The sequence below is a fragment of the Lissotriton helveticus genome, chromosome 2_1, assembly GCF_964261635.1.
Source record: "Lissotriton helveticus chromosome 2_1, aLisHel1.1, whole genome shotgun sequence".
Taxonomy (NCBI): domain Eukaryota; kingdom Metazoa; phylum Chordata; class Amphibia; order Caudata; family Salamandridae; genus Lissotriton; species Lissotriton helveticus.
In genome coordinates, this window is record NC_136059.1 from 254,056,371 (window position 1) to 254,633,086 (window position 576,716).

General features: G+C 46.1%; 1 protein-coding gene across 4 annotated transcripts; it reads right to left on the reverse strand.

The window, feature by feature from the left end:
- Window positions 1-168,452: 168,452 nt before the first annotated feature.
- SMAD2 (SMAD family member 2) lies at window positions 168,453-486,372 on the reverse strand. 4 transcript variants are annotated; one of them, XM_078674778.1, is made up of 13 exons: window positions 486,254-486,372; window positions 442,482-442,692; window positions 441,631-441,711; window positions 417,903-418,188; window positions 351,295-351,384; window positions 349,875-350,068; window positions 349,002-349,136; window positions 324,018-324,092; window positions 319,129-319,182; window positions 281,903-282,115; window positions 184,390-184,527; window positions 170,989-171,133; window positions 168,453-170,377 (listed from the first exon to the last, which is right to left on the reverse strand). In XM_078674778.1, the coding sequence occupies exons 4-13, from the start codon at window positions 418,133-418,135 to the stop codon at window positions 170,254-170,256; spliced, it is 1,401 nt and encodes a 466-aa protein (XP_078530904.1). In that variant the 5' UTR covers window positions 418,136-418,188; window positions 441,631-441,711; window positions 442,482-442,692; window positions 486,254-486,372; the 3' UTR covers window positions 168,453-170,253. The 4 variants fall into 4 exon arrangements, with proteins under 4 accessions (XP_078530904.1, XP_078530902.1, XP_078530903.1 ...); XM_078674776.1 differs by lacking the exon at window positions 486,254-486,372 and adding an exon at window positions 485,387-485,582; XM_078674777.1 differs by lacking the exon at window positions 486,254-486,372 and adding an exon at window positions 485,129-485,248.
- Between the last annotated feature and the right edge of the window lie 90,344 nt (window positions 486,373-576,716).

A 576,716-nucleotide genomic window follows, 5' to 3' on the forward strand; every position in this document is an offset into this window, starting at 1 on the left:
ATGGAAATTGGAGGATTCCGAGAATCGGCTCCGAAGAAATAATTTACGCCTTCTAGGGATAGAAGAAAAGGCTGAAGGAGAAGATATAAGAGGATTTGTCTTAAAATTATTTAAAACTGCATTCCCGGAGCTGGCCCACTGGTCCTGGGAAATCGAGATTCAAAGAGTTCATAGATTCCCGCTAATTTTGAAAAAAAAACTCTGGCCCTGATACTAAACCACGTGCAATACTAATTTTCTTTGGCAATTTTTTGTTGAGACAAGCTATTTTTGAGAAGGCAAGACCGGACGCCAGATGATCAGCGGAGGGTTATTCTTTTTTTGTTCGCCTGGATTTTTGCCACGCTACGGTGGAAAGGAGGTGGTGGCTGCGACAGCTGAACACCCCGTTTAAAAAAAAAGGGTGTGAGGTTTACTTGATGAACCCCGCAAAATTGAAGGTTATTCTTCAAGGGAAGATCCGGGTATTTTCTTCTGAAATTCAAGCGGAGAACTATTTAAAGGAACTTACGGACCGTTAAATGCAATGTTTTTGATCCGCTTGTAGGCTACACTGCTTGTCTTATGTATGTTTTTCACAAATATGCCTGCCCAGAACTTACTATATATTTGCCCCTCCTTTTTTGTGCTGGGCGATAATGTACTGTTGGGACTTTTTTTTTTTTTAGGTCAGAGTGGGGAGGGATTGTTTGGGGATGGTTTGGGGTATGGCTCTGTGATTCTTTTGTTATCGCTGTGTAAGGGCTTTTTTTTCTGTTTTTTTCTTTTTCTTCCTCCCGTCAGGTTTAGAGATCTCCTGGGAGTGACCAGGTAGCACTTGACATGCGGGAGGCATCACAAGGGTCTGAGGACCTTTCTTGTCTGTTTGTTGGGGGAGGGTGTTAGGGGGGGGATTTGGGTTGGGGGTCCGTTGCAGGGGGTGGGGGAGTTTTTTTTTTTTAAAATTGTTCAAGGATATCCAATGTAAATAAGGCAAGCATCCCATCCCTCCAATGAAAAGTGGACATTTGAGTTCTGTCACATTTAACACAAAGGTAGCCAGCTATTAATTTCCTCAACCTATTTGCAGTAAAAGAAAATGTTACTTTATTATTTGAAAGTTGCAATCCAGCCCTTACACCTAGAAAGAAAATTGTATTCAAAATAAACTTCTGCCATGTATGTTTGAAAAGATTGATATTAGAGGTATTAAAGAGACGTTCATGTTTAGCTATTTCCTTTTTGAGTTTACAATGCAATTATTTATTTTCATGAGCCATTAGAGAGATGTTGCACCTGTAATATAAGCTTTAAACAGCTCAATGTATTAGATGTGACACTATCAGTGTGAATAGAAAAATACTCATAAATAGCAGACAATAGTTTAGGCTTATTGATATCATTGAGTACAATGTCAGTATTCATACACCATCTTGCCTTGGAGACAGGTGGGTTATTTAATTGAAAACACATTGAAAACATAGCATGGTCTGAGAATTCAATATTTCCGATAATAGGAATAGTGATAGAGTGGACTAGATTTCTTGATGGGGGAAGTAATCAATAAAAAAATGAGGAAGGGAAAAAAGTTACATTCTTTGTCTTTGTGAGTTGGAAAATATAGCCACAAAATATCAATAATTTTGGTGTTTCTAAACAATGCTTTAAGTGATTGGAGAGACTTAGGGGGTCTGAATATAGTTGTAGAAAGTCTATCAAGGAGAGGGTCACATACATTAAGGTAAAATCTCCACCAATACTAAAGGGAATAGAATTTCAGAAGTAATATTGTTCCAAAAGGGTGATTCATCATTCGTAGGACCAAAAGTATTATTGAGATGCTAAACAGTTGTATACATTTTAACTTCAACAAATGAGTATCTGCCATCAGTATCAGGGTACCTGTCTAAAATTTTTGAATTTGTAGCTTCTTTGAAAATAAGATTGCAACTCCATTTTTTACCATTTGGTGGAGAGGAAATGATAATCCCATAGGGTGTAGGGTACGGAGCAGAGTTCGTGGAATTTTGCCACAGTGCATTACACTTGTGGCACGGAGTTAGGAAAAAACTCCACCTACCACCGGCAGACCGGACTTTACCAGCATGTGCTCACCTATTTATAAGATATGACGCTATGCAGTTTGTTAAGGCTAAAATATTTCATCGCACAGACATGCAATGTCACATAGTATCCAATGGCACTGTATGGGCTCTCGTAGGCTTCTAGTAAATGCAATACGAAGTCTTCTTAACAGCTGCAGTCTGGCTTTTCTGCAGAAGAGCATCTTTTGTATTTATGTGCTGTTTTAATTTTCGATGACGACACTGGTAACTGAGCCCAACTGGTGACAGACCCTTGTCTGGACAATGGGAGAGCCTTGGCCTATGAGAAGGTGCTGTTCAATGGGCGCAGCATCCCATAGAGAGAAATGTTACAGCTCTGACAGAGAGCGAGAGAAGCGAATCCTTGTTACATAGAAGACAAGTCCACTCATAGCTTATGCAAACATTCAACTCAATAGGCACAGCATTAGGAGCATCTAACTCGATGCATGGTTTATGAAGAGTGGTTAGTAGTATAGTCCAGACGCTGAGAAAGTAGAGTGCGTGGCACTGTGGGCAGGGAGAGGGGCTGTTACTTGAGCATATATGGGCAATATGCACACAAAGACACAGTGGGTGATGTGGAGAAGCTGCAGAAGGTAAATTACGTCACTGTCGCAGTCTGGGAAATAACGTCCTTTTTTTGAAAGATAACATTTGCAATTGCCACCATATGTCTATCGCTGCCAGCGCACGGTAAGACTAATATAACTGGGTCTAATAAGGCTAAGCTGGTTACATGACTTGCCTATTGCCAGTGGTAAGAGACAAAAATGCACAGAATATGCATAGTATTTAGACGAGAGGTAAAGTGTGGCTAAATTAAAAATGAATACTAATGGAAGAAGATACGTGAGTTTTTATGCGGTTCACAGTTTTTCCTCCAGCCATGGCGTTGTTGGAGGAAAGGGCATAAACTACCTCAGCGAATCTGTGCTGCTTATATGGCAGCCTATTGAAGGCTATGCGGAAACAAGGCATGCGCCCCCGCCGTTTGCAGGGGGATAGTGGAGACTCAGCCTCCCAGAATCAGTTCACTTCATAGCAACGTTTTCAAACCCACTTGTGTAGGGCGGGGCCCCTAGCAATTTTATTTAGACCTGCTCTGAGCGCTCTGACGAGAATCCTCATGTCCGGACTACCCAACAGTCAGATTTTCCAGGTGCAGTGAGGTTTCTGACTGTTTCTGGAGGCCGGGAGCAAGCACTCCCCCCTGTGCTGACACTGCCTCTGATTCTAAATAGGGTTGGCCACTGGCCGAGCAATATTCCGCTTGTGCCTGGAACTCTACAGAATTTGGCGGAGTTTTTGGGTGACTCCTCAGAATTCCACAAAGTGAAACTCTGCGAGCTCCACTCATGCCAAATTCCAAACCCGATTTTTATTCATATAAGAAATTATTTGATCATCAATATGAGTTCCTTAGAGAAAACAAATATCAGCTTTATGTCTAGCTAAATAACTTTACATTTTAATATGCGTAACAAGATGTCTTAAGCCCTTAACATTAAAAGAGTCAAATTTGTTTTGAAGTATCCATGTGATAAAATAATAATAAGAAAGAAGAAAAGGAGTTGGAACCCAAAGATCAAGAAAAGTTGTACCAAGTTAAAGACATATAAGTAGCTTCAGAAAACGGAGTATCCAAAGGTCGAAGCCGCACCCTTTCCTAGAATAACTCAGCCTTCTCTGACAGGAATCTCAGCAGCTGTAAGCCTTGAAAAATTCTGCAGGCCTGTACCGACTTCAAAGCAGCAAAAAACACCTTGAAAATAGCCGTATCCGAAACAGGACTTATGGCAGTTAAACAGGGTGAGGCAAAGTAAATGTACATGTATTTATATAGCGCAAATCACCAACACGGTATCTAAGGGCTTGCTTAGGGAACCCGTCCTGGTATTCCCCTGTGAGATACCCCGGCAGGGTGTCCACAAGGTGAAAGCCAGGCATCCAGCCGCGAGGGGCCGTAGTGGAGATTAAGCAAGCTATTGCCCAGAGTCGCAGAGTGTGACCCCGTGAGTCGAGTAGGCACCGGAACGAGAATTATCGAGTCCATGGAATTTTTTAACCCAAGACCCGCCGAGGCGGGGAATTGAACCCTGGTCCACGGCCGATCTCAGCTTCCGGGTCTGCCGCCTCTAACCACTGAGCCATGCTTCTCCACATAAAAGTGTGAGGAAAGCACTCCCACATTGGCAAACATATCGTTATTAAAAGCCAGGTTTATCAGGAGGCGGCCATCTTGAATCGAGTGCGTATGCGTCTAACAGAGATTTGTGTTTAACTTTACAGTCATAGATTCAAATTCTGACAGATCCATTCCGCCTTTCATCCTTCATTAGATATCTCTTATTCAGTGGCAAGTTAATCTCTGGGTCATCATGTGCTTTACAGATACACATTGTTTGTAATGTTGTGTCTCTTCCTTAAAATGGTGGGTCTTGATGTTCTTACCACCCACACGCATACATAGGGGTCCCACACAAGTTGACTGATGACAAAATGGACCCATGAGGTATGCGGCAGGTTACTAGAATGAGTTCTTATGATTTGAAATTAATTTGGATGAGATTGTATTGGTTGGACAGGTGGGGAGAAAACTAGTGCAGGGTGGTATAGGTGGTTGCTATTTAGGAAGATCGTGCCTAGGATTCGGATGTTGGTGGTTTTTCAGTCGTTATCAAGATCATCAGGGTAAGATTGATAACGATATAGTAGAGTGGGAGAGAATGGTGAGGATAAGGGCAAACTCTAACCAGTCCTGTGGTATTGAAGTATGGCAGCTGAGGATGGGCGTAGAAGGGAAGACACAACCAAGGATGTTGTCAGTGGGATGTATTGAGAGTTAGATGGTAATTGCTTCCTAAATGTTGAGGAGTGCTTCGTTTATGGTCTTGGTAGATGCATTACAAGGGAGGTTGAAGGCACAGAAGAAGATTCAATAGGAATAAGGGATTGTTGGGGTAATTACATCAAACATTTTGCGCTGGGTTTAAGATGGAGCTTGAGGCTCTGTAGATACGGTGGAATATGATTGTGTTGTAGACAATGGAAAGTGTGCAGAAGTTGTGTTGAAGTGCGTGAGATGACTGGAGAAAATAAGGACACGTTGATCAGACGAGGACAATAAACCCGCCTTCTGTGTTGAACCGTATTTAAAACACATTGCGGCTTCATCATCCTTTCAGGTAATACATTGATAAAAAAACACTCTCCCCTTCAATAAACCTGTCAGAAACTAATAAAGTTTTTTTGTTGCCAACAAATTGCAGCAGCATCCCCTTCAAAACAGCCATTGTTGAGATGTCAGACAAGTTAGTATCGTACATCTTTTTGCCTCCCACGTCACTGCCTCGCATAGTTCACAGCATCCTATGGGGATTCCTCTACAGCTGTGCACTGCTAGCAGGGACTGGTAAACAGTGGGATTCTGTTAAATGGTAACCAGATTGTTCAAGCCATGTTAGGCTGTGGGCATTAAATTACTAGTCTACAAATTAGGGAGTATGTTGGAATAAAAATTAGATTTTGTTTTTACAATTGTTTGTAATAAATCAGTTTATTTGAATTCTACCACTCCAAGAAATCCTATTTATCCATATAGACATAACCATGTGGCAATCAAATGGCTACCTTCATTTTTTATTTGTAAATGTCAGATCTGCAAGTCAGTTGTGCCGAGTATAAGTCACTTCCCGTCATTTAGAATATTTAAGGCATGAAACTAGGCCACGCAGAAGTGGTGTTATCATTTCAATAATTAGCAATTATGATCGCTGAACTATTAATTGCATATCTCTTCTGCAAACATTCCTCTAGAGGCAGCATGTGAGCAGTGGTTAGAGCCTGCTGGAGCCTGAAACAAGAATCTCTCCGAAAAGGACGAGAAAGCGAGAGCACGAGCTCACATTCAAGCGAATTACCACAGGGATTCCACAAAACCTTTAATTAGCCCTGCTATGTTGCATCATTGATTGGTCTGCATTGCCGCAGTTCATCCATTATTAAATCTAGCAGCTTTTATTTGTTCTGATTGTTTGCAGTTATTTTTCGTGGCACATGTGTTTTTTAACAACACGGTTTTGATTTCTACTACAAATAACTTAAAATACTGGGGTCGCAGTTCACTCTCAGTAACTCGTGTGGCCGGAAGTAGCCACTGTGATGCCTGCATCACTGTGTCCAGACTCCTTAACATAACATGACCTTGAGTTCACCCTGCAAGCTTTCCATCTCATAAGTTCAAGGGGGCTCATTTATGAGCCCTTGCGTCACTTTTACACCGCTGGTGCGTCCAGTGGAGTAAAAAATGTGCCTTTTTGCACCATATTTACAAAGGTACGCATCTAGGTAGATGCGTCACTTAGTAAACCCCTGCGCCACATTATACCTGCGTCAGGTATAATGTATGCAAGGGGGCGTTTTGTCGCAAGAAAGAGTCATAGAAGTGACGCAACGAAATCTATAAAATTTCACTGCGCCATTTCTTGGACGCTAATGCCTCAAAATCTTACGCCTGCCTTATGGCAGGCGTAAGACTGACGCAGGTACTAACAACATGGAACTTGCCCATGTGAAAGTACACATTGCTGGAGTTGCGTCACTTTTGTGACACACTCCAGCAATGCGCCACTTTTGCGCCTACAGATACGTCAGAAATACTGACGTATCTGTAACTCCTTGCAACATGATGCGTCATACTGTAAATATGAGGCATCATTGGTGTCGCATGGAGAGCGCAGTGAAAAGTGACGCATCGCTGTTTTCACGCAGCAATTCGTCACTTTTCATAAATGAGGCCCCATATCTCTCCAACTTATCAAATGGTAGTATCTAGGTAGATGGACATCTATTGACCTCCTCTGAAAAAAAATATGGTTTATGCTATCAATATTTTAGTTACTGATGTCCATGTAGTTCTTTTAGTTAATTAACCAATAAAGGTTTACATGTTATTTATTTTGAACCTATACAATTGAGGTTTGGGCTTGTGTGAAGATGACCATAACACAACCTTGCACAATTTTGTTTTTAATTTTCAAACTACAACTATACAAATGTGGATGCTAGTAAACGTTTTAAACCTTAGGCTTGGCATTAAAAGAATGTTGTATGGCAATGTGAAGTGTTACATGTAGATAGCATGGGAATGGATATGTATATGTGTAGGAGCAAGGAACTGTAGAATAATATTGGTGTAGGTTAAAAGATCAGGTGACAATTACATTGTCAACCCAGACCTAAAAAAATCATTTTGGTTAATGAATGCCTTCCCATCTGTGCAGCTGCCGCAGAAAAACACTATAAATTATCCAGTTATCTAAAACAATTTTATAGCATGTGTGTGCCCTTGAGAGGTTAAGCTTAGGCAGCTGGATAAATAAACAAAATGACCACAGCTGTGTGGAGAACAAGCACTTTTTTGTGGAAGCACACAAAGTCTGCCCAATCAAAACATGTACTGCTGGCTCCCAACATGTGGGCGGAGCCAAAGCCCCTCTCTTGGTGTTCTTACATAATTGTCTGGCGACAGCTGTGGCCAGACCATAAAATAAATGGGAAGAGAGAAAAAAGGGGACCCTGTGAGCACAGGAAAATCTTACAGAGACTGCTCAGTGCCACAAGCAGGCGGCTACTGCTAGGGAACCAGCCCAATCTTTTGCCCACTGCTGTCCATTAATGAGCAGACTGTGCATGGTTACTGAGCAGCACTCAATGCAGTATTTACCTGTCATCACTCGATAAGGAAAGACTGCCTCGAACAGTGCGGGTGACTCCTCACTTCTGTAGGGTCCCTCCTTGAGCAAGATGTCCAGCTGCAGGGATTCATAGACAGGTAAACCCGAGCTTTCGCACGCGGGAAGTCAAGCAAAGCCTGCTCCTAATACATCAACCAGTGTCCACCAAGACAGAAAATCAATCTGTAATTAAAAAAATAATAATAATTTAAAACATAAGCATCTCCATCATAACTAAATATAAAAGATTGAATTTATTATAATAAAATAGTTGAAGCTGAAGTTTTTAAGAGGAAATGCACACCTTACAATCTATACCACCACATACAATAATTGACTCTAGCTAAGAAGCAACAGCAGTATGGGTCCCATCATTTCTAGACAAATGCCACCAGCAGGTCAACCTGGGCCTATTCACTCCTGAAATACCAAACTGGATGGTGAGTCCCGCAGGAACCTCCCGTCACCAGCTCTTCTTGGTCTTCAGACCTCTGTCCTCTCATCGACATCTTCAAAAGGAAACAGAAAAGTTCAATCTTATGCTGATGGTACCATGTTTACCTTACTTCTCTCTGGTGACACCTACCCAGGATTAGACCTTGAACATCAACTAGGTGAAATACAGACCTGGATGTCATCCCATTATCGCAATTTTTAATTCTGCTAAAACAGAGCTTGTCATTGCGAGCAGATCCTTATAGTCGATTATACATCTCAAAATCTTTAATCTTGCTCTGCATTGAAGGGGTAGGGGGAAGTTAACTTCATCTTTGATGCTGGTGGCTCTTTGGCATCATAGGTCGGTGCTGTGTGAGCATCTGTTACTTCCATTACTTTTGGAAAACGTAGACCTTCAATGGTGGGAGCCATAACTAATTCCTAACATGATTATTGAAATGCCTTAAATGCAGCACTCCCATGCTGTCTTGCAGATAGGCTGCAGAGAGGCTGCAGAGAGTCACAAATGTGGCTCTTAAGGCTATCACTGGCCTTCACAAGAGAACTCATGCTTTGACCCCTCGCGCTCATTGCATTGGCTGCCGGTCCATGTCTGTTTCACAGAGGCCCTCAAGAGTTCTTAAATCCTGCCTCTGCCCTCGTGATGGACGGTCCTTTGCAGTCCAGGCCCCTCTGCTTTGGAATGCACTGTTACAGTGCCTGCACCAACGAGGTTCAGGAAAAAGCTGAAGACCATTTTGTTTAAACGAGATGAGTATTTTTCAGGTACCAACTACAGCAGTGGGCACTTTATTCATACATTCACTCAACAATTCAGTTGAACGAGCCTTGCCAGAAAAAAACTTTAAAATGTAATTATACGTTAATTGAAACACACACTACAGTATTACCTAATCCTACATATATCATTTATATTATTAATAAAAAGGCGTTCCTATATTTCACAAAAAGAGAGAGAGTCATCATAGACAGTGATGACATTTTGGCACCTGCAGATGATAAAAATCAAATAGAAATAGATGTATTGGATTAATTTGGGTAAACTATAAATAAAGCTTAATGATATTTTACATTACTTGTGATCATTAATCTTATTTATGGTAACTTTTCTTCTGATTTAAGCCTTTACACCTCCAGTCAACGTTGTAATTTGCATTTTGTTGTAGTAGACATTTTCTGAAGTATTTTTAGACAGTTTTTCTTTAGTGGAAGAATAATATTGTGCCGCTCGTAGTCGGTTCAGGACATTGCTGATTTGCTGCCCGGATTGGAGGACTATCGCGCTGGGATTAGAGGACCGGACCGGAGACCGGGACTGCGAGGCCCAACAGGCTGTGCGTCGGAAGATCTCGCACACCTGTCGCCTCTTCCCGGTCTCCTCCCCTCTGTTTGCCAAACCCACTGGCCCTTTAAACACGACTCGCGGCCCCCGCTCCGCGGGAGCTGCTCGTAGTCGGTTCAGGACATTGCTGATTTGCTGCCCGGATTGGAGGACTATCGCGCTGGGATTAGAGGACCGGACCGGAGACCGGGACTGCGAGGCCCAACAGGCTGTGCGTCGGAAGATCTCGCACACCTGTCGCCTCTTCCCGGGTCTCCTCCCCTCTGTTTGCCAAACCCACTGGCCCTTTAAACACGACTCGCGGCCCCCGCTCCGCGGGTGCTGCTCGTAGTCGGTTCAGGACATTGCTGATTTGCTGCCCGGATTGGAGGACTATCGCGCTGGGATTAGAGGACCGGACCGGAGACCGGGACTGCGAGGCCCAACAGGCTGTGCGTCGGAAGATCTCGCACACCTGTCGCCTCTTCCCGGGTCTCCTCCCCTTCACCCTGTGCTCTATATTATAGGTGTCTTTCCTATGCGTGAGCGGGACGCGTGTGCGGGACAAAGGCCGGGACGAAGCCCGGACAAAGGGCGGACCCTCTGAGGCCCTCCGAGGCTCGAGGAGGCTGGCCTGGCCTACTCTCCCTGCTGTGTGCCCATTTAAGCCCCCTTAACACTGTTTGAGTCATTTTGGCGTCACCCTCTTATCTTGTGTATTAGATTACTATTTTTGCTTTACCTATCTTAAGGCTGCCAATAGGGTTTAACCCCATTTTGCTTTTTGTACGCTATTATTCCCTACTGTAATCTTATCAAAAGATGTCTTTATCTACCCCTAAACCCGCAGTAGAAGGGGGTGCTAAACGGGGGACTTTGGACAGTTTTGTTATCAGGGTGGCCCCTTCGGTTGACAGAGATATAGCCCTAGCTGAGCGACGCGCGGAAAGGCACCGCTCTATTGAGCACATCAAGAGCAAAAGGTCTTCATTGGGCCCTATTATTACTGGATTGCCTTTGTTAGATGACAGCTCAGAGGGAATAAAGAGCCCTGAACCACAGCTAGATACAAGTATCCCTTTGCTATTTCAGGATAGAGCTACTCCCCCAGAACTCCCTGTTGCTTCTAATCCCAACCCTGTCATCAATCTCTCCGGCTTGCTGGATAGTATTATTGATGAGGTGCAACTAACGACAGACACTCTGCTTGTAGCGGCTGAGGCTGTTTCTAAGTCCAACACTCAGACTGCAGCGGTGGAAGCAGAACGATGTCATGGACCTCCCCCTAGGAAAAGGAGAAGAAAGGGACCAGGTACACCCAGAAATAAGGTTATGCCCTCCCTTCGAAATAAGAAGCCCGCCCATTTTCCTATAAGATCATCCTCCCCGGTTGTTATTCCCACCCAACCCTCTTATTCCCTAGATCAGGAGGTATCAGACCTACTGGGGGGTATAGAAAAATTGATTAGGTCATTCACCTTGCCATTGGTAGAGAGACTCAAGAGGATAACGGTTCGCCTGGAAGACCTAGAGAAGGCCTCTAGGGCTCCCATAGTGAGCCCTATGGGATTAGGTGGGTCACTTCCAGCTCCTACATCTACCACTGCACCTTTGGTCCATGCAGCTCGGATCTTGGACAAATCTAAAAAACACTTCAAAAGCACCACGTCTCAGGCTACTGTAGTCTCAAAGCCAGATACTACTAGGCCGGATAAGGTTGCTACGGGGGGGGGGGTGACATCTAATTGCCCACCGATCAAACTTACGGGTGCAGATTCTACTGTTAGACCTTACACCTCTAAAAGACATATGGTCAATTTGCCCCCCAAAGCTGCCCCTTTCGTGGTAATCCTCACTGGAGTCCCAGCATTGGAGGCGGGCCAGAGGGAAGACCAGGTTCAGCTTAAAAACAAGGCTATCTACTGGCTAAAACAGAACCGACCTTTACCCCCCTACTTAAATGGGGAAATCCTAATGGTCCGGCGACTTGCGTGGCTGGGACCTACCTCAAAAAGTATTTCGGGGGACATTGTCATTATTCGTTTTAAAGATAAAAGGGCGGTTAGTCATATTTTAAACTGGTCCTCCCAAACAAGTAGTAGTTCAATTACACCTCGAGAACTGCCTTATTTTTACCCCAGAAGCATGGTATGCCCAGCGAACAATTCTGGGCTGCGGAAATCTGCCTTGCAAAGTTCAGTTAGGCCATTGCTGCACCCCCAGGTTAACGGCTGGAGGACCCAGCATTTTTATCCTGAGGGGCATTATAGTGTCCTCAGACCTTCATTAGCTTCACAATGGGGAAACATTTTTACACATCCTGTCTATCCGGCCTATCCTGGCCCTTGGACTCAGTATCCAAATAATTCACGTGCTCCTGTTGACCCTAGGTCTTTGAATTGTTTTCAAATCCCCCTTTATAATTATTATGAAGGCTTAAGAGATCTAGAGGGCGGGGATTGACTGAGTTGTAAACCTGCTGTACCAGTCCTTCCGTAGTTCCCACTCCTACAGCTTGCAATGTTAGTGACCCAATTACTGTTCCCAGGCTGCACCACGCTCATGCCTCTATTCCTATCCATAGCTTAGGCCCTGATCATCTTGAAGTTCCTGAATCTAGTAGTGCACGGCTGAACTGTGATCTTCTTGATGGATCAAGTAACAGGGTATCAGCCGTTGAGCACAGGACCCATGGGAAGATCGAGTTTTTATTCTGGAACATCTCAGGGATTAAGGATAGGGCGCTAGACCCCTCTTGGTTGGAGTTTGTAAGCCCCTTTGGTTTCTTGTGTTTTCAAGAGACCTGGTCTGTTGAGCCTATTCATCTTAATGGGTATAGAACTTTTCATGCTGCAGCCCTACATTCTAAACGTGGGAGGAATATGGGTGGACTTTGTATTTATGTCTCGAATTTGATGGGTGTGGATAACATTAAGGTAATTAAGATGGGAAACTGTTATCAGATTCTATTAATCCGGTTGGTCGCCAAGGTTGATATCATCTTGATTAATATCTAAAACAATCTGCCCAAGTGCCTTGTTTCCGACCTGATCTCTACCATGATTGATGACATTCACGGGATTATAACCTCGAAGGGGAGGGACTGTATAATCGTTTGTGGGGGGGATTTTAACCACAACTTGTGTGGACAAGATCGGGGGGGTTGTGGACTCATAGGGGCGGATGCGGACGTTGTGTCCCAACACTTTTCCCACTTGGATGGGGGTGAATCTTTGAATGATATGCTGGCATCTTTTAATTTGGATTTTGTTAATAGGATGTGCACCCCTTGTGTGGAGTTCAGTGCAACTTTTGTGGGGAGAGGGCTTGGTACCATCATTGATTTTATTGTTGCCTCCGTTAGTCATGCCACCTGGTTTGCGGACTTTACCACTCATTCTGTAGGTTTTAGTGACCATCTTCCCCTCTCCTTTGCTATTGTTTTACCACACGTGAAACATGGTTCATTGATTGAAAGACTGTCCTGGCTAAAAATATGCGATATACCCAGACAAAATGGTTATGCGATTAAGTGGAATCGGATAGATCCAGAGGCTATGCATACCAAGATAGTTAAGGGATCTCTCGCCTCAATTGAAATGTGTCTTGAAGTAGAGACTTCTAATGAAGATATCTTGTCAGCCTTCGAGGTCATTTCACGGACCATTCGTGACAGTCTGTCCCGGTCGGGAAGAGGTCGCAATGCCAGGCCGTCTACTAATTCCTGGTTTGATGCTGCCTGTTCTAGGGCGCATTCTAGCCTTAAAGCTGCGCTACATAATATGGTTAGGGACCCGACCGAGGTGGCTTTGTGTAGGAAAGCATATCGCCTAGCACGGATCAACTGTAAGAACAACATCAAAGCCGCGGCTTGGAATGATCTGGCCAATACCGCACAATCCAAGGATAGTGCCCTATTTTGGCGTGCAGTTAATGCACCATTTTTTAATGAAGCTAAGAATGCAAGGGTGGAGGTTGCTATCAACGAAAACTCCTGGATCGACTTCTTTTCAGAAGTCTACAACCCGGAGGGGATTTCAAAGCTAGCCGATATAGAGGACATGGACAAGGAGGCATCCCGGACTTTTTGCCAAATTAATCTGGGTATTTCAGTTGGGGAAGTATCCGCTGCAATTGCGCAGAGCAAGGGGGGTAAAGCTCCAGGTATAGATGGGGTTCCTATTGACATTTTTAAATATTCGGCCGACTTATGGTCCCCAATTTTGCAGAGAGTACTGGAGGCAATCTGCGAACGGGGGTTTCCCAAGACCTGGTCTGATTCGGTCATTGTCCCCATCTTCAAGAAGGGAGATAGAGCGATAACAGGAGGGGCTCTCCCTATTTCCCTTCTTGACTCTTTTATGAAGATAACAGGGAGGGTTGTCTTGAACCGGCTATTATCTTGGGTAGACAAAGCAGGAGTGTTGTCCCCGGTCCAGTACGGCTTCTGTGAGGGGACGGGCACCGTCAAACAGGTCCTGAACTTCACACTTCTACAAGGGAAATATGTTCAGGCCAAGGCGGGCAAACTTTATGCAGCATTCGTAGATTTGAGTGCTGCTTTTGATTGCGTGAAGCACGAGTGCCTGTGGAAGGTGTTAGAAGATCTTAATGTGGAGGAGGCCATTATTTCGTTCCTAAGGCAACTCTATGCAGGGGCAAGGGCCAGGGTGAGATTCGGAACCGGGGGTGAGTGCACCAAGCCCTTCCACGTGAAGCGTGGAGTGAGGCAAGGGTGCGTTCTCGCGCCTCTTCTTTTTAACTTATATACCAACGACCTAGAGGATGTTTTGGTGTCCAAAGTTACCGATTCACCTAGAATTAATTTTAAACAAGTGGTTTCCCTATTATATGCGGATAATGCCGTCATCATGGCCAGGACAGAGAGAGGTCTGCAGACAGCCCTAGATGTCTATATTAATTTTATGGACTCCAGGGGTCTGAAACTGAATGTAAAAAAAACCTACGTGATGACGTGCGCCAGGGGTAAAACTAAAACCTGCAAGCTATTTGCATGCAGGGAGAAAGTGCAGGCAACCAAATCTTTTTCCCACTTAGGTGTTGTTCTTGAGGGTGGGGGACATTGGGGTCCGGCTATTAGGAGCAGGACCTTGTTCTTTAAAAAAGCGATTGCAGCACTCATGTCTTTTTCATGCAAGATGGGCAGAAGACCCCCCGAAATTTTACTTAAAATTTATTCGGCCAAATGTGTTAGTACGGCCATATATGGTGCTGGTGTCTGGGGCATCCAAGATACCAGGGAAATTCAAATAGTAGAAAATGCTTTTCTTAGGTTCATTTTAACGGTACCTTCTAGTCAGTCCGTATACAACTGTCACGCTGAGTTGGGTGTTCGCCATATCAGTGACCTGATAGCGATGCAACCTCTGTTACTCTGGCATAGGGTTTGGACTGCAGCAGATCTGGAGTTGAACAGAGAGATTATTCGCGATGTTATGGCACTGGATAAATCAAATAAAATAAAATAGCTTGGCTAAACTACATCCAAAAGTTTTGCCAAGACATGGGGTACCCCGAGTTCTTTACTGTACCAGAGGGTTTATGTAAGGTCACAAGGAAAGATTTAAAGAACACCTGTTGGTTCCATCTGGAATCCCTGCGGCTTGGGGTCGAGTTCAACAAGGGCTCGGTCGTGCGGCATCATATGTCGCTAGTATCTGTTAACATGCAACCCTATTTGAATTGGTGTACAAAGGGATTCGACAGGTTTTTACTTACAAGGTTTAGATTTGACATTTTCTATCGCCTTGTCTCATTTCCCAAAACCAATGACTGGGCAAAAAAGCTTTGTAAGTGCCCCTGTGATGGGGAGACCGAACAATCAACCCTCCATGTGATTTGCTTTTGTAAATTTTATTGTAGAGAGAGAGCCCATTGGATTAAACCTCTTTTGAAAAATAGCGGGACATGGTACCAGTGCCGCCCAGCCTTACTGTACCTTCAGTCGTTACATGATGAACTGAGCGTGGCCACCATGGTTGGCTTTTTAAAGAGTATTTTCAGAAAAAGGAAAAGCTTAATGTGCTCTACAATTACTGTACCTACAGTTTTATAATTGTAATGATTTATATGTGTCAGTTACTGTTTTATTATCCACAACATGTATTGATTTCTTGCTGTGTTGCTTTTATGATTTAAAAATTTTGCTAAAATCGAATAAAGCTTTTCTACTACTACTACTACTAATAATATTGTAGATCAGTTACATATATTGAGCAATTCTGTATATTTTGCGCTTTATTAAAATATGTAATTGAATAGCAACATCTGGACTTCTTTATAGTCTTTATAATCTTCTGTCAGAGTAACAGGCTGCTCTCTCCTGTGGCAGGTGTGCGGGAGCATTCATTATGTGCAGCCTCTTCTCTTTATTCATCATTATAGTTAGCTGTGCTTTTCGATTTCTTAACTTTTGCAGTTTTGAACGTGATTAGTTTCATACTTAAATGTGCTGGGGTTTTTTTGTTGAGGGACGGTTATTCTATAATTGGTAAATACTACTCAATATTTTATATATTTTTTTAACAATAGAGAAAACCTAGCCCCCTGTCCACATGAAATATGGAGGCATTATCTTAGCTCCCCCCTCCTAGAAAGGCACTAACCCGACTTTTACAGTTGTCAATTTGCACGTATTTTCAGGGTGGAAAAATGTTCATATTGTTTAGGAATAATGAAAATATTAAGAGCTCAAAACATTTTGTGGGTATACCCGCCACCCCCTGCCTCCTCCTTAACTCTAAACTCATGATTTTGGAAAATTGTCGATGTTTGTGAAATGTAGACCATTGTAAGTGCATATTGCAATTTTAAACTTCCACAAATCCACCCTTTCTGATTTATTGTGTCTCCAGACTTGCTAGAGATATAAACAAGTGACTAGATCTTGGTTAGAGCATCAGAGAAAGCCCTGGCATAAAAAAAACACTCTACCGGCCGCTCCCTGATTGTGTAGGCCCAACTCTTTTCTAGCACAGATCACAACATCCGGAATGCCACTCGCCTGAGGGCTCTTTTCATTAATACACAAGACTTCTGCAGACCAAACCCCAAGAGGGAGGCTAGAGGAGCTTGGCACAGTTTGTCCTCATCAATTGCCATACTCGCATGGAGTAGACCTTAAATCCCTGATCTCTGGCTTAGAAAGGGCAGGGGTGATTAGAGAGTGAACAGGGTTTAATGCACGCATAGGCTTTGCAACAGCAAGCTATCATTACCCAATGCTTCATTTGCAAACGAAAAAATAAGTGTAGGGGCCCAAAGTTTTTCTTACCAACCAACTGCCGAGGGCCAGAGTTGCCACAGTCTTTCTGTCTCTTCATCTCACTCTTGCAGGTTTTCCCCTACCCTATTTCAATCTTTGCCATAGCTTTCTCTTTTTCATTCTTTTCTGTTACCAAAAAATGAGTGCTGGTGGCTGAATGTTCGTAGTAACTTACGTCCCAGTGCAATGTTGAAATTTTTCTTTTTTAGGGGGTTCACAATTGAGATTTGTAATTGATGCGATTAGTTTGGCGATTTTTAGGTGGCCAGAACATCTGCTCACGTAGCAGACCCAAAACCCAGCTTTTTGATAGGATGAGTCCCCGGAGTTGGCAGCCTCCCTATAAAATCGTTCACTAAAAACTGGGGGTCTGATCAGGACTCACTCTGTCACTCCTGTCTATATGAGGAAGAGACTCTTTCGCATATCCTCTTCGTCAGTCGTGCATACAAGCCTCCTCGTCAAAAATGGCTCAAGTCAGTTTGCGCCAAAATGGGAACAAGACAGCCACGGCCCGTAGAGGGAGTTTCGGTGGGGCGGAGAGGCGGGGCGGGGGAGGGAAAGTGTGGGGGTGCTAAAAACCGGAGTATGGATAATTGAAGGTAAGTAAACAATTTAATTAATAAAACGAATTTCGTAGCGCACCCTGCATCACATTTTGCTATGCAGGGCGCGCTACGAAATTCGTTTTAATAATTAAATTGTTTACTTACCTTCAATTATCCATACTCCGGTTTTTAGCACCCCCCACCCCGCCTCTCTGCCCCACCGAAACACCCTCCACGGGCCGCGGCTAGAACAAGATCCTCCCAAATGGCTTTGTGTATTATAAAATCTGACACCAGCGAAGTCGTAGTAGTGGCTATGGCAACATTTTTTAGCTGGACGTGGGCCATAAAAAGGATCAGGATGCAGGGCAGCATGTAACTATGTAACTATGCAATTATGTATTTATGTAATCACCTAATACTGTATTTTCCATCAGGTAACAGGGTTGCTCAGCTTGGTGCACCAGTACTCTCTAATATAAACAGGTTAATATGTGCTTATTCCTTGCGAATTTCCTGTTACATCTAATTGTGGATGTATCTTCTGGCTACGACCTTATTTATCCTTGATGATACTACGACCTTATTTATCCTTGATGATACAAGTCCTTGTTTGTACTGAGATAAGATTTGTAAATGGATTTTATTGATTTTATTCTGGATATTTTATACGTTTTACCGAGCCAATTTTGTTTTTTAATGTCTTTTTGTACATGTGTCTTTTATGATTGTTTATAATCGAATAAAGACTAATTGAATTGAAATTGCTAGGATGAGTCCCTTACATTGCTTATTGAATCCACCATTTTTTAAGTTGTGTTTTAACTTGTGATTTGCTCAAAATAACATGGAATGTTAGTATATATGCCCGTAATGAATTTGAAACCGTTTTTTACTCCGCACCATGTTTGTGCTTTAAATTTCTGCTTGTATATTCATGTTAAGGAATGTTTGTGTGTACCGGTGTAATACGTACCAAATGTCACCCTATGTTATATTTGGTTGTTCATATATGCTTTTATAACCTATACTGGCCGAATAAAGAGTCGTTGGCTTGACTTGAGTGCTGGTGGAAACCTCCTGAAACTACCAGCACTGCTGTGTCCTACTAAAGACAGGGATTTCCATGAGTATTTTGGGGAAGACAGCCACATTTCAGACCTGCACTTTTCATATTTAACATCAGGGCTTCCTGGCACAAAGTTAGGGTGCATCTGATGAGCAAGAACTGTGCCGAGGAGAGGGGCACGGGGGTGATGCTGCCTCATAGCAGATTACTAGCAGAGCTGCAATAAAGATGGAGGGAAAAGCTAGTTTACACAGAGCATACAGGGGTGGAAGCCTGTTCAGCAGGCGAGGTCAAATCCATGGTGCACAGAAAGGCCAATATTAAATGTGGAGGCACCAGGGTGAATGGAGTCCCCAGGGGATGCCTCAGCTGCAGTGAGAGCTGCAGGTCCCAGAGGTATGTCTGCTCTCTAAGCTGTACTGAGGCTGGCTTCATCTTACAAAGACCTGGGCCAGAGCAGGGATCAGCGAGGCCTCTGCACCCCGAGAGAAAGCTTTGCTGTCTAATAACTTGCTGAGAGTCAAAAGAGTGATGTTCTCCTGTCTTCCTCAATTTAGAACCTGATGGATACCCCTGTCCACCTATTACTGAGCCTTGTAACCGAGGGACATCTGTCCTGGCCTTGCCAAGCAAAGCTTTATCAAAAGTGCAAGGTATCTTACGAAAGCACACACTTTTATTAATGTCTGGACTTGGATAACTAGTAAAATCTATTTTAAAATCGAAAAACTCTCAAATTATTTTCCCTTGTTAAATAAAAGTATGGTAGTGCTTTTACTTATTTGTATTTGTTTTATTTAGAAAGTGCAACAATTCCAGATAGCACACTATGCTTCAAGGCACATTATCAAGCTTCAAGGCGCATTTATATTAATAATGTAAACATGAAGCACATCAGAGGGAGTTAGTCATAACATAACTGATTGAAATGAAGAATGACCCAGGTGTTTTTTTTTTCTGTGGACTCCTGTGTGGCCTAAAGGACCACCTCACACCACCAATATTATGTCCCCGACCAGACTGCTCCAAGTAATCTGGTAAACCTCATGCTCTTAAAAAACAAGAATACGATGAGAAAACATATTAAACCTGCTTTACTGGCAAATGTTTGGTATAGCTTACTGAGAAGGGAAATTGTACCTGTCATTTTAATTTATATTTTCTGTAGACATGTTATTGGATGCATGAACATGTTTATTGTATGAACAATTTTAGCAAGTAAACATCAAAGAAATATAACGTGTTCTTTATGGAGCTCTGCACACCACACTTCCGCTGCTTCTATGTGATGTGAATAACTGGTATTTCTATCACTCAAATTAATGGTGCTGCATTCACCGACCTCAAATAGAGAGAAGGCTGAGTCTGAATTGCCAGGGTTTGAACTAATTACCTTCAAATCACTGCACACATTCATGTCACTGAGTCATCCCGAAAAACCTTTTTTATTTTATCACAGTTTAGATCATTGTCAAACGCAGGCTTCCCCTCAACTTAAAATGGCTTTATAAAGACTAAAAAAAAACACAAGACATGCTTCCCTCTTCCACTGTCAATGCTTTTTTTTGTCTTTCGTCAAAAATCCCAGTGTAGGGGGCGGGGTGGTATTTCCCCTAATTTGCTTGTCTATAATTATACAAAATTTCATAATAATTATGCGTCATTGACTGAAATTTGGAATTATATTTTGGCCCTAAATACATTTTCATGCCCATTTTGGATGTGATGATGCATTTTGATCTAAAACAAAAACATAGCATGATGAGTAAAAGCCCCACAGACAGCAGCCGCTTGCATTCTGGGAGTTTGGTTGTTCCTCACACTAAATTGTGGTTGTGAATAGCACACATATTACACAACGTTCTTCAATAGCAGAATTTCACGTAACAAGCGTAGCATGAAATTATGCGAGATAATGCCAGCACAATGGACATCTTTCCAGGCCTCCCCAGTACCTGGGCGTGGATGTGAGCTGCCTGGAAGGCCTGCGGTCCCTTCTTTAACACATGTTTCAATCTCCCTTAAGGGCCTGTCCCTTGGGCATTCATAAGCGTGATTCCATTCAACTGTTGGACACAGAGCCTGACTCTCAAAGCCCTGCAAACAAAAATCAGACATCTCTCCCTCAGGAACATTCCTAAATTTGTAGTAGATTTCCTGGACTATGGTAAATTCTACATTTCCGGGAGTATTCAAATTTGCAAACTTTACTCTAGAGAGAAAATCTGCATGAGCAAATCCAGCTAAATTGTGCATATGCACAATCACATTTTTTCCTCCAAGGGTACAATATTTCCCCTTTACAGATACCCATCCCTTCTGCTGTCAGTTGGTAGGTGGGGAGTTGTTACCTCTCTTAGCTACTCTGGAAAGGTACTAAGTCCTGCCTTTCACAGAATTACATTTGTGTGCTTCTGGTTTGGTAAATTACCTGCAAGTGGAATGTGAGTAACTAAAAAGGTATAAATATGTTTCCGTTCACCTACTTCTGTGTATATGATCCATACCTAAACCCCCCACGGTTCTACCCCAAAAGTAAATTTGCAACACAGGAACACCCATTATACTGGCAAATTTTCAACTATCCTAAGGACACTTTACATTTGGATGTTCAATAGAACCATACTTAGTGAGTCAGGATGTGGGGTTACCATCATACAATGTGTTTTTGCACTTATGTGTCACTTTGATATGAAAACATTGTGGGAATTCGTCCATAGTCCATTCTCAAAACTCAGAGCCATATTAAATAAACTATTTAACAGGTGCAAAAAAAAGAAGCAGAAAAATGTATGCAAAGTGTTGCAGCTTCTGTATGAAGGATGGAGGCAACTTGATTTACCCTACACTAATGGTTTGTGGTTGCACAAAAAAAAAGTACCTGTTTGTTACACTGATTAGTTTCCTTTGCGTATTAAGGATGGGAGCAAATCTATTTTCCTCCTCTGTTTGGATATGCAAAATGGGGTGCAGATTCAGGCAAAAAGATGTTGCTACAATAATTTCTATTAAAACAGAAAAAAATGGTGCAAAATCTGTTTGTGCCATTCCCTAATATGCATACTGTATAAAAGGTGCAAAATATATTTCCTCAGGTGTTTTGTAGGAATGCAAAAGTCCATTAACCCCTGCATATACATTTCTATCACACTCCGAGGTGGCTCTGTTTTTCACATACAGAAAACATGCATTGAACAAATTTAGCTGCACCGAGGGATTTGAGGCATTTACTCTTTTTCATGTGCTGGGTTCCTTTCTGCCTGTATCATCAAAGTGCAACTGATATGGAATCGTGAAATCTTTTACCCTCATCAATTATTTAAAAAAACTGCAGAGCACTCTCTAAGAATATGGATCATAACGTAATTTCAGTTTTTTTTAATATATGTTTTCATCCAGCGATCATTTTGCGGTCAATAGTGAGGACATATGAACCTAAAGAGTGACCACAAGAAATCCAATGTGTGGCTTGAGGGTTTGTGTTATTAGAGTTTATTGTAAACATGTTGCCTGGAGTACAGAAATGTGAAAAAAATGTTTGGCTCAGTGATAATATTTAGATATTGTCACTTTATCCGGGGTGGATTGGCCCCTGGTAATGTACCAAATAACATACTACTGTAGTTTAGGTTTTCATTTACACAACTAGTGCCCTGTGTATCACTGCACGTGTATCCCTAGTTTCTCTCTTTCTTGCAGGTTATTATCTGCTCTTTTTTCTTGTTGTGCCGTTCACTGCTCTTTTTCTGTCAGTATAACGGAATTATGTGTTCTCTCTACCCGTGTCTGTCTCTTTCCTCATTACCTCCATCGCTGTCTGCATAAGTCCTTTCCCTCTCTCTGTTCACACTTCACCTGTCTGTGGATATTTAATTCTTCTTTCCAACGTCACACCTTTAAAATAAAGACTTAATGGGAAAAAACCGGAATAAAAAATGAAGGTAATGTAAAGAGAAGCCAAATTACATAAATGCTGAAATTGTGAAAAAGAGGAGCAGGTGCTTATTTTCAACCCTTTTGCTGCTTTCCAAAACCATTCTGTGCCAAATGATATTACATTAGCATGTCTGCACAGCACAACAAAGAGAACAACGATTGTTGAACAGTTTCAAAAATATATGATGCATTATTTCTATATAAATGTAAATACACTGATTTTGTTGCGAATCAAAGTAAACTGACTACGTTAAAATTAGTTTCGTGTTTCACAGTCTAAAACGGCAAAGCAATGTATTTCCTTCACACCTTTACTTGAACACAGAAAATACAGAACTCGGATTTCTGCATGTTGTATCCTGGGCAAAACAGTTTATGTAATACATATTGAAAGAAGGTCTGTTTTCTGCAATTTATCTTACTCTAACAGCACAAAACTATTCAAATGAGCATTTCCCTCATTCTTTCAACCAGTAGAAACACAATATCACACATAGGAGCCGACAAAGAAAAACTCAGGAGAGTTAGCCAACCTGAATAACGTATTTATATTATTCAGAATGGGTCACTCTTTTCCTTTGCCCAAAGAATGGCCACGTCATACACGGTTTACAAACACAGGCTCAAATGACAGCCGCACAAAAGAAAACTAAACCACGCGAAGAAGAATTAAAAACAAGAACCTTTGGGGAACGCAAAAGAATAGTGACAGAGAGAAAACTGAAGAGTTATAACGAAGGGAAAATTGTGCTTACACAGAAAGCTATAGAAAAGGAGACAGGTGAAGAAAAAAATAAATATCCGTGTAAAATAAAGTTACATAATAGCAAGCAAGGAGAGAGAAGCAGGAATGAATGTTTCCATAGTGGAATGGGTTAAGGGTCACCTCAGCCCACCCTCGCCCGGAGGGGGGCCAGAAGGTACAAGACACACCACATTCTCAGAGACATGTGCTTAGTTTGCTGCTGCAGAGACACCTGCTCTTTTTTATCACGTTCATGAAAGTATTTTGGGGCATCATTTTATTGTGAGGTTTACATATCAAAAAGGATTGAAAATGTAATTTGCCCATCAGCTTGCACTGGAGAGAAGTTTCAGGAAAGAGCAGACTAAAATAACATTATTTTAGGCTTGAAAACTCGGGATCTGTCCATTTAAATGGAGGTTGTTGGCGAGTGCAGTCCCGTGCCGGACACAGAAGCGTTGTAATATGTTAAGAGTTTCTCTTGAGAATACTTGGCTCTTTGCAAATATAGATGGGAAAGTATGATGTAAAAATAATCTTTTGTTCCCCATTACAAATCAGAAACTATCCATGGGGCCCCCTGGATAGGGTCGGGGCCTTTGCATGCAAAGACTGCGCCTCATATACGCCGAGACCAGGATCTCGGGTTGGTGGGGGGAGGTGGGTGCATATGGGAGGGGGGAGGGGCGGGTGGAATGGGGGGAGCTTTGAAAGGGGGTGAGTTCGTCTTGCAGGGCACTTGCTGCGGTACTGTCCTGAGCAGTATGGCGCAGTGAAAGCAGTTGTTTGAATGAGCCGGTACCCTCCGGTACTGAGGACCGGCACTTATCTATTTTGAAAGAAAAAGTACCTGCACTTCTCAAGAAAAAGGTAATACTTTTCATTGGAGAGTACCTGCACTTCTCAGAAACAGGAAGGTACTCTGGTGCAGAGTACCGGCACTTCTAAGAAACAATCAGGTACTCGGGTACAGAGTACCTGCACTTCTATTTTTTCAATTTCAACCACTGAATGACCTGGTCTTTCATCAAATTTCAATGTTTTTGGACATTCAGACCAATATAAAATAAATGGACAAAAAGTTACGAGTTCTGAAAGGGCTGGCAGGGGACAATAAATATCTTTATATCCGATAGTACTGGTGCGACAGCCGCCCTTCCGCAGTGCACCCTGGAAGAGCCATGCACGTCTGTTTCCCCTCAGGTGGCGGCTGTTGTGGCTGCAGCAAGCGTTCAGAAAACTCGAGCCCCTCTCAGGATCCGCTGATCAAAATTTAATGCTAGATGTAACAGAGCATAATTAATATTTAATCAACGCTTAATGTTAACCTGCCAATAAAACAACTTAGAGTAAAACTCCGTGGCTAGTAAAATTCTGACAGTGAAGCAGCTAAGCTATTGGCAGAACGCACCTTCTAATAAACATTCGGCTAATTCTGTAGGAAAAGCACTAATTAGAAAAGCAATAATAATTGGTGTAATTGCTCTAAATTGCCCTTCTCACCGAGAAGTGTTCTCGTTCTTTCAAACGCAGCTGCTCCTGTTACCTTTCGCGCGAAAAAGGGACTTGAGTTTTTATTTGCTGCCATCTAGTGGCAATCATTGTGCATTACAAGTAATCAGTGAAAGGAAATCGAAGCACAGTGGGCAGCGCCCTCTCGCGGTACAACAGTTGTGATCCAAAAATTAGACAGAAGAAAAGGATTGTATTTAGAAATTAGATAAAAGAATAAGATGGAAAGTATCGCCACAAATCTAGGATGTCTGATTTTGTAAACGCATTAGGAATCAGCAAGTAACTCTCCCTTAGAAGCAGGCATGTGTTTAGATTGGGAAATGTACAAACCTCTTCCATTTTATAATCAGAAGTGGTAAAGCAAGGCACCTTGCCTAGGGAAACGTCCATATTTTTATAAAGAAAACAGTTTACGTACTGGCAGATCTAAGAAAATGTAATGACTTCTAATATTTTAAGAGTAGAATTGCATGATTTCTAATAAATAGTAAACTCGAGTTCTGGCTTCAATTGAGTTTTGTCGCAATTAATATTGATGAGCAAACTGTTTAGACCCAAAACTAAAATTGGACACATTTGAAGATAATTTCGCCAGAAATTAGGAGTTTTTGATGAATTCAGAAAAATTGCAAAACAAATCAGTTCATTACAAACAACAACTCTGAGAAGGCGAAAAATTAATTCTCATGTTGCAGAACAAAACTGGCCAAAAATGTTTAGATTTAGAACAGCTGAGCAGTTTTATAAGTGATCTGAAAATTGTTTCGGCAAAACTGTTCGGCTGGTTTACTTACGGTGGTTTTCATTCAAGCATATAAGCAGAAATTATCATTCCATTGCTCATCTCAAAAAGTGTCCGAGAGAGTCTTGCTGGGACCACTGCCAGAATGCAGCTCAGTGAGTTAAACCTTGCCATGCTAATCTGCAGGACACTCGTTCGAATTCCAGCAAGGCCGAGTCATCCTTCCATCCTTACTAGGACGGTAAATTCAGTACCATTAAAGTATGTTATAATAACACTTGTTATTTACACTGCATATGGACGTAGACACATACCCGTATCTAAAAAAGAGAAGTAGTTACGTCAATAGAACCGCTGTAGAAATGGCACCTGACATTATTAAATACTTTGGGCCTCATTTATAAAAAGTGACGCATCGCTGCATGAAAACAGCGATGCGTCACTTTTCAATGCGCTCTCCCTGCGACACTAACGATGCGTCATATTTACAGTATGACGCATCATGTCGCAAGGAGTTACAGATACGTCAGTATTTCTGACGTATCTGTAAGCGCAAAAGTGACGCATTGCTGGAGTGTGTCGCAAAAGTGATGCAACTCCAGCAATGTGTCCTTTCACATGAGGCAAGCCCCATGTGTAAGAGCTTGTGTCAGTCTTACGCCTGCTGTGAGGCAGGCGCAAGATTTTGACGCAACGGCGTCCTAGAAGTGACGCAGTTAAATCTCATAGATTTCACTGCGTCACTTCTACGAAGCTTTTTGCGGGTGAACGACCCCTTGCATACATTGGGGCAGATTTATGAGGCTCTTGCGCCTCCTTGCGCCGCAATTGCATCACGTAATGTGACGCAACAGCGGCGCAAACAATGCGCCCTATTTACAACGTGACGCATCTAGGAGATGCGTCACGTTGGAAACCCCTGCGCCATAAGGAGGCGTTCCTGCGTAGGGGGGGGGGCGTTCCTGCGCAGGAACGCCTCCTAAAAGTGGCTGAGTGAAATCTATGAGATTTCACTCAGTCACTTTCTACGTCAATTCCCTACGCCTGCTTGAAGCAGGCGTAAGGGTGACGCAGCATGCATAGAATAGGTGGCTCCTGTGCATTGCAGGAGTCATGTCGCACTTGACTCCTGCAATGCGCCGCACGTACGCCGAGAGATGCGTCACGCATGCTCACTGCCTTGCACCATGGTGCGCCGCATCATAAATGCGGCGCACCATGGGTGGCGGAGCAGTGGCGCATGTTAACTGGCGCATCCCTGGGGATGCGCCAGTTAACATAAATCTGCCCCTTTATACCTGACACAGGTATAATGTGGTGCAGGGGTTTACAAAGTGACGCATCTTCCTAGATGCGTCACTTTGTAAATATGGTGCAACTAGGCACAATTTTTACTCCGCTGGTGCGTCACAAAAAGTGACGCACCAGCGGCGTAAAAGTGACACAAGGGCTCATAAATGAGCCCCCATTTTTTGTTCGAGTTATCCCACCCTGTGTCTAATAGGAAAAAGGGTGTGGCTGGAAATACTTGAATATATATGAATTGTCCACAGCTCCATGAACAGGAAGACAAGTAACGCTGGTGCGGTGCAAGTTTGAGGTTCTATGGTTTTCATCATTATTAAGGTTCTTTGGTAAGGAGCGCCTCGACAAGAAAGCAGCTGTTAACAAGCACTGGCAAAGCCAATAGATCTCAACGTTGAGACCTATTGCCTTATCCAATGGCTTTTAGTTTTAGCTATGCTGCATAGCATCCCTGAGTTGGCTCAGTAACTAAAAAGAAAAAAAATGTGTAAAAGCATTTTCAGGTTCCGGGAAGCAACACGGAAAGCAGAAGCAACCGAGGGGGTTCAGGGGGTGGTCTGCACCTCTATGTGAGGACACAATAAGGGAGTGGCTTTATTGATTAGGAGCAACATGAATATACAAGTCAGATACTCAGAAGTTGGCTTAAGTGGGAGATGGGTAATAGCAAAACTTCAAATAGTTCAGGATCAGTATACTTGTGTCTGATACTATGCTCCTAATATATAGATGAGCCGGCTGTTTTAAGACATTTTACTAAACTCCTAGATTGCAACACCCTAATTCCATACCTTGTTGAATAGTAAATTAGGTTGCTCAACTAGTAGACCTCACGGTAACTCACCCACAATGAAACTGAGAATGGGGTACTAGTTGACACATGGCATCAGAAGAAATATGAATTCAACAGTAAAAAGTATGGGCATAGCTCCCAATTAGATTACTGGTTGGAAACCGAAGGATGATGGAGCAAGTGATTGAGATCTCACATAATTCGTCTCATGTTGCGGACCATGCCTCTGTTGCCCTGGTCTTGGGTTTAGAGGAGAAATATCTAACTCGAAGAAGGACTGTGGAAAGAAGGTTGCTTGCCAAACTACTTTAGTTCTGCTTTTAGAATCTAAAGCGCATATCGTTTTTGAAAATATTTTGGAAAGCTGCATAATTAACACTGAAAGCAGACTTAAGGTCATTATTACTGAGCTGATATACTAAAACCAGAAGAGATAAAGAGTATTTACTTCTTTGGTGAATTAAAAGGTTGGAAGACCAACTGGTAGACCCAGAACAGGAGCTGGAAAATGAGATAATGAATAATGATCTTGAAATTGTAAGGCAAGATGTAACAATTAGAACAGAAAGTGCGCTGTACATATTAAGCCATAAGTTTATAAAATCATGTGGAAAAAGCTGGAAAAATTATTCTAAAGGCACAGGGAATGCGTAATAGCAAAGCAATCATTCAATATCCCACAGAGGATTACCAGACTAGTCAGACAGAAAAAATAGGGGAAGAATTCCAGAACTTTTACCAGACTTTACATAGTAAACATTTAGACCTAAGTACTCAAGAGACAGGCAATTGGCTTGAGACTCTAAAACTACGCAGACTAAACTCTCATGATCAGGGACCTTTAATTCAGGAACTATCAGAGGAAGAAATAAAACTATCTATAGCCAATATAAAAAAAGTGAAAGCAAAGGAACCAGATGGGATTACTGAATCTATGACAAAATATAGACTACAAGAATATCGAGGTACCAAAATATCGCAACAAAAATATCGAGGACAATAATATCGGGATCCTATTTCTAACAAGGTAAGTACAAAAATATCGAAAAAAATATATCGATGTCAAAAATATCTTTTTTTAGAAAATATCGTTTTTTTTATTTAAATAAAATGTAATATTAACAAAATACTTATAAATATAATAAACATAGTTATAAATATATTATAATATTTAAAATTAATAAATAATGTAATAAAAACGAATAATAAAAATATAATACATAGTATATACTTAATTAATATTAACTCTAAAATAATTATTTTAATAACCTATCAATAAATGAAAATATAATAAATTACAAATACATTTATATACATTAAATAATATTATAAATCACAATTAATAACAATGTAAAACTAATTAAAAAATTAATTACATTTTGGATAGCGTACGGGTAAAAATTACTAATCCCACTCCAGAGAGTGCAACAGTAGGGAAAGTGTTGGATAGCGTAGGGGTAATAATTACTATTCCAACTCCAGAGAGTGCAACAGTAGGGAAAGTGTTGGATAGCGTAGAGATAAAAATTACATATTCCCACTCCAGAGAGTGCAACTGTAGGGAAAGTGTTGGATAGCATAGGGGTAACAATTACTATTCCCACTCCAGAGAGTGCAACAGTAAGGAAAGTGTTAGATAGCGTAGGGGTAACAATTACTATTCCCACTCCAGAGAGCGCAACAGTAGGGAAAGTGTTGGATAGCGTAGGGGTAAAAATTACTATTCCAACTCCAGAGAGCGCAACAGTAGGGAAAGTGTTGGATAGCATAGTGGTAAAATTTACTATTCCCACTCCAGAGAGTGCAACAGTAGGGAAAGTGTTGGATAGCGTAGAGGTAAAAATTACTATTCCCACTCCAGAGAGTGCAACAGTAGGGAAATTGTTCGATAGAGTAGGGGTAAAAATTACTATTCCCACTCCAGAGAGTGCAACAGTAGGGAAAGTGTTGGATAGCGTAGGGGTGAAAATTACTATTCCCACTCCAGAGAGTGCAACAGTAGGGAAAGTGTTGGATAGCGTAGAGGTAAAAATTACTATTCCCACTCCAGAGAGTGCAACAGTAGGGAAAGTGTTGGATAGCGTAGGGGTAAAAATTACTATTCCAACTCCAGAGAGCGCAACAGTAGGGAAAGTGTTGGATAGCATAGTGGTAAAATTTACTATTCCCACTCCAGAAAATGCAACAGTAGGGAAAGTGTTGGATAGCGCTGGGGTAAAAATTACTATTCCCACTCCAGAGAGTGCAACAGTATGGGAAGTGTTGGATAGCGTAGGGGGAAAAATTACTATTCCAACTCCAGAGAGCGCAACAGTAGGGAAAGTGTTGGATAGCATAGAGGTAAAATTTACTATTCCCACTCCAGAGAGTGCAACAGTAGGGAAAGTGTTGGATAGCGTAGGGATAAAAATTACTATTCCAACTCCAAAGAGCGCAACAGTAGGGAAAGTGTTGGATAGCGTACGGGTAAAAATTACTATTCCCACTCCAGAGAGTGCAACAGTAGGGAAAGTGTTGGATAGCGTAGAGGTAAACATTACTATTCCCACTCCAGAGAGTGCAACAGTAGGGAAATTGTTCGATAGAGTAGGGGTAAAAATTACTATTCCCACTCCAGAGAGTGCAACAGTAGGGAAAGTGTTGGATAGCGTAGGGGTAAAAATTACTATTCCCACTCCAGAGAGTGCAACAGTAGGGAAAGTGTTGGATAGCGTAGAGGTAAAAATTACTATTCCCACTCCAGAGAGTGCAACAGTAGGGAAAGTGTTGGATAGCGTAGGGGTAAAAATTACTATTCCAACTCCAGAGAGCGCAACAGTAGGGAAAGTGTTGGATAGCATAGTGGTAAAATGTACTATTCCCACTCCAGAAAATGCAACAGTAGGGAAAGTGTTGGATAGCGCTAGGGTAAAAATTACTATTCCCACTCCAGAGAGTGCAACAGTATGGAAAGTGTTGGATAGCGTAGGGGTAAAAATTACTATTCCAACTCCAGAGAGCGCAACAGTAGGGAAAGTGTTGGATAGCGTAGAGGTAAAATTTACTATTCCAACTCCAGAGAGTGCAACAGTAGGGAAAGTGTTGGATAGCGTAGGGGTAAAAATTACTATTCCAACTCCAGAGAGTGCAACAGTAGGGAAAGTGTTGGAATAGCGTAGGGATAAAAATTACTATTCCCACTCCAGAGAGTGCAACAGTAGGGAAAGTGTTGGATAGCGTAGGGGTAAAAATTACTATTCCAACTCCAGAGAGCGCAACAGTAGGGAAAGTGTTGGATAGCGTAGAGGTAAAATTTACTATTCCCACTCCAGAGAGTGCAACAGTAGGGAAAGTGTTGGATAGCGTAGGGGTAAAAATTACTATTCCCACTCCAGAGAGTGCAAAAGTAGGGAAAGTGTTGGATAGCGTAGGGGTAAAAATTACTATTCCCACTCCAGAGAGTGCAACAGTAGGGAAAATGTTGGATAGCGTAGGGGTAAAAATAACATACTTATAAATAAATGTTTTCTTTTAATTAATAAAAATATAAATTATTAAATATATATAAACCACTTACAAATACCAATACATAATTATAAAAAACATGTGAACAAAATATATGTAATAAAAAAATTAATAAAAATACCATATAATATTATTTAAATAACAATTAATAATTAACAATTATATAATTAACCAAACAATTAATTAAAGAACATTATTACTTAATTACATGTAAATCACTTCCCACCCTATTCCCCAATAAACCCACAGCCCACTACAAAACATAATTATCAATGAATCAATTAATTAAAATGAATGACCAATTATTTAACAATTATTAACAAATATTACAAATTAATTTATAATTCCTACTAATTAATAATTAATTTAACATTATTAAAATACTTACCACCCTATTCCCCTATAAACTCATAACCAGCTACAGAACATATTTATCAATTAATCAATTAACTAAATTAATTACCAATTAATTAAAAATAATTACCAATTAAGTAATATTAATTTATAATTCCTACTAATTAATAATTAATTTAACATAATTAAATTACTTCCCACCCTATTCCCCTATAAATCCACAACCCGCTACAGAACATATTTATCAATTAATCAATTAATTAAATTTAATTTCCAATTAATTAAAAATAATCACCAATTAATAAATATTAATTTCTAATTCCTACTAATTAATAATTAATTTAACATAATTAAATTACTTCCCACCCTATTCCCCTATAAACCCACAACCCGCTACAGTACTAAAATACAAAATGTTATTAAATTACAACAAAAATAAATTAATAACATAATAAATACATAATAATATACACAAAAATAATGTAAACATCGATATTAGTAACATCGAAATTATTAACATCGATATTACTGACATCGATATTTAAAACTTCGATATTACTAATATTGATATCAATTTTTTCGATATTACTTACCTTCTATATTTTGTCCCATCGATATTTAAACTTCGATATAATTGTATATCGATATTTAAATATCGATATTTTGTCTGCATACCGGGATTACTGAGGAAATCTACAAGGCTTTGTGCACACAGTTAGGAAAAACCTGTTTAACAGTATCTTGAGAAAAGACCAAAACCCTCTTGCATCTTGGGGAGAGCCAACCATAGTTGTCATCTTACAGCCAAACAAGAATCCAATTAAGTATGAGTCCTATAGATCGATTCATTTGTTGACTTGGAGGCTTGCAGCAGTTGTGGGGAAGTTAATCAGTGGAACCTTAAGCATTGTACACATGGTAGATAACTGGAAGAATTGTATCATCATGTGATTGGAGCTATAGATCTTTGTTATTTACTATAATTTGCCTCTCACATTCGTAGCGTGTGAATTTATTAAGGTATTTAACCAAACATCCAGGAAGTATCTTTGTTTATGTCTAAAGTGTCTTGGCATGCTGTCTTATTTTATAGAGTGCATAAAAGCCTTATATTTGCATCCCACTGCCAGCATTTTAGTAAATATTCTCCTGACATATAGCGCCTCTATACAAAGAAGCACCCATCGAATTGTCCTCTCTCCCCTATATTTGACTAATTCATTGAGCTTCTTGCCTAACAATTTGGAATGGATGAGGAATACCCCTTTTGAGTTGCATTAATTTAAGACAAAATAGTTGATCTTTATGTAGATGATTTGTTAATATATACACGCAGCCCGGAAACGTTTCTTAAAGATTTGATCAAATAGCCACTGGATTTGGCGCCCTATCAGGATGTAATTGTAATCGGGATATGAAATATAGCTACAATGTACAATGAGTTAATTCAATTCAATGTCTCACCAAAAGATTAAAAGATAGTCTCACGTTAGATTAAGAACGGTTAAAAACTATATATATATATATATATATATATATATATATATATATATATATATACCGTTTCACAAGTTGCCTTTTTAGAGTGCACTCTCAACAAGTCTTTCAGAAGCACAGGAACAGCCTTCGTGAAGTACAAATAAAATAATAGTAGCATGCCTTGCCTGACGCGTTTCAGAGTAAACAACCCTTTCTTCAGAGGCAGCATGCAAAACCTTGTTCTTTTCCGTAATCACTCCAACTAACATATCCCCTTTGATTTATATCCTGCCCAGCTGGGCCTTAATGAAATGAATCACGGGAGTTGGAGTCCCTATTAAACCCTTCTGGGTCCGGAAACACAGAACATGAAATATTTAAACAGCATACTTTTCTTTTATTTAGCATTACTTGCACAGTCACGATAAGTTATTCCCAAAAATAAAGTGCAACTTGTTGTTCCAATGCATCATTCAAAGTCTGAATGTACAGGATTTGCACAGATTCCTGCAAAGGTGCTCTCCCCGACCTGGCAGGCCGTCTTTAATACCGTTTCACAAGTTGCCTTTTTAGAGTGCACTCTCAACAAGTCTTTCAGAAGCACAGGAACAGCCTTCGTGAAGTACAAATAAAATAATAGTAGCATGCCTTGCCTGACGCGTTTCAGAGTAAACAACCCTTTCTTCAGAGGCAGCATGCAAAACCTTGTTCTTTTCCGTAATCACTTCAACTAACATATCCCCTTTGATTTATATCCTGCCCAGCTGGGCCTGAATGAAATGAATCACGGGAGTTGGAGTCCCTATTAAACCCTCGTGGGTCCGGAAACACAGAGCATGAAATATTTAAACAGCATACTTTTCTTTTATTTAGCATTACTTGCACAGTCACGAAAAGTTATTCCCAAAAATAAAGCGCAACTTGTTGTTCCAATGCATCATTCAAAGTCTGAATGTACAGGATTTGCACAGATTCCTGCAAAGGTGCTCTCCCCGACCTGGCAGGCCGTCTTTAATACCGTTTAACAAGTTGCCTTTTTAGAGTGCACTCTCAACAAGTCTTTCAGAAGCACAGGAACAGCCTTCGTGAAGTACAAATAAAATAATAGTAGCATGCCTTGCCTGACGCGTTTCAGAGTAAACAACCCTTTCTTCAGAGGCAGCATGCAAAACCTTGTTCTTTTCCGTAATCACTCCAACTAACATATCCCCTTTGATTTATATCCTGCCCAGCTGGGCCTGAATGAAATGAATCACAGGGGTTGGAGTCCCTATTAAACCCTCGTGGGTCCGGAAACACAGAACATGAAATATTTAAACAGCATACTTTTCTTTTATTTAGCATTACTTGCACAGTCACGAAAAGTTATTCCCAAAAATAAAGCGCAACTTGTTGTTCCAATGCATCATTCAAAGTCTGAATGTACAGGATTTGCACAGATTCCTGCAAAGATGCTCTCCCCGACCTGGCAGGCCGTCTTTAATACCGTTTCACAAGTTGCCTTTTTAGAGTGCACTCTCAACAAGTCTTTCAGAAGCACAGGAACAGCCTTCGTGAAGTACAAATAAAATAATAGTAGCATGCCTTGCCTGACACGTTTCAGAGTAAACAACCCTTTCTTCAGAGGCAGCATGCAAAACCTTGTTCTTTTCCGTAATCACTCCAACTAACATTTCCCCTTTGATTTATATCCTGCCCAGCTGGGCCTGAATGAAATGAATCACGGCAGTTGGAGTCCCTATCAAACCCTCGTGGGTCCGGAAACACAGAACATGAAATATTTAAACAGCATACTTTTCTTTTATTTAGCATTACTTGCACAGTCACGAAAAGTTATTCCCAAAAATAAAGCGCAACTTGTTGTTCCAATGCATCATTCAAAGTCTGAATGTACAGGATTTGCACAGATTCCTGCAAAGGTGCTCTCCTCGACCTGGCAGGCCGTCTTTAATACCATTTCACAAGTTGCCTTTTTAGAGTGCACTCTCAACAAGTCTTTCAGAAGCACAGGAACAGCCTTCGTGAAGTACAAATAAAATAATAGTAGCATGCCTTGCCTGACGCGTTTCAGAGTAAACAACCCTTTCTTCAGAGGCAGCATGCAAAACCTTGTTCTTTTCCGTAATCACTCCAACTAACATATCCCCTTTGATTTATATCCTGCCCAGCTGGGCCTGAATGAAATGAATCACGGGAGTTGGAGTCCCTATTAAACCCTCGTGGGTCCGGAAACACAGAACATGAAATATTTAAACAGCATACTTTTCTTTTATTTAGCATTATTTTCACAGTCACGAAAAGTTATTCCCAAAAATAAAGCGCAACTTGTATTCTCCTGACATATAGCGCCTCTATACAAAGAAGCACCCATCGAATTGTCCTCTCTCCCCTATATTTGACTAATTCTTTGAGCTTCTTGCCTAACAATTTGGAATGGATGAGGAATACCCCTTTTGAGTTGCATTAATTTAAGACAAAATAGTTGATCTTTATGTAGATGATTTGTTAATATATACACGCAGCCCAGAAACGTTTCTTAAAGATTTGATCAAATAGCCACTGGATTTGGCGCCCTATCAGGATGTAATTGTAATCGGGATATGAAATATAGCTACAATGTACAATGAGTTAATTCAATTCAATTCAATGTCTCACCAAAAGATTAAAAGATAGTCTCACGTTAGATTAAGAACGGTTAAAAACTATATATATATATATATATATATATATATATATATATATACACATGAAAGGCTGTAAAACATCACATTACATCAATTAGCCATACTGATAAAAAGTAAAAAGTGCAAATCGCAATCAAATTTTAGGGCAACAATACACTCATATAGGAAATTGGCCAAGGTTTGAAGAGAACAAGGGAGGAGAAGGAAGAACACAAATCTAATAGGGTCTGTTATGTGCTCCTACTTCCCCCGAAATTAGATAAAAACACCTCAGCCAGACTCCACCTGCCTACCCAGGTCGCACATATAATTCAAAAGATTAACCTATCATAGTTTTCCTGGCCCTAATGGCTGCTTTTAGAAATGCGCAGACACATTAAGCAATTTTAGGGGAATAAAAAAATTATAAGTGGAGCAAAGCTACTCTACACCGTCAGAATCCTAGCTTACGTAGCAAAGGCATCAGAAAGTGCTTTCGTGCTAAACTGTGCAATTTGCAAAAGAACATAAAGTGCAAAAGTGATTTTGAAGACTGACTGTCACAGGGACGAATACCACAACACTGAGTCAAAATGGATGAGATACTTGGGGCTTGACATTCTTCATAAACGAGATCAAATCCCAAAAGAAAATCTAGCAAGAGTGGCCAAAAAGATTAAGATTTTGTTAAATGGATAGCAAAATCTCGCACTGGCAATATACAGTAGACTAAACCTGATTATGATGTGTGTTCTTCCTAAAATTATTTTTTTATTTTGTAATACACATCTAGATTTTGACCCAACAGATCCCCAAAACATTCAAAGTAATATTGATAGTTTTATTTGGTCCCTCCTAAGTACTTCCTATAATATAACAACCATGCACAAATTTGGGACTTAGCTGTCACCCTGATTTTTTGAAGGACTCTCTGAGTCTTCTGTTAAGGGATGCAAATATTAATCAATGGGGAGACTAAGTGGGGACATCCTGGAACTCGGTTCATGTAATGCGGCACAAAGGTGGGAAAGAAACAATGAGAAATAATTTTTGGAAGAATGACATTTAACACAGGAATTTACAAAGTAGGTTGCTAAATGGTATGACTATTTGTGCGAGGCTGAAGACAAGAAGAGGCTCCTGATGCATAAAAAATGGATGAATAGTTGCTGATGAGGAGCTGATGAAATTATGGCAAGTATCATTTAACACACTTGACTCTATTGTCACTTCAGCTACACTGAAAAAAAGGCCATCTCTTTAATTCACACAGGGCATACCAGACTACGGCAAAATGGGTGGATCACTGCAACGTGACATGTAACAAAAATGTGACATGCCAAGGGCAGATGAGGGACATATGTTCCCAAAATGTCCAGCCATAAAAGCCTTCTGGGAAGAGGAATTATATCAGCTGCCATCAAGCGGGACATAAAGGTAAGGCACACTTTAACATTGTTTGGAATATGCTTAAAAACCATGGAGTAGTTGGACCAGAATGACATCAAACTATATTCTATCGCGTCTTGATAGCCAGTGTGAGAAAGTCATCCTTTTTGCCCTGATCACCCCATTTCTCGACTGATACTGGTGGTTACTGATTCCGATTTTGCCTTCGGCTCTCCTAACCAGGCCCAAGGTCAGTGCTCTGTTTAAACGGTACATGGCAATTAGGTGTCATTACATAGGCATGACAAAATACCTGTAAGCCCCTTGTATGTGGTAGGCCATGTAGGTGTAGAGGCCCAGCAGATTTAATGCACTTAAGTGTGCACTACTGTGAGGCCTGCTGTCATTTTGAAAGTGTGCCCTGCTTTGCAGGCTGCTTTTAAATTACAATCATATGCAAATTCAACTTTGCAATTAAAGGTACTTCCACAGTCTTAAACAACCTTATGTTTATATACAAGTCCCCCCTAAGGTCTCACCTAGGTGCCTCGGGGGTGGGGTGCCTTTCAACTATAAGCAGGGGCATTATAAAATATGTATTATATGCCCTGGTGAGGGAAAAACTGCCAAATATTGTAGTACATTAGCTCCCGAGCCTCACATAGGAAGGCTTTATTAATCTTTAATAAAGTCTAACTATTGACAGGAGTGAGCTAAAATGATACTTAAAGAGTCTAAATAATAGTTAGAATAAATCCAACAACTTCCCAAGGTCATATTTATCATAACTATGACAGAAAAGAAGCTATAGAACTTGCATTTCTGATATGCCTAAATACAGCTCTCGAGTAGCCTCTCCTGACTGAGCCAAGCTGCTCTGATGAGGAGTGAAGTGGCCTGAAAGGAAACAAAGAGACATCTGGTTGGAGGAGATCTGCAAGCTGCAGAGCAAGATGCAGGAGGGGTACTGGGCAGCCAAACTGGTCTTCAAAAAGGGGAAGACACTTAGGACAGGATATAGCCCCGCCCCCATTCATGCACCTCCAGCCAGATGGGAGCCCCTGCTGAGGGTCTGGAAGGGGAATATTAAGGAATGTTAGCCACATCTGTAGGTTGGTTTAGCCAGAGCTTAAGCTCCAGATTTTCTCGATTTTGGTTTTTAAAGAACAATGCTTTTTGAGACAAGAATTTGCCACACTACAAGGGTCATGGTCATCATTGAGGGTGGCACTCTGAACCCTATTGGTGAGGGGTACCCCCCTGCTTGCCAGCCCAGAAGCCTGGATAAATAGGAGAGAGCTGCATAGCAATTAAGATTCCTGCCTGAAGAAACAAGAAGAAGAACTATCCTGCTGGAACCCTGGCCTTCACCAAGAGGAATGCACTCTGAATGACTGCACCTGCTGCACATTTTGGAATAACAGCAAAATAAGGACTTTACATTGCCCTAAAGGTTTAAGGAGTGGACTTCCTGCAAGCAACCAGTTAAAAGAGTTCTACATGCATCATCTCCACTAAGCAGAAATCAGCTGGCCATCTTCACCTGGAATTTAAAGGAATTGTCAGGTGCATTGTGGGAGCTGTAGTCCCAACTCTCCAAGGAGCAACTCAGAGCTTCTTGAACATTGGCTGGTGTTATGGACCTATTGTGAACCCATAAGGACATCATCTGGAGGCATCTCCAAATGTTTGAGATAATTTGGAGCATTTTGACAAAAATGCTCCATAAGTTGACCGACCTGTCGTTGAGATTCAAGCAGGTGACATTGAACCCAGCCTAAAATACAGGTTTGCCCAGCTGAAGCTCTGAAGGTTTTTGTCATTGACAAGACTTTCAGGAATCGACTAAGGCATCTTTCTGAAGCAAGCTGCAGTCGTCAAACCCAAACCTGGCCTGCTAAGGAGACCAGCTCTACTTTGAGAGAAAAAGCTTTAAGAAAAGTGATGAAGGGGACGTGGCCAAGATGGAGAGTGGGTAGGACGCAATTCGCTAGTCTCCCCGTGCCCGTCGGCCACCCTCTATATTCCCGGCACCGTTGCGGAGAGTCAGACCCTCGGTGGTGTTCAGCAACAGAGTGTGAACCGGAAGAGGTACACCGCACTAAGTTTTGAACGGGGGAAAGCCTTTGGAGGAGCGGTTCGGCAGCTTGGCCCCAGCGCAACAAGATGGTGGCCGGAACGGTGTAGCAGAGCTGTGCCAAGAGACGTGCTATCAGAGGCCCACGAGCTGGGAGAGCTGGAGCTCCAGGGCGTTCTACACAGCGAGGCCTCTCAGCCTACAGCTTGGAGGAAGGGTCCCCCTCCAGGAAAACAAGGGTGAAGCAGGGTGTCAAGTCCGCAGAGCACCGGAGGACGGAGGCCATCGCGGAGCCTACATAGGAGGGGTGTCCGAGCCTGGCTCCATGTGCTTGGCACCCCTGCAGACGGCGAGCTAACGGAACCTGGTGACAGTAGCAGAGCAACCTACAGAAGGGGAGCATCGGGCGTGGGAGGTCGACCACTGGGACCCCAACCTATACCCTACTGCGATTTACGGAATCATTCTCACCGCTCATTTAGCTGAACTCACCAGCCCCAACCTGGGGACTTGCCCCCGTGGTGTTGCCCCCCATGCAAAGTGCCTGTTCAGGTCATTACTGTCTTCCATGCCCTGGGTAAGTCAAATAAAGCAGTGGTGCCAGTCTGCCATATTTTAACTTTCCAAGATTTATCCAAGGGCTGGTTGAGTCTAAAGTTCATTTTCAAGAAACTTCCTGTCTGAGCCTTTCTTGCAGAGCCTTGGCTGCCTTCCACTTCTCTCATGCTCTGACTGGTCCAGAAGGAGTCCTTTTCCAGACTCCTCAGGAAATTAAGCATATTTTTTCTACAATGTGCTTACACTTTTAGCCTTCCCACGGAGGGATCTTTCCTTTATTTTATCTGGGTCCCCACCTGGCAAGATGGAGTTCCAGCTGGCCAAACTGCCATGGGAATTTTGTCAGGGGATGGGGGTGCCGGATGGGCGGAGAGCCGCAAAGGAGGAGCTCCGTACCACTGTGAGGGCATGGGTAAGGGCCCACCCAGAGGGGAGAGGGGACGGGGAACAGGAGGGACATGTTACACAAGGGGAGGCGGGCGCTCCAGAAGGACTAGGCCTACTGAACACTGTGATGAGTGGAAATGTGTCGTCAGAAAGACGTTCCAAGACAGGCAGTAGTGTATCTAGCAGGAGTGTGTCGTCCAAGGCGTATGAGGACAGGAGGGAGGAGAGGCGATTGAGATTGAAGCTTGCCAAGCTAGAGCACGAGAGGGAGAGAGAAAGGGAAGATAGGGAGTTCGAGGTGGAAAAAGAGAAATTAGCTATGGAGAAAAGGAAGTTGGCGCATGAGCTTCAGCTCAAGGAAATGGAGCTGAGAGCCTTACAGTTAAGTGTGCCGTGAAATTCTAATGGTTTTTTGAAGAAAAATAGTGCTGCCCATACATATGATTTATAACACCTCCTTGTTTGGAGTAACAAATCACCTTTTAATTGAAGATTTGTTTGGTATTATTTATTTATACCTTGTTAATCATTTGTTTTCAGTTAGAAAATAGTTCATACGAAAAGACATACCATGTACCAACACTTATTCAAAAAAAGAACATACTTCAAATGACTAAACTTAATTACAACAATATTACATAAAACACAAATCTAAACATTTCATATGTACATTTGCACAATATCCGCATTTTTCAATTTCATATGTACATTAGCACAGTACCCGTATTTGTGATACAGTTCGATTCCAATCAAGGAATAAGGAAAATTAAGACAAAATCAAGTGGAGAAGAGATGAATCAGTAACATGCACAGTGTCAATCGAATTGAAAGACTTAATCAATGTTTCAGTCATTAAACAGTGCTTGTCTCCATTTGGCCGACGCGTTTCGAACTCGCTATATTACTTTGCGTGTTCTCATCAGGGCTGTGTGATTTTTCCTGCATGGTTTTGTGCAAAAGAATGAATAAAAAAAGGAAATTTGCATCAATTCCTCTTGTATAGTAAATAGCCTCATTTGATCGCTCGATATGTACATTAAGTGTAAGGGAATTACCTTACAAAAATCGTCGCAGTTTGTTGGGGTTCAATTATTTTGGAACGTCCCTGCCGTGGTTTCTAGAAGAGGGAAAACCTGATCAGTACATTGTTCCAACAGAGAGCGAGTAACCTGATGCCAAGATGATATGCACCCCTGTCTAAAACCGTGTCATGTGTGGTACCTTGATCAAATTACGATGGGCATCCGGGGTGATTATGAGGGGTCTTGTTGGGCACCCGCCGGTCCCAGTTATGAGCCTGAGGGAATGAATGAGGAGGAAAATGGTAACTCGTACTTCTTTCGACTGAGGCGCATATGACAGTCTTAGCTCCCACCCCCGTGTACCTGTGCTCCGGGGAGCGTCTTTTCACTGCTCGGGGCGGCTTGAGGCAGAAACAGCTCGAAACCAATTTAGAGCGGTACAAGTCCTGCAGGGGAGACAAGCGCTCGGTTAATCGCTGCTTGTCATTTATATCATAATTCGGATTAAGCATTAACGTTTGGTAATCACTTACCCGTTGTCCTTAGTTTTTAGGGCTGCACTTCCAACTCCTGGCGGCATATCATCATTGTGCCATGTTGGAAGGGGGTGTGGATGTTTTATCAGATCACCTGACCTCGGGAATTGTGGGATATGTAGTCTACTGCTTGTGGAGGTATCTGCAAGATGAAATTTTGCATTTTAGGCGGCTTTTACAGTCTAGAAATTTCAGACATGGAATTTAGCCCAGTCTGGAAACTATTAAATGGTAGTATCAGGTAGGCTTCCTTTTTAAGTAGAGCATCATCAACATCTTGAACTCTCCTGTTGTGCCCTATTGTATACAGGACTGTCCATTTGAAGTCCATTTCTGAATGGCCTTGTTCAATGAAATGTTGAACCATGGGAGCGGACACAACTTTATTTTTGATGCGCGATCTGTGTTGAGTGACACGAGTGTTGATTTGCTGGTTCGTTTTGCCTATGTATAATTTGTCACAACTACAGATAATTGCATAAACAACATTTTTGGTTTTGCAATTACTGAAATTTTCATTCTTCCATCTTATGTTTCTGTGAAGGAATTCACTGCCCTCAATTGTTGTGTCACACGACACACAGTTTCCACATCTATGGTGGCCCGTGATCTGGTTTAGACCCCATACTGATAACAAATCATGTTTAGGTTTCTCCATCATTATTTCAGCACGAACAATCTGTTGGCCTATGCTTCGTTTTTTTTTTAAAAGCAAAGATAGGTTTAGGAAACGGGCATTCCAGTTCTTCCAACAAATGCCAATTTTTGAGTATGGTCTGTCTTACCTGATGGGCATGGGGGCCAAACGTTGTGACACAAACCATTTTTTCTAATTCATGTTTGTTTTTCCGTTCAAGAAGGCACTCTCGTGGAGTGTAGCGTGCCCTCTTGTATGCGTGTTTCAACAATTTTTTAGGGTATCCCCTCGTGATCATTTCTTCACAGAACTTCTTGGAGTGCAAATCATAATCCTTGATCTCTGAGCAGTTTCTCCTGATACGGAGAAGCTGCCCATAAGGCAAATTAGTCCTCAGATTTCTCGGGTGTGAGCTCTGGTGGTGGAGGATGGTATTTCTGTCTGTCTCTTTCTTAAAGAGGGACAATTTCAGGCACCCATCAATGCATCTTATTTCCACATCTAAAAAAGTAATTTTCAAGTTGCTCTGTTCCATCGAAAATTTGATGTCCTGATGCTTGTTATTCAGCCACTGGTGGAATTCAATCAGTTCGGTGTGGCTCCCCTGCCACAGGAGCCACACGTCGTCTATGTATCTGAGCCACTGTTTAATATGTTTCTTGTAGGGATTGTTGTTCTCCACGAACTTGTTTTCATACTCTGCCATAAACAATATGGCCATCTCCGGCGCATAAGGACAGCCCATGGCTTGATTTGTACAAAGAACTCGTCGTTGAAGCGAAAATAATTCTTCTTCAATGTTAGTTCAGCGAGTTCCAAAATGAAGGACGTGGGGACCCTATGAGGTCTTGTTCTCCTATCAAGGTATAACTCCATGACCTCCAGAGCTTCACTTTGCGGGATTTGCGTATATAGTGATGTCACGTCCATCGTGACCATGATCTCAGTAGAGGTGTTAAACTCCATATTTTCAATTTTGACCAAAAATTCAAGTGGTATCCTGTAAGTACGACTTTACAGTAGTCACAAAGGGCTTCAAGAAGTAGTCAACATACTTGGAGAGAGGTTCCAAGCACGAGTCGCACCCTGAGACGATGGGTCTTCCAGGGGGCTCTGCTGGATTTTTGTGAATCTTGGGAAGAAGGTACAGCAGTGGTATGCGGGGGAATTTCTTCACAAGAAAGTCCTTTTCTTTCAGACCGACATAACCACCGTCACATCCCTTCTGGATCAGATCAGCAATTTTTGATTGAATTTCTTTCGTTGGATTCACAGGTAATTTCCTATACCAGGTTTGGTTGTTTACCTGGAGTTCACCTTCCTTAAGATATTTATCCCTAGGCCACAGGACCGTGGCTCCGCCCTTGTCGGCGGGTTTAACTATAATTGTGCGGTCTTCACTAAGGCCCTTCAATGCTGTCCATTGGCCTTTACTTAAATTTGGTTTTACATACGTGTTCTTTTTCTCAAGCTTGTTTATTGAGGATAGGACCACTTGCTCAAAAGCACGAATCTGTTTTGGAATATTCTGATTAGGGATGAATGTGGACTTGTTCCTCAGCCCAGTTGTTTCATAGTTATTTATAGGTGGCTGGTTATAAAAGAAGGCTTTGAGTCGAATCTTGCGACAGAAGGCGATCATTTCCATTTTTGTTTTTGTAAAATCTGTCCGTGTATTTGGAACAAATTTTAATCCCAAGTTTAGTACAGATTCTTCATCTCTTGTTAAAATTTTTGTTGACAGATTCACTATAGTTGATGGAACCTCTATGATTTGTAGGAGTTTTTCCGAGTGCGCATCTCCCATGGTATCTTTTGTCTGGGTTTGCCTTGCTGGCCCTTCTCTAAAAAAGAGACCTGCTTTTTGTTGATGTTACCTCGTGTTTCAGGGCCGGACGAGTCAGACGAGGATGATGTCTCTGAGAAAGTTTTATACCTGTTTCGTGACCGTCCTTGATAGTTATATAGGGCCCCCCTGGATTCAGCCTGAGAGTAATAGTTGTCCTTCAAGAACGGATAGGCTTTTTCCAGAGTAAAGGATTTAGAGTCCCTGTCGTATTGAACGGTTTTATTGTTTATGGCAGTGTCTTTAAAAGACAAAATCTCCTTTTCGATTTTTTCAAGGAGTGCTTTGGCATCAGGAACCAGCTAGCTCTCTTGGATACTTTTAGTAACTTCCTCAATTTCTTCTAGTTCCTTTTTACATAGACGTTGTGCTGAATATGATTTTCAGAGAACGACAGGGTGTCTTTATCGGACATATCTTAGAGGGGCGGGGCCGTCCCTCCACTAGATCGAATCACAATGAATTAGACGCACGTTATGCTTGAAGTGCCCTTACCACTCTCGTGGGTATGCACCCGCCCTAGACTTTTATATGAAGGGAGATAGGTCCTGGGACGTACGGACAGCTGGACCATATGTAAAAAAAAACCAAAAAAAAGAAATTCTAATGGTGGCAGCGTACCCTAGGTTCGGGGGAGTGATCCTGAAGGGAATGGTGCAGGGATCTTCCGACCCAGCGAGGCGGGAGAGGTGAGAAGTAACCCAGCTAGGTCCCAGGATAGTGTGAGGGTTGTAGGGCCTCACATCCCATCTATAGGAGGGAGTGGGACAGGGAGGTGTCCCGAGGTGCCCCAACCGCAGTCACAGGGCCTGGAGAGTTCCATAAGGGGACCCCAGGTTGGTAGCCTAGGCTGAGACACCTATTTGCAGATGAGATCAGCATCAAGATGATTGCTGTAAAACCATTAGGTACCGGACAATGACCAGGAATTTATATACAATTAAATTCTGGGCAAATCGTATAAATAGAGGAGATATGTTTTATCACTGTCTGTCAGAACCAATACTAAAGCAAATGGAGGATTTCCAAGGGATAACAGCCTTCACCTGTGGGCTGCTTCCTCTGTTCCATATCCCAGGTTGCCCATTTCAACGCGGAGAGCTCTGCTAAAACAGTTTCCATTGATTTAAGGCTGAAAATGAATGATTATGAGTAACATAAAGTGCTGCAAAAATGTCACTAAATTTCCATATTTGTGCCGCTAAATTTCCATACTTGTGCCGCTAAATTTGCTAATCCATGCCGCTATATCCTGGGGGGGTCTGTAATTACTGGCCTAAAATTCTGGACGAACAGTTTGACACACAGATCCCAAGGCTCCCGGTCTACGTCATCTTAGGCCTTCCCAATCCAATTACATTCCCGCTTAAAAGTATAAGAGGCCATCAGGTGGAACTAGCTTTGGGGGCTGCGTTGCAAAATATATTGTCACACTGGTGTTCCTCCACTCTCCCCACATACACAGGGTGGCTACATAGGCTCTGGTATATCTTGGGAATAGAACAAATCTCAGCTACCTTACAAAACACTTCAGATTCCTTCCAGAAAGTCTGGAGCCCTTTCCTAACACTGCTTTCGTCAGAGTTCAATGAGACAACATAGCCCAATTACTTAAGAGTGTTGCACCTATCTGACTTATGGGCAGAACAGGCAGAGGCCCCACTGCTTAACGCCGGATGCTACCACTGCAGATGGCTGACTTGTTTCTGGGATTACAGAACGTACCGGACCCCGGGAGGGGGGAGGGCTTTTCATTTTTGGTTTGTTGCAGAGGCAGACAGCTCTTCACAGACATTCACATTAAGATGTGCAATGATCCGCCACACCCACAGCTGACACCACGCTCTAACAGACAAAACGACGCCCTCCACATCTGCCCTGCGCCTGGCGCCTACAGCGCGCCTCCCCGCGCCCACCTCGCAATAGAAAAGCAACGACAAACACACCTAATGACCTCCCTGAGACCCGCTCGCGTCGCGACATTCCCACAGCGCCACACACGACATACCACTGAGCTTGCTGACCACACCCCGCCCTTTCCCCCCCTCCCTATTTCCATGTTCTCCCTACGGAGCGCATGAAGCTGAAATGACAACGATGAGATCCCACTATGTCTAGTTACGTGACAGATGGCTACTTGCGCACTACGCCCCGCGACCATTACCTACTTCCTTGTGAATTAGAAACACGTATGGTATGCTTTCACTTTCCTTCTCCCCAGGCGTAATTAGCGTGGAAGGTCTGTATACAGAATGGCTTGTGTCGCGCCCATTATGGCCTCCAGCGGCATTCTGCCACTGTACCATCCCACTTGCCATATACTCGACGCTCGTGATACACCACACTCACACTCACGAGCTAAGTCCCGCTGCCTCGATCTCTCACAGCCATCGTTAGCCTGGTAGATGGTTAAGGGATAATGCAGATGCAGACAACACTCCCCCGGTGAGGGATGCAGAGAAGAACTGTTGGGTGTTTCCAGTACTGTTTTCCTCTCATTTTTCAGCAATGACAGATAAGAAATGTGATGATTGTAACGTATAATGCTGCCACTGTATTTGTTCCTTGCTGCTAATCGCATCAATAATCGTTGTCTCACCCTCTACCACCTAAGGCTCTGTATTGTTATCATATGTTGAAATATCAATAAAAAATATTCAAACAAAAAAAAAAAGATGGGCAATGATTTAGCTCATAACGTATATGGGGTGGTCAATATGCTTCCTACGGTTATCGGACTGTATGCGGATTGCACATTCTTCTGCAATGCACTATTTCTGTCTCAGTAATGTCTGTCTCTTTTTGAAAATGTTAATAAACACATCTAAGCTTAAAAAAGTGACTAAGTAAGAAGGTAAAAACTTGACCGGGGGATACCACTCATTGTATCTGACCCGCGCGCCATCACAGTCAGTCTGAAACTTTGACTTTGTTCTGGTCTAGTACGACCAGTTGTCCCAAGTTGGGGCTTTGGCTTTTAAGCACTAGAAAACATTTAGTGCCTGATTTAGATCTTGACAGACGGGTTACTACGTCACTATGGTGACAGATATTCCTTCCACCAAAATATAAATCCCGTAGGATGTAGTGGGATTTATATTTCGACCAACGGGATATCCGTCACCGTTCTGATGGAGCAACCCGGCTGCCAAGACCTAAAGCAGGCCCTTAATCTTTCAAAATTAGTATCTCTGGCTTTCTACATTGGATTGTTGTCCTTTTTGTTTCATTTTAATCATAACAATATTTCCTATTTGTATAAATTGATGATGGAGTTTTATTGTGCGTTGTGTCTTACTTATTTAATGTATTGGTGTTTTTAAATTCTTTACACGCCTGTCTCCTAAGTTATGCCTGCCTGATCACAGCCAGCTACCAAGGGTTGAGCAAGAGAATACTTTATTGAGATCTTGACTGGACCTTATATTGTGATTGTGGCCTTATTACTAGTGGTAGGAACCTATCTACACCTACTAATAAATCACCTTCCAACATTTGGTGATCAGCGGTGAGGATAGTATCTGTGTTTAAACTACACCATACAGTATTTTAGTGAAGATCTTGAAAATTCCAGTAAATTGGCTTAGAACAAAAATACATGTTTTCATTTTTTTTAAATTTGGAATAAACTGCTTGAAATTCATTTATAATTTTTCTGAATTGTTCTATCTCTGATTTGCAAAGTTTTTTTGGTGATCCAAAACTAGGGATTCCATGGAGCTTGATCTGGCTACCCTCACTGGAGCTGAGCTTAGAGTACAGTGTAGGGCCAAGGGGCTAACAACTGCTAATAGAATTAGAAAAGCAGAGATAATTGCATCCCTACAGGCCTGGGCAAACCCAGCTCCAGGAAATGGAAGTGATTGGGAAGATTACCCCTCCAACAACCTCCAGGAGAACCCAGAGATGCCCCTCAGAGAAAGGGAGATGGAAGCTCAACTAGCCTACATAGCTGTAGAGAAGGAGAAAGTGGACATAGCTGATAAGAAGTGGGCAAGGCAGGAGAAAAAGGATGGTGGCAGCAAAGATGGTGAGATGTTCAGGGGTGTTGGGTTTGACCCCAGACTTCCCAAGGGGATAGTTCCCAAGTACCAAGATGGATGTGACATTGACAAATGGCTGACAGTATTTGAGAGAGCCCTTAGAACGAGGAGGGTTAGCGCCAAATATTGGAGTTCACTCATGTGGGAGTTAGTCCCAGTAGCTGGGCGGTATAGGCTCCTGACCCTAGAGGGTGATGAAGCAGAATCTTACGCCCACATGAAGAAATGTCTGATGAGTAAGTTTGGTCTCACCTCGGAGCAGTACAGGATGAAGTTCAGTGACACCTAGAAAGTAAACGCACAGTCCTGGGTGGACTTTGTAGACATCTCAGTAAAGGCATTAGAGGAGTGGTTACAGGATAACCAGGTAAGTACCTATGAGGGGTTGTACTATTTATTCTTGAGAGAGCACATCTTGACTAATTGCACCTCAGAAAAGTTAGGCCAGTATGTAGTGTACGTTAAGCTGTCTGCTCCCAGGGAACTGGGGGAAACAGCTAATGTATAGGGGAGAACCAGGGTGTCCACAAAACACCAGGGGATGATCAAAATAAACGCGGACAGGTCCCCTCTCAGGAAAAGCCCTAGACAAACAAGATAAAAAAACAATATAGTCCTCACAAGACCCACCAAAACCCTGCACAAGGATGGGGGCCTGAGCCACTCCAACATCAAGTGGAAGGGGTATTAGGGAAAGTCGTTTGAGCATGCAAAATCATTAGCGTGTTTTGATCCCTTAAAGGTGGGGAGGTGTTTTGACTGTAATCATTCAGGACACAAAAAAGGAGATGCTCTCTGTACAAAGAAGCTCCCTACTGGTGGGCAGTCCCAGGGATTGTCAGTGTAGGTGGGGGGGTAGAGATTTTCCTAGAAATGGGTAAAGGGTTCACAGAGGCAACCTTAGTTTCCCTGTGTGGAGTACAAATTCAGGCCTGGACGCCTTGCTTCCCAGCATGGAAAGGTACAGGCAGAGGCCTAAAATCAATGGTTGAGGCTCTGAGACTTACAGGGGCCAATGGGACAATGGTCAAAGAGAAATTGGGTTCTCTAGAGCAAATCATACCTGCTGTGTATCGGTAGTTGAGCTATGCAGTCCAATTCCATCTCATGGCAATGATGAGCTTGGAATGGGGGGGTGTGACAGGATCTAAGGAAGTTGTGTCTCCTGCCCTCCCAGTAAAGTGCCTACAGGGAAATGATCTTGAAGCTTCTGACTGGTCAGGGGAGGACAGGATGGTCCATGCAAGGAACCTGGACCTCCCTGAGTGAGTAGGTGACCAGGTCACAGGCTGCACATAAGGGAGATGCTGGACACTTGGATCCTGGCACAATGGGCCAAGCCTCCGACGACAAGAGAAAGGGCACAGGTCCGGTACGCCAGCCCAAAGAACTCCACAGGTACAGGAGGAATCTGACTCTGAGGGGGAGGATCTGACCTTCTAGGAAGGGATTCCACCTCTGCAAGATCTTTCCGACATGGCAGAATTGAAAGGAGCTGGTGGACCTCCCAGGGAGGAGTTGTGTCAGGGACAAAGAGAGTTTCCCACTCTTGAGGGCCTGAGGCAGACTGCCTCCAGGCAAGAGAAGTCCTATATATTGGGGCAAGAGACCTCAATGGAGGAGCCACCAGGAGGTTTGTGGTCCCCCAAAAGTATATAGAATTCCTCCTCACATTGAGCCATGGCATCCCCTTAACCCCTTCCATGCTGAAGGCGGCCGAGAGCTGTCATGGCACCCGCGATCGGAATGTGCCACACAGGCGCAGAATCGCGGCCGCGCTCAAGGGGTTAACAGGTAATTTGGGTCAGAGTAAGACATGGAATAGATTGGCTAACCATTTTGTTTGACCCAATATGCCAAAATAAAGAAGTGTTGCAGCTCCTGTGCAGCCTTTCAGGCTAGTGGCAAGAAAGAGGACAAGCCAAATGCTCCCTTGATACCACTGCCAGTGGTTGTGTCTCTCTTTTAAAGGGTGTAGTGGACATTGTTGGTCCCGTAGACCCACCAACTGCCCATATTTTAGTGGTAGTGGACCATGCTACCAGATATTTTTAAGTTGTACCCCTCAGGACAGTCCCTGCTCCTTCAGTGGCTAGGATGTGGGATGTGGGATGAATGTAGTGTTACCTACAAGTTCACCACCCCAAATCATCCCCAGACTAATGGTCTGGTAAAAAAAAAAAGGTTCAATAAGACCCCAAAGAGCATGATCATGGGTTTGCCTGACAAACACAGGAGGAGATGGGATGTTCTCCTCCCATTACTGCTGTTTTCATGCAGGGAGGTCCCACAGAATGGGGTTGGTGTAATCCCTCTGAGTTACTGTTTGGGCACCCTTTAAGGGGGCCACAGTGTCTGGTGAGAGAGTCTTGGTAAAAGCCTCTCAAGGAAGCCAAGGACAATGTGCTGGACTCTATACTAGGCCTCAGATCTTGCATGGCAGAGTACAGGAAACTGGAGGAAACTGGAGGAAACTAGAGGCCAATATATATAATAAAAATTCTTCCTAGGCAACCGCACACCTGTCGAAAGTCAGGTTAAACATGAACTTATAATAGAACACAAAGCCTCAAAATACTGACAAACAGAACATTTATAATATATATATATATATATATATATATATATTTATTAGATTGTTATAAATAGAACAACATATAATTAAAGAAAAACAACATACAATTAAAAAAGGTAGTAGCTGAGATCTTATGACATAACCACCTTATTTAAAAAAAAAAGATCATAAAATGTATATATATACAGGAGTACAATGGTAATCAGGGTGTTCAAACAATGAGGTAGATATTGCTGACAATCTCTACGCGCGTTTGGGCGATGGACCGCCTTCTTCAGGAGAACACTTGATTTTCCGTACAGGCCGCTAAGTCTGTACCCCGTATGATGGTAATAGCAAGCTATAACTGATGTGCTGCTGATAGGGATCAAAGACCTGGTACGACGATATAAAACGATCAATCTAAGTAGAAATACTTGCTGAACCAGTCCAGCGATTCAGTGAGTCTGTTATTTTGTTTACATAAGGGAACGCCGGGAGACAAAGGATAAATTGTCTACTTGACGGCTGCTGCTTAATAGAAGCAGTGACTTACGGAGGACCTGTGTTATATTGAATTGGGGTGTTCAAGGATAGTTGAAACCCTCTATGGTTCCCGAGATAACAGGGCCCCAGACGTTGGAGGTATATATTTTTGATAAACAGATATATTCACATATATCTGTTTATCAAAAATATATACTTTTATTGATAATAAATATATATATATTTTTTATAAATTTTCTGTTTGTCAGTATATTGAGGCTTTGTGTTCTATTATAAGTTCATGTTTAACCTGACTTTCGACAGGTGAGCGCTTGCCTAGGAAGAATTTTTATTATATTTGTTATTGGCCTGTCCCAGGAACTCTATTTGGAATCAGGGGTCCCTGTTATTACTGGAAACTAGAGGCCAGCCAAGAGCTCATGAATCTCTGGTATGACCAAAAGGCTACTATGCCTTGCCTAGTAAACTCCAGGACAATTGGTGTTGGTATTGGAGCCTGTGGCTCCTAGGATCCTCCAGGACAACTAGACTGGGCCCTATCCAATCTTGGAGAAGAAGGGTGAGGTTATCTTCCTGGTAGACCTTAACACCAACAGGAATCCCCACAGGGTCCTGCAAGTCAATAGATTGAAACTCCATCCTGTTAGGGCAGATCAGACATGAACATGAAGAAGGAGAAGAGGAAGAAAATAAGCCACTGCTAGACCTCCTCTCAAGCAAGGTGCAAGATGGGTCAGTGGAGGGAGTGGTTCTTTCTTCCAAGTTGACAGACCAGCAGCACAAAGACTGCAAGCAGGTGCTGGGGCAGTTTGCTGGTCTAGTCTCTGTGGCCCCAGGTATCACTGACTGGTGTGTACATGATAACACTGGTAACAGCTTACCTGCCAAAAAAAGTTCTACAGGTTGTCTGACCAGGTCAGAGCCAGCATCAAATCTGAAGTGGCTATGATGCTGGGTTTGGGGCTAAGCGAGCCCTCTGATAGTCCATGGCCCAGCCCAGTGGTAGCCAAACCTATTCCCCAAGGGGAACGAAGGAGTTAAGGTTCTGAGTGGACTATAGAGGATTGAATGCAGTCACTAAGACTGATGCTCACTGTAAGAAAGTCCCCTTTTGGCCTGTTCACCCCCAATCTTTTGTAAGTAAGTAAGTAAGCATTTGTAAAGCACAAAGAATGCAGAGGCGTCTTGGCAGTGGAAGTGCTGACTGGTACTGATGGTAGCTAACTCTGACTTTGTACCGAGACCTGATGGCCAGTGCTATGTGAAACATACACACATGCATGGAGGTACACTAACAATTGCCATGACCTACCCTATAAGTTCCTAGTAGATAATAGGGGGAGGGGGTGAAAACTACCTATAAGTCACTAGTATATAATAGGGCCTGGCAGTTTAGAGGTGGGGAAGGGGTTGGGTAACTATAAGCAGGGTCCCTATAAAAGATGAATAATAAACCTTGGTGAGGGAAAACTGACCATTTTATTTTTCCCCAGTGTAGGAAATCCCCTGCAAAGTCAACTTTGGTGATGAGGGCACTGTGAAGTATTAATCTACATACTGTTTACATATTAGGCAACCCTGAGGTCTCCCCTAGGTGTCAAAAAAGGTGGGGGGTCCTGTAATTAAGAGCAGGGTCCTTATAAAAGATGTTTTATAAACCTTGAGGAGGGAAATCTGCTCATTTTATTTCTTTTCCCATTGTAGATACTTGGCCTATAGGCTAACATTACAATATTTTATGCATGCAACAATGATTAGAAATTAAATATAATTGAAAGACTTAATGAATGGTATTGATAAATCTAACAGATTGGCCTTGTTGAACTTATCATAACTTGTACTGAAAAGAAGTTATAACACTTTTTTGTCTGTAACCCAAAATCCAGCCTTCCTACAGACGTCAGTGATTGGTCAGTGTTAACAGGCTTAGCAAGGCTACCTTGATTAGGTGATAAGTGCGGGAGAGGTTATCTGCTGGAGACAGCTCTGCAGCTACACAGGAATACCAGGGCAGAAGAGAGGGGTCGTAAAGCAAGAGGCTTCAAAGGAGTATGGAATAGGCAGGAAATGCCAGGCTTACCTGCCCCCAATCCCATGTGCACCAGCCAGATAGCAGGTTTAAGGAAGGAATTTGCACGTGTTAGGAGGAGAGATATGGAAATTAGCCACACTGAGAGTTGGTTTAGTTAGCTCTTCCTGTTTATTGAATCTCAGCCATCATGAATTTTGGAAGAATAATGCTTTCTGGGGCAAGAAGATGCCACACTTTTGAGGAAGTGCACCCTGCATCTCATTGGTCAGGGATGTCCCCCTTTTGATGCCCAGAAGCTCAGAATAAATATGAGAGAGGTGTATTGCCTCTCAGATCTGCTGCATTAAAGTACAAGAAGGACTGTCCTGCTGGAATCCTGATCTGCACTCAACGGTCTGCCTGGTGAATACTGTGCATGGTGCACTATCTGCTACTACAGCTCTGAGGGCTTTGCCTTACTTCAAGAAGGAGTAAGGAGTGGACTCCCTGCAGCTACAGGTTAACAGAGCTTAACCAAGCCTTCTCCAGCCAGACTCCTCCTCCTGGAGTGCATCAAGTGGCATTTTTAGGGGTTGACAAAGTGCATCGTGGGAAGTGTAGTACAGCCCTGCCAAGGACTTTCTAGGAGATTACATACCCTTGGATTTTTTGTTGGACACATGGAACTCACAAGGAGACCTTCTGGAGGGACCTCCAGAAGTTTGGGAAAGATTTGGGAACTTTTGGAAAAAAGCTCCATAAGGTGACCGACCCGACTGCAAGGGAAGGGTTTGCTGTGTCTGGTCCCTGAAGAAGCTGGGACCAAACCTGTTTGGTGCTCACTTCTATGTTCAGACTGACCACAGACCTCTCAGACGGCTCATGCAGGTGTGGGGGTGAATCCTAAACTGTTGAGGTAGTCCATTTCATTACAGGGGTTGGACATTACAGTGGACCACAGACCTGGGACTGCCCATGTCAATGCAGATGGACTTTCTAGGTTTTCCACGTAGCTGATGAGGACTAGCAGGGTATAGGTTGGTAACCTTTTGTGTGGGTGGGTCTGTGTGAGAAAGTCATTATTTTTGCCCTGATCACCCCTGTTTTATCACTGATACTGGTGGTTACTGACGCTGGTTGTGCCCTGGTCTTTGCTAACCGGGCCCAGGGCCAGTGCTCTGTTTAAAAGGTATATGGTAATTAGGTGTAATTACAGTTGGTATGACAAATTACCTACTGTAGGTTTTGGAACTGGCACTTTCTGGTTAGCAGAGACGGTTCCCTAGCCAGGCATAACCTACCACTCTCATCAGGGGTAGGTGTTTACGCTCACTGTATAAAACCTGAGCTCACCCTTTGGTAGCTTGGCACTGATCAGTCAGGCTTATCACAGAGGTAATGTGTAAAGCATTGGCACAGCACTCTCACACAAAAAAAACACTGAGCGTCACAAAAGAGACTTCACACGTGGTGTATGTAAATAAAGTTTGTAATTAACACACACATTACTTAACACAACACAAACATCAGGTATTTCTCGACACAAATCACATTAGGAAATATTACTAGCAGTACTAGGCCCAACCATGTTAAAATGACATCAGTAGTATGCACGTCTGGGAAAGCTCCTACTTTACCCCTCCAGCACCCTTATCAGTAGGGCATGTAGGTTTAGAGGCGCAGCAGCTTTAATGCACTGAAGTGTGCATTGTTGTGTGGCCTGCTGTCATTTTAAAAGTCTGCCCTATTTTGCAGAATGGTTTTAAATTAAAATCATACTTTGGAATTAATGTTACTTCCAAAGTCTTAAAATACCTTACTTTTACATATAAATCACCCCTAAGGTCTCCCCTTGGTGCCCTAAGAGTAGGGTGCCTTTGAACTATAACCACTGCTGCTGCCAAGGATTTCACAATACCTGGCAGTGGTGTAGCTATATGAGGCCCCTAATATGATGTCAATGCTGCTTTGGCACAGCCAAGCATATTAGGAGTTTCCTCAGTTCCACACTTTTCATGGCGGTGCGACCGCCATGAAAAGTGTGGCAGTGGGGAAACAAAGGGGGCCCTACAGGTCCCCCTGTTGCCTCTGCGCTATGGTATGCATACAGGAGGGCACATTTTGTGCCCCCCTGTGTGCATGCACCCCCAATTACTGCATGGCATGGACTTGACAGTCCATGCCCTGCAGGAACTGCCTTTGATGTACCCATTGTAGTGCCTTTTTCAAAGGCACTGCAGTGGGACTGCCAAAGAGTACAAATAAGTTGTACTCTGACAGGCGGCCTGCTCCAAGATCACCAAAGTCATAATAAGGCCCTAACTATTGATAGGAGTGAACTAAAATGATACGTCATAGTATCCAAATAATAGTTACAATAAATCCAACAACTTGCCAAGGTTGGATTTATATACAATTATTATTATGGAATGCACTTTATATTTTATTTGTGGTACCACACGCTGGGTGCGAGCAGACCAGAGTAGGTACACGGATGGTAGGGTGCATTGAAGACTGTTTGACTACAGTGCCAATCTCTCTCTGCCCCCTGAGGGGGTCTGAAAATGCCCACTGCCAGGGTACCACTGGATGGGCATGTATTCACTACTTTTGCATGCCCAAAAAATAGAGTGCATGCCACAATAATCATTTTCTGATTACAGAAACGTCGCCATGGGAGTATTAGCAAAGCAAACTAATCTAAAGGGTCATATGACATTGCATCCTTGTTGCCTCTTCTATAGTTTAGTTAAAAATTTCACCATCCACCCTGCTACTAAAAAGGGATACTTTGGGAGTGGATGGGGAATTTTTTAATTACACTTAGCTTCCCCCGACACGCCAATATACAAAGACCTCCCTGGAACACATTTGAGCCCACCCTGACTATTAGGGGTCAGGGTAAACCCATTGATGAATCATGCCTCTACTAGAACGGGTGAGGATTATATATAAAAAAGGATACAGTTTCCATTTTACCCACTTCTCACAGAGGTGGTGTCTAGTCGTTGAATGCTCTCATATGGCTGAGGGACACTCCAATGTTTGTCAGGTACCTACCTACACCAGCTAATAAACAATCTTCCAACAGCTAGACATAGGGTCTGCAAAAAATGGGTCAAACAAACTCCTCTACAGGTAAAAGATTGGATAAACTTGGTATATAGAACCAGCACATGAGATCAATCTTGCTTTAATCAAAAGAAAACACAGTACCGGCAGCCACCAATAGCATGGCTGGAATCAATAGGTTTGGTCCAAAGATTAAGTAACTTACCTGTTCATGGTTCCAACAGCCAGTCAAGTTTAGGGGCTTTTGGGAAGAACTATCTTGCCCTGCACTTTGGCAGAGATCTATACAGAAATGATACCATATAGGGTGGGTTGACCCATTCGAGGATGCAGTACTTAGTGTTAAATGGGTGTCAATGGAATGGAGGTGATGTGGACTAAAAACCAAAATATGCCATGAATGACATCACCCCCCCTCCATTTGAATAGGACACTCTTAGGGGTATATGTAAAAGAACGGCCGCTAACTAGCGTTAGTTAGTGGCAGTTTTCTTAACGCGACCTATCACCAAAAACTATTGCCCTGTTAGCGATGTATTTTCAATACGTCCCTACTGGCTGCTGTGAAAACTGCCACTAACACTAGTGCCAAGGAAAGGAAAATTTGACTTTAGCAAGAGAAAAGTGACAAAAGGCCCATTAGCAGCAAAACCACCGCTACGATGCCAGCACCCTCCTTGCCCTCAACTCTGCACACGACACTGCCTGCCTTCTAGCATCACCAAAGAGTATCCTTGCAGCCTGCGCCTGCCTAAACTACAAACGCACCTCCTGCCACAACAGTACACGAGTGCCTCTTGCCGCCCAGCTGACCAACAGCGCACCTGACTGACTCAACTGTATCCTCCTCCAAGTGCGGTCCCTCCACAAATAAACCACAGAAATCTGGGACCTCCTCAACGCCACCTCTTCAGACATCGCCTTCTTCATGGATACCTGGACTAACCACTGCTCCGGACAAGAAACCGCCATTGCTGATGGCTACAAAGTCACCCGCAAGGACCAGCCCGACCGTCCAGGAAGAGCCATTGCCATCATCTACAAAAGCACACTCTGACTGACCACGCACTCTAATGATCCAACAGTGACCATGGAACACCCCCATTTCCAGATCAGGACCAATGCCGACCCACCCTCTGTGGCACCCTCGTCTACAGGCCCCCCGGGTATGAACCCCATTCACCGATGCCTTGTAGTCCTCATCGCACCTCAGGCTCTCACATCCACCGACTACATCCTCCTCGGAGACCTCAAGTTCCACCTGAAAAACCCCAGTGACCAGACACCATGCCCCTCCTGGGGAACCTCACCAACATCGGACTCAAGCATCTAGTCACCACACAAACCCACATAGCCGGACACACGCTTGAGCCCGTCTTCTGCACCAGGAGGAACTTCAACTACAGACACACCACAGAACTCCCCTGGACAGACCATCATTGTATACATCACGCCTTCATGACGCCCAATGTACACCACCGCCATCAACACCCAGTCACAGCTGGATCAAGGCCACTGAAGAACATAGCAACACACAACCTCCACCGATGGATCTCCAACTGCGCTAACACCTTGGCACCCCTTAAGAAAAAAACAGGCAAACAACACTCCAAGAAGGCCAACTGGTTCACTTCTGCCCTCCACTAGTCCAGACGCACCTGCAGACGTCTCGAGAAGAGATGGAGCCACAACAATACCCCTGAAACTCATACACCCTTTATATCCGCCATCAATGCACACAAAGGTTGAGGAAATACCCTGGATTGGAAGGTTTTATGCAGGTAGGTGTCCCTTTCTGCACAACATCTATCAATTCTGCAACACCATGGCTCAAGTCTGCCTGCATTGGCGCATGGCAGCCATTGTGCCTCAATGTAGGGGAAAAATACAGGGGGCCTTATTCATGAGCCCCTTCTGAGAGTTTAAAGCCATCGGAACGTCATTTTCTTGATGTACTTGCAGCGTTAATTTTGCACCTCGTAGCGCCGTATTTACAAAGTGACACATATAGGCATATGCGTGACCTTGTGAAGCCCTGTGATGTATAATGTATGCAGGGTGGGCGTTCACATGCAATAACGCCTCATAGGAGTGGCGCAGTGAAATCCATCAGATTTCACTGTGACAATTCTAGGACGCCATTGCCTCAGAACCATATGCCTGCCTCATGGCACAGTGCCATAGGAATAGGCTGGCTGCATGCATTGCTGGAGTTGCGTAATGCTTGTGACACAACTGCAGCAAATGCAAGACTTAAGCGCTGACTGATACGTCAGGATTCCAGACCTAGCTGTCATTAATTGCACCATGGACCGCTGGACAGTGAATATTGAATACGGCGCATCCATAGTGTTGCAAGAAGGGGCCAGTGAAAAGTGTCTCAATGCTGTTTTGTCGCAGCAACGCAACACTTTTCATGAATGAGGCCCAGCAATGTGCCATATCTTATTGATTATTTTTTTTTTTTTATTTGTTTTTATTGTTGCATCATCAAACATGGGTACAGTGTATATCAGCTGCTGGCGTGGCGTCAACATTCAGCCGCGGTCAGCCGTTCGCGCAACTTTTCTGTACATAAAACCTGTGTAATTTGGCATTTCATCCACTGAACTTTACAGACCAATCAGACAAGTTTTCAGGCTGGGATACAGGAAGCAATCTCCGCGGCGGGAAAGAAGAGTAACAATAGACATGTGAGTCCCCACCATAGGGGTCGTTGGTTCGGGGCCTGTATAGTTCGCACAGCGGTGTTGCCAGGTAACTGGGGGGACGGAACTGTGGGGGGGAGCATGTAGGCGTTGGCAAGAGCATGGCAGAAGGAGATGGGTGTCGGGCGTCGGGTGGCAAGGGGGTCCCCAGTGGTCGCTCATAGGTAGGCAGAGCGGCCAGAGGGCGGAGGTATCCCATGCATGTGGGCAACGGGACGATCGACATGGGGGCGGGGTGGTGATGAGGGGGCGTGGAGCACCGGGGTCCGACACAAGTAGAAGGGCATCAGGTCAGGATCATGGCTCACTCGAGCGGGGGAGGGGGGAGGAGTCGGCGGGGCAGGTGGCGGGGGGGAGGGGGATGTAGGTGTAGGCGGGTCATCAGTGCGCAAGGACTGCCAGAAGCTATGGAGGAGCATGGCCCATTCCATAGAGATGGGATGTTTGCGTGCGCCCCAGGCCCCCTCCTCCCGAAGGGCATCCTCCTCCCGAAGGGCATCCTCCTCTGCCACCGCCCACTTACAGACTGCCCCCGTCCATGCCGCTATGGGGGGACCCTCCGGAGATCGCCAATGAATAGCTATACATCTTTTCGCCAGTAGCAGCGCTAAGGATACAAAGCGTCTGTGTGCCGGGACCTGTTTAGGGATGTGGAAAATGCCTAGTGCACTGGATTCCCAGGAGGCCAGGGTCGTGAGGTCTGTGAGATCTTTCAGTGTGTCGTGTATCGTCTGCCATAGGGATTGGAGGTTGGGGCAGCTCCAAAACATGTGACGGAAATCTGCATCGGGGGAATGATATCTGGGGCATAGGAATTGTGTTGTGGGATAAAACTTTTTCAGTCGCGCCGGTGTAAGGTATGCCCTGTGTAGTATGCAGTATTGGATGTTCTTGAAACGGGCGTTACTAGAGACGCGTTTCGGGGCCTCAAGCGCCTTGGTCCATTCCGAATCATGTAATGCGCGCCCGATGTCTTCTTCCCATGTGGCCCGCAGGGTCGCCAGGGGAGCGTACGAGAGTTCCCGAATCGCTTTGTACAGCCAGGTGATTAAATGGAGTCCCATTCCCATGCGTAGGATAGCGTGTATAACCGGATGCGCATCAGGTTCGCCGGCCCGGAGATTATGGTGAGGACGGAACCCCTCAAGTAGTTGTCGGTACCTAAGGAATTGACCTGGGGGGAGCTCGAACTCGGCGACCAGCCGGTTGAACGATTTCAGCTGACCCTCCTCGAAAAGCGACTCCATGTCCGCGATATCGCAGTGCGTCCATTCAGCGAGTAGAGGGGCCGAGAAATAGGAATCCCGTCTGGGGCAGCCGACCAGCGTCAGCAACGGGGAGTACGGGGTCCTCCCGGGGGATATCCGGTGGATCCGCATCATGCATCGACGTGCTATCGCGACCTGAAGGGGGTATGTACGTCGTGGTTTGGTGCCCGGGAGGAGAAGACGGATGAGCTCCGGGGTCGTGACTCTGCCGGTCGGGGTGTAAGTCTCCTGGGTATGGCGGTTCGCCATCCAATACGACAGCCATTGGAGCTGCGCCGCCAGGAAGTAGGACTCAAATGAGGGAGCTCCGAGCCCACCCTGCGTTGTGGGGAGTTGGAGGGTTTTCAGGGCCACTCTGCGTCGACCTGAGCCCCATATAAGGGTGCCAAGGAGAGAGTAGAGGTCTCGGAAGAAGGACCTAGGTGGCACCACAGGTAAGTTAGTGAAATGATAGGGGCGCTAGAGGGCGCGCTTGCGGAATGGCTGCCTAGACGTGCAGCTCCCGCTCCTTGGACATATATCCTTCCTTAATCCTGCGCCACGGGGTGCTATATCGCCCTAAAAAGACTAGATTCTACATCCTTGTGTTGCACCCTACACTCGTTCCGAGTTTGGAGCCGCTGTAGGCTTTGAGGCAGAAGTTATGGGCTGCTGAATTCCGCCCGGCTTGAGCTCCGGAGCGGCGGAGGGCGGGCGCCCGGCCACCGCGATCACGCGACCTCGGGGACTGCCACGAGGACACAGGGCCGCGCCAGGACTCCTTCTTCTCGATCCTTCCGGGACGGTGTGCGGAGACTACCGTGTAGGTAGGCGGCTGCTGTGGACTTCCCTTGGGTCCCCCCCCTCCCCAAGCCTCTCGTGGACTCACCTTACTAGCGCTGAGGAGGGGGCATTCCCCGCACGGCGGGCAGAGCTGTAGCCCCCTGGGACTGCCGACCTTGTCTCCCACAACGCCGCGGATCCAAACCTGTGCGGTGCGGACCTCTGAATCTGCCTTCTGGAGGTCGGAGGTGGGCCCCCCCTGTTGCGCAGTACCCCCTGCCACGTTCCCGCCTCACTCACCGGCTGCCTGCTGAGACGTGTGGGGTGCCATCCTGCAGGACACATCACACGGCTGCTGCTAGCCACGCTCTGACCGTCTGGCTTGGCCCCTGCTGTCCGCTGCACCCCATCCGGATATCTGCTGAAGGTGACTGTAGCTGCGACCACGTGCCCCTGGCTGGCTGCTCACTCACTGCCTCTTGGCGCTATAAGGCTGAATAGCGCTTCTCCTTGGTGTCGCCCCTACTGCTGTTCATAGGGACCTACCGAGCCTGAGATCCTCCTACCTCCTACTGTTCCCGGCCTTCCTACTAGGCCTGCACCAGCGCCGGATCGCACTGACCCCCCTCATTGTGGCCCATCGCCTGTCGCCGGACACTGTCATGGGGCGACCCGAGACCCGCCAGCCTAAGCTAAGCTTCGACAGTGCGCGCAAAAACGCCACATCATCACAGATGAACCCGGGGCCCAGCGCGCCGCCTCCGCAACCCTCCTCACCTCCGGCCCCTGCTGTGGACCTTACCAACTTGATGCAGGAAATGCGTCAAGGCTTTGCCACCGTTGTGGAGAAAGTGGACGGGGTCACGGCCCGTCTGGACGCCCTGGTTCACAAAGTTGACCGCCATGAAGAGCGCATTACTACTGCGGAGCAGAGGATCTCTGACAACACTGACATGGCCACGACCCATACGGCGCAGCTGGCCAGAATGGACAACCTGCTTCGTATTATAGCGGCAAAGAACGAGGACTTGGAGGCGCGTAGCCGCCGAAACAACATTCGCATTACAAATGTGCCGGAATCCACGGCCACTGGCAGGATGGAACTATATGTGGAGAAACTGCTTAGGGGCTCGATCGGAGAAGAAGCTTTCTCGCCTCAATTCATTGTGGAGAGGGCCCACCGCTCCCTGGCACCTATGCCACAGCCTGGTCTGCCACCGAGGCCTATAATTGCTCGTCTCTTGAACTATCGCGATCGTGATACCGCCCTCAGAGCTGCTCGAACTCAAAGATCGTTGCAGTATGAAGGGATCACTTTCTCCATCTACCCCGACTTTACGCCGATGGTTCAGGACGAACGGCGCAAGTTCCTCCCAGTGAAAAAAAAACTGCGAGAAGCTCAAATAGACTATGCCCTTTTGTATCCTGCAAAGCTCCGAGTCACCCATCAAGGCAAGCAAAGTTTTTTTACTAACCCGCAAAAGGCTGAGGACTTCCTGAAGAAGATCCGAAGGGCACGTAGGGACGAGCAGAACCCTGCGGACGACCTGGAGAATGACGACCTGCCTCCGGTGCATCGCGATGACTAACTATCACCTCACGCTTTGAGCTGCAAATACACTGCACCGACCTGCCTGCTGACAACGACTTGGACACTGATAGCTGGGATGCTACACGAGTGATGGACCTGCATGAACCTTGCACCCCAGTGGTAACGTACACCAAGGACCACTGTCTCGGCCCTAGTCTCCTCCGAGGGTGGTATAGTTCTGGAGCTAGGGATCAGATGGTGGCAGTGCGCGCTCTATGTTGTACCCCTGTCGGGTGTCCCCCATTGCACTGTTGCGTTTTTGTGCTGTTTGCGCTACTAAAGTTGGGAGGGGGGGAGGGGGGAGGGCTCTGTGGGTGGGCTCCATGGCTTCTGGCATGATTGGGATGCTGGGGTGGGAGGGGGGGGTTGGAGTTCTTGAGGATAGCTGTGCTCAGATTGTGTTTATATTTGCTCTCTTGGTGTATGTCTCGGTGCTGGAGGGGTGGGGGTGGTGTCATGATGCGACCCCCTCGGGCGCTCTTATGTATACTATTGCTGTTTCCATGGCTGCCTTGACTGCGACGGCGCGTTTGACATGTTTATCATGGAATGTCCGAGGACTGAATGATGCTAAAAAATGCAGAAATGTTATTGCCTACTTAGATAGACATCATGTGCAGATTGCCATGCTGCAGGAGACCCATCTACCTGCGCGAAGTGCTGTTTCTTTTGCGTCAAAGTGGGCTCACGCTCGAGTATTTTCCTCCTACTCGACCTATGCAAGAGGTGTTGCGGTGCTGATTGCCCGTGGAGTGCCTTTTCATCGCCTAGGGGAGGAGGTGGACAAAGAGGGCCGCTATGCTTTGTTGTGGGGTAGGGTGGGCCATGCAATCTATTTGTTTGTGTCTATGTATGCACCGAATGTCGATTCACCTGCCTTTTTTTCTGCATTATGGGGTAAGATTGTGGCTGTTGGGGCACGACATGTCATCTGGGGTGGTGAACCTGGCGCTGGCGCCCACCCTAGACAGAGCGGATGGAGTTAACTCTTACAAGCCCGGGGCCCGAGAAGCTTTGCAAGGGGTTGTGGAGGAGGGGGGACTGCTGGATGCCTGGCGACACCTGCATCCCCTTGGACGGGAGGGTACGCACTTCACATCTCATACTGGGACATGGGCGCGCCTAGATTACTTCCTGATTAGCAGAGACATCGCTATAGAATTGTTAGGGGTGGACCATCTGCCTCGTACCTATTCTGACCATAGCCCTGTCAGGATGCAGTTCCGTTCTCTTGGGTGGGACAACACGAGGCCGCAGTGGAGACTGCGTCCCGATATGCTCCTCGACAACCTATTTCGTACTGAGCTAGGTGAGGAGATCGAGGATTTTTTCCCTAGGAATAAGGGTTCGGTGGAATCAGTTGAACATGTATGGGAGGCTTTCAAGGTCACTGTCAGGGGGTTCTGCATTTCTAAGGGTCACGGGGTACTGCGCGCTATTCTTCACACCATCACCACACTAGACAAGGACCTGCGAGAACTGGAACTCCGCATGACATCAGACACTGACCCACAACTACATGTGACTTTCAGAGAAACACTGTCCAAATATGAGGAGGAGGCGGCCAGAGAAGCGAAGTATAGGGGTAAACACTGGGTCGCCCGGAGGTACTGCGAGGGGGATAGACCTGGTAAGGTACTAGCTGCGATTACACGTCCAGACCGTGTGCACACCAATATACTAGAGCTTACTGATGAATCAGGTGCCACTATCAGAGAGTCGGATGAGATACTCTCCGCATTCACGGCGCATTACTCGTCGCTTTATACGACCACAGCAGAGGCGGACGGGCCATACGCTGAATACCTCAATGCCAGGGCGCTCTGCTGGCTCAGCGATGGCGACAGGGAGTTTCTAGCGGCGCCTTTCGAATTGGACGAGGTTCGCGACGCCATTATGTCCCTCAAAAATGGTAAAGCTCCGGGGCTCGACGGTATACCAGCAGAGTTCTACAAAGCCTATATTGACATCATGGCGCCCGTGCTCCGCGAGGTCTTTACCGAGTCCTTTGCTGATGGGATACTTCCCGGCTCTATGCGCGAGGTGGTCATTACCTCCCTCCTGAAGCCGGATAAAGACCCTTCCTCCTGTGACTCTTACCGTCCACTTTCCCTCCTAAACTGCGATGTTAAAATACTCGCCAAGATCCTGGCCACGCGGCTCTCGCTGCTCATGACCAGACTGGTACTGCCGGATCAATCTGGATTCGTTGCGGGCAGACCCACATCTCATAATCTTCGCACCCTCTTCTCCCTGCTCCGCACGGTGCACCCTAATGTTCCAGTGGCAGCTGTGTTTCTAGACGCCACCAAGGCGTTCGACTCTGTCGAATGGTCCTACCTCTTCTCTGTCCTAGCTAGGATGGGATTCCCTAAACTGTTCTTAGCCTGGGTTCGCCTCTTATACACGGACCCCACGGCGAGGGTGCTAATCAACGGGAGGTTGTCACAACCTATCACCATCACGAGAGGCACCCGACAGGGATGCCCGCTCTCTCCTCTGCTATTCGCCCTTGCGGTTGAGCCACTCGCCTGTCGCTTACGTCAACTACACCGAGCAGGAGCGGTACAATGCCTACAGCGACAAATTGATGTGTCCCTCTACGCGGACGATATCACGCTGTACGTCAAATACCCGGATGCACATCTCAATCCCCTGCTTCGGGAGTTCGTCCTCTACGGAGGGGTATCAGGTGCACACATCAACTGGGCAAAGTCACAATTTTTTCCTCTTACAGATGCGGTACGCGCCTTCTCTCTTGATTACCCGCTAGCATGGTGCCACGACGACCTTCGTTACCTGGGAATCCGTATTTCTCGGGATAAGGATGAGACGATACGATCCAACTACGGGGTAGCCATGACCAAATTGACTACCTCCGTCGATAGATGGATCACGCTACCGCTCTCCATGGCTGGGAGAGCATCACTCATAAAGATGGTGATCTTGCCCCGCTTTCTGTACCTTTTTCTTAACATCCCCTATTACCCAGGAGCCTTTTTCTTCAAGACACTCCGCTCGGAGCTGCGTAGACTGTTCTGGGGTGGCAAATCTCCTCGCTTAAAATGGTCGACACTGACTCTTCCCTATGACAGAGGAGGATTCGATATCCCTGATTTCGAAACATACTATCAGTGCGCGCAGGCACATTTTGCCTACCACTGGATGGCTCCTACTCCTTTCATGCCGCATGTGGCGGTGGAAGACTGGATTGTACACCCGCTTCCGCTCAATGGCCTGCTACACTGTCCTGAGACATCTATCATGACACCGAACACTTCGGTCTCCTGCACCCAATCTCACCGGTGCCGGCCGCGCGGAAGGGTGCTACCAAGTTTCGAATAATAATTGCAGACCCGCTCTTTAAGATGGGTTGTTATACCCTCACAGAGATGCATCACATCGTGGCCTGCACCTTAAATCAGTAATTGAGGATCAACATAACCGCTTATCCCCCATCTCGGCACCCTTGCAGGTGGCCTGAGAAATTACCAGAGACACACCAACCAGATCGAATCCAACGGAGAGATTGCAGAATAAGATATTCGCCAAGGCCCCAGCTAGCCTTGCTAAAAGAAATCATTATAGAAACACCAACCAGTCAGAATCCGACTGAGAGTTTCAGGACTAAGAGATTATTCAAGGCATTGCCTAGCCTCGCCAAAAGTATCAACTTACATATACAGAATTCCTGAGGAAGGCCAACCGCCGAAACGCGTTGAAGGGGAATTAATTCTGTATTATTTGGAACAATTTATCTTATGTTTTATGTTTTGAATTGTAAAGCACTTATTTGTATTATACACATGTAAAAAAATATATATAGTTATTCATCAATTGCTTCAAATATCCTACAAAAGTTCATAAATAAAATAAAAGAAAAATAATTTCATAAAAAATCTATTCAGGCATTGACCTTATTATTTTTAGCGTTCATTAGTGCCATGTAAATACATGCACATAACCCGGTGCTTTTTTCCGTCTTTCTAAACAAGTTTAGTTTCCCTGCTAGGGTTCATCCTTTTAGGCAGGGGCCCCATTTCTTTTCACAAATAGCCGTATCGCCAGGAGACTGGCGTGCCCGCTGCCCTACTCCCCCAAACTACCGCTCACCTATCATCCACAACTTTCCTTGTTATCAGAACTGGGATTCCGCCGGCTCTGTGACAAACTGCTTGTCGCCTGCTGGGGGGATCTGTTTCATGCACATCGTTTCAAGACCGTAAACCTTTTTTTTAAGACGTACGAGCCTACACCCCTTGAACTCTTCTACTATATTCGGTTACGCGCAGGGATGCGTGATGTCCTGCCTAACTACCCCGATGAGCCTGAGATACTACTTCCGCTGCACTTCCTCTTGGTGTCGCAGGACGGGACCCATTTGGTCTCTGGGCTTTACCGCCAACTCCGCGCTGCTGCCCCAGAGCAGGTCTCCGCTGCTCGGATACACTGGTCCGCCGAACTTGCCCTCGAACTCTCAGACGACCAGTGGACTCACTGCTGCACGCTGACTTCACGCATTTCTGCCAGCTGCAGACTGAAAATTATTCATTATAAATTCCTTCAGAGGATATACTACACGCCGGTCCGGAAACACAGGTTCGGGTTGGTTGATAATGATCGCTGTGAGCGTTGTCATGCCGAACATGCTGATTTTCTTCACCTGGCTTGGGCCTGCCCCCAGATTGCCAGCTACTGGCGACAGGTGATGGAAGCTCTTGCGGAGATGGTGGGAGAGGAGATCCCTGCGGATCCTCTAATAGCCATCCTTGGTTGTACGATACAACTCCCTAGAGGCTGCAGAAAATTTGTTGACACTGCTCTGCTCTTGGCCAAGAGGCGTGTGGCTTGCCGCTGGAGTAGGGGCAGGGCGCCCAAGTTCAAGGACTGGCTTGCGGATTTGATTTATAGTCAGGATCAGCATACCACCTTTGCTGAACTGCTACCTATCGCAAGTCGGCCTAGGGATATATGGGACCCTCTGGTGCACTACTTGCTCAGGCGCTCGGAGGACGACGCGCAGGCGGGCGCCTTGCCTGCCTCCCCACGACACCCTGAACTCTCTCCCAGAACTTAGCCTATGTCTTCTAAATTGGCTCTCAGCCCTCCCTCTCTGTATGTACCCTCCTGCTCCCCGTGATCATCCGGGTGATCTGAGATACCCTGTCTCGATGGACCTGACCCCCTCCTCCTCTCTGAGCATGCACACCTTCCCTAGCACTCGCGAGATGTACTCACGCCTGGGCGATATCCCTAGACACCCCGCGTTTATTATTCTTTTTTGAAGTGGCACTCTATTGGCTCCTGCAGCACTGAGACGGAGGTTTCTGGACACTATTGCTCCCACATGCCACTACCTGCCCGAGACAACACACTGCACCACTTTCACTTGTCATTACTACACAGCCGTGCACAGCCTCTTAGTTATTACCTGGTTGGGATGTTATGTTTTTTGTTCTACAAAACTACGAAATTAAAACGAAATTAAGAGGGAGACTCTTTCTCTTGCTCAAAGACATTGTTCGACTGCTGCTCATCCTTATGTGTCCTACACCACCGGGCGCGACAGCAGCGTCCTATGAGTATGTAATGTGCCGCCGGGCCCCTGGGATGCCGGTTTATAGGCTGTGTACTGTTCATCTCTTCCTGCTGCCGGCCTCCGGGTTGTAGGCGATCCAAGCTGTGTACTATGCCATATTTCACTCAATAAAGCAGTTTTGAACACCAAAAAAAAAAAAGAAAAAAAAAAAAAAAAGTTTGTGAAATGATAGAGGAGCCGGGGAAGCATCACCATTTTAGCCAGGGCTATCCGCCCTACCGGGGCCAATGGGAGCTTGGTCCAGAAAGCAACAGTCGGGCGGAGGCTAGCTAGCGCCCTACGGTGATTACCGTCGAAGATGTCGGACGGAGAGTGATATAGGCAGACACCGAGTTAACGGGGGGCCTCCGCGGACCAGGAGAGTCTATGAGTCCCCAGCCTAACGTCACGGGGCGGCAAATCCGGGTGGAAGGGGTAGACTGTGGACTTGTCCCAGTTCACTCGGAGTCTCGAGGCGTCTGCGAACTCAGTAAGCGTCACCCCTATGGGGGCAAGGTCAGCTTCGATGTCCCGGACGTAGATGAGGAGGTCATCTGCGTACATAGAGACGCAGTGTGTGACGTCTGCGAGCGGGATGCCCCAGTGGAGTCCCTCCTGGCGCAGTCTGATCGCCAGCGGTTCGACAGCGAGGGCAAACAGAAGAGGCGATAGAGGGCACCCCTCTCTCGTGCCCCGTCGGACCTCAAATGCAGGCTAAATGTGTTTCCCAATCCGGACTCGTGTCGTCAGATCGGTGTACAGAAGGCGTGTGTACGCCATGAGTATCGGGCCAACGTTGAGACGACGTAGGACCGAGAAAAGGTACGGCCAGGTGAGTGTGTGGAACGCCTTCTCTAGATCCAAGATGAGACAAGCGGTGCGAGGGAGTCTGTCCCGTACCTGGTCCTGGATATGGAAGACCCGGAGGATGTTCTGTGAGGTGTTCCTCCCCGGAACGAATCCGCATTGGTCGGGGTGGATCAGTGGGCATATGACCTGGGCGTATCTGTCAGCCAGTATCTTCCCGAGGATCTTACAGTCCGCCGACAGGAGTGTGATGGGGCGATACGAACCCATGTGGAGGGGCTCTCTGTGCGGTTTGGGGAAGGTGACAATCACCGATTCTCGCAGTGAACAGGGTAACACTCCCAGGTCAAGGGCCGCTGCGAACACCCGAGCCAGGCGAGGAACCACTAGGGGGGAAAACGTCAAGTCGTATTCCAGCGGGAAACCGTCGAGACCCGGGGCTTTATTACGAGACAAGGCACGCAGTGCTTGGGTGATATCTGAGGGTGCTATCTTAGCGTCGAGCGTACGCTTGTCAGCGTCCGATATTGTGGGCAGCGACAGTGGATCGAGGAAGTGATCCACGAATGACGGAGAGAACCGGGTTGGGGCCCCGTACATCTCAGCGTAATAGTGTTGAAACACCAGGAGGATCTCAGCCTGAGATCGCACCAGCACACCCTCCAGGTTGATAATGTCCGTGATCGGTTTGATCTCGGTGTCTTGCCTCGCCATCCAGGCAAGCAGCGCTCCCGTTTTGTCCCTGTCTTTATGGACTCTGGCGGCATAGGCCCTGAAATTATATTTCCTGAGATCAGCACAGGCTGCCTGGCATGTGGACTTCGCCTCGGCCGTGAGCGCGGCGTGTTCTTCTGAGTGATCGGGTTGTTTAGTGAGTGTAGCTAGGCGCTGTTCCGTGGCTGAGAGTGTCCGCTCCAATGTGCGGCGAACCCCTGCGATCTGGTTGATGCATTCCCCACGTGCCACTACCTTGAACGCATCCCACTCCACCAACGCCGATGATGCCGTGTTCGCATTGCGTGAAAAGTAGTCTTGTATGCTGTTTTTGTGTGAGTCCCTGAACACCTGGTCCGCCAAACAGTCCCTAGGGAGTCGCCAAGTGGGGACGGGTGGGTGTGGGGGGCGCCAGGTCAGACGTAATATGTGGGCGTCATGGTCCGAGATGGTCCGACCGAGGTAGTCCGAAGAGATCAATTTAGGGAGGATTGGTGCAGAGCATAAGAACCTGTCCAGGCGGACCCGAAGGTCGTGGGGTATCGAGTGGAATGAGTAAATGCGGGCATGAGGATGTAGGTGTCGCCAAGCGTCAGTGAGCGCCCAGTGCGTGGTCCATGCTCGGAATAGCTCCGCTTGTCGGGGGACTGGGGAACGTGCAGGGGCGGTGTGAGCGGTCCAAAAGAGGGTCCAGTGTGCAGTTGTAGTCACCCCCTAAGACCCAAGGAACGGTAGTGAACTGGGCCAAGACACCTGTAAGGTGATCTCAAAATTTATCCTGCTCAGTATTAGGGGCGTAAATGCTACCCAGGAGGATTCCCTGTCCATCTAAGAGTCCCTCTAGTAGTGCATATCTGCCTTCCCTGTCCACCACCCGTCGGAGTGCTCGGAAGGGGGTGCCCGGCCTAACCCATATTAGGGCACCACGCGCAAACGCTGAATATGTCGTGGCGCAAAGGGTCCCCCGCCATTTGGCCTGTAACCGGCCTAATTCAGTTGCATTAATATGTGTCTCTTGTAAAAGAGCAATACTGGCTGTCATGCGTTTTATGTAGGAGTAGACGGAGTAGCGTTTATTGGGCGTGTGAAGGCCTCGTACATTTAGTGTGAGAACATTAATGTCCGAATGTGGAGCCGTCATTACTAAAGGGTCGTGTATGCGATCGGGGCCCCCTTGCTGTCCCCGCGGTCAGTGTGGTCATGTGTCCTACGTTGGCTCCTGCGCGCCATGCTTCCATAGGTATGGGGGGGGAACTGTCGGGAGTAAAAACAGGTAAAACCAAGGGTGGGAAACAGTCCCAATAAAGGGGATATATCACCGGGGGTGGCATATCCAAACTTGTGTCCCACTAGGGGAGAAATACAACAGAATTCTGCGGGGGTGGCAGCATGTGTTACCGCTAGGCCTGTGCGCGGATCAGGCTTTTGTAGGATATGTGTCTATCGCACGCGAGCGCAAACAGTTAATTGGTAATGCAGCTTTGGCTCACAGACAGCACATAGAACGATCAAGAAAAAAGGATTCAGTGATTGTCTCTCCGTCTATCATGAAGAGGTGCCAGGTAGTCCGGCCACGGGAGCGTCCACTGCGTGTGCGACAATGAGAGGGGAAGAGATTGAGCCAAATCCCGACATTGTGCCATTGCTGTCTCGATCTTTCTCAGGGGTGAACAGATGCGGTTGGTGTTCCAGGTCCAATGCAGGGGGAGACAGGTGTATTTCAGCCACCGCCCTCATGGCGTCCTGTCTCTCCCGTATGATTTGCGTGAAGTCGGGCGAGCCCAAGGGGGAGGATGCCTGGCTTTTGGAGAGGCCCATCTGGGTACGTTTCATGCCCCGTCTCCTGGATCGAGGTGAATTGTTGTTGTGCTCTCGTTGGGGCCTGGCTTTGGGGATCAATGGACAGTGAAGCTCAGCCCAGTCCTGTGCCTCATCTGCAGTGGTGAAGAATATGGCCTTTCCATTGTGCAGCACCTTGAGACGGGCTGGGAACAGTAAGGAGTATTGGATGGCGTTGGCGCGGAGGCGGCCTTTAACATTCAGAAAGGTAGACCTCTGCTGTTGGACTTCTCGGGCATAGTCCGGGAACACCATGATCTGTTGGTCCTCCACCTGCAGGGGTCCCGCCGCCCGGGCTGCGCGAAGCACCGCATCGCGGTCTCGGAAGTGGAGGAACTTGGCCAGCATGGGCCGAGGAGGGAGACCCGGCTTAGGCTTCCGGGCGGGGACCCTGTGGGCTCGTTCAATAGAGAAGAATGGCGAGCGCTCCGATTCGGGGGTGAACGATCTGTTCCATGATTCCATATAGGTCAGGGGGTCTGAGTTCTCAATTCCCTCTGGCAAACCCAGGACGCGGATGTTGCATCGCCTCGAGCGTCCCTCCAAATCCACCGTGCGTTCTTCGAGGGCCGCCACACGGCGCAGGACCTCCCGCAGGTCCGTCCCTTGAGTTTTCACCGTGGGTTGTAGTGCGGCCACAGTTTGCTCCCCCTCCTTCACCCTGTCCACCAGCTTACGATAGTTGTCGCGGATCAGGCTAATGTCTGTCGTCAGGACACCCAATCATTCCTCCATTGAGAGTCGGGACAGTTCTATAGCTGCCAGCACCTGGTCCAGTTTCGCCGATAAAGTGGGGTCGGTTTGTGACGTGTTGACCTGCATCCAGGCTCGTGTGTGTGGCATGTTCTCAGGGGCAGTTTCAGGGACGGCGGCCAGCTGCGAGCCCTTCGGTTTCCCCATGAGGCCGGTGGAAGGGGCCCTGTACCGCTGTGTATTCCGGGACCCGTGGGCCACCAAACCACTGGGGCAGACAACAACCCGGTGGGGGTTGATTACGCGGTCTCCGTTGGTGCAGGGGCTGTTAGGGGCTCGCCCGCACAGTGGTCCCACCTCAGTGGTGCGTAGTGCCGTAGAAGGGTGCCGGTAGAAAAGGTAATAGATGCCCAGGCGTGGTCAGGCCGCACCAACCACCCGGTAGTCCAGGAGCATGGGGGGCTGGAACCAGGGGGGCCCAGATCCAGAGCGTACCGGCAGTCCGTAGCCGCTGGTGCCGTAGTGGGGGGCTATGTGCGTATCCATGGGCAAGCACGATCCGGGATCCTTACCCCACTGTCGAATACGCCCAGAGCAAGGGGTCCCTCGTCGCCCGCGATGGAGCTGTGTGGAGGCGGTGGGCTCCCACTCCTCTCCCCGGCACAGGACAGTCCTGGCGCCCTCCACTGGGGCCAGGGGTCAGGTGGCACGGCTCCAGGGGTCTGGGTACGGCGGTGAGTCGTCTTCATCGTGGCGGGCGGCCGCCACTGATCCGGGGGCGCCGCCGCTCTCAGAATGGGGATGTGGCAGCCTGCACCGGGCCCGGGAATGTTTCAGCCCGCACGCCCGTCCGGGGGATGCAGGGGCGGGTGTCCTCCGATGAGCCCCGGAGAGTGCGGGAGGCAGCTGGGGCACTGGAGCTGGAATCCCCGGGGGGACAGGCACTCACCGCCGAGAAGAGCTGCGATCGTCAGGATGGTCCGGCGCCGGGAAGTAGGTGTGACCGTGGGATCGCCAATCCACGGTGAAGGTCGGGTAGATGGAGGAGTTGGGTCAATCTCTCCTCCGGGAAAGGGCGCCGGTGATGTGGAGCCCCGGAGCTGCAGCCGCCATCTTGCGCCCAGACGTGTGACCGCGGTGGAGTGCCCGGTAGCGGTTACCCTCCACGGGGCTGGTTGCGTCTCACCGCTTGGACGTTCGTGGCGACTGGCCGGCTGTACCGCTCAGGGCCACCGAATGGATGACCCGGGTGGACAGTGGTGCAGGTATCAGAGGAGCGGAGCCGCGACCGCCATTTTGTAGCTCGGCACGCGGCTCCGGCGGGAGGTGTCTTCGGAGATTTCGTCCAGTAGCGCGATCCGCGCCTTACCCGGGGGGTGCCGCCTGAAGTTGGGGCACTCCGGGTGCCAAATCTGGAAGTTGAGGCTCCCGGCGATCGCAGGAACTGGGCAAGATGCTAGCCCGATCGCGGATCCTCAGCAGAACACAGCCGCCATCGTGGCTTGCTTAGCCACGCCCCGTGCCATATCTTATTGATAGTACGCATTCCTGCCCTTTTGTTTTGTTACGGGGCAGCGCACCAACATTCGTTGCAGCACTGTCCAGCACTAAAACCTCTGAAATGAGTGCTTGAACCAATTCTAAGACCAGCTATTTTCGGGTCTTAAAAACTGCTCTAACTGGACTCAGCAGCAGTTTTGGGGGGTTATCGCCGTATGGAAATTTCATTGTAAATATAGTGAAGTGGGGTTAGCTGCAGTTTTTGTACGGGAACGGCCACCTTGCATCTTGTTTTCGTAACGTCCCGCTAAGAGAAGTGGTGATCTTCAAAATTCATGTTTCGGCCGAGAAAAGTGCAGCTAACTGCAGTTAGCGGCAACTTGTAAATATGGGGATAAAAAAACCGCTGTAACATAAAAAAATTGACGCTACGGCGGCGCTAAGTTCTTGTACATATGCCTCTTAATTTTTAATAAGACATATGGCTGTGTTTTTCATATCTGCTCCATTGAAAACCCCTTCTATTTTAAGTAATGTTTCATGTAATATGCTGTCCAGATGTTTGCATGGTGCATTTCACATCAACATTATAGCTGAAGTGAATGAAGTCTCTTTCTGTAAGCAAAAAGTGTCTTTCGTGGACTTTTCTGCTGCTTAACATTTCCTGCAGTGCCAAGCTGTGTTATGTCAATATCTGTTTCTACAGCATCCCTCAATTACATTACCCGAGGGAAACTTTGATTACTTTATATCTAACAATCACAGCATCTGAACTAATGTTCATCCCTTCTCCACCTGTCACTGTATTGCACATTAATACAGGATCTTGGACCAGTAACTTTTTTTATCCGTGACTTATGGGAAAAGGAGCCAGAAGGCTTGCTCTATTTGTTGGAAGCCATGCTGCTGTTTGAACCAGGCCTTTTGTATCTGAATTCCCGCGCACACCGCTTTCAGACTAGAAATCCACACCTACAACATGGTGAATGAAGTGCATGCAGTGGAAGCAGCAAAATGAATGCAGAGGACTGTCATACAGATTGTATCTGTCAGGTCTGAAAGATGATAGTGCAATTCCCCTAAATGAATATAGACAATAATTGCTATTGTCTACCTCTTCAAACTAAGGTACTGAATAGTGCCTTAGAGCCTGACATTGTGGGCTCTACCGGCAATTAAAGACTGCGTCAGCATTTCGGCTGGGGCATTTTCAAGGGAGTGGGTCTTTAATGGCCGATAAAACCCATCACAGAGGGCTCTAAGAGTATTTGAACATTCTGCCCCTGGAAGGCAGAATGTGCTAATTAGTAAAAACAAAGGCCTTTTCGGAGCCCGAGGGGATTTAAATTCTCTTGGGCTTTGAGAGGCCTTTGTTCACAGCAACAGCTGTGAAATGAAAAAAACATTGGAATGTTGCTTGCCGGGCTCCTACCAGGAGCATTTTTGAAGTTGCATCCTGAAATGTTTCTTCATACATACCATCCTGATATAGAATCTCTCAACTTTTGGAGCACATCAATACTAACCTTAATGTGAGGTTAGTATATTGGATCCTTGCAGGCCTTCAATGATATAATTGTCGCCAATAACCATTTGATACTTGATACTATGATCAATGTATGCTATTACTTACAGTATTAACATACAAATGATGATAATTATCTCCTTTTTTGCTTCTTTTTGTTTCTTCCATGCTCTGTTTTTTCATTATTTTGACACACCTTTTTCCAAATTATCTTGGCTGTCTTTTCCTTTTCTTCTCCCTTTCTTATTTTTTGTTCTAATTTGTTCTTATTCTTTGGGTCTAATGATGAGCTTTTTTTTTATATCTTTGTTGTTTAAAAAATGTGATTATATGACTCCTACATACGTGTTTCGTATGACCTTTGCCCACTATGTCCTAAATCAGCCTTGAAAACGCCCTTGGCATATCATCCAAATGGGTGAAAGATGCGTTGGCTGTTCTCTGTCTTTTTTTTGACAATCAATAAATACAAAACCAAAGAAATGTACGACATGTCTAGATATTGGGGCATTAATCCCAGGAAGCTACATATATACTATTGGCACAACCTGACTTATGCACAATTATTAAGCTAAAGAACATACTTGGGAGACAAGTGCTGGCTCCTCTACGGGTCTAGAGCTCAGTGCTCTTCAGGAGCGATTATAGACATGAACATCAGGAGGGTGGTGGCCCACTGGTGGGTTTATTTGGGGTGAACATTTGTGAAGACTATGCAGGCTTATGCACTTCTACACTATTGGCAGTTCTGTCTATGATGTACATGCACAATATTTGCCACTCATCATCAAAGTCCTGCTTATTTAGTAAAAGTGGAATATCAAGATGTTGTGTCATTTACTAGTTCATTGTAAGCTCTGTTGCGGCTCCTTTCTTTGAAAATACCCAGAGTAGATTTCACTTTATCCATGATACCTTGTAAGTTCTAATACTCACAAAAGGTTTAATGTATAATTTCATATATTGCTGCTGTTTGCTCCAAGTCTTTTGTTATATTTTGGGTGTTCTACTATATGTTGGTCTCATTTACAGTTTTGTTTGTATATTTGTTTTTAATTCTTTCATACCATCTGCCCTGGACTAAGATTACTATTCATTTGACCGTCTTATCTGACACATGTGGATGTTCTAATGTTCAATAATTGGGGCCGCTCTTGTTGTTTCTATCAATTTCTGTGCTATATTTGATTTGTTGTTTTTGTTATGCTTGTGACTTAAAAATATGTTTAAAAAATTTAAAAACAAAATTCATATATAAAATAGAAATCGCAACCAATGTTGATTTAAAAAAAATTATGGCAGAAAGCAAGGTGGAGACTTGCCCCAGTGACTAAGCATCAGAAGTAAACCCAAATCTTGGCTGCCAAAGTCATAAGTGTTCCACCAGTTGTATCATCAACAACATTGCAGAGCAAATCTGAAGTGGATTAGCCAATGATTCCTCAGGACACCAATCAGGAAGAAGATATCCTTAGCCACTGTATGTAAAGATTGCCCTCTGACGAGGAGTTTTGTGAATTCTGAAGTCTGGGAACTCTGTCCCTCGTCTTGCCTGCCAGGAGCCCCGTAGGGCATTGAAGCTGCGTGGGAGACCGTAGGCGCTGGAGGACGGGACTGCGAGGCCCATCAGGCTGTGCGTGTTCCAGCGAGCACACCTGTTGCCTCTTCCCGTGTCTCCGCCCCCCTGCCTGTGCCCTTATACTCCTCGCGGCCCCCGCTCCGCGGGTGCCGCTCGCCGAGGAGTTTTGTGAATTCTGAAGTCTGGGAACTCTGTCCCTCGTCTTGCCTGCCAGGAGCCCCGTAGAGCATTGAAGCTGCGTGGGAGACCGTAGGCGCTGGAGGACGGGACTGCGAGGCCCATCAGGCTGTGCGTGTTCCAGCGAGCACACCTGTTGCCTCTTCCCGTGTCTCCGCCCCCCTGCCTGTGCCCTTATACTCCTCGTGGCCCCCGCTCCACGGGTGCCGCTCGCCGAGGAGTTTTGTGAATTCTGAAGTCTGGGAACTCTGTCCCTCGTCTTGCCTGCCAGGAGCCCCGTAGGGCATTGAAGCTGTGTGGGAGACCGTAGGCGCTGGAGGACGGGACTGCGAGGCCCATCAGGCTGTGCGTGTTCCAGCGAGCACACCTGTTGCCTCTTCCCGTGTCTCCGCCCCCCTGCCTGTGCCCTTATACTCCTCGCGGCCCCCGCTCCGCGGGTGCCGCTCGCCGAGGAGTTTTGTGAATTCTGAAGTCTGGGAACTCTGTCCCTCGTCTTGCCTGCCAGGAGCCCCGTAGGGCATTGAAGCTGCGTGGGAGACCGTAGGCGCTGGAGGACGGGACTGCGAGGCCCATCAGGCTGTGCGTGTTCCAGCGAGCACACCTGTTGCCTCTTCCCGTGTCTCCGCCCCCTAAACCAGGTTCCGCATTTAACTTGGGCAGACCACGCGTTAGCGGGACGCGTGTGCGGGACCTATCCCGGGACAAAGCCCGGACTAAGGGTGGACCCTCTGAGACCCTCAGAGGCCTGAGGAGCCTGGCCTGGGCCACTCACGCTGCCAGTTGACTCCCAGCCCCTGGACCCACGGACCACCAAAACAAACAACTGTAAGTTTGCCTATCGTTCACTTCATTATCACCGGGACTAACATTACGGACCGACATTTGTGACTGCCTACACGCTATTCCTGCTATCCCCCACTGCCATTTTACTGGAGTCGGTTATGAACTGTTGAGAGACCAGAAGTATGGCAGCTGCTGGAGCCAAAAAACTAACTGGTACCCTTGACGATTTTATTGTACGGACTCATGCCCTAATAGATGAAGGGATTATCTTAATGGACAGAAGGGTGTCTCAAGATTTGGCTATAGCCAGGAGATCTTCCCTAGGCCTTATAGCCCAAGCTTGCTCCCCACATGCTGAAATAGGTTCAAATACCCTTGCTATTGTACATAACGAGGGGGGCCACGATGTTTTAAGCTCTCAAGAAGGCTTGGAGGCAACACCTAATCTCGCTTTGTTAGTAGAGAGTGGTTCATCCGAAAATGAGTCTGATAGTGCTTCTAATGTTAATGCACATCAAAGGGGCATGAAAGAGGGGGCAATTCCCAAACAAAAGGTCAAATTTGTTACACTTAAAGGGAAAAAAGCACAAACTACTCATAACCTCGTCCAAACTACCCTAGATCTGGTGCCTCTAAACACAATAAACACAAATAGCACTCTGGTTGCTCATACTACTGATTCTGATGGAGCTCACCAAGCCAACGTGGGCCTATCCCTAAGCTTACCAGATGATACTGTTATAGACAGCAGTTTAGAGGAATTTTTGGATTTAAGTGGTGAAGTAGATAATCATGTCAGTAGCAACGAGGACAGGAACAGCTCAAACATGGTAAATAACAATATCTTTGAAATGTTAAAAACCCTCCTTGAACCCATTGAGGTCAGGTTACGTTGCTTAGAAACTATTTTAAAAAACATTCATAAAGACATAAGTGCTCCCAGTTTCTGTTTGGATAATAAGATGCCCCACGTAAATAAGGCTACGAGTAAGCCTCCCACTGTAGATAGAAATGTCCCTATCATCAAAAATGTGCCCAGTAATCTTACTAATACCATCAATTCAGGAGGCACTATTTTGAAAACCCCTGACCCAAAACAGATACCTGCTAAACCTAAGGTACCCTCCCAGGTTAAGTTTAAAGATCCCACACCCCCGACCTCTAAACTAGACCAGGCCCCAAAAGAAAAGAGAGAACCACGGAGAAACATCCACCTTCCCCCGGATGCATGCTCCTACGTTGTGATCTTAACCGGGGTTACTGAACTTGCTCCAACTGAAACAGAGTCCTACCAAACCCTAAAAAATAAGGTATGTCACTGGCTGTCCAAAAATCACCCGTTATCGCCCGGCATACCCAGTAACATCTTATTGGTGGAGAGAACTCCCTGGGTTGGAGGCAACAGGAAAAACTTACAAGGTGACTGTGTTGTGGTCACCTTTGAGAACCCACAGGTAGTAAAGCATATCTGTGCCGGCATACCGCGCTATCAGGCGAGCACGGTCACTGCCAGGCCTCTCTCCTACTTCTATGCTCAGGGGAATCAATCCGATAGAAGATGGAGTTGGTTAAAGGGCCCCCAGGAACATAAAATTAGACAGAAGTTCAGTCCCCCATGGGAGGTTCAACCCCGTGGTTGGGATGAGGGCGGTGAGGACGGATGGAATCTGGTTAGGAGAAGAAGGGTCAGACCTCTCCAGGCTGGGTTTGCTCCAGGGCCCCAAAATAACCACCCACATCAGGATTATCACTATGTGAATGGGCATGAAAACTACTATAATGTTCCAACGTTCAATCATTATGATTACCCGTCATTTACCGATTGGGTAGATTGACATACACAGGGCTCACCCATTAAACAACTGCAAAATGCCCCTTACACTCTTCCACAGAGCAGTCAGCCCGTTCAAGAACTAAACTCTGAGTTAAGTACTGATCCAACGTTAACTATAGGCCAGGGTACTGAGGGAGGGAGAGCATTGTGTACGTTAGAAGGGAATGAAAGGGGCAGGCGGGGGATCGCACTGGCCACATGGAATATTGCGGGCCTTAGGAATAAAATTGACGACCCTCATTGGAGAGAACTTATAGGTTCAATGGACATAATTGCCATGCAGGAAACGTGGGCAACCGAAAATTTACTTACAGTGGACGGTTTTACCACTTTTTTTCTTCCAGCTGTTAATTCAAAGCGAGGGCGGGCCAGAGGTGGTCTGGTTACTTTGATATCTGCAAAAATCTCAGGCACCTATAAGGAAATTCCTACTGGCAGTCCTTACTGTCTTGCAGTTTTAATCACACACAGGGGCTTTAACGCTGTACTGTTAGTGAACTTCTATAACTCCTTTGATAGAGAACATCCAGTTGACAACCTGTCGAGGTTAAATTCTTTCTTAGTCAACTTCAAGGAGTCTATGGATCCTGACTGTATTGTTATTTTACTGGGAGATTTTAATGTCCATTGTTGCCAGGAAAAATGTCCCCCCAATATTTTATTTGGCCCCCCAGATGAAGAAAATATCCATTTTGAACATTCAGAGCAGGGAACATTTTTAGAATCCCTGCTAGCTGAAAATGGACTAATCTTGCCACTCGGGGGGTAAGAGGGCATTCCAACTTTCACGGGTCATGGCAGTGGGTCCACCATTGATTATATTTTTCTGAGTAGTTGTCATGGCAGTAATATTATTTGTTACAATGTTGTAAGGTCCCATTTCAGTGACCACAATCTGGTTGTACTAAAAATTAAGAACGTATTTGACAATAAGGAAAGCAGCTTGAGTCTAGTTGATAAATGTGATTTACGACCAACTGACCAGGCCCGTAGAATTAAATGGTGTAAAATAATTCCTGAGGACTTTTTTGGAAATTTGTGTATAAGTAGTCAGGAGGCCTTTAAACTTTGCTTGAATGATCAGGCGGGGGACATAGAGGTAATAGAAGCGTATAATAGGGTTTGCGCCGACATCGTGTCCCACCTGACACAACAATGCAAAAGGAAAACTCAAGGAAAGGTAGGCTGGTTTGACAATAAATGTTCTGCTGCCAATCACAAGTTAAAAGTAGCCTTAAAATCCAAACCAGTAGACAGAAAACTCGTGGCTACCCTCAGGAAAGTATACAAGACCACCATTGCGAAAAGGCGGCGTGAGATCAGAGAGGATGCTTGGGCCGACCTAACCTCAACTGATGTCCTGAAAAGTAGCGCCAAATTCTGGGCCGTGGTAAATCAACCATTCTTCTCGAACTCAAGCAATAATGAACTGGATTGTGGCATCCAAGAAGAGAAATGGCACTTGCACTTTAAAACTGTTTATGAACAGGTAACTCCTGGGGCTGAGGACATGACTAGTTTATATCAATTCCCCTACAGCCTAACGGTGGATGAGGAAGAGGTGGCCGTAGCCATTGAAAAAATGACTAGCAATAAAGCTCCCGGGCCGGATGGGGTTCCCGCCGATCTTTTTAAAGTGGATATTTTATTCTGGTCCAAAATCTTAGCTAGAGTCTTCAACAGCATTTTTAAAGCAGGTATTCCAGAATCTTGGACCCAATCTGTAATTGTCCCTATTTTTAAAAAAGGAGACAGGGGAGAACCCGGAAATTATCACCCTATATCCCTAATAGACTCTGCGGTTAAGGTCATAGGAAGGGTGGTTCTCAGCAAACTTACTGAATGGCTAGAGGAGAATAACACCCTCTCCCCCCTTCAGTATGGTTTTAGAAAGGGACGGAGTACCATCGATCAGAGCTTAAACCTACAATTGCTGATAGGAAAATACACTAAAGCAAAGCAGGGATCCCTGTACATTGCTTTTATGGATCTGTCCTCGGCATTTGACCGAGTTAACAGATCCAAGTTGTGGGGCCAGCTCCTCAGTATAGGAATTGACCCAAATATCGTGTATTTTCTAGCCGACCTCCATAAGGACCTCACCGCTACAGTTCGCTATGACAGAAAAGGGAACTGTACCGGGAAAATTAGTATTACCAACGGTGTAAGGCAGGGCTGTATTCTTGCTCCCCTGCTCTTCACACTATATATTAACGACTTGGGTGGAACACTGGGCACAGCATGTAAAGATATACCTAGGGCAGGGAAATACACATTGCCCGCATTATTGTATGCAGACGATGCTGCTCTTATAGCCAGAACTGCAGTGGGTCTGCAAAGCCTATTGAACTCTTTTTATAGTTTTATGACAAAACTGGATTTAGGTATCAATTTTGGCAAATCCCATGTAATGGTGGTAGGTCACCATGCAAAGGCCAAAAAAAACGTCATGATTTTACACTGTAATGGCCACAAGTTATCAAGGGTTTCCAGATTCCCCTATTTGGGTGTTGTCTTTGATGACCGTTCTACATGGCACCCCCAAATGCTGGAGAAAAAAAAGGTTTTGGCACAATCCATATCTGCAGTCCTTGGTTTTTCACGTAAACTTGGGGTGAAGCCCATAGAGGCAGTTTTAAAAGTGTACGCTGCTAAATGTATAGCCATCGCTTTGTATGGTGCTGACCTGTGGGGTATTAGGCCTGTCAAATTTCTCCAAGTGATCGAAGATAATTTTTTAAAATCCATTCTTTCCTTGCCAAAATCCACGGCCAGCTATATTGTACATCAGGAATGCGGGGTGGATTTTCTGGAAGACCGAGTTTCTATGGCCCCTCTGTTGAAATGGATATCTGTGTGGCTCAATCCAGAGCTTGTAGTTAATCATGAAATTCTGAAGGACTGCCTAAAATTAGATCATTGGAATATGATTCCTTGGCTAAAATATGTTGAACAGTTGTGTGTAAAGCTGGGAAGGCCTGAACTGTTTCACAACCCATCTGCCCTTGTGAAGTCGGATTTGAAGTGGGCAAAAAACACTTTTTTGTTGTATAGTGGAATGGACAGGGAAAACAGGGAGCTGATAAAACCCTCTGTTAGGTCTCATCAATTGATTGTCTCTTCAGACCATGAACCGGAACTTTACTTGAAGGTTGTTAATAATCCAAGCCATAGGTACCTTCTCACTAAGTTCCGATTGAACAAAGTCCATTTGTTAATTTCTGGCCGTCATGGCTGGACCAGGGACCTGGATTTGAACATATGTAATTGCGATGGCTGCTCCATCATGGACACTGCCCATTACCTGTTTTTTTGTACCTACTTTAAAGACATCAGGAAAAAATTCATCATCCCCCTGTTAAAGGGGAGAGGGTTTAGGCAGGTAAAACCAGCTATTTTATATCTTCAGATGTTAACTAATATCTGGGAAATCTATAATGTGGCCAAATTCTTATCTATTGCAGTGAGATTGGGTAAAAAGATCAATTGGACGTAGAATACCCACTACTAATTTTGCTTATTGTATAACTGAATCTAGCTTTTTACTCTGCAATGCTTTTATCATCGCTTGCTTCTTTTGTACTGTAAATTGTAACTCTTTTTAATGATGTATTGCGACCTTTGGACCGTTTTTTAAGTGTGTCTTGTACTTTTATGGTTTCTGAAAATTGAACCGAATAAAGTATTTCTTGACTTGACTTGACTTGACTTGGCCCTATGACTATTTAGCAACTTCTGTGGAGGACAACCATGCCAAAGAAATTTCGCATAACGAGGTACAGTTCCTCAAAGTGTTAGGTACAGATGCTTTGTCAATTTAGCCAGGACTTTAATTTACTAAAATTATGAGAAAATCCATGTTTGGCACCAGGAGTGAAATAAGAAAACAACTAAGCACTGGTATTGGATGAATAGCCAAACCTCTAAGGACAATATTCACCTGTCTGGAAACCAATAACATTCAATATTAATCTATGAAGCATTAACTGTGGAATGCTGACAAATTAAAGAAACACTCATGCAATATGTACAACACATGGCATGGTACAAAGATTTGTGTATGATGACTCATTAGCTAGTAACTCTTGATAGACGGATAAAATGCCTGTGCTCGTAGTTCCTCCAACCCTGACAAACTGACCCAAAGGTTTGTGTTGCTGAAGGAAATATTTATGGCAAAGTTTATTTTTTGCACTCCTTAGTTAATTATAGAACAAGTTAGAATCTGTGTGCATGTTTCCTACACCTTCCAAGCTACTGCACCTTTTTCTTTTGTAAACTGACTTGTATTAAACCGATTCTAATATATTATTGCTACAAATATTTAATAGCTTTATTGGTATGTTTAATTTTGCACTAGATATTCTAGTTTTATTCATTCCAGACTGGCATTAAGGACAATTTCACACAATTTTTCATACACTTAGGTAACAGTTATGGCTTCAGTAACTAGACAGGTGATAATGTACAAGATGTTAATGCACCTCCACAAATTAACATGGCCACTGTAAAGAAGTAACATGACATACTTGCAAAGAGAAGGGACTACGACATTTCTTTACCAGACCAGCATGAACAACATTTCCTTTCATTGTGAAACCAGTCAGATGAAACTCAAGAACCATCATGTGATTAACCAAACCAATAGAAAGGACCTATCATGTGTAGAAAGGAATATACATGTACTGCCATTTTTACAGTCACACTCATTTTTATGAAACTATTTTACATACAGATAAAATGCAAATAGTACTCTCCCCATAACAAATTACTTCACTCCCGCATGCCCATCATGATACGTGCAACATCAGTCATGTACAGACTCAGGAAAATTGGAATAGCAGTGATTAGATTACGTTTATCAATTAATTGTACAATTATTTAAAATCTCACAATAGCACGCCAACATTTATAAATACATAAAAACATCTCATAGAGTGCAGATTTGTCAAAGGACAAACAGGTTCTTTGTCTCACCTATACATTTAAAAAAAGTATTTGAAAACTGCATCATGTTATACACTAGGCTTTAAACAAACAGACACAGCATCATCCCACACCAACCCAATGGCCTTCACCATTTAACATGTTTTTCCTATAATCTTTTGGGGTCATAACCATATTCAGCATAGCCTTTCCAGCAAAAGCATAAACCTAAAGTATTACTACTTCAGCGATCTAAGGGGTCCATTATGATGTCGGGCGGATTGCCTCCGCCAGGCTGGCGGTAGCCACCGCCGGCCTGGCGGAGGCAATCCGCCCGACATCCATTGCCCAATTCCCCCCGCCACATTAGGATGGCGGGGGGGACCGTTGCGGTGAAAAACACCGCCCGCCTGTTTTCCGCCCCGGTCGCCTTGCGGCCGGGGCGGAATGTGTTTCATATGGTGGCGGTGTCTGTTAGACACCGCCAGCCATATTACAATGCGCATATTGTCAGGCCTTTCCGTGGCGGCAAGGCCGCCACGGAAAGGCAGGCGGTGATTGCTGCGGTGGCCCCCTGTGGGCCCCCAGAGTGACGGCCGAGGGGGGTGGCACACGGGGGGTACCTGTGGTACCCCCCTGCATTTGCATAATCGCAGCGGCAGGCACCGCGCGGTGCCTGCCGCTTCGATTATGCAAATGCGTGCATTTTGTTTTTCACAATGTGGCGGGCGGTGCAGTGAGCACCGCCCGCCACAATGTAAACTTGAGGAATGCGCCCGCCACTGTGGCGGGCTCATCCTAATGCCAATGTCGGGACCCCCGCCCTTTAGGCGGGCGGTCCCGATCTCCGTTGGGGTGGCGGGCGGACTAAGTCCGCCCGTCATCCTAATGGACCCCTAAGAATCTAATCTGATGCTGAGGGGGGATGCTTCAAAGGCTAAGCTGTGCAAAAGAGCATGCATGTCAAGGCTCAGCCTCCTAACCAATCACCCTGGTGCCTTATTTGTTGCAATTAAACTCCCCTATAAATTTAGTCTAAAACAATTATCTAAAAACAACAAACACGTTGGGTAAGATAAAATGCAATCATTACAGAACTGTGCAGAAATTACTACCTACAACGTCTCGGTAGTGGCTTTAACTGACCCTGTATAGATCCTCATTTATATATGAGTGCGCCCCAGAGTTTCTAACCCTTCTAATGACCCCAAGTCCAAATAGAATAACTGCTTAAGCTCCTAATAACTGAAGAAGCCTACATTAATAGACTGTAAAAACACGTTGGGGCAGATTTACAAGCCCCTTGCGCCTCTTTTACGCAGCCATTGTTTCACTTACAACGTAATGCATCTGGGAGATGCGTCACGTTGTAAAGCCCTGCGCCACATCTAGGCGTTCCTGAGCAGGGGGTGGGCGTTCCGGCACAGGAATGCCTCCTAAAAGTGGCTGTGTGAAATCTACAAGATTTCACTCAGTCACTTTTAAGCCCATGCTGCATCAAAACCCTGCGCCTGCTTGAAGCAGGCATAAGGATTGACGCAGCATTAACAGAATAGGGCACCGCCAAGCCTTGCTGGAGCTGCGTCGCACTTGCGGCACAACTCCAGCAATGCGCCGCCTTTATGGCAGCAGATGCGTCACGCATCTGTCCATATTTGCCCCATGGTGCGCCGCATTGTAAATGTGGCGCATCCATGGTGGCGGAGCCGTGACGCACAATAACTGGCGCATCCCTGCTGATATGCAGGCATGCGCTAGTTATTGTAAATCTGCCCCAAAAAATGCTAGGTTAGGCAAAACAATGTTGTCTGAGGGTGCTCCTAAGTCATCTGATATCAGCTGATATATCTTCAGTTCCGTAACAGGCACCGTTAAGAACTTAAATAAACGCACTGATAGCTGGGTGGATTTGCCCTTTGGGCACCAGTCAGTAACCTCATCACACATAGGGATGTTCCAGTTTCTAAAACTAATCTGCAACCAGAATTTCCTAATATGCAACAGCTTCTTCCAGATGCATCACTCATGGCTGAGCAGCTTCGCTGCCAGGCCACATAGTCTACAAGTGCTATCGGTACCAACACTCAGCCTTCCATATTGGTATATTTTAAGCTAGATTCATCTAAGTCAAAAGTGCATCAATTGCCTCTTCTGCATCTTAGATAGAGGTCATCTTCGAAGAACCAGAATACATCAACCTTCCACCAACTTACCATACACCTATGTTCCCCCTGCCTCTTTCTCGCAGACACCCCACGGATCTGCTGAGGCAACAGCAGAATATACTCTTTCTAACATCTGGTGACTAAAGTTTGGAACGACCTTCCTGTGCACCTCAGGACCACCTCATCAATTCGGCAATCTGGGAAAGGACTCAGGACCAAGCTGTTCAAATGAGCAGATCACCACAAAGCAGTTAACAACTCCAGCACCTTGAGATACTCACGGGTGATTTGCCATGTTGTATAAATCCTTGATTGATTGATTGATTGAGTGGCAAATATGGTAGGTCATTTAATTTAGCAGCCCCATTTCCATTTATGTTTTTAACCAAATCCTTTCTATCAGGGTCTGCAGACATTATTTTTGTTTACATTGACAGGAACCTTGAGTTCTGTTTTACGTAATAGCTCCAAGTGGAGTTCTCCTGCGGTATCAGTTGCCATAGATAATACTTCAGGGATTATGTGAGTGCTATCTTTAACTTGGTATAATATGCCATAAACCTGGCTTTTGGGAGCAGATATTGCCTTATTATGTTGAATTCTAGCTGTTTTTGTGAAGGACTTGTACACAATTTGGAATAGAAAACGTTTACAGTGATCATTAGCCATCCAGGTGTCAAGCTTATTTTTAAAGGTGCTAGCTCCATAGGCCAAGGTGGGCATTAGTTTACTATTAACAACCTTCATTAGCACCCTTGTATCCGGGAAGATCAAGTTCCTATAAAATTGATGGAAAGCCCAGGTCAGAGCTTGGGCTGAACATTTTTAGGCATTTAAGTGTGGAGTATTCCAATCTCTCTCATACAGGCACACCCCTAGATATTTATAGGCCGACACCCTCTCTAGTCGTTCATTTTTCAAAGACCAGCATTCATGTTTGGTTACTGGAGTAGCAGTGATTGATGATTAAGGGCCTGATTTGGAACTTGGCGGACGGGTTACTCCGTCATGACATGACAGATATTCAGTCTCCCGAAATATAAATCCCACAGAATGTATGGGAATTATATTTCAGCATACGGTATATCTGTCACTGTTGTGATGGAGGAACCCGTCCACAGAGTTCTAAACCAGGCCCTAAGTCTACATGACAAATCATTTGGACATTCATAGAAATTCATTTTTCTGTTGCAAAATATTTGTTTTCGGAGGCATGAGTGAAATGTACATGCTGTCAATCAATAGCCCCCGCCACATGAGAAAATGATGCATGAGAGTAGAGCCAGTTTTAGGTTTCAATATTTTCATTTTACCTTAAAGTACATAGAGAAGCTTCTAAGGCATCCTCCCTTTGATGGATCTGGGAGAATGTTGGGAGGGAAATCCCACTAGATACGGTAACAATCTCTTCGAAGTGGCCACTAGCTTCACCAGTTGACACTGACGCGTTGATACTTGCGCGTGGCTTCAGGTTTATCCTGATCCAATCCAGAATGGGTACTATGGACCACTTGCCCAATTGGTAAAGCTTCACCACCAGTCATTGATCATATTAAACATGGTGTTTGATCTTAATATAAAAATATTAGTGTACACTAAAACAATATTTCAACAAGAATAACGTGGGGCATAATAATGCAGGTAAGAATATAATTTATTTTGACTGTTAAAAATGCTGGCGTATTTAATATTGTTTTATTTAATATGGCTACATAAAATATATATTTTAGTTTTTTTGTTCTAATGATTTATTCGTTTTAGTATTATAAGTTATCATATATAGTTGTTCAGTATTTGCAATTATTTTTAGTGGTTTCTTTTTTTTATACCATAAATTTTTTTACGATTTATATATATATTGTATTTACACTAAGGGCCCCATTACGATGGTGGGCGGACTTAGTAAACGGGACCTACCACCAGAGGTGCGGCGCTACTGCTATGCCAATTAAGATGCGACCGCCAGCCTGGCGGTCGCATCTCGCATATTTTACATTGCGGCGGGCAGTGCTGTTAGCAGCACCAGCCGCAATGCAAAATATTCATGTTTTGCATTGGGATGCACAACGTGACAGGAACACGCTGTGCTTGCCACCTTACGTATGCCTATGAAGGGTGTACCATAGGTACCCCCCAAGTGCACCGCCTCCCCACCAAAACCCCAGGGGCCCGCAACAGGCCCCCTGCAGCCAAAGACTGCATGCCGCCATAGAAAGGCCAAAGTCTACACATATCGTAATATGGCAGACGGTGCCTGCTAGGCACCACCACCATATTATGGCCCAGGACTGCACAGCAGGCAATTGTAACGATTGCCTGCCTGCGGTAAAGTGGCGGACGGTCTTTCCGTCTGCCTCTGTCCCCCCCGCCATTGTAATATGGCAAGGGTAAATGGAGTGCGGGTGGGAAAAGATGTCCGGCAGATCCCCACGGACGGTCGGGCGGTGGTGATCCGCCCGACATCATAATGGTCCCCTTAAATTCTGTTATTTATTGGCAGGTTGTTATGTGTGTTGGAGAGTAGAACAGAAAGTGTTTTAAAAGTTATATTTTATAAATTTTTATTACATTCTTAAGTATTTTACTAACATGCAATTGGTTAATTTGAGTATATTTTAGAATAATGATTTTTAAAATAAGTTTCTTTGTGCACTGTTTATAAATTAATTTTAATAATTGTTTTGGTTATTTTTAGTGCAATGTGTTCATGCTTTTTATAGAACTTACAGGTAGATTCATCAAGCATATTTGCGAGCGCAAACGGTGCGAATCGCACAATTCGGCCGTTTGCGCCCGCAAAAATGGCATTTGAGAATCATCAATGTTTCATGAACTCGCAATTTGAAAAATCGCAAATAATTGCGATTTATCAAATTGCGATCGCATTTAAGGAATCTCAATTTGAGATTCCTTAAATGCTATTCATGAACCTTTTAAAAATTGCGAAATCGCTATTTTTGGCCGCTATTTACCGCGAAGTCTGACTTCGTGGTAAATAGCGAAAACTTAGAAAAATGCACTTTAGTGCATTTTTCTAAGTTGTATGTTACACACACACATGTCCTTTGGACATGTGGGTGCGCAACATCAGTCTACATTTACATTTCAGGGGTGCTACAGGGTGTCCTTTGGACACCCCTGGCACCCTTGAAATCGCATCCTTATTTGCGATTAGCAAATTGCTAATCGCAAATAAGGAATGACCCCCCATTCATTCATATGGGCCTTAGGCCCATAGGAATGAGTGGGGAGTCATTCCTTATTTGCGATTAGCAATTATTTTCTAATCGCAAATAAGGAAACTGTAGGAATCGCAAATAAAATTGCGATTTCTACATGAATCCAGTTTTGCGAGTCTTTAATAGCGGTTCCTTAATAATCGCTATTAAGGACTCGCAAAACGGGACAATGATGAATATGGGGGATAATGTTTTTTCAAATGAATATTATTTTGAAACTATTGGTGTGGGTTGCTGACTTTGTAGAAGAGCAGGGTGGGAAGTATTTTAAATATACATTTGATATGTTTCTAATTAATTAATTCATTTTCATTGGTTCATGTTTTATCAAATATGTTTTTAATGAACAGTATTTTTAATTTTCGGTACAGGTATGTAAAATTATTTATTTATTTATATTAAACTATGTTTAATTGATGTTTTTCGATATTATTGTTTAGGTTGTGAATTTAAAATATTATTTTTATTTATATTAATATATAGAAAATGTGATTGATTCATTTATTGTGTTTATTACATTTGTAGTGGTACCATTTTAAACATGTTTTATTATATTTTATTTTATCTCATTATTTTGTTGCTTCATTTTTTTTATATTATTTGTCTTTAGAGTCTCAAATATTTTCTACTACTGGTCAGGATCATCTGGGGATAGCAAATATGACTTTTTTAAAGTCCAACCACTACTGTTTTTTAGGTTGGAATGGAAATAGTAAATCTGCCCCTTCCAAAGTGCAACACTTTCCCTACTGTTGCTCAGCTTAGAATGAGAATAGTAAATGTTACCTCTCCAAAGGCCAACGTTTTCCTTGCTGTTGCTTAGTTTGGAGTAGGAATACTAAATAGGACTCCTTCAAATTCTAAAACCCTTTTTACTATTGTTAATTTTGTTGTGGAAATAGTCAATCTGACTTCTCTAAAGCCCAGCACTTTCTCTACCGTGGCTCAGGTTGAAGTAGGCACAGTGAATCTGATCTCTTCAAAGTCCAACACTTCCTCTACTGTTACTCATGTAGGAATGAGAACAGTAAATCTTATCCCTCCAAAGCCCAACACTTTCTCTGCTGGTGCTCAGGCTAGAGTGGGAATAATACATTTGATTGCTCCAAAAATTCAACACTTTCTCTACTGTTGCTTATGCTGGAGTGAGAAAAGTAAATCTGCCCCCCACACTTTAATGTCCAGGTGTCCAGCATTTCCTTCACTGTTGCTCAAGTTGCATACCTGCCAATTTGAAGAACTATCTCACCATGTGAGGAGGGGACAGGGCAGACCCTGACTTGAAAGTGGCTAGGTCTTGTGCTGAGAAGTACCTATGAGATAATTTTGAACCCCCCCACAGCCGCGGCCCGTGGAGGGTGTTTCGGTGGGGCAGAGAGGCGGGGTGGGTGGTGCTAAAAACCGGAGTATGGATAATTGAAGGTAAGTAAACAATTTAATTAATAAAACGAATTTCGTAGCGCACCCTGCATCACATTTTGCGATGCAGGGCGCGCTACAAAATTTGTTTTATTAATTAAATTGTTTACTTACCTTCAATTATCCATACTCCGGTTTTTAGCACCCCCCACCCTGCCTCTCCGCCCCACCGAAACTCCCTCCACGGGCCGTGGCTGCCCCCCCCACCTCAAGCTCCTTCCTCCCACAACAAAAAACAGCTTGCTAAGGCTAGTGCTGATGTCCGGGGTTGTATTCTCACCCCTTAACCAGTATTTACTGTGGTTTTTAGCTTGTTTTCCCTGCCACAGTGTGATATCTGCTCCTCAGTGGCAGGCCATGTGATGGAGCCGATATCGTGTGTCACACAATGGTCCAGTGTGAGTGGCAGGTGTGAGGTTGGAGTGGATTAGTAAAGATATCTCTCAATAGTCGCACACCTTTCCCACTGTTGCCTACCTTGGAGTCGGAATAGTAAATCTGATCCCTCCAAAGTACATTTTCTCTACTGCTGCTCAAGTGTGAATATGTTAAAAGTTTGATGGATAACTCTATCAAACATGATGGCTGCCCTTTAAACCTTTAGCAAGGTTTTGCTATTTTAAAAACAAAATCTTGCTTTTAAGAAAGCAAAAACGAATGACCCCTCACATCACAGGAGTTGTTAAGCACCTATCCAAGTGGTGGTTATCTATTTCTCTACTGTCCCTCACCACCGGGTTTTACCCCGCTGTGACATAAAGCAAAAAACAACATAAATACCACTCACTCTAAATTGGGCAGACGGTGTTATATGTATAGGTTTGATGGCCAATGAGAAGTCGGATGAGTAAGTCAGCAACAGAGCTGGAATAGGCTCCATCACTGACATGCTCAAAATCCTTCGGTGGATAGGGTACTCTGCCACAGCTGTGAAGGAGGACGCCACGCAGCTCAGCTCCCTTCATCAAGTAAGTAAAGATAGGGTTATGGCCAGGTTGCTAGGAGAAGAATGTTTCTTTAAAAAAACAGATAATTCTGACTCAGCCTTAATATTTATCCCTCTTTAGAAACTCAAGCCAAGTTAAAAGGCATCTACTTAAAGACTATCACCCGCATGAGTCAAGTAGACTAAGAGTAACTCTAAAGATCCAAAAAGGTAAGAAATAACAAGAAAGGAAGAATTTTATATGAAATAGATAAGGAATATAGATACGCTAACAAAGATTATCCTATCCTTAGACGGAGCCAGGGTGTGAAGGATTCAACCAATAAGAAAGGGAGCTCCCAGAGGCATCCTCCTGACACCAAAAGTAAAAAGTGGAAATAAAAACCGGTGAGGATTATACAGACCTACTTCTAAAGTCGAATAGGAGTTAGTCATAAAGAAGTGGAGATACATAAAAGTTTTCCTTTTACTTTACAGTACTGAAGTGGTTAAATTTCCATAGTCTCTTAAGAGAAACCAATAACACTGATTGAGAAGAAGTCCCATATAAAAGAAGGGAAAAAGCATAGGAGCAGATGCTAAACAGACTCATATGACTAAAAGGATCCAGGGAATACAATCTGGGTAAGTCAAATAAGAAACCAGGAGGGATCGACAAAACCAAAGTGAAATGAGTTTCATTCTAGACCCTGTGGGTGGAATTAACTGACCGCCAGCGAGATATAACTGAAAGACTGCCCAGTAGAGCAAATAAGAAACTGAGTCAGTTGTCTGTCCTTGGGGGCGAGGAAATACAGCCTAGAAGCTTCTAAATTTACAGATAAAATGTAAGAAGTATACCAATAGAGTTGTAACAAATTTCAAGTCGGGGTGTGCAGAAAAGAATATATAGGTTACCAAATGTTAGATTTACTAAATGATGTAACGAGTAGATGTAACTGAGAAGAGAGGATGTAATTGATAATAAAAGATGGGACCTAATGGAATATATTATGATATATGTCTTTGTAGATGTGACCAATCAGGGAACAAGTCCTGAAGAAGGTGCAAGAACATCAGGGGCACCGAAACGCCGCGTCGACAGTTTTGTTCCTAACATTTGTGTTTTTAAATGAATATGCTGTATAAAATCTTTTTAAATACATTAGATATTGTCTTTTATGAAATGTGTTAGTAATATTGTCTAGATATATTGAATATATATTGTGTAACGGTTTTTAATGCAACAGTTTTGTAATATTATGACTTTTTTAAACTATTTCGAATAAATGCATTATAATTTTTAACAAGTCTATGCTTCATACATGGTCCCCTATGACACTGAAAGGTTGATAATTTATGTTGTAAATTTGGTAACCTAGATAAGACTGCACATTTCCGGTACATACATAGGTGGCCACCTCCAGTAGAAGAGGCACACCTAACAAGGTACAACATTCAGGAAAAGGCACCCTGTTTTTTTCTTAGTGCCCTCTCTGCTAAACTCTAAAACAGGTCTATAGTTTAGCCATACAAGGATGACAAAAACAATTTAACCAATGATACAAAGAATAGACAGAAAAAAACATTGGCAAAGTAAAGTAATGGACCACAAGCCCTGGCATTACAGTGCCATTCCTTTTAGTCAGAGGTGCCCATGTCATAAGGCGAAGTGCCACATTCACAGTGCAAATGAGTGAGTCCTTCCTGAACTTTACATGGGCAAATAAAGCTAACAACACACCCACTGAGGAGAACAGGGGAAAACATTGAGTGAAAAACATTGAGCTGGAGCTTTTCCTATAAATGGATTTATCACAGGCAGATGAAAGATGGGAAACAACCATTACAACGCAACTTTTACAACGAACTACCATTACAACGAAACTTTTACAACGCAAAAACTTTTACAACGCATACCATTACAACGCAGGATTTTACAACGCAAGTACCTTTACAACGCATACCATTACAACGTAAGTATTGGTAAGTATATAATTATTTTTAAAATATTATATGTTTGGGTTTTTTGGTAAAGGGGTATTTTTAGGGTTCAGGGTCAGTTTTCAGTTTTTGGGTAAAGGGGTATTTTTAGGGTTCAGGGTCAGTTTTCAGTTTTTGGGTAAAGGGGTATTTTTAGGGTTCAGGGTCAGTTTTTAGTTTTTGGGTAAAGGGGTATTTTTAGGGTTCAGGGTCAGTTTTCAGTTTTTGGGTAAAGGGGTATTTTTAGGGTTCAGGGTCAGTTTTCAGTTTTTGGGTAAAGGGGTATTTTTAGGGTTCAGGGTCAGTTTTTAGTTTTTGGGTAAAGGGGTATTTTTAGGGTTCAGGGTCAGTTTTCAGTTTTTGGGTAAAGGGGTATTTTTAGGGTTCAGGGTCAGTTTTCAGTTTTTGGGTAAAGGGGTATTTTTAGGGTTCAGGGTCAGTTTTCAGTTTTTGGGTAAAGGGGTATTTTTAGGATTCAGGGTCAGTTTTCAGTTTTTGGGTAAAGGGGTATTTTTAGGGTTCAGGGTCAGTTTTCAGTTTTTGGGTAAAGGGGTATTTTTAGGGTTCAGGGTCAGTTTTCAGTTTCTGGGTAAAGGGGTATTTTTAGGGTTCAGGGTCAGTTTTTAGTTTTTGGGTAAAGGGGTATTTTTAGGGTTCAGGGACAGTTTTGGGTTTTTGGGGTACAGGGTTAATTTGTAAAAATAAAATAAAATTATATTTAAATTAAATTAATTAAATGTAATTAAATAAAAATTAATTATATTTTAATAATTTAAATTAATTTAAATTAAAAAAAATATTTTTAGGGTTCAGGGTCAGTTTTGGGTTTTTGGGGTACAGGGTTAATTTGTAAAAATAAATTAAAATTATATTTAAATTAAATTAATAAAATTAAATAAAATTTAATTATATTTTAATAATTTAAAATAATTTATATTAAAAAAAATATTATATACTTACCAATATTTACGTTGTAATGGTATGCGTTGTAAAGGTACTTGCGTTGTAAAATCTTGCGTTGTAATGGTATGCGTTGTAAAAGTTTTTGCGTTGTAAAAAATTTGTTGTAATGGTAGTCGTTGTAAAAGTATGCGTTGTAACGTCATACATCCATGAAAGATACCTGGAAGTATCAAGCACAACAATGGAGGAAAGTAGAGACGAATCCTGAACGAGGAACCAGAATGCCAAAAGCAACAAATTTAAGAAAGAGAAACAGTTTCAAACTAACACAGACCTAAGACGGAGAAAAACTAGCAACATGTTGGCAGACATTGACTCCATCTGCCTTATTTACAATGAATTGGAGTCGGTCAGCACCACATGGCTTTTTGCAGTGCTTCTCTACGCCAATTCGAAACTACAGGAATTTGGTGGCAACGCAGGCGCCTTTCCCCATGGTGCAAGGGTGCCTGCATTGTTGGCAGGTTTGTTTTTGTGCAGGAAGGATGCAAAATGACAGTGGTATACTAATTATTAACAGGTACAATTAGAGGAATGGGGCAAAAACGAAGGGAGTGAGAGAGGAGCACAGGACTGGCATTTGCCCTCACACCAGATTCGTCCGAGGCCTGGAGGGGTACAGGTTAGCCTTTTCAGTAGTGGAATGGCTAGCCACTGGACCAAGTTAGCAGAAAACCACTGGTAAATGCAGAATACAGACCAGATTGGGACACAGTAGTGCAAGATGGACTCAGGCTTACCAGTCTCGGCTGTGGAGGCTGCTGTGATGAGTTTTGGGGACTAGGAGTCCAATTAGAGACAGCTAATCTAGGTTCGACACTTAGCATTTTGTGTGTAATAGACTGAGGTCTGTCAATCCTGTGCTCAGTGCAAGAGAAGAACCGTATTTTTGAGACCAACTCTTTGATTATCCAAAATACAAGCAAAGGGTGTTAAATAGTGGGGGTAAGTCAATATTTAACCATGTATTGGTATTATTTTATTAATGCTCAATAAAAAAAAATGGAAAACACCCCCTAACCTAACATAGCACGCCGTAGCAAGAGCTACAGTCTCATGGCATGTCTGTCGTCTAAAAGAAGGGCACACCCTGTCAATTGCTGCAGGACGGCTCCAACCCGGAAACATCTGGAAGCCCCTCTCTTTTCTGCAGCTCTGCACATCTCTCCTTCACCGCCCTACGGGAAGAGATCTTTTGCCAGACAGAGCCTGCTTTCAAGTTTGTACTTGAGCAGTATTAAAAAACGGGAGTCCAGAGGTATTTACAGCTGTAAACAAAGGTGGGGTGCACCAAAAATAACACATTTATAGCATCACTGGGAGTACTCAGAACATAATTGCACATTTTTGTACCTGGGTCAGACTTCTACATTGGATATTTGCGAACTTATTCGCACATATAGTGAACAAAATACCTGCAAGTTTTTGAGCACCCATTTTCCGTGTATTTATTGATATCAATTGTGATTGGCTCCTCTGACCACCAGGTCCCGCCCTAATGGGGCACCTGTCGTATCAATACATTTTTTAAATACAAAACAAAAAAACAATTCAGAGGATCGGTGTGGACTGTTGGTTCAATTAGATATGTGCATTAAATATCCATATCCTGTATTATTTAAAGTGCATTTTCTCTGTATGGATTTGTGGGTGTATGTAAAGTGCTTTGTATAATTAATTTTTTTTGCATTCCAAAGAGCCCTTGTTTCGCGCAAGTGGCCTTATTGCGTGCGTGTCCTGGTAGTGTGGAAAATTAATTCTAAACTAATTAGTTTCGAGTTGGTGAATATCATCAAGTTACCAGGTTTTACCTTTGCGAAGGGGACAAGAGAACACAACTCACCTGTATCCAACACTTGACACTGCCTGGGCAGGGAGCGTGCACACAAAAGAGCCTATTGTTGAGTCTCAAAGGTCAACAGTAGTTTATAAGATATTCCGATGAATACTTAATAGTGTATAAATGGCCGCCGTCGCCTTTGTTGGCCGCTCATTGTTATCTAAAGCTTTGCTTTATATGCACGCAGCGCCTTGTTCTGGGAGCTCACCGGTTTCTCTTACTGTGGCCATCTCAGCGATGAACTATGGTCCTATGTTTACGATTTTGAAAGCCGTTTTCTATTTATTATTGTTTCATACAGAACAGACTTATTCAAATGTGACTGTACTGTTGTCTAAAAGACGTGTATAATCTTTCTAATTAATGGCTTATTTGCAGATGACTAAGGAGTTAATAGTAAAAGTACAACATCCAAGATAATATACCTGGTTGTTGGAAATTACCATACTTTGTGTGGTATTGCTCCAGATTGTGCTACACACTAAAGAAGCCCTGGACAAAACTGTCTCCGGGCATGCCACTACAGCCTGGGGTGCCATTTTCATTGGTCAAACCCTAAATATTACTTTATTAATATTTATTAGTCACCACTAAGGTGGCCTTAAATGCCTATTGGGCAGAACCCATACTATTTAAAAGTAGGACAGGTATGTTTAATGTTTTACGTGTCCTGGCAGTAGAGTATCTCTTTTTTGACCTCAACGTGGCAAGACTGCTCTCACATAGACTAAACCATGGTTTACGTTTTTACTCGAAATAAGTTTCTAAATTCAGTTTGGGAACATCCAAAAACTAATTTCAATATTAATTTAAAATCCAATTTATTGGTAAAGTCAGATTTTATATTACTATTAAGGAAACAACACTTTTAGAAAGTTGCCTCTTTCCTGCCTGTTGGAACTGGCCCTTCTTGCAGGGTCATCCTCAAACTTTTTGCTTCTTCCTCCATTATTTTTCCTGACCCGTGGATGTTGGCAATAGGACTCTGCGCACTTTACCACTGCTGATCAGTGCTAAAGTGCATATGCTCTCTATTTAAATTGTTATTCTGATTGGATATACATGTTTGGCACATTTGTATCACCATGAAGTCCCTAGTAAAGTGCACTGGGTGTGCCAGGGCTGGTGATGACAAATGCTACTAGTGGGCCTGCAGCACTGATTGTGCCACCCACAGGAGTAGCCCTAAAATGATGTCTCAGGCCTGACACTGCAGTGCCTGTGTGCAGTTTACAACTGCCATGTCCTCCTGGTCAGTGTCCCCACTGACCAGGCCTAACCCTTCCCTTTTTGTACACATCAGTCACCCCTATGGAAGGCCCAAGGTACCCCCCTGGGCAGGGTGCAGTGTATGTAAAAGGTAGAGCATGTACTGGTGCAGGTGACATGCTCTGGTAGTGAATGGCAGCCATTTTCGTTTTTCACTACTGTAAGGCTATCTTGCTCCATAGGTTAACATGGGGGATGCTGGCTACAGTGGTTAACAGCATTTCTTCCCATAGGAACAAGATAGGACATAAGTATCTAGTATCCCTGAACTCAGAATTAAATAACACATCTTTTAGGAAAGGTTGTTTTTAAATCCTGGGTTTGAGAACAGCACTTTTAGAAAGTTGCGGTTCTCTTGTCTGACCCTTCTGTGTGCCTGGGCCTGTTTGTGTATTGACTGTCTGGTTTGAGAGTGACAGGGGCTGGGGAATTCCCCAGGAGGGAATTCCCCTGGATGAGTCAGCACTAGGCTGAATGACTGCATTTGCAACTGGAGTAGTGGGAGGAGTTAGCACCTGGGCTGAATAGGGCTGTGCCTGCCTTCCACAATGCTGGCTCAACCCCCCTGCTGGGCGGCTGAGGACCCTGCCCCTCACTCTGAAAGGAAAGATGCAGCCAGCAAAACAAAGTGCTCAGGATCCACCCAGAACTGGTTCAGACCGGGCTCAGGGCCCACATGCACCAAGAGAACAAAGACGTTAGGGGTATAAGTACAGGACCCCTGACAACAGAAAATTAGATCATCCTGGAAATCAAGAAGGAACCTCTGCCAAGGAGAAAGCTGAAACTGAAGAAGGAAGATTGTCCTGCTGTTGCTCTGCTGGACTGACCTGTTGCTTTGCTGCCAAGGAGAGGGGAAGGACTTTGCTGCTGAGCTGTGTCCCCTGTCTTGAAGGAATCTCCAAGGGCCTGAGAAGAGCTGGCTCCCTGTTTTGAAGTCCCAGGAACAAAAGGACTTCACCCCCAGCTTCCCTGAACTCTGCTGAGAGAGTTCTGTCCTTCCTAGAGTGCTTGATCCAGTTGTGGGGCCTTTGGAAGTTGTACCTGAGCTGGGAAGCTTGAAACTAAGCTTGAGTGACTTTTGAACTTGAAAAGTGTCGCATTGCTCGCTTGCGGAGCGCATCCCCGACAGTGCGAGAAGTTTCCCGCCGCTACGGAGGTCGAGATCGTCGCAGCGCCTGACGCCGCTGCCAGAGACGCCGCATCCTCCGTTTGCGGGACGCACCAGACCGGTGCGGGAGAATCGAACATCGCTGCGAGTATCGTCGCAGAGCCTGTCGTCGCTGGGTGAGAACGCCGCACCGCTTGCTTGCGGACCGCATCACGTCGCTGCGAGCATCGTCGCAGAATCAACGCATCGAGGAGCTGCGAGAGAGAGGATCACCGCTGGACCGCGCATCGTCGCCCCGGAGATCGTCGCAGCCCCTTCGAGATCGTCGCATCGTGCCTTTGCGAGAACAGACTTCCTACGGAACCTACGCATCGGAATCCATACAAGTGGCCTTTCTCCCCATACAGACCGGATTCGTCGCAACACGCCCGCTGCTGCAGCGGGGCTGTCGCATCGCCTCCCCAGGGTCTCAGGAGCAACGCATCGCTTGTTTTCCACCGCACCAGCTTCTGCTTTTGGAACTTTGTTGCAACTAAAAGGTACTGTGAGTAAACGTGACGCAACTGTGAACTTTTCACGCATCAGTAGAGAATTCTATCGCAACGTAGAGAATTCTAACGCAACCTTAAGAACTCTTTTTGAAACCATATTCTTGAACTGTGTATGTTGGATTTTTGTCGTTTTGGTCTTGTGTAGTTTAGATTAAAAATACCTTTATTTTTCTAAACTGTTGTGGAGTCAGTTTGTGGTGTTTTCACTGTGTTACTGTGAGTGTTGGTACAAATACTTTACGCATTGCCTCTGGTTAGCCTAGACTGCTCGCGCCAAGCTACCTAGAGGGTGAGCGAAGGTTATCTCAGAGGGTTATCTCCTTGCCCTGACTAGAAGCAAGGGTCCCTATTTGGACAGTGGTACCTACCTCTGCCAACTAGAGACCCCCAGATCTAACATTGGTGGTCAGGCGGTGGGATTTGAACTTGTATTTGTACTTGACCCACAGTAATTGGTGTACATCACTAGTGAGGGCAGACCACTACACCACCACATACTGTTTGTTTTTTCCGGTGTCCTCCTGGAAGTATTTTTGGATATTGAGACTCTGGCTAGTGTTGCACCTGTAAAATCCTGCCAAAATGGAAGTCAACTTTTTCCACCTGTGCATTTACACAGAAGAGGAGATAAAAGCCTTTTGCAAGAAGAGGGGGCTGCCCGTGGAGAAAGGTTCCACAAGGAGGGATCTTGAGGCATGCCTGTATTCCCATGAGGCCAGAATTTGGGAAGCAACATTAGCAGATGATTCTGAGGAGGAGGACTTCTCTGACAGTGAGGAAGAGAAAGATGAGTGGCTCCTTGCTGCTGAGCAAAGGTGCAGAGAATTAGACCGGCTAAACAAGGAAGGTATGATCCGGTGGGCCTTAGCCCAGCAAGAAAAATGGGATGCTCAAGGAAGGAGCTTTGCTGAGTTGGAGGTGGAGTCCAGCTCAGATGGTGGCAGCATGGTTATGATATCTAGTGCTGAAACAAAGGTACAAACACCCAGAGATGTGGCGCCTGACTTGAGGGAGGGAGTCGACATACACCAGGGGGTTCAGGTTTATGATGTAGTTCCAGTGGAGTGCAGTGTCCCTGAAGAAGAGTGGGGGACTGGCACAGGGGACCATATTCCTAGTTGTGGGAGGGACACTCTACTGACTCTAGAAGAGAGGTACAGGGAGAGGGGTTCCCCCGTGGTAGAAACCTTGGTGTGTGTGTGTGAAAACCAGCCAGAAGAGTGTGGGTTGTGTGACAGAGGCAGTCAGATACTGTCTTGCCAGTCTCAGGAGAGTGCTGTGGGGTACTTGTGTGAGGCACTGGAGGGTGAGGCAAAGGGTAGCTTGGTTAACAACTGTGGGGGGCTGTGTGATTCATTTGTTGGAGAGCATATTTTAAGTCCCTGTTTTCCAGAGCTAGGCCAACACCCGGAGGAGTGTGAGTTCTCTGATCCCAGAGAGCTTGCGTTGGAGGCAGACCTCTTGGTGGATTCCAGAGAGTCTGAGGAGGCATTGGGGAGTGATCCCAAAAGGAGTGGCTCAGATATCTTCCACACCTGTGAGGTGGAAGAGGTTCAGTGTAGCCCAGTTAGGTCCCCGTGTAGTGTGAGGGGTGTAGGGGCTCATGTCCGGTCTCAGTGGAGAAGGAATGAGTGTGGGACGGTGTGCCTCACGGTGCCCGAAACCCAGTTTCAGGGCCTGGAGGGTTCCTTAAGGGAACACCAGGTTGGGGACCTAGACTGTACTTGTAGGCCATTTGAGGAGGATCTCCTAGTGTCTGGTGAACGGGGAGTGCCTGTAACCAGGCCTCCATCAGTTCTGGTGTCTGGCAGTTCCGCTCCATTTGGGAGGGTACAGAAGTCCAGACTGAGGGGTGAGAGGGGGAAGGAGTCCCCAGTGGGAGAACCAGTGGGTCAGGGACCAGTCAGAAGGGCTGAGTCCCCAGTGAGTGACCATGGTGACCTCACTTCTGTCCTGGGGGATCTTCCCGCGCTGTCAGGTGGACAGGGGTCGGGAGATCTGCGCCAGGCAGACTGTCACAGGACACATGAGTTGTGTGTCACCCTCAAGGGGGTACCGTGTGAGTCCCCAGAAGTCCTGGCGTGCCAGGCAAATGCACAACCGCAGGTTTTGGTCCCTGGGTTGGGAGACCAGGTTCAGGATTTGCCTGACCTGGAAGGAAGGACATCTGTAACCAGTGTCCTGACCAATATGGGTCCCAGAGGTACCCCTCCAGTAGGGAGGGTGCAGCGCTCTGGAAGGGGGTACAGAGGGAGGGAGTCCTCGCCTCTGACCCCGGTACAACCTGAGGGGTTAAACCCTAGGTGGGTAAGCCAGGTTCAGGTGTTGTCTGACCTAGATGCTTGGGAGCCTATGTTTGAGGGCCAGGCCCGGGGTATCCCCCTTGACCTGGAAAACCAGTTGCAGGATAGCACCCCTGAACTGGTGGATGAATGGTGCGGGACACCTGCCACAGGTGCCCTGGCTATTCTAGAAGGGGGTACCGCTCCAGGTGGGAGGGTACAGAGCCCCAAGGAAGAGGAGGACCTGGTGTGGGGAAGCCCACCTCAGCCTCTTGCCCCGCCGCCGGATACTGGTCCGGGACTGGTGGGTCAGTGCCAGGATGTTAGACCTGACCTGACAAGAGAGGGAGTGGACAAAGGGTGCCAAGCCCTTGGGGCTACTGCCCCCCACCGTCTGATGCCACAGGGGTTTGAGAGCCATGAGAGGCATGAGGCTTGGGTCTCATCCCTGATCCCTGTCAGTGGTCACTGTGGCTGGCTGTCTGTCTGTTGGGACACACCTGGGAGTAAATTAAGGTTAGGTGCTGCACAGGTGGTGTCCACAGGTGAGGAGAAGGTTTCCACATGGATTGGCATGGTGGACCCTGAGAGTATGGATAGAGTGATCCAACTGGGTTTAGGATGGCGTAGAACAGGACTGCCCTGCTGTGTGGGCCAGTTTCCTTGTTCTATCGCCTTAAGCAGGGAATCCCATCGAGGTATCGTTTGGTCTACCCTGGCTTTAGGCTGGAAGGGGGTTGTGTTGGAACTGGCCCTTCTTGCAGGGTCATCCTCAAACTTTTTGCTTCTTCCTCCATTATTTTTCCTGACCCGTGGATGTTGGCAATAGGACTCTGCGCACTTTACCACTGCTGATCAGTGCTAAAGTGCATATGCTCTCTATTTAAATTGTTATTCTGATTGGATATACATGTTTGGCACATTTGTATCACCATGAAGTCCCTAGTAAAGTGCACTGGGTGTGCCAGGGCTGGTGATGACAAATGCTACTAGTGGGCCTGCAGCACTGATTGTGCCACCCACAGGAGTAGCCCTAAAATGATGTCTCAGGCCTGACACTGCAGTGCCTGTGTGCAGTTTAGAACTGCCATGTCCTCCTGGTCAGTGTCCCCACTGACCAGGCCTAACCCTTCCCTTTTTGTACACATCAGTCACCTCTATGGAAGGCCCAAGGTACCCCCCTGGGCAGGGTGCAGTGTATGTAAAAGGTAGAGCATGTACTGGTGCAGGTGACATGCTCTGGTAGTGAATGGCAGCCATTTTCGTTTTTCACTACTGTAAGGCTATCTTGCTCCATAGGTTAACATGGGGGATGCTGGCTACAGTGGTTAACAGCATTTCTTCCCATAGGAACAAGATAGGACATAAGTATCTAGTATCCCTGAACTCAGAATTAAATAACACATATTTTAGGAAAGGTTGTTTTTAAATCCTGGGTTTGAGAACAGCACTTTTAGAAAGTTGCTGTTCTCTTGTCTGACCCTTCTGTGTGCCTGGGCCTGTTTGTGTATTGACTGTCTGGTTTGAGAGTGACAGGGGCTGGGGAATTCCCCAGGAGGGAATTCCCCTGGATGAGTCAGCACTAGGCTGAATGACTGCATTTGCAACTGGAGTAGTGGGAGGAGTTAGCACCTGGGCTGAATAGGGCTGTGCCTGCCTTCCACAATGCTGGCTCCACCCCCCTGCTGGGCGGCTGAGGACCCTGCTCCTCACTCTGAAAGGAAAGATGCAGCCAGCAAAACAAAGTGCTCAGGATCCACCCAGCACTGGTTCAGACCGGGCTCAGGGCCCACATGCACCAAGAGAACAAAGACTTTAGGGGTATAAGTGCAGGACCCCTGACAACAGAAAATTAGATCATCCTGGAAATCAAGAAGGAACCTCTGCCAAGGAGAAAGCTGAAACTGAAGAAGGAAGATTGTCCTGCTGTTGCTCTGCTGGACTGACCTGTTGCTTTGCTGCCAAGGAGAGGGGAAGGACTTTGCTGCTGAGCTGTGTCCCCTGTCTTGAAGGAATCTCCAAGGGCCTGAGAAGAGCTGGCTCCCTGTTTTGAAGTCCCAGGAACAAAAGGACTTCACCCCCAGCTTCCCTGAACTCTGCTGAGAGAGTTCTGTCCTTCCTAGAGTGCTTGATCCAGTTGTGGGGCCTCTGGAAGTTGTACCTGAGCTGGGAAGTTTGAAACTAAGCTTGAGTGACTTTTGAACTTGAAAAGTGTCGCATTGCTCGCTTGCGGAGCGCATCCCCGACAGTGCGAGAAGTTTCCCGCCGCTACGGAGGTCGAGATCGTCGCAGCGCCTGACGCCGCTGCCAGAGACGCCGCATCCTCCGTTTGCGGGACGCACCAGACCGGTGCGGGAGAATCGAACATCGCTGCAAGTATCGTCACAGAGCCTGTCGTCGCTGGGTGAGAACGCCGCACCGCTTGCTTTCGGACCGCATCACGTCGCTGCGAGCATCGTCGCAGAATCAACGCATCGAGGAGCTGCGAGAGAGAGGATCACCGCTGGACCGCGCATCGTCGCCCCGAAGATCGTCGCAGCCCCTTCGAGATCGTCGCATCGTGCCTTTGCGAGAACAGACTTCCTACGGAACCTACGCATCGGAATCCATACAAGTGGCCTTTCTCCCCATACAGACCGGATTCGTCGCAACACGCCCGCTGCTGCAGCGGGGCTGTCGCATCGCCTCCCCAGGGACTCAGGAGCAACGCATCGCTTGTTTTCCACCGCACCAGCTTCTGCTTTTGGAACTTTGTTGCAACTAAAAGGTACTGTGAGTAAACGTGACGCAACTGTGAACTTTTCACGCATCAGTAGAGAATTCTATCGCAACGTAGAGAATTCTAACGCAACCTTAAGAACTCTTTTTGAAACCATATTCTTGAACTGTGTATGTTGGATTTTTGTCGTTTTGGTCTTGTGTAGTTTAGATTAAAAATACCTTTATTTTTCTAAACTGTTGTGGAGTCAGTTTGTGGTGTTTTCACTGTGTTACTGTGAGTGTTGGTACAAATACTTTACGCATTGCCTCTGGTTAGCCTAGACTGCTCGCGCCAAGCTACCTAGAGGGTGAGCGAAGGTTATCTCAGAGGGTTATCTCCTTGCCCTGACTAGAAGCAAGGGTCCCTATTTGGACAGTGGTACCTACCTCTGCCAACTAGAGACCCCCAGATCTAACACTGCCTAAAAACAAACGGCCTGCCTGACAGTGTTCAACTGTCACCTGACTAGGGATGGCTTCCCTGTGGTGAGATGTGTACTGCTCTCAGACAGAGGACAAAGCACTCCGAGTATGGGGAAGGAGCTCCCATCCTTGGCAGGATGGCCTGGGGGACTGTCCCCAGCCCATTTCTGAGTTTCAAAGCAGGCCTGCCACTGGCAGATGAAGCTTACATCTAGACCTGCCTCTGTTTTGTCTTTCTAGTCAGCTGGCTCCAAGCCTAGTCAAAGAAGGAGCTGCTCAGAACTGTTTTGGTTGATGGGCAAATGATTACCCCCCACCTGCAGAGTGACAGTAGGCAAAAAGCTGGCACCCCTACAACTCGATTGAGAACACTCCTGGTCCTCTAAAGAAGCAGAAGAAGGACTGTCCTACTGTCTGAATACTGAAGGGCTGGACATGCTTGCATTGAACCCAGGACCCAGAAGTGACTCCAGTGGACAGTTGGCTGACCTCCTTTATGAGCTACAGGAATGGACTCCATGTACTGTAGGTACATACCAAATTGGATATTGGGTCACCTTTGTGAGTCCCTGTATAGTGTACCATAGGTACCCAGGGCATAGGTGCACCCAAGGCCTACCAGGGGATGCAGCATGTATTGTGCCACCCCTGGCTGGCCACTCAAACTGACACAACTGGCTGATCACTCAGCTGGGGCAAGGTCGTGTAATCACCCCTTGCTTAGGTATAGTATTCCTATATCTACCCTTATATATAGACACACAGTAACCTATAATTCACTCCTATGGCAGGCCTTAGCAATCCTGGAGGCAGAGTGCTTGGTTATGTGTTAGATTGTGCTCTAGCATTAGCTGAGCCTGTCTGCAGCTTTCTGAACCATGTCCTTATAGCTGTTCTATGATATCGCCATACCATATACTCTTAAGTGCATTATAATCCTCGCGGTTAATGCTAACTTTGGTTTGGCTTTATCCAAACATGTCGTGTACGGTGTCATACGCTTTGGAATACTACCCCCTCACCAATTCTGGTGAGGGGGGTAGCATTCCACCCTTCTAGAGGGAGAAGACATGTTGAAACTACTGTACCCGGTTAAAGTTAACCAGAGCCCCAGCATCACAAAATGGATGCTGCTGCCACAGACACAAGTCTGACCTCCTGCTGCTGGGAGTCCTTCCAGTCAGGGAGGTTTGGACAATAGGTATCCTGCCTGGGGAGGTGCGAGCACCACCCTGACAGGACTTTGTGTATTGGGACAGGGAGGGCTGAATAGATTGAGACACTGCCTGGGGCACACTAGGAGCTCCATGCATACCCCAGTTCAAACCGGTTGCTGGGGCACTCCAGCCCCAGCTCTGGCGCAAAACTGGACAAAGGAAAGGGGGTGTAACCACCCCCCTTCCTGGTCCAACCCATAGGAGGGACCAAGGAACGAATCCAGACCCTTTTAGCTGTATAAAGGTAGGAGCTGTGTCCCTAGACTTTAGATTTGATCCTGAACTGAAACTTGAACGAAACTCTGGACCTTCGACATTCTGCTGAAGCTGAAGACTGAAGAATCTCCCTTGTGGCCTAGGAGTGACCACCCTGGGCAACCAGGCACCATCCAGCAAATTAACGGCTTGCTTTGTCTACGCTCCCGCCGGGACCCGAGCACAGAGCCTGACAAGACCCAGACTTCCAGACCTCTCTGACCCTCTCTTCACGTCTGCAGCATAGCTGAGATCCGTGGAGGCGACGAGACATGTGGGACCGGCTATCTTGAAAAGTCCACGACTTGCTAACTGTGCAGCTCCTGAGGTATCCTCGAAGCTGTGCACAGGGGATTGAGATGCCCCGAATCCGAGCTCCACCTGCACTGAAGATCAGCCCTCCACACTCGACGAGTCCTGCGTGGGGCCCTTCTGCTTGTGTTCTGCTTGATGCGTTGTCCGGTTGCTGGCCCGTTGGCTAGTAGCCTCTGTGACGACAATCCTTTGAAACCAACTCACTGGTCTGGTTGCTCCAGACTGGCCCTTGCCTCCCTGCAAAGGTGAAGCACCTCAGACCTTGCTGGTCTGCATCAGAAGCCTTCTTTGTACGCTGCGTGGGTTGCCTTGCCAAGGCTTGTTGACTCCAATCCGGCGGTCAACCCCTCCATCTGCGAGAACCTTTGTGGGACAGCTCCTCTCCAGCATCTGGTCATCCTCGACGCCTCCTGGTCCGCGTGGCTGAAGAGACAAGCTTCACGACAGCACCTGATTGCTCCACGACGTCGTCTGGTTCCTTCCTGGTTCCACCCGTTCACTGGCTAGTGACCCAGACTCTGTCCCCTCTGCTTTCAGGTCCTCTTCATCCTCGATCTGCCCTTGCATCCACCCAGACATCTTCCTCCTGGTCGCCTGCAGCATTTTTCTTCACAGGCTCCATAGACTTCAACGATGAAACCAGACACATCTTCACACCTATGCACCCGCTTCCTGTGGGTGAGGTAACGCGAGTACTTCGGTGCTCCCAAGGGTATTGACTATCCAAGTGTCTAGATTTTTAGTGGTTTCCTTCTAGCTAGACCGGAAGTGTCCTGAATCCTTCTTTTTCTAACTGCTAAGTTCCCATTGACTTAACATTGACTCACGCGTGTGTGTAAAGACACTGCAGGTGCCGCCTGTGGGCCTCCCACTCCTAACCTAAGGGTCAGATAGTGTAGCCCCAGCGATTCTCTAGGCCCTAGGCCCTTCCTTTTCTCAAGTCGTGATTCTTATACCACTTACTTATACCACCACTTACACTGCCTTTTATTTTTCTAGTTTGTTGGACATGTACCATTGAGAAATATATTTGCTCATCACCACACCCATAAAGATATTCACTCACCCAAACAACTATTAGAGCATGTAGTTTTAACTTCATATATCTAGTGAATCAACTATTCACACATCTTTGGGTAGTCACCCCCCCCCCACCGAACCACACACACATTCACTCTCCCATACAAATACTCGGTTAACTAAACAATAACTAATACAGACTTTCACATAGCTAGTAACCAACTGGAGAACCAGTTTACACAACAACTGACAAAGTGATACAGATATTCAAACAGTTTAGTCACTATCCACTATATTTAGTGAGACACTATAAATTGGTCTAGTAAACAGTCAATTACACTGCTACTAAATCCTCCATCCAAATATTTATTTTTATATATCCACTCATTCTTCAATGCAAATTGCTAAATATATAATGCATATTTAAATAATGAAGCAAACCACATTCACTGGATGATGTCATCAGTGATGTCATCAGTGATGTCATTTGAGAGGTCATCAGTGATGTCACTGACCATGTCATGAATGATGTAATATGTGACATCATCAGCAGTGGATTGCGGGTGCGCGAAATATAGTTAGTACAACTAACTATATAGGAGCAATTTTAATGGTTTTGTATGAGTGAAATGTCCAGCTAACTATAACACCCCTAAAACCTATAGTTTTTTTAGTGAATTTTAAAGGTTTTTTAAATGCTAATTCCTAACTATATAAGGCCTGAAACCTATGGTTTTTTCAGTGAATATATATATATATATATATATATATATATATATATATATATATATATTCGAACCAGTATTCTACCTCTCGGTAGAAAAGATGAAATGCACTCACTTGTATTCAGAAGTAGTGGCGGTTTTATTTAAAAAACTCTCACCATGCCCTACGCGTTTCGCCTTTACATAAGGCTTGTTCACGGGATGTTATCACAAAAGAATGAGACTTCTTTTATTTCAATGGGCACACAGTTACTTCCTGTTTGGTCATTACAGTGCATTGTGGTAATGGTAGTGAAAACATTTGTACAAAACTTATATTTATAAGTTTATCAGTGGAATAAGTGTTCATTTTCATGTGATTTAAAAAACATTTTACATGTTATAGTCCTTTGATTTAGGCAATGTATGCTTTTTAGCCCTTCATATTACAATTTTTCTTTGCTCTCTGGTGAGTTATTCATCAAAATCCTGATTTTTACACCATTTCTAGTAATGGTTCGCATTGTGTCACTTAGTTTGTCTCGACATCTTGTCTCCCAGTTGTTCTTCTCGCTGGTGAGTTTTTATTTGGGAGGTATTTGATGTTTGTATTATTGAATGTTATATTAGAGGTGGACATAGAGTTCTTCATTTTAACTGAGACCTCTCGGGTCTAGAGTTCTGAAAGTTAGTATGTGCTTTGATTCTCGTTGTCTCAGAGTTTTCCTACGGTCTCCTCCTCTTTCCGTTGTTGGGATTTGCTCTAGAGCCCAGTATTTTAAGGACTCCCACTTGCCTCCATGGAATGCTTCCATATGTTTGGCTATGGCATTTGATCGGTCCTTATAGTTTGTAGCTCCGATGTGCTCGAGAGTTCGTTTTTTGACTTCAAAAATGGTGCTGCCTATATATCTCAATGAGCAAGGGCACTCAACCATGTAGACTACAAAGTCGCTTTTACACGTAAGATGTTGTTTAATTTGCCATTTTTTGCCCTCTTTGATGATTACTTCCTGTTTATGTTTGGCGATTTTGCATACTTTGCAGTGTTTGCACGGCCGAAGCCTTCTCTCTGTAGCCAAGTTGTTATTGGTGCTTGTTGAAAATGACTATGGACTATTTTGTCTCCTATGTTTCTCGCTCGGCGAAATGTGATACTAGGGTGATCGCCAATGATTGCTTTCAAGGTTGGATCCAATTGTAAAATACCCCAGTGTTTTTTATCAGTTTTGTCAGACTCTTGTTTTCAGCACTGTAAGATGTTATTAGTCTTATGGTTCTATCCAACTCTTCTGATTGTTGTTTGTTCTTTAGTAATTCCCCTCGTTGTTGATTTGAAGCTCTCTGTAGACTTTTCTCAATTACTTTCTTTGGATACTTGCGTTTCTGAAACCTTTTACTTTGCTATGTTTTGAGAATTCTGCTTCAGTTGAGCAATTCCGCCTTAGTCTTAGAAATTCCCCGTATAAGATGCTCCATTTGAGTGATTGGTTATGGAAGCTTTCTCCATGTAGTACTGCATTTGTAGATGGTTTTTTTACGATGTAAGGTAGTTTGTAGGGAATTGCTTTCTATATAGATGTTTGTATCTAGGAATGTCACTTGTGTTTTACTGATGTCATACGTAAATTTAAGTTTTGACACATTGTTGTTAAGTTTCTCAAAATAAATTTTGAATTCTTGTTCCATGCCATCCCAGATGATCAAAAGATCATCGATGAACCGCAGCCATAGAATGACCTTTTGTAGAGACTCATCATTTTCTGTAGCCCATGCCAGTTTTTGTTCGAATCATCCCATGGTTAGGTTCGCATAATTGGGGGAAAAGGAAAAGCCCATGGCGCATCCTTTTATTTGCTTGTATAGGTGTTTATTAAATAGAAAGATGTTGTTATTGAGGCAGAGGGAAATCATTTCATTTAGCATGATGTTATGCTCATATTTGCTGTTCCGTTTTCCTAAGAAGTATTTGCATGCCTCTGTGCCAATAGAATGTTCTATATTCGTATATAACGAGATTACATCCATCGTTATAAGTTTGAAGGTGGGCTGCCATATAATTCCTTCCAATTTTTGCAGGATATCTGTTGTATCTCTGAGATAGGAGCTCAGGTCTTTTACAAGTGGTGCTAAGAAATAGTCGATGTAATTAGAAATGGGTTCTAGCAGGAAATTGTTCGCCGACACAATTGGTCTCCCTGGAGGATGTTGTTTACTTTTGTGAATTTTCGGTAAGCAGTAGAATGTTGCTAACGTTGGATGATGTTGACTCAAGTATTTTTGTTCTTCCTCGTCTATCAATCTTTTTTCACACCAAACTTTGAGTTTCTCCATTAAGTTTTCCAGAATTTCCACGGTGGGATCAGATTGCAATTCTTTGTAGCATTCCTGATCTGGCAAATGTCTCCTAGCCTCAGCGACATAATCTCTTTTGTCAAGGATAATGATGTTTCCGCCTTTATCGGCTGGTTTTATTTCAATTGGCTGGTCTTTTTGTAACTTATTCAGGGCTTCTCTTTGTTGTTTGGTTAAATTATCTTTTAGGTTGAGATTTCTGATTTTGTAAAGATCTTCTGTTATGGCTTCGTGGAACAAGTCTATCTTGTTGCCCGGTGGCAATGTTGGATTATATTTTGACTTCAATTTTAGTCCACCTGGTCTGTATGTTTCGCGTGAAATCTGATGCCATTTGTTGTCTGGAGGTGCATGTTGCAGCATCTCTATGTGATTGTCATCATATTTGTGCCTGTGATCCTGCTCCTTTCGGAGGTAGTAGCTCCTGTAGTTCACTTAGTGCTGCTGTTTCTTGTGATGTTGTTACTGCCCCCATTGTTAGTAAGGTCTCCAGGCCTTGTACATCTTCAGCTAGAAGAGTACTGATTGATGGTGTTGTTCTGTTTATTGACTTTGGAGAAATTTTCTCTGTATATATCTTTGCTAGCTTGATCTTCCTTGTGTATTTGTATAAGTCAATCCTAGTTAGCGCTATATCTATGTGGGCAGTTGGGCAAAAGTTTAAGCCTTTTTTGAGAACTACATTTTCGGTGTCCGTATTTTTTCAGATAGATTGATGACATTCAATTCTTGAGTTTTTTGCTCTTCTTTTTCTGCTTCCTCGGTTGTCTCAGGCGATCTTTGGACCATGTATCCTGTCGTTGTTCTTCTCCTGCCTCTCTGCCCTCTTCGGGTCTTCCTCTTATTCCTCGGCCACGGCCTCTGCCACCACCTCTTTGTGTGTTTTTGCTCTGTTGTTCTGGAGCCATCTTCATTTCCGTTAAAAAGTTGGTCTTTTTTCTAATTTCTGGTGTCACTTGTGGGGTACCTTCATTTTCACTGACATCTGTGCTGGAAAGTGAATCATAACTTGAAAATTCTTTATTAGTGGTTTCTAATTGGGCTTTCCCTTTGCGCGCTTCATACTGCCGCCCAAAGGTGAAGATCCTTCCTTCTTCAAAATCGATTTTGTCACATTGAAATTTGTTTTGCTTACGTTGTTTTACTCTATCTTCGTGTTTTTCTAGATTCTTTAAAATGTCCGATTTGAGTTTTTCCATCTCTTCTGATAATTTCATTTTATCAATTTCTTCCTCTTGTTCTTTTAGTTCCCTTCGTATTTCTTTTAGGGTTTTGTCAAGATGTTTTATTAAGATTAGAATTAAGCCCATTGATGATTCTAACAGATGCGCCCCCATTCTTGTAACAGTTCACTGCTGGTATCCTGGTGGCTTGGCATTAGCATTAGACGTAAGCCTCTTGGAATTCTTTTGACCTCTACGTATTTCTGTAGTGTTATAAGTTCCCACCACTTGTTAATTTCCTTTTTGGTAAGTCTCTCCCAATATCTCAAATTGTCTTTTGTGTTGCTCATAGTCGTTATTTGTCCTCTTTCCACTCTCGATGTTGTGACATTTGCGAATAAATCGGGCATTCCTGCATTCCTTTTTACCTCTCGTTTTTCCATGGTGAGTTTGTTGGTTTATCAGTTTGTTTTCAATTTAAATAATAAAACCGCCCTGTGTACAAGTCCCACTGCTTCAAGATGTTTCTGTCCAAAGGTTTCGATTTGCACTTTAAATGTAACACTGTTGCCTGCCTGTTCATGCAATATATCACTATTCCGTGCAGTTAATTAATACTGACAGTCTTTGTTTGCTTTTATTGTTAGGGAGACGATTTCATCTGATTTCTAAGAATATCGTTAGGGGCCCCTTAATCACTCCCTTAACATTCAAACCACTACACACGTTTGATGACCTTGCAGGAATCAGCTTTTAGACTCGGCGGTTTCTCCTTACCCGCTTGTCGTTTTACGCGCAGCACTCCTCCCTCTGGGTGAGTTCTTTGCGATATGACTTGCAGTGTTGTTATCTGTATTGGAGTTCCGCTCGTCTTTGGCAATAGTTTTCCCGTTCAATCCTCCTGTTGTTTCCGCGTGCTGTAGAATGTTATTGCTTTGAGTGATATATATATAAAATAAAATGTGCGCAGTCTTACAGCAGAAAGGAAGAAGGGAAAGGTGAAAGAGAGAGCTCACCTTCACTGAAAGTTTCCTCAGCACTGCCTGGTCTACAGCTACATCACTGTGAGCTGCGGCATCCAGGCAGTAATGTCTGCTGAAGGTGTGGGTACTCTTTCAGGTTGCAGCTTTGCAGATGTCCTGGATAGGTACTCTGGCAAAAACAGCAGTAGATGTAGAGATCACTATTGTAGAGTGAGCACGCACTTGTGCACGCAGAGGTTTTCATGCCAATACTGGATTGCACTTAAGATCCAACGAGCAATCCCTTTTTTGGATAGAGGATTGCCCTTCATGGGCACACTGAAGGATACAAAAAGTTGGGTTGATTTTTTAAATGTCTTGGTTCTTTGTAGATAAAATTTGAGACAGCGTTGAATATCTAGCAAATGAAGGGCTCTTTCTGCAGCAGCTGTTGGTTGTGGAAAGAAGGTTTTAGGATAAGAGGCTCGTTCAGATGAAAGCCCGACAGATAATGATGGTCCTGAGGAGGTCCTCCTAAATTGGGATATAGCAGCTAAATGGATTTTAATCGAGGCTGTGTGCTAATCAGGATTTTGCTACCAGCAGAATGTACGGAAGGATCTCATGAGGTGAGGACCACAGAGGATGGACATTTGAACCTTGTTATCATATACAGAATCTTTTTCATTTCATCTTGTACGTTCTGTTAGTGCTTTGTGCCCGGGCATTGGAAAGAACATCTCTACACTCAGATGGGATCTCTAGATGCTGAAATTCACGGTGCCGCTAATCAAAGAGAATTAGGATCTGGATGTATGACTTGAGCCTGGGACATCATCGCAAAAGATGGAATGGGAAGCAGAAGAATAAGTTGTGTCTCCGAAAGAAGTCAACGTGGCAATTACGATCATCCTGCAGGGTTCTGTCTTGGTCTTCATGAGCAGCAGTGGCAGGAGGGCAATCAGCGGAATAGCATAGGCAAAGAAGCCTGATCAAGCCATCAAAAATGCATTTCCCCAAGATCCTGGTTGGTGATGTCAACTTGCGAAGTACAAGCATTTCTTGTTCTGCAACGTCACAAAGAGGTCCACCGTTGGCCTGCACCATCTAAGAAAAATGCTTCTGAGTATCTCTTGATGGATCTCCCATTCGTGGCAGGTCGATTTGAGCCTGCTTAATGTGACTGCTGATGTGTTCGGATCTCCCGGAAGATGTTCCTCCTTGACATTCCGATCTGCATCACCCACTTCCAGATGCACTGAGCCTACCTTTGAGAGGGGGAAGGATCTGGTGCCGCCATGCTTGTTGAGTTAATACATCGCTGTTGTGTTGTCCGGTCTGACCAACTCAGCAGTGTTCCTTATCTTTGGCAGGAATGCAATGCCAATCTCACTGCCCTTAGCTCCAGCAAATTGATGCGAAGATGCTGGTCTTGATGCTGCTAACCTAGGGATCTTGCAGGCAAGCTCCCCATCCATCCAGGGAGGCATCGGTGGTGATCATTGGCGTGGTGAGAAAAGAGAAACAGATGGAAATATTCTGACTCCGGGTCCACCAAGAGACGGCGTTCATAATAACTGGTGTGACTGTAAAGCCCTTGAAAGAACCTACTGCCTGATGTCATTGCAAATCAGCTCTTTCTGTAATGGACACATTCTCAATCGGCAGAAAGGAATAGGAGGGATGCAAGATGAGATTGTTCCCAGAAGAGACTTGGAACGGCGAACAGAAAGTGACTTTCTTCTTGTGAATGACCGAGCCACTAATATTAGTTTTGCTTGCCTCTTGAGAGAGGGAAACGCTTTATTGTGGTGTCCAATATTACCCCTAAGAAGGTGATGCATGTGGAAGGGTGCAAGGTCGACATTCCTTCATTCAGGGTTTGGCCTAGTTCAGCGAACAGTCCTGTACATGCCTCTCTGGACGACTGGACTGATGTGAGGGTGCCTTGATTAGCCAGTCATCCAGGTAAGGAAACACTTGATGCTGTTGCTTCCTTAGAAAGGCTGCTACTGGAGCCAGACATTTGGTGAATATTCTTGGAGCAGATTTTAGGCCAAACGGCAGCACTTTGAATTAATAATGGCTTCCAGCAATGGTAAATCGAAGGTACTGCCTTTGGGAGGGATGGATGGGGACGTGAAAATATCCATCTTGTAAGTCTAAGGTGGTCATGTGATCCCCTCGGTTTAGGAGTAATAAAATGTCTTGAAGAGTGACTATGTGAATGGACTGCTTTTTGAGATAGGTGTTGAGAGTCCTTAAATCCAAGATCAGATGCCATTGTCTGAAATATTTCCGTACCAAAAAGAACCGGATATAGAACCCCTTCCCCCTCTGGGAGTTTGGCATCGGTTCTATCGCTCCTTTTTGGAGCATTGCAAAAATTTCCAAATGTTGGAGATATATGTGTTTTACTTCTTGCTGACCGGGAGGAGCACAAGGTGGGATATGAAGGAGCTCGAAGGTATGGCGGAATTGTATCAGGTTGAGGACCCATTGGTTCGTAGTTATTTTTTGCCACTGATGCTGTAAAGAAATGTGCAGTTATAGGAAACAAGGGAACCCGAAGGTAGTGCACTAGGGACCTTGGGCGTTTAGCTTATTACAAAAAACAGTGGACCCTAGTAGTTTGGGTGATCAGGGTAAGAATAGACACAAACTGGAATAGTATTTATGTCCTTTGTCCAGCCTTTCATGCAAGACAGATCCTTAGGCGGGAAGGTAGTACAGGTCGAGAGAAGTGGATCGATTTGGACCAACGATAGCGTGTATTTCAGATTATCCCGCTTTTGAGTCAATTAGACCGTCCAGATCATGGCTCGAGTTGTGCCGGTTGCAGAATCGCAGGACGCGGCATCTCTGGCGGGGATCGCTGGTCGCTGTCTTGCATGTTTGCTAGACAAACATGATTTATATATTTGTCCTGAAGATGATGCCATTTATCTTGTTTTTCGGCATCGAAACGTCGTCGACACAATAGGATCATATGTACTGAATATGCTTGTGAATACTATGTACAATGGTCACTGAAACGACAATCAAGTCTGTTCACTGATTATAAGTATACAGACCGATTTGCTCGTTCTTGCCTATACTTGTTTTGTCTTGTTCACTGTGGGTCACGGGCTGTGCCCCTTTGACATTACTTCTGATTGTGTGCATCGCCAAATAAATTCCTGTTCGGCTGGACAAAGGGCGTAAATACTATTCCAGTTTGTGTCTATTCTTACCCTGATCACCCAAACTACTAGGGTCCACTGTTTTTTGTAAAGAAATGTGCAGGAGGTGTGGTGATGGGTGCAGAAGGGTTCTTTGACTTTCTCTGTGCTGCCTGAGAGATTACAGAGTCTAGTTTGGGATGACCCATCAGGCAGGCAGGAGCATCCTCCAAAGCCTTGTATTTTTTCCCCAATCTGGATAGCACTGGCGTCACTGTTTTCATGACCTTGAGTCCTTCCTCCCATATATGACTTACAATAGGGATAGCTTTCACAGATTTTCTAAAGGGCTCTTTAAAGTCATATCGAAAACAGTCAGTTTGAGATGCTGGCATTGGTAGATCAAACCTCCTGGCTGCCCTTTCCAGTAAGTTGTGAAAACCACCAATATTCTCTGGTGGCGAATAAATGGGTACAAGAGAGGGAGAAGAAGGCGTGAGAATGAGGTAGTCATCCCATTCTCGTGGTGCATCTCTGAGTTCCCCCGCTTCCTGGTCATCATTTGTAGTTCCTGGATCTTGTTGAGGGACTAATTGTGATTTCTGGAGAGGTTCAGACTGTAAATCTTGAACCCTCTTAGGAGTAGATGGTATAGATCGTGGCCTGGGAGCCCATGTAGACTGCTCAGGAGGCGCAGGTGTTGGCGGAAATCTTTTTCTATAGTCAGCAAACATGATTTGCAGATCTGTTAGCAACGATGATGGCATGCAGACTACCTCTTCTTGATAGTCCCATTGGTGTTCCTGCTGAGGAACATAATATTGAATCTCTCCATATTCCTCCTCTAAATCATCCTCTAGGCACTTAACATGCAGTTGGGATGGGCAACTCGCGCAATCAAATGGACCTTCATCCTCATCATCTTCCTCAGAATCCTGCTCTTCCAACAGATGAGATGGCATCAGAGGCGTAACCTTGCTTGGTGAGGTAACTTCTGGTGTAATCTGCCACGTTCTAAGTTTCTCTCTCTTTTCTGGTGTTTTTTCCCTCGTCGACGATCCAGACAACGATACCGTCGACGACACCACTGTCGGAGAAGTGGATCTCGGCAGCAATTAAGAAACCATAATCAACGGTATCAGTGCCATAGATGTCGTTACAGTCACTGCTGGTATAGACCGTATCATTGGCGCAGTCGACTTCTTCATAGCTGCTGTATGCATCGATGTAGTCGTCATCGATACCCCTGGCTTCATCGAGGATGATGATGTTGTCGACAGAGCTTATTCGACGGTGACGAACCTTAAGTCTTCAATGACGATGGAGCCATTGGCACTGGCATCGACGACAGCAAGGCACTCATCTTCTGTTTAGAAGTCAAAGACTGGCGAACCTCCGTACTCGCCGACAAAAGTGAGGCCTTCTTCATCTACAGTCTCGTCATCGCTGGCGTATCTTTAAGAGGCACAGAGGAAGGCTTCTTGGAATAGTGCCTGCCTTGAGAGGGTGTAGTAGAAGGCTCAGATCTTGGTTTTTTGTATCTTCTATTTCCCCGAAGAATGTCCCTTTCTCTCCTTTTCAGGTTTGGGAGGAGACTTTGAGGGACTGCGTCCATTAGAGTTCTTTTCAAGGGTATTCTTTGGACGCTCGCCAGAAGAATGGGCGTGAGGTGATCTCCCCCTCTTATGGGACATTCTGGATGATCACTGTCCTCACTCGAGATCACTTCTCTTCTGGCTTTACGTTTCTGGAGCTAAATAAGGAGACACCCCTCACGATCCCTCAAAGTTTTATTAGAAAAGGTACGGCATACCTTACACTCCTTTGCCTTATGGTTGGGATACAGGTAATAAATACTGTCACTGTGAGGGTCATCTGTATGAAGTTTTTCTTAGAGCGGGTGGCACAGGCTGTAAAAATACATTTTTTTCCCTTATGTGACACAGCTATGCCAGAACACTGTAAATCAGTACTGAAGAAGATGGTACTGCAGTAGAAATTGTTGATTGAAGCAAAGAACTATCAAAATTCACTGAAGTAGTAGGAGCTGAGCAGAGCTCAGAGGAAACTCCCTAGCACAATGTGCAGTAGAAAATCTGAGGCTCTACGGTTCTCTCAGGACTGTTCTAGAGGGTGAGAGGTCCTGATTGGTTCGGGATTGTATTTTGGTCTCTTTTACAAAACAATTGAAATAGTTACAAAACGGAAATGGGCCTGGTCCTAGGCCTTCTTTCTGCTTTGTATTAGCTCTGCATTGCCATTTTGTTAACTGGGGACTCCCATCTTGACGAAGGGGAATGATTCAAGCATGTGAATTTATGAAAGTTCCAATACTGGAGTAAGTCTGTATTCCTTTAGTGTGTCGTAGAACTTCTTTTTGCATTGAAGGAGGGCCTCCATTTCCGCCCTAACCTTCTCTTCTTTTCCACCTCAAGGGCCTTTTCAACATCTTGCGTCGGAGATGCTCTTTTTTTGGGTGGAGTGGTTTCTGCCTCTGAAGACTTGGTGTTTTCCTTTGAGGCCTCTTGACCTGAGCTGATGTTTGTCGATTTCTACTATTTGCCCTCTTCGGTATTCCTGGTATGGGATTCGTGGGACTCCTTTTATCGCAGCTGACCTTCTGTTGGAAAGTTGAGTATTAGTAGTGGCAAATATGCATCTACCACTAGCAATAAGGCCACTAACACAGTCTAGGGCTCAGAATAGGTCTCAGAAAATTATTCCCATGCTCAACCCTTGGTAGTTTGGCTGGGCGCAGGCAACTCAAACCGGGGCCGGTGTCGTCCGAAGACGGCACCGGGAGACACCCTCGGGGTCGGCGCTAGCGGAGGAGTCGTGAGGTCGACTGGCGACGACCCGGATCCAGGCCTGGATTCTGCGGGGCACTGCGGCATCGGGACCGGTGCCGATGCGCCGGGGCCGAAGAACCCGACGGCACCAGGGACGGAGACGCCGGCCCGCAAGGGTTCCCAGTCGGACCTGCGGGGCCCGAAGGCACCTCGACAGGTTCCGACGGAGGGAAGTGAATCCTCATGGCCACGAGGAAGTCATGTATCTCCTCCAATGTCGCGTGCAGCCCAGGGACTAGCGGGTGTGGAGCTGGACGCGGCGCCTGCGGAGCCGCACGGACGCTGTCGCCTGAACCCCCCTGGCCGAATCGCGCGCGCTTCGGGGGGAGTCAGAAGAGCGATGACGCCTCTTCGACTTCTTTTTTGAATGACTCGACTTACCGGAGGATTTGGAGCCCGAGTGGTGGTGACTCGACGAGCAGCGATGACTGCGGCTTCGCGACCGGTCCCTCGACTTCCTCCTTGACCGGGATCTCGAGCGGTTCAGAGCCGACTGCTGGAGCTCGAGCAGCTTACGGGACCGCTCCCGTCTAGCCTTCAAGGTCAAGGCCGGGCAGTCGGGCATGACTTGTCATCGTGGTCAGCCCCAAGACAGTAAAGGCACCGACAGTGGGGGTTCGTCACCGATATCAGGCGGTGACAGGCGCCGCATGGTTTAAAACCAGGCATCCCTAGCAGCACCGCGAGTCGAGATCGACTCGAAAAGTGATCAAAAGAGATCAAAAAAGTTAGTAAAAAAAAATGACTGCTCTTCCCGGATCTGCGCTTGCTAACGCGGAAAAATGAACTGATGTCAGCACGCGAGGGCGGCGTCTAAGTACTCCGACGACGACATCCCGGCGATCATGACGCCGATGGCGGACGCGGAGCCGCAGACGACGCCTACCAACGTGCAGGGGTACTGCTGACGAAAACTTTCCGGATCCAGTCTGACGCCTGGGGATATTCTAAGGTAAGGAATCTAACACTAACCTGTTTCTTTCAGATTGTCATGGCAGATTTGTTTCGTAAATGTGTGCAACGAAGCCCACGTAGCATCTTGACAGATGTCATTCAGAGGAACGCCTCGTCCCAAACCAGTAGTTGCTTCCGACGCCCTGGTGGAATGGGCGCGCAGCCCCACTGGAGGATTCTTCTTCGCCAGGGAATAGAAGGCTTTGATACACAAAACGACCCATCTGGAGATAGTCCGCTTGTGTACGGCCTGACATTTCTTGGCGCCCACGTAGCCAACAAAGAGCTGGCCATCCACCGAACTGCTGGGTGCGATCCAGATAAAAGGAATGCGCACATTTTGGGTCCAGATGGTGACCCTCTGTCAAAAGATGCGGAGGCGGAAAGAAGGTGGGCAAAGTGATGGTCTGCTTGATGTGAAAGGCAGTGACAACCTTTGGCAGGAAGGATGGAAGGATGACTCCTGAGAACTACCTTGTTCGGATGGACTGACAGGAAAGGAGGCTTGGATGAAAGAGCCTGGAGCTCAATCACTCTTCTGGCAGATGTGATGGTTAGTAGGAATGCATTTTTAAGCGTCAGAAGCCTCACAGGACAGTTGTGAAGGGGCTAAAAGGGAGCGCACATTAAATATGTTAAGACTAGATTCAAGTCCCACTGAGGCATAACCAAGGGAATAGGAGGAAAGAGATGTTATGCCTTTCAAGAAACGATTAACTGGGGACTTGAAAAGAGAAGGATGATTTGGAAGCCGAAGGAAGGCAGAGATGGCAGAGAGATTGCTCTCGATAGTGCCCATGGCAGAGCCCTGCTGGGCCAAAGAAAGAAGGAACAAGAGAACCTCAGAAAGAGGAGCCGAGAGGGGATTCACAGCCTTTGCTGTGCACCATGCCACAAATTTGTGCCACCGGCAGGCGTATACAGTCTTAATGGAGGGACGCCTGCCAGCCAAGGTACATCACAAACTTCGGGAGGCAAGCCAAATGACGCCAACTGCGCCGCTTAATCTCCACGTAAGGAAGTGGAGGCTGGACAGGTTTGGGTGGAGGATTATACCCTGCTGCTGTGACAGAAGATCCTCCCGATGATGCAGTCGGATTGGAGGATCGATGGCAATGTTGAGCAGCTCAGGATACCAGACTCTTCGCGTTCAATCCGGAGCCACAAGGATGTCTTGGGCCCGGTTGCGCCAGACCTTCATCAGCACTCTGGGCAGAAGTGGTATAGGCAGAAAGGTGTACAACAGACCACAACTCCACTTGCGATGAAAAGCATTGCCTAGTGAGTGCCGTCTTGTAAACTCCAAAGCACAGAAAATTGCTGACATTGCACGTTCTCTTCGGTGGCAAATAGATCCAACCAAGGCTCTCCCCACTGTTGAAAGAGACCTTGCATCACCTCAAAGTGAAGACACCATGCGTGATCCATCATGCATCTGCGGCTGAGTTTGTCGGTCCTGGTGTTCATTGAAACCACCAGGGATATGCCCTGATGTTCCAGCCATGTCCAGATGCAGAGGACCTCCTGCCATAGGGTCTACAACCCCACCATGCCCTGTTTGTTGCAGTACTACATGGCGGTGTTGTTGTCCGTGAACACCTGCACTACTCTTCACCGGACTGAGGGAAGGAATGCCTTGAGTGCATAACGGATCGCCCGGAGCTCCAGAAGGTTGATATGGAGCCCGGACTACGCCGGAGTCCAGCAACCTCTGATCTCCGCCTCTACCATGTGGCCGCCCCATCCCAGAAGCGATGCATCCGTCACCACTGTGTGCTCTGGTTGGGAAGGGAGAGGGATCTGCCATTAGCCCAATTATGGTTCGTGAGCCACCACTGCAATTGTTGTGCAGTGCCCTCCGAGATCTGGGTACAATCAGACAGATTCCCCACATGCTGCGCCCAATGAAACTTCAGGTCCCACTGCAGAGCCTGCATATGACACCTGGCATGATCGACCAGCAGGATGCAGGAGGCCATGAGGCCCAGCAGCCTCAGGGTCATCCTGACCGAAACCCAGGATAGAGGCTGAAAGAAGGGAATCATAGCCCGAATATCCCGGACTCGCTGTTCGGGAGGATAGACCCGAAACCGCGTCGTGTCCAGAACCGCTCCGATAAACAGGAGCATCTGAGAGGGAATCAGGTGCGACTTTGGCACATTGGTGGAGAACCCCAGCGAATTTAGGAGGTCGGCCGTAGTCTGGAGGTGAGAGATGACTGCCTGGGGCGAGCCCGTCTTCAACATCCAGTTGTCGAGATATGGGGAAGACTGAAACCACCGATCTGCGCAGATGAGCTGCAACCACCGCCATCACTTTCGTGAACACCCGAGGGGCGCTGGCAAGGCCAAAGGGGAGCACGGTAAACAAAGCGCTCGTGGCCTGCCGTGAACCGCAGGTAACGCTGGTGGGCCGGCAGGATGGACGCTACTATCCAGTCTTCTGGGTCAAGGCAGACAAGACCTGAGTGTACGTCAACATCTTAAACTTCTCCTTCCGGAGGAAGCAGGTGACGTTCCTGAGATCCAAGATAGGATGCAGGCCCTTGTCCTTCTTGGGTACCATTGAGTAGTCAGAGTAACAATCACGACCTACTTCTTGGACAGGAACGTGCTCGATGGCTCCCTTGGCCAAGAGAGCCATAACTTCCTGTTGGAGAAGGCGCGGGTGATCCTCCGACGGTCCAACATGATGGTGCGCCAGTGGGGGAGGTGATGGCGGATCATGCCACCCACTGGCGTTTGATGGGCCTGAAAGGTCGAACTAGGAAGGTTTGGAGGCTGCAGCAGAGGGGGGTTGGTGGACTGGCCCGTCCACTGACCCCCCGTTCCCACATCCCTGGCCGCACAAAGGTTGGGGAACTTGCTACGGCCTGTGGCTCTGGGTGGGACGTAGTGTGGCACCCCTTCCGTAGCAACGAAAGGGGCGAAAAGCAGACTATGCAGGGCGGCTGGAGAGGCCCAAGGACTTGGCCGTAGCCCGTGAGTCCATGAAACGCTCTAGAGCGTTGTCCGCTTTGTCGCCAAAAAGGTGACGGCCATCAAAAGGCATGTCCAAGAGGGTATCCTGGACATCCCCCGAAAACCAGTCGATCTCATCCAGGCGTAGCGACGAAGGGCTACTGACAAGGAAATCGTCCTGCCCAGAGAGTTGGCAGTATCCAGCCCGCAATGGATGGTAAACTTCGCTGCATCTCTTCCGGCGGCAACAGCCTAGGAGAGCACTGTCTGGGACTACTTCAGACACTGAGGCAGCACCTACACAACTGTATTCCACACAGAGTGGGAACAACAGCCCAATGGACATGCAGTGTTTACCGACCGCAGTGCAAAGCTGGCGGATTCCAAGATGATCCAGCTTCTTAGATTCCCTATTCGGTGGAGCAGTAGGGAAGGCGCTCTTGGAAGTGGAAGCTTGGACCACCAAGCTCTCCGGGGTGGGGTGTTGGGAGAAGAAAGTGGGGTCACCCAGAGCAGGGCGGCGGCGTCGGGCAATCATCCTATCCACGTGAGCCCCCGTGCTGGGCCTGGACCAGGTGCCCAAAAGGACGTCGGTAAAGGCCTCATTAAATGGCAACAGGGGCTCCGAAGAGCTCGCAGTCGGCTGAAGCACCTGTCAGGAGGACCGCCACCGTAGGAAGGTTGAGAGCCTCGGCCGCCCTACACAACACCACCGCGTATGACACTCCCTCCTCCGTAGCCACGGTAGGAAGAGACAACATGCAGAGGTCAGAAGAGGTGTCTAGACCACTGGCATTCCCCTATTCCTCCCCTCAGTCCTGCTCAGAGTCTAGCTGATTAGTTAGATGGTCGCCGGACCCCTTCTAGTCTTCCTTCTTTTCCTCTGGGTGCCAATCTGGCCGAAAAGGGACCCTAGGAGTGAACAGGGGCACAACAAACCCCGCTCGGTGCTGGATGTGGCGTCCAGCGAAGCCGGTACGGGTGCACATCAGGATGGAGGCTGGGGACGCCGCCGACGGGGGGCACGACCGGCGGCGGATGTGGCAGTGGTGCCGGAGGAAGCGACGCCGGTGGAGGTGTTTATCAGTTCAATCAGCGCCGATCCGGATCCAGGCCTGGAGTAAAGGGGGGCCTGCAGCGCCGGGACTGTCGGAGGAGAAGGCATAGGTCCCCCTACCGAGTCCGCAGGACCGAAAGGCGCACCAGCAGGTTCGGGCTGCCCAAAGATGGCGTGCATCGCCTTATAAAATTTATGAAGCTGGGCAGGAGTCGCCACAGGTCCCGGGAAGGAAGGGAAGCCCGCAGTCAGTTATTCAGGCTCCACGTGCGGAGACGCAGGAGGGGCACCGCCGGCATCAAATCAGGTGTTTTTTAAGCGGGACTAACCCGTAAGGGTCTCAAGGCGCTGGCGGTGTGGGAGGGGGTTCGCAGGTTCCAGTCCATCAAGAAGGGGGTCTGTCGAAGAGCCAGGTTTTGAGCTTTCTTGGGAAGATGGGGAGCAATGTTATCAGTCTGAGGTGGAGAGGAATGTGACAATAGTGGGGTGTATTAAATGTTGTTAAGCATTCTTTGAATTTTGTTTTAATACTGGCCGCGGGGAAGGAGCTAGCTTCGATGGGGAGCCAGTGGAGTGTGCGCAGGTGTTGGGAGATGTGGCAGTGGCTTAGCAGGTTGAGGACCAGTCTTGTGGCGGCGTTTTGGATGCGGGTGAGTTTTTTGTTTATTCCGGCATAGAGTGCGTTGCGTAGTCGAGCCTGCTGGTGACCAAAGCGTGAGTGACGGTCTTTCTGTGTTCGAGGGGATCCATTTGAAGGTCTTACGTAGGAGGCGGAGGGTGTGGAAGCAGGAGGACGAGATGGAGTTGATCTGGCAGTCCATTTTGAGCCCCGAGTCCAGGATGATTCCCAGGTTGCGTGTGTGGTTAGTGAGGGTGAGCGGGCTTCTGAGGGCGGGGGGCCACCAGGTATCGTTCTGGGTTTGGGCCCATGATGAGTACTTCCGTTTTGTTTGTGTTTAGTTGAAGGCAGCTGTTTTTCATCCATTTGGCGACGGCTTCCAAGCCTTCTCGAAAGTTGTGTATGGTGGTGTTGGGTTCGATGGATAGGGAGAGGATGAGTTGGGTGTCGTCTGCGTATGACACAATGTTGAGTTCATAGGTTCTAACGATGGGGGCGAGCGTAGCCATGTTGACGTTGAAGAGCGCAGGGCTGAGGGAGGACCCCTGGGGGACTCTGCAGGTGGTAGGTGTAGGGTCTGAGAGGAAAGGGGGAGCCAGACACGCTGTGTTTTGCTAGAGAGGAAGGAGCGGATACAGTCGAGGGCAATGTCTTGGATCCCTGCGTCGTGGAGTCTGCATATTAGGGTGCGGTGAGAGACTGTGTCGAATGCAGCTGAGAGGTCGAGGAGGATGAGGGCTGCGGTTTCTCCTTTGTCCAGTAAGGTACAGATGTTGTCTGTTGCGGCAAGGAGGGCAGTTTCCGTACTGTGTTTTTTTCTGAAGACGGATTGGGAGGAGTCGGGATGTTGTGCTCTTCGATGAATGTGGCGAGTTGGCTGTTGATGGCTTTCTTGATGACTTTCGCTGGGAACGGGAGTAGGGAAATGGGTCTGTAGTTTTTGAGGTCGGTGGGGTCAGCCGAGGGTTTCTTCAAGAGGGGGTTGATCTCAGTATGTTTCCAGTAGTCAGGGAACGTGGCGGTTGCTAGGGAGAGGTTGACTGTGTGGCAGAGCATGGGTGCGATGGTGTCGGCGGCTATGTTGAAAATTTGGTGGGGGCAGGAGTCCGTGGGGGCCCCGGAGTGGAATTACTTCTTCGTCTTCAGTGTGTTTTCGGTGGTGAGGGCTGTCCAGTTGTCGATCGCTGGCTTTAGGGTGTCGGGGTGGTTTGTGTTGGTTGTCTTCTTCGAAGTTGTTGTAGATGCTCTTGATTTTGTGGTGGAAAAAGGTGCTGAGTTTGTTGCAGAGGTCTTGTGAGGGAGGGATGTCGGTGGACTCGCTGGTGGGTTGGGTGAACTCCTTGATGATGTTGAAGAGTTCTTTGCTGTTGTATGCATGAGTGGAGATTCTGTCTTCAATCGCTTTGTTCCTCGTTTTCTTTTCTGATGAGTTTGTGGTGGTCGTTGGAGGTGACTCTAAAGTTGTTGTGGGCTTCTGTGGATTTGGTGTTCCTCCAGGCCTTTTTGAGGCAGCGGCATCAGTCGACCGACAGGGCAAAGTCAAAGAGGGACGATGCTTCTTCGACTTCTTCTTGTGCTTCGACTTACCTGACCCAAGTGCGAAGACTTGGAAGAGTGATGATGGCTCTGCGACTGGTCCCTCAACCTCCCTCATGACCGGGACCTCAAACAGCATGGAGCCGACTGCTGGTGCTCAAGAAGCTTTTGGGACTGCTCCTGCAAAGCCTTCGGGCCGTGGATCGTCAGTCGGATTACGACTTGGGGTCGTGGTCGCGCTCTAGGCAAAAGAAGCACACGTGAAGCAGATCTATAACAGACAGTCGACTACAGGAAACGCATGCCTTGAATATGTGCATCCCAATGTGCACCAGGAGTCGTAGACCTCAAAAACAAATTTGACAAAAGTCACTCCCAAAAAAAAAAACAATCTGTCAAAACGTGACTCGAGGTACCGCTCTCTCCGGATCTGCGCTGGCTGGCACGGAAAAAGAACAAACATCAACGCGCGAGCGCGGCATCTAAGTAGCTCCTGCAACATCATTCCGGCGACCACGACAGACTCAGAGCGACCAACGCCACCTTTCAACGCGCAGAGGTACCTCTGACTAAAAACTTTCCGGATCCAGTGTGACGCATGGGGGTAATTCTAAAGTAAGGAATCTATAACTAACATGTTTCTTTCAGATACCAGTAAGCAGAAACTGTATGTTTAAAACGCTGCATGTTTAAAGAAACAGCAAGCAGGACATAGCAAAAACAGTTATGCTAAAACCAGAGTAAGGAATATGCAGAGAGAATAAGAAAATAAGTTACTTACCTGTAACTGCAGTTATTCAATATTGTCATATTTCATAGATTCACATGCTTGAATCATTGTCCGTCATTTCAAAGAGCTTTCAAAATTTCTTGAAACCTCTATGTTACTCCACCCACGCCAGTCAGGCTTTCTTCCTAAACACTCTATAGAATCCGCTCTACTGGAATTATCAAAAACACTGAAATTCATTGCAGACAAAGGCAGGAAAGCAGTATTAATCCTGCTTGATTTGTCTACCACTTTTGAAACCATTTCTCATGACATATTTCTGGTGAGATTAAAATCTAGTGGCATCTCGAACATCTTCCTGACTTGGATCAAGTCCTTCCTGACTAACCGTAGGCAAGCGGTTTCTCTTGGCACTTTTCTCTCCCCCGAACGAACCATTACGGCAGGAGTCCCACAGGGCTCTTCTCTTAGCCCGCTCCTATTCAATATATATATGTCTCCTCTTATCTCTCCTATCTCATCATTCGGAATTGAAGTAACATCTTACGCTGACGATACTCAGCTGATCTTATCCCTAGACAAAGAATCTACCACTGCATAAGCAAATTTTAAACTCTGCTTGTCGGAGGCCATCCAGCGGATGAAAGAATTATCATCTCAGGTGTAACACGGATAAAACTGAGATTCTTGGGATAGGGAAAGACAAACCCTTTCAACCCAGGGCCTGGTGGCCGGAAGATCCTATAGCCCCCCCTCTACTGTCGAAGTAGCTAAAAATCTGGGAGTACTATTTGCCGCTTCCCTCTCTTTTAAACCTCACGCACTGATGGTGGCAGGGACCTGTTTTGAGGTAATAAAAACATTTAAAAAATTCTCCGATCTTATCCCCCAATCTGCCAGGAAGACAGTCGCTGTGGCGCGGATTCTTTCGCACTTAGACTACTGTAATAGCCTTCTTGCAGGGATCAATAAATCAACACTGAAGAGATTACAGGTGGTCCAGCACACGGCAGCCCGTCTAGTCTTGAAGCACAAGTTACTTACCTTCGGTAACGATATATCTGCAAGAAACAGTAGTTAGTATTAGATTCTTTACCTAAGAATATCCCCAGGCGTCAGTCTGGATCCGGAAACTTTTGCGTAGCAGTACCCCTGCGCATCGCTAGGCGGCGTCTGCGGCTCCGCGTCTGTTGTCGGCGCCGGGATGACGTTGCCGGAGTACTAAGACGCCGCCCTTGCGCGCTGACGACAGTTCTTATACACAGCTTTTCCGTGCCAGAAAAGCAGAGCCATGATAAAAACCAACACTGGTGCCATGAAACTAGGGCCCTGAAAGGGGATGACCTTAACCCTAGATATCGGTTCGCAGAACAGGGAGGATGGGTGGGGCGGTAAGGAATCTAATACTTACTACTGTTTTTTACAGATATATCGTTACCGAAGGTAAGTAACTTGTGCATCTGAAAGAAACAGGTTAGTATTAGATTCCTTACCTTAGAATAGATACCCCAGCAATACCAACCCCGGTGGTGGGTCTGCGAACCAATAATCACACCAGAAAGTCCTGAAGAATGGAACAGCCGAAAAAGCCATCTCTCCGGACTTGGCTGGCCAGGCAGTAGTGTCTTGCGAACGTGTGCAGCGAGGCCCACGTAGCTGCCTGACAGATGTCCTGCAAGGGGACTCCCCAACCCAGGGCAGTAGTGGCCGCCGTTGCCAGAGTGGAATGGGCACGCAGCCCCACAGGAGGCACCTTTTTAGCCAGTGAATAACAAGCCTTGATGCACAAAATGACCCATCGAGAAATGGTCCGCTTGTGCACTGCCCGTCCCATGTTAGCGCCCACGTAACCAACAAAGAGTTGGTCATCCACCCGGAAATGGCGTGTGCGATCCAGATAGTATTAGAGCGCACGTTTTGGGTCCAGACGGTGGAGCCTCTCTTCCTCTTTCGAGGGATGCGGAGGCGGAAAGAAGGAGGGCAAAGTGGTGGACTGCCCTATGTGGAAGGCTATGACAACCTTGGGCAGGAGGGGGAACTTGACCGTAAAACCACTTTGTCCGGACGGACAGAAAGTAAAGGAGGTTTAGAAGAGAGAGCCTGGAGCTCACTCACCCTCCTGGCAGAGGTGATGGCAACCAGGAATGCAGTCTTAAGAGTGAGAAGACAAAGAGGACAGTTATGAAGTGGCTCGAAGGGAGCGCACATCAAATAAGTCAAAACAAGATTCAAGTCCCACTGAGGCATCACGAAAGGAACAGGGGGAAACATATGAGTGATGCCCTTCAAGAACCTATTTACAACTGGGGACTTGAAAAGAGAGGGCTGATCAGGGAGCCTTAAGAAGGCAGAAATGGCAGAGAGGTAGCCCTTAAGAGTGCCCAGAGCAGAGCACTGCTGGGCAAGAGAAAGAAGAAAGAGGAGAACCTCAGAAAGGGGGGCAGAAAGTGGATCCACAGCCTTTGTTGTGCACCATGCCACAAATGTATTCCACCTGTAGGTTTATACCGATTTTGTGGAGAGACGCCTGGCTGCCAGAATCACATCGCAGACTTCAGGAGGCAAGTCAAATCACCTCAACTGTCGCCGCTCAATCTCCACGCATGGAGGTGGAGGCTGGACAGGTTCGGGTGGAGGACCTTCCCTGCTGCTGCGACAGAAGGTCCTCCTGAAGAGGCAGACGAATCGGGGGGATCGACTGACATGCTGATTAGCTCGGGATACCAGTATCGTCGTGCCCAGTCCGGAGCCACAAGGATGACTTGGGCCCTGTCACGCCTGATCTTCTTCAGCACTGTTGGACTTGGCCCTCTTGGCAGGGTCATCCCTGAATTTTTTGCCTTCCTCCAATATTCTCTCTGACCTGTTTGTGTTGGTTTAATGACTCTGGGCACTTTACCACTGCTGACGAGTGCTAAAGTGCATATGCTCTCCCTGTGCAAAATGTAAATGTGATTGATGTCCAGATTGGTTCAGTGGATTTACTGTCAGTCCCCAGTAGAGTGCACCAGGAGTGCCAGGGCTTGTGAATGCCAAAACTGCTAGTGGGCCTGCAGCGCTGGTTGCGCCATCCACAGAAGCAGCCTTTTAAAATGTGTCTAGGGTCTGCCATTGCAGAACCTGTGTGCAGTCTGGTACTGTCGGGCTGGCTGGGCAAGTGCACACACTTGCCAGCCTCTAAACCTTCCCTTTGCTTCATGTGAGTCACCCCTATGGTAGGCCCTAGGGCAGGGTGCTTTGTAAGCATAAGGTAGGACATACCCTGGTGTGTGTGGCATGTCCTAATAGTGAATTAACGGCCATTTTCGTTTTTCACTATTGTAAGGCTACCTGTTCTCATAGGCCAAGATGGGCTGCTGGAATTATTAAACTCTATAATCCCAGCAGGCTCAAGGAACATGGTAGAAGGTCAAGTTTAGTATGCCTGAACTCAGAATAATAAAATACTCCTTTTAGAAAAGTTTATTTTAATATCCTGTGTTTGCAAATGCTACTTTTAGAAAGCCAGCATTTGCTTGCCTTACCATTTCAGCCCGCCTCTGCTAGGATGTGTATCTGCTGTCTGGGTTGTGAGTGACAGGGCTGGGGGATGACAGGTGGTGAATGCAAGGATTACACCTAGGTGGGTTGTGGGAGTGCCCCTGGACTCTGAATAGGGCTGTGCTCTGCCACCACAATACAGGCTCCACCTCCTGTGGAGCGTCTGATGTGCCTTACCTGCTCCCTGAAAGGAGAGACCCGAGTTTACCCAACACAGTGCTCAGAGACTGAAAAGGAACTATGCAAAGGCCCCCCTGGCCTGCCAGGACAAAAGAAATGCTGTATAAAAGAAGGAGCCCTGCTCCCAAGAAACTAGATCCTGTTTCCCACAACGAACCTCTGCCCAACTAGAAAGACTAAGAAGAAGCTGGAAGGACTGGCCTGCAGTTTGCCTTGCTGAGGAAGGAGAGGAAAAGACCTAAGAAGGACTTTGCTGAATTGTGCTTGAAACTCTCTCCAAGGGCTTGACTGAGCTTGCCCCCTGAAATGAACCCCAGGACTAGTGGGTTCTATGTGCCTTGGCTCGTCTGCAACTGAGCCGTGGGTTTCCTCCTGCAACTGAGCCGTGGGTTTCCTCCCGCCGGAGGCGAGACTGCGTCCCCCTCGCCCCCCTCCTAGAGTTGTGGCACTCGGGAGCGGCCCGCCCTTTTACCCATTGAGAGCCTTGCTCTGCCAAAGAGCCGCTCTCTGCCCCTCGGGTCAGGCCGCCTGCTCCTCTGCCCCTGCTCGCTATTGGAAGGACCTGGAGTGCTTGTCTGCCCCCTCCCGCCGGAATCCTGGTCCACTGAGCGCACTCCTGAAGCTTGGACGGCCGCCCGTGCGCTGCGAACGCACCCGGCCGCTCCGCTGTGCCCTCTGACCTGTGGAGAGGCCGCGCCGCACACTAAGGAATCCGCCCCCAGTACGGACCGTACTAGAGGCCCCCCGTGCCGTGCCCCGCCTGTCGGAATCCGCCCGCTGGTTTAAGTCCCCAAGGTACATCTGAGCTACGAAGCGCACCAAGAGCCTGACACATTCCCCTGCGTCGAGGGACAACCGTCGACGGGCTGTGTCAGTACGCCTATTCAAGATTCTACAACGGGCTCGGGGCCCGCAACGTTCTTCTTTCCCCGCCAGCCCTGCACGCCGCGTACCCAGACTGTACGCCACGTACTCCTGAAGATCCTTCCAGTTTGCTCCCAAGCGCATTGTCAATTCGAAGCGCATTTGAGCTGAAGCGCATTGTCAATCCGAAGCGCATTTGAGCTGAAGCGCATTGTCAATCCGAAGCGCATTTGGGAATCGAAGCCTTTGAATTCGGAGCGCATTACCTTCCCTGTACGCTTGCCCCGCCTGCTGTGGCCTGTACGTTGGATTGAGGCCGTGCGCTACGAACCGCCGGGTCCATACGCCGCGCACCTCTCTCCCAGCCTCTAAGTCCGTACCGCGAGATGCGTGAGCATCGGTAGGGCCACGGGACATTGCATCGTACGAAGCGCACAGGAGCGCTAAGAAGCGTACAGTTCGCTTCTACCTTTCCCAAAGGAGCTGAGACCCTAGATTAAGTGTTTGGAAAAGGGAAGGAAGCTTGAGTGAACATTCTTGAAGGAACTTTGACAATTTAAACTGCAACAGAAAGTGAATTGCCTATTTTGAAGATCTTGTGGCCTAAAACTGTGTTGAACTGGTCTTGTGATAAGTCACTGCCTCAGATAGATAGATATATATATATATATATATATATATATATATATATTTTACATAAAGTACGTATTTTTATAGAAATATCGCCTGGTGTCCATTTGTGGAGGGGAATCAGTGTGTTTTACTGTAAAAGGTCATGAATGCTTAACTGTAGCGCCCCGAAGTTTAGCCTTGTCTGCTCGCGCCACACTACCTAATAGGGTGAGCAGGGGTCATTCTGAGGAGTAGTTCCCTTGCCCTGACTAGAGTGTTGGTTTCTGCCTGGCTTTGGCGCAAACCTCAGCCAGCTAGAAATCCCATTTCTAACAAGCACTCTGGGCAGAAGTGGTATAGGCGGAAAGGCGTACAACAGACCGCAGCTCCACTCGCGACGAAAAGCGTTGCCGAGCGAGTGCCGCCTTGGAAATTCCAATGCGCAGAACTGATGACATTGCACGTTCTCTTCTGTGGCGAATAGATCGAACTACGGCTCTTCCCACTGCTGAAAGAGGCCTTGCGCTATGTAGGAGAGTGGGGTCTGCAATCCTATGGTCACCCCAGATTTTTGCTTTTTGCTTCACTGGTTTACGACTTTCCCTGGCTGTGGGCCTGCTAATCAGACCCACAGCCTAGCTGTTCCCTCGCTAAATTGACAACCATGGATTTTAGGTGCATTTACAAATTGATACTGGGCCCCCTTATCAGTCCCTGTACAGTATACATTAGGTATCCAGGGCATAGGTGTACCCAGGGCCTACCAGGGGCTGAAGCATGTATTATGCCACCCCTGGCTGGCCATCTAAAACTGACACAACTGGCTGCATGACAGCTGGGGCAAGGTGGTGTAATCACCCTTTGCTGTAGATATAGTATACCTATATCTAAAAATGGACACATATATTCCTATCAGTCACTCCTATGGAAGGCCTTATCAATCCTGAAGGCAGAGTGCTTGGAATTATGTGAGATGGTGCTCTGGCATGAGCTGAGCCCGATGTCGAGTAAGGTGTCATACGATTTGGAATACTACCCCCTCGCCAATTCTGGCGACGGGGGTAGCATTCCACCCTTCTAGAGGGACACAACATGTATGCAACTGTGAACCCCGGTTAAAGTTAACTCGAGCCTTGGCATCACAAAATGGATGCTGCCACCACAGACACAAGTCTGACCTCCTGCTGCAGGGAGTCCTTCCAGCGAGGGCGGCTTGGACAAAGGGTTTCCTGCCTTGGGAGGTGCTAGCACCACCCCAGACAGGATTTTGTGTATTGGGTAGGACAGGCCTGAAAGGAATGAGACATGCCTGGGGCACACAAGGTGTCCTGTGCATACACCGGTTCAAACCAGTTGCTGGGGCATCCCTGCCCCAGCTCTGGCGCGAAACCGGACGAAGGATAGGGGGTGTAGCCACCCCCTTCCTGGTCCCACCCAGGGGAGGGACCTAGTCAGTAGTGCAGCCCCCTTTAGCAAGATAAAGGTAGGAGCAGGTCCCATTCCAAGTTAGATTATCCTGAACAATTCTACAAGAAGAAACTCTGGACTTTGACGTTCTGCTCCACAGAAGACAGAAGAATCTCCCTTGTGGACAAGGACTGTCCACCCTGCAACTACAGGCACCATCAAGCGTCCAGCGGCTTCACTTTGTCGTCTTCCCTCGAGGATCCAGACTTCAGAGCCCGACGAGACCCGGATTCCCAGACCTCTCCGACCTCAACTCACATCTGCAGCAAAGCTGAGACCCATGGGTGCGACGAGACACGTGGGACAGGCCATCTTGAACGAACCTGCACTTCGCTTCCAGCACGACTCCCAAGGTAAACTCAACCAAGTGCTTTGGGGATTGAGAAGCCCCAGCCCCGAGCAGCCCCTGCACCGAAGATCAGCCCTCCGGCATCCACGAGGTCTGCGTGGGGCCCTTCTGCTTGTCTGCTGTTCAACGCGTTGTCTGGTCACTTGCCGGCTGGCTAGTGACCTCCTAGACGACGAACCTTTGAATCTTTGCTGCTGGTCTGGTTGCTCCAGACTGGCCCTTGCTCCCTTCCAAAAGAGGGGCACCCCGGACTCTCCTAGTCCGCACCAGACGTCTTATCCACTCACCGCGTGGGTTGCCTTTGCCAAGGCCTGTTGACTCCAATTCCGGATCCGACACCGCCGACAGCGAGAGCCTGCGTGGGACAGCTCGTGCCTCCATCCTGTTCGTCGAAGACACCTCCTGGTCCACGTGGCTGCAGAGTCAAGCGTCCACTCTTCACCTGATCGAGACGACAGCACCTGGTTCCTTCCTGGTTCCACACCGGTCACTGGCTAGTGACTTTGAACACTGTCCCCTCTGCTTTCAGGTCCTCTTCTTCACCGATCCACCCTTGGATCGCACCGGACATCTTCCTCCTGGTCGCCTGCAGCATTTTTTCTTCCAGGCTCCATAGACGTCAACGCGAGAACCCGACACACTTTGACACCTATGCACCCGCAGCCCGTGGGTGAGGTAACGAGAGCATTTCAGTGCCCAAGGGTAGTTTTACTGTCCTAGTGTCCAGTTCCACAGTCGTTTTAGTCCTAACTAGTCAGGATTGTCCGTACTCACCTTTAACTTGAACTGTACTGTCCATAGACGTTGTTACGCATCTCGCGTGTGAGTTCACACTCTGCACACGCATTCCGTGGGCCTCCTATTACTTACCTAGAGTTAGTGTAGTGTGGTCCCATCGATCCAACAGCCTCTGGACAGCTCCATTCCTTTTATCGACTTTCACATTCCACTTACTTAGTATATGGTTTGTCGTGCCCCTAGGGCACCATTGTAATTTTGTGCAACTTGTCGTATTTTTCGTAAGAGATTGTCATGTGCTTAGCCCTCTGACCTCATAAAGAGTTCAGAGGTGTTGTTATTAATAAATATACTGTTTATTTTCATAACAACCTGTGTGGTGTTCTTTCATCTGATATTCAAGGGGTTATATTGTGGTAAAACAGCTGGCTTCACATGCCAAAAGAGTTTAGCCTAAGACTGCTTTGTCCATGCTACCATTAGGATAGCTGGTCTATAAGGTTGACTTACAACCAATCACCATAAGGGTTGTTTGGACTGATACAAGGTGATCACTAGAACTAGTGAGCATCATATATCAGGCCAACTTCTCACACGCTACGTCCGAGTTCAGACGCCATTCGTGATCCATCATGCACCGACAGCTGAGTTAGTCTGCCCTGGCGTTCAGGGAACCTTCCAGGTGTTTAACCACCAGGGTCACGCCCTGATGTTCCAGCCATTGTCAGAGACGCAGAGCCTCCTGGCAGAGGGTCCACGACCCCACCCCGCCCTGTTTGTTAGAGTACCACATGGCGGTTGTGTTGTCTGTGAACACCTGCACTACACTCCCCCAGACAGAGGGGAGGAATGCTTTCAGTGCAAGTCGGATTGCCCGCAGCTCCAGAAGGTTGATATGGAGCCGGGACTCTGCCTGAGACCAGAGGCCTCTGATTTCCGCCTCTGCCATGTGGCCGCCCCAGCCCAGGAGGGACGCGTCCGTCACAACTACGTGCTCCGGTTGGGGAAGGGAGAGGGATCTGCCGCTGACCCAATCTCGGTCCGTGAGTCACCACTGCAACTATCTTGCAGTGCCATCCGAGATCAAGACATGGTCGGACAAGTTGCCCTGATGCTGGGCCCACTGAAACTTCAGGTCCCACTGCAGAGCCACAGCGTCAACCTGACTGAGACTCGGGATAAAGGCTGAAAGATCGGAATCAGAGCCTGAATATTCGGAACCCGCTGTTCGGCGGATAAACACGAAACTGCGCCGAGTCGAGAACTGCTCCGATGAAGAGGAGCTTCTGAGAGGGGCACAGGTGTGACTTCGGCACATTGATGGAGAACCCCAGCAGGTGCAGGTGGTCGGCCGTAGTCTGAAGGTGGCTGACGACTGTCTGGGGCGAGCCCACCTTCAACAACCAGTTGCAGGACAGGGATGTGAAAATAAGCGTCCTGCAAGTCCAACGCTATCATCCAGTCTCCCGCGTCCAGGGCAGCTTAGACCAGAGTCAGCATCTTGAACTTCTCCTACCGGAGGAAGCCGTTGACGTTCCTTAGGTCCAAGATAGGGCGTAGGCCCCCTTTGCCCTTCTTGGGAACCAGAAAGTAATAGGAATAACAACCACACCCTGGCCCAGGAACGCGCCCAATAGCCCCCTTGGCCAAAAGGGCTGTAACTTCCTCTTGCAGAAGTTGCAAGTGATCCCCCGACACGTGGTGGTATTGCAGTGGCATGGCTGGAGGGGTCGCCTTGAAGGGGAGGGAGTAGCCCCTTCGGATGATTTGCAGCACCCACCTATCCGATGTGATGTTGCACCAGTGGAGGAGGTGATGGCGAACCCTGCCCTGGAGTCCTTAAAGCGCTCAAGCGCACTGTCTGCCTTGTCGCCAAAGAGGCGACGGCCATCAAATGGCATGTCCATAAGGGTGTTCTGGACATCGGCCGAAATATTGGCAGACCTCAGCGAGGCGGCGAACCGCCACCGTTGTTGCAATCGCCCTGCCTAGCGAGTCCATGGTATCCAGCCCACATCGAATAGAATACCGTGCCGCATCTCGCACCTCCACAAGGGCTTGGGCGAGTTTAACCCTGGCCTCCTCCGGGCATTGTGGCAGCACGTCCGCGACCGTGTCCCACAGAGAGTGGGTATAGCGGCCCAAAAGGCAAGCGGTGTTGACCGACCGCAACCCCAAACTAAGTGAGAACATCTTTTTTCCGTAGTGTTCATACCTTTTGGATTCCCGATCAGGGGGAGCGGTCGGGTATGTGGTCTGGGAATTGGAGGCCTGGATAACCAGGCTCTCGGGGGTGGGATGGGTGGACAGGAAACAAGGGTCGCCCGGGGCCGGGCGGTGGCGTCTGACCACGTTCCTACCTACAGGCGGACCTGGACCAAGTGTCTAAAAGAACGTCAGTTAGGGCCTCATTGAACGGCAGTAGAGGCTCCGAAGTGCTTGCCTGCGGGTATGAGGACCTCAGTGAGGAGGTTAGTCCTCACGGCTGCGACGGGGAGCTCAAGAGCCAAGGCCTTGGCTGCCCTCGTCAACACCACACTATAGGCAGCCCCCTCCTCCGTAGCCACGGTAGGAGGGGAGACAAATCCAGTGTCTGGCGAAGTATCTAAACCACTGGCCTCCCCTAGTTCACCTGCCCAGTCCTGAAAAGACTGGCGCTCCCATGCCAGAGGGTCCTCAGACCCCTCCTAATCCGCCTCGTCCTCAAACTCCTGGTACTCCGGTTCAAATGATGGTGACTAATGCGGCGTCCATCGGCGCCTCTCTGATGCCGGAACCGGATTGAGGGGGGGGAATCGGGGATGACGTTGTCAGAGGACGGCGTCGGGGGCGACAATCTAGGAATCGACGCCAGCGGAGGGGTCGTTAGGTCGACCAGCGGCGACCCAGATCCGGGGGCACCTTGCGGCGTCGGGACCGAAGTGGCCGACGGCGCCGTAGCACCTGACGGCGCCAGGGTCGAAGCACCCGGCCCGCTTGGGCTCCCAGTCGGGACCGCGGGGCCCGAAGGCGCAGCGGAACCAGACGGAGGAGTGAGCGGCCTCATGGCCATGAGGAAGGAATCGATCTCCTCCGCCGTCGCGTTCTGCCCAGGGACCGGCGGGTATGGAGCAGGCCGCGACACCTGCGCCTCCAGCGGAGCCGCGTGGACGGTGTCAACCGAACTCCCGGCCACGTCACGCGAGCGTCGGGGGGAGTCAGAAGAGTGGTGTCGCTTCTTCGACTTCTTGTGCCTCTTACCTGAGGACTTGGAGCCCGACGAATGGTGTCGACTCGTCGAGCTGCGATGACTCCGGCCCCGCGACCGGTCCCTCCACCGCCTCCTGGACTGGGACCTCGAGCGGCGCGGGGCCGACTGCCGGAACTAGAGGCGCTTACGGGACTGCTCCCGCCTAGCTTTCGACGTCAAGGCCCGGCAGTCGGGCCACGACTTGTCATCATCGTCAGCCCTTAAGCAATACAGGCACCGGCGATGGGGGTCGGTAACCAACATCAGTCGGTTGCAGTCGGCACAGGGTTTGAACCCGGGCATCCCTACCAGCACCGATGGAGTGGTTCGACTCGAAAAACAGATCAAAAAGGATCGAAAAAGTTTAGTCAAAAAATGACTAAAGGGTACCACTTTTTCCAGATCGGCGCTTGCTGGCGCGGAAAAAAGAAGAACTGACGTCAGCGCGCGAGGGCGGCGTCCAAGTACTCAGGTGACGCCATCCCGACGCCGATGACAGACGCGGAGCCGCCGACGACGCCTAGCAACGCGCAGGGGTACTGCTACGCAAAAGTTTCCGGATCCAGACTGACGCCTGGGGATATTCTAAGGTAAGGAATCTAATACTAACCTGTTTCTTTCAGATACTCCCTCGCAGGGCTTCCGCATCGGCATCTTTGATATCCCTCCACTGGCTCCCTTTACTCAAGAGAATAATCAACTTCAGAGCAGTACATAAAGTGGGTCCTACATACCTTTCACACCATACACCACAACTAGGACCCTCAGATCCTCCTTGGCGAATCTCCTCAAAACCCCCTGCTTCAGATATAAAACCTTGGGAGGGAAATCAGTAACTGAGATAGGAACCAAAGCATGGAAACTCATGCCAGACAAATTGAGATTCCTAGAAATAGAAACACACTTTAGGAAGGCATTAAAGACCTGGATTTTTGGAGCATCAGATCAATTCTGCCATTCCCTTATATAGGTCCTTGTTCCTCTCTGCACTGCATGCCCTCAACTCCAGTGCCAGGATGCTCATTTCGGAGTGACAGTCTGCGTTTTATACGTTTCTTATTCACTTCATCGAAGCGGGAGTCATACGGTACCATAGAAAGCAGCATGCAATTGTACCATAGGCCATAATGGTAATGCAAAGTCTCATTTATAGCCTATCAATTTCCTTATTAAAAAAGGACCAAACAAACTATAACCAGTCAGACAACAGCAACCTCTAGAAAACTCCAAACAGAGGCCGAGTCCCTCAGATTTTCTACTGCACGTTGTGTGAAGGGCATTTCTCTGTGCTCTGCTCAGTTTTCTTCAGAATTATTCTCTAAAATGGCTGACTCTTCCAAACCAAGTCTCTTCAGATCCTGCAAATGCTGTGGGAAGAAAAGGCTGCATGTGGATGATCCACATAAAGACTGTCTGTACTGTCTTTACCCTCAACATCAGATCAAGATTAGTCGTACTTTTTCTTCAAAAATATTGCCTGATAGAGAGGGACAACTACTTCTGTGGCTTCAGAAGTCCAAGGCCCAGAAATACAACTCATCTGGGGAAGACAGAGATTAGTCCTACACAATCAAGAAAAGGTCAAGATAAGCCGACACTGGGGATTTTGAGGATAGTAGAAAGGCCTTAAAAACACACATGGATCCCCTTAGAAAAGAGAAACTAAAGTACGAGTTACTTACCTGCGGTAACGATGTATCTGGTAGAGACGATTATAGCCGCAGATTCCTTCACGTAGAATTATCCCCAGGCGTGAGACTGGATCCGGAAAATCTTTTTTCCACAGCATCCCTGCGTGCCGGAGGTGGGCACCACGCAACTCCACCCCTGCGTCGTCCGCGCACGTGACGTCAGCGAGGTCACATAAGTCCCACCCCGGCACGCCCATGTCAGTTTTCTTCAGAGAACTTTTCTGTGCCACAACGTGGAGCCATCAGACAAGACTGTGAGTATAGGAACAGTGTGCGAAAAAGCAGAAAAGGAATGGTGAGAAAACACCACCATAAAGAGCAGTGCCAAACACTGCAGTACCCAAGGCAGGGAAAAAAGAAACCGAGGACAGCCCTGAACAGCAACCCTGCCAGTACTAAGAAGCCAGTACTAAGATAGCCCCTCCCTGAAAGCAAGGGACAACAAGGCACACCAAGACTCCAAGACAGCCCCACATAGAGTGACAACCCCCATAAGGAACAAGGGCAGAGGCCCAGCCAAAAGACCCCAACCTAGAGGAGAGCAGAGGGGCTAGGACCCCTAGCAATGAAAAAGGGGAAAGAGAAGGGGGGAGGAGGGAGGCCAGGAACAGGACGAACATCCTGTCAGAAAAGGACGACAGAATGCACGTACTGAAGACATAGCCACTGTTGAACCTGGCCCTTTTTGGCAGGTTCACCCCTAAACTTTTTGCTTTTTCCTAGCCTGTTTCTGGAACCTGGTGTTGGTGATTTTAGGCCTTTGCGCCCTTTTTCACTGTGGTACAGTCTAAAGTGCGTGAGCTCTCTGTGTGTGTGTGGTGAGAGTGACCTGCCCTCCCATAGGAATGAATGGGGAATATGTATGCCCATGGTAGTTCCTGATGTGTGGGGAGTGCAGGGTCGAGTTTGGTATGTGCGAACTCGTGAGATTGAATACTGCGCAATGGTTATGCGGCATGATTGTGTCTAGTGTAGAAGTGCCACTTTTCGAAGTTGGCACATTTGTGTAATTTGTGTCTGGCGTGTGATTGGCTGAGGCTGGCTGGTGAGCCTGGCTCCAAGAGTCTGGGAGGGTCTGCCCATGTGGTGAATGGAGTGTTTAGCATGCTGATGTGAGGGGAGGAGTGAGCCTGGGCATGCTTGTGGATTGACTGTCTGGTTTGAGGGTCCTGAGTGAGGCTGGGTTTTCCCCACACAATGCTGGCTCCACCCCCTGGGGTGCGTCTGATGTCCCTAGCCTGGCCAGTGAAAGGAATTCCCTATAACCATTTCTAGCTGGTTCTCACACTGCCTGCACCCTTGAGACAAAGGATTTTATAGTATAAAAAGGGGCTGTGTCCCCTTACAAAATGTTCTTGTTTCTAACTTGAATCCTGCCAGGGGCGTGTTGCTGCTTGGGCCCAGGGGAATCCCAGCAGGAGGCTTATCAAACAGCCACAGAAGGCCCAGTCTCAGGGCCAGCATGGTGTAGAAAACCCAAAGGAAAAACACACAGTCAAGAAGGACTGGCCAGCAGCCAACAGAAACACAGTCTCAACAATTAGGACTCGAGTGGCCATGATGCACAGAACAGACAACCGGGGTGACCCGCCCCAACGGGAGAACACCTCCAAGAACCAGATCAACTCGAAGGACACTGAGGAGGAGAAGAAGAAGAAGGAGGAGGAGGAGGACAAAGCGTCGCCAAGACTCCCGGAATGGCCGAGTCGGTAGGGCATGGAATAAAAGAGCACCATCGAAAGGAAGGTCCACCAGCAATTCTCGAACGTTCTCCGGGAACACACTGTCCTGAAGCCAGGCATGGTGAGGAAGGGCAACCGAATAAGTCATGGCATGATCCAGCACCTCCGTGACGTCCAAAGCAGAGCCAAGAATGAACGCCGTCAGCTCCCGGACATCCAACACATGGTGCCTCAATTCAACACAGACACCCTCCTGAGAGGCGGTAGACATAAGGGACTCTAGGGAGTCCCACAAAAAAGAATGGGCCCTAGCCAAAATGCACAGCGTGTTAAGGGCCCGCAGGTTGAGGCGAACATATTGCGCCCCCAGATGTCCAGCCAGTGGGCCTCCCGTGACGGGGGAGACAACAGCGGCGTCAGAGAAGGAAAAGCAGACTGCAAAAGGGGTAGAGGGAAAGACACACCAGATCACGCGGCGCCGGATAATGGCGGTGCAGAAGGTGGTGAGGCACCGGGTCCCCTGTGGCAGGATGGCCCCAAGTCCCCAAAAGAGAAGAATGGAGTGAACCCTCGAAGGGAAGCAACAGCTCCCTACCACCAGAGCCCTGATGGAGGACCTCAGGGAAATGGGTAGTTGGATCACCCATGGGCAAAATTCCCACAGCCGTGGAAACAGCGCAAGGGAAAACCGCACCCGCCTCCGAAGGGCCCCGCGGAGGGGAAAGCAGCTCCTCGGTAGGTGAGGGCTGAAAGCTAAGGCGGCCATCCCCCAGGCCAACTGGAGGAATGAAGGGCCAAGAAGGAAGAGGGACCGAGGAGTGGGGGACCTGCGGCTCCTTCGGCGAAGACCGCGGCCGTGGAGACGGCGAGGAGCCACCCTTAGACGACATCGGTGAAAGAGCCAGGACGCGGCGGCCCATCTCAGGCGAGGATGAAACCAGCAAGCGCCGAACATCCGGAGAAGAGGAGGCGACCGAAGACCAGTCAACGACCCGACATCGGCCTGGCGCCATAGAGTCCGCAATTTGAGGCAGGACATCGTTGTCGTCCGGCACCGGGGGAGACGACGGGGTGGCCTCTGACACAGCACACGGCGCAGGAGACCGGGGCTGGGCCAGAGACGGGGCGGCGCCTGTGTGGTGGGACGAGAGGGACCCAGAGTCCCCCGCCAGCCTCAGCCCTCGACGGGGCGAGATGGGCCCTACGCCAACCCCTGGGGCGCCGCTAGGGCCAGCAGCAGCCGGCGCCGTAGCGGCGTCACCTCAGCCAAGACTGCCGCCTGTCCCGAGGACCGAGAGGGGCTCGGGGTGCGTCCTGAGTCCCGGCGATCTCCCGCAACACCACAGGGACTCCCGCAGGAGTTTGCGGCGTAGCAGAGGCGCTGTGGCCCCAACGGCACCACATCCTCCGAGCCTGGATCCGAACCAATCGGCGCCGGGGCCGGCGACGCCGCTGAGGGTCCCGCATACTGCAAGGTATCTGCTGATGTCCCAGGAGAGGAAGGAGGAGAAGAAGCGAGTGAGGCCTGCAAAGCCGCAGCATATGTCTCCATCTGGGCTCTAGTCGCCCCCACACCGGGAAACGGCAGATCAGGGGATGACACGCAAGGCCGCACCACCCGCAGATAGCCCATGCCCCCAACAGGCCGGAAACCGATCCTCGGGAACAAACTACGACACTTACCGACAGGTGAGCGGCGCTCTTGCGACCTGGGAGAAGGAGGTCGTCGACGAGGGAAGGAGCGGGTCCATAAACCCTCCGCAGGGGCCAGGCAAGATGACGATGCCGACCTGGACATGCGAGCTGAGAGAAGTTTCATCCGGCGATCCCACCGAGACTTCGGTTTCATTAACTGGCACGCCTCACAGACAGTGGAGTCGTGGTGTTCCCTCAAACACCACATACAGATGGGGTGAGGATCCGTCGCCGACATCAGGCGGCCACAAGTCAAGCATGTCTTAAAGCCGAAGGCATTCGCACACTGTTCCCACACACACGCAATAGCGAAAGAGAAAGGCCTAAACAGGCCCAGAGCGCGAACTGGAAACGCTTTGCACGTGGAAAAGGAAAAAACGGACGTAGGCGCACCGGGGTGTGACATATGTGACCTCGCTGACGTCACATGCGCGTAAGACGCAGTGGCGGATTTGCGTGGTGCTGCCCTTCCCCCGGCGTGCACGGATTTGCTGTGGCAAAAAGATTTTCCGGATCCAGTCTCACACCTCAGGATAGTTCTATGTGAAGGAATCTGCAGCTAGTAGTCTCTATCAGATACTAATATCCACAGCTGCAGCCTCCTCCCAATCCTCTACTCCGGACATAAAAAGGGAGCAAAAACATTCTGCCTCCTCAGAGCCATCAACATCAAAGAAAAGCAGGTTGATGACTACGCCTGTGTCAACATCTGCAACTTCGATGACTGTTACCTCAGTCTCATCGACAAAGCAATTGTTGTTGGGAGCATCGATGGCAGCAGCCATTACAGCTCCTGGTCTCTCGAGACGAGTGATCCTCTCTTCTAAACCACCGTCTACGGCAGATTGCAAGTCACCTTATACGAAGACATAGTCAACAGGTATGCAGTCAGCATCCAAACTGTTGATGAAGAAAACATCTTTACCGCCGAAGTCCTCCGCATCGTTGATGGCATAAGGGCTGAAAAGCACACCATCGACAGTATAACTGACTACGACACAGGTGCCGTCAGCGGGGGAAGCTCTACCGTTGACGCTGCAGTCTGCCTTTATGTTGTCGACGGGACAGTTGACGAAGATAAAAATCTCAAATACATTGACATCTCACCAAGTACGATTTCACCTTTGCAGCCTAGCCATTGTCTAGATGTAGAAAAGTTTTAGGAGGATGGTACTTTTGGGGATGCGCGCTGTCCTTCAGAGCTTCGGGTAAAAAATCAAGATTAGGACTCTGATGATGAAGACTATCAGGAACAGTACTATCAGTCATATTATGCTCTGCCTAAGAGATATTATTAACATTATTAATACCAACAACAACATCTACCTGGGAGGAATGAAATGTGCATGCCTACCTCTCTGCTGCAAGACTTACAAGCTAGGTTACAAGACTACAAGAGGTGTTTTCCAGACACTCCACAAGAGCAACCACCCGCACCACCCAAACCAGTTATTCCTGCCACACCAAGGAATATACCCCTACCCATGATATCTCCTGTGACCAATATTTCACCACTTCCAAGGGAGGACCATTCATTCTCAAATGATGAATGTGAGGATGGCGAGATTCCTGATCCTCAGCAACCTCGGGATGAATGGGATGATTATTTGGTCACTACTCCATCTCCTCCTCATCCTTCAGATTATCCCTTTGAAGACATTGGGGGCTTTCATACCTTGATGGACAGTGTGGTTTCAAGATTCCACCTCCCAACTTCAGTCAAACAATCTAACTGGTTTCTACATGACTTCAAGGAGCAAGCCAGGAAGTGTGTAAGGACAATCCGACATAGATTATATCTGGGAGGGAGGAATAAACAATGAAAAATCCAGCGATGGTAATACCAGTTCTACCACGTCTTGAAATAAAAGTACAAGGCCACGGATGATTATCTGGCAGACCTCACAAGCGATCCTAAACGGGACTGTCATTTCACAGGCAACGCAAAGACGTTCAAAGAATCCTTCCTCCCCCATCTCGGAGCCTTCAGACAAGAAGGGTAGGTGCCTAGAAAATATAGGAAAGAGGTTCTCCCTCACGTCAGCCATCACATTGCGCACTGTCAAATCTTTAGCAATTCTGGGAAGCTATGACTGACAGATGTGGTTGGATATTAGTCTGCTCGACCTCATCCCTGAAGACAGAAAGGCAGAGGCAAAGAAAATCATACAAGAGGTTGAGGGCAAGTCGTTCAAGATCATTAACTGTGGTCTTAACATCGCCTTAACAGGATTTAGGCAGCTGGCCGAAGCAGCGGTCCACGACGTCAGGGGTGGCTCAAGGCTATGTCTTACATACAGATGTCAATCAAGGATTCTCAATATGGCATATGATGGCGAGATACTGTCTGGAAATACACTGATGATGACGACTTGTTGGCAATAAAGACTGACACGGATCTGACAAATCTCCTGGTACTCTGCAGTACCAGAAATTGCCCTTTCGTGGTGCCAGAGATAGAGGGTTTACACCTTTAAAGGTGGCTATCAACAACCTCAACAGTATCAACCTCAGTCACAATACAGGCTGGGTTATCAACATCCCTATCGCCAACCACCTTCCACAGCCTACAACAAGCAAGGGCATGCTGTAAACAAACGTCCCAGGGTTGTGACACTGGTCGTAAGCAGTGACCAGGCCCCGGTACCGGCTACACCGGTTCCTTCCAACCATGTGTAAGGAGTTAACATCGGACAGATGGGGTGTTGGATTTAGCACCCTATGGACACACCCTAGAGTTTGTGCATAGGTCACCAGCCAATCCTCCACAAGCAGTGTACTCACCTCACCGTCACGTACTGAGGAAGGAAGCTCAAATGATTTTGCCAAAAGGAGTGACAGAATGGCTATCTGTTTCTCAGAAGGCCTTGGGTATCTGCTCTTTTTTCAGTATTCGATAAAAAAAAAAAAAAAAAAAAAAAAAAAATTAGGGGTTTGGTGACCCATACTGGACCTCAGGAAGTTGAACAAATTTCTTTGCAACAGTCTTTCAGGATGATTACCCCTTCCGACATTCTTCACCTCTTAAACAGTGGAGACTACATGACCTCCCTGGATTTGCAAGATGCTTACTTCCACATTCCCACCCATCCCAAGCACCGCCAGTACCCATTTCCAATTCAAGGTCCTTCCCTTCGGACTCAAGTCTGCTCCGAGAATCTTCATGAAATGTCTCACCCCGATAGCAGCCACACTTCGCAACAGGATCATCAGGTATTACCGTACCCTGGTTTCCTGGGTACTGAAAAATTAGACAAAGCACCAGGCCTCCGGGACTACCATGGCCTGCCTTTCACTGTTTCACAAACTTGGTCTCAGGCAACTACCAGAAATCCTCAACTATCCCAAGTCAAAATGAGAATCTTCTTAGGAGCCAATCTCAAGACAGACAACAGCAATTGTCAAACCTGGCCTTAAAGATTTCCAGAATAAGGTCCATTTCAGTGTGGATGTTCAAGTTGCTCCTGGGCATGCCGTCATCAGCTACAAACTTGGTCCTGCTAGCTTGTCTGAAAATGAGACGATTGCAGGAAGAGCTCCAGTTGCAATGGGTCTAATCGACAGGCTGCTTTGATAATTTGATCTACATTACCTCCGGGATGCAGGAAATACCGACTAGAGCTAAAGGCTATATTTCTCACTCTGCAAGCCTTCCTCCGTCACATATTGCAGGAGCCTCCGTGCTGGTGCAAACAGACAATATGACCAGTATGTATTAAATCAACAAGCGAGAGGGTACTAGGTATCTCTCTCTCTCAAGAGGCTCAAGACCTGGTAATTGACTAGAAATGCACAGAATCACATTGAAGGCAGAGCATGTGTCAGGAGTCCACACCACCTTGAAATACACTTAGCATAACCATGGACAGTTGCAACGAGTGGAAACTGGATCAACCTGTGTTAGATGGGATCTTCTCGCGTTGGAGCAAAAAAGCACTGGCTCTTGGCGCAGCCAACAAGAACGCCAAATGCCTTTTTCACGCCAGTTAATACCCAATCCCAGGGTCATGGGGAAATGCACTTTCAATGAGACGGTCAAGGATTTATGCATATGCTTTCCCCACTTCCCTCTCATTCCGAGGGATCTCACCAAAATGAAGATGGAGGGATGTCCTCTCATTCTGATAGCTCCCAAGTGGTCCAGGCAACATTGGTTTACCGAACTCCTGCTGCTATCAGAAACCAAACCCATCCGTCTGCCTAGGATCGACTATCTTCTCATGAGGAACAGCAGCCAGATCCCGCCTCCAGAAGGATTAGTTACTGACCTGTAATCCTAGTTCTCTTCCAGGGGTATCCTCATCAAAGTCATAAGCACTAGAATATTCCCACCCATGCGCGGGACCACGGAAACACAATAATATATGTGCCCCACATATATGTATATATATATATAATAAAAAAGCAAATGCAGCCTTACACACACTAGAGCTGAATAATGCTGAATAATGCTGTAAGGACTCCCCATTATATCATAAAACAATACATTAGAAACGGGGGAAAAAAACAGCAGAACATGTTTTAAAACTGTTTTAATGCTTAGCAGTCAGCACAAACTCTCACATAGGACTGAAAGCATATACAGCTCCCAGGCTGCATTGCAGAAACATAGCCTAAATAGGCTGAAAAGCGAACTCATAGCAATATATAGATAAACTGGCACCGTGCCTTTAAAGCAGTCATGACCCTCAGCTTCCCATCATGCCTCAGGGGTGACAGTTAGGTCAGTTGTTCTTTGTTCTTTGCGGTGACTCAAAAGCCATAACACAAAGAGTTGACATTACCTCTTTAAAAATACAATGATCCTTTGCCCGGGGAAGCGGGAGGGTTGCGAAAGACTTTGATGAGGATACCCCTGGAAGAGAACTAGAATTACAGGTAAGTAACTAATCCTTCTTTTCCAGGGGATCCTCATCAATAGTCATACGCACTAGAATAGAATAGCGAGCCTCACCTCATCCCCCTGCGGGCAAAGGAAACAGAACGGTAAATTAACCAACCAGCTCATATAACTAAGCCTGGATAGATATATTACTATCCGAATAGATTCCTCAAGGAGGTCTGGCCCACTTGAGTATTCGCCCTGGAATTGGATTCTAGACAATAATGCCGTGTGAAAGTGTGAACCGATCTCCAGGTTGCTGCCTTGCAAATTTCTGACATTGGAACATCATGCAAGAAAGCTACTGTGGCCGCATTTCCCCTAGTGGAATGTGCTTTAGGCGACAACAAAAAGGGTTTATGCGCGAACTGGCAGGCCAATTTTATACAGGACACTATCCATCTTGAAATGGATCTTTAGGAGGCTGGGAAACCTGTTCTCATGCCACCATAATTCAGAAACAATTAATCTGATTTCCTTATGCCCTTTGTACCCTCCAAATAGAATTTGAGCACTCTTAAGGTCCAAGGAGTGGAGCGACCTCTCCACAGGAGTTGCAGGATTGGGAAAAAAGGACGGGAGGGAGATTGACTGATTAATATGGAAATCAGATATAACCTTTGGCAAAAAGCAGGGTGAGCCCTTAACACTGCCCTATTGTGGTGAAACACAGTATATGGTTCTTTTGCACACACCGCCTGAATTTCACTTACTCTGTTATCGCTTCCAGGGAAGCAGTCTTCCACGTCAGGTGCTGCAATGTGGCTTTATAAATTGGCTCAAATGCAGGACCCATCAATCTAGACAGCACCAGATTCAGTTCCCAAGGGGGAGAAGGAGTTCGAACCGGGGGATACACTTTCTTCAACCCCTGTAGGAAATCCTTAACCACCGGCAATTGGAAAAAAGGTTGGTTGGGTGATTTTCTGTATGCCGTAATGGCTGACAAGTGAACCCTGATCGAGGCATATTTCAAACCCGCTTTAGCTAAATAAAGGATGTAAGGAAGAATGACTTCCTTCTGCCCCTTTGTAGGGTCAAAATGATTTGCAACACACCATAGGTAGAATTTCTTCCACTTAAAAGCATACAACGCTCTTGTGGAAGGCCTCTTAGCCTCTTTCAGAATGTGCATGCAGTCCTGCGGCAGATTTAAGTGCCCGTATTGTAGGACCTCAGGAGCCATGCTGCCAAGTTCAGAGAAGGAAGGCTGGGATGGAGAATCTTCCCGTCCATCAGCAGGTCTGCTCTGTAAGGCTGTGTCCTGTGGGGGAGCACCGACAACTGCAGAAGGTCCGGGTACCACCACTGACGTGGCCAGTCTGGAGCTATCAGAATCATCTTCATGTTGGATCTGATGAGCTTGGACACCACCTTCGGGACCAGAGGCAGAGGAGGAAAGCTGTATGCAAATGTCTCTGACCAAGCCATAAAAAGCGCATTCCTCCTTGTTCCTGGACGGTGGAATCTGGATGCGAAGGCGTGGCATTTTTTGTTTTTGTCCGCAAACAAATCTATTGACGGATGACCCCACTGCTGGAAAATGTCTGCCACCACCTCGTCGTGCAGCACCCAGTCTGGCTGATCTTCGAAGTGCCGACTGAGCGCGTCTGCTCGTACGTTCTGCTCTCCCGGAACGTGCACTGCCACTATGGATAGGTTCCGAGCCAGAAGCCAGTGCCAGATCGCTTGAGCCTCCAGGGAGAGAGGGCGAGAGCGCGTACCACGCGGTTTGTTTAGATAAACACATGGTGGTCGTGTTGTCTGTTTGGATCAGGATCGAGTTGGACGGGATCGACGGCCAAAAAGCTTTCAGAGGAAGATGGACTGCTTGTAGCTCCAACATGTTTATGTGGTAGGACTTCTCTTTTGCGGACCACCGGCCCTGCATTTGAAGGCGCCCCATGTGTGCCCCCCATCCTTGCAGAGATGCATCAGTTATCAGTGATTGCACTGGAACTGGTTGATGGAAAGGGACTTCCACCAACAGGTTCTGCGGTCGAGTCCACCACCTGATGGATGATTTTGCTGCTTGGGAGAGCACAATCCGATCCTCCCAGCGACCCATTGCTTGGTCCCACTTGTCTTCCAGATCCTGCTGCAACGGTCTCATTCTCAGCCGGGCATTGGGAATGAGAAATATGCAGGAGGCCATTGATCCCAGCAGAGATGCCACCTGTCGGACAGCTGGGCGATCTGTCTGAAGCAGAGCTTTGCACTTCTGCTGCATTGAGGAAAGTCTCTCCTCTGAAGAAGTCCAGAGTCGATCCCAAATAATGGATTGTCTGGGTGGTCTGTTGGACTGACTTCTCCATGTTCAAATGAAGTCCTAGTCTGTGGAACAGATTTAGACAGACCTGGAAATCCTTCCTTACTTTTTGAGGAGATGTCCCTTTGAGGAGCCAATCGTCTAAGAAAGGGTAGAAGAACAGACCTTTTCTGTGCAGGGCAGCCAGTACCACTGCCATGTACTTGGTAAAGACTCGTGGGGCAGATTTCAGTCTGAAGGGTAAGACCTTGTACTGAGTGCTGTTCGCCGACCACGAATCGAAGGTATTTGCGATGACGTGGAATGATGGGTATATGGAAGAACGCATCTTGGAGGTCCACCGAACACATTCAATCTCCTGCTTGTAGATGTGGACATATTTGATGAGGGGCCAACATGCGAAACTTCTCCTTCACAATGACTTTGTTCAGCAAGTGAAGGTCCAGGATAGGTCTGAACTTGTGCTCCTGATCCTTTTTGGGCACAAAATACCTGGAGTACACTCCCTTCCCTCGCTGCGCGGAAGGAACCTTTTCTATGGCCTTTTTTCGCAGAAGGGTTATCACTTCCTGCCGAAGCAACTTTAACTGGCGAGGACGAGATCTTTTCAGAGGAATGTCCTTTGGAAGCACACAAAAATGTAGTGCGGATCCATTGTGCAGTATAATGGGCACCCAACGATCTTTTGTTATGCTGCACCACTCTGCCAAATGATGTGAAGCACTTCCTCCCATTGGAGTGGACAACGGCGCTAGAGGAAGCTCCTGCTCATTGCTTCTCTGCCGACCTGGCAATGTTAGAGGACTGCTACTGGTGACCTCCTCGGCCTCTATTGGATTTACGGCCTTGATACTGCGACTTGCCTTGGCCTTTGCTCTGGGACCATTGAGGGGTTTGAAACCTCTGTTGGAAGCACTTGTGTTGGTTGGGTCTGTACGTCACTTAAACTCCTTCTCCAATCCAACGGCTTTAAGGGTATCGAGCTCTACCTTCATCCTACCCATTTCCTCATCTGTATGGGTGCCAAACAGGGAGGAGCAGGAAAAAGGGAGGTTCAGGATCCTCTGCTGGGCATCTGGCTTGAGAGCGGTCAGTCTCAACCAGGAGGATCTCCTGGCGCGAATTCCATGGGCATATGAGGGCACCGACAGTGTACCACCATCCGCTGCCGTGCTGATCACTAGGTTGGCAACAAGCGACCCTTCCGTGATGACCTCCTCAAAGTCTTTTTGATCCTCTTTTGGCAACTTCTCTTTGAAGCGGTCCTAATAAGGCTGCTGCACTGGAGACCTTGAGTGATGATGCTGTAGACCCACAAACCTTACGTCCCCAAGAGTCCTGGGACCTACTTTCTTTGTCGGGAGGGACCGATGCAGACGCAGCCATAGCATGGGTTTTTCTCACTGCCGCAATTATAACAGAGTCCGCAGGCGGATCTGTCTTCAAGAACACAGGGTCTGTGGCAGCCTGCTTGTATTTCTTTTGAATCCTAGCCGGTGCAGCCTTAATCGCCGCTGGAGTGAGGAAAATGTCCATCACGGGTTCCAGAAGACCAGGAACCAGGGGGAGCAACGGACAAGAGGCTGCTCTCTGATGGAGAGTCTCAAAGATCACTGTTGTTGCCACCCGAGGGGTAGACATCTCAATGTTCAGCTTCTGAGCCACTCTCTGAAGCACATCATGATAAGTGTTAATGTCATCTATCAACCAAGGGCTGTCCGATAGAGCAGGAGAATAGTCCCTCTTTGAAGATCGAGGGGAAGAGGAAGACCGCGTAGGTGACCTTCTGCGATGGGAACTATGCCTACGCTCCCGTGATCTGCCCGTTCGCTCTTCACGTCTGGGCGAATGCGATCTATCCACTTATTGCACCAATCTCTGGAGAGGTGATCTATGAAGGGGACTGACGTATTTTTGTATCGGCTGTGCTGCTCCTGTATCTTTACTCCAGTTATGCAGGGGAAGGAGAAATCTCGGAGACAAGTGCACAGCAGGGGAAGCCTCCCTGTGCTGTGAAGGAGACCTATGACTTGGTCTGCCTGAACGCCTTTCTGGGGAAGCAGATGGCGAATGCCTCGTTGAAGGATGTCTTGATGAATGGGAGGAAGATACCGTTACTAGAACCACCGATCCTTCTCCAGACCTCACTAAAGTGGGTCTTGACGTCGGGCGTGCGCCTTTCGACGCTGACATGGACCTCCTTCTCGACGTCGACATCCGGTCTGTTGTTGGAACCGGTCTCGACGGCGTTTCCCTGTTCCTCAGCGTCGAGTCCCTTGCAAACGACGCCTGAACATCCCTTCATCTTGAGGTCGAAGAGCCGACGACGGCGGAGGGGTTTTGCTCCTCAACGCCGAACGTCGTGCAGAAGAAGATGAAGGGCCATGGTGACATCGGCGGAGGGCTCCTCTTCCTCGACGCCGATCGTCGCCGAGACGGCGGAGGGCTGCTAATCCTTCAAGTCGATCGTCGATGGACTGACGAAGACGGAGGGGTACCTGCCCTTAACTTCGAACGTCGAGCTGACGATGGCGGGGAACTTATACTCCTCGACGCCGATCGTCGCCGGGTTGACGATGGCGGAGGATCGCGATTCTTCGACGTCGACTGCGTATCTGAATGATAATGTCTTCGACGGCGAGCCTGCCGTCAATGGTCTTTTCTTGGACAAATGACCCACCGGTGGTAGATTTGTTGGCGCCGAGCCCGACGCGGAAGCAGAAGAGCAAGGGACCTTGCTTCTGGATGGAGATCTCGCCCTCTTGGAGGCCTTCCTCACCGGTGACCTGCCTCTGAAAGACTTTTTTGCCAGCCCATGAAGACAGATCCTTTCTCCGTCCTTTTGGACAGGGTCTGGCAATGAGGACAAGTCTTAGGAACATGGTCCTTAGGCAAACAAAGAATACAGACCTCATGAGAGTCTTAACTGGCCTTTTTTCCACAAGAAGGGCAGGGGTCAAAAAGAGATAGCATTTTGAGAGGACAAAATGCTCAAAACCGTCCAAAAAAGACAGAACCTTACTTCAAAAGATGAGACGTCGAAGTAAGTAAAGAAATTCCAAAAAAGTGAAGATTATTTCTGATTAAAATCAGAAAGAAGTGGAGCTGTGTAACCAGGATCCTTCCTGAAGGAGCCGGAAAGAACAACTGACCTGTCACCCCTGAGGCATGATGGGAAGCTGGGGGTCATTACTGCCTTAAAGGCACGTGCCAGTTTATCTCTATCAGGGATGTGGAATTCCTATAGCTCGACGCCCGGGACATAGTTTGGGGTCAAGGGGAACAAGTTTTAATGTGCATTTTGTCCTTGGGACAAGTAGGCCCAACCTCCTGCAGCACAAACCCTTTGGCTGCCAGTTTACACTACCACATTGTGGCTCAGGGAAGAGCATTCTCTACAATTAAGGTAAAGTGTGTGTTATATGTAATATGCGTGTTAATGCTGTTCAAATTTGTATATATGGTTCATTAACGCAAAGCCTTTATTATTAGGGTGAGCACTAAAAGTAAATGTTTTAAGCTCAGCCTGCACTACTGACGGTGGTTCCAGTATAAAAGTGTACACACATTTTCAAAGTTTAATAATATGAGGCGCTGTATAATGCACCCAGAATGTTCTCTGATTATATGCAAATATTTGCAGAAGCTTGAAAGCAAGAGTGATGATTCTTTGCTTTCAAAATAAAACGTTCACAAAAAAATGCATGTAAGAAAAGAAAACATTTAGCTAAACTACTGTAAGATTTTAGGTACCGTATCTTTGCAGCATCATTTACTAACATGTTGATGTATGTTTGTATTTGTCAAAAATACTCAGAATGGAATATCAGTGTAACCAGTTTAAATACGAATATGGAAAACAAGAACAAACAAGCATTGGCAAAGTTAGTGGGTCTGAAATTGGTGGTCAGCCTTTTGGTTTTGTCAAGGAGTGACTTGTTTAGGCATGGTTTTTGTAAAACGTTAACAGTGTGGGAGCTGCTGGGTTCTCACCATTCTAAAAAGCAAAACAAAAAAATGTTGGTCTCAGCACATTGCCACAGCGGTTCTGGGCACTGAACAAAACTACTCCGTGTGCCAATATGCTTCTTCTAAAAGAGCAAAATACTGTCACTTACAGGGACGCCAGCTGATAGACAGACGGAGACAGAATAAAAAACAAAAGGTCATGGTTAACGCCAGGCCTAATTAGAGGCCCAATTACTATAGAAAGTCTCAAAAGTGCATCCATGGTATATATCCTTGCATTAAGTGCATATGTACAGTTTCCATGAATTCACAAGAATTTACAGAAGTAGTCCAAGAAATGGTACTCCCAGAAAATATTTATGAACTGCATTTTAGCATGAGCAAATATGCAGGTGTAGATTTGCTTATGTGAAAATCTGAATGTTTTCAAGTTCACTTTTCCTTCAACCACTTTTTTACCAACCCTGAAAGAAGTTCACCTCTTGTAATTTGGCGACTGTTGTAAGTCCTTCAATAAAATAACTAGTCTGTCTCCTTTTTTCATTTTCTGTTATATGTAATGGCTTGATATCCAGGGGATATTGCTTCATTCAGTACTTGGGCAATCTCTTCTCCCAACCAGGACTCTGTGAGGAATAGGATGTCTGGTTCTGTATTTATTTTTGCTCTTTAAAAGGTAATTCATAAACAAATAATTTAGATGCTGTAATTTTCTTTAGTGGAAGAAAGGGTATGCATCTGGGTTATTGTTGGTCTTATACTGAGCTGTTTGCGGATATGTGGTTATTACTGGTTAAAATATGGCCTGTGTGTGTATGGGAAGGTGACGAGGTAGGAAATACTGCTGGAGGGATTTTGCTGGGATTGTGGCATTACTCGCCTTCACTATCCTGTTCAAGTAGGTTCATTAGAGATTTGTTGGGGATTTTTTTGGAGGGAGAGTATGAGTTAGAATGTGTTTTTGAAACTGTTCTTGGTATAAGATTATGCTTTGGTGTTAAAACAAGAGTTGATTTCTGCTGCGATATGGGATGGGTGATGTAAAGTTTGTATGATAAGTGATGCTCTTCTTTCTTTTTGCTTTGTTCAAAGTGGAAGGGGTATGATTAATGGTTGGTGTGGGAGTGCAGGGGATCGAGTATTAGTGCTTTAAAATCAGCTTTTGATTAAAGTAGTGGATGGGGAGGCATCACAATGAATGCATACGCGTTGTGTTTTTCGTGATAATCGCAGCCATTACTGCTACCTCGAACGATGATATTGCTCTGTTAATTATTAGCCCCTAACTTATGACTTTTTCTTATCTTTGGGGCCGGAAAAGCATGTTTCTCTTTAGATCTCTGTCAGAGAGGCACCCGAGTATGATGCTGGGAACGTACTCTAGCCAATTCTTGCACCACAACTTGGTAAAGACCTTCTCCCAAATAACAGACTTCAAGAGACCCACTTCTTCTATTTTAATCTTAAACACCTTATCTTCAGCCTGGTATCCAAATGTGGAAAAGTAAGAAAAAGGCAGGTCCATCACTTTATATTGGATAGTCTCACAAGCAAAAAGAACCCATCATACAAATTCTATGATTGCACATATGGACCGAAAATGTAATCATAGCCTTGAAAGCACCAAGGATTTGAGACCACATACCTCCATTATAGATTTCTTTAAATTCTTTCCTTTTTCCTTGGAAAATTCTCAGACCAATTTTATAGAGTGCCTCAGTAAAGATATATACGTCACCACTCTGAGTGATGTGGTCATGGTTGCCCACGCTTTCTTGCTAAATGAATCTATCCACTTACTATCCTTTTTGAGCGTAGTGGAAGAGAAAAGTCAAATATTTTTAAAGACTGCTGTTACGATGACAGAACACAAGGGAGTATTGCTTTTCATCATCATCATCATCATCATTGATAACTTTATTTCGGTCACCACAGACCATAAAAGTACAGATAAAAATACATACACACAAACACGTAATACATAAAACAATAAATAACAATAACATTTTAGATATAAAAGGATTAAACCTTGGTAGTTATCAATATATGCAAAATAAAATATGAAAGTAGTCATGATTATTTTAGTAAACTTGTCCGTCTGCGTCACATACCAAATAGGAACCGTGAGACAGCAAAAACTATAGGGGTTTGGGTGTCGTACCTTAAAACTCTACAGGCTTGGGCACATTGTCTAAAAGCACAAGTTACTACTTGTGTAACGATATATCTGTAAGAGACATTAGTTAGTATTAGATTCCTTACCTTAGAATATCCCCAGGCGCCAGACTGGATCCGTAAACTTTTGCGTAGCAGTACCCTTGCGCGTCGGTAGGCGTCGTCTGCGGCTCCGCGTCCCTCGTCGGCGCCGTGATGATGTCATCGGAGTACTTAGACCCCGCCTCCGCGTGCTGACGTCAGTTCTTAGACACAGCTTTACCCGCGCCAGAAACACAGAGCCATGTTACAAACCAACACTGGTGCCATTGAAGCTAGGGCCCTGAAAGGGGGTAACCCTAACCCTAGATATCGGTTCGCAGAACGGGGAGGATGGGTGGGTCGGTAAGGAATCTAATACTAACTAATGTCTCTTACAGATATATCGTTACACAAATAGTAACTTGTGCATCTGAAAGAGACACGTTAGTTTTAGATTCCTTACCTTAGAATAGATACCCTAGCAATACCAACCCCGGTGGTGGGTCTGCGAACCAATAATCACACCAGAAAGTCCTGGAGGACAGAATGGCCAAAGAAGCCATCCCTCCGGACTTGCCTGTCCAGGCAGTAGTCTTGCAAACGTGTGCAGTGATGCCCACGTTGTCCGCCTGACAGATGTCTTGTAAGGGCACTCCCCGGCCCAGGGCAGTTGTAGTCGCCGTGGCTCGGGTGGAATGAGCACGTAATCCAACAGGGGGCTCCTTTCTAGCCAAGGAGTAGCATGCCTGGATACACAAGATGATCCACCGGGAGATGGTCCTCTTGTGCACCGCTTTCCCCTTCTTAGCGCCCACGTAACCAACAAAGAGTTGGTCATCCACCCGGAACTGGCGTGTGCGATCCAAGTTTTGGGTCCAGACGGTGGAGCCGCTCTTCCTCTTTAGAGGAATGCGGTGGCGGGAAGAAGGTTGGCAAGGTGATAGACTGCCCGATGTGGAAGGCCGTGACAACCTTGGGCAGAAAAGATGGCTTAGTACGCAACACCACTTTGTCCGGATGGACAGAAAGGCAAGGTGGAGTACAAGAAAGGACCTGGAGCTCATTCAATCTCCTGGCAGAGGTGATGGCACCCAGGAAAGCAGTCTTCAGAGTAAGAAGGCGGAGAGGACAGTTGTGAAGTGGCTCAAAAGGAGCGCACATCAGAAACGTAAGAACCAGGTTCAAGTTCCACTGAGGCATCACAAACGGAACAGGAGGGAATGTGTGTGTGATGCCTTTTAGAAATCTATTTACAATAGGGGACTTGAACAAAGAAGGTCGATCAGGCAGCCTCAGAAAGGCTGAAAGGGCAAAAAGGTAGCCCTTGATAGTGCCGAGAGCAGAGCCCTGCTGGGCAAGAGAAAGAAGGAAGAGAAGAACCTCAGAGAGCGGGGCAGCAAGAGGATCCACAGCCTTTGCTGTGTACCATGCCACAAATCTGTTCCACCTGCAGGCGTATACCGACTTTGTGGAGGGACGCCTGGCTGCCAGAATGACGTTACAGACTTCAGGAGGCAAGTCAAATTGCCTCAACTGTCGCCGCTCAATCTCCAAGCATGGAGGTGAAGACTGGACAGGTTCGGGTGGAGGACCGTCCCCTGCTGCTGCGACAGAAGGTCCTCCTGAAGAGGCAGACGAACCGGGGGATCGACTGACATACTGAGTAGCTCTGGATACCAGTACCTTCGTGCCCAGTCCTGAGCCAGTGTCAGCATTTTGAACTTCTCCTTCCTGAGGAAGCCGTTGACGTTCCTTAGGTCCAAGATAGGGCGTTGACCCCCTTTGCCCTTCTTGGGTACCAGAAAGTAGTGGGAGTAGCAACCACACCCTACTTCTGGCCCAGGAACGCGCTCGATGGCCCCCTTGGCCAAGAGGGCCGTAACTTCCTCCTGCAGAAGTCGCAAATGATCCCCCGATACACGGTGGCATGGCTGGAGGAGTCGCCTCGAAGGGGAGGGAGTAGCCCCTTCGGACGATTTGCAGCACCCACCTGTCCGAAGTGACAGTGCGCCAGTGGAGGTGGTGATGGCGAACCCTGCCCCCCCACTGGCGTCACATGGGCCTGAAAGCACGGACTAGGAGGGTTTAGAGGCGGATGCTGCGGGGGAAGGTGTGGACTGACCTCGCGGTTGTCCCCAACCTCCGGGACGGCGGTTCTCACAACAGCCACCGCGTTGGGTATTACGTTGCGGAGCATGGCTAGCAGCACGTGTGGGTACACCCCTTCCGTGGCCACAAAAGTAGTGAAAGGCAGCCGATTGCTAGCGCGGGCCGAGAGGCCCAAGGACTTGGCCGTAGCCCTGGAGTCCTTAAAGCGCTCAAGCGCATGTCTGCCTTGTCGCCAAAGAGGCGACGGCCATCAAATGGCATGTCCATAAGGGTGTTCTGGACATCGGCCGAAATATTGGCGGACCTCAACCAGGCGTGGCGTCTGACCGCCACCGTCGTTGCCATCGCTCTACCTAGTTAGTCGGTGGTATCCAGCCCACACCGGATAGAATATTTGGCTGCATCCCGGCCCTCCACAAGGGCTTGGCCGAGTTTGGCCCGTACCTCCAACGGACACTCTGGCAGCACTTCCGCAACCGTATCCCACAGAGAGTGGGTGTAGCGGCCCAAGAGGCATGCGGTATTGGAAGACCTCAGTCCCGGACTAAGGGACGAGAAGATCTTTTTACCGTACTGCTCGTACCTCTTGGATTCCCTGTCCGGTGGCGCCGACGGGAATGCGGTCTGGGAATTGGAGGCCTGGATGACCAGGCTCTCGGGGGTGGGATGGGTGGACAGGAAACACGGGTCGCCCGGGGCTGGGTGGTGGCGTCTGGCCACGTTCCTATCTACGGGCGAACCCGTAGTGGGCTTGGACCAAGTTCCCAGAAGAACGTCGGTCAAGGCCTCATTAAAGGGCAGCAGAGGCTCGGCCGAGCTTGACTGCGGTTTAAGGAACTCAGTGAGGAGATTAGTCCTCACGGCCGCCACGGGGAGCTCAAGGCCCTGGCAGCCCTCATCAACACCACATTGTAGGTTGCCCCCTCCTCCGAAGCCACGGTAGGAGGGGAGACAAAACCAGTGTCTGGAGAGGTGTCCAGGCCACTGGCCTCCCCAAGGTCTCCTGCCCAGTCCTCATGAGACTGACACTCTCGGGTCAGAGGGTCCTCAGACCCCTCCCAATCCCCTTCATCACCCATCTCCTGATACTCAGGGTTCTCAATCAATGGGGCCTGTTCATAGAAGTGAAACTCCCCAAGCGGCGACGGGAGCGGCGCCCAGCGGGGCCGTCCCGACGTCGGAACAGGAACGAAGGAGGTATCGGGGACGGCGCCGCCCAAGGGCGGCGCCGGAGGCGACACCTGATGGTCCGACGCCGGGGAGGTCATAAGGTCCACCGGCGACAACCCAGATCCCGAAGACCGCTGGATCCTGCGGCGCCGGGCCCGAAGGCACCGGCGGTGTCGGGATTGTGGGGCCCTGCGGCGCCGGGCCCGAAGGCGTCGGGGCCGAAGCCCCCGACCCGCTCGAGGCCCCAGACGGGTCCGCTGGGCCCGAATGCGCCGCGGAGCCCGTCGGAGGAGAGAGTTTCCTCATAGCCATGAGGAAGTGCTCGATCTCCTCCGGCGTCGCGTCTTGTCCAGGGACTGGAGGGTGTGGAGCTGGACGCGGCACCCGTGACTCCGACGGAGCCGCGTGGGTGGTGTCACCCAAACCCCCGGCCGCATCGCGCGAGCGTCGGGGGGGAGTCCGAAGAGTGATGACGCCTCTTGGACTTCTTGTGCTTCTTACCTGACGACGACTTCGACCCGGAGGAGTGCTGCCTACTCTCGGAACTGTGGTGGCTCCGAGCCCACGACCTGTCCCTCGACCTCCCGCGGCGCGGGACCGACTGCCGGAGTTCGAGTCGCCTGCGGGACCGCTCCCGCCTGGCTTTCGAAGAGAGGGCCCGGCAGTCGGAGCAGGCCTTGTCGTCGTGGTCGACGCCTAGACAAGTTAGGCACAGGTGGTGAGGATCCGTGACCGACATCGTGCGGTCGCAATTCTCGCAGTGCCTAAAGCCAGGCATCCCTACAGCACCGATCGGAGTCGTAAGACTTCTAGAAATGATCAAAAATGATCCAAAAAGTTAGTCAAAAATTGACTAAGGGTTACTGCTTTTTCCAGATCTGCGCTTGCTGGCGCGGAAAAAAGAAGAACTGACGTCAGCACGCGGAGGCGGCGTCTAAGTACTCCGACGACGTCATCATGGCGCCCACGACGTCGACGACGGACGCGGAGCCGCAGACGACGCCTACCAACGCGCAAGGGAACTGCTACGCAAAAGTTTCCGGATCCAGTCTGACGCCTGGGGATATTCTAAGGTAAGGAATCTAATTCTAATGTGTCTCTTTCAGATCCTAGGTTCCTACAGAGAGGAATCAACCAACATTTCCTTGTTAACTGATAGGCAGAGCAAAAGAATAAAACGTGGAATACATCCTCCCGCTTATAATTGCATGCGGGGCATACAGTATTCTCTGTGGTGTCCCATTTACAGGTAAATGCCCTAAGTGGAAGGCTACCAATCCTAAACTGCATGTATAGTTTCCTCGCAAGAGGGGTATAAATTGCAATCAAGAAATCCTCCTTTTTAGATTCAGTCTTTACTTGGAGGAACTCTACCGTCAGTCTTCCCACAGTTGTGCACCTGTGTAAAGCTAATGAGTTGTGGTACCTTAGATGACGTAACAGGTCTGCCTTAGTTATCCCAGGGCAACTTTCTTCGGGATTGTCCCACAAATCCGATTGCTAAGTGCCCTAATATGTAAAAGCCACGGGATATTCTTTGTTTTTAAAAGGGCCCACACCTCTGTAAATTCTTCTTTGTAGGAAACCAGTTCAGTCACTGACCATAGTCTCTTCCAGTATAGCACTGGCCGTGCTGCTACTGCCTCCTCTATAGGATCTAACCCCAGTCCATACGCAAGGGCATAAGTGGGGTACTGACTGGGAGACCCAATAAGTTCCGCATGAAGGTATGTTCAACCTTCATGAGGCTGGTTATTCGTTGGTGTCCCCATAGTTCTGCCTCGTACATAGAAGCAGATCTAGCCTGGAGACTATAAATTTCAACGACCGGAGCTGCTGGCTTAAAATTGGAAGTTCTCTGTACTCTACCAATTCCACCCACCACTTGGGATAACATAAGGGCCGCCTTTGCTGTCTGAAAACCCCAATCGTAATTTTCCGTTAGAGTAATACCTAGGTACTCAAAAGTCTTGACTCTTCCAGAGAAGTACCATTCAAAAGTGGGTTTGGACGGGTCTGTTTAGGGGGATTAAAAATCATAAACTTAGTCTTATCCAAGTTTATCTCCAATCCACGCAATGTGCAAAATGCTGCAAAACTGTCCAGGGTGCGTTGGATGCCCTATGATGTTTTGGACAACAACAAGGTGTCATCCGCAAACATCAGAGCGGGCACCCGCCCAGAAGCTAGCCTTGGGGCTTCGTTGTCTTTAACTCTGGACAGATGGTCTACTAGGCCATTTATGTAGAGACAAAATAAGGTTGGGGCCGGGACACAGCCCTGGCGCACCCCCTTCTTCACAGGGAAGCGAGCGGATAATTCACCATGTCTCCCACACCTAACTCGGGCATAGTTATCCCTCGGCACTGAATCAAAAGCGGCCCTCAGGTCAACAAAGATGAGGTAGAGGCTGCCACCCTCCACTCTCACCGTTTTCCAAAATACCTGGAGCCTGAATATTTGGTCTAAGGTAGAAATAGCCATCCTGAACCCAGCCTGGAAAGTACTCAAAAATCTCATTTTCCTCTATCCACCCCTGAATTCTATCTAAAATAATCCTGCCCATCAGTTTTTGCGTAGTATCTATCAAGCTGATGGGCCTATAATTAGACGGAGTAAGGGGACAACCTTTTTGGTGGATAGGGACTATCTCTGCTTCGAGCCAGGTTTCTGGCGGGTCCATCCCCTTCAATATTGAATTAAATAGAATGACCAAATATGGTGCTGAGATTTTCGGTTGAGACCGAAATAGATCCCCAGGCAACTTATCTAGGCCAGGCGCCTTGTTAGGTAAAAGTTAAGCTATTGCAGTCTCAACCTCAATAAGCGTGATGTCCAAAGGTCCATCCAGTTGATACTCGTTAAGGGCTCTTGGTGAAGCAAGCAAGGGGGCCGCTACGACCCTACCCAACTCATTGTCCAAGGGCCCCTTAAATCGATACTCATGGAGGGGTCCCGGGACAGAGAGCCGGTGGGTCTCCTCGGCCTCGCCCAGCAGAGTATCCACCGGCCCCTCCAATCGATGCTCATGGAGGGGTCCGCGAATAAGGAACAAAGGGGCCTCTTCAACAGGATTAGCGTAGTGGGCTACCCAGACCACAGGTGCAATGATCGATACAGGCACTGGTCCACCCTCACGCGTCCCAAAGCTAACAATGGCCTAGAATGCCCTGGAATCCTTGCGAGAAAGTGCTGTTCTTAGTTCTTCCCATCTATTCTCCTCCCAGTCTTTCTTTGCCTTATCGATAACCTATTTGTATTTGATCCGACAATGTTTAATGCCGGTTTTATCCTTTTCTTTTATTGCGGTTAGCAGATCTTTTTTTGCTTTCCGACAGGGTGCATCATACCAGGGATGAGATAAAACTGGACTTAACTTATTACTACCATAGGGGTAAAACACATCAGACAATTTAGTAACCATCTGCTTGTGAATTTCCAAGGTCCTGACATAAGAGTCTCGGTCAGGAACCTTCTCTCCCATCTCCCCCATTTCTATCAGCTGCGGTAATGCCAGCTGGTAGATGCCTGCAAGTTTAGTTGGAGAACCCTGCAGGTGGGACCATTTAACTCTCCTGTTATTAGTTAACAGGAGGGGCTGCATTAGGCTCGGGGAGGGGTGGGGTGAGGGGTTGGACAACCCAAAACTCCCAGGCTTCAATGTCAGAACAAGGGCATTATGGTCACTATCTTGCCTTGGATATACCCTGAAATCCAGGATCTTATTCCAGTGTCTGGGTTCGACCATTATGTAGTCAATAATGGAGTTTTGGCCTACTCTGTTGAAGGTTGATAAGCCCGGTCTATCAGGTTCTACCCTCCCATTACATGCCCGCAGCGACGCTGTAAGGGAGAACGATCGATTTGAAGAGCTAGCGGGGTCCATGCTCTAGCCGGTGGTATCTGCGGCTCTGGGATGCACCAATGCTGATCCTCATCTGGTAATCCTCCCGTATCTAGGCTACTGAGAGGTTCGAATTGGCAATTAAAGTCTCCGCCAACTAATGGGATCTAGAGTCAGGACAAACTGCCTTAGCGTGTCAATAGTGCCAGATTCTTGCCCACTCTTCATAGGCCTAGAATAGATGTTAAGTAAGGCTATCCGAGAGGAGTCTGGGAGCGTTAGGACACATTGAACGTCGGGTGAGTTAGTTGTAATATGGGACGCTTTAGCACCCAGATGCGTGCCTACCCCTATAGTTAGGCCTCGTGAGGGTCTGCCCCTTCCCCGTGTTGTGGCCAAAATATTTAAAGTGGCAAAACCTGTCATCACTGTCTCTTCCAACGCCCACGTCTCCTGCATCAGGCAAATATCATGTCTTTCCATAAAGAGACCCCACTCAGGCGAAGTTGATTTCTAATCCCTGCCAGGTTCCAAGACAGGATTTTAATACTACCATCCATTGCCCTAATGCTAGTTGGGCCCGATTCTCTCGCTGGGTTGTGTTCCCCACAATATAGTAATTCACCAGTTTCTAGCCCACTGATACACATTGGCCTCTTAATCGCTTGCATTCTTTCTTTATACCCTACCGTTAACAACCCAACTGTAGAATCTCCTGCCTCCTCTTGTGTCCCAGAAGATTGGCGACCAGATTCTACAGCCGCATAGTCCCTCCCCTTGAACTGTCCCACATTAGCCCTAGTTAAATCCCCGCCCCCTACACCCTCTTGTTGTATAGTAATTGGGATGCAAAGAATATTAGCATCAACATTGCTCCCCACTCTCTCTACTTGCGGGCCTAAATCATTAGTTGTTAAGGGAGTGAACCGCTGGCTAGCAAGGCGTCAATCCACTTGGTCCAAGATACTGAACCTGTTACTTTGAGGAAACAATGAAAGTAAAGGAGTAGATGGATATAGACCTTTCCAATTCATTGCCCCCTCTTGATCTCTGTAGGGTAACATTCTGGACCCCCCAGGGTTGCCCGCCTCTATTCCATTTACGACCCACTAGGGGTGCAGGACAAAAATAGGATAGATGTAGGGGTTGGATGTGTGTTTCAGACCGAACCGGGGCCCCATTACAAATGTAATCCACAGCACCGATGTCCCTGAAGTTAATTATCACACAGTCCCCCCCCAATGGTTTTTTGTCTTTTCCCTAGCCAGTCAACCCGTCTTACAAAGAGTAAGATTGAGCCAATGTATACATTTGTTTTTGAGTTCCGTATATTCCACCTTTTTCCCCTGGCTAAAGACTGGAAGCCCTGCAAGTACAATACAGGGTAAGGCTTTTACATGCCCATCCCCGAGTGTATTTCTACTAGCTTGAGGTTGTTGATCGACACACCCTGTCACCCTCCCCGACGCCCCCCTTCTGGACAGAGCGTTACACTTATCTACATTACTTTCCCTTGGAGGTAGTGGAATGGCATTTGCGAGGGGATTATGGTTTACCACCAAAGGAGATAAAGCAGATATGTTATTGCTATTACTGACGGCAGGTTATTGGGGTTGCCTTCTCCATTTCCATTTAGCTGTTCCCCAACACAAGTGCCAATGCCCCCTATAGCATGTGCGACTGCCGATTCCTGAGAAGAATTAGACCGTGACTCTAAATGCAGAAGTCTATTTTCAATCAGAGAAAGTCTGTCATAGATTGGAAGACAAGTTTTTGTAAAAAATAAGTTCCAATTTCGCCCAAAATGCAGTTCCTGGCTCTGTAGGGTCCACATCACTGAAGTTCGTTACAGCAGTAGCCAGTTGAATAGCTTGCGAACTTGCGGCTGGGGTATTTAAAAGTTTTGTGCTCGATTCCTCACCCTCGTTATTCCTTTTCTGAATCTTCACTTTCTTGTTTTTCAGGGGTGCGCCACCACGTTTTCTTTTGGCACCCAGATCTACTACCGCCTTTGTAGCCTCAGGCTTAGGGTTCTGTTTAGATCTCGTTTTTGGCCTTGAATCTGATGGACCTGAATCTTCAAGGTTAGGGTGAGATGTGCTTGTGCTGATCGGTATTGCATTCGTGCTGTCAAATAAGATGCACTGGTCTACGCTGCCTTGTGTTATATTTCCCACCTCACTGCTAGCTCCTGCTGGGCCAGTAGCAATCCCAGATTGAAGATTTGGGGACACTGCGTGCAACAGTGAGCCCAGGGATGACCGTTTATCGCAGGGGAAACCCAAAGACAGCCTTTTTTCAGTTAGTTCTATTTCACGTGACAGCACAGATGACGCCCTAGTGATAAAATGGTCCAAGGTACCCATGAGTGAGCCATTAGTGTTAGATTTCCTCCCCTTCGGTTCCTTAATAGTGGCCATAGCAGAGTCTGAGAGAGGAGGCGCTTCCTAAATAGATACTAATATGGTTACTACTCCTTCGTGGTGCCAAATAATATTTGGATGCACTGACCTTAATTAGCAGGTGAAAGAGAATGGCCCTGTCCCGACCAAGTATTGCCTCTAACGGGCTCAAACGGGCCCGCCCTTGGCCCGGGCTTTGCCCGGCACGTGTCCGCGCGGCGGAGAGTGTTAAAATACTTCCGCTATGAGCAGGCGGGGCGGTCTCCTGACGGCCCCCGCTGCTCTCTGGGTCTTCGAGTCCCCGCGTTGTTCACCAAGGCAAGGAGTATTTAATCACCCCCGGTGTGAGCAGGAGGGGCGGGGCGGTCTCCTGACGGCACCCGCGGCTCTCTGGGTCTTCGAGTCCCTGCGTTGTTCACCAAGGCAAGAAGCGCAGCGTCTCCCGGAGACGCAAGGAGTATTTAATCACCCCTGGTGTGAGCAGGAGGGGCGGGCGGCTGCTGACGGCCCCCGCGGCTCTCCGGGTCTTCGAGTCCCTGCGTTGTTCACCAAGGCAAGAAGCGCAGCGTCTCCCGTGAAGCGGGAGATGCAAGGAGTATTTAATCACCCCCGCTGTGAGCAGGAGGGGTGGGGCGGTCTCCTGACGGCCCCCGCAGCTCTCTGGGTCTTCGAGTCCCTGCGTTGTTCACCAAGGCAAGTAGCGCAGCGTCTCCGGCGAAGCGGGAGACGCAAGGAGTATTTATGCTATAAGTTAGCTTTTCAGCCTTTTTAGGCTATGTTTCTGCGATGCAGCCTGGGAGCTGCATATGCTTTCAGTCCTATGTGAGAGTTTGTGCTGACTGCTAAGCATTAAAACAGTTTTAAAACGTGTTCTGCTGTTGTTTTTCCCTGTTTCTAATGTATTCTTTTATGATAAAATTGGGAGTCCTTACAGCATTATTCAGCTCTAGTGTGTGTGTGTAAGGCTGCATTTGCTTTAATCAACATATACTTATCTCCTTTATCTATATACTTTCAATGTAATTATGGATCTATATATTTATCACTTTCTTCTAATTTAGCATTTCCAATGCACTATCCTATTACTCAGCCTATACTGCGCTCAATATATCTTCTAGCTCAACCTTCTGACTCATCTCAAACTTTTTCTACTATTCCTTCCAATGCACTACCCTATCTCTCATCCTATACATCTATCAATATATCCTCTAAATCCACTCTCATTTATCCCAAACCCCATACCACTACTATGATTGCCAAAATAACCCTTTCTAGACTCTCTCCTACCCTACCCCTCCTTGCAACATCTGACACCTCTTTTACTATACCGATCCCCTAAAACAAACCTTTCTAAACTCTTTCCTCTGAGTCCTCCCCTCCAAAACTCTTTTTAACTCATCCAAAAGCCTCCTCCTGTTGCTAATCCCTAAAAAAAAACAGTATATATAAAAAAAATCTTTCACTCTTTTATCCCTCCACTATCCTTTTCAATCGAAATTAACAGACTAACATGTCCACTTCTCAAATTCTATATTAATCTATACTAATATACTACCCAAATAACTGAATAACATATCCACTACTCAAATTACTTCATATTTTTTTTACTATACTAATTTTCAACAGTAATCCTTTATAGGTTCCGGAGTGGCATGCTACTCGCCAGAAAAGCGATTCAACACCTATCAGGGGTAACAAGTGCTATATGAATGCAAATCTTTCTTCCCCTTTTATCCCTCCGCTATCCTTCTCACTCCAAGTAACTGACTAATATCTACCACTGAAATTACTTCATATTTCACCATATTAATTCACCACTAATCCTTTGTAGGCTTCCTGAATAGCGTGCATCAACAAGCGCTATATAAATACAAACCTTTTTCCTCCTCTATCCGTGTGCTATCATTCCAAATCCAAATAACTGACTAACCTCTTCACCACTTAAAATGTACTTGCATGTTTCACTATACTAATTCAACACTAATCTTCTATGGGTCCCGGAGTAGTGTGCTACTCGCCGAAAAAACGCTTTGACGCCTCGTCAGGGGTAGTAAGCCCTATATAAATGCAATTACAATACAATATATGTGGGCCACATATATAATGGTGTTTCCGGGGTCCCGCACATGCCCGGGAATATTCTAGTGCTTATGACTATTGATGAGGATCCCCTGGAAGACAACCAGGTTCTCTCCAGTTACATGCATGGCTCCTGAATTCCATGAGATCCACAATATAAATCTCTCCCAAGAATGTATAGACATTCTTAAGGCAAGAACAAAACACGGAATTAAAAATAAAATCAAGCAACCAAGAGAATTAAAATTTTTATTAGTGTATTCACATATTAGGCAAACGCAACACGCATGAAGCTTATGTCTTAGATTCACAAGTTCTATCAAGTGATAGCTTTACCTGTAAAACTTGTGCACAAAATACTCAATGCTTTGCCAATTTTTACTTTCAATAAAAAGGCCTGACCGACTTCATTCCTAGGAATATTTTTTGGTATTGCTTCTATGCCTTATTACTTATGGCATACAATTCTTCATCATGGTTTAACTTAGCCAACTCTGATGAAAGTTTTTAACACTGGCCATATTTTGTTCTAAAGCTTAAAATTTTCACTAGCTGTACTTACAAAGTACAATACTAGTGTAATAGATTAAACAATGCAGAAAATAAAAAGACTTTAAAAAGACAAAAAAGGCAATTCTGCTACTGCCACATAAACAAAGACAGATGGCTAGATCACAAATGTAAGTAAGGTGTACATTTTCAAGCCGGAGAATCTTACCTTTACAATTTCTTCCCTCATACAACCACTCTCCCCAAAACACATTTTATAACAATTCAAAGGATTTGTAGCATGGTGCAAAAAAAGGTAGTGTCCAAGGGTCCACAATAACATGCAATGTATAAAAAAAGAACCTTGATGGTCCTCATGTTGCTGGTTAATCAGTCACTAATTGCCAGAGGTACATAGAATCAACTATTCTCACACAACATTGTATTTCATAACGTATACAACATGGCATTAAACGGAAGTCCTATAAAGCCAACAAACCAGACATCGCAAAGGTTTACTAAGGGCATTTGATTAGCACAACATAAACTGTGTTCAACAACACTTTCATATCATATATCACCAAAATTCTTCTGTGAAAGAAATGTTTAGTAGTGCTTCCCATTTTAATCCCAACATTTGAAAATAATTTAAATTTATAAGTTTTACACCAATATATTTTGTGCTAGAAATGCCCTAGTCATAAAGATGAGATGGTTTCAATCTAAGTGTAGGTTAATGTAAGTAGAGCATTGAAAATATAATGTCATCATGATTACAAGAATGAAGAAAATATCTTATTTGTAGGCACCATATGACGGTATCAACGTAACAGCATAAAAACTAAACACTTCCATTTCTGTTTTTCCCCTTGCCAATGTTAAAAATGATCAACTAAAAGTTAGGGAAAAGTGAGCTATCATACACCGAGTGGCTGTTTCTTTAGAACAGTTTACAAAGTGTTAAAATCAGCTACGGATGGAAGGGTGACAAAGAAGGAAGGACCGCTTTCATAAAGATTATCTTACAAAAGGCTACTATGCTTTACTGGGACAGTTTATGAAGCAAGGAAATAAGAAACAAACCTAAGAAAGGACTGTTTTTCTATGTTAAATATTTTACAAGGGGCTTACCTAAACCATGAGGCAAACATATTTGTGGAAACTGAAAATGCTTTACAGCACAATACAAAGTTATTGTAGAACACAATACATTACTTGCACATGTACAGAGTAACTATTCATGTTATTGATAAACCTTGAGGACACTTATATGCCCAGTAAAACACCATTAAAAGTCTTTACAATTGTCCCCATTTCTGGAGGTACTTTATACACTACAGTTTCACCTAGATTTGTACGAATATAGGAGCCAGGTTCTGACAAGGTGCTTTATTTGTTGGGACTGCAAGTGCTGTTTTTCCTTTTTTCTTTTTTGATAGCAAACAGTTCATTGGGACCACACAAAAACTATGACAGATGAGTTGTTAAATTGAATCTGTTGCTTGGATTAACTGGACAGTCCCCTGCTAATGTTGACCTAGACTTCTTTAGGACATGCTTGAACAGCGTACTGACGGAGATCCCATCTGAGTTAACACCTTATCCAACCATTGCAGAGGTCCATTTAGATGAAGTTCAATCCAGCAAGGAGTGCTCGTTACAGTTTGCCGCCTACAAAAAAAAATACAAAGTTGGGGAGAAAAAAGGAATAGAAACTTGTGAATAATCAATGCCTATATCATTTGCAGTGCAAAAAATGCTTGGTTTTTTTTCTCCGTTTCTACACTTCTGCTTAGGAGCTGAAAGAGCATAGAGGCAATGCCACCTTATAGTAGATATCAGAATCGTGTTACAATCTACACACATTTCTTACAAAGGTGGTGGGAGTGAATGAAAAGAGCTTCTTCACGTGTGTATTAATGTTTCAATAAAGTGTGCTACTTCTTGAAGCGACATCCATCAAAGGAACCTTTACTGAAAAAGCGATGGTGGCTCTATTCTTGTGCTCTCCAAGTGAGTGCATGTAGCGTACTGGAAAAAGAGTGTCAAATGGAGGAATGATTCATTTAAAGCTTCCCATGAAGGTTTAAATAACAGAAATTCTAAAAATAGATGGAACCTACCTATCAAGTAATGTACTCAAAAGAAAGGCATGTGTAATACAATCTGTGTTAAAAACCAAACTTCACTAGCTAACTTCTAAAACACACAATCAAGGGTTTCAATTAACTTTTATGTTTATGTACACTGCACAAAGCTGTACAAAATATATCTGTCCATACCTGTATTCAGCACCCCATCCCTTCACAAAGCTCATTCGTATGGTGCACATTCTGGTTAACTGGTACACAGCTTCAAACCCCTGATTAACAGACTGAGCCAGAAGAGCTGCAAACTCTTGGTTATTGAAGATCTTCAGATTACAGCCTGTAGTGATGGAAATAAAGTAGTGCATGAGGCCAAAGTAGTATATCCCTTCGGTTACACTGCCCACTCACCATACGATTTACACTAGCAAAAGCCTGAGAAAGCTATCTAGTTTGAAAAATGTCTCCACATGTTAGACAATAAAAAAACTGGAGCCTTAAATAATAGCCCTTGCATGACAGACCTGCAAGTATGAAGACGTTTAACTTACCCATAAAGATGATGGTTGTCACACAACTAATATATTCAGCTTCCCATGCAATTTGACTATTCTCCCATGGCAAGCTAGATATCCTCTATTAAATTAAGCATGGAAAATGCGGAGCACCGACTCGATCAATCACAGACCTAGGTTTTGTGAACTGTCAAGGTGTCAAGGTATACGGAGGTACATAAGAGCCCTCTTTAAAGAGCACTACATCACAATGAAGCAACAATCAAGTAACAAGCTACCTCTCCCTTCATTTGTGGACTTTGTGCTTATCTTAGACCCTCTACAGAGCTGTAGCACCTTTTTGGCTAGGTTTGAGTTATACAAATAGTGCATATATACATGCAGGAATGTGAACTAAAATGTTCTGACTCCATGACAAACCACAGAAAACGCCTGTGACACAGCAGAATCGTTACATGAAAACACACAAATTACATGACCAAGGACACCTTCCAGTCCTCAGGCTTGAAGGTTTCCAGGACCTGAGCTAACATCAGCTTATAAACATGTATCTCATGAGGAACTTCGTCCCCCCACCACACCTACCCACATCTGTCTTGGGACCAAGAAGCATAGGGAGCAGTATTATGTGCTATTATCTGCCTCAGGCATCAATTCCATAGCACCTCTGGCAAGCGGCGTCTTAACTGCTCTGGCTAGCATAATGGGATGCCCAGCCAATGTGAGGCAAAACTGATTGACTATGGGAGGTGGACAAAAAGGAAGGGCACTGTTCCCATATGATCCCGGGGGAAAAGGGGGGGCGGGGGAGAAGGAGGCGAGGGTTGGCTGGGGAGTACCGGGGGATGGGTGGACTAAAGAATATTAATGATGTGGCTGCTGCAACTGAGGTAGAGGATGAGGACTGCTGTGTTTTTCGATGGCCCCACCCTCCGTCACCATCTATACCCCTGGAGCCACAGAGAGGCTGGACAGACATTGGGGGATGGAATTTCTGGTACTGTTGGTGTGACTGGCGAGCTGGAGAAAGGAATCCAAGGGTTAGGGCTCTAGCTCTGCTGTCCTCAAAGTGCTTTAGCGCCTAATCTGCATTCACAACGAACAGCCTGGCTCCGCCAAAGAGCATACCTACCAATGACGCATGTATGTCTCCACAAAACCCATTAGCATGCTGTAGGAGGAGGTTTTCTGAGTTACCCTGAACTTAATCCTATACTCCTCAGTAGTAAGCCCTGGCCCATCAATGAGTGCATCTTTCAAGGCCTGATAGTTGTCTGCATCCTCTTCTCTAACTGCAAGAAGTTTTTCTCTGTATTTGTCTGCAAAGGAGAGCCACAGGATATCTGCCCACTGCCTCTGGGGGACCATTTGGGCTTTACAGGCCTTCTCCAGAGCAGTAACCCACTTGTGGATGTCATCCCCAGTTTTTGTAAGGAGGCTCTATCCTGCTAAGATCCCTAGAGCCTAGGTGTTCCTCCCTGGAGTCTCTAGTGCTGCCACCATGGGAATCGAACCCCTTTTTCTCCCCACCTCTTAGGCTTCCCTTTCAAGAGCCAACTGCTCCCTCATCTCTTTGAGGTTCGCTTTCTAAAATGTGATCATGTTGTACCCTCTATCTAAAGCTACCTCCTCTGTGTCAGTGAGTGAATGCAGCTGTAGATGCTGAGGAGAGCGAGGATGAGGAGGATCGGTTCCTACTTTTATCCCCCTTGTTACCAACCCAGGAAGAGAAGAAAACAAGTTATTTACCTGTAACTACAGTTATCCATGTCGCAGCACAACATATATTTTCCAAAGTCACTCCAGCAAACAATGTTGTAGAAGCTGCTACAGTCCTGGTAGAATGCGCTTTGACCTTTCTCTGCAAAGGTTTGTTGGCCTTGTCATGGCAGAAATTAATCGTAGAAGCCAGCCATCTGGCTATTGTTGCCTTTGTTACTGCAGTCCGAAATGTGGCTTGACCATAGGCCACGAACAATTGGTTGAATCGCCTGATGTCCTTAGTCTTCTGCAAGTAGAATTTTAAACAACGCTTAACGTCAAGCGAGTGTAATGCTCTCTCAGCTGACATGGATGAATCCGGGAAGAGAACTCTTAACTTTACTGGTTCATTCAAGTGAAATTGAGACTGTACTTTAGGGATGAATCTAGGATTTGTTCGAAAAATTATGTAATCCTTAGTGATATGTAAAAAGGGTTCTGAGATAGTGAAAGCTTGGGTTTCACTAACCCTTCGTGCAGAAGTAAGGACCAGCAGAATGGCAACCTTCCACGTGAGAAACTTGAGATCAGCTTTGTGGATAGGTTCAAATTGTCTTCTCTTCAATTGCGCCAACACAGTATTTAGCTCCCACTCTGAAGGAGGTGCAAGTATTGGAGGGAAAGCTCAGAAGAGCCCTTTCATAAATTGCTTGACAAGCAAAGAGGAACAGAGAGAAGGTTGTTTGGAACTTTTCCTGAATCTGGAGAGAGCAGCAAGAGGAACCTTAATCGATGATAAGTCAAGCCCAGTTTTGGCCAGGGACAATAAGTAAGGAAGAAATTGTTCCGCAGGAGCTTGAACAGGGTGGACGTTATTCACCTAGCACCAATAACAGAATTGCTTCCACTTTAAACGATAAGTCTTGAAAGTACTTTGAGCACGAGACTGAGCCAAAATCTCACGACAGTCCTGAGAGATGATAAGATCTTTGAATTCTAAGAAATCAGGAGCCATGCGTGCAAGCGCAGCGACTGTGGATCTAGATGAAGTACTTTTTTTTTTGGGAGAGTTTTATATAGCGCAAACTAGACCCGAACTGAATCAGGTATCAAGAGCGCTTTACTTGGCACCAGTTACGTTACATGAGGACACGCATTCATTTTAGGCACGGGGAGATTAAGTGATTTGCCCAGAATCACAGGAGGGTTTTTTTGGCGTCGTTACCGAGACTCGAACCCAGATCCCCAGGTCCGCGGTCGAGCACCCTAGCCGTTAGGCCAACTCCTCTCCCCCACTTGACCCCTCTCTCTTGACAACATTGTGAGTGTCGGAACCAGGTGGATAGGTTTGTCCTGAGATAGTAGAAGCAGTTCCTGGAACCAATATTGCCTTGGCCAACGGGGTGCAATCGGGATGAGACGGCAGCCCTCCATCTTCATTTTGCGGAGCACTTTCGAAATCAAAGGTATAGGGAGAAAAGCGTATGCACAAATCCCGGACCAATCCATGGACCGGGCATTCCACCTTGATCCCTGTTGAGGGAACCTGCTGGCGTAATATTGGCATTTCCTGTTCTCTCTCGTTGCAAATAAATCCAGTGCTGGTTTGCCCGAAATTTAGAAGATTCTGCTACCTGCTTCTGTTCTAAATCCCATTTGTGACAGCCCGAGAGAAACCTGCTCAGCGTGTCGGCCAGAGTATTTAGGAGCCCCTTGACGTGTTCTGCTCAAGGTTATATTGTGGAATGTGACCCACTCCCACAGTTCCTGAGCCTCCTGCGAAAGAGACGGTGATTTTGTCCCTCCTTGTTTGTTGATGTAAAACATGCGGTACGGACCAGCACTGAGGAGCCCGCAATCCTCAGGAGAAATGCCTGCAGAGAGAGAAAGATGGCGCAAAGCTCCAATCTGTTGATATGCTGTTGTCGGTATTCTTGGTACCATCTTCCTTGAATCTGTACATCTTGCAGATGGCCTCCCCATCCCTCCATGGAAGCGCCGGTTGTTAAAACAAATTCTGAAGTAGTTGGTAGGAAATTGAGGCCTGGAGCCAAGCTCACTGTCTGAGACCACCAATGCAGAGAATCTATCATGCGCGATGTGACGCTGATGGAGTCGAACGATCCTACGGCTTGCTGCCATTGCAAGTGCAATTCCTCCTGAAGAGGTCTCATTCTGAGCCGTGCCAATGGTATGAGGTTTATTGCAGATGAACACATCCCCAGAAGAGAAGCCAACATCCGGACAGAAAATGACTTTCTTTTTGCGATTTATATTGCCAGTTTTTGATGAACGTAACTGGCGGTCCTTTAGCAAGAATGCTTTGCACTGTATCGTGTCCCAGAAAAGGAATCACTTGGAGAGGACATAGCTGTGACTTGTTTTCATTGAGAGTGAGGCCTAGAGTCGAAAAGAGATGTAGACATGTTGAGATAGCATATTCGGCTGCTTGCTCCGAAGGACCTTTGAGCAACCAATCGTTGAGATATGGGAACACTTGTATTCCTTGAGAACTCAATGTCGCTGCCACTGGTGCCAGACATTTCGTGAAGATTATTGGTGCCGATTTCAGTCCGAAAGGGAGCACCTTGAACTGATAGTGGACGCCAGCCACTGTGAATCGAAGATATTTGCGATGCTTGAGATGTATAGGGATGTGAAAGTACGCATCCTCCAGATCCAGAGAAGCCATAAAATCCCCTTTGTTTAGACAGCTTAAAACTTCAGCAAGCGCGACCATCCGGAAACGTTGCTTTTTGAGGAATTTGTTGAGCCTGCAGAGATCCAGTATCGGGCGCCACTCCCCTGACTACTTCTTGATGAGGAAGAAACAAGAATAGAACTCTGTTCCTCTTTGAGACGATGGAGCATTTTTTAAGGCTTCTTTGAACAGTAAGTGAAGACGAGGGAGACCCCTGGGCGGGGTAGTAGGTGGCTGTCTTGATGAATTCCAGGGTGTGACCGTTGTTTACTAGATCGAGAGCCCATAGGTCCGAAGTAATCTGTTGCCACTTGTGAGCAAAAGCTGACATTTTTGCGCCCACGGGGAGGGAGGGAACGATGACTGGCGTCTTGCGTAAATCATTGCTTCCTGTTGGTATCGCGACATTGATTGTTCGATCGCCTTCGACCACCCTGATGGGAGAAACTAGCCGAAGAGGATTGACGGTAAGATGATTGGCTGTAAGGCTGTCTATAATGGGTCTGATCCTGCCCGTTTTGTTGATTTTGATATCCTTCTTTTGAAGCAAAATCACGTCCTCTTGCCCCTCTGAAAGATCCGCGCCTGTATTGTAGAGCGCCCAACGATTTAGCAGTATCAGTATCCGTTTTTATAGCAAGGAGGGCCGCATCAATGTGCTTTACGAATAAGGATTCTCCATCATAGGCCATGTCTAAGATCTTTTTTTGTACTTCTGGCCTAAAAGATGTAGCTTTAAGCCATCCCTGGCGTCTAAGTACTGCAGCACCGGCAAGTTGGCGAAAGTTGGTGTTTGCAATGTCCAGAGAGCAATCCATGATCTCAGATGCGGCTCATTCTCCCTCCTAAAGGATCTTCCTTGCGTCCTGTTTACGGTCCTCGGTGATGAGGTCCATAAATTCTGCTAAATCTGACCATCTGGCGGTTATAACGGACAAGTATAGTCAGAGAATTTGCGGCTTTAATAGAGGCTGCTGCCATAGAGGACATTTTTTTACCTATAAGGTCTAGCCTCCGTCCTTCCTTATCAGGCAATGTTATGGGCGTAGCCGGATTTTTGGATCTTTGTTGGGCGGCTTGCGATATCACTGAATCTGGTCGGGATGACCAATTAGGCAAGATTAAGTATCAGGATGAGCACTGTACTTTTTCCTCAATGCGAAGGAGTACAGCCGGGATGGAAGCAGGGGTTTTCATAATCTTAATTCCTTCATTCCAGATATAATCAATGATAGGAACCGCTTGTGTGACTTTTCTATACTCTTCTTTGAAGTTATGTAAAAAGCAATCCGTGTGCTCTACCGTAACCAGCAATTGAAATCTCGGTGCTGCTCGTTGCATCAAATTATGAATACCCCTGATGTCCTCAGGGGGAGAATCCGAAGGTTGAGAAATGGGTGGAGAAGGCATTGGTATGACAATCATCCGAAGGATCCGTGATAGTAACCTTATCAGGTAACTCACCCTCTTCCTCCAAGGAGGTAGTGTCATGGTGTACTTGTGCCAATAAACCAGAAGGGTGAGGCGGCGAAGCAGGAACCTCTGTCTGAAGTAACGAATCAGGCACCTCCGTTGGCGGAGGAGGAATTTCTGGGACAGCCAGTTGTGGGGGAAACCTTTGACGGTAATCCGCCAGCATGGCTTGGAGATCCTGAATGAGCGTAGGAGGAAGATGACTCCTCTCTCTATGACCCAACTCCCATCTGGGAGGTCTATGATATGGAGTAGTAACATCTTCCTGATAATAGTGTTCCTGATATTCTTTGTCCTCTTCTTCTTGGCACTTTATGTTAAGCTCAGAGGGGTGGCGAGCTATGCCAAACGGTCCCTTGTCATCTTCGTCGTCATAATCCTCATCTTCGACGTAAGTTTCCAAGATGTGAGATGGCAAGAGAGGAGATATCTTACTGTAATCCTGCCTCTCTCTGATAAGTTTTTAATTCAAAAGTGGATGGCTGAGAGACTGGTAAAATCGGTATCGACGACGAATCCTTCGACAACGGGCTCTTCGTCGTCGACGGGATCATCGTCGACGGACTCCTTGTCGACAGGACTGTCGTCGAAAGGCTCTTCGTCGACGGGACTGTCGTAGACGGGCTCTTCGTCAACGAGGACATCACTGAAGTAGTCGTCGACAGGACAGTCGCCGACGACATAGTCGATGCGGTAGACGTCGATGAGATAGACTTTAAAGATAAAAGTACCTTAGTCGTCGATGGAACCTTCGACGATGCGCTAGATGTCGACACAGTCGTAGACTGTGTTTCAGACGATGAGCTCTTTGTCAACGAGTCTTTAGGAACAGGTTTCTTAGACGTGATAGAAATCTTAGTAGATACAATAGGTGAAGAAATAGTCATTGTCGAGACAGTAGCCGTCGACAAGGGGGTAGCAGAAGTCACGCAAACCGTTGAGTGAGAGTTTTGACCTGAAGTTTACTCACGGTTTTAGAAGTCGAAGGTCTCTTGGATTCCTCATAGGGCGAAGACAGCGTTGACCCAGAGGAAAGTTTAGATGACCTTCTGTGAATGGTCAGAAACATCATGGAAAGCCTTATGATGTTTTCTTCCCTCACTGGAAGAGCTGTCATGGGATCTAGCCCGTTTACTCGAAGTTGAGGCCTTATCATCCTCCTCCGCCGAGAAAGATTTGAGCCATAAAAGAAGTCTTGCCTCTCTATCCCTCAGATTTTTGTAGGGAAGGCACAGCAAATTCTACAATCCTTAGCAACATGCTTTGGATGAAGGCAGTAAATGCAGTCCTTGTGCTGGTCATCCACATGGACCCTCTTCTTTTCACAAGTCCTGCACGGTCAAAAAAGGGTCTTCTTATCAGACATCCTGAAGAAATGAAGTGAAGAACTGAGTAGGCACTCAGGCAGACTACCTTCCACACGACGTGCGGTGAAAATCTGAGAACTGCATCTGCTGGGAAGGTTCTAGAGGGTGCTGGTAGCTGATTGGTGGAACAAATTTTTAGTTCTTTTCATATAATGATGTAGATATATACATACATATACTAAGTAAATGGAATGTGAAAGTCGATAGAAGGAATGGAGCTGTCCTGAGGCTGGAGGTTCGCTAGGACTACGCTATCTTCACCTTAGGTAAGTAATAGGAGGCCCACGGGACGCGTGTGCAGAGTGTGAACTCACACGCGAGATGCGTAACAACGTCTATGGACAGTACAGTTCAAGTTAAAGGTGAGTACGGACAATCCTGACTAGTTAGGACTAAAACGACTGTGGATCTGGACACTAGGACAGTTAAACTACCCTTGAGCACCGAAATGCTCTCGTTACCTCACCCCCGGGCTGCGGGTGCATAGGTGTCAAAGTGTGTCGGGTTCTCGCGTTGAAGTCTATGGAGCCTGGAAGAAAAGATACTGCAGGCGACCAGGAGGAAGATGTCCGGTGCGATCCAAGGGTGGATCAGTGAAGAAGAGGACCTGAAAGCAGAGGGGACAGTGTTCAAAGTCACTAGCCAGTGACCGGTGTGGAACCAGGAAGGAACCAGATGCTGTTGTCGCGATCAGGTGAAGAGTGGACGCTGGTCTCTGCAGCCACGTGGACCAGGAGGTGTCTTCGACGACCAGGATGGAGGCACGAGCTGTCCCGCGCAGGCTCTCGGTGTTGGATCCGGATTCAGCGTCAACAGGCCTTGGCAAAGGCAACCCACACGGTGAGTGGAAACGGCATCTGGAGTGGACCAGGAGGGTCCAGGGTGCTCCTCTTTTGGAAGGGAGCAAGGGCCAGTCTGGAGCAACCAGACCAGCAGTGAAGATTTCAAAGTTCGTCGTCTAGGAGGCCACTAGCCAGCCGGCAAGTGACCAGACAACGCGTCGAGCAGCAAACAAGCAGAAGGGCCCCACACAGATCTCGTGGAAGCTGGAGGGCTGATCTTCGGTGCAGGGGCTGCTCGGGGCTGGGGCTTCTCAGTCCACAAAGCACTTGGTCGAGTTTACCTCGGGAGTCGTGCTGGAAGCGAAGTGCAGTTTCTTTCAAGATGGCCAGTCCCACGTGTCTCGTCGCACCCACGGGTCTCCGCTTTGCTGCAGATGTGAGTTGAGGTCGGAGAGGTCTGGGAATCCGAGTCTCGTCGGGCTCTGAAGTCTGGATCCTCGAGGGAAGACGACAAAGTGAAACCGCTGGACGCTTGATGGTGCCTGCAGTTGCAGGGTGGACACTCCTTGTCCACAAGGGAGATTCTTCAGTCTTCTGTGGAGCAGAACGTCGAAGTCCAGAGTTTCTTCTTGTAAAGTTGTTCAGGATAATCTAATTTGGAATGGGACTAGCTCCTACCTTTATCCTGCTAAAGGGGGCTGTACTGGTGACTAGGTCCCTCCCCTGGGTGGGACCAGGAAGGGGGGTGGTTACACCCCCTATCCTTTGTCCGGTTTCACGCCAGAGCTGGGGCAGGGATGCCCCAGCAACTGGTTTGAACCGGTGTATGCACAGGACACCTTGTGTGCCCCAGGCATGTATCATTCCTTTCAGGCTTATCCTACCCAATACACAAAATCCTGTCTGGGGTGGTGCTAGCACCTCCCCAGGCAGGAAACCCTTTGTCCAAGCCTCTCTCGCTGGAAGGACTCCCAGCAGCAGGAGGTCAGACTTGTGTCTGTGGTGGCAGCATCCATTTTGTGATGCCAAGGCTCGAGTTAACTTTAACCGGGGTTCACAGTTACATACATGTCGTGTCCCTCTAGAAGGGTGGAATGCTACCCCCGTCGCCAGAATTGACGAGGGGGTAGTATTCCAATTCGTATGACACCTTACTAAACATGTTTTGATAATGTTATACCAGAGTTAGCATTTAACCGCAAGGATTATAATGCACTTAAGAGTATATGGTATAGCGTTATCATGGAACACCTATTAGGACTTGGTTCCGCAAGCTGCAGACGGGCTTAGCTCATGCCAGAGCACCATCTCACATAATTCCAAGCACTCTGCCTTCAGGATTGATAAGGCCTGCCATAGGAGTGACTGATAGGAATATATGTGTCCATTTTAGGGTTAGATATAGGTATACTATATCTATAGCAAAGGGTGATTACATCACCTTGCCCCAGCTGTCTTGCAGCCAGTTGTGTCAGTTTTAGATGGCCAGCCAGGGGTGGCATAATACATGCTTCAGCCCCTGGTAGGCCCTGGGTACACCTATGCCCTGGACACCTAAGGTACACTGTACAGGGACTGATAAGGTGGCCCAGTACCAATTGGTAAATGCACCTAAAGTACATGGTTATCAATTTAGAGAGAGAACAGCTAGGCTGTGGGTCTGATTAGCAGGCCCACAGCCAGGGAAAGTCGTAAACCAGTGAAGCAAAAAGCAAAAATCTGGGGTGACCATAGGATTGCAGACCCCACTCTCCTACAGAGACTGAAGGGGATTTTGAGGGACTGCTCCCTGAAGACCCTGGAGTGGTCTTTTTTGGGGCCTTCTAAGGTCTTTCCCCTGAGGAATGTGTCTGAGGAGATCTACTTCTCTTCTGAGATCTTAGACGCCACAGATTCCTCCTCACTCTCACTTGAGAGGATTTCCTTCCTGGCTTTGACCTTCTGAAGCCAGAGCAGTAGCCTTCCCTCACGATCTCTCAAGGTCTTATTTGAAAAGGTACGACATACCTTACAATCTGCTGCCTTATGGTCTGGATAGAGACAGTAGATGCAGTCCTTGTGAGGGTCATCTGTATATAAAGCCTCTTCTTGGAGCAGGTTGAACAAGCTCTAAATAATCCTTTTTTCTCTTCATCAGACATGGTTGATGTAAAAAACCTCAAATCTAAGTCAAAAAACTGTAGAAGTAAAGAGTTTGAGCAGAGCTCAAAGAAGACTCCCTAGCACAACGTGCGGTAGAAAAATCTGAGGGGCAGAAGGTTCTCTCAGGAGTGTTCTAGAGGGTGAGGAGGTCTGATTGGTTCAGGGAAAAGTTTGGGCCTTTTTTACATAACAAAGGCTATGGGTTGCAAAAGGGAAATGGGCCTAGGCCTCTTTTCAGTTTGCTATACTACTAAGCACTGCTTTTTTATATACCGGAGACTCCTGTCTCGACGACGGGGAGGGATTCAGGCATGTGAATCGATGAACGTTCCAATACTGGAGTAATAGACATGGTCTATTATAGGTACCACTCTCGTGATCTTCCTGGATTCTTCCTTGAAATCATGAAGGAAATATTCTGTCTGTTCGACTAACTGGCAGTTGAAATCTAGCTGCTGCCCGTTTCATTAAATTATGTACAGGATGCTGCCATAGATGAGGCCATCGTAGACGATCTCATCTTAGACTTTGCTGTCGTAGACATGGTTATGTAGGCAAGGGTATTGCAGACGGGAACGTCATCATAGATAACCGTCATGAACAACAATCAGATGAGGCTGTCGTAGATGACAGTCATAGACAATGCCATCATAGATGAGGCAATCATAGGTGAGGCCATCCGTAGATGAGGGAATCATGGATGAGGCAGTCCTATGATGGCTATCCATGGATGAGGCCATTTGTGGATAAGACCATTTCACGGATGAAGCCATTCTTGGATGAAGCCATTCTTGGATGAGGTCATTGTTGGATGAGGTCATTGTTGGATGAGGTCATTGTTGGATGAGGCCATTGGTAATGAGGTCATACATAGACGATGAGGCTGTCATTGACGACAGTCATAGACAATACCATCATAGATGAGACAATCATAGGTGATGCCATCCGTAGTTGAGGCAATCCTAGATGAGGGAATCGTAAGATGGCCATCCGTGGATGAGGCCATTCATAGATGGGGCCTTATGTAGTTGAGGCCATTCGTACATGAGGCCATACATAGATGAGGCCTTTGTCATAGTGACCATAATAGATGAGGTTGTCGAGGAGCTGAGGCTGTCCTAGGCAATGCCATTGTAAAAGAGACCATCATAGACGAGACCGCCGTCGACGACCGTCCTAGATGAGGCCGTCGTTGACGACCGTCGTAGATGAGGACGTCGTCGACGACAGTCGTAGATGGGGCAGTCGTAGATGGGGCAGTCGTCGACGGGGCCGTCGTCGACGGGGCCGTCGTCGACGACCGTCGTAGATGGGGCCGCCGTCGACGACCGTCGTAGATGGGGCCGCCGTCGACGACCGTCGTAGATGGGGCCGCCGTCGACGACCGTCGTAGATGGGGCCGCCGTCGACGACCGTCGTAGATGGGGCCGCCGTCGACGACCGTCGTAGATGGGGCCGCCGTCGACGACCGTCGTAGATGGGGCCGCCGTCGACGACCGTCGTAGATGGGGCCGTCGCCGACGACCGTCGTAGATGGGGCCGTCGCCGACGACCGTCGTAGATGGGGCCGTCGTCGACGACCGTCGTAGATGGGGCCGTCGTCGACGACCGTCGTAGATGGGGCCGTCGTCGACGACCGTCGTAGATGGGGCCGTTGTCGACGACCGTCGTAGATGGGGCCGTCGTCGACGACCGTCGTAGATGGGGCCGTCGTCGACGACTGTCGTACATGGGGCCGTCGTCGACGACTGTCGTAGATGGGGCCGTCGTCGACGACCGTCGTAGATGAGGCCGTCGTCGATGACCGTCGTAGATGAGGCCGTCGTCGGCGACCGTCTTAGATGAGGCCGACGTCGACGGCCGTCGTAGATGAGACCGTCGTAGATGAGGCTGTCGTCGACGACCTTCGTAGATGAGGCCGTCGTCGACGACCTTCGTAGATGAGGCCGTCGTCGACGACCCTCGTAGATGAGGCCAATATTGGTGAGGCAGTAATAGTAGACATGGAGTTTTTAGACTCCTAATGTCAGGTTAAGAGGATTTCCTTGATGAGTTATAGGATCATCCTCTGAGGAAGTTTTTTTCAATTGCCTCTTTCTGTGAGAAATGCCTTATAAAGACTCGAGGTGAGTCTTTATGCGCGCCCTCTGGAGGCTCCTGGCACGACTTTTCCCTTTGACCTCTCCTATGAGGTGAAGGCATCCTCGTTGTCCTCTTCAGAATTGGCAGTCTCTGTAGTCCCAATAATAGCCTCATCTCTCAGAACGTGAGAGTTATTGAGGAAAAGGTTAGACATATTTCGTAGTCTATTACCTTATTTTCTGCCAATCTGCCATATTACTGCCTTAATAGGGTCAGAGAAATGAAGTATGATCCAAGTTGATCCAAAAAGAAGTAAAAGCTGAAAAAACCGAGCATGCGGTGAAAATCTGAGGAGAACTGGCTCTGCAGAGAGGGTTCTAGAGGGTGCTGTAAGCTCATTGGTTGGGACAAAATCTTTGGTCCTTTTGGCATATCGAGGTAGATAGGCTACTACAGTTTAGGCCTCAGGCCTTTCTCTTAGGCCTACTACTATAATTTACATTTTCACGGCTTTTTTATATACCGTGGGACTCCCCCCTCGGCGACGGGGAATGATTCAGGCATGTGAATCTATGAAAGATACCCCAATACTGGAAGCTTTCATAGATTCACATGCCTGAATCATTCCCCGTCATCGAGACTGGGAATGATTCAGGCCTGTGAATCTATGAAAGCTCCAATACTGGAGTAAGAAGCAATTTCCAACCAATTAAGAGGGGACAGGATCAACATTAAACACTATCATCGGAAAGGAGTTGACTTGGTTAAACAACAGACGTTCAAAATAGACATTAGAACAATATGAAGAACAGTTAATTGAGGATGTTTCTTACCTGGTGGAATTTTACATACAGTTGCAGGGTGCCAACCATATCTCTGGTTACAATTGGGGCTCTGAACAAAAATGGCACTATCACTTAGGCACTCGGCAAACACTTCACCACCAATATAATAAAGTCGCACGCCTCGCCCTGAAACAAAGCGGCAAGCACAAATGAGGTCAATTACGCATATAAACCTATAACAGTTTCTACTTTTATGAAGTGAAAAGCTGAACTGCGCAGTTAAATATAACCCTGGATAATTAAAGCGACTTCAATATTCCGCATTTTTCATTTTGACTTCAGTTATTTTATAGAAGAAAGGTTATTTCATATTACAAAGAACACAAACAAAAAAATTAACCGGAGGGCAGTGATTTTTAGTCGCAGTTCTGCATTGTAGGAACCTTCTCTGGCGTAAAAGATTAGAACTGAGCTGCCCATATGCAGGATTCTAGATCACTTTTTTAGCAAACAACAATTACTACGGATGGTAAAACACATGCATTCTGAAAACTAGTAAACAGAACAGACCCCATCAGAGGTTAAGAAAACAAGTTACTTACCTGTAACTTCAGTTATCCAGTATTGGTATCTTTCATAGATTCACATGCCTAAATCATTCCCCGTCGCCGAGGCGGCAGTCCCACGGTAAATAAAAAAGCAGTGCCAAAAGCACTTTGTAGTAGTAGTAGGCCCTGGAAAAAGGCCTGAGGCCTAAATTATAGTAGCCTATCTACCTCATTATGTTAAAAAGACCAAAGTCTTTGCTCCAACCAATCAGCTTACAGCACCCTCTAGAACCCGCTCTGCAGAGCCAGTTCTCCTCAGATTTTCATAGCACAAGTGGGAACAAGTATCCCAAACTTAGATAACTGACTCTCCGGGGAGGAAGGTGGGTCCATGTCAATCTATGAAAGATACCAATACTGGATAACTGAAGTTAAAGGTAAGTAACTTGTTTTCTTATCCAGTATTGGGGTATCTTTCATAGATTCACATGCCTGAATCAGAATACCAAGCAGTAAACTAGGTAAAGTCGGTTGCGGATGGTGGGAGACTTATTGTAGTGCACCCCCATGAATGTACAGTTAACAACCAACAATCGCCTAGAGATTGATCTATTAACAAGTCATATTCAGAATCAACATAGAAATTGTGCAATTTCCTACAGGAAAGGAACTTTAGTACCATAGAAACTCACTATATGTTAACATATTTCTGCATATTATAAACAACAACTTGAATCTTATGTGCTTTTTAAGAAATAAGCCAACGTTAATACCTGAATGTATTCCTATGGAAACAGGTGGTGTAAAACAGCTTGGCCCACTGCCGCATCATCCTGATTTGCTGATTGTAGGCAGTAGTGTCTTGTAAACGTGTGGACATTCTTCCATGTCGCAGCACAGCAAATGTTCTCAAGCGTCACACCTGCAAACAAAGCTGCAGACGCTGCCACAGCTCTTGTGGAATGAGGTCGAACAGACCTTGTCAACGGTCGGTTAGCCTTGATGTGGCAGAACTGAATGGCGGAGGCTATCCATCTGGAAATTGTAGCTTTAGTGTCCGCTTTACCCAATGTAGTCTGGCCATAAGCCACAAACAGTTGATCTGATTTTCTTAAAGTCTTGGTTCTCTGGAGGTAGAACTTTAAGCATCTTTTGATGTCTAAGGAATGCAATGTTCTCTCCGCTGGGGTTGAAGGATTTGGAAAGAAAACTTTCAGCTTGACTGGTTCATTTAGATGAAATTGAGAAGGCACCTTTGGTATGAATGTTGGATTTGTCCGCAAAGTGACAGTCTTGGGAAAAATGCAAAAAGGGTTCTTTTATAGTGAATGCCTGAATTTCTCTCACTCTTCTTGCGGAAGTTAGGGCTAACAACAAAGCAACCTTCCATGTCAAGAATTTTAGGTCAGCTTTATGGATGGGTTCGAACGGGTGCTTCATCAGCTGTGAGAGGATTGTGTTGAGCTCCCATTCCGGTGGTGAAGGCTTTACTGGAGGATAAGCCCGGAAAAGACCCCTCATGAATTGTTTAGTTAGCGATGAAGAGCAGAGCGATTGAGTGTCAGCCATTTTCCTGTATCTGGATAAAGCCGCTAAGTGGACTTTTATTGAAGAAAAAGAAAGACCAGATCGCGCCAAATGCAATAAATAGGGCAGTATTTTCTCTGCTGGCGCCTCTATATGATGTAAGGCATTTGAAATGCACCAAGCACAGAAGCGCTTCCATTTGAGACGATACGTTTTTAATGTACTCTGGGCTCTTGCTTTCTTTAGAATGTCTCGGCAGTCCTTAGGAATTTGAAGATGTTCAAATTCTAGGAAGTTAGGAGCCATGCATGCAATTTCAGCGATTGAGGGTCTGGGTGACGTATCTGGCCCTCGTTGCGTGAAAGTAACGTTGGGGTTACCAACAGCCTGATCGGTGGCTCCTGTGAGAGAAGCATGAGCTCCTGAAACCAATACTGGCGAGGCCACCTGGGAGCAATTAGGAGAAGGCGGCAACTCTCCAACTTCATCTTGCGTACCACTCGTGGAATCAAAGGGATCGGAGGAAAGGCGTAAGCATAACTCCGTGACCATCGCATGGACAGGGCATTCCCCCTTGATCCCGGTTGAGGGTACCTGCTGGCGTAATACCGGCATTTCTTGGTCTGTTGGGTTGCAAATAAATCCAACGTCGGCTTGCCCCATCTCGGAAACACCTTGCTCAATTGGTTGTTGTTCAGTTCCCACTCGTGGCAATCTGATGAGGACCTGCTCAGTTTGTCTGCTAAGGTGTTGTACAGACCTCTGACGTGTTCTGCCTTGAGAGTTATGTTGTGAATCATTAACTATTGCCATAACTCTTGGGCTTCCCTGGACAATGTTGCTGATCTCGTACCCCCTTGCTTGTTTATATAAAACATGCTGATAGTGTTGTCCGTTTTGACCAGAACTGAGGATCCTGTGATCCTGGGGAGAAACGCTTGAAGAGAAAGAAAAATGGGTTTCAACTCATTTTTTGTGCTGTTTAGACCATTTTCCTTGCACCTGTAAATCCTGGAGATGACCTCCCCAGCCCTCCATGGACGCATCTGTCGTCAGAATGAAATCCGGAGGAGCTTGCAAGAATGTGAGCCCCTGTTCCAAATTGCTCAGCCGTGTCCACCATTGAAGAGCATGCACCATCCTGTTGGTGACTGGGATGGTATCCTCGAAAGAGCCTGTCGCTTGTTGCCATTTGACGCTGTAGCTCTTCCTGTAAAGGCCGCATCTTTAAACGTGCTAATGGAATGAGGTTGATGGCCGAAGAGCACATCCCCAGAAGTGATGCAAATAGGCGAACTGAAAGTGACCTTTTTCTTGACAGTTTTATTGCCAAAGCCTGTAGTCAGAGTTGTCTCTCTCGAGACAAGAATGCCTTGCATTCTACTGTGTCTAGACAAGCTCCTAGGAACAGTAGGTTCTGTTTCGGGACCAATTGAGATTTGCTCTTGTTGATTGTAAGGCCTAGCGATGCAAAGAGATTGTGGCATATTGTAATGTCGGATTTTACTTTGGCCTTCGATGGACCTTTGACTAGCCAGTCGTCCAAATACGGGAAGACCTGCACCTTTGCTGATCGAAGAGCTACTGCTACAGGAGCAAGGCACTTCGTGAAAATCCTTGGGGCCGATTTGAGGCCAAATGGGAGGACCTTGAACTGATAATGGGCGCCAGCCACAGTGAAACAGAGGTATTTTCGATGCTTTGGGTGGATTGGGATGTGGAAGTATGCAGCTTCCATGTCCAAGGAAGCTATGTAATCTCCCTCGTTGAGGCAGTTGAGAATGTCCGAGAGAGTGACCATTCGGAATCCCTGCTTCTTGAGATATCTGTTCAGATTGCGCAGGTCTAAGATCCGTCGCCATTCCCCCGATTTCTTTTTTAACCACTTGGCTGCTAAGGGGTTTTCCCCTCCTGTGCTGCATATTTATGAATCCCATTATACATGACGAGATGACCTTGTCATGAGCACAGATTCAGTGTGCCTCATGACGAGTTCATCTTGTCATTAGCATGCAAGTGGTTAAGAGGAAAAAACGGGAATAGAAACCTGTCCTTCTCTGATGGATTGGAACGAATAGTTTTCTTACCCGTCGGTGTAGTTTTGCAGCTTGAAGATCTTTCTGGATTCACTAGGCTGTGCATTATTCTGCGGTCTTGTGGTTGGGTCCGGATTCGTAGTCTTTTCTTTGTTTTTTTTTTGTAGCCCAGGTGGGCGTCGGCGTCACACCCCCTTGGGTGTATTTCCGGTGACGTCGGCATGCTTCCTGCGGAAGCTCCCACTCTTGGACGCCATCTTCGGGTTCTTTTTTTCCGTGTTTCTTTCGTTTCCGAAGTAGTGGCAATGTTCTATTCAGGTGATATTTTACCGCTTTGTACCTTCAAAGTATTTTCCACTTGTTCTATTTCCACCTCTTCTCTCTCCAGCCTCATCTTTCTGGCGGAGGTGGGTGGGTTCGCTAGTGAATCCAGAAAGATCTTCAAGCTGCAAAACTACACCGACAGGTAAGAAAACTATTCGTTTTGCAGCGTGAATCTTTCTGGATTCACTATGCTGTGCATAGATTTTGTAGCGGTTTCTCATCTCTGTGGCGGTTGGGTGGAAGATGAGCGTTGGGTATTGAATATGTGCTGTAGCACCTTCTGTCCAACTTGAGCTTCCTTGTTCATCTGTATGTCCACACAGTAGTGCTTCGTGAACGTGTGCACCGAAGCCCATGTTGCCGCCAGGCATATGTCTTGTATGGGTGTGTTAGCCAGGAAGGCTATTGTAGCGCCCTTTTTCCTAGTGGAGTGGGGACGTATCCCCTCTGCTAGCTCTTGTCCTGCACGCTTGTGGCAGAGTTGGATTGTCTGTGCGATCCATCGTGCAATGGTCTTTTTGGCTACTGCTTTTCCCATGTAACTGTTGGCGAATGACACAAAGAACTGTTTTGTTTTCCTGTGTCCCTTCGTCCTTTCGATGTAGTGCATGACTGCCCTTCTGGCGTCCAGGGTGTGCAGAGCTCGCTCTGCGGCAGTTGTTGGTTTTTGGAAAAAACTCGGTATCTGTATAGACTGGTTCATGTGAAATTTAGATACCACCTTCGGCATGAAGTGTGGGTCAGTCCTCATCACAACCCTATCATTGTGTATTTGTATGTAGGGTTCTTGTAGCGTCAGAGCCTGAAGCTCGCTTACTCTGCGTAAGGACGTTAACGCAACCAGGAAAGCTGTTTTCATAGTTAGCATCTTTAAGGACGCCTTGTGGAGCGGTTCAAAGGGCTCTTTCATGAGTTCCGTTAGGACTATGTTCAAGTTCCATGCAGGTGGCGGCACCCGCTTGGGTGGTGCGATCCTTTTCGCACCTTCTAGGAATCTCTTCACCACCTGTGATGTGAAGAAACTCCTGCAAGTTTCTCCCCTTGTGTAGGCGACTATCGCTGCCAAGTGAACTCTCAAGGAGGATGAGCTAAGGTTCTTCTCTAGCAAGTGCGTCAGGTACTTTAGCACTGTGGAGTCCTTCTTCATTTTATTGTGAAATCTTTCTTGTCTGCACCATATTGTGAACCTTTTCCATTTCGCAACATAGCACTTCCGAGTGCTAGGCCTTCTTGCCTCCCGCAGGACCTTCAGGGTACTTTCTGGCAATCTTAAATGTGCGAACTCTATGTCCTGAGGAGCCACGCTACGAGGCTCATGCTCTCTGGCTCTGGGTGTAGCACCTCTCCGTTCTGCATGGAGAGTAAGTCTTTCCTCCTGCTGAATCTGTGGGGTGCACACTGTGTCATCTCCATGATCTGCGAGTACCATGTCTGCCTCGCCCACTGTGGTGCGACCAGTATCAGTGTCATGTTGCTCGCTCTGCACTTGCTCAGTACTCTGTGCATCAGTGGTATCGGGGGAAAGGCGTAGGCAAATGTCCTTGACCTATCTATCCATAGGGCATTCCCTAGTGACCCTTCCTCGGGCTGCCTGGATGCGAAGTTTTGGCATTTTGCATTCTGGCGTGTGGCAAACAGGTCCACCGATGGAGTTCCCCATCTGTCGAATAGGCGCCTTGTCTCCTGAGCATTGAGCTCCCACTCGTGGGATGCCGATGTCTGCCTGCTGAGCCAATCTGCTTGTATGTTGTCCTTCCCTGGCAGGTGTATGGCCAGCAGGTCTATCTTGAGAGGGATGGCCCATCTCCATATCTCTTGCGCTAGCGTTGAAAGCGGGGCTGACTGTGTGCCCCCCTGCTTGTTGATGTAGAACATCGCAGTGGTACTGTCTGTTTGTATCAACACCTTGTGTTTGTACAGTCTTGTTTGAAAGGCTTTCAGTGCAAGGAAGATTGTCTTCAATTCTAAGTAATTGATGTGCTTTGTCGCATCTGTTGGCGTCCACAGTCCCCTCACCTTGAGCTCCTCCATGTGAGCGCCCCATCCCTTCAGGGATGCGTCTGTGGTGATGGTCACTGTTGGCGTTGGGGGCGTTAGAGGCTTTCCCCTTGCTATGTTCTCCATGGTCCACCATGTCATCTCCTTCTGCACTGCGTGCGTTACAACCACTAGATCCTCCCAACTGCCTGTAGCTTGTGACCATTGCTCCTGTAGCCATTCTTGAATGGGTCTCATGTGGAGTCGTACATTCGGTACCAGGTGGATGCATGATGCCATCATCCCCATGATCTTGCTCGCAGTCCTCACTGTCCGAGCTTGTCCCTTCCGGTAGAGGCGAGTTTCCTTCACCAGCGCCCTCGCCCTCTTGTCGCTGGGGAACACCTTGCCCTGTAAGGTGTTGATCTGTGCTCCCAGGAAGATCTTCACTTGTTCTGGCTCCATTGATGATTTCTTCCAATGGATGGAGAACCCCAGGTTTATGAGCGTGCTTGTCACTGTATGTGCGTGCAGCTTGCATTTCTGGTATGAGTTTGCTTTCACCAGCCAGTCGTCCAGGTAAGGGTATACGTGTATTCCTTGCCTTCTTAGGTGCGCTGCGACTGCTGCGAGGCACTTTGTGAAAACTCTTGGTGCTGATTTTAGACCGAAGGCCAGTGTCGTGAACTGGTAGTGGCTTTCTCCGACGGTGAACCTGAACATGAGTTTGTGCTTTCTGTTCATTGGAATGTGCAGGTATGCGTCTTTGAGGTCTATTGTGACCATGAAGTCCCCGATCTGCAATTGTGGGAGCACCTCTTGCAGGGAGGTCATTTTGAATTTTTGCGTTCTTATGAATTTGTTCATGAACTGTAAGTCGAGAATGGGTCTCATTGTTTCGTCTACTTTTGGTACCAGGAAGTACGTTGAGTATACTCCTGTGTTTCTTTCCTTGAAGGGTACCCGTTCTATGGCCTGCTTCCGCAGGAGTTCCTTTGCCTCCTCCTGCAGACACTGCAGCTGCTTGCCTGCTAGTGGCTTTCTTTTTGGTTTTCTGCTTGTTGGCCTCCCCTCCAACTCTATGCAGTATCCGAACTGGATCAAGTTGAGGATCCATTTGTCTGATGTGATTTCTCTCCACTCTCGGAGGTGGAATCTTAATCTTCCTCCCACTGGTGTCATGTGGTCGTAGGTGTCTAGTTTGTCTTGACCCATCTGTACGTGCTGCCCCCTGGGATCTTTTTTGTGGGCGGGCACACGGAGCTTTTTGAAGTCACTTAGAGGTGGGCTGCTGCCCCCCTCTTCTATTTTGTCCCCGTCCATTTCTCCCTCGAAAGGACTGGCCTCTTTGTTGGTACTGCCAGGACTGCTTCTGATGACCATGCTGAGTCTGCGAGTCTGCCTGGTGCGTTTGCTGGAAAGCCTGGTGTAGGAAGGTAGATCCCTGACTATGGTTGCCCCCAACTTTTTGCCTGGTGTTTTGCTGGTTTTCTGACTTAGTTGACCTGGGACCCTGCTATTCAGGGCCCCAGGCCTACTGCTCTCTCTGTAAAATGGATTCCATGTACCTTAGGTACATATCTAAATTGGATACTGAGTCACCTTATCAGTCCCTGTACAGTGTACCTTAGGTACCCAGGGCATAGGTGTACCCAGGGCCTACCAGGGGCTGCAGCATGTATTATGCCACCCCTGGCTGGCCATCCAAATCTGACACAACTGGCTGCTTGACAGCTGGGGCAAGGTGGTGTAATCACCCTTTGCTTTAGATATAGTATACCTATATCTAACCCTAAAATGGACACACAGATCTCCTATCAGTCACTCCTATAGCAGGCCTTAACAATCCTGAAGGCAGAGTGCTTGGAATCGTGTGAGATGGTGCTCTGGCATGAGCTGAGCCTGTCTGCGGCTTTCGGGATCCATCCCTTAGCCGTTTCCATGATATCGCATACCATATACTCTTAAGTGCATTATAATCCTCGCGGTTATATGCCAACTCTGGTATCGCTTTATCAAAACATGTCGAGTAAGGTGTCATACGAATTGGAATACTAACCCCTCGCCAATTCTGGCGATGGAGTTAGCATTCCACCCTTCTAGAGGGACACGACATGTATGTAACCCCTAACCCCGGTTAAAGTCAGACAGAGCCTTAGCATCCACAAAATGGATGCTGCCACCGAGACACAAGTCTGCCCTCCTGCTGCTGGGAGTCCTCCCAGAGCAGGAGATAAGGACAAAGGGTTTCCTGCCAGGGGCGGTGCCAGCACCGTCCCAGACAGGGTTTTGTGTATTGTAGGTAGGCAGGGCTTCAGAGGAAGGTGACTGCACGTGGCACCCCGGTGCCCACTGTGCATAGGCTGGCTTAAACCAGTTCCAGGGACCCTCCAGACCCTGTGCTGGGGAAAAGCCCGCCAAGGAAGTGGGTGTAACCACCCCCCTCCTGGTCCCACCCCTAGGGCAGGACTTAGTCGCGTGCCAGCCCCCTTTTCCAAGATAAAGGTAGAGACTGGCCCCCTTCCAAAGCAGATCATCTTTGAATCCTGAAACTACTTTCCACGAAAGGAACTCAAGACTTCTTCCTAAGATTTCTCCCTTGTGACTAAGGAGTAGTCACCCTGCATCCGCAGGCACCATCTTAAGAACACTGCGGTCTGCTGCAAGTCTCTCCTCCGGATCAAGACTGCCCAGCTCGACGAGAACCGGCTTCCCTGGCACCTCTGACCTCTACCTACATCATCAGTCACGATGAGATTCGTGGGTGTGACGAGACCTCGAGGGACCGGCCATCTTCAAGACTGCACGACGCTTGCCCAGCACGACTCCCGAGGGACCCTCGACTGAGTGCTTTGGGGTAAGAGAAGCCCCGACCCTGAGCAGCTCCAGCACCGAAGAGCAGCCCCCCAGCATCTCCACGATCGGCGTGGGGCCCTTCTGCTTTTTGCTGCTCACCGCGTTGTTTGGCTACTAGCCCGCTGGCTTGTGGCCTTCCGAACTACGCCCGACGACAATACTGCTGCTAGTCTGGTTGCTCCAGACTGGCCCTTGCTTCCCTCCATCGGAGAAGTACCCTGGACCCTCCTGGTCCAACTAAGACGCCATTTTAGGTCCACCGCGTGGGCCTTGCATTTGCCAAGACTTGTTGCCCAATCCTGGGTCCAGCGACGTCGACAGCAAGAACCTTCGTGGGACAGCTCGCACCTCCATCCTGGTCGCCGACAACGCCTCCTGGTCCGAGAGACTGCAGAGCCCAGCAGCGCCCACTCACCTGACTGCGGTGACTTCGCCCGGTGCCATCCTGGTGCCCACTCAATCACTGGCTAGTGATTCAAGAACTTGGTCCCCTCTGCTTTCAGGTTTCCTTCTTCCTTGATCCAGGCTTGGATCCATCGAACTTTTCTTCACTGGTCGCCTGCCAGCAACTTCCTTCTTCCAGGCTCCTGGTCCGGCAACGAGATTCCCGACGTCTTTTCGGACCTATGCAGCTGCAGCCCCTGGGCTAGGTAACTTCGGCACTTCGGTGTCCCAGCATAGCCTCACTATCCAAGGGTCAGGATCCACTGTCGTTTTCTTCCTACCAGGTCGGGTTCGCCCGTGAACACTAACTTTGCCTTTACTAGCCTCCATAGACTTTGTCCCGCATCCCGCGTGAGAGTGCACACTCTGCACCCGAGTCCCCTAGGTCTCCTAGAAGTAATCTAACGATTCTATAGTCAAGTCCTAGCGATTCCAAAGCCTATTAGTACTGTACTTACCTGCTAGTAATTTCGCATTCCACTTTTAAAGTATATGGTTTTTCGTGCCCCTCGGGCATTTGTGTATAACGTGCTAACTTAAGTATTTTCATAAGAGTTTTGTTGTGTGCTTAGCACCCTGTCCTCATAAAGAGTACAGGGTTGTTGTGATTCTAATAAATACATTGTTTATTTTCATAACACTTGTGTGGTGTCCTTTCACTGGGTGTTCAAGGGGTAATGTGATGGTAAAACAGCTGGCTTAACACGCCCTCTAGAGTCTTAGCCTTAGACTGCTCGTATCCATGCTACTAGGATAGCTGGTCTATAAGGTTGACTTACAACCAATCATCAATAAGGGTTGTTTGGACTGATATATAGTGATCACTAGAATAGTGAACACTGCACATCAGGCCAACTTCTCACACCTGGTGTGATGTACCTGGCTGGTTTCCGCCTCTCCCGCCGGGCCTCCGTGACGGGGTGCCCCTCTTGTTCCCTCTGAACTGCAATGCTCCCATGGACCTTGCAGTTTCGTTATCTTTCTTCAGTTGGCTGAGCGTTTCATCAACTGTTGTTCCGAAAAGCGTGCTGCCGTTGAACGGTGTGTTCAGGATGCTGTGTTGCACCTCCGGTTTGAAACCGGATATCCTGAGCCAGGCGTGCCTCCTTTCCGTGACGCCCATCATCATGAGCCTGCTGGCGGTGTCTGCCCCACCCAGGGCCGTCTTAAGGCAAGAATTTGCCGTGTTCTTTCCCTCTTCAACCAGCTTTTCGGCTTTCTGCCTGGCATCCTGGGGCAAGTCCTTCACCAACTGCCCTAGTCCCTCCATGATTTGGTACATGTGCCTGTTTATCAGGGCGTTGGAATTAGCCATGCGCCAGTGGGTCGCGGCATTCCGTTCGATCCTTCTGCCCACCAGATCCATCCTTTTGCTCTCCTTATCCGGTGGTGGGCCCGAGGTAGTGGGTACGTTAGCCCTCCTCCTTGCTGTGGCCGTGATAATGGAGTCTGCGGAGACCTTTGCCCTGAATGTAGGCCGGGTCCTTTGTGGCATGCTTGTACTTCTCAGTTCTGGGAGTTACTGCCTTGCATGTTGCGGGCTCCCTGAAAGCTTCCTTCCCCTGAGCCAAGACGCTCTCGAGCATTGGAAGGAACTGTCTCATCGTTTGTGTTGGGAGCAATGTTTCTAGAAGGAAGTCTGCTTTCTGCTTCTCTTCGTCGAGCTTGAGCTTGAAAGCTGCTGCGGCAGCTTGTATCACCGAGTTGTAGTCCCCGATGTCGTCCGGCGGCGAGGGCCTCGAGGGGCAAGTGTCGACCACCTCCTCCGGGCTGTCGGTGTCGACATCTATGTAATCTACCTCCTGTAGGTCAGAGGGTGTCGAGTCTGCGTCCGTCCTGCTTTCCTCTTCCTCCCCATAGTTGTAACTATCGTAGGGATTCTCGTACTCCTCCTGGTCGTCGATCACCTCGACGTCCTGGTCTTGTTCCTCGACGACTCCGGCGATCTCTTCCTCCTCCTCGACTGCCTCCATCACAGGTGGCTTGGTCTTGTGAGGGATCGTGAAGGCCTTCATCTTTGCATCGAAATCTTTCTTCCGCTGCATGATGTTCTCCATTTCGGCCTCGAGGCGCCTTCTCTTCTTCTCCATCTCTGCCGCGTGTTCCGCGTCGGATGGGTCGGCCGTTCTTTTTGGCGGATGGTTCGTCGCCGTACCTTTCGGCGTCGAGGTTTTCGACGTCTACGTCGGACCGGGTCTTGGGTCTCTGGTCGTCGTCGTCAGTTTTGGGTCTTTCTCCCTCGGCGTCGATCGATCCTTTTCGGGGACGATTTTCGACGTTTTCTGCTGATCAGCAGCCCTCGGCGCCGGGGACTCCTTCTCGGAGGATCCGCTGGGCCTGGGAGTAGTCGCGGACGCCGCCTTTTTTGGCGTCGGCGTTTTCGGGGTCTTGCCCTCGATTTTTCTAGACTCAAGAGTCTCTCGGGTTCTTGGGGGCCGAAGAGTCTCCTACCTTGTCAGAAGTCTTCGTGTAATCGGTCTCTACGACCGTGTAGCTGTCGTCTTCGGCGGCAGCGTTGTCTTCTTCCTCGGAGGACATCCCCAGCTCGTAGAGGGACGGAGTCGGGGCCTTTCCCTGCAGGGTGGCGTGTGCTACCCTCTGCCTCTCTCTCACACGAAGGGTCTTCGGGGCGAAGGCGGAACAGGCGTTGCAGTCTCCGCTTTCGTGGTCCACCGGTAGGCAAAGGTTGCATACCGGGTGCTGGTCCTTCTGCGCGTACTTGTGGTGGCAGTTACGGCAGAACTTGAACGGCGTGTTGTCCATCATCGAGCGTCCAGGGCCTCTCTGGTCGCGTGTTCGTCGACGGTCGTCGATCTCGATGAAAAAACGCCTTTTTCTTGCCGGCTTTTCGTCGATGAAGTCCCCTGCAGTCTTCAGATGACTTCTCCTCGTCTTTTCTGTATTTTCTTTCTTCTTTCTCCAAAAATGTCTGGAGCCCAAACGGGAACGATCCAGACCCGACCGCGGAAAAAAAGAATCTGAAGATGGCGCCCAAGAGTGGGAGCTTCCGCAGGAAGCATGCTGACGTCACCGGAAATACACCCAAGGGGGTGTGACGCCGACGCCCACCTGGGCTACAAAAAAAAAAAACAAAGAAAAGACTACGAATCCGGACCCAACCACAAGATCGCGGAATAATGCACAGCCTAGTGAATCCAGAAAGATTCACGCTGCAAAAACCTTCTCTACAGCGTTCTTGAGAAGCATTGCTTGAACTTCCTTGATCAAAAAGTGAAGACGAGGGGGAGGGGGACCCCTGGGCGGAGTTGTTGGAGGTTTGGTGATGAACTCCAGGGTGTGACCATGTTGGACTAGGTCCAACACCCACTGATCTGTTGTTATCTGATGCCATTGTTGTTGGAAGGCAGAAATCTTCGCGCCCATGGGAAAATAGGGGATTGAAGGTGGCGCCCAATTGACCTCACTGTTTCTTGTGATTGTCTCGCCCCTGATGGTTCGTGCGCCTTCTTCCTCCTTGGCGAGAGAAACCAGCCGATCCAGACTGGCGATACGAAGACTGATAGTTCTGGCGGTATTGCTGCTGATATTGCCTGCCTTGCTGGTAATAATTTCCTCTGGACGAATAACCGCGTCCTCGCGCTCCTCTGGACGATCCTCTCTTGTACTGCAATGACCCCAGTGATTTAGCAGTGTCCGTATCTGTTTTAATTGCTTGGAGAGCTTCGTCGACATGTTTCCCAAAGAGGGACTCTCCGTCATATGCCATGTCCAGTACTTTCAATTGGACCTCTGGACGAAAGGTAGAGGCCTTCAACCACCCTTGACGTATCAAGACAGCCGCTCCTGCCAACTGTCTGAAATTTGTGTTTGCAATATCTAATGCGCAGTTGATGGATTCCGCAGCTGCGCGCTCTCCTTCCATTAATATTTTTCACGCTTCCTGCCTCTTATCCTCTGAAATCCGCTCCATGAAAACAGCCATTTCTGACCACATTTGGCGATCATAGCGCCCTATAATCGCCAAAGAATTTGCCGCTCTGATGGAGGCCGCAGCCATGGTGGAAAACTTTTTACCAATAAGGTCTAAACGTCGCCCCTCTTTATCAGGTGGTGTAGAAATAGGGGTAGCCGGATTTTTCGACCTTTGTTGTGCAGCTTGAGAGATTACCGAATCCGGACGTGGATGACCAATAAGGGACTAGTGAGTGGGGCACGGTATTACTTCTCAATTCTTGGCAACACAGCAGGCACAGAAGCGGGGTTTTTCATTACCCTGAGGCCCTCTTATCAAATGTAATCAATGATAGGAATGGCTCTAGACACCTTCCTGGTTTCTTTTTTAAAATCATGAAGAAAGCACTCCGTTTGCTCCACAGTCACCGGGAGTTTAAATCGGTTTGCTGCTCTCTGCATCAGATTGTGGAACCCACCTACATCCTCAGGTGGTGAATCTGAAGGCTGAGGAGTCGGGGGGGATGGCATGGGGATAACAATCATCCCATGGGTCTGATGAAGGTGCGTTAGGCAACTCTCCTTCCTCTACTTCCTCTTTTGATGACGCGTCCGGGGTTAGTGGAGGCAACTCAGGTTGCGTAGGTTCGCTGACTGGAGAAAGCGGTGGAATTTGAGATGGAGGAACAGAAGTACTAGGCTGAGGCATTTCTGGCGGAAAGCGTTGCTTGTAATCTGCCAGCATAGCCTGCAAGACCTTTATCAGGGTAGGCGGTAAATGAGTGACTTCTGAGACCTTAGGCCGTCTCTGATGTTCCAAAGAATGAGGCACTATAATGTCCTCCTGATAGTAATACTCAGTGTAAGTGTCGTCTTCATCATCATCTTGACACTTGAAGATGAGATCAGATGGGTGACGCGCCACACCAAAAGCTCCTTCATTATCATCCTCAAAATCATCTTCTTCCTCATCGGAGTAGGATTCTAGAAGATGAGAGGGCATAAGTGGCGACATATAGGAACCTTGTTGCCTCTTGTAAGATACGAGTTGAAAGTTCTTCGTTGAAATTGGCGAACAAAAAGCCTGATTCCCAGCAATAGGCTTCACTAAAGCTGAATCCATCAGTTTTGATGGCACTGGTGACAAAGGTGCAGCTGCCAGCTGAAAAGATGCAGTAGTCGGCGGGTTTATCGTCGACGACGAAGGAATCGTCGTCGATTGAATTGCCGTCGACGGGACAGTCGTCGATGGGCTCGACGTCAACGGGACCATAGTCGATGGAACTACCGTCGACGGGACAATCGTCGACAGGCTGGTCGTCAACGGAACAGCTGACGACGGGCTCGTCGTCGACGGGGCAGCCGTCGATGCTTTCTTCGTCGACGGGGCAGCCGTCGACAGTGGCGTCGATGACTTCGTCGACGGGCTCTTTTTAGACGACGAAGGCTTCGTTGACGATGATGTCTTCGTCGACGAGCCGTCTACGAGAGTTCTTTTAGCCACAATACAAACCTTTGTAGACACAATAGGCGAAGTGACAGATGTAGTGGAAATCATAGCCGTAGAAGAGGAGGTTGAAGTAGAAATAGTAGTCACTGGTGAGGAGACAGCAGAGCTCTTACTCACGGTTTTCTTAGAGGAATCATTGGTGGCTGTGGCTCCAGAGACAGAATGTGGAGATCTCTGTGAAGAGCCTGAAGTAAAGTGGGAGGTTTTCGCATGTTTTCTCCCCTCACTTTTCTTATCCTCTTGAGACCTCGCCCTCTTGCTAGAGGTAGAGGTTCCGTCATCATCATCCATGGAAGAGGATTTTAGCCACAAAAGGACTCTGGCCTCCCTATCCCTTAAGGTCTTAGAAGGGAAGGTGCGGCAGATCTTACAATTTTTTGCCTCATGTTTGGGATAAAGGCAATAAATACAGTCTTTGTGCTGGTCATCAACATGTACCCTCTTCTTCTCGCAGGTCCTGCAAGGTCTAAACAAGGCCTTCTTGTCAGACATCCTGAAGCTCTGAGGAAAAAAATGAGTCAAGACTCAGGGAGACTCCCTTCCATACGACGTGCGGTGAAAATCTGAGGAGAACTGGCTCTGCAGAGAGGGTTCTAGAGGGTGCTGTAAGCTGATTGGTTGGAGCAAAGACTCTGGTCTTTTTAACATAATGAGGTAGATAGGCTATTATAATTTAGGCCTCAGGCCTTTTTCTAGGGCCTACTACTACTACAAAGTGCTTTTGGCACTGCTTTTTTATTTACCCTGGGACTCCCGCCTCGGCGACGGGGAATGATTCAGGCATGTGAATCTATGAAAGATACCCCAATACTGGATAAATGTGCATTTCATTGTTTTATTTTACAGATGTCCAAAATAACAAATGATGCAGAAAACAGCCCTGCAGTTTTTCTTTACGTCCATGCCCTAAACTGCATCGAAAAACAAATATTTGTAGGGGAATGTAGGCAGATGGGAAGCAGTCATGGAAAACTGAAGAAGGTTCCTGCTCTTTAAGGAGCCAGCAGTTTCCCCATCCCATCATGCCCTGTACTGGCAGTAGCTTCACATGCCCAGTTATTTTAACAGAACAGAGTGGAAAGGATCATCATTAAAGACAGATTACTGCCAAGGGGATTCAAGATAGAGAGGGGAGAGTACGTTTATAATTTAATGAAGTTCCACATGACACACAAGGACAACGTTGCTTATCCGTAACAATATGTTGGAAGTTTTTAGTTACACAGATCCACTTGTTATGTTCAGTCCTGCCATCTAGTGTTGGCTTCAGAATACTACAATTTATTTTTCTTTAAATAAGTTCTTTAGAGTTGGCTATATATTCCCCCAAAACACAAAATACACCAAGACACAAACTCAGGTAGTCGTTCTCTTCTGCCAATCTAAAAGAGTGAATTGATGTGTACAGACATAAAGCAATAGGATAGTGGAATAAGAGTAAGGGTATAATGCATAGCTTTAAAAAGTGCAACAAGCAACTCTATGTGGTCTTTCATTAGAAGAACCGGAAAAGGTGCATGTATATCTGTGTCAGAAACTAATTTTAAAGGTATGCGGCATGTTCTGCCAAAGATCGCATTATATGATCTGCACAGATAGCAAATCGGTGGTCAAACCTTTAAAGTTGAGGTCTGCAGGCAGATGGAGAATCCTAGCTAAATGTTTTGCGCACAGTGTGACCCACTTGCGCTTCTTGGCAGGTATGAATATCCACACAATAGTGTTTATGTGTAGAAGTTCTACAGTTGTCTGAAAATAGGATGATGCCACAGAATGCCAATGTGACTCCTTTCTTATGAGTGGAGTATTCCCGATGGGTAACATGCAATGACTGTTTACCTCAAATGTAACACAGCTGACCGCACTGAATAATCCACCATGTAGACCATTCTTTGAAATAGGATTCCCAAGGATTGGCAATGAACAATTGTTTTGTTTTCTGATAGCACTGTGTGATCCACATAAACCCACAATAGTCCATCAAACATTTAGAGTCTTTAAAGACATTTCAGTTAAGAAAGACAGCAAATTAAGAGATATGAAGGATGCATGCATTGCACTATCTATCCTTTTAAATTTGGATGAATGGTTCATTCACCAAGATAAGAAATTAGTTATCGATGTAGGGAGCTTGCTCTGTATATACTATACCAAAGTAAGGTATAGTGTGCACAGAGTCCGGTGGATCCCCAAAGGCAGGCAGAAGTAAAAGTAGATAATACCAAGTAAAAGTAGATAATACCTTACTCTCTATTTGTTTTAGTGTGGGCGAGCAGTAGGGCTTTATGTGAGAAGTTGGCCTGATGTGCAGTGCTCACTATTCTAGTGATCACTATATATCAGTCCAAACAACCCTTATTGATGATTGGTTGTAAGTCAACCTTATAGACCAGCTATCCTAGTAGCATGGATACGAGCAGTCTAAGGCTAAGACTCTAGAGGGCGTGTTAAGCCAGCTGTTTTACCATCACATTACCCCTTGAACACCCAGTGAAAGGACACCACACAAGTTGTTATGAAAATAAACAGTGTATTTATTTATAACAAGACTACCCTGGCTCTTTATGAGACAGGGAGCTAAGCACACAACAAAACTCTTACGAAAATACTTAAGTTAGCACGTTATACACAAAATGCCCGAGGGGCACGAAAAACCATATACTTTAAAAGTGGAATGCGAATTACTAGCAGGTAAGTAACAGTTCTAATAGGCTTTGGAATCGCTAGGACTGGACTAGGGAATCGTTAGATTACTACTAGGAGGCCCAGGGGACTCGGGTGCAGAGTGTGCACTCTCACGCGGGATGCGGGACAAAGTCTATGGAGGCTAGTAAAGGCAAAGTTAGTGTTCACGGGCGAACCCGACCTGGTAGGAAGAAAACGACAGTGGATCCTGACCCTAGGATAGTGAGGCTATGCTGGGACACCGAAGTGCCGAAGTTACCTAGCCCAGGGGCTGCAGCTGCATAGGTCTGAAAAGACGTCGGGGATCTCGTTGCCGGACCAGGAGCCTGGAAGGAAGAAGTTGCTGGCAGGCGACCAGTGAAGAAAAGTTCGGTGGATCCAAGCCTGGATCAAGGAAGAAGAAAACCTGAAAGCAGAGGGGACCAAGTTCTTGAACCACTAGCCAGTGATTAAGTGGGCACCAGGATGGCACCGGGCGAAGTCACCGCAGTCAGGTGAGTGGGCGCTGCTGGGCTCTGCAGTCTCTCGGACCAGGAGGCGTTGTCGGCGACCAGGATGGAGGTGCGAGCTGTCCCACGAAGGTTCTTGCTGTCGACGTCGCTGGACCCAGGATTGGGCAACAAGTCTTGGCAAATGCAAGGCCCACGCGGTGGACCTAAAATGGCGTCTTGAGTGGACCAGGAGGGTCCAGGGTACTTCTCCGATGGAGGGAAGCGAGGGCCAGTCTGGAGCAACCAGACCAGCAGCAGAAATGTCGTCGGGCGTCGTCAGGAAGGCCACAAGCCAGCGGGCTAGTAGCCAAACAACGCGGTGAGCAGCAAAAAGCAGAAGGGCCCCACGCAGATCGTGGAGATGCTGGGGGGCTGCTCTTCGGTGCTGGAGCTGCTCAGGGTGGGGGCTTCTCGGACCCCAAAGCACTCACCAGGAATTCACTCGGCGGGCCTGCTGGAAAGAAGTCGTGCAGTCTTGAAGATGGCCGGTCCCTCGAGGTCTCGTCACACCCACGAATCTCAGCGTGACTGATGATGCAGGTAGAGGTCAGAGGTGCCAGGGAAGCCGGTTCTCGTCGAGCTGGGCAGTCGGATTCCGGAGGAAGGACTTGCAGCAGACCGCAGTGTTCTTAGATGGTGCCTGCGGATGCAGGGTGACTACTCCTTAGTCACAAGGGAGAAATCTTAGGAAGAAGTCTTGAGTTCCTTTCGCAGAAAGTAGTTTCAGGATTCAAAGATGATCTGATTTGGAAGGGGGCCAGTCTCTACCTTTATCCTGTAAAAGGGGGCTGGCACGCGACTAAGTCCTGCCCTAGGGGTGGGACTAGGAGGGGGGTGGTTACACCCACTTCCTTGGCGGGCTTTTCCCCAGCACAGGGTCTGGAGTGACCCTGGAACTGGTTCCAGCCAGCCTATGCACAGTGAGCACCGGGGTGCCACGTGCAGTCACCTTCCTCTAAAGCCCTGCCTACCTACAATACACAAAACCCTGTCTGGGACGGTGCTGGCACCGCCCCTGGCAGGAAACCCTTTGTCCTTATCTCCTGCTCTGGGAGGACTCCCAGCAGCAGGAGGGCAGACTTGTGTCTCGGTGGCAGCATCCATTTTGTGGATGCTAAGGCTCTGTCTGACTTTTAACCGGGTTATAGGTTACATGCATGTCGTGTCCCTCTAGAAGGGTGGAATGCTAACCCCGTCGCCAGAATTGGCGAGGGGTTAGTATTCCAATTCGTATGACACCTTACTCGACATGTTTTGATAAAGCGATACCAGAGTTGGCACATAACCGCGAGGATTATAATGCACTTAAGAGTATATGGTATGCGATATCATGGAAACGGCTAAGGGATGGATCCCGAAAGCCGCAGACAGGCTCAGCTCATGCCAGAGCACCATCTCACACGATTCCAAGCACTCTGCCTTCAGGATTGTTAAGGCCTGCCATAGGAGTGACTGATAGGAGATCTGTGTGTCCATTTTAGGGTTTAGATATAGGTATACTATATCTAAAGCAAAGGGTGAGTACACCACCTTGCCCCAGCTGTCGTGCAGCCAGTTGTGTCAGTTTTAGTTAGTCAATCCAGGGGTGGCACAATACATGCTTCAGCCCCTGGGAGACTTCTGGGTGCACCTCAGCCCTGGGTACAGGGACTTGGAGAGGGCCCAGTGCCAATTCAGTACCCGAGTACAATTTGGATAGAGAGAACAGCTAGGCTGTGGGTCTGATTAGCAGGCCCACAGCCAGGGAAAGTCGTAAACCAGTGCAGCAAAAAGCAAAAATCTGGGTGATCATAGGATTGCAGACCCTACTCTCCTACACTTTATCAGAGGGTGGTGTTAGCATTTGTTGTACAAACTTAGGGAAGAAATGATGCCACACACTCAAACACTGAGCTCAGGCCAATTTGTTTGTCTCAAAAAGGAATATGCTACTTACCAGTATGCATCTGTTCTTGGCATAGAGGGCTGCAGAGTGGTACATTTATGAATAGATCGCCATCTGGTGTTGGGCTCGGATGATTGCACTTTGTTTTTCTCTTGGAGAAGTCTTTGTCGTCATAGGTGACTCCTCCTCTTGGTGTTAGTGCGCATGGGCATCGGCTCCATCCTTAGATTGTTTTGCTATAGTAGGGTTAGATGGAGTAGTGTAGTATAGTACATAAAGATATGCCCATGTAAGTGTATCTAAATAAGATAATGTTGGGACAGACACAGGTTTCCGGGGAGGCTGGGAGGGCATGTACCACTCTGCAGCCCTCTATGCCAAGAACAGATGCATACTGGTAAGTAGCATATTCCGTTCGAGGCATATGGGCTGCAGATGGTACATTTATGAATAGATTGTAAAGCAGTTACCTCCCTAGCGGTGGTCACCAGTGTCTGTCGCAACTGTTTGAAATAAAGTCTTTAATACAGCTTGGCCCACTCTGGCTTGTTGTGTAGCCTGTACATCAACACAGTAGTGTTTTGTGAATGTATGTGGTGTAGACCAAGTTGCTGCTCTACATATGTCATCTAGGGGAATGTTCCCTAAGAATGCCATAGATGCTCCTAGTTTTCGTGTAGAATGAGCTCTAGGAGGAACAGTTAATGTTCTCTTTGCTTTAATGTAACATATTTGTATACATCTTACAATCCATCTAGCGATGCCTGCTTTAGAGATAGGATTGCCCTTATGTGTTGGGGAAAATGCTACAAATAGTTGTTTAGTTTTCCTGAAGTTTTGTGTTCTTTCTATGTAGTACAAAATGGCTCTTTTGACATCTAGTGTATGTAGAGCCCTTTCTGCCACCGTCTGTGGCTTTGGAAAGAAGACTGGTAATTCCACTGGCTGATTGATGTGGAATGCTGAAATTACCTTAGGCAAGAACTTTGGGTTTGTTCTAAGAACCACTTTATTCTGGTGTAACTGTAGGAATGGTTCTTGTATTGTCAATGCCTGTAATTCACTTACTCTCCTGAGTGAGGTAATGGCTATAAGGAAAGCCACCTTCCATGTAAGGAATTGTATTTCGCACCTATGCATAGGTTCGAAGGGTGGCCCCATTAGTCTGGTGAGTACTACGTTGAGGTTCCAGACTGGGGAAGGTGGTAATCTTGGTGGAATGACTCTTTTAAGGCCTTCCATGAATGCCTTTATAGCTGGTACTCTGAACAGTGATATGTGTTGCCTGTTTTGTAGGTACGCTGCTATAGCTGCTAGATGTACTCTGATAGATGTGTACGCTAGATTACATTGCTGTAAGTGTAATAAGTAGCAAATAATCTCCTTTGTTGATACGTCCAGAGGGTTGATATTGTTATTAGTACAGTGTATAGCAAGCCTCTTCCACTTAGCTGCATAACATGCTCTGGTGGTTGGACGTCTCGCTTGTTTAATTATCTCCATGCAATTTTGAGGTAGATCTAAGTACCCAAATTCTAGGATTTCAGGAGCCAGATCGCTAAGTTCAATTGAGTTGGATCTGGGTGCATTATTTCTCCATGGTTCTGTGTAAGGTGCATGGGTAGAATTCGTAATTTTTGGTGTGGCACTTGTGAGAGTTGCAGTAGCGTGGTGTACCACGGCTGTCTTGCCCACGTGGGTGCCACTAGTATCATGGTCATTGAATGTTGTTGTAGCTTCCTGACCACTAATGGAATTAGTGGGAGAGGGGGAAAAGCGTATGCAAATTTGTTGGACCAATTTATCCATAACGCATTGCCCTGCGACAGGTGATGTGGATACCTGGACGCGAAGCTTTGGCATTTTGCGTTCTGATGAGTGGCAAAGAGGTCTATCTCTGGTTGTCCCCATCTTTGGAAGAATGGCTGCAGTATTTGTTGGTGCAGTTCCCATTCGTGTATTTGTTCCGACTGTCTGCTTAAGATGTCTGCTATCTGGTTTTGGACTCCTGGTAGGTGTTCGGCTAACAGATAGATGTTTTGAGGAATGGCCCATCTCCAAATTTCCTGTGCTAGTCTGGATAGTTGGAGAGAGTGCGTCCCCCCCTGTTTTTGAATATAATACATTGCTGTCATGTTGTCTGTTCTGATCAGGACTGCTTTGTTGGTAACATGTATCTGGAAGGCTTTCAATGCTAGAAACACTGCTAGTAGTTCTAGATGGTTGATGTGCAGTGTTCTTTCCTGCACACTCCACCTTCCTTGTACTGTGTACTTGTCCATATGTGCTCCCCATCCGGTGAGCGATGCGTCTGCTGTTATTGTCACCTGTGGAATTGGCTCTAGGAACGACCGCCCCTTGGCAATGTTTGTTATGTTCCACCACTTCAGAGAGCGGTGTGTGCGGTCGTCTACCAACACCAGATCTGTAATCTGCCCTTGAGCCTGATTCCACTGTGTCGCTAAGCATTCTTGTAGCGGACGCATTTGTAGTTTGGCATATGGTATTAGCAGTATGCAGGATGACATCATGCCTAATAGCTGCATGAACACTCTTGCTGTTAGTGAGTGTTGTGGCTGAAATCTTTGAATGATTGTAAGCATTGTTTGGATCCTGACTGGGTTGGGGTACACTTTGGCTTTTTCTGTGTCTATAGTAGCCCCCAGATATTGTTGAACCTTGTTTGGTTGTAGGTGTGACTTTGTGTAGTTCACCGTGAACCCTAGCTGGTGTAGTAGCTGAATTGTCTTTTGTGTGTTTTGAAGACATTCCTCTTGTGACCTGGCCTTTATTAGCCAGTCGTCCAAGTATGGGAAGACATGAATTTGTTGTCTTCTTAGGTGAGCTGCTACCACTGCCAGGCATTTTGTGAATACCCTTGGTGCCGTTGTGACACCAAACGGAAGGACCTTGAACTGATAATGTTGTCCTTCTACCACAAACCTGAGGTATTTCCTGTGGGCTTTGTGAATAGGGATATGAAAGTAAGCGTCTTTTAGATCCAGTGTAGAAAGAAAGTCCCCTTTCTTCAGTAAAGGAAGTACTTGTTGGAGCGTGACCATGTGGAAATGTTCCGAATTTATGTATAGGTTGAGAGGTCTTAGGTCCAGTATTGGCCTTAGAGACCCGTCCTTTTTGGGAATTAGGAAGTATAGGGAGTATACTCCTGTTCCTTGTTGGTGCTGTGGAACCTTCTCTATGGCATGCTTTTCTAGCAGTGATAGTACTTCTTGTTTTAACAGTGTCAGGTGATCTTGTTTCATTGGACGCTGTTTGGGGGGGATGTTTGGTGGGGTAGCTGTGAGTTCTAGGCAATAACCATGTTGGATAATTTGTCTTACCCACCTGTCTGATGTGATGTTTTCCCAGACAGGTAGGAACTGTGATAGGCGTCCCCCGACCGGTGTTATATGGTCTGGGGGAAGCTCTATGAAGTCACTGTTTTGGGGTTGGAGAGTTGCGGTTGTTGTTGTTTCCGCGACCTCTACCCTTGTTGTTGTTACCCCTGTAGCCACCTCTAGAATTACCTCTGGGTGATGTAGGTGTAAAAGAGGTTTGCTGTTGGTTTGTACCTGTATTTTTGGATCCTCCTCTATAGGTGGATCTACGAAAGGAACCTCTTTGTGTCGGCTGTTGCAATGCTCCCATTGATTTAGCCGTTTCGGTATCCTTCTTCATGTTAATGTTAATGTTAATGTTAATGTTAATGGGTGACTTATATAGCGCACGGCTACTCCAAGGAGTGTTCCGGCGCTTTCTGACCCATTACTGAAAAAAGGAGAAGGACAACAAAAACATAACAGAATTACTGATTAAAAAGCCAAGTTTTCAGGGCCTTTCTAAAGGCAAACAGGTTGGGGATGCGGCGGAGATCAACGGGAAGGGAGTTCCATAGTTTGGGGGCGAGATGTTTAAAGGAACGTCCACCAATTCTGGCCTTCTTAATGGGAGGCACCATTGCCAGGCCAAGATTTTCCGACTGGAGAGATCTGGTGGGCTTGTAGAAAGAAAGCCGTTTCTGAATGTAGGAGGCCCCTACCAAATGGAGTGCCTTATGGGCCAGTGTAAGAGCTTTGAATGTGATTCGCTTCTTAATCGAAAGCCAGTGCAGGGAGGAAAGCAACTCAGATGATCTGGCTTGCCGGGGTAGGCCGAAGATGGCTCTGGCCGCAGAATTTTGTACAACCTGGAGTTTGTGCAAGAGATAATCCGGCAAACCCAGGTAGAGGATATTTGAATAGTCAACCCTGGAACAAATCAGAGCTTGTACTGTCAGCTTCCTATGGGCTAGAGGGAGCAGAGGAAGGAATTTGCGCATCATTTTTAGCAGACCAAAACAGGTACCCGTGAGACCTGTGATCTGTGTTTTCAAAGCAAGGGTGTTATCAATTTTGACCCCAAGGTTTTTGGCGACCAAAGAGGAGGAGGAGGGGGGGGACATGCAAACCGGCCACCATTCCTGCCAGGGCGGATCTGCCTGACAGCCGAAGAAGAGCACCTCAGATTTATCAGGGTTGCACTTGAGGCTGCTTCGCTGAAACCAGTTGAAGACAGCCCCAAGGCAACCACGGATGCTCTCCCCGTCGAACTCCATGCCCTTCTTGCAGGTTAAGAGGAGCTGGGTGTCGTCAGCGTATGATATGATATCATGATATCATACCATGATATGGTATGATATCATCTTTTCTAGGGCCTCATCTGTCCCTGTGCCGAAAAGTGTTTTCCCATCAAAAGGTTGGTTCAGTAACGATGTTTGTACCTCTTGTTTGAACCCTGATACTCTGAGCCATGCATGTCTCCTTAACATGATGCTTGTGTTTGTAGACCTTGCCGCAGTTTCTGCCGCGTCTAGGGCGCACTTTATTGAAGTGTTAGTAATTAACTTCCCTTCTTGTATGAGTTGATCTGCCCTCTTTTGATGTTCTTTAGGGAGATGTGTGATGAGTTTTTCTAACTCATCATAATGCGCTCTGTCATACCTTGCAAGTAGTGCCTGCGTATTAGCTATGCGCCAACTGTTTGCCGCTTGAGATGCTACTCTCTTGCCAGAGGCATCTATTAGTTTAGACTCTTTGTCAGGAGGTGGAGCTTCTCCTGTAGATAAAGAGTTTGCTCTCTTGCAAGCGTTTGTGACCACTAGTGAGTCTAGAGGAATTTGCCCTTTAATGTATATTGGGTCTTTTGGAGCTGCCCTATATTTTTTATCGATTCTTGGGTTCAATACCCTAGCCCTCACTGGGTCTTTGAATATCTCTGATGTATGACTGAGAAGGCCCTTAAGCATTGGTAGTGTTCCTGATGTTCTTTGTGCAGTAGGTAGTGTTTCTAATAAGAAGTCCTGTACTTGAGGTTCTGTATGTAGGTCTACCTTATGATATGTTGCTGCTCTAGTAATGAGTTGTGCAAACCCAGTATTGTCATCAGGAGGTGAAGGTTTTGAGGGATACGATTCAGGGTCGGTATCATTATCTGACCCTACATTATACTCTTCCCATGGGTCTGCCTCCTCTGGGATTGTGTCCTCATCATCCCCAGGATGTTCCCCCTCCCCTGTGTCACTCTCTACATCTGTTGTAGGTGTAGATGGTCGTGTGGGAGGAATATTTGGCCTATTGTGAGGAAGAGGAGAAGATGGTGTGTGAGGTTTGGGAGAAGAGGGAGGAGTTGTATTCGTCCCCATTGTTCTCTTCTTCGGATGAGTCTTGTCGTCCGAATGTTCATTCTTCCTCTTTTTAGGTAGTTCTGTGACTACCTTGCCAGTCTTTGGGTCAATAAACAAAGTCTTTTGTTTAGGATCCGTCCCGTGTTCCTGTGTCGGTACCGCAGTTTTCGGTTCCGAAAGGTGTTTTTCTTTTGAATGTCCATTTGTATTTTCGGTGCCGAGATTTTGTTCGGATCCGATTTCTTCGGTATCGAAGATGTCCCCGGTGTCGAGGGTGTTTTCGACGCCGAAGCGTGCTTCGGTGTCGACATGGACTGCTTCGACTTCGAGCTTTCCTTGACTTGGTGCTTCGGTGTCGATGTGGTCCGTTTATCGGAACCGGAACCACTATGATGGGAGACCGAGTGTTTCGGTTTCTGTTTCGTTGCCGGGCTCGAAGGCGGGGCGTTGGAAACTTTTTTCGGTTGTCTGACCGGGCTCGAGGGCGGGGTCGACACCGTGCGGGGTCTGTTCTTTGGTAAAGGGACGTCGTCACTCACGGTTTGTTGGAAGTCGATTTCCTCGACGTCGGACTTGTCCGCTTCAGACCCCGCCTCGTCGGCCTCTTCTTCCTCCTCTTCTGGGTGCTGGTCCTCGAACAGCTCCGGGATTGCTTGTGACTGCATTCTCGATACCTCGTGTCTTCGGGCTCGACGGTTTCTAATCGTCGACTTTGAAGAGAACGCTGCACAGGCCTCACAGTCCCTGGATTCGTGTTCAGGGGACAAGCAGAGGTTGCACACCTCGTGTAGGTCCTTGTGTGGGAACTTAGCACCACACGTTGGACATTTTTTGAATGGAGTCCTTTCCATGGACCCCGGGCTGGACTACGTCGATTTTCTCGTAGTCGTCGTCCTTCGAACCGCGTCGGTATGGAGTAAATTCGCGTTCGATAACGATACCGTCGATTTGGAAAGGAGTACGCGCCGGTTATAACCTTCTTTGTTGAAGTCGGTCCGGAGCGTTTCGATCCTCATCCGAACCCGATGGCGGAAAAAAACAATCTAAGGATGGAGCCGATGCCCATGCGCACTAACACCAAGAGGAGGAGTCACCTATGACGACAAAGACTTCTCCAAGAGAAAAACAAAGTGCAATCATCCGAGCCCAACACCAGATGGCGATCTATTCATAAATGTACCATCTGCAGCCCATATGCCTCAAACATATTGTTTAGTTATTTTATTTCTAGAACAAAGCCAAACCTGGTGCAGGTAAGCGAAGTAATACTTTTGCAGGTATAATGCAGTTCAATACAACTGGAATGCAGTTGGATGCAATTGGTTTGTTTACAGGTAACTACACAGTCAAAATTACTTTAGTTACTTTTGAGATTAATTTGCCTGTTACGTTACAGATTACTTGAAGTTACTTTTGCTAATCAGTGTGATATGCCTAGATATCACACAGAGACATTTCCTAGACAAAAGGTAAGTAATTCACTTTTAGTACATTTGTAGTTTTTCAATATTTCATACAAACCAACTCCACACTTAGAAGTATTTTCAAAGAAAAGCAGTCAATGCAATCCTATGGACGGAAATTAAGTTAACAGTTTGCAAGTAAGTACTTATTTGTGGGAGTTGGTATTCTGGGTTAAGAACCAGGGTGCCCCAAGGGTCGAGGATGCACTCTCAGAACACACTTAGAGGCACTAGGGCGGCCGAGTGCAGAGTGCTGAGGCTCAATGATATCCAATGGGAGAAAGAAGGCCTATGGTTGGTTGTTGCTCACGAGCAGGCCACAAGGTTTTGGGAGCAAAGCTCCTGGTGTTAGGCTTGGGGGCAGGGAGATCCGAGTTAGCACACAAGGTGCACCCACAGGGGCGACTGGGTGCAGGGTGCTGTTCTTGCCGTTGGGTGCCCTGTTGTTTTCAATGGGGATTCTCCGGTTGCAACAACTATGTAAAGGTACAGGGCCTCTAAGGGTGGCACAATAAGTGCTGCAGCTCTTAGAGGCCTTCCCTAGCCACAGTGCCCTTGGTACCACTGTACCTTTTACAAGAGATTGACATGTGGCCAGAGAGGTGCCAATAGGGGTTACAAGGAACAGTTTTAGGAAAGAACACAGGCCCTGGGAACCTGATTGGCAAGGACCCAAGGCACATCGGTAGTCTGGCAAAAAGCAGGGGGGTAGTGCAACAGAAACCCAGCTTCCTTCAACCAGTAATGAATAGTTTCTTACCTGTCGGTGTAGTTTTGCGGCTTGAAGATCTTTCTGGATTCACTATGCTGTGCATATTCCGCCATCTGGTGGTTGGGTCCGGAATAGTAGTCTTTTTTTTTTTTTTGTCGTTGCCCAGGTGGGCGTCGACGTCCCACCATTTGGTGTACCTTCGGTGACGTCGGCATGCTTCCGGCGGAAGCTACCACCCTTGGGCGCCATCTTCGGATTCTTTTTTCTGTCTCTTATTCCTTTTCTGTCTTTGTAGTGAATCCATGGCTATGTTTGTTAATCGTTTTTCCAACGTAATTCTTTTCACGTATCTTGTAAGTTTCAACTTGCTTTCTTTTGTATGTGTTTCCACCTTCTTCTCCAGCCTCATCTTTCTGGCGTAGGCGGGTGGGTTCGCTAGTGAATCCAGAAAGATCTTCAAGCTGCAAAACTACACCGACAGGTAAGAAACTATTCGTTTTGCAGCGTGAATCTTTCTGGATTCACTATGCTGTGCATAGATTTTGTAGCGGTTTTCGTTACTTTTGTGGCGGTTGGGTGGAAGATGAGCGTTGGTTGTTGAATATATGTTGAAGCAGCTTTTGTCCTACTTGTGCTTCTTTGTTCATTTGTACATCCACGCAATAGTGCTTAGTGAAAGTGTGCACTGAAGCCCATGTTGCCGCCAGGCATATGTCCTCAATTGGTGTGTTGGCCAGAAAGGCAATTGTTGCTCCTTTCTTCCTGGTGGAGTGGGCCTGTGCCCCTCCTGTTAGCTCCTGGCCAGCTTGTTTGTAGCAGAATTGTATTGTCTGTGCGATCCATCGAGCTATGGTGTTCTTAGTCACTGGTTTGCCCATGTAACTGTTTGCGAAGGATACGAAGAACTGTTTTGTTTTCCTGTGTTCCTTCGTTCTTTCAATGTAGTGCATCACAGCCCTTCTTGCGTCTAGGGTGTGGAGCGACCTCTCAGCGCTTGTAGTGGGCTTTTGGAAGAAGCTAGGAATCTGAATACTCTGTTCATGTGGAACCTCGACACCACCTTTGGCATGAAGTGTGGGTCTGTTCTCATCACAACCCTGTCACTGTGTATCTGGATGTAGGGTTCCTGCAGTGTGAGAGCCCGCAGTTCGCTCACCCTTCGTAGCGAGGTGATTGCTACCAGAAAGGCCGTCTTCATCGTTAGCATTTGCAGTGATGCTTTGTGGATGGGTTCGAAAGGTGCTTTCATGAGCTCCGGCAGTACCACATTTAAGTTCCAGGCCGGCGGCGGCATTCTCTTTGGTGGCGCTATTCTTTTAGCCCCTTCTAGGAATCTTTTTACGACTTGGGATGTGAAAAAGCTTCTCCCTGTTTCTCCTCTTGTGTATGCCACAATCGCTGCCAGTTGCACCCTCAGCGAGGATGAGCTTAGCTTAGCCTTAATTAGGTGCGTGAGGTATCTTAGCACTGTGGATTCCCTGGTCAGTTTCCTATGGAGTTTTTTCTTGCAACACCATTGAGTGAATCTTTTCCATTTCTCCCCATAGCACTTGCGTGTGCTGGGCCTTCTTGCCTCTCGCAGCACCCGCAGGGTGCTCTCTGGTAGTTTTAGGTGTGCGAACTCTAAATCCTCAGGAGCCAGGCTGAGAGATTGAGGCTCTCCGGCTCTGGGTGTAGAACTTCTCCGCTTTCCATGGAGAGTAGGTCTATTTTTGAGAACTTGTGGGGTGGCCCCTGCGCCATCTCCATTATCTGAGAATACCAGGTCTGTCTGGCCCATTGTGGTGCCACCAGGAAGAGCGTCATGTTGCTCTTCATGCATTTGTTGAGAACCCTGGGGATCAGTGGTATCGGGGGAAAAGCGTAGGCAAATGTTTTTGACCAGCTTATCCATAGGGCATTCCCCTGTGACAGTGCCTCTGGTTGCCTGGATGCATTTCCTGAATAGTCTCTTTGTTTCCTGACTGTTGAGTTCCCACTCGTGGGACGCTGAAGTCTGCCTGCTGAGCCAATCCGCTTCTACATTGTCCTTCCCTGGCAGGTATATGGCTAGCAGGTCTATTTTTAGTGGTATAGCCCATTTCCAGATCTCCTGTGCCAAGCTTGACAGAGGGAACGATTGAGTTCCCCCCGGTTTGTTTATGTAAAACATCGTTGTGGTGTTGTCTGTTTGTATTAGCACCTACTGGTAGTACAGGTGTTTCTGAAAAGCCTTGAGGGCTAGCAACACAGTTTTCAGTTCCAGGTAATTGATGTGCCTGACTGCATCTGTAGGGCTCCACAGACCCCTCACTCTGAGCCTGTTCATGAGTGCGCCCCACCCCTTCTGGGATGCGTCTGTGGTGATGGTCACTGTTGGGTCCGGTGGTGTTAGAGGTTTCCCTTCTGTTATTCTCTCCTTGGTCCACCACCTTATTTCTTCCTGCACCCTGTGCGTTACAACCACTAGATCCTCCCAACTTCCAGTAGCTTGTGACCATTGCTGTTGCAGCCACTCTTGGAGTGGTCTCATTTGTAGGCGTACATTGGGGATCAGGTGTATGCATGACGCCATCATCCCCAAGATCTTGCTCACAGTCCTCACTGTCAGAGCTCGCCCCTTCTGGTAGTGACGTTTCTCCCTCAGTAGGCTGAGGGTTCTCTTTTCGCTGAGTAACACCCTGCATTGGACGGTGTCGATCTGAGCTCCCAGGAAGATCTTCACTTGCTCTGGTTCCATCGAGCATTTTCCCCAGTGTATGGAGAAACCCAGGCTTGCCAGCGTTCTTGTCACCTGTTCTGCATGATCTTTGCATGTTCTGTAAGAGCTTGCCTTTACTAGCCAGTCGTCGAGGTAGGGGTACACGTGTATCCCCTTTCTTCTTAGATGTGCGGCCACTGCCGCGAGGCATTTGGTGAACACCCTTGGTGCGGACTTTAGGTCGAATGCCAGGGTCGTTAATTGGTAGTGATCCTTGTTCACTGTGAATCTTAGCATGTGCTTGTGCTGCCTGTTCATGGGGATTTGCAGGTACGCATCTTTGAGGTCTATGGTGGACAAGAAGTCCCCGGCCTTTATCTGTGGGATGACCTCTTGTAGGGACGTCATCTTGAATTTTTGAGTTTTGACGTATTTGTTTAGGAACCGTAGGTACAGGATGGGTCTTAGACTTTCGTCCACCTTTGGCACCAGGAAGTAGTTTGAGTACACTCCTTTGTTCCGTTCTTTGAAAGGAACCCGTTCGATGGCCGCTTTGAGGAGTTCTTGCGCTTCCTCTTGCAGTAATTGCAGCTCTGTTCCCGAGTGCTGTCTTTTCTTTGGTTTTCTGTTTGGTGGTCTCTTTTCCAACTCTATGCAGTATCCGAACTGCATAATGTTGAGAATCCACTTGTCTGTTGTTATTTTTTGCCACTCTTTGAGAAAAAATCTCAATCTTCCTCCTACCGGCGTCACATGTTCCTTTGTGTCTTGTCCGTGTATCCCTCTCCTCTTTGTGTTCCCGTGCTCCTCCTCCGGAGGGTTTGAGTGGGAGAGTACCTTTTTCCGTGTGAAGTCACTTAGAGGGGGGTTGTTCACCGCCTCTCCTTCTCTGGCCCCGTCCATTTCCTCTTGACCGAAAGGACTGGCCCCTGCTCTGGTAGTTCCAGCTTTGCCTCTGCTGGCCTTGGTGGCCTTGGTTGTCACTCTGTTGACCCTGGTGGAAACTCTGGTGAGAATCTCCTCGCTGACTTCCACCTCTGCCGTTCGGCCTCCGTGTAGGAGTGCCCCTTCTCACCCCCCTGAATTGCAGGGCCCCAATGGACCTTGCCGTCTCGTTGTCCTTCTTCAGTTGGGTGAGCTTTTCATCAACTGGGGCTCCGAACAGTGTTTCACCGTTGAAGGGTGTGTTCAGGATGTTGTTCTGAACCTCAGCCCTGAAGCCTGAGATCCTGAGCCAGGCTTGCCTTCTCTCTGAGATGCCCATAGCCATCAGTCTGCTGGATGTTTCAGCCCCATCCAAGGCTGTCTTCAGGCACGAGTTGGCGATGTTTTTCCCCTCTTCCACAAGGTGTGATGCCCTCTCACGGTATTGTTCCGGGAGGTGCTTGAGCAATTGGCCCATCTCATCCCAATGCTGGTATTGGTGTCTATTCAGGAGGGCGTTGGAGTTCGCCATCCGCCAGTGCGTTGCAGCGTTCCTCTCAATTTTCCTGCCTGTTAGATCCATCCTCCTGCTTTCCTTGTCAGGTGGAGGTCCAGATGTTGTTGGGACGTTGCCCTTTTCCTGGCCGTTGCAGCGATTATTGAATCTGCTGTGACGGATCCCTTGATGTAAGCTGGGTCTTGGGAAGAGAATTTGTACTTTTTCTCAGTCCTCGGCGTTACTGATCTGCATGTAGCCGGGTCCTTGAAGGCTTCCTTCCCCTGATCTGTGATACTCCTGAGCATGGGCAAGAACTGGCTTCTTGTCTGTATGGGGAGCAATGTCTCGAGCAGGAAGTCTGCTTTTGGCTTCTCCTCTTCTAGCTTAACTCCATAAGCTGCTGCCGCCTTCCTGACCACCTCATTGCATGCCCCAATGTTATCCGGTGGCGAAGGCCTCGAGGGGTATGTTTCCACAGCCTCCTCCGGGTTTTCGGCCTCTATCTCCTGCCATTCCTGGTCTTGGGCCGTCGAGGAACCTGAGCCGTAGCTTGACTGCTGCTCCCCGTAATCCCCTTCTGTGTAGACGAGGTCTTCCTCCTCTTCGTGCTCCGAGGGTTCCGGAGTTTTCGGCGTCTCTTCGACGTCGAACTCCTCGAGCTCCTGTACCTCGGCGACGGTCTGTGCCGGCTTCGAGGGGATCTTGTAACTTCTCATTTTTTTCATCTTAGTCTTTCTTTCTCTGAAGGATGTTCTCCATTTCGGCCTCGAGCCTTCTTCTCTTTCTCTGCATCTCTGCGGCCTGCTCGTCGTCTAGCGTTTCGGCGGCGTCGTCGACGTCGAAACTTTCTTCGGCTCCTGTTCTTTCGAAGTCGAAGGCCTTTTTTCGGGGGCTTGCTTCGATGACCTTTGCTTTTCGCTGGTCTTCGGCTTCCGGGAGTCCTTCTCGGAGGATCCGCTGGGCTCTTTTTCGGAGGATGCAGCTTCGGTCATCGATTTGTTCGGCGCCGGTGCTCCTTTCGAGGCTCTGGGCTCAGACTTTCGGGAGTCTGCCTCTGGCTTTCGAGACCCTGTGGGTGTTTTCGGGGTCGTAGACTCACCTTCCTTGTCAGGCGTTTTCTTATCGGTCTCTGCGACCGTGAAGTCATCTGGGCCTTCGGCGATGTCTTCGTTGTCGGTGGAGAGGCCCAGTTCATAAAGCGTCGGGGCTTGGCCCTTGCCCTGCATCGTGTGGTGAGCTGTCCTATGTCTCTCTCGAACTCGGAGTGTCTTCGGCTTTAAGACGGAGCAGGCGTTGCAGTCTCTGCTCTCGTGGTCGATTGGCAGGCAGAGGTTGCAGACCGGATGCTGGTCCTTCTGTGCGAACTTGTGGTGGCAGTTCTGCAGAATTTAAAGGGTGTCTTGTACATCCCTGCGCTCAGGGGCCCCCCTGTGTGCGCATTCCTCCAAGGACGTCGAAGATTTCGAAGTTCTCTTCTTTCTTCGTCGTCTCTTCTCTAATGGTCCTCTTCTCCCGATCTTCTCCGGTCTTCACTGTTGAAGACTTGCTGTATTTCCTCCTTTTCTCCTCCAAAACTTCTGGAGCTTTGCGCGATGATCCAGACCCAACGGCGGAAAAAAGAATCTGAAGGTGGCAGCTTCCGCCGGAAGCACGCCGACGTCTCCGAAGGTACACCAAATGGTGGGATGTCGACGCCCACCTGGGCTACGACAAAAAAAAAAAAAAAGAGAAAAAAATACTACGATTCCGGACCCAACCACCAGATTGCGGAATATGCACAGCATAGTGAATCCAGAAAGATTCACGCTGCAAAACTCTAGTTCTCAAACATTGGTATCTTTTATATATCCATATGTATGAATCAATCCCCATCATGAGGCTGGGAATCCTGGTACATTAAAACAGCAGCACACAGTGTAAAAATATACAACATACAGTATATAACGTAACCAGGCCATAGGCCTGAAACATAGTATATTTAGCAACACATCCAACCTCATTTGAAAGAACCCAAACTTCAGAGGAAGCTTAAGCACTCCTACTTCCTCTAGAGATCACCATAGCTCAGATTTCAAAGCACAAGTGTAAGAATAAAATACAAGGAGCCTCGTACCAGGGAGGAGGGAGGGTCACATTTGAATATAAAAAAAAGATGCCAGTGTTAGAGAACTGGATTTACAGGAAACTAATTTCTTCTCCAACACAGGATCTTTTATATAATCACATGCTTGAAATTGTAATGCAAGCTGTACACATTAGAGAGTAGGACAAAGCAAGAAACAGGATCACCTTTAACGGCACAGGTTTCTCAGGACTGCCTGTCCCACTGTTGTGTCGGCTTCTGCATCCACATCTAGGCAGTAATGCTTCGAGAACATATACCTCCCCTCCAAGTGGCTGCACAGCAGGTGTCTTTCAAAGGCACCCCAACCATGGAGTGCTGCAGTTGAAGCCATGCCAGTGGTGGAATGCGCCCTCACTCTTCTCTAGTGCAGATGCATGGCTTTGGCATGACAAAGGAATACAGGCAGAGAGGTGAGAGGTGTGGCGCCGCAGCAAGGGCAACTGACGCTGGAATCTGGGGATCACGGTTTGATCCGCGTCTCCGGCAGCAGGTTAGCCCAGCACCATGTGACTCTGGGCAATAGCTTGCTTAATCTTCCCGACGGCCCCCAGCGCCTAGAGACCCTTACGGGTGATTGTTTGCACTTTACAAATGTGTATTATTATTATTATTCAACGAGCTATCCCCTTCTTGGACAGGGGTTAACCTTTTCTTGGCTGAGAAAACTATACAAATAGCTGATCTGATGTACGTATGTCCTTTGTCTTGTCTATATGGAATCTGAGACATCTATGCAAGTCTAAACATTGTAATGATGTTTCTGCTGGTAAGGATGGAATGGGGGGAAAAAAGGATCTAAGATATCACCGGCTCATTCAAATGGAAGTCAGTTGGCACCTTAGGAATGAATTTAGGGTTGGTTCTGGGTATTACTTTGTCCTTAGTGAACAGGAGAAATGGTTCTCTGATGGTGAACGCCTGAATCTCTCCCACTCTTCTAGGTAGATCAGATCAAAGAGTAGTGGTATCTTCCATGAAACACATTTTAAATCTGCTCTATCAGCTCAAAAGGCTGTAACAAACGGACTGAGGACTGTATTAAGCTCAGAAAGAACTGGAGGTTGTCGAAGAGGTGGAAAAGCTCTAAAGCACAAGTTACGTACCTTTGGTAACAATATATCTGTAAGAAACATTAGTAGTGATAGATTCTTTACCTTAGAATTACCCCCAGGCGTCAGACTGGGGGTAATCGCTGGAGCTACTACGACCCACGTGCGTGGATGTCCGTTCTGTACACGGCTTTCCGCGCCAGAAAGACAGAGCCATGCAAGAAACTGACAACTGGTGTCATGAAACTAGGGCCCTGAAAGGGATGTCCTTAACCCTAGAAATCAGTTCGCAGAACGGGGAGGATGAGTGGGGCGGTAAGGAATCTATCACTAATAATGTTTCTTACAGATATATAGTTACCGAAGGTAAGTAACTTGTGCATCTGAAAGAAACAGGTAGTAATAGATTCCTTACCTTCGAATAGATACCCCAGCAACACCAACCCCAGTGGTGGGTCTGCGAACAAAGATCACACCAGAAACTCCTGGAGAACAGAACGGCCAAAGAAGCTGTCTCTCCGAACTTGGCTGTGTAGGCAGTAGTGCTTGGTAAACGTGTGCAGCGAAGCCCACGTAGCTGCCTGACAGATGTCCTGCAAGGGAACTCCTCGTCCCAGAGCAGTAGTGACTGCCGTGGCCTTGTAGGGTGGGCGCGCAACCCCACCGGAGGCTCCTTTTTAGACAAGGAGTAACACGCCTTTATTCACAGAACGACCCACTGAGAGATGGTCCGTTTGTGCACAGCCCGACCTTTCTTGGAGCCCACGTAGCCAACAAAGAGGTGGTCATCCACCCGGAACTGTTGTGTGCAGCTCAGATAGAGAGCGCACGTTTTGGGTCCAGACGGTGGAGCCTCTCTTCCTCTTCAGAGAGATGCAGAGGTGGAAAGAAGGTAGGCAAAGTGATGGTCTGCCCGATGTGAAAGGCAGTAACCTTGGCAGAAAAGAAGAAAGTCTTTAGAACAACTTTTTCCGGATGGACAGAGAGAAGGAGGTTTAGAAGAAAGAGCCTGGAGCCCACTCACTCTTCTGGCAGAGGTGATGGCAACCAGGAAAGCAGTCTTTAGAGTGAGAAGACAAAGAGGACAATTATGCGCTCCCTTTAAGCCACTTCATATCAGAAAGGTAAGAACTAGATTCAAGTCCCACTGAGGCATCACAAAAGGAACAGGAGGAAACATGTGCATGATGCCTTTCAAGAATCTATGTACAACAGGGGACTTGAAAAGGGAAGGCTGGTCTGGGAGCCTTAAAAAGGCGGAAATGGCCTAGAGATAGCGTTAGATAGTGCCCAGAGCAGAGCCCTGCTGGGCCAAGGACAGAAGGAAGAGAAGGACCTCTGAAAGAGGGGCAGAAAGTGGATCCACAGCCTTTGCTGTGCAATATACCACAAACGTATTCCACCTGCAGGTGTATACCGTTTTAGTGGAGGGACGCCTGGCTGCCAAGATAACATTACAGACTTCGGGGGGCAGGTCAAAAGACATCAACTGCCACCGCTCAATCTCCACGCAAGGAGGTGGATGCTGGACAGGTTCGGGTGGAGGACCGTCCCCCTGCTGCTGCGACAGATGATTCTCCCGAAGAGGCAGTGTGATCGGAGGATCGATGCTCATACTGAGTAGCTCGGGGTACCATACTCTTCGAGCCCAGTCTGGGGCCACAAGGATGACTTGTGCCCGGTAGCGCCATGAAAATAAAAGGTGTTTTCTGCAGAATGTAACTAATGTTCATGTCTTTTTCTTACTGTATATTTTATGAGTTATTTTCATACTACAGAAAGACATGTAATTGTGGCTTGCTTAGCCTATTGGTTATGTTTAGGGCTGCATATTATTTATTATACATGTATATGTGTATAATTTTTTAGTACTTGGTACTCTATATATTTTACACATATATATGTATTAGGCTATATGTTCCAGGTTCCCGCTTATGGGCGGAGATAATTCAGTGCTTATGACTATTGATGAGTATCCCCTGGAAGAGAATCCTAAGTTACAGAAATGCTATATAGATATATATTTAATTTTAAATGAAAAATCCAATGCAATTTTGGCATCTTAACTGATTGGATGGTTTTTAGGCTGCATATTTATGTATGTATAAAGTATATTTTGTATATGCTCTGGGGTACCCGCACTGGGACGACGACTATTCAGTGCTTATGACTGATGAGTATACCCCTGGAAGAGGAGTCTACTTCTGAAGAATCAAGTCCACCTCACTGTAGCCCACCTTAGGGGTAGTACTAGCTTGGAGGTGGCACATCTACCCGACTAATCTTCCAACCTGTCCATGTGTCAAGGGGGTCCTGGACAAAGGGGTCACCTTCCTCTCCTGTGAGGGGGAGCCAGATTTGCATTTCAAAGGTGGCAGCTCTGTGAGCCAGGCAGCCCAAGGAAGGCTAATCAGCAGGCCTTCCTGTGGGAGGGGGTGTTACACCTTCTAGGACAGCCTTTTGTTTCAAGTCCCCTGAGAGCAAAATGCTCTCACCCTAAGGGGAGTCATAACAGCGTATCATGTGGCAGGATTGCAAAAACCAGTCAGCAAGGCCACCAGAGGCTGGTAGGTCTTCAGAGGGCACCTATAAGGTGGACTCTGGGAGCATTTATTGGTAAATCCAACAGTGGCGTCCGTGTGGGTTTTTCAATAAGAGATGTTTGATACCAAAAAAAGCCATCATGTAGCTGGAAAACTCGTCTTCACCAGGGTCCAGCACATGTTTTAAAATAGCTACAGAGTGTGCTAAAGGTTTTGCCAGTTGGGGTAACAATTGCAAAGATTTAGGTAAGAGCTCTGGCACTGGGGACCTGGTTAGGAGGAACCTGGTGTACCTTCAGTAGAAATCACAATTTACCAGACAAAAAGTGGGGGTTGCCATGTCAAAAAGGGACACTTTCCTACAATCAGTCTGTTGCTTTCATTAGCATGAGGTTACTCCCCAGAAATCTGCGTTTGAGTGCCATAGAGAGGGAAGCCTTTGCTGTGATTTGGTCCCTGAAGAAGCTGACATTATACCGGTTTGGTACTCAGTTCCTTGTCCAAACCAACCACAGGCCTCTCAGATATGTGATGCTGCGAATGATAGGTGAAAACCCCAAACTGTTGAGGTGGTCCGTCTCCCTACAGGGTATAAACTTTACAGTGGAGCACAGACCAGGGACTGATCATGCCAATGCAGGTGGCCATTCCCGGTTTTTCCACTTAGACGATGAAGACTGTCTTGGGAAAGGATAGTCACATTCGCTTCAGTTGAGAGGGGCGGGGCGGGGGTAAGGAAAATGCAATAATGACTGAAGTGCACTGGGTTCCTGCTATCCAGGTCCCCAGTGCCAGATCTTTCCCTAAAACTCCACAATTGTTTGCACAATTTGCAATACCTGTAGAACCCCCCTGTAAGTCCCTGGGGCAAGAAGGCTAAAGAGGGTCCTGTAAGGGCTGTAGCATGTATTGTGCCACCCCAAGGGACCCCTTAGCACACTCATGAAAACTGCCATTGCAGTCTCCATAATATGATGCAGAGAAAAGGGACGACAACATGGCACACCTCCTGTGTGCCATGCCCACAAACACTGCATGCAGTGTAGGTAAGTCACCCCTACAGAAGCCCTTACATCCCCAAGGCAGGGTGCACTATACTACATGCGAGCACATATCTGCATGAGCTGATATGCCCCTGTGGTGTCAAAGTCGATTCTTAGATATTACAAGTCAACAGGGAAGCCATATTAAGAACATTTGCTGGACACTGGTATCTAAACGTTCCCCAGCTACACGATGGCTTCACTTAAACTAGAGAGATTTGGAATCAAACATCTAGTACTAATAAACCCACACTGATTCCAGCGAGATGGATTTATTAATACACGCACCCAGAGGGCACCTTAGTGCTGCCTCCTACAAACCTACGAACTACTAATGTACTGGCGTAGACCAGCCTGTTACCAGAGACAGGTTTCTGACTCTCTGCAGGCGAGAGCCCGTGCTCTCTAAGGGCAGAAATAATGCCAGCTCTGCCCAGAGCTGTTGTAACCTCCTCCAGGCAGGATGATCAACATGTGAAGGCTTCAAAGGCATCTGCTGCCTTTGATATGCAAACCAAGTCTTCCCCAGACAGGGAAAATTACATCCCCAGCCCTGGGCCCATTTGGCACCAGGACAGGTGGGAAAATTAGCTGGTCAGGAGGGGTGTTCCCCATCAGGCTAGTTCCACCCCCAAGATGGCCTACCTGATGTGAACACTAAACTTGGAATTCTACCATCTGGGGTTTGGTGGAATTAGGTTCACTGGGTCTGGGTTATGCCAAATTCCCACATGAAGTGGTCCTACAGGGGATGTAGTCGCCTTAAAGGTAAGCAGCCCATTTACTACCACCTGTCACTCCTCGTAACGCTCCTAAATTGAGCATTTTGGAGGCACACCTGATGTCAGGAACTGAGATTAGAAAGATCAAGAAAAAGAGGACAAAGAATAGTCGACAACAAGAACTGGAGCCTGCTGTGAAATTTTTTGAACAAAGTCGAAGGTACCATCTTTGATCCGCAATCGCAAATCATGGTTACAATGGACGTTATGTCCTTGTATACCCAAATCCCCCAGGAAGAAGCCTTAGAAGTCATGCAGATATATCTGGACATGAGAGAAAGACCACATCGAGTTCCGACTGCCTTCATTTTAGAATTGGCAGCAATAGCACTGAAGAGAAATTACTTCACTTTCAACGGCCAGTTCTACATGCAAGTGAAGGGCACCGCCATGGGATGTCCTTATGCCCCAGAAATGGCGGTGCTCTTCATGGCGCAGTATGAGGAAAGGTTCGTGGACATGAGTAACCCTTTTAAACATCAAATACTACAGTGGTACAGGTACATAGACGACGTCTGGCTCCTGTGTCAGGGGAGTCAGACCGAGTTATTGGCCTTTCATGGATGGCTCAATACTAGGCACAGAGATATAAAATTCTCGATAGAAAATAGCCCTAGTCATATGACTTTTTGGGATATTGAAATGAGGTGTGTGGACGGGAGGTTGGTTTCGTCTTTGTTCAGGAAGGCCACTGACAGAAACACGATTTTACACCACAGAAGCGCACATCCCCGCAGTCTAAAAGCTAATTTACCCTATGGGCAATTATTAAGAATAAGACGGAATTGCTCAGAAATACAAGACTATGAGCTGCATGCCCAAGCATTTTGCTGTGATATGCAAGAGCGTGGTTATCCACGTAAGCTCCTCAAACACTCTCTTAAGCGTGCAAAATATACGCCTAGAGAATGTCTACTGCAAACCAAACAGCGAGCACCTCTAGAGAAACTTGTGTGCGTCACTACCTTCTGTCCGGACACCCACAAATTGAGACAGGCTGTATTAAAGAATTGGCATTTGTTGGAGGGGCTGAGCTGCCCGTTCCCCAAACCAATTTTTGCATACAGAAAAAACCGCAGCATTGGCCAGGAACTCATCCGAGCTGACGTGGTTATTCCCAAGCCCAAAAGCGACTTATTGGCACAATGGAATCTCAAGCCTATCGAGGGTCACCACAAGTGTGGTAACTGCATCGCCTGCTCTAGCACAATAGAAGGCGACGAGTTTGTACACCATGGGACCAAGGGGAAGCACAAAGAATTTTCTAATTGTAGAACAAAGAACGTTGTGTACTTGATTCTATGTCCGTGCCAACTAATTTATATTGGAAAAACCAGCCAGCAAGTCAACCACAGAATAAGTCAGCACCGATCGCGGATTAAGAAAAAGGTCATGTCTGCTCCAATGGTGGAGCATTTCTGCGAGAAGTCTCACAATGAGCAAGAATTCAAATGGTCTGTCCTATACACTGTAAACTCCAGGTCAAAATGCCATGACGTCGAACGCGTTCTGTTACAAAAAGAAGCGTATCTAATTTTAAAATTCAATAGTGCACAGACTGGTTTAAATAACCTGTCTGAGATAGCGCATATTTGACCACATCGGTCCTGATTTGCATCGGTTAGACATCCCTGGCTTGCCCGCTGGTCTTGGTCCTCTATTGCATGAGAACAGGTCACTGACCCAGAGAAGCCACCCAAAATTCTAGTACAATCTAGCGTACTCATCTTTTGTTTTAAAATACATGATACAATAAACAATTGGAAGGACGTACCCATTACCTTTAGACTAAGATAAGGTGCTGTAGACAGCACTTCTAGCCTTTATTTTCAAGCAAATGTGACTCATGGGACTACATGCCCCATAATGCATCAGTATAGCTTTTGCATATAACAAACAGGAAATAGTGGCGGCCATCTTTACTGAGAGAAATTCGAATCCCACAGCACAGAGCAGCAGCTCCAGCCACAGGTATTTGTCCCACTTGCACTAATACGCGCTTGCTGAGCGCTGAATCAGTTAAAATATTCTACTAAGGGTGCGCTTTGTTTTTCTTTGTAGAATGCTGAAATCAACAATTCCATTTATGCGCAAATGAGAGATTAAATCAAGGTAGGCAATCCCTTCTCAAATTCTCCGAGCGAGTGTTTAACATAATGTGCACACCGCTAAGCGTCTGAATATTAATCTTTCCTATATCTCAGAACCCAAACTGATGGTCACGCCGCTTTTAATGGACCTTGCCAGCACTCGGCACTACTGAAAGTAAAAGGTATGCTTCCACTCCCCAACTTGTTTTAGCTAGTGAATATATTGTACCAATCTCGTAATGATAAAAATTAAAAACATCCCTTAAATTCTTTTAGGCTTCTCTGCCTGGCCACGTTATTTCATTTAAACGGACCCCCAAAAGACACGATCTGAAATTCAACACTGAGCAGCCTTGGTATGTAGCGCACACCGACATTACAGCTACTGTATGATAAAAAGGAGCCCACACACTAGATTAAGCAAAACATTGCTTTTGTATCCCACAGATACAAGATACATACAGCCCTGATGACAGACCAGTGACTCCAGTCTGGTCTAGAAACGCGTCGGCAGTATTGGTTGGGAGACAAAGTATTACTGTTGCACTAAAGCTAGGACCGGCTGGTCCAGCACTAAAATATACAAGATATTTAATCATTTATCTTCCCAACCCCTAGTTTCTCTCATTCAGTGTTTGTTAGCTTTTTGTTGTTCGTAAATTGATATGTTTGTATTATTATTTTTTCAATAATGTCTGATGTAAGAATATTTTCTATTGTGTGTTCTAATAATTTCTAAAATGTGTAAATAGTCTTTGCCCTTAATGTTTGCTAACATTAGTCGAGCCTTGTAAATATTTGTAAATATTTGCAATCAATGTCTTTTTTCTGTCAGCAATTTTTTCAAATTATAGAAAATACAAAATGATTGACACCAGGGAAGCGATAATAAAGTGTTTCTTACCCTATATCAAAAAATTGTATTGAGTAACTGTGGTTTGGGCATTTTGTGTTGTTTACTAATGCTGTGAAATTTTGGCGCTAAACCCTGCCTGCATCAGTGTTGACAATCATGACTGAGTGACTCGTCCTGCAGCTGAGCAACTACCAAGAACCTCACAAGACTGCCAGCCCATCACAACTTGCCAGCAATCGCCCTTGGAGTAGAGGAGTTACTCCCCTGCAGTCCGCAGGCACAGAAGAAGCAGAGTCTGGTTTACTGTTTTGCCGCTCCCTAGACTCTGGGGCCTACAGGAGCTGCACTGTACCAATCTTTGGGGCACCAAACCCCTTGCAGCAACCAAGGCCAGTTTAAATCCAGTCGGAACTTTAACAGCACCAAGATCGAGGAGTCATCAAGAGACGTCAGGATCACAGAAACGAACTTCGAGTGACCCAGATGTCCTAGTTTCTGCACCCTTAACCGGTAGGACAAGCAACAGAGAGGGTCTAGGATGCACATAGCCTATATATATATATATATATATAAATAGCCGACCTATTCACTCTGCATCCGAGTGCCGCAGCCCAGGTACCGAAGAACCAGCTGTGCCCCCTTGGACCCTAAGACCCTTGCGAACCAAGCTCTCCCATTTCACCCATTGGTAGCTCCCAGACATGTTACCAAGTCCCCCACTGCAGCCTGTTTCTAGGTGGCCCCCTTCTTTCCACCGGTGTAAAGCACAAAGCTAACAACCCTACCAGCACCTATGCACCCGGATGCCCCAGGGTAGGTAATGAGTAACGGCTGGTGGTACTTTGGACCTGGGCCCCCTACGAGTGTTAAGTACCGAAAGAAGATCACCCGGAACCCGACCGTAAATAACTGCATGCCTTTTTTAACCCCATAGGAAAGCATTGCTGCGTAAAGACCCATTTCAGTGAACTACTTACCTGGGAAATTCAATATTTAAAAAAAGTGCTTACTTGATAACAAAGTTCTTGGTATAAAAATTTATATAAAAACAACTTATTTTTCTAAATTGGTCTCCTTGAGTGTGTCTCATGTATTGTGTCTGTGAGTACAAAAAATGCTTAGCACTACCCTCCGATAAGCCTAAACTGCTCGGCCACACTACCAGAAAAGAGCGCATTTAGTGTTATCATTTTGCGCTCGACCTCGGAACTGGGGATCTGGGTTCGAGTCTCGGTAACGACGCCAAAAAACCCCTGTGATTCTGGGCAAATCACTTAATCTCCCCGTGCCTAAAAAAATGAAAGTGTGTCCTCATGTAACGTAACTGGTGCTATGTAAAGCGCTCTGATAACTGATTCGGTTCGGTTCTAGTTCGCGCTATATAAAACTCTGCAAAAAAAAACAACAAAAAAAAAAACAAGGGTCACCTGAAATCTTACACAGTATACCTCAATTTCAATAATGGTTTATTCGGTCGGTTATACGAACATAAAAGCTAATAAACAACAACAATTTATATACAGCAGAGTATAAAAACTTATGTACAATAAAATACCAGATTAAATCATGAAACCTCACATTGCCAGTGTAAATTCATTATATATGCACGTTTCTCCAACTCAGAAATATATAATAAAAGGACCAAGAAAGAACTATTAAATATCAGATCAAAACAAATCTTGTATCTCAATTTCAAACAGGGAAACAGATTAATGGGGAACCTAAGTGCTGCAATAAAGTGAAACCTTCAAGATGCGAGCTAAAATACCTCTCTTTAAGGATTGGCCATAATAATCGGGATCTATAGACTCATAGTGTGGGCAGAATAATATAACGTGCTTGGTAGTTTGGCAGGAAATCCTGTCACAATGACAAGGCAGCAAGGAGATGAACCAAGATCCTGTGGTCGGGAATGTCCCTAAATAATAAATCCTATTCATAGGAAAAGGAAGAGGAAATCTTTATTGGGGAGTTCTATTCCATAAAATATGGCTCAATGCCAGTACAGTCAAGGGTTTATACTGTTGGGCTGTTATGTCAATAGCTTTCTTCATTCGTAACTTTTCCCTGCGTTCTAAAAACTTCAACTTCATCTGCGCCTTGGTAAAAAAATTTCCTGTATATACAGATATGCTAGCCCCAATTCTTGCAAGGATAACTTGACATAATTTAACAACGGAATGGCCTGTGCATTACAAGGTAGGGGACTCCTCCTTTCGGTGATAGTGCACATGGGCACCGACCACATTGTTTCCCCGCAGAGGGTGAGAATGGAGTTAGTAGTAAAGAATAGAGATGTCCATTCGTATGTATGTATAATGAAGAGAGAACTGCAGCAGCTACAGGTACCCAGGGAGGCGGTTGGGCGCATGTGCATCTACAGCTGTACATGCCAAGAACAGATGTTTACTGGGTAAGTAACATTATCCGTTCAAGGAATGTGAGCTGTAGATCACATGCTTTACATAGATTATACAGCAGTATTCTCCCAAAGCGGTGAAACAGTGTTCTAAGCACTGCTTGGCCCACATTAGCTGGTTGTCTTGCTAACACATCTACACAATAGTGCTTGGTGAATGTGTGCGCTGTAGACCATGTTGCAGCTTTACAAATGTTAACTATGGGGATGTTTCCTAATAACGACATAGTAGCCCCTTTTTTGCGAGTGGAATGCGCTCTAGGTGGTACAGTTAAAGTTATTTTTGCTTTTGCATAACAAGTTTGGATACATTTAACAATCTTCCTTGCAATACCTGACATGGAGATAGGATTGCCCTGGTGCAAAAGCAACAAAAAGTTGTTTGGTTTTGCGAAATGATTTTGTTCTTTTAATATAATGTAAAAGGGCTCATTTGACATCTACGGTGTATAGAGCTTGTTCTGCCACAGAATCAGGTTGAGGAAAGAATACTGGTAAATCAACCGACTGATTGATGTGAAAGGCAGATACTACCTTAGGTAGAAATTTGGGGTTAGTACGAAGAACCATTTTGTCTCTGTGTATTTGGAAAATAGGTTCTTCTATGGTTAGTGCCTGTAGTTCACCAAATCTCCTCAGTGAAGTGATTGCAATAAGGAAAGCAGTTTTCCAAGAGAGAAACTGTGGCTCACATTTATGCATGGGTTCAAAAGGTGGGCCCATTAACCTTGTGAGGACTATGTTAAGATTCCACACTGGGGTAGGTGGAGGTCTCGCTGGTATGACTCCTAAGTCCTACCCTGAAAGCTTTGATTACAGGCACTCTGAAAAGCGATAAATGTTGTCTATTCTGTAGATACGCAGCTATTGCAGCGAGATGTAGTCGGATAGAAGTGTAAGCCAATCCTGACTGCAGCAAGTATAACAGGTAACAAATTATGTTTTGTATTGACGCATCAAGAGGATTGATGTTATTGCAATAGATAACAAAACATTTCCATTTAGCTGCATAAAAGGCTCTTGTAGTAGGCCTTCTGGCCAAACTGATGGTGTTCATACAGTCTGGTGGAAGATTGGGATCTGGGTGTCTGATTTCTCCATGGCTCTATGTGAGGAGACTGGATGTGAAGTGCAGCTTTTGATGGGGAACCAGAGACCGCTCCAACAGGGTTGTGAACCATGGTTGACGGGCCCATGTGGGAGCTACTAGGATGAATGTGAGAGATGTTTGCCTGAGCTTCTGAACCACTAATGGAATGAGTGGAAGAGGCGGAAAAGCGTAGGCAAATATCCCGGACCAGTTCATCCATAGTGCATTGCCTTTGGAGAGCGGGTGTGGGTATCTGGAGGCGAAGTTTGGTCATTTTGCGTTTTGGTGTGTGGCAAACAGATCTATCTGAGGGACTCCCCAACTTTGAAAGTATGGGAGAAGAACCTAAGGGTAAGGTTCGCATTCGTGTATTTGCTGTATCTGTCTGCTGAGGAGATCGGCAATCTGATTTTTCACTCCTGGGGAGTTCCGCCAGGAGATAGATGTTCAGGTGAATGGCCTACCTCCAAATGTCTTGAGACAAGTGTGACAGTTGGAGAGAGTGCACCCCCCCCCCCCTATTTTTGTATGTCATAAATAGCTGTCATGCTGTACGTACGAACTAGGACACCTTTGCCAACCAGGTGATTTAGAAATGCTTTGAGCACTAGAAAGACTGCTAGCAGCTCTAGATGGTTGATGTACGGCGATAGTTGCTGTTGGCTCCACAGGCCTTGCACTGAGCGGTGCTGAAAATCAGCCCCCCAGCCAGTGAGGGACGCATACGTTGTTAGCATTGTCTGTGGAACTGGGTCTATGAAGGGCCGTCCTTTTGATAAATGTTGTGTTTTCCACCACTGCAGTGAGCAATGAGTACAGCCGTTTGCCAACACTAGATCGGTTACAAGACCCTGTGATTGGTTTCACTGTCTCATTAAGCATTTCTGTAGGGGACGCATGTGAAGCCTGGCATGGGGAACGGTTATGATGCAAGATGCCTGTCCATCATTCTGAGTAGTTGCATATACACTCGAGCTGGAAGCGAGTGATTGGATTGAAACTGGAGAACTAGATCCTGAATGTTGTGAATTCTGGCTGCGTTGGTAAAGGCCAGAGCCTTTTGAGTATCTAAAGTGGCCCATAGGTAGTTTTGAGTGTTGGAAGGTTGGAGATGTATTGTAATTGTATTTATAAAGAGCTTACTACCTATAAGGCATTGAAGTGCTTTTTCGCAGAGTAGCATGCAACTCCGAAACCCATAAAGGATTTGTGTTGAATAAGTATCGTGAAATATTAAAATATTTTGAGTGGCAGATAGGCTAGTCACTTATTTGGATTGAGATTGATCAGAGGGATAAGAGGGAAAAAGGTTTGCATTTATATAGTGCTTGTTACCTCTGATGGGGGTTTTACTGGCGAGTAGCACGCTACTCCGGAACCCATAAAGGATTAGTGTTGAATTAGTGTGGTGAAATATAAAAGTAATTTGAGTGGTATATAGGGTAGCTATTTGGATTCAGAAGGATAGCAGAGGGATTGAAGAGGGAAAATTTTTTGCATTTATATAGCGCTTCTTGGTGTTGAGGCGCTTTTTTGGCGAGTAGCACACTACTCAGCAACCCATAAATGATAAGTGGTGAATTAGTATAGTGGAATAGGAAAGTAATTTGAGTGGATAATATTAGTCAGTTATTTGGATTCAGAAGGGTAGCAGAGGGATAGGAGAGGGAAAAAGGTTTGCATTATATAGTGCTTGCTACCCCTGATGAGGTGTTGAACAAATAGTTTCTTACCTGTCGGTGTAGTTTTGCAGCTTGAAGATCTTTCTGGATTCACTATGCTGTGAATATTCCGCAATCTGGTGGTTGGGTCCGGAATTGTAGTCTTTTTTTTTTTTTTTTTTGGTAGCCCAGGTGGGCGTGGGCGTCGACGTCCCACCATTTGGTGTGCCTTCGGTGACGTCGGCGTGCTTCCGGCGGAAGCTACCACCCTTGGGCGCCATCTTCGGATTCTTTTTTCTGTCTCTTTTTTCTTGTTTGTCTTTGTAGTGAATCCATGGCTATGTTCGTTAATCGTTTTTTCAACGTAATTCTTTCAACTTATCTTTTCACGTATCTTGTAAGCTTCAACTTGCTTTCTTTCCTATGTGTTTCCACCCTCTTCTCCAGCCTCATCTGTAGGAGAGTAGGGTCTGCAATCCTATGATCACCCAGATTTTTGCTTTTTGCTGCACTGGTTTACGACTTTCCCTGGCTGTGGGCCTGCTAATCAGACCCACAGCCTAGCTGTTCTCTCTATCCAAATTGTACTCAGGTACTGAATTGGCACTGGGCCCTCTCCAAGTCCCTGTACCCAGGGCTGAGGTACCCAGAAGTCTCCCAGGGGCTGAAGCATGTATTATGCCACCCCTGGATTGACTAACTAAAACTGACACAACTGGCTGCACGACAGCTGGGGCAAGGTGGTGTACTCACCCTTTGCTTTAGATATAGTATACCTATATCTAACCCTAAAATGGACACACAGATCTCCTATCAGTCACTCCTATGGCAGGCCTTAACAATCCTGAAGGCAGAGTGCTTGGAATCGTGTGAGATGGTGCTCTGGCATGAGCTGAGCCTGTCTGCGGCTTTCGGGATCTATCCCTTAGCCGTTTCCATGATATCGCATACCATATACTCTTAAGTGCATTATAATCCTCGCGGTTATGTGCCAACTCTGGTATCGCTTTATCAAAACATGTCGAGTAAGGTGTCATACGAATTGGAATACTAACCCCTCGCCAATTCTGGCGACGGGGTTAGCATTCCACCCTTCTAGAGGGACACGACATGCCTGTAACCTATAACCCGGTTAAAAGTCAGACAGAGCCTTAGCATCCACAAAATGGATGCTGCCACCGAGACACAAGTCTGCCCTCCTGCTGCTGGGAGTCCTCCCAGAGCAGGAGATAAGGACAAAGGGTTTCCTGCCAGGGGCGGTGCCAGCACCGTCCCAGACAGGGTTTTGTGTATTGTAGGTAGGCAGGGCTTTAGAGGAAGGTGACTGCACGTGGCACCCCGGTGCTCACTGTGCATAGGCTGGCTGGAACCAGTTCCAGGGTCACTCCAGACCCTGTGCTGGGGAAAAGCCCGCCAAGGAAGTGGGTGTAACCACCCCCCTCCTGGTCCCACCCATAGGGCAGGACCTAGTCGCGTGCCAGCCCCTTTTTCCCAGATAAAGGTAGAGACTGGCCCCCTTCCAAATCAGATCATCTTTGAATCCTGAAACTACTTTCCACGAAAGGAACTCAAGACTTCTTCCTAAGATTTCTCCCTTGTGACTAAGGAGTAGTCACCCTGCATCCGCAGGCACCATCTAAGAACACTGCGGTCTGCTGCAAGTCCTTCCTCCGGAATCCGACTGCCCAGCTCGACGAGAACCGGCTTCCCTGGCACCTCTGACCTCTACCCACCTCTACAGCCCAGCTGAGAACCGTGGGTGCGACGAGACCTCAAGGGACCGGCCATCTGCAAGACTGCACGACTTCTTTCCAGCAAGCCCGCCGAGTGAATTCCTGGTGAGTGCTTTGGGGTCCGAGAAGCCCCGACCCTGAGCAGCTCCAGCACCGAAGTGCAGCCCCCCAGCATCTCCACGATCTGCGTGGGGCCCTTCTGCTTTTGGCTGCTCACCGCGTTGTTTGGCTACTAGCCCGCTGGCTTGTGGCCTTCCCGACGACGCCCGACGACATTTCTGCTGCTGGTCTGGTTGCTCCAGACTGGCCCTTGCTCCCTTCCAGAAGAGGAGCACCCCGGACCCTCCTGGTCCACTCAAGACGCCATTTTGAGTCCACCGCGTGGGCTTGAATTAGCCAAGGCTTGTTGCCCAATCCTGGGTAACTTCGACGCCAACGACTTCATCCTTCGTGGGACAGCTCGCACCTCCATCCTGGTCGCCGACAACGCCTCCTGGTCCGAGAGACTGCAGAGCCCAGCAGCGCCCACTCACCTGACTGCGGTGACTTCGCCCGGTGCCATCCTGGTGCCCACTTAATCACTGGCTAGTGATTCAAGAACTTGGTCCCCTCTGCTTTCAGGTTTCTTCTTCCTTGATCCAGGCTTGGATCCATCGAACTTTCCTTCACTGGTCGCCTGCCAGCAACTTCTTCCTTCCAGGCTCCCGGTCCGGCAACGAGATCCCCGACGTCTTTTCAGACCTATGCAGCTGCAGCCCCTGGGCTAGGTAACTTCGGCACTCCGGTGTCCCAGCATAGCCTCACTATCCAAGGGTCAGGATCCACTGTCATTTTCTTCCTACCAGGTCGGGTTCGCCCGTGAACACTAACTTTGTGAATTCTAGCTTCCATAGACTTTGTCCCGCATCCCGCGTGAGAGTGCACACTCTGCACCCGAGTCCCCTGGGCCTCCTAGTAGTAATCTAACGATTCCCTAGTCCAGTCCTAGCGATTCCAAAGCCTATTAGAACTGTTACTTACCTGCTAGTAATTCGCATTCCACTTTTAGCGTATATGGTTTTTCGTGCCCCTCGGGCATTTGTGTAACGTGCTAACTTAAAAGTATTTTCGTAAGAGTTTTGTTGTGTGCTTAGCACCCTGTCCTCATAAAGAGTACAGGGTTGTTGTGATTCTAATAAATACATTGTTTATTTTCATAACACTTGTGTGGTGTCCTTTCACTGGGTGTTCAAGGGGTAATGTGGTGGTAAAACAGCTGGCTTAACACGCCCTCTAGAGTCTTAGCCTTAGACTGCTCGTATCCATGCTACTAGGATAGCTGGTCTATAAGGTTGACTTACAACCAATCATCAATAAGGGTTGTTTGGACTGATATATAGTGATCACTAGAATAGTGAGCACTGCACATCAGGCCAACTTCTCACATTGGTGGCAGCGGTGGGATTTGAGCTTGCTGTTGTTTTACCACACATGCCCTAAGAATATCTTGTGAAAGATCACATAAGTACTAAAGGTACATATAACTTAGCTTAGAATACTCTGAGTTCTACTGAACCAGCTGTTGTAGCTCCTAGGGCCTAGCACACCCTAAACTACAACTCTAGCAAGGGATCAGTAGGCAAACATATAGTGTAGGTAAGTGCACCACTTACACCTCACTAGAAAAGCATGTCGACTCAGGGGGACTCTACTGAGACTCCCCTGGTCAGTGTTGACCCTCCACAGGTCACTTCAAGATATGCAGCTCTCAATTTTCAGGAGATGAGGCAACTCTGTGTCTCCAGGAAACTGAAGCAGGGGTCTAACCCCACCCTTCCCTTTCTGATAGGTCTCTTAGAGACATATGATGCCAGAAAGCTCTCTCAGTTACATGAGAGCATGCCAGCCTTAGAGGGAACCTCTGGGGATCCAGACCTCCCCAACACTGATTCAGCAGTTGAGGAGGAGGATGAGGAGGTACTCTCTGGGGATGAGGTAGACAAGGGTCTTGAGGTAGTCAGAAGGCTAACTAGGACCAACTTAGACTTACTTGGGCTAGGATCTGGGGGCCCCCCAGTACTAACCCGAAGTGGGCCTAACCTTGGAGTTAGGAGAGATAGATCTCTTTCTAGGGACTCCAATAGATCTCTGCACTCTAATGCCTCTTCTCAGGGGAGAAGGAATCCTCCACAGAGGAGATTTACTTCCCCTCAGAGAAAGGAGCATGAGGCTAGGATGAGACAAGCTGAACTGAGGATTGAAAGGGAAGAAATTGCCCTGGCCAAAGAGAAGCTTGCCCTGGCAAGAGAGCAGCAGATGAGTGGGCTAGCTCCCACTGGTGGCAGCAATCTCCCAAGAGATAGAGAGAAGGGTTTAGATACTAAACACCTGACTAAAATAGTGCCCCCCTTTAAGCAAGGGGATGACATCCAGAAATGGATGGCTGCTCTGGAGAGGGCCTGCACTGTGCAGAACATTCCCCAGAGTCAGTGGGCAGCTATACTGTGGCTCTCCTTTGATGGTAAAGGTAGAGATAAGCTCCTCACTACAAGAGTGGAGGATGCTAACAATTACCAGGTCCTGAAGAATACACTGGTTGATGGGTTTGGTTTAACCACTGAGCAGTACAGGTTGCTGTTCAGAGACACCCAGAAAACTCAGTCTCAGGACTGGTCTGATTTTGTGGATTGTGCCACTAAGGCTTTGGAGGGCTGGTTGCTGGGTAGCAAGGTTACAGATTACACAGGATTGTATAATCTAATGATGAGAGAACAAATTTTAAACAATTGTCAGAACCAGTTGCTGCACCAGCACCTTGTTGATTCAGATCTGACCTCTCCCCAAGAATTGGGAAAGAAGGCAGACAAATGGGTCAGGACAAGGATCAAGCAGAACCAGAACCAGAACCAGGGTGGTCAGAAGAAAGCAGACCAGAAGGGTAATGTTAAGAATGAGCAAAATGACCAGAAGTCTTCACCAGGTCCCCAACAAACCAAAGAGGGTGGGGGTCAGGCTTCCCAGAAGAAGAAGACTCAAGAAGGCCAGTCAAAAAGGTGGTGCCAGTACTGCAAAAGTAAATCTCACTGGTTTAGTGAGTGCACCAAAAGAGGAGGAGGACAAACTCCTACCACTACAGCTCCTAAAGCAACTGCACCCCCTAGTACAGTCAGTAGTGGTAGTGTCACTCCCAAGGCATTAGTTGGGTTAACCTTGGGTACTGAGGGGTCTGACAACTTAGTTGGCACACTCACTCAGGCTGTCCTTGTCTGTACAGGGGATATGGATATGTCCCCTGAAATAAGTCCCAATACTTTGGGCAAATACAGGCAGACACCTTTGATTAATGGCAAAATGGCTCAGGCCTATAGGGACACTTGTGCCAGTGTCACCATGGTGACCCCTAACTTTGTGGACCCTGGACAGATCATGCCAGGTACTGATTTCCTGGTGACCAATGCCAGCAATGTCACTACTAGTCATAGTGTGGCAATTGTAGCTTTCTCCTGGGGTGGAGTGAAGGGACAAAAGAAAGTTGTAGTCAGTTCAGACCTCCCAGTTGATTGTTTGTTGGGCAATGATTTGGAGTCATCACAATGGTCAGAAGTGGAGCAGAGGACTCACATGGAGATGTTAGGCTTGCCAGCACATGTGCTTGCTGTGACTAGGTCACAGGCCAGAAGATGCCCCACTGAACAGGTGCTGGATCCTGAAATTATGGACCAGACACCTCCCAAGAAGAAGAGCAGTAAGGGTAAGGCTTTGCCTTCCCCCTTGCCCCAGGTTGAGGATCAAGTCTCTGAGGAGGCTGATCTAGAAGAGCTGAGGGAAACTGAGCCTAAAGAGCTTGAACTTGATCAAGTTGAGTTTCTGGGCTCAGGGGGACCCTCCAGAGCAGACCTGGGGAAGGAACAGTTGAGCTGCCCTTCCCTTGAACCCCTCAGACAGCAGGCTGCTGCTGAGGCTGCAGGGAATGCCACAGGTGCCCACAGGGTATACTGGGAAGATGGACTCCTGTACTCTGAGTCAAGAGACCCCAAGCCTGGTGCAACCAGGAGGCTGGTCATCCCCTTGTCTCTGAGCGGTTTCCTTCTCACCTTGGCCCATGAGATTCCCCTTGCAGGTCATTTAGGTCAGACAAAGACTTGGGACAGGCTTGTCTCACACTTTCACTGGCCCCATATGAATGAGAATACCAAGGAGTTTTGTCGCTCATGTGTCACTTGCCAAGCCAGTGGTAAGTCAGGTGGCACAACAAAGGCCCCCCTCATACCACTACCTGTGGTGGGGGTTCCCTTTGAAAGAGTGGGGATTGACATTGTTGGTCCAATGGAACCCCAGACAGCATCAGGACACAAGTTTATACTGGTGGTGGTGGACCATGCCACCAGGTATCCTGAGGCTATTCCCCTTAGGACCACTACAGCCCCTGTAGTGGCAAGAGCCCTAGTTGGAGTGTTCTCCAGAGTGGGTTTCCCTAAGGAGGTCGTTTCTGACAGAGGTACAAACTTCATGTCAGGATATCTGACTGCCATGTGGAAAGAGTGTGGTGTGAACTACAAGTTCACCACACCCTATCATCCACAATGCAATGGGCTTGTTGAGAGATTCAACAGGACCCTGAAAGGGATGATTCATGGACTACCTGAACCTCTTAGGAGAAGATGGGATGTCCTGATCCCCTGCCTCTTGTTTGCTTACAGAGAGGTCCCACAGAAGGGGGTTGGCTACAGCCCTTTTGAGCTTCTGTATGGGCATCCTGTAAGGGGACCCCTGTGTTTGGTGAAGGAAGGATGGGAGAGACCTCTCAAAAAGCCTGCAACCAACATAGTGGACTATGTACTTGGTCTCCGCTCCAGGATGGCTGAGTATATGGAAAAGGCATCTAAAAACCTTGAGGCCAGCCAGGAACTTCAAAAAGCTTGGCATGACCAAAAGGCTGTACTGACTGTGTACCAGCCAGGACAGAAGGTGTGGGTGCTGGAGCCAGTGGCCCCAGCAGCTCTGAAAGACAAATGGTCTGGGCCCCACACCATCATTGAGCAAAAGGGAGAGGTTACCTACTTGGTGGACCTTGGAACTCCCAGGAGCCCTCTCAGAGTGCTCCATGTTAACAGGCTCAAGGCATATGTTGACAGGAAGGACATGAGCTTGCTCATGGCCACAGATGAGGGACAGGAGGAAGAGAGTGACCCTCTCCCAGACCTGCTCACTCAGAATCCTGATGATGGGTCAGTTGATGGTGTTGTCTTTTGTGGCAGCCTCACTGAACATCAGCAACAGGATTGCAGGCAAGTTCTGCAATCCTTTCGACATATGTTCTCTCTGACACCCAGCCAAACTGATTGGTGTACCCATGATGTTGACACTGGAGACAGTCTGCCTGTCAAGAGTAAAATCTACAGGCAGCCTGATCATGTTAGAGACTGCATCAAAACTGAAGTGCAGAAAATGTTGGAACTGGGAGTCATTGAGCCCTCAGATAGCCCTTGGGCTAGCCCAGTAGTTCTAGTGCCAAAGCCTCACACCCAGGGTGGTAAGAGAGAGATGAGGTTTTGCGTAGACTACAGAGGCCTCAATGCAGTCACTAAGACTGATGCCCACCCAATACCAAGAGCAGATGAGCTTATAGATAGATTGGCTTCTGCCAACTTCTTAAGCACATTTGATTTGACAGCTGGGTATTGGCAAATCAGGTTAGCTGAGGAAGCCAAACCTAAGACAGCATTTTCTACCCCTGGAGGGCATTATCAATTTGTGGTAATGCCCTTTGGACTGAAAAATGCACCTGCCACCTTCCAAAGGTTGGTGAATCAAGTCCTCACTGGGCTGGATGACTTCTGTGCAGCTTATCTTGACGATATTGCTGTCTTTAGCTCCACCTGGGAGGATCACCTGGTCCACCTGAGGAAAGTGTTAGAGGCCCTGCAAAAGGCAGGCCTCACTATCAAGGCCACCAAGTGCCAGATAGGGCAGTCACAGGTTGTATACCTGGGCCACCTTGTAGGTGGAGGCCAGGTTCAGCCACTGGAGAGTAAGATACAGGCCATCAAGGACTGGACTCCTCCAATCACCCAGACTCAGGTTCGAGCTTTCTTGGGCCTGACTGGGTACTACAGGAAGTTTGTCAGAAATTATGGGTCCATAGTGACCCCCCTTAATGACCTGACAAGCAAAAAGATGCCAAAGAAAGTTCAGTGGACAGCAAGCTGTCAGAAAGCATTCAATGACCTAAAGCAGGCCATGTGCACAGCACCTATCCTCAAGAGTCCAGATTACTCCAAGCCATTCATTGTCCAAACAGATGCTTCTGAGTTGGGTGTGGGAGCTGTTCTGTCTCAACTGAATTTTGATGGTAATGATCAGCCTATTGCTTTCATTAGTAGAAGGTTGACACCCAGAGAGAAAAATTGGTCAGCCATTGAGAGGGAGGCCTTTGCTGTGGTCTGGGCCCTGAAGAAGCTGAGGGCCTACTTGTTTGGCACTCACTTCACCATTCAGACAGACCATAAGCCCCTCTTGTGGCTAAATCAGATGAAGGGTGAAAACCCCAAACTGCTTAGGTGGTCCATTTCCCTACAGGGGATGGATTTTACAGTGGAGCATAGACCTGGGACTGATCACAGCAATGCTGATGGGCTCTCCAGGTATTTCCACTTAGAGCAAGAAGACTCACCTGGTCAAGGTTAGTTTATTGTCCCAAAGTTTGGGGGGGGGGGTCATGTAGGAGAGTAGGGTCTGCAATCCTATGATCACCCAGATTTTTGCTTTTTGCTGCACTGGTTTACGACTTTCCCTGGCTGTGGGCCTGCTAATCAGACCCACAGCCTAGCTGTTCTCTCTATCCAAATTGTACTCAGGTACTGAATTGGCACTGGGCCCTCTCCAAGTCCCTGTACCCAGGGCTGAGGTACCCAGAAGTCTCCCAGGGGCTGAAGCATGTATTATGCCACCCCTGGATTGACTAACTAAAACTGACACAACTGGCTGCACGACAGCTGGGGCAAGGTGGTGTACTCACCCTTTGCTTTAGATATAGTATACCTATATCTAACCCTAAAATGGACACACAGATCTCCTATCAGTCACTCCTATGGCAGGCCTTAACAATCCTGAAGGCAGAGTGCTTGGAATCGTGTGAGATGGTGCTCTGGCATGAGCTGAGCCTGTCTGCGGCTTTCGGGATCTATCCCTTAGCCGTTTCCATGATATCGCATACCATATACTCTTAAGTGCATTATAATCCTCGCGGTTATGTGCCAACTCTGGTATCGCTTTATCAAAACATGTCGAGTAAGGTGTCATACGAATTGGAATACTAACCCCTCGCCAATTCTGGCGACGGGGTTAGCATTCCACCCTTCTAGAGGGACACGACATGCCTGTAACCTATAACCCGGTTAAAAGTCAGACAGAGCCTTAGCATCCACAAAATGGATGCTGCCACCGAGACACAAGTCTGCCCTCCTGCTGCTGGGAGTCCTCCCAGAGCAGGAGATAAGGACAAAGGGTTTCCTGCCAGGGGCGGTGCCAGCACCGTCCCAGACAGGGTTTTGTGTATTGTAGGTAGGCAGGGCTTTAGAGGAAGGTGACTGCACGTGGCACCCCGGTGCTCACTGTGCATAGGCTGGCTGGAACCAGTTCCAGGGTCACTCCAGACCCTGTGCTGGGGAAAAGCCCGCCAAGGAAGTGGGTGTAACCACCCCCCTCCTGGTCCCACCCATAGGGCAGGACCTAGTCGCGTGCCAGCCCCTTTTTCCCAGATAAAGGTAGAGACTGGCCCCCTTCCAAATCAGATCATCTTTGAATCCTGAAACTACTTTCCACGAAAGGAACTCAAGACTTCTTCCTAAGATTTCTCCCTTGTGACTAAGGAGTAGTCACCCTGCATCCGCAGGCACCATCTAAGAACACTGCGGTCTGCTGCAAGTCCTTCCTCCGGAATCCGACTGCCCAGCTCGACGAGAACCGGCTTCCCTGGCACCTCTGACCTCTACCCACCTCTACAGCCCAGCTGAGAACCGTGGGTGCGACGAGACCTCAAGGGACCGGCCATCTGCAAGACTGCACGACTTCTTTCCAGCAAGCCCGCCGAGTGAATTCCTGGTGAGTGCTTTGGGGTCCGAGAAGCCCCGACCCTGAGCAGCTCCAGCACCGAAGTGCAGCCCCCCAGCATCTCCACGATCTGCGTGGGGCCCTTCTGCTTTTGGCTGCTCACCGCATTGTTTGGCTACTAGCCCGCTGGCTTGTGGCCTTCCCGACGACGCCCGACGACATTTCTGCTGCTGGTCTGGTTGCTCCAGACTGGCCCTTGCTCCCTTCCAGAAGAGGAGCACCCCGGACCCTCCTGGTCCACTCAAGACGCCATTTTGAGTCCACCGCGTGGGCTTGAATTAGCCAAGGCTTGTTGCCCAATCCTGGGTAACTTCGACGCCAACGACTTCATCCTTCGTGGGACAGCTCGCACCTCCATCCTGGTCGCCGACAACGCCTCCTGGTCCGAGAGACTGCAGAGCCCAGCAGCGCCCACTCACCTGACTGCGGTGACTTCGCCCGGTGCCATCCTGGTGCCCACTTAATCACTGGCTAGTGATTCAAGAACTTGGTCCCCTCTGCTTTCAGGTTTCTTCTTCCTTGATCCAGGCTTGGATCCATCGAACTTTCCTTCACTGGTCGCCTGCCAGCAACTTCTTCCTTCCAGGCTCCCGGTCCGGCAACGAGATCCCCGACGTCTTTTCAGACCTATGCAGCTGCAGCCCCTGGGCTAGGTAACTTCGGCACTCCGGTGTCCCAGCATAGCCTCACTATCCAAGGGTCAGGATCCACTGTCATTTTCTTCCTACCAGGTCGGGTTCGCCCGTGAACACTAACTTTGTGAATTCTAGCTTCCATAGACTTTGTCCCGCATCCCGCGTGAGAGTGCACACTCTGCACCCGAGTCCCCTGGGCCTCCTAGTAGTAATCTAACGATTCCCTAGTCCAGTCCTAGCGATTCCAAAGCCTATTAGAACTGTTACTTACCTGCTAGTAATTCGCATTCCACTTTTAGCGTATATGGTTTTTCGTGCCCCTCGGGCATTTGTGTAACGTGCTAACTTAAAAGTATTTTCGTAAGAGTTTTGTTGTGTGCTTAGCACCCTGTCCTCATAAAGAGTACAGGGTTGTTGTGATTCTAATAAATACATTGTTTATTTTCATAACACTTGTGTGGTGTCCTTTCACTGGGTGTTCAAGGGGTAATGTGGTGGTAAAACAGCTGGCTTAACACGCCCTCTAGAGTCTTAGCCTTAGACTGCTCGTATCCATGCTACTAGGATAGCTGGTCTATAAGGTTGACTTACAACCAATCATCAATAAGGGTTGTTTGGACTGATATATAGTGATCACTAGAATAGTGAGCACTGCACATCAGGCCAACTTCTCACATCATCTTTCTGGCGGAGGCGGGTGGGTTCGCTAGTGAATCCAGAAAGATCTTCAAGCTGCAAAACTACACCGACAGGTAAGAAACTATTCGTTTTGCAGCGTGAATCTTTCTGGATTCACTATGCTGTGCATAGATTTTGTATCGGTTTTCGTTACTTTTGTGGCGGTTGGGTGGAAGATGAGCGTTGGTTGTTGAAAATATGTTGAAGCACTTTTTGTCCTACTTGTGCTTCTTTGTTCATCTGTACATCCACGCAATAGTGCTTAGTGAAAGTGTGCACTGAAGCCCATGTTACCGCCAGGCATATGTCCTGAATTGGTGTGTTGGCCAGAAAGGCAATTATTACTCCTTTCTTCCTGGTGGAGTGGGCCTGTGCCCCTCCTGTTAGCTCCTGGCCAGCTTGTTTGTGGCAGAATTGTATTGTCTGCGCGATCCATCGAGCTATGGTGTTTTTAGTCACTGGTTTGCCCATGTAACTGTTTGCGAAGGATACGAAGAACTGTTTTGTTTTCCTGTGTTCCTTCGTTCTTTCAATGTAGTGCATCACAGCCCTTCTTGCGTCTAGGGTGTGGAGCGACCTCTCAGCGCTTGTGGTGGGGTTTTGGAAGAAGCTAGGGATCTGAATACTCTGATTCATGTGGAACCTTGACACCACCTTTGGCATGAAGTGTGGGTCTGTTCTCATCACGACCCTGTCACTGTGTATCTGGATGTAGGGTTCCTGCAGTGTGAGTGCCTGCAGTTCGCTCACCCTTCGTAGCGAGGTGATTGCTACCAGAAAGGCCGTCTTCATTGTTAACATTTGCAGTGATGCTTTGTGGATGGGTTCGAAAGGTGCTTTCATGAGCTCCGTCAGTACCACATTTAGGTTCCAGGCCGGTGGCGGCATTCTCTTTGGCGGCGCTATTCTTTTAGCTCCTTCCAGGAATCTTTTTACGACCTGGGATGTAAAGAAGCTTATCCCTGTTTCTCCTCTTGTGTATGCCACAATCGCTGCCAGGTGCACCCTCAGCGAGGATGAGCTTAGCTTAGCCTTAATTAGGTGCGGGAGGTACCTTAGCACCGTGGATTCCTTGGTCAGTTTCCTTTGGAGCTGTTTCTTGCAACACCATTGAGTGAATCTTTTCCATTTTTCCCCATAGCACTTGCGTGTGCTGGGCCTTCTTGCCTCTCGCAGCACCCGCAGGGTGCTCTCTGGTAGTTTTAGGTGTGCGAATTCTAAGTCCTCAGGAGCCAGGTTGAGAGGTTGAGGCTCTCTGGCTCTGGGTGTAGAACCTCTCCGTTTTCCATGGAGAGTAGGTCTCTTCTTTTTGAGAACTTGTGGGGTGCCCCCTGCGCCATCTCCATTATCTGGGAATACCAGGTCTGTCTGGCCCATTGTGGTGCCACAAGGATGAGCGCCATGTTGCTCTTCATGCATTTGTTGAGAACCCTGGGGATCAGTGGTATCGGGGGAAAAGCGTAGGCAAATGTTTTTTACCAGCTTATTCATAGGGCATTCCCCTGGGACAGTGCCTCTGGATGCACAGTATTGGCATTTTGCATTCCGGTGTGTTGCAAATAGGTCTATTGTTGGCGTGCCCCATTTCCTGAATAGTCTCTTTGTTTCCTGACTGTTGAGTTCCCACTCGTGGGACGCTGAAGTCTGCCTGCTGAGCCAATCCGCTTCTACATTGTCCTTCCCTGGCAGGTATATGGCTAGCAGGTCTATTTTTAGTGGTATAGCCCATTTCCAGATCTCCTGTGCCAAGCTTGACAGAGGGAACGATTGAGTTCCCCCCGGTTTGTTTATGTAAAACATCGTTGTGGTGTTGTCTGTTTGTATTAGCACCTTCTGGTTGTACAGGTGTTTCCGAAAAGCCTTGAGGGCTAGCAACACAGTTTTCAGTTCCAGGTAATTGATGTGCCTGACTGCATCTGTAGGGCTCCACAGACCCCTCACTCTGAGCCTGTTCATGAGTGCGCCCCACCCCTTCTGGGATGCGTCTGTGGTGATGGTCACTGTTGGGTCCGGTGGTGTTAGAGGTTTCCCTTCTGTTATTGTCTCCTTGGTCCACCACCTTATCTCTTCCTGCACCCTGTGCGTTACAACCACTAGATCCTCCCAACTTCCTGTAGCTTGTGGCCATTGCTGTTGCAGCCACTCTAGGAGTGGTCTCATTTGTAGGCGTACATTGGGGACCAGGTGTATGCATGATGCCATCATCCCCAAGATCTTGCTCACAGTCCTCACTGTCAGAGCTCGCCCGTTCTGGTAGTGACGTTTCTCCCTCAGTAGGCTGAGCGTTCTCTTTTCGCTCGGTAAGACCCTGCATTGGACGGTGTCGATCTGGGCTCCCAGGAAGATCTTCACTTGCTCTGGTTCCATCGAGCATTTGCCCCAGTGTATGGAGAAACCAAGGCTTGCTAGCGTTCTTGTGACCTGTTCTGCATGATCTTTGCATGTCCTGTAAGAGCTTGCCTTTACGAGCCAGTCGTCGAGATAGGGGTACATGTGTATCCCCTTTCTTCTTAGGTGTGCGGCCACTGCCGCAAGGCATTTGGTGAACACCCTTGGTGCGGACTTTAGGCCGAAAGCCAGGGTCGTGAATTGGTAGTGATCCTTGTTTACTGTGAACCTTAGCATGTGCTTGTGCTGCCTGTTCATGGGGATGTGCAGGTACGCATCTTTGAGGTCTATGGTGGACAAGAAGTCCCCGGCCTTTATCTGTGGGATGACCTCTTGTAGGGACGTCATTTTGAATTTTTGAGTTTTGACGTATTTGTTTAGGAACCGTAGGTCCAGGATGGGTCTTCGACTATCGTCCACTTTTGGCACTAGGAAGTAGTTCGAGTACACTCCTTTGTTCCGTTCTTTGAAAGGAACTCGTTGGATGGCCGCTTTGAGGAGGAGTTCTTGGGCTTCCTCTTGCAGTAGTTGCAGCTCTCTTCCAGAGTGCTGCCTTTTCTTTGGTTTTCTGTTTGGTGGCCTCTTTTCCAACTCTATGCAGTATCCGAACTGCATAATATTGAGTATCCACTTGTCTGTCATTATTTTTCCCCACTCCTGGAGAAAAAATCTCAATCTTCCTCCTACCGGCGTTACATGTTCCTTTGTGTCTTGTCCGTGTATCCCTCTCCTCTTTGTGTTCCCGTGCTCCTCCTCCGGAGGGTTTGAGTGGGAGAGTACCTTTTTCCGTGTGAAGTCACTTAGAGGGGGGTTGTTCACCGCCTCTCCTCTGGCCCGTCCATTTCCTCTTGACCGAAAGGACTGGCCCCTGCTTTGGTAGTTCCAGCTTTGCCTCTGCTGGCCCTGGTGGCCTTGGTTGTCACTCTGTTGCCCCTGGTGGAAACTCTGGTGAGAATCTCCTCGCTGCGTTCCACCTGTGCCGTTCGGCCTCCGTGTAGGAGTGCCCCTTCTCATCCCCCTGAACTGCAGGGCACCCATGGACCTTGCCGTCTCGTTGTCCTTCTTCAGTTGGGTGAGCTTCTCATCAACTGGGGCTCCGAATAGTGTTTCACCGTTGAAGGGTGTGTTCAGGATGTTCTGAACCTCAGCCTTGAAGCCTGAGATCCTGAGCCAGGCTTGCCTTCTCTCTGTGATGCCTATAGCCATCAGTCTGCTGGATGTTTCTGCCCCATCCAAGGCTGTCTTCAGGCACGAATTGGCGATGCTCTTCCCCTCTTCTACAAGGTGTGATGCCCTCTCACGGTATTGTTCCGGGAGGTGCTTGAGCAACTGTCCCATTTCATCCCAATGCTGGTATTGATGCCTATTCAGGAGGGCGTTGGAGTTCGCCATCCGCCAGTGCGTTGCGGCGTTCCTCTCAATTTTCCTGCCAGTTAGATCCATCCTCCTGTTTTCCTTGTCAGGTGGAGGTCCAGACGTTGTTGGGACGTTAGCCCTTTTCCTGGCCGTTGCAGCGATTATAGAATCTGCTGTGACGGATCCCTTGATGTAAGCTGGGTCTTGGGAGGAGAATTTGTATTTCTTCTCCGTCCTCGGCGTTACTGATCTGCATGTAGCCGGGTCCTGGAAGGCTTCCTTCCCCTGGTTTGTGATACTCTTGAGCATGGGCAAGAACTGGCTTCTTGTCTGTATGGGGAGCAATGTCTCGAGCAGGAAGTCTGCTTTTGGCTTCTCGTCCAGCTTAACTCCAAAAGCTGCTGCCGCCTTTCTGACCACCTCATTGTATGCCCCAATGTCATCCGGTGGAGCCGTCCTCAAGGGGTATGTTTCCACCGCCTCCTCTGGGTTTTCGGCCTCGATGTCCTGCCATTCCTGGTCTTGGGCCGTCGAGGAACCTGAGCCGTAGCTTGACTGCTGCTCCCCGTAAACCCCTTCTGTGTAGTAGAGGTCTTCCTCCTCTTCGTGCTCCGAGGGTTCCGGAGTTTTCGGCGGCTCTTCGACGTCGAACTCCTCGAGCTCCTGTACCTCAGCGATGGTCGGTGCCGGCTTTGAGGGGATCTTGTAACTTCTCATTTTTTCATCGAAGTCCTTCTTTCTCTGAAGGATGTTCTCCATTTCGGCCTCGAGCCTTCTTCTGTTTCTCTGCATCTCTGCGGCCTGCTCGTCGTCGAGCGTTTCGGCCGCTCTTTTCGGCGGCGTCGTCGTCGAAACTTTCTTCGGCTCCTTTTCTTTCGACGTCGAAGTCGAAGGCCCTTTTTCGGGGGCTTGCTTTGATGACCTTTGCTTTTTGCTGGTCTTCGGCCTCCGGGAGTCCTTCTCGGAGGATCCGCTGGGCTCTTTTTCGAAGGATGCAGCTTCGGTCGTCGATTTGTTCGGCGCCGGTGCTCCTTTCGAGGCTCTGGGCTCAGACTTTCGGGAGTCTGTCTCTGGTTTTCGAGGCCCTGTGGGAGTTTTCGGGGTCGTAGACTCTCCTACCTTATCAGGCGTTTTCTTATCGGTCTCAGCGACCGTGAAGTCATCTGGGCCTTCGGCGATGTTGTCCTCGTCGTCGGTGGAGAGGCCAAGTTCATAAAGCGTCGGGGCTTGGCCCTTGCCCTGCATCGTGTGGTGAGCCGTCCTCTGTCTTTCTCGAACTCGGAGTGTCTTCGGCTTGAAGACGGAGCAGGCGTTGCAGTCTCTGCTCTCGTGCTCGATTGGCAGGCAGAGGTTGCAGACTGGGTGCTGGTCCTTCTGTGCGAACTTGTGGTGGCAGTTCTTGCAGAATTTAAAGGGCGTCTTGTACATTACTGCGCTCAGGGGGCCCCCTGTGTGCGCATTCCTCCAAGGACGTCGAAGATTTCGAAGTTCTCTCCTTTCTTCGTCGTCTCTTCTCTAATGGTCCTCTTCTCTCGATCTTCACCGTTGAAGAGATGCTGTATTTTCTCCTTTCCTCCTCCAAAACTTCTGGAGCTTCACGCGACGATCCAGACCAACGGCGGAAAAAAGAATCTGAAGATGGCGCCCAAGGGTGGTAGCTTCCTCCGGAAGCACGCCGACGTCACCGAAGGTACACCAAATGGTGGGACGTCGGCGCCCACCTGGGCTACAAAAAAAAAAAAAAAGGAGAAAAAAAGACTACGATTCCGGACCCAACCACCAGATTGCGGAATATGCACAGCATAGTGAATCCAGAAAGATTCACACTGCAAAAGTGCTTTTTTGGCAAGTATCACACTACTCTGGGGCCTATAGAAGATCAGTGGTGAATTAGTTTAGTGAAACATCAAATTTGAGAAGTGGACATGTTAGTCTGTTATTTTGATTGAAAGGACAGTGGAGGGATAGAAGAGTGAAGAAGTTATATTATTATTTTTTTGAAGGTCATAGCAGGAGGAGGCGGCTTGAGATGAGTAAAAGGGATGTGGAGGCGAAGAGTCAGAGGGAAGAGTTTAGAAAGGGATCGGTATAGTAAAAGAGTTGTCAGATGATACAGGGAGGGGTAGAGTAGGTGATTTTAGCACACTGACTCTGAATCCCAGTTGATGTAGTAACTGTAGTGTTCTGTGAGTGTGGTGGAGACATTTTGGATACGTACTGGCTTTGAAGAGCCAGTCGTCCAAGTAGGGGAAGACATGACTGTGTTGTCTTCTCAGGTGAGCAGCGACTACTGCCAGACACTTTGTGAAAACTCTGGGAGCAGTGGTGAATCAGAACGGGAATACCTTGAACTGGTAATGTGGGCCCACTACCACAAATCTAAGAAATTTGGGCGGGATGTATATGAAAATAGGTGTCCTTTAAGTCTAAAGTAGACAGAAAGTCGCCCTGTTGCAGAAGTGGTAGTACTTGCTGAAGTGTTACCATGTGCAAATGGTCTGACTGTATGTAAAGATTTAGTTCTCTGAGGTCCAGAATTGGTCTGAGAGAACCGTCCTTTTTGGGTATCAGAAAGTAAAAGGAGTATGTGCCCGACACGTGGTATTGTAGTGGTAGGAGTTTGAGGAGGTGTAAGTGATCCGATGAGTGTTTGTGTGACCGTGGGGGAATGTTTGGAGGAGGATTGTTGGTGAACTCCAGGCAATAACCAGAACGGATAATTTCCAGTACCCATTTGTCTGTAGTTATGGATTACCCGACAGGTAGAAAATGTGAAAGATGCCCCTGCGACAGGTGTTAAATGGTGGGTGAGAAGTGTAGGAAGTCACTGATTGCTATTGGAGGGGAGGCGAGTATATTTGAGCCCCTACCTCTACATTTGCCATTGTTGCCTCTGTAACCCCTTCTGAAGAAATCCTTAGAGGCAGAGTATTGATTGTTGCCTTTATACGCGGTGGTAGTATCTGAGACGGTATTCTTAGACCATCCGCGGTAGAGGGAACCCCGAAAGGGACAACATCCTGGTGTTAATTGAAGGGCTCCCATAGATTTGGCCACATCGGTGTCCTTCATTTTTTCCAGTGAGGAATCTACCACAGGGCCAAAGAGGTGTTCCTTATCGAATGGTGTGTTTAGGATAGAAGTTTGAACTGTTGACAGCTCTAGCAGCAGTGACTGCAGCATCTAGGGCGTACTTGATGGAATTATTAGAAATAAGCTGTCCCTGCCGCACTAGGTCTTGCATTTTAGACTTGTGCTCATCAGGTAGAATTTGGAGAAACTGCTCCATCACATCCCAATGCACCCTGTCGTACCTAGCTAACGGAGCTGGTGTATTGTAGATGCTCCAAAAGTTTGCAGCCTGTGAGGCTACTCTTTTCCCCCGATACGTTTAGCAGCTTAGAATCTTTATCTGGGGGTGGAGCATCTCCTGTTGCAAACTGGGTCTTTTGTGTGCTTTGCAAACCACCAAGGAATCCAATGGTAACTGCCCCCTTATGTATGCTGGATCAGATGGTGCCGGCTTATGCTGATCTACCCTAGGGGTGAGGATACGTGCCCTGACCGGCTCATTAAAAATATCGTCCACGTGCCTGATCATACCCATGAGCATGGGAAGTGTGTGCGAGGACTTTTGTGTGGTGCTAAGAATCTCGAAAAGGAAATCCTCTTCTATGGATTCCTAATGCAGCTGAACCCCATGGTAGTTAGCAGCTCTGCCCAGCAGTTCTATGTAACCTACACTGTTGTCTGGTGGAGAAGGCTTGGTATTGTACAGGTCAGGATCATTTCCTGTGGGGAATTGGTGTTATAACCTGTCCAGGGGTCTGCGGGCATTGGCTCACTGTCGACATCCTCATCATCTTGATCTTCAGGTGTATGTGGTGGTGAGTGCTCAGGTGAAATTACTAGGGGTTGAAACTGAGGAGAAGGAGGTGATGGAAGGGGAGGAGGAGAAGGAGGTGAAGAAAGGGGAGGAGGAGACGGAGGATTAGTACGGACATTTTTCCTTTTTAAAGGAATGTGGTAGGCCTCTTCTGTCTCAGGTTTCCATTTTATTATCACTTTTGTGGTGATATGTCCAGTAGTTGGGTGGATATATAGATCCCTTTGTTTGGGATCCAGTTTGGAAGGCGGAGCATTGAAATGTTGTTCCTTAGATGGAATCGGCACATCCGTTTCTTTTGGTGCCGGTGTTTTGGATGCTGGTGTTTTGGATGAAAAAGGATTTCGGATCCGAAGCGGTTTTTGGCGTCGAAAGGGGAGGGGCAGAGCCGGTCTTTGACTTCGATCTCAAAACTATCGACTCAGTGCTTGTTTTTGAACTGCTCTGTTCGGAGCCGGAAAGCTTTTGGATGCGTTTCGTTGCCGCGCCAGAGGACGGGGCGTCAAAAACATGTTCTCGATGCCGACGTGGCCCGGAGGCAGGCTTGGACTTAAGTCTTCTTGGGCTGAGGTGGACTTTGGGGCAAGGGAGGATCTGCACTCACGGTACGCTGCCTTAGCGGAATTTCTTCTCCCCCCCCCCCCCTCGGAGCCGTAGTCTGAGATGGGTTCTTGTTCTTCCTCGACTCCCATGGCGTCTCTGGCCTCTGGTTCCGAATCTTCTCTGAAGAGGTCCGGAATGGAACTTGTGTGTTGGCTCTGCATGTCGCGACGTAAAGCCCGACGGCCGTGCAGCAACTTTCGACCGGAAACCATTACACACGTCGCAGTCCTGTTCTCCGGAGACAAGCACAGGTTGCACACTTCGTGTGAGTTGGTGCGTGGAAACTTTGTGTGGCACAGAGGGCAGAATTTGAATGGAGTCCGTTACATCAACTGAGAGGCGGACTGACGCGGGTAGGCCCAACGACCTTCCACTAGCTACCCGATCGAAATGGGGTGTTTTTTAAAGTAAATACGATACGCGGAGAATGGGATTACGCAATATAAATCCAATACACAGAGAATGGGATTAAGCAATCGAAAACAATACCGTTAAGGGGGAGTGTCTTGCACACTGATGGAAACCGAAGAAATGGTGTTGAACCGGAGCACAGCAATTCACGTCCGACCCCGATGGCGGTAAAAAAGAATCTAACAATGGTGTTGATGCCCATATGCACTATCACCGAAAGGAGGAGTAACCTACCTCGTGACTAGAAAGACTTCTTTGAAGAAAAACAACTTGCAAAAATATGGACCCAACACTAGATGGCAGGGGTATGCAAATCATGTGATCTACAGCGCACATGCCTCGAACATGTCTTCTCGACTGTCTTTAAGGAAGACACCCGGGCATAGCTCCTTACTCCCGTTCCAAACGTAGCCACTGACAAACACTTAAATAGCATCACGATAACTTTCGGGGTTTATGTCCCAATTTTTTAGCACATCTATAAAGTGCCTTGCATGCTACTTCGGTGAGTGTGACCTCTGATTTACAAGTCTATCCCAGGTCATATCAGCCGAAAATAAAATCCCCAGATGTTGATGTTTTCATGATTGGTGCACCTCCCACAAAAAACGTCCTATAGCGGGTGTTTTTGTGGCCACTAGTCAGAAGATAAGATTCCTTAGGATTGATCTTGAGCTTCAGACCACCCATAAAGGTATTAAAGCCATCCAGCTAAATTTGAAGCCCATTAGCGGTGTGTGATAAAAGCACCGCATCATCCACATAAAGGAGTACGGGAACCAAGAGGTTACCCATTTTGGGAATATCAGTGGTTGGGGACCTTAAAAAAACATAAAGTGCATTAATGCACGTAACTTACCTTCGGTAACGATATATCTGTAAGAAACATTAGTAGTGATAGATTCCTTACCATAGAATTATCCCCAGGTGTCAATCTGGATCCGGAAAGTTTTCGTCAGCAGTACCCATGCGTGTCGTTAGGTGGCGTTGTGCGGCTCCGCGTTCGTCGTAGGCGTCTTGATCGCCGAGATGCCGCCCTGATGTCAGTTCTGTACACGACTTTCTGTGCCAGGAACGCAGAGCCATGCAAGATACTGACCACTGGTGCCTTGAAACTAGGGCCTTGAAAGGGATGATCTTAACCCTAACAATCAGTTTGCAAAACGGGGAGGATGGGTGGGGAGGTAAGGAATCTATCACTACTAATGTTTTAGAGATATATTGTTACCGAAGGTAAGTAACTTGTGCATCTGAAAGAAACACGTAGTGATAGATTCCTTACCGTAGAATAGATACCCTAGCAATACCAACCTCAGTGGTGGGTCTGTGAACCAAGATCGCACCAGAAAGTCCTGGAGAACAGAACGGCCAAAGAAGCGGTCTCTTCGGACTTGGCTGTCCAGACAGTAATGGTTGGTAAACGTGTGCAGGGAGGCTCACGTAGCTGCCTGACAGATATCATGCAAGGGAAATTCCCATCTCAAATTGATTTCCAGCTGGTCTCTGAGGCGGAAAGCCGGAGACATAGGTGTTTGTACTTTTTAAAACTGTTCTGAATATTCTTCTGTCATTTTATATTTGGTGTGCACATCGGCACTTTGCACTGACCTGTCCGGGGACAATCTTCCCATCAGCCGACTAGACGCTGAGCAGGGAAACGACATAGCCGCCACACTGGAACGGGGCTGGAGGTCTAGTGGTCTTCCCTCCCACTCCCTCCACAGCATATAAGACCTTCATTTGCGCCCGCGCGTAAATTGATTTCCAGCTGGTTTCTGAGGCGGAAAGCCGGAGACATAGGTGTTTGTACTTTTTAAAACTGTTCTGAATATTCTTCTGTCATTTTATATTTGGGGTGCACATCGGCACTTTGCACTGACCTGTCCGGGGACAATCTTCCCATCAGCCGACTAGACGCTGAGCAGGGAAACGACATAGCAGCCACACTGGAACGGGGCTGGGGGTTGGAGGTCTAGTTGTCTTCCCTCCCACGCCCTCCACAGCATAGAAGACCTTCATTTGCGCCCGCGCGTAAATTGATTTCCAGCTGGTCTCTGAGGCGGAAAGCCGGAGACATAGGTGTTTGTACTTTTTAAAACTGTTCTGAATATTCTTCTGTCATTTTATATTTGGTGTGCACATCGGCACTTTGCACTGACCTGTCCGGGGACAATCTTCCCATCAGCCGACTAGACGCTGAGCAGGGAAACGACATAGCCGCCACACTGGAACGGGGCTGGGGGTTGGAGGTCTAGTTGTCTTCCCTCCCACGCCCTCCACAGCATAAAATGGCTCCACCTACACGGCCGCGCAGCGGACGCGCCAAAGGAAAGCCCGTCTGCGCCCGTCCGCGACCAGTCATGCTGTCGGACACACCAACCGGGTAAGAACCAGCTACAGTCGCAGGGAAATATATGCACTACGACCCCATGGCTGCTCTCACGACCGGGCTAACCTGCTGGAATCCCGTAATGTTGACATTTTCTGTGAGAAATGTGGCTTCTCTTCAAATATTTTTATGGATTTCAATACGATCCTACCCTGCCCACCCCCACGGGGCCCCAAATTGATTATTCCCATTAAGATTGCACTAATAAACTGTAGGTCTTTGGTCAAGCACTCTTTGGATATCCAGCAATCCTTTCTGGATAATGACTGGGATTTCATGTTTTTGACCGAGACCTGGCTTACTGAAGAGACTAACCCGGCCATTACTTTGGCTATTCCGGATGGCTTCAAAATCATTTGTGCAAACCGACAGAGTGGCAAAAAGGGGGGCGGACTGGCCATCATTTTTAAAAATAATTGGACAATCACCTCCCCGCACTTTGACCCCATTGATAGTATTGAAGGGCTCCCTTTTTGCATTAAACTTTCAGCATCAGTATCATTTTCGGGCCTTCTGCTATACCGTCCTCCTAATTCTAATCCTTTTCATCTCCCGGCACTATTAAACTACATAACTCAATCGTGTTCCCGCTATGCTAACTTTGCGGTTCTCGGGGACTGTAACCTACATGTTGAGGATCCTGAATATCCTATAAGTACGAACTTTATATCTACTCTTGCCGCTTGTGAACTGCGTCAATTAGTTGCTCATTCCACCCATAGAGCTGGACATACACTGAATTTGATCTGCTCCAACCTACCTGACATCTTGATTGACGACCCTATACCTGTAATATGGTCGGACCATTTTCTTATTCCCCTTTCTATCCTCCTGTCTCGTATTGACAGACCTTCCTCGGCCCCTAGGAAATTAGGCAGAAATTGGAGTCATATTTCCCAGACTTCTCTTGAGGAGTATCTTAAAGATAGTTGTTCCACCCCTGCCGAAGATTTGGACTCTCGAATTTCTAACCTCAATGAGTGGGTTAACAAGGCAATTGATTCACTGGCTCCCCTTAAACCAATAAAAACTTTTAGGGCATCACCTGCAGCCCCATGGTATTCGGACGAACTACGACAACAGAAATCCGCTTGTAAAATCCTGGAAAGACGCTGGAGATCTGGGTACTCTATGGAGAGTAAATTAGTTTATCATAAAGCTCTTAAAGAGTATCGGAATCTGATTGTCAAACACAAAAGAGGTTTTTTAGCTGAGAAGATTGATAAAGCCAGCAATGCCCCACAAGAAATTTTTTCAATTGTCAGATCATTTACAGACCCCCTAGCTTTGATCAGACAGCAGCCTGTGTCCCAAGAACTTTGCACTCAGCTTTCCGAATTCTTTGAGGATAAGATCGCTCAGATCTACGCCTCCTTTCCCATTAGTGACAGCAATGATTCCATTATGGCACAGATGGAATCCAACTATCAAGGCCCAGTTCTTTCAGAATTTACAGAAATATCGGAAGATTCTTCTCTTCGGGAACTACTAAAATGCAGGTCAGGATCTCCGGGTGACCCCTGGCCTGCAAAGCAATACAAAGCGTTAGCATCTTTCCTCAATCCATTTCTCAACCCCATAGGGAACTCTTCTTTAAATACTGGCGTCTATCCGGAAGCATGGAAACATGCCTTTCTAGTCCCCATCCTAAAAAAGCTTAATGCGGACCCAGAAAACCCGGCCAATTATAGGCCGATATCACTTCTACCTGCTCCGGCCAAGATTCTAGAGAAATTTGCCCAACAGCAAATTGCCAGTTTCATTGAAGACCATGGGCTCTATCATGATTCCCAACATGGCTTTCGTCGAGCCTATAGCACAGAATCAGCCCTTATTGAGATGGCGGATTCAGTCCGTTGGACACCGGATCGGGGCTCTAAGGCGGTGTTGGTGCTGCTGGATTTATCAGCAGCATTCGACACAGTCTCTCATCCCATACTGCTGGAAAGACTGAGGGCTATAGGAATTCAGGGCACGATCCTTAAATGGATTAGTTTGTTTTTGTCTAACCGTCAGCAACAGGTCCACACTCCCCCCTTTGCTTCCACAGCTAGGCCACTGAAATGGGGTGTTCCCCAAGGCTCCTCGTTAAGCCCCCTTTTATTTAATGTGTATTTTTCTCCCCTAGCTGATATGATCTCTCGGTCAGGCATTAAAACAACGTCATATGCCGACGACATTCAGCTGCTTTTCACTTTTGAGGAGCCCTCCCTTCTCACTTTTGATCCCCTTAAAATCTGCCTCAGAGAGATCGCCAAATGGATGGATCTTAATTTTTTAAAATTGAACGCAGGTAAAACTGAAGTGCTTTTTTTCAACCAGCCTTCTCCACTAAATGCTAATCTATGGTGGCCTGAAGATCTGAGCCAAGCCCCTACCCACAAGGACTAGTTAGAAATCTCGGAGTCCGTTGGGGCCATCAGTTATCATTTGAGTGTCAGGTCCAATCAGTCTCGGCAGCCTGTTTTTCTAAGATCAAAATCTTGAAAAAACTCAAATTACTTGCCCTCCGCTAACAGAAAAACAATAGTCCATGCGTTAATTATCTCTCATCTGGACTATGCCAATGGACTCTACCTAGGTTTATCCATTGGCCTTTGTCACAAACTCCAAAGGGTACAAAGCGCCGCTGCTCGCCTGATTGGGGGTTTTCCACGTAGGCTGCACATCTCCCCACATCTATGTGAATTGCACTGCTTACCTGTGAGCAAACGCATTGAGTTTAAAGCAATGACATTAGCCTATCGAACCACGCAGGGCAATGGGTCTGCTCACCTTAGATCCATTCTTCGCCCCTAATGCAATGCGAGAGCCCTTCGCTCTAATACCAAACCTTTACTAGCTACCCCCAGATTCAAAAAAGCTCGTTCAGGAGGCAAAACTTTTGAATTACGTGCTGCCCAAAGATGGAACAAACTGCCGCCTGACTTGCGCATGAGCAAGACAGAACTCTAATTCCGTCGTGCTCTAAACACCTTCCTATTCCGCCTGTAATTCTATGCCTTGAGAGATCTCTCTTAAATCAATTAGCGCCGGGACACCCCGTTGGGGTAGCTGCGCGCTTTATAAAAGACACAATAATATTAATAAAGCAGTAGTGGCTGCCGTCGCCCTGGTAGAAAGGGCACGTAGCCCCACTGGAGGCTCCTTTTTAGCCAAAGAATAACAAGCCTAAATGCACAGAACGACCCACCGATAGATGGGCCGCTTGTGCACAGCCCAACCTTTCTTGGCACCCACATAGCCAACAAAGAGCTGGTCTTCCACCTGGAACTGTTGTGTGCGGTTGAGGTAGAATGAGAGCGCACGTTTTGGGTCCAGATGGTGGAGCCTCTCTTCCTCTTTTGATGGATGCAGAGGCGGAAAGAAGGTGGGCAGCAAAGTGATGTTCTGCCCGATGTGAAAGACAGTGACAACCTTTGGCAGAAAAGATGGACAAGTCCTTAGAACAACTGTGTACGGATGGACAGAGAGAAAAAAGGAGGTTTAGAACAAAGAGCCTGGAGCTCACTCACTCTTCCGGCAGAGGTGATCTCAACAGGAAAGCAATCTTTAAGGCGAGACGACAAAGAGGACAGTTGTGAAGTGGCTCAAAGGGAGCACACATCAGAAACGTCAGAACCAGGTTCAAGTCCCACTGAGGCATTATGAAGGAAACAGGAGGGAAAAGATGAGTAATTCCTTTTAAGAATCTACTTTCGATAGGAGACTTGAAAAGGGAAGGCTGATCTGGAAGCCGTACAAAGGCTGAAATGGAAGAGAGACAGCCCTTGATAGTGCTCAGAGCAGAGCCCTGCTGGGCCAAGGAAAGTAGGAATAGAAGGACCTCTGAAAGAGGGGCAGAAAGGGGATCCACAGCCTTTGCTGTGCACCATGCCAAAAAACGTATTCCACCTGCAGGCGTATACCATCTTATTGGAGGGCCGCCAAGATTACATTACAAACTTCTGGAGGCAGGTCAAAAGACGTGAACCGCCGCCCCTCAATCTCCATGCAAGGAGGTGGAGGCTGGACAGGTTCGGGTGGAGGACCGTCCCCTACTGCTGCGACAGAAGATTCTCCCCAAGAGGCAGTCGTATTGGGGGACCGATGGCCATGCTGAGTAGCTAGGGATACCATACTCTTCGAGCCTAGTCTGGAGCCACAAGAATGACTTGGGCCCGGTCGCGATTGATCTTCAGCACTCTGGGTAGAAGTAGTATAGACGGAAAGGCGCATAGTAGAGCGCAATTCCACTCGCGACGAAAAGTGTTGCCAAGTGAGTGCCGCCTTGGAAATGCCAACGCGCAGAACTGATGACATTGCGTGGTGAATTGGTGGCGAATAGATCTAATCATGGCTCTCCCCACTGCTGAAAGAGTTCAGACGCCATTCGTGATCCATCATGCACAGACGGCTGAGTTTGTCCGCCCTGGCATACAGAGAACCTGCCAGGTGTTGAACCACCAGGGAAATGCCCTAGTGTTCCAGCCAAGTCCAGAGGCGCAGAGACTCTTGAAATAGGGTCCACTACCCCACCTGCCCAGTTTGTGGCAGTACCACACTGCGGTGGTGTTGTCCGTGAACACCTGCACCCCTCTTCTCCGGACAGAGGGAAGGAATGCCATCAGTGCAAGCTGGATCGCCCAAAGCTCTAGAAGATTGATATGCAGCCCGGACTCTGCCGGAGACCGGAGGCCTCTGATCTCCGCCTCTCCCATGTGGCCGCCCCATCCCAGGAGAGATGCGTCCGTCACAAACGCATGCTCCGGTTAGGGAATGGAGAGGGATCTTCCATGGACCCATTTGCAATTCGTGAGCCACCACTGCAATTGTTGTGCAGTGCCCTCCGAGATCTGGACGTGATCGGACAGGTTGCCCTGATGCTGTGCCCACTGGAACTTCAGCTCCTACTGTAGAGCCCGCAAATGCCACCTGGCATGATCCACTATTAGGATGCAGGAGGCCATGAGGCCCAGGAGCCAGAGGGTCATCCTGACCGAAACCCAGGATAGAGGCTGAAAGATCGGAATCATAGCCTGAATATCCGGGACACGCTGCTCGGGAGGATAAACCCAAAACTGTGCAGAGTCCAGAACCACTCCCGATGAAGAGGAGCTTCTCGGAGGGAATCAGGTGCGACTTCGGCACATTGATGGTGAACCCCAGCAAGTGCAGTAGGTCGGCCGTAGTCTGGAGGCGGAAGACGACTGCTTGGGGCGATCCCACCTTCAACAACGAGTTGTCGAGATAGGGGAAGACTGGAACCTGTGATCTGAACAGATGAGCTGCGACCACCGCCATCACCTTCGTGAACACCTATGGGGCGCTGGTAAGGCCGAAGGGGAGCACGGTAAACTGAAAGTGTTCGACCTGTGATCTGCACAGATGAGCTGCGACCACCGCCATCACCTTCGTGAACACCTATGGGGTGCTGGTAAGGCCGAAGGGGAGCACGGTAAACTGAAAGTGCTCGTAGCCTACCATGAACCGCAGGTAACGCCGGCGGGATGTGAAAATATGCGTCCTGCCAGTCCAACGCTACCAGCAATGTCTCCAGGGTCGAGGGCAGACAAGACCTGAACTCGCGTCAACATCCTGAACTTCTCCTTCGGGAGGAAGCAGTTGACGTTCCTGAGGTCCAAGATAGGACACAGGCCCTTGTCCTTCTTGGGGACCAGAAAGTAGTGGGAATCACCACAACCTACTTCTGGCCCAGGAACGCGCTCGATGGCCCCCTTGGCCAAGAGGGCTGTGACTTCCTGCTGAAGAAATGCAAGATGGTGGCACGACATGCGGTGGTATTGAGGTGGCATTACTGGAGGGGTAGTCTCAAAGGGGAGGGAGTAGCCCCTTCGGACTACTTATCCGAGGTGATGTTGCACCAGTGCGGGAGATGATAGCGAATCCTGCCGCCCAATGGCGTCTGATGGGCCTGAAAGGACGGACTAGGAAGGCTTGGAAGTGGATGCTGCGGGGGTGGAGGTGGACTGACCCGCCCGCTGGCCCCCAGAACCGCCACGGTGGTTCCCAAGTCCTCGGCCGCACTGAGGTTGTTGTTTCGTGGGCCTGTGGCTCTGAAAGGAACGTGTTGGGGCACCCCTTCCACGGTCGTGAAAGGAGCAAAAAGCAGAAGGCAGAGTGGCCAACAGGCCCAAGGACTTGGTCGTAGCAGATTAGTCCTTAAAGCGCTCCAACTCACTATCTGCCTTATGGCCATAAAGGCGAATGCCATCAAAGGGCATGTCCATCAGAGTGTTCTGGACATCACCCGAGAAGTCAGTTGTCCTCAGCCAGGCATGGTGCAGAACCACCACCGTTGTGGAATTCGGCCAGCTAAGCAAGTCGGCGGTGTCAAGCCCACAACAAATGGTGAACTTAGCTGCGTCTCTCCCAGCTGCTATAGCTTGGGAGAGTACTTTCCGGGCCTCCTCCGGACAGTGGGGAAGCACCTGCGCAACCATGTCCCACACCAAGTGGGAATAACGGCCCAAGAGGCACCTCCGGGTTCCCTATCCGGAGGTGCGGAAGGGAACGTGCTCTGGGAAGCAGAGGCTTGGACAACCAGGCTCTCATGAGTGGGGTGTGGGGAGAGGTTGAGGGGGTCGCCCGGAGCCGGGCGATGGCGTCGGGCCACGTTCCTTTCCACAGGAGCCCTTGTGTTGGGCCTGGACCAAGTGCCCAAAGAACATCCGAAAGTGCATCATTAAAAGGCAGCAAGGACACCGAAGAGGATGCCGCCGGCTGAAGCACTTCTGTCAGGTGGTTAGTCCTGATGGTCACCGTAGGGAGTTCGAGGTAAAGAGCATCGGCCGTCCTATGCAACAACCTTTGCGTAACTTGCTCCCTCCTCCGTAGCCAGGGAAGGAGGAGACAGCTTGCCAAGGTCAGGTGAGGGGTCGAGAAGGCTGGCATCTCCCAAATCCTTTGCCCATTCCGGATCGTAATCACACTGTTGTGTGAGAGGGTCTTCGGAGCCCTCCCAGTCCTCCCCTCCCTCCGAAGTCTGTGAAACAGGCTGCAAATAAGGAGGACAGACGTAGGGGTTGAAAGGTCCCATCGGCGCCGGAATAAGCATCGAGCAACGCAGATCCGGCGCCGCATTCGGTTCGGACCTGAAACCGGGGTCGACGTCGGCGGTAGGCCTGGACGACGTAGGATGTGGTGCCGGAGGAGGGGGGTCGACACCAGTGGAGGTGTTATGAGGTCAACCGGTATGGATCCCAGATCCAGGGTGGTCCTGAGGCGCCAAAGTCACCAGCGACAGATGGGCAGTACCCCCAGTCGGGCCCGCAAGGCGCACCGGCAAGGCCAGATGGCCCAAAGGGTCGGGCCATGGCAGCAAGAAACTCTTGTACCTGAGCAGGCGTTGCAGACTGACCTGGGAAAGGTGGGTAGGCCGGCGGCGACGTCGCAGGTTCCGCCGGAGCTGCGGGGTGGCACCACCTGCACCCTCAGCCATGACAGAAAGTCGAAGAGCGACAACGCTTCTTTGACTTCCTTTTTGAATGCTTTGACTTACCTGACCCGAGTGCGAAGACTTGGATCCAGACGAATGATGGTGATGGCTCCGTGACCGGTCCTCGACCTCCCACGGGACCGGGACCTGGAGCGGCAAGGAGCCGACTGCCGGACTTCCAGCAACTTTCGGGACCGCTCCTGCAAAGTATTCGGCACCATGGCCAGGCAGTCAGGGCACGACTTGGAGTCGAGGTCACGCACTAGGCAGTAGACACATACGCGGTGCGGGTCTGTCACTGAAATCATGCGGTGACAGTCCCCGCAGTTCTTAAAAGCGGGCATCTCTACGGAACCAGGAGTCAATCGACTCAAAAAAACTCCGTCAAAAAGTGACTGGGGGTACGTGCTCTTCCCGGATCTACGCTTGCTGGTGTGGAACAAGAAAGAACTGACATCAGAGCACAAGGGCAGTGGCTAAGCAGTTGCTGCAACGTCCTCCTGCAAAGTCTTCGGCACCATGGCCAGGCAGTCGGGGCACGACTTGGAGTCATGGTCACGCCCTAGGCAGTAGACACATACGCGGTGCGGGTCTGTTACTGAAATCATGCGGTGACAGTCCCCGCAGTTCTTAAAAGCGGGCATCTCTACGAAACCAGGAGTCAATCGACTCGAAAAAACTCAGTCAAAAAGTGACTGGGGGTACGTGCTCTTCCCGGATCTGCGCTTGCTGGCGTGGAACAAGAAAGAACTGACATCAGCGCACAAGGGCAGTGGCTAAGCAGTTGGTGCAACGTCCTCCCGGCGATCATGACGCCTACAACGGACGCGGAGAAGCAAGACGCCACCTTCCGACACGCAGGGGTACTGCTGGCGAAAACTTCCAGATACAGTCTGACGCCTGGGGGTAATTCTAAGGCAAAGAATCCATCACTACGGGTTTCTTTCAGATACAGAATAAAAAGGTGTAAAAATACAACCTTGTTTAAAACCTGCCAGTAGAATCAGAAATGTCAAACCCCCATCCTGTGTAAAACAAACCCTCATGGAAGTGTCTTGATTTAACCTTCTCAAAATCATTATTGTGTGTGGGGGAGGAGGTGTCAACCGAGACCTCTGCCAACAGGAGATCTCCCAGGTGGTGGGAATGACATGCAATATGGGAAGACCCCCAGCCCCACCGAATTCCAGTGGAATTCTACAAATGGATGCTCTTTATTCTGGATCCCCACCGGTTAGCCATGTTCAAAGCGGTGCAAGCCAAGGGTGAACTACCCACTGACTTAAGACAGGCAACGATAATGATAATCCTGAAGATCGAGAAACCGGTACAAGCCTGCACCTCTTAGAGACAACTCTCACAAATCAAATCAAATAAGCTTTATTCGATTTTTCGAGTCAAAAAACCATACAATTGTAAAAACAAGTAACTTTACAATACACTGTTAAAATTGATCTTGAATCATCCACATTATAAAAATAAACTAAAATCAGTTGGCACTAAATCCTGTCAATTTACATTATGTGATTATAATTGCTGATGGTTTTCCAGCACTTACTTGTACTTTTTAAGAATAGGGCAATATATCTTGAGAAACATTCATTTTCTAAAAGTTGCAGTGCAAAGAAGGCCGAGCGGCATTGCTTCAAACCCCACCGTTTTAAAATAGGTAATCCTCTCCTCCTTTATTCACTATAAAATTTACAGAATAGTACTACGTGCATTGCAAAGACACATCGTCGCACGGACAATTGCTAAAGTTTTAAACCAGTTATTGACGGTTGGGAAACTTACCTAACGGTGGAAAGTGCCAAGTCTAAAACGAGTCCGAACGAGTCTACCATACCCACTTAGTATGTTGATTAAATAAAGCTGTATACCAAAGGTACTTAAAAGCATTTGGTTAGATAGTACCGTGGGTCATGATGCCTCGTCGGCAAATCCAATTGCCTCCAAGTGCATCCTACAACGTTTTTTAAAAGCCTTTCTGGAAATGGAACCCAGGGAAAGGGAGTCTTCATAGTATTCTGTTTGGGCTAAATCGTTCATGAAGTCGTTTATATATTTTAGCCAACAAATCTCTAGTGCATGGTCTAATATGCGGCTGTCTCTTATGACATCGCGATTAAATGCAGATTTAGCCGAGGACCAGATCCGATGCCATAGCAGAACCAGTTGGGCTTTTACTATAACTGAGATGAAAAGGGCTTTTATTATAACTGAGATGAAAATAAGTTACTTACCTGTAACTACAGTTATCCAGTATTGGTATCTTTCATAGATTCACATGCCTGAATCTATGGAGAGGCGGGAGTCCCACGGTAATAATACATACAAAAGCAGTGCCTTAGTAAGAAATTGTAGTAGGCTGACAAGACAATAGGCCCAAAAGGCCCAAAGCTTAGTAGTCTATCTACCTCATTGTATGAAAAGAACCGAAAAATAGTTCCAACCAATCAGATACCAGCACCCTCTAGAACCTTCCCAGCAGAGGCAGTTCTCCTCAGATTTTCTTAGCACAAGTGAGAAGTATTAGAGAACTGTCCTGCCGGAGAGGAGGGTGGATGCATGTGAATCTATGAAAGATACCAATACTGGATAACAGTAGTTACAGGTAAGTAACTAATTTTCTTATCCAGTATTGGGGTATCTTTCATAGAAAGGTTTTCAGCTTTTCAGGTTGGCTTAGATGGAATGGAGACGGTACTTTAGGAATGAATTTTGCATTTGTTTGTAACGTGGCGTGATCTTTAGTGAAATGTAGAAAAGGTTCTGAAATTGTGAAAGCCTGGATTTCACCAACCCTCTGGGCTGAAGTGAGAGCTAATAAAAGTGCCATCTTCCAGGTTAAGACCTTGAGCGCGGCCTTGTGAATTGGCTCAAATGGCCTCCTCATTAATTGAGATAAAACTGTATTGAGATCCCATTCTGGAGGTGGAGGTCGAAAAAGCCCTTTTAAAAATTGTTTGATAAGTGACGAAGAACAGAGTGATGGTCTGATAGGACTCTTTCTGAATCTAGAAATCGCAGCGAGATGGACTTTGATAGATGAGAATACTAGACCTGCTTGAGCTAGGGATAGTAAGTACGGAAGGATATCCTCTGGTGGAGCCTGGAGTGGATGAACATTATTTGTTTCACACCAATGGCAAAAACGCTTCCATTTAAAGCGATATGTCTTGATAGTACTTTGAGGACGGGCTTTAGATAGAATATCTCTACAGTCCTGAGAAATTTGGAGATCCTTAAATTCTAAGTCAGGAGCCAGGCGTGCAAGTGAAGCGATTGTGGATCCGGGTGTAGAATCTCACCTCTCTCTCTAGTCAGCATTGTGAGTGTTGGTTTTAGACTAACAGGACGCTGTTGTGACAACAGGAATAACTCTAGGAACTAATACTGCCTCGGCCAGCGAGGAGCAATTAGGATGAGACTGCAATGTTCCCTCTTCATTTTTTGCAGAATCCTCGATATTAATGGTATCGGGGGGAAAAGCGTACACATAAATTCCTGACCATCGCATGGACAGGGTATTCCCTCTTGATCCCCGTTGAGGAAATCTGCTGGCGTAGTAGAGGCATTTGCTGTTCTGTTGTGTTGCAAACAGATCTAGGGTTGGCGTGCCCCACATCCGGAAGATCCTCTTCACCTGTGAGAGATTCCCTTGACCTACTCTGCTCTGAGAGTTAAACTATGTTTTATAACCCACTCCCACAATTCCAGAGCCCTCGTTCCTCCCTGCTTGTTGATGTAATACATGCTGGTGGTATTGTCCGTACGCAGCAGCACAGAGGAGTTCGCGATTCTCAAAAGGAATGCCTGCAGAGAAAGAAAGATGGCTCGTAGTTCGAGACTGTTGATGTGCTTCGGTTGTTATTGTTGGAGACCATCTGTGAGAAGTTGGCCTGATATGTGATGTCCACTATTCTAGTGGGCACCCTGTATCAGTCCAAACAACCCTTATGGTGATGGTTGTAAAGTCAACCTTATAGACCAGCTATCCTAGTGGTAGCATGGACAAAGCAGTCTTAGGCTAAACTCAAGAGGGCATGTGAAGCCAGCTGTTTTACCATATGTAACCCCTTTAATAACAAGTGAAAGGACACCACACAGGTTATATATAAAAATATATATATATTTATTACTAACACAATCCTCTGAACTCTTTATGAGGTCAGAGGCATAAGCACATAACAAGATACTCAATTATCATACAATAAGTTGCACAAAATACAGTAGAGCCCTAGGGGCACGTAAAACCATATACTAAAATAGTGGTATAAGGACCACGTCACGAACAAAGGATAGGCCTAGGGCCTGGAGAATCGCTGGTGCTACGCTGTACTACCAAAGGATAGGAAGCAGGAGGCCCACGGGATGCGTGTGCAGTGTCTTTACACACATGCAAGTTACCATAGAGTTAGAATGGGAACAAAAGAAACGCAAACTAGTTCTTTTAGGTCCCTTCCGGATGGACTAGGAGAAAGCTACTTAAGACACTAGGATAGTCAATACCCACAGGAGCACCGGGTGCATAGGTGTCAAAGTGTGTCGGGTTTCGTCGCTGAATCCTATGGAGCCGTGAAGAAAGATGCTGCAGGCGACCAGGAGGGAAGTGTCCGGTTGGATCAAAGGGCGGATCGAGGATGAAGAGTACCTGAAAGCAGAGGGGACAGAGTCTGGGTCACTAGCCAGTGACCAGGACGGAACCAGGCGATGTCGCGAAGCAATCAGGTGATGTCGTGAAGCTGGTCTCTGCAGCCACGTGGACCAGGAGGTGTCGACAACGACCAGGACCTGGATACTGACTGTCCCACGAAGGCTCACGCTGTCGGATTCCGGATTGGAGTCAACAAGCCTTGGCAAAGGCAACCCACACAGGAATCGAAGATGGCTTCTGGATCAGACCAGCAAGGTCTGATGGGCTTCTCCTTTTCGGGGAAGCAGGGGCCAGTCTGGAGCAACCAGACCAGGGGTGTAAATTCAAAGGTTCGTCGTCACAGAGGCCGCTAGCCAACGGGCAAGTGACCGGACAGAAGCGTTGAGCAGGAAAATTCAGAAGGGCCCCACGCAGAACTCGTGGAGTGCTGATCTTCGGTGCAGTTGGTGCTCGGGGCTGGGGCTTCTCAATCCCCAATGCACAGCTTCGAGGGTGCCTCAGAAGCTGCACAAGTAGCAAGGAGCAGGCTTTTCAAGATGGCCGGTCCCACGTCTCTCGTCGCCTCCACGGGTCTCAGCTTTGCATGGACTGTGGATCGGGGTCAAAGAAGTCTGGAAGTCTGGCTCTTGTCGGACTCTGTGCTCGTGCTACGGCAGGAGTGTCGACAAAGTAAACCGCAGATTGCTGGATGGTGCCTGTAGGTACAGGGTGGACACTCCTTGACCACAAGTGAGATTCTTCAGTCTTCTATCTGCAAGTAGAACGTCGAAGGTCCAGAGTTTCGTTTCAAGTTTCAGTTCAGGATAAATCTAAAGTCTCGAGCCTCAGCTTCTACATATATACCAAATGTAGGGGCTGGATTACCTGCTAGGTCCCTCCTATGGGTGGGACCAGGGTAGGGGGTGGTTACACCCCTTTCCCTTTGTCCAGTTTCGCGCCAGAGCTGGGGCTGGAGTACCCAGCACCGGTTTGAACTGGACTATGCATGGGACACCTTGTGTGCCCCAGGCAGTGTCTCATTTTATTCAGCCCTCCCTGCCCCAATACACTATAGCCTGTCTGGAGTGGTGCTAGCACCTCCCAAGACAGGAAACCTATTGTCCAAGCCTCCCTCGCTGGAAGGACTCCCAGCAGCAGGAGGTCTGACTTGTGTCTGTGGCAGCAGCATCCATTTTGTGATGCTGAGGCTCTGGTTAACTTTAACCGGGATTAGTAGGAACAACATGTCTTCTCCCTATAGAAGGGTGGAATGCTACCCCCGTCGCCAGAACTGGCGAGGGGGTAGTATTCCATAGCGTACGACACCTTACACGACATGTTTTGATAAAGCCAAACCAAAGTTAGCATTCAACCGCGAGGATTATAATGCACTTAATAGTATATGGTATGGCTATATCATAGAACAGCTATAAAATATGGTTCCGAAAGCTGCAGACAGGCTCAGCTCATGCTAGAGCCTCATCTCACATAAAACCAAGCACTCTGCCTTCAGGATTGTTAAGGCCTGCCATAGGAGTGACTTATAGGTACATATGTGTCTATATATAATGGTAGGTATAGGAATACTATACACCTAAGCAAGGGGTGATTACACGACCTTGCCCCAGCTGAGTTATCAGCCAGTTGTGTCAGTTTGGATGGCCAGCCAGGGGTGGCATAAGATATGCTGCAGCCCCTGGTAGGCCTTGGATGCATCTATGCCCTGGGTACCCATGGTACACTATACAGGGGCTCACAAGGTGACCCAACATCCAATTAGGTATGTACCTAAAGTACATGGAGTCCATTTTACAGTGAGAGCAGATAGTTGGCCTGGGATCCTGCTAATCAGGGCCCCAGCCTAAGTCGAAAACCAGCTAAACACAAGGCAAAAAATCTGGGGTAACCATAGTCAGGTATCCACCTTCCTACACCATCGTCCTTGAATTTGAAGGTCTTGGAGATGTCCTCCCCAACCTTCCATGGATGCATCCGTGGTCAGCACAAACTCTGGGGAAGTGGTCAGGAACGTGAGACCCGGAGATAGATTGCTTCTTTTTGATCACCAGTGAAGAGCATGTATCATTCGTGAGGTCACCTTTATGGAATCGTCGAAGGACCCTCTGGCCTGTTGCCATTGCCGGTGCAGCTCTTCCTGCAGAGGTCTCAGCCTGAGCCTTGCAAGCGGGACTAAGCTGATCGCCGAAGAGCACATCCCCAGAAGAGAAGCAAATGTTCGGAAAGAAACTGACTTTCTTCTTGAAATTAAATTTGCCAGGCTTTGTAACTTGTTCTGAAGATCTTCTGACAAGAACGCCTTGCACTGTTTGGTGTCTAGAGTTGCTCCTAGAAAAGTTAGAACCTGGAGGGGTTGCAACTGTGACTTGTTTGCATTGAGAGTGAGTCCCAGATTTGAGAATAGGTGAAGGCAACGTTTGACAGCCTGTCTCGTAGCCTGTTTTGATGGTCCTTTGAACAGCCTGTCGTCGAGGTATGGGAAGACTTGAAAACCCCGAGACCTCAGAGTGGCAGAGACTGGAGGTAGGCATTTTGTGAATATTCTTGATGCCGATTTCAGTCCAAACGGGAGCACCTTGAATTGAAAGTGGATGCCAGCCACTGTGAATCTTAGGTATTTGCGATGTTTGGGATGTATAGGGATATGGAAGTAAGCGTCTTCCAAGTCCAGAGAAGCCATAAAGTCCCCTACATTGAGAGAGCTCAACACATCTGCCAACGTCGCCATTAGAAAACTTTGCTTCTTCAGAAACTCGTTGAGTTTGCGCAAGTCGAGAATCGGGCGCCACTCCCCAGATTTTTTCCTTATGAGAAAGAAACGAGAGTAGAATCCTTTCCCTTTTTGCGAGACTGGAACTTTTTCTATTGCATTCTTGCGGAACATGTTTAAAGCTTCTCTGAACAGTAAGTGAAGACGAGGCGAGGGGTCGTAGGTGGCTTCTTTAAGAACTCTAGAGTGTGACCTCCTTGAACAAGTCTGAGGACCCAGTGATCTGATGCGATGTACAGCCATTGTTGGAAAAAGGCTGAGATCTTTGCGCCCAAAGGGAGGGGAGAAGGTTTGACTGGCGTCCGGCAAAGCTCATTGTCTTATTTGAGTTACGGCCTTGATTGTTTGACCGTCGTCGTCCACCCTGATGAGAGAAATTGCTTGAAGATGATTGCCTGTAAGAGCACTGGTAATAAGGCTGCTTATATTGAGATTGGTATTGTCTGTTTTGCTGATTGTGGTAATTTCCTCTAGAGGAAAAACCACGACCTCTTGATCCCCTGAAAGATCCTCTTTTATACTGCAGGGTACCCAGCGATTTAGCAGTGTCCGTATCTGTCTTGATGCTCAGCAAGGTGTCTTCTATATGCTTACCAAATAGTGAGTCGCCATCGTAAGCCATGTCCAGTATTTTAGTCTGTACCTCAGGTCTAAAAGAGGTTGCTTTGAGCCAACCCTGGCGTCTGAGAACAGCAGCCCCCGCTAGCTGTCGAAAATTTGTATTAGAAATGTCTAAGGCGCAGTCAATAATTTCCGATGCCGCTCGTTCCCCTTCGAGCACTATTCTCCGTGATTCCTGCTGGCGATCTTCAGGTATAAGGTCTAAGAACGGAGAAAACTCTGACCACATCTGGCGGTCATAACGTGCTAAGATTGCCAGAGTTTGCTGCCTTGATAGATGATGCAGCATTGGTGGAAATTGTTTTGCCTATCAAATCCAATTGTCTACCCTCTATCTGGTGGAGTTGAGATTGGGGTGGATGGATTCTTTGACCTCTGCTGTTCCGCCTGCGAAATTACAGAATCCGGACGTGGGTGTCCCAAAAGACAAGATGGAGTGTCTGGTGGTGCTCGATATTTCTTTTCAATTCGAGGAAGGACTGCAGGTATAGAGGCAGGTGTCTTCATTATCTTAAGACCTTCCTTCCAAATAAAATCTATGATCGGTTTTGCTCTGGTGATTCTTTTAGAACCTTCTTCGAAGTCGTGAAGAAAACAGATTGTTCGATAGTAACTGGAAGTTCGAACCGTGCTGCAGCCCGTTGCATAATGTTATGAAAGCCGGCAATATCCTCAGGTGGTGAATCAGAGGGTTGCGGCATAGGAGGCAAAGGCATGGGGATTATATATTCATCCCAAGGATCCCCAGGTACATTATCATTAGGCAATTCACTTTCCTCTTTCATCCTAAACGGATGATTAAGTATCCTGACCCCCTTGCGGTATAGCTTCTAAAGGGTGTCTCGGTGAAATAGGATCCTCTATTGGTGGCGTAGGTGTAACCGCCGGCAAGGTAGGTAACATTGGAGTAGTCGGTGTAGGTGGAAACATCTGCCGATAATCAGCCAACATGGCCTGCAAATCTTGGATCAGAGAAGGAGGAAGAGGACTTGTTTCTTCTGAACGTGGAACCTTATGTGACTGTCTATGATCGGGCGTAGAAAAGTCTCCTTGATAAAAATGTTCCTGGTAGTCTTCCTCTTCTTGACATTTTATTTGCAACTCTGACGGATGGTGTGCAATCCCAAAAGGGCCTTCTTCCTCTCTGTCATCTTCATCAGATTCCTCTTCCTCTACATATGTCTCCAAGATATGTGATGGTAACAACGGAGATATATTAGTATAGTCTTGCCTATGGTACGTTTTTAGTTGAAATTGGGTAAACGTAACAGGCGACGCTTGAGATGCGTGTGGAATCGCTGACCAAGTTCTCGCAGGTGGACTTCTGGTCATTAAGGGACTCTTCTTCAACAGGGGCGTCTTACCAAAGGTGTAATAGACAACTGAGCCGTTGACAATGATGTCGTCGATGGAATCTTCGTCGACGGGCTCGTCGTCGACGGCATAATCGTCAACGGTGCTGCCGTCGATGGACTCTTCATCGACAGGGCTGCCGTCGACGGGCTCGTCCTCGACAGGCTCTTCGTTGATGGGACTGCCGTCGACGGGCTCTTAAATCGACAATATCTTTGACGTCGACGGGCTCTTTGTCGTATATGACTTCGACGTCGACAGAGTTTTCGTTGACTATGACTTTGTAGATGAAGGAACTGTCGTCGATGGGATTGACGTCGACGGCGATTGAGATGAAGGAGTGACAGAAGAGGATTCTTTAGTCTCAGAAGACTTCTTTGTAGTAGAAATTGTTGAAGACACAACAGGAGAGGTTATAGCTCTTGTAGAGACCGTAAATGAAGTACTTGAAGTAGAAGAGGTTACAGAAACTGTGTGAGAAGACACCAGAGAAAGTCTTGATCTGGGCTTTACTCACTGTATTTGTAGCTGAAGATTTGGAAGAATCTGAAGGCGGAGATAAAGGTGAACCAGAAGGAGGAGAAGACGACCCCCTTGGGTGTTCTGAAGCTCTATGAGAGGATTTTTGATGTTTCCTCCTCTCAGGAGAAGAGCTGTCCCTGGATCTGGCTCTTTTGCTGGAAGTAGAGGCTCTGTCCTCCTCATCTGTAGAAGATGATTTGAGCAATAAAAGAACCCTTGCCTCCCTGTCCCTGATGGTTTTGGCAGGGAAGGTTCGACAAATCCTACAATCCTTAACAACATGGTTAGGATGTAGACAGTAGATGCAGTCTTTATGCTGATCATCTACATAGACCCTCTTTTTATCACAGGTCCTGCAAGCTTTGAAGAGAGCTTTCTTTTCAGACATCCTGAAGAGAAAAAGAAGAAACTGAGTAGGCACTCAGGGAGACTCCCTTCCACACGACATGTGGTGAAAATCTGAGGAGAACTGCATCTGCTGGAAAGGTTCTAGAGGGTGCTGGTATCTGATTGGTTGGAACTATTTTTCGGTTCTTTTCATACACTGAGGAAGATAGGCTACTAAGCTTTGGGCCTTTTGGGCCTATTGTCTTGTCAGCTTACTACAGTTTTTTACTAAGGCACTGCTTTTGTATGTATTATTACCGTGGGACTCCCGCCTTGGCGACGGGGAATGATTCAGGCATGTGAATCTATGAAAGATACCCCAAAACTGGATAAATATGGTAACCCTAGTTCTGCATGGCAGATGTACGTTCAAGTGCTACGTGGGACCGCCAGCAAGAATCTTAAAAGAGCGTTCTCAACCTTCTGGGTTTGTTTTACATCACAATATCCCCAATTACGGCACCATATATGACCGTACTAATGCATTTGGCTCGATAAATATGGAGCAGCTCAACTGGGGGTCTTCTTCCTAGTTTCCTCGAGAAGTTAACCAGGGCTGTCGTTGCTCTCATAAAGAGTAATTTTCTAATCTTGACGGCCTGGCATCATTATCCCTTATGGTCGAATAAGATGCTAGATAGGGGTATGTAGTGGTGGTTTCCACGGTTTAATTATCAATGTACATTTCTCTGCACTTCACGCTGCCTTTCCCACATCTCATTATAAAGGTTTGTGGTTGATTTTACTTGCACGCCTACGTTTATCATATACTCACTATAATTATCAAGTGCCCTTTGTAGGCCCATTGGTGTTCGGGCCATTATAACTGCAGCGTCCGTGCAGATAAGGGCAGGTAGGGGGGGCAGCTAAATATCTGAGGTAGGTCACGGCACCTCTCTACTATGGATTGCTCCAAGCCATAGGTGTATAATGTAAATAGAAAAGGTGCCAAGACGCAGCTCTGCCTAATCCCCTTCTCCACGTTTTAAATCCCCATGGTTTACCCAGGAATTACGCGACCTCAGGAAAAAGTGCAAAAAGCTTGAGCGCCTCTGGAGGAAGGACTGGGCTGTTGAAAGCAAAAACAAATACAGGTCTGCCCTGAAGCACTACAAATCCTGTATAAAAATCACCCAGGCAACCTTCTTCGAGGGGAAAATACTAGCCGCTGCTAACTCTGCCAGAGAAACCTACCGGATCGTTAGTCTCCTTACAAAAACCCCAGAACCACCGCCCAGACCGGACCCTTCGGGCACGAGATGTAACCAGCTAGCTGAGTTCTTCTCAACAAAAACTAACAATATCTTCAAATCCCTCCCCAGCATCACCACCCCCCATTTCCCTTTGATCTTCCCCCCCGGCCCAGATACCCCTTGCCTCGAAGCATTTTCCCAGGTGACCACAGAACTGTTTCTAACCACCCTACAGTCAGTAAAGAGTGGGGCCCCCTCTGATCCAGCTCCTATGAGCAAACTAAAATTGGTCGCCCCCACTGTAGCCCCCCCTCTCACCGATCTGATTAATTCATCTTTTTCCCTTGGCACTGTGCCAATGCACTGGAAAAAAGCCACAGTCCGGGCACTTCTCAAAAAACCCAATCTCGATCCCACTGACTTGTCTAATTTTAGACCTATCTCTCTTCTCCAGGCCATTAGCAAAGTGGCCAAGAAAATCGTCAACCACCAACTATCCCTCTTCCTGGAATTCAACAATCTTCTGCGCCACTCCCAGACAGGGTTTAGACCAGGACAGGGAACAGACACCGCTCTTCTAGCCGTGGTCGAGGAGGAAAGAACCATCATCGACGCGGGAGGATCAGTGGCAGTGATCCTCCTTGACCTGAGCGCCGCCTTCGACACGGTGGACCATGCCATCCTTATCCACCCTCTCAGCATGGCAGGAATTTCCGGCACCGCCTTGTCCTGGATAAAATCCTTCCTGGAAGGCAGAACCTTTCAGGTGGCTGACGGCACAGTTACCTCAAGTGCCCTCCCCCTCCAGTGTGGGTTCCCCCAGGGCTCCTCCCTGAGCCCCACACTTTTTAACGTATACATGTCTCCCCTTGAAGACATTGTAACTCCATTCGGCATAAAAACAGTTATGTACGCCGACGATACCCAGCTGGTAGTCTCCATCAACCAGTCAACTCGGCCAAACCAGCTCTCAGATCCCTACACTGGCTCCCGATCAGAGAAAGGATCACTTTTAAGACCCTCTGCATTTCATACAAGATACTGCATGGCAGAGGCCCGCCTATCTTGAGATCTCTCCTCAAACCTCATCACTCGAACAGACAACTCAGATCAAACTCCCTCTCGCTGGCCAGCGTCCCCAGAATAAGAAAGGCCCGCGCTGGGGGGCGACTGTTTTCTTACAACGCTCCAAAGCTGTGGAACTCCCTTACACTTTCCATCCGAAGTGAACACAGCCTACTAGCCTTTCGCAGGCAACAAAAAACATAGCTCTTTCCATAACTCCCAATGGAGAAAAGCGTTCCACACCTTACTCACCATCTCCACCTCCAGGAATTTCGCGCATGGCCTAAAACTCTCCATCACACCATCCCAACTCTTCCCGGGCAGAACCACCATCACTATATACAATAACGGGATTATCCTAATTCAATCCACAGACAAGAACCTGGAACTACTAGACAACCTGTTCCCCACGTTCAAACAACACCTCGCCAATCATCGGACCCCCACTCATAGCACCCTCAGGCCTATCACCCTTGAATTCACTGCCCCCAATCACAACCCTTCTAACCTAGCTCAACCCCAAAACGACACGCACCTTTCCTCCCCCCCCGGCACCTTAGACATTCACCCACCTAATGTAGCTACCTCGCACTCCTCATGTACAGACATAGATCCCTCACCCACACATTCCAGCGGCACCCCCTCCCCCCCACCAACCTCACCTTGTCCTCCTCTCATACCACACCCATTCCTGTCACCCCTGACACCACAGCCTCAAACTACATTCATTCTAACCTAGCCCAGCCCCTAAAAGACATGCACCTCTCCTTTACTCCCGACACCCTAGTCATTCACCCACCAACTGTAGCTACCCCACTCCCCTCAAGCACAGTCATAGATCACTCCCCCTCTTACACCAACCACCTCACCCCTTCCCCCCACACACCAGCCCTCATCCCCTTTCCTCTCACCCCTGATACCACAGCTCCCACCCAAAACGACATGCACCTCTCCTTCACTCCCGGCACCTTAGTCATACACCCACCTACCGTAGCTACCCCACACCCCTCAAGCACAGACAGAGATCTCTCTCCCTCATACACCAACCACCTCACCCCTTCCCCCTACACACCAGCCCTCATCCCCGTTCCTCTCACCCCTGATACCACAGCTCCCACCCGCAACCCGCCTAACCTAGATCAGCATCAGACCGACACACACAAAGGCAAACCCCACCCTTTATCCCCCCCCATTCTCAGCCCCCACTTCCACCCATTAACTAATCACACAGAACACACCACCTCCATCAACTCAACTACACCCCCTCAAAAAAGAACCATCTACAATCCCACTCCCCCCCCCCCAGTCTCACCCCCCACTACCCAACCTCCACCCCCTTCACCACTAATAAACGCCCATCCTCCACCCTGCACTCTCCTCCTACCACCAATACTCTAATCCACACCACCAACCTCTCCCCTATGTCATCCACGCCCGACCCTCCCATCCCCACCTCCAACACATTTCCCACACTGGACTACATTACGGCCTCCCTCCTCCAGCTCAAAGAAGACATGCACATCATCAAACAACAACTACTCTGTCTATCACACTCCAGTCACCCCTCACCCAATACCCTCCACCAGATCAAACAAGACATTCACATCATCAAACAATTACTCAGCACACACCCCAGACACCCCGCACGCGCCTCCACCATCACCTCCCCTCCCAACTGGTCCTCCACCCGGGCGGCGAACTCCCACACTCGACGCCCACCGCACTGGACCTCAATCCCTGTTCACAACCGCGAAAACCGCCCCCATCGCTCCTGCAACCCTCTCTCGGACCTCGACACAATCACCCTCCTCCGCTCCTACGACTCAGCTCCCCATAGCAACACACCCGACACTCTCACTGCCATTCCTACGATTCACTCCAATCCCCTTAGACCCCCCACACTGAACAAGAGAATCGCTATCCATAGTAACCTGAGTAAAGTCCCCCTCGCTCTAGAACCCCCTTCCACCCTCGACACACCCCGTCTCAAATGCACTCTCCTCAACTGCAGATCAGCCGCTAGACACTCCTCCGCTATCGCCGATCTCATCCTAAAATTGGATCTTGACTTAATCATCATGACTGAAACATGGCTAACAGAATCTTCTACACCTATAATGGACATTCTGGTTCCCCCCAACTACCACATCACCAGACTTGACAGGTCTGGCAATAAAAAAGGTGGCGGAATCGCATGTATATACAGGAGCAACCTCTTTGTCTTGAAAGTAACTTCCCCTTCCCTACCCTCCCCAACCTCCTGTGAATACATCTGCCTCGATATTATCAGTGAGGGCAAACCGATCTGCACTCTTCACGGCGTTTACCACCCACCCGGCGACAACCTTACCTTCTCCCAACAAATCATGGATATGATCTCAACCAACTCCGGGCGACAACTCACACAAATATACCTTGGTGACTTCAACCTCCACTGGAACGATCATAATGATGCGGTGATAAAAGGTCTGAAGAATTTCCTTAACGCCCTTGACTTCACTCAAATTTGCAACAGTCCAACACACGGGAAAGGCTCTATCCTCGACCTTATCATCTCCAAAGAGGCCTCTATCCAACTCGAATCTATCCAACCCTGTGACTGGTCAGACCATCATATTATCACATTCTTCATCAATGAAAAAGTTAAATTTAACCCTGTTCAATCCGCCAGGCCCAAAGTCTGGAAAAGAGACATGAAAAAACTAAACTCAAACTCTCTGCCCCCCAACAGCTGCAACTTACTACTTCCTCCTACTGGCTTAAGGACGTCCATTCCTTGACTGATCACTATCTTAACACTATGACCTCAATAATTAATGAAGTCGCACCCTTGCAGCTAAAAAAAGCCTCCGCAAAATTTTCCAATCCATGGTACGACGGGAGTCTCAATGACGATAGACGCGCCATGCGAATGGCAGAGCGCACCTGGAGATCAGCTCCCTCTGCACTGAACCTAAAAACCCTGAAGAAAAAGAGAAATGCCTACTTCAGGAAAATAAAACGCTCAAAATCAGACTTCTTCAGCCGTCAGCTCGACCAAGCCAAAAATCGTCCGAGAAAGCTGTTTGAGCTTATCCGAACACAATCCAAAGAACAACCCCAACCTCTCAACACTATGTGCGAAGCTCCCTCCTGCGAAGACTTCGCCTCTTTCTTTAACCAAAAAACTGACAACATAAAGAATGATCTCCTCATGGACGCAAGCCTCTATCCCAAACCCCACTGCATAGCACCCACTAAACCAAAAAACAATGCCACTTGGTCAACCTTTGTCACCTACACGGAAGAAGAAATTGGCAGACTGCTCAGCACTCTGAAACCATCCAATCACCTCACGGACCCCCTTCCTGCTAACGCTGTTAAAGTCCTTACCCCGTCGCTCCTTCCACTCTGGACTAAAATCATTAACAGCTCACTTCAACAAGGGACCATTCCCGACTCCCTCAAAGTTGGACAGGTCACACCTTTGCTAAAGAAACCTACAGCCGACCCCTCTGACCTAAACAACTACCGTCCCATTACCAACATTCCGACTCTTGCCAAACTGCTGGAAAAATGCGCACAAATACAATTGACTAAACACATTACTCAGTTTGATCTCCTCAACTCTCATCAATCAGGCTTCCGAGCAAATCACAGTACTGAAACTGCTATGACTCACATAATTGACGACGCCCTTCAAATCCTAGATCATAACGATACCTGCCTCCTCATCCTCCTTGATCTCTCCTCCGCATTTGACACCGTCAAACATGAGAATTTACTTGAACTATTAAACACAAGAATGGGCCTATCTGGAACTGTGCTCAAATGGTTCACGTCCTTTCTGCATAACAGGTCGCAGAAATTCAAGAGCAACAACTTGATGTCCGCGCCAAGACCTGTATCGCTAGGCGTACCACAAGGATCCTCCCTATCCCCAACTTTGTTCAACCTAGTTATGGAACCTCTCACCACCTTGCTACAAGAATCCAATGTACACTTCCACATGTATGCTGATGACACCCAACTTTATCTCAAACTACAATCACCCAAAGACATCACGCTCTTGAACTCGACGATCAGAAGCACCCAATCCTGGCTGGCCGCTAATCATCTCAAACTCAATGCCCTTAAAACAGAGTTCCTTCTGATCTCACCTCCCGCGAAGATCACTACCGCACAAATGTGGCTTAAACACCTAACGGCACTCAATGTTCAACCCACCATCGTGGACTCAGCAAAATCTTTGGGCATAACACTTGACACCAATCTCAGCATGCAGGAACACATCAACAAAGCAACTAAGGGAGCGAACTACCAAATCAACACCCTTAGGAAACTTAAACCCTTCCTTCCAGCCAAAGACTTCCAAACTGCGGTACAATCACTAGTCATACCTCGAATAGAATACGGCAGCACCGCCCTCTGCGGTCTCCGCCTAGCTACTACGGCACCCATAAGAGCCTCTTTAAACGCCGCAGCGAGACTTATCACTGGATCGAAAAAACACTCACACATTTCCCCTGACTTCAAATCCCTGAACTGGCTGCCTTTTGAAGCCAGAATACACCTGAAAATCGCTTGTTTGACGCACAAGGCTGTCCACCTGAGCTCACCTAGATACCTCGCTCAGAAGCTGACGATTTCTGGAGGCTCCAGAAACACTAGAGGCACAAACAATCTTTTGCTAAAGCCTAAAAGATTCCGCAAGGAAAAAACGTATAAACGCTCTCTCTCAGGAATGGCTCCCAGGATTTGGAACTCACTCCCCCCTGAAACCAGGCTCATCCCCTCTACCATACTTTTCAAGAAAGAAGTAAAAGCGATCCTCATGGCTAAATACACTTGAACCACTACTGGGGATCAACTTCAAAGACTCGATACTGATCTGTACTACTTGTTCGAACCCTTTGCATTTTTGTTTGACTTTGAAATTGACTTACTGGATTGTTTATGATATCACTTCACTGTACTTTTAACACTATGATGTATCTGTGTATATATGCTCCCCTCCTCTGTAAAGCGCTCTGATATTTGCGAAGATCTTGTTCGCGCTATATAAAACTTTCAAAATAAATAAATAAATAAATAAATAACTCCTCTCTTTTACTTCCCGCCCCTGATGCTTTAGGTTGACTATCAGCTCTGGGACGCCCGAGGGTAGCTATGCGCTTTACAAATCTGCATTCAAATTCAAACAACGCTGTGCATTCTTCTTTAGACCGGAACCGAACACGGGCCTTTGCATTGCTGTAGAGCTGCCTTAGAAAATTATTTAATGGAGCCTCCACCCCCATACAGGCTAAAATATTACATAATTTACAACTCTCTCTTTCGAACACTGAAGTTAAGACACTAACAAAGATCTTGGCACTCCGACTTGTTAAGGTCATACCCCCTTAATTCATAGGGACCAAACGGACTTTATGCCCTAGAGGGCAACAAAACAAAACCTCCAACACCTATATAACTGGTTAGACTACACGAAGGACAGTCGGGAGCCCAGTGCGCTACTCTCCACAGACTCTGAGAAGGCGATCAATTCCACTGACTGGGTCTACCTAATTCATGTTCTCCAGAGTGGAAATATTTTGCTTCCATTGTGGTGGTAGAACCGGATAAGCATCAGTTTACATAGACATGCTGCTCTACTTTTCCTACCCAATAATGTAGATACAGGGGATCCTGACATTCTTTGCTAACTAGGGTGCCCTCACCTCTTTGGCTTTCTCAAGCAATCGTCGTGTGTATCCTAGCTCTCTCAATTCACCACTATATGACCATTTGAGCTTGAATATACTGCCCCTAATTACAATCTTAAATTGCTTCCACTATCGGGCCGGTAGAGGTCCCATCATTCTCTTCAAACAATACCCTATCACATTGAATCAGCTGTTTCTGAAAGCAGGGTTGACCACTACGGATAGCTGCAGCTTCCATGTTGGGACAGGGGACAAAGATTATGATCAGACACAGTCTTGAGTATAAATATTCTAAGTTAGTTACTAGCCAAATATTTGCTCCACCCTTTCATTCAGATTATGGAGAGGACAACACAATGGAAATCGGTTAATGACCAATGTGTGATCCAATTTGCGAGACCTTTATTATTTTGTTTAGTGGGGTTGAGTGGAGGGGGTGGATGCATCCTATCGAGAGAAACATCTAACCGTGTTAAAATTGCCTCATATTATCCAGGGGAGGTGAGCCTATTTCGCCAGTGTTGAGGACAGTTTGATCAGAAAAAAGGTTGATTTGCACTGGGAGCGTAAATATCCCCTAAAAGGATCATGGCACTGTCTAGTTTGCCCTCTATCAATGCATATCCCCCAACAATGTCTATTTCTACTGTTGTCTGTGACTAGAACGGTATTACTTAATGTATCTGCTGCATTTGGACCATAACTTCCTGCTCCATACTGGCACAGCTAACTGGTGTTCTGCATTCTTGCAATGCCGTATTCAATTGATTAATTTCCCCCTTTTTAGATTAGCTACCTCTGACAATCTGTATCTTGTTGATGGAGAAACCACAAAGTACAGGGCACAAAAAAACATTGAAACACATCTAAATATGAAGGTAAAAAAAAAACCAGAGGATTCCTTTACTGTCATCCTAACTGTGGTAAAAAACCTGAGCAGCTAGCCTCTGGAGTGTAGATGCTGTGGGACCCTTCATCTCACTGGCTAGAGCTTGGGTCACATGAGGTAAATGTACTACTTACGGTGTATGGTTATTTCAATGTTTTTTGTAATGTATGAGACACTGTTATGTTAACATTGACTACCTGTTATTTCCAGCATGATGGCATGGAATATTCAAGCATATGAATGTATGAAAGATCCAATGTTAAAGGTCTTTCCTAAACCCGAAGGCCACAAGATTGAACTTTTAATGGTAGGTAAACATACACAGGTCCGGGTACTCAAACAGTGGCCTCATTTCTCAAGTGCCCTTCAGGTCTCATAATTGCTTGTGAAATTTCTGGGTATGAGTATACTGATAAGGATACAGCGGTCTTGCCTCAGATAAACAAAGTAACAGTTTGTTATCATACCTCCTATCAAATAACAAATGTTTTACCAAGAATCCTTAAGACTACTAATGCAAGAGTTAGTGCTGCCTGCGTCCTTTCTAAAATGCACTACAGCAACAGCCTAAATCTAGGCCTTCCTGATCAAGCGCTGAAAAAAAGCAGCAATTAGTTAAAAAGCTAGCAGAAATCAAAGCTGTAGAACGAAGATATTTTTATTATGTCATGAAAGCAAGACAGTTGCTTCAAGAGTTACCAGTAAAATAATGCATCACATTTAAAACTGCCAGTCTTTTGCACAAGATCTATTACAATTAACACAGCTACTGTATTAAGGACAAATTTATCAAACATAAAACTATCTCCGATCTAACTCAGCACTCGGATTCAGAGTTCCGAGATTTAAAAGAGCCAAGATGCTCTCTGGAGTCAGAATCAGTGCTTTATAAAGAATATATTTAAGCAAATTAATTTGTATATTGCTGTGCTAGTCAGTAAAGCCCAAAACTTAATTTATAGAAATTTAAAATTCCCTTTTAGATTTGAATTAGATAAAACATCATAAGAAAGACATCCTACCTATATGTCGCCTTGTCATTTCAACTGTAGCGTTTCTGTTCACATTCGAAAGCAAACCGAGACAGAATCTCTCAGAGTTTGAAGGATCGGTAAATCCATCTACAGTTAGGGATGGCTGTGAAGCATGGAAAGTTTCCCCTACTCTCTGGTTCAATTCATAATAGGCAATAGAACACCAGAAAGCAGGCTCTGAATAAGTGACAGGCTGCAAATCTGAAATAATAATAAATACAATTGAAAATTATAGATACACAAATATAATCTACACTAAGTGACAACAGAACTCATAGAAAATAGAAAGCATCAATAATTAGCAAATATTTTGTGAAACGATATAGAATTATGATGAAATGGAAGAATAAGTTACTTAACTTTAGTAATGCTCTTTCTGGTGGATACTTGAGCACAGGTCCTTCACCTTTTGAATCCTCTCAGATGCCAGACTGGTGGCCAGAATCTCTGGGTCCCTTTCCTCAGCCTAACCCCAAGGTTAAAAACTTGGGTGTTTGGTTGGACGATAAACTCACTTAGGGGCAAGTGTTTTGGCATTATTAGATCTCTCAAATGTTTTATCCATCTCGTATTAACCTCGGCCCACTAAACTGTGATCCAGGCTCAAGTGGTCTCTCGGGTGGATTATTGTAACGTGTTATACCTGGGAGCCTCTCAGGCTAGGATCAGGAGACTCCAGCAAGTACATAATTTGGCAGCTTGCCTACTGCTTAAACTTCCCAAGCATGCATCTATGAGTAGGGCACTTCAGAAACTGCATTGGTTCCCGGTGGAATAGTGCCTTTCATTTAAGGCCTTATGCTACTGTTAGAGGATCCATAGGAATACTGGACCGACGTATCTACACTCTTCTCGCTACACGCTACACGCTCTCCTAGAATGTGCCTCAGAGGCCCTACTTTTGCAAGTGCCCAGAGTCAAGAAAGTTTGCGCTGGTGGTAGATCTTTTTGCTTTCTTGCTTCTAAACTGTGGAATTCACTTCCATTGCTGCTGAGGCAATACCCGACAGAGCTTCAGTTTCACAAAAACCTTAAGATGTTTTTTTAGGAAGTGGTCATATAGGGGGCACTGTGACCCAGTGTAAGTATCATAGTGGCTACTACACTTCACCCCCCCAACGCCCCTAAATTCAGTATTTAGTGAAGCCCTTGGCACCAGGAAATAAGATCCTGCAAACCTGAAGAAAGAAGACAGATGTGAAGAGTCGCATAGCAAGAACAGAAGACCAAGCAACTGGCTTGTGCCAAACCTGCGGATCTGCCTGCCGACTTCTCCAATTGTGCCAAAAGCTGCTGAGTCCCCAAATCCCAGGAGACCTCCCAGCACTTTGCCCTGGAACCAAGACCTCTAGACGGATAGCTGAACTGTCCCCTGCAGACAGCAAAAGAACCACCAAAACCACACACCACCAAGTACCACTGCACTCCGGCCCCCAGCCAGTGTCAAAGTGGGCCAACGGTGTCAGCGTGGTCCCCAAGCCATTCAGGTCCACTCCTCGTAAACTCCGCGGCGTCGCCTGCAGCCTCAGAGTGCAGGCCCTCTCAACCGCAAGCGTTGCTGGATGGATGGAGAAACCAGACACACAAAAGACCCTCTGTATCCGGACGCCCTGTCCCAAGGAGAAGAGGACCAAACATCACAAAAACCGAAGTCACTCGTGGGCTTCACCGGACTGACCCATCAGTCCCCTCGTGCAGCCTTTTTGTGACCTGACCGATCCCCATTAGTTTGCATTGGGCATCAGCGGCTTTCAGCACCACGGCTTAGTGCCCCTGGAAGTGACCTGTTGGTGCTGCCTTGGACCTTGCCCTGTACTCACCTTTGACCCAAGACACTGGTCCCATAAGTCGCTGACCAGAACTGGTAAACCGCATATGATTTTCCTTCCCAGTTTAACATTGCAGATCTTAAAAATCACACTGTCGACTTTATGAACTGAAAAGAATACCTATTTAAATACATACTTACCTGAACAAATTGCTTCTGGTGCCTAAACATATAAAGATACGTTTTATGTTTTATAAATTGGTGTGGATCTCCTTATTAAGATGTGTGTCTCATTTATTGGTCAGTGTGTGTATTTTCAGATTCTTGCACTAGTTTGTGATAAGCCTAAGGCTGCTCGACCACACTACCCCCTAGAAGAGCAACATGGGATTGCCATTGGAAGCCCCTTACCACTTACAAGGGAACACCTGGACTCTTTACATAATATATCTCATTTTGATATATCATATAGAGAGCCAGCTACCTACAGTCCCATTGCCGCATAAAGAAAGGAGTAGGAGAAACGCATATAAAGAAAATGCTACTTACACAGTATGCATCTGTTCTTGGCATGTAGAACTGTATATTCACATGCTTTGCATAGCCTGCCATCTAGTGTTGGGTCCGGATGTTTGCACTTTATTTTTCTTCAAAGAATTCTTTTCCAGTCACAAGGTAGGTGACTCCTCCTTTCTGTGATATTGCGCATGGCCATCGACTCCATTGTTAGATTTTTTTACCGCTGAGGGGGAGAATGGAGTTAGTAAACGTAGTAGAATAGAGATGTCCATGTGTATGCATCTAAGTAAGATATCAGTGCAACAGGTATAGGTACCCGGGGATAGGGATGGGCGCATGTGGATCTACAGCTCTACATGCCAAGAACAGACACATACTGGGTAAGTAGCATTTTCCGCTCAAGGCTTGTGAGTTGTAGATCACATGCTTTGCATAGACTATATAGCAGGAATCTCCCAAAGCGGTGGCTAACCTGTAGCTGTTGCAGAGTTTTGAAAGAGTGTACGTAGAACTGCCTGGCTCACACTAGCTTGCTGTCTATCTAACACATCTACACAATAGTGTTTTGTGGATGTGCAGACCATGTTGCAGCTTTGCAGATGTCATCTATGGGGATGTTTCCCAAGAAAGCCATAGAAGCCCATAATTTGCGAGTAAAGTGCGCTCTAGGAGGGATTGTTAATGTTAGTTTTGCTTTTGCAAAGCATGTCTGAATGCATTTCACTATCCACCGTGCAATACCTGATTTTGAGATGGGATTGCCTTTATGAGGTGGGACAAAAGCCACAAAGAGTGCTTTCATCTTACGGAAAGGTTTTGTCCTTTCTATGTAATAGAGTAATGCGCTTTTAATGTCTAAGGTGTGTAGAGCACGTTCTGCCACAGAATCTGGTTGATGGAATAACACAGGCAACTCAACAGATTGGTTGATATGGAAGACAGAAATCACCATGGGTAGAAATGTAGGATTAGTCCGAAGAACCACTTTGTTTTGGTGTACTTGTAAAAATTATTCCTCTATGGTTAGTTTTCTTTTAACAACAAGTATATCAGAGGGTCTAGTAGAAGAACTAAAGTGTACGCACAATGTAACCCAAAAGGAAAACCTAGAAGTCCCTAACATGTGTGCATCTATCTAGGGTCATCCCCCTAGTGGTCAGGCAAGGATGCCCATCAGTCACCACACGGAACCGCCCTTCATCATTTGGGATTCCATCAAGACCACCACCAGGAGTGCCACTTGACTTTCACGGTCGAGGGTCCAGATGTTTGAAAAGGAACCCTCGCCGGTCAGAAAGGTCTTACTGTGGTCTTGCTTCTCAATTAAGAGGATCTTGGCACACATAACAAATGGAGGACTGACGTCGCAGTGCACAAAAAGTGTGAAAGAAATAAGAAAAGAAGAAGTGTTCATAAAATTGGATGGGGGGGTACTAACAATTTTATTCGGATCCTACCCACTCTCCCAATATTAAAAAGTAGTCAGTGACAGTCACTATAATATGGACTGCCCAGGTGTTTTATGAGGTCGACATGTTTCAGCAATTGGTGACACATTTGTCATTGCTTTCTTCAGGACCGTATCTACTGATAGCTACTGCAATAATAGTGATAATGAAAACAAAACTGTGCTCAAAATCAGAAAAAACAGATACAGAGATCACCTGAAATCACTAGGTGTTTGCATCGTTTCCTTCACTCTTCTAAGTCATATGAATATACATACTTGTAAGAGTTGTAGACCTCACCCCACCTGGCCACGGCTCAGGGAAAAGGGGAAGCACCGCTCTGTCCGTCGGCACTTCTGAAATCGGCGTCCGAGCCGATCGGGGAGGTCAAAAGTGCCTGAAGCTCACCTACTCTCCTCAGTGATGTGATAGCTAAGAGGAAAGCAACTTTCCAAGTGAGAAATTGCAGCTCACATTTGTGCAATGGTTCAAAGGATGGGCCCATCAGTCTGGTGAGGACAATATTGAGATTCCACACTGGGGCAGGTGGAAGTCTTGGGTGAATGACTCGAGTCCTTCCATAAATGCCTAATAACAGGCACTTTGAAGAGAGACAGATGGTGTCTATTTTGAAGTTATGCTGCTATTGCAGCAAGAAGTAAGCGTATGGATGTGTACGCTGTAGATGCAGTAAATAGCAGATGATGTTCTGAACTGAAGCATCAAACGGGTTGATTTTATTGTTATTACAATAAATAACAAACCGCTTCCACTTTGCTGCATAGCAAGCACTTGTAGTAGGACGTCTAGCCTCTTTGATAATGTTCATGCAGTCTGGTGGAAGATTCAAGGTAGTCAAACTCTATGACTTTACATGCCAGATCGCAAGATTGAGATGACCGGGATCTGGATGTCTTATCTCTCCACGGCTCTGTGAGATTGGATGTAAGATGTAGTTTTCGGTGAAGGACTATTGAGAGCACTAACAGGGTGGTGAACCACGGTTGACAGGCCCATGTGGGAGCAACTAGGATTAGTGCCGGGGACGCCTGCCTGAGCTTCCGAACCACTATTGGAATGAGTGGGAGAGGCAGAAAAACGAAGGCAAATATCCCTGACCAATTTTTACATAGCGCTTTGCCTCTTGACAATGGGTTTGGATACCTGGAGGTGAAGCTTGGGCATTTTGCGTTTTGTGTGTGGCAAATAGATCTATGTATAGGAAGCACACCACCTGAAAGGATTGGAGAGGAACTTGAGGGTGGAGTTCCCACTCGTGGATTTGTTGTCTGTCTGCTGAGCAGATCTGTGATTTGATTGTCTACTCCTGGAAGGTGTTCTGAGACACATTTTGTGACGCATTGCCCACCTCCAGATGGTCTGTACCAGTTGTGACAGCTGGAGTGTGTGCCGCCCCCCCCCCTGTTTCTGTATGCACTGCATTGCTGTCATGTTGTCTGTGTGTATCAGGACAGCTTTGCCTACAGGTGAACTTGAAAGGCTTTGAGCACTAGAAATATCACTAGAAGCTCTAAATGATTCATTTTGCTGAAGGCTTCACATGCTCTGAATTGTGTGAGTTTGGAGATGAGCTCCCCAACCAGTAAGCGATGTGTCAGTTTTTAGCACGGTTTGTGAAATCGGGTCGATGAAGGCTGCCCTTTGGAAAGGTTTTGTGGATTCCACCACTGCAGAGAGCAAGGACTGCCGTTGTCTACCAACACTAGATCTGATAACTGACGTGAGAATGATTCCACTAACATACTAAGCATTACTGAATGGGACGCATTTGAAGTCTTGCGCAGGGGACTATTAGGATGCAAGACACCATCATTCCTTGTAACTGCATGAACACTCAAGCTGGCAATGAGTGTTGAGGCTTTAACTGGCAAAGTAGAGTTTGAATGTTGCAGATTCAGGCCAGATTTATTTATTTATTTATTTATTTATTTACGGATTTTATAAAGCGCACGGCTACCCCCAACGGGGGTGTCCCGGCGCTAAAAACTGACAGCAGGGGGAGAAGAAATAATCTAGATAGATGAAAATAGCCACGTCTTCAGGCGTCTGCGGAACAGCGCTTCGGATGGGGCAAATCTAAGATCGATAGGTAAACTGTTCCAATGTTTGGCTGCAAGAACAGCAAAAGCTCTGCCACCCGTTCTTGTGCGACGGAATCTTGGCACAACCATGAGACGCAGATTGTTGGAGCGAAGATCCCTAACCGAGTGGGACAATCTCAGTCTCTTTCTTAAATAATCTGGACCAGTTCCATTTAAAGCTCGAAAGGCGAGAATAAGCGTTTTGAACTTAATACGGTTGGCTATAGGAAGCCAATGAAGCTCTTTACGAAACGCTGAGATAGGGTGTCTGTAAGGAATATTGCCAATCAATCTTGCTGCAGCGTTCTGAACCACCTGGAGACGTTCAATTTGGTATAGAGGGGCCCCCGCATATAAACTGTTGGCATAGTCCAGGTGGGAGGTAATTAAGGCCTGAGTGACAGTTCTGCGTGCCTCAATTGGTAAAAATGGAAAGATCTTCCTCATCATTTTTAATTTACCAAAGCAGGCCGAAGTAACCTTATTGATTTGAGAGCTGCAGGATAGCGTATCATCAAATATAAACCCCAGATTGCGGGCAGAGTGAACCGGGGTAGGGGGGGGGTTAAGAATCGTTGGCCACCATAACGACGGTGGGATGGTCATTTTTTGATTAAAAAACAGAACCTCCGTCTTATCGGTGTTAAGTCGCAAGTGGTTCATGGACATCCAAGAACAGATTTCGCCAAGACAATGGCGGAAACTGGAGAGGCTGGAGTCAGAGTGATCGCTAAAGGAAAATATCAGCTGAGTATCATCAGCATAAGAGATCACTCTGACTCCGCATGCCTCTACTACTTTGGCCAACGGGGCCAGGTAAACGTTAAAGAACAAAGGACTTAACGCTGAGCCCTGTGGGACTCCGCGTACCAGAGGTTTACATTCTGATTTGAAAGGTCTGAGAAGAACCCTCTGTGATCGTCCTTGGAGGAAGGAACCCAACCACGATAGGGCAACGCCGCTCAATCCAATCTGCTCCATACGGTCAAGAAGAATTTTATGGGACACCGTATCGAAAGCGGCGGATAGGTCGAGGAGGACCAACATGGCCTCCTCGCCCTTGTCCACACACTCTCGCACAGTCTCCGAAACTTCTAGCAGTGCGGTCTCAGTACTGAATCCAGTACGGAAGCCGGACTGGGAATCATGCAGAAGGGAATTGGTCTCTAGGTACTCTGCGAGCTGTAATTGGACCGCCTTTTCCAAAACCTTCGCGGGTTTCGGAAGGAGGGAAATAGGTCGATAGTTACTGAATTGCGTGGGGTCAGCATCAGATTTCTTTAAGATGGGTACAAGCAAAGCTTCCTTCCAGGCTAAGGGAAATTGGCCTAGTTGTAAAGAGGCGTTCCAAATGGAAGTGAGTGGCTCTAACAGTAGGGTAGACAATTCACTCATGATTTTTGAGGGAACCGGGTCCAAAGGGGAACCCGATTTGCACTGTAATAGTAGTTTACGTGCAAGATTAGGAGTGAGATCCTTAAAAGCCACTAGTGTAGGAGCAGTGTCCTGGTTAGTTGAGACCGGGGGAAGGGAAAGATCAAGAGCTCCAGCTGGAGGGAAGGAGGATGCGATTTTGTCAATTTTTTCTTGAAAGAAGTCTGATAGTCCATTACAGAGAGACTGATTGGCTAGATTGTTAGGAGTCATAGCAGGGGGTTTTACAAAATCGTTGACAATTTTAAACAGTGTTTTTACCGAATTGTCTGCATCTTTAATTTGTGAGGCAAAAAACTCTTTCATAGCCAATTTTTTTGATTTAGTGAAATTCCTAAGGGCCCTTCTGTAGATGGTTTTTGCCTCAGAGTCATAAGTTAGTCTCCACTTGCGTTCGAGTTTTTTACAGTGGCTTTTTTCTTTACGTAGAGCGTCTGAGAACCAAGGAGCAGATGGACGGGCTCTTGCAGATGACGTAGAAGTAAATGGGGCAATTTCATCGATCGCAGCCAATAAGATCGTGTTAAACTTGGTAACACAGGCATCAATATTTCCTAGGTAAGACTCCAAGGGGCAACTGAATATTGGCTCTAAGGTAGTGCAGGTAACCTTATGCCATTTTCTTCTATAGTCTGATCCCAGTTCCACCGGGCTAGGTGCCTGAGGGATAGGAATGTCGACCGCAAGCAAAAAGTGATCGGACCATGTGAGGGGGAGGGAAGGATGCGTAATGGTCCCTGGGAGGTTAGAGAAAATAAGGTCCAATGTATGGCCCGCTACGTGCGTCGGACCATGGATGAGTTGCGTCAAATTCAGGCTCTGAAGAGAGTCGAGAAAACGTGTGGCTTGGGTGCAGGTGGGGTCATCAACGTGAAGGTTAAAATCACCCAAAACTATGAAGTGTGGGTGCTTAAGGGATAGGTCCGTGATAATGTGCACCAACTGTGATAGGGCAGAGGGGGAGGCTTTAGGGGGGTTATAAACTAGGATGCCAGTAAGGTAGACTGCCGCAGAATCGGCAACCGAGAAATAAATGGCTTCAATCAGCCCAATATTAGTAATTTTCTTAATAGTAATATTAAGGTGGGTTTTGAACAAGATGGCCAATCCACCTCCTGTCTTTCCCTCCCGATTAACGCCCAAAAAGCGACAGTCTGGGGGGGTGGCTAAGTAGATATCAGGATTTGAGGTATCTTTAGTCCATGATTCCGTAAGGAATAGTATATCCCAACTATGAGTAATAAGGGTCGACCAAATTTCATTGGCATGACGGGGGAGGGATCTACAATTAATCAATGCAAGTTTTAACAGGCAAGATGACAGGGCGGAGGATAGAGGACGGGCGCGTACGCGCCATGGGGAAAGAGATAGGTAGCATTGAGAACATTTGAAGGTATGGCCATCTAAATCGTTAGGGGAACAGCGATCAGATATAGAACAGGAGTCCGCTCCTATTTGTAACAGCTGTTCTCTAGTCCAACTGACGCGGGTCTCATTCACGACCTGGGCAGGGGGACTGGCCCTAGGCCCGTGTCCGGCGCGGATGGGCGCAGACGGGCTTGCCTTAGGCGCGCCCGCTGCGCCCGTCCGCTGCGCGGACGAGATGCGCAATTGCTTTTACACATGACAGGAGGGCGGGAGTGGTCGAGAAGCTGTACCGCTACCCTGCCTGCCTTCCAAAAAAAAACTGCCTTCCCAAGATGGCGGCGTCAATTCCGCGTCTACCGGCGTCAGCGCCTTGAATTCGGCTGCGCCGGTAGAATCAGGCTTCAGTCATGAACCCCGGAGGAGAAGCAGATCTCTCCTTCGAGGTAGCGTTATAACAGGTATTAAAATAGCGCCTCGTAAAATATGTACAGTCTTTAAAACAAGTCCTGAAATATAGTAAATACACTCCACAATTAATCAGAAGGAAGAAGAGAAGAGCGCCCCCGGCTTCCGCCTCAGGGGAAAGTTGCTAATCAGTTTTCAGTAATCAGATTAGTATAGGCCAGAGCCTTTTGTGTATCTAGAGTGGTTCCCAATAGGTTGGAGGGTTGGAGATGGGACTTGGACAGATTTACTGTGAATCCAAGATCGTGGAGCAGCTGCACTGTTGTGTGAGACTGTTGTGTGAGTATGTTGTAGACAGTATGCTTGCGATCTGGCTTTCATGGGCCAGTTGTCTAAGTATGGGAAGACGTAAAAGTGTTGTCTTCATAGATGAGCTGCGACTACTGCCAAGCATTTGGTGAAAACCCTGGGAGCAGTAGTGACGCCGAATGGAAGTACTTTGAATTGGTAATGTTGCCCCACTACCACAAACCTGAGGTATTTGCGGGATGTGGAAGTAGGCGTTCTTTAAATCCAAAGTGGACAGAAAGTCGCCTTGCTGAAGAAGCAGGAGTACTTGTTGGAGTGTTACCATATGAAATGCGTTACTTACCTGTAACTGCAGTTATCCAGTATTGGTGTCTTTCATAGATTCACATGCCTGAATCATTCCCCGTCGTCGGAATGGGAGTCCCCGGTAGATAAATAAAGTAATGTCCTATAGACATATAGACAAATAGGCCTTAAGGCCTCACATTAGTAACCTATCCCTGTCCTTTTGTAGAAAGGACCAAACTCTAGAAAAGAGCCAATCAGCTGTCACCTCCCTCTAGAACCCTCATGGAAGGAGCTTCAGTCCCTCAGATTTTCGTACGCACACAAAGCTAAGCAGGCGTATTACTGAGAGAAGAAGATGAGCCCTTCCAGGGGAGGCGGGAGGGTTGCATGTGAAGCTATGAAAGACACCAATACTGGATAACTGCAGTTACAGGTAAGTAACGCATTTCATATCCAGTATTAGGGGTGTCTATCATAGATTCACATGCCTGAATCAGAGTAGCAAGCAATGAACAACACAGATTTCGAATGGCATAGGATATACAAGTCATTAGATAAAACCATATCAAACGACTAACAGAAAGATGCATTTGCAATTAAGAAATACCATCAAATCATACAGTAGAGAAATGTGCATACATAAGAAGGATGGAGGGATGCAAGAGGGCTCACCATTACTGAAACAGATGACGAAGTACTGCTTGTCCCACCGCAGCATCCTTCATGAGTTCTGTGTCCAGGCAGTAATGCCTAGTTTAGGTATGTGGCGACTTCCATGTTGCCGCTCTACAAATGTCTATGACCGGCACTGCTGCAAAAAGCGCCATGATCGTAGATATTGCCCTGGTAGTGTGGGCTCGCATCCTTAGATTGCAGGGGCTGCCCTGCCTGTTCATGACAAAATGAAATAGCTGAAGAAATCCAGCGGGATATACTTTGCTTGGTGAGTGGAAAGCCTCTTCTGGGTCTACTGTAAGCTACAAATAGCGGACGAGACTTCCTGCATGTTTTCGTCTTTTCAATATAGAATTTAAAGCAGCGCTTAAGATCTAGAGAGTGCAACGACCTTTCCGCTGCCGTCGTGGGATTCGGGAAGAAAGAGCATAAGACCACCGGCTCGTTGAGATGGAAGTCCGACGGGACTTTTGGAATAAACTTTGGATTTGTCCGTAAGATTACTCTATCCTGCTTGAATTGCAGGAAAGGCTCCTGTATTGATAAAGCTTGGAGCTCACTCACCCGTCTTGCGGAGGTGAGTGCCAGCAGGAGGGCTGTCTTCCAAGAAAGGTATTTCAGGTCAGTCCTGTGTACCGGCTTAAAGGGATGCTTCATAACCTGGTGAAGGACTGTGTTCAGGTGCCAGGTAGGTGGCAAAATTCTCACGGGGGAAAGGTCCTGTAAACTCCTTTTAAAAACTGTTTGACCAATCTGTTAGAACAAAGAGAAGGGCCAGTAGGAGATCTTCTGTAACGGGATATCGCCGCCAAATGGACCCTGATGGAAGCATGAGCCAGGCCTGAGTTCGCCAGATGGAGAAGATAAGGCAATATCTGTTCCGGAGAGGAAGAGAAAGGATGTATACCTTGATCTTTACACCAGATGCAAAACCTCTTCCATTTCAAAGAGTATGTTTTGTTGGTGCTATCTGCCCGTGCCAAGATTGCTCTACATTCTGGCGGGATAATCAAACTTTGAAATTCTCTGAACTCAGGAGCCAAGCGGCTAATTTGAGTGAGGCCAGATTCGGATGCTGGACTTGCTGGTTGCACATCGTGAGGAGATGGGAACTTCCTGAAACTTATCGGCGGTTCCAGAGATAGACGGTGGAGTCCCGTGAACCAATGTTGGCACGGCCAAGTTGGGGCTAACAGAATGAGAGTACAAGGCTCCGCCTCCAGCTTTCTGAGGACCCTGGGAATCATTGGAAACGGTGGAAAGGCGTACGCGAAGACGTTGCACCATGCGATTGAAAATACATTCCCTAGGGACCCTTTTTGGGGATACCAACTTGCGAAGTGTGGGCATTTGGTGTTGGGCCTTGTGGCGAACAGGTCGATCTGGGGCGTGCCCCATCTGGAGAAAATTTTGGTTGAGGATTCCTTGATCCAGTTCCCACTCGTGAGACGTCGTTCTCTGTCTGCCTAATGAATCGGTGAGCACATTGTCCATGCCTGGAACATACTCCGCCCGAAGAGATATATTGTTTCCGATTAGCCCGTCCTAAATTTTCTGCGACTCGTGAGAGAGTGTCATAGAGCGAGTCCCTCCTTGTTTGTTGAGGTAGTGCATCGTCGTAGTGTTGTCTGTACGGACGAGCACTAGGGAATTTTTGATTCTTGTAGGAAATGCTTGCAGGGCGAGGAAGACTGCCCACAGTTCCAGGAGATTGATATGGATCCCCTTTTCTAAGGGGGACCACTTCCCGCTTATCTGTAGCTCTTGAAGGAAAGCTCCCCAACCTTCCAAGGAGGCGTCTGTTGTGATGACATGCGGTGTAGCCGGAACCAGAAATGGTAAGCCTTGAGAAAGGTTTCGAGCAGATATCCACCATTGTAGGGCCTTGACCATCTGAGGAGTTACTTTGATGAGATCGTCGAAAGACCCTGTGAATTGGACCCATTATTTTGAGAGTGCCTCCTGCCGGCAGTGAGGTATCAAGAGGATACATGATGACATCATCCCCAGTAGAGATTTGACAAGTCGGACTGTTAAGGTCCTCTTTGAAGCTACACGCATAGCCAGCGTCAAAAGCTTGTTCTTGCTCTCTTGAGATGGGAAGGCTCTCCTTAGTCGTGTGTCGAGGGTTGCACCTAGGAAACTGATGCGCTGAGAAGGTAGAAGGACTGATTTCTCCCGATTGAGCGTGAGTCCTTGAAAAGTTGCAGACAAGCGTTGGAAGACCTGGACGCGTCTTCTAAGGATGGAGCTTTGATCAGCCAGTCGTCCAGATACCTAAAGACTTGATGATGGTGCTGCCTGAGATATGCAGCTACTGGGGAGAGACACTTCGTGAAGATGCGAGGTGCAGACTTGAGCCCGAAGGGCAGGACGCGAAATTGAAAGTGTCTGCCTGCTACTGCGAATCTTAAATATTTTTTGTGCTTTCTGTGACTTGGGATATGGAAGTAAGCGTCCTGAAGGTCCAGGGACGTCATGTAATCTTCCACTTCAAGAAGTTGTAAGAACTCCTGGATCGTTACCATGCAAAACGACTGCTTCTTCAGGAATTTGTTAGGGCCCTGAGGTTCAAAATCGGTCTCCAGTTCTTCTCTTTTTTCTGAATTAAAAAGAAGCAAGAATAAAATCCCCTTCCCCGTTGAGACGGAGGTACCTTCTCTAATGCCCCTTTCTGGAGCATAAGAGAGACTTCTCGGAGAAGCAGCCGTAGATTTTTGTGATTCATTGGGCGGGCGGAGTTTGGGGAGGAAAAAGTGTGAATTCCAGAGAATGGCGGAATTGAACTAATTGAAGGACCCAACGGTCCGTGGTAATCTTCTTCCAATTTGTTAAGAAATGGGAAAGCTTTCCTCCAATCTTTGATGAGGGAAATTAATCCGGGACTGGTTAAAGACACATGTCATTGTCTACGTCCGTTGTTTTTCCGTTGTCCTTTACCACGAAAGGACGACTTGCCATAAGAAGATTGTTGTCCATGTTGCTAGCGTTGCTGATATTGGGGTCGACTCTGGCCTGCAGAGTATGAAGACCTGTATTGGTAGTTTCCTCTATAAGAGTACTGTCCTCATCCTCAAAACCCACGAAAGGACTGGTTCTTGTACTGGAGAGTGCCCAAAGCCCTAGCAGTGTCCGTGTCTTTTTTTATATTCTGCAGCGCTTCATCAATTTCGGAGCCGAAGAGCAATAGCCCATCATAGGGGATATCCAATATTTTCGTTTGCACCTCGGGACGAAAGGAAGTTGCCCTCAGCTACCCTTGCCTTCGCAAGACTGCTGCTCCAGCCAGTTGGCGGAAACCTGTTGTAGAGATATCCATCGCAGTCTATTATTTCTGATGCCGTGGCTTCACCCTCTAGTAAAATTTTCTTTACCTCCTCTTTGGATGTATCAGGTAATTCTGATAGATACGGGGCTATATCCGCCCACAATTGTCTATTGTAGATTACCAAAAGCGCTAAGGCATTGGCCGCCTTCACCGTCATTGCAGACATTGAGGAGAACCGCTTCCCAATGTTGTCTAACCTCCTGCCTTCCTTATCCGGAGGTGCCGATAACGGGGCAGAAGGATTCCTGGAAATCTTCTGGGCCGCCTGTGTCACCACTGAATCCGGTTTGGGGTGTCCTATCAAACAAGTCGGTGCAGTATCAGGTGCTCTATACTTTTTATCCAAGGGAGGCACCACCGGCGGTATGGAGGAAGGGTTCTGCATGACTTTAACACCCTAGTCCCATAAATAATCAATAATGAGTATTGATCTAACTGATTTTTTTGAGAGGTTCTTTAAAATCGTACAAGAAGCAGTCTTGTTCTTGAGAGACCATTGATATTTTAAAACGTTGAGTGGCCCTCTCTACTACGTTATGCAACCCTGCAATGTCGCTTGGTGGTGAATCTGCGGGCGCAGACACTGGCGATGCGGGAGAGGGAATGACAGTCATCCCAGTCATCATGCATAGATTGAGTATCTTGCAGTTCTCCTTCTTCCTGCTGTTCTTCCTCTTCCTCATCAGAAGTCGGAGGATGCGGCAGATCAAACCGCTCAGGCTGAACACACATTTTCCTTATGGGAGCCGTACTTTTCGGCGTCCAAAGTTTTGGCTCCGAAGATTTACTCTTCGTGGGAATGGTCACAACGACGTGCTTCGATTTCAATGCCAAAGGTTTCAGTTTGGCTTCGGCATGGAGCGGACTCAATCCTGAGCCGGAAGGGTTTAATTTGTGTTTCGTGCCGGGCCGGAGGGCTGGGCGTCCGAAACTTTTTCTCAGTGCCGACCTTGGCCCGAGGAAAAATCTGAGCCTTTTTCTTCGACAAGTATTGTGGCATGAGGGCGACTACTCGTGGTACGCTGACCCGGTGTTAACTGCTCTTGTTCTTCCATATCGGAGTCGGCTTTGGACACGGAGATGTGTTCCAGTTCTTCTTCAGCTCCTTGTGTGTTGAATTCTTCCTGGTCAGAATCCTGAATGAATGAATAAAATTGGATCTTATAAAGCGCGAACTTAGCCCAAGGGCGTCAAGGCGCTAGAGCAGACTATAAGTGATGGAGGCAGAGAGAGTTAGGCTACAGACTGAGTGAAGAATCAAGTCTTCAGGGCCTTACGAAACATTACATGAGAAGAAAGGCTGTAAAGATCATGAGGAAGGGAGTTCCAGAGTTTGGCAGCGACCGGAGAAAAGGCACGACGTCCCCATCTAAAATTGCTAAACCTTGGCACTATAAGCAAGTTCTTATCCGCCGACCTGAGATTCCTAGAGGGATTATAGCGAAGTAAGAGTGCTTTAATACCCTCTGGACCAGTGCCAAAAAGGGCGTTGTGAACTAGGCATAAGATTTTAAAAAGGATCCTGCGATCAATGGGCAGCCAGTGTAACGCCCTAAGAGAAGGGGAGATGGAATGAAATTGGGGTAGGTTCATCACAAACCTGGCCCCAGCGTTCTGCACCAGTTGCAGCCGCTGAATGAGACCTCTGCTAATGCCCAAATAAAGGGCTACCAGTAATCAAGTCTGGTTGTCAGAAGGGCGGCCACAGCTTGTTTACGGGTATCCAATGTGAGATAGAGTGAAATTTTCTTTAAAGTTCTAATGATCCCGAAACAGTCCTGCTCGCCTGCCCACTCATGGTGAGAGAGTCATCCACCAAAATACCAAGATTTTTTCCAAGTGAGACAGGGCAGGGACAGGCGCCCAGAAAATCAGGCCACCAATCGCTGGACCAGATATCCAGACTACTGCCATAAATTTACACCTCAGTCTTCTCCCCGATTAATTTGAGGAAGTTTGAGCTCATCCTGGATGCAACTGCTTCCATGCAGAGCCTAAAGTTGGATGACGCATCTCTGATATTATGGGTAATAGATACCAAAATTTGCGTATCGTCTGCATAGGATAAAACCTCCAAGCAAAACGATCTGACAACTTTGGCGAGCGGGGCCACATAAATGTTAAAAAGCATCAGACTCAGGGAGGAGCCCTGAGGGACGCCACACCCCGTAGTCTCGTGAGCAGAAAAGAAAGGCCCAAGGCTCACCATCTGGGTCCGATCATTCAGAAAGGAAGCCAGAAGCCCCAGCGCTGAGCCTCCGATCCCCATCTCCCTGAGGCGCTCTACTAGCCTCACCAGGGACAGGGTATCAAAGGCTGCTGTGAGGTCGAGAAGGGTAAGTAAAGTAGTGTGGCCTGCATCCACCTGCATACTGATGTTATTGAACACCACCGTAAGGGCTGTTTCCGTGCTATGCAGGGCTCTAAAGCCGTGTTGTGAATAATCCAGCAATTGATGGTCACTTAGATAGGAAGAGAGGTGAAAATAAGGATGCCTTTCAAGAATCTTCACCCAAGATGTCCGGTGCGGAGCCGCTTTATTGGTGAATTTCGTAACGTTGAGCCCGATGGTCACGGAGCATCTTCTTGGATCAAAACAATCGGCATGCGTCGCAGTCTTGTTCGTTGTGTTCCAGGGATAGACAGAGATTGCACACTCCGTGCAAGTTGGTGCGCGGAAACTTAGCGCGACACCCGGGACAGAATTTGAATGGAGTCCGTTCCATCGACTACTAGTGAGCCCGACGCTGGTAGGCCCAATGGTCCTTCACGAATCTTCAGATCGATGACTGACTCGAAATGATACGCAGAGAATGGGATACGCGATCAAGAAACAATACCATCGAGGGTAGTGGATTGCGTGTCGAGGGGAACCAGAGAAACTGTGTTGAACCGAAGCGCTGCAATTCACATCTGAACCCAGTGGAGGAAAAAAACTACCCAACAATGGAGTCGATGCCCATGCGCACTATCACCGAAAGGAGGAGTCACCTACTACCTCATGACTGGAAAAGACTTCTTCGAAGAAAAATAAAATGCAAACATCCGGACCCAACACTAGATGGCATGCTATGCACAGCATGTGATCTACAGCTCACATGCCTCGAACAAGTCCTTTTAAAATAAATCACATAAATGCATAATGAAGGCTGATCAGGCAAATAAAGAAAGACCGAAGGGGTCTTATTTGTTCCCACAGCAAAGCTGCTGAGCCCTAGACAAAGCAAACACAACATAAGACTCTTTTGCGTGTAGTGGGTCTACTTGCATCTTTCCAGATCATGATACAAATTTAGTCCAACTGCCAGAATATACAGTGTTGAAGGGGCAGCAAGCAGCCAAACTGACAGCCACCACAACTGCCACTAATGGACCAAAACCCCTTAGTTTTTCCACACACTCTTCAGACATGAAGGTGCAGGTTGTATAGATTTGGGTGTAAAAGTTGACCCTGCTGCTGGGACAGCAAATCGTTCCAAAGAGGTAGTCGAAGCGGAGGGAACACACTCAGAGTCAGCCCCTCTGAGTCAAATGCAGGGCTTTGTCCTGCCAGACTTTTTAGGTCTCGGCTTAGAGACGCGCGAAGTGCGTTCTAGGCAGAGAACTATAGCAATCGTTTCAGCCGACAAAGGGAGACAAGAGCTGGGCACGCGCCCAGCACTCTGAATGGGAGAGGGAGCGACAAGAGCTGGCCACGGCGGATTTGGTCGCGCTCACGGCGCCAGCGTCTCCGCCGCGCGCAGATGACTGCTCTCTTCCTGGCTGGCTTCACGAAGGCAGCATGCTTGTCTCTTGTTTGGCTTCGGCAGCCCCCGAGGATGTCTCCATGATGCCTATGGTGTGGTCTCTCCCGCAGTGCCCGAACGCCATGAGCCTCTGTGTTCTCCAGCACCTCCCGTATTCCGCTCCCCCCTCCGGCGCCCCCGTCTATGCCGCTGAGCCCAACCGGCGTAGCCGACATGGACAGCAGCACCATCAGCAAAGCCCAGCCCAGGGCCGGCTCGACTGGGCCCGCGGGGGAAACTAAACCCAAGAGCGGTGAGTAGATACTTGGGCGTGTGTGTGGCTGGGTTGGTTGCTGGAGAATTCCTCTGGGCTGTGGGATTATATTTTATGTACGCCGTTCGGCGTTTGCGGTCATTTAATGCTTTGCGCATTTTTATGCACAGAGAGGAGATTGCAGTCTTTCATTAAGACGTGGTAAGAGTGGTGCACGTAATTTTGATTACATTCGTTTGTCTGCTTTACACTATGAACACACGCAGTGGGGTACTTTGTGAAGTCCTGCTCCTTAAATTTTGCACTCGCAGCCAACAGTAGCATACACATAATGATGTACCCTTGTACAGTGAGATTCTAGCATTTAATACTGTTCCAGAGACCTAGCAAGGAAATACCGCGCAGCCAATTTCGATTCCGATGTTTGAGGTAGTGATTGTAAAACTGATTCGAGCCTAAAGTCCCGTGTCCTTACATGGTGCATTTGCAGCGAAACTACGGGAAAGTTCTGTCTATTCATGTGAAAGTCACTGTAAAAACTCATGCCCCAATAAGCATACATGCAATAAAAGTGAGCAGAAAAGATGAATCCACCTAAACGTGCAGTCATGAAGTGCGCAGCCAACACACCATCCTCTTGCACACTGCTATCTACATCGCAGAGACATAACTGTAGATGTTTTGTAGTTAGTGCAAAGGGTCCCAGAGCCTGCTTTTTGGGAACCACATCCGCATGGCCTAGTTTTGGTTGTAACTACAGAAACCTTTGGTGAAAAGTCCCAAAAAATGAGAGAAGTTGTGGTCCCACAGCAGGCTGGGGACACTCCTGATGGGATGGTGAGTTTCATCACAGGGTACAGAAACTAAGCAGATGCACGATATGGCCAAAGCAGAGGCGCTACAGAGCAGCAAGGGGCCTGGACGCAAGAAAGGAAAGGTGGCCTGTCCACCCCTACTTGTTCATTTATGCCTGTACTTGGTACACAGAGAACAAACTTTGTTAAAATAATTTTTATTTTGCTTGTTTCACTGCGAACTCCTTTTTTTTAATTTATTTTTTTATTACATTTTAGCCAGGACTCAAGATGCAAGGGTGGGGTCTGCCGTCAGTAGCGTAGCCCTAGTTCAAGGATCGGAATGAGCCCATAGTAATTATCAGTGCTCAGTGTGCCCCTGAGGCCTCTTGGCACCGGCGCCATGAAAGCCACTTCCCTGCCTTCTGCAAAGGTTCTCGGGGTGAATTCCTGAATTAGCTACTTCCCAAATAGGAGCTGGAGAAAAGTAAGAGTCGCTATTGACAGGCTCTAGTGCAGGAAGACGCCCTCACTCAGTGTGTGGGAGGCATGGCAGTAGTTATGAAAAAGCATACGTACGCTACAGATGTGATTATAAGAAAGATTGTCAATCTCACAATTATATATGTACTATTTTAAAGAGTATTTGCACAGAACCATTACTTTAATTGTGAGTAAACAGTTCAAGGTTCACGAGTAAGGAATTTTTTGGCTTTAAACCTAAAAAAAAAACTTACTGCAGATGTGGTCACGTCTTTTGTGCTTGATCATGAAAAATAAAACGTTTATGCTGGTATGGTGTTCGCTTGCCAGACGTTATAGTAGTATTGTGTGTGTGTGTGTGGCTCTCTGTGTGAGGGTGGCTCTGTGTGTGTGAGGGTGGCTCTGTGTGTGTGTAGGTGGGTCTGTGTGAGGGTGGCTCTGTGTGTGTGAGGGTGGCTCTGTGTGTGTGTAGGTGGCTCTGTGTGTGTGTAGGTGGCTGTAGGAGAGTAGGGTCTGCAATCCTATGATCACCCAGATTTTTGCTTTTTGCTGCACTGGTTTACGACTTTCCCTGGCTGTGGGCCTGCTAATCAGACCCACAGCCTAGCTGTTCTCTCTATCCAAATTGTACTCAGGTACTGAATTGGCACTGGGCCCTCTCCAAGTCCCTGTACCCAGGGCTGAGGTGTACCCAGAAGTCTCCCAGGGGCTGAAGCATGTATTATGCCACCCCTGGGCTGACTAACTAAACTGACACAACTGGCTGCACGACAGCTGGGGCAAGGTGGTGTACTCACCCTTTGCTTTAGATATAGTATACCTATATCTAACCCTAAAACGGACACACAGATCTCCTATCAGTCACTCCTATGGCAGGCCTTAACAATCCTGAAGGCAGAGTGCTTGGAATCGTGTGAGATGGTGCTCTGGCATGAGCTGAGCCTGTCTGCGGCTTTCGGGATCCATCCCTTAGCCGTTTCCATGATATCGCATACCATATACTCTTAAGTGCATTATAATCCTCGCGGTTATATGCCAACTCTGGTATCGCTTTATCAAAACATGTCGAGTAAGGTGTCATACGAATTGGAATACTAACCCCTCGCCAATTCTGGCGACGGGGTTAGCATTCCACCCTTCTAGAGGGACACGACATGTATGTAACCCCTAACCCCGGTTAAAGTCAAACAGAGCCTCAGCTCCACAAAATGGATGCTGCCACCGAGACACAAGTCTGCCCTCCTGCTGCTGGGAGTCCTCCCAGAGCAGGAGATAAGGACAAAGGGTTTCCTGCCAGGGGCGGTGCCAGCACCGTCCCAGACAGGGTTTTGTGTATTGTAGGTAGGCAGGGCTTCAGAGGAAGGTGACTGCACGTGGCACCCCGGTGCTCACTGTGCATAGGCTGGCTGGAACCAGTTCCAGGGTCACTCCAGACCCTGTGCTGGGGAAAAGCCCGCCAAGGAAGTGGGTGTAACCACCCCCCTCCTAGTCCCACCCCTAGGGCAGGACTTAGTCGCGTGCCAGCCCCTTTTTACAGGATAAAGGTAGGAACTGGCCCCCTTCCAAATCAGATCATCTTTGAATCCTGAAACTACTTTCCACGAAAGGAACTCAAGACTTCTTCCTAAGATTTCTCCCTTGTGACTAAGGAGTAGTCACCCTGCATCCGCAGGCACCATCTTAAGAACACTGCGGTCTGCTGCAAGTCTCTCCTCCGGATCAAGACTGCCCAGCTCGACGAGAACCGGCTTCCCTGGCACCTCTGACCTCTACCTACATCATCAGTCACGCTGAGATTCGTGGGTGTGACGAGACCTCGAGGGACCGGCCATCTTCAAGACTGCACGACTTCTGCACAGCAAGCCCGCCGAGTAATTTATTGGTGAGTGCTTTGGGGTCCGAGAAGCCCCGACCCTGAGCAGCTCCAGCACCGAAGTGCAGCCTCCCAGCATCTCCACGATCTGCGTGGGGCCCTTCTGCTTTTTGCTGCTCACCGCGTTGTTTGGCTACTAGCCCGCTGGCTTGTGGCCTTCTGAACGACGCCCGACGACATCACTGCTGCTAGTCTGGTTGCTCCAGACTGGCCCTTGCTTCCCTCCATCGGAGAAGTACCCTGGACCCTCCTGGTCCGGCTAAGACGCCATTTTAGGTCCACCGCGTGGGCCTTGCATTTGCCAAGACTTGTTGCCCAATCCTGGGTCCAGCGACGTCGACAGCAAGAACCTTCGTGGGACAGCTCGCACCTCCATCCTGGTCGCCGACAACGCCTCCTGGTCCGAGAGACTGCAGAGCCCAGCAGCGCCCACTCACCTGACTGCGGTGACTTCGCCCGGTGCCATCCTGGTGCCCACTTAATCACTGGCTAGTGATTCAAGAACTTGGTCCCCTCTGCTTTCAGGTTTTCTTCTTCCTTGATCCAGGCTTGGATCCATCGAACTTTTCTTCACTGGTCGCCTGCCAGCAACTTCCTTCTTCCAGGCTCCTGGTCCAGCAACGAGATTCCCGACGTCTTTTCAGACCTATGCAGCTGCAGCCCCTGGGCTAGGTAACTTCGGCACTTCGGTGTCCCAGCATAGCCTCACTATCCTAGGGTCAGGATCCACGGTCGTTTTCTCCCTACCAGGTCGGGTTCGCCCGTGAACACTAACTCTGCCTTTACTAGCTTCCATAGACTTTGTCCCGCATCCCGCGTGAGAGTGCACACTCTGCACCCGAGTCCCCTAGGTCTCCTAGAAGTAATCTAACGATTCCCTAGTCAAGTCCTAGCGATTCCAAAGCCTATTAGTACTGTACTTACCTGCTAGTAATTTCGCATTCCACTTTTAGAGTACAGGGTTGTTGTGATTCTAATAAATACATTGTTTATTTTCATAACACTTGTGTGGTGTCCTTTCACTGGGTGTTCAAGGGGTAATGTGATGGTAAAACAGCTGGCTTAACACGCCCTCTAGAGTCTTAGCCTTAGACTGCTCGTATCCATGCTACTAGGATAGCTGGTCTATAAGGTTGACTTACAACCAATCATCAATAAGGGTTGTTTGGACTGATATATAGTGATCACTAGAATAGTGAACACTGCACATCAGGCCAACTTCTCACAGTGGCTCTGTGTGTGTGTAGGTGGCTCTGTGTGAATGACTGTGGGTGGCTCTGTGTGAATGACTGTGTGGGTGACTGTGTGGGTGGCTCTGTGTGAATGACTGTGTGGGTGGCTCTGTGTGAATGACTGTGTGGGTGGCTCTGTATGTGTGTGTGGGTGGCTTTGTGTGTGTGGCTCTGTGTGAGGGTGCAAATGCAATAGGTCTCGCATTTGCGAGAGACTAAGCTATTGGCATTGTAAATGACAATGCCATTTATTTATATGTTTTAAAAACAAAAACATAAATAAAAATAATGTCATGAGCAATGCCAATATCTATAACTTTAACAATGCCGAGACCATTGCATTGTAAATGCTTGTTTTTTCAGCATCTGTGGTATCTAGAGGGAGAGATAAAAAAAGGTGTACAGGAGCCCAAGTCCCACCTCAAGAAAAAAAGAACTCCAGGGCTCTAAGCAGTGTTTTGGAGGTGATGAAAACATCTACCAAGTGCTCACCCCACTGTGAGAAGGTACCCTACAGTACACCAGGGAGATACCAGCACAAGTCATCAGCAAGATGATACCTGCCAAGTCTGTGCTGGTGTGGAGGGATGCTCAAAAATGATTGACATTCAAAGAGACTTCATGCAGTGCCAGCCATCAGGACCCTAAATGCCTACTTAGCACCTGTGATAACAGCCCCAAACCACCCTGCTTGTTGCAGTACCACATGGCAGTCGTTTTGTCTGCATTTCGATCGACTTGCTCCTGATGGAAGGCACAAAAGCACTGACAACCAGACTGATAGATCACAGTTCCTGCAGATGTATCTCATGCTCGACCAGAGGCTCCGATCTCCACATCTTTCTGGTAACCTTCCCAATTGGCACACAACGCCTCTAATTACCACCATAACTTCCACAGGAGGGTGTGGAAGATATTCTACTGTACCTCAAATGGGATCAGTGGTCCTGAACCACCAAGTCGGTGACATAGATTCTGTCAAAGGTTTCCACAGTGTTGGCCCATTTCAGGAACAGGTTCAATGAAGGGTTTGCTTAGATCACTGAAGTGTCTGCTTAGATCACTGACCCTGAGCAGCAACAAGATGCAACTTGTTAACAGGCCCATAGCCTCAGAAAAATCAAGGCTGGAATAGTGGCTCTTACCAGAAACACCAGGATAATAGCCTGAGTGTCCTGCACCCATGGAGGAGGTGGAAAGAATGAATATGCTACTTACCAGTATGCATCTGTTCTTGGCATGTAGGGCTGCTGACATTCATATCTATAGCATAGATCGCCGCCTAGTGTTGGGTCCGGATGATTGCTCATTGTTGTCCTGGAAGAGTCTTCGAAGTATCACGAGATAGGTGGCTCCTCCCCTGGACTACAGTGCGCATGGGCATCGACACCATCCCCAGATTGTTTTTAGCCATTGTGGCGAAGATGGAGTGTAACAGTGTGAGCGATGACCATGCTAAGAGTAAGTTTGAATTCTGCAGCCGCTACAGGCGCCGGGGAGGAGGGTGGGCGATATGAATGTCAGCAGCCCTACATGCCAAGAACAGATGCATACTGGTAAGTAGCATATTCAGTTCGAGGCATGTGGGCTGCTGAATTCATATCTATTTATACAAAAAGAGAAACCCACACTACCAGTTTTTTCAAATAGTCTTATTCTAAATGAAAAGATAAACAAAACCTGATATGTTTATCACAGCAATTAATTGCGCCTTTTATTCATTTGTTTTTTAGAAAAAGAATACTGTTTTTGACAAGAGAAGACAATGTTCTTCACATAGCCTAATAATCTTGTTGTCCTATTTCTACAAAAATATTCATCAAACATACATAAAAAGTGAAAACAATCAATTTTTACAAAACATCACAAAAGTGAGTAAAAAAACAGATGTCAAACTATTTCAAACACAAATAATTTTGACATTGATTCCTACACTGAGCATTCAGATTCATTTATGATATTTCAATACGTAGTAATGAAATGCATATATTTTTGAACATTTAATGATGTTTTGATGTTGTGTGAAATAGTTTGACATCTGTTTTTTTACTCACTTTTGTGATGTTTTGTAAAAATTGATTGTTTTCACTTTATGTATGTTTGATGAATATTTTTGTATAAATAGGACAACAAGATTATTTGGCTATGTGAAGAACATAGTCTTCTCTTGTCAAAAACAGTATTCTTTTTCTAAAAAACAAATGAATAAAAGGCGCAATTAATTGCCGTGATAAACATATCAGGTTTTGTTTATCTTTTCATTTAGAATAAGACTATTTGAAAAAACTGGTAGCGTGGGTTTCTCTTTTTGTATAAGTATTTCTGGCCCTACCCCACTCCTGTCCATTGGGCCACCCTCCTCATTTTTTCAAAAAGAATTCATATCTATAGCATAGAATATATAGCAGTCCCTCCATTAACGGCGGCCGCCTGTGCCAGCTGCAGACGTTTGAAAAAGTGTCTTAAGAACAGCCTGCCCTACAGCTGCTTGGAGTGCACATCTACACAGTAGTGTTTAGTAAATGTGTGTGGTGTAGACCATGTGGCTGCTCTACAAATGTCTTCCAAAGGGATATTACCAAGGAAAGCCATGGAGGCCCCCAACTTGCGGGTGGAGTTGGCTCTGGGGGGGACCGTTAAAGTGCGCTTAGCCTTGTGATAGCAAATTTGAATACACTTGACGATCCACCTGGCTATACCTGCTTTGGAAATGGGGTTGCCTTTGTGCTGGGCCGAAAAGGCAACAAAGAGTTGTTGTGTCTTCCTAAAATCCTTGGTCCTATCGATGTAGTACATCAAAGCTCGTTTGACGTCAAGAGTGTGGAGCATTCTTTCGGCTACTGTCTCTGGGTTTTGAAAGAACGCGGGCAGTTCAATGGTCTGATTGACATGGAACTGTGAAACCACCTTAGGAAGAAATTTAGGGTTAGTGCGCAGCACCACCCTGTTCGAGTGAATTTGTATGAATGGCTCTTGGACAGTGAGCGCCTGGAGCTCACTAACACGTCGCAGAGACGTAATGGCTATTAGAAAAGCCACTTTCCATGTTAAAAACTGAACCTCGCATGAATGCAGAGGCTCAAAAGGTGGGCCCATCAGCCTGGTGAGGACCACATTATGGTTCCATACAGGAGCTGGCGGGGTCCTGGGAGGGATGACCCGTTTCAGTCCTTCTAGGAAGGCATTAATGGCAGGCACTCTGAAAACGGAGAGATGCTGCCTGTTTTGAAGATAAGCTGCTACGGCGGATAAGTGTATCCGAATGGAAGCATATGCCAGCTTGCATTTGTAAAGATGTAACAAATAACAGATGATGTTGTGAGTGGATGCATCTAGCGGGTTGATGTTGTGTTCTGTACAGTAAATGACAAACTGCTTCCATTTTGCTGCATAGCAAGCTCTGGTGGTGGGCTTCCTTGCCTCCCGTATGATATCCATGCAGTCGGGAGGCAAGTTAAGGTAGCCAAATTCTAAGACTTCAGGAGCCAGATCGCCATGTTGAGCTGTTGCGGGTCTGGGTGCTGAATGTCGCCATGGCTCTGCGTCAAAAGTCTGGGCGTGAGGTGCAGCCTTTGATGCGGTACCACGGAGAGTTCTAGAAACGTGGTGTACCATGGTTGGCGTGCCCACGTTGGAGCAACCAGGATGAGTGTCATCGAGTGTTGCTTTAGCTTTCGTGCCACCAGCGGTATGAGAGGTGCTGGGGGAAAAGTGTACGCAAATCTGCCTGACCAGTTCATCCATATCGCATTGCCCTGCGACTGTGGGTGAGGGAACCTGGCGGCAAAGTGTTGGCATTTTGCGTTTTCCCTTGTGGCAAACAGGTCTATCTCTGGATGACCCCACTGCAGGAAGTACGGGTGGAGTACTGATGAATGTATCTTCCACTCGTGCATTTGGTGGCTGTACCTGCTGAGCAGATCCGCCATCTGATTGTCCTTGCCCGGGAGGTGTTCCGCCATGAGGAAGATGTTTCTCTGAATGGCCCACTTCCACATGCTCTGAGCCAGATGAGACAACTGTGGAGAGTGTGTACCTCCCTGCTTCTGAATGTAGTACATGGCTGTCATGTTGTCCGTCCGGATCAACACGACTTTGTTGCACAGATGTACTTTGAATGCCTTCATTGCCATGAAGATTGCCATCAGCTCTAGGTGGTTGATGTGTATCTTCTTGTGCTGCGTAGTCCATAGTCCCTGCACTGTGTAGTGGAGTACATGAGCTCCCCAACCCTGGAGAGATGCGTCCGTTGTCAGGGTAAGTTGTGGCACAGGCTCCTGGAACGGTCGGCCTTTGCAAAGGTTGTGTGGATTCCACCAATGCAGAGAGTTGTATGCCCGACCGGTCACCAACACTAGGTCCTTCAACTGTCCGTGAGCCTGATTCCACTGACGTGCCAAGCACTCTTGAAGCGGACGCATATGTAGCCTCGTGTGCGGGACTATGAAGATGCAGGAGGCCATCATGCCTATCAACTGCATGAACACTCTTGCTGGAAGCAAGTGTCGCGGTCTGAACTTCTGGATGAGCGACTGAATGCTGTTGATCCTCACAGAATTCGGCTGAGCCGTGGCCGCCAGAGTATCTATCGTCGCGCCCAGATACTGCCGCACATGGGCTGGCAGAAGGTGCGATTTGGGATAATTTAGTGAGAATCCCAGACTGTGAAGAAGGTGAATGGTGTGGGACATGTTGGCGGCGCACAGCTGGGCCGACTTTGCTTGGACAAGCCAGTCGTCCAGATAAGGGTAAACGTGAACGTTCTGCCTCCTGAGGTGCGCAGCCACTGTCGCCAGGCATTTTATGAACACCCTGGGCGCCGTGGTCACTCCGAAAGGTAGGACCTTGAACTGATAATGCCGACCCTGAATGGTGAATCTGAGGTATTTTCTGTGTGATGGATGTAGTGGAAAGTGAAAGTATGCATCCTTGAGATCCAAGGTTGCGAGGAAGTCTCCCTGGTTGAGCAACGGAAGAACTTGCTGCAGCGTCAGCATGTGAAAGTGTTCTGAGAGAATATACTGGTTTAGGGGTCTGAGGTCCAGAATGGGTCTGAGGGACCCGTCCTTCTTCGGGATTAAGAAGTACAGGGAGTACACTCCTGTGCCTTCTTCCACCGGCACGAGCTTGATTGCCCCTTTTTGCAGCATGACAAGTACTTCCTGCTGCAATAAGTGCAAATGCTCTGTGGACATAGGACGGTGTTTTTGTGGCATGTTGGGTGGAGTGGATGTTAACTCCAGACAATAACCGAACTGGATAAGTTTCCCGACCCACCTGTCTGTGGTGATGGATTTCCAGACTGGTAGGAACTGCTGGAGTCTCCCCCGACAGGTGTTGTGTGGTCGGAGGGCGTCACTGTTTGGTGGTGGCAGAGGAACGGGAGTTGTTATTTCCACGGCCTCTGCCCTTGGCACTGTTGCCCCGATAGCCGCCTCTACTCTGCTTGGTGTAAGAGGACTACGCCCCACCTTTAGTGTATTGCGTTTGCTGGGACATCTGGCCTCTGGAAACACCTCTATTGCCTGAGCGACGAAAAGTACTGCCCCGAAACTGTTGGGACTGGAGAGCTCCCATGGACTTTGCAGTCTCGGTATCCTTCTTTATTTTTTCCAGTGTGGTATCCACCTCAGGACCAAACAACCTATCAGGGTTGACTGGCTGATTGAGGATGGTGGTTTGTATCTCTGGCTTGAAACCGGAGATTCTGAGCCATGCCTGACGTCTCAACATCACACTGGTGTTAATGGCCCTGGCCGCGGTGTCCGCCACGTCCAGTGCACATTTAATAGAAGCGTTGGAGATGAGCTTCCCTTCCTGAATGAGCATTTCCGCCGCCTCTTTATACTGATCGGGTAGATGTTGTAACAGGGTCTCTAGTGTGTCATAGTGCGCCCTGTCATATCTGGCCAAGAGTGCCTGAGTGTTTGAGATTCGCCAGATATTGGCTGCTTGAGCCGCCACCCTCTTCCCTGATGCCTCCAGCACTTTAGATTCCTTGTCTGGGGGAGGAGCATCACCAGTGGTTTGGGAATTCGCCCTCTTCCGGGCATTAGAAACGACCAGAGAGTCCAATGGCAACTGGCCCTTGATGTAGGTAGGGTCGCCAGGTGCCGGCTTATATTTTTTATCAATTCTAGGGTTGACCACCATGGCACGTGTGGGTTCTTTAAAGATGTCTGCAGCATGTTTGAGAACCCCTTTCAACATTGGGAGAGTTTTGATAGTCTTTTCTGCTGTGGAAAAGGTATCAAAAAGTAAGTCCACGTCAACAGGGTCAGCGTGCAGCTGGACGTCGTGTTTTTTAGCCGCCCTCTCAATGAGGGCATTAAATGCCGCAGAATCCTCAGTAGGAGAGGTTTTGACATTGTACACCTGAGTGTCCGGGGCAGTTTGCGGATCCCCTGGGTCCCCTGCATCTGCCCAAGAGTCCTGGTGATCCTCGGGATCAGTGTTGGCAGGAAAGTTATACTCTTCGTCATCACCTTCCCCAGCCTCCACATCAGAATAAGTGGGTGAGGGTGTAGCAACTCTTCGAGTCTGTGGAGCAAGTGGCTCAACCAGAACCGGGGAATCCGTAGAAGGCTTCTTGCGCTTCAAAGGAATCGTGTAGGACTCCAAAGGCTGCGTCGCCGTGATCTTTCTTTTGTAGAGGGTAAGTTTACCGGTGTTGGCGTCGATAAAGTGTTCCGACTGCTCCTCCATCAAGGGTTGTCGATGCTTCAAGCTCTCAAGCTGCGGAGAAGGCTTCGACCCTGCAGACCCTTGCACGGGCGCGTTGGTGACCGACCTTGGTGCGAAGGCCTTCGGTGCCACCTTCGGCGGCAACGTAAACAGGAATGGTGTCGAAGACTTTGGCCTTTTGGCAGCCTGCTTCGGGGTGGAAGCATCCTTCGGATCGACCGCGGAAGCCTTGTTCCTGATGCGTTGCAGTGAGTCCGACACCTGCTTCGTAAAGGAAGCGGACGGTTTCGTCGACCCGACAGACGTCCTCGGTCCACCAGCGTGTGAAGACTCGAGCGTTGATGTCTTAGTCTTCTCCGGCCGAGGTACAGGAGCAGCTTTCTTAGGTGCGCCGTGTCCTCCTTCCGCGCCGACGGCCTTTGGCGCCGACGACTTTGGGTTGGCGGGCTTGACTCCCGGGGTTGGGGCCCCAGTCTTCGGCTCGACGCCCTTCTTCGATTTTGGATCGACGCCCTTGACCGACTTTGGCTCGACGCCTTTGGTCGACTTCACCGGGTCGACAGCCTTCTTCGGCTTCGGCCGCCCCGACATATCGGAAGACGAGGAGGCGGCCAGAGGGACAGATGTCTTCTGTTTCGTTGGCGTCTCCATCACTTTCGGTTTCGTTTTGACCACCGGCGGCTCCGCAGAAGTGTCCGTAGCCGGGCCCGTAGGCGAGGCCGTGGATTTGGGAGCAAGGTCTTGGGTAAGGCCGTGTGGCGATCCCGCGACCTGAGCCTTAGTGATTGTTCGAACGGGGCATAGCTCCTCGCCTGAGCTATCTTCCATGGCCCCATAGGCCTCATTGTCGTCTCCTACCTCGTCGACGACTTCTTCTGCATCGAGCGCTTCGACATCCGCGTCATAGTCGTAGTCTATCTCCTCCGCAGAAGGTGAAATCTGCAGATGAACTTCTTGTTCGTCTGCTTCTTCTCTCTCGAAGATGTCCACCGGTGCCGGGGCCGACTGCTGGGCCTCCAGGCGCGCCACGCGCCGAAGTCGAATCGTCTTCTTCGATCGAAACCGGGAACAAGCCATACAGTTGGCTTCATCGTGGTCTGGCGACAGGCACTTGTTGCACACTGGGTGGACGTCGATGTGGGGGATACTTCGATCCACACACAGGACATTTCTTGAACGGGCTCGGTTCCATGATGTGTCGTTGAAAGCCTAGTTGCGTCGACTGGGCCTCGAGCACCAAAGAGTCACGCGACTCCTCGGGATGTCCGACTCGGGAACTGAGCCGGAACAGAGTTGGGCACCGAGCGCAAAAATAATACCGACGGTATAGGAAAAGGCCTTCAGGCCTTAAGAAAAGTCTATATCGATTCCGAACTGGAGATAACGAATATACATCCGAACCCAATGGCGGAAAAAAAAAACAATCTGGGGATGGAGTCGATGTCCATGCGCACTGTAGTCCAGGGGAGGACCCTAGTACAGCGCCTCAGCAACGTCGGAATCCAGGAGAAGGCACTGGAGTGGATCATCTCCTTCCTCGCCGGAAGGACACAGAGAGTCCGCCTCCCCCCGTTCAGATCGGAGGCCACCGAAGTCATCTGAGGCGTTCTTCAAGGCTCCTCGCTCAGCCCAACACTCTTCAACATATACATGAGCCCCCTCGCAGTCATCGCACGCCAGCACAACCTCAACATCATCTCCTACGCCGACGACACCCAGCTGATCCTCTCCCTCACCAACGACCCCACCACCGCCAGAGCCAACCTGCACGAAGGGATGACAGACGCAGCCAAATGGATGTCGAACAGCCGCCTGAAACTGAACTCGGACAAGACGGAAGTCCTCATCCTGGGATCCTCACCCTCCGCCTGGGACGACTCCTGGTGGCCCCCCCGCCCTGGGCAGCGCACCCAAACCAACAGACGACGCACGCAACCTGGGCTTCATCCTGGACTCCTCCCTCTCCATGACCAGACAAGTCAACGCCGTCTCCTCGTCGTGCTTCAACATCCTGCGCATGCTACGTAAGATCTTCCGATGGATCCCCACCGAGACCAGGAAGACGGTCACCCAGGCCCTCGTCACCAGCCGTCTGGACTACGGCAACTCCCTCTACGCCGGAACCACCGCCAAACTCCAGAAGAGACTCCAGCGGATCCAGAACACCTCAGCACGACTCATCCTGGACATCCCCCGCCGAAGCCACATCTCCGGACACCTGAGAGACCTGCACTGGCTCCCGGTCAACAAGAGAATCACCTTCCGGCTCCTCACCCACGCACACAAAGCCCTACACAACCAAGGCCCAGGATACCTCAACAGCCGTCTCAACTTCTACGCTCCCAAACGCCAGCTTCGATCGACCAGGCCACGCCCTCGCCGCCGTCCCCCGCATCCGAAGAGCCACAACAGGAGGAAGGTCCTTCTCCTACCTGGCCTCCAAGACCTGGAACTCCCTTCCGACCCACCTCCGCCTGACCCAAGACCACCTCGCCTTCAGAAAGCAGCTCAAGACCTGGCTGTTCGAGCAGTAGCGGACCCCCTCCCCCCAGCGCCTTGAGACCCTCCGGGAGAGTAGTGCGCTATACAAATGCTTTGATTGATTGATTGAGGAGCCACCTATCTCGTGATACTTCGAAGACTCTTCCAGGACAACAATGTGCAATCATCCGGACCCAACACTAGGCGGCAATCTATGCTATAGATATGAATTCAGCAGCCCACATGCCTCAAACATTAAGAAACTAGTTTCCAAGATGGTTCCAGTAAAGGGCAGCCTCAGGGATGGTAGAAGATTAAACCTGAAGGAAAATCTGAATGGACAAAAATAGCATAGTCTTGTGCAGGTGGTCAAAGACTAACTGAGGCAAGATTGCATTAAAAAAAATTGTTGTCAATGTACGGAAATACATGTATTCCTGACCTGTGAGGAAGGGCAACGACTATTGCAACATTATCTTTGTGAAGAATGGAGGGGCCAAAAGAAAGATCAAAAAGCACAACAATGAATTGAAGTGGTCTGACTCCACCACAAAGTTTAGCTACTTTCAATAGCAGGACCGATACATGAACGATAGAGTGCTCCAGGTCCGGATACCATTAAAACCTTATGGTACGAGGCTAGAATAACATGCATGAGTCTTCATTTTGAACTTCCTTTACTTGAAAAAAATAACTGAGTAATCTGAAGGTCTAGAATCTGTCTCGATGCTTAATCCTTCCTGGGGGTCAGGATATAGTAAAGTTCATGCTCCATACCTTGGGAACAAGCTTTATAACCCCCTTGATGAACAACATCACTTCTTTACAAAGGATTCTGGCACGGTTTGTCATCATCTGGGTGCAAAAGGGGGAGGGGGGGGCAACATGAAGAGGGGTGTGCAGAAAGGGAATCTTGAAGTCTTAGTCTATAGTGATTGAATACCAGTAGGGGAGGCAATGTCGCACTCGACCCTTCGCGGCCCTTGATGTCTGTATGAGGGCAAACTAAAGGATATTTGAAGTGTTGACTGGAGATGAAGAGGAATAGTGTAGCTGCTGCGGTCCTTGATATATGGTACTGCGTCTCCCTCAAGGGCCACAAAAAGTATATGCTGGTTGCTGGATGGACTGCGACGGGCGCTGCTGCTGGAAAGCAAGGCCCCTAGAGGAGCCTCTGAGCTTCGTATACTTCATATATGGTTGGTGGAATTGGTGGGCCAGGGACAGTAATCCTAAAGAGCGAGTCTTATGTCAGCTAGCTTTGAAATGCTCCACACTCACATTAGCTTTTTGCCCAAAAAATCAGAGTCCATCAAAGGGCATATCAATTAATGATGTATAAAAGTACTCCGAAAATTTGGTTAATCACATCTAGGCCTGATAAATACAATGATGCCCATTGTACAAGCAATCGGGTCAGTGATGTCTAAGACAGAAAATAGAATCTGAAAGCTGCGCCTTGTTCATTTTAGACCTCTTGAGCGATGGCAACACATAGGTAGTTCAGAAAGAATCTCACATGCCATGTCCCTGAGGGTGTGACTTTAGCACTACCACCAGGTAAAAAGGAATTAAATGACTGCATTGTCAGCCTGACTGAAGTAAGGGAGGGTAAACAGCAGTGGTAATCACAGGTGACTTCGAAATGGAGCTTTCAGTTTCAAAGGAAACTTTGCTGTGCAACCCAACACCAGATAGCATGAGTTTGCAGAGCATCTTTTTAAAGTAGCAAGTTGCAAACATTTTGTAAAAGCCAAGACAATTCATGGTGTATAATCATTAATTGACATTCACTACCGTACCAGTCAATAGAAACAAGGGAAGTACCTGCCAAAATCCTTTAGATCAGGTCCTACGGGAGGATCTTTAATATTCAAGCAAAGGCAAAGGAGCACCCCTTAATGGAGACAACAATCAAGTCCGCAGATACATTCAGTTATTTTTATTGTGTTTTTTCAAAGACTTAAGAGTTCAATTCATGGAGCGACAAAAGTATATACCAAATTTAAACATAATCAACCTCTTTAAAAATTGGAAAGCATTATCAAAGACAAGGGCAGTCCCACACACACCGTTCAAAACTCACACACATTCCAAAAACCATTCCATAATAAATCATACACCAAGATACAATCAAACGCATAATCAAAGGGGTACATGTACGCCACAGGATGATAGGATGGCAAGATGGAAATAAGTCATCAGAAAGATGGGTTGCAGCAAGGAAGAAAAACTTCGATTGAGAATGGAAAAACAATCCTGCTGTCCAACTCAAAAAACGCCAGCGCGTGTTTCGGTGTGACGCCCCAGCCGGGGCTACACCTTCATCGGGGCGGTAGTGTACAACAGGCTGTGGGGGACAGGCGTTCTGAAAGTACAAAAATACATATATATACATATATACAAGTCAATCCGTTAAATGATAATTCACAGTTCATAATTCGAGTAATTAATATAGCTAGTGTCTCCTATGGGGACTCCTCCCCCAGTATCCTAAAGATAGGGATCATGTTAAGAAGCTAGATATAAGATAGAGACCTGGCATAAGCTGAGCATACCAACACCACACATAAAAAAAATTATATCAACAGTCATACCAAAGGTGGCTATATGAGAATGTAAGTGCCCTCAGACTTATCAAGCCTTGACAACGCCTTGATAAGGTCCTCTTTCTTCTGATTGAATGTTGTCGCCATGCATGAACCTTTCCCCACAATTTGGGCTACCCAGGGGTGTTTCAGTTAAACATCACCTATTCTGTACTCATCCCTGGGAACATAAATGCAAGAATTGTCGCTTAATTTTTTGGTGTGTTATGAGTGAATGATAGAGTCTGAGGGCACTTACATTCTCATATAGCCACTTTTGGTATGACTGTTGATATAATTTGTTTTATGTGTGGTGTTGGTATGCTCAGCTTATGCCAGGTCTCTATCTTATATCTAGCTTCTTAACATGATCCCTATCTTTAGGATAATGGGCGAGGAGTCCCCATAGGAGACACTGGTTATATTAACTACTCGAATTATGAACTGTGAATTATCATTTAACGGATTGACATATATATATATATATATATATATATATATATATATGTATTTTTGTACTTTCAGAACGCCTGTCCCAAACCCTGTTGTACACTACCGCCCCGATGAAGGTGTAGCCCCGGCTGGGGCGTCACACCGAAACGCGCGTTGGCGTTTTTTGAGTTGGACGGCAGGATTGTTTTTCCATTCTCAATCGAAGTTTTTCTTCCTTGCTGCTACCCATCTTTCTGATGACTTATTTCCACCTTGTCATCCTACCATCCTATGGCGTATATGTACCCCTTTGATTATGCGTTTGATTGTAGCTTGGTGTATGATTTAATATGGAATGGTTGTTGGAATGTGTGTGAGTTTTGAACGGTGTGTGGGGGACTGCCCTTGTCTTTGATAATGCTTTCCAATTTTTAATGAGGTTGATTATGTTTAAATTTGGTATATACTTTTGTCGCTCCATGAATTGAACTCTTAAGTCTTTGAAAAAAACAATAAAAATAACAATGTATCTGCGGACTTGATTGTTGTCTCCATTGATGGGTGCTCCTTTGCCTTTGCTTCAATATTAAGGATCCTCCTGTAGGACCTGATCTAAAGAATTTTGGCAGGTACTTCCCTTGTTTCTACTGACTGTTTACTTCCCCCTGGTTACCTGCCTACATCTTTTCAGGGGACCCCCTTCTATTTAGTTATCCGCTACCGTACCAACCTAATACTATTTCAGGAACAATGATAAAGATATGGTTTTTTTTGTTGTTTTTTTTTTTTAAAGAGTTGGGTGGCGGTGGTGGTGGGATTATTTACAAAAAATATAAATCATGCTGTGCCACTTCTTTAACAAGGTCCTTTTTTTAGCTGCCTTTTTTTCTTCCTCTGCGACAGCTATGTTACCTGCAAGTGGATGGAAGTGGCGTCATCAGGGCGGGCTGCGAACTTCCGCATACACCTGCGGTGATGCTGTCCGATTTCCCTGCTGTTTCCAGCGAGGCGTCCAGATCGTTGTTGGCCAATCTTAAATCTGGCTCGCCACTTTGACCCCTGCCCTGCCAAATTTCTGGCCGGGATGGCGGCAGTGGTGAATCCACTGGTCAACCCCATCCTCAATGCCTCCTTGAGGGAGGGGAGGGTCCCTAGCTCTTGGAAAAGAGCGATGGTGATCCCCCTCCTAAAAAAAACGGGTCTCGACATCGAGGCCCTGGCCAACTATAGGCCAATTTCGCTTCTTCCGGCTCTAGCGAAGCTTACGGAAAAACACGTCCACGGTGTCTTGTCGAGCTTTTTGGAAGCTAACAATCTGCTCCATATATCCCAATCCGGTTTCCGCCCTAATTTCAGCATGGAAACGGCTTTGCTGGAGGTTACTGAGATCATCAGGGAGACCTTGGATGTCGGCGGCAGGGCCATGTTGGTCATGTTAGACCTATCGGCGGCCTTCGACACCGTCCCCCATAAGGCGCTTTTAGCTAGGCTATATGACATCGGCCTCAGGGGGACGGTGCTCAGGTGGTTTACTTCCTTTCTTGAAGGCCGCCGCCAGACGGTCTGGGTTTCCCAGAGTTCTGCCGAGATGCCGCCACTGGGAGTCGGGGTTCCACAGGGTTCTGTGTTGAGCCCCACGCTGTTTAACATCTTTATGTCCCCTTTGGCGGCCTTGGTGGAGGCATATGGGGCCCAGATCGTCTCTTATGCCGACGATACGCAACTCCTCTTAACATGCGGGAAAGACCAAGAGTTTGATGGAGAGAGAATTCGGGACTGCCTTGTATTGGTCTTCGACTGGTTCCAGCGGAGCAGTCTGAGGGCCAACTCAGGCAAGTCTGAGGTTCTATTCTTCGGTTGCGTCGCCGATCCGGAGTGGCAGCAATGGTGGCCGTCCGACATGAGCCCTACGGCACAGTCCTCCTCGGTGGCTAAAAATCTGGGTGTCAAGCTAGACAACCAGCTGTTGCTGCGAACTCACATCCTTGGTCTGGCTGGCACCTGCTACGGAATCTTGAAAATGCTCCGTAAATTCCTGCCTCTGTTGTCTGAGGAGCACAGGAGGATTACTGTGCAGGCTCTTGTCGGCTCAAGGCTAGACTATGCTAATGCCCTCTTTCTCGGCCTCCCTGACTACCTAGTTCAGCGCCTACAGGTGGTGCAGAACTCTGCCGCCCGGGCTATTTTTGGCCTGCGCAGACGAGCTCGAGCTTCCGGGCTGCTACAGGCACTACACTGGCTGCCCATCCGGAAGCGGGTCCAGTTTAAATGCCTGACTTTGATGCATAAAGCCCTGTTTGGATCAGGGGCTGGATATCTGCGGCGGAGACTGGCCTTCTATCGACCGGTCCGCTCCCTGCGTTCGGAATCCCTCTATAAAGCGGTGGTACCGCGGGTGAGGAAGGCCCGTGTGGGAGGGCGTTCTTTTAGCTGCAGAGCTCCCCAGCTGTGGAATTCGCTCCCTCTTTTGCTTCGTAGCACTGCCAGTCTGCTCCAGTTCAGGAAAAGCCTGAAGACCTGGCTTTTTAATTTGTAGTTTATTTTTACTGCTTATTCTTTTTATTGCTTTTCTTCTCTGTTTTTTTTTCTTATTTTTGCTGTGTTGTGTTACTTTTACTCTGAGCTGCAGGTGGAAAGCGCCGGGACACTCATATCGAGTAGCCGTGCGCTATATAAAAGGCACATAACATAACAAGTGACTACAGTTTTTCTACATATAGCAATTACCTCATTTTTCTCTAGTCAAGGACATCAAGTGACTAATTTGGCTACATTTCTGTATACAAGCATCCCAGAATGAAGCAGTCTGATGCAGAGGAAGGACAAAATAAGCACAGAACTAACCTGATCTAATCGAGGATCTAATCAAGGAACTAACTGTGTGAGGTTAAGAACCTCAACGTACTGATTTTATTCGGACATTTTACAACATACCATTACGTCTCTACTCAAATTAGGACTATGTTAACAGTACAAATAAAACTGTAGAGTAACTGAGTCTCACCCAGGCTATGATTGACAGGAGATAGAGTACTCGGAGACAGTTCTGCTGGAGACCCTGTTGAGGAAAAAAAAAAAACAATGTTACTTATTAACTTAACTAATAGTCCTAGCTATAGGAAAACTACACCACAATTTAATATATCCCTCAAATTAAATGTTATTTTGTCAAAGAGGTCTTCAGTAGCTGTAAAGCAAAACAAGGCAGATGTTCATAAAAGAGCATTTATATAACACCTAACCATAGCCATGATTATAGTTTTATCATTAAACAAACTGCAGAGGACGAGTGAATTTCAAAAGAGCATACTTAGTCTCTGCATAAAGAAACATCATATGTCTGTATTCCAGCTGAAGTTCCCTTTAGTAATTATTTGTTAAAACATAAACCCATACTAACAAGCCACTCATCGGACAGATTAGATTACTGAAACTACAGAAAAGCCCTTTTCTGAAATGCGCACACACCCTCAGTGTGTGAAAAGTGTCTACAGAGACACCCTGACAATCATTCCAGCTTCTCAAATTCAACTACACAGAAGTAACATTCTATAAAGGGTTCAATGAAAAAGATTCATAACTTCCCACTTTATTTTTTTGATTGGATACTAAAGTGACGCATCTGAAAACTAATCTAGTGGTTGGATCCGGAATTCTCCACCTTTTGTAAACCTTCTATTTTTTGTTGTTGGGCATCGACGGACCCTCCATTTGGTGCTATCTGTGACGTACGTCCTCCCCCGGAATCTCCTATTCTTGGTCGCCATCTTCAGTTCTTTTTTTCTTGTTTTTTTAAAATTAATTCTTTGTCTATTTTTTTTCTTCCGTCTTCTTGGTGGAGGTGGGTGGGTCACTTGTGTAGATCCAGAACATTCTTAAAGCTGCAAAACTACACCAACAGGTAAGAAACTATTTTGTTTTGCAACGAGAATCTTTTCTGAGTTCACATGCTGTGCACAGACCATGTAGGGGTACTATTACTTCTGCGGTGGTTGGATTGAAGATGATCTTTGATTTGTAAACAGATGGTTTAACACTTTATTCCAATTGAGCTTCCTTGTTCATTTGAATATCTACGCAGTAGTGTTTTGTGAACGTGTGTACAGATGACCACATTGCTGCAATACATATGTTGTGAAAAGGTATATTTGCTAGAAAGCAATGTTTGCTCCTTTTTCCTTGTTGAGTGTGCTTTTGGGTATGCGATTTGTTTCTCCCCTGCACCTGTGAGGCACAACTGAATTATGTAGGAAAGCACTCCTTTGACATGGTCACCTCCACTTTTTGCCTTGTAAATGATGAGATTTCAAATGGAATGGAAGTACACTGGGTTCCTGCTATCCAGGTCCCCATTGACAGATCTCTTTCCCAAAACGGTATAACTTCCCACAATTGGCAATGCCTTTAGTACCCTCTATAAGTCCCTATGGTACCCTTGGTACCTAGGGCCTGTGGTACTAAAGAGGGCTCCCCAAGGGCAGCAGTACGAATTGGCCACCCTAAGGGACCCCTCACCAAGCACATACAAGACTGTCATTGCAGGCTGCGTGCTTTGGTGCAGACAAAAGTAAAAGGACAACATGTCACAACTCCCTGTGTGCCATGTCCCCCAAACACGCATGTGATATTTGTAAGTCAGACAGCCCTAAAGCAGGGTGCTGAATATTATATGTGAGGGCATACCTGCAGGAGCAGATATGCCCCTGTTCTGGTCTGTCCTATTAAAGCAAGCACAAGTGACCAGGGAAGCAATTTTTAAGACGCACTGGAAACTGGTGATGGCTTCACTGAAAATAGGGATGTGTGGTATCTGTATGAAGCTGGCTCTGTATATGGTATACCACTAGATGGTTATACTGTGCACAGAGTCCAAAGATTCCCCAGAAGTGTACAGGGCTCAATGCAAACCCAAAGTGCTCTATTAGTGATAGTGTTGGAGAGCAGTCTTCGGTCAAACAGAGAGGAGAGTAAAGACATTTATTGCACACACATAGACCAATAAGGGGCACATGACTCAAAAAAGAAGATCCACACCAATTTTAGAAAAATAAGCGTATAAGTATTTTTTTCAGGAAAAATACTTTTGTCTTTTAAAAGTCGACAGAGTGCAATTTTCAAACAGTTCAGTGTTATCTGATGGAGGAAACAACAATGCTGTTTTACGGGTAAGTACCCATTTTACAGTTCCAGCCTTCAGGGGCTAAGGTCAGCAAAAGGCAAGGTTCAGGTAAGCAAAAGGTCTGCACCACATGCATCACAAGGGCAGCCGGATGCAGAGGTCAAATTTGGTGGTAGGGCCAAGGCGTTTCCATGGAGACTGGGGGTGCATGGAGCCACACTGCTTACAGGAGAGGTAAGCTTCATGTGATGGGTCATCCGAGAGGGTCAAACTTCGTTGTGTTCCACCATGGGTACTTTGCGTGGCATACGGGCAGTACTGTAAGGCTGTCTATCCCATTAGCCTGTCAGGATCTGCATTCTCTAGTGCTCAAGATGTTGATGCAAAAGGATACAAGCACTGGGGAGAACACATGGGCTCTAGCATTCGAGGACTCAATCAGTGGGCTTTGGTCTCCGGCTAGCGCAGTTGAGAGAGAAAAAACATGGACTAAGGCTTTTCCCCTCAAATCTGGGTGTTGAAAATTCACCGTGCAGACCTGAAAGAACTTGAAGAACATATGGAGTCTCATAACCTTGTCAGTACATGCCCAAAGGTGATGGGAGAACAAAAAACACAATCTACTTTAAAAAATGTGTTGCTGTGTTTCAGAAGGTCATCTATGAACAATCTCAATCCTTTACAGATTTCCCTGTAATTATGACCAAGGACAGCTGTAGCACGTACATTTAATGCTGTTGCACATGTTTCTCCACGTTATATACATTCTTTTGACTTCTAACAGGCAGCACAGTGGTCTATGCTGCCGATCCATAGAGCTTTCTGACCGAGGTGACACTCGCAAAGTCTGGCATAGGCTAAGATTTCAGAAATGAGGGATCCTGTTGAGAGGGTTTGAACTTCTTTTGCAAGTTTGGAGTGACTGCTTTCACTTTATTTTGTTTATTTACAGATCAAACTGACTGGAAATGTTTTGTTTACACTTTGGTCATACAGCACAACATCAGGAATGCTGTACAGCATTGCTAAAAACCACTGGCAAAGGCAGTAGTTCCCAATGGCAACGTATACTGTCTTTGCTAATGCACGTTTGTTGCGGCATTGATAGGTGATAATGCTGAAAATGTAGTAACTGATTGCAGAGGAGGCAAGTCAAGAGGGGCAAACGGAGTTTACAGTGGGGTGTCCTCTTCAGAGATTATCAGCATCTTTGTGGGAATAGAGATGATCAATGTATTAGGGTCACTAAAAGACAGTTCACTCTGCGTGAATGCAACGACTGAATTGAACAGAATTAATGTATGGTGTAGGAGAGGTGAAAAAATCTCTGGGTTGCTGAGGTTGAGCAGGATGATCTTGATGTCAAACAGCGCTTTTTTGACATTGATAAAGGTACCAACAGTAATGTGAGCCTCGGACACATTGATCTTGATGGTGATGGAATTCTCATCAAAGAATAGTCTGTACTGAGTTGCAAAGTCTTGTCGATGACTAACCTTGGCCGTGATGGTGAAACCGTTGGAGCAGAGGATTTCGACAGGAACATTTTTTAAGCAAAAAGAGTCATACAGAATGATACTGAAGAGGACTCCTCCTGTCATTTGTTCTCCCTTTTGCCTCCGATTTTCTTCTTGGGAAATCTTTTTGATGTGTAGAAGGGTGTGGAGTCTGGCTTCATAACGTTCCATAGCTCCACTTCATTTGCAATCATGTCTTAAAACTAAGTCTGAGCCAGATGCCTTCTTAAAGCCCAATTGGAAATGTGTAAGCAGTATTCACATTCTATGGTTGAATGGTACATACCACACAAAATTTGTGTGGCTCTGAAGCGGCCTTTTTTCTGCCACATGATGAGTAAGTCCTGAAATGTGTAAGCATTATGACAGAAAAATGAGTCCTATGTCCAGAAAAAAACTGTTTTTTTACTCAGTGGAGTATATGGAAAGACCTCAGGGTGAAAAATGTATATGGAACCATGAGCATTTTACAGTCTACAATTCGGAAATACATTTGTTTAGATAGGCTTCTGAAGGGTGCTTCACCTCACATGAGCATATGGACATCAGCACCCTGAACGTACTGTTATATGGGCAATTATGGATTCAAAGTGTTTTGGGGTTCACACACGCTGCAGGGAATTATTCTAATGATTAGGACTATAAACAAAATGAAAACAATGTAACCCATGAGTCACTATTACCTGCTTCTTACCAAACTAACAACTGGTAGCTAGCTTCCTTGACAATTCAATTATAGTTTACTGCACTTTAAAAGGAAGGTACTGTATAAACATTCTATCTTTCCTATACACTTCACAAACAATTGGGTAGAAGCTATGAAAAATTACCGTTCCAGCCAAAATAAACCTGAACATTCATGTGCACTAACTAATGGGACACAAATTGCTCACAATATGAAGACAGGCTGTCAAACTACTGAACATTAACCATTTTCTATCAGTTACTTCACTGCATACTCAATATCCTTAAGTGCAGGAAAATGCATAGCATGTGCTCAGGAACAAAACATGCTGCACACTATTATTCTAAAGAGCCTTAAAATGGATGGAGGTCTATTTTTTTCAGGTAGACTACCCTGAACTGCTTAATGGGTTTATCAATACATGGCGCGACTACAGGGACAGCACCATAAGCTGTAACAGGGTAGTTTTAAATCCAAATATCTAAATCTTATTGCTAACAAATATGGAAATCAGGCCTGAAGATCAGAATACTGCCCCCTTTCTATTACACAATTAAAATTCTGCACAATACCTGTGTCCATACTCTGGTTAAGCTGCTGATCACTGGCTTCGCCATCTTCACTGATGTATCCAGGTGGTGGGGTCTCTGAAGAGACAACAAAACCATTGTAAAAAATTTATACTCAAATAGGTAATTTACCAAAACTCAAATATTAAACCAAGAGCATTTTCATTATAAACCTAGTATTAAATAGTCATAACCATGCACGCATTCCCCTAGCAGTTTTAGAAAGGATAATGTTACTTACCCAGTAAGCACCTGTTCTTGGTATGGAGAACTTTAGATTATCATGCTGTGCATAACTCGCCTTCTAGTGTTGGGTCCGGATGTTTGCACTTTGTTTTCTTCGAAGAAGTCTTTCCAGTCACGAGGTAGGGGACTCCTCCTTTCGGTGATAGTGCGCATGGGCATCGACTCCATTGTTCGATTGCTTGCCGGAGAGGGTGAGAATGGAGTAGTAGTAAAGAATAGAGATTTCCAGGAGTATGTATGTAAATTAAATGGTGAACTACAGCGGATACAGGTATCCGGGGAGGTGGGTGGGCGCATGTGAATCTACAGCTCTACATGCCAAGAACATATGCTTACTGGGTAAGTAACATTATCCGTTCGAGGCATGTGAGCTGTAGATCACATTCTGTGAAGAGACTATATAGCAGTATCCTCTCAAAATGGTGGCTATGCTGTAGCTGTTGGGGTTGTCTGAAATAGTGTGTTAAGTACTGCTTGACCCACATTGGCTTGTTGTCTCTCTAACACATCTACACAGTAGTGTTTAGTGAATGTGTGTGGTGTAGACCATGTTGCAGCTTTGCAAATGTCAACTATGGGAATGTTTCCCAAAAAGCCATAGGGGCCCCTAGCTTGAAAGTGGAATGTGCCCTAGGGGGTCCAGTTAGAGTTCCCTTTGCTTTCGCATAGCAGGTTTGAATGCACTTAACAATCACCTTGCAATAACTGATTTGGAAATTGGATAGCCCTTGTTTGGTGGCGAAAAAGCAACAAAGAGTTGTTTTGTTTTACGAAAAGATTTTGTCCTTTCAATATAGTACAACAGTGCTCTTCTAACATTTAAGGTGCGTAAAGCTCGTTCTGCCACTGAATTAGGTTGAGGGAAGAATATAGGTAATTCTACCGACTGATTTATGTGAAATGCAGATACTACCTTAGGTAAAAAATTAGGATTAGTACGAAGAACCACTTTGTCTCTGTGTAGTTTGAAAAATGGTTCTTGTATGGTTAATGCCTGTATTTTACTCACTCTCCTTAATGAAGTGATTGCAATGAGGAAAGCTGTTTTCCAGGAGAGGAAGTGTGGTTCGTATTTGTGCATGGGCTCAAAAGGTTTGCCCATTAATCTTGTGAGGACTATGTTTAGATTCCACCCTGGAGCAGGTGGAAGTTTAGGTGGTATGCCTCTTTTTAGTCCTTCCATGAAGGCTTTGATCAATGGTACTCTAAACAACAACAAATGCTGTCTATTTTGTAGATATGCAGCTATTGCCGCTAGGTGTAGTCTGATGGAGGTGTAAGCTAACGCAGACTGTTGCAAGTGTAACAACAAATCGCTTCCCCTTAGCTGCATAGCAGGCCATTGTAGTAGGTCTTCTAGCCTCCCTAATAGTAGTTATACATTCTGGTGGAAGGTTCAAGTAACCAAACTCTAAGATTCCTTGAGCCAGATCGCGAGGTTCAGCTCTTTGGGATCTATAAAGAGTGGCGAAAGGAACCACAGCTTTCCATTGACTGAAGGGCTTCCATGGATTTGGCCACTTCAGTGTCTTTCTTCATTTTCTATAGTGAAGAATCTACCACTGGGCCAAATAGATGTTCCTTATCAAAGGGTGTATTTAATATGGAGGTTTGAAGCCAGATATGCAAAGCCAGGAATGCCTCCTTAAAGGACACTGGTGTTTATAGCTCTAGCAGCAGTGTCTGAAGCATCTAGGAAACATCTTATTGCGTTGTTAGAAATAAGTTGTCCTTCAAGGACCAGGTCTTGTGCTTTAGATCTGTGTTTCAGGGGCAAATATTGTATCAATTCCTCCATCTCGTCCCATTGTGCACGGACGTATCGTGCTAGCAATTCCTGAGTGTTGGAGACACGCCAGAAGTTCGCTGCCTGAGAGGCCACCCTTTTCCCCGAAGCATTAATAAGTTTGGATTCTTTATCAGGAGGTGGAGCATCTTCTGCTGTTTGGGGGTTGGCTCTTTTCCTTGCATTGGACACAACCAGGAAGTCTAGTGGTAACTGTCCCCTTCTATATACTGGATCCAATTGTGCTGGCTTGTACTTCTTGTCTACTCTAGGGGTAAGAATACGAGCTCTGACCGGGTCATTAAAGAGGTCATCTACATGCCTGATCATCCCTTTGAGCATGGGTAGTGTGTGTGATGACTTCTGCGTGGCACTGTGGGTTTTAAAGAGGAAATCCTCTTCTAAGGATTCTTTATATAGCTGCACCCCATGATGGGTGGCAGCTCTACCAGTAATTCAATGTAGCCTACACTGTCATCTGGAGGAGAGGGCGTGTTAGGGTACAAGTCGGGTTCATTGCCTGTGGGCGAATTGGTGTTGTAATCGTCCCATGGGTCTTGTAGTAGCCGATTATCATCCCCATTGTCATCCCCATCATCCTGGTTGTCAGGTGTATGTAGTGGTGAATGTTCAGGTGAAATTGATGGAAACTGAGGGGAATGAGGTGATGGAAGAGGCAGAGGAGGAGGGGAAGGGTTAATTCCAACAGTTCTTTTCTTCAAAGGAATGTGATATTCCTCTTCTGTATCAGCCCTTCTTTTTAAAGTCACTAAGTCTGTGGATGTATATACAACACTTTCTGTTTCGGATCCGGTTTGTCGATGAGAGCGTCAAAACTGTGCTTTTTCTGTGTTTTCAGCACATCTGCCTGTTTCTGCAACAACATTTTTGGTGCCGGAGTCGTAAGCGTTGGTGTCTTTGGATCTGAAGTGTGTTCTGGGGCAGAATGGTGGCGGGCAGTGCCCGACTTGTGTTTTTACCCTGAAGGTCTTGGCTCGGAGCTCGATTTGGAGGGAGCCTTTTCGGAGCCGGAAGGCTTTTTAGTAGGTGTGAGAAAGTGCCATCTTTCTTGCCTTGGTATGCCCCCACTTTTTTCTGAACTGCTGATGTGCTTTGACTGAGTGTGCCCTGGATTCCTGCCAACCAGGTCCCAGGGCCTGTGTTCCTTCCCTAAAACTGTGTTGAAACTGAAACCCAATTGGCATCTCTGGCCACCTGTCAGCCCCTAGTAAATGGTACCCTAGGTACCCAGGGGATGGAGACTAGAGGAGACCCCTGAGGGCTGCAGCACTTATTGTGCCACCCCTAGGGGCCCTGTAACCCTCACGTACTGCCTTTGCAGGCTGAGTGCCTAAGTACAGAACTAAACAAAGAGTCGACATGGCACACATCTCTGTGTGCCATGCCCACAAACCCACTGCCCTGGCATACATCAGTCGCCCCTCTAGCTTGGTGCCCTATGCCAGTGGTGAGGGCACAAGTGCATGAGCCCTGTGCCCCTACAGTACCCAGGGCCATTCCTGGGCATTTTAAGTGCAGTGATGTAATTAAGAGTATATGTTGCTGGGAGGTCGACATTACGAACTCCACAGCACCATAATGGCTACACTGAAGACTGACAAGTTTGGTATCAAACTTCTCAGCACATTAAACCCACACTGATGGCAGTGTGGAATTTAATGAGAAATGCACCACAGAGGGCATCTTAGAGATGACCCCTGATACCTAACCACAATTCACGTCTGGGCTGAGTGGCTGCAGAGGCTGCCACACAGCAGACATGTTGCTGGACCCCTGGGTGGAGAGCCCCCGCTCCCCTGGGTCTGCAACAATGCACATCCTGGGCGAGATGCTAGGTCTCCTCCCCCAGGATGGGCAGGGGGAAGCTTCAAAGCTTTCCCATTGAATAACATTGAGCACCCGACGGGTCAAAAGCCCCCTGCACCCAGCCGCCCGAGTGCACCTGTGAGTGCAACCTTTGTCCTAATCTACTTCGCCATTTGCCCTGAGCAAGTGATCAGGAGCTCAGCTCCCACAGCCGCGTGGCCTGCTTGCAAGCAGCCACCAACCAAATGCCCCCTGCCTCACATAGGATAACATTGGACCTACTACCTCTGCACCCGGCTGCCCCTGTGCCGCTGAGGGTGTAACAACTGTACCTACCTGACCCTGGGAGACCCCTCAGTCTATGCCAGAACCTTAACTCTGCCAGTCGAGTACTTACCCAAAAGCCGATAGCTCACTTTTCCTCCATAGGGTAACATTGACTGGTTTCACTTGGAGTTCTGAAACTTTTAAATATTCATCTAAAATCAGCTGAATAACGAACTCCGATTTGCTCACCTGTTATCAGGAGAGATCCTAGTGCTGTATCTTTCAGCCCAGCACCGAACCTGAGAAGTAACTAAAACCGTGATTTACTGTTAACTCGATTTTCCTCAATAGGAATCCATTGTCTGGTTTGCACCAGAAAAGTTTCTAAGTGGCGAATTTTTGAAACTTACAAATATTCCTTAAAAATCAGCTGTATGACCTAAACGTATTCTTCCAATTGTTTACAGGAGATGCACCAGTGCTGGATCCAGGATCCAACACTGAGTAAGAAAAAGTAACGATAACACTACTTACCTGCTAAGTGAATTTTCACCCATAGGATAACATTGGTGATTCTATGTGAAAAAGTTTTTAAGTGTCAACTTTGAAAATACAATAATATTCCTTAAAAATCACTGCTGTAACCAAAACGCTTTTACTTAATTGTTTATAGAAGATGTCCCATGACTGAATCTAGGATCCAGTCCTGTGGTTAGAAAAGTAATCCATAAAGTAATTAATTGCATTTAACTAGAAATTCCCATGAGCTCAATGTTGCATTGTGTTTGAAATTGTGTTGCCTATTGCAACAACTGTAACTACTGTACCTATAAAACTCTATTGCCTATTTGAAAAGTATTTAACTAAAGTAACTCATTCTGAGAAAGTATATTTTGATACCCTGTTGGTTCTAAAATAAAACAACTGTATATTTTTATACAAAACAATGGCCTTGAGTTCAGTTATTGTGAGTGCGAGACCATTTGCTGACTGTGTACAACAAATGCTTTACACTGTCCTCCGATACTGCCTTACTGCTCGACCAAGCTACCACTTTGGAGAGTAAGGTTATATCTAACTTTAGCCTCTGCCATACCTCCGGTGACTGTGGACTAAGTGCACACTATACCTTACTTTGGTCCAGTGTATACAGAGCCACTTTCTCACACACAACAGCAAACGAGCTTCTCTGTCCTTCAAAGTCTTGGCAGAGAAGGTCCTACATTGCTTGCACTCCTTAGACACATGCTTTGGATGAAGACAATATAAACAATCTTTGTGGGGATCTTCAGAATATAATCTGGCCTTCCCACAAGATCTGCACGGTCTGAAAAGCCTCTTTTTAGAGCCTTTAGACATTTTGAGGCAAAGGTGAAAAACAGTACCTTCAATCCAGAAGAAATAGACTGTAGCCCCAAAGTTCAAAGGTTCACCAAGGAACAAACTGAGCAAGGCTCAGGGACACTCCTGACGGCGGTTGGAAATCTGAGGTATGGCTCTGCTGGGGAGTGTGATGTCAGGGCCTGCAGCTGATTAGCTGGGTTTTGGACCACATAATGATGTTAGGGTACCAAACACTATACTTTCCTATGGGTTTCTATGCAGTTTTTTTCTTTTACTGCTATTGTTATTCATTTACCGGGAGACTCCCACCATGAAGACGGGGAAGATACAAGCATGTAAATCTATGAAAGATTCAATGCTGGAGAATAGGGTTATCGGTTCAGAGGTAAGAATTTGGTTGTGGGAGTTGGGTTTCTGGGGTTAGACTAAGGGTCCCCCAGGGTCAAGGATGCACTCTTGTTACACCCTTAGCAGCACTAGGGTGGCAGGGTGCAGAGTGCTGAGGCCCAATGTTATCCAATGGGGGATACGGGCCTCCGGTTGGTGGCTGCTGACGGGCATGCCACTGGGTTGTGGGAGCAAAGCGCCTTGACTTAAGCTCAGGACATATGGGGGTTCCTGCCAGCACAAAAAGTGCACCCTCAGCGGTCCGGGGCGGCCGGGTGCAGAGTGCTGTTTTGGCGTCTGGAGCCCTGTAGCTTTCAATGGGGAGTCTCCGGTTTGCAAACACACTGCAGGCTTGGGGACGAAGGTCTTCTGGGTGCGACCACCACTTGGGAGAGTAAAGATAGGATGCTGGTGTTGGTTAAGCACTGTCGGTTGGGCCACCCAAGGCCGAGGGGCGTCGGGTGCAGAGGTGCCTTTTAGGGTTGGATCTTCTTACCAGCTCCTGGTCATGGCTGGGGGGACCTTCCGGGTTTAGACAGCAGGCGTCGGCTGGAGTCTTGACGCAGGTCAAGGATCACTGGATCTCGGGTCTGGATCACCAGGGAGTCCACCTCGTGGTGTTGGGCTACTCAAACCTGGGGCCGTGGGTGTCAGGTGCAGAGTGGTGTAGACTCACGGATCCGTGCAGAGCTGGAGTCTGTTGGCGAACAAATCCGCTGTTCACGGGAGACAAAGTCTTTGGGATGGAAGGGAAGCAGGTCCTCCAGGTTTCTCGTGGTTGCTGGCTGCAGGAAGCACTGGGATTTCGCTGGAGCAGGTTCGAGGTGGGGACAAGCCGGTAGAGCTGGGGCCAAGTCAGTAGCCGTCCTATTCTTGTTAGCTTCGGCACGGCTGTTAGGTCCTTCATATTTTCTTCTTGTTTTATGTCTAAGATTTTGGTTCAGGGCTGCCCACTAAATTCTGAATTTAGGGGGCGTTTTAGGGGTCTCGAGGTAGTAGCCAATGGCTACTGACCCTAGGGTGACTACACCCTTCATGTGCTCACCCCACATGGGGGAGTGAGCACAAGCCCTAATGCTGGTTGGGGAGTGCCTGCCATCTGCAAGATGGCGGGCACGCTGATTGGGGAGTGCATGCCATCTGCAAGATGGCATGCACTAAAGAGTGGGCTTCACCTCGCCTCCCCCACCTGAGAGGTGGAGTTGGCAGAGGTGGGCACACCTTCTGGCCTGGCTAATTTTTCCTGCCTGTCTTCCCACCGCAAAGGAGGGGAGACAGGAAGGGGGCCTGCTCCTGATAGCAGGAAAGGTTGGGGCTTGCATTACAGAGGCTGCAAAGCCTTTGAAGCTCCCCTGCCACAGATGGCTCTTCCTGGCCTGGGGTAGGTGTGACCACCTCCTCCCAGGAAAGGCTTTGTTTCTGGGCTCTGGGAGTGAAGGCTCCCACACCAGGGGTCCAGAAACATGTCTTGTGGTGGCAACTGGTGTGTATCAGTCAGGGAAACCACCAGAGGCTGGTCGTTTTTCAGGATGCATCTCTAAGATGCCCTCCGAGTGCATTATTCATTGAATCCCACACTGGCATCAGTGTGGGTTTATTATGCTGAGAAGTTTGATACCAAACTTCTCAGTTTTCAGTGCAGACATAGTACTGTGGAGTTTGTAATGACAAACTACCAGCACCATATACTCTTAAAGACAGCACTGCACTTACAATGTCTAAGAATTGACTTAGACACTGTAGGGGTACAGAGCTCATGCACCTGTACCCTCACCACTGGTATAGTGCACACAGCCAGAGGGGTGACTGATCGATGCCAGGGCAGTTGGTTTGTTGGCATGGCACACAGGGATGTGTGCCATGTCGACTCTTCACTTTGTTCTGCACCACAACACGCAGCCTGCAATGGCACGGTGTGTGTTTAAAGGCAAGTGCCTCTAAGGGTGGCACAATAAGTGCTGCAGCCCTTAGAGGTCTTCCCTGGCCACAGTGGTGTTTCTGGATGCCTGGGCCGAGAGCCTGCTGTTCTCCGATGCCTGAAACAATGCACATCCTGGGACGAGGTGCCAAGCCTCCTCCCCAGCATGGGCAGGGTTCCAAAGGGGAAGCTTCAAAGGCTTCCCCAGGCCAATGACTGCTCTCAGCAACTGGTCCCCACTGGTTCTGACCCCCACCCCCCCCCCCCCACTTTGGGCAGGAGAAGCAGCGGGGAAAACAAGTGAGGAAGAGAGGTGTGCCCACCTCTGCCAACTCCAGCCCTCAGGTGGGGGAGGCGAGGTGAAGCACAACTCTCAGACCACGCCATCCTGAAGATGGGGGGACTCAGCCAACCAGGGACAGGCTCAGAGACACCTATCTCCTGAGGCGGAAGCCGGGAGAACGCTTGTTTGCATTTTTAAAATAAAACTGACCGTGAGACTGTGATTTTACCTACCTTATCTCCTCTCCCTGGGCACTTATTCTTTGTTTATCACACCCTGGGCATCCCCACGCAGCGGATCTTAGCGCTGCCGCGGTTCACAACAACAATCTTTTTGCCGCCATTACCGAGAGCCCTCAGCCACGCCCACTACCGTTAGGCCACGTCCCCTCTCCTATAAACTATGTGCATTCCTCGGACGCGCAGCGGGCGCGCCTAAGGCAAGCCCGTCTGCGCCCGTCCGCGCCAGTCCGGGCCCTCGGGCCAGCCAAGCCGGCTACCCTATCTCACACTCGGCGGACTCCCTCAGGGCGCTACAAATCCCCTACCTCACTCCCTCCCCTTCCACGATTAGACGCATCACCACAGCCGGTATCATCTCGCCTGATCAACGCCCCCCCAGTCGGAGCTCTCCCTCCGCCAAACCGGCAGAGGGTGATACCACCAGCCGGGTGTGTTATCTCAACACCCGCTCCCTGGTAAAACATCAAGCTGACATCTTCATCCTTCTTTCCACCGAGAAGCCTGACGTACTCCTGCTCACCGAAACCTGGTTGACTGCAGATTCCCTCCCTGACATCCTGGCGGCCCTCCCCCCAGACTACTACATCCTCCGTGCCGACCGTCCGGGTAACCGCCCTGGGGGCGGGGTGGCGGCCATAACATCCAAACATCATAACTTCATCTCCACATCCTCCCTCACCCTCCCGGAAGTAGACAATCTTATGTTCAGCTTAAAAACGGACACCGGAGCCTTAACACTCGCTCTCCTCTACCGACCCGCCTACCCTATGCCATCTTTTTCGGCCACCTTGACCGAACAGCTGATCAATCTACTCACCTCTAACCCCAGATTCGCCCTCTTCGGCGACCTCAATTACTGGTTCAACGACACGAACGCCGGGCCCCATGCCACAGAGCTCTTAGAGGCTCTTACCAGCCTCAACCTGGTCCAACAAATCACCTCACCCACCCACATTAAAGGCCACATTCTGGAGCAGATCTGGACTCAAAATCTCACACTCTTCCTCCCTTCCGTCTCCCCCTGCACCTGGTCAGACCACTACCTAATTGAAACCTCCCTTACTGTCACTGGCAGAACCTCCGCCCCCCTGATGGCTAGCGGCCTCTCACGCAAATGGACCTCCTATGACTCCCAAGGCTTCCTTACGACCCTATCCGACACCCGGCCTGCCCTCAACCCGCTAACTAACATCGACAAGTTGGAAAGCGATATTGGTACCTGGCTCAAATCAGCCAGTGACCAATTTGCTCCCCTAACTAAATTCCCCCCGACCAGACACCACAACTCCCACAGATGGTTCTCGGACGACCTCAAAAAACACAAATTGAAGGTATGTCAGCTGGAAAGGATATGGAGACGCAACTACTCTGAACCAGACCGACTGCAATACACTTCCGCCTGCAGAGATTATAAAATCACTATCTCCTCAGCTAAAACGGCCCATTTCTCAAACCGAATTCTGTCCGCAGACAACAAATCTAAGGAAGTTTTTAAAATCATGAATGAACTCACCTCCGACGATATAACTCTCCCAGGTCAGACCCGCACCCAAAGAACTTGCAATGCTCTCAATCTCTTTTTTGTTGAGAAAATCATCAAAATCAAGGCTTCTATCCACCCCCCTCCGCAGATCACCGCTTCCGACACTCCCCCACCAACTCATCCGTCTTCACTGATTTCCCTACCCTCAATCCCGTCTCCCTAGCGGAGCTCGCGTCCCGGGTAAAATCGGGCTCTCCAAACGATAGCTGCCCTCCCTCGATCCTACGGCGCGTCTGTCACTCTCTTCCCGAATGCATACTACCTCTGCTGAATGGTTCGCTCAGCATAGGTATCGTCCCCAGCATTTTCAAAGAGGCCATCTTAGTACCCCTCCTGAAGAAACCTGGCGCAGTTCCAGCAGAATTATCCAACTACCGCCCCATATCGCTTCTGCCATACCTCTCTAAACTAATCGAAGCTCATGCCACCCGATGCCTCTCCAACTTTGTCGAGACCTCATGCTACCTGGAGCCTAATCAGGCCAGCTTCAGGCCAGCCCACTCCACTGAGGCCGTCATCCTGGCTGTCCTCGACACGCTGAGGAAAAACGCTGACTCCGGGACCCCCCAGGCCCTCGTACTCCTGGACCTGTCGGCCGCGTTCGACACGGTTGATCATAACATCTTGCTTCACCGTGTCGTACAGGCTGGCATCCAAGGCCCTGCCCTCAGCTGGATCCAGTCTTTCTTGACCGGCAGAACTCAAGCCGTTCGCTTGGGTCCTTACACTGCGCCCAAAACCCATACGACCTGTGGAGTCCCCCAGGGCTCCTCTTTATCACCTCTACTATTCAATCTTTATCTTCGGCCCCTGATCTGTTCACTCCGAAACTGGGACGTCACAGTGTATAACTATGCTGACGATCTGCAGATCATTTTACCACTCAATTCCCCGAACGCTGTGGACAACTTCCATTCCGCCATGTTACACATCCAGGAGTGGATGAACTGCAACCAACTGAAATTAAACCCTGAAAAAACTGAGCTCCTTCTCCCTGGCTCCAGCCCTTCTTTTTGGGGAGCCCAGTTCTGGCCCACTGAACTGGGCCTCCCGCCGACTCCTGCGAAATCTGTAAAGAGCCTCGGCGTGACCATTGACGCCAAACTCTCCCTCCGATCTCAAATTGGCACCGTGATATCATCTTGCTCGCCCCAACTCCGAAAAATCCGGAAAGTCAGCCACCTACTCCCACCAGCCGCTTTGACCCAGGTAGTCATCTCCTTGGTACTCTCCCGCCCGGACTTTTCCAATTCCCTCTATCATGGACTCCCTAAATCACTATTGCACCGTCTCCAGGTAATAGAGAACCAAGCAGCCCGCCTTATCTACAAAACTCCCAAATGGCAGTCTGCTAAACCCCTGCTACATAAACTACATTGGCTGCCTATAGAACAAAGGGCGGCCTTCAAACTGGGCTGCCTCACGTTCAAAGCTCTCCACTGCACCAGCCCCGCTTTCCTGACTTCACTCATCAACCCATACTGCCCCAATCGCAATCTACGTTCTGCTCATCTTGACATTCTTGTCACACCCAAAACCAGAACCAACAAATTTGGTGGCCGCAGATTCGCCCTCCTGGCCCCAACGTTTTGGATTCTTCTCCCCTTGATCATTAAATCCAGCAGCTCCCTCCTTCACTTCAGGAAGCTGCTCAAAACCTTCCTCTTCCCCCCCACCCTGCTAATCCCGCACCTTCCAGCCAGTGTCTCACCTTTGTTCTATAGCGCCAGGAAACCCATGGTGTCAGCGCGCTCTACAAATCTCACATAACATAACATAACATGCCCCCCTCCCGCTAGAGTGAGGCATAATAGGTGTGTACCCACCCCAGGGAAGAGACCCATTGGTCCCTGCCTTCTACCTACCTCTAACACCCCTAAATCTAGTATTCAGGGGCACCCCTGAACCTTGCTTCCTCAGACAAGAACCTGCAAGAAGAAGAAGTACCGAACAGCCAGGCAGCAGCTAACAAGAGGAAGACGCCCACTGACTTGGCCCCAATCCTACCGTCGTGTCTCCATCTCGAACCTGCTCCTGCGCAATCCCGGTGTGTCATGCAGCCAGCAACCTCGAAATCCCCGGAGGACCTGCCTGCCTTCCACTCCAAAGACTTTGTCTCCCATGAAGACAAGATGTGTTCATCTACAACCTCTGGCTCCGGCCAGACACCGCGGATCCGCCACACTCTGCACCCGCCGTCCAGGGCCCGAGCTCGAGTCGGCAAACACCACAAGGAGGTCACCCTGGCAAACCAGACCCGAGATCCAGTGACCCCTGACCTGCCTCAAGCCTCCAGCCGATGCCTGCAGTCTAAATCCAAAAGCCTCCCCTAACCGCGACCAGGTAAGAAGATCCGACCTCAAAAGGCACCCCTGCACCTGACGCCCCACGGGCTTGTGTGCCTAAACGGACGGTGCCTAACCAACCCCTAACTTCCCAACTTACCTCTCGAAGTGGTGGTCTCACCCAGAAGACCTTCATCTCCCTGTCTGCAGTGCTTTTCTAAACCGGAGGTTCCCTACTTCAGGGTGTCTGACAGACAGCACCCTGCACCCAGCCGCCCTAGTGCCGCTGAGGGTTCACCTTTGGTGCTAATTTGTTTCCCCATTTGCCCTGAGCTAAAGACCAGGACTTTTGCTCTCACAACCCAGTGGCCTGCTCATCAGAAGCCACCACCCGGAGGCCCTCTATCCCCCATTGGCTATCATTGGGCCTCAACACTCTGCACCCAGCCGCCCAACTGCAGCTGATGGTGTAACAAGAGTGCATCACTGACCCTGGGGGACCCCCGAGTCTACCCCCAGAACCTCAACTCCCACTACCAAATACTTACCTCAAAACTAATAACACTATTTCCTCCATAGGATAACATTGACTGTTTTTCTGTGAAAAGTGTGGAGTTTGAGAAACTAAAGAAATTCTTTAAAATTGCATAATCTAACAAGAACGATTTTACACACCTGTTTTCAGGCAATGTCCCAGAGTAGTATCTAGGTATACAACTCGGTGTAAGCCCAGTAATCTCAAAAGTTACTTACCTGCTTTACTAAAAAGCCTATTCAAGTCTATGTACTGCATTTACTTAGTATTGCATTTCTCTGCATCCATACTGTAAATCAAATCAAAGCGTATATACAATCATTCAAACCTTATTGTAATTGCATTACTACTGTAAAGTACTTATTGCTGGCTTGTGTCAGGCTTACTTGGTTCTAGAAAATAAAATTACTAAAAGAATATTTTTATACAAAAACAATTGTTCTGAAGTTCAGTCTGAGTTGTAAATTCATTTTCTGACTGAGTGTGTACAACAAATGCTTAACACTGTGCTCGGATACTGCCTTACTGCTCGACCAGACTACCACAAATAGCAAGTAAGGTTCTATCTAACTTTACCTCTGGCTACCTTTGGGGTTTCACTGGACTCTGTGCACACCATACCTCACTTTGGTATTGTATATACAGAGCCAGCTTCCTACACCCACCCATTGCTTAACATTGGTTGGCTTTTCACTCATTTGCTTGCTTATTATTTGATGATTTGTCTGCCTTGCGTTTGTCCCTCCCCTGGAGCATACCCTCTTTACTCGTCTACGTCCACTACATACTTTTAGGGAACTGCTTTCTTCTATTTGCCCATCCCTCAGCATAACTCACTTTTTTTTGTTTAAGCATTCCACAAGTGCATTTACTTACCAGCGGTGTGCTTCTATTCCCACTCCTGTACTGCTTCTCACCCCGCAATGTGACCTTGCCAGTGTGCTTCTCTCTTCCCACCCCGCACTCCATGTTGTTCTCATTCACCCATGTGCTTCTGTAGTGTTCTCTCCCTGTTGTGCTCCTCCCCTTTCCCTCAGTATGCTGCATTTCTCCTTCCTCCCCACACCGTCTCCTCTGCTACTCCATACACCAGACATTTAAATGGCGCTTTCTCCCTTTTTTTTATTTTTATTGATTGATTGATCCAAGTAACGTCCACCATCTAGGAAATAAAAAAGAATTAAAGCAAATGGCACCCCTTAAGCTGGAAAGCAAATGCCAATCGGTCCGACAAGGGAGACTTTGCTATTGCTAGTTTAATTGGATACTATAATTGCAAGGGAACACAACACTTGGAAAAGGAAATTGCCCTTAAAAGACTAAAATAGGTTGAGCGGCTGTTTCCCTTAACATAGAGGGTTTAAACCCCACCCAACCTCTTACGACTATCCGCTCTGCCAGCCAGTGCACTGTAAAACATGGCAAGCCCATGGAGTACAAGAAATTCAACATTTTCTTTTAATGTTTTGAGCGCTAGGGGTCATTCTTTATTTTTAGGTCAAGTCTGGGCAGCACGGGGGGTGGGGGCGTGGGGGGCTAGCCGAGCTGCGAAATGGCCGCTGGGGTCAAAATCCAAAATTAATCCTGCATAAATCATCGTGTTGAGGGTGCACTGTCACAGTCGAATGTTCAGGAGGGTTCAGCGCTCCTGCTGGGCTCGTTTTCCCCGGTGGCTGTGCGGTTGGAGGCGAGCTGCGAGACACGCAGGGCTGACGGGACTGACTGGCCGCCGCCGCCCGGCTGCCATGGGACGCGGGCGGCTGCATCAGTAACCCGAGACCGGGGCCGCGGGGGCCTACTGCCGGAGATTCTACACCGACGCCTGGACGGAGAGCGGGCTGCGAGGGCCGCGGCGGTGTCGGACCGGCACTGGCCACGCTCGGATACCTAGAGGCGGCGAACTGGGACCTGCGGAGCTGCTGGTTGCTTCGGTGCAGCCAATGCGCCTGAGGTACTGCCGCTGCTTCATGACTGCTAAGCGGGCGTGCTCGGCTGGGCCGGAGCCTGCGGCCGGGGCTGCTGGGGACCTGCTGCCGGGGATCCTACGCCTGCCCCATCGGCGTGATAAGGCCGCATATTCCGAGGCTGGAGCCGGACTTGAGCTGGCGATAAGAGGATCGGCCGGGCAGATAATTCTGGGTTTGGCGGCCTGATAGTCCCGAGTGCTGGCAACCTGGGCGCTGGATGATCTGCATGATCGGCGCCATTTTCTAGCGGGGCTGCGGGCCCGAACGGCGGTAAGCGCCTTTACGGACACTGGCTGAGGCCCAGCGAGTCGAGGCGCGAGCTGAGGTGCCGCGACATGATCCGCTGTTGCCGCAAGGGGCGAGAGGTGATCTAATTCGGCAGTGAGGCGCTACTCTGCAAGACGAGACTTGGTGAGTGGAGTTGGCGCCATTTCATCACAGACATATCGCACTGTTAACGCGCTGATCCGGACGGGTCGGTGGCTGTCTAGAGGCATATTGCCCTTCACTGTAATGCTTTGCCCGGAGCTGCACTGTACAGCGGACGGTCCATTTTGACTGCTTGGTGGGCGCTGGTGAGCTACTCCTGGTGTCTGTTGCGCACTGGGGCCTCGGGTTTGCACAAATTAGCTACTGTTCCTGGAAGCTGCCCATTTGCTCAAGAGACGCTGGCGACCAGGCATCCTATTTGCGTATAGGCCCAAGGTTGAGGCCTGTACATCGACTGCGGAGATCATAATATCTAGCTCCTAAGCTGTACAACTGAGTCAGGCCAATGCGTATTTTCATTGCGGGGGCTGCACTCCTTCACAACACCCCCTAATCCTCGCTCTTGTACATACGGGACGAACAGGTTGGTCACAGTGGACGGTGGTAAAGATAGGCAGACCCGGCGCTAGGCAACCTAAGATCACGTTCGACAACAAACAAAATACTAAGCAGTCGGACCAGGCACAGGATACTCAGGGTGGAATGGGCCAAGAAGACGCGTCTGGAGAGCAAGGGGAGGATATCCGCTCGCTGATGCGAGATGTACGATCCAGCCTGCACAATATCGACGCGAAGCTCGACACTCTCACCACCCAACTGGATTCGGTCAGGGCCCAGGTCTCGACGCACGAGACACGTCTGGACAGCCTAGAAAATTGATGTACGGAATGCCACGAATTCAGAGTCGAGACGAAAGAACAACTCTTGAATATGTACAAGTTACTTATGGTCATCAGAGCGAAGAATGATGACTTAGAAGCGCGCTCTAGGCGGAACAACCTCAGGGTCACTGGCATTCCGGAGACAACTGCAATATCAAAGATGGAGGTCTTCATGTCAGATCTGCTTCATGAGCTGTTTGACCCTCACTTGTATGTATGTATTTATTTGCTTATTAAGCGCGGCTGCCACCCAAAGGGTATCCTGGCGCTGAGACTGCGTCTTTCCTGCGGTAGACTACAATTACATTACTCTGGGGAACAGAAAGGTCTTGAGGTCCTTTTTAAAGGAAGTGAGATCTTGTCTACTCCTCAGCGTCAGCGGGAGGGTGTTCCAAAGAGTAGCGGCCGTGAAACTAAAAGCACGGCCGCCCATCCTCACTCTATTGATCCTGGGGACCGTCACTAGAAACGCGGAGGAGGATCTTAGAAGTCTGGCAGCATAGTACCAGGAAAAAAAGAGTTTGGAGCGGTATTGGCCCCTGTCCATGCAGGGCCTTAAAGACAAGGCATAACACCTTGAAGGAAATTCTCTGCTGGACGGGTAGCCAATGAAGATCAGCCAATGCGTCGGAAGAAGAGGCAGAGCGAGGGCGGGATAGAGCCAGTTTAGCCGCCATATTTTGGATCCTCTGCAGCTTTAAAATCAAAGTTTTGGGGGCTCCCAGAAGTAGTGCATTGCAGTAATCTAATCGACTAAGAATAGAACTGCGCACTACCTCTGCCCTAGCCTCTATGGGGAGGAGCGGTAAGATCTTACGTAGGGCACGGAGTAAGCCTTAACAAACCGCTATAGTCCTGTTCACAGAGGCATCAAGCTGCATGCTGGGTTCAAACAGAACTCCCAGATTACGGGCCGACTTGTCCCCGGTGTTTGCTGTAGAGAGGGCCCACAGAGCACTGGGCCAGAGGCCGCCAGTGGGGGGAGTGCCGCAACCCATTCTGGCCAAACTATTAAAATATCAGGACAGGGATCTCGAACTGCGACCAGCGAGAGAAAAGGGACAGATCACGCACAAAGGCAACACCATATCCTTTTACCCTGACTTTACTCCTACAGTCCAAGCGGCAAGGAGGGAGCTCCTACCGGCGAAACGTATGCTGAGACAAGCCGAGATCCCTTACTCCCTCCTGTACCCAGCTAAACTGAAAGTTTCCCATGATGGCTCACCTCACTTTTTTACAGATGCCAAATCGGCCCTTAAATTTGCTAAACATGTCTGCGGGCCCAAGTCTAAATTGCGCGCAACTGGGGTTGCAGAGACTCAGGGAGGCGAACACTTAAGTGACAATGACTGATATGCTGTGACTATTGTCCCATTCAACTGCTTAATCAGCTAATGCCACTGCGTTTATGTTCTGCTGTTCGACTACTGGCCCTATGGCCGCGGGGGCCAATGGTGCTGCACTCTGAGTTTAACTTCACTTATTCATGTTCGTAGCGTATGGGCCTTAGGTCTGGTCGCTAGGAGCGGACCTCACTCCTTATGTCTTAGGTTGTGCCCTCACAGGTGTGTTAGGTATACCCCCCAGCCACCCTGTACCCACGGGGTGTATGCCAGTACTCCACGTCCCCACGGGAAGTTTCCCACTGTTTGATTTATGCAGCTTGCGCGGTAGTTGTTGGGGGGGTTTTACACAACCTGATTGGGGGGTTGGTGTGGGTGGAGGGTTGGGGGGACAGTTGGGGTTGGTTTATTTATTTATTTTTAGAGTTTTATATAGAGCGAACAAGATCTTTGCAGATATCAGAGCGCTTTACAACAAGGGGGTAGTAAAAACAAGAGAGCAATTAACAGGCTTTTGAGCGACATATAGTTGAGGTAGTAACTGTGTAGTAAAAATAAGGTAGATAAAAGAGGGAGCATAAACAATCAGTTAAACAATAATACAAATAGTCAATCTGATAAGCAAGTATTACAAATAGTCAGGAGTCTCAAAAAGTTCCAAAGTTAGGTACATGTTCAGGTGAATTTACTTAGAATGTAGTGGAGGTGATAAGTCTGGTTTCTGGAGGGAGTGAATTCCAGATCCTGGGTGCCATTCCTGAGAAGGAGCACTTATATGTTGGTTAACATGTACTGGTGCACACGCTCACTACAATTTGAAGAGACACGTTGGGGGACTATCCGCCTATGGGTACTGAGCATTCCCACACTTAATATGTACTCACAATGACAGCGCGCACGGTGAAATTTAATATCCTTACCTGGAATGTTAGGGGGGTTAATGATGGAAGGAAAGCCAGACTGGTACATACATATCTGGCGAGGCACAACATCGACATATGCTTTTTGCAGGAGACACACCTGAAAGCACATCCCTCTCCGAGATTGAAACACAGCAGATGGGGGGGGGGGCGTCCACTCTGCAGTATACTCCAATTATGCCCGTGGAGTAGCTATCCTGCTCCTCAGGGGACTGGGTTGGAAGGGAGGCACTGCCTATACAGATCCGGATGGGAGGTTTATTGTGCTGCACGCAAATTGGGAGGACATTTGGTGGTTTTGGTGGCCATATATGGCCCCAATGTGGACTCGCCAACCTTTTTTAGGGAGGTATGGGCTCGTGTTGCATCCACACAATGCCGAACAATTATATGGGGTAGGGATTTTAACACAGGTCTTGATGATACACTAGACAGGCTGGGCGCACCGAGACCACCACATCACAACGCCAGTCTTGCACTACATGAACTCATCTCAGAGGGAGGTCTGGTGGACATATGGAGAGCTAGGCACCCGGGGTTGAAAGAGGGGACATACATTTCCAGCCAACACGCAGCATGGTCCCGTTTAGACTACTGGTTGGTGTCCGCAGATGCAAATAATCAGATAGGGAGGGATCACTTGTCCTGCGTGAACCAGGGTATGCAGGAGATCGTACAACTGTGTCTCCAAATAAAAACCCTCATGCACGTGTTGGGTAGTGTGGTAAGCGGTATATCTTGATTCTCCGCTCTTCGAACACGTGTGTGCATAATCATCGGGTTAGTTTCGGTATGCAGCCTCCACCAGGAGGATCTTACCCTTGGTAAAAACAGTAGTGACCCAGTGATGTGGAGGGAGTGTAGAACAATTAAAAATCCCCCGGAAACCCAGTAGTAGGAATTTTATTAAGTCTGGGTTCGGGTGGATCCCATTAGGGGAATGCTCAAGTGGCGTGCGCTCTCTTGAAAAGATTAGGTTCTCAGGACGCACTAGCATTCGAAAAGATTTAAAATGGCCGACATGTTTCAGCCCTCTATGCCGGGATTCGGACTTTAGGGCTTTCTTCAGGACCCGTGGTGAAAGGTGAAAGTGATACTAGTTTACTAAATTATAGCAAGCAAGTGTAAATGGCAGTATCAACTCTCTCTTTATCCAGCATGTGCAGTCTCTACAATTCGATCTTAATCATGATAAAGGTTGCCCAAAGTAATAGTGATGAACTCTCATGCCGATGTGTTCTGTGCGCTCAATTGAGCGCACAGAACACATCGGCATTAAGATCGAATTGTAGAGACTGCACATGTTTATTAATATTATTGCATGTCATATGATCACGTGTTAATCGAATGCCATATACTTGACCCACCACAATAGTTATCCGAGTGGTGGGGTATTTCCCAACCCTATACACTCGTTCTGCATTAAAGTAGGATATACCACCTATAAACCAGATATTCACTTTTTGCATGAAATAGCTTGCTGGATAAAGAGAGAGTTGATACTGCCATTTACTGGGGGTTACGAAGTATTGCCATTTTAAGTTGCTACAACTTGTATTGTCCAGTAGTGAATTTGCTACGCTATGTGTCTCCCTTACCCTTGTTTTCCCTTTGTGTATGTCTCTATTATGTTTGAACTATAGGTACATCGTGACCTTGAGAAAAAAACAGGTTGAAAATTTCCCTTTTCTATACACTTGCTTGCTATAATTTAGTAAACTAGTATCACTTTCACCTTTCACCACGGGTCCTGAAGAAAGCCCTAAAGTCCGAATCCCGGCATAGAGGGCTGAAACATGTCGGCCATTTTAAATCTTTTCGAATGCTAGTGCGTCCTGAGAACCTAATCTTTTCAAGAGAGCGCACGCCACTTGAGCATTCCCCTAATGGGATCCACCCGAACCCAGACTTAATAAAATTCCTACTACTGGGTTTCCGGGGGATTTTTAATTGTTCTACACTCCCTCCACATCACTGGGTCACTACTGTTTTTACCAAGGGTAAGATCCTCCTGGTGGAGGCTGCATACCGAAACTAACCCGATGATTATGCACACACGTGTTCGAAGAGCGGAGAATCAAGATATACCGCTTACCACACTACCCAACACGTGCATGAGGGTTTTTATTTGGAGACACCGTTGTACGATCTCCTGCATACCCTGGTTCACGCAGGACAAGTGATCCCTCCCTATCTGATTATTTGCATTTACCTAAGGAAATTGAGGGATCAGCGTTTTCCTTCTCCCCCATCCATTTGATTAGTATATGGTGTCCGCAGATGTCACCTCCTGGTCGTCGGGGGTTTCCCACCTGGCTCGCTCCCCATCAGATCATGCTCCCTGCCTTCTTGCTATATCATTCCCAGACTCCCCGTCCCGGGCCTACAGCTGGAGACTCCCACCTCATGCACTCCTAGATGACGCATTTAAGGAAGAGATCAGACTAGACATCACTGATTACTTTGCCTTGAACAAAGGGTCCGTCCCGACTATGGCAACCTTATGGGACGCGTTTAAAGTAGTCATAAGGGGGAAGTGCATTAGGGGCACAATTGCGACTATAGAAGGGCAGATCAAAGACCTGGAGCAGCGCTTTTGTGCAGACGCATGCCCAGAACTTGCAGCGGAACTTAAGGGTAAACTTCTAGAGTTCGCTGAGGAGGCGCAGAGAGAACTTAAGTTTCTGGGGAAGTATGCAGAGGCACGGAGATATGGCGAGGGGGATAGACCAGGCCGTACTTTAGCCGGCCTGCTCCGCGGGCCTAGATCCAATGCCTTTATCCACATGATACATAACTCGAATGGTGACACCGTGTCGGGGCAGTCGGAGGTGATGCAGGAGTTCGCGGGCTTCTACGCTTCATTATACACTGCCACCCCGAGGGAGCAGCCGGAAGGCCTACAGGAGTTTTTGGACTCGATAGCAGTAGTCTGGTTCAATGATATGCATAGGCGGTATATGGACTTCCCTATTACTGTAGACGATATTAAGTTAGTGATAAAGAGCTTGCCCCTGAACAAGGCTCCTGGGCCAGACGGGCTCACAACCGCTTTTTACAAAGCACATGCGGAAGAACTTGCTCCCTACCTACTGGCTGTTTATGGAGCGGCGCTAGAAAATGGGATGCTCCCAGAATCTATGCGCAAGGCCTTGATCATCACCTTGCTTAAGCCCGATAAGGAAAAAGCGGAACTGGATTCATACCGCCCGCTCTCCCTAATAAACGTGGATATTAAAATTTATGCCAAACTACTCGCGAATCGCCTGCAGCCGCTCCTCCCCATGATAGCCCTCCCGGATCAATCTGGGTTTATACCGGGACGTTCCACGTCCCATAACCTCAGAACGTTGTTCTCCATTTTACATTATTTGCATCCTAGTGTGCAGGCTGCTGCCATTTTTTTGGACGCAACAAAGGCCTTTGACTCTCTCGAATGGCCCTACTTATTTCGGATACTTGTCTGCATGGGTCTTAGTCCTATTTTTATCAGCCGCATTCAATTACTATATACTAAGCCGCAGGCTCGTGTTAGAGTGAATGGCCTGCTCTCTGAGAGGTTTGATGTCACTAGGGGGACCAGACAAGGTTGCCCCTTATCGCCCCTCTTATTCGCCATTGCAATGGAGCCCCTTGCAGCGAGAATACGCCAGCACCACACGGCGAGGGGGATTGGCCTCAATACTAGAAGTCTCTTGATCTCACTCTATGCTGACGATGTCATCTTGTATATCGTGAACCCTACCGTGAACCTAGACCCAGTACTCCGGGAATTCATTAGATTCGGCGGTATCTCCGGTATTTCGATCAACTGGAAGAAATCGGTCATCTTCCCGCTGGCAGGTGGCACTCCAGAAATGGTGTCTAAATATCCCTTGCGATGGGAAGCGGAGGAAGTTAAATACCTGGGCATTTGGCTAAGTCATAATTTGCAGGAAATTTCAATCAATCAATCATAACACTTGTATAGCGCGCTACTCACCCGGAGTGGTCTCAAGGCGCTTGGGGGAAGGGGGCCGCTACTGCTCGAACAGCCAGGTCTTGAGTTGTCTCCTGAAGGCGAGGTGTTTGGAACTTACATTTTGGGCGGGCAATGATGTGGCTGCAGGAAAAGGTTTAGATCTAGTCCACCCTACCATTGTCACTTGCGGGGAAGATAGCACTAGCGAAGATGGTTATATTGCCAAAATTCTTGTACTTATTTACGAACGTGCCAGTCCCTCAGACACAACACTTTTTTAAATGTCTCCGCTCCCACTTGCTTTCCTTGGTATGGGCGTGGGGCCAGGCCAGGGTGTCATGGGACCTCCTGACCCTGCCGCTGCGACAGGGGGGATTGGTGGCTCCAGACATGCACCTATACGCACTTTGCGCACAAGCCCAATTCCTACACTTTTGGATATATCAAACGCCCTATCAGCCCCACATGGCCGTAGAGATAGACGCAGTATCACCGACCCCGCTGAAGGTGGCGCTCAATAAGAAGGCATCGCGTCCAACAGTAGATGTTGACACAGCCAACACGCTGAGATGGGCATGGCGCGAGCTTAGATGCCGCGCACGCCTCCCAATGCTCTACGCTCCATCCATGCCGCTGCGGCACAATCCGTTGTTACTGTGTTTAGAAACTGGGGGGAGAATAGTAGAGATCAGAGGTGCGCAGTTGCTTACATTCGCAGACCTTCACCCAGATAATACTTTCATGCCTCCACCTGAAGCTGTTGAAGACAGGGAAGTGCCTTTTATGGAGAGGTTCGCCTATCACCAGCTAAAAGCGGCTTGCCGGGCGCTTTGTGAGGAGTTTCCTCAGGCCCCCCAGACACGTAACGCTCTGGAGAACGTTTTATATAGCGCGAACTAGACCCGAACCGAATCAGGTATCAGAGCGCTTTACATAGCACCAGTTACGTTACATGAGGACGGACACACATTAATTTTAGGCACGGGGAGATTAAGTGATTTGCTCAGAATCACAGGAGGTTTTGGCGTCGTTACCGAGACTCAAACCCAGATCCCCAGGTCCGAGGTCGAGCGCCCTAGCCGTTAGGCCAACTCCTCTCCCCTATATGAGGCGATAGACCAGATACTAGGGCGCGCTGACCCCCCCCTCTCCGGTATCGGGCTTCCTCGGTCTGGTACAATCCACTGTGCCCACATCACGTAAGGTCCATGCTCTATTACTATTATACGCCAGGAGACAAATCGCGCTAAGGTGGGGTAAGAGGAGGGTACCCGGATTTAAGGAATGGCTGACAGATGTAACATATGGCTACACTCAATTGGGCATTTATTGGGAGCTGCTGCCACCTGCCTCACGACCTAAAGATATCTGGGAACCATTCTTGCAGTGGTCCCGAGCCAGAGCTACCTCACCTGCCGTGGTTGTGTGAAGGACATTCCCTTGTGATGTTTGTGTGATCCCTTACCAGGTTTCTGTTGGCCTCCACAGGGCACTGATATGTATGTGATGGTTATGCACGGCTAACACGTTTTTTCAACAGCTGGGACAAATAACACTGTCGGAACTGTGACAAACGCCAGATAACTCATACCCTCCCTGTTATGGCTGTCATGTGTGGTGATATGTGCTGCTCTAACTGTACCCAGGATGAACGATTCTTTGCATTATGTCTCTATAATACACCTAGAGGATTGTAAATTGCATCCGTATACTAAACCAGGACGAGTTTTAGTTAGTTTTTGTTTTCATTTCGATGCAACTGGCTTTGTAGTTCTTTAAAGCTCAATATTGATGTATACCGCAAGATACATATATTGATAGACATGAATGCTGTATTCTTGTATACCTCTTTGTAAACTTAATAAACAAATAGGAAAGAAAAAAAACTCTGGGCAGCACATGCGCTGCTGCGAGGCATGCAGTATTGGAGTATGGTTTTGAAGCCCCGCCCACACTCCGCCCATATTTTTTATTGGCTTGTGTCATTGTCCTTCCTAAACGCTGGCTTCAAAGTCAGTTTTAGGCTTAACAGTCCCTCTTTAGTACCGCCTTGTCTGCATGTGTTACCTCCCATAACGACTGGGCTTTTTACTTGTCTTGTTACACGGGCTGCTTTATCTTGGCTGTGAGCACTATTTTGTTTAATGACTTATCCCTATTGCACCAACTACGTAGCAGCACGCTGCCCGTTTTTATTTTATTTACTAATGTAGGTCCGTTTTAACTATAGCGGCCGCGTTTCTTTCTTTCTTCATTTTAGCAGAGCAGTCTGCTTTGAGTATAGTGGCTGCGCTTACTTATTGTATTTTTTGTTTGTATACTAGTGTCCACGCAGTGCTTTCACATTCATGGTAGCCACGCCTAAAGAAAGGTGTGCAGCCTCTATTAATGTGACAGCGTGGCACGGGCGTTAAAAAAAATATATATATTTGTCAACTTGACAACATGCTTTGTTTGTCACAACGCCCCATACCGCGGTTTCACTTTAGTCTTGGCCATGCCCCTTTCTTTAGACGGGGCTTGTTTCCATGAATGTGAAAGCGCTGCATGGGTGCTAGTAAACAAAAAATTATTTGCAATGCAATAGGTCTAGCATTTGCAAGAGTTTAAGCTATTGCATTGCCAATAGCTCAAACTCTCGTACATGCCAGACCTATTGCATTGCAAATTCTTATTTGACAAGGGCATTATGTTTGTATTTGAACAAAACAGGGACACACCACATTTCTAAAAGACTGTGCTTAAAGACTAGGACTCTATTTAGAAACCAGCGTGAGACACCATGCTTAAGAGTGTTGGCCAGATCATTAATTAGAGCCCTGAATCCCAGCAGACCATCAAAACAGCATCTTCATGGGTGAACTAATACAATGACAAGAAGCATGCACAGCTGCATTAACCATAGAAGCAATCTGCTTTAATAACCTCCACGAAACTTAAGTATAGTGCCTGAGCTGATGAATGTTTAGGATGACATACCTGGTATATAATTGCTCTGTGGTTCGATTCCTGCTGGAAAGTTAGTATTTTCAGGAATGGAGTGAGTATAATCATCAAGGGGTGGTAGTTCAGTAAGTATCTCTGTATGTCGAGGCACCAAAACTGGAGGCAAAACTTTAAAGAAGAAACAAAATATCTTTAGAGAAAATACTAAATGTTTAATAGACAAAAATAAAGTAAACTTCCATAAATTTATTCAAATAATCTACTGTTGTATTCCTCCCAACGATAAACATACAGACGTTGTACATTGTAGGTATGATAATGAAGAGAATATACAAATTAAGTTAATTTCAAATCATTAGCTTCTTTTTCCTTCACATAGTCCCATTGTAATAAAAAAAGACTCTGCTGATACTTAAATATGCCAATTTTTGAATATTCTGCACAACTGACTTACTAAGCAAGTAATATTATCTGCCATGTTAAACATAAGAGGTAGAAAAAATGTCAATGGAGTTTGAAATGTTTACAATAGAAAGGTCAAACTCGTAACAATGGATTTCTATACTTGGAACGGAGAAGGCATATGTGCAGTGTGGTACTGGGCACCATCATACCTAGATCATGTCCAGGAGTTTCAGGACATCCTCTACTGTGGTGGTGGGGGTGCTCAGTGCTCAAATTAAAAGTCCAGAGCTCCGTGCTCACGGATGGTTTGCCTGTTAATTTTATCATTAAGACACATTTCTCGCCTCATGAATGGAGATTGCCAGTGGTTTGCTTTGTATCAAGTGGCAGTAAATACTGACTTAGTATAGCAAAAATGGTTTAAGAGCATAATCAGACCTTTATTTACAACGTAAGTGCCTTACAATTTTTAGATGTTCGACGATTTATCTGTCCTCTTACCTGGAGTCTCCACTCGCTGGTAGTGATAGGGGTTCACACACACTTCATCTTTTTTAAGATTGAAGGCATATTCACAGTTTTCTATTGCTTTGAGTTCATGATGACTGTGAAGATCAGGCCAGCGCCAAAGACGACAATAAATTACATGTGGCAACCCTTTACGATGAGATACTTGAAGGCGCCCATCGAGTGACCTATTTCGGAGTTTAAAAAAAACAACTTAGTAGAACACTAAAACTGGGAGCAAACAAAAGGTTTACTTTTCTAAAATGGGTATAAAAGTGTAAGAGTTATATTGCAACGGTCATCCATATTGTGAAACACTGCCCAAAACCAAAAACGGTTGGTTTTCTCAGTCTTCTTGCGCATAGACAAGCATTCCACTGTCATCAACAGAAAACACCATACAGGAAAGTGGGAAAGACTCAGGAGTGCAGTGAAAAATAACCAATGGTCAAAAAAAGCTTATGGGATATTGGGGTAGGAGAAAGAGAAAACAAAGATTCTGGTAATTTGGAGCATTCAGAAAACTAGTCTTGAAGAATGCTTTACTAAAGATCATGCAATAGATGCAAATGAAGATACAAGTTTGAAATGCAAATCACAAGCACTGGATGAAAAGAAAAGAAAAAAATACAGCACATGTAGGAAACAAAATAACAAAAAAACAACTTCCTGTTATACCACGTTTATCAACCCTCCCAGCCTCTCAAATTCCCTGGCAAACCAGCCAATCAGCACTCATCTTACAAGGTGAAACCAAATGGTTAAGTGTAAGAAAGAACATTCAAAATCCCCCCGAACAAAAAATTATAAAATGGTTAGCAGTATTTGTTTCTTGATTTTTTTTATGTCTGGCTAAACTGAAACTTGAGAACCCTTTGTCCACACACTGCAGGCGTATAAAAACAGATGCAGATTAATGGGCAGGGAGATAGGAAACTTCATCAGAGAAGCAACAAAAGCTAAGCCAATTCGTTTCCAAGAAACAAAAAACAAATGCCAATAACTTAATTGGAGGTTAGTTACTTCAGATACTCAAGTCTGATCTCAACAGCCATAACCTCGACACGAACTCTTCAATACAAGAGATAAAAAGTCAATTAAAATGTAGAGACATTTATCAGATAATTATAAACTGAATATGCTATCTTGGCTAAATACCAGAACAAGTATGAAACACTGATATGCCCAACCTCAAAATGATCAGTGTTAAAAGATATTTCATTGGTCAAAACATCAGCTGGCAAAAAATAAATGGCATTTATAAAACAGGCCAGCAATGTAATAGAAATGCTGTGCCATATGCTTTATTCACGAAAATATTTGTACCAATAAGTAATGAAACAATCCCACTGAATAACTTAAACCACCCATCCTCCCAGAAGAGCTCTAAGATGTGAGAGTGCAGAATATTCACCTGGTTTGTTCAGAGAAGCTGTAAAGGCCTGTTGTATCCCACTGATCTATGGTATTTGGTGTACTCAGTCCCCAAATTTCAGAGCAAGTGCTGTGCATAAATCGAAAAACAAAAAAGTTGATGTGAACATGGATGCATGGTTGTTCAAAATACCATGATGTAAAACATGGAATGTACAGAATTCTTCCTTCACATAGAAGACAGAGCGTTTCTGCAGATGGCTTGATAATAAATCACACTGAACATGTTCTATGTGAAGGATGCCAATAAAATGAAACACGTGACTCAAGAATAACTGTGATAATGTTTAGAAAACATGACACTTGTGATCTGCAAAGTGAAAAGATTAGCTTGGTTGCAACCATCTTTAAACAGGTTACAACAACAACTTTTAAGGTTATCAATAAGCATCAGACACTAATTCACACAAAGCGTTTGTCTACAAACATGAAACAGTGACCAGAATCAGATAACCTTGGTTTAAACATACGCAACATGAGTACCACTGGACAGGCAGAAGCTCACTGCGTCCCTTTCAAGCCCTCTTGAAAATTGTACAAAAAAGTATATTACTACAGTTATTTTACATTTACTCGATGGGAGCTCTAAGGAAAAGAGCCTGCACCCAAGAAACGAAATTCTGAAAGAAATGTGCCAGTTAAAAAAGTGCCAGAATGGCCATGATGTGCTATTGACAAATAAACAGTGGAAATGAGAACATATATATTGACAAGTATAAACAGACAATGTGTTATGACACAATGATCAACAGCATGAAGGATTATGGGAGCATGATTTACAGATACAAAGTGCATGACAAACCCCACATTTGAATTTCCCAAATACAAGGTAGAAGATTAAAATTACGTACTGAAGCTGTCAAACAGAAAAAAAGGGAAAAAGGGTAGAAATGGACACAAAGAAAATATAGGAGCTGTACAACTGCACGCCATTTGGTGATGACAGTTGTCATCGGAAAGAAGACCTAGTTGGGCCTAGCAGGCTCTTATGATACACAAGAGGTACACAATATTTGGTATTTGCAAATGTTCTCCAAACAAGTCGCTTGAGCAGGACTATGAAAAAAATAATGTGCTTATTCACTTCTCAACATATGATTGTCCGGTCTGATAGGATTGTTGTTGCTAGAACACTCGGTCACTTCATCTTAAATAAAACTATAGTTTGTGTGTATAGGCGTGTGGTGGACGGGTAAAAAAGCATCTACTTACTCTGTAATAGCACCTCTTCGGTTGAACAGTCCCAGAAATGTATTCACACACTGGGTTGTTAATACTATTAATCCTTCGACGAAAGTTGGTAAAAAATAAAGTCTGTATCGTCAACTCCACCCTTGCCAAAACTTTCACCACTTCTACACAGACTGCCACTCTCCAGCTCAAGGTTTGCTGTTCAGAAAAGAAATAGGCTTCAAGGCAAGGCAGGTGATTGAGGCTCTTGTAGACACATACCTTTAGATAACTAATACTTAAGAGAAAGCCCCCACATATTGAAAGATGCTGTGCATAGAAAAGTGACACTTAAATGAATTCAAGAATTAAGTGTAAAGATTTGATGTCTCTTGAGTAACAGAATTCTGATGTCACAAATAGTGTGAGGGCCATTAGCTCTAGAAATCAGCTCAAATTAGCAAAATAACATGCATCAGCAAATGGGTTTGAATAGCTATTCAGTTTACAGCCACGTTTTTACCCACAAAAAAAGAAAACAACATACCTGCGAACAGGTTGATGCTGCAAAACTAAGGAACCCGGATCACTAGATGTAGGAAGCTGGCTCTTTATATAATATACCAGTAAGTGGTTGTATTGTGCAAAGAGTCCAGAAATTCCCCCAGAAGTGTACAAGGCTTAATGTAAACCCAAAGTGCTCTATTTATGGTAGCGTGGTTGAGCAGTATTAGGCTTAACACAGAAGAGTGTAAGACATTTGTTATACACACATTGACTAATAAAAGACAAGACTCAAAAAGGAGATCCACACTGAATTTGGAAATATAAGCCTCTCTCAAGTTTTAAGACCAAGATATACACAGAAAGCGAAGTACGTTTTTCATTAAAAAAAATTTACACTTTAAAAAGTGGACACTGCAATTTTCAGGCTTTGCAATGTTAACCTACGGGAGGAAAACAAAAATGCAGCTTTGCAGGCAAGTACTCGACTTACAAAATCAGTCTCCGGGTTTTGGTGTCAACATCAGGCAAGGTTTAAATCAGCACCAAGAATGCACCACCAGCAGTACAGAAGAGATCGGGTGTAGAGGTCAAATTCGGGGTCAGGCACCCAATGTTAACCAATAGAGACAGGGGGGAAGTCGCGCAGTAAAGCAGTGTCTGGCTTCAAACTCCTGGACAGAAGTTAAGTACAGGCGGAGGGGGCACAAGGCAGCATCAAAAGTGCACCCCCAGTGGCACGGGTGCAAGGGGTGTTCTTTGACGTCGGGAAACAGCTTACCAGGCAGGTTGCGGTCAGTGGGTGTCTTCGAGCTGAGGCTGAAGGCCTCACGGTGGAGTACGGCAGGGGTCAGCCCATGGTGGACTCTGGATAAGAAACGCTGGGTAAACTTTGCCACTCGGGCCATGGGTGTTGGGTTCAGAGATAGGTCCGGAGGCGGTTTCGAGGTTACTCTTTTAAGTTGGTTTCTACTGGACAAGACTGCAGTCCACGGGAGATTTTGAGTCTTTGTTGAAGGTAGGCAGTCCTCCAAAGGCTTTGGCAGTCGCTGGGCTGCGGGGTGGGTCGTCATTTGGCGCAGGATCGTCGAGAGCTGTAGACAGACGGATAAGGCAGGGGCCAAGGCAGTTGATGCCTGTAGTTTCCGCTGGTGCTAAGCTGTAGTGACCAGCTCTTCTTGTGTCATTAGGAATCTGATTTCAGGGTCTGGGGAAGCCACCTAAATACTAGATGAGGGGCATTACAAGGGAGTAACAGGTAGGGACCAATGGGTTCCTTACCACTATTATGCCACCCTCCTGTGGGAGTGGGGCATAGCCCTAGCCCTGACTGGATAAGTACCAATATTTTCAAGATGGTGGGCACTAACAAATGTGCTTTACTTTTCCTTCAGCACCTATGGGGTGGAGTTGACTAATAGGGGCACACCTCCTATACTTATCAAGTTTTCCCACCAAAATTGGGGGCTTGAACCGGGAGATGCCATCTGCTGCTAGCAGCAGAGGCTGGTGTCACGTTACCAAGGCAGCAGGCCTTTGAAGCTTCCCTATTGAGCACTGTGCTCATCCTGGGGGAGAAGGTGTGACACCTCCGCCCAAGATGTGCTTTAATTCTGGCCTCAGAGAGCAGAGGCTCTCGATCCAAGAGTCCTCAAACATGTCTGGTGGTGGCAGGCTGCCTAAAGCCAGTAAAAATCCACACCAGGGTTGGTAGCTTTTCAGGGGGCCCCACTGAGGTGCCTCTGAGTAAATGTTTTAATAAATCCAACACTGGCATCAGTGTGGGTTTAAGATGAGGTGTTTGGTACCAATCACTTCGGGGTTCAGTGAAGCCATTATGGTGCTGAGGAACTAAAGTTGTTGAATTTCCAGCCCATGTACTCTCTATGGCTTCCCTGGCACTTACAATATTAAGGAATAGACTTAAATACTGTAGGGGCATATCTGCTCAAGCAGATATGCCCACACCTGGTATATAGTCCACCCTGAGTTAGGTCTTGTATGGCTCGCTAGAGTGGTGACATACCCATACCTTAGGCTGAGCTAATGTACAAGGTACACGGGTAGTGTGCCATGTTGACTGTCGCATTTCACTGCACCAAGGCATGCAAACTGTAGTGGCAGAGGTATGGCCTTGGTGAGGGGGTCTCTAGGGGACCCTCTTCAGTCTTCATGTCCTAGGTACCAAGGGTACCATTTACTAGGGACTTACATGAGGGGTGAAGTTGCCAATCAAGGTACAGTTTTAGGAATTGAGAACTGGCACAGGGGACCTGGTTGGCAGGGACATACAATCAAAGCCACATTATTTTACAGGCAAAAAGTGTGTGGGGGGTGCTAACCATGTCAAAAGAGGCACTCTCTCACACTAGCACAAAAGAGGCATTACTTTAAGTGAAAGAAATGGAATTCATTTAGTGCAGGTCTTCGAAATATTTGGGAGAAAGTGAACAGACGATTAAAATATTGCGCCAAAGAGATGTAGTTTGCCTTGGTGCATATGATCAAATAGTTTGCACAGTTAATAGCTAGTGTCCCTCAATGGCAAAATCTTCCTTTCAAGCAGCAGCTTCCATGGCTTATCCATTGTTGTTTTTGTGAGATGAAAACAGGGAGCTTAAGGAAAGAGTAATACATTTTAATGCTTTTTAGGCCATGACATTAGAGGTAGTCTAAATTCCTCTAAGCGGAAGCATGTGGTGTGGGGTTATAAGGGTGTCTTAAACTTTGTGTGCAGACAAGACACCAATAGTGCAATCAAGGTCAAACGTTTCAGACCAGTTTAGCAGCTGCAAGTCTTGCCTGTAGCGTCATATTCGTGCAATAGTCTGATCTGAAGCAAAGATGCAAACATTTGATATGGATGTGATCATCAAGGTAAGCTTGGATTTCGTAAAACAAAACATTTTCGCTAAACCGTGGATGCCATGGGGAGGTCAAGTGTGAAATGGTTATCAGTGGCATTAGCCTGATTAAGGATGGATTGATTCCGCCTCTTACCCATTGGTTTAAAAGCTGAATTTTAGGTAGTGCCAGAACATCTGCATAGTTTTTTGACTAAACTGTAAGGCAAGATATTGCCTGATCAAGAAAGGCTGCAAATGCTGCCACTTTGTTTGAGGGTGCTGCTCGCTTGATTTCGCATGTTTTATTTAGTGGGTATTAACTCCAAAGGTTCTTGAAATTTGGATGAATGTGTGATTTTTTTGCAAAAAGGTTTGTGGCAAAAGTGGTGTGATTAATTCATGCGAGGATATAGAGAATTTGGCTTCAGCGTTTGTAAACAGAATTTGAATGGCCTACAGGTATTTATGTGGCAGTGTCGAGTTTGGAAGCATCATTGTGTTCATTTGCAGAGATGATACCTCTGTGGTTTAGTACTGAATTGATGGAGGTTAGTGGTTGCTACCACTAAGGAGAAGGAAAAGCAAAGCCAACTACCTGTAATGCCAGAACCCTCTTTTGAGTATCATCCTTAAATACATACACACTTCATCATGCACGTGTGGGATCCTGGAACACAATTAATAAACCAAGAGGAAAAGTAACACGAAGCCTATTTAAAGACAACATATGCACATTAATGCCAAAAATCACGTGGGGGATAGGGGGTTTACAAAAGGGTACACAAACTAAAGCAGCCTTGCTGCAGAGAAGCAATTTCTTTTACTATTTAAGAAGAGAAATAAAATCATTGGAAATGTTTTCACAGCCATTAGACAAAGGAAACGCTGTTCTGTGAGGAGAGAGCTATACATAAAGGGGGCTAGCAAGCAATTATTTGAATAAAGATTATGAGGAAATAATCGGAAATGAAACATTCAATTAGGAAACTATAAATACAAACTGATCAATTGGAAAACAGCGTGTTATGAGGGAGGATGAATCTCAGATTTTGAATAACTATGATCCCCAAACCCCCACTTTCTATACAAGCCAAATATTAGCAAAGAGCCCTACTGTATCCTTCATTGACAGCCTTCTGAAAAACACATATATAATGAACATTTTGTTTTCTAATTTGTATTGGGGCTAGCATCTTATATTAGAGAGTCATGACATTCTGTAACAAACATATATGATCTACCCTGGGAGAATGACAATTTGTTAATTGGTTTTGGCGAAAAATCATTTTAGGCATCAAACAATGCTTGAAATTGAGATCACTGAGCTTGAAGAAAATACTGAACAGATTATCAAAATCACAGTACTACTTGCAAACAATATTTTCCTTTTTAATGTAGACATTCTGAATATTGAACTGGGTCTCAAGGAACGATTGCACAGGTTATGATGGGTAATTATTTTTTCACTAATACATAAGATTAAAAACGTGAATGCTCCATATGAGGGACACATGGTGCAAATATAACATTTCTGAATGAGTACCTAATTTGTAAACAGATTCCCCAAACGTATTAGATCTGCTGAATCTTACGTAAAGTATGAAAAACAAAATACTGTGCCTTTGTCTGATTGATGATTTATTCATAAAAAGGAATAAAAGTTCAGACAAACATTCCGGGACCATAAATGTGAATAATTGAAATCTTCAATTGACAGGACTGACTAGTGCGAATACACCAGATTTTTTTTTTTTAGACCTCCGGATTAAAATTAGCTAGAGTGAGATACAAACCGGTCTACAGATGCAACTGTAAGAAACAGTATCACATGTGAGCAGTTATTCGTTCGACAATAAAAGGCGTATTCTAAATGAAGAGCTATTGGGGGCAGTGGAATTGCAGTACTTAAGAAAAGTGTAGAAAATAAAGTGCATGTGCTAGACAAAACCAGAATAGGTCCTAGGAGATGCCATGGAAACAAAACAAGTAAAGTAAAAAAACGAACTACTTTTTACGAAAAAGTAAGAGAATACTATTAAAAATTACATCATCTCTCAGTTATCTTAATTACTTAATAAAGTATAAAACAACAAAATATACAAACATTGGAAAATATTAGAACATGAATCATCAATAGAGAATTTAGTAGGTACAAATCCACATTTCAATTCTAGATCCCCCTCTGCGATTTCCTAGCCATTTGGATCAGGGATAAGGAGAATCTTGGTTCAACAAAAACAGTGGTTTTTGTAAATGCTTCAGAAATAAAGGCTGACATAGCAACAACAATAAAATTAAAATACACTGCACTATACGAAAGTGATGAGAAGAAAATCAGGAGCATGATTAACTCTAATTCTGACTTGCAGTCTATGAGGTAGAACGTCTGTTTCAAAAGTACTACGTAGGTAAGGACCAAAGTTCCGCTAAAGAAAACAGTGACAGAACATTGAAGGGCCATATGTACTGCCAACAACACCTATCGGATGGCAAGACATTTCTAAGAATATCAATTCAGAACATTATGGATTTTTGACTCAATATTGAGAAAGAACTAAATGTACATCTTTAAAATCAAAATGATAGATACAACCAAAATACGGTTATCATTTGTTTCCTAGACCATCAAAATTACATAATAAAACAGGAAGGTATTTCAGAGTGTTAGGAAAACATCGTAGATTGAAACCATTGCAGCTAAATAAAGAAGGCAAGATGAAATATATCATTAATCACGTGCTCATCAGAAAACATAGCCCAGGTGGTCAATTTTGAAAAAGTCACATCTATGCAACAAATTTGATTCCACGTGAAATTAGTTACTTACATGTAAGTCCAGTTCTTCGAGGTTGGTATTTTTCATGTAATCATTTCCAGTAGTCAAGCTGGGAATCCCCAGTAAACTTAAGGTAACTTAAATAATTGTGTTAAAATGCACCCAGGGCACAAGAGTACATACACCTCATTTGAAAGAACCCAAAACTCCGCCAGAGAGGTGGAGGAGCGGAGCTCTCCTATTCTTCCTAGAGGCCATCATAGTGAAGATGTCTATGCTCAAGTGCAACAATAGTATAGAACAGAAAATGTGTTCTGACTGGCAGGAAGGATGGTTGTTGACTGCTTGAAAGATAACAATGGCGGAGAACTTGAGTTACAGCAAAGTCAATAATTCCTTCTCCAACATGGAATTTTTCATACATTCAAATGTTTTCGTCAGAATAGCAATCCGTACATCAGCTCATAACCAAGCAGGTTCACGGGAACTGGGGTAGGGGCCTTCTCACTGATGAGTTTACCACTGCTTTCACATCCAGACACTAGTGCTTTGTCAATGTGGGCATGCTCTTCCACGTAGCTGCACCACAGGTGTCCTGCAAAGGCACTCCGGGTCTAGAACACATCGGTCGTCGCTAGGCTACTGGTGGAACGCACCCTCACCTTGGCTGGGAGTAGACACTTCGCCTTGTTAAGGCAGAAATTGATGCAGGCAGGCAGTCAACATGCTATTCCTCCTATTTGACAGGGGCTGACCTCTCTTCCTGTATGGCCGAAGGATAGAAATAGCTGGCTAGATGTGCAAATTACTTTTGTTTTATCCATGTAAATTCAGATGCACCTGTGTACAGCCATTTTTTTTTAAGTGCAGAGCAACAGGCTCACTCAGGTGAAGGTTGCAGGCACTTTTGGCATGACCTCAGAGTTAATACAAAGGGCTTTTGTACTGTAATAGCCTAAAACTCCCTCTCCTTACTGACGCGAGGGCAAGCAAAAGAGTGGTCTTCCAGGGAAGGAACATAAATAGAACTTTAAATCAGTTTTGTGGATCGATTCATAGGTTGGTAGACTGAGTTGGCTTATTACTGTGATCAGTTCCCAATGCACTGGAAAGCACAATAAAGGGCAAAAGTTCCAAACAGCCATTTCATAAATTGTTTTACAATCTTTTGTGAGAACAAGGATTAAAAATAAACAGGCTTTTTGCAGGTTTACCCCACCATACTTTTTACCCTAATTTTCAATACTAAATGGTGCATGCTTGATTGGCTTGTCCTCGCTTGGCTTGTGCTCAATTGGCATAGGTTAAATTACTTCTAAGTCCCTAGTACATGGTACCGGAGGTACCTATTGCATGCAAGTTAGTGTTCCCCATAGACTGATGCACTGGTTGTGCCACCCTGAGAGGGACAAGGTAAAATATGGTTCCCAGGATGCCAACGCAGTCTCGAAGGCAGATTTCAATTGCTAACTGTAGTTTGCCATTTGAGGTCATAGCAATCCCCAAACCTCCCCTTGTAATATATGTATGTCACCCCTACGGTCGGCCAAACAAGATGTAAGACAGGTTGCGGTATGTTAAAAAGGGGAATATGTACTTTTCATTGTCCCAGCAGTAAAAAACAAATTTACATTTTTACTGTGGAAAGGCTACTAGACCCACTGGAAAGAACATATTTACAAGCAGACACCTTAGCCCAGCTAAAATGTGAATGGGACTTCTAAAGTTGGTACTGTGAGGCGTCAAAATAATCAGTGCATTCAATTCGATTTAATGGTTAAATCAAATGTAATGTCACTGGTGGACAAAGGGTAACTTTACAACTTGCCACTTTAATTGGCCAGGGTTTTCAATGCCAGTTTACTGTTGTACTCTGGGTCCGTCCTGCAGTCAGCTTTCTGCCCTCCTGGGAAGACGCACTAATGACTCCCAGGAAAGATAACAATAGAGGCCTGCCACTGGAGAAGGTGTTAGCTCCCCTAGGCAGGAAGCCACACGGTGTTAACCCAAAAAGTGAGCTTCAAAAGGTGAAGCCGCCTCTGAAGGGCAAATGAGGAACTGGTGAGAGGGACTGCTCAATTGTATAGGTATACAGGCTGGCTCTGATTACAGGGAAGGGGAAGCCAGTTTTCAAACCGGTTTTCAAGGGGTGTGTAGCCCCCTTGGCAGCCACACCTCTGGTTTGAGCTAGGCAGCTCTGGACGCCGAGAGAGGGGTTCTGCCATCTTGGAAGTGGGCAGAAGGGTGCATCTTTGGATAGTCAGATTTCACAGTCCACAGGCATTAGTCATCAGGAGGGAGGTGAGCTGGTGGCCCATTGGCTACCAACAGCATCCTACGCAGAGGGCATTTAATTTCTGAGCATAAATAGGGCCCCGTTGACACCCAGAATTCATATCTCGACTGGACTGGAAGGACGACCGAAGAAGAACTGACCTGCCGCACTGTGGAACCAGCAAAGAGGCTGCGCCAGCGTGGCCTGCACATGCTGAACCTGGTGGCAAAGGAGAGGGACTGTGTCTGCTGGGGCAGAAGTCATCTCCATTGCCCAGCCAAAGCCAAGAGACTACAATGGGTAGTGAGATGGCCCCCTATTCACAGCACAAGGACACACAGCTGAGAAGCCTGCTGGGGCAAGTTGGCAGCCCAATGTCTTTGACCTGTTGACAACCGCCGCCATGCAGCACCAGGGAGCAGGACCCAATGCACCAAGTTGCACCTGAATTTGCAGAGCCCAGGACTGTTGTTGGAGTGCGTCTGGGACACTCCGAGTTGAGGAGAGGAGTTGGCCTAATGGCTAGGGCGGTGGACCTTGAATCTGGGGAACTGGGTTCGGGTCTCTGCAATGACGCTGAACATCCTGTGATTCTAGGCAAATCAGTTAATCTCCCCATGCCTAACAAAAAATAAATGTGTCCACATGTGATGCAACTGGTGCTATGTAAAGCGCTCCGATACCCGATGTGGGTCAAGTGTGCGCTATATAAAACTCTGTAAAGTAAAAATAAGTTATCGACCCAGCAAAGATTGGCCTGTGACACTGGACTAACGGCAGTCCATTGATGACTGGATTTCTGCCAGCACAGAGAGGAATTTGAAGGATGTTGGCCCTGTGACCAGGACCACCTCACTCCTTTTTGTACTGAGAAGTAGTCGCAGCAAGATCCTTGTCAACTGGATTGCATCCACAGCATTCTTTGAGCATCTTCAGCATCCTTCATCCCTTGCATCAGGACCACTTCCATAGGAAAGCCCTGCAAAGTATAAAAGTGCATGGGAAAGACTGAAGCCTGCTTCCCCAACTGAGGTAACTATTTCTGAGGAACTTACTCCTCCCCTGACAGGGTCCCTACTGGAGTAGGTCACCTAAAATGACTCTAAGTGTCCGCATTCCTACGACCCAAACTTTTTTGTAAAAATGTTTTTAAATATCAAATTTGTTTAATTTACCAATGCTTGTTTGTGGTTGAAATAAGGATTATGTTACTTACCCTTTGAGCATCTGTTCTTGGCATGGAGAGCTGTAGATGCATGCTTTGCAAATCCCTGCAATCTGGTGTTGAGTCCGGATGTTTTTAAATTATTTTTCTTCAAAGAGGTCTTTTCCAGTCATGATGTGGGGTGACTCCTCCTTTCGGTCAGAGTGCGCATGGGTATCGACTCCATTGCTAAACTGTTTTCCCGCAAGACGGTGAGAATGGAGTAAATTAGTGTGGTATAGAGAGGTCAATGTGAGCATAATATGAATAATATTCATTGGTGTCCAGGGAGGAGCGAGGGCACATGTGAATCTATAGATCTACATGCCAAGAACAGATGCTTACAGGGTAAGTAACATAATTTGTTCGAGGCATGTGTGATATAGATACACTTGCATTGCAAAGACTGTATAGTAGTACCATCTGAAAGTGGTGGCTAAGCAGTGGGCATTGCAGTTGTTTCAAAAAGTGTTCTTAGGACTGCTTGTCCTACATTAGCTTGCTGCTGTGCTAATACATCCACACAATAGTGTTTAGGAAATGTGTGTGGTGTAGACCTTGTACCTGCATTATAAATGTCCGCTATAGGAATGTTACCTAAAAAGGCTATGGATGCTCCTATTTTACATGTACAGACAAAGTTCTTTTGGCTTTGATATAACATGTTTGAATAAATGTAACATTCCATCTAGAGATACGGGATTTAGAGATAGGTTTACCTTTATGAGGGGGAGAAAGAGCAACAGAAATTTGTCTTGCAAAAGTCTTTTGTTCTGTCAATATAATACAATATTGCTCTTTTGACATCTAAAGTATGAAGTGCTCTTTCTGCTCCAGAATCAGGTTGAGGGAAGAAAAAGGGTAACTCAAATTGACTGGTTAATATGCAAAGCAGAGAATACTTTTGGAAGGAACTTTGGGTTAGTACGAAGAACCACTTTATCTCGATGGAGTTGGAAAAATGTTTCTTCTAAAGTTAATGCCAGAAGCTCAATGGCACGTCTTTGTGAAGTGATACCAATCAAAAAGCCGCCTTCCAAGAAAGAAACTGCAGTGGACAATTGTGCAACGGTTCAAAGGGTGGACTCATAAATCTTGTTAGAACAATATTAAGTTTCTATGCAGGTCGAACTTTTGGTAGAATCACCCTTTTAAGCCCTTCTACAAAGGCTTTAATTACTGGCATTTTGAATAGAGATAAGTTTAGTTTAGTTTATGACATTTGTTAAGCGCTTGGTTGCACAGAGAACAGTGCGTCCCCGCGCTGACGACCCTACCTACATCTCTTCAGCTTGGCTCGCAGAGGGTGAACACAGGGACACGAGTGGACTATACTGAATTTAACGTGGGGAAAAGATGGGTTTTCAGCCTCTGTTTTGTAGATATACAGCCACTGCTGCAAGGTGTAGGTGTATGCATGTGTATGTAAGGCCTGCACGTAGCAGATGTAATAAATAACAAATGATTTGTTGTATAGAAGCATCTAGAGCTTCAATTGTTTGGTTTTTACAATAAATAACAAACCTTTTCCACTTTGCGGCATAGTATGCTTTAGTGGTAGGTTTTCTTGCTACTTTAAGAATTGCCATGCAATTTGATGGTAGATTAGGTATCTAAATTTTATGTCTTCAGGAGACAAATCGCTAGGTTGAGCTCCAGGGGGTTTGGGTGTCTGATTTCTCTATGGCTCGTGAAGGTTTGAGGTGAGGTGAAGCTTTTGGTGCGGGACTACTGAAAGCTCCAGTAGAGTGGTGACCCATGGTTGACAAGCCCATGTAGGAGCTATCAAAACAAGGGTGAGAGATGTTTGCCTGAGTTTCCTAACTAGAAATGGAGGAAGGGGGAGAGGCGGAAAAACATAAGCAAATATCCCTGACCAGTTCATGCATAGAATAAACAAACCAGATTGCCGGGCAGTGTTAGTTGATTAACAAGTACACACCTAGTATAATGAATTGCTAGGCTGACAAACCATTTGTGTTTTGGTCACTTGTATTTTTATAAAGAAATATTATGAGAAATTGTTTATGGCAACAACAAGGATTCACATCACATTTACAAAGGTTCACAAATGCATTGAAAAAACCATAAAGAATACATTAAGTCAAAACATACACATATAACAATTGTGTTAACATAAATGAGGACAACTGTAGAATGCCTCAAAAAAAATTCCTTTGTAGAGGCACCAATCCTGAATGCAATTAAACAAGTGGACAACTAAGATAACAAACTAGCCTACTTGTTATGACCACCACTAGATACACATAAAGCGGTTCAACATATGATGCACAACATAGGAAGACACAAAACTATGCAACAATGTAGAGTTGTGTATGGGTTATATTCCTATTGTGCCCTAACAGTTCAGTATCTGGGTGGAACAGGACGCCGACGCGTTTCGAACCCGTTGAGTAGTTTTAAGGGTTCTCCTCAGGACAAGGATTGGAGAGGTCGTTGTCACTGTGAATTGAGTTAGAAACATGGTGTCAATGGAAGGCTGACTACTACCTCACTTCAACTCAAACACTGTGAATTAATGGTTAAATACCTTATTCTGGGAATATCAGGATGCTACCTGTAAGGAAGGTGATATAAACCCTAGTTAGTCCCTGTTATGTAGGAAATGCTCTGAGCCACTATGTAACGATAAAAAAGGTTATCCCATTTGGAGGCACATACCTTGATGTTTGATGTGCGAAGCACAAATGAGGGATGCTGATATGACTAAGGTCGGGAGGTGCGCCTAAAGAAAATAAATACGAAGTATTCAAATTTTATCTCTTGACAAAGAAACTGTTCGTGATTTGAATTACTCGTGACTGGGAAGCCAACTGAGTCCTACCTTTCTGTGCCAGTGATTGATTTACAGCACGAACACAGGCGGCAGCCGCCGCGGGTTCGGCAACTAGAAATCAAGAAGAGATGCGGGGGTTAGCACGGTTCTTGAACCGCACACGCGCTGGCTGTTAAAAAGAGTGTTGAGAAATGTTTAACTCACATTTGGAGACGAATGAATCGGCGATGTACAGCGGGCTCCAGACGGCAAGAGACAGACAACGCGAGTGCAGGAGGGGGCGTGTCCAAATGTATTTAATGCGCCAGGCGTGTAAACAGCCTGATGGGACACGTAGTCCAATTACACAAATGCCCGCTAGGTACAATGAAATGGCACAATCAATGGGAATGATATATGGACAATGGAGGAGCGAAGGCAATCTAAAGGCGGTCAAAGTGGAATTTATGGTCTCTGTTAAAAGATCAGGCACAATTTTACTAAGGTGTTATGGGGGGCTCAGAAACTAGAGGGACACCTCAAGGAAGACCCCAAAAGAGGGTTTAACAATTAACAGACGTACTGTGTGTTAATGCGTGGTTGCACAGACACATGAGCAGCAGGCAGCGCAGGCAAGCAATCGCTGTGTCGCTAAACATCAAGGTATGTGCCTCCAAATGGGATAACCTTTTTTATCGTTACATAGTGGCTCAGAGCATTTCCTACATAACAGGGACTAACTAGGGTTTATATCACCTTCCTTACAGGTAGCATCCTGATATTCCCAGAATAAGGTATTTAACCATTAATTCACAGTGTTTGAGTTGAAGTGAGGTAGTAGTCAGCCTTCCATTGACACCATGTTTCTAACTCAATTCACAGTGACAACGACCTCTCCAATCCTTGTCCTGAGGAGAACCCTTAAAACTACTCAACGGGTTCGAAACGCGTCGGCGTCCTGTTCCACCCAGATACTGAACTGTTAGGGCACAATAGGAATATAACCCATACACAACTCTACATTGTTGCATAGTTTTGTGTCTTCCTATGTTGTGCATCATATGTTGAACCGCTTTATGTGTATCTAGTGGTGGTCATAACAAGTAGGCTAGTTTGTTATCTTAGTTGTCCACTTGTTTAATTGCATTCAGGATTGGTGCCTCTACAAAGGAATTTTTTTTGAGGCATTCTACAGTTGTCCTCATTTATGTTAACACAATTGTTATATGTGTATGTTTTGACTTAATGTATTCTTTATGGTTTTTTCAATGCATTTGTGAACCTTTGTAAATGTGATGTGAATCCTTGTTGTTGCCATAAACAATTTCTCATAATCTTTCTTTATAAAAATACAAGTGACCAAAACACAAATGGTTTGTCAGCCTAGCAATTCATTATACTAGGTGTGTACTTGTTAATCAACTAACACTGCCCGGCAATCTGGTTTGTTTATTCTATAAGAGTGGTCCGGCCGGTCAGAGACAGGACCCAGCCTTTCTTCTTTTTCCCCAGTTCATGCATAGGGCATTGCCTTTGGACAGAGGGTGTGGGAACCTGGAGGGGAAGTATGGGAGGAGGACTTGGGCGAGGCGTTCCAATTCGTGGACTTATTGCCGCATCCTGTTGAGGAGGTCGGCAAATTTGTGGTCTGTCCCGGGAAGGTGTTCTGCCCGCAGTTGGATTTTGTGATGTATTTCCCAACTTCAGATGGTCTGAGAGAGGCGTGATAACTAGAGAGAGTGTGCGTCCCCCTGTCTTTGTACATAGTACATGCTGTCATATTGTCCCTCCAGACTAGGACAACTTTCCCCATCAGGTGAGTTAGAAATTCTTTTAGCGCTAGGTGAACAGCTAGAAGCTCCAAGTAGTTGATGTGAAGACTCTTGTGTTTGGTGTCCCATAGACTCTGAATTGGTAAATGTGGTAGATGGGCACCCCACCCTGTAAGGGATGCGTCCACTGTGAGCACGATCTGTGGAACAGGGTAGGTAAAGGGTAGCCAGCTTGATAAGTTGTGTGTTCCACCATTGCAGAGAGAGATGGGTGAAGCTGCCTACCAACACTGTATCTTTTATTTGACCCTGTGATTGATTCCATTGACGTGCTAAGCATTCTTGTAGAACACGCATGTTTAATCTTGCATAAAGTATTATCGCAATGCATGATGCCATAATTCATGAATACATGAAAGTTCTTACTGTTAGATACAGATTGCTTTGAAATTGTAGCAGCAGTGTCTGAAAATTGTGAATTCTGGGTGCATTGGGATAAGCTAAACCTGTTTGAGTATTCAGCATAGCTCCTAGATCGAGTTGTAGGTGTGCAGGTTGGAGATGGGATTTGTGCGCATTTACTGTGAAACCAAATTGATGAAGATTTATTGTGATTTGAGTGTGTTGTAAACACTTGAGATGTGTGTTGGCTTTGATGAGTCAATCGTCTAGATATTGGAAGGCATGAATTTGTTGTCGTCTTCGGTGAGCTTCTACTACTGCTAGGCATTTGGTGAATACTCTGGGTGCAGCAGTTACACCGAATGGGAGTACTTTGAATTGTTAGTGGGTTCCTGCTACCTCAAATCTGATATATTGCTGGGTGAATATGGATCTGAAAATATGCATCCTTTAAGTCTAGTATTGACAAAGTTGCCCTGCTGTAAGAGGAAGCACCTGTTGAAGTGTGACCATATGGAAGTGTTCAGACAGTATGTATGAGTTTAGAGGCCTGAAATCAAATATTGTTCATAGGCAACTGGCCTCTTTTGGGATTAGGAAGTAAAGTGAAAAAAACCCTGATCCTCGATATTGTATTGGTACTGGTTCTATAGCTCCTTTTGTCAGAAATGCTTGTACTTCTTCTTTGAGCAGATGTTGATGCTCTAGAGAGAATTTGTGAATGCGAGGTGGAATACTGATGAGCTCCAGGCAATAACCATGTTGGATAATGTCCAACACCCATTTGTCTGAGGTTATGGATTGTCAAATGGGAAGAAATCGATGCAGTCTTCCCCTGACAGGTGTATAATGATCAGGGAATGGTTAACATGAAACTGCTTGCTAGGATATGGAAAGGTAGATGTTGACGTACCAACCTTCCAAATTGTTACATCTGCAACCACCTTTGTAAATTTCTCTAGAAGTGGAGGATTGATTTTGAGGTTATTAGATGTACTTTTCGAACCGCCCCTATAAAAAGAGCCTCTGTTAGAGGGTGACTATAGCGCTCCCCTAGAGTTTGCCACCTCCATGTCCTTTTTCATTTTCTCAAGCGAATCATCTACTTGAGGACCAAAAAGATAATCCTTATCAAATGAGGCATTAAGTACTGTTTGTTGTACCTCTGGTTTAAATCCAGAGATTGTCAACCATGCGCGTCTTCTGAGGAGAATACTGGTGTGAACTCCTCTGGCTGCGGTGTCAGCAGGAATTGGAAATTCATTTTCCCTACAGCCGATTTCATGTCCTCTTTACGTATGCTACTCTGGAAGATATTGGAGTCTCCCATTTCGTCCCAGTGGTCCCCATCGCACCTAGCCAAAAGACCTTGTGTGTTGGCTATACGGGAATGGTTGGCTGATTGTGCAGCCACCCTTTTGACTGAGGCATCTATTAGCTTGGACCCCTTGCCTGGAGATGGTGCATCACATGAAGTTTGTGAATTTATTATTTTTGCGAGCAATGGACATGACTAAGGAACCTGGCCCTTAATAAAAGTTGGGTCAGAAGATGGAGATATATATTTTTTCCAGCCTAGGTGTTCTAATACGTGCCATTACTGGATCTTTAAAAATATCTTCAGCATGCCTCTTCATAACCTTTAACATAGGTAATGACTGTTGTCTTATGTGTGGTTCCTAAAGTTTCAAATAAGAAATCATCTTCCAAAGATTCCTTATGTAATGTGACTCCATGTTATGTGGCTGCCCTAACAATTAACTCCTGATATGAGGTGTTATCAGGAGGGGAAGGTTAGGAGGGTATAGATATGGGTCTGAGTCTGTAGGAGGATTTATATTGTAATCATCCCATCGATCTGTTGGTGGTTGTACGCAAGTGTCATTTCCATCCCTACATCAGGATCTGTACATGGTAGATGGTGGAGGAGTATGAGTAAAAGGGTGAATCGGGCTAGTAACCATGTCCTTTTTCTTTAAAGGGATTTTATATCCTTCATTTATTTTCCAATTGGAGGATGGTATCACTAGCTTTGCGTAAATATGTCAATTTTCTGGATTTATATAATTCTTCTTTTGTTCTGGGTACAGCTTTTGTTGCATGGTTCCCAGAATTGGCTCCAGAGGCTTTTGCATTTTTCTGTTTTGGCACCAAAATTTCCGGAGGCAGGCTGGATTTGTCTTTCCGAACCAATGTTTTAGGTGCGGAGGATGTGGTATATCGACTCGAGCCGGAAAGGCTTGACGTGCGCTTTCGGTGCCAATCAGGTGGGGAAATTAGGGGTGTTCAAAGCAAAGCCTCGGTGCCTACCATGGCCGGATGGCAGTGGTGGCCCGGAAGCCTTATATTTAATGAAAGCGGGTCTTGTAGGCAAAGGGGCTTTGATACTCAACACCTTGACCAGCTGGATCATGATGAGACACCAGTTCTATCTCAAACTCCGAGTCGGAATCTTGGAGGAAAAGGCCTCTTCTTCCACTGCGGACGCTTCCATCTCTTCCCGTTCAATATCTTCTCTGAAGATATCGGGGAAGCCTCTGATATTTTATTCGCTGCATTTCTTTCCCTCAAGTCAGACTGTTTCGGAATGTCTTTTTTGAGTGAAATGAGCGACAGGCATCACAGTCTTATTCCTTGTGCTCCGGAGTCAGGCACAGGTTAGACTTTGTGAAGGTCGGTGCGCAGATATGTAGAGTGGCAACGAGGACAAAATTGGAACGGAGTCTGTTCCATCGGCAGATTACTCAATGGTGTTTGATTGAGTAGAAGCGAAACAAAATGGGCTAGGGCCAAAGGCCGCGGTTGGAGTACTCTCGATCCAACTAGGAGAATTTTTCCAATTTTTAACATGCAGAGTGAGGGAAATGCATTTGAAAGAAAACAATCCAACAATGGAGTCTATGCCCATGTGCACTATCACCAAAAGGAGGAGTCACCCTACCTTGTGAATGGAAAAGACTTCTTCGAAGAAAAACAATTTGCAAACATCCGGGCCCAACACTAGATGTAAAGAGTGTGCAAAGCATGCGTCTCTACAGCACACATGCCTCGAACCTTCATTTACTATGCCTTGTAAATTCTATCTTTCCGGAACCCTTAGATGCATCTTTTTTATTGTGGTGTCTAAAAATACAAAAAAATGCAGCGTATTTTTTATAAAATGGTGACTTATTTTGTAAGTGTCTAGACCATGGGTACTCGCAAACATTTTCCCAGGGGTCAAAAACTACATCTGCAATGTGACCGAGGGCCGAAAGGATGCCAGCATGGTGGCGGTCGGGGCGTGGGAGGTGTAAGGTGGGCGTAGTGGAACTCCCAGCTTCCACATTTGACCTAACTGAAGATCCTGGACAATTTGTTTTATTTTACTTTGTCAATTGCCATTATTGTCCGGGGAGGGGAGGCATAAATGTTCAGGTTTCTAAATTCATGTTTGAATACGGTCCTTTAAAAAAAATAAAAAATTAAACCGCATGTCACTTTTATAATCTGATGTACTACGGTGAAATGCTTTTACGGGTTAATGAAAAGCACTTTTTGAATTTTGAAGGGACTTTATCATATTTGAACACGTTTGCTTCAAAATGTCTTTAAAAGTTAAGTGGTGCAATACAGCTTTTGTGCTTTTTTTGTCTACTTCGGTTCAACTGTGAATAAATGCTTCCCATCTATTTAATATCTTTATAAATATTAGTGCTCTGTAAAGTAAACAGCAGCCTAGTGCTGCTTTCAACCAGGGGCCACATGTAAAGGTCAGATGGGCTGCATGCGGCCCCCGGCCGATACTTTGAGTATCACTGGTCTAGACTATTCCTTCAATTGTTTTGGTGCTGTTTAAATGCTTTACACTTGTGCTTTGTGTAAACCTTGCTGCTCAGAACCACAGCTAGCCAGGGTTGAGCTGAAGGTTTGACAAATGAAACCTAAGGGGTTGGAAGTATACTACATGGTGAGATCGCACAACCACATCATATAATACACCCCATTTCCTCACAAGGGTGATGAACTGTCCTCAAGCTTGATATTGCTATAAGATGAAATTCTTACTGAAGAGTTACTAAGGCCACTTATGGTCAGGTGCGATGGGTATGGAATTTTTTTTGTGTGACTGTATAGAGACCGGCTGATGTTCATGTCATAAAACCACAGGCAAAGGCACTAGCACTTGATGCTGTATGTCGTTGCCGAAGACATGCATGCCTGCGCTAGAATGTTTTAGCAATGATTTGGAATGTTCAAGTTGCCAAACTCTAGGGAAACCGAGCGGTCAGGCTGCAGCAGATGAGATTGTGGTGGAATAGGCTTCCTTTGGGTCTACATAGAAGCATGCGATGTGATTGAGACATATTGCCACATATGTTAACAGTCTCAGAAAATTTCTGTACCACAACTCACCAGGGTACTCAAACTCACGGAAAAGTAATCAGATTTCACCTTCCTCAGTACCCCGGGGATTAGGAGAAATGGAGGAAAGGTGTACCCAAAGATGTCTGATCAACTCAGCGAAAAGGCATTGCACTTGATTCCTGGCTACTGTGGACACTCTTCAGAATTATTCCTTGGAGCAATCTCTTATTATTTAATGCAACTAGTGTTATATCAATTATTTTTTTTTTAAACTTAAGACCACCATATCAAATATGATTACTGTTTGAAATGGAGGTCTCTAGTTGGCAGTGGCTGGCCACAGTCATAGTAGGGATCCTTCTTCCTAAGTCAGAGTAAGGGGGCTACACCCTTTGATAATCCCTGTTCAACCCTGTGGTAACGTAGCGCGAGCAGCTAGGCTTATCTCAGAGGCAGGGTGTAAAGTATTTATGATCATACACAGTAACACAGTGAAGGACACTACAAAGGGACACCACACAAGTAGTTCTAAAAAATAAGTATTTTTATATATAGGCTTAACACAAGACCAATAACGGTAAAAAGCCACAACTGTAAGAGGGGGGTACTGGATAAAGAGTTCAAGGTGTTCAAATAGGGGTTTAGTTCAAAGCAGGGGTCTCTGCGACCCCTCTACTTACAAAGTACCTGGGTTTCGTAGCAAAACAAGCAAAATGTCGCAAACGAGCGGTAGCGTGCGGGACAAAGCGACACACTTCTTCACGCTAGGCCAGCAATGCGTTGAATCCTTGCCGCAAGGGAGGATGATGCACTGATCCCGTTGCGTGTGCGATCTTGTTGCAACGAAAGAAAATGGCGCCCCGCGAGGGAGCGACGATCCGGGTGCGATGCGAGGAAATTGGCGGACGCACGGCGCCCGCTCTGCGATGATCTCGATGCGATGATCCGGGGTTAGCGAGCCTTCGACAAGCCCGCAAACGTGCGATGCGATGATCTCTGGGTTTAGCGAGCACTTTGTGGCCCGCAAGCATGCGATGCGATCTACGGTTTGCGAGCGCTCGGCGGCAGCAGCGCAATGATTTTTCTTACGCTCTTCAGCTGCGGCAGCTCGCAAACGGCTTCAGCGACTATTTTCAGCACTCTCCTCTCTGTAATAGAACTAGAGGGCCTGGAACTCACAGGAGCCTCACCTGCAGATAGAAATCCCCGCTGGGGGGAATCAGGAGGCTGGTGGGCAAGTCAGATGGGCCTGTGACTCCAGCAGGAGGCTAGCTCTCTTCTAGCCCTTGGGTGATTGCTTAGCAAAAATAAAAGGTCTCTCAAAAGTCCTTTTCCCTCTTCTTCCAAGTCCAAGGGGAATTACTGCAAGCCAATCCAAGAAACAGCACACAAGCACAAGGACAGTCCCCTCATGCAGATTCCTTTTTACATAAGAACCAGTTGCAAAACATAAGGACTAAGAATTACATGTGTTACATAAAAGATAGAAACAAAATTTTTTGCAAATGTACAAGATGTAAAGTCACACAAAGAAGACACTGGTGATTAGAGTTATCTATATTCATAGGGAAGGGCTACGAATGGATATACTCTAAGAGTCACATAGGAATGGCAGATAGTACAGAGGTCTACTGCACATACTAGTGATTAGAGTTATCTCGATATACATAGGGAAGGGATACACATGGATATACTCTAAGAGTCACATAGGAATGGCAGATAGTACAAAGGTCTACTGCATATACTAGTGATTAGAGTTATCTCTATATACAGAAAAGTAGAGTTCCATTTAGTGGGGTCGGAGGGGGATGCAGTCACAGCACCAAGGGAGGGACAGAGAAGGGCAGGAAGGTGAGACAAATGAGAAAGGGAAGCAGATAGTAAAGAGTAGGACAGCGAGGAGTTTGTCAGAAGCAACAGGAGAGACAATAGAATGGTCGCTAGGACAGAGAGGGAGGTCAGAGATCGCTAAAATGGCGGATCAGGAGAAAGGTAGAAGTAGAAGCGAGTCATAAGAAGAAAATGGCGGGGAGGTCAAAGTCCGAAAGTCCAGGAAGAGGGCTTCCATAGCCAGCAAGTCCGGGGGGAGAAAGGCAGTCCGCAGCAAAGTCACAGCCTTAACGTCCATGAGGAGCTGGGGCAGAGGAGTTTGATCCGGAGACCAGAGGTCAGGGAAGAAAGACCACGGGCCGCTCCAGGCCATCCCAGACGCACTCGCTGAGCAACATTGCTTTGGGCAGCGTCAACATGTCCTGGATGACTTCGACACACTCGTGAGCGCAGCGCACTCCGTTGAAGAGCTTGCCGCAGTGCGCAAGTCAGCAGCCCGCAGCGGGCATCACGCTAGCAGCGCGGCCGAGCCTCCGTACAGCCCAGGACGCTGGCCCCCGAGGCGCCTGTGTGCGGGAGGCAGGGCTCGATTGCGAGCTTGGTTACTATCTGTTTCAACTTCTACGGATTTGTTTGCTGGTTTCTCTCGTCCGGATATCTGCCATGCAGCAACATGGAAGAACGGACACACATTTACTCAGCACTCCTGCTTGGTTGCAGCAGTTCAAAAGGATGCAGCAGTGGGCCAAGCAGTGCTTCGACATCTGTTCCAGTAAAGGTTAGCTACCCTGTCTTCCCACCAGCCATGTGTTACGCACATTTTCAGTACTTATGCACGTGTATGTCTGACAATGCAAATGTTTTTGATTATATGGTGATATATATTATACTGATATGTTAATGTTTCTTCTATATATGAATATTATTTGCTTATATTTGAGAACCTTTGCAAGACTTCAAGCATGTGCATCTATGAAAGTTCCCATATTGGAATAAGAAATGAGTTACCTATAACTGTAGTTCTCCAGTATTGGAATCTTTCATAGATTCGTATATGATGCAACCCGCCTCCCCTGGGAAGGTCACCCGTCTCTCTTCACATCAGTGATCAAATATTGCGCTTGTGCTAAAAGATCTGAGGGACTGGAGCTTCTCACAGGAGTATTCTAGAGGGTGGTCCATTCTGATTGGTCAAAGCTTATAGTTTGATCTCTTCGTTAAAATGACTGATAGGTTATTAAACTAAAGAGACCTACCCCTTTTCTAGTCCATACCCATCATTACATTGCTTTATAAATATACTAGGGAACTCATCTCGACGGCGGGGAAGGATTAAAGCATTTGAATGTATGACAGATTCCAATACTGGAAAACTACAGTTACAGGTAAGTAACTCATTTCTTATGGCAGTCCAAGATAAAAGGAGGAAATGTCCGGACTCAGCATTTAAGAAACTGTTTACTTATTCTGGAAGATCATAGATACTGAGATGCAGAACAGCGCCTAAAACATGAAAAGGCCGCTAGATGGATCTTGACGGATGAATGAGACAAGCCTGACTGTGGAGGAGATATGGAAGAATATCTTCCAGAGGAGGAGACCGGATGTACATTAACATGGCTACACCAGATGGAAAATCTCCTTCATTTCAGGCTATAAGTCTTATCGGTGTTGTCAGCATGGGCTCTAGCTAAAATATGTCTGCAATCAGACAGTATATTAAGATGCTGGAATTCAAAGTACTCAGCTGCCATGCTGAAAAATGGAGCGACCTGAGGTCCGGATGGAGAACTTGACCCTGGTGCATTGTAAGGAGAGTTGGGAACGGTTTGTGTTGAATGTGCTGGGCCGGAGAGAGAAGTAGTAACTCTGTGAACCAATGCTGGTGTGGCCAGGACAGTGAGATGAGAATTATCTTGCAAGGTTCCGCCTTCACTTTCTTGAACACTTTGGGAAGCAGAGGAATTGGAGGAAAGGCGCATGCAAAGATACCAGACTATGGAATCGAAAAGGCATTGCCCGATGGCCCCGGATGGGGATGCCAGCTTGTAAAAAAATTGGCATTTTCAGTTCTGGGGAGTTGCAAAGAGATTCAACTTCTGCCTGCCCTAGCGGAGAAAGATGCTGTCCAGGGTTGGTTGATGTAGTTCCCACTCGTGGCACGATTTGAGCATGCTGCTAGAATCCGCGATGGTGTTCTGCTTCCCAGGAAGGTGCTCAGCTCGAAGACGCACCTTGTTTGAAATGGGCCATTCCCATATTTTTTTTTAGATTCCTGGGAAAGCATAAGGGATCTTGTGCCCCCTGGTTTATGTAGTGCATAGACATTGTGTTATCTGTATGAATGAGAACTGCCAAACACCGGATGCTCGGGAGAAATGTCTGTAAGGAGAGATGGATCACTTTTAAGTTCAACAGGTTCATGTGGGATTGGCGCTGGTGTTGCAACTATTTTCCACTGACTTGAAGATCCTGTAGGTAGGCCCCCCCAAAAGTCCAGAAAAGCTTCTGTTGTAATGACAAGAGGAGCGGTCCATGGATGAAGAGAGAGGCCGACTTGAAGATACTCTTGTTTTATCCACCAAGACAGAGCGCTGACCATGCATGGGGAAATCTTGATTAGATCTTCGAAAGATCCTGTTCGCTGTATACACTGCTTGTCCAGTTACTCTTGGAGAGGCTGTATTCTCAACCAGCAGAAGGGAACTAGAGGGATGCATGATGACATTATCCTAAAAGGGATTTGTAGCAGTGAACCGAAAGACTTTTTTGTTTTGAGAGTTTCGCCAATAATAAAAGCCACTTCTGTTCTGGAGTGGTATACTCCTTTGAGGATGCGGTTCCTTGCATGGCCCCCAAAAACGTTATTGATTGACGGGAACAGTTTAGACTTTTCCCAGTTGAGGGTGAGAGCTAGACTTTTGAACAGGTCTGTTCAGGCTATGGTGGAAGCTTGTGCATCTGTTACTTTAGGTGGCTTGACAAACCAGTCGTACAACTAAGGAAATACTTGATGGTATGCTGCCACAGGAGCAAGGCACTTTGTGAAAATGAGGGATGCTGATTGAGGCCAAAGAGAAGCACTTTGAATTAATAATGGCTGCTGGCTACTGTAACCCTGAGATATTTTCTGTGATTTGGGGGTATGGATATCTAGAAATAAACATCTTGGCAGTCTAGGGTTGTCATAAAATCTCCTTGCAGCAAGAGTTCAAGAACCTCCTGTAGTGCGACCATCCTGAAGGTTTGCTTTCTCAGAAACGTGTTGAGATAGGAGGTCCAGGATTGGCTTTTTGCATATTAAAAGGAAGCAGGAATAAAAGCTTCCTCCTTGCTGTTAAACTGTGACTCTTTCGATAGCTCCCTTCTGCAACATTGTTTTGATTTCCAATTTGAGAAGAAAAAGAGGTTTGTGAATGGCTGTGAAGGATTTGGTGGGGATCTTTGGAGAGATTCTGAAGTGTGTCCGAATTGGATGAGCTCTAAGACCCATTGGTCAGTGGTAATATCCCACCATTAGGGCAGGTAGTTGGAAAATCTGCCTCCAAGGCGAAATGAGGAAAAAAACGGAGTAGCCGGAGTCTGTAATGCATCGTCAACGACCAGAAACTTTGCATGCTCACCCTGATTTTCCTCTAGGCTACGATCTCACATGACTATTGAGGCGGTTGCCTTTGTTGGTATTGAGCCCAATAAGGCTGGTGGGAGGTAGAATAAGAGATATTTGTATTGTTGATAACCTCCTGTAAGAAGGTTTTTCCGCTTCTTCTTGAGCCTCGAAAAAGGTGTTTTGTGAAACTTCAACTTCCCCAAGAACTTAGCTGTGTCTATCTTTTTTTATGGGTTGAAGGGCCTCATCCACATGCTTCCTAAAGAGAAGTTGCCCATCATAGGGGAGGTCCATGATTTTGCTTTAAACATCGGGACGGAACGAGGTAGCCTTTAGCCATCCCTGAAGTCTGATGTCTGCAGCACCAACCAACTTTCTAAATCCAGTGTTCCTAGCTTCTGCTTTGACGTCTTCAGGTAGTTGTTCAATATATGGAGCCATATCCGAACACATGTGTAGGTCACACCTTGCTAGTTTTGCCAGCAAGTTCTGACCTTAAGTGCAGACATGGAGGAAAAACATTTGCCTGTGGTGTCAAGGCGTCTTCCATCTTTATCTGGGGGAGCTGAAAGCGGTGCCAATGGATTTGTGGAGCTTCGTTGAGCCGTTTGGGCAACAACGGAATTCGGATTAGGATGACCAGTGAGGCATTTTCAGGAGCTTTACATTTGTTGTCTAGCCATGGTAGAACCGCAGCTACGCAAAACTGCGGTGTCTGCATAACTTTATTGCCTTCCTCCCAGATGTAACTGATAATGGAAATGGCACTGACAAACTTTCTTAAGGGTTGTTTACAGTCAGATAAAAACCAATCTTCCTGATTCACTGGCATGAGGCGGTCAAACCTCCTAGGCACTCTCAAAGAGGTTGTGTAATCCTCCTACAGCTGTCAGGGGAGTATCTGACAGGTGGAGGAGCAGTTGGTGATGATGGGAGTGGTAACTGGTAATTATCCCATTCAGTTGCTAGTCACAGAGCTCACCTTCCTCCCTGTCTTCATCCGATGATAAAGGATCTTGGATAGGGAATGTTTGCGGTGTGTGAGGCATTGGAGGAGAGACTGGCAGTGGTCGAAGATGGTGTAGGCGGCTTATTTGGTGATTTTGAAAGAGGAGCTGATGGTGCTGTAGAAGGTGTTGAGAGAGGGAAACGCCTGAGGTAATCAGTTAACATGCAGTGTAAATCTGAAACTAAGGTAGATGGTATAGCAACCATTCCCTCTTAGTACAGATGCTGGTGGTAACGTTCCTGAGGACCATAGTAACATTGGTCATAGCATTCCTCCTAGTCATCCTCTGGCTGACATTTAACATGTAGCTCCAAGGGGCTGTGTGCCACACCGAAAATACTATCCTTTAGAGAATCTTCTTCATCTAGGAGGTGAATTGGTAACAGAGGGGTGATTTTACTTGGTGAAGTATGAAATGGAGTTAAAATAGGAGATTTGTGTTGTTCCGCAGTTTTTTGCTTCAACATGGTAATCGACGGTGATGCCAAATCCTTCGTCAATGATGAACGTGAGGACGGGTGTGCAACATCCATCAATGGCAGGGACTTAGTCGACGGAGGTGAATTAGTCGAGGGAGGAGTTCTCATCGAATGTGGGAACTTTGTTAGAGATGGAACCTTTGCAGACGGCAGAGATCTCGCCGGCGATGGGGTCTTCGTTGACAGTGGAGTTTGACAATGACAAACCCTTCGTCGACAACAGAGTCTCTGTCGACGATGGTTGCTTCACTGATGGTAGAGCTGTCGACACCTGGGTCACTGCGGAGTTATTTTCACGGATGGAATAGGGCCGTGGCTCGTCGACAAGAGTGGTTGTTGGCAGAGAAGAGGCTGTGGAAAATGTAGAGGAATATGACCTACCAGCGGTAGATGTTAGCCATCGATGGAGTTGGACTCCTCGTCGTCGGCGATACACTCGTCAACAATCTTGCAGTCAACGATACCAGATGATGGCTTCTTGAAAGAATGTTTGATCTGAGAAGGAGGTGTGGATGGTTTTAGAGGATTTCTTGAGGTAAAGAAGCCAAGGAGACCCTTTTCCTTCATGTTTGATCGCAGAATAAGAAATTAGAGGTTTTTTTTAGCATGTTTGCTAGAAGGCTGCCGAGAAGTTGAGTCTCTGTCTCTTCTTAGATCTTCTAGAAGAAGTAGATTCCTCGCTATCAGAATCAGAGACTGGATTGTCTATAGATTTAAGCTTTTGCAGTCATAAAAGAAGCCATCCTTGACGATCTCTACAGGTTATGGCAGAAAAAGTCTGGCATACTTTGCAATCTGTGAGTTTGTGTGCAGAATACAGGCATAAATACAATCCTTGTGAGGGTCATCTGTATAAATCCTCTTTTTGCCACATGTGGCCCAATCTCCGAAGAGTGATTTTCTTGCTTTTTCTGACATGGTGGAGTCAGATTTACTTGCAAGTCAAATTACAGATATACCAAAGGCAAATATCTAAATACTGCTGGTATCTGTAAAGAAAAAATAAAAATGTATATACGAGTCGAGGACAGGTTAGAAGAGAAAACTGAGCAGAGCTCAGTGGAAACTCCCTAGCATGACATGTGGTGGAAAATCTGAGGGACTGGAGCTTCTCACAGGAGTGTTCTAGCGGGTAGTCCATTCTTATTGGTCAAAGCTTAAAGTTCGGTCTCCTCTTTAAAATGACAAAGATAGGTTATTCAACTACAGAGGTCTAGGCTATACTTATCATTACATTACTTTATAAATATATCAGGGGACTCATCTTGACACAGTGGAATGATTCAAGCATGTGAATCTATTAACGTTCCAATACTAGAGTAATATTTACTTCAGAAAGGCAAGTTGTTCAGAACTGGTCAGCACAATTACATGCTGGAGTGCCACGTCTTCTCCTTATGGTACACTGGTTGCAGATTAAGAGAGATATATTTTAAATCATCGTATTACGCTTAGCGCACTCTGTGGCAACTCACACACATCACATTTGTCGTAAGCCGGTTTTGAAGGTACTGTCCAAACAGAACTCTTTATTTCTTTCCACCAATTGACTTGTTATCCCCAAGTCAACCAAGCACAGGATTGGTGGTCACAGATATGTCATTTGCACTATGAAGCTCCGGAATTCCTTAGCAAGTGCGATCTGGTATGAGAAATCCCTATTTGTCTTCAAATGTTTTTTTAGGACTTGGCTATTTCATCAGGCTCTGACATTTAACAAATAGTTTCCTTCTTGATGCATAGGTCAATTTCTCCTTCGTTGCTCACTTCATACAACACCAAGAGATTTACGGAATTTGTGCACTGGGTTTGTGTCTACCAGCTAATGAGGGATTCACAAATCCAGGCTACTGCCCACAAACCTGGTTCAGTGCAAGCTGAATAGACAAGGGATCGTCAATCCACAGCAAGCTTTATGACATATGTTGGCCGACGAATTGGAAACCAGGTTGGTGGACCCACACCAAATGTCCAAAATAGGTCCATAAACCAGTGAAGGTTTGCGTGACCTATCAAAGAAAACTGTGGTTTATTTTGTTAAAAGCATCACAGTATGTGGTGTGTAACATCATGGTGAACTTGATGAAATAAGGTAAGAAGAGAGTGTGGGTATATTTTATTTACGAGAAAGGAGAGGAGTAATGGTTAGTGGGGACTAGGGATAAATTCTTGATGTGAACTACTCCTTCTGGGAAGAGGAGGGTTTTGCAGACATTGGGAAGGCAAATTTACTATCACAACGGCAGTCCTATAATAATAAGAGTGCCACTTCAACCAAAATATTCCAGAAGGCGTATTTACCATTCTAACTAAAATCCAATAATATTTTGTCAAAGGGTAACAATCCTTGATGTATATTGAAAAAGAATTAAAAAGTAGCAATTTTTTGTTGAAGAAAGTGCTGTCCTGAGGGCACAGCTTAAGGCAAAAAACAAGGAATACCAGATATTCACAGTGAATTAGGTCATGCTGGTTAGGTTTCAATGGTTGGCTAGGAAAAGGATAGTTGGCAGATAGGATAAGTTCTATACATTTGCCATATTGAGTGTCGGTGTGTAATGTAGGTTTCATTGGGAGAGTAGGTTTTATGGTGTTGGATGATGAGATATGAGCTGAAATCACCAAATAGAAATGAGGCGAGTGGATAGTCAAATCGTTCAATGGCTGCGTTGTGGTCCTTAAAGAAAGAGTTAATGGTTCCCGGTAGCTGAGAGAAAGCTGGCAGGTTTACCAAGAAAGGGAAATTAATATATAAACACACATATATACAAAATACCCGCTCCAATTCAACAAAGACCTCCGACGTCACACACCCAGAAGTGATGTCATTTTAGATGTCATCAGTGATGTCACTGACCACGTCATGAATTATGTAATGTGTGACATCATCAGCAGTGCATTGCGGGCGTGCGAGTTATAGTTAGCATAACTAACTATAACAGAGGAATATCTATAGTTTTGTACAAGTGAAATGTCCACCTAACTAGAACACCACTGAAACTTATGGTTTTTTCAGTGAATATTTGAGGTTTTTTAAATGCTAATTTCTAACTATAACGTATCTGAAACCTATGGTTTGTTCAGTGAATGTCAAAGGTTTTTAAATTCTAATTTCTAACTATACCGTGCCTGAAACCTATGGTTTTTAAAGTGAATTTCAAAGGTTTTTTAAATGCTAGTTTCTAACTATGCCTAAAGAGGTAGGACATGTGATGAAAGAAGAAAACGCACAGAAAGAAGCAAAAAAAATGCAGAAAGAAGCAACAGAAGTCCACAAAGACGAAGAAAAGTGCAGAAAGAACCTACAGAGGAGCAGAAAGAGGCCTTGTTGCAAAATCATCCTGTGCCCACATCTTTTTCAGACAGGTACTGGTGGTAACTGACTGACTAACCAGGCCTAGAGTCAATGCTATGCCAAAACACATTTAGAATACAGTGAAAACACCTACATACACTAGGGAACACTATGCGCGGAGTACCCCTGTAAATAGCATGACCTCCTCTGTAAGGCCCTAGTACATAATGGGCAGGGGGATTAAACCTACCTCTAAGTCAGAGGTGCAGAAATATGCTACTTTAACTAATAGTCGCATTTGCAGAGTGGTGGAGAAAGGGTGCTGGGTGTCCAACCAACGCTCAGGAATTCCACAGCGTAGGACTTACAGGAGGTACCAGGAGGAATTCTTGGCCCCCAAACTCCCTCAGGACTAAATTGGACTTCATCCCTGCACTCAGAGGGAGATGTGGCGCTTTGACAAACTGCTACAAAATAAAGAAGCATTGTTAACATGAAGCGAGGTGTTCAAGAGGCGGGTGCGTGCTGATTTTTTTAAATTTTTTTTTTACTTTTAAACTTCCCAGTTTTATTGCTGTGGCTGAGAGGTCCATTCACGCTTAGAATCATATTAAAAATGATGTGGCTGTCCTAAAGTAAACATGACATAAAAAACACCAGTCTTACGGATCGGAAAATAACTGACAGTATGATCTGTGGGACCCAGACAACAAGCAGGACTTTTCCTTAGGAATGTCAATGAGCAGGTGCTTCTTGGCAGCACAAATACACTGAGTCAATAGTAAGGTCTGTCCATTGGTATTCTGCAGCTCCTGACTGTGGCATGGGCTGAAAGTTAAATAAAAGACGTGCTCTGTGGTGAGGGAGGGGTGGGGGGGGGGGGGGGGAAAGTTGAAGCACGGCCGGGCCGAAAGTTAAATAAAAGCAGCGCTCGTGGTGAAGGAGGGTGAGGCAGTTGAAGTGCAGCTGGGCCGAAAGTTAAATAAAAGACGCGCTCTGTGGTGAGGGAGGGGGAGGGAGTTGAAGCGCGGCAGGGCTGACGTACGGGTCCGTGGCGGAGAAACATTATTTATCACGAAGATTAATAAAACAAGGGAGAGAGGCGGAGTGCTGAATGCAAAAGAAAACCAAGCCGTGAAAAGTGAAAGTGATCGGACGGAAATAACGGGAAATAAAAACAAGCATTTGCCGCGCAACGTAGGAAGCTTGTAATAAGAGAAGCTGATGAGGAGGGAGTGTGAGAAGGGAGGGAGTGGGAGAAGGGAGGGAGGAGGGAGTGAGAGAAGGGAGGGGGTGGGTATTCACGCGCATGACGTTTGGCTTAATGAGCCATTACAGAAAGCCAGATGGCAGCTGTGCACGTCGCGCGCGTAACAGCAAGCTGGTGCCGGCAAAAGCCTGTGGGTAGCACTTTTAAAATCCAGTTACTAAATGTCTCGTCAGAGCGGCGCATACGCTGACTCAGGCGAGACCTAAAAAAGGTCTCTTTCTGAACCAATGGCTACCTTTGTGCCAAATTTGGTGTAATTCCGTTCAGCAGTTCGGGCTGTAACCATGTCTAAAGTTTCCTATGGGAAATTGATTTTCCAACCTCTAGTTTTTGAATTTCTCAGGAACTACTTAACGGATTTACACCATTTAAAAAAAAAAGGTACCTTTTTGCCAAATTTGGTGTAATTCCATTCAGCAGTTCGGGCTGTAGCCGTGTCTAAAGTTTCCTATTGAAATTAACATGGAGAAAATACGTTTTGGGGCCCCCCTTTTTTCTCTGCCCCCACTTGCCGAATCACCCCGAAACCGATAGCTAACCAGAGCGCCCCATTAGTTTTGAAAATGTTGCGAAGATTCGCCAACCGGCACCAACGTTATTGGGGGGAAAAAATGCTTTTTGTATAGAAACAAGTTCTAACTACAACTACCAACTGGCGACCACCAGTAGGTAAATATATATATATATTGACAAAGCCAGAGCAGGAAACGCGCCGGTCAGTGCTGAGGGGGGTCTGAAAATTAAATTAAATCTATTTTCCACATACCTGGTTTGAGCGTGCTCCTGCTTGTGTCGGCTGACACAAATGTATTCCCGACTGTTTATCGTTGTGGGACGCGCTCACCACCGCGTACAGGAGGCACCCAAGGTGTTTGGCGCAACGGAGGTGAAAACCTTGTTTCTGTGAAATATATACATATATGAAAATTCACTGAGCAAACCAAAGGTCACAGGGACATTATAGTTAAGTTCAGATTTTACACACACAAAACCATAGAAATTCAGCAGTTCTAGTTCTCTCCAGTAACTATAATTCAAGCCCTAAGGTAACTATAACTCATGCGCTCATCTCGCACTGCACACCACATTCTATCACTCATGACATCTTTACGACATCATTGATAATATCACTGCAACATTGGCAGTAAAATTATTGATGAGAAAATGGTGTATGGCAGAGTTGTGAGTTATAGTTACCTTAGGTCATGAATTACAGTAACTTGAGATAAATATTGAATTTCTATGGTGTGTGTGTAAAATCTGAGCCTAACTGTAAAGTCCTGTAACTTTAGTTTTCTTCCAGTGATAGATATATATATATATATATATATATATAAGCATCTATTTGTAGCGTGTAGTGCTGTAGATTCACATGCTATGCATACTCCTGCCATCTAGTGTTGGGCCTGAACCGTGCAAGTTTCTTTTCCTCAAGGAAGTTTTATGATTGGGGTCATTCATCCATTCTCCTCCCCCTCGACGCATTGCACATGCCAAAGTCTTTGCTCCTCGGAAAGTTTTGGTTTTGTCATGAAAGGAGTGAGGATATAGTCTGCTTCGTAAGCGTTCTTTTGTTAGACATGCTTCTTGGTCCGCATTTTGTCACCATCTAATACCTGCCGGGGAGGAGGGAGGGTGCATGTGAATCAGCAGCACTACACGTTACGAATAGATGCACTACACTACAAGCTACGAATAGGTGCTTACTGAGTAAGTAACAATCCATTTGAAGCATGCGTTTGCTGCCGATACACATGCTACGCATAGACTGTAAAGCAGTACCCCTCCACGCAGTGGCTTTAGGCACGAGATGGCACAGTTGTTTGAAATAATGTTTAAAGGACAGTTTGTCCAAACAGAGGGTGTTGTCTTATAAAAGTGAGTGTGTTTATCCATGTTGCAGCTTTGCAAATCCCATTGAGTTGGAATTTTCCTAAAGAAGCCATGGTTGCACTTTTTTTCCTTGTTGGATGAGCACTTGGTGCATGTGCTAATGTTCTTTTTGCTTTTGCATAACATATTTGAATACACTTAACAATCCATATTCATATACTAGCTTTAGATATAGCATTTTCTTTTGTTTCATTATTAAAGGAGACAAAATGCTGGTTGGTTTTTCTGAAGGATTTAGTACGTTCCACATAGTACATGAGTGCCCTTTTAACAACCAAGGTGTGTAAAGATCGTTCTACAACAGTTTGTGGTTTTTGAAAAGAAAAACCTAGTGGTTCCAAGGTTTGATTTAAATGAAATGGTGAAATAACCTTGGGTACAAATTTCAGATTAGTATGTAAACGAACTTTGACTGTGAAGATTTAGAATTAAGGCTCTTCAATGGTAAAAGCATGCATTTCGCTGACCCTTCTTAAGGATGTTTTTGGAATAGGAAAAGTTACTTTGCACTAATAGTGTTGTATACCATGGTAGGTGAGCCAATGATGGTGCGATTACAATGAGAGTCATCGAAGTAGGTCTGAGTTTCCTGACTACATAAGGTAGTAGTAGGAGAGGAGGAAAAGAATACGCAAATATCCCTGACTAATTCATCCATACAGTATTGCCCATGGATTATGGGTGTGGATGTCTGGTGCGAAGCTTTGGCATTTTTCCCTTGTTGCAAACAGGCCTATTGTGGGTGTTCCCTACTTTTGGAAGTATGTATGTAGTAACTTACTGTGGATCTCCCATTCGTGTACCTGCTGGTGTTTTCTGCTGGGGAGATACACTATGGTTTTCTCCTCTACTGGTATGTATTGTGCTAAGAGATGGATCGTGTGATTGTTAGCCCATTTCTATATTTTTTGTGCCAACTAGGACAATTGCATGGAATGGGTCCACCTTTGATTCTGTAAGTAATACTTGGAAGTAATGTTGTCTGTGTGTAGAAGGACTGCCTTTCCGGTTATGTTTGTAAGAAAGGTTTTGAGAGCCATTGAAATGGCTAATAGCTCTAACATGTTGATGTGTAGCAACTGTTGTTGTGGTGTCCGGTGCCCCTGAATCACAATGTCCTTCATATCAGCTCCACATCCCATCTGTTGTGATTATTTGTGGGATTGGATCTTTAAAGGCTCTCCCTGCTAAAATGCTGTGATTGTTCCACCATGATAGAGCCTGACGAACCTTTGGTGAAACTAACACTAGATCTTCCAGATCTACTCCCGCTTGTGACCACTTAGATGTTAAACACTCCTGGAGGAGTCTCATATGTAGGCGAGAATGAGGTACTATTGCTATACAAGAAGCCATCATTCCTAAAAGTCTCATGATATTTTTCACTGGTAGGTGATGATGTAGCTGAAAAAGATCCCATTGGTTCTGGAGATTGAAAACCCTTTGGGGATAGGGGGTAAACTGTCCCCGAATGGTACTGAGAATGGATCAGATTTGGTTGAAATTGGGATGGTTGGAGATGGGATTTTGTCACATTGATTGAGAAACCCAATTGATGATGTAGATGTTTTGTCTTTTGGGTGTCTGGTACACATCTGTGTTTGTCTTGACCCTTGATCAGCCAAACATCGAGATAAGCAAACACATGAATTTTCTATCTTCCTAGTTTTGTTGCTACTACTGCTAAACATTTTGTGAATACCCTAGTGTTACTCCAAAGGGTAGTACTTTGAATTGATAATGATGTCCACTTACCACAAATCTTAGAATGGATGGAACATGGAAGTAAGCGTCCTTCAGGTCTAAAGCGGTCATGAAGTCACTGTTTTGCAGTAGTGGTATTACATCTTGTATAGTTACCATGCGAAAATGTTCTGACAGTATTTAGAGATTTAGTGGCCGTAGATCCAGAATGGGTCTTAGCGTTATGTCTTTCTCTGGAATTATTAAGTAAACAGAGTAAACGCCTTTGTTTTGGTATTCATATGGGACTCTCTCGATGGCCCCTTTTTGTAGTAATGCCTTTACTTCTTCTTTGAACAGGTGTAGATGTCGTGGACTAAATACCCGCCTTTTTTGAAGAATATTCAGTGGTTGTTGTAGTAATTCTAGGCAATATCCGTGTTCGATAATATCTGAAACCCATTGGTCTGATGTAATGTTTTAGCCTCAATAGATGGAGGTTTTGTAGCCTTCCCCCTAACAGGCGTTTTATGGTCAGCATGGGGGGGAGGGTGGGGGGGGGGGGGTTGAGTGCCGGGGGATTAACAAGTTACTTAGTTGCAGGAGTGGAGGAGCCCTTATTAGGGGTGCCTCTATCTCTACCTCCGATTTTTGTATCCTTCTTTATAATAACCATACCCATGTTGATGATTTTGCTGTTTTAGATGTTGACAGGAAGTGTTACCTCTGGTAGAGGTTTTTGCTACTCCTCTACACTGGTACTTACGAAAGTAAGTAGTGGTTTGTAAAGCAGCATCAGTGTCTTTTTTTAATTTATTTTTATTAAATGTTGACATTCATCGACAGACATACAATGTAATGATGGATATTCAGTGGCTTACATAAAAAATCCAGGTACATTTAAATGTGGCATTATTAAACATATTAGAACATCAGTTCACTTGATCCCTCCGTCTCCCCGGGGCACAGTCCAATGCATTGGGTCTTGCATCTACAATGTACTTCAATCAGTCACTATCATCTGATGCTTGCTCTGGTAGGGTAGGTTCACAGAGGTCGCCCCGATAATGGTTCCATTTCCCCAGATTCGCAACCATTTTTTAGGACATCCTCTGTGGATGTATACCGATTTCTCCGCCACCATCGTACAATCCATGTCTAAGCACCACTGCTGAGTCATGGGGGCCTGATCGGAGCCCCACCGCTGCGCTATATTTCGTTTAGCTAATGCCATCCCCAACGTAACCCAGTATTGGTCTGTGTGATTTCGAACTGTGAGCTCTCAGATATTGAGTAAACAGCATTTTGGAGCAAGCGGAATTACCACGTTAGTGACTTGTGACATTGTATGTAGCACCAATGTCCAAGAAGCTACCCGCGTACAGTCCCAGAGCGTGTGCCAGAAAGTGCCCTCCCCACCGCACTGTCGGGGACAGAATGGAGTGGTAGCCCTGCCTATTCTGTGTAGCAGTGTGTGTAGTAGATGCGGTGCAGGAATTTTAGTTGTAGCAGTCGAAGGGTGGATGAAATTGCAAACTCCCTCGGGGACATCAAGGCCGCCTCCCAGTCGTCCTCGTGTAGATCGCCTAGCTCTGTCTCCCATTTTCTTTTAAGGGCCACTGTGGGATCCTGTTGGTTGTTTATTATTTTACGGTAAGTTATTGAGATGGCTTTTATCTGGAGGTGGTCAGTGAGTAATCTGTCCTCTAGTGGGGAGGATTCAGGTAACTGTGTGTCCGCTGGGATCGCTGCCCTAAAGGCATGACAGACTTGGATATACCTATATGTTTCGGTGTGCGCCAGTTTGTATGTGTGTTGCAACTGAGTGAAGGGTACCACCTCACCCTTCTGCCACAGATCCCCCACTTTAGAGATTCCAATAAGATCCCACTGGCGGAATCCTTTAGTGTTTTTTCAATTTCCCTAGTTGTCGAATGTCCCTAGTTGTCGTATCCCACCCCATTGCCCTCTGCACCTCATGCCAAATTTGCAGTGTGTGGGCCGTGGGGCCTGTTTAGTGTGATTTCTTTATAATATTATATAATGCACCCATGATCCCAGGAGATGGCAATCCATTCGAAACGCCGTAACCATTGGTTTATTGTAGTGAGTTGCGATGCCCAATAGGTCTGTATATGCGGTAGAGTGATCCCGCCATCATATTATCCCATGCTTAATATTTTCATAGCGATACGGGCTGCCCTGCCGTCCCAGAGAAGGTTGTTGACTTCAGAATTTATCTGGGCAAAAAAGGAGGCGGAAACGTGGAAGGGGGTAATCAGTGTCTTTTTTAAACTTTTCCAGCTGATCATCTACTGGAGCCCCATAAAGAGGATCCCCATCAAAAGGTACATTTAAAATATGTAAAATATGATATTGTACCTTGGGTTGAATCCAGAAATGAGTAACCGCACATGCCTTCTGAGCATAATAGAAGTATTTATGCCCCTAGCCGCAGTGTCCGCTCCATCTAAGGCACATTTGATGGTAGCATTTGAAATGATCTTCCCCCTTCTTCCGGAATTCCCTTGGTAGATGTTGCATGAGCTCCTGTATTTCATCCCAGGTAGCTCTGTTATAGCGTGAGAGAAGTCCCAGAGAGTTTGCAATCCTGCAATTGTTTACGGTGCCTGTAGAAGCTATTTTTGCTACAGCATCCATTCTTTTGCTTTCTTTATCTGGAGGATGTGCATCTCCAGTACCTTTTGCAGCAGCTCTCTTCCTAGTAGTGGTGAAAACCAGGGAATCTGCAGGTGGATGACTTCTACTATATATTGGGTCATTTGGTGAGGCTTTATATTTCTTTTCAATACGTTGTGTTAGAACTATTGATTTCAATGGGTCTTGAACACCTCTTCAGCCACATTCAGAATGGATCCAATCATGGGCAAACATTGGATAGTTCTCTCTGTGCGGGATAGTGTTTCAACCAGAAATTCACTTTCTTCTTCTGTTGAATACATGGGGAGCTTATGGTATTCAGCAGCTCTTTGTAGGACACTGTGATAGTTGGAAGTGTCATCAGGGGAAGAATGTTTTGCGGACACAGGTGGGTCTAAGTCAATCTGGTAGCACCACATCATAGTCTTCCCTTGGATCATGATCTTTTGTGGAGGCTCAGTAAGTTGTCCCTCTTGTATTTTTCTTTTAATAGCCTCCTTTCTCTTTTTTTGAATGAACTGTTGTAGTCTTTCAAATACTAACACTTGATCGTCAGTGGGTTTAGTACTTTGTGTTTTGTTTCTTGTGTGCAGTTGTTGTGCTTTTAGAAACTGTCTGTGCCTTATGAGTACAGGAATCGTGGCTTTTCCTCGGTTTAGAGGAGTGTCCGTGGTGTTTTTCAGAATTCGGTTCTGAATTTTTAGATTTTATTCACCTTTATTCCAAATGCTTTTTCAGCTCCGATGTGTGTGTCTTGGAGCTTTTCGGTGCCAATGTTTTTAAAATCGGTTCCGATTGATGCCTTGATGTCGAAGGCTTGGTCAGAGTCGGTGTGGTTTTCGGTGCCGTAATGGTTTCGGAACAGTCCCCTTTTTTATGCCTGCCCACCCAATCAGGTTTGAAAATATGGGGGGTATTAGTACTCACGTGTGTGGCGTTGTTTTGGGTCCTCAGTCCTGAGTTGGTGGACAGTGTCTGTGATTTGGCTAGTAATGGAGTTACTACTTCCCCAGAAGATGCTTTCAATGCGGAGTAGTGTGGGCCGGCAATTACCTTTTGCAGAGGAACTGGCTTCGCTATCCGCATCGCTGTCATGGCTGAACTCTGCCTCGGCTGGAGAGAGGCACAAGTTACAGACGTCGTGTGTGTCGGAGTGTGCACACTTCGCTCCGCACCAAAGACAGCGTCTGAAGAGTTCTTTCTTCGTCTCCATCACCCAAAGATTATCATTGTTGATGTTTGAGTGAATTCGGAATCCAGGAAGTCCTTCCCAAGTGTAGAAGTCGATTCAGGTGATTACTTTTTTCCCGTAGGCAGTGTGGCATCCAACCTTCAACAGCTTTAACGTAAACTTTCTGAGGAACAAAGACTTCGACATGCGCTATGCCAGGAGGGGGGATAGAGAATTGACACCGATCATAAAAGAAATGCGTTACTTACCTGTAACAGCAGTTATCCAGTATTGGTGTCTTTCATAGATTCACATGCCTGAATCATTCCCCGTCGTCGAGACGGGAGCCTCCGGTATATAGAAAAGTAATGTCCTATAGACATACATAAAGAAAAATAGGCCTAAGGGCCTCACCTTAGTAGCCTATCCTTGTCCTTATGCAAAAAGGACCAAACTCTTAGAGCCAGCCAATCAGCTATCACCTCCCTCTAGAACCTTCCCTGCTGGAGCCTCAGTCTCTCAGATTTTCGTACGCACCAAGCTAGGTAGGCGTAAAGCAGGTAGAGAGAACGTGAGTCCTTCCAGGGGAGGCGGGAGGGTTGCATGTGAATCTATGAAAGACAACAAAACTGGATAACTGCTGTTACAGGTAAGTAACGCATTTCTTATCCAGTATTAGGGGTGTCTTTCATAGATTCACATGCCTGAATCAGAGTAGTTAGCAATACAATATGCACATGTCTGATGTAATGATGCCATATAAACAGTTAGATAAAACACTTAGAATCATGCGACTGTAGCATCAGTATACATCAACATAACAAAATAGAAGAGATGTGCATACCAGGATGGCGGGATGTAGGAAGGCTCACCTCACTGGAATAGATGTCGAAGCACCGCCTGACCCACTGCTGCGTCCTGCAGAAGTTCAACATCCAGGCAATAGTGTCTGGCGAATGTATGCGGTGACTTCCACGTCGCTGCTCTGCATATGTCCAGAATCGGCACTCCAGCGAACAGCGCTGCTGATGTGGACATTGCTCTTGTGGAGTGTGCATGCACCGTGGCATTCAACGGCCGGCCGGCCTTTTCATGGCAGAATGCTATTGCCGAAGAGATCCACCTTGAGATACTCTGTTTCGTGAGAGGAAGACCAAGCCTTGGTCTACTGTAGGCCACGAAAAGTTGTGACGACTTCCTGAAGTCTTTTGTCTTCTCCAAGTAGAACTTTATACACCTTTTGAGGTCTAAGGAGTGTAACGTCCTTTCTGCTGCAGTGGTAGGGTTTGCAAAGAAGGAACGTAGAACCACCGGTTCATTAAGGTGAAAGTCTGAAGGTACTTTTGGTATGAATTTGGGATTCATCCTCAGCACCACTCTGTCCTGTTTAAATTGCATAAATGGTTCCTGAACGGACAGGGCCTGTAACTCGCTGACCCTCCTGGCAGACGTTAGGGCGAGCAGAAGAGCTACCTTCCATGAGATGTACTTGATGGGTGCTCGATGAATGGGCTCAAAAGGATGGCTCATAAGCTGGTGAGTACCAAGTTTAGATGCCAAGTGGGCGGAATCCTTCGAGGTCTTGGATACGATCTATACAAGCCTTTGAGGAACTGTTTAATAAGCCTGCTGGACCAAAGCGAAGGGGCCATCGAGGATCTGGTGTAGCGTGAAATCGAAGCTAAATGAACCTTTATAGATGCATGTGCCAACCCTGACTCTGCCAAGTGTAGAAAGTATGGCAATATCTGCACAGGGGTAATTTGAAGAGGTGACAACTTGTGTTCCACGCACCATAAGCAAAACCGCTTCCACTTGAGGGAGTACGTTTTGTTGGTACTGTCCGCTAGCGCTTTTGCTAGGACCTCCCTGCATTCTTGTGGGATGGCTAGATGACAGAATTCTCTGTGCTCAGGAGCCAGGCTGATAATCTGAGCGATGGTAGGTTCGGGTGTTGGATCTGTCCGTTGGACATAGTCAGCAGGTTCGGGTGCTGTTTCAGACGAATCGGAGTTCTGATGGAGAGGCGATGAAGGTCCGAGAACCAGTGCTGCCTCGGCCAGAACGGGGCAATTAGGATCAGGGTACAAGGCTCCGCTTTCATCTTTCTGAGGACTCTGGGAATCATCGGGAAGGGGGGAAAAGCGTATGCAAAGACGCTGAACCAACTGATGGAAAGGGCATTCCCGAGAGACCGTGGCTGGGGACGCCAACTTGCGTAGTGTGGGCATTTGGTGTTCTCCCTGGTGGCAAAGAGGTCGATCCGCGGGATTCCCCATTCTGAGAATACCTGATCCAGTGTACCTTGGTTGAGTTCCCATTCGTGAGTGAGAGACGTCCGTCTGCTGAGTGCGTCTGCAATGGTATTGTCCTTGCCCGGGACATATTCCGCTTTGAGCGTGATCCCTTGGAGCACTAGCCAGTTCCAGATTTCTTGCGATTCGTGTGATAGAGTGAGCGAATGCGTCCCTCCCTGCTTGTTCAGGTAGTGCATCGTCGTGGTGTTGTCCGTCCTGACGAGCACCTGGGAGTTCTGGATACGTGGTAAAAAGGCCTTCAGTGCCAGGAAGACAGCTCGCAGTTCTAGAAGGTTTATGTGGAATGTCTTCTCCTGCTCTGTCCATTTGCCGTTGACTTGGAGGTCCTGGAGGACCGCTCCCCAACCTTCCAGGGAGGCATCCGTGGTGATCACCAAAGGCGCTGCTGGAAGGAGGAAGGGTAGACCTGTCGACAGATTCCGGTGGTTCATCCACCATTGCAGGGTTTTTGAAATCTGTGGTGTGATTCGCACTGTGTCGTCGAAAGAGCCTGTGCTTTGAGTCCATTGGTATGCTAGGGCTTCTTGCAATGGGCGCATCCTGAGGCGGCAGTGCGGGATGAGGAGGATACAGGACGACATCATGCCTAGTAGTGATTTGAAAGTCCGAACTCTTATGGTCTTTCTCGAAGCCACAGCCGTGGCCAGAGATACGATCTTGTGTTTCCTTTCCTTTGAAGGAAATGCTTTTACGCATTCCGTGTTCAAGGTTGCCCCCAGGAAGGAGATGTTTCTGGTTGGGGTCACGCAGGATTTGTCGAGATTGAGAGTTAATCCCAGGTGCAGAAAGAGATTGGTGCAGGCGTTGGAGGATGAGGTCGCGCCTGCCGCTGAGGGAGCTTTCACCAGCCAGTCGTCGAGATAAGGGAAGACCTGGTGACCCATTTGACGTAGGAAGGCTGCCACAGGGGAAAGGCACTTCGTGAAAATCCGCGGCGCGGATTTGAGGCCGAACGGCAGCACTTTGAATTGGTAGTGGCGTCCTGCCACCTCGAATCGTAGGAATTTTCTGTGCCCTTTGAGTATTGGGATGTGGTAGTAGGCATCCTGGAGATCTAGGGATGTCATGAAATCTCCTCTTTCTAGGATGCCTAGTATTAGTTGGATCGTCACCATCCTGAACGACTGACTCTTCAGGAAAGAGTTGAGGGCTCTGAGATCCAATATGGGCCTCCACTTTTTCCCCTTCTTGTGGATGAGAAAGAAGCAGGAATAGAATCCCTGTCCTCTTTGAGACGATGGGACCATCTCGATCGCTCCCTTGTGTAACATCGCAGATATTTCTAGGAGCAAGGGCCGCAGATGTTTGTGTGGCCGTTTGCGTGGCGGTGTTGGGGGTGGGATGGTGGTGAATTCCAGGGAATGGCTGAATCTTATTAGTTGTAGCACCCACCGGTCTGTGGTTATGAGATGCCAATTGTGTAGGAAATGGGTCAACTTGCCTCCAATTTTGAATGAGGGAGATTGTGGCGGGACTGGCTGGAGTAATCGGTCACTGGCGTCCGCCAGTGCCCCTCCTCTGGTTCTTTCCACGGAAGTTCGATCTGCCATACGAAGTTTGGCGACTCTGCTGTTGTTTCTGCGGGTACTGCGATTTATTTTGGTATGAATAGGAGGATCTATTCTGGAAGGACCCCCTGTAGGAGGGTTGACCTCTGGACCTGTTGCCCCGAAAGGACTGGTTTCTCGCCTGCAGCGTACCCAGTGCTCTCGCCGTATCGGTGTCTTTTTTGATGTTCTGGAGCGCTTCATCAATTGCGGTTCCAAAAAGATGTTGGCCATCGAAGGGCATGTCTAGCACTTTTGTTTGAACTTCTTGTCAAAATGAAGTAGCCTTAAGCCAGCCCTGGCGCCGCAGGACTGCTGCCCCCGCTAATTGGCGAAAGCCTGTCATGGCTCCATCAATGGCACAGTCTATGATTTCCGCTGCCGAGGCTTGTCCTTCTGAGAGCAGTGCCTTGACCTCTTCCTGCATCGTATCCGGCAGCTCCGCCAAATAAGGGACCATGTCCTCCCACAGTTGGCGATTATAACGTCCCAACAGGGCTATAGAGTTGGCGACTTTAATAGTCATGGCTGACGTGGTGGTGAACCGTTTCCCGATGGTATCCAACTTTCTTCCCTCCTTGTCCGGTGGTGCTGACAAGGGAGAGGAAGGGTTGCGGGAGTTCTTCTGAGCTGCTTGGGTCACCACTGAGTCAGGTTTCGGGTGCCCATTGAAACAAACTGCCGCCTTGGTGGTAGCTTTGTATTTCTTGTCCAGGCGTGGGATTATCGCCGGTATGGAGGCCGGCGTAGCCATCAGTTTCTTTCCCTGGTCCCAGAGAAATTATATAATCGGAATTGATTTGGTGGTCTTCTTCGTTTGTTCTTTAAAATCATATAAGAAACATTCTGTTTCCGTTGTTTCCATTTCCATGTGGAAACGCTTCGCTGCCCGTTCCACTAACTTATGGAACCCGCCAATGTCCAGTGGCGGAGAGTCCGACTGGCGTGGTTGGGGTGAAGCTGGGGAGGGCGCGACATACTCGTCGTCTTCGTCCTGATCCGTGCGATCCTCAGGGACTTCACCTTCTTCCATCTCCTCAGCTTCCTCATCTGAGGAGTCCACTACTTGCGGCGAGACTGCCTCATGGGAGGTCTGCGGAGGTGGTCGCGTTTGACGTGGGGCTGCCGGTGGAGCAGATGCAGCCGGCGTTGGGCCCCTATCCTCAGTAGCCTGTGCCTCCGGGAAACGCTGCTTATAGTCCTGGATGAGATATTTAAGGTCATCCACGATGGCCGCAGGAAGGCACACCATTGGGGTCACTTCCGTCCGTACCTGCGCCTGGAAAGAGTGTTCCTGGTAGGTAAATTCTTCCTGTTCCTCATCCGTGCTTTGGCATTTGACGTGGAGGTCTGAGATGGACATAGCCTGGGTCGTCGTTTCCTCTTCCGATTCTTCACTCTGGAGGAAGTCAGAAGGTAAGTTGCTTTGTACTTTACTTGGGGACGTCGTTTCAGGCGTTATCAGCTTCTTTGGCAATTTGCGCGGTGGCGTCGGCGGTGGCAGCGTCCATGACGACTTTTCCACTAGCTTGGACTTTTTCCATGGTTCCGCGTTGTCCCTGGTCGTAGACGACTCTCCCGTCGACGGTTTCGTCGTCGACGGCACGTCCTCCGTCGTCGGTGGCTCAAGCGACGAGATTTTAGTCGTCGTCGATGTTTTCGTGGACGACGCGGTCGTCGACGACGTCCTCGTCGACGACGCGCTCGTCGACGATTCGTTTCTCGTCGACGATTCATTCCTCGTCGACGTCTTCTTCGGCGACGGTCTCGGCGACGAGTCTTCCGTCGACGGCGGGCTTCTCGTCGTCGCCGTCCCTGGTCTCGTCGACGATGGGGTTCTCGTCGACGGTGTCGTCGTCGTCAACGACGATGGGTTCTTCGTCGACGGTGTCATTGTTGACGGCCCCGATTTGGACGTCGATGAGCTCTTCGTCGACGGGGTCGTCGTCGACGGCCCCAATTTCGTCGTCGGTGTGGTTTTGGTCGACGACGGTTTGGGCAGTATGATAGATGGGATGGGCCTACCTGCCGACGACGATGATGATGGAGTGGTCGTCGTCGATGCTAGGACTGACGACGCCGTCGTTGTCGACACCGTCGTCGTCGTGGAGACGGCGAGTGGCGTCACAGCTCTCTTTTGCGTCGAAGATGGCGTAGGCTTGGTGGATGAGTGCGTAGGCTTCTTAAAGGCGTGAGAGCCTGCGTCAGACACTGAGGAGGTCGTAGATTTTGCCTCTGAAGATTTCTTTAACATCTTCATAGGAGGAGTGTCTGAGGGGCCAGGGGGGTCCCCCCTTGGCCTCTTGAGGGAGACGTCCGAGGCTATGGAGAAGCTGCCCTCTGAGGACTCCACATTATCCCTCTGTTTAAGCCTGTCCAGCCAAATAAGAAGTCGACCTTCTCTGTCCCTCAAAGTCTTATTAGGGAAAGAGCGACAGATTTTACAGTCCTTGGGGACGTGGTCCGGATAAAGGCAGTATAGGCACAGGTCGTGCTTGTCCTCCACATGGAGCCTTTTCTTCCCACATGAAGAGCAGGCCCTGAAAAGGGCTTTCTTCTGGGAACTAGACATTCCTTAAAATTGGTAAGGAAAGACAGCACTTACTGCCAGAGAAGAGTCTGAAGTATCCCTGATGAAGAATTTGAGAAAGTAGTCCTTTTCCAAAGTGAAAAAAGTAGGTTTGAAGATATCCTGAGGAGAGCTCAGGCTGGAGACTCCCTAGCACAACGTGCGGTAGAAAATCTGAGAGACTGAGGCTCCAGCAGGGAAGGTTCTAGAGGGAGGTGATAGCTGATTGGCTGGCTCTAAGAGTTTGGTCCTTTTTGCATAAGGACAAGGATAGGCTACTAAGGTGAGGCCCTTAGGCCTATTTTTCTTTATGTATGTCTATAGGACATTACTTTTCTATATATCGGAGGCTCCCGTCTCGACGACGGGGAATGATTCAGGCATGTGAATCTATGAAAGACACCCCTAATACTGGATAACTTCCTCAGGAAACACTACTTGCAAGGTCCTGGGCTCAAGACTAGATGGCAGGAGTATGCATAATATGTGTGTCTGCCACCAACACATACCTTGAATATATTATATAATTATATATACATATACATACACTACACCTACTTATAGTTAGCTGGACATTTGACTCGTACAAAACCATTGAAATACCTCCGGTATAGTTAGTTGTACTAACTATAACTCACGCGCCCGCAATCCACTGCTGATGACTTTACATATTACGTCATTCATGACATGGTCAGTGACATCACTGATGACATTTCAAATGACACAGAGCGTGTTTGCACACATCACCTCAGGCCCGTTCCCTCCCTTCATCACGGTGTAAACGTGCCCTGTGGCCGTTCTATGTTGAGCAATTAAGCCCCATTCAATCCTAAGGGTCCCTAGGGTCAAAATAGCCGACTAGGTACCTCCAATAAACCTCCAGTATGCGTCAGGGGGCTGCGTTGCAGAGAAGTGTTAAGAGGCCACGCCCCTTTTAACAACACTCTGCAACGCAGCTCCGTGGCACTTACAAGAGGTACCTGGTGGGCTAGTTGGCCCCCAAGGACCCTCAGGATCGACAAGGAATTAATTCCTCAACTTAAACCACCACAGCCAAACAGAATGAATGGATAGACCAGCAAACAGAAATGTACCTCACACAAAAGAATCCCAGACGACCTACCTTGTATATGATCCCAAAAATTCATAAACACCCCACAAATCCACCGTTCAGACCGATAGTGTCAGGGTGCGGGTCAATTTTTGACCCCCTTGGCAAATACATTGACCACCATCTGCAAAAATTTGTCCAACAATGGGGATCCTATATACGGGACACGACAGATTTTTTAAACAAATTGAAATGGACAGAGGAAGGATATCAAGATCATTGGATCATGTGCACCATAGACGTGGTGGCACTTTACACCTCTATACCACACCAAGCTGGATTAGAAGCGACCGAATGGGCTTTGCTCAAAATGGAAGACTCACCCACCACCAAAAATTTTTGTTACAACTTTTGAAATTTTGTTTACACAACAGTTATTTCCTATGGAAGGGAGAGTTTTACGCACAATTGAATGGTACAGCCATGGGTTTTGCAGGGGCTCCTGCGTACGCAAATACATTTATGGCTCAGTATGAAGCAGACAACATCATGTCATCCACTGAATGGAGTCATGTGAAAATGTACAGTCGTTTCATTGACGATATTTTTTTAATTTGGGATGACACTTCAGCATCACTTGAACAATTAATTCACCAATTAAACCAGGTGGACACCAGGATTCAATTCACTCACAAAATAAGCAGCGACACTATTGATTACTTGGATGTGAGGATTTCTAAAACAACGCATGGATTTGAAACATCGCTGTACACCAAGTCCACAGACCGCAACAGTGCACTTGAACATACAAGTTTCCATCCAAAAAATCTAATTCGGAATCTACCAACGTATTTGTTCCAACGAACAAACTTGTCTGACTACACTGGAACAACAAGCACAAAAATACCAAGCAAGGGGATATGCCCCAGATGAACTAGCAGTACAACTAGCTAAAGTACAAGGAATGGATAGATTGGACTTGCTAAAACCACGACCAAAATCATCTCAAAATAGGTTGGTATTTGTCACGAAATATACAACCTTGTCTACCAAGATTAAAAAAATTGTGAATAAAAGATGGGAACTTCTTTCTACGGAACCTGATTTTCATGGAATTTTCAAAGATGCACCGTTACATGCATATACACGCGGTCCAAACCTGAGAGAAAGACTAAAACGGAAACATCAAGCTACAGAACCAATCAACCACAAAGGCACTATCAGATGTTTAAATTGCATCAATTGCAACAACGTAATCACTGGTAACACATGTAGACACCCCACCACGGGCAAAACCATCAACTTGAAACACTCATGCGATTGTAACGCTAAAAATGTGGTATACGCCATTAAATGTCCATGCGGCAAACTGTATATAGGGAAAACGGAACGCAAAATCAAAGTGAGGATTTCGGAACATAAGAGTCGTATCCGTAATGATAACATGACCTCACCATTGGTAACACACTGGAGAGAAGCACGCCACACTATAGCTCAACTGAGATTTTTCATCATTGAACACGTACAAATCCACAATGATCGAGATAACCATCAAAGGTTACTGCAGCGAGAATTGTTTTGGATTAAGTTCTTAAAAACCCTAACACCAACAGGTCTTAATGACAAATATGATCTGGCGTGCTTCCTATAGGAAGCTCCACTTGATATCAGGACTATGTTAAGCCGTTAATAACAACATTACAGGTCATAATAACAAGCAGATCAATTCAGACTGCCTATATGATAATGTTTGCCCTAATCTGTGTTATAGTGTTCCCATAACGTTCAAATAATTATTAAATTTGTTTAATTTAGAGCTCTGTTATTGTTTATGGTAAAACGGTCTACATAAAATTTCAGTTGTAGCACTGTTAATGCAGGAATTCACCAATTGTATCAGTCAATATGTATTGCATGTATATTTTGAGTTTTGCATGTTTCACATTTTTCAATACTTCCTGTATAATTGTTTACTTGATATCAATATGTATTGATTGCACAAGACATACACATCAACCGATCCATACTTCAGCATTTAGCCCCGATCGTCGCGAGCAAGTAGTACACGTGAGCATGTACATTATCATCAATCTCAAGATACAGACTTACACTTTAATTACCCCATTACCTCACACTAATATTCAGGAACATCAACATTGTTATTTCTATTGATGTATGGGCGCCTTAAACTTGCCCAACTATGAATAAGTCACGGAATCAAGTCAGTCTTATGAGCATAAACGCAACCCTAAGATGGCGCCTACAACAATCTCTCCACCAAGCGACTATGTCGCTTGAAGTCCGTTTTCTTCTTTCAACTTCTCCAACACGCGTAGGGGAGAGTTGAGTTTACAAACTTTGTGCTCTTGAGTCCATATCGAACGAACAAGCGACGTGCAGCGGCAATATTTATACAGAACGCGTTTCTCCTTGAATCAGGTATTTACCATTGAATAATGTACAGAACGAGTATCGAGTAACTGGAGCCGTTTATAGTTATTAACGACGCCACTACTTTTTCGCTCCCATAGATTTAGAACTTCGGTTTATGAAGATAAGGTAGGGCATTTCATTCTTCATTTTTTATTGATTTCACTGAAACACGGTAATGCTGCGGTTTCAAACACATGACTTGGATTTTCATTCAAATATTGCTTGTCGTTACAGTTATACAAGCATCAAACAAGCAGGTATGTTGTAAATAGGGTAACAGGCTTAACGCATGATATGATTGGGATAATATCATCCCCCAGCTTTACACTACTAGCTCCTTGTTATTTATTCACACAGCGCTCCAGGCACACAGCTTAAAATTTAAGCACATTGTCCTCAACAACCCAACTTGAAACCAGGTACGCTGTTATTTCCTTGCAAATACATACCCCCATGCTCAACCAAATGGAGTGCATCATTACATTGAATATTTTTTCATTTCTTACAGCATTGCCCCTGATGAAGGCACCACCTCGGGTGCCGAAATGCATTGGGCCTATTTCGCAAATGTGTGCTTATTCATGATTGTCTGAAAAATAACGTTATGTACATAAGTTTTGATGCTAATATGTTTACAAATGTTTAAAACAAATGTTATGAATATAAAATAACATAAGCAATCAATTGAAAAGAAGTGTATAATAAATGCAAAAATAATTGCTAACAACGAACAACAAAGAGTTTGTTTAAACTATTTTATTTTATTAAGGTGCGGAGCACCACGTGAACAGTGCATGGTTAGGTGGGCTAAAACTCACCATTACTATTCAACTTAAACCGAGCCACAGGGTGTGTTTGCACACATGTGAACTCGGGCCCTGCCCCCTCCCTTCACCACTGTACAAACGCGCCCCATGGCACGGTTTAAGTTGGGGGGATTAACTTCCCTTGAACACTGACAGTCCCTGGGGTGCAACTAGCCCACCAGCTACCTCCAGTAAGCGCCACAGAGCTGCGTTGCAGAGAGGTGTAAAAAGGGGCGTGGCCTCAGAACACCTCTCTGCAACGCAGCCCCCTGGCGCATCCTGGAGGTTCCTGGTGGGCTAGTTGGCCCACAGGAACCCCCAGTATTCATGGGGAATTTGTTCCCCCTCAGCAAACGCGGCCCCAGGCGCATTTGCAGAGTGATGAAAGGAGGAGATGTGGCCTCCTGCGCGATGCCGGTCTTTTAAAAAAAAAAATGAAGAAGGGAGGTTGCTATTTTTTGGCCCCGGGGACCCCATCCCTCGGGCATGGCCTTTTCCTTTTTTTTCAACTGTTGGGGAGAGGGGCCGCGTGGCCCCCACTTGTAGCCCCGGTGACCCCATCCCCCGGGGCTTGCCCTCTCCTTTGGGTACCGTGGGAGGGGGGTCACCAATCCCCCCAAAGATCCCAGCCGGAAATCAGCTTTGCTTCATTGAAGCGAGAGCAGGTTTCCCTGCTCTCGCTTCAATGAAGCAAAGCAGTTTGCAATGGCAGGGTCATTGCAAACTGCAAACTACAGTGTCCCGGGGGGTGGGCACCCCGGGACACTGCAGGAGCCGGCCCTGGGGGGTCCACTGTGCCATCGAGGGATCCCGTATGAGACAGCTGGAGCTGTTCTCTTCAAGATGCAGCAAAGTGTACTGATTGAAATTACAATGCTTAGATCTTTCAGGATTACAAGAGAAAAAACAACTTGGCATTGTTATGGGCTCTGAACACCCAAGACGGCAAATTAACTGTAAGCCTTCTATACTATGAAGTTAGTCCAGCACATCTACCCTCCCCACCACCATCATGGATTCCAAAAACGTTTCAAGAAATAACACATCTCCAGCGTTGATTAGACAAATGATATGTACCACATGATTCTTCTCACAGCATGAAACCCCTTCGAATAATTCAGATCTCAGCCGTAAGATTACTTTTACAACATCTAAGAATACACAACTCCCCTGCCCTGTAAGGCTCTCCGCCAATTACAAGAACTTGAATCAATTATGTATAACTCACAACGCAAAACACAATAAAGGTTCTGAATACAACCACATGAAAATTCAACAAATACTCCCAACCTAAGAATTTACATTCTAGACTAGCACCATGACTAATTATGCCACGTTACTAAAAAAACAGTCAGCGACACTACTCTTTCTGAACAGGTGACAAATTACAGATTTCCCTGGCAGTAAAAATAAGAGTAAATGACAACTAACTGAATGTATAAGATTGCTTAAAAACAGTCTATTCACAACCTGATGGTCACGGATTCCCTGATACACTATCTTCTACAAAAATGGCCACAAAAAAAAGAGAAATTATTGCATTACGGCCAGAGCTGTCAACATTTTAATTGGGGAGCCCTCTTTACATCCAGGCGCTGATTCAACATCCAGTGACTATGGGCGAATCATTTAATCTCCAGCCTAAACAGGCATTGGCAAAGCCAATAAGTATCACCTATGTGAGATCTGTTGGCTTTGTCAAGGTTTTAAAATATGGTGCACAGCAGCGATGCACTACTGTGCAACATGGCTTAAAGTAAAGAAAAAAAACGCTAGGAAGCGGCCGGTGCTTTCTTCTTTACTTTGAGCTATGTATGCACACGCTGCTGTGCAACATGTCTAATAAAACATCGACAAATCTTACATCGGCGAGAACTTTTGGCTTTGCCAATGCTTTTTCTTTCAGTTTACAAGTCTGCACATAAGCACAATGAAAACATTGCAGCAATGCCAAAGAGGATAATGTTGTACCACGGAGAGCTTAACAGATGTAACCAGCACAATCGAGTCAACGCAGAGAACAGCACGTTGTAGAGACGCAATTGTATTTACAACACTAATAGCCACCATTCGGCACCTGCTCTCGGTCAACAGTCCTGTCCGTAGAAAGGTGAGCTCCACCTGTAGATTACAGCGCCTGGCTTTTGTTTGCCTGCCAACTATTTTTGAAATTGAGTGTTTGAAGCAGAGCCAGCAAAGATCTGGATCCCGCACTTTGTAATAGGGATCTGGCATTTGTAGCCCGCTCTGTGATAAAGCAATCACATAGAGCCTTAATTTGAGATATCACGACCAGTTGCACGGGCAGGGAGTGCACCGAAAGAACAAGTTACTTACTTTGGGTAAAGCTTTTTCTGGTGGCTACAGTATCTGCCTGTGGAGTACTCGCCTCTTGAATTACCCCTACGCACCGCATTCAACAAACTTTTTTCCATAGCTCTCCCACGTCGACTAGAACGTCGCAATGGAACGGCTCATAAGCCCTCGTTCCACCCATTTTTTCAGTGCCTTCGAGGCGAACGGGTGAACCAAAAACATTTCCACAAGTACACACAGTATACACAGCCAATTAAAACTGGAAATTCTAAAATAGACATTTCCTAATGACCAGTATTACAAAATTCCAATAATAAAATACATAAATAACATGTTAATCATTTTTCGGTATAAACAGGCAGGCAACGGGGAGGCGGGCGGTTCAGTGAGGAATCCACAGGCAGATAGTATATCCACCAGACAACGGTAAAAAAACTTGTTCTTCTGATGGCTACACCTGCCTGTGGAACCATCACCTTTTGAATTGAATCCCCATGCAGTCCTACTACTAGACTAGGGTACCTGCCTACACTAAAAAATCCTGCAGCACAGAACGTGTAAAATGGTCATCCCCCCTCACCTCTGAGTCTAAACAATAGGGCTTCACAAAAGTGGGGAGGGAAGCCCAAGTTGCCGCCTTGCAGATGTCTACAACAGAGACACCTGTGGTTAATTCCAAAAAAGACTACTTCGTTCTGGTGGAATGAGCTTGAATACCTCCAGGAGGCTCCTTCTTGGCCAAGGCGTAGCATATCTTGATACAGAGGATGATCAACCTGGACAGCCTTGCCCACATATCCGATGAAAAGTTAGTCACCCAACCTGAAGTCCTTCATCCTTTCTAGGTAGAAGCGGACCGTCCTCTTAGGGTCCAATCGGTGAAGTCTCTCCTCCTCCTTAGAAGGGTGAGTGGGGGGGCGGATATAAAGTGGGTAGAGTGATAGATGGCCCTAGGTGAAAGGGAGTGACCACCTTAGGCAAAAAAGCAGCTCTGGTTCTAAGAACCAATTTCTCCGTATGAAATGAGGTAAATGAAGGCTTGGAGCTCAGAGCCTGTACCTCACTCACCCTGCTAGCAGAAGTTATTGCAATCAGAAATATTGTCTTAAACGCGAAAACCTCAAGGGGCAACTATGCAGTGTTTCAAAGTGAGACCCCATCAAGAAAGTGGGAACCAAATTCAAATCCCACTGAGGCATGACAAAGAGAGTGGGAGGAAACCTATTGGTGAGACCCTTAATGAATCTCAGAACTAAGGGAAATTTAAATAAAGATGGTTAGTCTGGTAAACCGAAAAAAACCGATAAGAAGGACAAGTAGCCTTTAACAGTAGCTACTGCACAACCCTGTTGAGCCAAGGAAAGAGAGAAACTCAGAATATCAGACAAATGGGTTTGCAAAGGATCAATCAATCTCTCTCCACACCACTTGAACCTAGCCCACCTACCAAAATAGATAGATTTGGTGTACTGTCTTTTGGCGGATAAAATAGCAACCATATTCAGCAGGAGAGAGAAAGAGCTCAGGTTACCCCGTACAATCTCCAGGCATGAAGGTGCAGGCTCTGGAGGAGGGGGTAAAGAACCAGCCCCTGCGACTGCAAGAGGTCTGCCCTGAGAGGGAGAATGAGCGGAGGGTGCGATGAAAGGTAAATGAGGTCTGTGTACTACACCCTTCTTGGCCAATTAAGGGCAATCAATAGGACTTGGGCCCCGTCTTGGCAAATCTCCCTCAGAACCAGGGAATCAAGGATATGGGAGGAAATACATAAAGAAGCTGTGAGACCCAATCTAACTGAATTGCATCCCCCAATGCTCCCCGCATCGGATACTGCAGAACAACAGGCAGTGCACATTCTCTTGAGTGGCGAACAGGCCTAACAAGGGAAACACCTGCATCCTGAAAATGTGATGGACCACCTCCAGATCGAGACGCCACTCGTGGTCGGCTGAGTATTGCCACAGATTTTCCGCACTCACATACAGCACTCCGGCCAGATGATTTGCAATCCTGCAAATCTGATGGTGCTGAGCCCAGGACCAGAATCGCTGAGCCTCTCCATAGAAACAATACAACGCCATTCCTCCCTGTTTGTTGATGTACCACGTTGCAGTAGTGTTGTCCGCCAGGACCTGAATCGACTAACCGTGAAGGGAGAGAAGAAAGGCCGTGAGAGCCAAACGTATCGCCTGCAATTCTAGAAGATTGATGTGAACAATCTTTCCTCTGGAGACCAAAGGCCTTTGACCTCCAGATCCCCCAAATGAGTTCCCCACCCTAGAGTGAAGGCATCCGTTATCGCTGTGACCACCGGAGAAGGAGGTTGAGACAGGTTGTCCGAGACACTCCACCAGAACAACTCTGTTGAAAGGTTTCTGGAGATTCTGACCACCTCCTTGAAATCTCGGTTATGTTGAAATCCTTGCCTGCAGAGGTACCACTGGAGGGCCCTAATGAGCCAGCATGCATGGTTGATAAACAGTATGCAGGAAGCGATAAGACCAAGCAGGCGCAAGATCTTCAGGACTGGAACAACCACTCCATTGGGAAAAAGTGGAATCTTAGCCTGGATGTCTAGAATCATCTACAGAGGAGGAAAGGCACAGCTGCTCTAAATGAAGAAGTTGCGCTGAGAGAGCACCAGTTGAGATTTGGGTATGTTTATTGAAAAACCCAAGTCAAACAACAGACGTGTTACTTGAAATGATGCAGCGCCATCTCTGGCAACTTTGCTTTGGGAAGCCAGTCGTCCAGATAGGGAAAAACAGGAATCCACAACTTCTGAGATGTGCTGCTACCATCGCCATCACCTTGTGAAGACCAAACGGAAGGCCCACAAACTGGTAGTTTTGAGACCCCACCATTAAACAGAGATACTTCCGATGAAACTTCAGGATGGGAATGTGAAAATACGCACCCTGCAAATCGATCAACACCATACGGTCTTCCTGATACAATGCCACAAGGGTCAACATCTTGAACTTCTCCTGCTTGAGGTAAAAATTCAAGTTCCTGAGGTCCAGGATGGGCCTCAATCGACTATCCTTTTTGGGAATCGGAAAAGTACCGGGTAGTAGCATCCCTGACCCCTATCCTGCTCCAGAACCACCTCAATCGCACCTTTCTGCAGAAAAGATAGAACCTCCTGCTGTACCAGCAACAGGTGCTCCGCTGAGTACCAACCCTGGTAAGGGGAGAAAAGGGTGGGAAACTCCTGGAAGGGTAAGGCATACCCATTCTCCACAAGACTCAACACCCAGAGATCTGAAGTAACAGTTCACCAATCTCGTAGAAAATGGGACACCCATCCTCCCACCGGATCAACATGGTCTAGGATGGAGGAGCTAGAGCAGCTCTCCTGCCGTGCCAGTTGGAAGGGCAGGAGAGGAGGAGGTTAAGGAGGAGGAGGAGACTTGCTGCCGATCTGTGCTTCGCAGATGACCTCTACCTTTTCCCATGTATGGCCTGTACTGAGGGTTTGCTCGTTGCTGCTTGGCTCGAAAAGATGAAGTACTGCCAAAACAGTGAAACCTGCAGTATCCAAAACCCCTGGACTGGAACTGGAGACCCAACTATCTCGATGTGGCTCTGCTATCTTTAAAGCGATGTAGCCCCAAGTCCGCATTGGCGCCAAAAAGAAGAAAATCATCAAAAAACAAGTTCAATAGTGTAGCCTGTACATCCAGTGAAAACCCAGACCCCTCCTGGCTGCCACAGAGAAACCCATTACCCTGGCAACAGAGTCCACAGTGTTCAGCCCCAATTGAATGACCTGACAGGCTGTAGCTTAAGTATCAGAAAATACTTCTGTGAGATGGCCCTGAACTACCTACGGAAGCTTTGAGAGCACCTCCCTCGGTGAGTCCATCAGAGCACGGATACATTCGTTTATTTAAGAGCTGATTGGCCCATTCGTTTGGATTCTCTATCTGGAGGCATAGATGGGATTGAGCCTGCAGACTGTTTAGAGGAGCACGATTCCTGGGCTACCAGTCTCTCAAGAGACAGGTGGGTAGAAAGTAAAGCCGATCTCACGTAGCCACCTTATACCTCCTCACCACAGACCTGCACACCGCAGAAGCATTCATTGATTTCTGCCACACCTCCAAGATAGGCTCAGTCAAAGGAAGCAGGGACAGAAGAAGAGGAATGAAGTACCTCCGTTAAAATGTTAGATTTAATTCTGCAGTAGACAATGGCAAATCCAGCAGATCCGCTGCCTTCGTTATTACAGAATGATATGAAAACACCTCCTGTGTTGGAATGCCTTTCGGTGAGGAGAGCTCCCATTCAAAAGATGTATCCAGACCACTAGCCTTCTGCAGGCCCTCACGGGGTCAACAATAAAGATATTCCTCCTCTTCTATCAGCCTTTGTGCTTAGCTTCTGGATCTCATCCTTGGGACCAGCGTCAGCGGAGCAAGACGTAGCTACAGTGATTTCAGGACCGGCGTCGATGGAAGATCCACTGAGATAGTAGAAGATGCCGAAAGAGTTCATGTCGGCACCGGACCGGAGCCAGACAGAGTCGGAGATGATCTGTCCAACAGCACTCTTCCCTCCAGGGACTGCATCGGCGTCAGGAACCTCAGCGCCGGGAGAGGCTAAGTCCCTGGAGCCATTGGCATAAAAGGCATGAGAGGTGCCTAAGGGAAGTGGGGTGGCAAGCCTCCAAGGGAGTAAGCAAGCAGACCCATGGGGCCACCCAGCGCACCAGCAGGGTTAGCCGCTCTGGCAAACATGCCAAACAACGCATTAAGGAAATGCAACAGATCCGTATCTGGAGCCAGAAAGGCTGGAAGTACTGGATACGGCACTGCTGGTTCGGAGACCGCTTGAGGAGGCAATCTAATTGACTCTTGCTGTGGCGCCGGAGAACCTGGAGCCAGAGAGTGGAGTTGCAGGCGGCAGAGGCATCGTTTCTCTGGGCGCCGGTGAAGCTCGGAGACTGGGCCGGAGTCACCTGAGAAGAAGAGGAAGGAGAAACTTTGTCCTTGCAGTGACGTAGGAGAACAGGAGACCCCGACTTCGTGTTTCATCCCTTGATGACGGACGCAGAGATCCATGGTGCCGCTTCTTATTATGCTTCCTCAACAACTTCGAGGTATGCAGAGTGTGCGACTTGGACCTGGATCTTGACCTCCTTTCAGTTTTTTTAACAACTTTGCAAGCCTGCGGCCGCTGTGAGTACACTGGCGCAGACAGGAAACTGTACTTGGTCAGTGCTCCAGGGACGACAGTAAGGCATGAAGAGAAAGTGGAAGCAGGAGGTAGCAGGAAACTCTGACCAATGAGAAGAATGAAAATGAGAGTGACTGAGACCCCAAACAATGGTAAGTAAAAGGTTTTTAGCTTTTCTTTAAATGCACAAGAGATTTTGCAAGCGAAACCTAAAAATTAACCCATCCATGTGTAATGTAACAAGTAAAGTGCCCCAAAGCCCTTGGACGGAGTACAACACTATATATAACAGCAAAAATAAACAAACAAGAAAAAAAGCCGGCTCTATCCACAATCAGGAGCTGAACCGGTCAATAGATGCTCCTCTTACCTAGTACCTGTATAATTACATAGAGGCCTATTCACGAACTGCATTTTGTAGTACGTTTTACTACTGCTAGCGGACTACAAAATGCTATTCACAAATCCAAGTGCGGAGGATACGCCGCTTATCTTTTTTTGTGAGGAGAGCTCCATCCAGACTGCAGAGTCCTTGTATAGGTACACGTTTTAGTAGTGAATGTGGGAGTTAGAAAGGGAAGGCAATTTCATCAGCTTAGGTCCTGCTCATCTAAAAAGCTGGGTAACCATCCCATAAAATATACCAACCTTCACAAATACTTGAGAGAAGTGGCTACCGAAGATTCAAAACAGGACATAGACAAGGAATGGTCCTAACTTTTGAGATGCGTGGCCGAAGTTTTGTTTTTTAAAAATTTTACAAGACTAGTACTGGTCACCTTATAAGTAGCAGGGGGCAAAATGATTACCCGCCCCAACTTGAATATCGGACCACGCGGAACGGTTCACATTCTATTCTATTCTATGTTCACTCTTACAGGGCTTCTGAGATTCAATTTGGCACCAACTTAAGGCCACAAGCGACCCGAAGATCCCCCAGACACTGTTACTTACTATGATACATAGGAGACAGCTGGAATCAATAATCTGAAGAAAAGGCGGCTGGATTCAGCCTTGGCTGTAGCTAACCTGTTTGGGCTGCGATATTGGAAAAATCGAGGCTCAAGGAAGATATTGCCAAAAAACAAAGACTGCCTGGTACCAGCTCTTTTCTAAAAGCAGTTTCTGGGGGGCGTGGCCAAGATGGCGAGGTGATCGGACGCACTCTCCGCGAGCTCCTCCGACCACAGAGCCCCAGACCGTAGAAATCTGCCGATCTCCCCCGGATCTGCACCAGAGCAGTGGCAAACCTGAGAGAGCGGCGGACGCCCTCACACTAGCCCTCTATTCGGCACGGAAATCGGCCTTTGGAGTCGTTAAGAGCAGCGAGGACGGACGGCGGCCATGTCGCCATTTTGCATGAAGGTCGGCCGGAGCGCAGCGGAGCACTAACACCGGTGTGGGGTTGCGGCGGAAGCCCTGAGCCGCCCAACGACAAGAGACGGTTGCCGGCGAGGCCCCGAGCCAGGCCCGAGTGTTGGACAGCGTCCGGAGAGCAACGGAGCACCGGCGCCGGTAGAGGAGTGAGGCCGACATCCGGCGCCCGGATCCGAGTACGCGAGGCCAGGGACGCGGCCTGCTGCTGCGGTTTCCCTAACTGCTGCTGCGGGCCGGATTATCAGGCAGCGGCCGATGCTGTCGCGGGACGGGCGCCAGTGAGATCCGGAGCCCGAGACAGGACCAGGGGGCGGCCCGGAGGTGATCGACGGAGGTACCGACACGTGGGCTGCCGGGGAGCCGCCACGCAAGTCCGGGGGCGCGGCCTGCTGGCCAGGCGTGCAGGCCCCTGCTACAGACCGGACTACTGAAGGGTACCTGGCACCAAAGAGGCCCGGACAGACGTCGGTGGCGCCTGCGGCCGCATCTAGCCGCTGAGCAGGACTGGCAACGCCTCGGTCGCGGCCCGCGGCACGAACCGGACGGCACTGGAGCGGCCAGCAAAGTTACGTGGGCGCAGGTAAAGGGCGGCGGAGGGCGCCCCCCCCCCCACTGCGGACCCCAGCGACGGGGAGAGAGCAGAAAACACTTGGCATCCGGTAGAGGCGGCCTCGAACATGAGCGCCGGCACGGGCCACTGCGCGGCCTAGCGGCGAAAACCCTCCGCATCTCTCCAGTGGGCCAGTGCCCGAGATCACGCGCCCACCCCGGCTAGGAACCTAAGACCAGCGATAGCGGAGCCTCCAGAAGGTAGCGGAGCGAGGGGGCATCATTACAGTAGAGTCAGGCTTTGGACCGGACTCCCGGCTGTGGGGTGGGCTCAGTAGTAGAGCGGGACGCTGTTGCAACGTTGGGAGGCACGAGTACACAACCGTCAGGGTGGGACAGGCCACTGCCCCAACGCGGATCATCGTGCAGGCGAGACCCGGGAATCGGGGTCCGGAGCAGCCCCGGTCACGGAACTGGACCAACCCGAGAGGGTACCTGCAAGGGACTGCTTGCCCCGGGCGCCATCCCAGCGCACAGTGAACTTATTCCGATAGGCACGGTCTACCTGCACAGAACGGAGCTGACCTAACCAGACCCGACGTCCGCGTCCCAGACCGCTGGACGAGTGCCGAACAAGAGACGGAGGTCGGAAGTGGGGTGAGCGGTCCGCTGGGGCGAACGAGAGGGCTGCTGCTGATCTGAGCGACTTGCATGGTTGGAGTTGGGTCAGCCCGGAGTGATTGTTTGCCTCAGCAGCGCACTACTTGGTGTGCAACCCCGTTGGCGAAATGGCTGGCAACAGAGGGGGCAAGAAGGGTGACCGGACTTTGCCAGAAATGCTTAATAGAGGCCCGGCGAGGCAAGATAGTGGACAGCAATCATCCGGCCCCGCGAGCAGTTCCCAGGGGGCTGTGGAGGGAGAGCCCCCGGTGACCAGATCCTTCCTGAAGACTCTTCAGCTCGCTCAGGGAGGATTTCCACGCACTGAAACAGGAGGTGGCAGGAGAGGTACGGGAGGTGCGTAGAGAGGTCGACGGCTTGGGCGAAAGGGTGGCCACGGTGGAGGAAGCGGGTCATACCCGAGACGAGGAGATTGCGCAGCTACAACAGGAGGTACTGCGCTTGAGGGACCAACATCTTGACCTCCAGGCGCACAATGAAGATCTTGAAAACCGATCTCGCCGCAACAACATCAGGGTCCGAGGCGTTCCATCCGGAGAGGAGGGTGAGGACGTGACCGGGTATCTGCAAGACCTCTTCCGCGAGGTTTTGGCGGAGTCGGCTGATCGCTCTATCAGGATAGACAGAGCGCACAGGGTGGGCCCACCACGCCGAGCCTCGGCCCCTCCCCCTGACATTCTGGCCTTCATGCCAGATTACCCTTTGAAGGAGCGGATCCTCCGTGAAGCGCGACGGCAGCAGGCTCTGAGTTTCCGGAGTCAGCAGGTCGCCCTCTTTCAAGATTTGTCGGTGATCACGCTTCGAAAACGCAAAACCTTCAAAATAGCTACGGATTTTTTGAGAGACCATAATACGCAATACTCCTGGGGCCACCCTTTCCGCCTCATCTTTAGGTGGAATGGAACTCTGCACCAACTCCGCTCTCTCCAGGACACCTGTAGCGTGCTTGGTATCACTGCGACGGATGACACTGCACCTACCCCTAGCCGACGCCGTACTACCAGGGACGGTTGGCAAACGGTTCCAGCGAGGCGATCCTCTGTGTCCTCGGCACGACCGGACTCGCCCACCATCAGAGCAGACATGGCCAATGCAGTCCAGGAAGTGGACAGAACCACTGCGTCTGGCGATGTAGCTTTGACAGCTTGAATGGCCTCCGGGGGGAGATCGACACTGCTTCACTGAAGATGCAGGTTGGGGGGTCTGGGGGAGGGGGGGCGGCGGGTGAGTGGGTAGTGGCTGGACGTCCACTTGAGTAACTCTCCACAGACATGTCCGTTGAGGACCGGACTGGGACAATGGGACCTTGGGTCCAACTGGGGGGGGAGGGGAGGAGGAGACTGTTGGGGTCAGTTTGAGTGTGGTTTGGGGGAGGCGGGAGAGTGGGAGGGGGGAACCAGGGGGGGGGGTTGTTGGGGTGGTTCTGGTTGCGGGTCGGGGATGGGGGTGGTTGGGGAGTTGAGCTGGGGGGAAGGGGTCCGGGAGTTGGGAGGGAGGGTCGTCCAGTGCACGGGAAGTTTGTTGGATGTTCTTGAGACGGTCATACACCTTGGTTTGCCTAGACCGGGAAGCCGCGCGCACGCATACACTTCCTTCTTTGCCTTGCTGCTTCTGGTGCCGCCGTGGGCGCCCTTGCACCCCGCCTCATACGGGCGGGTCATTCACGCCTTCTTCCACGTCCTTTTCAATGCCCCCTGACACTTTTAAAGTAGTTACCCTGAACGTCCGGGGTTTGAATAATCCTGTCAAGCGGCGGGCAGTGCTCTCTCTCCTTGAGAATACACACGCGGACATATGCCTGCTTCAAGAGACGCACCTACTGCCGCAAGACACACATAGGCTGCGCTCCCGTAAGTTCCCTTCACAGTTCTTTTCATCCTGCACCACTAAGACGGCGGGGGTAGCAATACTGGTGGCCAGTCGCTTCAAAGGGGAGGTCCTCCATAAGCTCGCCGAACAGAAAGGCAGACTGTTAGCATATCGGTTTAGGATTGGGGGTCTTGTTTTTACAATTGGGTCTCTGTATAGCCCTAATGAACGTCAGGAACGTTTCCTGCGATCGGCGGTTGAGGATATTACTGCCTCGCAATACCGACATATCATTATCGGAGGAGATTTTAACATGGTTTTTGATTCAGCTGTGGACAGGTCGGCGAAGCGCTTCCCGCAGGTCCGGGCGTTCTCGGCCGACTGTAAGGAGTGGCTGGTGGAGGTGGGCCTCCTTGATCTTTGGCGTCGCCTGCATCCCACGGACAGGGACTATTTGTACTACTCCCACGCACACAAGACGTACGCGAGGCTGGACCACTTGTTGGTCACGTCGCCGGTGCAGGCGCTAGTCTCGGGATCAGAAATGGGAGTGTTGTCCTTATCGGATCATGCCCCGGTTGATGCCACGCTGAGTCTACTCCCAGCAGCTCTCCCCCCCAGGAAGTGGCGCCTCCGTGACACACTGCTGCACAGGAAAGTGGTGGTGGACCGTATCGAGGACACGATCAGGGAATATGAGACTCAGTGACAACTCTGACACCACCCGAGCCACACAGTGGGCAGCCCTGAAGGCAGTCCTCAGGGGGGAATTCTTAGCAATCTCCTCTGCCGAAAATAGAGAAAGGCAGGCTAAGAGGGAAGAACTCACTGATAAGGTCCGCGAGCTTGAACAGATCCATCGCAGGACGGGGGCCCCTAGAATATGGAGGCAGCTTAAGGGGGCGAGAAAGGTCCTGGCGGCCCTGGGCTTGGACCGGGCGGAGTACGCCGCACTCCGGCTGCGCCACACCTTCTACACAGGGGGGGACCGTTGTGGCAAATTACTGGCCAACAGACTCCGAGTGGCGGGCCAGAGTCAGCTAGTGAAGGAGATCTCTGGCCCTACGGGGACGGTGGAGACGGACGATGCTCATATTGCAGCCGTCTTCCGCGAGTTTTATGCAGATCTCTACACTGGGGAGCCGCCGGACGCTCCGGCCGTGGCCGCATACTTAGACTCGGTCATCTTGCCCTCCCTGGACCCCCTGCAGGCGGAACACTTGGATAGGGATATCAGGATAGAAGAGGTGATCTCTGCCATCGCCAGGCTTAAACATGGCAAAGCGCCAGGCCCGGATGGCTACACCTCGCTCTTCTACAAAACGTTTTGCACGTCACTTGCCCCTATCCTTACTCGTCTTTTCAACTCGTTTGCTGCACCGGGGGCCATTCCGCCTGATCTTTTACGGGCTTCCATTACAGTAATCCCCAAACCTGGGAAGGACCCAAAGCTCTGCGGATCCTACAGGCCGATATGTCTTCTGAATGTTGATCTAAAATTATACACGGGGATCCTAGCCGCCCGCTTAGCCCCTCACTTATCCGGTCTTATAGATCCTGATCAGGCTGGTTTTGTCTCGGGGAGACAGACGGTTGACAACACAAAGCGGATCGTCCACCTGCTCGAGAAAGCGTCCCGGATTCCGGGGGAACGAATGATGTTAGCGGTGGATGCGGAGAAGGCGTTCGACCGAGTGCACTGGCCTTACCTGGAACAGGTGATGGCGAAGGCGGGCATAGGGGATAAATTTCGCTCCATGATTTTTAACTGCTACAGACGGCCGACCGCGGTGGTTCGTGTGAATGGGTATGCCTCTCGGGACTTTAACATCGAACGGGGCACTAGGCAGGGATGTCCGCTTTCGCCCCTGCTTTTTGCTCTTTATATGGAGCCGTTCGCCCAACGGGTGCGGTGCAACCTGGCGGTGGCGGGGATACGGATGGGAGGTTTGGAACATGCTATAAGCCTCTACGCTGATGATGTCATCCTGTCGCTGGACGAGCCCTGGACGGCCTTACCGGCCTGCATCGAGGAGCTGGCCTCCTTTGGCGCGGTCGCGGGGTTTAAACTAAATATGGGAAAGTCGGTGGCTCTAGATGTCTCCCTTGAACCGGCCACCAGGACTTACCTACAGGGCCGATTCCCCATGATTTGGTCATCGGCAGCGGTACCCTATCTGGGGATCCAGATAGCTCCTACCCTGCCGGCCATGGTATCGGCCAACTACACAGCACTGGGTGCAAAAATCAGGGAGGAACTGGGCCGCTGGAATCGCGGCACCATCTCCTGGCTGGGCAGGATAGCCGCCGTTAAAATGACGGTTCTGCCGCAGGTGCTTTACTTGTTTCGGGCCTTGCCACTCCAACCGCCGGTCGGGTGGATCCCGCAACTGCAGGCAGACGTTTCGCGCTTTATCTGGCAGGGGAAAAAACCCAGAATGCGTAGAACCCTCTCCCTATTGGCTCCTGAGGCGGGAGGGTTAGGGATACCTGACTTTCGTAGGTATTTCCGGGCGGCGCAGCTGCGTTACCTTGTGGAATGGAGTAGGAGGGAGTCCGACAAGCACTGGCTCTTCCAGGATCAAGCAGTGGCGGGTAGGCCCTTGCAGGAAATCCCATTTCTGCGCCGGATTCACCGGCCCAAGAATTTGTGCGCCTCCTTTGTTACGAGAGTGCCACTGTGGGTCTGGGATGCCACTGCCGTTACGTGCGGCCTCACCTCTTTCCCGTCGCCACTCACACCGTTAGTGGCCAACCCAGATTTCACCCCAGGAATGGAACGGGGAGCCTTCACACACTGGAGGCCGGCAGGATGTAGAGCCCTGTGTCATATGTACGACGCGGAGGGGGTTGTCCCCTTTACGCAGTTTCGCCAGGAGTTTTCACTCCCTGAGACTGAAAGGCACCGCTATATGCAAGCTCGCCATTGGGCTCTTCACCCGCAGGTGAGAGAGACGGCTGATAGGCGCTTTCTACCTTGCGAACAGTGGCTGCTGACGCGTACGTCGGACTCAAAACTGATTACGGATCTCTATAAGTTGCTACAACCGCCCTCTTCACACTTCTATAACCCGGGGAGGGAACGCTGGGAAAGGGAGTTAGGGAGGACACTGAGCCCTAAAGAATGGGAGCACATATCCTATAGAGCACGGCATTCGGCATACCATATGGGTCTCACTGACACACTGACTAAGGTCTCCACCTACTGGTACTACACACCAGAACGGGTTCACGAATTTGACCGTAGCAAGGAGGATACGTGTTGGAGAGGGTGCGGGCACCGAGGCACACTTACACACATTTTATGGGATTGCCCACTCCTGGAGACATACTGGAGGGAGGTGCTGGATGAAATTGATACCCATTTTGGCATTGAACTACCACGCTTCCCTGCATACACATTGCTGGGGCTCCCGAATGGATTGATGTACCCCCTTAGATCCCGTTGGGGTAGGCAGATTGCCATTGCGCTAGGTTCAGCGGTTCAAAATATCCTGATACACTGGCGCACTGCCGCGACGCCCTCTGTCATGGGTTGGCTCCATAGATTGTGGCACGTGTTAGGCATGGAGAAGTTGTCGCTCACAGTGGCTGGGGATATAACGCAATTTACTGAACTTTGGCAGCCGTTTCATTCTTTGCTGCTAACGGAATTTAAAGAAATCACCTATCCCAAGTACCTCCGCCTCCTGCGGCTCACGAGCCCGGCAGCACAGGTCCTGTGACTTGACGGGAGAATCGCCTCCCCTGTAGGAGGCGGCTTTGATGTACACTTTGGATAGAGTCAGTGCACTGGACGTAGGGTGGGGAGGAGGGGGGGGGCTGGGATCCGGGAGTTGGAAGGTTGGGGGTGCGTTGACAATCGAAATGTTATCTCATGCTGCGACAATGCATACCATGTATGGCTATGGTGGATTGGTACACACACATTGCACTTGGTAGTTCTAGCTGGGCATGGGGCTCCATCTGCCTTAACGAGTTGCCCTGTGATGCTGTATGTTTGTCCTTGTATGTTATGCTGAATAAAATACTTTAAACCTAAAAGCAGTTTCTTCTACAAATCAACTCAAGAACTGCTGAAGAAACTCTCTTTCTCTAGCATCTGGGTAGCGGTAAAGTCCTGCCCCATGGCCTCAAAGGAATAACAATATTCCTCCAACCCCTCATGGCAGCACAATGGCATGCACCATCTTTCAGATACAACATTTACAGTCATCACAACCAGCGCCTCTGCTTATCTTGCAGACAAAAAAAATAAAATCACATTAAGGGACGATCCCCCTTTAAGGTATTAGTGGCAGATGCAGCTCTTTACTTGTTATGTACAGTACAAAGGAACCAATGCTGTACGACAAGCGACGCATTTTTGACCCAACTACCATTCCTAACATAACGCGTACAGACAGCTGCCACAAATAAGTCTGTTCATGTTCATTGCATTATTCTTTTTAAACTACCCAAATTTGTGTGCATGTATATAGATTAGTCCTTCTTAATTGTTAAGGATATGGTATGAGGCAGCCCAGCAAATTACAATAATGGCGATAAATGAAAATCTCATGCAAATAAACCCATCTCTTGATTCTTGCTTTAATTGTGGAAGTACATTTTATGTAACAAAGCATTATGGATTCACAGCATACCAGAAAACCTGAATGGTAATGCCTCAGTCACAAAAGTAGAATTTTTAGGCAATCAACAGTTACAAACAGCTGACAGAGTTGACCAAGGAAAATATCATCTTAATCTCTAAAGATGAGATCCTTAGGAAAAAAAGAAAAATTATATATATATTTACACATCATTTAGCCAGGAAATATTGACCTAATGCAAGAATAAAAGAAATCTGTTTTATTCAGTACAAAATAAAGCAGCGTTCCTGAGGCTATTTAAAGATCTTAATAAATCTTAGGATTCACACCAGATACAACTACTGGTCAATCCACTGCCCATATGTGCAAATGCATCAGGCTCTTACCTTGGGATGGTGACACATTTTGTATTGCAGTTCTGAGTGGTGATCGCTTTTTCCAGCTCATCTAACTGTCCTGTTTTTTTCAGTTTCTTCACCAAACTTTTTACCGCTTTCTCACACCATTTTTCCTCTTGTCCATTCTGTTCACCACCGGCTCCACCAGTACCGGATGCAGATTTCTTCCAGCCCAAGAGACGCTTCACAACTGGTGGTGTAAAGGGCAAAATGGATGACATTCTCCCTCCAGACGGGACTCCAGTGGTAAAATGCTAGTTGGCCTCTCCTCAGCCTACAGCAACACACAAAAAAACAAAACGAACTTACTCACTTGGAGACACAAGAACTACAGGACCACAATAACAAAGCTACTATGCCTGCAAAGCTTACATAATGCTGTGCAAAAACAAATCTATATAAAACTGCCATCGGTAAAAAAAAAATACATACTCTGGACTTACCTTTAACTCAAGACAAAGAGGTAACCAAAGGAATTTGGATGCTTACCGGACAGCACACTGCTCGTGATCATGGATTGCCCAAAGGAACCTCACTCAAATAAAACAGCAGGAAGTTTGATAAGCAACAAATACGTCTACCTGAGAAGCCACACTTCCCCCTACTCCGAGAGGACAGCCTTCACTGTACCCTGGAGGAGTTCCAAGCATCAAGGTAGTCTCATCCAACCCCACCTCACAAAAAAGGTAAAAAGAGCTACCTGCATAATCTTTGGCTCTAAGGTATTCAGATGAAGCATGATCTCACTGGGTCGCAGCAAGAGCTAACTGATAATGACGTCTTGTGAGCTTACTAACATTGGGGAAAAATCAGTCACAAGGATATTTCCAAATAAAGTTGCTTCTGTGGAATAGACAGCAATTTGTGAACTAGGTAATGTCAAACAGATATCTTGCTTGAATCCAAAAGTTACCCATAGAACTGAGCTTGTGTCAACAGTAAATAGAGTCCTTTGTCAATCAAGGTTGAGACGATCTTCTTATCTTCGTTTATTACACAGCACTTCTTCATAAACAATCCTAGCCGCCAACACATCCTTCGCCTTTAGTGGTATAAGCCACAGACTTCCTCAGAGCTAATGATAAAAGTAGGTTCTTTAAGGTCAATGAAAATAAACAACAAGCAGTATCGCAGTATTCAATCACGAGAATTATTCAGCAAAACAGAGGTTCGTGGCGAGGTAGGTCAATCGCTTCTAAGAGTCTTCAAAAATAGTGAACGAACCTAAAAACATGGCATAGTCCAGCACAAGTCTCGAGCAGTGGCGTCTAGCTCGAGACTCGTGCTGGACTATGCCATGTTTTTAGGTTTGTTGGCGTTTTCACTATTTTTGAAGACTCTTAGAAGCAATTGACCTACCTCGCCACAAACCTCTATTTTGCTGAATAATTCTCTTGATTGAATACTGCTTGTTATTTATTTTCATGACCTTAACCGCTTCAGCGCGGCGCGAATTTTCGCGCTGTGCTGAACGTTCCATTGGGCTTATGGAACCATGACGGAACGGTTCCGTCATGAGCACAGCTCAACCGACGCTCATGACGGAACCGTTCCGTCATGAGCATGGAAGGGGTTAAAGAACCTACTTTTATCATTAACCCTGAGGAAGTCTGTGGCTTATAACACTAAAGACGAAACACGTGTTGGCAGCTAGGAATGTTTATGAATAAGTGCTGTGTAATAAACGAAGATAAGAAGATCGTCTCGACCTTGATTTACTAAAGACTCTATTTACCGTTGACCCAAGCTCAGGATATATTCGTGTTTGGTTCTGTATAGTACAGATTTTTCTGTACTTTTTGGTTGATGGTGGATGGCCGTCACCTTATCCTTTGAGCTATTTAAATTTTGAGTGTTAACTGCTTCTTAACTTTGCCCAACTGTCACCCAGCCATCCTTTCTCTGTAGACCCATAGAACTGGTTCCAGATGTTGCGTACTGCCAAAACAAATCTGAGACCCGTAAACTCTCCACTTTGATTGATTAGCTCATCTTCTCAAAAATATAGCCAAATTTAAGGATGCTTAGACGTTCCTAGGCCCACCCCACCACTCCACCCAGAAAAACACATTATAAACTGGATGTAAAGGTCAACATACCTCTTAAAATAAGTCTGTAAGAATTATTGATACTCAATTCTTGTTAAGTGTGAAACACTTTCACTACCACGCGAGGCAACATTTTTGGTGTTCTTATTTGCATATAATTTTTTGCCTGGGTTATAAGGCTTGTGTATTTCCCGTATTATTTATGGTTTTACAAAAGCTTCAATTTGGGCTGCATTCACAATCATACTTTCTTACACACTTACACACACACACAAACACAAACAATCCCAGTTGACTTATAGGTACAATTTTCGATAGGGCTAGACTTGTCAGACATAAATTAGACTTCTGTCAGTCAACACACATTTCACTTGTGTGTCTATCGGCCTTTTTGAGCTTTCTCAAAATTTCTATAGCAACAATACAGAAAGCAAGGAAGAATTGTGAATAGCTATATTTATGGTCTGATGTAATTTCCTGTAGCTCTTTGATATCAATGTCAAAACTGGTGTCTGTCCTAACACTGATTTGGAGAAGGTTGTTCCCTGCGTATATGAATCCAGTCAATAAAATAGCATATAAACACATTCAAAATGGTCTATTTTGACATACACTGATTAGGTCATAATCTGAGAATAATACAATTAACTCTGACTTTCAAAGTTTATTGACAGATCAAAAAAGAAATTTTCAGCAGGAAACATAAAAAGAATTACATCAATATCATACAAGCTCATCATCAGAAAGTGCAGTGCAACAAAAGCCAAACAATGTGTCATAAGATAGCAATTAATAACAATTGATTTGCTTGCTGGTAAAAACAATAAAATCTAACGCTAAAAATAGATTAAAACAGTACCGTACACCATGAGATCAACCTCTATACCAGTACACTGTCGTTGTGGTATCAGTTTCCGCCTAATTGTCCTTGCCGCATTTCGAAATTTGGAAACCGCCACCACAACCACAGCTGAGGAGTCACTCTTGCAGATTCTTAGGGCATTTACTTAATCCATAATGGATACATTTCTAACCAGATGAAAAAGCCAACTGTGCCTAGGACTGACATATTTGGAACAGAAAAAAGCAAATAATCTTTTGTCAGTAGAAGTACGAAAATTGCAAGCTCGAACAGGGCGAATATAAATCTAGCAATTCCTCAGCTTTAGGCACCGATTTGTAAATAAAAAGCACCTTGAGAGGCTCCCTCTCTGATCGGACTGTACATTTTGGGCCGCTATCCTCTCCCAATACCTATATTTGACCATTTTGGCCGCATTAGCCTGAATGGACGGAGAATCCTTTCAAAACTCCAGCAGACCCAAATTGGGAAATGCTCTTTTCATACAACCTAGCCACTTAAACTTCAAAAAGGATGACTGAAGGCTCAAGATGTCAATAAGCCCGATCTATAATCTTGGATGTCACTTATGGTCCAGATACGGCCCCAGTACAAAAGCATTCTTAGGGCCACCAACTCTGCAACAAAGGTGGTCCTAAGATCAATGTTAAAGACAGCAAGGAAGTTCCCTTCCCAACCCTGTAATGGCTCTGAAAAACGTATTCTCTTTGACATTCATGGCACAAAGATTATAATGGCCCCATAATTGTGCCACGTACAGTGCCGCTCCCCATTCCTGTATTTAATATATTTCTTTCGCAGGTACAATAGGAAATTACTGAGCCTTTTTAGCTATCCTAATGACGGCACCTGCTCTACGGCTTATAATATGGGAACTTTTTGCAATGTATGGAGCACAGGATCCAGAGTCAGATAATCTAATCCCTAGATAATCAAATTCTAATACCCTCCACATTACCTCATTATATAACTTACCCGTACCCTTCACCCGCATCCTCTTGGTATACATCTTCAATTTTGTTTTGGCAACATTTACCTCCAGGTCATAGTCTATACAAAATGTGCAGAAACTATAAACAGATTTTGAAGGCCCACCCTTGTTTTGCGAACAGAAGGGTGGTGTGTGTGTAAAAAAGGCCTGGGATGTTTTACCCAGTGAGGGGAGAGTCATTGGTGCAGTTCGTTAGATATTTTACACAATTATTAGTATACAGTAGAAAAAGGGTAGGGGCCAGGACACCTTTCTTATCATGAACTAGATCAAAAAATTCCCCCTAGGTGCCACAGTGGATTCTGGCGTAGTTTCCTTTGTGGAGAGATTCTAAAATGTTTAGCAATTCACAATGGACCTCATTTCTCGCATGGTCACCCGCAACTGTTCCCTTCGGGACCAGATCAAAAGCGACACAAAGGTCTACAAATGCACAAAAAGGTCACGACCCCTTACATTAACTCTTTTCCCCTTAATCTGCAAAAAGTGGAAAACCTGATCGCTAGACCAGGTCAGAGGTATAAAACCTGGATGCAGATTAGATATTATGTGATCATCATCTATCCACTCCAATAACCGTTCCAGAATTTGCTTACAGAAAACCTTCTGGAGATTATCCAAAAGGCTGAACGGGCGGTAATTGAATGGAGCACCAGGATTTCTCTTTTTTAAAAAGAGGTCCATCTCAGCCCCTCCCTATCCCTACATGCAGACGAGATTGGTGCACCTGCAACAATCACATTATTAATGGTGTCGACATATGGGACCCAGATACAACTATTGGAATTATAGGTGGCAACTGGGATTCAGGCTTGGTGCTTTCCCTTGTTTCAATGCATCGATTGCTAAGGCAGTCTTTTCAAGGGAGAACTCTAGCAAAGCACAAGGCTAGTCCTAGCTAGGAAAAAGAACAATTGCACGCACAGGTGCTCCCGAGGGCTATTCGATAACTGATGTACATGTAAAGGTTGTTAAAATGCACCTAGTATCTAGCCACCTAAAAAGTTACTGATCATTATTCAAGGATGCTCAGCCTAATGCTTGCTTTTCCAAGCTACCTTCGCTGGTTTTATTTCCTGCTTATACACAGCTCTAGTTACCCTAATCTCCCTACAGTTACCACTTTCAATAGCTTATCATAGCTATAGTTATCATGCATAACCTCCATGTGTGTTGCGAGAATCATGCACAAGTGTGACATGGCACCTTGAGAACAGTTTACAACCTCACATTTCTGCAGTTATTAATAACCTTCAACAGCTGATCATATCTACCAGTGGATGACGGAGGGACTAATGTTAGTTGTTTATGGACATAAAGTACTAAGGGATAGTGATCGCTCCCATCCCATGCATTTCTGATCATATCCACCATTTGCCTCCACATTCTAATTTTCAGCAAAACATAATCAATATCGCTTACATAAGCTCAGCGTCTAAATGTTAGAGCAAGTGTTACATCAGAGGGTGAGCAGCCTTTTCCTGAGTGGAGCTTGAATGGTGGCTGCTGTGCCATTAAAGTGGTGCGGCAGGGCAGACGGAGGCAGGGCATGTAAGAAAATGTGAACAATTGTGCTTACCTGCCGTCTGCAGACTCAGTGCTCTTCTGCACCTCTGCTCCACGACTCCTGGTATTCCAAGGGCTCCCCAACACCAATCCAGACGCTGCGCTCAAGGTGGTATTACCCAGCATGAGAGCAGCGACCGGATTGGTCCGAGCACCCTGGTTCAACGCTCCTTAAGGGACTATGAGCCTGTGCCTGTCTCCACCTGGCTGTTCAGCAGAGCTCGGGTAGAAAGATCCAAGTGCGCTTGACGATTTGGTCTTCCTAAGACGGCTGGCCAAATCGTCAGGCGCACTTGCAGCAGTGCCACCACTCCTCCTTCTTTCTGCAGCTGCCTGGTGTCAACGGGTCATCAGATTGGATGGTTACAACCCCGCCCTCGGCTGAAGAAAGCAATTAAAAAATAAAATGATCATAACCTATGTTATCAATTTATTTTTCATGTTCTCACTGCTGCGAGAGTAGTGGGGAGATGCTCCTCCGCCTTAACGGAGGAACCGCCTCTGTGGAGTTTTTAACTCCTAAATGCCCCACAGTTGATCCTCTTCGTGGGATAGGTCAAAAGATCTAGCACTGGGTTTGTAGGTAATATTAAAATCAACCATGACATTGTTAATTAGTACAAAAGGTGCACCCTTAGGGGGAGGAGAAAACTAACCCGCAGATATCCCTGGATTGCTGTTTAAGTTCGGTTACAGAACAGGAAAGGGATACTCTCACCCAGGCGAGCAGCCCACTCAACGGACGTCCTGCTACTGATCCACTAGCTGGGATCTAGAAACTTTTAGAACCACACCTTTATGTTGGAACTATGGTCCAAGTCTCTTTAAAAGGGCATATTAGAAAGATAGGATGGATGCCTCAAGGCATCAGACCTCTTTCATAATTAAGATATATTAACCTATGAACACTGCTGGCGAGATTTTAACCTTCAACCCTCAGAATACTATCATTATCTCCGACTTAAGCATTGGGTAATGAGCCCAGAAATCAGAGAAGCAGCAACCAGAGAATGAACACCCATAGAAAATTTTCTGAGGAGGGTGGGTCATCGAGGGGAGTCATCTCCCTCATATATGCATTATTGCTGATGACATCGCACTCACCTAAATCCCGCTTCATGGAGTTTTGGCAACTAGTCTTGGGGAATGAGATTAACAAAAGGCAACGGAAAACCATTTTGAAAGACATTACAAAAAATAATCATTCCACGGGTATGAGAGAGGCTCATTACAAGATGCTCTATGGCTGGTATCTCTGGCCTACAAAGCGAATATTCCTGGGGACCTCTGAAAGTTGCTGGAGGGGCTGCGGCCTACTGGGTGATTTCTGCCACATTTGGTGGGACTGTCCGACGATTCGCCCCTTCTGGGCGGAAATCCTGGCTCAAGTCAAAGAAATCCTGACATATCCAATTCCAGATATGCCTGAATTCATCCTCCCTTGCCGAACATCAGATTCACTGCAGTGTCAGACAAAGGGGGACAAAGCCATTATGTGGGTTTGCTTAGGGGCAGCCAAAGGCGCAACAGCATGGAAGAAAAAAAGAAGCTATCCCCATTACTCAATGGCATTTTTGCCTTTGGAGAGCTCTCGTATTGGGAAGAATGGCAGACATTTATAGGGATAATTTTTTTAATGTTGAATACTCATGGGGTCCTCTAGTGGAATATCTATCGCGGGGCCTACCATTAACAACATGTCCACCAACCATTAGATCACTACACTTTTTCAAATTTTAAGAAATGAACATGACTTGAACAAACATGGTATTAGCCTGTTAGGCCCGAACATAGAACAATCTCCTTCTATTGATGGTAACAATACATACTGAATGACCATCCATTCCTTTTCCATCCAACGGTTACATTACGTTTAAGGGAGGGCTAAGGTGGTGGAGGGTGGGAGACGGGTAAAACTTTACATTTCATATATAAGTGGGAAGCCAGCCAATGCTAATACGCTCTAATAAATGGTCAACAAGATCTCGTTCATATCAAGCAACTGTATCCTATGTAAGCTGTGGAAAATATTGAGATGAGACTAGGCAACTGATATTGCTGGTTATTGCACTAAAATCAATAAACAGAAATTTGGGGAAAAAATTGCATATTAGGTGTTTGTCAATGAATTACCCTATGCTGTATTTTCCATTTTAGATCAATCTGAGAAATGCTCCAACTTAGAATACCCGCCAGATTATCTGTCCTTGTTAATGGGGTCACAGGATGTTTGAAGGGCCGTCACTAATTTGTCAATCGTTCTCAGACAAATGGGAGTGTTCCTCAGTACAAGCTAATAGACCCCATAGATGGTTAGTGCTGCTTTCATTGCTATGGTGTGCCCACATCCTCAATTGGCTAAAAGCAGGGGCAGTTTGAGAGTGCTGGAATGGATAAAACATCTAGAGGGCGAAGGGTCATACCAAACTGTGTACTGCCACCTGTGTGGCAATTAAAAAGTATTCTGTGGACAATGTAACCGGAACTGAAATTAACAATCACGAGGGAAGTACTTTGGCAATGGACCAACCCACCTGATCCTTCGCATCATCAATACACGTAAAGACATTGAATGCAGGAAATTGGTGTGTATATGCAACCTATAAATTACCTTGTTCATTAGCCAAGTAACCAACTTAGTTGTATTCATTGGTAGAGGTGGCACAATTGAAATCACTGCCATATAGGGGCATGCATCAGGGGGGATCAAGTACTACTGGGTTCTGTAGTCAATTAGAACCAATTCTCTCACCCTCTCTGGTTCCCTTGTTCTAGTTCGCTCCCACCGTCTTGTGTGTTGATGATATTAGATCCCTGCCTTTTAAAAGAACTGCCTTTGTGGCCGTTGCGGAGGTTGGACGTAGGAGCGCCGAGTTAAAGGCTCATTCAGGTGGAAGCCTATAGGTACTTGTATAACTTTAGGATTGGTTCACAGAATAACTTTGTCCTTTATAAAGCGGAGAAAGCTTTCTATCACCATAAGTGCTTGCACCTCTCCCACTCAGTGGCCTCATGTAAGCACCAAGAGAAGCAATGTTTTCTAGGAAATGTATTTTAGATGCACTCTGGATCGGCTCAAATGAAGGCAGCTTGAACTGGCTCAAGACAGTATTAAGCTCTCCTGGTATTTGTGGGCGTCAAAGGAGGAACTTTTCGGCAAATTCTCCCATTAAATTGCTTTATAATTCTCACTGAGGAAAGAGTAGTTGAATTGCCTTTTCTTCTTCGAAAACATATTACTACCATATGGACTCATACTGACTAGTACTTTAGACAACTCTAAGCTATGTTCAGCAAATATGGAAGTATTTGATAGGGTGTCAAAGTCAATGCATGGAGTCCTTTGACTTTGCATCCGATACAGAGAAGCTTCCACTTGGCAATAGAGGTATTTGTGGTTGTTGGCATCCAGGGTTGTTCCAGGATGTTTCTGGATTCTGCTGTCAGTTCAAAATAAGCAAATTCTAGGTCATTAGGTACCGTGCGGTCAGGCTCAATCCCCATAGGTTGTGGTGAAGTATCTCCTTTGTGCCAGGAGAGAAGCCTGGAGTGAATCTGTAATGGGATTGCAGGGAGAACAAATAGATTCAGGGGCTCAATGAACCAGTACTGGTTTGACTAGGGTAATGAGACCTAGAGAACTAAGTTCCACCTTCGCGATCCTTAGGACTGTGGTGATCAGGGGGCAACAGCAGAAAGGGGTATGCAGGGATGTTAGACAATTTGACCAAAAAGACATTGCCTCTGGACCCTGGTTGCCAAAACCTGCTGACATAGCACTAGAATGTCCAGTGTGGAGCAATCCCATTTATGGTAGATGCAGTCCACTTGATCTTGGTCAAACTCCCACTTATAGCAATGCAAAAGTGATCCTCGGAGTGTGTCTGCCTGATCATTTTGGCATCCAGGAAGATGCTCCATGGCGATGCCCACTTGACAGGAATGTGTTAGTCCCAAAGCATCAGCACCTCTTCGGACTGAGGCCGGAACCTCGTCCCAACCAGCATGGTGATGTAAAACAGGGATGGTGTATGGTCATCCCGATGCAGACCTCGACCTACAGGTCTTGGGGGAAACGCCCGTAGACACAGTCTTATGGCACAGAGCTCCAAGATGATGCTATGGAGCATCTTTTCTGCAACTGATGAGAGGCTCTTGTATGTGAGCTCCCCAACCCTCCATGGACACATCCGTTGTGAGCACCACTCTGTCCAATGAAGGATGGGAGCCCTGCATTGAGATTCATAGGGAACTGCCTCAATACGAGTGCCTGTTTCAAGCGTTTCGTGAAGTGTGCCGTGACAGACCATGTGCAATGAGCCTGCAAAAGGGTATAAAAGTATGCAGGATAGCAGGCCGAGCGGAGATTTGCAGCGGCCTGACCATGACCGAGTGCTTGACAGAAAAGGTCTTTGCCATGCATTGAAGCTTCATTACGTGTCTAGTATTGCTCCCAAGAACCAAAGATTTGTGTCTGTGGTTTCATAGAGCAGTTCAGTGACAGGCCTATTTTGTGAAACTGAGATGCAGGTGACCTTAGAAGCCTTTGTCTCTTCCCTGTATGGCTTTGTTTGGCAAAGTACAGTCTGTTGACCCCTTTCCCAGCGATGATCAGTTGCCGCCTTACCTATCACCCTGTCCCCTCCTCTGTTCATAGACTCCCACAGTTGAAGAGCCGTATCCCTTTAAGACATCAGCTTCCTCGGCCTCCACGGCCGATCATGTGGCCTGGTCAGCTGATGTGTTCTCCTTGAAAAAGGAAGAGACCGAGGAGTTGGCGTGCTCGTCCTGGAGTCAACCGCCTGCACCGGTGGAGCCTGAAGTAAGGACCTTTTTCATCGCGCAGGCCTTGGAGGACTTTGGAGCCCTGCGGATCCTGGAAGGGAAGCGGAGCAAAATGACCCACAGAAGGAAGCGCCCGAGAACCGGATTTGCAAAAAAGAGGGAGCCGGACCCCCTCTGGCACCACGCCTGCCATGGCCCCGGAGGGTCGTGGCTTGCAAAGGTACGGAGCCAGTTGGGGTCCGCTTGGGAGACACGGAGGACGGGAGGGAAGGGCGGGACACCTGCTAAGCAGCCATAGCGGAGTTCATCTTTAAGACGCCAAATCTCTCAATAGCGCCGAGCGTACTTAAAGTATCACTGGTGACGGTCGGGTGTTCTGTTGATCCTTCACTTCCCGGTTTTCTCTTATCTTTCTGATTTGAATACATTTCCTTACGAGGCCTCTTTTTGTGTGTATCCCCTTCCCCTTCTCCCCCTCCCCTGCCACCTGAGTCACAGACAATTGGAATCGCCGGACGAAGATCAGGAAACAGAAGACCAAGGCCTCCTACATTACCCCAGACTCTCCAAATCGAGAGAGAAGAACTTTTGTGTTTCCCATTTGTTTTCCCGTCTACAGTTTATTTAGAAAACCCCTCCAAAGAGAAATAAAGAACCTTTGCATAACTCAAACCTCTGTCTCCTGGGCTCCTTCTTCTCTGCACCACAAGTGCAGGTACAATTGTTGACCCTGCTGTCTGAGGAAGGCAGCAACCAGTGCTAGGCATTTGGTAAATATATCTGGAACGGATAGGAGTCAGAATGGAAGTGGCTTGAACTGGTAGGGCTGCCTGCCACTGAAAAGCAAAGGCATTTCCTATGTTCCCACTGTATGGGACAGTGGGAACATCCCGAAGATCCAGTGACATCAGGTAATCGTTTCTCTGGAGCATCAGGAGAACTTCGTGAGGCACTACCATGTGAAAGGTGTCCAGCTAATTTTTTGGTTGAAGCATGTATGTAAGGTGCTCCCTTTTGACCAGAAAATCTCTATATCCTAGTCTATAGTTTCTGCTGGGTGCATAGACCTCGTCGTAGCCGGGCTGTCTTGGAGACAATACATCCCTCCCTGAACTCTCTATCGACTGAAGTCTCCCCTTGAGCCACGATAAGTTGTTATGCCTGGACAACTATATCAGAGGGCACCCCTAGCGTTTCCCGTATCCATATTGGTTTTAATATTTTGCAAGCCGTCGTCAACATGCTTTCCAAAAAGTGTAATTCCGACAAAAAGTGTATCCAATATTTTTCCTTAAACTTTCAGATGGAGAGCTGTAGATTTCAGCCAGCCAGTCTTAATACAGTCTTTCCAGCCAACTACCGAAAGCCTGCATATGAATCGTCCACTGCAGAGTCCATGACTGCTGCTCATGTTGTGACACCCTCTTTGACGATGGCTTAAGCACTCTTCCTCTTATCCTCTGGAATGAGGTTGATTAGTGGCGAGAGGTTATGCAAGACCTGGTAAAATAATGGCCCAAAATTGCCAAGCATTTGCAGCCTGGAATGATTTATGCCAGGGACCCAACGCTATGACCCAAATTATCTATGCGCCTGCCGCCCTATCAGTAGGTAGCATGGCAATTCGAAATGTTGTGGCCTTTTCAATGGAAAATCTGCTGATTGCAAATTAGTGTGCTGCCACTTCATGCTTTGGGTATATATTTATTAAAAGTGATCGTTTTTAACCATGAATTGAGAAATATTCCTGCCCCCGCCCTGATGACAATGCTGACAATGAACTAAGAGGCAAGTTAGCAGTCATGTGTAGCCTATATGTGGCCAGATATTATATATGGGGCAAATGTTTAGTCTATTGAATCAAACAAAAGTGTTGTGTGTTCAGCACACATGCAGAACGCAAGTATTTAAAGGTGCTCTCATAGGTCATAAAATATTTGCCCAGGACCACATCATTTTAAACTAGTTTATGGGCCAAGAGCATTATTATTAGGTCGAGTAGATTATTTCAGCCACTAGACCTACAGGTCTACTAACATTTTTATGATGTTTCGAGGCCTGTCTGGGGAAGTAACAAGCATCCAACTATGTGGGACTACAGGCAGTCACAGAGGCTTCCAGATCACTGTAATCCCCTTCCAATTCAGAATCCAGAATTTGGGTAGGAAGGCTTGCAATCACCTCAATAGGTGAAAAAGTGACTGGTGCAACAAAGACTGCTGACGATTGTCATAGATGAAGTTGATAGCCTAGTTCAGAAGTCTTTAAAGTTTTTTGCTCTGAGCTTCCCACGCAAAATGTTTTGAATCTGGGGCCCCCTCCAAAATACTATGGAAAGGATTGGGGGGAGCTGAAGGGACAGGGCTGAGCACTGTGGTTGGGGCTTACCAGATTTTGTCTGGGGTACTTTTCCTGTAGCTCATAATCCACACTAAATGTGAGACTTATGAAAAAGAACAAATGCATCAAACAAAACCAGTAATTGACCCATAAATATATAATTAGAGCACTGTGAGCCACTCTCGCTCCTGGGCCTCAATGCAACTGCACCAGTTGCACTAATGATAACTGAGTCTCTGAGTAGCAGGCTATCACCTCTGCCGATTTCACCCTTCCCTGCCATTCTGGACCATCACTCCAATCTTTATTCAGGTTTTCTGTCCCTTTCACAAAAAAAATCGGAGCTCCTACATGTTGAATCCCTTTCATCAGCAAGTTTGCCCTCAACCATAATATCAGGAAAGAAAATAAGCCCCCGCTCAATAGAACGCGCCGCGCAGGCGCGATATCAGCGCCGCGCAGGCGCGGCGAGCGGGCCGTGACGGAACCGCTCTGTCACCAGCACAGCCCACCCGAGGGGCGTGACGGAGCGGTTCCGTCACCAGCGTTGGAGGGGTTAATAAAGAGTATTAACCCCTCCCACGCTGGTGACGGGACCGCTCCGTCACGCCCCTCGGGTGGGCTGTGCTGGTGACGGAGCGGTTCCGTCACGGCCCGCTTGCCGCGCCTGCGCGGTGCTGATTTCGCACCTTCACTGCGCGTTCTATTGAGCGGGCGCTGCCGTGACGGAACCGCTCCGTCACAAGCGCAGCCCACCAGAGGGGCGTGACGGAGCGGTTCCGTCACCAGCATCGGAGCGCCGCACGCCCCCACCCGCCCCTTAGCGCTGCGGCAGAATTGCCGCCGCAGCGAAAGGGTTAAAGTGGGACAGTCATAATTGTGATGCATTGTGCCCCTCAGACCCTACCCCCCCCCCCCCCCCCCCCACCAATAGTACTATTACACCTGCTTCAATTATGAGTGAATTCCTGGCAAAGCGGGCAGTCTCCTCTGCCCTTTGTTAGAAAAAACAAGGCTACTATCTTGAAACTCCATCCATCCTGCCCACCAACATCTGAGGCTAAACCAAGGTGTCTCCTCTGCCTCAATTATCCCAAAGCAGCACTGGCACAGCAGGTGACACTGGTCCGCAATGCAAGGAAGGAAGGATAGTAAACCAGCTAAAAATGGGATTAGTTGGCTCCTCATTCCGCTGCACTCGGCATCACCAATTATACTTTCTGCTCCTATGCTTAGAAAAGGATGAAAAGTAGCAAGGGTGACTTAAGCTCTAATGTTGGCAAGGACAATGGCCCCGACTCAGTTTGTCTTTTAGTAGGACAGCCATAATTGAGGTGCAGTGGTCACTTACACTGTTGGACCCCACACCATTAAGGGAGGGACAGCCCTGCTGAAGAAGAAAAAAAAACACAGCCCCCATACATCTCCCTTTTCCTTCGGGGCATCTCGCTAAGGGAGCGGCCTCTGTTCATTTGAAGTTAAAAAAAAAATGAGCCCCAAATAGTGTCCCCATCTATTTAATATTATCATTGAATCGTCCTCCTTTCCTCTTTCTCCAGAGCTATTAATGTGAAGCGTAAGAGTTCTGAGGATCTTTGTATCTGAATGCAATCCTGTAGGCACCCTCTCTGACAGCCCCTGGTCTGAATTTTTATATAAACAGCTGTCCATTAATGGTTAATGCTCAGATTGTTAGCACTTGTAAGCGAAAGGGGTGAGTAGAGACAGCTAAAGAAGAAAGAGGCCGTCTCAAAAACCTTTAATTGAAGAAGTCACTTAAAATGTCATGGTGACAAAAGATATCTTCTTTTTGAAAAAGGTAATGTGATGGTATTATCAGATGAATTCTGGGGTAATGAAGGCACAAATATTTTTGCACTAGGTACAATCTGACTACTTATTGTAAAATGTACATTTTGAAAGCACTTTAAAAAAAATCTCAAACTTCACTTTGCAGCAGCCTAGTTTTTACTGCATGCAATACTATTTTAAAATAATACCTTACATATTCACAGTGTTTTTTGTTACAGGTTGGGACCATGTAACACTATAAATACAAAAGTCGCTATTCCCTACTATGCCAACTAGAATTCAATGTTGTGCCGGTCTGGCTTCAAACACACACAGACATCTGCAGTAGTCTAAAAACCAACTCAGGTTTCATAATGTAAAACAGTACAAATCCCACCAATAAGTTTCCTTTAAGCTGTGTGCACTATTTTATATACAGATACCTGTAGGCAAAAAAATAACAAAATACGTATCCAATGTTTAGTTCTTTGTAGCCCTGTCTTATACCTTGCCCCCACACTCACTAACACTATCCAGTATGGCACTCAAGATTACAGCACCAGTGCTTTTTTTAAGCACTTCACGGGCTGCTTGTAAACTAAGACAGCCTGTACACGAGCCTAATAAACCGGGTTGCTATTACCCAGAGGTTTCTGGCTGGCTGGGATGCATCGAAGCCAGGCAGAATCCACCATACTAGATAGGATGAGTAGGGTACACTTGTCCCATAACCTGTGCTAGAGGTCACCCTTGGGAAGCTTGGCACAGAGCAGTCAGGCTTATCCGCAGGGTCAAAGTGTAACCACACCCACCCTCACAACACACGTGGACGGTACAATAAGGCACCACATTGTATATATAGCACACTGGTATTTGTATTACACACACTTTGAAATCAAGATGACATACACATTGGTGAACTCTTCAATTAGCAGCAGAATTGCATTAACATATACGTACTAGTCATAGGTGTTCACTTGCCCAGTTATCCCCTGAGCCTCGTAAGCAAAATAAAGCCATGTGAATACTTTCCCGAGGTGTTCACGATCCAAGCAATCTCTCCCACATCAAAAGCGGCAAACATCTATGCAGGCTGTTTAGACGTATGCAAACTTCCTGCTAACACATTAGCATAAAACACGACATTCCCATTATGCATATACTGTACAGTTGTAATGGTCAAGAAATCACAGGTTTTGACTACGCCTCGTGACCCAGCCACTCAAACTACAACAGCCAACAATACAAGCTGCACCAGCTGGCGACACTTTGATTAGATTGCCGGGACCACCTAAAACGTAAGGAAACAGTTATATGTTCTTGTCCTTTCAGATTAGGCCCTCAGGTACCCAGCTGCAGCATCACTAGTGAGAAATCATCATCCCCGTAGGCAAAAGACTAACACTGGAAGCTGGTGTGCTTCCAATCAGGAGAATTGTTCCCCGTCCGGCAGGGGTGCTAAGTGCAGTTGCTCCAGGCAGCCAGCTGTGGGTGCAGACAAGGCACTAGCAGATCCAGTCATGATATTCTCAACAAAAGACTACATTGTGGAGTGGGTCGAGGGAGCCGGAGACCTCGGACTGAGGCTGCGATGTCAAGCACAGTCGTCCTCCCGATCTGGAGATCGGAGGCAGGTTAAGCAGCCAGCTCAGGTCATGTGGACTCCCCAAACTTTCCCCAACACCCCACATGCTACAAAGTGTGAGCGAGCACAGGTTTCCGGTTGTAATCTCGGGTCCTCACTCAGCAAGCTTACCCCGCACTCCTCAAACACCTCACGCCACGACACCCCCAAGTTGGCCGCTGATGGTTACAAGCACTCTCCTCGGCACAGTGTGATTACTGCACACGCCAGTGCAGTCCATGTCCCAACCGACGATCACCCACACCCATTTCTGCCGCACCCTGAGCGGCCCTTACAATCTCATAGAAATATGGAGATCTTTCCTGTCCTTGGAATCTCGGGGATAGGAGGCCAGCCGATTGGCTCCTGGAGTGGCTTAGGGACCTGGGCCACGACAGTTGGCAATTAGCTGCAGGCCAACAAAATCTAGGCAAAAACCACCAACTGATAGTCCCCTTCCTAGAGTACAAGAAGGCCAGCACAAGTCTGCAGATAATCCAGCAGCAGTCCCTCATGCCCAATAGTTACTCGTCGATGTCCCCGCATCGAACCAGGGTAATATAGCTCCAATCCCACAGAGCCCCAGTAGTTCTACCCACAATGGCCTTTGAAGATGAGATCAGTTCAAAAGGCCACCTTTGAAATGAACGGGTCATCTCTAAATTTTGTCTCGTCTGCAATTATACCCCGGGAGGTTTGATCAATATCTTTAGAGGGGATATAACCCTGCCCCTTCGAACGCAGATGACAATTTCACCCTCACATATCCATCAAAGGAAGGCCCTTCAGAGTCGGAGGTCTGCAGTTTCCTTAGAGCCCCTAGTTTATGGCTGTCTTATCAGGAATACACAGATGTAGCTCTCCCCCTAGCACCCAGATGATAATTGTAGACAGGCCGACAGGCACACAGAGCCACGAGCACAGAAATGCCCACATTTTCAAAGTAATTAATGTAGGTGGAGGTCGCACTCAGTTACACTCCTTATCTGTTTGTATGGTATGTGTGCTGTGCTGTGCTGTATTACTGCCTGCTGAACAGTGTCTAAACATGAAAGTGGCCTAACCCCAGAATATGGCGATTAGGACTGCAGCACGCAACAACAATCTGAATTTAAATCATTCAGCAATATTTTAATTCATATTTACTAAATTATTCCACAATTTCTTCATTGAACACATATGATTACATTTTTCACAAATCCATTGTTGTAGATATTTACATTACATGAGACTCAATTACTTCTGTTGATAAAAGAAACCACAGACTTTAATTACCCAATGCATTTCGGGACCTAACTGTCCCTTCATCAGGGATTCCTGAAAGAAAAAGGAAACCTTTAATCAGATGCCTTAAACGAGCCATTAATAATAATATCGCAAGCATTTGGTCAACATTTCTTATTGTACAAATCGACATTTACATGATTCTCCTTATCTGGAAAAACAATACAAATAAACATGTTTATAGCTAACAGATACTATAAAACCACCTAAAATGTTGTTGAAACATCTTCGTAGGAAGCTCACCTTATAATGCAAAAAAGCTTGTGCTTTAATTACGGAGCTATTCTTGCTTCTGAGACCTAGACGCCAACAGATTGATGATCAGATTTAACCGTCCGAAAAGAAGAAGAGAAAAAAAGAAGAAACAAAAAAAGAAGAAAGGAAACGAACACTAATTGCAACTAGAAACCAATCTTACCGAATAATAAACTGAAATGCGGCTTACAGGTTCAGGACCTGTTGAAAAATATATGTAAAGGCACATATTGGTATATAATCTATGAAAGCGATGGGAGGCAAAAAGAAGTCTGTAAACATTCTTTTTTGGACTAAGGCATACTGATCTGACCTTTATTAAGAGAGTCGCGTTTCTAAACGGACTCAATGCAGTAATGCGGGCGTCGTCTGCAAAAATGAAAGAAAAACCTCATCTAATACCATCGTGTCAAAAGTGTGTTTTAAAAAAATGAACTAAACCTGAAAAGGTCTAAAAAAAAAAAACGCTTACCGGTGGAAAACGCCACACACGCATTAAACAGTACGCCTTTCTCTGTCTGGAGGGGATACACTTCCGTTTCCGCCTCCACTGATAAAACAAATAGCGTCGCTATTGGTGAACACAAAAGGTGGACTATTGCTGTTTCGCGAATGCCCTTTCAACCAGTGGCATGTAGTTCATTATATATTTACCACAACACAATAATCGTCAGTAAAGTACACAAACATGTTCTGATAGGCGTATCTTAATTTTACGCTCAGTTTTGCCCACATACAGTAGTCCACAAGTTGGAACTGCAAAAACTGCAACAATGTTATCCCTGGAGACATCTTAGCACATCCTAGAACGGGAGAAAGCATAAAATTGTCCCACACAAGTAACTGTGATTCAGAACATCTTGTATATATGATTAAATGCCCTTTTGGACTACTGTATGTGGGCAAAACTGAGCGTAAAATTAAGATACGCCTATCAGAACATAAAAGCCGCATCCGAATAAAAACACCACATCACCACTGGCATTACATTGGATTGAACAACGTAATTCGATTGCCCAATTAAAATTCCAAATAATTGAACAAGTACCAAAAAGACCCGGCATTGACAATTCAAAAATCCTCCTACGGAGAGAGGTCTTCTGGATCAAAAAACTAAAAACTTTGATGCCATTCGGGCCCAATGATAAATTGGAAATGGGTTGTTTTCTATAAAACCAGGCTTCTTTTTGACTCCCATCGCTTTCATAGATTATATACCAATATGTGCCTTTACATATATTTTTCAACAGGTCCTGAACCTGTAAGCCGCATTTCAGTTTATTATTCGGTAAGATTGGTTTCTAGTTGCAATTAGTTGCAATTAGTGTTCGTTTCCTTCCTTCTTTTTTTTGTTTCTTCTTTTTTTCTCTTCTTCTTTTCGGATGGTTAAATCCGATCATCAATCTGTTGGCGTCTAGGTCTCAGAAGCAAGAATAGCTCCGTAATTAAAGCACAAGCTTTTTTGAATTATAAGGTGAGCTTCCTACGAAGATGTTTCAACAACATTTTAGGTGGTTTTATAGTATCTGTTAGCTATAAACATGTTTATTTGTATTGTATTTCCAGATAAGGTGAATCATGTAAATGTCGATTTGTACAATAAGAAATGTTGACCAAATGCTTGCGATATTATGATTAATGGATCGTTTAAGGCATCGGATTAAAGGTTTCCTTTTTCTTTCAGAAACCCCTGATGAAGGGACAGTTAGGTCCCGAAATGCACTGGGTACTTAAAGTCTGTGGTTTCTTTTATCAACAGAAGTAATTGAGTCTCATGTAATGTAAATATGTACAACAATGGATTTGTGAAAAATGTAATCATGTGTTCAATGAAGAAATTGTGGAATAATTTAGTAAATATGAATTAAAATATTGCTGAATGATTTAAATTCAGATTGTTGTTGCGTGCTGCAGTCCTAATCGCCATATTCTGGTGTTAGGCCACTTTCACATTTTCAAAGTGGCATTTCCACATTTCCATTACACCAGTGAGGATTTACCATAACTAACTCATCAATCGAATGTGAGCACCAGGCCCTACCATACCGAACACACCATCCAGTGCTATTCACTACCAGTGCATGCAGCGCACATGCCCTACCTCTTCCGGGCGCCGCACCCTGCCAGTACTCTGATGTAGCAAGAGACATGCAGCACCATGGCAAGTAGCTTTGCAAATGCCAAGCCGAGTAACAGTAACCGGCACACACAGTCCCCACCATGGCAAACCTGTGGCACGTTACTACCTCCTTGGGTGGCACAACCAGTGCTGTGGGTTCACGGAGGAGCATTTGCATTACAAGCTCTAGGTATGTGTCTTACCCCCAGACAAGGGACGTACACCTAACCCAAATGTGCCAAATCATGTATACACCAATCACCAGTATCTATATGACTGGCACAGCGCTTCGATCCTAAATGGCATTGACAAAGCAATCACCAAGTCCCGGAGGGAAAAAAACGGAAAGAGTCGAGGGAAAGAACCCCAGAAAGTGCCATTTTCCAACAGTCATGCTTTCATTGTTCAATGTTGAAAAGATTGTTGCCGCTCCTACCGCTGGAGAGCAGAAGGATCGGTGTGCAGGCTCTTGTGACATCTAAGCCCGACTATGCCAATTGTCTGTAGCTTGGTATCCCTAAATCTCAGACCCAGCCTCTGCAAGTGGTCCAAAATGTGGCTGCCAGAGCCATCACGCAATCTAGTCTTAGAAACTGCATGACCCCAGTTCTTAAATCTTTGCACTGGCTCCGCATCAAAGAGCGGATTGAATTTAAGGCCTTGACCATCTTTTTTAAAGCTTTCCACAAGGTTGGTGCCAAGTACCTTAATAAACGTGTCAACCGTTATTCAACGTCCAGACCCTTGCAGCCCTCCAATACTAATTTGGCCACTCTGCCCAAAATACGTCTTACTCGTACAGGTGACAGATCCTTAGGTCTTCTGGGTGCAAAATTATGGAACAGCCTGCCGGAATACTTGAGGCTTGACCATAACTTACTTTCTTTTAGAAAGAGCTTAAAGACATGGTTGTTTCAATAAAATACTGGCCCTTCACTCCTCTCTTGCTGCCGCGGAAGCACCAGGACACTCTTGTTGAGTAGCTGTGTGCTCTACTAAATACCTGTTTTAATTTCATTTCATTTGTACTCTGGCATTTCAAATTGTATATGTTGCTTTAGTACTCACTCCAGATGGGTGCTTGCAGCATTTCCTATATCAGTAGTCATACAGAATAAATCCCCTCTCTATATACTCCAACAGCAGTACTGTTTTCCAAGGCAGCATTATAAAGCATGCTTTGACTTAAAGTCAAACTACAAATCGTGGGATGCTGAAGACTGGTGGCTGAAACAATTCTCGCTGAAAGTTACCCGTGTGACTAATCAGACAGATATGCTTCAGGCTCTTCTAGCACAGCCACCTTTATTTCAGTCCACTCTGACAATCCGCTTTTTAAGGATGCTACAGAACTTACTACCTTTAAGTGCTTGCACCATTCCCTCTACCAGTAGCTGTACAGATCCCCCTCTACCTGGGCCGCTGCTGCAATCTCTCCATTCATAATAGACCCCATGTTATGAGGCTGAATTTCAGACACTGTTTTTCTTTTCTTTAGCAAATAACTCTAAGCATGCTGGGACTTATATGATAAACGACAACATCTAAGAGCTGTTGGCTAAACTGGTACTTGCTGACCCTTAGCCTCACTGACCGATAGCCCTACCATTCTTGCTTCTTAGTTCTGTATGAGTGCTCATCCTTTCTCCGGGCTACTGCAGAACTTTGTTGTCACATAAATGGACGCAGAATAACCTGGCTATACAAGTGTGCTGTCGCTGTACATCTTGGTGCTTTAATGGCACACTGAACAACCAACAAAACGTTTGCTTCACTAAGGTAGTTGAATATTATGACAGGATCAGTTTGTTATACGTATCCAAGTCTCTTTCGATTGCACAACTTTACATACTCTCATACCCACCATCTCTACATGTGGTCCTGTACTTTACCATATATAAAGTTCCTGTAGGATAAAAACCAACAAAATATCTACAGAATATTTTGTTCTTTTTAGCTTTCTATTGTCCCCTCCTTATTCTCACTAACCCCTCCAGGTTACACTCCAGTTCACAGTTACCATACTTATTCTATAACCTACTACTGTCTGCCCGGGCTAAGCTTTCACCTATAAGCTGACCAACCTTGATGACAGTACAAGCTTAAACTAACTGTAGAAACATAGCCCACAACCAGGAGAGTACAAAACAAATGTACCCCTGCAACATTGATTCCTTTGTTTTGTGATTTTGGGCTTTGTTTTTAGAGTCATTTCAGCATGTTCTATGTGCAAGCCAGCCCCGACCATAAAACAAGCTATCCTTACTATAGAAATCTCCAAACAATGTTGCTTGGCTAGCAGCAATAAGGGAAAAACCAGAACTCTAGCTGCTTTATTTCTCTGCTACGGTTTATAGATTCCTAGTGAAAGGTCTACCGGCCACAAGGAAGCGTCTGCTGGGCGGCACATTGATATTGAGATATTGATAGATTATATATATATATATATATATATATATATATATCTTTGAAATATTTTGAAACATCAGAGACCCCAAGTGAGATTGTACTCTACTCTCTTAACAACTCACCTACTACTCCAATTCAGGGTAGACGCAGCATTTCTGAACTTGGACACACTAGAGCATTTTTAAAGTATTGTCAACCTACAGTATTGGTCAGGTTTGACAATAAATCTTGTTCCCACAGAGCGGGCCTCCTTCCCTGAGCTGCCTGCCAGGTCGAGGTGAGGCACATTATCCTACTATTGAGGGTAAGTGTGATAACATCATTTTGATAAAGATGGCTAATTGACAATATGAAAAACAGGTCATTAGAATAGCACTGAAAATGATTTTGTGCAATCTTTTGTTTTTTCTCTCTCTTATGTTTACAGATAGTACCAGTAATACCCGACATAACTACGCAGGACTACTGGTGTTGTATCTTTTCATTTTGTTATTCAAATAATCTTTTCATTTTGTTATCACATTGTATGGTATTAGCAGCAGCATTAGAAAACATTCCTTTTTGGTCCTGTAGAAAGCCACAGAGTAGTGATCAAATAGGATGAAACATGTTGACCCATTAACTGAGTAGTTTTATATCTATACTACTCTTTGCACTGCTTCTTTTTAACCCTGCCAGTGAGAGCATCCCAGTAAAGACCGTTTTTGCATCGCCCTAGGCAGTTTTAATTCACCATTTGTTTATTTTACTTTCTGTTGCGCAACACCCTCACTACACCGTAATCTTCACGGGATTTTAGCATCCTAGATTGAATATCTATAAAAACATCTCTGAGCTCCTTCCCCACAGTGGGGAAGTTGTAGCTCCCAGTAAGACTAGGATTTCCTACTGGTAGGAGGAACCCATATGATGAAGCATGTCACCCTCGGGTGAGTGAGGGTTCTAGTCCTATAGGGATGATTACCCCTCTCCCCTTTTGGTAGTATCCATTATTAATTTGAGAGAGTCCATACAAGGGATTGCACATCCAGTTTCAAGGTAGACATATATATTTCTTGTGCTAGATATTTAGACCGGAGGTGGCACTGTGTTACTGATTATATTAAGGGGAAGTTCTCCTTGTGGTCTTTAAATTAGTTTCCCTGGGACCGACCGACCGAACACCCCCCCACACCCACCCAGTCTCTAGCAGTTTTTCCCTCCTGGCTGTGCAGACAGCATCAGCTTTGAGGGCAGCGTGGTCCACCTCCACTAGCTGCTTACAGTGGAGTCACAAGCCAAATGGTTTTTTAAAGATTTTGCAGACACTTTTGTACAAAGTTATAGGGTTTTCACAGAAGTCCCGATTTCACCTTTTTGTTTTTGCATCCTTCAGTGCGAGCTTATGAGCATCATCACTTGCAGTTGTGCAATTAGAGTAATTGGGAAAACAGCTGTATCCACTGTGAGGTTCCATGTAAAAATGTGACTTGACAATGAGGAGCCTGCATTCGAGAGCTGCATGTAAAGACTTCCTAGAAGATCTTCAGGGCTACTTTGCTCATCAGTGAGTGGCTTCAACAAGAAGAAGAGCACACTAAACAGCTCAACACATTTGATATTTGACTTCAAGCATGAGATAGCAAGCTGTAACAAGCCTTACCTTGAGAAGAAATTCTGGTTCCTTGCAGTAGGAAGTGAGACTTAATGAGACTGGCTTCAATATAGCTACTTCTTTGGCAGCCTAGATAGAACACATTGTGTTATTTGTTTAACATACCATAAAATACTTGCTCGATTTGCACACATATTCAAATTGGGCTTTGGTTATAAAACGTTTGCCAACTAAGTAGACAAGTCCTAAAAATGGCTATGTGAAATATCTCCTAAAAAAAATCATAGTAAATAAGGTACAACGAGCAACATAAAAATCTGACCTCAACCACTTTAGACGCTATCGTCTTACAATGAAGGAATATCTCATTATTCAATGACACAAATCAAGAAAACATCCACATTTCTGGCACCATAGGTTGAAAAAGGTGAAAAGTGACAAATGCCAAAATTATTTAATAACATATTGAACAGACTATTTATGAGTTACCCAACTCAAAGATATTCACAACATCAAAAGGTCTTGCAAACATTAGCATCAAAAAGCTTGCATGGATGTCTGCTGCACATAGTCAACCCATTTAACTAATTATGCGACAGGATAGATCCATGTTTATCACTAAAAAGTATTGGAGGAAAGGAAAGGAAAATCTACACTGGAATTTACAGCTCCCCACTTCAGCCAAACCACCAAATCTCAACTCTGCACCTCCCCAGAGTACCAGTTTTACAGTAGAGCGTGAGAGCTGTAGACATATGTAACCAAGAAAATAAAGAAAGAGGAAAGCGCACAAGTTGCTAATTAGATCAGATATCTGGAAAGGTCCGGTTCAAATTCATTTTAGGAAGTAGTCCCTACTTGGCATACTACCCCCCACGCTTGCCTCCTGCTCAACCTACCAGAAGGGCTGTAGTTGTTAAGATGGAATTTAGACAGTAGCAGTCAGCAAAGAGGTGTAGTTTTCGCCACTCTGAGATAGAGAAAGTGATTCAGTGTGTTAACGTTGTCGGCCAGTGGTGATGCAGTTGTTCTTTTGGACAGAGTACACTGGCAGGAAGACCGCAGTGCCAGTGTACAAGTGTTTTACAGCCTGGGCCACATAGCCTACACCTGCAGGGGGGAAAAAACAGTTACTTTGACTCAAATTTCGTTTACATTTATCTACTGGTCTTAACTTCTATTGCTTTATAGCTTTATTAATGAGGTAGGGCAGCATGAGATAATTACAAGATGTAAGAAGAGCACAAAGACAATCACAATTTCAAAGAAAGACACAAAATAGTTTAATGTGGCAATTGGCTCTTTACCCCTAACAGTTCCATTTGAGAAGAGGATAGTAGCCGGCTCTCCCATTTACTGTATATGCGGCGCTGCCTAGTCACGCAGGATGCGATATTTATATGCAAACCAGCCATGTTTAGGCAGAGTCAATAAGAATATTTACCACAGCTCTTAACAAGTCAACGATGTTAAAGGGGTGTGGTGACATCGAGCTGATTTTACAGCTTAATATTTACATTTAAATTAGGATGACTGGGGAACATTCGAGGAGATTTCATAATTTAATTTAGCATGGTGATGTACGATTTCATCATAGAACTAGATGCAGTTAGATCGGTTTGATACTTTATTTTGACGCAAGTCTCAGACAAAGGAGCATTATTTAGATAAAAAAGGTTCTCCTTCCAATTGAACATTTATTGATAGCCTTAAGAAAACAAAATAGTACGCATCCCATTTAAATCTGGTCCACAAAGGTGGGAGCTTACACCAATGATGTTCTATGTTTCTAGCTAAACAGCCTTAAAACACAATACAAAACTCTGCAAAGTTCAGAAATTACACGCTACACAAGGAAAAAACAGAAACACTCCCTCAAAAATCTGTACGAGTTCTATGATTAGCAACCCAGGCCTAACATGGGAAACCACTAGGACCAAATATCTGGGTATCTGGTTTGAAATCAACCTTAAAAATGCAATAAAATAACAATTTACACTATTAAAACCGTTTAGGCCACAGGCCTCCAAACTCTATTACGTAGTGGGAAAGAGCGGAGACCATTATAAAAGATGGCCTTTCCACTTACTAACATCTTTTTAAGACAGTTTCCCATATCCATAGTTAGTGTTGTCTTAAAATTAATGACATTCTCTCAAAAATAATCTGATGTTCTAAAAATGAAGAATACTACTCCAAAAGCTAATCCTTCCCCCCCAAAAAGGGTGACTAAAACTTGCAGGCTATAATCGATACTGAACAGCGTTTCTAGCAATGTGCTCTATGGTTCATGAAGTGGAAGCAAAATCCTCTTATGGCTGGAAATTGGAAAAAAAAATGTGGTTTGCCCACTCTCTTATCTCACTCGAGACAATAAAAAGACTGTCAGAACATTCATAAATTATACAGACAAGTGACGTGTGAGGCTGAACGGTTCACTAACAAAATCCTTCACACTATCAAGGGAGACCTGTCAAGGCTGTCCACTTTCTCAGCTACTATTCGTAATTGCAATGGACCCACTTTTACGCCATCTCCAAGATAATCACTCCCATAGGGGCATACAGTTCAAAACGGGCCCCCTTTTAATAACACTCTACGCTGATGACATTATTCTCTATGTGAGGCAGCCAGACGAGAACCTAGAGCCCATACTTCAGGAGATCACATGGTACAGTGCCCTATCTGGCCTTCACATCAACTGGTCTAAATCAGAAGTCTTCCCCCCCTAAGCCCGGCCCATTGTGAACGTGGCACTGAGTTTCAGTTAAAATGGTGCGAGGACTCAGTTAAGTATCTAGGAAAACACATTTACAAGGACCTGTCGCAAATTCTCTAACTGAATTATGGCCCAGCAATGGAGAAGCTGAGCAACAAGGTGGACCAATGGTTGAAACTGCCTCTCACTATGGCAGGCAGAATCACTCTGATAAAGATGGTTGTTCTCCCACAGTTTCTCTATCTTTTTCAGAATATATCAATACCCCTAAACAGGAGTTTCTTTACAACGCTCCGTTCTCATCTTATAAGACTGGTATGGGGAGGAGGTCAATCCAGGGTCTGTTGGGACACACGGACGCTGCTGTATGAACGGGGCAGATTTGGGATCCCGAATTTCTGCATCTATTACTTGGTAGCACAGTGTAGCTTCTTGGGAACTGGTTCCACTGATGCCAGGTTCCCTTATTTGTGGCCGGAGTCTTACCTTTATCACCCAACTCCCCTGTGGGCTTTATTGCCGATAAGCATGGCCCGAGATCCACAGGTTCTGCAGACAGTATTGATAACCAGTTGGGCCTGGAGGCAGCTTGTCCGGACAACCGGGGCGCAATATCTTTATTCTTCCGCACTCCCACTGGCTGGGAATCTCTGGATCCCCATCACGCAGGAGAAAACAGTGCAGCGCACTTTAACAAAGTTTTGATTGGACAATTTTGGAGACCTTTTTCCTGGAGGGCACAGATTTTCACGTTTAGAAGAGGACCGGTTTAGTGAAGCCACATTCATGGATCAATTTATATTGTGTAGGCTGTAGAGGGTGCTTTGATCACTGGTTAGTAGCTACCCACAAGAACCACCAGAATTCCCAGCCTTGACACTGCTTATGAAAGATAGTAGTGAGTGCGTGTGCCGCTCGTAGTCTTTACTGTGTGCAAAGGACTTGTGTTCCAGCTTGTGATCGAAGGCGCAGCTTTTTGGTCCGTAATACCCAGCGGAGCTCGGACATTGTGAGGAAAACCCTTGACTGGTGCTCAGAGACAGGGGCTGGGACTGCGAGACCCAGGGACCACCGCGCAGGAAGAACGCAGCGCACCTGGTGTCTCTTCCCGCCCCTGCTCCTCCCTCCTTCATCAGCCTCTTAACGACTCGCGGACCCCGCTTCGCGGGAGCCGCTCGTAGTCTTTACTGTGTGCAAAGGACTTGTGTTCCAGCTTGTGATCGAAGGCGCAGCTTTTTGGTCCGTAATACCCAGCGGAGCTCGGACATTGTGAGGAAAACCCTTGACTGGTGCTCAGAGACAGGGGCTGGGACTGCGAGACCCAGGGACCACCGCGCAGGAAGAACGCAGCGCACCTGGTGTCTCTTCCCGCCCCTGCTCCTCCCTCCTTCATCAGCCTCTTAACGACTCGCGGACCCCGCTTCGCGGGAGCCGCTCGTAGTCTTTACTGTGTGCAAAGGACTTGTGTTCCAGCTTGTGATCGAAGGCGCAGCTTTTTGGTCCGTAATACCCAGCGGAGCTCGGACATTGTGAGGAAAACCCTTGACTGGTGCTCAGAGACAGGGGCTGGGACTGCGAGACCCAGGGACCACCGCACAGGAAGAACGCAGCGCACCTGGTGTCTCTTCCAGCCCCTGCTCCTCCCTCCTTCATCAGCCTCTTAACGACTCGCGGCCCCCGCTTTGCGGGGGCCGCACGTAGTCTTTACTGTGTGCAAAGGACTTGTGTTCCAGCTTGTGATCGAAGGCGTAGCTTTTTAGTCCGTAATACCCAGCGGAGCTCGGACATTGTGAGGAAAACCCTTGACTGGTGCTCAGAGACAGGGGCTGGGACTGCGAGACCCAGGGACCACCGCGCAGGAAGAACGCAGCGCACCTGGTGTCTCTTCCCGCCCCCTACTCCTCCTATGTAGCTCCACCCCTAACGCTTAGCGGGACGCCGGACTAAGCCAGGACAAAGGGCGGACAGTCTGAGACAGTCTGAGACCGGCAGAGACTGGACTGGGCACGTCACACTGCCCGTACTGGCAATAAGATACCTGGTTAAAGTAAGATTACCTGCGCTGTGTTATAACTACACTGTAATCTATCACTGTTCCCCTTTGTCTTCCAGCGCTCAACCCATTTGTAATTGTACGGTTTAAAAACTTGTGTTCCACAGGGGTGTGGAATTTTAAAAAAAATGTACTTGTCCAGCGGACAAAATTGTGCAGAAAACTACTTGTCCTGCAAAGAAATCTACTTGTCTAACCTATTTCTTAAATCAATTAAACTGACCGCCAAAAGTGTACCTTTGGTCTTAGAGGCATTTTAGACATCCTAGTGCTGAAGTATTGGGAGAACAATGTCAACAAAGAGGGAGCATACATGATTCAGAAATTATACTTTACCCGGTGTATGCTATACTGGTAAATCAATATTACATATTAATATTACGTATGTTTTTGTACAAGATATTTACAATGAATATAAAAGATTGTCACAAATCAGCTAGAACCAAACCTTGCATTTTTTTAAATAACGAACATTGTGGTATAAGCAGACATCCAGGGAGAACCATGAATAATGTGACTGACAGGGCAAATCTAGCAAAAAAAGAACTTGGGGGCCTGATGACAAACGCCAGAAGAATTAACTTGTTTGTTTTCAGACGGAGGCTTGAGAGTACTCTAGCAAATTGTGGGGGCATTTTGAAAGGACTTTGGTGCAGACACAGAGGATTTTGACCAGAAACAATTTATGAATAGTTTTGACTTAGTGCTATTGATGTGCTCAACCATCATTTTGTCCCGGAAAGCCAGCTCACAAGTCTGCAGATAGACAGAAAGGAATGATAGGTTATGGAATAGGGTCGCAAATCAATGGCAACTTAAAGAAAGGGTGACCTGGTTGGTTGTTAGAAAGACAACATAAAAAGTCAGAGAGAGATGGGAAGAGTGGAGATTTAAGGACATTTGCAAAAGAAGAAAGAGGAATGGAAAAAAAGGATGAAAATGATGAACTTACAGTAAACGTTGCAGTCACCTTGGTCATGAGGTTAATATGGCGGTGGCTGCGCCAGTATTCAGCTTCCAAAAATTGATAATGTTCCCAGTATGTGATTAATACTTCACAAATCCATAGGTGTCTCCCTCAGGACAGCAGCCAGAGAACAAGTCCAGTGACCAGTGAGGCAAGTGTTGCACCTGTGCACTGTACACAAGACGTTTAAAATGAAGCACCTGTCAGTCCTCCAGGTGTAATATGTTCTAGGCATGCCCCAACACCAGAACATGGAAAACCCTCCATCACATGTATGACAGAGGTAACAACATTTACAAACATTCACATCAGCATTACTTGGGCTCGTTCTAGAGATGGAAAATGTGTTACAGTGGGAGTCAGTGATGACCAAGAGGTTACATGGAGAGCCAGTGATGTATGGGGGGTGCAGGTGAGTTACAGAGGGATGCAGTGATGTCCTGAGGGAGGAGTTACACAGGGTGGCAGTGATGTAACGGGGTGGGCAGGTGGAAGTAGGAGTTGCAGAGGAAGGCAGTGATGCCCTTAGGCAGGGGTTAAAGTGGGAACCACTGATGGACCATTAGTTCACAGCGAAATACAGGAGAGCTCTTAACCCCTTCCATGCTGCCGTCGGCCATTGGGCGACGGCAGCACTACCTGCCCAGTGCTGCCGTTGGCCAATGGCCAACGCGGCCCGCCCGTTTTGCGGAAGTGCCGCACTTCCGCAAAATCGGCGGCGCATGAAACGGGTTAAAGAAGGAACCACTTATGGCTTCAGGGGAAGGGAATACAACAAAGCTGGGGCTATGCTGATTTTTAACGAAAAGAGATGGTTTGTCGTTTAAAAGAAACGGGAGATGAGAAACACAGGGAACTAGATGGTTGGAAGAGGGCAGAAAGAAGGGAGGGCTGCAAGAAAAGAAAGGGGACTTTGATTGGGTAAGAAATACAGCATGGGGGTTAGACTGGGTCACAATGGTAAACTGTACCAATGGCAGAGACTTGACACAGCAAGAGAAAGGAGATGAGTTGAGCCGGGAATTAGAAAAAAGACAGAGTTCTGAGACTGCAAACAGGAGAAGGAAAGGGTGGTAGACATAGCTTGGGTGGTTAGGGTGTTACATAGCAAGTAGAGGATGGTCTTTAGTTTGTACTTTTGTAATTTATGCCGGCTGGCACACAGCATAAGTACACATTCAATTTCTTATGCTGCCACTCCTGAGAGGTTTTCAAAGTTAGCTGTTTCTGCTTTAAGAAGCTTCTACCTGGAACTTTTCCATGTGGTGTATTTATTTGTTTTGCATATGATTACTTTCCAGCAGAAAAAACTTCCCTCCTGAAAGCCTTGGATCTGTGGCGGCATTTCATGTTCAGCTTCATTGCAAGATGTTGCTGTGAAAGAGAATCCGGGGCTCTAGGGGCAGATTTCTTTGGAAACACTTACATTACCTTCTCAACCCAGTTTACTTTCCTATCTATTTGTAAGAAGCATGTTTCTGTTCACTGCATAAACACACTGTCCTACCGTACATGCTGCTTTATTTACCTCTGCCAGTACATTTGAAGTACATTCCTGCCTTATGCAGGCACACAATGCACCAGGCTCTTATGGAAATGTAGCTTTATTATCGGCTGGCACACGGGGGCGCGGAGACACTAATCAAAACCACTTAACCACATTGTGTGATCCTGGGCAAGTGTCAAATTGAAGAGATCAACCTTAGTTTAGCGCCCCAGTGCATCCCTAAAGTCACGCTTACTGCTGCACAGAAAAGCATGTAAAGTCCCTGACAATTTTAACTGCAAGGTTTTGGTAACGTTATTTAATTGAAATTAAGGCTCAAAGGGCCAGATAAGCCATGAGGAGAGATAAAGGCATAGTGCAGGTACCGTGTGAAACGTGAGAGGCTCATGGAAAGGGAAGTACTGGCCGGAGCTTTATTGCACACCCTGGTTGTAACATGAGAGGTCTTGGGGCGGGGAGAAGGGGCTGCAGGTGAGGCCAGGGGGAGCACAGGCACCAGATAAGTGCAGAGGGAAAGCAATGTGCGAAGTGAATTACTTCACCGCAGGACTCAAATGCGAGTGAGTGGGGAGCGACCTGGGGGCTGAATCTGAGAGGCCCAAGGGCAGCACATCAAAAGGGTGAACAGAGAGCTCAGGTGAGAGCAGGGTCCGCCAGGCTCTTACCCTCCGTTGCGGGCTGTTCTCGGACTGCAGAAACTGCATCATGTTTCCCTCTTGCTCTAAGGATTGAAAGAGCCAGAAGAGGCGCCTGGAAGCTGCATGAAGGCTTCGTGGAGAAAGACAAAAACCTCTTAGCTGAGAGCGCTGTGCAATTTCTGTTTGAACCTGCCAATTTGAACTTAATCATGCTCATATTCAATGGAGACGATGCTGCCTAACAGCCGCAGTGGCCGACTTGGGAGCTGGGGAACCAGGTTCGTTTCTCCGTGTCTGTTCAACATCCTGTGAGTCTGGGCATATCTTTTAATCTCCCCGTGCCTACAACAATACAATATGAATCCTTGTGTAATGTAACTGCCTCTCACATAAAGCACTTTGTTTCCGTCTGTCTTGATTTACTACAGTGCACAGTCTTCTTGTCCTTTGGACAAAACAGACATTAAAACTTCTTGCCCTTGCAAGAAATCTAGATGTCTCGGGCGTCGGGCGATACGAATTCCCCTCCCCTGGTTCCAACCAACTCTATTTAGGATGCCAAAAAGGATTCCAGCTGTTGTGGCAAACACTATGGACAATTACATGGTACATGTAGTAACTAAGATCAATAGCGAAAGAAGACTGATGCTGGGACTTAGTCAATCCCCCATTCTTCACCCTATGAGCCCACCACCAAACTCCCCGTGGGTAGATATATCATCCCAGGATGTAGGAAACAAAAACCCAGACACTGAGATACATGATAGCGAGACTCATAACCATAGTGTACTCTCAGAGTTTGATCAAGATTTAGATCACGTTACCGACATTGAGTCCCAGCCTGACGATACCGTTCAGGATTCCCCCATACACGTGGACACACAGGCGGATAATGTAGCTGAAGACCGCCCAGTTCTTGTGCCTGCTACACGGGCAATCAGAAAATGTAGAAAGGCACAGACAAATCGTGGAGGGAGAAAAAGGGTTGTAACACCACCAAAAATTAGGGACAAAAGCAAGGGGCAAGGGGTCGACAGTGATAAACAAAATGTGGATGATGAATTATTAAGCAGGATAGCGGATATGTTCGATAATAAGCTTAAGGCTTTTATCAAACCGGTGGTGGCTAAACTAGATAAGCTCTTTGCCGAAGTAAGAAACTAGGCACGGCTCAGAAAACAATAACGGATGAGGTGACAAACCTATCAACTATAGTCACTAATCTAGCTAACACATCCAAAGAGATTAACACGAATGGGATAGAGGGAGGTGTAAATGTAGCACAGACCAATTCACCTGGACACACATCAGTAACACACAATAATCATTTATCATTAAGAGCAGACCCACCTCCAAAACCATCTGAACTGACCCCACTAAATTGACGCCCTTTACGGACAGGGCGGGATGGAAGGGGTTGAATGACTACCTGATACATTCCTCTCTCCCGCTCATAGTAACTGTACACAACAAGGTGTAGAATTAGGGTATGAGGATAATACAACTATGATGCACGGACCTAATCCCGAGTTAACTGCTTTACCAGCCCAGATAAATCAACTTATCAATGTATCAGACATGTATTATCCAGCCTCTATTTATGAAGACACAATACTTAATTCGGTGGCAGAACAGGCAGAAAAACGAATAAGCCAAACGCATGTTACCTCAGCTGAAAAGGCTGACACAGACGCAGATACCAAAACTTTGTGTGTATCATCACCCTGTAATGAAAGCTTAATATCATGGAATATAGCAGGGCTCTGTGACAAATCTAATGATATTGGTTGGCTGTCTCTAGTCAAACAATACGCGGTAATATGTCTCCAGGAAACATGGCTGGTGGGGAAAAATGTACATATCGAGGGCTTTCAGAGCTTTTTTACTCCAGCAGAACCCTCAGCTAGCGGTAGAGCAAAAGGGGGCCTGGCAATCTATGTTAACCTGGCGCTTACATGCTCTAAAGCGGAGTACCATTTTGGTAATCGAAAAATTCAGGTTTCAGAGCTAAAGAGGGGCAAATCTACTTTCACCCTGATCACCTTTTATAATGCAACTAATCAGACAGGTGACTGTAATATACAGCCTTTACGTGACTTTCTGAGAGAAAATGCTGAGAGATTGCCCCGACAATTGCTGCTCGCAGGTGATTTTAACACACATCCATGTGGAAACCCCGGAGTGACTGTCATTAACCAACTAGGATGTAACAGCCTGGAAGGTTTCCACTTTGATCACTCGCGGCGTGGAACAGACTTAAATACACTAATGAATGAAAATAATTTAATTACAGCAATGTCTACGGTGGCGGACCAAACTCTTTTTCCCATTCCCACGTTTAAAGGCCACACTACTGGATCATATTTAGACCATATTTTACTGTCTGCTGACCATGCCAATACTGTTCTGGACTTCTACTTCCATATGAGCATTTATAGTGATCATAATCCTATATGTATCAAAATGGGTGGGGGAATTTTTGAACAGCGAAAGCCACAAGTGGATCGTGGGTCCACAAAATGTACACATGGGAAGCGTCGCTTAAAATGGTCAATGGTGAACCATGAAAATCTGTATAACTCTATTAATAACTTATGCAGTTCTGAACTTTTGCTATGTATATCTCCCGAATCAACATCGCAACAAATCCTGGCATCCTTTGAGGGTGTCGCACAAATAGTAGGATCGATGTTAACGGTGACAGTTAAAGGGACTGTAAGTAGTAACCCAAAATGGTTTGATAATGCTTGCTCCAAGGCCAGCCGCGAGCTGAAGTTAGCACTGAAAACCAAACCTAGAGATCCGGTGCATATTAAGGCTATGCGTGCTAGGTATAAAAAGTCCCTTGCTAATCGTAAGAAAGAAGTAAAGAAAAATGTATGGGAATCTCTTTTGGATCCCGAAATATTGAGAAACAGCGCCAAGTTTTGGGATATTATAAATAATCCCCTATTTGATCACTCAAACAATTCCATTATGGGTACAAATATCCCAGAGGAAGAGTGGGTTAAACATTTTAGTTGTATTTTTAAAAGTAATGAGTTACAGGCAGAATGTACCCCGGTTGAATCTAAGGAGAAATTAGTGCTCTTCTCTATAAACGAGGTTGAAAAGGGAATTGAAGGGCTGACTAGTAACAAGGCCCCAGGACCGGACGGTCTTCCACCGGACCTTTTTAAATCCTGCAGATCACTATGGGCACCAGTCCTTACCGCAGTACTTAATGCAGCTGTGGTTTCCGGTTGCCCAAAGTCTTGGGGGGGTATCCACCATCGTACCCGTGTTCAAGAAAGGAGACCGTAATAGCCCCCTCTGCTATAGGCCAATATCTCTAATCAATTCTGTTGTCAAAGTAGTGGGAGGTGTAATTTTAAATAGACTGGTCGCATGGGCAGATGAAAATAAAGTAATATCCCCAATCCAATATGGATTCAGGCCCGGTCACTCTACAATTACCCAGTGTTTGAACTTGTACCTAATTATAGGGAAGTACACCAAGGTCCGACAAGGTACAATTCACATGGCGTTCATGGATCTATCGTCGGCTTTCGACTGTGTGAGCCGTAGAAAGCTCTGGAACGCCATGATGAAAATGGGTGTAGAGCAGAATCTAATTAATTTACTAGCAGATATGCATTCTGACACAAGGGCAAACGTCCGGTACACACAGGATTTAACTGTGACAAAAGACTTTGGTGTGCACCGGGGCGTTCGACAAGGGTGCATTTTAGCCCCGTTCCTTTTTAACTTATATATAAATGATTTGGAAGAGCATCTTTTAAGTACAGGAGTTGATTACCCTTACATTGGACGTAAAGGACTGCCAGTTCTGCTTTATGCGGATGACGCAGTCCTTTTGTCCAGAACTGCTAACGGTCTTCAAATATTATTAAATTCCTTTTTTACATTCATGAAATCTCGAGATTGGAGTATAGATAACTCTAAATCTTTCGTAATGAAGGTTGGCCAAGGTAACAAAAAAACAAATCGTTTAAATGTTAATGGGGTCACAATTCCTACAACAAAAACATTCTCCTATCTAGGAGTCCTGTTCGATCACCAACTGAACTGGGGACCCGTAGTACAGAAAAAGAAGGGAGAGGTAATTAGGGCAAATGCTGCAATACTTAATTTTGCACGAAAAATGGGCAACAGCCCAGTGGCTGCATTACTTCAACTTTACCAGGCCAAGAGTTTTGCCATTGCATGCTATGGCAGTGACATATGGGGATATGTCCCACTAGTAGCCCTGGAGATAGAAGAAAATAACTTTCTGAAACAGATACTAAGGGTCCCTGGCGGAACAGCAAACTTCTCCGTACATGAAGAGCTAGGTGTACCATTTCTATGTGACAAAATAGCAGTAAAACCCTTAGTATGCTGGCTAAACTGTTGGATAAATAACGATGTCCCTCTTACCCAGCTAATACTGAGGGAAGCGTTAACATGGGAAAACAGGTTTAAGGTTCCTTGGATAAAGTATCTAAGCAACTGTTTCAGGGAAATCGGGCGTCCCGAACTCTTCTTAAACCCAAAGTCCATTACGAAACTGGATGTTATTCTTGTGAAGAAGGCATTTATTTCCTCCAGGTTCTTAGACAGGGAGGCCGGTGAAAAAAGGAAAGGAAGTGTACGCAAACATGTGCTATTAAAAACAACCCTGCTCATGGAACCGTACTTGTCATGGCCAATGACAAGTTATGACCGCTTCCTGTTGTCAAGGTTTAGGCTGGATTTATTTCATTTATTGCTGGCCGTGCCAAAGGGAGCCCACCGTGGACAAGTGTTGCCGGCTTGCGGCTGCGACGAAAAGTCTCCGCAAGACCTGGCACACTTAATTTTTTTGTCCATTTTATACCATACCACGGAGGTTATATTTAATACCCTGTCTTAAAAAACAGAATTTTTCTCAATTTAGACCGGCACTTTGTTATCTTCAGATGTTAGGCTGGGATTGTACCTTATTTGTGTGTAGTTTTTTAAAATTAGCACTCAAATTTAGGAAAAGTATGGAAGGCTAGCTGTGCTTGTAACAGACATATTTTTAGAAAAATATTAATTCTTCTATGTCTACCGAATAATCCTTTTTTAACATTTGAGCGTACATCTTGTCTGTAACTTTTTTTTCTTGTAATCTTTTATAATCAATTTAATCAAGTCGTTTTAAACCTCTTTATGTAAACATGAGTCAATATACGTTTTGTGTGTAATGCTTTTATGGTTGTTATTTTAAATAACCGAATAAAGTTATTTGAACTTGAACTAGTAGTGGGAAACACCTGATGTCCAGACTGTACAGAACTGCTATTGCCTTGCTCCCAACTAAGGAAGAGGGGATAAGACGGGCATGGAAACAAGACCTGGGGCATCCTCTCAGACAATCAGCGTAGATATTGTTGTTAAACAAGTAAAGTTTCCTTTAATCATAAACATAAAATACTACATTACAAGTTCCTATGTCGGGCTTACTTCACCCCTGCTAAGGTACACCGAATGGACCCAGCACGCCCACACACTTGCCCAAGATGCAATAGCCCGATGGCAGGCTTTGCACATGACATGGGCATGTAACAGGGTGTCCCAATTTTGGACAAGTGTGTTTAACAAACTATCTCGGATGACAGATATAAATATTACTCCCTCACCCCTGCAAGCATTACTAGGATGCGTGCAAGACATCACAAAAACCTCCCGATGCTTTACTGCATTGGCGTTATTGCTGGCGAAACGCAAAGTTGCATCGACGCAACAAGGCTGGATATTCAGTATGTCCTATTGTAACAACAATAGCGAACTTTATACACAACTGCAACCCCCAGCATCCAGGCCACTTGATGTATGGAAACACTTCTGTTCATACCTTCTAGCACAATCATCAGTAGGCTAGCAGACAGAACAATCCTATCAGGCGGGTACACCTCGGGAAGCTGAGCAGAGTCGCTAGCATTAGTGAATAGTATTTTTGCATTACCAAAATGTTTTGTGTAATCATTATTGAAACAACAAAAGATGATGTAAGATGTGTTACTCACCTAAAATGTAATGGGCGTTCTGTATACTATTGTTTTATTGAGAAAATGATAAATAAAGCTTTAAATAAAAAAAAATATATACTGACAAGTACTGTATCTGTTGTTCACTTCTTAGATTATAAACATAATAAAATGAAATAATCCTCATTAGGCTCCCCTTGGTACAACATTAGAATCAAACGTAAATCCCTATTTTCGAAGAATGGGTTGATATAGGACAACACTTGTCAAACACCTAGGCTCAGAAAGTGGCCACGTCCCTTTTTCCTCAAGTGAGCGAACATACAATCTAAATGAAATAGACATCTACTAATAAAAAGAGTTTTGATCTAAACCAGATCTCACCATGCACCAGATTTATTCAGCATTTTCTGGAAAATCATCGGCAGGACATATAGCTTCTAAAATGTATAAAAGTACAACTCCTAAACAGTCAAGTATATTAGTATAGCAAGCGACCTACAAACCAAGTGGGAGAACCTTCTCAAAGATGACCCCAAACATTTTTAATAAATCTGTAGAGACTTGTAAAAGTACTTGGTGTCCACTAGCCAAATTGCTTTTTGAGATATGTTGATAGAATGATGTGAGGTCAATGATTTCTAGAACAGTAGATGACTGCCCGAGAATTAATGCTGGACTGCATTGTCAGCAGTGAAAGGGAGTAAATATAATGTGCATCCACTGTGCGCTCATAGATTGCAGAAGATCTTCCTGATCCTGTGTGTAAATCGATACCGATACACTGCTTCTCCGCACCTGCTATGTTTTATCAACTCTTGTATTATGTGATGAGCATGTTTAATAAAAAAAGATTTTTTGAATGCTTTCTGTGTGGTGAATTATTAATCAACTTAGTTTTTAAAATGCATTTACATCAGAAACACGAGGGACTAACTCGTGCTCTTTGTTGCAAAAGCAAGTGCGTATAAAATAATAAACTAACCTTGTCTATTGTTTTTGTCAGTAGTAAATGTGGCTGTTTAACTAACAGCATGTGCTTATTATGTGTGCTTATGTTAGGTCTTTACGTCTTTATGTGGCATAAGCTCGTGGAGGATCCTGCGGCCTAAAAGAAGAAGGTAGATATGAAATGCAGCTTTGTGTGCACAGCTAGGTAACAAAAATTAATGGGTTAATAATTAGCAAAGGGGGTGGGTAACAGAATGGGTCTCAATTCTCTAATTAATTGATGTCTTGTGTTTGTTTAAATAATAGTTTTCGAGTGAGGCCTAAAGGCACATTGAAAAGATGGCGTTTTCGAGTCCTGTCCAGAAAGAGCCTTGCATGGAAGTGGAAACTTTTACCACGTTGACAAGTTTTTGCAAATTCAAATAAACTGTGCTAAATGTGCTCTTGGAGAGAAAGATTCAAGGACAGGAATCGGCAAGTTTGCCAAGCCAAGGAAGTCATGTACTGTAGCTCAAATGAAAGTAACATTTTTAAGGAAGCTGTGTGACTTGAAAATAAGAGACAATGGACTCTAAGAAAAGCCCGATCTAGGCTTGGAGAAAGGTGATGACGCCATATGAGCTGACAAAAGTCAGCCAATGAGGACACTGGATGGCAAAGAAATGTGTTCATTTTAGAGAAGATTAGCTAGTCAGAAAGGTATAAAACTTGGCCCCATGGGCAGGAGGGCGCCTCTCGCTTTCCGATTCCTGAAGGGCGTGACGTGCTGTTGGACTCTTTGGCGCACGTAAGGATAGCAGACTTTAATGATTATTCCTTTTTAGGTGGAGCGAGATTTAGACAGGGAAATAGAATCTAGGGAATGGAAACTGTTATTTTCTTTAATTCATGCTGATTGATTTGCCTTTGAAGTGTCAGCCTAATATGTTTTCCCCTTTAAAAAACGCTGCTTACATTTTTGCTAATAAAATAAAGATAACTAATTGAAAATGCTCTTTCTTTGAATAATAAAGTTAATAAAATTAGATTTTTGAAACGACAAGCTGGTCTTGTTTATTCATGGTCTGGTTACCATTAGCTGATCCATTTACCTAAGTGACTTAATTACAATGATAAATGATTAAAACCATGGTAAGAAATGATAAACTGCAGTTGTATATAAATATGTAAATAGTTTGTGAATAGTACTGTTTAATTAGGTCACATGATTCAGTTGCCCAAAAATTGTCTCGTTGGTATATGGGCCTTATGAGTGATTTATGATTAATGGGGAGTATTGTGGTGTTGGGTAGCGTTGGTGAGACAACTTTTCCTAGGGGTGCTGGATCAATTCCTTGGTAGCAGAGTTACGGTTGCTATGGTAACTGTCATGCTACATGGTAATTACATAGGATCGATGTTTAACATATGTTGAGTTTGTTCAGTTGTTATGTAGGCCCATACAGCTGTGCCTGTAAGGGTTGGTCACTTGCGAGCCCTACTAAGATCCGCTCCCTGGAAGACGCTACCCCTATCATACGTAAGCACGTTACATCTCGGGACCTCCGGATCTGGTGCTTAAACGTGAGATCTCTGGTCAAACATCACCAGTCCATATATGATCTGCTTGAAAAAGAAGACCCTGATCTTTTTTTATTGACCGAAACCTGGCTTCAGGATGCTGACTCTGCCATTTTGAATCTTGCCTTTCCCCAGAACTATACGGTCTTTACGTCCAACAGGACCACAAGAGGAGGTGGTATCGCCATGGCAGTTAAATCCTGCTTTCCTGCTGAATGGAAACTGTCGGGGCTGCCCGCCTGTGAAAGTGCTATCTTCAAAGTTGCTTTTAGCCATCATTTTACTTTCAGCGGTATGCTCATCTACCGCCCTCCCGGCAATGATACTGTCTTCAAATCCGCGCTGGCCGATATGGTGAGCCCTATAGCGCTCGGTTGTGCGAATTTTAACATCTTGGGGGACCTTAATATCCATTTCGATAATAGGTCATCCACAACCGTGAACACTCTGCTGGCGGATTTTGAAGCTCTTCAACTCATCCAGCTTGTTACTCTTCCCACCCACTCAGGGGGCCATATTCTGGACCCCTTTTTTTCCACGCTTGAGTGTGTGAAGATGTCAGACCCGATGCAGATAGGATGGACGGATCATTTGCTAGTGGAAGCCTTTTGTCCTGTCCACGATAAGTCTTTCAAACCGGTGGACAGGCCTACTCTAAAAAGACTTTGGCATAAACTCAAACTTGAAGAGTTTTACAGTTTACTGGAACAGAAACCTTTGAGCGCCTTTGCTAACGTGGACCAAGGCTACCAACAGTTCTGCACTTGGATCTCTGAGGCTCTTGACTCCCTTATACCTTTGCGGTGGTCGAAAGGCTGGGCAAAAACATCTAGCCCATGGTATAATAAGTCCCTTGCCGAGCTGAAAAAATCTTGCCGGAAAACAGAGAGGGAGTGGAGAAGATCTTACGATCCTGCTCTGAAAATCCGGTATTTTGCCGACCTGAAGCTCTATCACAGGGCCATCTGCAGAACACGGGCCGCTTTTTATGCTCAGGAATTTGCAGCCAGTACTAATCCATCTAAACTGATCTTTAAGGTCCTGAAGGACCTTATGAAAAAAAGAGCCACCTCGGAGGTGATTTGCACAGACTCCCATTGTGAGAATCTGGCCATTTTTTTCCTGGAGAAAGTGCAAAAAATTTACCGAGGATTCGATCAATGTCGGCCGAATCCAGAGGTAATTGACCCCGATTCTTTGGGGTATGAGACCATGGCTACTTTACCAGTCTTGTCCACTGAGGTCTTTGACAAACTTAGCCTCAGGGTGAAATCAGGTTCTCCTCTGGACCCGCTGAAGCCAGCTCTTATCAGCACTCTTTCCCCGCTGTGTCGGGCTCCCATATTGAATCTTATCAATATGTCATTGTCCAATGGAACGGTACCCACTGCTTGGAAACAGGCAGTAGTCACTCCAATTTTAAAAAAGGTCAACTCCGACCCTCGGCTGCCAGAAAATTATCGACCGATATCCCTACTGCCTTGGATAGCTAAAGTAACGGAAGCCCACGTTAACTCAGTTCTGTCTGAGCATCTGGCTCGCAATCAGATACTGGATCCCAGCCAGAATGGCTTCCGGCCAGGACACAGTACCGAGACGGCATTACTTTACATCACTGAACATCTTCGCCAGGTACTTGATTCCGGACGGACAGCAGCGCTTTTGTTATTAGACCTAAGCGCTGCTTTCGATACTGTGTCCCACCATATACTGATCCAACGACTAGAGGAAGCTGGAGTCACTGACATCGCTCTCCAGTGGTTTCGATCATTTTTGTCTGATCGAACCTTTAAAGTGGCAATACCACCAGGCCAATCCATCATCCATCCCTTGGAGCTGGGAGTCCCACAGGGCTCCTCGTTGAGCCCCACAATGTTCAATCTTTATGTGAAACCGTTGGCTGCAGTCGTCAAACAGTGGGGTCTGACGATGACCTCATATGCTGACGACACGCAGCTGGCGGTGACACTCAGTGGAGACCCTGAGGTGGAGGCCCCCAGATTCCGTGCGGGTCTTGTGGCAGTAGCAAGCTGGCTTCGCACCAACTGCCTACAGTTGAATGCCACCAAAACTGAGGTGTTGGTATTGGGGAAGCACGCTGAGCTATGGGGAAACCAGTGGTGGCCATCAGAGCTGGGCGTTATCCCGATTCCAGCTGCTGGAGTGAAAAATCTAGGCATTTGGCTGGACCCCGCGCTCACTTTTACGGACCATACTAAGAAGGTGGCTGCCACGTGTTCTGGTATCCTGCGGGGCATAAGGCCGGTCTTAAAGTACTTCGATCCCCCCACCAGACAGCTCGTGGTCCAGGCATTGATTTTATCTCGGCCCTATCTATGGGAGTGCGCTGATGTTAGGGATGAATCAGGCGGAGGCCTCTAGGCTCCAAAGGGTGCAAAATGCTGCGGCACGGGCCATTGTGGGCCTCCCCAGACACTGTTCTATGTCTGGTACCATCTCGGCCCTACACTGGCTTCCGGTCAGACAGCGGATCAAGTTTAAAGCGCTGTGCTTGGCCTTTAAAATTCTGACATTTTCTTCGCCGCCGGCACTTGCCAATCTACTTATTCCTTACATCCCTCTGAGATCATTGAGATCAGAGGCTCTCCATCTGGCAGTTTGCCCTCGTTTTAAACTGAGTAGAATGGGTGGCCGTTCTTTCCGGGTGCTCGCAGCAGGGTTATGGAACTCGCTCCCGGTGTGCACTCGAGCTCTTAATGACTTACTCGCCTTTAGGCAGGCGATTAAAACCTTCCTGTTTCCCGCCCTAGTATAGTCATCCCTTTCTTTTACTGTGTGTTATGTTATAGTGCCTGTCAAAGCGCCAGGACGCCCCTTTGCTGGGGCAGCTGTGCGCTATAGAAAAATAAATAACATAGCATGTAGTCGAAAGGTTTTTTCCAGCAGTGTGAAAATTCCTAGTTGTGCCGGCAAGAGTAATGTAACAGGTGAAGTTGCACAGTGCATTTGTTCTGTTTCAAAATAGTGGTATTGTCATATATCACTAGTGTTGTGGACGTACAGCACAAGTTTAGGGATTCTAGGTGTGTAAGGTAGAATGTATAGTGAGGATTGTCTATGAAATTGTAGCTTTCGAGTATAGGGACTTGGAGCCTGTTTTAAAACTCATTGTGAAAAGAGTAGTAGAATTTATCCAAGATTGAGTGATGGGTTAGGAAGCGTTGTCTATCTTATTGGCGTATGAGGTTTTCTGGTGTGGGTTAAAGTCCTACCAAGATTCATGTATGCATGGTTAGGGATTTTTCTGTTTGAATGTGCGTAAATGATTTAGTAATATCGATCGAGTGAAACTTTGAATTGTTACTATATGTGCATTCAGAGAGAAACGAGTTCGTTATTACCTGCTAGAAGGGTAGAGTAGTCCTACTCTATCAACGAATTTAAATATTCTGTGAGAATAGCGTTGTCTATTCCACGCAAAAGAATACCTGAATGACCGGAAAAGCTATCACTTTATTTTAGCGAAACAGACAAATGGTTTGTTTTTCTGGAGTTACTAACTGAATTCCATTGAAAAGATTTGTTAAAAATGGCGCTGTGAAAATATTTTGTAAAGGAGGTGTCAGTGTCACAGCGGAGCGAGGACAGAGAAGCTGCAGCGCAGTATACGTCACTAGTGTCACGCTGCGATTGGCTAGCATACGTCACAGTATTCGCGCACTGATTGGTTCATGTGACTAGACAGGCTTGCAGCTGATTGGCTTATCCCGAAAGCAGTATTTCTATTGGTTGAGCAAAGCAGTGACGTAGCTTAACTTGATTGGCTTGTTGGTGAGTTTCGCGCACGGATTGGTTGAATTTGCGGAATAACCATTTCCTTGTTGAAAATAATTACAATTCATTTCGAAGTAAGCGGAATTGTTTTTAAAACATGGATTATTATTACATGAAGGAGAAAAAGAAGCTTTCATGGTTTCAGAAATTGAAAAATAAATTGAAACCTGACAAGAAAATTGAAACGCGAGGTGGAAGATTACTTCATAAGTACAAAACACCCGCAGCTTACATGTTAGGTGAATATGGTTATCATACTTGTCTTTGGATTGAGAATTGGATGGAATATACCAAGAATGATGGTGTATTAGCATGGCCGGAAGATGGATCTTTTAACATTAAAGTAATGAAAAACTTAAGAGAAAAAATGATGACTCTTGAACCAAAGCCTAGACCTACACAATTTGAGGCTTTAGCTGAATGGGAGGATGAGATGTTTAAATTGGAACGAGAGAATAAAAGGTATAACAAGAGGTACCAGATTGGACATAAATAGGGAAACTCATGAGGATAGAATGCGTCGATGGAGACGCAATGCATGTGATGGTCTGTATCCAGCGAGAATTGGTGAGGTAACTAGTGAAAACAATGTCCAAAAGAAAAATAATAATGCTGAAGAAAGTGAATTAGAAGATGCAGTTTTAGAAGAGATTTATATTACAAAACAGAAGCCGTCTCCTTATCAACCAGTTTGTTCATGGTCTTCCCCGAGAGTTCCTCCAGGAACTTCTCCAAGTGCTCCTCCTAGAGAAATTATTGATGAGACATCACCTAGATTAAATCAAAATAATGCAAAAACTCCTGAAAGAATAGAAACAAGATCTAATTCTAGTATATCCGGTGAAAATAGAAATCATGCTGAAACCCCGGTTCACAGGAATGAAACTCCAACAAATGTAATGAGAACAGAAAGATGTGAGGAAATGCCAAATACTTCAGAATATTTCCGACCAAAAGATGAATTAATACAGCAGTTAACTAAAAGCATGGAAGCAGTAACGGTACCAGTAACGATTGGACCTGTTCAGCCAGTTTTGATCAAAGGGAAATTAGGCATTCAGCTTTAACTATTCCATTAAATGCAGAAATTCAGAAAGTGGCTGAAAAATTTTATTCAGATTTATCTGAAATTCACCGAGAGAAAACAATGATGCCGGACTTAACTTTTAATCAAAGCTTCACGAATAAAACTATATCTGGTGCAAAATCTGATTCTGGAACTCCGGAAAAGAGCATAAATAAAATAGATTTAACGCATTCTCCACAAAGCTCAGAATTTAAATTACTTGTTGTTGCAAAATTGAAAGCAGATTTGGAGGAATTGATTATTGGCACAATTGGGCCTGACCGTTTAAAGCTATATCAGGATGATGAATTATTGTTTATTTGTAAAAGTATACAATGGAAAACTAAAACAAAGTATGATCAATTAGAGGAAATGGCTGCTGAATTAGAAATAGATTTAAGCAGGCAGATAAATTTGCAGAAACATTACAGACATTGAGAACATGAATACAACAGGAAGAATTATTCATATAAAAGAATTGATTGTGTTTCTAAAAAGATTAGGTGAATTAAGTAAATGGAGAGTAAAATGGACAAAGAGAGGAAGACAGACGAGAAAGAGGAGAAGTAGCAAATGAGTTTCCAATGAGAGAAATAGCTGGAGGTGGATATGTGCATGTTCCTTGGTCAAGACAGGACATTTTACTGTTTACAAATGATTTTCTTTGACTGAGAGAAAAACCTGTGGAATGGTATCGACAGGTAGACAGATTTGTTAAGGTTTCAAAAGTTCTGTGGATTGATCTAGATGGATTCTTTGACATTGTTGTCCCATCGGATCTTTGGACAGAATGTAACATTTCTGTAGATTGGCCCAAAGAAGAACCTACCAGAGATAGAGTAACAGGTGCTCCTTCAGCAGATGTTATCAATCTGTATGATAAAGTAATTGTATGGTTGAAAAACAAGATTCCCCCGAAAGAAGTAGATTGGGTTAAAATAGATGGACCAAATCAAGATCCAAAAGAAACGGTACATTCCTTCTATGAAAGATTACTGCTAGTATTTAAACAATACAGTGGTTATGAAAAATTGAGTGAGAAAGATATGAGCCACTTTATTTACAGATTTGTTTATGGTTTAAGACCTGAAATTGGTGAAATGATAAGGTCTGGAATAGTTGGCTGGCAATCGCTCGCAGTAGATGACATTTTGAGAAAAGCAAAATATTGCAGTGATGAAATAGATGCAAAACAGAAGAAGCTAAAAGAGAAAGCTATGTGGGCACAGGAGAAAGTAGCTGAACAGCAAATAGCAACTCTAGAAAACAAAAATGTTAATCAGAATCAAGGGAAATTTAAAGGTAATTTTAATAAGCCAAGATTAATGGGAAATATTGAAGAGTTAAAGCAGAAATTCCCATGTTTTAATTGCGGTGAAATTGGACACTGGAAGCGCGAATGTAAGAATCCGCCCAGAAATTTTAAAAATGCATCATTAAATCCACAGATGCAGAATGAGATAAATCTGCAGCAACAGCTACAGCGACAGGTAGTGAATCAGCAGAGTCAGATTCCACAACCGCCACTTCCAAATTGTGTGAATGTGCAGAGGTACAATACAGAAACGGGATTCTGCGGAGGTGAACAGGTAAACAGATCGCCAAGAGTGAATGTGTCAAATGTTTCTCAACAGTATTTGTTGAATGAAAATGTAGGGAGTGATTCTGAGGATTACTTATGACGGTGCCTGAGAGAGGAGGAAGAGTGTGTGCTTGGAGCCACTCTTGAGGTAGATCAGTCTGGTCAATTTGTAAATGGTAAGGTGAATGATGTAGAAATCACTTTTCTAGTGGACACTGGTGCTACCCGTTCTACTGTTAGATCAGTAGAAACAAAAAACTTGCCTCTCTCGGGTGAAAAGATTCAAGTAGTTGGAGTAGCTAATCAACAAATTAAAACAGATTTAACCGAACCAGTTTAAGTTGAAATTGGCAAATTTAAAGACAAACATAGATTTGTAGTTTGTAACAGCAGCCCTGTAAACCCGTTAGGAAGGGACATACATGTAAGATGAATTGTAAAATATATTGCTCACCGGATGGTATTGAGCTTCAAACTCAAGAAGAAGATGGGCTTTACAGATTAACAATGTTAATGGTCGAAGCAGAGGAAAATACATTATTTCCTGCATTTGATAAAAATAATTTACCTGAAGAATTAAGAGACAGTCAATGCTAAAATTTGGGATTTAAATGGAGACGAAATGGGTTTAATGAAAAATGTAGACCCAGTAAAAATAACAGTGAAGCAAGGAGTAGATTTTCCAAACATTCCTCAGTATAAAATGAAAGCAGAAACTATTGAAGGTGTTATACCTGTGATTGAAAAATTCATAAAACAAGGTGTTCTAAAAGATATTGAGAGTAGTCCATGCAATTCACCGATTATGGGAATTAAAAAGCCAAACGGAACTTTCAGGATTGTTCAAGACCTGAGAAAGGTTAATCAAATAGTTGTTCCATGTTGCCCAGTTGTACCAAACCCAGCGGTAATTCTTTATCAGATTCCGCATGATGCAGAATGGTATACCATTATAGACCTTTGTAACGCATTCTTTACTGTTCCATTGCATCCAGAAAGCCAACAAATGTTTGCGTTTAGGTTCCAAGACCGTATTCTAGCATGGTGTCGTATCCCTCAAGGGTATACAGGAAGTCCATCTATTTTTAATCAGTTGCTAAAGAAATCCTTGGAAAATCTAGATTTACCTGGAAAATCGACATTAGTGCAGTATATTGATGATCTCCTTGTGGCTGCAAAAACACGAGATAACTGTGTAACAGATACCATTAGTCTCTTAAATCATCTGGCAGATGAGGGACATAAAGTGTCTAATGCAAAATTACAGTTTTGCAAATAAGAAATGAAATATCTTGGTCACAGAATTGCAAAAGGAATCAGGCAAGTGACAATTGAGAGAATTAAAATGATTCAGGGAATGCAACCTCCAAAAACACAGGGACAGGTCAGAATGTTTTTAGGAATGGTAGGCTATTGTCGCCAATGGATTAGTGGATTTTCAGTAATTGCAAAACCACTGCAGAGATTGACAAAAGCCAGACATAAAAGACCCAATTACCTTAACAAAAACTGAGTTAGAAGCTTTTGAACTGTTAAAGAAAAGTTTATGTGAAGCACCTGCTTTAGTCATGCCAGATTATGAGAAGGAATTTGAGCTGTATTGCAGTGAAAGGGAAGGATGGGCATTATCAGTTCTGATTCAAAGACATGGAAGACTGAGAAAGCCAATAGCTTATTTATCAGCAGTTCTAGATCCCGTTGCAAAAGCATTACCAGGCTGCTTAAAAGCAGTAGCTGCAACAAGTGTAAGCCTTGAACAAAGTGAAGGAATAATAATGGGATTCCCTGTAAAAGTATATGTACCCCATTCAGTTGAAATTCTTCTTACCAGAAGCAAAACACAGCATTTGACAAGTAACAGGTTAACTAAATATGAAAAAGTTATTCTGGGATCAGATAACGTTTCGATTGCAAGATGTGTGAATTTAAATCCTTCCACATTGTTGCCTGATGGTACTGTAACAGAAATCAGAAAAGAAAATGATATTGATCATGAATGCCTGGATGTTTTAGAATATTGCACTAAACCCAGACAGGATATAAAAGATGTCCCGTTAACTGGATCAGACTTTGTTTATTTTGTTGATGGTACATGCTTAAGAACAGATGAAGGTGTTCTGAGTGCAGCATATTCAGTCTGCACAGTTGCAGATGTAGTTGAAGCCTCTTGTCTCAAAGGAATTCGTTCAGCTCAAGTAGCAGAATTGATTGCTTTGATTCGTGCATGTGAAAGGGCAAAAGAATTAAAGGTTACCATAGTGACTGATAGTCAGTATGGATATGGTATAGTCCATGACTATGGCCAGCTCTGGTCTCAAAGAGGTTATTTAACTTCTGCGGCGACTCCTATCAGAAATGCAAAATTGATTAAAAAAAAAGGTTGATCGACGGTATTCAGCTACCTAAGAAAATTGCAGTCGTGAAATGTACTTTTTTTTTTTAGGGCTAACAAAGGTCCTAAGCACTAAGATACTTGAATGAATAATAAGCACATGCTTTGAATACGAACTGTGTGTCTTTTGCCTCCAATGTCCAGCCGGACAAGGAAGTGTTTATTTCAGGGAATTAGTGAATATATACAAATTTTAGAAGTGGAGCAAGCCACAAATTAATAACTGGGCACAAGCCTGTACCAAGTCAAGGAGAAAAACAATACATGGGGGAGAAAGAAATAACAGGCAAACAGGTTGGAGAAAGAGGTGGCTTACAGTACACTGAAATCTTACGTAAGCTCTAACCAACAGTGACTGCAACACATAATACAAAATGAAAAGGGAGCAGTACTGTACAAACAGTCGACGAACGTTTTGATCCCTGTCTCCAAAATTAAGTTGGGATCATCTTCAGGACTACAAATAACAATTTTTGCCTGATTGTGTTTATACAAGCCTGTGGGATTAAACAGGAGGGAGGAAAGGGGAAGAGACAATTTATCTCATGGGAAATTATTTAAATTTTTACAGCTGGTCAGTTACAGTTCTATACAATACGGGTTTGGTAATATGCGAAGATAGTGCAAAGAGGTTGCTGTGCAGAGAGCGATCGTGGTTATTTCAAAAGGGCACAGGTGGCAGTGTGCTCATTTTTTGAAGGATCATGTGAGAGACCATGCAGGTGAGATAGTGCGTGGTCACTAGTCATTGGGTGATAGTGGACAGGTGCATCTAAAACGCGATGGAGGCGGTGCTCATTTGAGTGAAAAACCGGCAACTGCCGTGTGACAAGTGAAGAGTGCTTGAACTGAAATACACAACACGGAGAATAGGCCAGTGACTGATAAGGCCGACCGTGAGAGTGGAGGTGGTGAACAGTATACTAACCAAGGCACTTTATAGTAGTGCGGTCACGGCGGTGACTAGGATGCAGCAAGCATCGATCTAGGGTGAGACGGAGGATGACACGTTAGCAGTTGGCAGTGAAGCATAGGTTGCTTAGAGGGGAAGATCGTATGATTAATTTACCTAGGACGCCAAACGTATTAGCATTAGGCACGATTCAGTTCGGAAACCTCAATGTTGTTTCCATCTAGATACTGGTGGTGTGACCTGCATAAAACAAGCGGTGGTGTTTAGTGAACTATGCCAGAGGGCAGTGCCGATCACGAAAGATTTAGACTGAGGTGGAGTTTACCTTGGCAGAGATTGCTGCCGGCTTGTGAGGCGCCGCGCGCTCAATAGCGCGAGCCTATTCTTGGCGATTCCTGAAAACATGAAAAAGAAAATAAAGGTCCGTTGGTCAGTCGGGCGGTGTTTCGGAAGTGCACAGTGCCCGCGGGAATAGGAGTGAGCCTTACCGCAATGTGGTCGCCGTGAGACCGAGAGTGTGTCCCGTCTGGTCAGCGTGGTAGCTGTTGCGTGCAGCTGGAGGGGAAGGCGTGTTAATCAACATTCTCGGTTGTCGTAAAGACTGAGAATGGACTACTTGGGGGTCCTAGGCAAGGCTGAAACATGCACGCCATCTTGGAGTGGTGGATTAGTGAGTGAGTGTTTACAAGATGACACGGAGGGTTTTAGGCTCTCTGCAATTGACAATTCTCATACAAACAATAATTTGTAACAATAAGAAGTTGAACAGATCATTCTGTACTATTTTGTTCAAGTGCAATTAAAAGAATTGCGTCTGATGAGTTTGCAGTTCATTATACTCACGGAGGAAGACATAAACCAACAGAGACAAGGGAAATTATACTAGGCTGGTCCAGTCCTCAGCTCTGTTGAGGCCATTCTGTATAGAGTTGAATTGTATGATGGACTTCAGTTCTTCCTTGTTCAACAACTGTCCTGTGTTGCCACCTCTGGGCAGAAGTTTCAGTACTTTCAGTACAGTCCATTTAATGTCATTTTCTGAGTGTTTGAGTGCTGTAAAATGCTCAACCAATGGTGCATTCGGGGTCCCGCAGCGGATGCGGCTTCGGTGTTGTCCGATGCGGATCTTGACTTTCTGGCTGGTTTGTCCTATATAAACCTTTAGGGAAGGGCATTGAATCAAGTATAGAACATTTGATGTGTTACAATTTGAGAAGGAATAGCATTGCACAGTGACCTTATTAAAAGAAAAACTTTTGCCTTCCATTGTAGAGTTAGTTATTACAGCCACCACATTTCGAGTGGCCAACAATGGGGGACAGACCGCATACAGTGTCAAGAGTAGAAGAAGGTGGTGCACTGGGTAGAGCTGCCCTGACCAGGTGGTCTCTGAGATTTTTGTTTTTCTTGAAGGCAAACAATGGTTTTTCAATGGTGAGGGTGCCCGAATTAATAATGGGCCAATGCTGGAGTATGGATTTCCTCAACTGATGGGAGATAGGTGAGAAAGTGAACACGCATGCAATGCGTTTTGAGTCAGTTTAGGGTTTGGGGTTGAGTAAGATCTCTCTCGGACAGTGCCAAGCCCGTTTGGAGGCATTTTTCACTATTTTCTTAGGGTACCCCCTTTCTTTCAGTTTTGATGCTAGGATAGCGGCTTTTTGGAAATAATCTTCCATGCAAGAACAATTGCGCCTAATTCGCAAAAATTGGGAAAAGGGGAGGGAATCTCGCAGGGCCCTTGGGTGATTGCTGTTGTAGGCCAGGAGAGTATTCTTTTCAGTGGGTTTTCGGTATAGTCGTGTGAGTAGGGAACCCTCCTTGTGGAAAATTGTGAGGTCCAGGAAAGAGATGGACTCATTATTGGTAGTGATGGTAAATGTCAGTCCCATTCAGTTGTTATTCATCCAGTGGAGGAATTGGCGTAGGCAATCGACGTCCTGTCTCCAGATGATGAAAATATCATCGATATACCTACGCCAAAACCCTATCCCTGCGAAGAATGGATTGGAGGGATTGAGAGACACATTAGTCTCAAGCTGGTCCATAAAAAGTACCGCCAGGTTTGGAGCAAATATTGCACCCATAGCCGTGCCCTTAATTTGTTCGTAGAAGGTGTTATTGAACAGAAAGAAGTTTCTCGTGAGGCATATTTCGAGCAATTGGAGGATGAACATGCTCGGCACAGGATGGGGGCGGGGACGTGATTCTAAGATCTTTTGGATCACTAGTAACGCTGATGTCTGGGGGATGTTAGTATAAAGGGACTCTACGTCCATGGTCACTAGAGTCCCTATTGTTGGGTAAAAAGGATGGTGCTCGATCATATTGATCATATTCATAGAATCTTTTATAAAACATTGGGTTGTTGGGACAAATTCCTTGATAAAATAATCCACATAAGAGCCCAGAGGTTCGAGGATGGACCCACATGCAGAGACGATCGGACGCCCAGGGGGGTTGTCCGCGTCTTTGTGCACTTTGGGAAGTGTGTACATTACGGGAATTATCGGGGTCTTTACATTTAGGAAGTTGAATTCCTTTTTTGATAAGAAGCCGGCATCGAGGCCGTCCCTGGTGACTTTTTGTATTAGGACCTGTATTTCCTTAGTGGGATTATGGGTCAATCTCTTGTAATGCTCTTTGTTTTCTAGTTGCCGTTGGATTTCTGAAATATATGCAGTTTTTTCTTGAAGCACAATCCCGCCACCCTTGTCTGCACTTTTGATTATCACACTGTCATTGTTTTTGAGGTGGGTAATTGCGTTTTTTTCTTTTATTGAAATGTTTTAGGGAATACATTTTTTCTTGTTCTGAAGGTTATGCAATTCTTTCAGAATGACCTTCTCAAAAGTTATTACTTCGGCAGGGATCATGCCTGCTGAAGGAAGGAAGGTGGAGGGGGCGGAAGGGAGTATTAGCAAACCCTTCTGGTGCGGGATGTAGTTGGAAAAAAGCCTGGAGGCGTATCCGTCTAAAAAAATCTCATGAGTTCGGTTTGCAGTTCCATGAAATTAGGTGGAACCGTAGGCATAAAGGATAGGCCTTTTTTGAGCAAAGATAGCTCGTCTTCTGCCAGAGTATAGTTCGACAGGTTGAAGATAGGAATGGTGTCAATGTTCTGTGGGCAAGAGGACCTTGATACTACCATTGGTAGTAGTTGTTGCGAGTCCTGCGCTCGCCTGGTGGATTGTGCCATCGCTGGGTTTTCTTTACTTTTCCATGTTGTGGTGGGTCCTGGGCGCCTCTGGCTAAAAAAGTGTTTTGATGTGATCAGCCCCTCCTGGCTGCGCTGCTGCCTTCCCCGGGGTCTGAACTATCTGAGGAGTCTGCAGAGGTATCTGAGAATCCCACGATATTCTGGCGTTTGTTATAGCGGCCCCAAGGACGGCTGTTTTGGTATCGTGGGTAGGATTTATTCGTATAAAAATCTTTGTGCAAATAAGGATATGTGTTTTCAATATTGTATGATTTTACATCCTTCTTAACTTTATTGGACTTTTTGTTTTGTTCAATTCTATGGAAGTCCGCAACAGTTTTGTCAATCTGTTCAAGTAACTTTTTGGCGTTGGGTGTCGGGTCTGAGTCAGATATTTGTTTGAGGATCTCTGCAATTTCTAGTTCTAAGGTTTTTAGAGTTTCGGTGGCGATATCAATTCCTAGGACTAGCCAGTGGCGGGAGCAGGTTGTCCCTATGTAGCTGAAGTTTTGGATGTACTTGGGGTTATCTGTGAAATGTACAGCGCACAAAAAAGGTAACGATTACATGACAAAAGGAAATGCATATGCTGATGAAATTGCGAAATTCTGCGCAAAGAACAATATGTCAATCAATCGGGAAAAAGCCAATGAACATGTTTTGAACTCACTTATGCTAACATCTGTAGTTGAGACATGGCAAGGAGTAAAAGATTTACAGGATGAGACAGATGATGAGGAAAAAGACACATGGTTAAAAGCAGGTTGCAGACAGCGAGAGGAAGATAAAATTTGGGTTTACAAAGATGACAGATCAGTTATGCCAGATAGCATGATTGCTGACATGGCTAGAATGTATCATGGTCCAGGACATATTGGAAGAGATTCAATGATTCGGTTGTTTAGGCAGACATGGTACAATCCAAAGTTCAGACTAATTGCAGAATCTTTTTGTCAGAGATGCCTGATCGGTCAGCAGATCAACCCAAACAGAAAAACAGTTGTGAGCATGCCACCCCATAACAAATTGAGATACGTTCTGGTGATAATCTGTCTGTTTTCAAGATGGGTGGAAGCGTTTCCAACTCGTCACAAGGATTCAGTTACTGTGGCAAAATTGTTTTTAAGAGAAATCATACCTAGGTATGGATTTCCGGTGACGGTCGAGACTGATCGTGGAACACATTTTTGACAACAGATTGCTAAAAATATTTTGTGAAGCACTGAAAATAAAGCAAAAGCATCACTGCGCTTACAGACTAGAAGCATCAGGTGTTGTTGAGCAAGTGAATGGCACAATCAAAAATAGAATAGCCAAAATGTGTTTAGCTACAGGAATGAAGTGGACTGATGCACTTCCACTTATTTTGATGTCTTTAAGAAGTACTCCAGATAAAAAGACAGGTTTAAGCCCACATGAGATACTCATGGGCAGAGTCATGAGACAAGCATTTGTACCAGTTGGTTAACTTATGAGCATTAATGATAGCGTCATTTTGGAGTACTGCAGGAACCTTTCTGACGTCGTGACTTCCGTGTTCCATCAGGTGGGAACTGAAGTGATTACCAGAGAGAAGGAACAAGCTCATGATCTGTTACCAGGAGACTGGGTGAGGCCAAAAGTTCACCGGAGAAGAAACTGCCTAGTACCCAGGTGGCAAAAGGCAAGACAGGTGATACTTGTCACAACAAATGCAGTAAAGTGCAGAGGATTGAAGAGATGGATTCATGCTAGTCATACCATTCGTGTATCGCCACCTGATAATCCTGACGAGGGTGATACTACAGCCGATTCAGATTCTGAAGAAGAACCTGAAAAAGATCCAGATCCTGAAGATCGACAAGAAGGTCAACATCTGGAAAATTCAATTGCGAATGAGGCGTTGAATGAAGATACTGAAGAAATTGCGATACAAGACTCTGAAAATGATGAAGATCTGCTAGAAAAAGAAGCAGAAGAAGAGTCTGATCAAGTGGTGATTCAAGATCAGGAGAATATTGAAAAGCAGATTGAAAGCTCTGAAGGCAGGAACGGAAGTTCTGAAACTGCGAAGTTGGAAGTAATTGAAGAAGAAGAAGACGAAATTCCGAATACCAGCTATAAGGATGATGTTCCTAACAGAGTGAAACTGCCGAGTAAAGAAGTACCTGAATCTAGAATTGAAATCTCAGAAAGCTAAACGGATGAAAGTGATGATGAATCCAAACTGAGAAGTTCAAGGAAAAGAGCTTGGAGAGCAGAGTGTAACCTGACTGAACCAAAAAAGAAATTATCAAGAAAAGGAGATAATTGGCCAAATGAACACGAGAGTCTAACATTCAAATTAGTAAACAGATCAAAAGAGCAGGTTAATGAAGTTTCAAGTCAAAAAGGAGACACAGCTAAGAAAAATCAAGCAGGAAAGAAAATAGAAGTGATTAGTAGTAGAGCAAAGAGAGTAGTAAGGCCTAATCAAAAGTACAAGTCCCCTGAGTGGACGTACATCATCATCCCACCAGTAGTGGAAGTGAATAGCAGTAGTCAGGAGGATTTAGATGATACGAGTGACAATGATTGATTTTGTTCCAATATAAAGTTGAAATCTGTATTTGGCATAAGGCTGAAGAAATGGTGTTAGGTGACACAAGGTCGAGGAAATTGTGTTAGCTGGAAAAACACATTGATGTAAGACGCAAGGTCGAAGAAAAGCTGTTAGAAAGTAGGGTTTTCTAAAAAAATAAAATAAAAAGTAAAAACAGGGGGTGTATATTAATTTTTGATTTTTTTTGTAAGGCTCTTGTTTCAGAAGTAAAGATGCCTTCTACAAATAATAATAATAATAATTCGAGATGTTCTATCTTAAGGAGATGTTGCAAAATGTCTTCTATTTGTGTGATTTTAATAATTTTGGTTTGGTTAATTTTAGCTGTCATTTTTCCTTTTGGTATTGACAAAGAAGAGTATAAGACTAATATGACTAGTAAAATTGTGGCTAAACAAGATAACCATGATGTAGTAGGCAAGTCTAATAGAGTTATTGAGCACAAACCAGAGATCCACTGAGATAGATCTGTTGGTGATTTTTCTAGTAATACCTTTTCAAGACTTTTATCTGAATATGTTAAAGTTATGGATGTGAAAGATTGTTATATTTGTGTGAAACTACCCCCTTCTGTTTCTGAGGGGGTTACCTATAATATGCTTCCCCTTACATATGGCATCACTTGCAGTGTAATAGCTAGTTTATTTTATCAGACAGGTCGCTTAGAGTACTATTACTCCAACTATGATGAAATTTTTGCAAACTTAAAGGTTGATAAAAGCTTAAATAAACAAACATGCTAAACAGATGAGGGAATTTTTCATTGTAACTAATGAACTTACTTATGAGTATGCTTTTAGAAATAATCTAACTTGTAAATTGAGAACTGAAGAGAAATCTTTCTTAAACTTGGTTGAAGAGAGAAGGGCAATTTATAAACGAAATGAAATGCTGAAACAGACCAAATCTAAGTTTTGGCAGATTGAAGATGAAAAGCTAAATGGTAGAACTGAAAATGTTGCTATTCACATAGATAAACCTGTTAGTGGTAAGCTTTGTATTAGAAGAGATAATACTCTATTGGATAATTATTTTGTTGGTGCCAGTCAATGTGAAGACACTTATCAAATCTTAGGTGGATGGGGATTTAAAGGTGGCAGAGATCCAATTTTTCCTGGAATTTATTTTGTATGTGGAGACAAAGCCTATTATAACCTCCCAGATCACTGGTATGGCACTTGCTATATCGGATTAGTTTTTCCAAAGATTTTTCATGTAGATAGAAATGTAAAGGGTTCATTTGAAATTAGTAATCATCTGAGTAGATTCAGAAGGGAAAGTTTTTCAGAAATTTTGGAAGATATTTTTGGTGCAGTAATACCTTTAGTGGGTATAATAACCCTGAATGCAGTTAAAAATCAGAAAAATGTCTACAATTGTTGACAGATTGTCTACTGATACTGCTAATGGATTCCAATTAGTTGATACTGAACTTATTGCCATGAGATCGATGGTTATGCCGGAACGTCTTGCTCTTGACATCCTATTAGCTAAAGAGGGAGGAGTTTGTGGAATTTTACATGTCCAGCATTGCTGTACATATATTCCAGATAAAAGCCAGAACATTGAAATGTATATTAAATATATTACTGAATTGCATACAGAAATTGTACCTTTAGCAGATGTAGATTTTTCGGAACGTTTGAGCAAAAGATTTTCAGCAATCAAAACTGGTTGCAAGAGATTGGTGGTTCAATTTTAGGCAAAATATTGTGTCCTTTATTTGTTATAGTTTTTGTGATACTTTTGTTAAAAATTAGTTGCATGTTACACAAAAGAAAGAAATATCTAAGGGAAAAGAAAAGAATTTACAAGCTCAGAAAAGAACAAGAAAAAGAAATAGAATTAGAAGAGTTTCGTAGGTCACAATATGAGAATTACAAACAAACAGCTGAATCGAAAGTTTAGCAACACTAATACTGTGAATGTCCAAAACATGTTCAAGGGTTTTAACATTTTTGCTGAAAATTTTGGGTGTAGTTTGGTGATTTTTAAATCACCAGATGAGGGAGTTGATGGAGCGAGGTTCAGAATGATATTTTGTTCTGACTCGCAAAGTTAAACTTCCATAAAACCGTAATTGTATTAATCAGTGTGTGGTGAATTATTAATCAACTTAGTTTTAAAAATGTATTTACATCAGAAACACGAGGGACTAACTCATGTGCTCTTTGTTGCAAAAGCAAGTGTGTATAAAATAATAAACTAACCTTGTCTATTGTCTTTGTCAGTATTCAATGCGGCTGTTTAACTAATGGCATGTGCTTATTAAGTGTGCTTATGTTATGTCTTTACGTCTTTATGTGGCATAAGCTCGTGGAGGATCCTGCGGCCTAAAAGAAGAAGGTGGATATAAAATGCAGCTTTGTGTGCACAGCTAGGTAACATAAATTAATGGGTTAATAATTAGCAAAGGGGGTGGGTAACAGAATGGGTCTCAATTCTCTAATTAATTGATGTCTTGTGTTTGTTTAAATAATAGTTTTCGAGTGAGGCCTAAAGGCACATTGAAAAGATGGCGTTTTCGAGTCCTGTCCAGAAAGAGCCTTGCATGGAAGTGGAAACTTTTACCACGTTGACAAGTTTTTGCAAATTCAAATAAACTGTGCTAAACGTGCTCTTGGAGAGAAAGATTCAAGGACAGGAAGCGGCAAGTTTGCCAAGCCAAGGAAGTCATGTACTGTAGCTCACATGAAAGTAACATTTTTAAGGAAGCTGCGTGACTTGAAAATAAGAGACAATGGACTCTAAGAAAAAACACGATCTAGGCTTGGAGAAAGGTGATGACACCATATGAGCTGACAAAAGTCAGCCAATGAGGACACTGGATGGCAAAGAAATGTGTTCATTTTAGAGAAGATTAGCTAGTCAGAAAGGTATAAAACGTAGCCCCATGGGCAGGAGGGCGCCTCTCGCTTTCCGATTCCTGAAGGGCGTGACGTGCTGTTGGACTCTTTGGCGCACGTAAGGATAGCAGACTTTAATGATTATTCCTTTTTAGGTGGAGCGAGATTTAGACAGGGAAATAGAATCTAGGGAATGGAAACTGTTATTTTCTTTAATTCATGCGGATTGATTTGCCTTTGAAGTGTCAGCCTAATATGTTTTCCCCTTTAAAAAACGCTGCTTACATTTTTGCTAATAAAATAAAGATAACTAATTGAAAATGCTCTTTCTTTGAATAATAAAGTTAATAAAATTAGATTTTTGAAACGACAAGCTGGTCTTGTTTATTCATGGTCTAGTTACCATTAGCTGATCCATTTACCTAAGTGACTTAATTACAATGAAAGAAATGATAAACTGCAGTTGTATATAAATATGTAAATAGTTTGTGAATAGTACTGTTTAATTAGGTCACATGATTCAGTTGTCCAAAAATTGTCTCGTTGGTATATGGGCCTTATGAGTGATTTATGATTAATGGTGAGTATTGTGGTGTTGGGTAGCGTTGGTGAGACAACTTTTCCTTAGGGGCGCTGGATCAAAGCCTATCCTTCACCCATTAATGAACCACTTTGCAAACAAGATATTGACTTACTTTATATATTGGTACCCACAAGCAGCAACGGTAAGGTATCCCATCTGACTAGAAAGATTGCACTAGAATATGTATAAATACACGGTAGGCATTGACCCAATTTACATGAGGTGCTGACAACTCCATAACTGCCTATTTATTTTTAATTGATGTATGGGAGAAACTAGGCAAATTTGGCACATGTGCAACACTCACTAGTCAACCAAGACCTTTATAAGGGTCTCTGAACACATCTAGCCCGCAGCCCCTCTCCCTTCAATCCACACTAACCCCCTTCTCCTTTACCTACACCTCTAGAACTCTTCCCACTCTAGTTTTAATCTTATAGGTCAAACTGAAAAGAAACATTGACTAATACAGCACCTTGAAACAAGAGTGTCTAAATTCTCTTGATCTACTAATACTTAGACTATTTTATTACAACTACTGTAAATCCAGAAATATAGCAATTAATACACATTTCTACACTTTCAACTTCCATTAGTCCTACAGCTCAACTATCTATTGTTTTGGGGGCATGGCAAAGCCGCTGACCAACATGGCAGCGCTGCGTTGAAGCTCCACTAGTCGTTTTCAGCATCCCCTTAACCAACGCACTATCGCTACTCTGCTCGCCTACAGGGGGTTCCCACCTCGCAGTGACCACACAGATATGCCCCGATTGTGACCAGCTGGGAGCTGCACGAGGCACCGGGCGATCGAGGTTTGGAGGGGAGGAGTGACCCTCTGGCGGAGCCGCTCCCGGTCCCATCGGGACCTGCCGTGGAAGCCCACAATCTGTTTATTGTTGCAACGTTTATAGTCGGCTGCAGGATTGTTTACTGTCACAGTGTTCTTACTGTTGTTGTTTTACATGCATGACACGCCTGTTACACTCCCCCAATGGTTCAACTGGGTAAAATAGCTGGTCTTTCAGTTTTGTCTCTGATGTCTTGGAACGTCAGAGGCCTCAACTATAATCGTAAAAGGAGACATGTTATTCATTATCTTCTCCGGCATAGAGTAGACATTGCCTATTTACAAGAAACGCACTTACCTAAAACTGACCCGTTCTGATTTGCTACGAGTTGGGGGGCACACAGGTACATTTCCAATTTTAGTGGCTATGCCAGTGGGCACGGCCATTCTTATTCACAAAACTGTTCCTTTCAGCTTAGGTTCTGTTATGGGGGATTGTGATGATCGATACATCATTGTCACGGGTTCTCTCATGGGGCATAGGGCGGCCTTGGTGTGCGTGTACGCCCCGAACACTGATTCTCCTGAGTTTTCCACTCATTACATGCTCAACTATTAAAACTAGAACCATGCCTCCTCTTGCTGGAGGTGGGGGTTTATTTACTCCTTAATCCGGTTTTAGATGGTACTGCCACAACCCCTGACACTAAGGTGCGAGCACGACAAGCTCTCCTGGCCCCATGCGAACAATTATCTCTCCTAGATATTTGGCGCCTGCACAATCCCGCCCTCACCGAATATACACATTACGCTGGGCAACATAATACCTAGAGTAGACTTTTGGCTGGTTCCCCCTGGCATTTCTGTAACGGTCCCGAGGACGTATTCCGACTACTCCCCGGTCCAACTTCTCCTGCGCCCCAAATTTTTATATCTTTTCAATAATATCCTTATACCACTCACTAACTTTTTTGACATTACGTATACTCCTTATACAACTTGTCTGCGGTGGTAAGTAGGCTTGCGTCCGCTGGCATGTTCTCACCTCCCATACGATAGAGGTGGGTATGGTGGGCCGGATCTCCAATTGTATTACCTGGTGGCTCAATGCTGCTATGCCTATGCATGGTTTCACCCAGATGCCAGGATCCCATATATCTGCCCGGAGGCAGATTCTGTCCTTCCTGAGCTGTTGTCCACCGTTCTACCCGGTCTTCCCAGAGACCCAATGACGTACAGACAGTTTCCACAACAAGCTGGGATTGGGATAACCCGTGACGGGTCACTGGTGCCTCCATCCAGTACTCCTCTGCCCTGCCTGTCCCAAACGCCCGCTGGCTGCCAATCACTGGCAAACAGTTAATACAACGCATCTTAACCAAATTTGCAATTTCCACATTGGGAGACCTATACCCAGAGGGACATATCTTCTCCTTGTAAGAAGATACCCGTTTCCATGGTCAACTTTGTGCGGAGTTGAATCCGCTCGGTACTGCGTGCTACGTTGCCCGGTTTCCCTCTAGAACCAGACTTGTTTACATCTCTCACACTGATAATTGAGAGCACGAGTGGGGCTCTTCTAATGTCTAAACTATACAAGGAATGTGCTTCACTACAGCCTGTTAATGATGACATGGTTCGCTCCGATTAGGAGGTAGATTTAGGATGCCCCATAACAGATGATCAGTGGGCTAAGTATTGTGCAGTTACAAAGGACATCTCTCACAACAGCAGGCATAAACTGCTTCATTTTAAGTTCTAACGCAGAATCTATATTACCCCTGCCAAAGCTCACAGTCTGGATCCGAACAGACTACATACTTGCCGCAAATGCGTTGCCCCACATGCTGATTTTGCACACCTCACATGAACCTGCCCAAAACTCCAAACATATTGGGAAGATGTACACAGCAAACTATGACAAAGCTGACACTCGCCCCCATAACCGGAGTGGCTCTAGTGGGATACACGGGAACTTCCCCAAAAAGATCAGACTTATTGCATCCCTCTGTCTGCTGCTTGCCAAAAGAGAAATTGCTCTATTGTGGGGGCCGCAAATCAGCTCCTACCCTTCAGGGCTGGCTGCACAGTCTAGCGTACTGTAATACCAACTGTGAGGTGTATGCCGGTATTCTGCCAAGCTTTTCCCGGCCTAAAGACATTTGGGGTCCCTACAGATCATATGTTGAAACCAGTCGGCAAGCCTCTATTTCTCAATTGAAACAGGGTATAGTCCCAGAAGGGTGAGGGGCTCCTCTCCCCATAATGCTTATACTTCACATTCTTTTCACACCTCACAAGGTATGATTATTGTGGACACTATGGCACTTTTTTTGTTTGTGGACTTAACAGGGAACTAGAATTTGGCCATCACTTGCTGTTGCCACGATATCCAGATGGGGTTGGACCTGTGGGACTTTGTATTCTTTATATCTTGTTTCTACCTTGTTGATATTTTGCAATTTATGTCATGTCCGTTTTGTAACGATAATATTATGTTCTCAGTATTTTTTTTGATCTACCGTCACCGACTTGCTTCTTGCCGAAACTATAAATAAAGTTTAAAAAAAGATATATATATCTATTGTTTTGATTGTCTTTTCTGAACATGCAATAAAAACTATTTGGCGGGGGAATTTAAGACATTGAAACATATAAACACAAATGCACCAAAATACTATATCATCATTAATAATACTCTTAATTATCTCTTTGTAACACAACTCACTGACTGCAAAACAGTCTGAGCTCTTTAAAAATATACAGACAATAATTATTTTAAAATTAATTATCCTTGAGTCTATATTCCATTTAGGACATATTAAATGCAATAGACATAAACCAGACTTGCTGCACCTCTAGCATCTAAACAGAATGTCTTTGAACTTCTGTTACAATCATACAAAGAACAGGTGCAAGCCAGCCCATGGCCCTTATAGCTCGTGTATAGGAATTTATATCTACATAAAATATATTTTTGTGGAAGGTGCACATCACAGTAGACATTATACTAGGTCCATGCTTTTTCTTAAATAACCAACCTAGAGCACTCCGTCCAGTGCGTGCATAGTTAGACGTAATAAGCAAATCAACATCTGACTCTTATGATATCTCCATTTAGCAGACTTATTAACCTCTATGCTTTTTAACCATTCATCACTAATCAGATGTGAAAGGATGTGGCTTGATCGCTTCCCATGATCTGTCATGAAAATTGTTGTGTGCACTAGGAAGCCTATGGATTGCCAAGGCCTGACAGGAGATAATCTTCAGTTCAGCACTGGTTGTCATAAAATGGTGTTCTAACTGTATACAGTGCAGGGCACCAGAGGTATACTCAGTTAGTTGCAATTCTTCCCCTGTGCCAAGGAGCAACACCGGGTCACCATCAAGCAAACAGCAGTGCTTTAACAGGCTATGCCAAATAAAGCAGACAGTAGAATCACACCATAATTTACATTAAACAGTCTATTAGAAAGGAAGACATTTCTTGCTCCAAATATCACAACCCAGTTCACCCAATCAAATTTCATTTCCAAGTTGAGCCTTACCATAGGAATTTTATCTGCCAGTTCTTACGTCCATAAATCAAAGTGAGTGGATGGACTATGATAATCAGTATTTCTTAGAGATTGAAAATGGTTGCATTAAAAAGAACCACGCCACCATTAAAAAGCTGCACATCGAGCCAAACATCATCTCTACAAAACAATTCTATTTGAGACAAAGCTACAAAAGCTGCAGAATGATCCATTGTTAGCTGAATAAGTGCCCAGGGTAGTCAAACACAGCACATTTCCTAACTAAGTTAACAAAAGAGATTACTACTCGTTTACATTCCCAACACACATCCCAATGAACATCACACGTGGAGCAGCAGAGACTGGGAAACACATTTTAAAGATTGCACAATCGAGCTAGGGGAGGCCTTTTAAAAGCAAACTAAGGGATACCCTCCACAAGTTCAGCTTCTGAATGGGACAAAGCATGGCAGTATTTTTACAAATGAAAGGAAGCTGTTCCCAATGTTCACTTCCAAAGATAAAGTGCGATCTTGTCTAGAGAAGGAGCTCAGTACCTCGTTGCCTGGGTTATGTCATGAGCTTAAAAACATTCTTCAAGTTTTGTACTTATTTTGTTTGTAACTCATCCGAGATATTGAAGCGATTTCGACCATAATGTCTTTCACAGATGCAAATGAAAAAATAATAATTAAAATAATAAAAAGGTGTAGGCACAGTAAACAAAAACTATGAAAAGAAAACAACGTAAAGCATTTAAGGTTTCTGCAATGTGGGTTGAACTATAAAAACGTTTTTAGAGTCATACTAACCAGGTCTCATAGGGCGGTATTTTGTGCTGATCTATTTTCTATCCCATTGCTGAAAGCCTTTTCTCTGATAATATCATCATGAATGTGCTACAAAAAGTGCTTTAAATGGGCCGGTACTCACCAGTACCGAGTACCGTCACTTCTCTACTGCCGAGGAGAGTACAGGTACTCATGAAAAGGTAGGCTCATTGGCTGAGAGTGCTAATGAGCAGGAGTGGAACGTGTGTGGCAGCCAAGGCGCCGCTTCTGTAGCCCCGATTTGAGCTTGTTTGCATAATGTCCGGTGCTCACCATCACGCTGTGTTTGAAAGAGCAGGGTCCGTTCAGGCCCACTGCTGTCAATCACATTCACACTATCCTGTGCATTTACGCAAACACAGGATTCTTGGCAGTCCCCTGGCAGTGGCAATTACAAAAGCCATGGTGAAGAGTATAACATGGCTTTCAACACACAGGAGTCTTTTGTATGGCTGCTTATGTGTGCATTTGCCAGCATTTGTATGGAGGTATGTTAAAGAAAATGGGTGGCACTTTGTGTGTACATGTCTGCTCAGCGACAAAGGTTCATAAATAACGTAGTAGGGAGGGTTGGTGGGTGAGTGAGTGGATTGATGAGTGAGCAAGGGTGAATGTATAGATGGATGGGTGAAAGAGGGTGGATGATTGGATAAAAGGGCGGATGATGGGTGGATAAGTGAAAGATTGGATGGGTGAATAAATACAAGTGAGGGTGGATGAAAGGGTGGGTGATGGATGAGCAAAGGAGGGATTGAGTGAAAGGGTGGTTGGAATGAAAAGGTGGATGGTATAAAGGAGTGAAAGGGTTGATGGATAGATGAGCGTAAGGATTGATGGATGATGAAAAGGTGAATAAAGAGATGGATGAGTGAAAGGATAGGTTGATGGATGGATGGGTTTGGATATGAAGGGTGGAGACGGAATGGTGAAAAACTGAATGATGGATGAAAAACTGAATAGACGACAGAATGTAACGGGTAAATGGTGGACATCAGCAGGTAAATGGTAGGATAAAAAGATAGATCGATGGAAGAGACAAGAGATCTTCTGAGGAGGGTAATGACGATTTACTTCTTTTGCTCGGTGCCATAAGCGCTTTAGTTCGAAGTGGGGGTATTTTCAGTTCCTTCCTACTCATGTGCTCAAAAATATATAGTATTGTGCCAAGCAACAGCAATTAGCTGTATGACATTACGAAGGTGCAACTATTGCAACAAAAGGAAATGTTAACATATCGCATTTCTCTTTCATGTTGTGTAATGAGTAATATTGCATTGTTTATAAAACACATTTATCATGTGTTTTGGTGTGTGCTCCAACTATTATAGAAGTCGTTAAGTATCTTCAGGTCTTGCCCTTAGCCCCGCCCCGAGCCTCGGCCACTACACCTCTAGCTCATTTTAATGAGTGCATGCACTTATTTTTCCCATTCAAAGCACTGGCTACAAAATATGCCATTTCCATTTTCTGACGCATAATTTAGTGAGCACTGCCTCATAATTTGGCCCTCCACTGTTGCACAATTCCATTGGCCCTCCTTCGCGGCTTAAGCTCATGTACATCCCTTATGACACTAACTTTAACCGTCAAAAGACTTAATTAAATAGTGGCATATCAGCTCTAATCTCCCCCATCCCTCCTCCCACCACATCTCAAAACTACAATCCCAAAATATAATCCCAAAGACTGTATAATCAGCCAAATAACTCAGCTTCATGTTGGACAGCTCCCTCAGTAAGCATGCTAGATTTCAAGTGAAGCTGGTGAAGGACCACATCAACAGCTGGTTCTTCATACTCAAACATGACCTCAGAGATGCTTTCTAGGCAAAGGTGATCTCTCAAAAAATTATTACTGATTTAATAGCAAGACAACACTAGTCCTGAACTAAAGCTCCCAAAGCCACCCTCCACTCAGAAGCCAAACTGCTCAATACCCACACAGAAAAATTAAGAGATTCCTCTAGTTCTTAGCTGCATGAAGGTTTTAACACTTTAATCTCGCTCCACTTAAAACACATTATCTCATAAAAAGCAATATACCCAGATCGCCCTCCAAACACAAAAAACTAACTATCCAGTAAAACCAAAGCCTGCGAAATCAATCTAAATTGCTTCTCAATATATATCATTTTAATAAAATTCACACCAACCACTTTCTCAGGGAATGCACTTAGTGTTAGGAAAGACCATCCAACCGATCAATAACGTATTTGTTATTGTAAACCTTAAAAGCTAATCTAAAGAATCTTCTATTGAACCAGCCCTACTATCGCTCAAAATGTGTTCATGCCAATAAACTCACTATTGTCTCAAATGCACACAACTTGTCAGTTATACCACTACTAGAAACGTTAGATCAAATTCTGAGAACTGCATACGAATTTCCTCTCATTCATGCACTAACTACACACTGACAACATACTGCTCATTACAAACGAATACACCTTATGTACCTTACTACTGTACTACTACTCTCCGTATGTTCAATAACTGACACTTACAAATGTAGATCCCTTAAAAGCCCTACAATTATACTGATGCCAACCACGAATATATACAGCTATAGCGGTCTCAATTACTGTGCTTATGGTGCCACAGCCCTTTCACTTGCAGATGTTGAGCAAGTTCTTAGTCCTTTACCCTCTGTTGTAGTATGGCAAAATTCTAAAATACATACTGTTTCCTAAAAAGACAGCAACTGCTATACATTTGAACAGGCTACTACAAGAAGCGTAGAAGTTGGTCACACTACTCCCGAGACAGTGAATCAACAGACAAGTGTAGTGCAGCCTGGACGGACGCTTAGCGGCCCCTCCGGTGAGATGTAAGATCTAGTCACCACCGTTTGGGCGATAGGTTAAAAGTAGAAGTCTTACAGAAGACGGCAATGCAGGGACCTCCGAGGCCCACATCTGCACCCACCCAACACAGAAGCACCTCGAGCGGCGGGAGCCCATTGGAAAGCCGGGAGCTCGGGGAGCTTTTGAGGGGAGGAGAAGTCAATCAAAAACCTAGTACAAAGAGAGTAGATAAATAAGTAAATAAATATATTTATTACACGGGCCCTCCGTTGGCCACCAGGAGCTGCCTCGGCAGCGGGATAACGGCCGACCCTCAACACTCGGGCTACGGCGAGCCCTCCGCAACATTCCACGGCACGAGACCCGGAGCTCGCGGACACAGCCGGGCGCTTCTGAGTACAATACAAAACCAGGCCGGGTGGCTCGCGGGTGGCGGGTCGCGCCACAAAGGCAGCTGCGTGGCTAAGCCGGACACCAGTCAGCCGTGGCCTGCCTTGCGACGAGTACTTACTCACCAGCACTAGTCCCATTCAAGGGAGACGCCGGTGTCTTCAGGCTGGCCTCAGGCCTGGGCGCTGGCTGGCTCACTCGTACGGACGGGCAGGCTGGGCCCCGGGCCGCAGGTTTCTACACAGAATAGTCAGTCACTCAGCATCTCTGCATTCCCGTCGCTGGAGCCCGCCCACTGACGGAAGGCGGGCAGAGTAGCCAGGCCTGAAATCCAAGACAAGCACGATTCGCATTGGAAAGACGCCCAAACATGCGACAGTTCTACCAAAACAAGCCCAACGATAGGTACGAGGGAAGCCAAGGACAGTATTAAAACGACTTTACTTTCGGGCTAAAATACTAATAAAGATACTCACCATGCAGTATAAACTCTATTCGCTGTGCTTTTTAGCTCCGTTAAAGGTTCTACAGAAAACCGTCAAAGACAGGAGCAAAAACCGTGCATTGGACAAGGTTTAGGTGCCCTAGAGAAACGTTTCTATTTTTACATTCTACATTTGTTCACGTTACTCTTTAAAATGCATTTGGATTTGATTTGACTACTTTTTATTTGTGATGAACCTGATTGGATTCGTGCTCTTGCTAAAGAAAGGAGGAGCATAAAAGACAATAAACATGTTTTAATGTTTCACATTCTTACCTGCAGCGGATCTCTCATTGTACAAACAAACAACCCTCTAAGATGGCCGCCACGTTGTTTCTGACTTGCACTTTTTTTTTATTTGCTCACTGTTCATGCCGGAGCGCTGAATTTTAATTTAAAGCGTTTTACAGGATGCGTCAGAAGTCACTTATTCTCTATTCACCCTATAAATTACTTTAGGTCATTCAAAGCCCGCTTCTTATTGGCAAAGTGAATGTCAGACACATACCTGAAATTGGGTTTTGCAGACAAAAGTGCAACAAGTGATTCAGGTAGGCCCTGATAAGAGATTAACGTCGCTTTCAATAGGCGTACTGACAACAATGATGGAAGAGGCAGCAGCTGACTGCACATCACGTGCCCCTCAGCCTGCTTAGAAAAAAGCTCTTGAGCGTCTCTACCCAATCGAAGGCCACAGTGCAACCCCCGAACGAGCCTTTAAAGAGTTAAAAGGAGCACTTCAGCATAGCCCATCCAGAGTTCCACACCCCAAAATCGGGCCCTCGTGCTTTTCCCATCAGAAATAGATTGCTTCCCCCTATCTGATGAGGTAATTGATTGCTATAATTACAGGACAAAAGATCCTACATTGCCTTTAATAATGTATTAAAAGTCATCTCTTTGAAAAGCAGTACTGGTTGCTGTTGTGATTCTCAAATACAACCATGTCAACATATTGAACAAGTCAACCTAGTTACACATTTCAATCTGGCTTCAGAACTGGACACAGCACAGAATCGGTCATACTACACATCATGGATGATGCACTAAAAATAAATGACCAAAGCAAATCCTGTCTCCTCATTCTACTTGACCTATCCTCTGCGTTCAACACAGTCTTTTTTTTTTTTTTTTTAAGTTTTATATAGCGCTAGCTTAACCCGTAGGTATCAGAGCGCTTTACATACACAGAGTAAACAGCAGAAGGACATTACATTACATTGTATGCCGGCATTAAGGAAGCAAACCAAAGAAAACAAGCATTTGCAATGCAATAGATCTCGCATTAAGAAAGTTTGAGCTATTGGTATTGTAAATGACACATTTTTTATTTATGTTTTGCTTTTGAAAATAGCAAAATTAATAGCTTTGTCATTTACAATACCAATAGTTATAACTTTCGCAAATGTGACACCTATAGCATTTGTAATGCAATATGTGTTGTATTTACGTGACTTACATGTATTGATATTACAAATAACAATGGCTTTTAATTTTTTTCAATAATTAATACTTAAATAAAAGTTATTCTAATTTATAATGGCAATAGCTTAAAGTTTTGTAAAAAACTTTTGTGAAGATTATGTTCAGTGTATTTTATTGTGACGATAATCCAAGAACAGAAGTGAAATATTAACATCTTTTTGTTTCATTTGTAATAAAGCTTGAAACATTGAGAGAACATATTTGAACCAGGTGTTGTTGAATGGTTGCACAGATTGATGCTGTGGTGGCGCTGAGAAATGTTGTGATGGCGAACGAGTGATGCTGTGGCATTCAGTGATGCTGTGGTAGCACATAGTGATGTTGTGGTGCCCCTGAGTGATGCTGTGGTGGTGCGGAGTGATGCTGTATGCTATGCTATGTTTTGCTATCCTATGCTTTGATTTGTTATGCTATGCTGTGTTTTGTTATGCTATGCTATGTTTTGTTATGCTATGCTATGTTTTGCTATGCTATGCTTTGTTTTGCTATGCTATGTTTTTTATGCTATGCTATGCTATATTTTGTTGTGTTTGATATGCTATGTTTTGCTGTGCTATCATATGTTTTGCTATGCTCTGTTTTGTTGTGTTTTGCTATGTTTTGTTATCCTATGTGTTGTTGTGTTTTGTTATGCTATGTTTTGTTATGTTATGCTATGTTTTGTTATGCTATCTTTTGTTTTGCTATCCTATGCTTTGTTTTGTTATACTATGCTATGTTTAGTTTTGCTATCCTATGCTTTGTTTTGTTATGCTATGCTATGTTTTGTTGTGTTTTGTTATGATATGCTATGTTTTGTTGTGTTTTGCTATGTTTTGTTATGTTGTGTTTTATGCTATGCTTTGTTTTGCGATGCTATGTTTTGTTATGCTATGTTTTGTTATGCTATGCAATGCTTTGTTATGCTATGTTTTGTTATGCTAAGCTTTGTTTTATTATGCTATGCTTTGTTTTGTTGTGTTTTGTTATGCTATGCTTTGTTTTGCTATGCTTTGCAATGCTATGTTTTGTTATGTATGCTATGTTTTGTTATGTTATGCAATGTTTTGTTGTGTTATGTTATGCTATGCTATGTTTTGTTTTACTCTGCTATGTTTTGTTTTGCTATGCTTTGTTATGTTATGCTACGCTTTGTTTTGTTATGCTATGCTATGTTTTGTTGTGTTTTGTTATGCTATTCTATGCTTTGTTGTGTTTTGCTATGCTATGTTTTGTTTTCTTATGCTATGTTTTGTTTTGCTATCCTATGCTTTGTTTTGTTATGCTATGCTATGTTTTGCTATCCTATGCTTTTTTTGTTATGCTATGCTATGCTGTGTTTTGTTATGCTATGCTATGTTTTGTTATGATATGCTGGCGAGTGTGTGTGAGGGTGAGTGTGTGTGAGGGAGTGTGAGGGTGAGTGAGGGAGAGGGGGTGTGAGGGTGAGGGGGTTTGAGGGTGATGGTGTGTGAGGGTGAGAGGGTGAGGGCGTTTGAGAGGGTGTGAGGGTGTGACGGTGAGGGTGTGAGGGTGAGTGAGGGGGTGTGAGGGTGAGAGGGGGTGTGAGTGAGGGGGTGTGAGGGTGAGAGGGGGTGTGAGGGTGAGTGAGGGTGAGGGGTGTGAGGGGGTTGAGGGCGTGTGAGAGTGAGGGGTTGTGAGAGTGAGGGGGTGTGAGGGTGCGGGTGAGTGAGGGTGAGGGTGTGTGGGGGTGAGGGGGTGTGAGGGTGTGTGAGGGTGAGAGGGTGTGGGGGTGTGAGGGTGTGTGAGGGTTTGGGGGTGTGAGGGTGGGTGAGAGGGAGTGAGGGTGAGGGTGTGAGGGTAAGGGGTGTCAGGGTGAGGGGTGTGTGAGGGTGAGGGGTTGAGGGTGAGGGGGTGTGAGGGTGAGGGGCTGTGAGAGGGTGAGTGAGGGTGAGGGTGTGTGAGGGTGAGGGTGAGTGAGGGTGAGGATGTGCGAGAGTCAGGGTGTGTGAGGATGAGGAGGTGTGTGGGGGTGAGGGTGAGGGGGTGTGAGGGGGTGAGGGTGAGGGGGTGAGGGTGAGGGGGTGTGAGGGTGAGTGAGGGTGAGAGGGTTGTGAGGGCGAGGGAGTGAGGGTGTGTGTGAGGGTGAGCGAGGGTGAGTGAGGATGTGAGGGTGAGAGGGTGGGTGAGGGTGTGAGGGTGAGTGAGAGTGGGTGAGGGTGAGTGAGGGTGTGTGTGAGGGTGAGGAGGGTGTGGCGGTGAGGGTGGTGAGGGTGAGTGAGGGTGTGTGAGGGTGAGGGGGTGTGAGGGTGAGAGAGGGTGTGAGGGGGTGAGGGGGTTGTGAGGGTGAGGGGGTGAAGGTGAGTGAGGGTGGGTGAGAGGGTGTGAGGGTGAGTGAGGGTGTGTGAGGGTGAGAGGGTGTGTGAGGGTGAGGAGGTGTGAGGGCGAGGGTCCGAAGTAAATGGTGGCAGGGCAGACATCATAAGACAGAGAGAAAAGGCTGGTGGTGACTGCGTTGGTCAGTTTCAGAATCAGGAGGGGCAGAGTCAGCACAGTCTTCAAGGGATCAACGTGTCTAGAGGCAAAGCATAGCGGATGTAGCATTGCAGCTAGCAAGTCGAGTGTTTTCAAGCTGAGTGTCCCTAGAGAGATGGCAGCACAGCAACAGCATTTGAGGAGCAAGGCTACTGTAAACAAGCACGGTAGTCTTTCACTTTCGTCCAGAAACAAGCTCTCGGCATTGCTGTGGGAGGGGGCGGGGGAGCGGGTCACATTCCTTTGAAGTCTGATGTGGGGGCGGGGGAGTGGCAGCCTTTGAAGTCTGATTGGGGGGGAGCGGCAGCCTTTGAAGTCTGATGCGAGGCACAGACAAATGGTGGTGTGTGACGTGGCTGGCGTGCTCGCGCATAGATCACATGGACTGTGTCTAATCCGCAGTTTTGGCAGACTTTTCGTACTGCTTACTAGAATCTCGCCGCAATGCTTACGCATTGCTTCAGCGAGACCTAAAAATACAGCATGGGAAATAAATATGCAGTGCAGCGGAACGGGAGAGAGCAATAAAAAGAAACAGGTGAGAATGACATAATTAATAATTAATACAATTGCCTGCTGCAGCTTCGCGAATACTGAGTGGGGCTCCGACGATAATGTACTCAAATGGTTCAACTCTTTTGTACAAACTTGTCTGCATTGTGTCAAACTGAAAGGCTCAATTTCGAATTTGTACCCGATTAATATGGGAGTACCTCAAAGATCCAACATATCCCCTACATCTTTTAATTTATACATTGAACCTTCTCAAGCAGTTAAACAAGCATATCACATGTACGCAGACAACACACAGCTTTACTTGAAAATTTCAGAAAAGCTTGACATCACAAGACTCAACCATATTCTTAGAAATACCCAAACCTGGTTGTCAAAAAACGACCTCAAAATGAACTCCATGAAAACAGAATTCCTACTATTCTACCCACAACTGCCCACCCCAATACAAGAATTCATGATCAACCTAGATGCCCTCAACTACACACCAACCATCGTTGAGTCTACAAAATCTCTCTGGACAGGGCATTAGGTGGGCCGGATCTCACCGGTTCTGAGCACTGGCAATTTTTTAAAGGGGGCCTCGAAAAGGGTCTCTATCGGGCTCTCTTTTGTGCCCTGGCAAAGGTGGTCAGTTTTTTTGCAGACTGCAGTGACAGCAGGCAGATCCATGTGCGCCTGCTCACACTGCTCACTTCTCACTGGTGCAGAAGTTATGGCATGACGTCATGCTAGGCGAGCGTTGTAGGGGAGGGAAATCTTTTAAAAAGAGTCATTTTCTCTCTGGATTTACCTTCTCTTTTTGAAACTCAGGCGCAGCAACATTGTTGTGGTGTCACAAGGGCTTTAAGTGGAAGCTTTTTTAATATTATATATAAGCCATAGTTGCTGCTTATTTTTCTTATGCAACTAACAACCATTGACAAAGCCAATAGTCCTGACTTGTAGGTATGACGTTACTTGTTGTATCATAAATCTGGATGGAATGACAGAGGCAGCAAAATACAAGTCAGGCGACACACTATGCTAAGCACAGATTTTTAGCTCATGCATTTTAAGCCACGCCCTTAATTACATTGGCCACGTCCCTTTGAGAGACACCCCCCCCATTTTTTTCATCCCACTTAAAGCCGTGCCTCTGGATAAAACTAGATGAAAACCTGAACATGTGAGCTCACATCAACTCATCCACACACAGAGCTTTTCAACAACTCAGCCTCCAGAAGGAGGTGAAACTTCTTGTACCGCTACAAGACTTTAAAACCATGGTTCAAAACTGTTGGCGACAAGGCTGGTCAAGGTCATATCGACCCTGGTCCACCGGGACCAGTCTGGTTTTATGCCGCGTCGGAATACAGCCCTCAATCTCAGGAGACTGCATGGGGTCCTGGGTGGAGCGTCGAGCACTCATGAACCAACTGTTTTGTTGTCGTTAGACGTGACAATGGCCTTTGATAGGGTCGAATGGCCCTATTTGTTCGCAGTCCTGGCGAAGATGGGAATCGGCAAGGAGTTCATTGACTGGGTCCATCTATTATACACTAGTCCCTTCGCCAGGGTTGTGGTAAACAACCATAAATCTGCCGACTTTCCCCTGGGAAAGGGCACAAGACAGGGATGTCCCTTGTCCCCACTGCTGTTTGCATTGGCTCTGGAGCCGCTCGCGGCATGGGTCCGTTGGGACCGGTCAATTCGTGGACTGCGATGGACATCCGAGTGGGAGGATAAGATCTCACTATACGCAGATGACATCCTGCTCTACCTTAACAATCCCCGGGCCTCTTTGATAGCTTTTATGGATGTCCTGGCCATATTTGGAAGATATTCTGGTTTCGCTATTAACTGGGCGAAATCGGTGCTTTTTGTCATCAGTGGTGACCCCCCGGTCGTCCCGTGTTCCTGCCCACTACGGGTTGAGAATGTGGGTTTTCAATATTTGGGCATATTCGTGACTAAAGTTCTGAAACTGAGATACGAAAAGAACCTGGAGCCCCTTCTAGCCAAGTTCTGAAAAGACGTGGCGAGGTGGAAATCACTGCTGTTCTCCTTGTTGGGTCATGCGGTGTTATTTAAAATGATGGCTCTCCCTCGCTTCCTCTATGCGCTTCAAAACATGATGAATCCGGTGCCCCCCTCTTATTTCTAGAATATAGAGTCCCTCCAGAGACAGCTTCTCTGGGAGGGCAGACCCCGTATTGCTTTCTCCAAACTTACTCTCCCCTGGTACGACGGAGGGATCGGTCTTCCGGACCTCCGTAAATATTATTGGGCTTCTCAGTTGGCGGCAATAAACCACGCTATTTATGGGTCTCCCCTGGACCCTGGGCAAGTGATGGACCGTGGTCAGATGCTAGGTGGTGATTTCAATAGGGCACTGTATGCTAGGAACGGTCGGTTTCCCCTCGTAGGGCCAGCGGCCCACGCAATTCACGTATGGCATGCCACTAATAGATGCCTTCAGTGGGAAGCGAGACTTACTATGGCAACCCCACTATGGAGCTCAGAGAGACTGGGTAGTTTGTGGAGGACGAAGGGCTCTGATAGATGGGACCTCATCGGGATCTCGGAAATAAAGCACATGTGGGGGAGGGATGGGATACTTACGTTTTCTGCCTTACAGGAAAGACATCAGATGCAGGAGTGTGAGCCTTTCCGGTACCTCCAGGTCAGACATGCCCTGCTCGCTAATGTTCCAAGGGACACTGAACTCCCTGAGGCCTCCCCACTAGAGGACCGAGTACTGGATGGTATTCTACCGACCAAAACCATCTCATTGATTTATAAAAAATTGACCAATCACATGAGAGACCCCCTGGTGATCTTCAGGGAAAAGTGGGGCGCAGATGGCATAGTTTTAGACGATGAAGACTGGAGGGAGGCGGTTTCCTCCCCGAAATTAGTAGCCATCCAAATGCGACTCAGACTGGTACAACTGAAGATCCTACACAGAACATACATTACAGGTCCACGATTGGTACATATGGGTCTGGCGGACAGCGGTGAATGCAGGAGGGGATGTGGGGAGATTGGAATGTTCATGCATGTTTTGTGGCAGTGTGCAGTAATACAGGAATGCTGGGTCAAGGTTCACGAGAAAATCAGAGAGGTAATGGGGGTGGAGCTGGCGGTAGAGACCCGGCGTTGTATATTGAATGTTTGGGAGCCAACTGACTTGAACTCACACGGGAAGCAATGGGTGACTCTGGCATGTATGGTCGCCAAGCGTAACATAGCACAGATGTGGGCGGCCAGTCAGGTGCCACAGATTGGGAAATGGGTGGAAGATCTTGATTGGTGCATGTTCAGGGAAAGATCGGTATACGTTGCGAGGGGCCGGCCCAGGAAATGGGGGAAGATCTGGGGCGCTTGGAATGACTACAGAGGGAATATATGTACTCCCCCGAATGTTGGCGAAGATATAGTAGCGTTGGCTCCCCAGTGACCCTTACTATCATCCTAAAGTATTCTGACACATGGAAATGTACAATTGATTACTGTGAAAAGAGATGTACGTCACCTGATGCTTATTGTTTTTGTTTACGTTAATAAAAAGATTTAAAAAAAATATGGTTCAATTTCTGGTTGTGTCCAGACTAGACCATGGATCAGCAACCTTAATGGGACTATTCTTGTTAGGAGTCCCACGAGTGCATGAAAATTCACAATCTTAAAAGAAAAGGCACGAAACTCCGATTGGTTTCTGCCACATAGTATTGTGTGGTTGACTTTTTCTTTCTTCGAAGATGTCAGAAATAGTTTCCTCACATATAAAAGCCACTGTTTCTAATTGTACAGACTGAAAAAGAAACCCGATTCGTTGTGCGTCTTCGGCGTTGTATCTATATTATTATGTCGTCCGAGATGCACCATCTCCTCGAATATCCTGCATGCAGTCACCTCCTCGGACATGCCAGACCAGAAAATTGTTTATTTTGCACCATTTTAATGGCTATGTTATGTGAGTACCTTATAGCTTTTGTGTAATGTCAGTAAAACGTGATATGTTGTACAGCGCTCTAAAGCCTTAGGTCATGTTTGCACTATATAAAACTCACTAAATAAATAAATAAATAAAAGGTAGCCAACCTACCTGAGTGTGCTTGGATTATCTAGCCCATGCATAACATTACTAAGACGGGTATCATCGGTTGTAGAGTACAAAATGTTATGGTGAATAAGTCTGGAGTAGCCAACAGACCCAATTCAGGTGGGAGACTCTTGATTTCTACTGCTAAATATGGCTTTACTTTAGCTCATACATGCCAACGGTCCCGTTTTGGGTGGGGGACTCCCAATTTTGCAAGCCACAAATAGCTTTAATATTTGAGTCTCCTGCCTAAAATAATCCCCACATTAATACACATTAATGGGGAAAGTACATCCCGATTATTTTTTATAGTAATGTTGGTGAACCGTGATATGTTGTACAGCGCTCTGATACCCATGGGTCATGTTCTTGCTATATAAAACTCTTTAAATAAATAAAATCGCACTCCTGATGCTTTCCGAATGTTGATATGTCTATTAGATGTCTCTGCCTAAAATTGCATGTGTTTGACTGTTAGTCAATGGGAAAACTAAATTACCCCAATCATTGGAGTGGAGTAGTGTGGCTCACTGGTTAGAGGCGGCAGGCCTGAGAGCAGAAGTCAGCCTGGGACCAGGGTTCAATTCCCGACGCGGCAGGGTCGTTGACCTTGGTCAGTGGACTCGATAATTCTCGCTTCGGTGCTTACTCTAATCAGGGGTTCCACTCGGCAACTCTGGGCATTAGTTTTGTACGTTGTTGGGGGCGCACCAAGAATAGAAGTCCAAAATATAATAAGTATGAAAATGTCCTTTATTTATTTTTGTCCATTAAAATACATATTATCAATACGAAAATTCACGAGTTCAGCCAACGCGTTTCACTCCTTACCAAGGAGTTTCTTCAGGGCTGAAAGAACAATAAAAAACAAATACTCCTATCAGTTTCCTGCAGTAAGCATTTGTGCCTTCATCATTTCATAATACAACGAAGAAAATCTATATACATTTTATACAATTTCTATGTACAATAAATATTACCAAAAAACGGAGGTAAATATATAGTCACCAAATAATCATCAACAAAGACATATAATAATACCGGGAAAGACTGAAGAACAGACATTATAACGTATATTTGACAATACACATGGTTTTCACCACATTTTTTTCATTTTGCGGATCGTTCCTTTCCCAAATCAAGAACGGTTAGCCACCAAAGAAGGGGAGGAAAGGGTGGTAAGAGAAGACCGTCAAGAAACGAGAAAAAAACCCTTAGGAAATAACTTATTGGACTGTTGTAAGCCTCCAGGGATGAGTACACCACCACCTCCCAGACCACTTAGAACATTTGACAATTGTCTCACAGAGGCAACACAATTACACCATTTTCAAAGCATGTTATAATTCCTGCTACAATATTGGGACAGAACTGCCCATAAAGACACTACTTCGCATTGGTAGTTAGAACTAAGGTCCACTAGTGGTGGTCGAAAACAAATATGTCACAGATCTCTCATTTCATAGGTCCAAAACAGGTTATATGTTGCCTAGTGCGCGTAGCACACATAGTAACAAAGAGGACCCTCTACTAGAGGCCACAGATAAATACATCCAACATCTATCACCACTGAACTCCACAGTAAGATATATTTTACCCAATGCACATAACAACCCACTTGCTAGGACAAGAAAAATAAATAAAATAAAATAAACAGAAAGAACCCTCTCACATGTTCCCAACATAATTTGTGGTTCCTCAAAACGCTTTCTCATATTCACATCCTACTGAAGTCTCTCAGTTTGTAGTTCAACAGTAAATATATACGCATCAACGAGACAGAAATACCTATGCACATCAATGTACCAAAGTATGTTTCACTCTCCACTACTTCTTAATTATAACTTTGATTTTGAGCAACCATTGCGTAGAGTTTTAGAACCAGGGTTGAAAACATGGAGCCCATCCATGCGCCAGTTTTAGTGGGACAGAGTGCAATCTTTTTTTGTAACAAAAAATTTTTTTAAAATATAAACATATCTGTATAATATGTGTATGGTTCTTACCACTGAGGTTCTTTTTTTGGGAATATTGTATTGCAGGGGTTTCCACTGTTGGTACATAAATTTTTTCTGTTGATCATCCAGACATAATCCTACATAATAAAGGAAAAAGTTGTTTTAAACTGTCTGCATCTATGTATATTGTCTTTGCGTTTGTAAGGGTGTCTAGGGATCTATACACCCCCTCTTTCCCTTATTACATACCTTAGTGAGCTGTGGTTCCTGTTGTCCCTTATCTATGGTCTTATTTTCTCCTCTTCATGAATCACAACGAGTGGTCCACTGTCGTTTTGGATCAGGATTCCTTGTGATACTAGGTAGAGGAGACGGCAAATTGTAAATTGCTGTCCCTAGTCATGAATGTATATAAGGCTATTTACGCATAAATGCTCATGCCCTGTTCCAGTTATAGAACATCACGAATACCGGCTAAAAAACGAGCCCATATTAACGGGTTGAGGGCAGTCATTTCCATGTAAGTGCTGCCCATGGTGTATAGCCGTGTTATCCACTAACAAGATCACCTCTCTGTTGTAATCTCAGGCGGTCCGTAACTCCGATAAAAATACGTAGGAGTACCACCCATAATGCTAGACTACACGCCCCACAGTTATTTAACATTAGCCTGTTACATTTAAGATAAGGGGGGCGGTGGGGGGACCCAGAGCGTTGCGCCGCACTATCTCTGTGACGACCGCCACCCCGTCTTATTCCCATGTGCCCCTTAGAGCTGAGTTGCACGAGAAACTACCGGCCATACTCCTATGCTCCGTGTTCCATTTTTTTATGATAGAGCCTCCTTGTATGTTAAAACTAACATCCCCTGCCGCTCGTTTCTAGTCCCTCACCTGTTATAGCGTTGTTCGTCTTCAGATGTTCGGCATGGCTGGTTCCAAGCTGCCGAAGCCATTGCAAAAAACCGCCTTATATTCAAAAGGCGAGATCGCCTATTGGACACGCGCTTCTCCGCCTTGGAGACGCAATTGATGCCTAGTTGGACGTGGGCATCCGCCATCTTTAAGTGGGCAATAGTTCTCGTAACCGCATAATTACCGTAGTGTGTTTGTATTTGCACATATATTGAGATCGATGTGTATTGAGGTAGTCCAAGTGGCATTGTTATTTAGAATATGGGTATGATTACTCAAATCGTTGCTCGATTGTGTGTACAGTCGAACATCAGATTATAGTATTCCGTCCTATTTATATATATATATTAGGCTGCCAAAGCTGCGACAGACCCCTCGATCCTACGGACCCCATGTATTGGTAAAACTGCAAGCCCTTGTATTTTACGGCGAACATTACAGAGTGTGTTAATAACAGTAAAAGCGATCGCCACTGGGTCCCAAATGTCTCTATCGGCAGGCGCCATCTTGGAGTGGTAGGTTACATAAGAGAGTCTAGTTTATTTCCAATTTAAGCCGGTTTAGATTTAAAATAACGATATGTGTGTTTTGATTTACAGCGGGTAATTGCTCAGTTTGTAATTTATACCGGTACCATGAATATTATTCGTATTATATTTCTATTTTTATTTACATTATTTTTTGCAAGCAGAGTCACGCTACATTACTTTAGAGGGTACTCCAGTTCTAAATAAATTACGAATTGCATGTACTCACCAAAGATTTTTGATTATATACAGATCGAAGTAGTCGCATCAACAAATGACTATAATATTTATGAGCACCATATGTGAACTCATTCCTAAAGGTATAGAGAGAGGAAAAGCAACAACACAGAATTATACAGTATTTCTAGATCTGATGCAAGTGAATTATTTGCAGTGTTACATGAATGAAAAAGAAAATAATAAGAGAAAATATATATAAAGAAGTTTTTTCTACAGAAAGGAAAACACTTTCTTGTGAGAAACTTACAGAAAATGGTACATCTCATTGTCCAAGTTCATACCGTACTTTATACATTGCAATTTGCATATCCATCTTGCCTCCCGCTGTCTAAGGAGTGCCTCACGATTCCCTCCTCTAGTGAGTGTATGTACATGTTCCAAACCATGGAACCAGAAATCGGGTTTACCATCATGTTTCTCCCAGAAGTGTTTAGTGTGGGCGTATCTGACATCCTTGTTCAGAATTGCTCGCCTATGTTCCTGGATTCTTACTCGTAAACTGCGTTTCGAGCTGCCCACGTATATTAGTCCGCAGGTACAGCCCAATACATACACCACAAAGGTGGTTGCGCAGTTGACGAAGGATAGGATGTCGAACATTTGTGAGCCATTAAATGCAAACTGCTTGGTTTTGTCCTTACCATATTCGCACATATTGCAGTCTCTGCATGTGAAAAAGCCATTCGGTTTCTGTGATAGCCAGTTTGCCCTAGTGTCACTTTTTGGTTCTAAGTAGCTGTGGCATAGCTGATTGCGTAGTGTTCTACCTCTACGGTATGTTACTGATGGATTGTTTCTCACATATGTCTGTAGTCCTGGGACTTCTTTTAGGAGGTACCAGTTGTTTTTCAAGATTTTGAATATGTTGCTATTGTGTCTGGTATATTTTGTCACAAATCTGACATCTGCATTGGTTTTCAATTTTTTGTGTGGTTTCGTCTTGAGGGTCTCACTTCTAGGGATCTTGCGCGTCCTACTCTCAGCTCTATGGATCACATCTTCACTGTAACCCCTTGCTTCAAAACGACTCCTGAGTGTTTCCAGATTGGTGTCAAAAAATACCTCTTCCGTACAGTTACGTTTTATGCGTACCATTTCTCCAAATGGTATGTTATTTATTGTGGAACTAGCATGTGCACTACTTGCGTGCAATACCGCATTGCAGGCGGTTTCCTTGCGGTAGAGAGTACTTTCAATTTTGTTGTTCTTGATGTAGAACTTTAAATCAAGAAAATGTATACTCTCTCTACTATATTCCATTGTAAGTTTCACATTCATGTGATTCTTATTCAGGTAGCCGAAGTAGTTCAGGAGGTCGGGTTCCGATCCTGACCAGAGACAGATGATGTCGTCGATGTACCTCCCCCAGAACACGATGTTATTAGTCCAGGGGGAGGCACTCTGGTTCCATGCATGTTCTCTTTCAAATTGCCCCATGAAGAGGCAGGCATACGATGGGGCAAATTTGGTCCCCATCGCAGTACCCCTCTTTTGGTGGTACCACGTACCCTCAAACAGGAAATAGTTTTTTGTGAGTACCAATTCCATCATTTCCAAGACCATTTGGTTCTTGTTGAGCAGATCCGCCCCTTCCCTGTCTAGATAGAATTCGCTAGCTCGAAGACCAATGTCGTGCTGTATGCACGTATACAGACTTGTAACATCTAGAGTCACAAAAAGAAGATCATTTGACCATTCAAAATCTTGCAATTTGTTCAGAATATCTTTGCTATCCTGAACAAAGGAGGGTAAATTTAGGACATGTTTGTTGAGTTTGAGGTCTATGTATTCAGATATTTTCTCAGTGGGTGAGCCAATGCCTGAGATAATGGGGCGTCCGGGTGGAAAAGGACCCCCTTTATGTACTTTAGGGAGGATGTAGATGCAGGGGGATCTTGGGTTGGATACTAATAAGTAATGGTACTCTTGATCACTGAGGAGCCCCATATCTTTCCAATCCAGCAGTTTGGAATTGATTTCAATAGTGAGTTGCCCCGTTGGATTAAATGGCACCCGCTCGTAACATTCCGTGTCCCCCAACTGTCTCTCTATCTCAAGGATATAGTCCCTTCTATTCATAATCACGATATTCCCCCCTTTATCGGCCTCCTTGATTACTATATTAGTGTCTTCCCGTAATCTTTTTAATGCATCTCTTTCCCCTTTGGTGAGGTTGGAATCCTTGTATCGTTGTGCCCTGCTTTCCCTTTCTAGTTTATATAGGCCGGAGGTAACACGTTCATTGAATAAGTCAATGTTTTGATGGTATGTGCCGGGGAGAAACTTAGATTTGAGATGTAGTCCACTATCATCAGACAGATTTTCAGAGATCTTACATTCAGAGCGGATGGTGTCTATACCCACCTCCATACCCTCATTCAGTGTTGTTAGGCATTGTAACCCTTTTATCTCGGCAATCGACATACCCACAGGTTCTTTTTCAAACCCCTGGTTCCCAGATATTGAGTTGCACATGGGTTTGTTGCAAAAAAATTCTTTTAATTTCAACTGTCGTGTAAATTTAAACAGGTCTACGTGTACATCAGAAAAATCACCATCCTGAGTAGGACAAAAACCCAACCCCTTGCACAATAACATTTTTTCATCTGGATCCAAACACCTATCAGAAAGATTGACTATCCTCAATTCTGACTGGTTGTTGTCTTCTATGTCCTCATTCCCTTCGCTACCATCTATTGCTTCGCTTGCTCTTTGAGTTTGTTCTTTCCCCTCTCTGATCTCCTCACTTGGTCCTCCCCCTCCTCTCTTGTTGGACCTTTGGTGCCTCCTGCCGCCCCTCCTTGTCTTTTTTGGTGTTGTGTTTTTCTGGCCTGATTCCCACTTACTCTTAGTCTTTCCATTTCCTTCTGGAAAGCGGAGGGGCCTGCTTCTAAAGGGAGTCCACCTGGGGCAGTTGTAGAGGATACACTATCTAGTGAGGAAAGAGAGGTACTATCCACTGATCTGAGATCTTCACTGTCCTCCCTCATGCGTTTTTTGCTAGGATCATCTATAGTTACATTATCAAACTTCTTCGCGAATGTGTATATGCGGCCATCGCGGTAGTCCCTGTCATCTCGTTTTATTTTCCTTAATTTTTTGTCCTTTAAATAGTTCTGATGGTTATCAATTACCTTTTTCAAAATCTCATAGTTTTTCTCAACCAAATCAGGGTTCCCACACGCTTCAATTTCCTTAACTACATTTTCTATCTCAACCAATAGTTTGGCCCCCTTCTCTTCAGCGTGTTTGATTAGTATTTGCATCATAACACATGACGCACCCTCCAAATTAGTTTCCCAGTCCTTTAACAGTTCTTCACTCAAATCCTCGAATGTTGGGAAGATTAAGATGCGTAGTCCACGTGGTGCTTTTTTCTGGTGGATATATTGTTGTAACGTTACACCGTCCCACCATCGTGAGAGTTCCTGTCTTCTTAATCTTTCCAGTTTTTGAAATAATGCCTTTAAACCTCCAGTTTTCGGTGTATTAGGTTTGTTGGCATTTGTGCAAGAGTCTTTCCCGAATAGATCCTGCGCCATTTCCTCACGTTTATCGTCAAATTTGGACATAGTAATTCCTTGTTATTTTTGGATGGCTGTTAGTGCTTGCTGGTCCAGATAGCAAGTAAATGTTTATGAAAAAACAGCAGCGGACCTAAGATCGCCGCACCTAAACTCCAGTTCCAAAAAAATCAGTTTTTCCAAATATCTTTTTTTCTCCTGTGCTGCCAAACCCCGACACCAGCTGCTGTTTGGCGTCGCTGTGTTCTCCAGATCAATCAAATAGTTTTGTACGTTGTTGGGGGCGCACCAAGAATAGAAGTCCAAGTATGAAAATGTCCTTTATTTATTTTTGTCCATTAAAATACATATTATCAATACGAAAATTCACGAGTTCAGCCAACGCGTTTCACTCCTTACCAAGGAGTTTCTTCAGGGCTGAAAGAACAATAAAAAACAAATACTCCTATCAGTTTCCTGCAGTAAGCATTTGTGCCTTCATCATTTCATAATACAACGAAGAAAATCTATATACATTTTATACAATTTCTATGTACAATAAATATTACCAAAAAACGGAGGTAAATATATAGTCACCAAATAATCATCAACAAAGACATATAATAATACCGGGAAAGACTGAAGAACAGACATTATAACGTATATTTGACAATACACATGGTTTTCACCACATTTTTTTCATTTTGCGGATCGTTCCTTTCCCAAATCAAGAACGGTTAGCCACCAAAGAAGGGGAGGAAAGGGTGGTAAGAGAAGACCGTCAAGAAACGAGAAAAAAACCCTTAGGAAATAACTTATTGGACTGTTGTAAGCCTCCAGGGATGAGTACACCACCACCTCCCAGACCACTTAGAACATTTGACAATTGTCTCACAGAGGCAACACAATTACACCATTTTCAAAGCATGTTATAATTCCTGCTACAATATTGGGACAGAACTGCCCATAAAGACACTACTTCGCATTGGTAGTTAGAACTAAGGTCCACTAGTGGTGGTCGAAAACAAATATGTCACAGATCTCTCATTTCATAGGTCCAAAACAGGTTATATGTTGCCTAGTGCGCGTAGCACACATAGTAACAAAGAGGACCCTCTACTAGAGGCCACAGATAAATACATCCAACATCTATCACCACTGAACTCCACAGTAAGATATATTTTACCCAATGCACATAACAACCCACTTGCTAGGACAAGAAAAATAAATAAAATAAAATAAACAGAAAGAACCCTCTCACATGTTCCCAACATAATTTGTGGTTCCTCAAAACGCTTTCTCATATTCACATCCTACTGAAGTCTCTCAGTTTGTAGTTCAACAGTAAATATATACGCATCAACGAGACAGAAATACCTATGCACATCAATGTACCAAAGTATGTTTCACTCTCCACTACTTCTTAATTATAACTTTGATTTTGAGCAACCATTGCGTAGAGTTTTAGAACCAGGGTTGAAAACATGGAGCCCATCCATGCGCCAGTTTTAGTGGGACAGAGTGCAATCTTTTTTTGTAACAAAAATTTTTTTTAAAATATAAACATATCTGTATAATATGTGTATGGTTCTTACCACTGAGGTTCTTTTTTTGGGAATATTGTATTGCAGGGGTTTCCACTGTTGGTACATTAATTTTTTCTGTTGATCATCCAGACATAATCCTACATAATAAAGGAAAAAGTTGTTTTAAACTGTCTGCATCTATGTATATTGTCTTTGCGTTTGTAAGGGTGTCTAGGGATCTATACACCCCCTCTTTCCCTTATTACATACCTTAGTGAGCTGTGGTTCCTGTTGTCCCTTATCTATGGTCTTATTTTCTCCTCTTCATGAATCACAACGAGTGGTCCACTGTCGTTTTGGATCAGGATTCCTTGTGATTAGCTTGCCTAATCTCCACAACGGCCCCACCAATTCCGGGGATGCCTGGCTCCACCTTGGGGACTCCCAGCAAGGGACCATCCCACAGGGAAAGCCAGGACTGGTTCCCCAGAGTTATACAGCGCCGGGACGCCCCGTTGCTGGGGCAGCTGTGCGCTTTACAAGTATACTACATTTACATTTACATTTCTATTACTATCCTCCTCTTTCTGGTTTGATATGTTGGCATGTACGATAGGTGGACCCCTGCAACAAGCCTAGATTCATGGTAATATAATAGCAGAGTTTCCCATTTTTGTGGTTTCGTTACAGATAACTACAGCTGTCAGTCACAGACAGTAGTATATAAATACTCCACTGAGTCAATCCTTGCTCAAGATTAGATGACTTCTATGAAAATCTCAGTTGTCTTGCTGTTATTGTTAACTTTTGTGTGTTTGACCCACCCACAGGAAATTTTTGGTTTTACCATCAGTAGATTTATCATTCATCTGTGGAGCTGCATGCTGCCTCTTGGGGTAATGGAAACCACAGGGATCGTGTGCCAGACCTAGGCCACTGTTTATTTTACCATTAGTGGATTTGTTATTCATCTTTGCAGCAGCATGCTTCCTCTAGGGAGCATGTATCAGTCACAGTTCACTGTTTTTCATATGAAAGCTGCCATTTAATGTATTCTCTCTCTTGGCAAGTTCACAAGAACAAGCGCAGCCAATCCAAATCAGTCGCGTTTGTTATCAGAGATTGCATTGCAGTATGTGCTCTCACTAATTAGGCCTTTCATTAATAATATGAAAGTAGTTCTTGGTCTCAAAAGTATAGTATTTATATAGCGCTTCCTGCCTTTAGTTGTACAGTTTCGAAGCTCCACAATCCTGACAAAATTATCACCCACTTCTGTGGTACGCTCTTTATTGACTCGAAAATGTGTGGGCGCGTTGAGAGCCCTGTCCAGGATGTGACACACTGCCTCTGGAGGTGATGTAAAACACAGGAATCTCTGGCCAGTCACAGTTCACTGCACTCTTTCTCAGCAAGCTGACAAGAGCAAGAAACGTTTGGGTCGTCTAAACTAATTACATTTCCTGCGATGTCATTAGTTACTTTCCTTGAAGAAAATTAGTTTCCTCAGGTTTTATGACCTGAATTTGACCAGAATTTGGTAAGTGTTGGAAGGATACTTTTCATGCCTCTGTCTAGTCAAGCTTTGTACCTCCAGACTTTGTCCTTTTTTTGGAGCTCAAAATCTTCAAGCAAAATGAGACACCTTTGCCAATAAGGTACTGTTAAAGTTCCGGAGTAATTGCAAGTCCAACATCTTTGTAAGTCTCACCTTGCAGACTTTCAGGGCAGTTCCTCTTAGCCACTTCTAAGATTCCCAAGAATTCAGAGACAGCACGTAGGGGCCAGGAAATACTACAGTAGAGGCCACCAGCAAGGGCCAGTCCAGTTCCAGTTGTTAATCAAATCAGGAAAAAAGGTATCAGGCAGCTTGTTATGTCCCTGTATCCACACAGGAGGCCAGCTAACTGACCTGTGGAGTCCACTTCTTTGTCTTTGGTAATGTGGGAGCAGATCCAGCTCTTCTGGTCTCCACATAGGTTACAGACAGCAGGTCGAGTCCTCTTCTGTTCTGCCACAGATGCAGAAAGTGTTCTGACAGCCTGGAGGAAGAGTTGCTGCGTTTGTCCAATTTTATGGCACGACACGGAGGCCATATTATGCAAATCTCCTTTATTACCACAGCTCAGTAGCAACAATAGAAGAATGTAGAACATCAATAAACATTCTGAGTAAGAATAAAGTCCCTTAGAAACCATCTCCCATCCTTCTTTGTTGCTGCTGCTCAGAAAGATAAGTAGCTCTTCCTTAACCTCTGACTAACTTATTAACTTCATTATATATTCACCTTATAAGGGGTACTACTATATTGGGACTGTTTCCCTACAAACCTTACTATGCGTTTTACTAATTGTTACATGTTTTACGTTTTATTTTCCTTGTTTTCCTTGATATAACTCTAATATCTATGTTTTTTGCACTTTACCTTTCCTGGTAATCACTTTTGCCTTTCACCCTTCACTATGCCCCCCTCCGGTCCTATTTCGAACCGGTTTCAACCTTTGTTACCAACTTTCAGCCCCTGTTTTCTTTTGAACACACACACGCGCTGCTATTCCCACAAAGACTGAACTAGCCAAGCTCACCTCCGCGTCTTTCCCCGACTCCCCCTCCGCTCGGAGACACTTCTCCACCTCCGCTCGTAAACACCCCACACGACATCGCCGTCCGTCCCGCATTTCGTTGACTTTCCGGCCCCCTCGCTAACATCACTCGAGAGGGGCCGGATTAGAGGAATTGCCCTTAGCAACGGCCGACGCGACCGTGATGCGTGCGTGTCGGCCATTTTAGGACATTGGGCAGTTCTTACTCTTTTCCATTACTCAATCATTTTAAAACGATGGTTCATCTCGCTGCCTCGATCGGATGACAGTTTGTCCCCACACTTAATGTGCCCTTTCAAGAGTCAACAGCGTTTTTGATTACAAGAGATCCTATTATCCTATTATCCCGATATTTACTCCTCTTTTCACCAATCATTAAGATTCTGACTATTCAACTCCGGTAAGACTCTAAAATGTCGGAACCCATCCCTAATATCGAGGGTCACCTAGAGAAACTAGTCAACAAGGCCTTCGAAAAGGTCCTTAATTCAATTGACGATAATATTAATAAAAGGCTTGAGGCCTTACATTCCCCCCTCCCCTCTACGAGTGGTACCCAATCAGGAGCAGTTAAGGCTCCCAAAAAAAGGGCAATAGGAGGTAAAGATCGTAAGGATTAAAAAACACCTAAGGCCACCTCCCCCCCTTCACGCCCTCGTGGTGGTGACAAGAATGGTGCCTCGGGCACCCCATGCGGGCAAAATGAAGGCCCAGAGCCCCCTAATAATATGGATACCGAGGATAGTTCGGATCCAGAAATAGACCTGTCCTATTCATCGGAATTTAACACTGATGAAGATGAATATCAAAAAAGAGGAACGGGGAGCTCAGAAGGGACACCTAAGGTCCCAGAGAAAAATATGGCCCTACTAGATCCCTTTGGAGACCCTATGTTCGACCCACTTTTGATTAAGCACCCTCTGTCCCTCGAGTGGGCTCCCTCCCAACATGTCGGTGACTACCTATCATTCTGGCTGCGGAGAGAAATCCCACAGGAAGTCAGGGCAAGACTTCGTTCAGAATGCCCCAGACCCTCCCTACCTAATAAATAACCACAACCCCTGAACTTGACCCCAAAGTGGTGGCCTTTATCTCTAAAACTTCCCGAGACCCTAGGAAGGGGTTAGATAAAGGCCTTAGGTCATGTCAGGATCGCCTACTAGACTCAATTGGCCCTATAACTAAAATTTTCGAGATGGCCGAAACAGCTTATCTGGAGGACCGACAGGTCGACCCTAAGGAATTAAGGGAGTGGGTCCAAAGGGCTATTTGCTTAATTGGGAATGCCAATACCGCCTTATCTATAGAGAGAAGAAAAGGAGTCCTATTCAAAATCGACCCTAAGCTAATCGAGTTAGCAAAAAACGATGGGGGTCAAACTACCCAAGGCTTCCTTTTTGGCGAAGAGTTTATTAAAGATATGGCCAGATACGTAGGAGCATTTAGCTCCATTCAAAAGTCACAAAAAGATATAAAGAGAGTATTCCAGGATCGTGTTTTCACTCGGGCCGGGAGAATGCGGGGTCGTTTTTCCCGGCCGAGGAAACTCGAACTCAAGACCCTTCATGTCTCGTGGCGGTGGCAGATTTAACTCCAACAACTCCAACAACTTTGGACAATTTTATCCCCAGAGACAAAGATCCCGTGGAAGAAGTTTCAGAGGCGAGAGGAGACAACGCTCCTTCTCCGCAGGTAAGAACCTTACCAGACCTTTTAGATACCCCTCCAAAGGTGGGAGACTACTCCAATTTGCTGGAAACTGGCATTTGGTGAAAAAAGACCCATGGGTACTCAATACAGTAAAGGGCTACAAGATAGATTTTATAGACACTCCCTTTCAGACAAAAACACCAAGAGAAATAACATTCTCAGGCAAGGACAAGACTCTAGTCTCTCAAGAAGTTCAAGAACTCTTAAAAAAAGGCGCAATAGTCGAGAGTATTTCTCTGGGTTTCCTCAGCAACATATTCCTGGTAGAAAAGAAAAACAAAGAACAAAGACCAGTAATAAACCTGAAACAACTAAACCAATGGGTAGTTTACCAACACTTCAAAATGGAGGGAATTCACCTCCTGAGGGACGTGTTAAGGAAAGGAGACTGGTTGACGAGACTCGACCTAAAGGACGCATACCTAACGATACCCATTTGGGAACCCCACCAAAGGTTCCTTCAATTTACATGGGAAGGCCATCTATACCAATTTTGCAGCCTTCCTTTCGGCCTTTCGTCCTCCCCCTGGTGTTTCACCAAAGTACTGCGACCCGTCGCATCTTGGTTGAGACAAAGGGGAGTGAGGATGATTATTTACCTCGACGATATCCTTATAATGGCACAGTCAAGAAGGACTGTCTCGTCTCATACAGACCTCACGATACGCCTTTTAAAATACCTGGGTTTTGTCATAAACCTAAAGAAATCTTGTATAATTCCCTCTCAACAAACCCAGTTCCTAGGTTTCCTGGTGGATACTATCAAGACAGAACTCCGTCTTCCCAGCGAGAAAGTGAGGAAAGTCAGAAAAGAAGTGAGAAAAACACTTCTTCTGAAAGTTTTTCCCCTGAGATACTTAGCCAAGATCCTGGGCCTTCTTTCCTCCACAATTCAGGCCATATTTCCAGGTCCCCTTCATTATCGGGCTCTACAGAGACTGAAATCGAGACACTTGAGATCCAACGGATCGTACTCTCAACTGCTATCACTAGACCAAGAATCAAAAACCGAACTACTTTGGTGGCTCAAGAATTTAGAAGCATGGAATGGGAAAGCCATTTTCGGAGATCTTCCAGATCTAATAATAGAATCCGATGCGAGTTTAGAAGGCTGGGGTGCAAGATGCGGGAACTTATCAACAGGGGGTCGCTGGACCCAGCAAGAAAAAGAACTGCATATCAATTGCTTAGAGTTACTAGCAGGTTCATTTGCGATTCGCTGTTTTACTCAAGATTCAATGAAATGCTCCGTAACTTTACGAATGGACAATGTGTCCGCAGTCCGCTATGTCAGCAAACTGGGCGGTCCTCACTCCAAAGACTTGACAGACTTGGCGAAGGGCCTATGGAGCTATTGTTTGAACAAAGGTATTTCAGTTGTAGCGGAACATATTCCCGGACTGAAAAACGAAGTTGCAGATTGGTGTTCCAGAAATTTCAGGGACTCCAGCAACTGGAGATTGAACAGAGATGTGTTTCTATCCATTCAGTCGAGATGGGGCCCATTCAAAACGGATCTATTTGCAGACCGTATAAACACCCATCTGAAACAATTCTTCAGTTGGAGGCCGGATCCTCAAGCCACGAAAGTAGATGCCTTTCTACAAGACTGGACGAACCTAGCACCTTATGCTTTTCCCCCGTTTTCAATGCTCCCTCGACTTCTTCTTCACGCTCGACGTTACAATCAGAGCATGGTCGTGATTGCCCCTCTCTGGAGATCCCAAGCATGGTTTCCTATCCTAGAAATGAGCATAGATTTTCCACTTCTAATTCCTTCCTTCACGGAAATCCTTTTAGATCCAGAAGGTCATACACACCCCCTTGTGGAACAGGGCCTTCTAATTCTGACGGCATGGAAGATTTCAGGAGACAGTGGAATGTCCCTGGAATTTCGTCAGATGCTTTCAGACTCATTTCAGAATCATGGGCATCTGGCACAAGAAAAGCTTATAGACTGGCATGGAACAAATGGGTTTGCTGGTGCTTTCAACGAAGTTACGATCCCATTTCAACTGATCTAGTCAATGTTATCAACTATCTTTCGGATCTTTTTACCTCAGGTCTTTCTTATAGAACTGTTAACGTTTATAGGTCCGCTATTTCTGCCGGTCATTCTCTAATTAACGGAATTTCTGTTGGACAAAATCTTCTTACTAAAAAAGTAATGAGAAGCATGAGGGTTATAAACCCTCCTGGGCCTAAATACACCACATTGTGGGACGTCACTCTTGTTCTCAGGACTTTATCGTCATGGGGAGATAATTCTTCTCTATCTCTTAAACGCATCTCTTTTAAGATTACTGTCTTATTATGTCTGGTGTCTTTTCGTAGAACTTCTGACGTTAAAGCCTTAGACATTTCAAGTAGGGCTTTTCAACCCGAAGGAGTTTGTTTCTTCCTTAAGAAAAGAACAAAAACCATGTCCTCTTCAATTTTCTATCCCTTTTCTCTGCAAATGATAGACTCTGTGTGGTCAAATGTTTAAAGGAATATGAAAAAAGAACTAAACATCTTAGAATGAATGAATCACAACTACTGATTTCTTATAGATCTCCTCATAAAGGAGTCTCTTCTCCAACTTTAGCCAGGTGGGTTAAGAATGTCATGCATGAAAGTGGTGTTGATATTTCTGTTTTTGGTGCTCATTCCTTAAGAGGTGCTTCAGCCTCAAAAGCTTTCTGCTTAGGAGGAGGCTTACAAGACATCCTTAGGGCTGCAGATTGGTCCAATGATAGTATGTTTAGAGCATGTTATTTCAAACTAATACCTAATGTGATTGATAATGTTCTTAATGCACTTTAAACTTGCATAATATGGCCTCCGTGTCGTGCCATAAAATTTAGATTTTTCACAGCCTGCTGGGCAGAAAATCTGGATTTTATTAAGGACACGGAGGCTAATATTATCCCTCCTCTTTCTTTGTACCCTCCCATTTAGAATAAATTTATGATGTTTACTTTTTTCTTTCAGAATAACCTGATTCTGGATTTTAACTATGGAATTTTCGATCTTCAAGTTTTGGATCCTCAAGTTTATCTCACGTTGATCTTTCTTCGCAGTTTTTGAACAAAGAAGGATGGGAGATGGTTTCTAAGGGACTTTATTCTTACTCAGAATGTTTATTGATGTTCTACATTCTTCTATTGTTGCTACTGAGCTGTGGTAATAAAGGAGATTTGCATAATATTAGCCTCCGTGTCCTTAATAAAATCCAGATTTTCTGCCCAGCAGGCTGTGAAAAATCTAAATTCTCTAGCCAGTGGGTGAGGGTGACTCCTGTACACTACCTGACCAATGAGCAAAAGGATCCCAAGGACAAACCTTCCCACATTTGCAGCACATTCTTTTTACCCTACGGCAGACTATGCCACTACAGTCACCAATGTAAGAAAAAAAAATGTTATTACTTAGGTAGGATTCTCATCCTTCCCAACTACATACTTTTTATTTTACGATGACCCTATGTGTTATTGTGAAGAAACAGGGTGTATTATGTGGTGTCATTGTGCATCCTCACCATGTAATACACTTACCAAACCCTTTAGGACCAGTAGGGTTTGTTTGTGAACCCTTAGCTCAACCATGGGTAGTTGTGGCTCTAAGCAGTCAGGGTTACACAAAGGAACTAGTATTAAGCATTTAAACAGCATCACAACAATTAAAGAAGAAATACACGAGACACTCAAGAAATCCAACACCAATTATTATAAATAGATTGTATTTTTAAGTTTTTTTATTTTTAGACACCAAGTTAAAAAGATCCACAAGGGATACAGAATTTACAAGGTAGCATAGATGAACACTTTTAACTTAACCACGAACAAGCCTTGGCAAATTAAAGACATTTGGCACTTAGAAACGTTTTCAAGCAAAACACAGGTAAGTACCATTGCGGTAGATATGCTCAGAACTCTCATACAATCTACTGCTACACTACAAACGCCTCCTGCGCAACAGGCGGAACCTAACACCCGATAAGCTACCTGGATACTAGTGACGCGCTGCCTCTGTGTCACCGTCACTGCAGCTATTAGGCTAGGCAAAGACCTCACATTCCTTAAAGACATTATAAGGACACCTTAACGACCATGCAACCGCATGGAAAACAGAAGCAGCAGCCCACCCACCACACTCGTACGCTAGCCTAGCCGTGACCGCACATAGATAGCACACTAGACACTAGATACTAGATACATACATCCTCAGTTATTTCATGTCTCTTTTGTTTTGTTTTGATTCATTATTTGCTGTTGCTGGATATGGTTGACTTGTTATAAAAGATAATATCTAATGTATGGACTCAGCGTTTACATATGTTTTGACCCATTGGTTATGAAACGTTATGGGATGTACTACAAGAGCTGAGTCCAAATATGATTAGCCATTGTCTGTATGCATTGATGTTTTCACGACTCATAGTTCCCTGTCATGCACGGAAGTACTAAGCACCTTCACTCTAGCCCTCAGTCAGAGATAACAGAATGTGCGGGGCCCAGGTGGTAGAGTCGGCACAAGACGTGCCGACAGAGACCGAAGGCCTCTCTGACCCACTGGTAATCCCGATGAGGTAATAATAACCCAAACCAAAAGTACCTAGAGACCTTTAAGGAGCCATAATGAATGACGCTTCGTAACTGAAAACTAGCATACTAGGAAATACCTGTATTGCTTTTCACACCTAGAGACGCCTTTGGCTTCTCCACACTCTACACATTGGACCTGAAGAAAGCCCGATTGGCACACAAGGGCTGAAACATGTCGACCTACTTCACAAATAACAATGTGAGAGAGACATAATCACTCTCATTCACTTAAAATCAATTTTATTGACTCCAAACCAGAACCAATAAACATATAAATCTGGTAACAAGAGATTTTTAAATTCCTTTCACCTCACTTTATCACGCACAAATCACTGATCACTACTGCTCTTAACTAAGGGTGCAACCTCCTGGTGGAGGGTGCAAAAAAACCACAAAAAAACCAATGATTATGCACACACGTGTGAGGGAAAGCGGAGAACCAAGATATACAGCTTGAACAGCCATCTAAAACACGTGCATGAGGGTTCTATTGGGACTGGTAAGAACGAACACTGCATACCCTAGTTTGCAGGACAAGTGATCTTTCTCTATTGATTAGATGATCTCAAACTTAAGGAAACTGAAAGATCACTCATTCCTTCTCCCCCCACATTGATTTCCAATACTCATCCTGCTAGACCTCTCGTCAGCTTTTGATACGGTCAAACGTGAGAACTTCTTAGACCTCTTGGAACACAGAATGGGTTTGTCAGGAGCTGTACTAAACTGGTTTACCTCATTTCTTCAAAATCGGTCACAACAATTGAAAGGCAACAACTCCCTGTCCAAGCCCGTCCCATTAACCTTGGGAGTCCCGCAAGGGTCCTCACTACCACCGACATTGTTTAATCCGTTCATGGAACCACTCACCGAAATTCTACAAGCATCTAACGTGCAATACCACATGTACGCCGACGATACACAACTATACCTTAGGATTCACACCTTAGAGGACATCAAACTGCTTAATACAACGCTTGGGAACACCCAAACCTGGCTGGCAGAAAATCATCTCAAATTGAATGCCCAAAAAAACGAATTCCTGCTTATAGCTCCACCCGCCCAAGTCCCCAAAATGCAAGAATGGATTAAACATCTTACAGCATTCAACGTTCAACCTACCATCGTGGACTCAGCAAAGTCACTAGGAATTACGCTGGACAGTAACCTCAATATGCAAAAACACATCAGCAATGCCACAAAGGGAGCAAACTTCCAGTTAAACACACTGAGGAAACTGAAACCCTTCCTACCACATAATGACTTCAAGCTGGCAGTACAAGCTCTAGTTATACCGAGAGTGGAATACGGGTGTGAATCTCTTTGCGGCCTACCCAAAGCATCAACGGCACCGTTAAGAGCATCAATCAACGCAGCAGCGAGACTCATCACTGGTTCTAAAAAAAAGCGCACACATCTCCCCGGACCTAAAAATGCACCTAGCTATCTGGCGCAGAAACTGATAATATCTGGTGGGATCAGATCATCAAGAAGTGCAAGTAACCTACTTCTGAAACCACAAAAATTCAACAAGAAGAAAACATATAACCGATCCTTCTCTGGGATGGCACCCAGGATATGGAATGCCTTACCCCCAGAAACCAGACTTAACCCCCCCACTGCTTCTTTCAAAAAAGAAGTTAAATCTATACTCATGGCCAAATTCACCTGAAATAAGGTCCACTGAAATTCCGGGACCAACCGCACACCTAAGTATGACAAAGAACCTTCTAAACAACCTATACATCTTAACTTTCGTATCTCGCACTCTACGAGAGACATTTGGCGTTGCACCGATCTATCCTTGCCTTCTACAAAATGTTGTATATATGTGCCTTAATTTACACTGATGTGATGTTTAAGTAACCTCTATTGTCTGTACAGCGCTCTGATATCCGCCAGGATCTTGTTCGCGCTATAGAAAACTTTCAAAATAAAATAAATAAATCCTGGCAGAATTCTAGTAGCCTCTGGGCTACGAGTCGCCAGGTGTCGCAGTTAAAGCAGGATCCTTCTTTGGACAGTAACTTGTCTTCTGGGCAACCAAGCTGCACTCCGATGACTCTCTTGGGCCCAGCCGACTCAGATGCAACTTTGATTGTTGGGTACTGGTTAGTTGTGCAGCACGGTGGCAAATGGCAATGATGCGAAGATCTAGGCTACTAACTTGCCCAGGGGGTTTCTTTAGCTGTTGTGGCCCTGTGACAAAGCAGGTGCAGTCTCATTTCCTTTGCTAGCCACAAGGACCAGCAAGTGCAGTCCACGTCAGTGCATCCTCTTTTCGACGGGTTGTCAGTGTAGCAGGACAGTCCTTCTTCGGTCCTCTTATCCAGTTCAATGAGATCTGAGTTCTGTGCCAGGGATGTCCTTTTTATGCTTAGAAAATGCACTTGGGGTAAGATGCGTTGCTACCCAATGGGCTAACAGGTTCCCTCCCTCCCGATGACCACTTCCTGCAAAGTGTGGTATTCGGCTATCCCAGGATGCACCATTCTGCCCACTTTCAACATGGGAGAATCCCTCTCTTGGTGTACAGAGCTCCCTCGCCCATACAAGAGGTGCGGCTATCAAGGAGGCTACGTGCCCCTGGAAAACCAATATGGCAACTGTTTTCCCCTTTCCTTTCCATGTGCCAGACTATCTACCTCATGTTGTTACAGTTTTAATATTAAATAAAACATGCAAATAATATTTAAACAGTGCTGTAAATTTCTACATTGGTTATTCTTTTACATTGGGGTACATGTATTTTTTTGTACATTAATACAATTGTTTCACATACTTTTTAAAAACAATTTTCACATACATTTTTAAGTATACTTTAAATAATACTGTTTTTCTGTAGTACTGTTTATTTTCAGTTATACATAATTGTTTTATATTTTCATATCACTTTTTTTGATATGTTTTACATTAAGTACATTTTTGGTAAATTTATAACTATAACTTATCTTCTGTAGTCTGTTCGTCTCATTTTGGGTTCATTTTTCTGTAAGTAAGCCACGGGAAGGTGCTGCTGTTTTATGTGGTTTTGAGGGTAAGGAGGTCTTTGTGGGTACTAGTAAATAGTAATTATAATTTTGTTTTTTGTTTTTGAAAGGTTTATTGGTAGTTTTGGTAATTTTGTTTACTAGGCTTTTGTGTTGGGCTTAGGTAGTATTTGTTAGTAATGTATCATTATTATATGTAATACTATGTTATGCCCTTTGTATAGATTAATTGTGATGTTACATTTGAAGATACTGTTTTTTGTGGGTAGGTAGTGTATTTTAATTAACCGGTTTACAGATCGTAGGGTTTTGTATGGACATTTGGATTTTGCCTTTTTTTTCAGGTAATCATTTTGGTTTCTTGTAAACCTATCTTTTGAATGTTGGTTTCCTTTGATATTTCGGGTTTCCGTGAGCATTTCTTTTTTTGACCATTTTTTGGGGGTTTTGGGGTTGTATGATTTAGTACGACTGAATTACTTCTATGGATTTCTTTGGACCTATTTCATTTTTCAATTGTTTTGGGCTTTTTCAAATTATTTTTACCTTTTTGGTGGATTATATATTTTTCTTCATGGACACAAAGAAAACTCGGCAGCTACAGAACAGTAAGGTATCTTAAAGTTATTTTGTAGAGGTAGAACATGCTATATTTTATTATGTAGGAATATTTTATGTGATTGGTACATGTTATAATACTTTTTATGTGTTGCAATTAATTGTTTTTATTTGATTTTACCTGTAATTTTGAGCTTTCTGGTTGTTTTTTTAATTCATTTTTTAACTTATTAATATACATATTAATTGTATTCATCAGTCATATTCACACTTTTAGTTGTATATTTTTTGACTGATGTATAAATAATTTGTTTAATATTTGGTTAAAATATGTAATTTTTGCTGGTTAGGATTTTTCTTTTTTTTTGGTTGCTGTGTAAACAAAAGTATTGTTTTATAATATGCTTTAGGCTATTGCATCTAACTAGTGTACTCCTTTGTTGTAATACGTTTTACTTTATATTGTAGCATTTTAAACATTCTACTGGTTTGTTTGCTAACTTTAGGTTTAATTTGGGTTACTATTTTTTTTTTTATTTCTTTATTGCAATTTTCTTGACATATTTTACAACTGAAAATAGTTACATCACTGGTACCACCCTTAATTTGGGTTACTAATTGTTCCATTCGTAGTTGCTGATAGCTCTGTTCTTTTTGTAGGCTAGGTTCTGCCTAGTATGGAGTGGGAATGACAATGGATTAAACCCAGATCTGTGACTGGGGGTGAATGTTTTGCCATTGTGCAACATTCCGTCCATCATCTTGTGTGTTTGCTGTTCACCATATGTGGGAAGGGTATGCCCAGACGTGAGTCCCGTGCTCACTATGCCACTGGAGTCAAGCTATCCTGGCTGAAGACGGCTGATAGCCAGAAACCGGTCCTAGGATGCTTGATTCCGGTCCAGGGAAGACATGTCTTGGCAGTTCGGCCTGGACTGTTCCCATGAGGCACAGGGTCAAGGCTGATTTGCATATGGCCATGTCTGAACTGGGGTGGCTTGGTGAGCAAAATAACGATGGATTAAACCCAGATCTGGGACTTGGGGTGAATGTTTTGCCATTGTGCAACATTCCGTCCATCATCTTGTGTGTTTTGCTTGTATGGAGTGGAAGGCATTGTTCCATCCTTCTACTGTGTTGTTGGTTTTGGCTTCTTAAGCCGTGGGGCTGTCATAGACATTCCACTATGGTATTTGGAATTTGGGTTGGCGTTTGTGTCCAGAGTAGCGCAGTCTAACAACCCAAGTATAGTAAAATAATTTATATGGGGACTTAGTTTGTGTTTGTTTTGTTGGTAGAAAGGACTTTCTACAAGTGAGTTGTAGTTGTTAGTTACCTCTGTGACAGGAACATAGGCTAGTGCAATCATTTTTTATTTTTAAATTGATCCACATTCTACATTTAGGGGCTGATTAGGATGGCGGGCGGACTTACGTCTGCCCGCCACCCTATCGGAAAACGGGACTGCCCGACAGGCTGTTGGCTGTCCCGACATAGGCATTATGCTGCAACCGCCACCACGGAGGTCGCAATGCCTATACTTTGCACTGCAGCGGTTGCTGCTGGCTGCAGCACCCACCGCAATGCAAAATAGGGACACCTGACATATCCCTGCACGACGTGGCCAATTGGTGCAGGGATATGTAGGGGGCGCATAGGTGCCCCACAGTGCCCATCTCAGAGGGCCAGGGGGAATGGGGGCCCCACTATGGGCCCCCAAAGTCCCTTCTCACCTGCCTTTTCATGGCGGATTAACCGCCATGAAAAGGCGGCTGGAAAGGGACATTGTAATTCCTAAGGCGGTGCGTGGTAGGCACTGCCGCCTTTGTAGGGAATTCAACCCCCTCTGCCGCACAGGCAGGCTCAAGGAGCTCGTCGAATGCATGGTGGTTGGTCTTGCTGACCGGCAACCTTCCACCCGCCATTGAAATATGGCAGGCAGATAAGATGGTTCCGATGGCGGGGGGCTGCCATTAACGGGCTGTCGGTGGCAGTCCCACTCTCATCATAATTGGCCCGTTAGTGCAGATTGATGGAGGTGTCTCCAAATGCTTTGGTTAAAATGGCAGTAACAGCTTTGTATGGCTGTGTGTGGGTAAAGTTTTAGCATCGTATGCATCATGGCTTGTTCAAAATCTATTTTTACTTTATGTGGGGAGAAGTTTTTGTTTTAATTTTAATAGGGTTTACTGTAATGATGTGAGCAGTCTAGTAGTTGGGTGTGGATGGAGTTACGGGGTTGGAGGAAGTGGAGGAGCAAGGACAGGAAAGAGTTAGTTAGAGTAGGAACAGGGAGAGTAAGGAGTACTTGAATAAAGCACCATGAATAACAAGTAAGTGTCTGTCATCATTGCACGCACGACACTACAGCTGGCGACGAGGGTGGGATGCTAGAACCTGCCATCCCTGACTGCATGAAGAGAAACGTCCTGTCCCGGGCAGCACGAGAAACGTGGTCGCCGTCGCAACACGTGTGCCCCCAGAGAAACCGCCGCCTAAAGCTAAGGGCCAGCGGTAATTGCCTCAGCTCCGCGATTCATCGATCGCGTGGAGCCCTGCCTGACTAGCGCGGTCGAGCGCTGAAGAAAACTGAAGCCGAGCGCTACTTCGCGCCAAAATCGGGAGGTCACCCCGGATGCGTGGGACTTGGCACCCGGTCGCTGAAACGGCCCGCGACTAAAGAAAGAAAGTCGGGAGCCCACCCCGATCCTACCTGGATGCTACAGCAGCTCAGGAGTGTGAGAGGCATTGAAGAAGCCCTGCTGCCGCCAGGACCGGCTGCCGGTGAGTCCTGGTGAATGAATCATTCTCAAGGGAATGAATGAAGTCGAAGTCTCGTGGGTGCTGGGATTTCATTAACGGCGGCCATCTTGGAATCAGGCAGCCATTAGGACATCCCCAATGTGCGTATTGCAAGCGGCCATTTTGAGGTCAGGCAGTATAAGACATGAAATGAACATTGGTAAATGCAAAACAAGCATTGGTGAAGACAAGAGGCCAGGAAACAAGCATTGATACATGCAAAATAAGCATTGGCAAAAGCAATAAGCAGGCAAACAAGCATTGATAAATGCCAAACAAGCATTGGCAATAGCAAGCAAACAAGCATTGGCAACGACCAAAAAAGCATTGGTGAAGACAAGAGGCAAGGAAACAAGCATTGATACATGCAAAACAAGCATTGACAAAAGCAATAAGAAAGGAAACAAGCATTGATACATGCAAAACAAGCATTGGCAAAAGCAATAAGCAAGCAAACAAGCATTGATAAATGCAAAACAAGCATTGGCAAAAGCAAGCAGCAAGCAAACAAGCATTTGACAACGACCAAACAAGCATTGGCGAAGACAAGAAGCAAGCGCACAAGACAAGAAGCAAGCAAACAAGCATTGGTAAATGCAAAATAAGCATCGGCAAGAAATAAGCACACAAGCAGTGGCAAAGAGCAGCAAGCACAAGTGAGTGTCAGTGATACACCTGCACGGACATGTCGAATCCTCCAACAAACAGGGCTGCACCAGTTGCGACTGGAGTGTCACATCTGCGCCCCCCGGAACCACTGACTCTGGTAGCTGGCGGAAGCATGGGCCCCAGATGGCAGGAATGGCTCGAGGACTTTGAGGATTATATTGAAGGATCGAAAGTCACAAGAGACAGAGACAAACTAATTGCACTGCGCAATTTGGTGGGAAAAGAAGTCTGCAAATTGATTAAAGAATTGCCGACGGATGATAAAGGAACATATGACAAAGTGCGAGAGGCTTTAAACAAAAAGTTCGTACACAAAAGAAACATGGATTATGAGAGATACGTATTCCACCAAGCCCGTCAGGACAAGGAGAAAATGATGAGCACATTCATATCTAGGCTACGCCGACTGTCTCAGTATTGTAACTTTGACACATTCTCAACAGAGGATGCCATCCGACTGCGAGTCATTGAGGGTTGTCACTCAGAGACACTTCGAAAGCGGCTGTTAAGGAAAAGCCACAATCTCGATGAGATAGAGGAGATGACCAGAGTGCATGATCAAGCGGAGGAACATGCCAAAAGTATGGAGACAGGGCGTAGTGAGAGAAAAGAACAAGCATATCGGATGCACGGCAACAGCACTCGCAGAAGATCATCAAGAGAACGACAGAGAAGGTCCTGACCGGCATCCCGTCAACAATACACGGGACGCAGACGCCATGAATCTGGCCGGAGAGACAAGAAACCAGATCGTTCAAGAAAATGTTATTGATGTGGGTACGACTTCCCACACATAGATGCATGTCCAGCAATGGGACAACAATGCCGAAAGTGCGGACGGAAAAATCACTTTAAGATGATGTGTGGAGTATATAGCAAAGAAAGAAGAAGTGAAGCCACAAGGTCGTCTCGCCCGGAGACAAGGCGACATCATGCGAAAGCAGTACAGGTACAGGATCGAGAGATGTCATCCTCTGGCTCTTCCCACTCCAGCAGGGAGTCTTGCAAGTCCCAATGGATGAGAAGGTCGCCGAAAAGGTCGCCGTCGAAAGAATCCCGATCGACATCCCTGGAATCAGAATATACGGATGAATATATCTGCATGGTAGCGGACCCGGATCAGCTAAAGAAATACCCCCCATTAGATATACGAGTGGGGACCCATGCGACCAAGTTTGTCTTAGACAGCGGGCCGTCACTGAATTACATGCCCGTGACCGAATACAACAAAATGAAGCCACCACCCCTCCTGAGTCCGGCACATGTCAGAGTGTTCACCTGGATGGCAAGAAAACCTCTTCCATGCCTGGGCAAATTTGCAACGACACTCAAACACGAATCCACCTCTGTGCCGGCATATATTCATGTCATCGAGGGCCCGGAGGCTGATTGTCTCCTCAGTCTGCCTACTGTGGAGCGCCTCCGACTGGTTGAGATCTTATACAGAGTCAGTGATGATCCGGACATTATCAGTAAGTTCCCCAAGTTATTCACTGGGCTTGGAAAAATGAACAAATGTCTGATTCGACTACACATCAACGATCAAGTGCACCATGTGGCCCAACACCCCCGGCGAGTACCTTTCCATCTCCAGCAAGCGGTGGAAGATGAAATTCAGGAGTTGTTACAAGCAGACATTATTGAAAAAATGGACGGTCCTACACCATGGGTGTCACCGTTCGTCATCGTCCCAAAGAAAGGCACTCCTGAAAAGGTGCGTCTATGTGTGGACATGAGGCTTCCCAACACGGCCATAGAAAGAGAGCGTCACCCAGGACCTCACTTGAGTGACATGATATCAGCACTGAATGGAGCAAGAGCCTTCTCCAAACTTGATTTAAATAAGGGGTACCACCAGCTGGAGCTACATGAGAAGTTGCGGTACATAACAACATTCGCCACTCATCTGGGTTTGTTTCGATACATACGGCTGAGTTTTGGTATCTCCTCTGCGGCGGAAATATTTCAAGAAGTCATTCGTCAGACCATCAGACACATACCAAATTCGCTGAATTACAGTCATGACATTTTGGTGTATGGGTCGAACACACAGGAACATGACAAAGCGTTAGATCGAGTATGCCATGCTCTCCTGGAAGCTAATCTTACCCTCAATAAGGACAAGTGTGAATTCCATCAATCCACTCTTAAGTTCTTCGGACATGTGTTCTCAGGGGCCGGGATGAAGCCTGACCCTGAGAAAGTGATAGAGCTCAATACCACCAAGAGCCCTCAAGATGTGAGTGACATCCGATCCTTTCTGGGCATGGCGAGCTATTGCGCCAGATACATAAAGGACTACGCCACCATCAGTCACCCACTACGAGCCCTCACCAAGCAAGGACAACCGTTTGTTTGGAACTCCCAGTGTGAGCGGGCCTTTCAAGAAATTAAACAGGCTGTGGAATCAGCTGACAATTTAGCATACTTTAACCCCAAGAGGAAGATGGAGATAACGGTGGAGGCTAGCCCAGTGGGGCTAGGTGCAATCCTGGCTCAGTATGACAATGACACTGACCAACGACACATTGTGGCTTACGCCAGCCGCAGCCTGTCAGACACCGAGAAAGCCTATTCCCAACCCGAGAAAGAGAGTCTTGCGGTCGTATGGGCCTGCGAGCATTTTCATGTATTCATCTATGGCAAACATTTCACCATGGTGACGGACCACCAGGCGCTCGTCACCATCTTTGGAAACCCCAAAGCCAAGATGCCACCTCAAATTGAACGGTGGGGTTTGCGCCTACAGGAATACACCTACACAATAATACACAAACCGGGAAAGGCAGCGAATCCTGCAGACTATATGTCCCGACACCCTCAAGCATCCCAGGTTTCACCTCCTTCAATAGCTGAAGAATACATACATTTTGTAGTGGTCCTAGCCCGGCCACCGGCGGTTCCTTTGGAAGCAATACAGGAAGCCACTGCGCAAGACAACATCCTTCAGAAAGTGGTGCGCCGACTGCGAACACATCGTTGGAGACATGACAGTGAGGAGGAACAGAATGATCCTCAAGTACGCCAAGAAATGCAAGCTTTCAGGCACATCAGTGAAGAGTTATCTGCCACCTCAGAGGGGCTCCTACTGAGAGATCATCGGATTGTCATCCCGAGGCAGTTACGTCAAGGTGTTATTAACTTAGCCCACGAGGGCCACCGTGGAGTGGTTGCGACGAAAAGAGCTCTCCGAGAGCGAGTATGGTTTCCACTACTTGATCAAATGGTGGAGCTCACCTTAAAGTACTGTCCCCAGTGTCAATTGGTTAGTCACGGAGACTCCCCAGCTCCTCTTCAAATGACCAAGCTACCCAGTGGGGTATGGCAAGAACTTGCCATGGACTTTTATGGACCACTCCAGTCAGGCAAATACGTCCTGGCTATTATGGATGAATACTCGAGGTTTCCAATAGCACAGTTTGTATCCTCCACCAATGCCTCCAGCGCGATCGCTGTGCTAGATGAAGTGTTCGCTGCCTGGGGTGTCCCCAAGGAACTCAAGACAGACAATGGTCCTCCTTTTAATGGACATGAGTTTAGTGAGTTTGCGAAACACCTCAACTTCCGGCATCGCAAAGTCACGCCTCTGTGGCCACAAGCCAATGGCACTATTGAACGATTCATGGCAACCTTAAAAAAGACATTTCAACAAGCTACTTTGGAAAAGAGGGATTTGCAAGTGGCTCTCAATGAGTTCCTGCGAGCATATCGAACGACACCACATGCTACCACAGGAAAGTGTCCTGCCACTCTCATGCTGGGGCGACCCATTCGAACACGGATCCCGACATGGGAAGGAGCTTTGCGATCAGTGTCTCCGACACGTGTCCATCAAGAACTGGCGCTGGCTGATCGAGCCGGCAAGAGCAAAATGAAATCCTATGCAGACACTCGAAGGAGAGCAAAGTCTCCATCTCTGCACGCAGGAGACTGTGTGGTGGTTAAGCAAGAACAGCTAAAGAAAACGGACTGTAAATTCAAAGATGAACCTTTGGTAATCACCCAGCAGAAGGGTACAATGATTACTGCGGAGTCTGAGAATAGACGGATTACCCGAAATGTTTCACATTTTCAAAAGTGTACCCCTGCCATGAAAGAGGCTCTTTATAGAACAATGGATCAACGAGATGCCGAGGGATCTAATCAAATGGGTGCAGTACAGAGACCTGACAATCAGATAGAAGCTGCGTCTGAAGGTGCAGGCGTGAGTCTCTCATTGAAGAACTCTAATCAAGTCAGTTTTCGTTCTTTTGTTAACAAAGGGGGAGATGTAATGATGTGAGCAGTCTAGTCGTTGGGTCTGGGTGGAGTTACGGGGTTGGAGGAAGAGGAGGAGCAAGGACAGGAAAGAGTTAGTTAGAGTAGGGACAGGGTTGAGTAAGGAGTACTTGAATAAAGCTCCATGAACAACAGGTAAGTGTCTGTCATCATTGCACGCACAACACTACAGTTTACTACTTCATGGTAAGTGCTACTTTGTTTATTATTGTAATAGGGTATATACAATTGGTATATGAATTATTTGAGATTCCCTTTATTGTGTTTTTCTTGGTAAATAGTTTGGGGCACATTTTGAATTTCCCATCGTCATCCATGTTTGATATTGGCATAGTTTTAATAGATTATGTGCTGTAGAAAATATTAAGATGTGTTTATCATTGTTAAGGTTACCATGTAAGAGGAAGAGTTCCTTATCATGTGTGGTGGTTAAGTGTTCAGGAATTTAAATATCTTGGTATCTTCTGGGAGATGGAGAGTTATTACCGGTGGCTTTTTAGTTCACGCTCTTAAGCATTTTAAGGTCATAATAGGTGGTCGCTGGCCAGTGATGGGCTCAAGGACTTTAGGGAGCACAGCATTTAGTATTTTAGTTGTGGGCTCTTGGGAGTTAGTGCTTGCCTCTCCTAAATCTTGTAGTACATGCCTTACTTCGATTGCATTGACATGGGGGGAGGGGAGTTGTGTTCCCTTACATTAGTAGCAATATCATCTTTTGTTGTGGCCCTCCGATGACAAGCATTAGAGTTATATTTGTTACATTTCCAATTGATAGTTTCTGTGCTTTTTTACCTTTCTTGGCTGTACGTTTAGCCCATGTGAGAGAGTAATTGTGTTCTTTTCTGTGATGTGATGTATGTTGCTTTTTCTGTCATTATGTCTGACAATAGTCAAATAATGTAAAGAATTAAATGTTTAAAATGTATACTCATTGGGGGCGTGGCTTGGCTAGCCAACAAGGCGGACGTGTGCTGAGTGAGCTCCGTCCAGCCCACTGATTATCCGACTTCTATCCTGACTCCCCAGCTCTTTGGGACCCAGTAACGATGGCCCCATAAATCAGCGGGGCACTGGTGTTCGTCCGGAGGGGGTTGGGAGTGTTTGCAAGGGCCCCTGGGTGGCGCGATCGGAAGGCGTCAGAAGTGAGGCCTGTGACCAGTGGTGGAGCCGGGGATTCGCGCAGGTGACCTCCGGAGGCGGCTGGAGGGTGAGCTGCGCATTTGGACCCACTCGCCGGGATGGAGACGTGCCCTGAGGACATTGGCGGTGGCGGAGGGCCTGGCAAGCAGATGAGGGTGTTGAGCGCTGCCCTGCGGAGACACCGCCAGGCCCAGGGCGCAGATCGAGGAAGGGTCTCGGCGGCCGGTTCACGGCTGCGCAGGTGAGGCAGGCAGGCCCTCTTGGTAGTTGGGGCGGCCGGCGGTGCGGCTGATAACGGGTAGAAGGGCCTCTGAATTGGAGTGTTGTTGGGGCCTCTCACTGTTAGCCTGGCATTGAGTGGGGGTTTGGCAGTGAAGCCGGCCGGCATGGGGGGTGTTTGAGAGGCTCTTACTTGGCTCTAGGTGCCCCCACCCCTGCGCTGCTCCGGGGCTGCTGGGGCTCTCTTTGTGCCAGTCATATCGGACCGCGCGGGGCCTGGACAGGTGCACAAGGGGCATTTGCCCTCCCCGGGGACAAGGTGGGGCATCAGCGGCAGGATAGGTCCACGGGGGGGGCAGAGTACCGGGGATCAGTGTTGGACATTGAGCCCCAAGCCCCCCCACCCACTTCGGGGTCGGGCTCTCTGGAGTGCAGGTGCCTGGCGGCCACATGGTTGGTAGATGGTGTATTTCCCTTCCCTGGGGTCTACCTGCTCCTGCACGCGAGGCGACAGAGGGGGTTCGGCGGCGCAGTCGGGCCGCGGCGGCGGAGGCGGGATGGTTGGCTGCCTGGCTCCTTGCTGTTCCTCCCCCTTCCCCCCTCTTCCCCCCCGGTCTGATCTGAGAGTATAGGGGCGCCCCCATCGGCGGTCTGTCGGGCCGCGGGGGCCTCCATTAAGCCTCTGGGGTGCACTGATTACTACTGCCTCGGGTGATAGCGAGGCACTTCTGTTTATCTGTGGAGACCTTGCCCCAGAGGTCGGCTGCACCACACGCATGTGTCCGAGAGTCCTTGGTGAGGGGGAGGCCCCTGAGAGGCTTCGTGGGCCCTGTGACTCCCATTCGGTGGTCTGGTCGGGCCGCAGGAACTGGTAGTCCGCACACCTACGTCTAACCCGGCTCCTACTGGGATTGTGTGGGGTCTGCGGGGGCCATCATGACGCGGGACAAGGGTGGCGGTGGATCGACCAAGCAGGGTCCCATAGACAAGTACACTGGACCCGGGTCAGGCAGCTGGGGGCTCCAGGGGCCCATCGGGAGCCATACTAGTTAATGCAGCCCTTATGGCTGCTATCACCCAATCTAGAGACATGTTGGATGCCAAAATAAGGGCAGTTGGCGTGGATGTCATGCTGTTGCGTTAGGATTTGCGCAACGCGGTGGCTCGGATCACGGAGGCGGAGACCCGGATCTCAGGGGCGGAGGACTATGTCACAGAACTGAAGCAGAAGGTTGCAAAGATGGAGACGGTCCAAAAGGGTCTTGCACTTCGAGCGGAAGATGCGAAAGGGAGGGTCCGACGCAACAACCGCCGCTTCGTGGGGTTTCCGGAAGGCTGTGAGGAGAGCAACATGGAGCGATTTCTTACGTGCTGGCTGGAGGGATAGCTTCCCCCGGAGGCCATGTCCCGGTGTTTTGTGGTGGAGAGGGCCCACAGAGCCCTAATGCAGAAGCCTCCGGTGGGGGCTTGCCCCCGGCCTGTCATTGCCAGAATGCTGAACTACCTAGATCGGGATGCTATCCTAAAGAAGGCTAGAGCTAAGGAAACTCTGCAATATAATAATGCGCGTATCCTTATCTTCCCGGATAATACAAGACTCGTCCAGCAGCAGCGCCAGACTTTTACGACGGCGAAGGCCCATCTGCGAGACCTCAAGCTTCCATATGCCCTGCTCTTCCCTGCGTGCCTGCGAGTGGTTTTTCAATCCCACACTCACTTCTTCGACACCCAAGAGGAGGTCTTCAAGTGGACGGACGAAACGGTGCGGGTGAGGCCGCATACACTGGCTGGATGGGAAATCCGACTGTTCATCGAGCGAGGTGGTTCGGAGGGGCCCTCGGTGTCAACAACAGAGGGGTGGCAGGCGATCCAAGTCCAGGCGGCGCTCTCAGTCCTGCAGCATCTCCTCCCGGGGTAACTCTACCTCGGGCGTTGCACTCTTGAACCCTGATATGTGAAGTTAATGGGGAGTTCGGGGGACGTCATAGTTCTTATTATGGGGAGTCACATAGTGGGCAGGTCTTTCCGCCCAGATGGTACTGGTCGGAGGTAGGCCCTGAGGACATGGGCTGTGAGTTGGGGATCCATTGGCTGGGGCGGTCCACATCCCCCCTGTTGGGGATCGGCCATGCCGCGACAGATACTTCAGTGTTTTTGAGGTATGGGGTGGGGGTTTGTTGGGTGGGGGTTTGTTGGGTGGGGGTTGTTTTAGTTTTAGGGTCGCAATTCCGCTGGATGCTTGTTGTTCCACATATATGCACTACCGCAGCCTGATATCCGCTCTGCAACAACATGTGCCCCCCCATGGCAAGTGGGACAGGTGATAGCTGGGTAACCCCGGGGAGTCTGCGCATCATCAGTTGGAATGTGCGCAGGGTTCTGGATAAGATCAAACGTGGAGCGGTATTTTATAAGGCAAAGAAGGCTAGGGCTGATGTCCTTATGGTTGCAGGAGACACACCTCTTGGGCACGAAGGCTTTATGCCTGCAGCGGTATGGTTTTCACCAGGTCTTCCGCGCAGGATTTACCAGGGGCTCACGGGGCATGGCGATTTTGATACATCGTAGAGTCCCGTATGTACACCTACAACAGTGGTCTCATGTGCAAGGGCGCTAAATCTTTATCCGGGGCAGAATAGGGGAGGATCCCTTGATATTGGGCAGTGACTATGCACCCCCCCCCCCCCTTCAATGGAATCTGATTGAGAAACTGCACTACGTGTGGGCCGACATGCCAGATGCCGTGGTGGGTGGCGACTGGAATGATGTTATGGACCTGGCCAAAAATAGAACTAGAGTTGGGGGTGGTCCCGGGGGTGGTCTCCCTACGAAATTACACTCGCTGGTAACTGGCTTGGACTGGGTGGATGTATGGCGACGAATGCACGGTGACCAGCGGGGCTTCACGTTCCTGTCAGCGGTTCATAATTCTTTATCCAGACTTGATTACTTCTTTGGGCCTCGGGGGCGGTTGATAGGGTAGCATTGGTGGAGATCATGTTGGTGGTAATTATCGAATTCCTTAAAAAAAGCACTTTCTTGCTTTTTTTATGTGGCACACATCCATGCCCTTAGGGCATGCATGTGTGCCACATGTGCAAATATGCACATTTCAGGGGTGCAACAGGGCGTCTTTTGGACACCCTGGCACCCTTGAAATACCTCCCGGTATTACCGATTCGGTAATACCGAATCGGTAATACAGAATGTCTTCGCATTCATTCCTATGGGCCTCCAAGCCCATAGGAATGACAAATGGTTCCGGTGCATTCAGTACTGGGTGCATTCTTCCCTGGAGGGTGAGGTGGAGACAGAATCTGCGCTGCACGGCCCGGGCCCAGCACCCATGGATTTAGGGCTGCCTTTGATGTTTTCCAAACAGAGCGCACATTCGTGTTGAGTGTCCAGGCAGCAGTTTCAGGCTGGATTCACAATTTTCTTAACTGCTGCTGCCCCTGGTGGTGCTGTTTGCGACCCATTTCGATTAGAATGGGCATTTCCACCTCAAACTATGCACTCGTCTCTGGCCTGCTGTGCAGCAGCCCCTGAAAATCATGGTTTGCCAGCCCTTCAGGCCTCTGTTGCGGCTGGCACTCTTGCCACCAGGAATTGCTGCTGCAGCCAGAGGAATTACAGTAAGGAACAGCCATGACCTTCTTGACATGTGCTGCCCTGAGTGCCCTGCTGCTTTTGGAGGTTTGCTGGCGGCTATGCCAGTCACGGTCAGAGATGGTGCCGAATGCCTAAATACCGAGTCACTGCTCTGAAGACCGTTTGAGTGCCACGCCATGCCTTCTCACAGCAGCCTAACTTTATAGCTGCATGTTAGATGCAAAGTAGTACAGACTATCTGCAAAGAAGAGAGCCAGCGTCAACTCTTTCACTGCGCCAGCCTGCCTTCTATGACCGGTAACGGACTCCTGTCTCCAGTACATCATCATGGTAGGCAGAGCAGCTGTCTGTAGTGAGGGACTCCACAGTCTACAGCTACATCGACATCCCGAGGCAGCAGATATTTAACCACCACTGTCAGTGACTCCTCTTGGTAAGTGAAAGATAACATGATGATTAATGTTCCTGCTGGAGAAGGATTAGAGTTTTGTGTAGTGCAAGTTTTAACTCACCAGTAGTACAGAGGGTTAACATGCCTGCTGGAAAGAATTTGTATTTTGCATGTCACAGAACTGTATTTTATGTGGATAGTTCAGTGGGTTACTGCTTTGTAACAGAGATCCTTAGGTCGCTTATAATTAATAAATGACAATCCTATTCTACAGAGTGGCATTAAAACTGTCATTAGTTCGTTTGGGTAAAAATGCATTCTTATTAGTAAAGGCAACCCCAATTACTGTGGTACATTTTAAACCATGAGTTTGTGCTTTTTCAGACTGCTATTAAAATATAATGCCTACCTAACTATAGATGACGTGATCCTACACCTGTTAATCCTCATTGTTTTTTTTTTGTACATTTCCTAGGATGATTCATTGTCTCTGTACAATGTGTCTGTGGTATAACATGCTCTGGCACCCTGCACTGGTATGAGCAGTGGTATAAAAACAAATTAAATGTTTGTGAGAGAGGAACTGAACTATGGAGAGATAAGGGGCACTATTGGAGAGTAGTAGTAAGGGAATCCGTCGAAAAGGAGGTGGGAGGGGGACATCAAAAAGGTTTGTTGCACCTGGCACCACCTGTACTAATGCCAGCTCTTAAAGAGTCAGTGATGTCTGTCACTGTGCTGTTCGACATTGTTAGTTTTGTCTAGTTGGGAAAGTGTAATACTTGGTCAGTCATGGGAGGTAGTAGGTGGAGCCGTGGGGGGTTGGGAGGGGGAAACATCCTTTACAACGCAACTTTTACTACGCAGTGCCTTTACGACGCAACTTTTACAACGCAAACCATTACAACGCATTGCGCTGGGGGGGCGCTCTAGGATAGGGAATAGGTTTAATTTACTATCCAACACCTTCCCTACTATTCACGGGGACTGGAGTTGGAATAGTAAATTAAACTATTCACTATCCAGCGCCCCAAAGCACTATGCGTTGTAAAGGCATGCGTTGTAAAAACCGCGTTGTAAAGGCATACGTGGTAAAAGCATGCGTTGTAATGTCATACATCCGTTGGGAGGGGGGTGGTCTTTGTGATCTCCTAAAAAATTTTAGAAGCACCTGCACCTAATATTTTACAAATTAAGCACTGAACTAACCCTACTGAAGATTCCAAGTTGGGCTCCAGCAACTGCAGGGGAAGTGCCAGTCCTAAGGGGACTAGCTAGCCTCTGGATGCCTGGTGGCATGGTCCACCACCACCAAGATAAATGTATTCCCTGAGGATGTTGCAGGGCCCAGGGGACCAACAATTTCAATCACCATTTTCTCAAAGGGAGTCGCCACCACTGGAAGTGGCCATGGCCTGGCATGTGACACATGCGTGACAATTCCATTACCTGCTCAGAAATCTGGGCCTGTAAAAGTGATCAACCAGCCCCACCCAGGACTTCGTCTCCTCCAGGTGCCATGCTAAAGAGATATCATGGACAAGGTTAAGGAGGAACTCCTGGCACTGTATGGGGGCCACCGGTCTTTTTGTTGTCCTTGGTCTGGGGTCCCAAGTCACGCTGTACAGGAGGCCTTCCTCCCAGAATACCTTATGGGCATCCCCTAGTTCCTGTCTAACAGCCAGCTGTCACAGGTTCTCAATAGTAGGGCATGTCATCTCTCCATTACTCAGGCCCCCTTTAGAGGCCCGCCTGCTCCTTGGAGTTCAGCCAAATGTAGCAGGTCACCGAAGGAGGCAGATCTTCCTTCAGGTGTGAGGATCTGGCTCCTTCTGGTCCTGTGAACTTTTTGAGGTGGGTTACCAGCCCCCCTTTCCCTTTTCGTGGCTCTAGGGACCTGGTCCATTATTTCAGGCTCCAGGCTCCAGGCACCCTTGACTTTTCTTCTGGCCCCTCTGTGCTCTTGTGGTTCCTCAAACCCCTTCAGGAAGACTCAGCATTGCTTCCACTTCTATCCAAGCATAAGTTTCCAGATCATGGCCCAGCAGACACTCTACTGGGATGGTAGGGGACACAGCTACTTTCTGTGGGCCAGTATCTCCTCCCCACCCAAAGCCCATATGAGAGGCTGGCCTGGTGTATGATGTCCACCAATGTAAGTGGGCACCTTGCACCAGTCCAGACACCCCTTATAGTGATTTAAGAGGTCTTAGACAACCTTAGAAAGTAGTAGCTGTGGATAGCAGCCTTCAGGCGTAGCCCAGAAGGAGTGTAAAGTAGCTTGTTTACCAGTTTGCAATCTTATAGTATAGATTACGTGAAAAGAACCACACCAAGTATTTACAAATCGATGTATTTATTGTATAATACTCTCTAGAATGTTCAAGTATCTCCAAAACGGAGATAAACACAATGCTCACAATACTTTATCAAAGAAACACAGTAAATAGCACAAAATACACAGAGGCCACAGGGGGGGACCAAACCACATACTAAGAAAGTCGTATAAGAACTACGACTCAACTCAAGACAGTGTTGAGAGTAAGTACAATTGCTGGGGACCCACAGAACCACCCAAAGTAAGTAGATAGGGACCTCACAGAGAGCATGTGCAGTGTGGGAACACAACTGTGTGCTCTGTACAAGTCTATGTGCAAGTCGCGGTTAGATCATTAAAGATTAAGGACCCTTCCCAGTGGATCCTGAAGAAACCCCTTGGAAGACAGAAGGTTGGAGAGCCACCCCACCCGGGGATACCCAAGTACTCACGTTACCTACACCGGGGAAGCCGGATGCATACATGTGAAGGGGTGTCGGAAACGCATTAGAACCCAGTGGAGGACGACAGGAAAGTGCAGCTGCAGGAAAAGGAGAAAGTGTCAGTGGGAATCAAAACATGGATTCTTGAAGAGGAGTACCTGAAAGCAGAGGGTACAGAGTCTATGTCACACTGGAGTGACCAGGAGACTTGGAAGATGAATGTCCTCCGATGTCGGGTGCTTCAGGAAAGATGACGGTGACCTTGACTCTGCAGCTGGCAGGACCAGGCGATGCTGAGGAAGACCAGGACCCAGACACGAGCTGTCCCATGAAGACCGTTGAGTGCTGAGGGGTCGGTGTCTTGAGGCAGCACCAACAAGCCTTGACAAAGGCAACTCATGCAGGAAGTCAAGAAGGTGCACGGTTGGGACCAGCAAGGTCTAGGAGACTCACCACAAGCAGGGGAGTCAGGGCAGGCCCAAGCAATCAGGGTAGCCTAAAGAAAACAAAAGTGACCCTCAAATGGACACATAGGCCAGAGGCACAGGAGTCGCGAGAGGACCTCGAGCCGCTCACCAAAAGTAGCAGGAAACGGTGCCCACGAGCCAGTGTGGCTGAAGATCTTGGTGGAAGAAGTAGCCCGAGGTTTGGGCTACTGGGAGCCCCCTGCACTTGTCGCAAAGTTGCCAACAAGCATTTGCACTTGCAAAAGTATGCGGTGCACAGGGGTTCAGATAATGCAACCCCGAGAGGGATTCAGACCTCAAACTCGGTGAGAGAACAGCTCAAGGCTCGAGGGTCATAGAAAACTACCACTTGTGTTGTTGAACCCTTCGGAGTCCGCAGGAGCTCGGGATCAGCACATCGGTCAGCAGTGTTGAGGTGCATAAGAATTCAGGGAAGTGACTCCTTTACTTCAAGGGAGATTCTTACAAGTGTCTTAGATGACCCACAGGTCCTGCACGGATCCTGTATGGTGCACAGGCACAGAAGATGCAGCAGACTGAAAGGGATATGAAGTTAGGCCCACACGAAATCCAGTGAAGTCCAGAGTGCCCAGACGGTAGAAGTGCAGTGGTTTCAGTTCTGAATCTTATCCCACGATGAATCTGGGACCCTACACCCAGGTAAGCCCTTAAATACCATTGGGAAAGGGTTGGGAAGATTCAGAGGTCCCTCACAGGGGAGGGTCTGGACAAGGGAGAGGTTACTCCCATGTCTTTGTCCAGTTTCGCGCCAGAGCGGAAGCCAACGTCTTCCAGAACTGGTTTGAACTGGACTATGCACAGGGACACCAAATGGGCACCTCATGCAGACTTTCAGACGCTGGAAGGCGCACCCACCCAGTCCCAATGCACTAAATACTGCCTGAGATGTGGTCACACCTCCCTGTGACCGGATGCCTATTGTTCCACCTTCCTCTGCTCGAGCTTGGCTCAGCAGCAGGAGGGCAGAAATGTGTCTCTGGTCGACAGTAACCATTGTGTGCTGTACGGGTCTCGACGACTGGTACCAGGTACACTGGGAGCGTAATGGAGGGCTCTGCCAGTGGTCGGAATCATACCTCCCACACCATTTCTGGTGTGGGGGTGATTCTAACATGTTTGATACTGATCCAGCGCCCCTATAGAAAATATGTCATAGCAACGCTACGCAACTCCACAATACTCACCATTAAACATAAAACACTCATAAGGCCCATAAACTAACGGGACATATTTTTGGGAAACTGACTCATGTGACCTAATTAATTAAACCTATTTACAAAATACATATACATTTATATACAACTGCAGTATAATGAATTCACCATGGTTTATGTAAAACGTAGCATTTAATTAAGTCACTTAGGCAAATGGATCTGCTGATGGTAACAAGACCATGAAATAACAAGACCAGCTTGTCTTTTCAAAAATCTTATTTATTAACTATTTATTCAAAGGAAGTGCATTTTATTCGAATCTCTTTATTTAAGCAGCATTATTTGAGGAATAGCAAAATAGAATGTCAGTTTCAAGCAAAATCAATTAGCATGATTAATGAAGAATAAACAGTTTTCCATCACCTAAGCCCTATTTTCCCTGTCTAAAACTCACTTCACCTAAAGGAATAAAAGGTAAAAAAGTAATTTAACCCTATTGATCCTTACGTGCTCCAAAAGTCCTTCAGTACGGCATGCCTTTCAAAATTCGGTCAGCAAGAAGCGCCCTCCCTCCAAAGGGGTCAGTTTTTATACGGTTTTCCCTAACTAATCTCACTAAATTGTATTCTTTCTTTCCTGCCATCCAAAGATCTCATTGGTTGACAGACGTCAACCCATATGGTGTCATCATCTTTTCGAAGCCTGTGTCAGGCTTTTCTCTTAGAGTCTATTGTCTCTTATTCACAAGTCACGCAGCTTCCTCCAAAATGAAACATTTGTAAATGACAGTCCGTGACTTCCTTAGCTTGGCAATCTCTGCCGGTTTCCGTCCTTGGTTTTAGTCCTTCCAAGAGCACAAATAATACATTTTTCAATAGAACATGCATTTTTTTTTTAACGTGATAAAACTTTCCACGCAGGGCTCTTGCTCTTTTCTGGACAGGACTCGACAACATTATGTTTGAATCGCGCTAGACCTCAGGCCTCTTTCTTGGTGACTAATATTCAAACAAACACAAAAGAATAATTAATGAAAGAATTAGAATTCATTCTGTTACCCACCCGCCTTTGCTCATTATTAACCCATTAATAAATGTTACCTAGCCAAAGCATTTTAGCAACAAACAGAATTGTGCCACATAAAGACGAAAAGACAAAACATAAGCACACACAAATAAGCACATGCCATTAACAAAACAGCCGCATTTAATTCTGACTTAACAATAGACAGAATTAGTTTATTATTTTTCACAAACATGCATTTGCAACATAGAGCACATATATGAGCACATATATTAGTCCCACGTGTCATGTTTTGCAATTTAATCTAGGTTGATTAGTAATATTCACTCCATTCTTGTTAATACAATTACTTTTATTATGGAAGTTTAACTTTGCGAGTCAAAATAAATTTATTTTAAAATCTCGCTCCATCAACTCCCTCATCTGGTGATTTCAAAATCACCAAACTACACCCAAAAATTTAGCAAAATTTTATCCCATTAAAGAACATGTCTTGATTTACACCGTGTTAGTATTTCTAAAGTCTTGTCTCAGCTGTTTGTCTGCAACTCTCATATTGAGTTCTACGAAACTCTTCCAGTTCTATCTCTCTCTCCTGTTCCTTCCTGAGCTTATAAATTCTCTTCTTTTCCTTCAGATATTTCTTTCTCTTATGTAACATGCAACTGATCTTCAACAACAGTATCACAAAGACTATAACTAATAAAGGTGTCAGTATTTTGCCAAGAATTGAACCACTAATCTCTTGAAACCAGGTTTTGATTGCTGCAAATCTTTTGCTCAAACGTTCTGAGAAATCTTCCTCTTCTAAGGGTTCAATTTCATATTGCAACTCAGTGATGTTTTTAATGTACATCTCGATACTCTGGCTCTTATCAGGGATATAGGTGCAGCAATGCTGGACATGTAAAATGCCACAAACTCCTCCCTCTTATGCTAGCAGAATGTCTAAAGCAAGACGATTCTGCATTACCATGGACCGTATAGCAATGAGCTCAGTATCCACTAATTGAAAGCCACTAGCTGTATCAGTTGACAACCTGTCAACAATTGTGGACAATTTTCTAATTCTACCTGCATTCAGAGTTATACCCACTAAAGGTATTACTGCTTCAAAGATGTCTCCCAAAATTTCTGAAAAACTCTCTCTTTTAAATCTATTCAGATGATTACTGATTTCAAATGAACCTTCTGCATTTCTGTCAACATGAAATATTTTTGGAAAAACTAATCCAACAAAACATGTCCCATACCAGTGGTCTGGGAGGTTGTAGTAAGCTTTATCTCCACATACAAAATACATTCCAGGGAAAATTAAATCCTTGCCACCTTTGAATCCCCAACCCCCCATGATTTGCACCCAAAAAATAATTGTCGAACAATGTATTATCTCTCCTAATACAACATTTACCACTAATTGGTTTGTCTATGTGAATAGCAACATTTTCAAAAGATTTACCATTAAGCTTCTCGTCCTCTAACTGCCAGAATTTTGATTTGGTCTGTTTGAGCATTTCATTTCTTTTATAAATTGCTCTTCTCTCTTCAACTAGATTTAGGAAAGACTTTTCCTCAGTTCTCAATTTACAAGTCAAATTGTTTTTAAAAGCATACTCATAGGTGAGTTCATTAGTTACAATGAAAAATTCCCTCATCTGTTTAGCTTGTTTGTGCTTATTTAAGCTTTTCTCAATTTTCAGATTTGCAAAAATCTCGTCATGATTCGAATAGTAGTATTCTAAACGACCAGTCTGATAAAATAAACTAGCTATCACACTGCAGGTTATACCATATGTATAAGAGGAAGCATGTTGTAGGTGGCTCCCTACGAAACAGAAGCAGGCAATTTTACACATATATAACAATTTTTGATTTCCATAACCTTTACATACTCAGCCAAAAGTCTTGAAAAAGTATTACTAGAAAAAACACCAACAGATCTATCTTGATGAATCTCTGGTTTGTGATCAATAACTCTGTTAGTTTTGCCTGTTGCACCATGTTTATCTTGTTTAACTAATGCTTTGCTTGTACATCTCCTTATCTATTCCAAAAGGGAAAATGACAGCTAAAACTAACCAAAGTAAGATTACTAGAACCACACAAATCAAAGACATTTTACAGCATCTCCTAAGAATGGAACATCTTGAATTGATATTAGTAAAAGTGTAAGGCATTTTCACTCTGATAACAAAAAGCCTTACAAAGAAAACAAAAAATCAAAAATTTAAACTTTCTACTAATTTCAAACACCCCCCTATTGTAACTTTTTTTTTTTAAGAAAACCCACCATCTAACAGCTTTTCTTCGACCTTACGTCTTACATCAATGTGTTTTTCCACCTAACACAATTTCTTCAGCCTTATGCCAAAAACCTCAATTTTTACAGAAATATTTCAATCATTGTCACTATTGTCATCAATTTCTTCCTGACTACTGCTGTTCACCTCCACCACAGGTGGGATGATAATGTAAGTCCGCTCAGGGGACTTGTACTTCTGGTTAGGTTTTATAACTCTCTTTGCCCTACTACTAATGACTTCTATTTTCTTTCCTGCTTCACTTTTCTTTTCAGGTTCACTTTTTTGACTTGATATCTCATTCACTTGTTCTTTTGATCTGTTCAGCAATTTGAATTTCAAGCCTTCATTTTCTCTTGGCAGTTATCACCTTTTCTCAGTAATTTCTTCTTTGGCTCAGTCACATTACACTCTGCTCTCCAAGCTCTTTTTCTGAATTTTCTCATATCAGAATCTTCATCACTCTCTTCAGACTCTGTATCTGATACTTGAAATTTGTACTTACGACTTTCTTTACTCAGCAGTTTCACTCCGTTAGGAACATCATCTTTATAGCTGGTACTTGGTAATTCGTCTTCTTCTTCTTCAATTACCTCCAACTTCCCAGTTTCAGATTTCCTGTTCCTGCTTTCAGAGCTTCTTTTCTGCTTTTCAATACTCTCCTGATCTTGAATCACAACTTGATCAGACTCTTTTTCTGCTTCTTTTTCTAGCACATCTTCATCATTTTCAGAGTCTATTATCACAATTTCCAAATCTTTTTCATTCGATGCCTCATTCACATTTGAACTTTCCAGATGTCGACTTTCCGGTCGATCTTCAGGATCTGGATTTCTTTCAGGTTCTTCTTCAGAATCTGAATCAGTTGTGGTGTCACCTTCGTACGGATTTTCAGGTGGAGGTACATAAATGGTGTGGCTTGCATGAATCCACCTCTTCAAATCCCTGCACTTCACTGCATTTGTAGTGACAAGAATCACTTGCCTTGCTTTCTGCCACCTGGGTACCAGACAGTTTCTTCTTCGGTGAACTTTCGTCCTCACCCAGTCTCCTGGTAACAGATCATGTGCTTGCTCCTTTCCTCTTGTTAGCACTTCGGTTCCCACCTGATGGAACACAGAAGTCACGACGTCAGAAAGGTTCCTGCAGTATTCCAGAATGACGCTATCATTTATGCTCATCAGCTTTCCTACCGGTATAAATGCTTGTCTCATGACTCTGCCCATAACAATGTCATGTGGGCTTAGACCTGTCTTTTTATCAGGGGTACTTCTCAGAGACATCAAAACAAGTGGAAGTGCGTCAGTCCACTTCATTCCTGTAGCTAGACACATTTTGCCTATCCTATTTTTAATCGTTCCGTTCACTTGCTCAACAACACCTGATGCTTCTGGTCTGTATGCACAATGTAGTTTCTGTTCTATGTTCAAAGCTTCACAAATCATTTGTAACAGTCTGTTTTCAAAATGTGTTCCACGATCAGTTTCCACAGTCACTGGAAAACCGTACCTTGGTATGATCTTCCTTAAAAGTAATTTTGCAACTGTCACTGAATCATTGTGACGTGTAGGGAACGCTTCAACCCACCTTGAAAACAAACAGATTATCACAAGGACATAACGCAGTTTGTTATGGGGTGGCATGTCAATAAAATCCATTTGCAACCTGGTGAAAGGACCACCCTCCCGTCCTATGGTTCCCATACTCACAACAGTTTTTCTGTTTGGGTTCATTTGTTGGCAAACTAAGCACCTTTGGCAAAATTATTCTGAACTTTGGGTTAAACCAAGTCTGTCTGAATAGCCTAATCATGGAATCTCTTCCAATATGTCCTGGACCATGATACATCCTAGCCATATCAGCAATCATGCTATTTGGTAAAACTGGTCTGTCATCCTTGTATACCCAAATCCCATCCTCCTCTCGCTGTCTGCAACCTGCTTTTAACCAAGTGTCTTTTTCCTCATCACTTGCCTCATCTTGTAAGTCTTTTACTCCCTGCCATGTTTCAACTACAGATGTTAGCAAAAGTGAACTCAAGACATGTTCATCATCCTTTTCCCGATTAATTGAACAATTATTTTTCGCACAGTACCTGGCAATCTCATCTGCATAGGCATTTCCTTTTGTGATAAAATCTTCGCCCTTTTTGTGCGCTGTACATTTCACGACAGCAATTTTTTCTGGTAACTGAATGCCATCAATCAATCTCTTTATCAATTTTGCAGTTCTGATGGGAGTTCCCGCAGATTTTAAATAACCTCTTTGAGACCAGAGCTGACCATAATCATGAACAACTCCGTATCCGTATTGGCTGTCAGTAACTATGGTGATTTTTAACCCTTTTGCTCTTTCACAAGCACGAATCAAAGCAATTAATTCTGCTATTTGAGCTGAACGAATTCCTTTGAGACATGATGCTTCGATCACAGTAGCAACTGTGCATACCGAATATGCAGACCTCAGAAAACCCTCCTTCATTCTCAAGCAAGAACCATCAACAAAGTAAACAAAATCTGACACAGGCAAAGGAACATCTTTAATGTCCTGCCTTGGCTTGGTGCAATATTCCAAAACATCTTAGCACTCATGATTAATGTCGTTTTCATTTCTAATTTCTGTTACTGTACCATCAGGCAACAATGTTGAAGGATTTAAATTCACACACCTTGCTATCGAGACATTATCTGATCCCAGAATAACTTTTTCGTATTTAGTAAGCCTGTTACTTGTCAAATGCTGTGTTTTGCTTCTGGTAAGAAGAATTTCAACTGAATGTGGTACATAGACTTTTACAGGAAATCCCATTATAATTCCCTCACTTTGCTCAAGACTCACACTAGTTGCAGCTACTGCTTTTAAGCAGCCTGGTAATGCTTTTGCAACAGGATCAAGTACCGCTAGAAATATGCTATTGGCTTTCTCAGTTTCCCATGTCTCTGAATAAGGACTGATAATGCACATCCTTTTCTCTCACTGCAGTACAACTCAAAATCCTTTTCATAATCTGGCATGCCTAGAGCTGGAGCTTCAAACTTCTTTTTAGCTTTTCAAAAGCTTCCATCTCAATTTCTGTGAGAACAATTGGGTCTTTTATGTCTGCTTTTGTTTGTCTCTGCAGTGGTTTTGCAATTACTGACAATCCACTAATCCATTGGCGACAATAGCCAACCATCCCTAGAAACATTCTGACCTTTCTCTCTGTTTTGGAGGTTGCATTCACTGAATCATTTTTATTCTCTCAATTGTCACTTGCCTGATTCCTTTTGCAATTCTGTGACCAAGATATTTTACTTCTTGTTTGCAAAAATGTAATTTTGCAGGAGACACTTTATGTCCCTCATCTGCCAGGTGATTCAAAAGAATAATGTTATCTGTGACACAATTGTCTCGGGTTTTTGCTGCTACAAGGAGGTCATCTATGTACTGGACTAATGTCGATTTTCCAGGTAACTCTAGATTCTCCAAAGATTTATTTAACAATTGATTAAAGATAGATGGACTCTCTGTATACCCCTGAGGGATACAACACCATACTAATACGCGGTCTTGGAACCGGAACGCAAATATTTGCTGACCGTCTGGATGCAATGGAACAGTAAAGAACGCATTGCAAAGGTCAATAACTGTATACCATTCTGCATCATGCGGAATCTGGTAAAGAATTACTGCTGGGTTTGGAACAACTGGGCAACATGTAACAACTATTTGATTAACCTTTCTCAGGTCCTGAACTATCCTGTACGTTCCGTTTGGCTTTTTGATCCCCATAATCGGTGAATTACAAGGACTGCTTTCAATTTCTTTTAGAACACCTTGTTTTATGAATTTATCAATTACAGGAATAACACCTTCAATTGTTTCTGCTTTCATTTTGTACTGAGGAATGTTTGGAAAATCTATTCCTTGTTTCACTGTAATTTTAACTGGGTCTACATTTTTCATCAAACCCATCTCATTTCCTGTCAAATCCCAAATCTCAGCTTTGACTGTCTTTTTCAGTTCTTCAGGTAAATTGTCTTTATCAAATGCAGGAAATAACTTACTTTCCTCTGTTTCAACCATTAACATGGTTAACTTGTAAAGCCCATCTTCTTCTAGAGTTTGAAGCTCAATACCCTCCGGTGAGCAGTATATTTTGCAGTTCATCTTACACAAGATGTCCCTTCCTAACAAGTTTACAGGACTGCTATTGCAAACTACAAATCTGTGTTTGTCTTTAAATTTGCCAATTTCTACCTTAACAGGCTCTGTCAAATCTGTTTTAATGTTCTGATTAGCTACACCAACTACTTGGATTGATTCCCCAGAGAGAGGCAGGTTTTCTATTTCCACTGATCTAACAGTAGAACGGGTAGCACCAGTGTCCACAAGAAACGTGATTTCTACATCATACACTTTACCATTAACAAATGGACCAGACTGGTCAACCTCAAGAGTGGCTCCAAGCACACACTCTTCCCCCTCTCTCAGGCACCGTCATAAGTAATCCTCAGAATCACTTTCACCATTTTCTGTCATCAAAAATTGTTGAGAAACATTTGGCACATTCACTCTTTGCGGTCTGATTACCTGATCACCTCCGCAGAATCCTGTTTCCGAATTGTACCTCTGACCATTCACACAGTTTGGAAGTGGCGGTTGTGGAATCTGACTCTGCTGATTCACTAACTGTCGCTGTAGCTGTTGCTACAGATTTAGCTCATTTAACTGTCGCTGTAGCTGTTGCTGCAGATTTACATCATTCTGCATCTGTGTATTTAATGATGCATTTTTTAAATTTCTGGGCGGATTTTTACATTCACGCTTCCAGTGTCCAATTTCGTCGCAATTAAAACAAGGTAGATTTTGTTTCAGCTCTTCAATATTAACATTAAATTTTGGTTTATTAAAACTACCCTTAAAGTTTCCTTGACTCTGATTCTGATTAACATTGACATTTTTATTTTCCAAATTTGCAATTTGCTGTTCAGCTACTTTCACCTGTGCCCACATTGCCTTTTCCTTAAGCTTCTTTTGCTTCGCATCTATCTCGTCACTGCAGTATTTTGCTTTTCTCTGAATATCGTCAACTGAGAGTGATTGCCATCCGACAATACCGTTTCTAATCATATCACCAATTTCAGGTCTCAGGCCATAAACAAATCTGTAAATAAAGTGGCTCATGTCCTTTTCACTTAGTTTTTCATAGCCACTGTACTGTTTAAAAACCAACAGTAGACTGTCATAGAATGAATGCACTGATTCTTTTGGCTCCTGATTTGTTCTGTCTATTTTAACCCAATCAACTTCTTTTGGGGGAATTTTATTTTTCAACCAGTAAATCACTTTATCATACAGTCCCATGACTTCTGATGATGGTGCACCTGTTACTGTATCTCGAGCAGGTTCTACTTTTGGCCAACTTACAGCAATTTTACATTCTGTCCAGAGATCTGATGGGACAACAATGTCAAAGAATCCATCAAGATCAATCCACAGAACTTTCGAAACTTTTATGAACCTGTCTACCTGTCGATACCATTCCACTGGCTTTCTCTCAATCGAGAAAAATCATTTGTAAACAACAAAATGTCCTGTCTTGACCAGGGAACATGCACATAGCCACCTCCTGCTATTTCTCTCATTGGGTACTGATTAGCCACCATGCCTCTTTCTGTCCTTTCTTCCTCTCTTTTCTTTGTCCATTTCACTCTCCATTTGCTCAAATCACCCAATCCTTTTATGTACACAATCAAATCTTTTATATGCAGAATTCTTCCCACTGAATTGAAATTCTCAATGTCTTTTTCAGAACATTCTAATCTGTAATGTTTTCCCAAATTTTTTTGTTTGCTCAAATCAATCTCTAATTCAGTAGCTAATTCCTCTAGCTGTTCATATTTATTCTTCGTTTTCCATTGTACACTTTTACAAATGAATAATAATTCATCATCTTGATAATGCTTCAAATTGTCAGGACCAATTGTACCAATGATTAATTGCTCTAAATCTGCTTTTAGTCTCGCAACATCAAGCTTTGGGGTTGAATCTGTTTTCTCAATACTCATTTCTAGAGATTCAGTATCTGATTCTGCTGCTCCAACTGGAGTTCTACGTGATGAATTTTGATTATAAGTTAAATCAGGCATTGTTTTCTCACAATGGATTTCAGTTAAATCTGAATAAACATTTTCAGCCACCTTCTGAATTTCTGCATTTAATGGAATAGTTAAAGCTGAATGTCCCATTTCTCTTTGACCAAAAACTGGGTGAACTGGACCAATCGTTATTGGAACTGTTACTGCTTCCATACTTTTAGTTAATTGCTCTACTAATTCTTCTTTCGATCGGAAGTATTCTGAAGTATCTGGTATTTCCTTACTTTTTTCTAATCTCAATGCATTTCTTTGAATCTCATTTCTCAAAACTGGAGTTTCAGGGAAATTTCTATTTTCTCCATATGCACTAGAATTAGTTCTCGTTTCTACTCTTTCGGGAGATTCTGAATTATTCTGGTATAATCTGGGTGATTCCTCATTAAGTGGAGGTGCACTTGGAGTGGTTCCTGTAGAAACCATCGGGGTAGACCATGAACAAGCTGGTTTAAAAGGAGTCTGTTTCTGATTTGTAATATAAATTTCTTCTAAAACTGGCTCTTCTAATTCACTTTCTTCAATATTATTTTTCTTTTGGGTATTCTTTTGACCTGGTATTTCAGTAACCATCACTCTTACTGGGTATAATCCATCACACATATCTGCCTGTCTCCATCGACGCATTCTATCTTCATGAGTTTCTCTATTAAAATTTGATTTTGGACCTCTTGACACACCTCTGGTTGCTTCTCGTTGAAGTTCAAACATTTCATCCTCCCATTCAACTAAAGCCTCAAATTGAGTAGGTCTAGGCTTAGGCACAAGAGCCATAATTATTTCTCTCAAATTTTTCAAAACCCTCATATTAAATGAACCATCTTCTGGCCATGCTAACACACCATCATTTTTGGTATAATCCATCCAATTATCAAACCAAAGGCAAGTATGATAACCATATTCACCTTCCATATAGGCTGCAGGTGTTTTGTACTTATGAAGTAATTTTCCACCTCGCGTTTCAATTTTCTTATCAGGTGAAAATATATTTTTCAATTTCTGAAGCCATGTAAGCTTCTTTTCCTCTTTTCTGTAATAATAACTCATGTTTTTAATCAAATCCGCTTAATTCTAAATGATCGTAAATGTTTCCTGGTTGTTCCGCAAAACCAGCCAATCTGTGCGCAAAACTCACCAACAAGCCAATCAGGTTAAGCTACATCACCACCTTGCTCAACCAATAGAATTGCTGCTTTCAGGATAAGCCAATTAGCTTACAGCTTGACTTAGTCACATGAACCAATCAGTGCGCTAGCTGTGACGTATGCTAGCCAATTATAGTGCGGACCCTGTGACGTACACAGCTTCTGCAGCTTCTCGTCTCTCGCTCCTAGAGCTCACCCCTCCTTTACAAAATCTTTTCACAGCGCCATTTTAAGAAAACTTTTTCAATGAATTTCAGTTAATAACAACAGAAAAACAAACCATTTGTCTGTTTCGCTAAAATAAAGTGATAGTTTTTACAGTCATTCAAGTATTCTTTGCGTGGAATAGACGACGCTACTCTCACTGAATATTCAATTGTTGATAAAGTAAACTTTACTCTACCCTTCTAACAGGTAATAATGAACTCGTTTCCCTCTGAATGTACATAAAGTAACAATTCAAAGTTTGACTCGAACGGAATTAGAAAATCATTTACGCACTTCCAAACGGAAAGTTTCCCTAACCATACATACATGAAATCTTGGTAGGACTTTAACCAACCATAGAAATTCACATTTGTCAGTAAAATAAACGACGTTATCTTACCCTTCACTCAAGTTTGGATAAATTCTACTACTCTTTTCGCAGTGAGTTTTAAAACAGGCTCCAAGTCCCTATACTCGAAAGCTACAATTTCATAGACAATCCTCACTATACATTCTACCTAGCATACCTAAAATATCCCTAAACTTGTGCTGTACGTTCACAACACTAGTGATATATGACAATACCACTATTTTGAAACAGAACAAATGCACTGTGTAACTTTACTTGTCACACCACTCATATGCCGGCACAACTAGGAATTTTTCACACTGCTGGAAAAAACCTTTCGACAACATATAACATCTTTGACAAACTTAACATGTTTTAGTCATAGATCCTATGTTATTACCATGTAACATGTCAGTTACCATAGCAACCGGACTCTGCTACCAGAGATTTGATCCAGCGCCCCTATAGAAAATATGTCATAGCAACGCTATCCAACGCCACAATACTCACCATTAAACATAAAATACTCATAAGGCCCATAAACTAACGGGACATATTTTTGGGCAACTGAATCATGTGACCTAATTAATTAAACCTATTCACAAAATATATATACATTTATATACAACTGCACTATAATGAATTCACCATGGTTTATGTAAAACTTAGCATTTAATTAAGTCACTTAGGCAAATGGATCTGCTGATGGTAACAAGACCATGAAATAACAAGACCAGCTTGTCTTTTCAAAAATCTTATTTATTAACTATTTATTCAAAGAAAGTGCATTTTATTAGAATCTCTTTATTTAAGCAGCATTATTTGAGGATTAGCAAAATAGATTGTCAGTTTCAAGCAAAATCAATTAGCATGACTAATGAAGAATAAACAGTTTTCCATCACCTAAGCCCTATTTTCCCTGTCTAAAACTCACTTCACCTAAAAGAATAAAAGGTAAAAAAGTCATTTAACCCTATTGATCCTTACGTGCTCCAAAAGTCCTTCAGTACAGCACGCCTTTCAAAATTCAGTCAGCAAGAAGCGCCCTCCCTCCAAAGGGGTCAGTTTTTATACCTTTTTCCCTAACTAATCTCACTAATTTGTATTCTTTCTTTCCTGCCATCCAAAGTTCTCATTGGTTGACAGACGTCAACCCATATGGTGTCATCATCTTTTCGAAGCCTGGTTCAGGGTTTTCTCATAGAGTCTATTGTCTCTTATTCACAAGTCACGCAGCTTCCTCCAAAATGAAACATTTGTAAATGACAGTCCGTGACTTCCTTAGCTTGGCAATCTCTGCCGGTTTCCGTCTTTGGTTTTAGTCCTTCCAAGAGCACGAATAATAAATTTTTCAATAAAACTTTCCACGCAGGGCTCTTGCTCTTTTCTGGACAGGACTCGACAACACCATGTTTGAATCGCGCTAGACCTCAGGCCTCTTTCTTGGTGACTAATATTCAAACAAACACAAAAGAATAATTAATGAAAGAATTAGAATTCATTCTGTTACCCACCCACCTTTGCTAATTATTAACCCATTAATAAATGTTACCTAGCCAAAGCATTTTAGCAACAACAGAATTGTGCCACATAAAGACGAAAAGACAAAACATAAGCACACACAAATAAGCACATGCCATTAACAAAACAGCCGCATTTAATTCTGACATAACAATAGACAGAATTAGTTTATTATTTTTCACAAACATGCATTTGCAACATAGAGCACATATATGAGCACATATATTAGTCCCACGTGTCATGTTTTGTAATTTAATCTAGGTTGATTAGTAATATTCACTCCATTCTTGTTAATACAATTACTTTTATTATGGAAGTTTAACTTTGCGAGTCAAAATAAATGTATTTTAAAATCTCGCTCCATCAACTCCAAACATGATAGGGTTCGTGGGGCCCTTTTTGAGTTGGTCATCGTGTAATTATGCGGTGCCACTCTATATAGTATATGGCTGCTTCACTGACAACCCGGAAGAATGGACTCCTTAGGCTGCAGGGTTGTCCTGCTCAAGCAAGGGCACCCTCTCACTTAGAACCAAGCACCCTGCCTTCAGGATTGCAAAGGCCTGCTACAGGGGTGGCTTATATGATTTAAGTGCAGTGACCCTTAGATATAGTAAACCTATATCTTTAGTAAGTAGTGCATGCACCAACTTACACAGGATGCAATGGTAGGCCTGTAGTTCTATTTTGAATAGTCTCTTTTGAGTGGCATAATACACGCTGCAGCCAATGGGAGACTTCTGGGATACCTATGCCCTGGGTACATGGGTACCATATACTAGGGACTGACAACGGTACCCGAGAATCCAATCTGGGATGTACGCAAGTACTGAAAAAACCCATTTAGGGAGAAAGCAGATAGACTGGGGTCCTGATTAGCAGGATCCCAGTCAGACTAGTCAAAAACAGCATCACATCGAGCTAAAGGTGGGGGTAACAATAAGAAGTAGATCCTACTTTCCGACAGCCCACCACAGCCATTGGATGAGACTTTGTGGCATTGTCAGCATTGCCAATCACATGCACCTCTTCTAGTAGAATCTAGTCTTGGGAAACCAGTTTGACAATCATCATGGTTACATTGCCACCTGTATCCCTCAGAGCCTTCACATGTACTGTGAGAAAGTGCCATCTTTCTTGCACTGGTATGCCCCCACTTTTTTTCTGAACTGCTGATGTGCTTTGACTGAGTGTGCCCTGGGTTCCTGCCAACCAGGTACCCAGGGCATGTGTTCCCTAAAAGCTGTGTTGAAACGTAAGCCCAATTGGCATCTCTGGCCACCTGTCAGCCCCTAGCAAATGGTGCCCAAGGTACCAAGGGCATGATGACCAGAGAAGATCCCTGAGGACTGCAGCACTTATTGTGCCAACCTCAGGGGCCCTGTACCCTGACACCCACACACTGCCTTTGCAGGCTGAGTGTCTAAGTACAGAACTAAACAAAGAGTCGACATGGCACACATCCCTGTGTGCCATGCCCACAGAACCCACTGCCCTGGCATACTTCAGTCACCCCTCTAGCTGGGTGCCCTATGCCAGAGGTGTGGGCACCGGTGCATGAGCCCTGTGCCCCTACAGTACCCAAGGCCATTCCTGGGCACTGTAAGTGCAGTGATGCCATTAAGAGAATATGGTGCTGGGAGGTTGTCAATACGAACTCCACAGCACCATAATGGCTACACTGAAGACTGACAAGTTTGGTACATAACTTCTCAGCACATTAAACCTGAACTAATGCCAGTGTGGGATTTAATGTAAAATGCACCAGAGAGCATCTTAGAGATGCCTCCTGAAAACCTAACCTACAATCCACGTCTAGGCTGAGTGGCTGCAGAGGCTGGCACACAGCAGACATGTTGCTGGACCCCTGGGTGGAGAGCCCCCCGCTCTCCTGGGCCTGCAACAATGCACATCCTGGGCGAGGTGCTAGGTCTCCTCCCCCAGGATGAGCAGGGGAAATCTTCAAAGGCATGCCGCCTCTGTGAGCTTCTCCAGACCATTTGCTGTACCCAGCAACTGACCCCCACCAGTCCTGACCCCCACTCTGGCGGGAAGACTGGCGGGTAAAACTACGTCAGGAAGGGGTGTGCCAACCCCACTCCTCAGGTGGGGGAGACGAGGTGAAGCACAACCCCGGGCTCCGGCCATCTTGAAGATGGGGAGCCGTGCCCAATCACAGCTAGGATCCTGTCCCCCTCCCACAGGAGAGGAGCAGGCTAGGGGGTGTACCCACCCCAGGACAGGGACCTATTGGTCCCTGCCCTTGCCCTACCTGTAACACCCCTAAATTCAGTATTTAGGGGCTCCCTGAACATTCCTTCCTCAGATCCCGAAAAGAAAAGAAGAAAGAAGACTAAGAGGAAGAAGACCCGCCGTGCAGCTGCTAACAACAGGCCGACAACAACTGACTTGGCCCCAGCCCTACCGGTCTGTCGATCCTGGAACCTGCTCCTGCCTAAAGCCCGGTGACTCCTGCTGACAGCAACCTTGGGACACCCAGAGGAACTGCCTGCGTTGACCCTCTTAAAGCCTGAGACTCCCATCAGCAGAGGCTCTGCTGCAACAACCCCCCTGGTGCCAGCCAGGAAGCTCCGGACCAGCCCACTCTGCACCCGCCGAGCCCGGCCCGTGCCCGAGTGATCCAAGACCACGAGGACGTCCCCCCGGCGACTGGGACACGAAGTCCAGTGCCCAAAGACCTTCCTCGACGAACCAGACGATGACTGCAGCCTCAGAACCAGGGGCCCCTCCAATCGGTAAGATTTCCCGACACCCAAAGACACTCCTGCACCCGGCGCCCTGCAACCCCCTGTGCCTCCCTTTGGAGTACCTACCTCTTCTCCAGGATCCCAACTTACCTTTCGAAGTGGTGGTCACACCTGAAGAATCACCATCCCGAGTCTGCAGTCTTTGTTCTCTTTTAAGGTCTCGACCTACAGCATTGCTTTAGCAATGCGTGCTTGTCGAGATTATAGTGAGGCTTTCAAAAGTCCACCTAAACTGCTGCGCAGCGGGTACAGTTCATGTGAGCCAGGCGAGTGCACAACACCAGCCAGCCCCAGCATCAGACTTCAAATGAAGCCTCCCTTTGGGGTACCTACCTCTTCTTCAGGATCCCAACTTACCTCTAGAAGTGGTGGTTGCACCTGAAGAATCACAGTCCCGAATCTGCAGTATTTGTTCCCTTTTTACCTTTCCCTTTGAATAACATTGAGCGCCCGATGGCTCAAAAGCACCCTGCACCCAGCCGCCCAAGTGCCCCTGGCAGTGCAACCTGTACCCTATTCTACTTCCCCATTTGCCCTGAGCAAGTGACCAGGAGCTCAGCTCCCACAGCTGCGTGGCCTGCTAGCCAGCAGCCACCTAACTACCTCTGCACCCGGCCGCTCCTGAGCCGCTGAAGGTGAACCAACTGTACCTACCTGACCCTGGGGGACCCCTGAGTTTATGCCCAGAACCTTAACCTCGCCAGCCGAGTACTCACCTGGAAAACGGTAACTCACTTACCTGCCATTGGATAACATTGACTGGTTTGACTCGAAAAATCTTCTGTCTACTTTTGAAAACCTAAAATATTCATATAAATTCATACGAATTCCGAAGTACTCACCTGTGATCAGAAGAGGAGCCAGTACTGTACCTTGTAGCCCAGTATTGAACTGCAAAAGTAATCCCTATCGGGTTTACTAGTAACTTGTATTTTCTCCATAGGAATCCATTGTCTGCTTTTCTATTAAATTTCTTCTGTCTACTTTTGAAAACTAGAAATATTCTTTAAAAATCATAGGAAATACTGAAACGTAACTACTTACCTGTTTTAAGTTGAGACCCCAGTGCTGGCCCCAAGAGCCCAGTACTGGATTACAAAAGTAACAAGATCATACTTTACCTGCAACCTGAATTTTCTCCCATTGGATAACATTGCCAGATTTCTGTTGAAAAGTTTCTAAGTTTGAACTTTTAAAATAGCTTTTTATTCCTGAAAAATCACTGCAATACCTAAAACGTTTTTGCTAAACTGTTTTCAGCTTAGACCCCAGGACTGAATCAAGGAGCCAGTCCTGGAATTACCAAAGTAATCTACAACGTAATCAACTGTGTTTATATGAGAAAATCCATTGAGCTCAATGCTAGATTGTGTGTAGAATTGTGTTGCATACTGCAACCCCTGTACCTATTGTGTTTACAAAGTTTATTGCCTTTCTGCAAAGTACTCATCTGAGACCGCTCATACCGAGAACAGTATATTTTCATACCTGTTGGTTCTAGAAATAAAACAATTATATCTTTGATATAAAAACAATTGGCCTGGAGTTCAGTCTTTGAGTGTGTGAAACCTTTTGCTGACTGAGTGTGTACAGCAAATGCTTTACACTGTCCTCTGGCACTGCCTTACTGCTCGACCAAGCTACCACTTTAGAGATTAAGGTCACACCTGGCTTTAACCTCTGTTATACCTCTGGGGTTTGTGGACTTTATACTCACTGTACTTTATTCTGGTCCAGTATATATAGAGTCACTTTCTCATGTTGGTGGATCAGCGGTGGGATACAAACTTGCATTTGTTGGACTACTTGGTTACCTTCTTATCACACGACAGAACTCATAAATTGCCTTTAGAATTCTGAAATTGTTTTTTCCAAAATACTAAAAGTCTGATAGGGCCTTGCTTATGTCCAATTAGAATTCCAGAAAAATAAAAGTCACTATAGTTAGGGTAGAGGGTTAGAACTGTCAGGTTAGAATGTCTCAACAGAACCCAGCTGTTAGTGAAGATAATATGGACCTGGTTGAGGAGCTCAACCTCACACCTTACTTGCACTTGAATTTCAAGGAAATGAGGTCCCTATGTAAACTTAAAAATGTAGTCCTGGGCCTGCATCCAACCAAACAAGGGCTCCAGGAGCTCCTGGCTGAGTATGCAAAAGGCCACATCTCTGAACAGGGTGACACCAGGTCAGAGGAAGAAGAGGAGGAGGAGGAGGATAATACCAATCCCCTATCTCTAGGGAAGTAAGGGACGCTACACCCTTAACTCCAAGAGTCCGCTTCTGGGAGCCTGGGTACCACACAGGTGGACTAGGCCCCAGAGAACACATTGGGGAGAGCTCCAATGAAGAGGACAACTTTTTAGCAAAGTTGGTCAAGAGATTAGACCTAGAGTCCAGACTCCTGGCTCTAGAGAAAGAAAGGAAATCGATGGGCTTAGCCCCCATCTCTGGTGGCAGCAATACCAATAATAAGGATAAAGAGCAATCTTATGAGCCTAAAATCCCCAAAGGGATTGTCCCTAAATTTGAGGAAGATGATGATATCACCAAGTGGTTCACAATCTTTGTGAGGGCTTGTGATATCAGAAGACTCAAGAAACCTCTCTGGGGGACACTCCCGTGGGAACTGTTCTCTGGTAACTGCAGAGACAGGCTTCTGACCCTCTCTGGGCCAGATGCAGGGTCTTATGACCTCATGAAGAAAACTCTGATTGAGGGATTTGGACTCACTACTGAGGAGTACAGAATTAGGTTCAGGGGGGCTCACAAAACCCAGACCTGATAGATTTTGTAGACTACTCAGTAAAGACACTGGATGGTTGGTTAACTGGACACAATGTGCATGATTTTACTGGACTTTATAATTTGTTTATAAAGGAACACATTTTGAGTAATTGCACAAATGAAAAGTTGCATCAGCATTTGATAGACCTAGGTCTAATTTCTCCCCAAGAATTGGGAAAGAAGGCAGACCATTGGGTCAAGACTAGGGTGAAAAGGACAGCCACTGGGGGTGGCCAAAAGAAGGTGGTTACAAAACCTCCCTAGGGGAAAGGTGGTGAGAATCCCAAAGATAAAAAGTCTGAGTCTTCCAAAAGGGACCCAAAAACCTGTCCAGATACTCCCTATGTGCCTCAGCCCTGTAGGGGGAAGAACTTTGATCCTAACCAGGCCCATTGTAACAACTGTAAAAAGTTGGGACATTTAACTGTAGACAAAAACTGCCCCTACAATAAAGCCCCAAAGGCACCCAATACAGCTACTCCAGGGACAGTGAATCTACAGATGGGATCAGAGGAGTGCCCAGAGCAAATCTGAGAATACACTCAAGCTAGTCTAGTCTCCTTGGGGAAAATGGAGTTTGCCAATGTAGCTGGTTGGCAACCCAACTGTAAAAAGTATTTACAATACCCCTCCATTAATAGAACTGGAGAAGAAGCCCTGAGGGATACAGGTGCCAGCATCACTATGGTCAAGGAAATGCTGGTTTCCCCACAGCAATACTTGATTGGGAAAACGTACCCAGTCACCAATGCTGACAGCATTACCACCCAACGCCCTATGGCTATGGTGACATTAGGTTGGGGGTAGGTTACTGGCCTGAAACTGGTAGTGGTTTCTCCACAATTGCCAGCTGACTGTCTGCTTGGAAATGACCTGGAAACCTCAGCCTGGGCTGAGGTTGAGCAAGTAACCCATGCAGCCACGCTGGGTATCCCTTGACTGGTGTGTGTGCAAACCAGAACACAGAGCAAAAAGAAGGGTGAACAGGTAGGTTTGGTGCCCAAGGGGACCCACTAGGGAAGAGCTGTGCCAGGGTCAGCGAGACCCCACTCTTGAAAGCCTGAGGCAGCAAGCTGTTTCAGAAGCAGAGGGAGATGGCAGTGGTACCCACAGAGCTTATTGGGAAGAGGGATTACTGTATGCTGAGGCAAGAAACGCCAATCCTGGAGCTACCAGGAGGGTGGTAGTGCCACAGAAGGACAGGGAGTTCCTCCTAACTTTAGCTCATGTCATCCCCCTAGCTGAACATCTGGGGCAGGCTAAAACTTGGGAAAGGCTAGTTAGCCACTTCTACTGGCCCCAGATGAACCAAACGGTGAAGGAGTTTGTGAGCTCCTGTGTTACCTGTCAGGCCACTGGCAGTGGTATCAGAGGGGCCTTTGGTTTGCCACCTGTCTTGCCACTAGGTACCCTGAAGCAATTCCCCTTAGGGTTACTGCAGCTCCTGCAGTAGCCAAGGCCCTCCTGGGTGTCTTCACCAGGGTAGGGTTTCCTAAGGAGGTGGTTTCAGACAGAGGTATCAACTTCATGTCTGCTTACCTGAAACACAAGCGGAAGGAGTGTGGTGTGCAGTACAAGTTTATTACCCCATACCACCCACAAACCAATGGTCTTGTGGAAAGGTTCAACAAGACATTGAAAGGAATGATCATGGGACTCCCTGAAAAACTCAAAAGGAGATGGGATGTCCTGTTGCCATGCCTGCTTTTCGCTATAGGGAAGTGCCACAGAAGGGAGTGGGGTGTTCACCCTTTGAACTTCTGTTTGGTCATCCTGTAAGGGGACCACTTTGTCTGGTGAAAGAGGGTTGGGAGAGGCCTCTCCAAGAACCCAAGCAAGACATTGTGGACTATGTGCTTGGCCTAAGGTCCAGAATGGCTGAGTACATGGACAAGGCATCCAAGAATCTTGAGGCAAGCCAGGAGCTGCAGAAGCACTGGTATGACCAAAAAGCTGCCATGTTTGAATTTCAACCTGGACAACAGGTGTGGGTTTTGGAGCCAGTGGCACCAAGGGCGCTCCAAGACAGATGGAGTGGCCTTTACCCTATCCTGGAGAAAAAGAGTGAGGTCACTTACTTAGTGGACCTAGGCACCAGCAGGACATCCAAAAGGGTTATCCATGTGAACCGCCTCAAGCTCTACAATGCCAGGGCTGACCTTACCATGCTGATGGTGACTGATAAGGAACAGGAAGCAGAGAGTGAACCTCTCTCTGATCTCCTCTCTTCCAGCCCAAAAGATGGGTCAGTGGATGGAGTGGTCTTTTCCGACACCCTCTCTCCCCAACAGCAGACTGACTGCAAGCAAGTCTTGCAACAGTTTGCTAGCATCTTTTCCTTGACCCCTGGTCTGACCAGCTGGTGTACCCATGATGCGGACACTGGTGACAGTAACCCTGTCAAAAACAAAATCTATCGACAGTCAGACCAAGTCAAGGAAAGCATCAAAGCTGTAGTCAGCAAGATGCTGTAGGGGTGATTGAACCCTCTGAGAGCCCCTGGGCTAGCCCAGTGGTTCTGGTCCACAAACCTCATCAACAGGGTGGAAAGAGAGAGATGAGGTTCTGTGTGGACTATAGAGGGCTCAACTCTGTCACCAAGACAGATGCTCACCCTATTCCAAGAGCAGATGAGTTGATAGACAAGCTAGGGGTAGCTAAATTCCTCAGTACCTTTGACTTAACTGCAGGGTACTGGCAGAATGGCATGGCCCCAGGAGCCAAAGAAAAGACAGCATTCTCCACCCCTGATGGGCACTATCAGTTCACTGTAATGCCTTTTGGGTTAAAGAGTGCTCCTGCCACCTTCCGGAGGTTGGTGAACCAAGTCCTGACTGGATTGGAGTCCTTTAGTGCAGCTTATCTTGATGATATTGCTCCACCTGGCAGGATCACCTGATCCACCTTGGGAAGGTTCTACAAGCCCTGCAATCTGCAGGACTGACTATCAAGGCATCAAATTGCCAGATAGGGCAGGGCACTGTGGTGTACTTGGGCACCTTGTTGGTGGAGGCCAGGCCCAACCCTTACAGCCCAAGATCCAGAGCATCATGGACTGGGCAGCACCAACCACCCAGACCCTAGTCAGGGCATTCCGTGGCTTGACTGGATACTACAGGTAGTTTGTGAAGGGATATGGGTCCATTGTGACTCCCCGCACAGAACTCACATCCAATAAAATGCCCAAGAAAGAAAACTGGACTGTTAGTTTCCAAAAGGCGTTTGACACCCTGAAAGAAGCAATGTGTCAGCACCCATTCTAAAAGCCCCACACTACTCCAAGCAGTTCATAGTGCAGACTGATGCCTCAGAGCTAGGGATAGGAGCAGTCCTCTCCCAGATCAATGAGAAAGCCCAAGACCAACCTGTTGCTTTTATAAGCAGGAGGCTACTCCCCAGAGAGCAGCGTTGGAGTGCCATTGAGAGGGAGGCCTTTGTTGTGGTTTGGTCCCTGAAGAAGTTGAGGCCCTACTTGTTTGGAACTAACTTCCTGGTTCAAACTGACCACAGACCTCTCAGATGGCTAATGCAGATGAAAGGGGAAAATCCAAAACTATTGAGATGGTCCATCTTCCTACAGGCTATGGACTTTGAAGTGGAACACCGACCAGGGACTGCCAATGCCAATGCAGATGGACTTTCCAGGTTCTTCCACTTAGACAATGAAGACTCCCTAGGGGAAGGTTAGTCTCATCACCTTTTGTTTGGGGGGGGGCTGTGAGAAAGTGCCATCTTTCTTGCACTGGTATGCCCCCACTTTTTTCTGAACTGCTGATGTGCTTTGACTGAGTGTGCCCTGAGTTCCTGCCAACCAGGTACCCAGGCCTGTGTTCCTTCCCTAAAAGCTGTGTTGAAACTAAAACCCAATTGGCATCTCTGGCCACCTGTCAGCCCCTAGCAAATGGTACCCTAGGTACCCAGGGCATGGTGATCAGAGAAGACCCCTGAGGACTGCAGCACTTATTGTGCCACCCTCAGGGGCCCTGTACCCTGACACCCACACACTACATTTGCAGGCTGAGTGTCTAAGTACAGAACTAAACAAAGAGTCGACATGGCACACATCCCTGTGTGCCATGCCCATAGAACCCACTGCCCTGGCATACTTCAGTCACCCCTCTATCTGGGTGACCTATGCCAGGGGTGTGGGCACCGGTACATGAGCCCTGTGCCCCTGCAGTAGCCAGGGCCATGCCTGGGCACTGTAAGTGCAGTAATGCCATTAAGAGTATATGGTGCTGGGAGGTTGTCACTATGAACTCCACAGCACCATAATGGCTACACTGAAGACTGACAAGTTTGGTACCAAACTTCTCAGCACATTAAACCCGCACTGTTGCCAGTGTGGGATTTGTTGTAAAATGCACAAGAGGGCATCTTAGAGATACCCCCTAAAAACCTAACCTACAATCCACGTCTGGGCTGAGTGGCTGCAGAGGCTGCCACACAGCAGACATGTTGCTGGACCCCTGGGTGGAGAGCCCCCCCCCGCTCTCCTGGGCCTGCAACAATGCACATCCTGGGCGAGGTGCTAGGTCTCCTCCCCCAGGATGGGCAGGGGGGAAGCTTCAAAGGCATGCCGCCTCTGTGAGCTTCTCCAGACCATTTGCTGTACCCAGCAACTGGCCCCCACCAGTCCTGACCCCCAAGGGTATTTATTTATTGATCTAGTTTTGTATATCGCAAACTTGACCCGAAGGTATCAAAGCGCTTTACAGAGTTAGCACAGCAGCAATTAAACAAGTTGCATAATGAGTAAATAAAAATACATACTAATGGTATAAAAAAGACGTATACAAGAGACAGTAGGATATGTAAACGATATAGCAGCAATTGCACAAGTTACAGAAAAAGTAGATAAAAATACATAGTAACAGTATATAATAGAAGTATATGATAGACAGTGGATATGTAAATGACATAGCTCAGAGATAGGTATGGTACGGTGTTACGAGGGTGGGAAGACTAGAGACACAGTTTTCTCCAAGTTAGTGGTGCTCAAATTTACATGGAGGGTGTGGGGTAGGAGCATCAGGCCAGGGAGGGGAGCCTAGTTATTTATTGAGAAGCAGAAGTTTAAGTTTCTTCCTGAAATGATGGAATGAGCGATTGCAGTAAATCTTGAGGTAGTGAGTTCCAGATTCTGGGAGAGTTCCCGGAGGAGTGGGTGCGATATTGTTCTATCTTAAGTTTGGGTGGAATTAGGGGTAGACTTTTAGAGCTTCGAAGAGGTCTCTTTTGTCCAGCTTTTGATACTTTGTTTTCAAGGTAGACTGTTTTGTACATGTAGAGAGCTTTGTGGGTTATGCAGGCAGTTTTGAGTATACATCTTGCCTCAATTGGTAGCCTGTTGAGATCCTTGAGAGTGTGAGTGATTTGGTCAAAGTGGCTGTCCCCCAACAGTAGTCTGCCGCTGCGTGGAGTGCAACTTTCAAAGGGGCTAAATGTGTTTTTGTGGCACCTGTGATCGTTGCCTTACCGTAGTCCAGCTTGGAGAAGACTAAGGATTGTATCACAGTCTTTAGGTCTTTGATGGGGATGAAGTTTTTTTTTTAAGTGTTTCAAGGTGTAGAGGGCACTTTAGCTGAGGCATTAATATGCTCTTTCATGTTCAGGTTTTTGTCAAGTGTAATCCCAAAAGATCTGACAGAGTTGGACATTAATAGTTTGCAGTTTAATGCATTGAGGTTGTCAAGCCAAATATCTACTAGAAAGGACTTTTCTTTCAGTTGGAAGAACAGGAGTTCGGTTTTGCTAGGGTTGGTCTTAAGATAGTTGTTATTCAGCTAGGATTGAACAGTGGAGAGAGTGCTGTTTAGGTGGTGTATGCCGTTAACTGACAATATTCTAATGTAGAGTGGGTGCCATCTTCATACAGATGGTAGGCAAATCTGGCTTGTTTCAGGATCATTGCAAGGGGCTACATGTAAAGGTTGAAAAGGGCAGGAGACAGGATTCACCAGTGAGGAACTCCTTGTGAGGCTGGTGTTGCTTTTGAGGAGGAGTTGTTTAATTTGATTAGCTGTGAGTGTTGGTTCACTAATGAAGCAAACCACTGAAGGACAGTTCCATTGATGCCTGCAAGTTGTGAGAGGGTGTTTAGGAGGAAGTGTCAAAGGCAGCCGAGAGGTCCAGGAAGACTAGGAGGCAGGTCTGGTCATCATCCAGAGATCTGTGTAGGTCGTCTGTAATGTTCAGTATTGCAGTCTCTGCACTGCAGCGTTTCCTCAATCCAGATCTGAAGGTGTTGTGAAGGTTATATTTTTTAATGTGTTTTTTGACTTGTGCAAGCACACATTTTTCAATGGTTTTGGCAAGGAGAGGGAGGTTAGTTACAGGTCTGTACTTGTTACATTGTTCTGGTCAGCATCTGGTTCTTGAGTGAGGGAGGTGACTTAGCAGTCTGAAGAGATGATGTAACTGAGATTTTTGACAAGCGCAACATGGAGCAATTTGAGGACTTTTTCTTGAGGGATATAGTTGAATTCAGTCTAAGTTGCATCGTTTTTAAATTGCAAGGGGTTGAGGTTTGTGTTCTGGATTGCTGAGAGGCAGAGTTTGGGGAGACAGCCATTACGTAGAGGTAAGGCTTGGGTGACTCTTCTTTGCAAGGGGGGTCATTCTTGGTGTAGGGTAGAGAGGTGGGTGGGACATGAGTGAGTTCGATGTTAGATATTTTTTCAGAGAGGAATGTTGAGAACTCTTCGCAGCGCTTAGATGAGTTATTAATTAAGTGTTGAGGGCACAAGGAGGTTACCTGTTTGATAATGTTAAAAAGGTCTTTAGGTATGTTCCTATAGTTGTCAAGTTGGGTTCGGAAGAAGTAAGATTTTTCTCTGAAGGTGTGTTTTTGGTATTTTAGGCATTGAGCTCGCAGGATTGAGAGATGGGGTAGCGAGGGTTGTAGTCTGCAATTTCTTTCAACTAATCGGAGTTGCTGCCTCTCTTTGTTATGGTCTTTATTAAACAGGATCTGGAAGGGATTCTCTTTAATTTCCTGAGTTTCAGAGGGCGACTGTGTTGAGGAGTTCTGCCATTTTTTGTTGAAGTGGGTGGTGAGGTCATCAGTGAAATATAAGTCACTACTATGGGGTCGAAAGAAATGAACAGCCCAGCGCCACAACCTCCACACACCGACACCCCACTGGTGCGCTCTTGTATATAAATATTCCACAGGAGGTAAAGGAATAAGTCATCAACAGTTCATATATCCAGGTGTACTCCTCTTTAAGACTAAAATATTCAATCTTTATTTATTGAGTCTTCATCAAGAACAAAACTGGTTTCATAGATTTCCAACAGGTACAACCGGCTGACACTTGTTTCTGGGACCACCTCTTCATCAAAACTATAAACGAATAAATACATACACTCAGAGAACACTTAAAAAATAAAATATAATGTCAATAATCCATTAAACTTCGATATATGCTCGTCTCGACCATGACAATAAAAACAAACAACTATAATTGCTCGACACTAATAGTCATATTTAATCATTTCCCATTATTGTATACTAATCTAGGATCTCTGTAATTTAATCAGTTTAATTATTTATCAATATTCAACCTACTCAGTTATCTTTCAGTGAAAATCTCAGCAAATCAAGTTTATTGTACTTCAATTAACTCTGCCATTAGACTCAGTATCAACTCTCAAGGTCAGAAAGCACATGGCTCCTGTACTAAGCTAAACACTCATCATCCAATACTCCATCACTCAACCATACTCAAACACACATTGTCACCTGCTAAAGGAAATACAGATGTAACAAGGTTGTGTTCTAATTCAACAAAATGATAACTACCCTCTCCTGGTATCGAACCCTGTTAGTATTTCATCATGCCCATTCCACAGACCAGCTGTGCTATATGTAACTCTACTTATAATCTGACAAATTATGAATAATCAATAAGCTCAGTTTTCTTGCAGTGAAAATATCAGCACATCGAGTTCAATTGACTTTAATTAACTCTGCCATTAGTCTCAGTATCGATTCTTGTGGTCAGAAAACACATGGTGTTTTACCAATGTGCTGTGGCAAGTTTTCTAAGAGAAAGAGGATGGAGAATGATAGTGTATTTAGACGATTTCCTATTCATGGCTATGGATCGTTTTCAGTTGTAGATCCAGTTGAGTTTGGAAGTAGGCTTTTTAGAGAGTTTAGGTTTTGTGATGAACAAGAAGAAATCTATTCTCACCCTATGCAGAATATTGGTAAACACTGCTTAGGCGGAGCTGAGGTTGCCACATTAATAATTGAAGAGAATAAAGTCAGAGATCCAATTGGTCAAACTAGTCAGTGTCTATGAGAATATTGGCCCTATTGAATGGCCTCCTATCATCTTCTTTTAGGCGGTCTTCCTGACAGAGAACGTTTATAGGCTTTTGATTGGCAAAGGGGCCTTTAGTATGGAGATCAGGTGGAACTGACTAAAGAAACCAAGAAGGAGTTTTTACAGTGGTGGTTTCAGAATTTGAACATGTAGAATAGATGGGCAATATTTGGCTTGAGCCCAGAATTTGTTTTGGAATTGAATGCAAGTCTCTCAGGTTGGGGGGGGCTCCACTGGACCAGATGGAAAAAGGAGATCACTGATCGGAGATGGAGAAAGGATTACATATAAATTGTCTATGGATGAAAGCAGGTATTTTTGTGCTGCAGAGTTTCAGTTACATTTTGAAGGGATATTCAGTTTTGCTAAAGATTGACAATGTTTTATCAGTCCATTAGATCAACAAGTTAGGTGGAAGCAGATCAAAGGGTCTTTTGGCTTCTGCAAGAGAGATTTGGGATTTTTGTCTGGAGCACAAACTGGTAGTGAGTGCTGAGTATCTGACCGGTTTATAAAATCAGGCAGTAGACTGGAGTTCAAGGCATCTAAGAGACAAGAGAGATCGGAGGTTGGACCATGAGGTCTTTCTAGGCTTTCTTGAATATGGGGTCTTTGGGATGGGCATCTGTTTGCGTCAAGAATCACAGGTCAGTTGGACTGTTATTTTAGTTGGGAGACCAAACCCAGTTGCTGAGGCTTGGATCTGTTATTGAAAGGTTTGAAGAAAGATAATAGTGTCAGGATCTCATACAACATGAGATGATAACTCCTCAGAATCCAGGCGATGCAGTAAAGGGTCCATCTCTCGACAACCCCAACTCTGAATTCTGTAATATAGAGTATTAGGGCGATCAAGCGCGGGAAGGGTAGGTAAGGAACAGCGGGGAAAGGAAACCTAGATACAAAGAACAATAGCATGAAGTTATGCATACACATTGGCTACTCTCATATGATCTCACTAAATAATTCCACTCTACCTTTACCAATGATGAAAGACACAACCAATCTTCTTTTCACGAGGAAGGCTAATCTTCTGTCAGGTTGAAAAATCCTGCAAGGCACAAAACAAATGATTACACAGGAACCTTCTTTCAATTCATTTGAAACCTCAACACATCATGTGACCCAGATACATACCAGTTCCTATATATAATAAATACAAAGAAAAGGAAACGTCCAAATAAAAAAATTGATAAAATAACCAACCCCTCAATCCAAGGTTGCTTTCAAAGTCCTAAACGCAAAGTTTTCCAGGAATAGGTGAAAGGTAAACAACAACTTGATCCCTTCTTCTTTTAACAAAAGGAACTCTTCTTATGTTATTTCCTCATAGCAACACAATGACACCCCAAAGATATTTTGCATTCCCAGGCTAGCGTAAATAAATGTTCTACTTCTTCTCTGGAAGTAATTGAAAACAAAATGGTGCGAAGAGTAATGTCCGGAAAAAACAAATGAAAGTCGAGGCATTATCTCCTACATCGTGGGAAAGGGGGAATACACGGTTCCGCTCCACTGCCGCATTCCATGACTGCCCACAGGAATCTCCACTCACAAAGGACCGGTTTATGCAGCACACGATTCCCAGCAGCGTCTCAGCAAAATCACTTCCCCGCTAGACGCTCCAAGACTGCAGCAAGGTTCATCAGTCAGAGCAGCAGGGTTCCATGCCATGCTTAATTCAGAGAACGGCAGAGCAGTTTCTCCTTCACCCCAACCTCCGATACTGGTAACCAACAGCAAACACTCTCTAGCCCCAACGAAACAAAGCAAGAGCTTCCTCCACATGAACAGAATTCTCTCAGCCGACAGCAGTTTTCGATACGAGAATTACGCACGCTAGCCAGCGTCGACTAATCACCTGGAAGGGGCTAACAGGCCCGATTTCTGACAAATAATGTATACGTTTCCTTCATTTGCAGTGATACAGAGGGTTCTATTGCAAGTGAGAAAAAAGAAAAGTCAACTTGTGTTAATAATCTTCTTTTGGATTTCTCAATTGTAGTTTCCAGGTGTCTTGGAGATGTCCATAGAGGAACAATGGTGGATTCCTGCTTACAGAGGAATATTGGTATGGCCAGAAGAAGAGCAGGATTATCAGGTGTTCAGGATAGTTCTGTTGGCTTTTGGGTGAGGCTTTAGTCTTTATCAGCGAATCCTGAGGTGCGTGTACAAGAAAACAATACAGAGGGGCATGGAAGTTTTGGGAATGCTAGTGCTTGGAAATTAATCTGGATGCTTTGAAGGCGTCTGTGAAGACTATCTAATTGTTTATCTGAGCTCTTTGGAAGAGGTTTCAGTTACAGGACCATTAACTGTTACCGATCGGCAGAGGCCCCGGGTCATACATTGATGGATGGTAAGTGACTTGGATAGAATATATTAGTTTGTAGAGTGATGAAGGGCATTGAACTTCAAAAGCAGCCTATGGCTAAATATATTCCTGTTTGGGATATTAATATGGTGCTCACGTTATTTGAAAATTGACAGATTAACACCCTCCTAAATCTGCATCAACTCAGTTGCAAACTGGCCTGTTTGCTGTGTCATCTCTTTTTGGAAATTTTGTTCATAGGATGTGGATGGAAGGATATATATTTGTAGTCTGGTGATGAAAACAATTACTTCATTCAAGCAAGTTCTACCTTAGATTTGGACAAAACCTAGTTTGTGTGTGGTGTGATGTCTTAGGGAGTACTAGAGAAAATGTATAAGCAGATTGGTTATGCAGTTGTGTACGCCTTATATGAAGCCTCATATGCCAGTTACCACATCAATATGGCAAGATGGATTTCCCTGGTCATGGAAGAATGTGTAGGTTTGCAGAGATTTTCAGCAGGTTCTACATGAGGAGCAATAGATAGTGTTAGACCTGGCATCCTTGGCGTGGTTTCCCCCCAACCTTTTTGCCTTCAGACCTACTGTGTTTGATGTCTTTGTGCTTTCTGGGCTTAGGACTCTGCATACTTTACCACTGCTGACCATTGCTAAATTGCTTGTGCTTTCTCCTTATAACATATTAGATTTGCTTATACCCATTTGGCATATTTAGTTTACTTGTAAGTCCCCGGTAAAGTAGCACTACCTGTGCACGGGCCTGTAAATTAAATGTTATTAGAGTGCTTGCAGCACTAACTGTGCAACTCACTTAAGTAGCCCTTTATACATGTCTGAGGCCTGCCATTGTAGCAAATGAGAACAGGCAACCCTTTCTTGTCTAGTGTAATGAAACATCCTAACTTATGGTGAAGCCAGATTTTAAATTACAATTGTGAAAATGCCACTTTTAGAAAGTTGTAATTTTCTTACCTTGGCCATTTTGTGCCTGCCTCTGCATCACATGACTATGTATATTTGACAGTTGAGGTTTGTGTGTTCATCCTAGACAGCCACGCACAATTGGGAGCTTAGGTGTGACAGGATGGGCCATCACTAGTAGGATGGGAGGGAGGAGCTGGACCAAGACTCACTTATTTTTCAATAGCCTGTGTCCTGCCTCCACACAAATGGCTGTATACACCATGTATTTAGTCTGGAGCCAGGGCTGTGAAGTCAGAGCACATGTGCACTTCAAAGGCATGCCTCTAGAAGCTTCTTCCCATTTCAAATCCACAACTGGATATAAATTCTGGACACCAACTCTTCAGTTTACTTCTGGACCTGCAGGAAGAAGGACTGCTGTGCTGTTACAATGACTGCTACTCTGCTGGACTGCTGCTCTGAAGGACTGCTGTTCTGCTGTGATGACGTGCTTCCTGCTAAACTCTTGCCTGGGTGAACAGGACTGGACCCGCATCTCATGAACCCAGAGTGACTCAAAAGGATAGCTGGCTGGTCTCCTGATCCGAAGCTTCAGGGACACAACAGGCTTCTGACAACCTTGCTCCTGTACCTGGACTCTGCCATCTGTGATTCTACCCTGCCTAGTGGTGTCAGCCTAGTCCTAGACCCTTGGAAGTGGGCATAAGGTGCTCTGCCAGCCTCTGTGAATCCAGCCGAACCGACGCATCTCCTCAGCGGCGCAAAGTCGAGCAGAACTAATGTATCAGCCCTGCTGCGTGGATTGGACCTGTTGCAAGCCCCGCACTGCCTTCACAGCTCCAATGAAAACACCGATGCGCGACGCATCCTCAGTGCAGGCCCTAGCATCCTTCACCAATGGCGGCCTCAACTATGACAACGGGCTCAGCATCGCAGCACTTTTTTAACTGACACATCGCCCCGACTGTGTACAGCATCCCTGGTGCCTGACTTAGCATCGCAAACCCTGTTGACGTGACCATGGATTTATGTTAATGAATTTTGTATGGTCTACATATTACAGAGTGGGTACTGTATGCATATGTATTTTTTTTTTACCACTCCTCTAAATAAGAGTGCACTCAAAATTGAGATTTTCATACAGGAGCGACATCAGGGAGTATTCCTTGGTCCTATGAAAAGCCTTGGGGTAGGACTTGAAACATGTAGACTATAGAAAATTATGAACATAATTCCATGAGTTTCAAACATTTCCCCAATTTTTTATAATACTGTTTAGAGGCAAGAATAGCATTGTTTTCCTACTAAGCCAGGTATTTTTTGTTTTTTTCACCAGTTACAAACACCCAATCCTATTTGTCTCTTCATCCTTTATAGTAAACGATCAAAAGTGCTCTACGTAACCCGTCGGTCGTAGCAAGCCCCATTCCGCAGCGGAACGAAAAGAACTCAATCAGCGGTGGGGCTCCTCCGCTATGGCGGAGGGGCGTCGCCCTCCCAAAAACGGCAGGAAAGGAAAAATAAAACAACACTTGTTTATTTCTCCTTTCCTGTTGTCTTGGGGGCAGGGCCTGGGGGTAACAACACTGAGGGGAATGGTGTATGCACTCCCTTCACTGCACAGGTCAAAGCTGATGGTATTCCTTCCAGCAGAGCCACCTCCAGCGGGAAACTCTTCTGACAAGTCTGCCTTACTGTCACGGCATCACTTTTATTGTTCACCTCCACCCCAACCATTTGTTTGACTCTATGGAATGAAAAAAACAGAGCGATATCTCTTAATAGAGCCCAGTTTGTGCTTACTGGACACTGGTTGTGGTTACTTTACCAGGACGGGTGTAGAAGGCACAATGTGCACTGAAAATGGGGCTTATTTGCGATTAATAATGTAGTATTGCACTGCTGTTCATGGACATTATGAAGACAGTTTTCATCTGAATTGTGGGATGGCGAATTATATGCACTGGTAAAGCTGAATTGGTATACTCAAGCTTGTCATGATATAGAGGACCAGACTCCCAGTCTGAATATAAAAGTCCATTGAATATAGTATCTTTTCTGTAAGAATCCATTGCAGAACTATTTCATCAGAGTAGGCATTGCGTCCTGGTGTCCTCCTCCATGGACATGTCCGAACTGCCCACCCCTGCTCTCACTGATGTTGAGGCAAGGGTGCTTCAGTGGTGCTTGTCGAAAAGAGTTGACGTTGCAACATTACTCCATTGAGTAGAAGATGCTCCAGCCCGGGGCTTTAGTAAGTGTGCCCAGTGTCTGTCTAGTCGGTTTAATGAAAAGAAGCCAAGACTAAAACATTGGGTTGTCAACTGAAAACCCAGAAACATGGTATCTCAATAACATGGAGCGGGGTGGTGGCTCATGTTAATCAATCTGCCAACCAGCAGGGCGGGAGGGGGGGCGTTGCTACACTTGTGAATGCTAAAAACTGACGTTACTGATCATGTGCAATACTGTGTACTTCAGGTGAAAGACGTAGTACCATTTAATGTCAGGATGACGGTGCTTTTAGTAGCCAATAGTGCAAATACAGTAGGGCTATATTCTAAAAGGTGGCAATCAGAATGCTGGTTCAGCCCTGCCAAGTGTCACACATCCAGTGTGACACTAACGCATTTTAAGTTTCATTACCGCATTCCCGCATGTGAAATGATTGTCACGCAAATCAGGGTACTTAAAAGCTGAGCGTATTACCGGTATTTGTGGTTTGTAGAGTCTGATATTAGTTAGGTTACACAAACACAAAGCAGACTGGGCACAGCAGCCTATGCGAAGGCTGCTATGTTTTGATGGTTCATCCTGATTGGACGGTGTTTTGATGTATTACCTAGTAGGTAGGCTGACCTGCCAACCTCCCCCGGCAATTGGTCCTTATAGGACGCACGTGCGTGCGTGCAGCCGTACAATGGTATATTCCCCGCTCAGTGCGGGATTCCTGATAGATCAGATGACGTTGATGAGATCGGCCTCACTCTCGTGCGAGTGGTTGTGGGGGGAAGGCTGCACAGCACTGGTAATGGCAGTGCGCATCTCAGAGGTCAATCATTTAATTGAAATAAAGGCAAATCCCCGCCACCGCGACCGGCAGAACCCCACAGACCGCAGTGGCCGCTGCCTGGAACCTTCATCTACTGCTCAGACTGAGAGTCGGTCTGAATCATGCCCGGGCGGCTGGTTTTGGATGCGGGAGTCGTTGCGGCCACGAGGCGGCCGAAATCGAATTGATGCTCCACTGGCAAAAAAAAGTGAGTGAGTCAGTGTGCTTAATCCTTGGACAGAGTGCAATGTGATAAAATGAGGGGAAGGGCGGCCTTCAGATGGACGCCAAGGAGCAGGGATCGCAGAGAGGGGCACTTGACGTCCACTGTATATTCATTTGGAGGGACGGGCACTGGCATACAGATGGGGCATCAGTCGTCACGCGACCAGGACCCAGCCCACTCGGCCGCGGCGCCACCAGCCGGGATCAGCTGCCAAGTAACATGATGATCAGTGCCTGAGAAAAGCAGGTAATGTATTAACTAAAACTCATCATTTACATATAAGTTGCTATCCACTCGTGAGCTATGTGCACTTTCATTTCTGCTGCTTTCCGATGTTTCTTTCCTCCCTCAGCCTGTGCCCCAGCCCGGGCCCCCAATAATTGTTGCAGTCGCCTGACAATGCTAAAACTCTCCTTCAACACGTCCTCTGTGTCCGAGAGAGGCTGAGCAGGTGATGTTTAGGTCAGGCCCGCCTCACAAACACGGCTAAGAAGGGACTGCGAATCTGGCAATTTTTAACACAATCCATACCGGTTTGAAGTTCGCTAATTCACAAAAAGGTTCTAATAATTACACAAAATACAAATATGCATGCCACTGACCAGTTTTGCATTCAGAGGTCTTCAAAAGCGTTGCGACTAGGGAGAGACTGACTTTGATACTGTACAGCAGCTGAGAGTGCATGCTGCCGGCTGAGCCAATGAGTGTAACACACAGAGAGACAAACTTCTCTTTTTCCCTTACCTAGGTTGTGCAGTGTAGTGTTATGACATTACTAGAGAAAATGTAAGTCGTTATTAAATAATTGCTACCACAGGGATTTATAACAGCAGAGATGTCCTATAACCCTGTTAAAAGACTTGAATGTACCAATGATGCATTGCATATTTCCCAAATTACGATCAGTTTACGATCTGTGATTTGTAGCAGTTTTAAGATTTTCTTAGTTTCTTCTTGCTCAAATGAGTGTCATTTCTGAAATGTACATGTTTCCCTCATCTTTACTGCCTGCTTTTGCTCGTGAGAAAGTGTCACTCATAGTAGTTAAAATGTCACTCATAATTACACTGAAATTATAAAAATGTCACACATAGCAATCTGAAACCTTGGCAGCTATGCTGGTTATTTGGAACTTTTATGTCGAGATAAAAATGTGTGTGTGAGCTGGCTACGTCACTGTTTGCAAAGAGGGTAAGTGACTCATTCTGATATCACAAAGGATGTTTTGATCCTAATGTTCCTACGGGCCTCGAATTGTGTGGCCCTGGACAACTGAATGGACATCCGTGTTACTCCCTTCCCTTATCTGCCAGCTGACAGTGTTTGGAAACAGGATAAGCCCCTGTACTAAGCGCAGGGTTAACAAAATGAAGGCTTGCGGCCTACCGGGGATTCCCCTGTACCCCGTACTGTAGGCCAGCGCTAACGTTGTGACTTCGGCAGCTGCGTGCAACCTCCGGGTTACGTCCTTTACGTACGCACGACGTGCCTGGCCGTGATTGCGTCAGCTGTTTGGTACGTTAGTGTTGTTGAGAATGCTGAGGGGGACGGTCCTCTCTTCAGCTGCAGTCGAGGTGATAGCTGAGAGGCCTAGACACAACAAGGAGTCGTGTTTTCCGAAGAGACACGGACTGAGATGATTTTTCCCACAGCATTAATCGTGTGCTCAGACGGAAGCACCTCACCGCCGGAAGCGATAAACCTGAGGCATCCAGCAAGGAGGCGGTTCTAGGATAAGGATCACCACACAACCCCCCCCCCCCCACCCACCCCCCAGCTTCTGGATAACCTCACGGTTGATAAGGAGGGCTCTACAAATCGTTGATTGTTTGAAGGGAGGCCAGGCTAGTAGCCAACTAGGGTGGCAGGAGGAGGGCCCATTCTAGGATTTTGGGGGCCCTGGGCAGAAACGCACTGTGCGAGGCCCCTCTAATTTGTATAAAGCCTTACACATTCAGAGCTGTTTGCATTTCAGTAGATTATCCTAGTCCTGAAGCGTTTTTTGTATTGACCCTGTTGCAGCCCTCCCTCTCAGCCACCTACAAGCATCTCTTAGCAGCTCATAATGGGCTGAATGTGTGAGAGTTGCTTTTCAACAGAAAGTTTTAAAAACTGCTGCTGCACAATGGCCGTCCTATGGTGCCTCTGAATGGGCAGCAGGCCTGATTGCAGGACAACCCTGTAAAAGGAGTCCATTTGCAGCTGTGCCAATAGGAGGGCCCCCTTCCTCTAGGTGTAGCCTCACTATATCATGGTTATGAGGCCCAGGGGAGGGGCCCCTTCCGTGGGCACAATTGCAAGGAGCTACCTTTCTCTCAAATTACATAAGCAGGAGTCAGAGAGAGAACCAATGTGCCCTGGCCTTGCTGTGAAACACTGGTGTGGGGCCCTGTGTTCGTGAGCTGTGACAGGGGCCCTGGGTAGCTGCCCACAGTGCCCATGCCTAGCGCCGGTCCTGGGCTGGGGGGAGAGAAACAGAAAGGTTTTGTCCATGGATGTGCATGGGGTTAGGGGAAAAAAAGACGAAGTCCCCCATTATAAAGCAGCATGTGGAGCCCGAAGTTCCTGTGATTTCTTTTCCTAGCCAAAAATTGGGGTGTTCCAGTGCCAGTGCACCAGTCTAAGCTACGCCCCAGAGCCTGTCCCTGCTCATCAGGTTCTTCAGCCTGGTTTTAAAAGATCCAACTTAAAACATGCACACATAGAGGGATAACCACACTATGTACAGCTATGTTTCAGACACTCCTGATGCAATAACAATGTTCTTCGTGAAATACTCCCTAGTTCAGAACCCTGGCTTAGTTAGTCCATATACCTTCAGAGATGGACAGTGGGGGTGGAATTATCTAAAAACACGTGGCATCATTTTGTTCTGATAACAATATTTTTTTAAGCCAGCAGAGACTTCTGAATGACGCATGGGAGATCTCCGCATAGAAAAGGTAAGGAGAACGGAAGTCTTCGGATGAGCAGCTTGTAATAGTACATGAGTAGTGCTACTGTAATAGTACTTTACATACTGCAAAATGCTATTTTTTAGAGGGCCCTTAGTTTTAAAATAGTTATATTGAACCATCAATATGTATTTCCGTATCATTGGTCTAAAAAGTGCAAGTTGTTCTTCCATAGTGTTGAATCACCCTTTTCGGGTCAATTCGGATTAACTTTAATGAATGTGGAAAGTACAACAAGAGCACTTTTTTACATACTCTTACATGCCTTTGTGAATTGGCACTGAAATATCCTACTTTTTATTAGTAAAAGAGCAAAAAAGGGTACCGTCCTTTCTATTTGTATAAATGGTATATGAATATTTGTTGAATATTCATGTAGATGTTTTGGGGCCAAGTCACAAAGCCGTGTAAAAGTACGTACAAGCGTACCACAGGAGTAGTACTTTACATACTCCAAAACGTCTTTGTGAATAGGTCACAAGATTTATAAACAGCAGTTTAATATATAAAAATAAATTCCCATATTCATAAAGAGACTGTGCAGCACTTTTATATAGTTATCTGGAGTCCTATGTAACACACTTGTTTGAGATTCGCCTTATTTCGGTTTGTATTTTACAAGAGTCCATAGGGGGCATTATTAGGGGCTTCAATGAATGTAATTAAGTCCTTATTGGTTGGTGCTGGTTTTGTCTGCCTGTCTGTGCCCTCATTGTGCAAATGGGTTGAGGCAAAATTGAAAATGCCCCGCACTGCTTCATCCTTACTGTCAAACTTCGCAGTGGGAGTCACAGAGAGCAACCTGCTAACCCCTTTCTCCGTTCCCAGACTGGTGGGTCAAGTCAGTGTATTTCTAGCTGCAGGTGGCACAACTGTACAGAATGTGAACTGAATGGGGACATTTAAAATAAGAGTCAGCTTCAGATACAGAAAATAAATGTATGGTGTACAAAATTAAACTTGGCACACTTAATGCATGCAGACTGCAGAGTGAAACCAGAGTTGCCTTATGTAGTCTGATTTGTTAAAAGGAAAGTCGATGACCAAAAACTTCAATTTAACAAATCATTGCGTTCTGACAGTGGTAGACTTTTAAGATTTGGAAACACTTTAAGCACTCTATGGAGTGAACTTTATTTATTGACTAGGTAAACGGCTGCTGTGATGTAGTGATTTGTGAATGCATAAAACTAAATACTGCTTAAATCAATTCTTGAGGTAGGCAGCTGCACTTTCTTTCTTGCTCTTTAAACAGCATTATATGATGCACTTTATGCTTGATCACGACTTTACATCAATCTTGAACTCTATTTCAACACATTTTTGATGCTTCGTGTAGCATGTATGTTCTTGTTTGAACACTATTGTAAAAACTTTATTTTTGTGCCCAAACGTAAAGACTGAATAAAAAAAGAAATACAAAAAATAGTGGTAGAATTTGTTTGCTCTGCAAGGGTAGCATCTTAGGGAACTGATAGGCCTGTATGGAATTGACTCACCTGCATCTCCCTGGCACACCATTGGTCTCCCAGCTTTGATCAGGTCTGTATGGCGGATGATGCCGCCCACCACAATATCAATACATCTCTGGATTCCCCATACAGGACAGAGCTGCAAGTAGTCATCGGTCTGCTGTCTGAGATTTATCATTAGCCCCTGTGGCAGTTTCACATCCAGCCCATGGGCCCAGTGACCCCAAACCTGCAGGGTTGTTCCCTGGGTGGATTGCAACCCTGATTGAGGCCCTGACTTTATGGAAGCCCCTTGAGCAGACAGGCCTTTAGAAGTGATTGACCATGGATACAGAAAGGAGGACTGACTGACTGTCCCACAGTGTGTGGTGAGGTTAGATGGCCCAGTGTATGAAGTTTAGTTATGCTCAGGGTTACCTGAATTATGTGATTCTGTGTCTGCAGCATTTTGCACATAATTTTGGATTTGACATATTTTCCACATGAGCCACAATCTTTTGCATAACTTGCAGAATTCACCAAAAACATTGTGTCTAGCTCAAATAGATTCCTCCCCTATATCCAAAAAACAGCTCAAACTGAAAACTTTTAACATTTTACAAAATTATGGTAAGACCCTGAATATATATGATCCATGGAGGGCATTATTCCCAACTAAGATGGCCTATCTCTGTTTTTTGGGTAGATTTTGCACTTCTTCACGCATGGATTTTTTCCTCACCTCCAGGAGAGAATCCTTCAGAATGGATTTTTGGGTCATGCTATGCTATGGTCATCCTGGAGTTAGAGTTAGGTAAATATATCAGATTTCCAAAAGATTGATGTTAAATAGGCAATCCCTATTAGATGAAAGTTGGGTGCTTCTTGTCAAAACGGAGATAAAGGATTTTCTTGAGCGAAATCATGGCTCTGCAGCACCACACATGGTTTGGGACTTGCTCAAAGCATATGTACGGGGACTAGCCATTTGAAAAGATGCCGACTATTTAAGGAAAGTGAAGGAGGAAAAGCAAATTTTAGAGCAGAAGGTGCAAAGGTCTTTTGATATTTTTCTTAGTAGCCCCTTGGTTTTTAACCAACGGCAATTTGATCAGGCTAAACAGGTTCTTAGCGACAAATATTTAAGTTATGAAGAGAGCAACTATACCGGGAGGTCTATCGCGTGGCAGGCCAGGGAGCAGGCAGTAAGCAATCAGATAAGTGCACTGAGATGCGCTACAATTGGTATTCACTCTGATGACCCGGGGCCATAGGGGATATAATGCTACAACATTACAGGAATGTATATGGTCAACAACAGCCTATTGACAGGGCATGTTTGGGAAATTTTCTTCAGAGATATGAAATGCCTGTACTTTCAGATGCTGATAAAATGAGAATGGCAGGTCCCTTCTCTAAAGAAGAACCGGGAGATGTTATTAAAAATCTCCCGAATGGCAAAGCTTGCAGCCCGGATGGTCTCCCGGCTAAACTTTTCAAAACCTTTTTGAGCGCCATTTTGGAATATCTTTTGCTGATTGCTAACTCAATATTAGAGGGTGGTTTAATACCATTTTCATTTAGAAAAGGGGATATACTTCGTTTTTAAAAAAAAGGAAAGGATTGTGAAGGCCCGAATTCTTATCGCCCCATCACGCATTTAAATTCTGATTATAAAATTCTCACTAAACTGTTAGCCAACAGATTTAATGTAATTGCCTCGCACCTGATCCATCCAGATCAAAATGGCTTTATTGCAGGGAGGCTGCTCGGGACAAATATGCACTATCTGGTTGAAGCACTTGATTATTTTGAGACTCGGAAGATACCAGCTCTGGTCCTTTTATTAGACGGCGAGAAGGCATTTGACCTGGTTGTTTGGGAGACCTTATTTTTTATTCTGTTAAATTTTGGTATACCTCCCAAAATTATGGGGCTGATTCAGAAATTGTACTTGAATACAGAAGCCAACATTATTGTCAATGCCTCGGTGGCATGCCAAGTCAGTGTGAAGCGGGGGACTAGACAAGGCTGCCCACTACCTCCGGTAATATTTGCCTTTTTTATTGAGCCCTTGGCGATAGCCATCCGGAATAGTGGCAATATTCGCCCTCCTTTACCAACTATGGGAAAACTGAAATTATATGCTGTTAGTACTGGGGGTCTCTAGTTGGCAGAGGTAGGTACCTTTGACCAAATAGGGACCCTTGCTTCTAGTCAGGGTAACGGGATACACTCTTTAGATAACCCCTGCTCACCCCCTTGGTAGCTTGGCACCAGCAGACAGGCTTATCCCAAAGGCAATGTGTAAAGTATTTGTACCAACACTCAGAGTAACGCGGTGAAAACACCACAAATGGACACCACACAAGTTTAGAAAAATAAAATATCTTTATCTAAACTAAACAAGACCAAAACGACAAAAATCCAACATACAGATACTCAGCAGAATGTCTTTAAAAAGGTTTGTTGCAAAAATAAACTCGTAGATGCTAAATGCGACACTTTTCTCTCAAAATACCTTAGATGTGTAACGCAGAACAAACAAAAGGGTCGCAGAGAAGGCAATAGCGTCCATTCTTCCTGGGCTCCGGTTGTGATGCGACAAGATGACGCCTCGATGCACTGCGACGATCTGGTGCGATAATATGTCGTCTTTGGTGCGATGCGTCAACGTGGATGAGATGCGTGCACGATTGACGGGCATGCCACAAAATCGCTGGTTTCGTGAGTCGCGACAGGCCCTGCAACACGCTTCTCTGGTGATGCGATGGCGAGCAGCGGCGACACGCTTCCTTAGCGATGCAGTGGTCCGGCGATATGCTTCTCCGGTGATGTGACGGTGGACAGCGGCAGCGACGAAACGCTTCCTTGGCGATTAAGTCCTTTTGTGCCTGAGACTTCAGAAACAGGTGGCCAGCTCTTCTCAGGCCCTTGGAGACTTTCTTCAGATGGACATAGCACACAGCAAAGTCCTTCTTCAAGCAGGGGACACAGCACACAGCAAAGTCCCTTGATCCTCTCCTCAGCAGAAACAGCAAACTGCAGGCCAGCCCCAGACTCATAGCAAGGGCAGTACTTCTCCTCAGTGTCTTCAGCTGTCCTCTTTGGCAACAGGTTCCTCTTGATCACAAAGTAGTCTAAAGTTAAGGGGTTTCAGATCTCATATTTATACCCCAAAAGTCTTTGTTCTCTAAGTGTGAGGGGTCCTGGACCCCATCCAAACCAGTTTGGGTGCACTGTGTCAGTGCACAACTTCTTCCTTTGTCAGTGTGGGCCAGGGTCATCAGACGCACCATAGGAGGTGGAGCCAGCATTGTGGAAGGCAGGCACAGCCCTATTCAGGCCCAGGTGCGACTCACCACTCCAAATGCAGATAGGTCTATTCAGCCTAGTGCCGACTCACCCAGACTCCTGGAGCCACCCCAGCCTCTGTCACTTTGAAACCAGACAGTCAATTCACAAACAGGCAGAGGCACACAGAAAGGTTAAACAAGAAAATAGCCACTTTCTAAAAATGCTATTTTCAAACATAGAATTAAAAAACCATCCTTCCTAAAACATGTGTTATTAAATTCTGAGTTCTGGGATACCAGACTCTAGTTTTCTATCTCACTCCTATGGGAAGATATGCAGTTAAACATGTTACACAGCATTCCCCATTCTGGTCTATAGGCAAGATAGCCTTTCAATAGTGAAAAACGAAACTGGCAGTGTTCCACTATCAGGACATGTTACCCACATTAGTACATGTCCTACGTTTTACATACACTGGTCCTACCATAAGGGTGTCCTAGTTGTAAGAAAAGGGAAGGGTAAGGCCTGGCTAGTAGGCAAACTGGCCAGGTCGACATGGCAGTTAAAAACCGTGCACAGGCACTGCAGTGGGAGGCCGGAGACCTTCTTTTCAGGGCTACTTATGTGGGTGGCACAATCAGTGCTGCAAGCCCACTAGAAGCATTTAAATTACCAGCCCTGGCACACTTAGTGCACTTTACTAGGGACCTACTGGTAAGACAAATATACCAATCATAGATAGCCAATTACATTAACAATTTACATAGGGAGCACTTGCACTTGGGCACTGTTCAGCAGTGGCAAAGTGCCCAAAGCATCTAAACCAGCAAAAACGAAATCCAGCACAGTGTTAAAAATACAGGAGTCTGAGGCAAAAAAGTCAGGGGAAACCACGCCAAGGATGCCAAGTCTATATTATGCCGACAATATCCTGCTCCTAATAAAGCCTGAGAAGGAGGTGCAAGCAAAAGCTTTTGAGATTTTTTAGCAATTTGAGTCGCTCGGCGGATATAAAATCAATATAAAAACCCCAGAAATAATACAGTATGGCTGTAAACCTGCAGATTTACATCTTGATATTCTTCCTTGTCTAAATACAAAACCGAAAAGATATGTGAGTGTTTATTTTTCAGCTTGAATTTCCGAATTATAAGATTTAAATTTTGCCCCACTTCTGCGGAAAGTTCAGGACTTATTCCTTTAATGGAATTCTCTTCCATTAACCATTATGGGCAAGGTCGCACTGATTAAAATGTCTGTTCTTCCGTTATTTAATTTCCTATTTTCTGCGATCCTCTGTATTTTAATGGCTTCTTTCTTTGCTAAATTAGAGTCTATGTTTACATCTTTTCTCTGGGGTAAGAAGGTCCCCGGATTCGCACTTAGCACTTTATATGAGGAGCTGCAAAAATGGCAGATTAGCTCTCCCTAACCTTAGGGATTATTATTTTGCACAATATATGTCAAGGTTTAAGCCGGAACCACAAATGGGTCTATTTATTAACTATTTTGTGAACTTAATTTGTAAGAGAATCAGATTTACTGCCCACTAAAAATCATAAAATCTCCTAAACTAGTACATTATAAATGTTTGCAGTGGTTTTTCTATAAACGTCAGGCTTTTTATAGAAGATTCTCGAGATAACGCATCTGCGCGCCTTAAAAGGTATCTGGACCTATGAACACTTTCGGCAGCCCATGCAGCATCCCCATGCACACGCCTAATCCCTGCTGATGAGCGTTAATGAACGCGAAACACGTGTCCAGGGATGGCAAGCACACCAAGTGAATACCTTGAAGACTCAAGACCCGGGTAAAAGCGCACCCGCTGATACCTGACTACATCGACCATCATGCTCCGGGGTCACACGCTGATGGGACGAGCAGTGTGCGACCTCATGTGGACTTACTATTTATACAGGCTCCCTTGAGCCGGTGTGAGGTGACGACCTCGAGATAACGCATCTGCGCGCCTTAAAAGGTATCTGGACCTATGAACACTTTCGGCAGCCCATGCAGCATCCCATGCACACGCCTAATCCCTGCTGATGAGCGTTAATGAACGCGAAACACGTGTCCAGGGATGGCAAGCACACCAAGTGAATACCTTGAAGACTCAAGACCCGGGTAAAAGCGCACCCGCTGATACCTGACTACATCGACCATCATGCTCCGGGGTCACACGCTGATGGGACGAGCAGTGTGCGACCTCATGTGGACTTACTATTTATACAGGCTCCCTTGAGCCGGTGTGAGGTGACGACCTCGAGATAACGCATCTGCGCGCCTTAAAAGGTATCTGGACCTATGAACACTTTCGGCAGCCCATGCAGCATCCCCATGCACACGCCTAATCCCTGCTGATGAGCGTTAATGAACGTGAAACACGTGTCCAGGGATGGCAAGCACACCAAGTGAATACCTTGAAGACTCAAGACCCGGGTAAAAGCGCACCCGCTGATACCTGACTACATCGACCATCATGCTCCGGGGTCACACGCTGATGGGACGAGCAGTGTGCGACCTCACGTGGACTTACTTTTTATAGAAGATATTCAATCCCCGTAATTAAATCCTCAACTCCGTTATCCAACCTCAATTTACTGTCTGGGATTAGAGATGCATTTGTAATTACTCAAAAATGGGCCAAGGCTGACTTCGGGAAAATCTCCAATTTCTTAAGGAATGATAATTGGCTGAATACAGCTGAAATGTTTGATTTAATTCCAAACGATTTCCTTCTCCTTGGATCATATGACATTTTTACCGAATTTTGAGTAAACTCGATTTGGTTCAGAATATTGAACGTAATTGTTTATTATATGAATTACTACAAAAACTACAGTTAAGAAACCCGGGGAATGGAAACAACGTTTAGTCTCTATCCAGGATATAGATCTTGAGGAGAAAGCAATAACTAAATGGGGAAAAGATGAGGAGTTGGAAATCACAGCGAGTATGTGGTCAGTATT

Excerpts from the sequence above, each read along its gene's own strand:
- SMAD2 (XM_078674778.1), bottom strand. The coding sequence starts at position 418,135 with ATGTCATCCATTTTGCCCTTTACACCACCAGTTGTGAAGCGTCTCTTG. Across the intron at positions 282,116-319,128 it reads TCCTGTCAATCATAGCCTGG|ATTTGCAGCCTGTCACTTAT; the intron begins GTGAGACTCAGT and ends TTATTATTTCAG. Across the intron at positions 170,378-170,988 it reads GGATGGGGTGCTGAATACAG|GCGGCAAACTGTAACGAGCA; the intron begins GTATGGACAGAT and ends TTTTTTTTGTAG.